The sequence below is a fragment of the Pleurodeles waltl genome, chromosome 2_2 (assembly GCF_031143425.1).
Source record: "Pleurodeles waltl isolate 20211129_DDA chromosome 2_2, aPleWal1.hap1.20221129, whole genome shotgun sequence".
Taxonomy (NCBI): Eukaryota; Metazoa; Chordata; class Amphibia; order Caudata; family Salamandridae; genus Pleurodeles; species Pleurodeles waltl.
The window spans coordinates 977,117,950-977,694,665 of record NC_090439.1 but is presented as its reverse complement, the minus strand read 5'-3'; the positions used below and the strand labels follow the sequence as shown (position 1 = coordinate 977,694,665).

Sequence of the window (576,716 nt, the reverse complement as noted above, 5' to 3'; positions counted from 1 at the left end):
CCACCCCATGCATGCATTGCCAGGAGACAATGCACTTGTTACCGTTGCTAGGTCCTCCTGTTGATGTTTGCGTATGTGTGCTACATTGCATTGCACTGATGGACCTGGCAGAGTTCTGTTTCCTCTTGTGACTGTGCGGGTGTGTTCGCCTTTCTACACACATAAGTCCTCCCCCTCAATGCAGTTGTCTTTGCACTATGATACCTGAGATGTGGCATGGTGGCATTGCAGCTAATGTGACACAGGCACAGGGTTAAACCCAGGGATGGCCAGCATGGGTATGAGATTACTGCTATGTACACTATTATGTATGTGACAGTGCCTGATAGTTATTGAGTCTATAGACATGACCAGTTGACAGGAGTTGCACTTGGATAGTGATTGATGGGGATTGATCACGTAGTCATACTGAACCCTTATTTAGAGTGTGTTTGTTCTATCAGCACCTAATTGCCATTTTCTAATTGACCAGTGCCAACAGCACAGGTAGTAGTGGCAACTGTTGTCAATGGGGAATGCCCCTTGGGCCAATGGCCTGACATTGGGCATTTTCCTATAGTTTACATTCTGACAATACCAGCTGTCCTGTGACACCAGACCAGTTTAACGTTCTACCCTACCCTCCTGGTCTGCTTCAGCATTGTCATCAGACTTGGCATGGCGGTGTACCCCCATGCAAAGGTTTTTGGTGTTGTGCTGTGCCCCCGGATGCCCCTGCACAGCACATACACCTGGCATGGGCAGTGCAAAGGGTCCCATGCCCCGCCTCTTTGCCCTTTCCACTACCTGATTTGCAGGGTTAACATGCATTGTGTAGTATTTTGTCTGTCCCTCACTGTATATGTTGTCTTGTCATGTAACTATGACCCCAAGCGGGGCTGCTGCATTATTCATAGCTTGAATCTAATCTTACTATACAACTACAGTCTGGGGAACCCTATGTCGTCTGACCATTATATTATATTGTATATCTCACGAGCTGTCCCCCACCGGTAATATGTTTGTATGAGTCAAAACAATTAGGACTTTTTACTTTGTCTTAATGACCTTCTGCTTTTACTAACTTTCCCTGACCTAAACCCTTGATCTCCCACAGAGTGTGACTACAAGGGGCAACTCCCCACCCTGTGTTCCCAGATTTAAAGCAAATAGCCTCTATTCCACCAGGTAAGAGACCCTCATTGAATATACATATTGAGGGCTTTATCATAAGCCTAGTATAATGATTTAGAATAGCCGTGCACGATCGTTTGTGTGACCCACGTCATGGTTTTTACACCTTAGTGTGCAGTGATGTGGAGTGAGTTCTCACATGCACCATATACACCACAGTTAGATTTTTCATTCACTTTGTTCTCCCTCCTAGGCCTCCCTCAGACACTTTAAACTGGTAGGCCCGCGTGTACTTTAATGTATTTGCTCACGATCTAGCATACCTAGCTATCCCCACATACATTAGGGATCCTAGACCCTGACAAATGCCTCAGATCGTTTTTTGACTATAGGAGAGGGCAGAAACATGTTGGGCATAGATTTCTGTAAGACACCTTGAATCATTATGTTGAAGTCCATCACATACTGCTTTTAATCTTACCAACAAACACTATCATTAAAGTATTATACCATACAGGGGATCTGTGAGGTAATTTTAGTATCTTTTTTCCCTTCAACTGGATCCCCGTTTTATCCAGAAAGATAAAATGTCAGCACTACCTCAGAGTTCATTTAACGAGGTTAGGTCCACCCAGGTGGTATCATCTTACCTGGGTGGGACTACGTGGACAAATGATGAAGCATGACACTATAATGTGTGTGAGACCACCTAGTCCATAAAGGGAACTCCCCCACTCGTCCCTCAACACTCAAACCTCACTACCTTTTTCCATGTCTACGAAGTAGCCTGCCTAACCAGCGACATACTCACTTCGGGAACAGGCCAGAGAGACCTGTTCTTAATATCCCCCACACACGTTGTGTTATAGTAGTATGGAGGTAGAAACAACCATCAGCATATACTTGGAACAAGTAGATGATGTAGAATTGGCAACGGACAAGTTCCTAAGCATGTAAGTACTATACAGTATGATGCACTCTGGTATCACTTTGTTTGATATGACTGACATCATATCAGTATCCTCAAGCTAGGCATCGAAACCTCAAAATCTGATCCTAAGTCAACAATGGAGGATGTAGAACAATGTTGTAGCATGTACTTGACCTACTAAATTCTATAAAGCCCTGTTAAAAGATGCCTTCACAAAGTACCTCACTCAATGCATCAACCAGGCTACTCGCTCAGCCAAAGAACTTTTCTAAATTGTAAGAGATTTCCACTAGAGTTTGTAACGAAAATGTTAACACTTGAAATTTTGCCTGGACCACTCCACGTTTTTCTCAGAGAAGATTGATAAAATCCTCGTTTCTGTATCTGAGGTATCTTCATCCGCCAGCCTTCCAATGTCCTTAAACAATCATCTTCTATTTTCATAGCCCTGTTTCTGGTTTCCACTTCCTCTGTTACAGCAGTAGCCAAAACAATTAAGGATCCACTTTGGAACTTTCTCCTGCATAAGTCTTCAATAAAATGATTAAAATTTAAGTGCCTTTCATTATAAAACGTTATGTCTTTTACTATGGAATTTGTTCACAACTACTGCTAAAAGCTTCAGTCACTATTCTCCTAAAAGATGCTTGATGCAGATCCTTCTGTTCTCATTTACTTACGCTCCATCTCACTTCTCCCTTTCAAGTCAGACACCCAATCAACTCTCACATTTTACCGAAAGACTATAGCCTTGATCCTAAGCAGTCAGGTTTTCATCTTCTATACAGCACTGAAACCGATCTAGTTGCCATTATTGATGATCTTCATCTCTCATGGGATAAAGGGAAAAAAACACTTTTGATCCTCTTTGATCTTAGTGCTGCATGTTCCAAATAGTCATTGGTGATACAGCCTTGGCCTGATTCTCAGCTTTTATTACTAATTGTACATAAGCTGTTCATCATTTTTGGATTTGCTCAATATTTCGGGAAACGGCATTCACATATATCCATGCAGGAGGCACTCTCTTTAAACTATATGTGCTCCCTCTTGTCTTATTATTTCAGGTTCTGTTCATGGCCAATGAACCCATCTCGCAGTCACTATTAAGGACAACTTTCTGGAGAACCCAACCTAATATAGAAACTACATCGGTGCATCTACGATGAATGCTAGGTCACTGAAGCTGAAGGGGAAAAACTAAGGTACTTATGTAAACAACAATCTCAACATTTGGAGCACTGTCTACCAGTCTTCAGCCCTACAAACACTCCAACCTCCTCAGCCCACTATTTAGGTGTTCATTTTGACTCTTCCCTTTCTTTCAAGAATCTGGTCAGTAAAGTTACTTTATCATTAATGATTTTTCATTATTAGAGCGTTCATGAAAGTTCTACATTTTCTTCCTACCAGTCCTCCATCAAGTTGCAGTTTCTCATACTCTCCCACTTAGATTAATTCCCTTATTTTCTGTACTCCACGTTTTATTTTGAAATGTCTTCAAGTGATTCAAATTTATGTGGCTCATTTACGTTTATCCTCCATTTCTACTCACTTTGATATTTTAGTTGTGTCCTTTTTTCTCCGCGTATTCTCGATAAGACTGGTTGTGTATATTATCATGCTCGCCACAAAATAGGCACCTATAATGAGGGCAGAATAAAAAGGTATGTTCCCAACAGAATGCTACACTCCAGCAAATTATTTCTTTTCCAACGTTTCTGTATTTCCTGAGCTTGCACGAGGAGGGGGGTCATTCTCCTATTTGGCCATTAAATATTATAATATCCACTCTTCTTCTCTGTGTTGGGTTTATGATCACCTCTAGTTCCATACCCAACTGAAAACTTTCCTGTTTCAAGCAACCATTCATCCAATCACGTATAGTTCACTTTAACCAATTATTCTGCACCTGGACACCCCTTGGGGTAATAAAATGCTATGGAAATGTATTTTTAAAAAACACAAGGCTGCCAGTAGAACAAGACGGGCAAACAGAACAATGCAAGGGTAGGAAACTTGGAATTGCTCCACAAACACTATTTGACTGGCATGTTCAAGTTCTGCTTTGAATCTGAATCCTGGACTGTCACTAATTGCAGGGGTACAATGATCACTGCCCAGAGGAGAGGGGAAATGATGACCAGAAATAAGTCTTTCTTCAACATATAGAGACAGCCAGGTGAGGATCAGGACTCTGAATCAGCCAATGTACGAGTTCCAAGAAACGTGAGTGGGACATTTACCCACCATTGGACATTAGTACCCATAGATCTGTTGCTGGACTAGAGACCCACACGAAGGCCTCTGGGACCAGAGCATTCAGAGGCACAATCCATAGCCCCACTTCCCTGGCCCTCTCAGGACAAGGAGGGGTCGCTACAAACTCCTCTCAAACCTGCAGCCTTGCCAAAGGCTGCAGGACTTATGCCTGGTGACCACAACTACGGGACCGCAGACTGATATAGGGTGGCCACCAGGTAGCTTTTTACCAGCACTACCAGTATTTTTAGGTTCGTGCCCGTACACAAATTAGAAAAATCATTTAAATACGGTATTTTTCCCCTTATCGCTACATACTTTAAACGCACAAGAGAGACTCTGCTGGAGTGGGACTACATCCCCAAGCAGGACTAGCATCAGTCCAGTTGGAGGAGGGGCTGCCCAGGTGACATTGCACTCATAAGCGCTGCTGAGATCTGCAGCATGGGACGCTCCAGAAAGACTGCTGGGGTGGGACTACATCCCGCAGCAGAACTAGCATCAGCCCCCTAGGAGTAGGGGGTTGCCCAGGTGACATCGCGCTCATAAGAGCTGCTGAGATCCGCGGCACAGGATGCGCCCAGGCAAATCACAAAAACAGGCAAAGACAGGGCCAGGACCAGGCCCATCTTTGCCCATGATCAACTGGAGGACACTGGACTGGGACCGCCCTTTCATTTACACCAGGTTAAGCTCTTGGTGGTGAGTCCTTCTCCTGCTAATTCAGTGTATATATATCTCAATCCTCTAATTCTGTTGGCTTTTCTTCTTAGACCCTAGGACCTATATAGGGACAGAATGGGAAAACGTAAACTACAGGGAAATAAGGAAATTCCTAATAAGTCATCAGAGGGCACCACGCTTGACTCTTTTCTAACTGGAGCAATGGGGGTGATCGCCAAAGAAATTGATCTTGCAGAGCCAGAATTGTCTTTGGATGCAGGGGAAGGCCCAAGCTATGTTCAGCCAGTACAACAAGACCTACAAGACTTACAAACTATACTGTCCCCCCGCAACCCTGCATATTTATCTACCTTGCTCCCCCCTACCAAGTATGGTGCAAGTTGAATGTGAACCTTCTATAGGTTCTTTGGCCCAGGACACCCTAAATAATAGTGATGATGCACCTGTGGCTAACAGGAAGTGCCAAACAAAGCGAAGCGCCCAGCAAACCGTGGTCCCCCGGGCAGCATGGCAGGCGAAAGGGGCTCCTCGGTCATTCAGGAAATGGCTCTGCTGCATTGGGACTTTATCTTAGATAAATTTAATTCTGTTGTTGAGCAATGTGTGGTTCCTTTAGTAGAGAGATTACACAGCCTGGAATTGACCATTCTTGCTTTGTCCAGATCAGCTACTAATGTTAACACCTCTCTTTCTGCTAGTACAGCCATCTGGACACTTTAGCCTCAGTAGAGGCTCCTAGCAGACCTCACACTGTGGGGGTTGGGTCTATGGTTTCAAGTAATGTACCCACTGCCCCTGGCAGTATGTCCTCTCTGCCCACTCCCATTGGTAATATTATGTCCTCTCAGAGCAGTACAGGGTGGGGTCAAAAGGCATAAGACTAACCAGACAGAGTTCAGGGGAGGAAGCTCAGAATCAGCCGGCTAAAGATTTACTGGGCCTGAACCTGACACCCGATTGTTGCTCATACATCGCAGTTATAACAGGGGTGCCTCATCTTAGGTCATCTAGGGCGGAGCCTACTACTGACCTTCAGAATAAAGTATGTCATTGGCTGAGTCACATTGCTAATATTGGTATTAAGGAGCACAGAGACATATTATTTGTAAGAAGTGGGGATTCGGTGGGTCAGATGGAAAAGAGGATAGACGATGATTGCGTGGTGATCAACTGCAGATCATCTAGCCTGGCTAGGTGATTAATTTACATGTCTTGGCAAATGAATCCCCAAGACATGGGTATTAAAATCTTACTGCTGGGTTCTTGTTATAAGCATTTACAGTCCTGACTTAATGTGGGGCCAATCTCTTTTTCCATGGACACAGGAGCTTCTTCCATCCCTACTACGAATAGGTTTCTCCCTTTGACCAACCTGTATAGTAATGGTTGAGTGCTTAGTACCACTGTAATCGGAGTTAACACGAGGAGTGCCAAGTCAGATGATCCCCTATTATAAAAGCTACCATACCAGAGGATGTGGAACTTGGATTTCTCTCCTGGAATTATGGGGCCTTACGGATAAAATTTCAGATCCTGAAGGGTACCTCCCAGTTTGAAGTGATCCTACTTCAAGAACCATGGGCGCAGGAGCTGTTTACTGTAGATGGCTGTGAGTTTTATGTAATCCCAGCTAACCCTTCCCCTGGACATAAAGCTTTGGGGGGGCTATCCACCCTGCTCTGTATTTGTATACACTTAAGGGTCAAACAGGTCCCTTTTAAGAAATGGATCCAGGTACTGTGGATTGTTTTACCCAAGATTTTCGTTTTTTCCTAGTAAATCTGTATAACTCTGATTGTGACTTGGGCTGTCAGATCGAGACCTTATTCCAAGAATTGTCCATTCTGGAGGCTAGGTCCGGTTCAAAGTTGAGTTGTTTTAATGTTCTCCTAAAGGGAGAATTTAACGCTAAATTGGGCATGACCCCCACTATTTTAGATCTCTTTGCATCAGGAGAAGTCCTGTGTCTCAAGGCTCCCGATTCCAGAGGAATGCAGCTGATCAATGCTCTTGGGCAGGCTGGCCTCTGTAATCTAATGGAACTCGTGGAAAATCCTTCTCTTAGTATGCCCACATTTGTAGGGTAGGGCAAGGGGACAACTATTGATTATATATTTATCTCGAAAGTTTTTGGGCGCCTCTTTAACAGTGGGCAGGTACATGACTCACCCTATAGTGATCATAATGCTTTTGAAGTGAGGCTGGTAATGCCAGCTGTCAATTCCTCAATTGGCATCCCCAGGGTGGTAGGATTGATCCCAAAAGACCAGGACCGGAGGCTTAGATGGTGTAATATCCTGATTCCTACTTTCCAGGAAATGTTTGTTACGTCAAGCCTAAATATGTTTTTCATTACACTATTAATGTGTGAGGCTCCTTCTGTTGTTGTTCTTGCTGCCTTTCAGAGCTTAAACCATACAATCAGATCTATTATGTCTGATTTATTTAGGCGTCCCAGAGTTCCTTTTGCTGGCTGGTTCGACAAAAATTGCAGAGTGGCAAGCAAGTGCCTGCATAACGCCCTCAAGGTTAAGCCCACAGATCAGCAACTTTTCAAGCTAGCCAGGGCCGCCTTTCTTAAGGATGAAATGTGGGAGAAGTTACTGAGTACTTGCAAACTGGGTGATGCAAGTGGTTTATGGCACATAGTTAATGGTAAACCAGTCTATCAATCCTCCCCAATAATACAGGAACAAACGTCGCCGCCCTTAAATAGATGGCTTATTTTATAAAGATATATTCATTGGGTGTAGATGCTCATCTGACTGAGGTCAAAGACTCACCACCATTCCCAGTGGGTATACATTTTGGAGTGGAGGAAGTTCAATTGCCCATCATGAGCAGTCCTTCAAATAAAGCACCAGGACCTGACGGGGGCACTATGGATCTCTACAAGGGGAATATCTGACTCTGTACCATTATTGACGAGTGTTTTCAATGGCACTGCTCAAACCGAAATACCTAATTCTTGGACATCTGTAATTAGCATCCTGGTATTTAAAAAGAGATGTAGGCAGAACCCAGGTTGCTACCACCCAATCTCTCTACTTGATTCCGCTGGTAAGATTTTGGGGCATATCATTTTGCACCGCACAGAAGAATGGATTCAAGTGAACAATGTTTTTTGCCCAGCCCAGTATGGTTTTAGAGAGGGTAGGGGGAAGATGGAACAGTGCCTGAACGTAAACCTGTTAGTAGGCAAATATGTGGTGGCAAAGAAGGGAGCAATTTACCTTTCCTTTATGGATTTGAGTTGTGTGTTTGAGAGGGTAAATCCCTCAAAGCTGTGAAGCATTTTAGAGAGTCTTGGGCTGCCACAACCACTCATTAACTTCCTCTGTGCCCTACACAGAGGTGTTAATGCTTCAGTTAGATTCAGCACTGAGGAGGAGTGTTCTGACTCGTTCAATGTGTCTAGGGGAGTCAGTCAAGTGTGTGTTCTGGCACGGATTTTATTCTTGTTCTTGATATATATATATATATATATATATTTATATACATATATATATATATATATACACTGAATCCCTTTTTAGTTACCAATGGTAAAGATACACCTAGGGTTAAGTCCTCTTTGGTGCCTTGTCCCCTGTACGCAGATGATGCGGTGTTACTTTCTCGCATACTTAATGGTTTGAAAGGTCTGGTCGACTTGTTTGTTAACTTCATGGGGGAGCTGGAGTTGGATGTCAACATTTCAAAGACTCATTTTATGGTCTGTGGGAGGCTGCTTTCTAAGCTCAGACCAATCACTATCAAGGGGCAGGTTGTTACAAGGGTGGCCTAATTTCCTTGCTTGGATGTCACATTTGATCAGCAGAATAACTGGCGCCTTGCTAATCGATGTTCACATTTTGATCATGCATGTGGGTCCCTTTATAGGTTTGCACTAAGGGTGGGTAGTAAACTCATTTTACCACTCCTTCAGATTCATAAGATGAAGTCTCCCCGTATTATTGTATGAAGCAGCTATTTGGGGATATCGCAACCTCCAGGCCCTTCAATGGGAAGAAAATAGATTCTGTACAAGGTTGTTGGACTTGGGGCCTTCTAGCTCTAGCCTTTTTTATACATGATGAGTTGCATCTTGACCGTGTTGAAGACCTGGGTAAATTGCCCCGCTGCTTTTATGGATTACCATCGAGTGGTGAACACATTGCATTCAATAGGGAGATAATTGAGGATTGTCTTGGTTGTGAGCAAGGACACAAAATCTCGTGGTTAGATTATATTAAAAGTACTACATTATCCCTAGGGCTTCCCGAGGTATTTTTCAGTCTGCAGCTGATGACTAAGGCTGACAGAAAGCTAGTTAAGGAGCATTTTCTTCATCAGGCCAGAGAACTCAGAGAGAACTTGGCCTTGGGAAATCCATCTATAAGAGCCTTATTGCTTTTGAAAACTAACTCCGGCCCTGAAGCATATCTCTCTTTTGTCACAATATGAGCTGTCTTCCATTAAAATGTGTCCTTGTGACGGGTCCTTGTCCCAAGCCCTAGAGCACTTGGTTTTGTTTTGTGGGTATTATGATCCTCCTGGAAAGAGGTATTTGTTGCTGGTCCTTAAAGCATAGGTTTTTATCAATTTCAACCCGTCTTTCTTTATCTCCAATTGTTAAATGATTATGCTGTGGCCATGGAGGTTTGTCCCTTCCAGAAGAGAGCCCTTTATTGAAACAAAGTGATGAATTATGGGTTTTTATAATAACGATTTGGTGCCTCACTCATTAAGCGTAGCTATGAATGTCATATTTTCTTTATTATTTATAAATGGACGTTTTAGGATGTTTTTATATTTTTATGGTGAGATCTTTGATTGTGTAATGAGGATGCTGTTTATATGGCTGTTTTCTTTTACGATTATATTTATAATACAAGTAAAGATATTCATTCATTCAACATAAAAAAACACTTTGAAATGTGTCTTGCATGTGCCTTAATGCTCTCTCACTGATAACTAAAGTCAACAAAGAAAGAGAAACCATCTTAAAAATTAATGCAACCTAATTTGGATTACATTTTATTTACATTTGAGCTAAGGCCTTTGCAGAATTGTAAAAGGACAGCAAATGGGCGATTTTTTTTCTCTTCGAAAGGTGGCAACCCTAGTCTATGCACCGGTGATGAGAAAATTCCATGTCGGGATGGAATGCAGTGTGCGGCTGAGGCACCCGTATTTACACGCACAGGCGCGTGCACGCGGACTGGCTCTGGGCTCGGTGCAGGGTATGCACATAGCACGTGACGTCTAAGAGGCGCTAACCTGACCAGATTCTCTGCGTCTCTCTGCCGTGCTGAGCGGCGATTCCACTCCTCGCGAAATGTGATATGTAGTGGCAGGTATGTAGTGCCAGTCAAGAAGCGTAATTCGGCATTTATTCTTCTCACCGACTACATACACTCCTGCATCACTGACTTCAAAGATTTCGCAGCTACATAATTCTGTTTCCAACTGGCACCACTAGATGGCAGGATTGGCTACTTTTCTTACTTCTGTCAGCCTACAAAGAGTCTGCGCTCTCAACCATTAAGGACGTGAAAAAAAGACTACACAGTAAGCGATAACAAAGCGCACTTTGCTTGTATTTCATTCTGGGCACTATGCAAATGAACCAATAGAGATGTACTCTCGCTTTATTCTCCGAGGCGTAGAATACGTTTCCAATGACACGATTCCGAGAAGAACGCTGTAATAAGTAAATATCGCCCATCTGTAAACAGCACTCAGAAGTAACGTGAAGGTGACATGCTAACGCTTGCACAGCTCCTATAATTAATAATAAAAAATGGCATTCATGGAAATGGTTGGGGCTGAATACCCGTCACATAACTCGAGTGAGCATACACGATTGGCCAGTCATCATCGAATGTTGTTGATTTTAAGTGTAAATCTACAACAAATAGAAGCATTTGCAAAAATCTCGCATATTTTGAACACGTTAATTGTCATCTTTTGACAACAGCGCCCACGAGCGAAAAGAAAAAAAAACATTAGTGGGAACAGAGAAAAGAATTAACAAAATAAAATAAAGTTAGCTTTAAAAAATAAAACTTTGCAATTTTGTTTGTCCTGCTGGGCACTTTTTTGCCAGTCACAAGCCTTCTGTTTGTGGGGCACTGGAAGTTAGAACAAAATAGTACATCAAGCACATCGGGGGCAGCAGACCGGCACTTATTACGTTGAAATCAATTAGTGCTTGATTCCTGCTCCACACAGAGGAACGGAAATGATGCCAGACATGCCTTGACGAATTACGAGGCTGCGAAGAAGAGTTCCACACAAATCAGCAAATGGTGAGCGACAGGCGGCCTCCAAGCCCTTTACTGAACACATCAGTATCTTGCGTGCGAAACACATGCGCTAGGGCATGCAATAAAGAAATGAAATAGTGAAGGAAGAAACTGTTTGCTGGCAGTGAAATATGATAGTCATAATAATAATATACAAACGTGCCTAGTGGGACCAATTAAACTACACGTGTGCAAAAATAGTGTCATCTGTTCTTTACACCATTTAAAACTAGCAAACTCTGTGGAGTGAGACTTTGTGGTAAGACAGCTCTCAGCATCAGATGCACATTGTATGTTCCCAGTAATCATCCTTGCCTCCATTGTCTTAACTTTGTCGAAAAACACAATACTCCTTACACTTTTGGGAGTTATTTTAAGCGATTGTTGAGCTGCATGTCAGCACTTTAAAAATGAACAGCCTTGGATTCCCAGCCTCTTGACTCCTGAGGTTCCCCACTGATTCATTACTGAAAGCCGGAGACCACCAACACATTTGTATGATTTAAATTTCAAACACTGAAACAGTAATTTACAAAAAATACACAAACAAGTACACACCAAACAAATACTTTAATTACTAGAGATATAATTATTGTATATTGTAAAAATATGCAAATATTGAAAAATGTAATGGGAAGGTTGGTGCTGCATCTCAGCAACTACATTTTCAATGTTTGGTTTTATTTAAGAAAGTTGAATCCTCAGATCAATTCTACATTTCGAAAAGCAATTTCTGTTCTTACGTTTTAGGTACATAGGATTTGAGAAAGCTTTTTCACATAAATATGTGGTGGGGAAAGGAAGTAAACCCATAAGGGCCTCCCATCTCTCCATAGCCTCTCTGTCACATGTAATTCATTCGTTTTATGGCACCTCTCATAACAGTGTAGGGTGTTGGAGCACTTTACATGGGACTACAAGGTGCAGGATTCACATATCATCCATACTGGTAGGCATTTTGTAAGAGTGCTTGGTCTGGAGAAGCACAAACTCAGGATTCAGAACAAAACACAGTGGTCAGCATTGACTTTAATCATAAGAATGTATTTCTACGCAAGCAAACCTTATTTAGCAGCATAAGGAAAATTAAAGACTGGGGAAAAAAACATAACTTTATCATTTGTACAATGCAGTTTGCATGCAGCTCTTTAATGGCAGTTCATAGCTCACTGTGCTAGATTACGATTGTAACTTATGAACTGCACAGTAACAAAAGAATCTCTGTGACAAAAGCAGTAACCCTCTTTGCTATGCACATAAAATACTGTTCTTTGCACGATACATGTTCATTGCAGCAGGCATATTACCCATCTGCACTACCTTTGAATGAAAACTGAAACTAGACAAAACTCCCATCTCTCTCCAGCAGGTAAATTAATCACCAGAGTTATCTTGATGCTTTTATTTTTGCCCGAAAGCTGCTGGAGGTTCAAAGAACTTTGCAGTGCTTTTAAAATGGCTGCACAAAGGAAGTAATAAATATAAAAACATGCATGTGTTTGTCAGAGGCCCCAGCAGGTGAAGTGCCTTCTTCCCGACCCACCCCTATGGACCTGCAGGGAATGTTCACGGACCACTGGGGGGCCACAGACTACAGGTTGGGAACCGCCTGACTAATATATTTAACATATCTTTTCAAATGTAAACAGGGTAATCTTTTTGTAATCATGAATTGAAACTGTAATAATGTTTTCTACTTTTAAGTATGAAATTTCACTTTAAATTGTTTTTAAATTATAGTGCAAAGGAAGGACTTTTACTTCTACTTGATGGGAATGTTATACTTAAAATCTTTCAGTGCTTGAGCTACTCGGAGTAGGAAATAAAATTGACTTTACTTATTACATGGATGTGTCGCAGCTGGAGGAAAATACAGAGATCAAAAAACAATCACTGTTAATGAATAACATCTAGAATAGTATCTACTGAATGCATACAATCTGTGACTCTTTAAACATTGGGGGAGATTTAAGAAAAGTGGCACTGCACCTAGTGCATCGCCACGTTCCTTGCACTCCTTAGGGCCCCCTACCGCCACCATGTGTGCGCCGTATTTAAAATACAGTGTACCATGCCGCAGGGTAGGGGGGAATAGCATAATTTGTTTGACGCTATTGATGTACTCCGCAGGAGTAGCGCCAGAATTTTGGCACTACTCTTGCAGAATACATAGGGCCCCATTATAAATAATGGAAGCCCCCTTTTAGCGCCTGCTATGAGCAGGCATTAAAAGTGCAGAAAAAAATGGCACAAGGAAATCCCTTAGATTTCCTTGCGCCATTTGTTTGCCCCTCCCCCCCAATGGGGGAACAACCCCCTTGCAATCATTATGCCTGGCGCAGGCATAATGTGGCGCAAGGGATTTCAAAGTAAAGCAATGCATGCATTGCATCACTTTGTAAATATGGCGTGGGGAAAATGCCACTTTAGCGCCGCCTTAGCGTAAAAAATTATGCTATGGCGGCACTAAGGTGGTGCTTGGGGCTCTTAAATCTGCCCCGTTGTATTTTAAAAAAACACTAAGGATTCATTTTGCATTAATACCCAGGTGTGTTCCCTGGGACGCCATGAACCCTGCATTATAGCAGCTTGGGTGGAGTGAGTGACAAAAAAATATATACATTGTTGTTTATGGCTCCTTTAAATTTTGAATGGAGACACCAGTCTACAAACAGGAATTCATGTATACCAATAAAAGAAGATAGTACAATGGAGCAGAGCACTGAATGTACAAGCAGAACGAGTGAGCAAGATAAGGAGAAAGATGCATGGATGAAAGATAGGTGGATGGAGAGAAGGATGGATCTATGGATGGATAGAGAGAAGAATGGACAGAAATATGGAGTTGATGGAGAAAAAGTTGGACCTCACAAAGGAGAGTGAATGGAGGGAAGAGTGATGAGAGAAGGACTGATGAAAGGATGTATAGAGCGGTGGAACGATGGAGAAATGGAACGATGGAGTGACGGAACAACATATCCTCTGTCATTCTTTATTCTTTGATTAATTAAAATCATTACAACAATGTCATCAGAATAAAAACATATTATATTGGTAAAAACTTGTTGAAAGCCAATAGAAAAAATAAATCTATCATATTTTATAGACAGATTAATTAAGGTTATAACAGTGACTATCATGAGGGAGAAATGTGGGCTGAAGAGAGCTTTCTATTATTCACTGGAAATGAAAATTATATAGCATGTTCTGCAATTTGTTTAGCTTAGGTACAGATATTTTGTATCAGATTATGTTACTTAATGTTTCTTTTGGACTATCTCACAATTTCTTAGAGAATTTATTAACTTCCCGTTGCCGGGCTAATAGCTGTTTGGCCAAGCCGAATTTAAGGCAGATTCATGTCTATATCGTATGTTTGCGAAGCAAGAGTATGTTTCTGTATAGGCTGGCTTGTATAATATCCAGTGTTCTAAAAACTTTCCCACCACAAATTTCTTTTCTAAATGTTTTTACAGGTAATAATTCTGAATTTACCGGGCCAGATGTATTATGAATTTTTGCGGTCGCAAATGGCCCGATCCAGCCATTTGCGACTGCAAAAATGCATTTTTGGTATGTATAAATTCCAATTTGCGATTCGGTAACTTGTTACCGAATCACAAATTGGAATTGCAACTACATACCAATTCGGTATTAGGAAGGGGCATGTCAAGGACGTCTCTTCTTAATACCGAATCGAATGTGGTTGCAAAACATTCGCATTTTACCACCTACTTCAAGTTGGTGGTAACCCCTTCGCAAACGGGAAGGTGTCCCTAAGGAGCCCCTTCCTCTTTGTGAATGCATGCGAAAACATTTTTTAAGAGCAGACAGTTGTCCTCTGGACCACTGTCTGCTCTTAAAAAATGAAAAGAAAACTTTTCATTTTTCTTTTTTAAACACATTCCATTTTCCTTTAATGAAAGTGGGCTGCATTTAAAAAAACAAAAACAAAATTGCTGTATTTAAAAGCAATCACAGACATGTTGGTCTGCTGAGCCCAGCAGGCCACCATCCCTTTGACTTTAGCGTTTCCTAATGGGTCACAAATTGCGACCTACCTCATGAATATTAATGAGGTTGGTCTATTTGTGACCGATTAGGAATCGCAAAATTAAACTCATTGAGTTTAATACATTTGAATAGCAATTCCCTAATTGCGATTCGCAGGGAATTGCAGTTAGGGAATCACAATTTACTGGCCCCTTAAGTAGGGGGTTTGAATGATAAGCTATGGAGTTTGCTGGGTATGGTTTTCAAATAGAATGTCAGTGCTTGTGCCTTTGTCCACGTAGATAATAAATGGTCCTTAAAATTGCCTTTTTTTAATCAAATATCATCACATGATAAGTATACATCTGTACTGGAACTGTTTTTTCTTTGCGAAACCAGCTGCCTCCTTTTTTCAAGTGCAATCCATATGCCATCACTTTTGCTTCTATCAGCCTGTAGTTCATCGAATCGCCCGTTTTTGTAAATTGGTGGGAGGACAGAGCCTTTCCAAGAATCGGGGATCACATTCTTTCTCAAAGTATAGCTGTATAAAGGAGATAGTATCGTAGACTGTGTAATCTATGTCTGACTTAAATAGTGTTAAGGCAATGCCATGTGGCCTGGTGCATCTCCAGATTTCGAGTTTCTTATGATTCACTGGATTTATTTACTGTTACAGGTCAGAGTGTTAAAAAAAGCCAAGTGATCGCTTTGCTCAGGTAAAGCTGGGTATTTGGACATTGTGCTATAGTCTTTCTGTAGGATTTCTCCAAGTCAGCTCACTAATGTTCGCATTGTTTGCTCCATTATAACCATAAGATAAAGTATTGATATAGTTCCAAACACCATTTTGATCTTTATCCTTGCAGGCTAAGAATAAAAATGTCCACATGGACTAAATGTTTATGTACTTGTTGTAATATGGAATTAGAACCTCGGGAGGTTCGGGGAGATGGAGCGCGAGGTAGAACGCGTGAGTGGAGAAGGACGGTTGGATTGAGAGAGGAGTCTGGGTTTTTACTTTACGGAGACTTCGTGTATTGGCAATAAACTCTACAGAAAATTACTTCACTCGTTTGTGGAACATTATTACCTTCTTGTAACACTGGCGACGAGGGTGATCGACACTCCGTGTGCATCCTGTGGACATCCCAACTCCTTCACGTTTTTCGGGGCTTTGATCCTCGGGTACACCGTCGTTTCCTGAACATTGTTAGTGGAGGAAGAAGACCGGAATCTGCTGATCGTAAGGAAGACCAGGAAGACCAATTTTCAGGAACAAGTTGTTCTTTTTGTACTTGCGTGGGGTCGAAACACTTAACGGAGTTAACGCGTGCGGTTGCTTAGCAACACGCCTGCAACGTCAACTCAGCGATGTTGCTTCCTTAGCAACCAACAAGACACCATTTTACCTCACACGACGCCGTATCACCTGGCAACTGTTTTTTTTCACGTCGGATCGGCAATTTTGTTCAAAACGCTTCTGTTTTCTCCTTTTCTTTCTCTCTTCTTCATTTCAGGAAATGTTTATTTAGTTTTTGGACAGTTCTGAACAATTTTAAACTGGTTGGTTGTAATATTGTTTTTATGATTATTTCTAGAAATGGTTTTACATAGATACAAATATTTTAAAGTTGATACATCTCTTCTTCAGTTATAGAACAGTCAGTACCAAGTCATTCTATCAAAATGCAGAATGTTTCTTCTCCGCCTTTCTTTCTTTCCACTCCTGGTGAACCTCCAATCAAGTGGGCTAAGTGGAAGAAAGTATTTGAGAGGTACTCCACAGTGTGTGGTACCTCCTTGAGCAATGAGAGGAGAACTGCATTACTCCTTCATTGTTTGGGAACAGAAGGGCAGGAAGTTTTTGATCATCTTCCTGATCTTCCAGACAATGAAGCAATCAATTTGAATGAATACGAGATATGTATTAGAAAACTGGATTTACATTATCTTCCTAAAGTTAGCACAATCTTGGAGAGGTATTACTTCGGGAAGCGTTTTCAAACTGAAGGAGAATCTGTTGAAGATTATGTTACAGAGTTAAGGCATTTAGCTTCATCATGTAAATTTGGGTCCACAGTAGAAGAGAGAATTCGTGACCAATTCATGTTAGGGTGCAATGTTGAAAAGGTACGAAGTGAATTATGGCTCTTGGATGATCCTCAAATTGACCAAGTTATTTCTCTAGCCAAGAGGATTGAGCACTCTCTCAGGTGTGTTGATGTTGTGAAACGTTGTGATTTCAAAGATGTAAATGTTGTTAGTGGTACTAAGTCCCAAATAACCAAACCTTCTGATAAAGAATTATTCTTCAACATTTCTGGCAAGAAATGCTTTAGATGTGGAAGAGGAGGACATCTTGCCAATAGTAAATTTTGTCCAGCTGTTAATAATTTTTGTTTGTATTGCAAAAAGAAGGGTCATTTTTCGGTTGTGTGTAACCTCAAGAAAGGGAAACAGTCTGTGAGTGTAGTTGATAATGATTTTGACGTTAACAAGGTTGAGTCTGATTTTGCTTGTGGTCAAATTGTACTTCAGGTTTCAAGTGATAAATTATTTGGCCCCCTGGATTATATTACTGTAGAGGGCAAAAAGACCAAGGTGCTTTTTGACTCTGGGGCTAAGATTTCTATTGTGTCTAATAGTTTCTATCAAAGTGAGTTAAAGGGCAAAGTTAATCTGATAAAACCTGATATTAAACCTTGTGGTTATGGTGGTGAACCTATTGACTTACATGGTTATTTTGTTGGATTGATTGAGTATGATCAACGTTTCACTTCTGGGAAAGTCTATGTGTCGAAAAAAGGGGATAGCATCATTAGTTGGTGGCATCAGAAAGATCTTGGGGTGATGCTTGATCCCAACAGTTCACCTCCCATTATAGTGAAGCACTTGGAAGACATAAATGAAGTAAGTGTATTTTCAACTGATCTCACAGAGAAACTGCGTATAGAATTTCCCAATGTCTTCAGTGGCAGAATAGGATGCATGAAGGGATATTCGCACAAAATTAAATTACTTCCTGATGCTGTACCGTTTAGTAGTAAAGTGCGGAATGTTCCTTTTGCAGTGAGGGATGAGTTACAATCTGAACTCAAAAAATTAGAGGACCAAGGGATAATAGAGGAAGTTGAGGGGACTGATTGGTTGTCTCCCATAGTCATAGCTAAAAAGATTAATGGTAATATCAGACTTTGCGTTGATCTTCGTAAACTTAATAGATGTGTAATGGTGGACAGATATCCTCTTCCTAACATTTCTGAATTACTAACTATGGTGTCGGGTGCTAAGGTTTTCTCTACCATAGATTTAACCTCAGCTTATCATAAGATAATCTTAGATGAATCTTCAAGGGATTTAACAGCTTTTGTTACACCTTTTGGTACGTTTAGGTTCATTCGGTTACCTTTTGGCCTAGTCTCGGCGGCATCTGTGTTCCAAAGAGCAATGGAACTAATTTTAAGAGGGGTTAATGGTGTGTGTGTCTATCAAAATGACATTCTGATTTATGGGGAGAACATTGGTGCTCATGATGATATCCTCAGAAAGGTGTTATCGAAAATTTCTGAGCATGGGTTAACCATTAAAGCGGAGAAATGCAAGTTCGCAGTTGAGAATATTGACTACCTCGGACACACTATTACTGGAGGTGGTTTAGTTCCCAAGAAGGATCTTGTTGACACGATTAAAGGTTTAGCTTCTCCAACCTCCAAAGAGGAATTGATGAGATTTTTAGGGATGGCTGAATATTATAGTAAATTTGTTAAAGATTTTGCCAGTTCTTGTTACAATATGAGAATTTTATTGAAGAAAGGCAAAGAGTTCTTTTGGGATGAAGTGTGTGAAAAAGAATTTATCATGTTGAAAAATTGCTTATGTAATGCTCCTAAACTAAAGAATTTTAATCCCAATTTACAATCGATCCTGACAACTGATGCCAGTTGTAAAGGGTTAGGTGCAGTCCTACAACAAGGTTTATGTAGTGCTGAGAACACTATTGCATTTATTTCCAGAAGTCTGAAAGAGACTGAGACAAAATACTCTGTTATAGAGAGAGAAGCCCTTGCAGTTTATTGGGCAATAAAGAAATTAAAAAAGTTTTTGTGGGGAAGATCTTTTGTTGTTAAAACTGATCACAAACCTTTGTGTGAGGTTTTTAAGTCTAAAGGTATTGATGCTATCTCAAGCAGAATTACTAAATGGATCATATCTTTACAAGAATATTATTTTGTAGTAGAGTATGTCTCTGGAACTGACAATTACTCTGCAGATGTGTTATCGAGATTAGTATCACCTGAAATATCAGATTTGGATGATGTTGAAGATTTTGAGCAATTTGATAGAGTGTGTGAAGTAGATTTTTAAATGATTCCAGAAGAAAAGTGGCGAGAGGATACCAAGTCTGACAGAGTGTTACAGGAGTTGGTGAACTTGATATGTTCAGGTTGGAAGAGTAAAAACCAATGCAGTGCGGAGTGCAGGGAGTTCTGGAGTATGAGAGATTAATTAACTGTTGATCGGGATTTAGTACTTAGAGGAATGAGGTTAATTCCACCATCTAGTGTGAGAGGACTGCTTATTGATCAAGCACATAACAGTCAAATGGGAATATCCAAAACCTAGGAGAGGTTAAGATCATCATATTGGTGGCCTGGCATGGATACTCATGTAGAGAGGGCTGTTCGTGAATGTATGCAGTGTGCTCTTAGTGAGAAAATTATGAAGTCTAGAATTCAACCGATGGTAGTTAGAAACAAACCAAAAGGACCTTTGGAAGATATTTCACTTGATATTCTGGGTCCCATATATAGTGGAGGTTCGGCTGAATATGTTATTGTGATCATGGACATGTATTCAAGATGGCCTGAGGTTTTTTTTCACCAAAGGGACAGAAACGCGAAAGGTAATAGATTTTCTTAAAAGCCTAATTATTAGGGAGGGCATTCCTTCCACCATACTTACTGACAATGGAGTGCAACTGACTTCGAGAGAGATGGAGGAATTTCTTAAGGGGTGTGGTATAAGACATAAGTTATGCGCATTATATCATCCTGAATGTAATGGGTTAATTGAGAGGTTCAATCGAGTCTTAAAAGAAACTATCTCCTTAGCCAAAGATAATCATCTCAACTGGAAACAAGAAGTAATAAAAAAAATAGCAATATATAGACATACTCCACATTCAACAACAGGTCAAACCCCTTTTGTCTTGTTTCGTGGGAGACGAGGGAATACTATTCTTGAGCCACATTGAGTCAATGAATTTTTGGAAAAAAAAGGAAGAAAGGTTATTAATGAGGATTGGAAATTCAGAGAACAAGAGAGATCTTTAATTAGCAAAAGCTATTTTGATAAAAGAAATGCGGTGAAGAAGACCATTGTGAATGTTGGTGATTGGGTTATTGTTAAGAATCCTGTGTTGAGGACTTGTGGGAAAAGACTCTCTTCCCCCATAAAAGTGGTGAAACTCTTCACTAATGCTGTGAAACTGAGTGATGGTCGAATTTGGAACTTAAACAGAATAGTTAAGGTTAATGTTAACGCTGCGAGAAATATTAAGGCTCCTTCACATTTTAAAGACTGCATATTTAAAAGACGGATGAAATGTGACTCAAAAGCCGTGGACGAAAGGCCAAAGGTTGCGGATGGAAGACCAAAAAGAAACATCAAGACTCCTTCTCATCTCGAGGACTTTGTAATGAGATGATGGACAACTTTGTTTCTTTTGCTTTATGATATTTGGAATGTTACATGTAATATAAATAGGCTTTCATGTTCTTAGTTTTGTAGGTCTTAATAGGCTTTGTAATTCTCTTTAAGTTTTGTTAGTCATATACTATGTACTCATAAATGAAATGGGGGAGATGTGTTGTAATATGGAATTAGAACCTCTGGAGGTTCGGGGAGATGGAGCGCGAGGTAGAACGCGTGAGTGGAGAAGGACGTTTGGATTGAGAGAGGAGGCTGGGTTTTTACTTTACGGAGACTTCGTGTATTGGCAATAAACTCTACAGAAAATTACTTCACTCGTTTGTGGAACATTATTACCTTCTTGTAACAGTACTCCAGTCTGCTTTTTCATTAGTTTTCCTTAAAAGGTGGACTTTTTTTAAAATTCAAAGTCAAATGTATTGTTTCAGTTGTTAGCCATACAATAATTAAAAAATATTTGAAAAGGGTACAACAAATACAGTACAATTGTTAAAAGGAAGAAAAGGGAGCATACTAAACATGATTACAAACATGATGAATCATAGGTATATGAAAGATCAAATGCAAAATGTAAATACTTGGATGGCATAAGCCAGTGCACCATTAAGAGCAGTGTAACATACCCACCAAGTGGACAGCAAAAATGGGACACTTACGGTCTACGAATTGCCGCACTGAGGGAGGGCAGACTTCTCTCTGGAGGGCCATGAAAGGTATAAAATTCAGTTGTGGTACAGAGTATTCGGGCCTCTTAAGTTAACACAATGAGCTAATCCCTAGCATGGATAGATCTCTCAGGTAGGGTCACATCACCCATAGGAATGATGCTACAGCTTCAAACCACCTGTAGAGCATCCGACCTTGTGCACAGTGCCACTGCCGACTTAACATCTCTAACCAAATGGGATTTAAAAACAGGATTCAGCCAGCGCCGTCAAGGGGAATCTCATTTATTACAAAACAGGAGGAGGTGGGTTACATTATCTATCCCACAAAAGCCACAGCAGTCTGCTCCTGCGGCAAGCCTAGGGGTGCCCGTTAGATGGTCACTAGTCGGCAGGATGCCCAACCTAAACTTTACATACACAGCTCTTCTGAACTCAAGATACAACATGTCCAGATACTCAGTGCACACGGGACCATGGGTGTTACTAAAGTAAATGAACGCAATAGACCCTGGCCTCAATTCCAGGCACTTCTTTATCATCATATGCATCTGGTACCACTCTTCAATTAGGTCTATGGTGTTTTGCCTGACATTGCTGGGAGCAGCCCATAGGGATCCCATCTGTAAGTGATTTAAAACATTCTGTACATGAGCTGACCAAGTTCTCCCCCTGCACTCCTTTTTGTGGGTAGTATCTTCTAGTGTTTCCAGATAGACAGCAGCCTTTGGGTTTCTTATGAGCCTAATCCAATAGAGGATTGGTCTTAACACTGTGATTTCGGAAATTGGCGTGACATTTAACTCCCTATAGAGTGTCACCAGAGGAATGCCCGGCCTCAAACTCAGCAGGGCTGTAGGAAAGTTATTCTCAGCCACCTGAAGTAGTTGCAAATTCACAAACCCCCAGAGTTCTGCCCCACAGAGAGCAGCCCCCACTGCCCTCTGCTTAAATATTTGCAAAATGATCCTGATGCTTCTGGCGCTGGCTCTGCACCTAAATTTCAGTACCACAACCCCCATTTGTCATAGGACTTGAGCCGCCTTCTGCACCTCGTAACTCTATTATAAGTTCTCTGAAAAACGGGTACCTAAAAAAATCAAATTGCTCAATGATTTCTATATGGGTGCCCCCACCACTGGGACCCGCTTAAAGCTGGGAGATTGCCTGTGTACCATGCTCTTTGTTTTGCTAACATTGATAGTCAGGGATTTCCTGGTACAGTATTCCCCAAATTGCTGCAAAAGCCTTTGTCATTCACGCCATTAATACTAAATCATCCGCATACAGCAGCAATGGCACCCTTTTTCCAGCTATAATGGGGATATCTGAGGGGTCCTCCATCAGATAGTCTACTGCGTCATTCAGGACTAAACTGAAGAGCAGGGGTGCCAACACACACCCTTGACGGACACCCTTCTCTACCAGGAAAGCCTCAGTACATTCCCTCCCCCCCCCCCCCCCACCCAGGAGGCCGTACCTAACTCTTGCTGAGTTATTAGTGTGGAGGGCCATTATAGCCAATTCTAGTACTGGGTCTACCCCTAAATCCAGGAAGGACTCCCATAGCTTCTCTCTGTCCACTACGTCAAAAGCTGCTTTCAGACCTACAAAGGTAAGGTACAGAAATGACTTCCTAACTATTGTAAATTTGGAGATGATCATATAGAGCCTAAGTGCCTGAGCAATGGTCCCTATTCATGACCGAAAGCCAGCTTGCACTTCAGTCAAGATGTTATGAGCAGCCACTCATCCCTGTAGGTGAGTTAGCAGAGCCTTCCCTGGCACTTTACCTGTCCAGTCAAGAAGGGAGATTGGGCGGTAATTGGATGGGCTTTCCTGGTCTCCCTTCTTGAAGATAGGCACAATAATGGCAGAGGGCCGGGAGAAGGGCACAGCATTGCCAGTTAATGCAGCATTAAACACCTTAGTGAGGATACCGGCCCACCAATGGGTTCCTTGCAATATATATCAATAGGGACTAAATGAGGGCCAGGTGCCTTCTGTCTTTTCATTTCTTTCAGTGCTCTCTCAACCTCAGATACCAAAATAACTGTTGTTGAATGAGGTTAGTGCAAGCCCTCTCCTGAGGTGGGTGCAGGCCTGGCGTGGCTGTAGGGTTAATGCAACATAGAGAACTAATGTGCCTGGTCCACACTACTGGGTCATTATGGATCTCTACCCTGTTTGCTAGTCCCTTCTTGACCTGTGTAACCAGCTCCCAGAATCTTCTGGTGTCTTTCCCATGAGGGGCCCCCCTCAATTCCTCCCAGAGTGTCACATGATGCAACAATTTCTTGGTTTTCAAAAGGAGCTTGTGCGTGTCCCAAAGCTCCTGAAACAGCAATTCACACTAGTTGCACACTCTATGTAGAATACAAAATCTTCCCTTAACCCTTGGACAGTTGGAGACCATCCCGTGGGAATGTAAACATTCAATACATCAACCATTCTGTCTCCAGACCCCGACAGCCAAATTTTCAAATGCTGGGCATTGGATGTCAGTATTGCTACTATCAATTGTTCTATTCTACCTTTCATTTACAGGGCATCCACACGGAAAGAACCCCCGAGGACCACCCTTCTTGCTTCAAGTAGACTGGGTATAGTTTTCAACTACATCACTGACTCGCTCAAGGGCTCAAGTTTCCTGGAAGCAACAAATGGAACACCTCTAAAACTTTAACCAGTCATCATCCTCAATTTTAGCAGCTAAGCCAGAAATGTTCCTAAACAGCACAAGAGGGTAGTCATCACCTTCCCAGCCCATCGTGTCCGCTTTGGGAGAGCCTACTTGGGTTAGAGCAGCTGTCACAGGAGGCGAAGTTGATCCTACTCAGTCCAAACTCCCTCTGCAATACTCTCCAGGGGAGAGGGCCAGCACTGCTGTTAACCATGACCAGTCTCTGCAAACAGGCTTTATTTCTTTGCTCTCTGGGTTTAGGACCTCAATTGTCCTCAAGTTTTTTCGTGAGGTAATGTGCAAGTCCTTATGTACAGCTCCATTTGTAATTTCACTTCGTCGCCCCCTGCCTCTGGGCATTTATAGGTCGAAAGACACTCTTGGACGGTGACTGCTCTTTTCATTTGATGAGGACCTGATGTAATAATCGAGACCCTGAGCAGGGCAAAACATTGACCCCCCCCCATGATATGAAAATCGTCAACATGGCTGAGCACCAATCTGGTAATACAGGGTAAAGTAAATTCAACCTTTGTGGTGTAAACATTGTTCCCCCTTGGTGCTTGCGCAGGATCCTTGGTGAACAGTTTCACCGCCCTCAGGTCCCCCAACGAGACCACTCTTAACTCAGGGATTGCACAGAAATGGATTTTCGGAGTGGATATTTGTGTACTGTTAATATTCACTTGGACCTATGGTGCTTTTTAGAACCAGTACGCATGAAGGGAGTAAAGATGTTTGTGAATTGTGATAAGGATTTTCCAACAAGGTTAAAAGTCGTTGATGACGCAGCACGAATTCTGGTTATGGTGTTTTTAAATTTCCTGTTCTGGTGATGTACTGTATTTCAAATAAGTCTTTTATTATGAAAACTTGATTAGCTATTTTTAAGGCAGACAAAGTCATAAGGGCTGCTTTGTTTTGTTGTGGGAAGAAAGGTGGTCAAAATTCTACGGTAGTTAAACGTGTAGGTCAGATGCAAAAACTCTTCCACTGAGGCAAGACGTTTGAGGATGCTGCCTCTATATAATGGATTATTCAATTTATTAAAGCTCCCATTCGATTTATAATCTGGCGAAAATATCTGTTTGTTGAATTGGTTTTCGCTAAATTAGAAAATTGCAACTGATGCTGGTTTTGGGCGTGACGTGATTTGAAATCTTCTGTAGGCCAGCAGCCTTCAATCTGTAGCGGCGCCACTCATCGTTTGACAAAGATTCTTCGCATCAGCTTTTTTGACTGGCATTTTTTGAACGGTCATATAAAAAATAACATTTCATTTTTTGCTTGTTTATAGCATCATTGTACCCTACTTGTTTTTAACTGTTTGTGGTTGCCGATGCTTTTAAATGCATTTGCTTTTTTCGTTGGGGGCTCTCGTTGCAACTCCAACATATGCTGTACCGGCCAAAAATGTTTGGAATATTGAATTCATCACGAATAATTGATATGGGGGCTTTGGGGCCTTTTTTCTCGGGTGCGGCAAAAATTGTAATTTGGTCTCTTGCTTTTCTTATTTTTCTTTGGAGGGAATCTTTATTTTCTAAAACTCTGGATGTTGGATATAAATTGCCCTTTTCCTTAGTGTTTGGTTTAGACTTCGCCTTATTCTCTCTTCTGTTGTGGGGCTTTCTGGAGTTGTTAATTTATTGTTTACTGGCGAGCTTGCACCGGTTTGGCGTGGTGGGGATGGTCTATTCCTTTTTTGGTTGAGCATAGCAGCGCGCAAGCGCTGCTTTTCCGACGTGTTGCCATGTATCTGGGCTTTTAACCACGCCCATCACTTACACTCGTTCCTTGGTTTGCCTTTCAAAAATCCTATATTTTCGTTGGTTTGACCCTCCTTGGGCGGTTTAGTTACCACCTTGGACATCACCCCTGTTACATGGTTAATTGCACTTTTACCGATACGTTTGACGATGAGCGAACTTCTTTTTGCGTGCTGCTTCACGCTGATGTCGTGGCGCTTTGAATCGGCTCACTTATATGAAACTGTATTACTTTTCATTTTCAATTTATGTGGCAAGAAAAGTCCAGTTAGGAGTTTACAACACCAATAGCTCTAACTCTAGCAAATGTGAGGCCCATTGCATTGCAAATGCTTGTTTTTACTGGGCGTATTTGTTCAATTGTTCTAGCTGTTTTATCAAATCCTGCAACCTACCTGGTGTCTTAACAAATCACCTTGCACCTCCAGTTTGTTAGACTTGACACTGAGCACTTTTATTGTGACATATCCATCGAAGAAGGGAAGGCAGGATGGATGAAGAGTAGGAAGTATGGATGATGGATAGAAGGAAGGAACAATGAATGAATTAATGGCTGAGGAGAAGGGAAGATGCAGAGAAGAGAGGATAGATTCACAGATGGAAATATAATGGATGGAAAGAAAGAAGAGGAGCAATAGACAGGCAGAAGACCAGGAAGATGGAGAAGGGATGATAGCCAGAGGAATGAAACAAGAAAGACAGGATGGATGGGTAGATTCAAAAGGATGGTGAAGAAAGGCTGAAAAAAGACAGAAGGGTGTGCAGAAAGAAGGCACTAAATGCACAAAGAAGGGCGCAGAGAAGGAAAAATCAAATGAAAAGGGCACAACGAATGATGGAAACAAGCTAGTAGATAGAATTAAAGAAACATGAAATAAAGGTGGAGCGACAAAATAAGGAAAGAAAGAGAGGAAACAAAAGAGATGGAAAAAAGAGAGGAAGGGGGATTGAAAAAAAACTAGGAAGGAAGGAAACAAGGAAGGAAATGGGAAGTTTGAGTAAGTGAAGCTGCCTTTCTTAGGGCAGAAGTGTAGGACGCGGAAGGAATGAAAGCCATCACAGAATGGATGAAGAGCAACCGCCTCAAACTCAATTCCTACAAGACGGAAGTCTTCATCTTCGGCTCCACCCCCTCCACATGGGATGACTCCTGGTGGCCTGCCACTCTTGGAACCGCTCCGACTCCCATCGCTCTGACTCCCACCAACTGGTCAGTGCATTGCTCTGCCTCCCATGGCTCCACCCTGTAAGTAGAGCCCTTTCCCTGGCTACTCTGAACTCCTGACCCCTGTCAGGAGTTCGAGCCCTTGTCCACCCGCAGGCTTCTGCCTGCGCCTCATCCCTGATGTCTAGTGGGAGAGCTCTGCTTTCCCACTAGGCTACCTTCTGTCTCTCTCCTCCCTTTGCTTTGCTCTCTGCACTGCTTCACTACTGTCCCTTAGTGCTCCTTTTCCTCGTTTCTCTCTCACTCCGCTCTCTCTCTCTCTCTTTCACTCTCCCCCTCTTTCTTTCTCCCTGCCACTGCTGCCCCCGCTGCCTGTCCCCTTTTTCCAGCTCCACCCCCTTTTTTGCACCATTTTTCATCCCCCTCCTGCCTCCCAGCTGTCCTCTCCACCCCACCTCCCTACTTAATGGCGGCCGCGTGCCGCTGGCGCGCCAAAAGCAAGCCCGTCTGCGCCCAGCGGGGGAAACCCTGGCTCCCGTCCCCCCACCACCGCCACACACGTCTTCACTACGACGACGCCACCCTCCGTGCACTAAACACCTGCCGCTTTCCCGCCTGCCTTCAAGCCTCCCCGCAGACCACCCACGGTCCCTTCTCCTGCCGGAACTGCACCTGCACCAGCCTCCACGCCAACGACCCACCCGCCAAGGCAGGACGCAACCATCTCAGATGTATCATCCTCAACACCCGCTCTGTTCACAAGCATGCAGTAGAGCTATGGAATCTACTCGACTCAGTCTCCCCAGGCGTCGCCTTCCTGACCAAGATCTGGATGAACCCCTCCTCAGTGCCTGACATTGCCATAGCCATACTGTACGGCTACAAGACAACCCGCAGGGACCGCTCCAACAAACCAGGAGGAGGCATCGCCATCATCCACAAGAACACCCTCAGGATCATGACCAACACTGAAGACACCCTCAGCACCGCCGAACACCTGCAGTTCCAAATCCACACTGACCCAAACACCACCCTCCGAGGGACCCACATCCACAGCCCCCCCACCCAGCCCAGGTCAGCAGTTCAGTGACTCCATTACCAACATCATCAGCACGCACGCTCTCGCATCCACTGACTACATACTCCTCGGAGACTTAAACTTCCACCTCAAGAACAACAACACCGCCACCCTGCTCAACAACCTCTCCAACCTCGGGCTCAAACAGCTCGTCACAACACCAACCCACTCTGCCGGGGACACACTCGACCCCATTTTCTCCACCAGCAATCACGTTTCTTTCAGCCACACCACCGAACTCCACTGGACAGACCACCGCTGCATCCACTTCTCCTTCAAAAAACCCACAACAAACCACCACCCAAAACGGATCCCCCACGGCAGTTGGAACAAGGTCACCGAAGACCAACTTATTGTGACCCTCTCCCAGAACCCACCCATCAACACCACCGACACTGATGCAGCTACCTGCGACTTCAGGCAATGGGTCAACACCTATGCCAATACTCTCACCCCAATCAAGAATCCCTCCAACAGATGCACTGACAGAAAGGCCTTTTGGTTTACCTCCACGAATCTAAGCAAAGCTGCAGAAGACTCGAAAGAAAGTGGCGCCAAGATCAGACTCTGTACAACCTCACAGCCTTCAAAATGCCATCCGCAGACACCACCAACTCATCTGCCAAGAGAACCGACTTCAAAGACCGAATCAACAACAATGCACACAGCCATAAAGAGCTCTTCAACGTCGTGAAGGAACTCTCCAACCCCAGCTCCACTGCCAACGACATCCCACCATCCCAAGACCTCTCCAACTCCCTAGCCTCCTATTTCCACCGCAAGATTGCAGACATACATGACAGCATCAGCACCCGACCAACCTCCTGCTCTTATGGACCCCCGTCAATGACAGCATTGAAATCATGAACACCATCCACTCCGGCTCTACATCTGACCCCTGCCCTCACCACATCCTCAACAAAGCAAGCTCCTTCATCGCACCCCAACTACGGAAGATCATCAACAGCTCCTTCGAGTCCGCCACCTTCCCAGAGAGCTGGAAACATGCTGAGATCAACGCCCTCCTCAAAAAACCTAAGGTGGAACCAAAGGACCTCAAGAACTTCTGGCCTATCGCCCTGCTCCCCTTCCCGGAAAAAGTAATCAAGCAGGCTGTCAACAGACAACTAACCCACCTCCTCGAGGAGAACTGCACCCTGGACCCTTCCCAATCAGGATTCCGCAGCAACCACAGCACCAAAACCGCCCTCATCACCGCCACCGACGACATCAGAACCATACTGGACAATCTCAAAACCGCGGCCCTCATCCTCCTGGACCGCTCACCCGCGTTCGACACAGTACGCCACCACACCCTACGCTCACGCCTCAGCAATGCTGGAATCTGCGACAGAGCCCTGGACTGGGTCACCTCCTTTCTCACCGGCAGAACCCAGAGAGTCCACATCCCCCATTCTGCTTGCAGGATACCAAAATCATCTTGAGCGTACCCCAGGGTTCGTATCTCACCCGACCCTCTTCAACGTCTGCATGGCCCCACTCGCTAATATCGCCTGATTCCACAACCTCATCATCATCATCTCATACACCGACTACACCCAGCTGATCCCCTCCCTCACCAAGGACTCTGCCAAGACCTACCTCCACGAAGGAATGAAGGCCATCGCCGAATGGATGAAGAGCAGCTGCCTCAAACTCAATTCCAACAAGATGGAAGTCCTCATCTTCAGCTCCACCCCCTCCGCATGGGATGACTCCTGGTGGCCTGCCACTCTCGCAACCACTCCAACTCCAACTCCCACCGACCATGCACGCAACCTAGGATTCATCTTGGACCCCTCACTATCCATGACCCAGCAAGTCAACGCCATCTCCTCCTCCTGCTTCAGCACCCGCCGCATGCTCCGAAAGATCCACAAATGGATACCCACTGAAACCAGAAAAGTCACCTAAGCCCTCGTAAGCAGCAAGCTGGACTAAGGCAATGCCCTCTACGCAGGGACCACGGCCAGACTCCAGAAGAGGCTGCAACACATCCAGAACGCCTCCGCATGCCTCATCCTGGACATCTCCTGCAACTGCCACATCACAGACCACCTGAAAAATCTGCACTGGCTCCCAGTCAACAAGAGAATCACCTTCAAACTCCTCAACTATGCTCACAAAGCACTGCACAACACCGGACCAGAATACCTCAACAGACAACTCTCCTTCTTCACCCTGACCCGGCATTGCCGCTCGGCTGACCTTGCCCTCGCAACCGTCCCACGCGTCTACAGAACTACAACCGGTGGTAGATCATTCTTGCACCTCGCCGCCTTCAGGAAACTTCTCAAGACCAGGCTGTTCGAGCAGTAGCAGCACCTCTCCCTCCTTCTCCCCCCTCCTCAGCGCCTTGAGACCCTCACAGGTGAGTAGTGCGCTTTACAAATTCCTGATTGATTGATTGATTGAAGGTGGAAGGTGACGCACTACACAGAGTATAAACCCCTATCTCGCCCCGGCAGAGCTTGGGGCTAGTAAGGTGCTGACACCAGATATACAAAGAACGGGTCCAGGTGCTGAGGAACGGTTCCCACCTGGACGTGAATCCTCCCCAGTGCTGCAAAGCAAGGAGAATGAATCTGGCTGTCTAGGCTCCAGGTCAGGGGCAAGAGAGAGGGGGCCTGGAAGGTGGAAAAGCAGTATAGCGCTTGTGGCCAGCGGAGATAAAAGACGCTACGGAGGCCTGGTAAATAAGGTTTATGTTAATTACTAAAAAGACATGGCCCAAGTGAGCGCCAGTGCAACATGTGGACAATAGTTCTAACATGACTGTCAAGGTTATAATCAGGGCTACTGGAATTATGCAGCAGAGGAGGCCCAAATTATGCAGCAAGGTTGAGTAAATTATGCGGCAAGAAAAGGCAAATTATGAGGCGCATTTTGTGGTAATATTACTTAATTTCTTTTGGTTTTTAAACTTGTTAACAGTGTCTGGGCATTAGCTGTACTTCAGTAGTACCAGTTTAAAACCCAAATATAGCAATAAGCTACAGAAAAAGGACCAGTCAAACTTTGCATAAGGCCTTCCACTGTGGAGCAACACGTCGTTGCATTTTTAGTGACTTTTGAACCGTTTGAACTAGAAACTTTTTTGGATAAACTTCTGCAGATGATGGAGTATGTGGCAAATGCAGCAAATCTACAATTATGTGAAAATCGCTGTAGCCTCGCAATCACATAATTCCAGTGGACTGGGTTGCAATAATGAAGGAGAGGATGGCCACCCTCCCCCACGCTAGTAGCATTAAGTGAAGTGTAGGCACATGCATAACATAAGAGAAGCTTGGGAGGACCACCAAGTTAGTCTAAGAGGTGGTCCAACACATGTGTACAGGGCACTGACAGTGTAGGGAGCGCTGCAGTTAAGAAATCGGGTCACTGAAGCCCACTTTGGTGAGAAAGGACAAACCCCTCTCCTGCTTATTTGGTACTGTCAGTAGCACACAAATGTAGAGCGGAAATAGTTCATGCTTTGCTGTGGGACTGGTCGCAATTAGTGAATTACAAAAGCTGAATCCCACAAAAGCGTCATGGAAAACCGAGATGACGTTTGTGACTTAAGGAAGTATGAGATAGAAATCCAATTAAATGCCTGAGAAAAACCCACGGGACATCAAGCAGAGTAAGGAAACTGTCTATGGATAAGCCAGGAGGCATATGAAACCACTTGTAGCTGTGCAGCAGTGGAATGTAACAATCTTCTGAGAATGTCCTTGACAAGGTGCAGGGCAGGGCTTGTAGGGTGCCACGGAGCTCAGGCATCTGATACAACCTTATCTTGGGGTGTGGGACTTTATGGGGTCACCTCACCTGCATCCTGGAGCTGTATTATCATTGTGCCCCCAGCACTGGGCAGGCATGAGAGGCTGGGGCTGCTGGATTTCCCAACTCAAGGTAGACCTGGGAGGGAACTGTGGTCCCTGTGGGGCTCCAGAGAAAGAGACCCACTTAATTACATGTGTGGACTTGTCCACAAATGCCCCCTTCACTGCAGTTCTTTTCTAACTGAATCGCTGGCTTCATGGATGTCTCGTGGACTGGTAGGCCATGGACACGACGGCGCATGGCTACAGAATGTAGGACTGGATACTTTTCCCACAGTGGCTTATTCAGTGACGTGACCCAATGAGTTCATCACTGAGCACCGGGGTATTTGTGGGATAGCGGAATTCGAGTAATCTTTGGTGCCCAGTCCCTTACAGATGTAGGATCTGTTTGAAATTGGCTGGAAGCCTACCAGTAAGTAGGAGGAGCAGAGAAAAGAAGAGGGCCCAAAATTGTTCACTCTCTTTGTTCCTGCCAGAGAGTACCACATCTGAGCTGCTGCTGCAGAGCCTGTGAGGCTTAGGAAGGTCGACATGCAAGCAGCCCATTTATCAAATATGTCAGTGCACTTCTCAAAAGAGACAGTTGTAATGAAGGCCCAATTTTCAACATTGAGGCGAGATACGTTCATTAAATTTCACAGTGCCAAGCATCTCCATGCATCGACAGGGAGACACGATCTATCTGGACTTTCCCTCTCTCACTCAACCACGACACAGAGAACTGTTGCTCCCCAACATTCCATATCCAGAAGCTGACGCAAGAATCTGACAGAAAAAAAGGCAGAAAAGATAAAAGAAAGGGAGGAAATGGGGACAGAGATATGGGGCCCATCTCATTTACATTCTCAAACGAGATTACGCAATTTGTGCACAAGCTGATTTGTGCCTACGAATGCAATTTACAATGAGACGTACTAATAGGTCGCATGGCAAATTGTCTACTTGTAGGGGGTCACAAAACAACCTGCACAACGAATATACATTAGGTAGGTTGCAATTTGAGAACCCTGCGAATGGCTACGAGTGCATGGATGGCGGTCCCAAGGACAGTCTACCTCCGTCCATGCTTTCTGAAACTTGAAACATTTGTTTATAGCAGCCTGTGTTCATTGAAGGTAAATATGTGCCTTTTTAAAAAAGTTCCTACTTGGAAAGGCAGCAAGGGGACCAGGCGGTGGTCCTATGGTCCCCAACGCTACTGAAATGATTCAATAAGGTGGAAATGTCCTAAGGATATACATTCCCCTTTGAGAATCAGTTACCGCCACAAGTCATCAATGGTTGCTGTTACAGACATAGACCCTCGAAGTAGAGGTGTGGGAAGTGCAGCAGCACCCCTAAAATATAAATGCTGGAATTCCAAAGGTGAATGAGCAATAAAGAAGACTTTAAATTTAGTTGTTTTCTGGTCACATTTGCTGTGTGTTCAAAGTCAGTTAAATAGCAGACTAGTTCTTCTGGCAAAATGCTGCTTATTGTTTTAACATGAACATGTGTGTTCACTTTTCTTTCTCTGACTACATAGTGAGAGAATTCTGCTCCCACGCAGCGTCACATAGCTGCCCCACCTGAAATAATCATGAGTCTCCCACTCTCATCTTACCCTGTACTAATCCTGGTGGGCTATCGCCTCCTAAACTTGGTCAGCAGGAGTCCTGGGAAAAACTTAAGAAAAGGTTTGCCCACTGGCTGCATGTACATAGACGTTTTAGCGCTTGGGGACCCAATGAGATAATTATGGTGAGGTGGGTAGGCTGGCTTCGCCATTCTGTTAAAAATATCAGGGGGGACTGCATAGTTGTAAATCTTCGAAGGCCTGCTTGTGTCCGAAAGATATTAAGTAACAAAGAATCTAGCAGTTCAATCGAGACTGAGGTTACCCTCCCACTAAAGATACTTTTATAGACCACCATCTGCCACATCATGTCCCCATTTAATGGAGTACAAGCACAATGGGTGGTATTCCTTGCTCCAACACGTTTTCTGCACTAGGTGATTTGGAAGAGGTAGACTGACTCAGTAGGTGCCTACCAGGGCACCCCAGGGAACAGGAGCCTTTGGTTGTCGCTGACAATTGTGTCCCCCCTCACTGAGGTGGAGGTTGAGTATATATTGGAGCATTGTTCTCCCTAGTCACCCAATACGGCTCCAATTTCCACAACAGATAGTGTTACCCTTGGGGACTCAGATCGAATCAGAAGTAATTTTACGAATAGAGATACTGATTTGCTTAGAATTTTAAGCTGGAATGTGGCTGGTCTTAGATCAAAGGTTGCTTCGACCGATGGATACCCTTTGTAAAGGGGTATGACATAATTCTGTTTTAAGAAACGTGTGACACAACGTCTGATGGCTTTCAATGTTTTAGAATCCCTGCAACTCCATCGCGGAGTGGGCGTGCCTTGGGGTGGGGAAGGGGGGGGGGGGCAATTTGGGTCAGCACTGCATTAGGCGGTACAGTCTCTATTATTGAGTATAGTGACAGCAGCTTCCATGCCATAGTAATTAATTTGGTTTTAACTCTGTACATTAGGAATTTTAATAATAATGATTTTAATGGTATTCCAAATCCCAGATTTCCCTCCTGTTTAAATTTATTGCTGCTTTGGCAGAAGATGTGGCTTCTTCTGGGCACACGCTGCACCTCTGCCTTGCTGGTGCTTTGAATGTGCGCTTGCCGACCGAGTTTGAGGATTTTCTGTTGGAATTTTACTGTAGTACGGATTCCTGTATTGCTGAATTGGTTTCTTTTCTTGCCCCCTTGATATGGTTAATGTGATGGCTTTCTCTGGTTTATCTGGCAGTAAAGCTCCTACTTTTAAGCAGAATGGCAGACCGTTAACCATAGACTATGTATTCCTCATCCGTAATTTGGAGGATTTAACTAGGAAAGGCAGGGTTATTTCCTCAATTTATAGTGAACATAATCCGATTGAGGCTATATTATCTGTGCGCTTTAAGGGGAAGCACAAGCAGGATGTTGGATCACACTACTTGAAATCTAGTACTGATAATTTAGGGTTGGTCTGGAGATTGGTGGACCATGCGCATACCTTGAATGAAGTAATTAAAGGTAATCTAGAGTTGTGTAATCTGTGTTGGGCAGAAGATTCCCCAGGACAACTGGTGGTGGAAGCTTTTTCTAATTTGTGTTTTGGGATTAGGAAGGTTCTCTTGAAACCAGTTAAGCCTATGGCTGATATCTCAAGATGTTTTAATGCAGGTTGTTCTGCCACAAATCAGGCTGTCCGGTCTGGAGTTGGTACTAGTCTGAGGGACTCTGTGTTAGTCGCTTACCGGCGCAAACAATATAAAGTAATTGCATGTAAGCGCTGGTAAGAGTTTCTGTCTGCACAGTGGGAAGTACTAGCCCTGGACTCTAATCGAGGCAAAAGCAGGTTGTTTTGGGCCTCTGTGTCTGATGTTAAGCATTCTAATAGTCTGCTAACACGACTGCATGCCATATTGTTGCTAGTGTTTGGGAGGAACATTTTAGTACCAACTATGCAGCTCCATAAACCCCTGATTTCTTTTCTATAGATTATGATGTGGTAGCTTATTTTCAGACTATTCTTGGAGAAGTTGAGAATGCTATAAATCAAAATGTGGGTTGAAAGGGTCCAGGCCCTGACAGTGTTCGCATTGATCTCATTAAATGCAATACTGCCCCTGGGCCCCCTACTTAACAATGTTTTTAATAATTTACCCCACTGTCCCCTACCTATTACTTGGAGTACCTCTACAACAGTTCCCATTTTTAACAAAGGAGATTGTTCATCTCTGGCGTCTTATCAGCCCATATCATTAATTGATACAACTGCTAAGATTCTTGGCCGAATTCTATAATAGGATCATGGCTTGAGTCTTGGAGAAGTCTGTCTTGCATCGACGTCAGTACTGGTTCAGGTGCAAAATTTGAACCATTGAGCAATGTCTCAGTCTTAATCTGGTTCCTGTCAAGTACATGGTGGCGAAACAGTCCCCGTTCTATTTAGCATTCATGGACCTCTTGTCAGCATTTGATTGTGTGAATCGTGCCAAATTATGGCACGCACCTGCTGCTCTAGGTCTGGACATTGTCCTAGTTAATTTTCTTGCTTACTTACATAAAGATATGAGGGCTTGGGTCCATAATATGGTCAGGGGACACTGAAATTCATCGAGGAGTGAGGCAGGGGTGTGTTTTGGCTCCTCTTCTGTTTATTCTTTATATTAATGATTTGCAGTCACACTAAATACAGGCCACTCCTGATGTTCCAATTATACAGGATAAAACACTTCCCACATTACTGTACGCGGATGACGCAGTGCTCTTGGCTCGCACCCCCAGGGCTTTACAACAGATAGTCCATGCGTTTGTCAATTTTATGCCCTCCTTGGATCTCTAAACTAATTTTAGTAAATCTCATATCATGGCCTGTGACCCTATGTGTTCATCTCTCCCGAACATGTCATTTGGTAATCACTAACTGAGTAGTATTCATAATTTTTCTTATTTGGGCATTATTTTTTTTGCTCAAAGTTCCTGGACATCCAATATTGTTCAGTGTGCAACCAAACCTATGTTAGCTAATGCGTATCTATGTAGCATTCCTCAGCCTAAGAATGGGAGTTTTATGTCTCTGCTGCTAAAAATATATAGCTCTCAGTGTGTCCCAATTGCTATGTATGGACAGGGCTGAGCTGTGGGGAATTGCTAACTGTATGGCCATTCAGCAGGAAGAGAAGAGATTCTGTAAAAGCTTATTATCAATTCCTATTTCTGCCTTTCATTTTATTTGTGATAATTAATTAGGATTTCCCTATATTGGAGATTTTTTAGGGGTGCAGCGATTATGTTGTGGCTTGCCGTCTGGCAAAATTCCGAGGCTGTTTTGACAAGAGAGATAATATGGGATTGTCTGCCCATGATAATGGGCTGTCTATCCCATGGTTTGCGCTTGCGAATAGGGAACTCACCAAAATTGGGATGCAAACCCTATTCACAGACCTGTTCTCATATATAGGTGTAAATTAAAAAACTGTAGCTAAAGCACTTTGACCATGAGGAATCAAGGGGTCTTAGGGACACGGGGGGAAGCCTATTGTGAATAAATATCTCTATCTGAGGGAACTGAACTGCTGAGCTGATTATATTAGGCTTGTTTGCATATGTTAGGAGTGCTCTTTGCTCTTTCATCTCAGTTCTGGCACTATACAATGTTAGCTTTCTTTCCCTTTGGGATTTCCACACAATCTTGACCCCAAGCCTTGCCCCTGTGATGACTCATCTGGCCAATCTATGTTGCATTTTATGTTTTTTTGTACATTTTATGACAGATATAGGAAATGTTTCTTAATTCTCCTTTTAAAGAAATACTGCAATGATGTTGCTCAATTTAGACCTGCTCTTAGATGTTTATTGTTACTTATTAATGTGGAAGTTGTTTTCTATGTTGGGTCCTTTTTAAAGTCTATTGTACGAGCTTGTAGGTCGATGCCATTTTAATTATTGTATTGTTTTAAGTTTTCAATGTTAGCTTTTTCTGCTATTTATGTTTATTTGCATGTTTTCTGCATACTTTTATGGGTGTTAAAAAGCATCCGGATAAAGTTTATTGAATTGAAAATAAGCAGTGAGGAAAGCACAAATTAAGCATTTTTCTTTAATTATGAAATGTGATAGAAACAAAGATTTTAATAGGATCCAAACAAATCAAGGAAATTCACTTTGTGATGAGCAAATAACAAATATTTGCTGAAACCTGATTTCCACACAGTATTGATTGGGCCCTATATAGCTTTATCTGTTAAGCTGTACATGCAAATTTAGTGGTAATTTCAATGGAAAATGTGCTGTCTGTAAATGACACTGTGCTACCACGCAATGCTTTAGTAATATATTTGTGACAGTATGCTCCAAAATGCTCCAGCTACATACTAGATCCTTACCACTCTCTTGCTGAATGGGCAAAGATCATTTGCAACATGTGTCTTTTGTGTCATGCTTGGATTTTAGAATCCCAATAAGTTCATTGAAGTAACATTGATGACAGCACCCCCACACTGAAAATTGTTCTAACACTACCGGTTTCAGTCAAACCACTGATCTCTCCCACCCACCCCGTTCCCATCCACCTCCCCCCTTCACCTCCACCAGCCCGATCAGTGCCCTTTACAAGGCTGAAAACAGTTACTTACTCATAAAAGTGCTTCTGTACATTAAGAAAATTTATTTGCAGTCACAAACGTGGGATTTTTACAAATTGCAGGGTTTTTGACTGCAAAGGGATGTGTACATGAGGCCCATAGTGAGAAAAATATATAAACACACAGTATAATAGTGGTGTGTTTTAGAATGTCCCACTAAACTCATCATCATGATCATCACAGACTGTCAGACTACCCTCCGACTGGTGCACCCTGCACAAGCATACCCTCCAAATCTGCTAGGAGGTCCACTATCTCTGTGACAGAATGACAGGTGAGATTGTTCAGATAAACTTTCTCTGCTATAGAAGGACCAGAAGCTGATTGATCAGAAACACTGTATATTCCATCTCTTCGATTCTTGATGTTATGTCTACAGCTCATGTGCTTGCCTCAGTATCAGATTTGGTTTTCGCCTTCTCCTACACACCCTGCCAAATCACTTACACGTTAGCTATAGAACCACCTAGACCCATTCCTTAGGAAGCGCTCCTGAACTTATTAAATAATGCACATGGTATGTGCATCAATGAACCCCGGATAATCAAAGTGCAGGAAATGTATGCAGTTCAGAGGGCCAAAAGTTGCTAAATGCATATAGTTTCATTTCCTATTGAAACATTATTTTTCCTGCATATTTTTCCAAGATGTAAAACCTGGAAAATTTTAGTTTTTCCCCCACACAAATTCCACAAGGTTTTACCTGGAGTAATCTATATGGAGAAGTGTGGTATTACCACACCAATTGTAGAGTAATCTTCCAGTTTCTTGTTGATCTTCTGGGTAATCCATTTTTAGGATGATCTGAGTAGCATCCGTGTTGTAGTAGCATGAGGGACTGAAGGACAGATAAAGGAGTGAGGTATATGTTACATAACAGAAGCAAGATTAAGGATCCTTGGGGAACTCCAGTGTTGGGCATGGAGAACTGTGAAAGGAGGTAGGAATATAAGTGTTTCATGTCCTTAAGAGAGGAGGCAATTAATTTTAGTACAGTGTTTCTGTATTCAGATATAGTGTAGCAATTGTAGAAGAGTCTGATGGCAAATGGGTCTTATTCTGCTGGTAGATTAAAGAGTAATGGAGTACCAACCCCATTTTTGTCAACTGTTTTAGATCATCCCATGTAGTTAGCAGAGAAGATTCTGTCCCCTGCTGGGACTGAAACAAGTTTGCTGATCCAACATCAAGTTATTAGTGTTCGTAAAATTAGAGAGGTGTGAAAAGACTGTTCTTTTGAATAGTTTACCAGTGGACAAACCACTGAATAGCTTGGTGGGTTGGACAAGGCAAGAATCTTTTTTCGGAGGAGTGGGTTCACGTATGAGGTCTTACCACTGGGGGGCGTGTCCAAACTGCAGTGATATGTTGATAATATTCGTAGGTACTTGTCCTGCACAAGTTGTTCAAAGGATATCCTCATAGACCTTTAGAAGGATATTGCTGAAGAAAATCCAGACAGTCTAATTGTGTTGATTTTGTGTAAAATTATTTTTCAGAGAGAGTGTAACAGGTGGCCAGGATGACAGATTGCAATCCATTCACACATAGCTTGGTAAGGTGTGGCTGATGTGCTGACTCCAACTTTCTTAAAATAATTGTGCAGATTCTCTATTTTTTTTAAATAAATCAATGGTTATTTCGCTGAAGAAGGCTGATGATCAAAAGATTTGGGAGTTTTGGCACTCTGGATTGCAAACGTCTTTTAGTATCTTGTGGAGTTTCTTTGACTAGCAATCTCTCCATGATGTGAGTGGTATACTGGTGTCTTCTGGTAGTAAATATGGCTGTTTTGTATGCTGAACTGAAAAAGCACAGAATAATCCTATAATTTGTATCCCTTGATTTCCTCATTTTACATGATAGAGGGCTGTGTTGTGTGTTAATTTATTTAATTGTGTCACTAGTCCATGTGTATTTTTCTTACCTTGGTGTTAGTCCGAAAGGAGTTTTTTAGGTAGATCTAGTAGGCCAGTCCAGATGAAATCCATTTGTAAATGGTGGCTACGGGTTCTGGATTGGAACTTTCTCAACTTGGCAGTGAAGTACAGGTAGGCCCAGATACTTCCACAGTCTATATGAGGTGGTGCTGTTGTGCGTTGCTGTCACCTTCAAGCTATTCTTGTGAATTGACACATACATTTTGAAAGAGATGATGTGGAAGTCACTTCTGATAACAAAGGAGTTATTGGTCATATATACCTGTCCCAGAGGGGCGACTTTAATGGCCAGAGTGTGACTATAAGCCTGTATGGGGCCAGATATGATTTACTAACAATTTAGGATTTCTAGACTGAAAGCAATAGCCATGGTTGCTGCTAATTTTTGTTGAACCAATTATTGAGGTCTCTTGGGAGGTATAAGTTGGGGAGACTTCTTAAGGACTTGGGGCCTGCTTTACAATTTGTTCGACAGGGACTCCATCACAAATGTGACGGATAACTTGTCCGCCTTATTACAAGTGTATAACATCCTAATGCACTTGTAGTAAGAAACAACAATAAGCTAAGGCTCAGGAATCCTATGGAAACAAGGTTCATCAAAAGCTTAGGGACTCAAGAAAAAGGAAGACAGTCAAACAGGGACACTCTTACAAGAATAATGGGGCTTAAAAAGTCTCACTGTGATCACATTCCTCGGTATGAACAGGCTAGCCGGAGGTGTTCTGAATTGTTCAACCTATCCTTGTCCAGTAGGGGTGGAGATAAATCAGTGAGCAGGGAATTCAAATATATTGGTGTTTTTAGGAAGAAACACAGACTGGATCTGGAAAGAATTGGAATTTCAGACTAGTGCCTAAGAAGCTGGAAGTTGGTATATGGATATGTGAAAAGGTCTTGAAGCCACTGGAAATTTCCCCAGGTAGGCCCTCTCGTGGCAGGTATGAAAGTGCAGGGAGCAAAACAATACTGTGACCAAGGAACCCAGTGATTATACGCTCCTTCCTTCTCTTTGTATTTAGTCTCTCTTTAGCAAGTGACATTGTAGAATTCCTAATATAGGGCTGTGTTCTTAAGGCAATATCGCCTTAGGTCATCAGTGTGACTGTAATTTCCATTGCGAGTAGTGTTTGGTGGCTTGTGTGTTCATATAGATGTCTCAATCGCCTGCTTGGTGGTGTTTATCAGTCTTGTTATCTTTAGGGTGGGAGCAGGTTTCTCCGAGGCCAGTTGGTTCTGAGTTTTGATGTTATTTAACAGTGGAGGTTGCCCTCACTGTGTATTTATTCAACATTGGAGGTTGTCATTTCTCTTTAGTGTGGTCTTCCCTACCTTCTAGTGTAAGTTACATAATGAAATGGCTGCCCCTAACCTCCTAGTGTGTCTGTGGAATATACCAAAGAATGATTACCCCCAGCGTCTTGATATTATATATACCCACAAGCTTCCTAGAGAAATGATGGGCTGTGCCCAAGTGTGTCAATCTCCATCTCCCAAGGATCTTATGGGCAACACTCTCATGAGAGCAATTTTTGACACAGTTGGAATATGTGATTTGTCTAGAATCTCATGATTTTAAGTCAAGTGCTGGTTCAGGGTTTTAAACCGTTTCTCTCCAGATTCCAAGCTCAATGGTTTAGCCACTAGACCACACCTTCTCATCACTCATGGAAATCCTGTTTATGCTTTCTCTCGGAAGCAACATGTTCCTACAAGGCATCAAATAGACAATGTCTCTTGAAAAAGCAAACTTGATATGATATTTCACCGATGATATACATTGATGCAGAACAGCAACAGCAACCACTTCTGCTTCCTTCTACAACTGATCAGCATTTTGTGAGAGCCTATTCTCTCGTTACAGTACCGTACAACATTTCAGAGATCACGCCACTCCTGAAATCTTCAATAATACTAGGAGCCATAATTATGCCTCTGGAATTGCAACCACACTGCCACCCATCTGCCCCCACAGGCCCTTCAAATGGTGTAAATATCACTTACAACCATACCAAGTGCCGCTTATGGTTACACCATTCTGTTTTCCCATCCACATATCTGATGCATTTACCAGATTTTGAAGTGCCTGATGCTCACACAAATGTGAATATGTTGCCCTGGGAGGAGCAGAGGCAGTGTAATCATCTGCGAATGAACAGGAAAGTACATGAGACATGTATTGTAAGCCAACATTTCCAAAATGCATCAGTGTGAAATACAACAATTGCAATGAAGTTTTTTTCTAATACTATAGAAAATCAGAAATATATATATTTTAAATCTATTATTTACTTTATACATTCATTTTAAACAAACTAGCCTTAGCAAATTAGCGCACATTAATTTGTCCACACTTTAGCATTTGAGAATAATGATTTTAAGCATACACCACTATCACTAGAGTCTATAAAGGATACCATGAGGCTTATTGTTGGAAATGTGTCTTTTCTCCAACGTCACCCTGAATTTGTTGTTTTTTAGTGGAACCCTATTTTGCTGGCTATAGAACTCTGTGTACTTTAGCTCTGCTCACCAGTTGCAAAGTGCCTGCACATGATCAGATGGACAAACTCCCGACTGGCATAGGTATCTAATGAATAAGTACCAAGTATATGCTGCCAAAAGGCCTGTAGGTTAAGTGTCACCAGTAGGCTGCAGTACTCATCGAATCACCCTCTAAAGTGACAGGGTAATCATAAATGCAGTGGGTCATAGGCTTGAAATGAGTAACACAGTTCTGCAGGTTTTAACTACAAATTCAACCTGTCAAAAAACCTTTTGACAGGCTGTTGTTTTAAACATTATGAAGTCACCCTTAAGTAGGCCTTATTGCCCACAAGGATGGGTGCATGGTATTTAAAAGCAAGACATTTCAATGTTTAATGTTAAACATGTCCTTAGCGTGACAAAACCTGAAAGGCTATTTTCACTGATGCAGGGCGAGCTCTTTTACAGGAAAGCTTTGGGATACAAAATTAATTGTAATACTGCTATCTACACTTAGGAAACACCTACGAATATCATTCTTGAACTTTAAAAAAAATATTTATTACAAACCAACTAATTTGTAAAGTTGGATTTCAAATAAATATTTTAGAACAGGCACTTTTAGAAACATTACCTGTAACTTGCCCAAAGCCTCTAACGGTCCATTTGCATGAGCTTCCAACTTTCACCCAGGACCTAAATAGCCCCATGAGGAGGCATGGACATGTTCTAGATTTGGGTGTGGGCAGGTGTTCAATCTCTCTGGCAGGAACGTAATTATCTTCAAATGGGTCTGTCCTGACACAGTCAGATGTAGCGAACACCTGAATCTGTCCCCTTCCTTTGCCACCCTAGCCAGTCAGACACTAAGCCAAGTGGGAGAGGAGCTGCCCCCAGAACTGGTTTTGAGTGCCCTAAGGGTAAGGGTTGCTTATTTCCTTGGCCATACCTCTAGGGTGGTCGCAGGTGCAGTGCACAGGGGAAGAAAGTTTCTGTCATGTTAATTTTTGGCAGACAGGGGCACTGTGGGTTTCTTTACATAAACCACAAAAGAAATGCTGCACATGTGCGTATGGTCACCCTTGGGAACTTTTACCCTATTGGTTTGGGAGTGGCCAGGAGCCCCACCACCCCCTCCACAGACTGGCACTATGAAAAATTTGACATACCCAGTACCGCCTTCAGATCACTTCTAGTCCAGTAGAGAACCTGAGAAGATTCCTGAAGACTGGACCTGCTCTCCCTCCTATACAGAGGATGAAAAAGGGCATAGGGAAACTCCTCTGACCTCCTGATCAGCATCTGTCCCCCTCCTCTGTGCAGCTCCACCTGATTGCTGCTGTCTGTGCCCCTAGTGAACTGAGAGCCTGTCTGACTCTCAGTTCGAGGCCCACCTCCACCCAGAGGCTCCCACCTGCGCCTCATCCCTGGTGGCCCAGGGGCCATCTACATGTAAGTATCTTGTGTCTCTCTTTGCTCCTGCTTTTACTTCTATTTTTTACTTCTGTTTACTTTTCTATCTTTTTACTCCATTTTGCTTTTCTTTCCTTCTTGTCTCTTTCTCTCTCCCTTCATCCTCCTCGTGTATTCCTGCACCGCTGCTGCCCCTGCAGCCCTGCTTCCCTCCCTCCCTGCGAAGCACATTTGCCACCCTCCCGCCTCCCAGCTGACTAAACCCCTGCCGCCCTCCCCTTCTTTATAGCGGCCGCTGTGTGGCCACTAGCAGCAGGTGCACCTCTGGCACACCAAAGGTGTGCCAAAGGCAAGCCCTTCTGCACCCATTCACACCTGGACCGCGCCTAGCCCCATGGACTTTGGTCCTCGCTCCATCCGCCAGTTCAACTCCAACACACTGTGCGCCTTCAGCCTGCCACCTAGCCGACCCAAGGAACAATCATGGACCTTTTTCGTGAGCGCATGCTCCCGCACCCTCCAAAGACCATCCCGTACCAAGCATGGACGACCATCTCAAGTGCCTACTTCTCAACACACACTCCCTCGTCAAGCATGCAGTAGAAGTCTGGAACCTTCTTGACTGCCTCAGACATTGCCTTCCTCACAGAGACATGGATCACTCCCATCTCGGCCCTAGACATTGCCACGGCCATCTCAGAAAACTACTAAATCATCCACAAGAACAGAGCCAACTGGCCTGGAGGTAGTCTACAAGAACACCCTCCGCCTGACAACCACCAAAGTGTCACAGTCTCAGCCAACCTATGAACATCTTCACTTCCAGATTCCTTCCTCTGTGGCACACTCATCTACGGGCCGCCCGGACCCGACCTCAATTCTGCGAAGACATAGCTGACTTTGTCGCCCCCCCCAAGTGCTCACCTCCTCCGACTACATCCTACTCCGTGACCTCAACTTCCACCTGATGCCCACGATAACCCCAACACCACAAACCTCTTGGACAACCTTGCCACAATAGTCCTCAAACAACTTCTCAACGTCCCCACCCACAGAGCCCATCTTCTCAGCAGAGAACAACATCACCCGCTCTCACACCTCCGAACACTATTCGACCGACCACAAGTGCGTCCACTTTACATTCATGAAGAACACTGCACCTGGCAGACACTGGAGCAAAATTACAGAAGCACAACTCACAGTCTTAGCCACTCCCCCCCACCGGATGCTGCGGATGTTAATGAAGCTGCACGCAATCTACACTGCTGGTTATCAGAATGCACCAACAACATAGCCCCCCTCAGGAAACCATCAGGAAACTGACTTACCAAAACACCTAAATGGTTTACGGCATACCTAGAAGAGTCCAAACACTCCTGCAGATGACTGGAAGGAAAATGGAGGAACAGCAAATCAACAGAAGACTGCATACCCTACAAGAACGCAGTCACCATGCGCTATCAGAACATCAGAGCCGCCAAAAAACCTGCCATTCAAAAATGCCTCAGCACCAGCGCTAACAACAGCAAAGAGCTCTTCGCCATCGCCAAAGACTTCACAAACCCCAAGACAGACACCTCATCCATCCCTCCCTCCCAAGATCTCTGCGACCACCTCGCCACCTTTTTTCACCACAAATCCAAGACATTTACGAAGGCTTGAAGAATCAAAACCTGCCTGCACCGCCCATATATACCACCACGGACCCAGCACTACACCAGATCCCGAACTCCTGGACCCCCATCACCAAAGAGGACACCTAAAAACTCTTGAACTTCATCCAGACAGGAGCACCCTCAGATCCATGCCCTCATCACATCTTCAACCTGGCCACCACCACCGTAGTGCCTGAGCTCCGCCGAACTATCAACCAATCCTTCAAAACCGCCGCCTTCCCATCAGACTGGAAGCATGCAGAGACCAACCCGCTACTCAAGAAGCCCACCGCCAACCCAAGGGAGCTGAAAAACTACAGACCCATCTATCTGCTCCCTTTACCAGCCAAAGTAATGGAAAAGGCCGTCAACCAGCAACTCACCAAACTCCTTGAGACACACCAAATCCTAGATCCTTCCCAATCCAGATTCAGGAGCAACCACAGCACTCAAACAGCACTCCTAGTAGCCACCAGCAACATATGTGCTATACTAGCTCAAGGAGGCACGGCCGCACTCATCGTCTTTGACCTCTCCACCGCATTCAACACCGTCTCCCACTGCACCAGACTCCACGACCACGGCATCCGAGATAAGGCAATGGAATGGTTCAGGTCCTTCCTCACCGGAAGAACACAGAGTGTCAGACTACTGCCGTTCACGTCAGAACCCATGCTGCAGAGTGCCCCAAGGATCATCACTCAGCCCAACGCATTTGAACATCTACATGGCCCCACTAGCCAAGATCATCAAACAACACGGGCTAAACATAGTCTCCTACATCGACGATACCCAACTGATCCTCTCCCTGTCCGACAATCCAGTAAAGGCCAAGATACATTTCCACAATAGAAAGAGAGCAGTCGCCACCTGGATGGCAGCCAGCTGCCTCAAACTAAACTCGAACAAGATGGAGATCCTTGTAATCGGCTCCACCCCTTCCACCTGGAATGACTCCTGGTGGCCCACCACACTGGGAAACGCCCTCACTTCCAAAGACCAGCATGCACTCTTGGCATCATCCTGGACTCCTCTCTATCCATGACCCGCCAAGTCAAAGCTGTCTCAACGTCATGCTTCCACACCCTGACTCCTTCGAAAGATCTTCAGGTGGATCCCCTCCAACATAAGGAAGACAGTCACCCATGCACTTGTCACTAGCAAACTGGACTACGGCAACGTACTCTTTGCGGCATCACGAAGAAACTACAATCAAGACTACAAAGAATCCAGAATGCAGCAGCCAGACTCCTGGACATCCCCTGACACAGCCACATCTCCTCCAACCTCAGAGACCTACACTGGCTTGCAGCCAACAAGCGCATCACATACAAACTCCTGATCCACACCTACAAGGCACTGCACAACACAGGACCAACATACCTCAACCACCACCTCACCTTCTAATAACCCAACAGACAACTACATTCTTCCCAGCTCGACCTCGCAGCCATTCCCAAGATCCAGAACAGCACATCAGAAAAGGATCCTTCTCCTACCTCGCAGCCCAGACATGGAACATGCTACCTCTGTAACTCAGGCAGACCCCCTCACTGACACAGTTCAGGAAGGACCTCAAGACCTGGCTCTTCGACTGAGCAGCACGCCTGCAAGCAGCGCCTTGAGACCCTACAGGTGATTAGCCACGCTTTAGAAATCACTGATTGATTGATAGGGCTAACCTCCTGTTTGAACTACCTGGACACAACAAGCTTGAAGAAGCATTTTCATGCATTCCCAGTTGAACAGTTACAACTGGACCTGCGTTGGACCCTGCTGCTGACCTCTGCTGGAGCGAGTTTTGACCCTTAAGTGCTGTCTCCAAGGTGCTGGATCAATGGCTTGTGTCAAAATGTACTTCTCTTAAGGTATCCTGACATCTGGGACTTAAAAACATCCTGCCAACTTTTTGCTCTGAGAACTGATGTGGAACTTGCACTAACCTGCCCCTCCGCTGAGGGTGCATCACCACTGGGATTACATTTGTCACTAGGATTGATTTGGACACGGCTCCCACTACGTTCTTCTCCACAGTAAATCCAATTCAGAAGGGCCGCTGTCAATCAGCATCCAGTGAAATCTAGCTCACTTTGACCACAGCCTGCAGGTTTGTCCTGCTGAGGAAAAGTTTCTATGTCTGAATATAGAATGCTTCACCAGACCAAACCGCTCCCTGTATACAATCAAAGTTGAGGGCCGTTTAGGTGCACGATCTGAACTTTTTTTGCTCTGAGCTTTCCTGCTTTCACTGATGAGTTCACTGAGACCTCAGACTTCGGCTCGCAGTTGTCATAAAGCCTAGCTTTGGCCACAGCCTACTGCCTTGCCCCACTGAATACTTTTTGCTCCATAAAAGTTTCTAAGTGCGAAGGTAACTTTTTGATCGGGATGAACTTGTTCTTCTATCCGACCCACGCTGCATCATGGCTCGCCTTTGTCTCGGGCAGGTACAACCAGGCGACCACAGTGGGTGCATAATGCATCTTGGAGCTATTTTTAAATTCAAACTTTAAACTCTGATTCTACTCTATTTTCTAAATTTTTGGGGATTTTCTTAGTCTTTTGATTTTATTACAGTTTGAGTACTGGAGAAAGTCTTTATACGTGCCTCTAAATTACACCTGTTTGCTCTGTGCCATAGCTATTATGCAATCAGCAAGACTACATTTTGAGGATGTAGTTAACTTAGTAGAAGAGGTTAACTTACTGACTTTGAGGGTTCACTCTCACAAGGATTATGCTTAATATTTGAGGTGTGTACTCACCCCCTCAACTAACACCCCGATTTGTACAATTACTGTTCCAAGTACCTCTGCATTCTAGTATACCGAAATATTTTCCATCATTAGTTAGTGAAATTTGAAGCCTCTTTCAATGTCCATATCATTTAACTGTTTCCATTTTCATTGATACAGAATGAAAGGCCATGAGTTAGGGTGATATTACTGCAAGATAAGGTAAGGACACATGTATGTGTAAGGTATAGAGGGCAGCTAATGAGATTGCTTAGGGATGATGCCACCGCCTCAAAAAAGTTGCATTGTTGATTAAAAGAAGAATTATAAAATACCTATTAATTGACTGATTTCTTGATTATGAGATGGCTAATAAAGTGTTCTTTATCATTTCATTGTTTTATTGTCACATAGATCTTTAGAAACTAGGAGGGCAGTCGTTTGGGGATTCACCTAGAACACACATTATCCATCCTGGAGAACAGGGCCAAGCTACCAGCTCTACAAGAATCAACATGAAACGTCCTTGTTCAATCTAGTCTTCACCGCTGCCCTGTAACATGGAAGTTATAGTACGCTTTTGTCCCACACACTTCCAAACTACTGTGAGCTCAACTCTATCCCATTGATAAATTCTGCCTCACCCAACTGTGACCCATATGATAATCCGGATCTAGCTCTGTTACTGGGTGGGATATTATTCTGCCCAATTATATCTGACTTGATGTTTCCGTACTTGGATGTCCCAGGTGCTGGAACAACAGACCCAATTTTACCAGCAAGAAAATCAAATCAAGCTGGTAATCTCATCTGAGACTCCGCTTGCAAGCACAGCCATGCCTTGGACTATGGCTCCTGCATGATCCCACTCAGTGCCATGTGGGGCGCAATGATCCCTACTGGCATTCCACTGCCACTACTGGGCACTGTTGCCCTCCCCACCACCCGGCCCTCTTTCCATTTACCACTTGTTGGTAGGTATAGTTGATGGTAAATGTAAGAGTAGTTGTATGCAGAATGGGGACACCCATTCTGCGAATTTGGAACCAGTAATCAAGGCCTGCATGTTCCCCACTCTTTGGACAAAGATTCATAATAGCTAGGTTTATATTTGGGGATGCTGTCCAGAAACTTGGTTTCTGGCCACATGGTCTCCCCAGGCATAAATTCGGCCACAAAGTGACCAGGCCTTGTGTCTCTTAATTGAAATGTTATGTGGGCCATATGAAGGCAAAATTGACACAAAAAACAAATATTACTAATTAAATAATACATGTTTCTAAACCCCAATCAACACCCAGGTATCCACGTACAGTTTATTTTCTGATATTATTGGGGAGCTTTTCCTTACTCAGCGCCAACCGTAATAACATATACTTAAAGTACACAAAAAGCACATAATCATGGTTTGAAAACTTTCAGACATGAGAAAAACAGGATTACCAGGAGCATAAAAAAGCGCCTGGCTGGCGGTGACATGCTAATCAGCGGTTTTCCAGCGAAATTAACTAGAGGTGCAGGAACACGCTAAACAGAGTGATGGCAACCTCATTTGTGTAGTATTTCACAATCATTGTATTTTAAGTTCCAAGAAGGCTAGGATAATTATTCACTTAGAAGACATCATCAAGTGTAAACACTTTCGGTGAATAGCACTTTCGTTCTCATTTTGCTCCATTTGAAGCAAAGGTTACTCGTGGCATCTTTATTTTAGAAGTTGACACGATATGTAAAATATGAATGGGCAAAACGTTTGAGATATGGTAGCCAGTTGTGTTAAACCCATTTCTCAATTGTCACGGACTATCGACTGCACTTTTGTTCATCAAATGAAAAGTTGCAAAAGAGCATTTTCTGTATGTACGTACTGGTGCGGCCTGTATGTAACATGGCTTGCACCCGTATGGGGTGCGACTCATGCAGACTCATTCTGAACACAATAACACGTATAATACCAGGGGGCAAAGTGTGTCGGTGCCCGGTTTTACAATCAACGGTTTTGTTTAAATTGCGCTCTGTCCCCGCATTTGTGCATCTGCACCTTCCTCGCATATTATCTGGAAGGGATTGCATTGGAAAAACAGTGCAGTATGTGGAATATTGGGTGAAAAAGATGCATTGGCAAAGCCAAGAGTTCTAGCCTTGGCAAGGTAGTATGATTGTTATTTCTCTTTATTGCAAGCCTATACTTGGAATAAAAAAAAGAGAAATTGAAAAACAATAGTCACGTACTTTGAACAGTTTTGTCACCGAAAAGAAAGGAACTATTTTTAGGAGGATTTGAACAATGTGCAGGCGCTCTGTGGAGTCACTCGAAGTGAAGGTAGCCATTGGGTAAAGTGGGCTGACTATCTGTACCATGGTGGTGTCTGCTATGGTAGCAGGAAACAAGTTGTGACTCACAATTTAGTGCACCAATGGATCAGCCTCGCTGTATGTATTTTATTTACGAGGTTTTTAATAGTCTGGAGGCAAATCTACAGCACTGTCAAAGGCCAGACCTAAAAACTGTCACACAGACAGCTTTGCATGTTATTGAAAAACCCACTGCAGAAAAGTTGGATTCTGTATGATAAAATGACGAATACCATGCTTATTTATTTGCACAAGACTCTAGTGAGGGCACTCAAATTCATGCAGTAGAAATTAAATTAATAGGTTTGTGTTCACTAATGCTCTTTTCCCTGTTTTATTTAGGGAAGCAACACACAATACTAAGCTGCAGACGTCGTCAAACGGACCACAAGTTGCAAAAACTGCAGAACACACAATTCCTTCAACTACACGATCAATGTATTTATATTAATGACTAGTGTTGCTGACAACCTTCACTCTGGAGCACGCGCAGGAAATGAATGAGTCACGAGGGAAATAGGAAACAAAAACACATGGGAACTTTAAAGCTCCAGGGGGTGAAATAGAAGTCCGAGATCTTGCAAGATTGTGCTGTCAATCAAAGATTGATTAATCAGAGGTGCTCTTCCACGTCAGTCTTCACCAGTTACAACATTTTGCGGGTAGAGCGAAAGGAAGAATACGAGGCAGGGACATTAACTCCATGTCTCTGATCATATGTGCCTTCCCTATTACATTGGTATGTTACTTCCGAAGAACCTTGTCTCCTCCCACGCTGTTCATATGCTATCCTAGTCTGGAACGCCCAGCTCCGTCAGACACTTCCGGTCTAGCTCTCACAATATGGCACTCAGGTTTGGGTATTGTGAATTCCACAGTTTGCTGTGCAGGGTATCCAAGGCTAACCCACAAGGGCCAAAGCTATGCCAGGTATGCAGACTGTGTACACAAAAATGCCTACAGCAGACGGCCCCGCTAATGATGACACCATGGATCTCAAATTATGTTTTGTTCCTTGCAGTGATGGGAGGGAGGGCCATTTGTGTGAGATGCTTGAGAATAGAACAACTGACTGAATTCTGTTGCAATTAAATGCCATGAGTCATGCGATCAGCAAGTTTGCAATTAAAATATTTACAAAGTGGCGCAATTCATGCATTGCGCCACTTTGTAACCCTTTGCACTACAGTATTCCTGCGCCAGGCAAAATGTGTGCAAAGGGGGCGCTCCCCCGTTAGGGAGGCCGAATAAATGGCACAAGGAAATCTAACAGTTTTTCTTGCATCATTTTTTACGGCACTTTTAATGCCTGCCCAGAGCAGGCATTAAAAGGGGGCTTCCATTATTTATAATGGGCCCCTGTGTACTCTGCAGGATATTTTGGTGCTACTCCTGCAGAGTACATCAATAGCGTCAGTTAAAATGACGCTATTGCCCCCCCTACCCTGCGCCATGGTGCATCGTATCTTAGATACGGCGCACACATGGTGGTAGGTGGACGCTAAGGGGAGCAAAGAAAGTGGTGCTGCACTAGATGCAGCGCCACTTTACTTAAATATGCCCCTCAGGCTGACAGTCCTACCTTGGTTAGTAGGGCCTGGCCAATATGATCCACATTATTGTGCGAATTTATCCACACCGACTTCTACCATTCTCGTTTTATGCTAACCACCGAATTCCCACAACTGTTTACAGTCTACATCGTGTCTGCTGTAAACATTTCTGACCAAAACGTTACTGCCTGTAAATAAATAAATACAAAAATAACAAAGCTGAATTGTAACACATAAGCCAATGCCTATTTCTGTAGAATTAAAATCAACCTTTCATATTGTGATTGGCCTCCTAGGGTCACATGACCTAAAGGACTCCTGTATGTTACGCCTGTGGAAGAAATATCAGGCAGTGTGCACAATGTATGGCTTATGGGCACACAGCTTTATCCACATCACAAAATAAAAGATTGGTCGTACAACACAGTGTTGCCTTGTTAGGACTGTCCAGGTACAACCATTTTGAGTGCAGGAATCTATTACTTTTCATTCGCTGCTTCTAACTTAAAGATGCAGTAAGTATTGACAGTATTTTTAGCAAACTCACTTTTTGAGAGAGGCCATGCTGCATGCTGACCACTCACAAACATTGCACAGGTTCTCAAATTCACCACTTTTGTGGCACTCATTACTAACCCCCTACAAATCCTTCCGATTTTATGCACATACCTTTCACCAGAAACTCCTTCTCGCTCTTTTCTTCTACAACTCCTTGGCATAGTTTGAAGGGTCAACAGAAATACAGATTTCTCTATTTATTTGTAAATGTGCAAGCTAGAAATGCCTTACCCTTATTGCTCAAAAATATTACGTAATGGCCTTCTAGATTTCGGTCACCTATAGACACTCAAGTGGAGCAGGGGCTCTGAAAATACTAATGCATGCTTCCAAAAGACTCCCTCAATCTTTCATCAAAACACATTTTTGAGCTGCTCTCTGATAAATATGGACCCACTCATTGCATCTCACTTGCGCATGTAGAACACACATTCAATCCGATTGGACCACTAACACCAGCTGTAGTACCATGAAATAAGACTTAAGGACAGTATTCTGATAGTGGAAGTGGGGCCTGAAACTACTAGTCTATAGTATAGTATAGTCAGGGGTTGCTGGTGAGCCATCACCCATGCAGCCCTTTGTGACCTGGAATGGGTAATGCGGGTCGCAGACTGCATCACCACACTACCGGCCACACCCAGGCCTACGCGTGGCCCCGCATGACCTGACGTGGAGCCACCTGATTGGCAGTTGCTAAGGTCACCCGAGACAGGAGTCTCGGCAGCTATTTCGGGGCCAGAAACGGAGCTGCACTCACTTGATAAAAGGATTTGGCTCCCATACGTGCAGCATCTCAATTATTTTTCACCCATCTTTTCTCCAGTTTGCTCCATGTCCCGCTTTCGAACAAGGCCACTTCTAGGCCCTAAGCCTGACTCAGCTATTCCTTGGACAGTGAGCTAAGTAGCTTACATAGAACATGTGTGGTAGCGCATTGAGAGGCTTGCAGCTTGCATTCTACATGGGCTCTAATTTCACAGTGCTTTCATCGAGAGTTTCCGCTTATTATTGTATTGCGCTGGAGTAGCCCATTGTTTACACTTCAGATTTGCATGTAGTTATAATCTTGAGCCTTATTATCAAGAGCTTCATTTGATGTTTAACAGCCCTTCAGAATTCCTAGCCGTTCGATACCAAACTGGTTATGGGTATGCCTACTGGCCTATAGTCCTAGTTTCTTTGGTTGGTGTGTGTGTAGTTGTATGCATGGAAAGGGCTATGGTGTGAGTTAGTGAACGATTATTTCCCCTCACATTTCACTGTTACTTGGATCTGACATTATTATTTCAAGCTCGCCTGCTTCATCCTGAGCCATGCTACCAATCATCCCCCCCGAATTTGTTTGCTTCTGTCAAAAATACCACAGCAGGATATCACAGACCTGCACACAATATTACAATCCTGAACATTCACATAAGTCACACAAGTTCCAGGTATTACCTTACACTTTATAGGTCAGTATATAGTACAGGATCTAAAGTATAGTTTATGTTCATACGTGTCTCTCTTTTCCAGAATTACGTGGGTTCCAGGGATAACGATTCTTCCATGTGGTATGTGATGTCACGATCTGCACCCAGTACTACAGAAGGGGGCAAAATGCAGACTCAGGGTGGGCAAGCTTGTTTTCTTCCCCTGTTTCCCCTTGGTGCTTCCTCCTATTGGAGTGTTTTTTACTCATCAGGGCTAGTACAGGGGGAAGCAGAGGACTATTATCAAACAACCATTATACTTACAAGATTATATTGTCATAAAGTTATGTATTTTATCAAACCACCATTATCTTACAAGATTATATTGTGAATTAAGTTGTCCTAAGGTTATGTATCTTTATAGCTTGCATTTGTGATTTTTTTTCATTATATAAGGGGGACGATGTGTTATGTATTACATGAAATGTTGATTAGTGTTTAGATGGGAAGAATGTAGTGATGTAGGAGAGAATGTGTGAAATAAGAGAGAATGTTATGACTGGATGGAATGTGGGGGCAGTTAGATGAGAGCTGGAGTTAAAAGGAAACAGAGGTGTTGGCTTTTATGAAGAAGACTTCAAATAAAGGAATTGGAAAACAGACCCAAGCGTTTTGGATTATTCAACACCCCCATCTTTAAAAAGACTCTTGCAGTCTTGGAAGGTGACTGAGGCATGTAGACTCTTGCAGTCTTGGAAGGTGACTGAGGCATTTAGAGGACAGAACATGTCTGCTCTGCTGTTACCCCCAAATGTAACTTCCCATCAGCTCTGGCCTTCTACACTCTTGCGACCTGCTGTTCCTCTTCTTGGCATCCTCAACAATACCCCCTCCCCTACACACTGCAGGGCTGCGCTTGAGTGGATGGGCGGGCAGGAGGATTTACAGCTACTGCAGCCCGGGGTCTGTGTGTGCATGCAGGGAGGATGGGGAGTGCTGTAGGGCTGTGGGCATAGGGTGAGAGGCGAGCCTGTGTGACTGAAGAGTAGGTTGCATGACTGCAGAGCCAGTGGTTCCAATGTAGGAGTGCAGGGCGAGTGATGAGAGTTCACTGGGTGAGTGGTAACAATGTATGAGTGCAGGGTGAAGGGTGTGACTATGTGAGTGCAGGGTGAGTGATGAGCCTGTGGGACTGCTGGGTGACATTCATGACTGTATGAGTACAGGGTTAGCAAATGTATGAGTGCAGGGTGAGTGGTGAGTGCCCACTCGGTAAGCGGTAAGACTATATGAGTGAAGGGTGTGCCTGTGTGACTTCAGAATGAGTTGTGTGACTGTATTAGTGTAGGGAGAGTGTAGGGAGAATGAGCTCAGGGTGAGTAATGAGAGTCCACTGGGTTAGTGGTAAGACTTTCAGTGCAGGGTCAGTGTTGAGCATGTGTGTGTGCAGACTGAGTTGTGTGACTGTATGAGTGCAGGGTCGGCGGTGTCCATGTATGAGTGCAGGATGAGAGTCATTGAGTGGTGAGGCTGCATGGGTGAAGGTGTGCCTGTGTGAGTGGTGTGAATGGGGTGCCTGTGTGAGCATCGATTGATATGTGTGATTGTATGAGTACACTGGATAAGTGGCATGCCTCACCAGTGCGGAGTGAGTTGACTGAATGCTCTGGATGAGTGCTGTCAGAGAAGGGTGAGTGGTGTGCTTGTGTAAGTGTAAAGTGAATTAAGTTGTGTGCGTCTGTGACTACAGGATAAGCGGGGCAGTGTGTCTGTGTAAGTGCAGGGTGAGTGATGCATCTGTGTCTGCAGGTAGAGTGGAGAGTCTTTGTGAGTAAATTTTCACTTTTCTTTAAAAACAATAATAGCCAGCTTTCTTTTCACATATGATCTTGCAGGGGAGAAAACATCTTTGCTGCCCATTTTCCCCCCATTGTTTGATTCTAGTTCACTTGAACTTTATTTTTAACTTTCTGCCCCACCACATTTCAAAAGCACTAGCCACCACTGGTGTACAAGTCCATAAATGTTTAGCCACTTCCTTAGTAGTAGCAACGTTATGCATACTCAGACATTTGCGCCAAGTGGCTGTTCCCACACAATGAACTTCATAGGGTTTGACATTGTAGGAGGGTTGCTTATAGAACAAACGATACATTAAAGATATTGGACTCAATATGGGGTGCTTTTCATGCAATAAGAAATAGGGTGTAATAAGGGTGGGTCACACGAAGAATACAAGCCCCTGGCTGTGGGGCAGAATCACAACCTAGACCAGAATATGATACACAGTTCGTACTCTCTATGGATCAACATTATCAGTGATGAAGTCTGTCTGTCATCATTGGCATATACTCTAGATCCCTCAAGCACATAGATACAAGACGTTTAATACCTCCCTAACCTTTGTAGTTACCCACTTGCACATACCTATTCCCAGCAGTGGGTGAAACAGATATTTGCTAGCCCAGCAAATTGTTACCTGTTTATGTCTACACTGATGCCCCTTTCTGGGTGTAAGATCATGCTTTTATAATACAGTGGCCTTACACAGTGGAGAAAATAAATATTCCTCATATCTGCATATTGAATATCACCCATATGTCTTATCCCCTGATGTTATAGTAGAGTTTTCTGGCACTGAGTTACATATTGATGGGATATGGTGTACATATGGTGCCAGGTGTTTCAGACACACTCCATACAAGATTTACCTATTTTAAGCTCTGTTACTTGCTTTAGCTTTTCCTCCTCTACAAGTCTCCACAGTGCTTGGATCATTAATGGCACTACCTGTTCCAGGGGGCAGCCGGACGGACCCCTCTCTTAAGACACATTACTATTTGGAGGAAAACCCGTCTTTCTTTCTTCTGGCTCCTTTTCCACGCGCCCATAATTTTGTGACTCCTTCGTTAGGTGTTCTCCCTTCTTTTCACATTTGTATTTCTTTCTTAATATATCCGAACATGGAGTAATGCCAGTCCCCTCTGACTGATATCCAATTGAAGTACAGAGAGTTTTTCCCTAGAGGCCTTCTTGTGCCTGACAAAATACCTAAAAGGTGCTTCTAACTACGTAAAATAACTCTTTTTAACTTTAATAGGGACGGTAGTGAAAAGAAATAACAACAAAGGCAGAATCAACATTTTATTAAGCACTACACAACCCACTAATGTTAGGGGAAGTAGTGTCCATCTATCCAGCAGTCTCTTGATCGTCTTGAACATTGCCACATAGTTCAAATGAAAAAGTCCAGAATAGTTATTTGTTACGAAGAACCCCAGATATGGACTTGGTTTTAGTAAGCTAGCCTGTTGCTGCTGCAAAAAAAAAAAAGAGGGAGCTCACTAGCTAAAGAATTAAAAAGAATCAATTCTGTTTTGCTGTGATTAATATTATACCCCCCAATTCCTTCAAACTGTTCACCTCTTGAATGATCTGCTTCTCTGGCCAGACATATGAGATGATATGATCCGCAACAAATTTTAATTGAAGCATTCCGATTTACCGGGGCCATAATACCCTCAAAGGCCTGAATCCTAACTGCCAAGGGCTCTATAAAGAAAATGAATACAATTAGGGACTGAGGGCACCCCTGTCTCGAACCCATATTTATATTTACCACCCCTGCGAAATTAGCATTCACATACATTTTCACTCAGGCCCCTTGATACAGATTCCACAGCATTAAAATGAATATGAGGGTAAGCCAAACCTCACCAAACCAAAAAAAATCACGTCCCAGTTCAGCAAGTCAAATGCTTTTTCTGCATCTACCATTATTACTGCTGCACAATTCTGATTAACAGTGAAGTAGGCTAGTGCATGTACTAGGAAACCCGTATTGGCCGACATTACTTGACTCGCCACAAACCCTGTCTGATCACGATGCATTAAATGAAAGCCTGGGCTGCCGGGGTAATACTTCTGGCCCGTATCTTCTTTAGAAGCTTATAGTCGGTATTTAATAAGCTAATTGGTCCGTAGAAACAAACATCCTTTTGTTCTGTATCCTTCTTTATAAAACCGAAGGCTCCTTAAAGGACGCAGGGACGCAGGTACTCCCTGCCTCCCCCACCATCTTTCACAAAATTAAACAGCTCTGTCAAAAAGGGAACAATTTCACTCGGAAATACTTTAGAAAATTCAACCAGGAATCCATCATTGCCACATGCCTTCCTGCTATGCACTGATGTGAGAGCTTCTTGGACTTCTATCCCCAGTATATTCAAGACCAAACTTTCACCCTGGGCACTCAGCAACTGCAGAAGCCTGATGGACAGAAAATATTCAGATATATTGGCCTGTAAGATCACAAATGTACTTTCGTAAAGGACCTCATAATGCTGCAGGAAAGTTTGGTACATACAAAAGGACAACATTTAGGTCTGTGTATAAATGTGAAAAACTAAGCAGGTGCAAAGTTTTGTAAAAAAAAAAAAAAAGTCACTGATCAAGTTTATATGAAGTCTGCGATGTTAGGACATAACATCAAATCAATAAATGACATATCTCAAACCAACAATTACTCAAATAAATTGAGAATGCAGGTGTATAAACACATAAATTAGTGTATTCAATGCATGAATCCAGAATTACATTCATTGGGGTACCATGAAAAAAATGTCCATCAATATATAAAGACAATGCAGACAGTCTTATACCGTATTTATAGTAGTACCATCCAAATGTCCATGTAATAATAACCCACTCAGATGTTAATACCATCCAAATGTCCATGTAATAATAACCTACTCGGATGTTATTAAGTCCACAGTTTTCAAAGCAGGAATATTCTACTGTTCCTCAAGAGAGACTTCTCAGATGGGTTAGTGTCAATGTTTCGGTCCAATCTGCAAATGTCGGAAGGACCATCCTCTGGACTGGTGAATTATGTGAAGATATATGGTCCTCCTTACTGAAAGCCAGAAGACTCAAAGAGGTATCAAGGCACTCAATAAATTAGTATGGGAATATTCATTTTCCTTGTTTTTATTGATCTTATTGGTCTCATTATTATGGTTCCGAATCTCCCCCCTCCCAGAAACAGTGCATTACATCTTCTACAGCATCAGCTCTCAGCTCAAAAAGGGTCACTGCCAGACCCCGGCTTGCTTTCCTTAAAGGCGGTTGTCATATCTATACTTCTGAACTCAATGGCCCTAGTGCCATTCCAGCCCCTTGGCTAAACTGAGGACTGCGATTTGCTCTTACAGCAGTAAATTTGGATTGCACTGTATGTTTTTTTGCTTTAAGGGCCAGCGCTGAAGGAGGGTCAGTTTCCGACAATACTGGGTGCTTTAAGATGTTTTCCCATAATTATGACTCCCTGCAGTCTCTGCCTTCAGTCATATAGGCATACTGCTCGCACCAAGTTTCTACTAAGGAAGGAACCCCAGCAGACCCATGAGAGATGATGGAAAATGCTTGAAGATTTTTTAGGACTGATATTAGGGGGACCCTGCCCAGCAACCTACATCCAGGTGAAATGCAACAACAAAGGTACTTACCCCCTGGTGTGAAACCTGGCAATTTCCCCCTCCACAGAAGACATCTCAAGGCATCCATGCATTTGCCGATACTTCAAAAGGGCTATTGCTTATCACCTTAAAAGGAGCTGGCTTGAAGGTCGCTGTTGGGAAGTAGGCACTTCTTGCCCTTGGCACTCACTTAGATAAGGGCTCGTTTAATTTTATGTCAAGACCGGAGGCTCGTATTATGCTTTTCAATCTTGCTTTAATTTAACAGCAGCAGTCAAGAAACTACGACTCCCATGAGGCTTGAAAACAGAAAAAGCCAATGGGAAAACAAAACGTAATAACTAATGCACCTATGAACATGTCAGAACATACGTAATCACTAAGCTTGACTGCGACCAGCCCTCTTTCTTGCTGCTCGCAGTCAAGATAAGTGACGTACTATTTTTTCCTCTCATATTTATTCTTAATTCATGGGCTATTGTTTGATTAATTGTGGTTTCCTTTCGACCGCTAGACTGTTTGTGTACATTGCTGCATGTTTTTCTCTTTATTTCAATGAAAAGGGCTCGTGCGCGTTCCTTTATTCCCCCGGGGGGGGTTTTCTCTGATCACGTTCGCAGGCAAACGCTCACGCGCCACCTGAGGCAGTTCTAACTGCCTTTGTTCAACATTCTTTCAGCGCGCTGTTACCAGTCTTTCTCGCGTTTCCTCGGCTCCGGTTCCCTCAGCTGTTCCTCCCAGCCCACGCTGCTCTTCTGGTTCAGTTCTCCGCCCCAAGACTCTTCCAAATTGGACAGTCACGCCTTGGGGGCGTGTACTCAGTTGTTTTTTCCTTCATTTCCTGATTTATTTAACCCCTTCAGTCCGGGGTTTTTTCTACTCATTGACTTTGCCTGGCTGCTTGTTCCCTACTGAAAATGGAAAGCCAGGATTCTTTTGCCTTATCTGATTCCAATGACATTGGAGCCTTTATTAATGAGACTGTGACTAAGGCTGTTTCAGCCACCATGACAAAAATTTCAAAAAATATTGAGACCACTGTCCATAACATGGTCTACAAATCCTTTCTGGCCCATTCTGCGGGGGATAGCAGAAAAAGAAAATTGAAGGATTTGTCTACGCAAAAACCATCCGATGGCGCATTTTTGACTGGTGAAGTTTCTTCACCCTTGACTGAGGACGAGTTTCCTCCCGGGCCTCCATCTCAGGAGGGGAATTCAAAAGGTGTTTATGGGAAGTGTAAAACTAAGACAAAGCATACTGGCTCTGCGCCTAAACAGATTGTGATTTCTCACATCTCAGATACCGACGATGATATCGGTGATGCGGATGAGGCGGATGACGTCTCGGATATTTGGGGTTCGCAATCTGAGGCTTCCCCTTAAAAAAAAACTAAATTGGAGCTTCTGACCCCTTTTTGGCCAGAACTGTTCTGGATTCGGATGGTAACCCTATGTTCGATCCCTCCCTCCTTCACCACCCCAATTCCACAGAATGGACCCCTTCATCCCATGTTGGCAAATACATTGCTTCCAGGTTAAGGCTCCCCCTGGATAAGCAAACAAGAGCCAAATTAAGATCAGAGTGTCCCAGACCGTCCCTCTTTTCTAGTATCACTTCAACTCCAACCATTGCTCAACCCCTCCTTACCTTTTTCTCCAAATTTGGAAAAGACCCTCGCAAAGGGGTAGACAAGGGCTGGTCAAATTGCCGAGACAAACTTCTGGATTTGGTCGGGCCCTTGGCCCGTATTTTGGATCTGGCAGAATCTGCGAAAATGGACAATGCAGAAATTGATCCGGCGGAACTTTCCTTATGGACCCAAAGAGCCTTTTGTCTCTTAGGGAATGCAAATGCCTCTATTATTCACGAAAGAAGAAAAGGGTTACTCCTTAAGTTAGACCCCAAATTGTCTAATCTGGCTAACATGGATCCCGGAATTAAGGCTGAGGGACGCCTTTTCGGCGATTCTTTTATCAAGGATTTAGTAAAGTTTGTTTCCACCTTTGCCTCCATCGACAAGGCACGACAGAACCTCAAAAAGGTCTTCAACCAACGGGTTTTGCCAGGGCCGGTACAGGCAGGAGCCGCTCTACCGGCCAATCCTTCCATGGAAACAGAGGCTCCTCATACTCTTCATCATACTCTTCCTATGGGACTCAATCCTACAAACCCCAGTTTTACCCCCAAAGAGTAAGAGGCTACAGGGGTCGTGGGCAACGTGGTTTCCGCTCCAACAACAATCAAGGTAAGCCCTGAGATTCTGAAAACTCTCCGTAGATCTCAGATTTCTCTCAGGGCTCTGGCCAGGATAGTAGGCCTTCTGTCTGCCTCGATTCAGGCCTTTTTTCCCGGTCAACTGCATTACCAGGTGCTTCAGAGGCTCAAAATCCGTCATCTCAGAAGAGGACTTTCCTATTCGGAGATGATTTTTCTCGATCAGGAATCTTATCTAGAACTTCAGTGGTGGATAGACCATTTAGACGCCTGGAACGGCAAGGCTATTTTTCCATCAGCCCCCAATCTTGTGTTAGAGTCCGATGCAAGCCTGACGGGTTGGGGCGCCCGCTGTGGTCCAATCTCGACTGGAGGTACATGGTCGTTAGAGGAGTCAAAATTGCACATCAATTATTTAGAGATGCTTACGGGCTCCTTTGCAATCAAAAGCTTGGCAAAGGAGAGGGTGCAGTGTACCATCCTCCTCCGCATGGACAATGATTCGGCTGTCCGTTACATAAACCATCTAGGAGGTACCAGATCAAAACCGTTAGCAGACCTGGCAAAAAGCCTATGTGAGTTTTGCCTTCTCAACGAGATATCTCTTTCGGCAGAATATCTTCCAGGGTCTCTCAACCAAACAGCGGATTGGCACTTGCGTTTCCTCAGAGACTACAGCGATTGAAAGCTCCATCCCTTGGTTTTCCATTCTATTCTTCACAAATGGGGTCCTTTTGCATAGACCTCTTCGCTTCCTGCCTCAATTCTCAGCTACCTCTCTTTTTCAGCTGGCGCCCGGATCCTTCAGCGTTAGCCTCCAATGCTTTCCTTCAGGACTGGTCCAAAGCGATCAATTATGCCTTTCCTCCTTTCATAATGATCACCAGGGTCTTGGCCCAGGTCAGACGCCAGAAGGCAACCATAGTGCTGGTGGTGCCCTTTTGGCAATCTCAGATTTGGTTTCCCCCTCTCTTGGAATTGTCAATCGACTTCCCCATTCTTCTTCCTCTTTTCCCTTCCCTTCTGCAGGACCTTCTTGGGAACCTGCACCCCCTAGTCATCAACAATTCACTCACTCTTTCGGCTTGGAAAGTGTCGGGACTTCCCGACCTTCCATCCCAATTTCGGAAGAAGCTGCGGACCTCATCAGCAAGGCCTGGGCTCCAGGTACCAGAAAGGCATACAATTCCGCCTGGTCTCTTTGGTCAAGCTGGTGTGTGGGAAGGGAACTTGATCCAGTTTCAACAGACATAAATTATGTAATTAATTTCTTGGCCGCGCAAGCTAGCGCAGGTAAGTCATACAGGACAATCAATTTGTATAGATCCGCTATTTCTATGCATCATGCTCATGTCAATGGGAAGCCGGTGGGAGAACACCCCCTACTTTGCCGTCTGTTGAAGGGAGTAAAATTTTCCATTCCTCCGCTGCCTAAATACCCTAAGCTTTGGGATGTCAATGTCGTATTGAATTTGTTCTTATCGTGGCAAAATAATCCTGAGATTTCTTTGAAAATTCTTTCTGCCAAGCTCACTATGTTGCTTTGTCTAGTTCCATTAAACGGTTATCTGACGTTAAAGCTTTAGATGTTACCTCTCGACAATTTGCGCCTACAGGGGTTATATTTTCCATTAATAAACGTACCAAAACTAATTTGCATAGAGTTTTTTATCCTTATTTTCCCAATCGACCTAAATTATGCGTTGGACAATGTCTTAAATGTTATGAAGAACGCACGGCCGATCTCAGAACGCCTTCTCTTTCCCAGTTGCTTATTTCCTTTCGTAAACCCCATAAGCCCGTGTATTCAGCAGCTCTTGCCAGATGGGTTCGCTGGGTAATGTCATTAGCGGGTATAGATACTTCTGTTTTTGGGGCTCACTCTTCTAGGGGAGCTATGGCTTCCAAGGCTTTCTGGGTTGGCTCCAGATTGGAAGATATTCTGAGATCGGTCGATTGGTCTAACGATAATGTTTTCAGAACATTTTATTGTAAGCCTGTACATACTGCAACTTCAGTGGTGATTAACATGCTTTAAAAAAGCATAATACGAGCCTCCGGTCTTGAGATAAAAATGTAGATTTTCCTAGTAAGTTATGACGGAAAGTCTTAATTTTATTAAAGACACAGAGGCGAGTATTATCCCGCCTCAGGAAGGACAATCTCCTGATTTTGTCTTTTTCCTTCCCTCCCTCACAGCAACTTCCACGACATCTCAACCTTCTACCTGATCGGACCATGGTTTTACCAGTGTCAGACGTTTCTTCGGGACAACCAGTTTCGTTCCAGGAGAATCTGCCTACTGCTTTCCAGATTTCTCCTTCATTCCACCGTTACCTGAACTTTATACAAGAACTTTGTTCTCTAATTTTAGTAGTTGCAATTGTTCTGACTATTTTTCCGTTGTTTTCTCATATTGAGTAACCTTCTCGCATCAAGAAAGAGGGCTGGTCGCAGTCAAGCTTAGTGATTACGTATGTTCTGACATGTTCATTGGTGCATTAGTTATTACGTTTTGTTTTCCCATTGGCTTTTTCTGTTTTCAAGCCTCATGGGAGTTGTAGTTTCTTGACTGCTGCTGTTAAATTAAAGCAAGATTGAAAAGCATAATACTCACCTCCGTGTCTTTAATAAAATTAAGACTTTCTGTCATAACTTACTAGGAAAATCTACATTACCACCCGTTGTGCTGTGCCAATGCCTATTCATTCCTACCACTATGTGGCCATATTGAATACCACTATTGCTGCAGCTGACCTTACCTTCCTACCATGATGTCTACTTTTGGTGTGCTGGACCCAGGAACAGAAGCGGCATGGAGCAAAGGGGAGGAGCCGATCGTACCTCAGCAGCGGATTACGTGGGATCTGATGACGCAGAAAAAGAAGGTCCGACATATATTCATACATATTGTGTAATCAATACGTATAATGTAGTGTGATTTTAGTAAAGAAAATAATGTACGAGGAAAATTGTGCCCTCGGGGTAGTTCGCCATCATTATAAACGAGCTTTATTAATCACGAAGTATTGAAAATGTAGTAATCCGTCATAATCGCAAATGTATGCCATGATTTCTTGTTTGGAAACTGTTTTGCTTAGCTTAAATTTAGTACAGGCTTTGGCCTAGTTGCTTGGTTTCAAATTCTAACTGCGTGATTTTTCCTTGAACTAATGAAACATATATTCTTGCTTGAAATTGTATTTTTCCAGTAGAAACTGTCTGGTACACTTATCTCCAAGGTTTCGTGCTAGGCCGGTTACATCCCCTTTGATACAAGGTCAGTCTCTGCAGGTGCGGACAATGAAGGTACAGATAGTAAAATAATTGGCAAACCATGATACAATTTGTGTTCCAAGGCTCCAAGGACAGTGTATGCATAAATGAGCGCTAGTAAAAGACACTTTTGATTGGACAATTTGAAGCCAACCTATGAACCCTCCAATGGAAGACCCTGCAGAATTTGGAATGTTTCTTACTTAAACCCACCGGACAAAGAGAAGTCAGCCATTTTCCTCGATGCCAGTTTGAAGCCTGATGCCAGACTCCATTTTGGACGACACCCTGATGCCCTCTTCTCTATCTGAGAGACAGAGACTTTAAGAATTCTCACCCTAGAGACTTTAACTTTGATTTGCCCCCGTCTTGCCCATGCAGTAACCTTGCCCCATTCTCCTTGCCGCTGCAAGGAAACTTGCCCTTAACTTTGCCCCTTTGAAACTTGCCCCATGCTGATCAACCGGTACCTGAAGGACGAAGACTTTTCTTGAATGCTGATTGTATTTGGTAAATATGAAAGGATAAATGTATTATGCATTGTGTTTTTCCTTTTAGGTACCAACTGCTATTTTGATAGGGTCCTAGCTAGAAGTTTTCCAAATTTGTGTTGACTAAATTCGTTTTGCATGAAGTCCCACATGCCAATGCTAATTAGAGGTTAGTCGAGGTATTCATTCAATGTATCATGAAGAATTGAAATCTTGTTATGCTGACTGAATGTATGCAATTAGTCAAATACATTTAGTCACATTGGTGATTTGCATTGCTATAACAGAGTGTATCATTATCCAGATTTTACGTAGATTGCGTTTCTTCCGCCGTTATGGACAGCTAGTAATGTTCATATACATATATCAATTGGTTTTGAGACATCTATACATCGTGCTAGCTTTGTTAATATAGGGAAATAAATTCACTAACTTTTAATAAACTGGTGTGGTTATTCATGACTGAAAGGTCATGGTGCGCCGAAATACCAACTGTTATTGATTTCTGATGTGCTATATTGATCTATTAATTGAGTATTGATTACCGATTACAGTAGTTATGGATTATTGATCTGAGTGACTCGACTATTTTAGGATGAGGAGAGCCCGACTCGGTTAAAAGATTCACCGACCTCCAACGTGTCCAGGTACAGGTAATTTATAAGGGCTGGACGCGTTATCAGTAGATGGTAGCAGAGATTGATGGTTTAGCCCTTTGGGACCCCATCCGAACAATAGACAGAGTCAGGTTAGAATTTTCTTTGATAAAACAAGTTGGAGAGATGATGATGCCCTAAGTCCCCAATGACTTTCCCGGGATCTCGGAGCTTGCGAATGAGGAACATGGAGGTATGAGAATGGTCTCAGCATTTCTAGTGACGGTATGAGTGAAGTTAGGGTTAGGCGCTTGCACAGCTTATCGCCGCAGATTAATTGAGAAGTTTGTGAGGATTTAAGGGGTTAAAAGATATTAGAGGAGTGTTCCTCCAAAGGTGTGAGAGTAGGGAAGTCGTCGAACTTCACGTGTGTGTAGCGCTTTGAGCAGAAAAACTGTCCACGTGATTGTTGATGTTGAGACGGGCCCTGCGAGGTCAAGAGACTCCGGAGTATGTTGAAAAGTGTATGTGACACTTGTTTGATGTTGTGATCTGGTCGGTTTAATAGGTTGATCGGGCGTGGTCAACAAGTCGGTATGAATGTTGCAGAGTGAAAGAAAACTTCGACTTTGAGATTTGACGAATTCTAAAGTGCACTAGAATAGTTCATTGATCTGTTGAGAGTAAAGTTTGCAGGTCAAATTTTGCTTGCGAAAGTGGGAAACCGAGAAAGATGGAATAACTGCCGAGGCTAGTGAAAAATCCCTAAGGTTTCTGAAGCGATTGTATTACCTTTCCTGTAGTAAACCGACAGATCTGTTTTATTCTTTTGGTTAGGTGCTCGCGTTATAGTGCAGAAATTAGTTTATGAGTGAAGCCGAATGAAAAGAGGACAAGCCGCGGGACTTTGTCAGCCGCAGTGTGTGAGTGTGACGTCACTAGGAGCCGCGCTGGGATAGGTCGGTTGGTGAGAAGGGTCGCGCACGGATTGGACGCAGTCCGTGAAGCGCAATTGGAAGGGGAAAGGCAAGCGAAGAGTTTACCGGGAATTAAAGTCGCTTATTGATTACATATTTTAGAAAAACAAAAAACGGAAAGATGACATTTTTCAAAGCATTTAAGAGTGCCATGAGGGGAGATGTTTATATTAAAGCAAATGTAGGAGAAGAAACACCACCTGAGGGTACACCAGCTTACATCGTCATTGAAGAAAAGGGTGTAGCGCCATGTCTATGGTTAAAACAATGGTGCAAATTAACAGAAAAACATGGAAGTGTAGCGTTCCCTATCCATGGGTCGTTTAACCTAAGGGTTTTAGAAAATCTGAGATTTGCGCTATACGACATGAAAGTACCTCCAAGGCCAGCACAGTTTGAGGCATTAGCAATTTGGGAGCTAATAGCTAGAAACCAACAACAAAAGAAATTTGAGACAAGAATAAGAAAAGTAGAAAAGACACTAGCGGATGCTAGATGGGACAGCACACAAAAGGTTTGGAGATCAGACGTATTACAGGGAATTAAATTGTTTCCAGCGATTACTGATGAAGCAGAGACGGAAGGAAGGAAAGCCACCTGTAAGACAAACAGGAGTCAGTCCAGAGAGGGAGAGAGCAATAGAAACTCGAAAAGGGGAGACGAGTCAGATGATGAGGAGTTCATTATACAATTGCTGAATGATCGCCCACCACCATACGTGGAAAGCGAAAAAGGCTCAACCATTAGTACTGCCCCTCCAGAACCAATACAGGGTAATGTAACACCAAATTTGAGAATATCTCAGAGGCCGAGCAGCTCTGACATGCCTTTCTCACCACGAATACCACGGATTTGTACCCAGACGTGCCAACATTGAAACCTGCTGATAACTATCAGCCACAGGTTCAAAGGCACTGTTGCGATGAGCATAATGTGGGAATGACTTCCGATTCAATGGCGCAGGGAGGACAAAACTATCAGAGACCGACATTGATTCAAGCTGAATCAACACAGTTCTCGATGCCCCAAAAGCAAACGCAAGAAGTGCGAGTAGTAGAAAGCCAGTTAGGTATGCCAGCAATGATGAACCACAATGTGGGGATTAACATGCCACAGAATTCGGGGAACAGACAGAATCCAGATGCAATATCTCTACCTATCACTGTCGGTCCACCAGTACCACTGTACATACAGGCAAATTCAAGCACCAGCGACCAAGGGTTAATGATACAAAATGGGACAGGGAGAAGATGCATAGAAACCACTCCAGAGACAACTCCGATAGCGGCACTGCCAAATGGATCTGGGTCCTTGTCGGAATTTAGTCCAATTCCAATTTGCGCTCCGTCAACCGTGGTAAGGTCACATCCACCACTATTAGTACCGTTAACCTCACAGACTGAAACATTACAGAAACCGTCAATGGCAGTTGATGTAACTGCTACATTGATGGGACTGAACGCGCAACAGTTAACACAATGGTTCAACAGCCTGAACTCCCCACAGAGTACATCAAGCGGGAAGGGTGAAGAATACCTGAATAAAATAAGGTTGGGTATGGAGGCAGATGAACTGGTAGAGGGAACAATGGGTTTGAACAGATTAGAATCATACACAGAGGAAGAACTAAGATACATGTGCCCTAGGATTACAAGAGAAGTGAGCAACATACATAAGAAGTTACAAGAAATTGCAGACAGAAACGAGATCGATATAGGTAAGACTAAACACCTGAGCAGAAGTTACAGGTTAGACTTTGAGACAAAAGATTTTGAACATATGAGATCCGCAGGGATGAAAACACACCTTAAAGAGATACTGCAGAGTGCACAGGTCTGGAGATGTTTAGACAAGTGGGAAAGCAGGTGGGTTAAGAAAAAGGACAAAAAGAAAGAAAATACTTCAGAACGAAGTGAGAAAAGACAACAGAATGACGATCTGATAACCATGTTACCAATGAGAGAGACAGCAGGGGGAAAACTTGTGCATGTACCATGGCACAGGTGCGATATTCAATCCTTTACGGATAACTTTCCCAAATTAAGAGAGAAGCCGATTGAGTGGTACCAACAAACGGATAGATTTGTGAAACTCGCGAAGTGTCTCTGGGAAGACCTGAATACCTTATTTGAAATTTTGGTTCCGGCTGATTTGTGGGAAGATTGTAAAAGGGCTGTAGGTTGGCCAACGAATGAACCAGAGAGAGATAGGGACACAGGTGCGCCATCACCTACGGTAATGAGTTTGTACCACAAGGTGATCGAGCACTTGAAAACCAAGGTTGCGTCAAAAAATGTGGATTGGCAGAGGATTGACAGAACAGCCCAAGAGGTTAAAGAGTCTATACATGCGTACTACGAGAGATTGTTGAAGGCGTTTAAAAATTACAGTGGCACGGAAACGATTGAGCCAAAGGACATGCTCCATTTTGTGTTCAGGTTTGTGGAAGGGCTGAGACCCGAAATTAGCCAGATGATTAAATCGCATTTGATTTGTTGGCAGTCAAAGTCGATCGATGAAGTGTTGAATTATGCAAAATACTGCAGTGATGAGATTGAGACAAAGCAGAAAAGATTGAAGGAAAAGGTGATGGTGATGCAGCTCAGAGCAGCTCAGACAGGTTTACAAGGTTTGCAAGGTTTTCAACAACAGATGCCGCAGCAGCAGCAGCAGGGAAATGCTATGTTTCAGCCGCAGATGAGAGGCAGAGGCCGAGGAGGTTTTGTGAATAATGGTCCTGATTTGAATACCGTTATGATTCCAAATGGTATACAGGCAATGAAGAAGGTGATGCCATGTCACACGTGCGGAATTGTCGGGCATTGGAAACGGGAGTGCCCAATGATGGTGCAGGAAGGTGTAGGTCAGCAAAACAATGATGTCAATGCATTCCAGACAATGAGAGGACAAAAATTGAGGCCCGAACCCAAATTTTCAAAACAATATAAACCAGATGCAGGGTCTACAACCCATGCAACCGCAACAGGTGCAAATGCCTCGTGTGCAAATGACACAATTGCAGCCAATGCAACAGCAGTTTCCTATGGTACCTAATCAGCAAATGCAAATACCCTTAGCACCAATGAATCAGCAGCAAGCAATGCTTCCTCAACAGGTCACGGGTCAGGGAATGAGTCAAAATGACACAGTACACCAATTCCCACTACACAGCGAGAATGGAATAAACGGTGCATGGGAGAGTGAAAGTTCAGATGAGGAGGGAAATTGTGTGCTTGCAGCATCTTTGGAAGTTGATCAAAAGGGTCCGTATGTGGAGGGAAGAGTCATGGGTCATCGCGTTTCATTCTTGGTTGACACAGGAGCTACACGTTCCACTGTTAGGAGCATTGAAGTGCCAAATTTGCCACTTTCAGGGAGAACGGTTCAAGTAGTGGGAGTAGCAAATAGGTACCAGACGAACCCAATCACAGATCCAGTACAAGTCAGGATTGGTAACTATCAAGAGACACATAATTTTGTGGTATGTGACTCAAGCCCGATATCACTGTTAGGGAGAGACCTATTATGCAAATTGGGATGTTCGATTATGTGTTCAAATGATGGAATCAAAATTCAGACGAGCAGTGATGGGGAAGAAGAAGATAGTGTAGAAGGGGACGAAGTAGAAACTGTCGATGAAGAATATCCCCTGATTACCCTTTACCCAATGATTACTGAAGCAGATATTCCTGCTGAGTTACAAGAAACAGTCGGAAAAGAAGTGTGGGATATGACAGGAAAAGAGGTGGGATTGGTGAAAGGAGTGGAACCAGTGAAAGTGACTGTAAAACCCAATGTAACCTTTCCCCAGACCCCACAGTACCATATGGCCCAAGACAGCCTCATGAAAGTCGCCCAACTCATTGATGAGTTTGTAAAGCATGGAGTACTGAAAGAAGTGTTAAGCAGTCCATGTAATTCACCAATTATGGGACTAATAAAGCCAAGTGGAAAGGTCCGAATTGTGCAGGACTTGAGGAAAATAAATGACATAATAATTAAATGCTTGCCTGTAGTACCAAATCCAGCTGTGATAATGTTTCAAGTCCCTTGCGATGCCGAGTGGTTCTCAGTCATCGACTTGTCACAAGCATTCTTTTCAGTGCCTCTTCATGAGGACAGCCAATTTCTCTTTTGTTTCAAATTCTTAGACAGAGTTTACAGTTGGTGTCGAATTCCTCAAGGGTTTTCGGAGTCACCGTCAATTTTCAATCAGATTCTAAAGAAAGATTTGGAAGCGTTGGAATTGCCATTCGAGTCAACCCTAGTACAGTACATTGACGACTTACTGATTGCATCCAAGACAGAAAGTGACTGCACAGCCGACACCATTGCCCTATTGAACCATTTGGGAAGGAATGGACACAAGGTGTCTCCTTCAAAATTACAGTTCTGTCAGAAGAAAGTGAAATATTTGGGTTACCAAATAGAGAAAGGGTCACGGAGAATAATGAAGGAAAGAATAACAAGTGTACTTCAAATGAGTCCTCCAAAGACGAGGAGGGAGGTGAGGAAGTTTTTGGGAATGGTGAGTTACTGTCGCCAATGGATTCCCAACTTCTCAACCCTAGCAAAACCTTTACTGAAACTGACCCAGAAGGATGCATTGGATGAAATTGAACTGAAAGGAGAAGAGATGGATGCTTTTATTGAATTGAAAGAATGCATGTGCAGGGCTCCAGCTTTAGGTATGCCTGACTACACAAAGCCTTTCACATTGTTTTGTCATGAACGTGATGCATGTTCCTTGTCTGTCTTGACCCAAGCCCATGGTGGCGTAAACAGACCAGTAGCATATTTTTCAGCTACTTTGGATCCGGTCGCAGCAGCACTGCCAGGGTGCTTGCGTGCCATAGCCGCAGTTGGTATCAGCCTCACTCAGAGTGAAGGAATAGTGATGGGACACCCTTTAACACTCATGGTCCCTCACTCAGTCGAGATACTTTTGACACGTTCCCGAACACAACACATGACTGGTGCTAGACTCACAAGGTACGAAACAATAATTCAGGGATCACCTAATGTGCAGCTCAAAAGGTGCACTACGTTGAATCCAGCAACCTTGTTTCCCAGTGAAAATGCTGAAATTGAGAACACTGAAGACATCGAGCACGACTGTCTTCAGGTGACTGAATTTTGCACCAAACCAAGACCTGACATCAAAGATACCCGATTGGAAGAAAATGATCAAATTATTTTTGTCGATGGTTCATGTTTAAGAGATGCACTGGGTGTATTGAAAGCAGGGTACGCTGTATGCACGGTAACAGGTGTTTTGGAAGCATCTTGGCTTCAAGGAGTTTACTCTGCACAGGTAGCAGAATTGGTAGCCCTTACTAGAGCTTGCCAACTCTCTGCATTGATGAAAGTTACTATTTACACTGACAGCCAGTACGGGTTTTGAATAGTGCATGATTTCGGACAATTGTGGTCACAGAGAGGCTTCATGACCTCTTCAGGATCGCCAGTGAAAAATGGCGAAAGAATAAAAGAATTGTTACATGCCATCCAACTACCAGGAGAAGTAGCAGTGGTAAAATGCAGTGCACACTCGAAGGGACAAGATTATGTTTCTCTGGGAAATGGATATGCGGATCAAGTCGCAAGGTTTTGCGCATTGAACTGTATATTGCTTAGGGATGAATGGAATTTGATAAGTGAACCAGAACTCGAACCAAGCGAAATATTTGCTCTAAAGGTGATAGATACCATGGACGAATTGAAATCCTTACAGAATTATGTCAGTGAGGATGAGAAACTCTCGTGGACCAAATCACAATGTGTAAAGAGACTAGATGAATTATGGGTTTCAAGTGAAGGGAAATTCGTTCTTCCAAATAGCCTTTTGACACAGATAGCCAGATTTTACCATGGACAAGCTCATCTTGGGAGGGATGCCATGATTAGGTTATTTAAAACTGATTGGTTTAACTCCAAATTCCGTCAAGTTGCTGAAGCAGTTTGCCACCGTTGCGTCATTTGCCAACAGATGAACGCAGGGAAGGGAACCGTAGTAAATTTGAGCCACATTGGAAGAGCAGGGGGTCCATTCAGCAGGATGCAAATGGACTTCATTGAGATGCCTGTGCATGGAGGCTTGAAGTATGTGTTGGTGGTTGTGTGCATTTTTACTCACTGGATTGAAGCATACCCTACACGCAGAAATGATAGTCTCACGGTTGCAAAACTACTCTTGAGAGAGTTAATACCACGTTTCGGATTCCCGATCTCTTTAGAATCAGATAGGGGAAGTCACTTCAATAATGAAGTAATAAAATTGCTTTGTGCAGCACTGAACATTGAGCAAAAGCTGCATTGTAGCTACCGCCCTGAAGCATCAGGTCTAGTGGAGCAAATGAATGGCACATTGAAATCGAGAATGGTGAAAATATGTGCATCAACAAACTTGAAATGGCCTGACGCATTGCATTTGGTACTAATGTCAATGAGAAACACCCCTGACAGAAAGACTGGACTGTCCCCACACGAGATTCTCATGGGCAGAGCTATGAGACTTCCAGCAGTTCCTGCAAATGCGCTTTTGAATATTACAGATGATATGGTGTTAGACTACTGCAAAGGTCTAGCTGATGTGGTTCGATCTTTCTCTCACCAGGTGGAGGCAACCACCTTGCCACCGATCCAAGGTCCAGGACACGCCCTGAAAGCAGGTGACTGGGTCGTGATAAAGAAGCACGTGAGGAAGTCGTGCTTGGAACCCCGTTGGAAAGGACCTTTTCAAGTGCTTTTGACAACTACCACCGCTGTGAAGTGTGCGGGAGTTCCCAACTGGATTCACGCCAGTCACACAAAGAGGGTGTTGTGTCCCACAGATGAGGAAGTTGAAGCGCTGAAGTTACCAGTACCTGATAACAAAGTACCAAGCGCTGAGGCAGAGCGAAACAGAACTAGAAGCGAACAGGCAGAAATAGAGGAGGGAGAAATATTCTCTGAGGACGAAGCAACTGATTCACTTGGGGAAGACCAAGGAGGAGCCTCAGACAGCGACGAAGCAGCTGAAGGTAACAAAGAGCCTGAAGCAGCTGAAAGTGACAAAGAGCCTGAAGAAAATAACGGAGACAAAGGGCTCGAAACAGGTGAAGAAGCAGGAGAGCCTGATCAGAGGAGGGCTTTCCCAGAAGCAGACGATAGAGACAAAGAAAAGGAAAACCTGATTGACTCCCCAGAAGGAGGGGACAAGGCAGAACAGAACGAAACTGCTCAAACTTCTTCAGAAGAGATTGCAGGTCCATCAAGTGGACATAGTGTAAAAAGAAGATCAAGCATATCGCCAGTAAAATTAAGAACTAGAGAAACGTTGAACGACAGTGAAGGGCCAAGAGTGAAAGAGAAAAGAAAGGAAGTGTCTGTTGTAGTACCAACACCAAGTGAAGAAAAGGACTTGGGCAAAGAGGAAAGTACCAGTGAGAAAGAATCAAAGAGAGATGCAAAATTGAAAAGAAAAAGGATACCGAGCCGGAGTGGGCATACGTAGCCAATAACGATTGGTCAGACGAATTTGTATCCCTCAGTCTTGAGAACGAAGAGGCAGAACTTCATTTTGGAAATAAAACTTTATGGACTCTGTTGACTGAAACCATTGATCACCTGATTGACTTTTCAACCGGCTAAGACATTGCTAACTTGATTGACTTTGAAACCGATTTTGAGACAACGCTGCTAACCGATAAGAGACTAAGCCGCTAAAGAAAACTGTGTGAACATTGAACTCGTTCAGCTTTGTTAATACCTGCAAATACGCTTTGATAAAGTGTCTTCGACTTTCTGATTCTATACAGATCATGACTAGCTTCACTACACAGGGGCGTAAAATGAAGTGTTGTAAATACATGTGTATAGGCTTAATAACCGCATGCGTACTAATAATTGTAGCAATAGTTCTTGGAATGCATGGTAAAAGTGAGAGTGAGACGAATGATGCTTCTACTTCTAAACCTATTATCGTTACTGAACTAACAGCTCTGAAGAGACTTGAGCAAGACGAGAGACACTTGCATGATAAGAAGGAACTTTCATCTAACGTTTTCTATCGCTTACTGAGTGAGTATGTTGAGACCATGGATGCGAAAGATTGTTATGTGTGTACACAAATACCTACCTCAGTAGTGGAAGGGGTAACGTATCACAGCATGCCTCTTACGTATGGAATTACATGTAGTATAGTAGCTTCCAGATTTTATGCTCAAAAAGACATTCATTATTTTATACTAATTACGATGTTACTTTTGCATATGTCCCCATAATAGGGCACCTAAGTAAGATAGCTCGAGATTATTATGCCAAATTAATGAGGGAATTCTTCGAACCGATGTCACCTTTTCACACAGCTCACGCACATAGAGAGAACCTTACATGCTTGCTTTCACCAGTAGAAATATAATTTTTAGACCGCACTGATGATAGGAAGAATGAAATGAAGGAGAAATTAGAGAGGGAATTACACAAAAGGACATCTGTAGATAATTATGCTTTTGCTGCAATAAAGACACAAGGAAAAATAGCTTTAGATACATTGCATGTAGGAAGATTTTGTATACATAGATTTCCATCATATTATGACACAGTTTTTGTGGGAACGAGTGAATGTAAACATACGTATGCATTTCAATCTAAGTGGACGTTCATGCTGAATGGACAAGACCCAGTTATTCCTGGAGTATATTATATTTGTGGACTCAACGCCTATTATCGTCTTCCTAAAGGATGGTATGGGAGGTGTTATTTGGGAATAGTGTTCCCAAAGGTTTACCAACTAGACGACTTAAAGAAATTTCCAAGGCTGTCTGAATCACATCATGTTCAGAAAAGGGAGACAGCTTCTGGTGTGGTAGGAGATATATTTGGAGCATTGATTCCTTCAGTAGGAGTCATATTGAATTCAATCAAAATACGAAAGTTGTCCACTATTGTGGATAACATGCTGACAAAGTTTTCAGGAGCTATAATCCTGATGGATGCTGAACTCGCTGCAGAAAGAGCTATGACTCTTCAAAATCGGCTTGCCTTAGACATTCTTTTAGCAAAGGATGGCGGCGTTTGCAAAATGCTTGGCACACGTCACTGTTGTACATATATACCAGACAACAGTGGAAAAATTAGAACGATGCTTACAAATTTAACTAAAGAAAGTGTAGATTTAAAGGAATTGAAAGAACCCGGAGTTTGGGAGAAAGTTGGAAAAGGATTTGCTTCTGTGGGAAATTGGCTCAGCAACGTTTGGAACGGATTGTTACTAAAAATAGTAAAGGGAATATTGATAATATTAATTTGTTTATTAGGCTCTTGGGGAATATGGAAAGCTTTCAAAATGTTAAAAGCAAGGAACAAAAGAAAAAGAGAAGAGAAAATAGAGAACAAAATGGTGGAAATATATAGAGAAAAGTCAAAAGGGACTAAAAGAAAAAGGGAATTGACTGAAGTGCCAAATTACTATACAGAATTTTAATGGAATAAAATTTGTGGGTAGATTTGATGTGATGACATAATTAGTCATCAGAGGAGGGATTGATGACGCAGAACAAGAAGGTCCGACATATATTCATACATATTGTGTAATCAATACGTATAATGTAGTGTGATTTTAGTAAAGAAAATAATGTACGAGGGAAATTGTGCCCTCGGGGTAGTTCGCCATCATTATAAACGAGCTTTATTAATCACGAAGTATTGAAAATGTAGTAATCCGTCATAATCGCAAATGTATGCCATGATTTCTTGTTTGAAAACTGTTTTGCTTAGCTTAAATTTAGTACAGGCTTTGGCCTAGTTGCTTGGTTTCAAATTCTAACTGCGTGATTTTTCCTTGAACTAATGAAACATATATTCTTGCTTGAAGTTGTATTTTTCCAGTAGAAACTGGCTGGTACACTTATCTCCAAGGTTTCGTGCTAGGCCGGTTACATCCCCTTTGATACAAGGTCAGTCTCTGCAGGTGCGGACAATGAAGGTACAGATAGTAAAATAATTGGCAAACCATGATACAATTTGTGTTCCAAGGCTCCAAGGACAGTGTATGCATAAATGAGCGCTAGTAAAAGACAATTTTGATTGGACAATTTGAAGCCAACCTATGAACCCTCCAATGGAAGACCCTGCAGAATTTGGAATGTTTCTTACTTAAACCCACCGGACAAAGAGAAGTCAGCCATTTTCCTCGATGCCAGTTTGAAGCCTGATGCCAGACTCCATTTTGGATGACACCCTGATGCCCTCTTCTCTATCTGAGAGACAGAGACTTTAAGAATTCTCACCCTAGAGACTTTAACTTTGATTTGCCCCCATCTTGCCCATGCAGTAACCTTGCCCCATTCTCCTTGCCGCTGCAAGGAAACTTGCCCTTAACTTTGCCCTTTGAAACTTGCCCCATGCTGATCAACCGGTACCTGAAGGACGAAGACTTTTCTTGAATGCTGATTGTATTTGGTAAATATGAAAGGATAAATGTATTATGCATTGTGTTTTTCCTTTTAGGTACCAACTGCTATTTTGATAGGGTCCTAGCTAGAAGTTTTCCAAATTTGTGTTGACTAAATTCGTTTTGCATGAAGTCCCACATGCCAATGCTAATTAGAGGTTAGTCGAGGTATTCATTCAATGTATCATGAAGAATTGAAATCTTGTTATGCTGACCGAATGTATGCAATTAGTCAAATACAGTTAGTCACATTGGTGATTTGCATTGCTATAACAGAGTGTATCATTATCCAGATTTTACGTAGATTGCGTTTCTTCCGCCGTTATGGACAGCTAGTAATGTTCATATACATATATCAATTGGTTTTGAGACATATATACATCGTGCTAGCTTTGTTAATATAGGGAAATAAATTCACTAACTTTTAATAAACTGGTGTGGTTATTCATGACTGAAAGGTCATGGTGCGCCGAAATACCAACTGTTATTGATTTCTGATGTGCTATATTGATCTATTAATTGAGTATTGATTACCGATTACAGTAGTTATGGATTATTGATCTGAGTGACTCGACTATTTTAGGATGAGGAGAGCCCGACTCGGTTAAAAGATTCACCGACCTCCAACGTGTCCAGGTACAGGTAATTTATAAGGGCTGGACGCGTTATCAGATCCGTCTCTGTGCCCCAGATCATCCAAATGGACTGCATAATCAAGAAAGCAGCTTTTTTAGATGTGCTAGCAAAATCAATAGATGGGAAGAGGACATTCAATCTTTTTTTTTATAGGTAATATGATCCCAGTTGCCAGTGTTTATTACGACAGCCAAGATCCCAAAGAAAACTAGATACAAGGTGTTACCAGAAAGGAGTGCTAGACTTCAATCATTATATTTATCCAAAAGCATTTCAGGAGGCGTCGAGTATCTTACATTACAGGAGTTTAATTATGTAGGCTTGTCAATACCACAGAGTCAGGTAAGATTCAGGAATGCTAACAGCTTTAACAAAATGAGTCATTTTTTGTTCAAGGGGCAGTGTATCACTTAGCAGGAAGTGCAGGCTCGGTATGGAGATCGATGCAAGTTGTTCTTTTTTTAAATTTCAACAGATCATTCTTTTTTTTTTTTATATTACTGCCTGGAATCTAGTTTAAATCCCCACCCGATATTGCGATCACTTTTGAGCTCAAAACTCAAAGGAATTGGCAACCGGTATAGACTACTCCGTGATCACGGGGTAGGAATCAGGTAGAACTTTTTTTTAGATAAAATCAGTCTGTCCATACAATGCATTATTTTGGAGGTGGATTGCGACTCTATTTCGTTATTAGGCCATCAGGATTTAAGGGCTGCAGATTTTGAGTGGGCGTCATTCTAATCTCCCTGGGTGGCTTATTACACCTCTGCAGCCCTCCATAGAATGTATTCGGTGGTAGAGGATCGGTGCTTTTGCTGTCAGCAGCAGGGTGTGGGATAGGAGTTTGGTTACATGTTTTTTTTTCGCCTTCCAGATGTTGGAACAGTTTTGGCAAAAGGGTTTTGCAGCTCTTAGCCTTGGCCTACAGATTAATTTAGACCTGAAAGCAGAGGTGGCACTCTTCAGGTTTGTTAGTAGGAATCAGAGGTCGGGCATTGGCAGGTGGGGGCAGGAGCTTATATCAATAGCTCAATCGTAGCTCGTTCTTTGATCTTATAGAACTGGAAATCAGCCAGGTTTTCATTATTCCAAGAGTGGTGCAATAAAATGCTGAAGATAAAAACATTTGTGGAGGCATATTCGAGACGTGTGGCAGTTTAATGATTCACTGAAAGAATTGGGCCCTAACCTGCCAACAGTCTCACTGGTCTCTAAAGAGTAAGGATGCTTTAAAAAAAAAAATTTGCGTTTGCGGAATTAAGATTGTATTGTATTGTATTGTAATAGTATTTATATGGCGCTTACTACCCCTGACGATGCTTAGAGCGATTAGTTTTTGCGCCCCTTATCATCAGTATGACCAGAATAAGTACTTCCCAGAAATTATTGAAGCAAGGAAGTAGTTTTAAAGTTGGCGGGGGTTTTATGTAGCACAAGGCACTTTTCTTTATTGATAGCTGCTAATACAACTGTATGGTACACACTTGTACACTATTATCTGCACAAAGTGACTTGGGAAGAGGAGATTTACAGTGGCACGCTGCCACTTTATTGATTGTTTTATGGTATTCAGCATTACTGTTTTTAACAGATCGATTATCCTAAACTATGTGAGGGCTCGTCTATTTATATAAGTGGTTGCCAATATCAGTGCTATTTTGTATAAAATGTGTGTGGTATGTTTCTGATTTGTAATTGTATTTCTTTCAAATCTCGTCTTTTACTTTTCCTTCTGTTTCATTACGATAATTGTTTAACATTTAATCTTGGTTCATCACAATTACATTAAGGGCGATACACATGTATATGGAACACAGTTACAGTTCTGTAACAGATAATAGATGTTATGACCTGTACCAAGAATGGTTCGTAGAAATGCATCAAACATAGGCCCTCATTCTGACCTTGGCGGGCGGCGGAGGCCGCCCGCCAAAGTCCCGCCGTCAGGTTACCGTTCCGCGGTCGAAAGACCGCGGCGGTAATTCTGACTTTCCCGCTGGGCTGGCGGGCGGTCTCCTTCAGACCGCCAGCCAGCCCAGCGGGAAAGAGGCTTCCACGATGAAGCCGGCTCGGAATCGAGCCGGCGGAGTGGAAGCTGTGCGACGGGTGCAGTTGCACCCGTCGCGTATTTCACTGTCTGCGCAGCAGACAGTGAAATACATGTAGGGGCCCTCTTATGGGGGCCCCTGCAATGCCCATGCCAGTGGCATGGGCACTGCAGGGGCCCCCAGGGGCCCCGCGACCCCCCCCTACCGCCATCCGGATCTCGGCGGTCCGACCGCCGGGATCTGGATGGCGGTAGGGGGGGTCAGAATCCCCGCGGCGGTGCAGCAAGCTGCGCCGCCGCGGAGGATTCAATGGGGCCGCGGTACACTGGCGGGACCTCGCCAGTGGTGCCGGTCCGACCGCGGCTTTACCGCCGCGGTCGGAATCCCCATTGGAGCACCGCCGGCTTGTCGGCGGTGCTCCCGCGGTCCTCCGCCCTGGCGGTCAAAGACCGCCAGGGTCAGAATGAGGGCCATAGTGTGAAGAGGATCATTATTCTGTGAAGTCTGTACTTCAAAGCTAAAGTATTAAATGAATAAATACATGTTACAAAAAAAAGAAAAGGCACAAGCAGTATTTCAAATTGCTGCTCCCCAACCTGCCCCTGGAGAAGGATATGAGTTCCCAACGGGATCACGTGGACCTAAACGTCCCCACTCAAGTGCATGTTTGGGACACACTTACTGTGCATCACCTCCTCTGTGTCGCACAGTTAAGGCATCCCCAGGGCCCTTTTCCCTGTCTACCGAAGAATGTAAAATGGTAGGCCCGCAAGCAAAGGCTCTCTCAATTTTATGTCACCCCACCATTGTGAATGAGGGAACTCTCACTCCACATCGCACATGAAGAACATATCATTGACGGGCTTTGTGGACATGTCAGAAACTGGGTTAATTTGGGAGGTGGTGATCCCCGCTAATATACACAATCTGGATGGGTTAAAACACAATTCTCAAAGACCCCCTGCTCAACTCCTGGCAGCTATGACATAAGGAGCCAATAAAACAGAAAAAGTATGATAAGTCAAAGAATAACCAACTTTAAAGAAGTACCAACTTTAAAGTAGAAAACACAATGACATTTTCAAACCAAATGAGAAAAACAGAGAAAATGTAAAGCGCAACGGAAAAACAAAAGTTTGTTTTAGGCATAATTTCAGGGCAATGGTGATTAAGTGTGGGTCAAATTCACCAAGTGGGTCATCCCTGTCAACATTTTTACTTTCAGACTTAGGGGGTCATTCTGACCCTGGCGGTCAAGGACCGCCGGGGCCGGGGTCGGCGGGAGCACCGCCAACAGGCTGGCAGTGCCCCACAGGGCATTCTGACCGCGGCGGTTTCGCCGCGGTCAGAACAGGAAAACCGGCGGTGTCCCGCCGGTTTTCGGCTGCCCTGGGAATCCCCCATGGCGGCGCAGCTTGCTGCGCCGCCATGGGGGATTCCGACCCCCTCATCGCCATCCTGTTCCTGCCGGTTCCGACCGCCAGGAACAGGATGGCGGTGAGGGGTGTCGTGGGGCCCCTGGGGGCTCCTGCAGTGCCCATGCCAATGGCATGGGCACTGCAGGGGCCCCAGTAAGAGGGCCCCACTTTGAATTTCAGTACCTGCTTTGCCACTGCACCCGTCGCACACCTTCCACTCCGCCGGCTCCATTCGGAGCCGGCTTCCTCGTGGAAGGGTGTTTCCCACTGGGCTGGCGGGTGGCCTTTTGGCGGTCGCCCGCCAGCCCAGTGGGAAACCCAGAATGACCCCCTTAGTTTCAGAAAAGAAAAGAAAAATGCTACAGTGGGGATTAGGCCAAAGCTGAAGGTCCCTTTAAGCTGGATATGTTATTATTGAGCTTCCACTATAGCTACTGGTTTTGGCACCAAAAGCTCTGAAAGGGACAAACCTGTTTTTGTGGCCGTTGAGGTCACTTTGTGTGTCAGATGGATTCCCAAAACCATCCCTCCTCTGCTCCCTCCCCCCCCCTCCCCCAACATTATGGGCCAAACTTGTATTTTCTGACTTAGTCACTTTTTTGGTACTCAAAATCCACCAGTGTGGCAAGGACAGGAGCTGTATACAGAAAGGGCTCCCCTAGGCCAAATACCTTTACAGCAAGGTTTGCCGTACCAATTTTCAGTACAGCACAAAGCTCCAAACTGGAAGAATTTGGTTTTCTGGCTCAACTTTGGTATGACCTCCCTGGGCAAGTCTCAGCACCTTATCTCGGTTCTCCAGAGGAGGAAAAATTAATTTATCACATGTTGCTCCAACTGGAAAGTTCCTTAGAGTCTGTCATTTGGGAACACGCTGCTCAGGTCAGGCTTTTAGGTGCCAGGTCTCTCTTTAGCCAGGTCTCCTACATGGTCCATTTCTGGATAGCCTGATGATCCTGTGCCCAACTGTGTGTTAAAAAAGCCTCATAATCGGCCCTGTTAACTAATCTGTGGTGCTGGAGAACACGGGCAGAGATGCAACCACGGATGAGGCATTGTGAGTCACAGCGGTCTGCGCCTCAGCGAAGTGGAATGCGGGGATTGAAAGCATTCCTGCTGGGCCCGGTAAAGGGAGGGTACACTGGCTGGGACCTCGGCAATCGACTAAGGTGAATAGGAGACCAAAAAAGTGCAGTATCAGGACGCCGATAGCAGAAGGAATAGATGTGGTGACGGACATAGGATGGCAGCGCCCTGAAACACTGCTGACTGCAGTCAGAGAAGACCCAGCATTAAGACTAGTGGCACCTGTGAGTGCGGAGTCACAGAAACAGTGAGAATACAGGTGGAGAGAGTTGCACCTGTCTGATGAGGCCGAACTCACCCGCAATATAGCACAAGAGGCCGTACTGTAACACAGCCTGATGCTGGAACCACGAGGGCCAAAGTACGACCGAGGGTCATTCTTTGACTGATAAGACGCTGCGAGTCCTGAAAGTGAAGCCTGAGCTGGGAGATATCCCATATGATGTGGAGGACCTAAAGTGAGTAAGAAGACCCCATAGATAGTGCTCTGAGATAATAGAAAGAAACCAGCTGGTTGTGGTAGAACCAGGTGATTGCCGACTCCACTTGATTACATGAATGGGCAGTGATACCCGGAGAAGAACTGCAATGGGGTCAGACGATAAGCATAAAATGAACCAGGATGCCAACACTGGATGAGCACAATATCATCAGAGGCGATAGATCAGGAGACAGCGTGGGACCACAAGAGAGACGGAAATTGGACTGTCCCCAGCTGCAAGAGGTAAAGGTTGGAGATGCATGCTTACTAGTGTTGGGCCGTAAGTGTGGATAATTGGAGGAGATGCATTGCGCCCTTTCCCTCATGGGGGCCGTCTCAACCCCTACCATAGGTTGCCTCCAGATTATATGATCCAACGGTCAGGTGACCTAGGTGATAGGTGAGGATGTTTGAGGAGCATGCTAGCAGACTGGCCGAGGGGGAGTTGACAGGAGAAAAACTCCATTAGATTGAAAGAGGCCGCATAACCACTTCAGTAAATGCTACCAACAAGTCTATAACTGTGCTCGGACCTGGTGGAGACTCAACAAGAGTGAGCTAGTAGCTTGCAACACATAGCCGCCCACAAGTCCACCAAACATGGTGAAGTTCAAAAGGATCAAAGAAAGTGCAAGCTAACACGATTGTACAATACAGTCCCACAGGGAAAGGGATCAGAGATAAGTACGGCACAAGAGAAAGCTGATCATTTGCAGGATACAGCTGAAATCTTAGAGGTGATCCAGAGCTCCAGACAGGTGCTGAACATAAAATGGGTGCAATGTCAATGGACATTAATTATCTTCACCTTGACTTGCACATGGTGGTGATAATGGCGGTCCTCAAACTGGAAATTAAAGAACTCAGAGCTACAGTTTCGGGCCTCAAATGTAGCGCAACACATATGGAAGAACGAGTGGAGGATGTAGAAGAGGCATAATAATCTGTGCTTTATTAGATTCCCAGAAAGGGCAGAGGGTCCCTCTGGAGAGCTATTTCTCGAGGACTGGATCATTAACACACTCAAACCTAAGTGCCTTTCGAAATTCTCTGATTACACAAAGAAGGTGAAGGATCTTCAGAATACCTTTTTGTCGGTCAAAAAACAACTGCGAGTTCATAATATAAAATACAGCCTCATGTAGCTAGCCAGATTGCGTATCCAACATGAAGGGAAGATACACATCAGTGTTACACCAACAGCAGCTGTTTAGTGGCTAGAATCCTTAGGCCTGGGAAGAGACAAGAGACTGCCTGAGGGATGGCGGCATGCACTGATCACAGTGCAATCAACAACAGCCTACGAAGCATCATGGTTCCTCAGGATTGAAGGAAAGAGAATGTATCCTGGTCGAGCCAGATGGCACATTAAAGGCTACTCTGGTCTTCTTAGAAATGCCAAATCCCTTCTCACAACTGAGTCATGTTCCAGAGACACCGAGCAATGTAACTGAAGTGGAGTGAACAGTAAGAAGTTGATTGTGAAATGATAGAGAGCATTGGGGAGAGAGGGAGTTAAAGTACTTAACTTTGTGTTATGTTGTATTACAGTCGCAAAAAGGGTTAGAAATGTTAAGGTTGAATAAATGCACAAGCTCCGCTATTTCTTTAGTGCTATTTCTGAGGTTTGTATGACCTTTTGGCAGGACGAAACTAGGGGTGGGGCAGCCGTGGATTACTGAGATCTAATTGGGGCTTTTGGAGGTCTTCGCCACCTGGGAAGCAACTACACCCAGGCCCTCATTACAACCCTGGTGGTCGGTGTTAAAGCAGCGGTAATACCGCCAACAGGCCGGCAGAAAACAAAATGGAATCACGACCATGGCGGAAACCGCCAACAGTCAGCCATTTTAACACTCCGACCGCCACGGCAGTACAAACAAACAGCTTGGCGGTCACAGCCAACAGACAGGCGGAAGACAATGTACCGCCCACACTATTATGAGAGGCCAATCCGCCACCTTTTCCAGGGCCGAACCAATGTGAACAAAAACACGGCGGAAACAGGACTTGGAAGGGAAAACACTCACCTCTCCACACCCCACGAGGAACCAGGACGCCATGGAGCCAGAACTCCAAATAGTCCCTGCGATGGTATTCCTGCTCCTCTATCAGGAGCAACAAAGATGGCGGCGACGACCACGGTGAGTACAGCACCTACAACACAGGGGAGGGGGAGGGAAAAGAGTGACACACACACGCAACACCCCCACCCCCACCCTCACCAACTACAACATACACACAAATACATGCTGCAACATTACATTTACACCCCCCCACCTGACCTTCAAGAATGCAAGGACAAAAGGAAATGAGTTGAACAATTGTAATCATGAAAAAAACAGTAGTCATAACTCGAAATACAGTATATACAATTATGTACACCAACTACACAAGTCCATATAGTGCACCACTTATTGTCCGTGGACCACTGGGCCCAAAATGCATGGGGGCGAGGCCCACATTCGATGCCAGACTTCAAACTGCAGGGGCATCAAATCCAAAAGAAACATGCACCTCAGGGGGAAGGGAAGGGGGGGGGACACCTCAGCCAGATGAGTGCACGACGCCACTGCTCCACGAGGGGGCTCCATGCCCATTGATGTATCCTGGGGAGTGCAACCCCACAGTCTCTCCAGTGGGTGGTTTGCCCACTGCTTTATCATGGGGAGTGCGAAGCCACAGTCTCTCAAGTCTCTCCAGTGGGTGGTTTGCCCACTGCTTTATCCTGGGGAGTGCAAAGCCACAGTCTCTCAAATCTCTCCAGTGGGTGGTTTGCCCACTGCTTTATCCTGGGGAGTGCAAAGCCACAGTCTCTCAAGTCTCTCCAGTGGGTGGTTTGCCCACTGCTTTATCCTGGGGAGTGCAAAGCCACAGTCTCTCACGTCACTCTAGTGGGTGGTTTGCCCACAGCTTTATCCTGGGGAGTGCAAAGCCACAGTCTCGAAAGTCTCTCAAGTGGGTGGTTTGCCCACTGCTTTATCCTGGGGAGTGCAAAGCCACAGTCTCTCAGGTGGATAACAGTCTCCACTGGTTCTGGAGGGGGCTTTGTGGCCAGAGTGCTTCATCCTGCCAAGGACAGAGGTACTGGATGTGATACTCCACTGGTTCTGGAGGGGGCTTTGTTCCCTGAGTGCTTCATCCAGCCAAGGACAGAGGTAGTGGATGCCTTTCTCCACTGAAGGTGGTGCATCACGGAAGCTGGCTAGGCTCCTGGAACTGACCACCAGGCTCGGTCGACTGACCACTGGGGATGGCAGCCATGTATGCGGTGGTGCCACTGGCTCAGGATGTCGCGGGGCCGCTGCCGGTGCTTGCGGCGGCCTCTGTGGCAGCGGTGCTTGCGGCGGACTCTGTGGCAGCGCTGTGCTGGCGGCGGACTCTGTGGCAGCGCGGTGCTGGCGGCGGACTCTGTGGCAGCGCGGTGCTGGCGGCGGACTCTGTGGCAGCGCGGTGCTGGCGGCGGACTCTGTGGCAGCGCGGTGCTGGCGGCGGACTGTGGCAGCGGTGCTGGTGGCGGTGCTGGTGGCGGGCTCAGTGACTGCGGTGCTGGTGGCGGTCTTCTCCGCCGTACCGGTTGGCGTCGACGTGGACAGAAGGTGTGACACTGGTCCCATAGTCGGTGCCATCATGCCCTCTCCTGACCTGCCCTTGATTTTCTGGCCCTTCCCCACCTTGGATGGTGGCGCAGCTGTCTTGCCACCATCCCCTTTTGTTTTCCCTGAGCCCTTGGTGGCAGGTGTTTTTGCCTTCTCCCTCTGGGATGTGGGCAACTTTTTTACTTTCGCAGGTGGTGGAATGTCCTTGCCCTCGCTACGTGGCACACTGGCTGCCCTGATGCTTGGCACACTCCAAAAGCCCGCTGTTGCTGGGACCACTGTGCCCGGTGATGTGGTGGCTGAGGTGCTGGGTTGGGACCTGGAAAGCCTGGCCCTAGGGGATGGACGGGGGGGGAAGGTTTAGGGAAAAGGTCAATGTTAGACAGGAAAAGTTTTTTAGACACACTGGGATGGGTAGATGGAGTGGGTTTGGGAGTGGAGGAAGAGGTAGTGGTTGTAGGAGGTGTACGAATGCTGAATTTGGGTGAAGGTGCATGGGCTGGAGGCTGCTGTGAGGTGGATGGCTGTTGGGTGTGTGTGTGCCTGCGTTTGTGTACTTTGGGAGGTGGGCTCACAGACACACTGGGAGAGGACACAGAGGATGTGTAAATGGTAGTGGGGGTGGTGAGTGCACGTGAGCGGTGTGTGGTGATGGGCGTGCTGGTGATGGAGGTAGTGGCTGAGGATGTAGTGCATGCAGGTGTGAGTGGAGACGAGACAGGGAAGGAGGAGGACGATGTGGAGGAGGGGGACACAGTGGAGGCAGTGGATGTTGGTATGTCTGCATGGGAATGATGCTTGTGTGAGTGCCTGAGGGATGTGTGGTACTTATGTTTGCCTGAGCCACCCTTGTGTGATGAGGTGAGTGCATGCTGGTCTGATGGTGTGCTTGGGATAGGCTGAGGTACAGGGGATTGGGTCTGGGTGGAGGAAGTTGGAGGGGGGAGGCTGGACACAGGGACAATGGCTGCCATCAGTGCTGAGGCCAGAGCCTGAAATGCTCTCTGTTGGGCTGCCTGCCCAGAATAAATGCCCTCCAGGTATGAATTTGTTTGTTGTAAATGCCTCTCTGCACCCTGGATGGCATTCACAATGGTAGATTGCCCACAGTAAGGGATCTCAGGAGGTCAGTAGCCTCCTCACTGAGGGCAGCAGGGCTGACTGGGGCAGGGCCTGAGGTGCCTGAGGCGAAGGAGATGCCCACCCTCCTGGGTGAGCGGCCACGGGAAACACGCTGAGGGGCTGCTGGGAGGGTGGTGCTGGTAGGGGGGGTGGCGGCTGTACCTATTGATGCGGGGGGGCACAGAGGGGCCCACCAACGCAAAGGAGCTCCCATCAGAGGAGGAGTCGCTGTCGCTGATGTCACCTCCTGTCCCCGCCATGGAGCACCCCTCGCCCTCCGTCCCACTGGTGGCTTCAGACTCTGTTGTCTCGTCCTCCAGGGCCAAGTGGGATGCAGCTCCCTCCTGCTCCGGTGCCACTGCTCCTCCGCCTGATGATGCTATTGCACACAAGAACAGGGAGACCACAAAAAGGGTGGGGGAAAGACAGTAGAAAGACATGTTCAGTGCATGCAATACCACTACCGTTGGCGGACACTACAAACACAGCAGCCCCCTGCACTACGCCATGCACTTAGAGTCACAGGGACATGGGGTACAAGGCCTATGCCCGATTGCTGTACACATGGAAGTCACAGGAGCCTCACTAGGTGTAGATGGCTCTTACCACTGGTGGGGTTGGGGTGCCACATAGCCTGCCTCACAAAGGGTCCTTGCCTACAAAGCTCGCCTTGGCCTAGGGTAACCCACTGCCCACCTCCCCCACCCAGACACCTCGTAATGCGCGCAGAGTCAGATGGATGTGACGGTACTCACCCCCTTGTGGCTGCTGTGATGCCCTCAAGCACCCATCCAACTCCGGATACGCCACCGCCAGGATCCAGAACATCAGGGGGGTCACGTTGGGAGGCCATCCCCAGCTGGGCCTCCGCCGTCTTCTTGCTCCAGCGGTGAATGTCCTCCCATATTTTACGGCAGTGGGTGCTCCATCTGTGATGGACCCCCAGGGTCTGGACGTCCTTGGCGATGGCACGCCAAATATCCTTCTTCTGGTGGGCGCTGACCTAGAGGAATAGTACAGGGGAAAAGGAAAAACGTTAACCGTCCAGACCGTCACAGTCATTGGCCCATGTTCCAACCCTTGCCCTGACGCACATACACTCACCGTCCGCACATGCAGGTCTCAGTCCCCCCCATGTATCTTCCATCACTCCAAAAGGGCATTGCCCATGCAGCATGCTCACAGTGTACTCACCTGTTTGTCCGGATGACCGTAGTGTAGCGTGTATTGGGAGAGGACCCCATCCACTAAATTCTGCAACTCCTCCGAAGTGAAGGCAGGGGCCGTTTTCCCAGACACATGAGCCATTGTTGCTTCCAGACTGAGGTCACAGCAGCATTTGCAGTGTAGGTCCTCTCCTGTTGAAGATCAGGTATCAAGTGAGTGAACAGACAGAAAATGGCGGTCACGTCCGCTGTGGTGCGTACCGTCACCACCGGCGTACATCGTCATTGGCTCCTGGGACCCCTGGGGTCCAATGTTAACCAATGCAGGATTGCGCTGCGGTCTTGAACCGCCTACCGCGACGGTGTACAACGCCAGCACAGTTACCTCATATCCCCTTGTCCCACCTTACAGGTCAGGCAGCCGCCATTTCAGGGGGCCACATGGCATTAATAATAACTGCGTCACACCTATCTAGGCCTTGCATACACACAGTAACAAGCACATTGCGGATTTACAAATGTTTGCTAATGACATTTAGTTATACCTCAGTGTTGGCTGACTCTCTGCTCGCTGTTCTCCTCCATAGGGAACGTCCGCTGCGGCAGGTGGTGAGATGGTGGCTTCCTCCGGTGTACAGACCGCTGGTAGACCTGGCGACAATGGAAGAGAGACACGTAATAGTCACCTACAGACTTGATCGTGCAACAATCCATGAACTGTGTACCCAGTTGGAGCCAGACCTGATGTCAGCAATCCGCCATCCCACAGGAATCCCCCCTCTAGTGCAGGTCCTGTGAGTACTCCATTTCTTGGCAAGTGGGTCTTTTCAAACACCAGTGGCCATTGCATCAGGGATGTCCCAGCCTATGTTCTCAAATGTGTTGTCCAGAGTGTTGTCTTCCCTGCTGAAACACATGCGCAGCTACATCGTTTTCCCTCATGTGGCGGATTTGCCAACAGTGAAAGGTGACTTTTATGCCCTGGGACATATCCCCAACATCATAGGTGCCATTGATGGGACACATGTGGCCTGGTCCCCTCCGCAGGAGTGAACAGGTGTACAGAAACCGGAAGAGCTATCATTCAATGAATCTGCAGATGGTGTGTTTGGCCGACCAGTACATCTCCCATGTGACTGCCAAGTTTCCTGTCTCAGTGCATGACGCTTACATTCTGAGGAATAGCTGCATCCCTTATATAATGGGGCAACTCCAGAGGCACCATGTGTGGCTAATAGGTGAGGACAAGGACCCTATACCCTGTCAATAGTTGTCTGGGTCTGGGGTTGTCCCTAAGGGTTAGTGTGTGTCTAACAGTTGTCCCTCTACATTTGCAGGTGACTCTGGTTACCCCAACCTGTCATGGCTACTGACCCCAGTGAGAAATCCCAGGACAAGGGCAGAGGAACACTACAATGAGGCACATGGGCGAACTAGGAGTGTGATCGAAAGGACCTTCGGCCTCCTGAAGGCCAAGTTCCGGTGCCTCCATATGACAGGTGGTTCTCTCTACTACTCACCAAAGAAGGTGTGCCAGATCATCGTGGCCTGCTGTATTCTGCACAACCTGGCATTGATATGACAGGTGCCATTTATGCAGAAGGATGGTCCAGAAGGAGGTCTTGTGGCAGCTGTGGAGGCTGTGGACAGTGAAGAAGAGGAGGCATAAGAAGAGGATCTCGACAACAGAAGCAACGTTATCCAGCAATACTTCCAATGAGACACAGGTAAGAAGATGTCACTGCCTCACACCTCTCATACAATTGTTAGACCTATCATATGTCTGTCACTTTCACCCACTGTATGGACCTTGACTTCTCACTTTGCCTTCCCATTTCACAGATGTGGGTCCCACTGTGTGACCTCTGCTATATTACCTCATGGACTAGAGCTGTGTTACATCGGTATGTTGACAATACAATCAACATTGCTATATACCATAGTTATTGCAAATGCACATTTGTGAAAGCACAGACTGGCTCCAGCTTGTTTTGTGATTCAAGGGTGTTTATTTCAGTGCAAAATAGTGGAGGGGGTTGGAAAATGGGCAGGGGTGATGGTGGAGGATTGTCCATGGCAGAGTCCAGTCTATTTGTTTCACAGGTGCATTGTCCAAAGGGGCCTAGGAAGTGGAGCTAGGGCAGTTGATGGATGGACAGGGTGACGAAGTGGGACAGAGGGATGACATCCAGGGGGGTCTCATTTCCTAGCGGGATCTTGGCATTGTTCTCTGTCTTTGTCCTGGATCTCATGGACCCTTTGCGGGTGGTTCTCCTTCTGCAAGGGGTGGGGTGCTGGTGTTGTAGTCCTGTGGGGGTGCCTCCTGTCCACTAGCGCCGGCGGAGGTGGTGGGCTGTTCATCCTCCAGGCTAGTGTCAGGGGCCCCTTGTTGTGCCACAGTGTCCCTCCTGGTGCTCACAAGGTCCTTCAGGACCCCTACATTGGTGACCAGGGTGGTGTTGATGGACTTAAGTTCCTCCATGATCCCCCAAATACTGTTCCTCCTGCAGCCGCTGGGTCTCCTGAAACTTGGCCAGTACCGTTGCCATCGTCTCCTGGGAATGATGGTATGCTCCCATGATGTTGGAGAGGGCCTCGTGGAGAGTGGGTTCCCTGGGCCAGTCCTCCCCCATCGCACAGCAGTCCTCCCAGTTCCCCTGTTATCCTGTGCCTCTGTCCCCTGAACCGTGTGCCCACTGCCACTGCCCCCAGGTCCCTGATTTTCTTGGGTTGGTGGGTTTGCCTGGGTTCCCTGTAGTGGTGGACACACCGCTGCTTGATGTTTCCTGGGGACAGAGGGATGGGCCCGCTGGGTGGGTGCTGTGCTGGTGTTTCCTGAGGGGGGAGGCTCTGTGGTCGCTTGTGCCAGTGTCAGGGGAACCAACGGCCCCGAGGTCCCAGATGGGCCGGGCTGGTCTTCTTGATCCAGTTGGACAGAGCTGCTGTCATCACTGCGGGCCTCTTCTTTGGGGGGAGTGGACATGTCTGGAACCTCCTGTCCGGTGACGTTGGGTAGGGGTCCTGCAGGGGTGTAAAGGCATGATTATTGCATCTGTGTGTGCCATCGTGTGCAATGTGTGGGTGACCCTGTACTCCAGTGCTTGCATTCTTGTGTAGGACCTTGTGTGATAATTGGTTTGGGGATCTGTGTGGGTATCTGTAGTGGACATGCTTTGGTGATTGGTGTCCATGCTTTGGTGTTACATGCAGGGATTAGTGTTGGGATGTGTGGGTTGTGATAGTGGGACATTTGTGAGGTGTTGGAGTGATGGGGTGAGGGTGAGGGTGGGGTATGTGATAGCATGCAGGTAGGGTGGGGGATGTAATAGTTAAGAATGGACTTACCAGAGTCCATTCCTCCTGCTACTCCTGCGAGGCCCTCAGGATGCAGTATAGCCAAGACATGCTCCTCCCATCTTGTTAGTTGTGGGGGAGGAGGTGGGGGTCCGCCGCCAGTCCTATGAACTGCAATCTGGTGTCTTGAGACCATGGAACACTCCTTCCCCCGTAGGTCGTTCCACCTCTTCCTGATGTCATCCCTGTTGACCCTGTCTACGATTCTGCGCCATAGCTCCATCTTCCTAGCTATGGAGGTGTGCTGCACCTGTGATCCGAATAGCTGTGTCTCTACCCGGACAATTTCCCCCACCATGACCCTGAGCTCCTCCTCAGAGAACCTGGGGTGTCTTTGCAGTGCCATGGTGTGGTGTGGGTGATGTGTGAGGTGCTATGTGTTGTGATGTGTGAGGGGATGTGTTTGTGTGTGTTGTTTGAGGTGCGTGGATGTTGTGTGAGTGATAGTGTTGTATGCCTGTGGATGCTAGTATTGTTGATTGTGGTGTCTCTCTCTGGGCTTCTTTCTCAATATTTGTCGAAGGGGTTTGTGGGTGATGTGGGTGTGTGTTTTATATTGTATTGAGTTTGTGGGATTGGTGTGTGTATGTGTATCATGTGTGTGTATTTGGAATTGTCCAATGTGGTTGTGTTTTGTAAATGTGTGTGTATTTTGAGCGCAGCGGTGTGTACCGCCAATAGAGTACCGCGGTTGAAAGACTGCCACGCAGATTCGTGGGTCATGATAGTGTGGGCGAACTCCTGTTGGCGTGACGGTGTCGGTTTTGTTATCGCCAGTTTATCACTGACCTTTGGTGTGGCGGACTCGTGTGGGTGTCTGGATTTTGGCAGATTCCATGCTGTGGGTCGTAGTGGAATTCTGCCGCCGCAGCGGTGTGTTGGTGGTCTTCTGCACAGCGGTAAGCAGGATTTACCGCCAATGTTGTAATGAGGGCCCAAGTGTCTTTAGGCACATAGATTGAGGAAGGGAAAGTGATGGCAACTGGGGCAGGATTTGGGGTCTTGTATGGCCACTTGTTGAGTCAACCGGGGGCCACAGACATTGCCTGAGGGAGGGATAGGGGTTGGAAATTCATTGGGGGAGTTGAAACTGCTTTGTGTTTAACCCTTTGGCTGCCAGGCCTTTTCCCCTCCTGTGCCGAGCCTTTTTTTGGCTATTTGGGGCAGTTCGCGCTTAAGCCCTCATAACTTTTTGTCCACATAAGCTATCCACTCCAAGTTTGCGTAATTTTTTCCAACATCCTAGGGATTCTAGAGGTACCCAGAGTTTGTGGGTTCCCCTGGAGAAGACCAAGAAATTAGCCAAAAATACAGCGAAAATTTTGCAGTGCTAAAATCACCTTCTTCCCAGCTTACAGGAACAGGCAGGCTTGAATCAGAAAACCACATTTTTTCAACACAATTTTGCCATTTTACTGGGACATACCCCATTTTTACTATTTTTGTGCTTTCAGCCGCCTTCCAGTTAGTGACAGAAATGGGTGTGAAACCAATGCTGTATCCCAGAAAGCTAAACATTTCTGAAAAGTAGACGAAATTCTGAATTCAGCAAGGGGTAATTTGTGTAGATCGTACAAGAGTTTCCTACAGAAAACTTTTCTCCACGTTTTACTCTGTAACTTTTTCCTGCGATGTCATATTTTCAAAAGCAATATACCGTTACGTCTGCTAGACTCTTCTGGTTGCCGGGATATATAGAGCTTGTAGGTTCATCAAGAACTCTAAGTACCCAAAACCAATAAAGGAGATGCACCTTGCAACAGGTTTACATTGTATGCTGGGCATACAGCAATTAATTTGGTGAAATATAAAAAGTGTGAAATAGGTATCAAGAAAACCTTTGTATTTCCAAAATGGGCACAAGATAAGGTGTTGAGAAGCAGTGGTTATTTGCACATCTCCGAATTCCAGGGTGCCCATACCAGCATGTGAATTACAGGGCATTTCTCAAATAGAAGTCTTTTTACACACTGTCTTACATTTGGAAGGAAAAAATATGTAGAGGAAGACAAGGGGCAAGAACACTTGTTTTGCTATTCTGTCTTCCCCTAAGTCTCCCGATAACAAATGTACCTCACTTGCGTGGGTAGGCCTAATGCTTGCGACAGGAAACACAATATGGACACATCACATTTTTACAATGAAATCTGACATGTTTTTTGCAAAGTGACTAGCTGCAGATTTTGGCCTCTATCTCAGCCAGCACCTAAGGAAACCTACCAAACCTGAGTATTTTTTTAAAACAAGACACCTACGGGAATCCAAGATGGGGTGACTTGTGGGACTCTGACCAGGTTCTGTTACCCAGAATCCTTTGCAAACCTCAAAATTCGGTTAAAAAAAACACTTTTTCCTCTCATTTCTGTGACAGAAAGTTCTGAAATCTGAGAGGAGCCATAATTTTCTTCCACCCAGCGTTCCCCCCAAGTCTTCCGATAAACGTGGTACCTCACTTGTGTGGGTAGGCCTAACGCCCGTGACAGGAAATGCCCCAAAACACAACGTGGACACATCACATTTTCCCAAAGAAAACAGAGCTGTTTGTTGCAAAGTGCCTAGCTGTGGATTTTGGCCTCTAGCTCAGCTGGCACCTAGGGAAACGTAGCAAACCTGCGCATTTTTTAAAACTAGACACCTAGGGGAATCCAAGATCGGGTGACTTGTGGGGCTCTGACCAGGTTCTGTTACCCAGAATCCTTTGCAAACCTCAAAATTTGGCTAAAAAAAAACCTTTTCCTCTCATTCCGGTGACAGAAAATTCTGGAATCTGAGAGGAGCCACAAATTTCCTTCCGCCCAGCATTCCCCCAAGTCTCCCGAAATAAAATGGTATCTCACTTTTGTGGGTAGGCCTACTGCCCGCGAAAGGAAATGCCCCAAAACGCTATCTGGACACATCAAAATTATCAAATACAAAACTACCTGTTTTTGTGGGAGGGGCACCTGCGTTTTTGGTCCTGGGGTCAGCAGCCATCTAGGGAAACCTACCAAACCCAGACATTTCTGAAAACTAGATACCAGAGGGAGTCAAATTTTCCCCACATTTCTGTGTGGAATCACCACACAGGGATGAATTTCATACCACCCAATGTTCCCCTCAGTTTCCTGGTAAAAATGATACCTCACTTGTGTGGGTGGGCCAAGTGCTTGTGACAGAGAAGAGCCAAAAACATGTCGAAATTGAGGAGAAAGCAAAGTGGGTCCAAAAGGGCAGTTCGAAAAAAAACATTTTTAGGCTGACAAATGCAGCAGAATTTTTATCGGTATAGATGAGACAATGCTGGGTGGTAGGAATTTTGTGGATTCCTGCAGATTCCGGAAGGTTCCATCACTAAAATGTGGGAAAAATTTGTGATTTCCAACAAAGTTGGAGGTTTGCAGGTCATTGTGGGTAAGAAAATGATGTGGGGTGCATGTGAAACACACCACCCTGGAATCACCCAGGGGTTTAGTTTTCAGATGTGTCTAGGTCTTATGGATTTTTTTACATGGCAGCGTCCCAAAGTCCATAAAGTGCAGCCCTCACCATTCCAAGTGGGGCAATTTTGAGAGTTACCAAGCTCTCAAGGCCCAAATGTAAAACCAAAACCCAAGATAATCAAATTACCTCTTGCTTGCCGTGGGATAAGATGTTTTAGTGTGCGGGGGAGAGCTGAAAGACTGTTACCCCCTTCAGTTGGGGCGGGGGCATAACCAGGCCCATACTGTTTGGTAGCCACCACCCCACAGTTTTTTTTTTTATTTCCTGGCATCTAATAGATTTTCTGCCCCCCTAGGGTGTGGATCAGAGGTAATTACCCCATCTGCACACTGGTGGGCAGAACAACTTTGGCCCCATTTATTTGGGGTGGGAGTATGGCCATACCCCCACCCTCTTATTTTGGAGAAAAAAAATCTTCCCTAGTCTCTGGTGGGCTTTCTGCCCCACCTCTTGGGGGTAGATAGGTCTTCCAAAAATAGGCCAATCGGCCCTCAAGGGGGGCCGATATGGCCAACATTAATGTGCCCCCATGGGGAGCAACCCTTACCCAAGGGACTGCCCCCCCTAAAGAAAATACACACATACACACACACCAATCCCTGGTGCATAAGTGGTTTCTGCCCCCCTAGGGGCAGATCGGCCTAATAGAAATACGCTGATCTGCCCCCAAGGGGAGCAGAAATGGGCTACAATAAATTTGCCACCCCAGAGGAGCGACCCTCGGCTAAGGGGTCGCTCTCCTTGCGTAAAAAAGGCGCAAAAAAAAATCCCCGGTGCCTAGTGATCGGCCTAATAAAGATAGGCCGATCTGCTCCAAAGGGGGGCAGAAATGGCGTAAAATAAATTTGCCCCGCCCAGGGGAATGACCCTTGCCTAAGGGGTCGCTCCCAATGGGGGCAGAAATGGTCTAAATACAATTTGCCCCCCCAGGGGAGCGACCCATGCCTAAGGGGTCGCTCCCCACCTCTAAAAAACAAACAAAAAACAAAAAATGATACCTGGCGCCTTGAGGTTTCTGCCTCCCGGGGGCAGATCGGCCTAATAAGAATAGTCCGATCTGCCCCCGGGGGGTCAGAAATGGCCTAAAATAAATTTCCCCCCCTCCCCTTGCGTGAATTCGCCTTTGAAAAAACCTCCCTGGTGTCTAGTGGTTTCTGCCCCCCTTGGGGGCAGTTTGGCCTCATAAAAATAGGCCGATCTGCCCTCAAGGGGGGCAGAAATGGCCTTAATATAATTTGCCCCCTAGGGGAGAGACCCTTGCCTAAGGGGTAGCTCCCCACCTCTAAAAAAACTTTTTAAAACTTTTTTTAAAAATTATCCTTGGCGCCTAGAGGTTTCTACCCCCCTCCCCCTCCTGAGGGCAGAAAAGGCCTTGAAAAATTTGCTCCCTGGGGAGCGACCCTTGCCCAAGGGGTCTCTCCCCTTATGCCAATTTCTGTTGATAAATAAATCCCTTGTGTCTAGTAGGGTATTTCAGCAGCCGGATCGCTTCACGATCCGGCTTCTGAAATGCTCTGAGAGACTTCAAAGGGAAGGAAATTCCTTCCCTTCGAAGCCTCTCAAGCTCCCATCACATGAGGGGAGGTGGCCTCTGAAGAGGTCAGCGCACGACAGACGTCACAATGGTGGGTCAAGTGGGGGGCGGGGTGGAAGGGGAAGGGCTTCCCCTTCCATCCCTGCCTTGGGGGGGTGGGAGGGAAGCCCACGGAGGGAGCGCTAGCGCTCCCTCCTACTTCATGTCCAAGGACGTAATGGTTACGTCCTTGGCACAGGAGCACTGTGCCGGTGGATGTAACCATTACGACACCGGTAGAGAAGGGGTTAGTAGGGGAATTCCTTCTAACACCAGCCAGTTCTTAGATTCACACTCTGACCCATATGGGATGGGGGAATCACTTAAGTATGACTGTACTGAAAAATCTATTGTACAGATGGGATCTAAATACAAAATGTTGACCTGGAACATAAGGGGTCTCAATAGCCTGGTGAAATGGAACAGAGTTTATCACTACCTTAGGAGAAATGGATTAGCAATAGTATTTCTACAGGCGACCTAACTGTGTCTGAAGACGATATGGAGAGGTCAGGTGTATGTCACATCCTACTCTGGGTTGCGAGGGAAGCCTTGATATGGATTGCCCCAGGATTACTGTTTAAACACACATGCACACAAATAGATAGAAAAGGCTGGTATATAATGCTAGAGGGAACATTGGACACACACGACTTTTGTTTTTTGTAAATATGTATGTACCTAATATAGGCGATGGCGCGTATTTTGGAGAGGTAATTGCGATTGCAGAGGATTCCTTAGAGGCAGAGGTAGTAATGGCAGGGGACCTCAACTCCTTTCAATAGATAGACCCTCCCACCGGCTATGGCACAAAACCAGCAGCATTGGTGCAGGCGCAGGCCAGTCTGGGACTTATTGATATTTGGCAAACTCACCACCCACATGCCCTACAGAATTCATGTTACACCCCAGTGACGAAGACGTATAGCAGACTAGGCTACTTTTTGATCCAACTAGGGGCTGTACATGAACTAATGGATGCATATTATTTAGTTTGATACATATCTGATCACTTCCCACTTCTGAATACTTATGCATTGGAGCGACACACACCAAGAATACCATGGAGACTTAATACTGAAACCCTGCCAGAGCAGACTTTTTGAGGGACCGTATCAGAGACCATAGAGCAATCTTTTGAGTTTAACTGAAATAGCACAGGCAATAGGGAGACAGAATGGGATGCTGTGAAAGTGGTGCTGAGAGGGGTGTGCCTGGCAACCCCGGTGGGAATATGCCGTACACTAGCAAGGGACATAACACGTTACGAGACTAACTTGGAAGGATTGAAGAGGAAACTCTCTGAGGATCTGACCATACTTAGGGACTGGGATAGACAGCACAAAAAGGAATGTGACTTGTGGGACCAACCAGAGAAATACACCTGTCATACTGGACATAGACGCTGGTATTTGGAAAGGGACAAAGCAGGCAGCCAACTGATTTGATCAGAGGTGCCTATACACCTGGTGTTGGAGATCACAGACACAAGGGGCAGTGAGAAATATACTCACAGGGCAATCAATAATGTTTTTGCGGCTCATCTAAGTGAAGTTTAAACTAGGACACCTTTCAAGGAGGGTTTTAGTAATTTACTGGTGTATTTAGAAGACCTGAAACTGCCATGGCCTATAAAGTGATGATCAGGAAGTGCTTGGTGCACCACTGACAAGGCAGAAATTGCTCTACGCTCTAAAAGTGTTATAAAACGCTAAAGCGACAGGATACTGGCGGAATTCTTTAGTGTTTGCTGGAACACTGGTGGACCGTCTACTAGTGGTGTACAATGAGGCATTGGAGAGAGGGGTACTTGTGGATTCTATGAAAGAAGCACCCATTGTCCTAATACTGGAACCAGGGACAAAAGAAACCTAGGGGCAAGCTCATATCGACCTCCATTCATGCTAAATGTAGAACTCAAGATACTTAGTCATGCACTGGCATCCAAGCTGCTCTTGCATCTTCCTGAGTTGGTCCATGAGGACCAATTGGGACTTATACCACACCGAAATACATTGCGCAACCTTCACTGCCTTATATATATAATGCATGCTCCGGAACTAGAAAGTGATCAGTATGCTCTGGTCTGGTCTTTCTGAACATTGGCGAGCATTTGATTTGGTGAGGTGGGAATATATATGGCAGGCCTTGAAAAAGGTGAGACTAGGGCAGATGTATGTTGTAAGGAAATGCCTCCTTGGCATGGTTGCCCCCTGACTTTTTGCCTTTGCTGATGCTATGTTTACAATTGAAAGTGTGCTGAGGCCTGCTAACCAGGCCCCAGCACCAGTGTTCTTTCCCTAACCTGTACTTTTGTATCCACAATTGGCAGACCCTGGCATCCAGATAAGTCCCTTGTAACTGGTACTTCTAGTACCAAGGGCCCTGATGCCAAGGAAGGTCTCTAAGGGCTGCAGCATGTCTTATGCCACCCTGGAGACCTCTCACTCAGCACAGACACCCTGCTTGCCAGCTTGTGTGTGCTAGTGAGAACAAAACGAGTAAGTCGACATGGCACTCCCCTCAGGGTGCCATGCCAGCCTCTCACTGCCTATGCAAGTATAGGTCAGTCACCCCTCTAGCAGGTCTTACAGCCCTAAGGCAGGGTGCACTATACCATAGGTGAGGGTACCAGTGCATGAGCATGGTACCCCTACAGTGTCTAAACAAAACCTTAGACATTGTAAGTGCAGGGTAGCCATAAGAGTATATGGTCTGGGAGTTTGTCAAACACGAACTCCACAGCACCATAATGGCTACACTGAAAACTGGGAAGTTTGGTATCAAACTTCTCAGCACAATAAATGCACACTGATGCCAGTGTACATTTTATTGCAAAATACACCCCAGAGGGCACCTTAGAGGTGCCCCCTGAAACTTAACCGACTGTCTGTGTAGGCTGACTAGTTCCAGCAGCCTGCCACACTAGAGACATGTTGCTGGCCCCATGGGGAGAGTGCCTTTGTCACTCTGAGGCCAGTAACAAAGCCTGCACTGGGTGGAGATGCTAACACCTCCCCCAGGCAGGAGCTGTAACACCTGGCGGTGAGCCTCAAAGGCTCACCCCTTTGTCACAGCCCAGCAGGGCACTCCAGCTTAGTGGAGTTGCCCGCCCCCTCCGGCCACGGCCCCCACTTTTGGCGGCAAGGTTGGAGGGAACAAAGAAAGCAACAAGGAGGAGTCACTGGCCAGTCAGGACAGCCCCTAAGGTGTCCTGAGCTGAGGTGACTCTAACTTTTAGAAATCCTCCATCTTGCAGATGGAGGATTCCCCCAATAGGGTTAGGATTGTGACCCCCTCCCCTTGGGAGGAGGCACAAAGAGGGCGTACCCACCCTCAGGGCTAGTAGCCATTGGCTACTAACCCCCCAGACCTAAACACGCCCTTAAATTTAGTATTTAAGGGCTACCCTGAACCCTAGAAAATTAGATTCCTGCAACAACAAGAAGAAGGACTGCCTAGCTGAAAACCCCTGCAGAGGAAGACCAGAAGACAACAACTGCCTTGGCTCCAGAAACTCACCGGCCTGTCTCCTGCCTTCCAAAGAACTCTGCTCCAGCGACGCCTTCCAAAGGGACCAGCGACCTCTGAATCCTCTGAGGACTGCCCTGCTTCGACGACGACAAGAAACTCCCGAGGACAGCGGACCTGCTCCAAAAAGACTGCAACTTTATCCAAAGGAGCAGCTTTAAAGAACCCTGCAATCTCCCCGCAAGAAGCGTGAGACTTGCAACACTGCACCCGGCGACCCCGACTCGGCTGGTGGAGAACCAACACCTCAGGGAGGACCCCCGGACTACTCTACGACTGTGAGTACCAAAACCTGTCCCCCCTGAGCCCCCACAGTGCCGCCTGCAGAGGGAATCCCGAGGCTTCCCCTGACCGCGACTCTCTGAAACCTAAGTCCGGACGCCTGAAAAAGACCCTGCACCCGCAGCCCCCAGGACCTGAAGGACCGGACTTTCACTGCAGAAGTGACCCCCAGGAGTCCCTCTCCCTTGCCCAAGTGGAGGTTTCCCCGAGGAAGCCCCCCCTTGCCTGCCTGCAGCGCTGAAGAGATCCCTTGATCTCTCATTGACTTCCATTGCGAACCCGACGCTTGTTCTAACACTGCACCCGGCCGCCCCCGCGCCGCTGAGGGTGAAATTTCTGTGTGGACTTGTGTCCCCCCCGGTGCCCTACAAAACCCCCCTGGTCTGCCCTCCGAAGACGCGGGTACTTACCTGCTGGCAGACTGGAACCGGGGCACCCCCTTCTCTCCATTGAAGCCTATGCGTTTTGGGCACCACTTTGAACTCTGCACCTGACCGGCCCTGAGCTGCTGGTGTGGTAACTTTGGGGTTGCTCTGAACCCCCAACGGTGGGCTACCTTGGACCAAGAACTGAACCCTGTAAGTGTCTTACTTACCTGGTAAAACTAACAAAAACTTACCTCCCCCAGGAACTGTGAAAATTGCACTGTGTCCACTTTTAAAATAGCTATTTGTGAATAACTTTAAAAGTATACATGCAATTGAAATGATTCAAAGTTCCTAATGTACTTACCTGCAATACCTTTCAAACAAGATATTACATGTTAAATTTGAACCTGTGGTTCTTAAAATAAACTAAGAAAAGATATTTTTCTATACAAAACCTATTGGCTGGATTTGTCTCTGAGTGTGTGTACCTCATTTATTGTCTATGTGTATGTACAACAAATGCTTAACACTACTCCTTGGATAAGCCTACTGCTCGACCACACTACCACAACATAGAGCATTAGTATTATCTATTTTTACCACTATTTTACCTCTAAGGGGAACCCTTGGACTCTGTGCATGCTATTCCTTGCTTTGAAATAGCACATACAGAGCCAACTTCCTACATTGGTGGATCAGCGGTGGGGTACAAGACTTTGCATTTGCTGGACTACTCAGCCAATACCTGATCACACGACAAATTCCAAAATTGTCATTAGAAATTGATTTTTGCAATTTGAAAAGTTTTCTAAATTCTTTAAAGTCCTGCTAGGGCCTTGTGTTAGTCCCTGTTAGCATTTCTTTTAGAGTTTAAAAGTTTGGTAAAAGTTTGAATTAGATTCTAGAACCAGTTTTAGATTCTTAAAAAGTATTCCAACTTTTAGAAGCAAAATGTCTAGCACAGATGTGCATGTGGTGGAACTCGACACCACACCTTACCTCCATCTACAGATGAGAGAGCTAAGGTCACTCTGTAAACTAAAGAAAATAGCAATAGGCCCCAAACCTACCAAAGTACAGCTCCAGGAGCTTTTGGCAGAGTTTGAAAAGGCCAACCCCTCTGAGGATGGCAACACAGAGGATGAAGATAGTGACTTGGAGGGAAATTCCCCCCCTCCAGTCCTACTTAGGGAGAGCAGGGCTTCTCAAGCCCTGACTCCACAAATAATAGTCAGAGATGCTGGTTCCCTCACAGGAGGGACCAACAACTCTGAAATCACTGAGGATAACTCCAGTGAAGAGGACATCCAGTTAGCCAGGATGGCCAAAAGATTGGCTTTGGAAAGACAGATCCTAGCCATAGAGAGGGAAAGACAAGAGATGGGTCTAGGACCCATCAATGGTGGCAGCAACATAAATAGGGTCAGAGATTCTCCTGACATGTTGAAAATCCCTAAAGGGATTGTAACTAAATATGAAGATGGTGATGACATCACCAAATGGTTCACAGCTTTTGAGAGGGCTTGTGTAACCAGAAAAGTGAACAGATCTCACTGGGGTGCTCTCCTTTGGGAAATGTTCACAGGAAAGTGTAGGGATAGACTCCTCACACTCTCTGGAAAAGATGCAGAATCTTATGACCTCATGAAGGGTACCCTGATTGAGGGCTTTGGATTCTCCACTGAGGAGTATAGGATTAGATTCAGGGGGGCTCAAAAATCCTCGAGCCAGACCTGGGTTGACTTTGTAGACTACTCAGTAAAAACACTAGATGGTTGGATTCAAGGCAGTGGTGTAAGTAATTATGATGGGCTGTACAATTTATTTGTGAAAGAACACCTGTTAAGTAATTGTTTCAATGACAAACTGCATCAGCATCTGGTAGACCTAGGACCAATTTCTCCCCAAGAATTGGGAAAGAAGGCGGACCATTGGGTCAAGACAAGGGTGTCCAAAACTTCCACAGGGGGTGACCAAAAGAAAGGGGTCACAAAACCTCCCCAGGGGAAAGGTGGTGAGACAGCCAAAAATAAAAATAGTAAAGAGTCTTCTACAGGCCCCCAAAAACCTGCACAGGAGGGTGGGCCCAGAGCCTCTTCACAAAACAATCCTGGGTACAAGGGTAAAAACTTTGATCCCAAAAAGGCCTGGTGTCGAAACTGTAGTCAGTCTGGACACCAAACTGGAGACAAGGCCTGTCCCAAGAAAAGTTCCACTCCAAACTCCAATCCAGGTAACACTGGAATGGCTAGTCTCCATGTGGGATCAACAGTGTGCCCAGAGCAAATCAGGGTCCACACTGAAGCTACTCTAGTCTCTGAGGGTGGGGTGGATTTAGCCACACTAGCTGCCTGGCCGCCTAACATGCAAAAATACAGGCAGCAGCTCTTTATTAATGGGACAAGTGTAGAGGGCCTGAGGGATACAGGTGCCAGTGTCACCATGGTGACAGAGAAACTGGTTTCCCCTGGCCAATACCTGACTGGAAAAACCTATACAGACACCAACGCTGACAATCAGACTAAAGCACATCCCATGGCAATGGTAACTTTAGAATGGGGAGGGGTCAATGGCCTGAAACAGGTGGTGGTCTCCTCAAACATCCCAGTAGACTGTCTGCTTGGAAATGACCTGGAGTCCTCAGCATGGGCTGAGGTAGAACTAAAAACCCATGCAGCCATGCTGGGTATCCCTGAACTGGTGTGTGTAAAAACAAGAGCACAATGCAAGGCACAGGGTGAAAAAGTAGAGCTGGAGTCTGGAAAAATGGCCCAGCCTACCAAGAGAAAAAGAAAGTCAGTTGGGAAACCAACTGCAACACAGTCAGAAAAAGAGAACCTCTCTTCCCAGGAAGAAGTTCTGCCCTCTGAGGGAACTGAGCCTTTGGAGCTTGAACCTTATCAGGTTGAGCTCTTAGGCCCAGGGGGACCCTCAAGGGAGGAGCTGTGTAAGGGACAAGAAACCTGTCCCTCTCTTGAAGGCCTTAGGCAGCAAGCTGCTGAAGAGTCCAAGGGCAAGAAAAATGGAACACATAGGGTCTATTGGGAAGATGGACTCCTGTACACTGAGGCCAGAGACCCCAAACCTGGTGCCACTAGGAGAGTGGTAGTGCCTCAGTCGTTCAGAGAGTTTATTCTGACCTTAGCCCATGATATTCCCCTTGCTGGGCATTTGGGACAAACCAAGACGTCGGAGAGGTTAGTCAACCACTTCTACTGGCCCAATATGTCCCACAAGGTTAAGGAGTTTTGCCTCTCCTGCCCCACCTGTCAATCCAGTGGTAAGACAGGTGGGCACCCAAAGGCCCCCCTCATTCCACTTCCAGTGGTGGGGGTCCCCTTTGAAAGAGTGGGTGTGGACATAGTTGGTCCACTAGAACCTCCCACAGCCTCAGGAAATATGTACATCCTAGTAGTAGTGGATCATGCTACTAGGTATCCTGAAGCTATTCCCCTTAGGTCGACTACTGCCCCTGCAGTAGCCAAGGCCCTCATTGGTATCTTTACCAGAGTGGGTTTCCCTAAGGAGGTGGTGTCTGACAGAGGTACCAACTTCATGTCAGCATACCTAAAACACATGTGGAATGAGTGTGGGGTGACTTACAAATTCACTACACCATACCATCCACAAACTAATGGCTTAGTTGAGAGATTCAACAAGACATTAAAAGGCATGATCATGGGGCTCCCAGAAAAACTCAAAAGGAGATGGGATGTCCTCTTGCCATGTCTGCTTTTCGCTTACAGAGAGGTGCCCCAGAAGGGAGAAGGATTCTCACCCATTGAACTTCTGTTTGGTCACCCTGTAAGGGGACCACTTGCTCTTGTTAAAGAAGGCTGGGAGAGACCTCTTCATGAGCCTAAACAAGACATAGTGGACTATGTACTTGGCCTTCGCTCTAGAATGGCAGAGTACATGGAAAAGGCAAGCAAAAACCTTGAGGCCAGCCAACAGCTCCAGAAGTTTTGGTATGACCAAAAGGCTGCAATGGTTGAGTTCCAACCAGGGCAGAAAGTCTGGGTTCTGGAGCCTGTGGCTCCCAGGGCACTTCAGGACAAATGGAGTGGCCCTTACCCAGTGCTAGAAAGGAAGAGTCAGGTCACCTACCTGGTGGACCTGGGCACAAGCAGGAGCCCCAAGAGGGTGATCCATGTGAACCGCCTTAAGCTCTTCCATGACAGGGCTGATGTAAATCTGTTGATGGTAACAGACGAGGATCAGGAGGCAGAGAGTGAACCTCTCCCTGATCTTCTGTCATCAGACCCAAAAGATGGCTCAGTAGATGGAGTGATCTACTCAGACACCCTCTCTGGCCAACAGCAAGCTGATTGTAGGAGAGTCCTACAACAGTTTCCTGAACTCTTCTCCCTAACCCCTGGTCAGACACACCTGTGTACCCATGATGTGGACACAGGAGACAGCATGCCTGTCAAAAACAAAATCTTTAGACAGTCTGACCATGTTAAGGAAAGCATCAAGGTGGAAGTCCACAAGATGCTGGAATTGGGAGTAATTAAGCGCTCTGACAGCCCCTGGGCTAGCCCAGTGGTCTTTGTCCCCAAACCTCACACCAAAGATGGAAAGAAAGAGATGAGGTTTTGTGTGGACTACAGGGGGCTCAACTCTGTCACCAAGACAGACGCCCATCCAATTCCTAGAGCTGATGAGCTCATAGACAAATTAGGTGCTGCCAAATTCTTAAGTACCTTTGACTTGACAGCAGGGTACTGGCAAATAAAAATGGCACCTGGAGCAAAAGAGAAAACAGCATTCTCCACACCTGATGGGCATTATCAGTTTACTGTTATGCCCTTTGGTTTAAAGAATGCCCCTGCCACCTTCCAAAGGTTGGTGAATCAAGTCCTTGCTGGTTTGGAGTCCTTTAGCACAGCTTATCTTGATGATATTGCTGTCTTTAGCTCCACCTGGCAGGATCACCTGGTCCACCTGAAGAAGGTTTTGAAGGCTCTGCAATCTGCAGGCCTCTCTATCAAGGCATCCAAATGCCAGATAGGGCAGGGAACTGTGGTTTACTTGGGCCACCTTGTAGGTGGAGGCCAAGTTCAGCCACTTCAACCCAAGATCCAGACTATTCTGGACTGGGTAGCTCCAAAAACCCAGACTCAAGTCAGGGCATTCCTTGGCTTGACTGGGTATTACAGGAGGTTTGTGAAGGGATATGGATCCATATCCTGCAACTCCTGCAAACGCATCTTCCACCACGCAACTACCACGACCACAAGCCCACGCGCCATCAACCACCTCAAGTGCATCCTGATCAACGCTCGTTCCATCCACAAGCACGCCGTTGAACTTTGGGACCTCCTGGACTCCACAGCCCCGGACGTCGCCTTCATCACGGAGACATGGATGAACGCCTCCTCTGCTCCAGACATCGCTACCGCCATCCCCGAAGGCTACAAGATCTCCAGAAAAGACCGCACCAACCAAGTAGGAGGAGGTGTCGCCATCATCTTCAAAGACTCCATCAGCGTCACCACCTCCACCGAAGACCCCCCCCTCGCCGCTGAACACCTGCATTTTCAGATTCACACCGACCCAAGGACCACCCTCAGAGGATCCCTCGTCTACCGTCCTCCCGGACCTCGCGCCTCTTTCAGCGACGCCATCGCCGACTTCATCTCCCCGCACGCCCTCGCCTCACCGGACTACATCCTCCTAGGCGACCTCAACTTCCATCTGGAACAAAACAACGACCCCAACACCACCACCCTGCTCGACAACCTCGCCAACCTCGGCCTCAAACAACTGGTGAACACCGCCACCCACATCGCCGGACACACGCTCGACCCTATCTTCTCCGCCAGCAAACACATCTTCTTCAGCCACACCTCTGCCCTACACTGGACCGACCACAGCTGCGTCCACTTCACATTCCGACGCGAGACCTCCCACCTCCGCACTCAACCCACCCCTCGTCGACAGTGGAACAAGATCCCTGAAGAGCAACTCTTCTCCGCTCTCGCCGCCAACCAACCCACCCTCACCACCGACCCCAACGACGCAGCTCTCAACCTCACAAACTGGATCTCCAACTGCGCTGACAACCTTGCTCCCCTCAAACGCACGCATCGACAGACCAACACCAAAAAACCTCTCTGGTTCTCTGACACCCTCAAAGAATCAAAGAAAACTTGTTGTGCCCTTGAGAAGGCCTGGCGCAAGGACCACACCGCGGACAACATGACCGCCCTCAAGAACGCTACACGCGAACACCACCACCTGATCCGCACTGCCAAAAGGAACTTTTTCACCGACAGACTAGACAAAAACAGCCACAACAGCAGAGAACTCTTCAGCATCGTCAAAGAGTTCTCCAACCCCAGCGCCAGCGCCAACGCCGTCACGCCCTCACAGGATTTGTGCGAATCCCTCGCCACTTTCTTCCATCGCAAGATCAGCGACCTCCACGACAGCTTCGGACACCAGACCCAACCATACACCACTGAACCCGCTTCCCCGGACATCACCCTCAACAACTGGACCCACATCAACACGGAAGAAACCAAATCCATCATGAACTCTATCCACTCCGGCGCCCCTTCGGACCCCTGCCCGCACTTCATCTTTAACAAAGCCGACGACATCATCGCCCCGCACCTCCAGACCGTCATCAACTCTTCTTTTTCTTCTGCTACCTTCCCCGAATGCTGGAAGCACGCTGAAGTCAACGCCCTACTAAAGAAACCTACGGCTGACCCAAGCGACCTGAAAAACTTCCGCCCCATCTCTCTTCTACCTTTCCCAGCCAAGGTAATAGAAAAGACCGTCAACAAACAGCTGACCACCTTCCTGGAAGACAACAACCTGCTCGACCCTTCACAAACCGGATTCCGAACCAACCGCAGCACGGAAACCGCCCTCATCTCAGTCACAGACGACATCAGAACCCTGATGGACAACGGTGAAACAGTCGCCCTCATTCTCCTCGACCTCTCGGCTGCCTTTGACACCGTCTGTCACCGCACCCTAATCACCCGCCTACGCTCCACCGGGATCCAAGGCCAGGCCCTGGACTGGATCGCCTCCTTCCTCGCTAACCGCTCCCAAAGAGTTTACCTCCCTCCGTTTCGCTCAGAACCCACCAAGATCATCTGCGGCGTACCTCAAGGCTCATCGCTCAGCCCGACACTCTTCAATGTCTACATGAGCCCCCTCGCCGACATCGTACGCAAGCACGACATCATCATCACCTCCTACGCCGACGACACCCAACTTGTACTCTCCCTCACCAAGGACCCCGCCAGCGCCAAGACCAACCTACAAGAGGGTATGAAGGACGTCGCAGATTGGATGAGGCTCAGCCGCCTAAAGCTGAACTCTGAAAAAACGGAAGTCCTCATCCTCGGCAACACCCCGTCCGCCTGGGACGACTCCTGGTGGCCCACGGCCCTCGGCACCGCACCGACCCCCGCAGACCACGCCCGCAACCTCGGCTTCATCTTGGACCCTCTTCTCACCATGACCAAGCAAGTCAACGCCGTGTCCTCCGCCTGCTTCCTCACTCTCCGCATGCTCCGCAAGATCTTCCGCTGGATCCCCGCCGACACCAGAAAAACCGTGACCCACGCCCTTGTCACGAGTCGCCTGGACTACGGCAACACCCTCTACGCCGGGACCACCGCCAAACTCCAAAACCGCCTGCAACGCATCCAAAACGCCTCGGCCCGCCTCATCCTCGACGTACCCCGCAACAGCCACATCTCCGCACACCTGAGACACCTGCATTGGCTCCCAGTCAGCAAAAGGATCACCTTCCGTCTTCTCACCCACGCACACAAAGCCCTCCACAACAAGGGACCGGAATACCTCAACAGACGCCTCAGCTTCTACGTCCCCACCCGCCCCCTCCGCTCCGCTGGCCTCGCACTTGCTGCCGTCCCTCGCACCCGCCGCTCCACGGCGGGTGGGAGATCTTTCTCCTTCCTGGCGGCCAAGACCTGGAACTCCCTCCCCACCAGCCTCAGGACCACCCAGGACCACTCCGCTTTCCGGAGACTCCTAAAGACTTGGCTGTTCGAGCAGCGATAACCCCCCCTTTCCCCCCTAGCGCCTTGAGACCCGCACGGGTGAGTAGCGCGCTTTATAAATGTTAATGATTTGATTTGATTTGATTTGATTTGATTGTGACAGCCCTCACTGAACTCACCTCCAAGAAAATGCCCAAGAAAGTGAACTGGACTGTGGAATGCCAACAGGCCTTTGACACCCTGAAACAAGCAATGTGCTCAGCACCAGTTCTAAAAGCTCCAGATTATTCTAAGCAGTTCATTGTGCAGACAGATGCCTCTGAACATGGGATAGGGGCAGTTTTGTCCCAAACAAACGATGATGGCCTTGACCAGCCTGTTGCTTTCATTAGCAGGAGGTTACTCCCCAGGGAGCAGCGTTGGAGTGCCATTGAGAGGGAGGCCTTTGCTGTGGTTTGGTCCCTGAAGAAGCTGAGACCATACCTCTTTGGGACTCACTTCCTAGTTCAAACTGACCACAGACCTCTCAAATGGCTGATGCAAATGAAAGGTGAAAATCCTAAACTGTTGAGGTGGTCCATCTCCCTACAGGGAATGGACTTTATAGTGGAACACAGACCTGGGACTGCCCATGCCAATGCAGATGGCCTTTCCAGGTTCTTCCACTTAGAAAATGAAGACTCTCTTGGGAAAGGTTAGTCTCATCCTCTTTCGTTTGGGGGGGGGGTTGTGTAAGGAAATGCCTCCTTGGCATGGTTGCCCCCTGACTTTTTGCCTTTGCTGATGCTATGTTTACAATTGAAAGTGTGCTGAGGCCTGCTAACCAGGCCCCAGCACCAGTGTTCTTTCCCTAACCTGTACTTTTGTATCCACAATTGGCAGACCCTGGCATCCAGATAAGTCCCTTGTAACTGGTACTTCTAGTACCAAGGGCCCTGATGCCAAGGAAGGTCTCTAAGGGCTGCAGCATGTCTTATGCCACCCTGGAGACCTCTCACTCAGCACAGACACCCTGCTTGCCAGCTTGTGTGTGCTAGTGAGAACAAAACGAGTAAGTCGACATGGCACTCCCCTCAGGGTGCCATGCCAGCCTCTCACTGCCTATGCAAGTATAGGTCAGTCACCCCTCTAGCAGGTCTTACAGCCCTAAGGCAGGGTGCACTATACCATAGGTGAGGGTACCAGTGCATGAGCATGGTACCCCTACAGTGTCTAAACAAAACCTTAGACATTGTAAGTGCAGGGTAGCCATAAGAGTATATGGTCTGGGAGTTTGTCAAACACGAACTCCACAGCACCATAATGGCTACACTGAAAACTGGGAAGTTTGGTATCAAACTTCTCAGCACAATAAATGCACACTGATGCCAGTGTACTTTTTATTGCAAAATACACCCCAGAGGGCACCTTAGAGGTGCCCCCTGAAACTTAACCGACTGTCTGTGTAGGCTGACTAGTTCCAGCAGCCTGCCACACTAGAGACATGTTGCTGGCCCCATGGGGAGAGTGCCTTTGTCACTCTGAGGCCAGTAACAAAGCCTGCACTGGGTGGAGATGCTAACACCTCCCCCAGGCAGGAGCTGTAACACCTGGCGGTGAGCCTCAAAGGCTCACCCCTTTGTCACAGCCCAGCAGGGCACTCCAGCTTAGTGGTGTTGCCCGCCCCCTCCGGCCACGGCCCCCACTTTTGGCGGCAAGGTTGGAGGGAACAAAGAAAGCAACAAGGAGGAGTCACTGGCCAGTCAGGACAGCCCCTAAGGTGTCCTGAGCTGAGGTGACTCTAACTTTTAGAAATCCTCCATCTTGCAGATGGAGGATTCCCCCAATAGGGTTAGGATTGTGACCCCCTCCCCTTGGGAGGAGGCACAAAGAGGGTGTACCCACCCTCAGGGCTAGTAGCCATTGGCTACTAACCCCCCAGACCTAAACACGCCCTTAAATTTAGTATTTAAGGGCTACCCTGAACCCTAGAAAATTAGATTCCTGCAACAACAAGAAGAAGGACTGCCTAGCTGAAAACCCCTGCAGAGGAAGACAGAAGACAACAACTGCCTTGGCTCCAGAAACTCACCGGCCTGTCTCCTGCCTTCCAAAGAACTCTGCTCCAGCGACGCCTTCCAAAGGGACCAGCGACCTCTGAATCCTCTGAGGACTGCCCTGCTTCGACGACGACAAGAAACTCCCGAGGACAGCGGACCTGCTCCAAAAAGACTGCAACTTTATCCAAAGGAGCAGCTTTAAAGAACCCTGCAATCTCCCCGCAAGAAGCGTGAGACTTGCAACACTGCACCCGGCGACCCCGACTCGGCTGGTGGAGAACCAACACCTCAGGGAGGACCCCCGGACTACTCTACGACTGTGAGTACCAAAACCTGTCCCCCCTGAGCCCCCACAGCGCCGCCTGCAGAGGGAATCCCAAGGCTTCCCCTGACCGCGACTCTCTGAAACCTAAGTCCCGACGCCTGGAAAAGACCCTGCACCCGCAGCCCCCAGGACCTGAAGGACCGGACTTTCACTGCAGAAGTGACCCCCAGGAGTCCCTCTCCCTTGCCCAAGTGGAGGTTTCCCCGAGGAAGCCCCCCCTTGCCTGCCTGCAGCGCTGAAGAGATCCCTTGATCTCTCATTGACTTCCATTGCGAACCCGACGCTTGTTCTAACACTGCACCCGGCCGCCCCCGCGCCGCTGAGGGTGAAATTTCTGTGTGGACTTGTGTCCCCCCCGGTGCCCTACAAAACCCCCCTGGTCTGCCCTCCGAAGACGCGGGTACTTACCTGCTGGCAGACTGGAACCGGGGCACCCCCTTCTCTCCATTGAAGCTTATGCGTTTTGGGCACCACTTTGAACTCTGCACCTGACCGGCCCTGAGCTGCTGGTGTGGTAACTTTGGGGTTGCTCTGAACCCCCAACGGTGGGCTACCTTGGACCAAGAACTGAACCCTGTAAGTGTCTTACTTACCTGGTAAAACTAACAAAAACTTACCTCCCCCAGGAACTGTGAAAATTGCACTGTGTCCACTTTTAAAATAGCTATTTGTGAATAACTTTAAAAGTATACATGCAATTGAAATGATTCAAAGTTCCTAATGTACTTACCTGCAATACCTTTCAAACAAGATATTACATGTTAAATTTGAACCTGTGGTTCTTAAAATAAACTAAGAAAATATATTTTTCTATACAAAACCTATTGGCTGGATTTGTCTATGAGTGTGTGTACCTCATTTATTGTCTATGTGTATGTACAACAAATGCTTAACACTACTCCTTGGATAAGCCTACTGCTCGACCACACTACCACAACATAGAGCATTAGTATTATCTATTTTTACCACTATTTTACCTCTAAGGGGAACCCTTGGACTCTGTGCATGCTATTCCTTGCTTTGAAATAGCACATACAGAGCCAACTTCCTACATATGTCTTCTGGATAAAGCTCCTTTATGGCTGCCAAATGGTGAGGCTACAGACAGGCAGATATGTTTCTGCTGAAATCCTGCTACAAAGGGGCATCAGACAGGGATTACCCCCACCCCCACCGGTCCCCATTGATATTCGCCCTTGCCATGGAACCATTGGCTTGTTGACTCAGCCAGACTCTCAACCTGTGGGGTTTATGCATCAGGACCTAGAATCATGTAGTGTTGTTATATGCAGGTGACGCAATTATATATTTACGCCAACCTGATATATCTTTACTCATACTATTAAATGTAATGTGTGAATTCTGGGAATTCTTGTGACTATGAGTCAACAAAACAAAGTCAGACCACTTTCCCTTGGGACAGCTGTGGGACGTGGCACAGCCTCAGCTACCAAAAGTGGGGATACCGTGGAAATTGGACAATGTTAAATACCTAGGTATACACCTTACTCACTGGAAATAAGGAATGTATGACCTGAAATTGGGGAGGGTGATTTGGAATTTGTGCCCTTCTATAGCATTTTGGAACACACTAAAACTGTCCCTGATGGGGAAAATTTCACTCATAAAGATGGTAGTTCTGCCCCGTTGCCTATATGTATTGCAGGGGTCTATGTACGAAATACCAAGAAAGGTGTTCCGAGAACTTGATAGACTATTGGTGGAACTTCTCTGGGCCAAATGTAGTAGGGTAAGCCTAAAAACCCTCCAGAGAGAATGGGACAAAGGTGGAATGAAGGTCCCAGACCTAGAAATGTACTACTTAGCAGCTCACCTGCAACATGCAATATACTGGCTAGATGGAGAATTTAACTGGGAAAGGGCATTATTTGAGGGCACTCATAAGGGCCGCCAACTTGGGTTGCTATTGATGCATGGAGCAATAATGCCAGATGTATTCCCACACTTGAACCGGCAGATGGGCAGGTTGTGGGAGAGAGCAGTATGATGGGTACTAAGTAGAGCACCATATGCCCAAGAACTAGACGTGTGCATAGGGTGTCCCTTTGAACAAATGCACCGAGTGATGGCTGTGGACCGATGGCAGGAAGGCAGATGTATTATGTTGTTGTCTCTATACGGGGGGGGCGCTTTATAACCCTGGCAAATGCAATAGAACCATTTGGTCAAGGGAAGGGACACTTTTGCCAATATGCTAAAACAGGGGCCACTGCAAGACAGCTCTAGCCGACGTTCCCAGGGGACTCTGATCCCACACAAACACTGGTGACACTACTCTCAATGGCGGGCGGTTGCAAATTCATAACCCATGTCTGCTGTGCACTACGTGCGGCTAGGAAACTTGCACCACTCCGCGTTGCGGAACAATGAGAAAGCGGGGAACCCTTTATACCCAGGGACTAGTCCCAGATACACACGGATGTTCACAAGGTCTTCATTAGTGCAAGACTTATACTGATTCAATTTGATATAGTATATACGGTGTACCTTTCCCCAAAGAGGCTACAGGCTGTATACTCCAAAGGTCACCGAAATGTCATAGATGTGGGGTGGATGTGGCTTTTTTTGCACATGATGTGGCAGGGCCCGGTTATGATGATATACTGGACAGGAACATTGCAACACATACGGAGGTGACAGGTTGGGAGGTGTTATGAACAATTAAACAATGTGTGTTGGGCCTACTCCCAGATAACCCAAAGAAGACACTAAGTCACTGCTTCACAATACTGGGACTCATAGTCACAAAGAGGTGAATAGTAATTAGTTGGATCAGCCCTGGACCTCCCAGACACGAGGACTGGTGTAGTGATGTATTGGAATGGGCAGGAGCAGAGGAGGCACATATGCGGACAACCAGCAGGAATGATAAAGTCCTTGTTGATTTACTATCCTGGTGAGCAATGAAACGGGCAATATTGGAGCCTCCAGATAGAATCTCAATGCAGGAGGTGGACCGTGCTGGGAAAGAAACGGGTGGAATGGGCGGGCAATGCTATTTACGGATATGCCGAGAAACATCCGGGAAGCACGGAGATGGTTGACAACCACAGCAGCGAACAAAGTGTGCCCTGTTCAGTAATTGAAGCAAGGTGGGTGGGAACTAAAGGGAGGGGAAATGTTGGGCATGATAAGGATTGTTCTGTTCAACGTTTAGTGTTATATTGCATTGTACAAGATGATGCTACATTGCAGTATATCTTTTAGACCCTCTCATCCATGGTACCAGACATCGGAGGTAACCAGTTTGTCTATTTCGAGAATATATAATATTACTAAAAGCTGTATGAAGGCTTTACAACATTAGGGGGTAGAGATGCTGGTATATTAATCATAAACAGACGCACTATGTCAATGTAAAAGTTTAAAATGTACAGTGACATGGATGTGTCTCATTCTTTGTTGATAAATATGGATAGTATGCCGTTTATAATTAAAAAATGCAAATAAAGAAATATTTTAAAGAATATGAATGTACTTTTGAAATACCAAGCGCTCTGTCTGAAAATTTAACTGCATAAAAATATGCCATGAGATAAATTCTTATTATTTTGGTAAGTGAAAAAGTTGGGGGTTTCCATGCATCATAAATGATCTCTGTACTTCTTTTGTGGATTAACCAAGAATGGTAATCTCAATGCTTTAAATGGAAATAAAAAAGTGTAGGCACTCATCATTTGAGGCGGGCAAGCCACTGAACGCTTGAGCCAGGCTCGAGCCTGAAACCTGGCTCTGGCTCAGCTCCAAGTCTCGTAGTAAGTTGAGCCCATAATGAGCTTTCATGGGGCTTCTGCCTGGTTCCCTTCCTCTGCCCGGGATGTGGTGTTACAGTCTGAGCTGTCCACTGCGGAACTGGAAAGCTAGGTTTGAGTCTCAGCATTGGCTCAACATGCTTTGACTCTGTGCAAATCACTTAATCTCGCAGTGCCTATAAACAATGCATGTGCCCTTGTGTAAAGTGCCCATGTAAAGTGCTCCAATACCTTCAGGTCAAGTTTGTGCTATATGGTATAAACTGCAGAAAAATGCACTAAGTTGTAAAAAAAAGACTTATTAACATAAGGAAAGACAATGAGATACCCCTTTGCCGACGGATTTGTACGAAGTAAAACCAAAAAACCTATATAAATTGCGGCTTCGCTGCTTGAACCCTGTTAGGTTGGGAAATATTTTATTTCATCAAAACTCTTTGTTTCATTATCGCATATGAAAGCAGTTTCAAATCTGTAAATTCAGACTACCAGTTGTGCAAAACTATCACTTTTAATAAGTACTTCTCAGTGCCGTTCTATATGTGCCTTTTTAATGCCAAAGCTTCCACATGTTAAATAAATACACTTCTTTTCCATTATAAAGAGAATTACATTTTATGTGGTTTGTTGAACGACTAACATAGCAAATATTTTCAGGGCTCGGCTAGCGTACGAGCTCTAAGATCCGAGCCAGACCACTGACTCGGCTCTGCTCAGCTCTTCCTGTTAATTTGTTTGCTCGCACACCTCTACTCACAAACCCAGAGTTCCTGACCGCTACTGAGAAGTGGGGTACTCTCCATTTAAATGTATTGCTCTCCTGCTGAGAAGTGCAGGTACTTTTCCGTTCAAATTAAATAAGTGCAGGTACTCAGCACCTGTCAATGAAAAGATTGGGTAATGTGTAAGAAAAACTCGAGTCAGTTGCACTTTAAAAGCGTGCATGCCACAAAAATTGAAAGAGGTCGAACGTTTGGGGTTTCATACCTGACAAATACCTCGTGCCAGTCTTGACAAATTCCGACGGTCCTGACATGTTGACAACATCACTTTGCACTATGGCATTCGTACATTCTCAAACTCCAATAAATGCCACACGTCCCAGAGTGGTAAATTATCCTGCCTGAAAGACAAGATGACTGAACATGTGACCGCTTGTTAACTGTGTGAAGAATGTCACCTGGTTGGTCACTTGTCAACCAAGAATGGAATGTGGAAACAGCCGAGTGCAATAAAAATAACACATTTTACCAATAGGTGGCGCCAGTTGCCTTGGTTTGGAGTTAAGTTCTGCTGTATCCCAAGTGTGAGGTCTGTCCGGGATGGGAGTTCAGACTCGGGTTTGGGCACCAACAGTGCACAGTACACACTGAGGCCACAACTCGGGCACACACGCATCGTGTGACCCGCGGCGCCCGCCCCAGGTGAGCTGTCAGTGCCTGCTACGCGGGTCGGGGGGATCCCGGCGGGTTGTTTGACCGGCTCTGTTTGTTCGGCGCTTCTCAGGTTTCCCGGCTTCGCTCCACCCCGCAGCCATCAGCCGAGAGAAAGCGATTACTTGGCTCGAAAAGTATTCCCTCTCCCCGCGCCGCCGGAGTAAAGTCCTGTGCCCCGGCATGGCATGCTGAGCATGCAGCAGAGATGGCGGCAGCGGCGGGCACGGGCCGGGTGCAGAGGAGCGGCCTGCTGGAGGTCCAGATCCGGGACCGGTGGCACAAAGTTTTGGCCAACTTAAGCGACGAGGCGCTGACCCTGAGCTGCGAGGAGCGGGGAGAGAGCGTCAGCTTCAATGGCATCACCAACGGCTCGTACCGGAACCCCCAGGACGGCGACTGCGGCCACAGCCCCAAGGGGGTCCGGACGGCGCACACTGACCTCCCCGAGCAAGTGCCCGAGGCCATCGCCAACAAGAAGCGCGCCATCAAGGTGCTGAAGCAGGAGCTGGGCGGGCTGGGCATCAGCATCAAGGGGGGCAAGGAGAACAAGATGCCCATCCTCATCAGCAAGATCTTCAAGGGGCTGGCTGCGGACCAGACCCAGGCGCTCTACGTGGGGGACGCCATCCTGTCCGTCAACGGGGTCGACCTGCGTGACGCCACGCACGACGAGGCGGTGCAGGCGCTGAAGAAGGCGGGCAAGGAGGTGATGCTGGAAGGTAGGGATGCCTTGCCCTTGAGGGTCGGGTACACGAGAGAACACCTTGGAAACTAAATGTGAAGATATTGCAAAGTCGCTGCATTTATGTAGCGCCTCGTGTCCAGTTGTGCGTTGCTGCGTAGGGTACACATGAGAACACCTTGGGAACCACATGTGAAGATATTGCGAGCCTCTTCATTTATGTAGCGCCTCGTGCCCAGTTGTGCCTTGCCCTTAATGGTCGGGTACAAGTGAGAACACATAGGAAACTAAATGTGAAGATATTGCAATGCCGCTGCATTTGTTTAGCGCCTCGTACCCCGTTGAGCCACCCCTTAAGGGTCGGGTACACGTGAGAACACCTACGAAACTAAAAGTTAAGATATTGCAATGTCGCTGCATTTATGTAGTGCCTCGTTGCCCTCATGGGTAGGGCACACATGAGAACATATTGGAAACTACATGTGAATCTATTGCAATGTAACTGTATTAGTGTAGCGCCTCGTACCCCGTTGCGAGGCGCCGGAGCCCATGGCGTCCTTACGGCTCAGCGCTGCACGATAGAACATTGCAGGTAGGCGCGTTTTTGGTGGGGAGCTTAGCTTAGCTCTTATGGACTTGACCTTTCGCTTGAGTAGCTGTCAAGTGGCCGCGTGCCACGTGAGACATCGCGCAGCCTGGCATGGAATGTTACCCAACAGCGTTTGGCATGCTGGGATTTGGAGTCCCACTCGAATTAATTGAAACTGAGGAAAATAGAATCAGCCTTGGTGTGTAATCTAACGTTGAATTTAAGGCTGGGTTGCACATGACTATGATCTAGATTTTGCAGAAGCGGTATAGAAATTCATTTTTTATGAGGAAATTAGTAAGGCCCTAACGGTCTGTGGATGAGATGACTTGTGTAATTCAAGTGCATTTGTTTCTTCTGTTACCATAGTTATGCCAAATCGTGTATGCCACATATAAATGCCCTCCCGGTCTCCCTTTCTCGTTCTCTCGCCCGTTGTCACTTTTTCTTTCCATGATTCCCAGTATTGTTAGATACGTGGAAGGGAACTGACATGAAGTGTGTTAAAGATATTTGTCCAGGATCACACAGTTTTCCTTCAGTGGAGAAGCCAGGATTGGGAGTCAGGTGTTGGTACCAGTATCTGCACCGCAGCCATTAGCCCACGTTTCCCTTTAGTTGTGTCCACACACACAGCTGTCGACGGACCCCTTTTATTCTGGATGGCCCCCAGTCAATCCCATTTTCTCAGCTGAAGTTTCACGTTTCCATTGTAAACACGGGCCTCCCCCGTCCCAGAACTCGCTGTGCTGTTAGCTGAACCCAGAAGTGGCTGAGCGCCCTCGTGGCTTGTGGCCAGTTGACAGTTACCATGGGTTGCACACGACATTCTGACACACAGAGCCAGGAAAGGAGATAAGGCTTGATTGGCAGACCAGTTCTGACTGAGCTAGGGCTGACTTTCCACATACCATGTGACATATTGTGAAATAGCACACAGCGCGCCAGGACGGAAAGCCACCTCGTTATAGACAAACTACACCTACAAGGCTCAGTGCCCAGGGACAGCATGGAAGCCTGACTGAGTGTTTGCTGCTTGTTACTGCTGATCAACAAGTTACGCTGTTAAATGCACAGATCTGCCTCTCACGAGCACCTGCGGGTGTGCAGCCAGTAATTAAACAAGCATTGGCACAGTCGCACAAAATAGAGGGTGTGAAATCAGAGCTAGAGGAAGACACTGTCATGGTCATTTAGATGCAGCAGAGGGGGGTTTACTAGACACAAACAGTAACTATTGCTATAGCGCTACCACTCAAGAGCTGCACCCGCGTCCCTTTGTGTCCAGGCATTTACCGTTAGGTTTTAGGAAGTAGTAACTTCCCAAGGAAAGTGCTTACAAAAATTGACAAAGCCAATAGGCCTAGCATTAATATCGTAATATATGCAAACACAGGCATGTACACATCCGCACAGCCTTTTTATGCAGTGATTCTGTGTACCCTGCCTTTCTCTGAGCCTTCTAAGTGTGAGCCATATCATTTAATATCAAAATTACACGGAAACTGCGCGATAAACATGCAGAATAAAAAACATATTTTGGTATAAAACAAATTTAAGTGTAAAAACAAATATGGGTGCTATGTCACCTCTGGGGTTAACATCAAGTGAAGCAGACACATTTAGTGCAAAAACATGTTTCTCAGTAAAGTTACATCTAGGCTGTTTGTGTCCTTTAATCCACCACCAATGCTCCTCTCACATCATTTATCTGCTCCTTCGCCTGACATGACCGTCGGATCTATATTTCCTTTTAATTTGTTCAGTCTAACATTCACAGTCCTGTTCCCAGCCCTGTGACAGTTGCCATGTGCGGGTGATCTCCCATTCTCTTCACAGCAATGTTTCTGTAGCCAGAATCCTCTTGTTCTCCGCGTCCTAACCTCTCCCTTCTCTCACTGTTCCTTGGTGCGCACACCCCAGGTCACATCCTCAGCCACTCACTCTGTTCCTGTAATCCTGTCTCCTTGGTCCTTTGCAGCTGTTATGACCAATTGTGCAGTAGCCAGACGATGTGACTCTTTTTTTCTCAGTTCACGCGTATCTTCTCCCTTGTCTTCTTTTCCCTCGTGGTCCAGTGTGCTTCTCTCCTCACTGGTCTTCCAGCTTATTCTGGTTCCACTCTTCGATCTGCATGGAATCCCCTTCTGGCAGGAATTCCCAAGTTGTTTCTAGCCCCCTCTTAAAGTGCTACTGTGTGGAGCTGCAAAGCTGTGACTGGCTGAAGAAAATGTGATGAAACCTCTCAGTCCTTACCTCACTGGCATGGCTTCCCACTGAGAGAAGGAGCATCCATACAGGCGCATGCACAGCCGACAAGACACTCCACTCTAGAACCCCAAACCTCCTTGACCAGAAAGAGGCCATCTCTGGTGCCAGCACTAACTTCAGAGATCTGACCGCCGTCTTCTTGCAATTCTTTCATTAAGGAAACAACACCACGAAAGCAGTTCTTCACTCAGAGTGCCTCGAGGGTCCGGAAGTGTGCTGATCTAGTGCCTGGGAAGATCCCTTCTAACAGGGCCTTATAAAGTTAAATGAAATACCTACCCAGTGTCCAAACACCACTTCCTCCTATCCAGGCTCCAGGGTCATGCCACCGGATATCTACTTCAACAACTCATCCCTGTTGCCACTGATATTAGCCCCAAACATTCTATATTAGTAATTTTCTCCTCTGTGTTCAAATTATATGACGTGCTGTCAACCTACCGACTATACAGTATATTTGTACCCACCGCATCTTTCCCTGCTACATAAGTCTGCTAGTAATTGAATAAATGTGCCCTTGTCTTCATACGCCCCCCTACCAATGACCTGTTCATCTCTTTTCCCTCACTGCACTCATGTTGTGCTTTTTCTGTTTTGTTTTGTGTGTACTTGTGTTCTTACCCCTCCTTAGCTCTCCTTTCTTTCCTACATCTCAGTGTAGTGATCCTTCACGCCTGCTGGTCACAGTCCCAATTGCGATCGTGGTCTCTAGTCGCTACTAAACATTACAACTCTTTCCAGGCATTCATCTCTCAGGTGCCATTCATTTAGTTGTCTTCTTAAGGACCACCCCCTCCTTCTGTTTCTCACTTCTTATTTGTTGTGAAGATGCTGTTGCTTTTGATGGGCTTTTGATTTTTCTGCTGTTACTTGCATTTAGCAGTGCTTTGTTGAGAGAGCTCTACAAATGTAGTTATTTGACGTACATGAGATAAATTAGCTGATAATAAACACATTAGCAGCTACTGCTTCTCAACTCTGTGGCCACCTTGACAGTAACTGGTTTGGTGCAAGGCGCATCGCTAAAGCAGCCCCCCCTAAGATCTGGGGTGACACTCACCACTCAGACGAGGAAGGTGGATCCCGCCTGTAGTGTGTGCGCCAACACTGCAGGCTGTCAGATTCTGTTGTGCCAACTCTCAGAGGTGGCAGGCGCTTTCTCACTCATTGGTACCTTCCTTCCCATGTAGGTTCAACTTCTGAAACACGCAACCTTTGTTATCCACCACCAGCAGGTCTCGTGGGGAACCCCAGCAGGATCACCCCTTTTGTTCACGCCCTATAAGCTCCTGACTGAGCATTGTAAGCGTCCATAACCTCTCCTACCACACTTACACCGATGACATGTACCACTGTCTATGAATTGTCAACTAAGAAGTAATGCCAGGCCCAAGGGACGTTCCTGCCTGCATGCCACTGAAACAGAATGGCAATGCATTTCATGAATGTTAATTGATGAAAAATGAAACCACAAGTTATGAATGCCTAACACACCATAAAACAACCCTCCATCCAAACTCTGAGGCTCGAGCTAGATATGCAAAAGGCTTAGTCCATTGACCCACAATTGTCAGTGGCAGGATCCGATTGGAAGTAAGCATCCTGCCAATGCATCAGCCTAGTGATGACATCAGCTGTTGGCCTGACCGGGCGCGTGAACCCCACCTCTACTCGACCTCTGCGTGTGAGCCGGAATGTCACAGAGCTCTGAATGAAGCCCTGGCAGCCTCTCTGCCCAATCCGGGAATTACTATACTCGCTTCCAGTCCACACCTGAGCTACCCACTGACCACAGCAACAAACTGCAGCCCCAATCCTGTGCTCATGTCTGTGTTCATCAAACAAGAGGCTACTTCAGTGTCCTTGAACTCACTCCAGTTCTAAAGAAGGCCGGCAGATTGTAGCCCACAGACCGCAGATGTAACTCTTTGGACCCAAAACGCATTGCCCCAGAACACTTTTTATTGGTCCTTCGTGCTTTCGCTCTTTCTAACCAGGCAATGAAGCTCCTAGAAATGTGCTACATAAGATATTCGTTCATTTCATTAGGAAAGTTATAGAAGCCTGAGGCTGGTGGGTCACCATAGTTTTTTTCAACATAGGGTGATTAATGACTGTAGGATCTGTTTTAAGTGCCAGAGTTACGAAAAACAGGGCACTGAAATAGTTTATTCTTTGTGCAGGGTGGCACCAAAGCATGCTGTGCCCCCTGCTGCCACACAAGTCTACCCAGTGTCAGTGAAGTGTTGCATTGTGGAGAGCGGGCCCTGCTGGGAGAAGCATCGGGACTGGATAGATTGCCTGTAGTCAGAGTACCTGTCAGACGAGCCACGTCTCCCCGAGGAGCAGGACAGCAGGGCGAAGCTGTCAATAGAGAGTGCAGCAGGTGCAGTGGCACCAGGGCCCAAGCGTGTGTAGGGGCCAATTCACCCCAGCGGTGGCTGTTTAAACTACTGAAGCAGGAGTACGGGGGTATCTGCCTTGCTTGAATTATAACTCGTAGAAGCCTTGCTATGTTGTCCGTGCCTCAAAAAAGTCTCTTCCAGCTGCACTTAAAGCGAAGATGGGCCGCGTGCGTCTTTGTCACGATTTGATTAAGAGCCTGGAATTGCATGGCACAGTACTGGTGCAAGGGCAGAACCCCGCTAATTCAGAGACCGCGTTCACTGTCCAGTGCTGCTTAGAAAGACAGCGGGGGGACCGGTTGGGGAGGAGGGGGCGTTTAGTGGCCCGCATAGGTCGAGAGCATGTATTGTCTCTCTTCGGGTGAAGTGGGCCTCCCCTCACACCCTGCCGCCCGCCACTACGGCGGGGCGTGGAGACGTGTGGGTCTTCGGAGCCCCTCCGCATTTGGTATATTCGACATCGAACCCCTTCACCAGGTAAGTGGTGCAGGTGTCAGGCCCCGCCCCCTCCCGTCCACTGGCTGCAGGACGTCGGTGCCGTGAGGCCTGCGAGCCAAGAGTCTCTCCACTGTTGTGAAATCAAACCACATGGAAAGGAATGTCGTAGCAAACACTCCAGCCACACGCCTAAGTCACAATAGCCCACAGGGGCGTTTTTAGAATTCAAAACATGAAATTATCAAACGTTTTGTGAGGGCGGTGGCTGTAATAACTGGCAGGGAGGGAGGCCGACATTGTGAGAACGGTTCACGTCAACTATGACAAAATAACGAGGCCGGAGACTGGGCTTCATTATGCTGCAGTTTGCTATTTGTTGCCACATAGTTTAGGTAACCAAGCCACAATGTTTAGTCCTCCATTGCCGCATAATTCCAGTGGCCCTTTGTATGATTAAGTAGCTGTGTGATCAGAATGAATATTGTATGCAGTGCGCATCTGTGACTGTTCCCCTCTCCTTTTAGACACCAGCCGTGCAGTATTGTGCAATGAAGCATTCACTGCAGTGTTATTTAAAGATGCAGTTCGAGCAGACCCCCTTGTCACATTCTCTTGCCTACATGGCATGAGAATGTCAGAGAAAATGTGACCCTTCTAATACCCTTACACACCTGCTAACATTGAGCAAACTGTGTTATATTTTAACATTAACCCCAACATAGCGGGCATTATCAGTGGTATAAGGACTGAAAGGTGCGGGAGGCTCCAAACCTATTTAACCCTTCCTTATGTATTGCAATGTAGAATGTGTAATGAGAGGTAGGATTTCTAGCTGGTGAGATAGTGCAGTGGACTCGTGCACCTGCAGCAGAGACCTCATCTGGCTGCTGGTACCAGTTAAAACCGCATTATCATTGGGATAATGGCAGTAGGTGATATTTATTACACCGCAGAGTTGGAAAGGCGCGAAAGCGCTGTATTAGTACTACATTAAAGATATTGTTAAAGGTACAATCCATCTGGTCAGAGGCTGGTCTACACGCGACAAGGCTCTGGAAGCTACTGGGGTGTCCTTACAGATGCAGCTTTTGAAATGTTTGTTGAAGTGATGGCAAGACTGGCAGTCATGGGCTCAGGTGAAAGCATTTCAAGATTAGGCCTCCCTGGGCTGATAGTGTGAGCCTTCTTTGGCAGTGTTTCTAAATATTAACACTAGAAAAAGGTGACACCTGAATCTCTGCGGGTGAGAACTCATCATGGCGAAGACAGTTGGACAGAATGTCTTTTAACTAAAACATGAAGCTATAACCTGAATTTTCTATCCAGCAGGGAGACTTCTGAAAGTCTTCAACAAGAGCAGCAAATGTTGCAGAGCATCCCTTCGCCAAAAGTTTGAAGAAGTTGCAAATGTAGGTTTCTGTGGAAGGGCACTGTTAGGGCACCAGCAGTAGTGAGACTTTGCGGGCTAGTAGGTCAGTTTACACCCTAACTAGGAAGCCGGGGAGAGAACATATTGGTTTTTTACTTACCTCTTTTGTTGATTTGTGCTGGAAAAGAGGGCCTGGTTAGAGAAGTTGCCAATACAGTAAGCTTTCAAGGCTAGGTTCCAGAATGGTGTGTAATTCCGTCTATCGGGTATTATTAGGAGATTCATCAGGATTTCTAATCCCTATGTCCTGTAGGGCTTCCTCGTCCACATCCAAGATGCTAAATTTAGTTGGAAGAGTGGAGGGGATGTTTCTAAGTACCATTAGATGACTGGTGTTGAGAACTACATGTTTGTGGATATTCAGATACATACATTTGACACCACCTGGATCATTTTAGAAAGACTCAGAAAACTAGGCCTAAACCATTGTTTTTCCAAGGTAGGAACGGAAAGGGAAAACCATCATGTTGCGTGGAGATCTGGAAGAAGGGATCCTGTTTTGCCTGTACCACAGATTGTGCAGACCCACATTCCTGCCACCTCGAGTCAGGTAACCAGTGTTCAGTCTGTGCAGGTGGAGGACACCGGCACTCAATAATTGGGGCTGAAATGTATTTTATGTATTCATTGACCCAGAGCAAGAGAGAGAAAATGTAAGATGAAACCAGGAACACAGTGAGGAAGCAGATATGAAAAAAGAAGGAAGACAGAGGGACAGGAAATGTAGGATGTGGAAGAAAGAGACTTGATTTGGGATCCAGACTAGTCAGCCTCGGTGTTCAGCAACCTAGCGTTCAGGGCAGACTCCTGGGAAGCACTGTGGGCTCCTGCTCATTCTGCATTTACCCTGTCATCTTAATATATGTGTGGATATGAAGATGGGAGAGCAGCCCTTGGCAGTTTTGAGGAGCTTTCAGGCCCTTACCAAAGGAAAAAGAAAAAGGAAAACAAATTGGAACAGAAATCACACATGACCAGTAGTTTAAGGCAGTGATTCCCAACCTGTTGACTTCCGTGGACCCCAACATTATCGATACTGGAACCCGGGGACCCTCACTGAATCATTATTGGAATCCGGGGACCCCCCACTGACTCATTACTGATAGCTGGGGACCTTATCTGTTAAAATTGTTAAATTTTCTAAGCAGTCGCGGACCCACTAAGGTGGCTTCGCAGACCCCCAGAGGTCCCTGGACCACAGTTTGGGAACCACTGGTTTAAGGCACTACTTTTTTGTGTGGATGTGTGCGCGGTGCAGGCACAGAATGCCATCACTCTCGGTCACGCACGACAATGGCTGCAGTGATCTGACCTTATGTCCCACACTGGGCAGTGGATGATACATAGGGCCAGCAGAGAACCTCTCTTCTGCATCTATGTAGATCGATATTGTTTCATCACCATCATAAGGTCTTTGCTAATGACACTCCGAAACACGATTTCGCAACACAAATCTGTTCATGCAGTGTTGTTGAGAAAGCTCTGTTGAGAAAACATCTGAATTCCTGGGAAATTGAGGAGACTAATCATAGCTAACAAAACAGGACCGAGAGGACAGTCACACTAGCACAGAGGGTGAACTGAGTGAAAGAACAAGCAGCCAGAGGGACTCAAGCCAAGAGAAGACAGGAGAAGGGTGTAGAAGATGCACAGCCAGGACAACTGGTAAAGTGTGAAAGAGTCTAACTAACCATAGAAAGTAAATGTAATTAATAAAGACAAGGTAGGGTTACGTGGATGTTGAGAACTAAAGGGAGACGCCCACTGACGTCTAATTTGACGTGGAGCTACAGCATTCAGTTTGATGAATAATCAGTGCTTATTCTACTGATAGTGGAGCAATTCAAAAGGACAGGCACTGATTCTACTAGGTAACCGATGGCTTTGAAGTTAAACAGTTGTTGAAGCGATAATCCATCAAGTTATTTAATATGAAGCTTTTACTTCCAGTTTAGCCATCACCAGACCAGAGATGCAGCTTTTCATGCACATCTTACATGGCAGTGGCACAGGCTGAGGAGAGAGGTTAGTGACAAACCCACGTCTTTCTAACCAGGCAGGGCACAGCATCATTTACTTTCCAATCTTCCCTCGCAGTGTCATTCATTAATTGAGTCAAACTGGTACTGAACACCTAGCTGTGCCCCCTAAGCTGTGGGCTTCGGGGTCATATTACCATATGTTGCTTTTCTGTTTCTAAATAAATATTTTTCATTGAACAGGCATGGCCTATTTTATAATAATTGCTTTTAAATAGTGCTTCATAGCATAAGGCACATGAGAGATCAGTGATAAAGGATTAAATGTCATTCTTGTTATTTGATGGCAAAAAGCTAAAAGATAAGCACGTGCTTTAGGGCGCTTGAAGATTACAGGGGTCTCCAACCTTTTCTGTAGCGAGAGCTACTTCTGATTAGTGAAAATCAGCGTGAGCTACCGAAGGCTAAACAACTTGTTCATAATTACCGGACACCCCCACGCCCATCTTCCTTGACTCTAAGCCTATTGGCCATAGAACCAGATAATATGGTTTGAACAAAATACTTTGACTAGGGGCAGTATGACAGGGTTGCCATGTGTGTCAGTGACAGCGTGGTCCTGGGGATGTATGACCATGAGTGGGATCTATGTGTTTGGGTAACTGAGAGCCTGTGTCGTATCTACTTGCGTCACAGAACATACCTTTTGCCATATGTGGCACCATTACATGTATAACACAAACAGACAGTCAAAGATATTCAAATGTGGAACATTTTTCTGCACTTTAAATTTATCCAGTTATAAATGTGGCACAGTGTTCTACTGGCAACTGGGAGCAAGAGGCTGCTATTTGTAAATGCAACACTTTGAAAAACAAAATGGAGAAAGTTTAAATGAAAAGTTAACTTAATTATAAGGTAATTTTTCATTTTAATATTCTCCGATTTAAAAGCATTGAGAAACAATTTTGTTCTCACCTCCCATACTGAGTTGACAAGGACTTTTATTTAAGAGTTAAATGCTTAAGTGCTTCACCTCTGTGCCCTGGGTCATAAATCTAACTGCAGCACTGCTCCTTATCAGGCTCCATCTGCAGCCAGATGATAATAACTTAAAATAAACACAACTTTCTCTTTACTTTAAAAGGAAAAATGTGACCCTGTGCTTATTTAAAATGATCTCAGGACCATGAGTTACTCTGAAGGGGTCTCGGAGCTACTGGTAGCTCACAATAGACTGGTTGGAGATACCTGCCACCATGTGGATGCAATTGAAATGCAGTGATTCCTTGCAGCAGGAGTTTCCAGGGTGCTTGTTGCATGACCTATAGCTTGCTATCCTTGAATCCGGACTGTCGACTATAGGTTATTTGTCAGCGCTTAATTTGTAAAAGAATGAATGCTGGTACCTAAAGCTCTGCTCCGGCGGTGCTATTAAAAATCGTCTCACCGAATACCAAGGCTGTAGAGTGTTGAACTTGCCTTATGCCTCTTCAATCCATTACCAGACACTGTCTGCCCTTTATCTTACTCTTGTTGGTGCCTGCTTTCTTCATTTGTGTCCACTTTCCCATTGTTATCTTCCGTCTTCTTTTCTGTTTGTGTGTTTTTCTGTCTCATGCCTGCGGTCAATATCTAATGAGGAAAAATAAGTGGCGGTCCCCAAAAATGTGTAGTGGTGGGCCCCACTGGCAACTACGAGCTGAAATTAAGCACAGTTGTAAGTAGGTTTCAGAGATGGTTTTGTTCAGGAGGTTGGGAGGATGGTTCAGGTTACGGGAGCTTATAACAATTAGTGTGAAGTGTTCTTCATTTGCAGGATCCTCTAGGGTTTTTGTGATAGTTCATCAGTATTTACAATAGCAGAGCCTATTTTGACACACATGCACTTGCCCCACTATTTGTAGATGAAAAATAAAATAAACTCAGACAATAATGATTCTATGTAGCAGTGTGGGATAAAATATTTATGTGGTAAGACGAGCAGGGAATAGCCGCCTTTGATCACTAGTCTTAACCTCATGTAAAGATAATGTCCACCTTTTAGAAACATCTAAGAAATGGTATCCTGAGGGACATTTCAGTTGTTCTTGCCTTCATGCATTCTGGGTAATCATCTGTCCTTCCTCAGATTCCTTTAGTGAATGACTGTTAATGCACACAAGCTCTTCCAATCCTTTGAGACATCACAGCAGTAAACTGTTACTGCATGCTGGCCTTCTGAGAGGGGAGACCCTTTTCAGTGTAGCTCAGCAGAGCAAAGAGGCACAAGATTCTCACTGTGATTGCAGTGGCTGCCACCTGAAGAATCCCCAGGATAGACTCTTCTGCTACTCGGCCAGAACTGTCGCAATAAGCCATAGTGCAAGTACACACTCAGTGTGGGGGACTTTCCACCAATGTTGATCTTCAGCTTGCAATACCTCCTGTCTTCAGAGCTTGATCTTGCCCTGAGAAACATAAGGATATGCTTAGTTGAACTTCCTAGATGCCGCTATCTTTGTGTTTCTTATAACTCCCCAGAAAGACCAATCTTCTTTTAGTCTGGGATGTGCACTGACCTCTCTAGTCGTACTACGTTTGCCACCATTTTAGAGTCGGCCTAGATTATATAACTTCCACAGCCTGAATGATTAAAGTGGTAGCACACCCCTCTCTCGCTTTCTTCACTGTATCTGTCCATGTCCCAAGGACAGGGTACAGAACAATTTTGCCTGTTGCCTTAATAAGACCTACCTAGAAGTTGTGCACTTACTTTTAACTATCTATTCCCACATCCAGAGCTTTATGTACCTAAAAGTCTCACATGATTTGCTGACTAACAGTGTATGGGAAGTTCTCACCTGTTAGACCTATGCTTCTCAACACAGTAACACTCCATAGGTCAGGCTCTCATCTTCCGTTTCACCCAGTGGAACCACGGGTTACAATCTGCAGGCTTCGCTGTAAGAAGATGTAAAATACACTTAGTCTACTGAGCCACTTGCTGCACAGAAGGATGAAAATTGTTCACCCGACTTATTTTGCTGACCTTCCCCCACCAAAACATACAGCTCCTTTATCTTCCCTTTCGTGTTCCCCTGAGCAGCGTGACCCAAGCCTTCATATCCTGTGAAAATACCAATACAAAGATACCTGCCTTCACCTCATCAGTTCAGCCCCTAGTGTTCTTATTTTAGGAGCAATAAAATAAGATTGTCAGAATATCTTGAGTGTAATGAGTGACTGGGGGAGAAACCACCTACTTTTATATCGTTGGACCACTTCTGGAAAAGAGACTGGAGGATTCCTCCATTAATGAGGACAAGTGAAATCTTTGTTTGAATGACTTCCAGGCAGGAGGTCCTCTACCGATGTTAGCCGGTAACATTTTAAGGTATAGTGGGTGTTGAATGCATATTTATGGATAACGTCTTCATGGCTAAGTGGTGCATCTACATATGGAGTGAACATCATGAGCGCTAGTGTAAGACCCCGACAGACCGTGCACAGGACCACAAGCAGTGGCGGTCTGAGAATTCTATCTGTTGGAGAAGCAGTGAATCACTTTAGGAAGGCACCAGTGATTCCCATGCATGAGGAGAGTTGCAAGAAGGGGCTGGTGGTTTACAGTGTGGAAGGCGACTGACTGTTCAGTCATTACCAGGAGTCCTTGGTCACATTCTCAGTGGTTGTTACAGCGTGAAATACTACTTGTATGGTTGCAGTGACTGTGGTAGTGCATAGCCAAACACAGATTGATATGGTTAGAGAGACTGTGACCATCAAGATGATCTTGGAGCCAGTTAGCTTTTGCCTTCAGAGAATTTTCCTTAGGAACATTTTCCATAGGAGATTCCTTTGAAGGGTGTTATTAGTATTTCTGGACAGTGTAACCTGTCGTCCTCCAGAAGCCCCTTGTATAGCGTTTTGTTTATGCACAGTGTCTTGTAATCTAAACATTGTTAGGTATGGCATTAGTGAATACCTTTTGATTTTACAAAACAATATAACATAGTTATAGGGTTTTTCAGCCAGCCCAATTCATCCTTTTGTCTATTTGTATTTCAGTCACATATTTCTTTCACACATTACAGCATGCAGTATGGGGAAACGGTTCAGCCCCTTCAGTCATTGGCTAACATATTTGTGAGCGATGGCATTCTACTTTTCCACAAGGAAAGCATCCTGCCATGCCAGGGACTACTCTAACAATGTGTGGTATTTGAGACCAACAACATACTTCTAGCCATTTTTTATATTACTGAGGGCCCAGCAGCTCCACCCAACAATAACGTTCTACAAAAAACTGTGACAAAACAAGGATTGAAAAAAGCTGAAAAGCTCACAGTCAACTCCTGGCCCATTGGATTTGCCAATGCTTGATTTTTTCTAGTAATTTTGGGACTGTTTGAAGAATATGCTTGAAATGCTCCCCAAAAAACTCAAATCCACTTTTGGTCACCATATGTTTCTTGCAGACTCCGCATTTGGGGGATTGGAGGACTCCCAAACTCTAATTTATCTCTCTTATTTCCCATTGGTGAGTTGGAGCCTAGACTAAAGACAATGACACTAGGCAGGCAAAGAAATACCAAAGGTACCATGAAACCATTGCCTCTATGTTATTTTTCTGATTTGGTAGCATCTATTCACAGTTTTTAAGAAATGTCCACAAGACATTTTCTTTTTACATATTTTGATTACAAATTGTAAAAATGCAGATGGAGACAAAGCCATGTGCCCAGAATCACACGTGATTAGAACTCAGATCTATATGTAAGCCACTGGGCCACATCAGTGTCCTTACATTGCACATACTGTGGAGTAAATCCTGAGAAGTCATTAATAACAGCTGTTGTTACTATCCAATAAGAAGCTGTTTGACCCGAAAAGATTTGATCCTAAGACCTCCAGGTTGTTGACTAATCATTAGAGCGGCTGCATTCGTCCTCTGATCAGCTATATTAGTTAATATATTTTAGGGCAAAATAGTTGCTTCTTATGCAGCAGGTATGAAACCTTAAATCTAATTTAGCTCCTGCCAAGGAATACATGTTGGAAAGTTATCTATACTACTTTACTTACCTTGAAGATCCGAGCACCTCTATATGTAAGAGTATGAATTTGACAGGTAAACCCAGGCAGAACAAGCATTGGCAAAGTCAACAGATCTGAAGTTCATGTGCCTTTGCATGCAGTGTTAGCAGATTAGAGCGAGGAACATGGGAGGGAGCCAGCAGTAGAGGATATACAGTTCTAAAGTAGTTGTGGAATAGTCCCCTGTGCAGTTCAAGCCAAGCACTCAAGTGGCAGTGGAAGGTTACACTCAAACAGCTAATATGTGTGAGATTTATGCTTCACTGGGAAGTACCAAGACGTGACTGGCAAAGTCTCAAGCCAATGGATGAAAAAGGCTGGCAAAAAGTGACAATGGCTAAAAGAGGCGGACCCAAAACCCACTATATATTTATTGTCTGCATTAAATCTGTCTGACAGATGTACTGTCAAACGCTAGACCTAAAAATAAAGATGAGGCTAAAGCAGGGAACACCTATTACCTGCAGTGATTTCTCTGGACCTTTGTCGCTCACACGTGTACATTTATCTGTGATTTGCATTCTATATCTTCCTAGGAAAATGTGAACTATTAGGGATTTACTTTCTTACACTTTTCCTAAAATACAGCGAAAAATATATGTAGTATTTTTAGTAGCTTTTATTTTTACAAAAAATTAAGCTGGTGAAATGCTGAATATTTTCAGAAAATTAAGTGGACTATCCATAAGAGACTTTTTTACTTATTTGCTGAAAAGAAAGTTGCGGATCTCCTTTTCTTGAGAGAGACATATCCTTCGAAAACGTGAATAGAACTTCCCCGAATGTGCAGTTGGGCTGAAACATTTATAACTTTTCAGTTTCATGAAGTGCAAAAAGTTAAGTACCTCCCAGTTCTGCTGGTGCAGGTAAATATTGCCAAAAGTCCTGTTTCAACAGATTTGTAGGCACTGGGGAGTCTTCAAAGGGAAGCCGAGTTTGAGGAACAGTTTATAATTACAAAGGGTTGCTTTCTGCATTCAGTGCCAATTACTGCATTCGATGAATGCCTGTTACTGTGTCATTTTATTACCAGCTCATAACTTGTATATGATGCCAATATATATATAACGATAAGATGGCTCGGTAACCTGGCCTCCTCCAGGGCCCTGCGTGGGCGACATGTTCAAGTACCTACATGACTGACTCAGCGTTTCATCTTCCAGTGTTCGTCAGATTACGTGCCAGTAACGTCTGTAAAGAAAGCACCTGCTGCTTTATAGGTCGTTGATCACTTTTCTGTTTAAGCATCGTGGAAAAACAGTCACTGGTATTTTGTACACATTCGCGTTTTACCATTTTTTTCTTCATGTATTCTGTTAACCTTTAATGGTGTACTACGGCTTTTGTGATTGACAATCGCTCCTTTTCTAGAAAGTGCTTTAACAATCTAATAACTAATATTTACATAACTAATAGTCAATATAATACTCAATATTGCCGTAGATTCAAGGAAATAAATTCATGAGTAGTTGCCAACCTAAACAGAGAGGTGAAGAAAGGAAAAGTGAAATCCATACAAGTCTAAAATGTGGCTGAAAAGAACAATGCAGCAATAAGGAAAGAGTCGACTCTGAAAGTCACCGCAGCAGTTCTGAATGAAAAATGGAGTCATCTGGAATATCCATGTAAAACGAGGACAATCCTGGAAATGCACCAAAGTCAAGTCAGACTTTCACTGTAAGCCCAGTGGGAGAAGAGGCAACTAACCACAGGCGCAATATAGAGAAGACAACAAGTTAGGAAGAGTAGCGCTGAGTGGCCAGACCAACTAGGTAAGTAATGGGGGGAACCGCCTAGGGTGGCAACTTCAGGGGGCACCACTACAGCCAGCACATTCTTTCTTGAATATCTGGGTCTGTGGTTACATATGGGATTACAAATAAAGAGAAAATAAATATGCCAAAAAAGTGAAGCCCAAAAAATGAACCCATCCTCTTCTCTTTATTTATTTTGTTGTTGTTTTTTTTACAAGGCATTCCTCCCAGTGGTCTCATTTTGTTCACCCTCATTCCTGGTTATCTTTACACCTTGTCTCCCTTGTGGACCGCTCTCATTTGTAGGCCTCACCTGGAGACCAATTTAGCAGTTTGCCAGCCCCATGTTAATAAAAAAATGAAAATGAAAAATTCATACATACATAAAGGGAGTTTTGTTTAGCCCCTCCTTCATTGTTTTTCATATGAGCTCTTCTTCTTCTTAATATCTCTTGTACCTTTTATTATCTATATTTAGGGAGCCATTTGTCTTGAGTTACAAGATAAGCCTAGGAAAGCGCCTATGACACAGTGTTAACTTTCCAGCACCCACATGCTCCTATGCCATGCTGCAATAGTTACAGTACCAACATGATAGTGATGTCTGAACTATAAGTCTGATTTTAACTATTTAGCTCGAGTTTTAGGATTCATGCACATCTCAGTATCGACTCTAATTTATATCCGAAGAAGCTAAAGGGTGTATTGATGCTTTATAAATTCTCTTTGTCTATTTAGTCTAGCGCCAGGACACCCTCGTGGTTAATACAGCGCTTGAGAAATGTTCCAGTTAATCAATCATAGCATGAAGATGGTTTTCCAAATAAAGTGTGTTTTGATTTGAATTGCCTTTTCTCTAACTTCGTCCATCTCTTTCATTCTTTCTCCTTTGGGGGGTCTCACCGCATCAGCATGGGTGTCATCGACCATTGCTCCAGTGCACCACCACTGTCTCTGAAGCACAATCATTCACTTTAACAAAAAAAATCTGTTCTTGGAGAAAACAGTTCAATTTGTGGAAAATATTAATCTAACGTTGTGATTCTCATATTAAAATTCAGTGAACGTTTTCCCCAGTTTCAGTTGTGAAAAATATGCATAGCTGTGGAGCTGTAAAGTCAATTTCACCATTAATTCCGGCCAAAAAATACTTTCTTACTTTCTAACACCCACGCTACTCTGTCACTATAAATAGCCCAAAGATACAGCACTAAAACACCATTTGTACTTTCTAAGGGCTTCCACGGAAGCTGCGTCACTTAAAAAGAGTGTAAACACAGGGGTCTGCTGAAAACACCAGGGGCAGGACTCAGCTCGCACTGTATTTGCTTCCAGGTCGCCAGGCTTTGAGGCTGCAGATTCTGCAACTAGGGAGAGCAGGCAAAGATGTTCACGCTCAGTTTACATGTATTTTGGAGTCTCATTCCTTGCTAATTTCATTTTTAAATAATGGAATGCCGTAAAGCTTTATCTAGGCTGTGGTCATGTCAGAGGCTACAATTGCACATAAGGCCACGAGCTAATTTTGTAGAAGGTTATGTGCACATTAGAGCCGATGCACACACCTGGGCACTCGGGAGAGGTGCAGTGAGTGCCAGAGGCTCGTTATGCTCTGGGCAGGACCATAGGCTGCCCATAGGTTGCACCTGTACTGAAGTATTCCCCCCTTTCCACTTCTCACGTGCCACCCACTGAAGGTGAAATACCCTCCAGGTGACTCAGTGCTTTGGCAGTACAGTGCCAAAGCAAGACATACATGAATAGATTATGCTGAGTGACCTTCTGTGAATGGGCATGGTGCCCAGGAGGTAGCGTACTGAAGAATCACTGCTTAAGTGGCACTGCATTAGGAGGTACGCCAATGCAATATTTATGTTCTGAAGGTTCATAATTCTTAAGGAGTCCTGTACTGAGGGTTACCCTGTTGGCGTGTTCCTATGTTTAAGGAATCTCTGCTGTGGGTAGAGAATGTACGGAGGTCATGTAATGATTGGGTACTTTATTGAAGTGCCGCAATATTGACTATGCGCCTGATTTAGAGTTTGGCGAGGGGTTACTCTGTCACAAACATGACGGATACCCCGTCGGCCATTTTGCGATTTCCATCGGGTATTATGGAATCGTAATACGGTGGACGGGGTATCGGTCCTGTTTGTGATGGAGTAACCCCCCCACACCAAACTCTAAATCAGGACCTAAGTCACTTTCTAACAAGGTACAGCACTGAAGTTGTACTTTGAGAAGAATGATTTGTACAAACACTGATTGAAGCACTGAAGGTGCAGTGTACTGATCAATCAGTACAGTACGGTGAAACAGCACTGTTCTCAACAGGCATGGACTGGGGGTAATATTGACTAAGGTAGCGTTGCATGGTGACTTATTGAGGTAGCAATACATGGCGGTGAATGCAGTACTCCAGAAGTCACATACTGGGGGCGCCTGATGTAAGAGAAGATAACGCAATGGGGCACAATACTAACAGGCACACTACTGAGAGGGGCATGGGATAACATGATACAGTACTGAGAGGGAAACTGTACTGAGAAGGGACAGCACTGGATGGAACATATATTGAGGAGATCTGAGGTGCTGTTCACCGGTGGCCTACTGCACTAAAGAGGCAGCGGACCGAAGGGGGACTGTTGCAAAATATGCTGCTTACAGCGGGGTGTGCGTAAGAAGGGCAAAGTATTCCAAGGGGCCGCTGTCGTCAGAGATCCGTGTACCGATTGAGACTGTAAGGAAGGGAAAACCTGTTGTTATTATGCAATGGGATGAGTATTCCTAACTTTATTAATGATCCCCTCACAGTGATCTGGGTTTATCTTTGTTTTTTGAGTCGGTGTCCACCACATTTCTTTGTTGAGCCAAATGCAATCTATCAAGCTACCCTTCCCTTAACCAAGCAATTTGAGTTGCTCACTTGTGCGTAGTGAAATGTATACTTTTCAACAGACGTATCACACAGGAAGCAGGACCTTTAGAAGATCACTGCTTCTTGTTCTCTCATAAGCCATTGTCTCTAAACTATGAAAGTAGTGCAGGTGGAAATATATTCAGGCTCCCCAAGCCCATTCACTATGCATGTGTTATTGTGAACACATTGAAATCAGTGAACAACAATGGGATCTAGTACTAGTAAGGGGGGGGTTGACCCCTTGCACCCAGAGCATGCGTATTGAGATCCTAAATGGTCAGTAAACACCACTTCCCACACCACACCGTACCCTTTTCCCTGTAGCAACATTGTAATACATGTTTTACTCATCAAGATGCGCAAAGGCCCCAACATTCACTGTTTAAATCAGCTGTCCATTGAATTAGTATATTTCTTAGTATCCAGAATACAGACCTCTCTGAGCCCAGCTGATAAGACTTTAAATTATGGGCCAGATGTACGAAATGAACTTGCATTTCTTAACGCACCGAATCACAATTTCCGTCTGTTAAGAAATGCAGTATAGCCTTTCCACATGTACAAAGGCCTAAACACGAATGCAAAATGGGATTTCTACCCACTAGAAATTGCATTTTGCAATTCCCTAAATAGGAAATCGCAAATAGGGATTTCTTATTTGCGATTTCCTAAACACATGTACAAAGCATTTCCTAAATGCGAAATGGGCATTTAGGAAATTATATTACCATTGAATCCAATCCAATGATAACCATGTAGAGTTTTAAAAAAACACTCAAAAATGCTTTTTTTTAAGTGCCACAGATTTCACACTTGCCCTTAGAGCATTTGTGCACTTTACATGTGCACCACGGTGGGCCTTATGCTCATAGGCACTCTTGGTTTTGCATTTCCAAACTTGCGATTTCTTATTAGGAAATTGCGAATTTAGAAATGCAGAACCATTTGGTACTATGGGCCTCTAGCGATTCCTGCTCCATAGGGATCGCTATTAGTAAATCACAAATTTTGTACATTCCAATTTGCATTTCCTAAATAACGATTTATTAGGAATTGCTATTAGAGAAAGCAAAAACAGAATTTCCTATGTTCCTGGGCAGGTAGCGTGCAATGGGATTCCCTCTGGTCTAATGTTACGAAAATCCCCATTTCCTAATGAAATCTGATAACTATGTTTGATTTACAACAAAAAGAGGTACTGTTCCTAAACAGAATAACTAAGCCAGGTAGGAAAGGTAAGCTGAGTACTAAAGCAAGGGAGGCCTATAAATAGTCTTATGGTGCCTTCACACATCCCATGCGGATGTCATGCTTCATCATCAGGCTGTTCCTCGTAAGACCGGTGCTGCAATGTCCTGCGGGCCCCTTGATTGGTCACTTTAGCATAGATCTTTTATTTTTTGCCATTTGATGAAGATGGAGGATGGGAGGGTGCCCTAACATTGCGGGGTCAAGTGTACCTCTTTTAGTAGTACATAGAGATTTTAGGAACCTAGGTACTTGACCTTTATGGGTTCCCAGTCCCGCTCTCTTTAGTGATTTGTGCAACTATGTTTGATTGGCAAGAATGAACTTATGCAAGGAGAAAGCTGGTGCAGCTGTCCCTACCTAACTTCTTATTTCTTTTCTGTGTAAGATGTATTAACTGCAGTTGTTTATAAGTAAATCATTTTGATAATGTTCTGCTTTAAGAATCTTTAACTCTGGAATTTCTTCGAGGACCTAGTCATTCTATATCACATCTTTGGTCATTCTGCCAGCCTCAGAACAGATGGATATTTCTCAGTCCCCTTAATTTTCACTAGTCCCTCTGAAAGCACTCTGAAATCAGAACTCTATCAGCCCCCTAGCCCGATCATGCGTCTGTGCTAAGTGGCAGATCCCATCAATGTGCTCTGCCTTGAGCTGTCACCTCAGGTCTCCCTCACCTCCTAAGTCCTGTGTCACCCTCAAGAGTGCCTCGCTCCTCTTCATTCCTGCCACAAGGATTATTCCTTACTCTGTTCCCAGCTGCACCCCTGTTCCACACCACCTACGAGGAACGGTCTGTGATGCGTATGCGTCGCACAGACCTCAGGCTGTTAGCTCCTTTAATTCTGATAATGCTCTTTGAAGATGTGAAGGCCCCACTACCTCTGGACCTCTCTCCCATCCTAGGCAAGCTCGTTATCAGACAGGAAGCAAGCCAGGTGTGCCCCCCACTCACTCTGTTACCTGAACCTGGTCACTGTGCCAAAGGATATCTCAATACATCTTGCTACATAAGACTTATGTGAATAAAAGAATTGTAGAAAAATGGCCCATGCAGAATCATGCCCATTTAAAAGACCTTGTTCAGAAAGAAAGCAGTTGAATCCTTAATTAGAATACCAGCTCGGCTCCATTTGATCAGTAGACCTTGAGAATATAGGAAATATTCAGTTTCTGTGAATTATAGATAACTGTTAAATTCAGATTCTCATCTCTGAAAATGTCTCCTTGACCTCGGCGCCTCACATGCATATGTATGAAAGCTTAATCCATGTGGATCCCAATAGGCTTCTTTATTAATATCACATTAAGATATACATCCTGCTTAGCACCACAGAGTATCCTGCAATACTGATGCGGACTCACAGCATTTGGCTTTATTTTGAAGTGTTATTTTTCTACAGAAATATGATGCGAAAACCCTTTCACATTAATACCTGTAACTTTTTATTGTACTCTGGAAAGCTGGTCTTACTTTGTATACCTAAAAAAGTATTTAGGTCTTCAACCTCTGTGACAGACAATAATAGCGCCCACACAAAGGTGGCAGGGTCAGCTCAAGAACTTAAATCTTTTCTGAGGCGTTTTGATCGAATACCCGATAACCACAAATGCAATTGCTGGTTATTCGATAGGATATCTTTATTGCTTTATCGGCGTGGTATTAATAAAGATCGTGCGTGAAGCTTCCTCAGTTAAAGCTTGTGTCATTTCACAATTATATCACACATCACTATCTTCAGATACCAACATCCGAGATCTCTCTACGGACGATTAGAGGATGAAACAAGTCAACATTCACTCCTCTGCAGGTAGAAGGTGGGTTGTAAAACAGGCTCTTCCGGTTAAGGTTTTCGCTCTGGGCTCCGCGGTGACTTGTGGGTCATTGCTCAGCGCGCGGCCTGGAATGGCAGGGTGGGGGCTGAAGAGCGAGGCTGGAATGCAGCGCCAAGGGTGTGTTCCTTCGTGTGGTGACATCAGGTGATTGCAACTGCCTGAGGATACTAAAAGATGTCTGATCATGGTAAGGAGCAGAGCACCTACGCGATGAAATATGGACGTCAAAGCAGCCATGAAGGCTCCTTCTCGGCTCAGGTGATCATGCTTCTGTGCAGAGATATGCGAACACCCTCAAGTGAGACAGCACAGAGTCTGTGAACTAAATAACACTAGAGTGTGACACTTAGTAGTACAGGGGGACTCTTTTCCATACTCTTACATGCCTTTGTGATTGGCTACAAAAATGTAATCTCACTCTTAGTAATAAAGCAAAGACATGGCACTCCTTTCTCCCTGTACTAATTGTATATAACTATTCCTTGAATACTCTGTTTGTAGTCCCATTTTAGATGTATTGGGTCCAATTCAGCACGGCATGTAAGAGTACGTACAGGCGTACTGCAGGTGAGCTATTGCATTAGTGGATAGACCCCATTGGTTTTAAAATGGTTGTATTGGAATGCAACGTTCGCAGAATAACGAATGGTTAAATTCTGTAGTTTCTCACAGTGGAGCAGATGCTCCTGCGAACTGCTCCCTTCTCGCTGTTACTTCAGTTATTCTTACTTTTCCTCTTTATAAATTGTATACATTCGTGAAACTAACTTAGAGCCACTGATTGGTTTGGTTAATTTCATTTAATTTTACAATCATGTGATCCTTTCTAGTTTCTGCATATAAAAGGTTGCATCCCATCAGTCGCTGGCACTAGGTTATACGAGTTCGGAAACTAAACTTTGAAGCTGAAACTGGCACCGTGGACATATATCAGTATAGCGTGCATGTCTGTGGTGCTTGGTGTAGTGCAATGATGGAGACGCCACACAGTTTAGGTCTCCAGTGGGGAACTGCGTCAGCGCAGCCCCGTCTTTATTTTATAACCTCTGCTCTGCGCTCCGCCCGGACGCGCAGAACAGGATACGATGTAGGGGAGAGCCCGGATGGCTCTCTACATCTGGTCCTGTGGGCCATGCTAGCGCTCTTCGCATGCTCATTGTATGCCATTGTACAGAGGTAGTCGGCGGGGGCATGTGTACGTCGACCATGTTTACTTGGCTCTGTGTATATTTGCAGGGCGCCCTGTATACATTTTCTGTTTGTTTCCTAGTTTGTCAGCTGCGTCTCCGTCTCGGTTCAGGTAACCTCACCTGGGTACCTTCTGTGACGTTGCAGCTGGGCTCATTTATCTGCCATTGAAGCGGCCTAGCGTTGTACAGCCTTGTTTGCCAGCCTGCCGCGTAACATTATATTAAATCCAAAATGTAAATAAAAAGCTGTAGTTGGCGGACCTTTCTTGCAATAAAAGTATAGAATAGTAAAGTCTAATCAACGTTTTCACTTAAAACCAACAAACATAGTTTGTTGCGAAAGTTGCAAAAAGACAAGCTTTTTGGTGCTTAACTGTGCCGGGCAAGAGTGAAGGAGAAACAGACTTACATGTGCAAAAAAAGAATAAGAATTTACCAATGCCCAGACTTCTCTTGAGTGCCCACGTTTTAGAAAATAAGTATTTGTAATGGCATTTGGAAAAGAGTTGGCTGAAGAGGAGAGGGATCACTTTCACTGCTTCCTCTCTTCTTCAGCCTGCTTGACTTGGGCCAGCAGGATGCTAGAAGGTCACCATCATTCATGATGTCCACAGTAAGAAATGAATTACCATCATAATGCAGGAGCTGCATTATAGCATACGGGATGCTACAGACGCTCACATTATGTCAAGAGTTACCACTATGGTGCAATTGCTGTTCACAATATGGCAAGAATTGCTATCATATTTGCAGAACCATCACTGCTCACAACTGCTCAGGAAGTACCGCCATCGTGCTTTGCTGAGCTTTGCACTAGGACTAGAACCTCTTGTGCAGTGGATGCTTACAATACACCATTAATGACCCCCATTCTGTAAGGTCTAGCATCATGCAAGTGATAGGTAGCATCATAGGATGATTGGTGTGCCTGGGATTGCCACCATTATGCATTTATCAGGCGTGGACTACATGTCATGATTGCCTACCAGTTGCCAAGAATTGCCACCATTGCACCAGGGTCAGCATTTTAATAGGGGTTGACACCGTGCCACGGATGACCACAGTTTTCAAGAAATACTACCACTATGTGAGGATCGTTATTTTACCACAGGTGGACAGTGGGGCCTCATCGTATGGGTGCCCTCCAGATGCCAGAATTATCAGTACTGTGCAGCCGACAGAAGTTTATGAGAGTTGGTAAGAGCCATTATCCCTTTGGTGTCCATAAGTTGCCAATAATTATCTCTACCGTGTGAGGGTCAGTAGTTTACCTGGGGTGAATAAATGGTCAGTACTACATTTCACCTGGACGAGCAACATTTATAAACACACACAGACACACTAATGTATGCACAGACACTCCACACATGCTCACGGGCGTGCATGTGCACACAAACATACATTTACACAAGCACACAAACACACAGCAGCTACATTTTTATCTTTTTTCAAGCTTTGCTTCCAAGCTGCTTTCCCACTTCTGCTGCAGTTCCTCTCCCTCACAGAGCCAGGCTGCTGCTCCCACGAGGCACTTCTAGTGGGAGGGATTAGCGGATGGTAGCAGCTTGGATGGCCAATGGGATGTGTGCAAGCTGGCGAACTGGCAGTCGGGGTAAGGGAACAAGTCGGAGTGTCTGCGTGAGATGGTTTTGGAAAAAATGTTGAAAAAAAGTAATGAAATCACAGCTCACCAAATTCTATAATGAATGTTGTGCCAATATCTACATTGAACCCCTGGGCTTTTATTTCTCACTTTGAATGAAGTTCTTATTCAGCAAGTGTCAACAAGAACAAAATATGAAGATTCTGATGAGTATAAAACATTCACATGACATTAAAAATAGAGACTTCAGATGATTTTCTTATTTTCATGAGCACATTTTATTTGAGGATTTCTGGCCTTATACACTTGGGTCCATGTAATCTTCAAAATGTTTTTGACGCTAGGCTCTTTGTTTTTCTTCTAATAACTCCGTGGCCACTGCTCTTCTCTTTCACAAGTTATAAACGATGCAATAAAATATCCTGAATTAAGATGAATGATCGCTCTCCCCCACCTCCTTGTTTCTTGCAAACAAAGCTTGCGCTCAGGCTTCTAGACAGACAGAAGAGAGGAGCAATCATGCCACCCTCAGACACCTTTGGAAAACCCAGGCCTCTGAGCCTCATAGCTGCCGCTATTCCTAAGGGGAGACCTGGAGTTACCTAAAGATGTACTCTCAGGGGAGAGAGATGATCTTGGCACCTTTCTGGATCAATGAAATTTGGGTTGGCGGAATAATTCAAAATGGGATGATAATTGGGACGGGATGGTAATCAGATTGTATTTAATAATTTATAATTCGCATAGAAACAAGGTGAGCATTTTAAAGTTTCAGTAAAGTCAGTTGTGTTTGGCTTTGAGTATCCAAAAAAGACAAAAATTTACAAAATTTGGAACTAGAATGCAAAGTGTTTGATAGATTGCACTGTATTTGAACGGTCGCTTCTATCTGGGGAGCTTTGAAAGAACTCTCATACCTGCTGATGCCAGTCCTTTCCTTAGAACACCCCCAAAGGCTCTCCCCCCGCCTCCCTGGGCTCGTACTGGGACCCACAGATCTTCTGGGAACTCTTCTTTGGCTGAGCAGAGAAAAGACAAATTAGCACATCTTGAATGCTCGTTTTTGTGATGGAAATCTACTGTTCACATTTTACGCGCACATATTTAGGCTTCCAAAGAACAGACGAGTTTTACATTTCCAAGCACAGAATATTATGCCTAACTCTTCTGGAGTCCTCTGGAAAGGAAGCTGAAGTTGTGCAGACTAGAAACCAAGGGCCATATATACGAACACATTTTCCCATAGACACAGAATGGGTAAAACCCTTTGCTACATCTGGCCCCAACTTCCTGAACATTCCCATGGGGGTGGGGCCCAGGGAAGGGCAGGGGGGGGGGGAGCACTCCAAGCGTTTGACCCATCCGGCTGCTAGCTAAAACTACAAGACACTGTTCCATTGTGAAAATGGTGCTATAGGCCGGGGGTCTGACGTATCCCAAACAGCGACCAAGCACAGTACATGTCCACTGAATGCAGTTGCCCATTGAGCAGTGGCACACCAGTGTGTTCTCTTTTCCAGGTGTGAGCTGGGCTCAGAACTGCGAGGTCAGAACTGAGTGCATGATGGGAAATAGCCAGTCGGAGTACCAAACCTAAATGTCCCAAGTCATGAATGGAGTTACTAATGCAGTTGTAGTACTATATCAAATATCAATTACGTTTCGAAGACATCCGTGCAGGGCATTGTTTCAGAGTTCAAAAGTTAAAATAAAAAGCAAAAAGCAATGTAATAAGGAAAGACAGAAAAAGACGACAGCACAAGGTGGTGCGACCTCTTGTGCAGTGAACAGCAGGATTAAAAACAGTGACGTCACTAGAAGTGAATTTTAAATGTGGGGGGGCACCCACTGGAGCACACATACATTTGCTGGGGCCAACTAAAAAGATACATTGGAAAGAGAGCTTGCATATATATATATATATATATATATATATATGGGACACAGCCCCGTCTGGCCCCCTCTAGGGAGAGGCTAGGGAATTAAAACTCTCGAGCTAGGGAGGATTCTGAGAGTATGAGGGTAGGACGAGCTGCTGGCTACTCTCTTCTCAATCACAAGGGTGCAATGAGTTAAACTTTCACAAACATTTCATGTAACTGCAACACTCCTCTGCAAGGACACTTCGGTGTTGTCATAACTCAATAAACCATGCTTTGCAATTACAGGGAAACGAACCAGAACAGTGAATGCAATCTCTGATTAGGAATGATTAACACATTCCTACTCACTGCAGGGTTTATGGACAGTGAGCATTTTTCACCTGAGTCACATGAACCATTTGGAAAATCTATTATTTTGCATGGTTTTGTTATTTGTATGAAAGTGTCACATGTTGGCTGACAGGAGCTAGATCATAAAAAGTGGTCTCCCAGTTAGAGCATGTGGGTTTCACACATTAAACACCTCAGAATACCATTCAGGCCCCAGAGTCCCCTTGCGCAGGACCGGTGTCTGTCTGCAGAGCCTCAGATTGTTATTGGGCTTAGAAAATAGGAATATTGCTCAGCAGGGTTTAGCGTTGGTTCTTTTTTGAGATGCCAAGTAGGACAAGAAAATCCTGCTGCTGCCTATCTAATTTTGACTTACAGACCACTGAAACATATTTCTCTTACTAAGACACCTTGACCGATTACACAATGTTCAGCCGGGTTCAAAAGAATGCCTACGTGCAAGAAAAAATAATGTGATATGTACCAAATTACAATATTTAGAGCTGTGTCTCTAAATGTCTTTTTGAAGCTACAAACTTAAGTGGGCCTCTGAAGGCAGTTAATGAATGGTAGCCTTTGACCGCTCTGAAATGCCGAATCCTGCCCTCTCAGAGTCGTACAAATGTTCTCTATTATTTGTTCTTCTTATTCATGAGCTGGTGTCCAATAGCATGACAGTACGTGCAGTAAGGAATCACATGTCCCCAGAGCAAAACAATCACTGTTCCGCTCGCTCAGAGTAGCACGTCACACATAAATCTCGAAACACAAGTAGATATTAAATGCCTTTATATCCTGTGGCCTGTTTTGTGAATTTCAGTTACTTTATGTATTTGAGGTTTTTGAGTTTTTACTTTTTTTCAGTTTTTTATGATGTACTTAATTTCCCACCCCTGAAACACACTTTGTGGCCATGAGTGGTGGTGGTGGTGGTTGGGTGCGTAGCCTGACCCCGTTGTAGACTGCCTTTAGTGAAACACACAGCAAGGTTGGGTACAGAGCCTGGCGAGGCATTGCCCCCAGTCTGCCTGGCTTTCCCTGTGCCAACATGACTTGGGTACCCAGCCCCTTCAGAGCATGGACTTTGTAGATTTTGTGAGGTCAGGCCCGTGCCCAACACACCATATGCACTGGCTTTGAGCAGCATGGTTTGGGTGCCTGGCTTGGTCCGCTGCCAGGTCCTGGCCCAGTCCCGCACAGCTGCCACTGCAGATGGCCTTTGGACCAATGCGCAGTGGAGTTTAGCACAGGCTTGCCCCAACCCTGCCCAGATGCTGTGGCACTGCAGTGGTTGGGCCAAGGGTCTCTGAAATGATGTAGGGAGGCGATGAGATGTGGTAATAACTTCCGGTTTATTTAAGTTCAGTTAAGTACACCCCAGCCGTCACAAATGCTTCTTCTTTGTATCTGATCTCCCTCTTCAACTGCTGCCTGGTTTCCTTGGAAACCCAGACTTGCATCATGAGCATTATGATGTTACACATTCTATGCTCAGAATACCACAGTCTGGCCAAAAGCCAGGACCTGCACCCTGCCTCCTTCCATCTAAAAGCCAGACACTCACTATAGTGTTTGGCTGTTTTTTACACTGCCTGAAAACTCATGGCTCAGGCACAAAATTGTGGGTGGTTAAATCCAGCACCGAAGACGGCCACTCGCGATTTGGCTCTGACCTTTTGTACTTTGTCTGTGGAGCGCTTTGCAGTTTTCACACATCTGGGGTCCCAAGATCACTACCCTGGGGTTGGTCACCTATGTGGTTGGTCCCCCGTGGCTGTGTAAAATGTTTTTCCACATTGTGAAACTTGGGAGTCAGAGTCAACTTGCAAGTTTCAAGATGGGGTAAAAAATAAATCAGTCCTTTTTTACTTAATCATACTTTGTAAAACAAACAAAATGTGATTGACTTTATTCATGAGTCATGGCTTGCCAGTTATACAAAACTGTGAATCCTTTCAAGTCACTTGGAAATGTTCTTAAACATTTATATATCAAAAACAGTTGAATGGATTTTATGCCAAGCCAAAGTCCTGCTTTCAGTCGTTTGATGTAAATCTATTTAGCTTTTTGGGCTGTAGATGTGACCAAATTGTCCTATGGAAGCTAAAAGTGGAAATCGCTTGGCTTTTTTTTTCTTCACCTTTACTTTTTTTTCTGTGAGCAGATCTTTACAAAATTTGGCAGGGCAAAATTTAGCTGACCGAGGAAATAGATTGCCATGCAAAGTCGTCCATTGGCCCAAAAGTTATAGGCACATTTTTAAAAATGCCTTTTCAATGGAAACACCGTCTGAACTATATCTACTAGCACATGGTGGAGACACTTCACATTAAATTACTAATTAATAATTTACAAGATTGGCAAATTTCTCTTTCATTGCCGCTCCTATCATAATAACCAATAAACGTATCTCCGGGAGGTTCGCCAGCCCACCCCCCCATTAGGAAAACTGCTTTCCAACACTTCTCTCTAAATAGATTAAGCACTCATAACATTAGTACTCAAGAAATTGTTTATAGACTAGGGAACAAGTCACAATAGATGGTCTTTGTGTATTTGAAATAATTCTTCATTACTTCTGTAATTTTAAAATGCAATGTCCTTTATTGCTCGAAGATTTTCCATAACATGATTCCTGTGATCACTTTTATTCACACATGTATTTGTAGCCTGCAGCCAATGTGTTTGGTTCTATGAGAAGTTCATCAGGGCTCAGTTTCTCAAAAGGCTTTCACACAGTCCATTGTTCCAAATATCTGACAGTAGTTTGGTCACCAATATGTCTATGATCCAACAGTATTTCCGAATCGGGCCTTGATGAAGTTTGCAAAAAATGAAACGCATTGTCTGCAGGCTGCAAATGCATGTGTGAATAAGAGTGATCGCGGGAATCACATTTAGTTCATATTTTATGTTAAGAAGAATCAAAAATGACAGATGAAATGCTGACATACGTGTCAGTATTCTTGGGCACATTCCAGGCCATCCTTCATTTGCTCACTGTGACACTACTTCAGCCCCTCTTCAGTGGAATGAAGTGCTCTGTCAATACCATTAATATACAACACAACACAGCACGATAGAGAAGGATTAACCATATGCAAGTCAATATCGATTGTACCCCAAATGGACAGTGCAACCCATACTTACAAATCACATCTTCTCTGTGAAGGAGCTGAGGCCAAATCAACCTATTTCAGGCCCCATTTAGACTTTCGAGTAAAGTGCATCTGAATTCCTGCTTCACAAGACCAACATCCTGGCATACATTGAATTGTATTGTAATAGTATTTATATAGCTCTTACTACCCCTGACGAGGCGTCGAAGCGCTTTTTGGCGAGTAGCACGTTACTCCGGAGGCCAAAAGGAATTAGTGGTGGATTAGTATAGGGAAATATGAGTACAGTTTTAGTATTATTATGAGTTAATTTGAGCCGCAGATATGTGAGTTTGTTTGTTTGATTGATGGGAGTAATGGATGGGTGGAGGGGGAAGAATCCAGAAGTGTGAATTGGGAGTTTATGGTAATAGGATTTAGGCTTGGGATGAGTAAAGGGGGAATGAAGGAGGGAAGAGTCTGTGGAAAGGGTTAGGGAGACCATAGTAGCAGGTTGAGATAAATGAGGGAGAATTTAGTAGGGTTGTTTGGGAGATCATGGTAGTAAAGTGAGATTTGGGTGAGGTAGATGTGGAAGAGGAGGGAAGAGCTTAGGCAGGGTTATTTAGGAGATGGAAGTAGTAGAATGGATTTGGGATGAGTCAGAGTGAGAATGGAGATAGATAGAGACATGACATATGGTGATGGGTAGACAAAGTATGATATAAAATGAGAGCAGGGATTCATAAGTATCTAATATAACAACTTATCTAAGAGCTATGCAATGACCTATGAACATGTTAAGTATAGAATAACAAACATATATATATATATATATATATATATATATATATATATATATATGTATATATATATATATATATACACACACACACATGAATACACACACACATATGCACACATGTACATACATGTACATTTTTAAACCATGAGTAAATATACATTAGTTAAACAGGTTTAAGGAGTATGTGTGTAGTTTATTGTTATGACGTAGTAGCGATACATATTTTCTAAAGAACTATATATAACTAGAATATATTATATATATTATGTGAATATACAAATAATCAGATATATAATATTTATCAGCATAGGCATAGCTGTTTGAATATGCCCTATTTACGTTAGTCACTGAGAAAAATAATTAATGATAGAATAAATGCTTGAATTAATCTAAGCCACTGGTATTCTGTGTCACATTCTTCTCCATTTGTTTTTTCATTAGTGTGCCATTTCAGAGAGGGATGAATCATATGCAAATTAGTGACTTCCCTGAAGAAGTGGGATAGACTATGGGGCCCCATTACATAAAATATGCCTATGTAAAAAATAAGGGCCTCTGGAAGAAATTAGGGCAAATAGATTCCACTCCTGCTTTTTGCATGGCCAACGTACATTGATATCATTTGTATGTCTCTTTTAAGTCACCCTTGAGCACCAAATAAACCATTGGTCTGTACTTTGTGGTGATGAGTTATTGAAGAGAGAGTTCTAAAAGTGCATTCTTCTATTGCTGCCCCTGTTTATAAGCCGACATAAAGTTCCATTTGTAGGACCTTCCAAAAAATGGATTTAATTTGATTCCGCCCTTGGGCTGGATCCTAGGGTTATAGACACCAACGATCCTCCCTCCAGTCTCAAGCCAGTACTTGGGAGATTAGTTGTGGCAATGCTGAATCAGGGTTCCTGTTGGGCACGTAGTGGAGCACTAAGTTTAGCTAATATCCATAACACTGCCCAAGCAGATCTGAGATACATTGTATTGAACTTTAACTTTCATCCACTCATCTACGAGGAGTAAATGGAGTACTTACGTTGCTGGTTTTACATGGTCACGCATCCTCAGTTTCAAAAAAAGAATTCTTGCTACCAGGTTGTGAAGTTTTTACCTCCTGCGAGGGAACCTGGTGTAAGTTTCAATGCTCTTCCTTCTCCAGGCCCCTCTTCAGCTCCAAGCAATGTTTGGTTCAGAGGAGACAGAGGGCCTGATTTAGGGTTTTGTGGATGGGTTACTCCGTCACAAAAGTCACGGATATCGCTTCTGCAGTATTACGATTTCCATACGATATAATGCTTCCATTTTCTTACGATAATGGCATTACTCCTAGTCCTACTCCCTCGCCTTCCTTTTAACCAATGAGGCCTCCCGCCTCCCCTCTAGACCCTCCCTTCCCCTTTCAAAACCCCCCCCCACCCTTATCCCCTCCTGTACAAAAACCAAGCCCAAGCTGCAACTCGGACAGTCCGTACCGGGAGGGTGGGAGGGAACGGAAAAGGAAGGCGAGGGAGTAGGACTAGGAGTAATGCCATTATCGTAAGAAAATGGAAGCATTACCTCCCGTCCCTCCCTCGCCTTCCTTTTAACCAATGAGACATAGCAAGAAAACACACAGGAGACGGACATCGAGTTGCAAGACCTTTATTTAATATCCTGCACCAAGAACATCCCAAACATTATCTCATAGAGGATAAGACCCGGTGACCTAACACCGACTCCAAACTACCCAGGTCCGACAGCCTATAATGACGCACAAACGTCGAAGGAGAAGCCCAAGTGGCGGCCCTGCAAATTTCCACCACGGAAGTCCCCTGAAGCTCCGCCACCGTAGCCGCCATGCCTCTGGTAGATCTCCCCTGAATCCCTTGAGGAGGAACCACCTCTTTCAAGGAATAGGCCAACAGAATTAAAGATCGAACCCACCGACTCAAGGAAGCCGTGGAAGGCTTTTCACCTTTGCGAGCCGGACCAAAATTAACAAACAGTGAATCCCCTTTACGAAAAGGAGCCACCACCCGCAGATACTCCAACAAAACCCTGCGTACATCCAACGAATGCAAACAGACCTCCTCCCTTGAGGAGGGATTCGGACAAAATGAAGGAAGGATGACCTCCTGCCGGGAATGGAACGAAGAATTGACTTTTGGAATAAAGGAAGGTACCGGAACCAGAACCACCCGATCGTGAAAAATCTTACAAAAAGGAAAGGAACAAGCCAATGCCCCCAATTCCCCCAACCGACGAGCCGAAGTAATGGCTACCAAAAAGAATGTCTTCAAAGATAGATGGCGCAAATCACAGTCCCCCAAAGGTTCAAAAGGGGGCTCCGTCAACACATCCAAAACCAAGGACAGATCCCATGAAGGAAAAGAACGTACCGGGCGAGGAAATAAATTAACAAGCCCTTGAAAAAATCTCGGCATCAAGCGCCCTTCATCCTGAAGATTACGCCATGGTCCTCTGAATGCCTGAATAGCCGCCCACTGCACCCGAAGAGATGCCACTGACAACCCTAAATGAGCACCGTCCTGCAGGAACTGCATCACCTCAAAGATAGAAGCGCAGGTAGGATCTAACTCACGACTTAAGCACCATGACGAAAACACCTTCCACTGTCTACCATAAGAAAGCAAAGTGGAACGTCTCCTCGAAGCCAGCAATGTAGAACTCAAAGCTACCGGCACCCCCAGACCTGTCAATCCCCGTCGTTCAACTTCCAGGCCGTCAAGTGTAACCTTCTCAATGACCCCAATGGGAGGCAGGGAAACTCCAGGGGAGACGGACAAAGAGGCAGAGGCCACATCCTCCCGTCCGCCATCAGCCTCAACAAGGGGAACCAATTCGCCCTCGGCCAAAGTGGCACAATTAGGACAACCCTGGACCCCAGATCCCTCACACGTAACAGAAACGCCCTGAGTAGTTGAAAAGGAGGGAACGCATACAAAAGGCCCTGCGGCCAAGGACATGACATCCCGTCCACCTCCCATGCTTGGGGACATCGAAACCGGGAGCAGAAGCGATCCACTTTCGCATTCCCTACTGACGCAAACACATCCAGCACTGGAAGACCCCAAAGCCGAACCAGATGCTGAAACAGAGACTTCCGGAGAGAGAAAAGTTGAGAGGAAGGAATCACTCTGCTCAGCAGATCCGCCCGAACATTCACCACCCCCCGAATGTACGTAGCCCTGAGAGAAGGAACCCACTCCTGAGCCCACACAAAAATCTCCCTGACTAGATTGAACAGAGCCCTTGACCTGGTCCCTCCTTGCCGATTGACATAAGCCTTGGCCACTAAGTTTGTCTGTGCGAACCAGAACCGCCGAACCCCTCAGGGAATCCTGAAAATGGACCAGAGCCAGGAATACTGCCCGCAATTCGCGCCAATTCGACGACCGACTCGCCTCCCGAGGGGACCAAAACCCCTGAATCTGAGCCGACCCCATCCATGCCCCCCAACCGGAGAGGCTGGCATCCGTCGTCACCACCACGGGTCTCAGAGGCAATAAAGAAACCCCTATCCTCAGGTGGTCTGCATCCAACCACCATTGCAACTCTCTGTGAATCAATCCGGACCCTGGAACCCTGTCCTTCAGAGAACCGGACCCTGGTGTCCACCTTCTCAAGAACCATGTCATCAAGCACAGGAGATGGAAACGTGCCCAAGGAACCAGAAATATCACCGACGCCAAATGACCCTGCAGACGCAACCATAGAAGAGCTCGGGGAGCAGACCGCAACAATACCTTCTTTACCAAAGCCTGTAGGACACCCAACCGTTTTTCTGACACAGTCACCAACCCAAGAAGAGTCTGAAACCGAGCTCCCAGAAAAACCAGATCCTGGGACGGCACTAAGTCTGACTTCTCCCAATTGATTAAAAACCCGTGGTTTTGCAGGACCCCCAGAACATGGACCACCTGCTTCTGCAAAAGGTCTCGTGATTGGGCATGAATCAAAATGTCGTCTAGATAAGGATGCAGAAATACCCCTTCTGAATGAAGCAAAGCCACTAGAGGAGCCAGCACCTTTGTGAAAATTTGAGGAGAAGATTTTAGACCGAAAGGCAGAACGCAAAACTGATAATGGTCCTGACCCACAGCAAACCTCAGGAACTTTTGAGAGGATCTTGCCACCGGTACGTGTAGGTAAGCGTCCTGCAGATCCAGTGACACCAGAAAGTCCCCGTGTCTGACAAATGGAAAAATAGTCTGAATGGACAGCATGCGGAAATGCACTGTCCTGATCCAGGTATTCACCTCCTTTAGATTGAGCACCGGCCGAAATCCCCCTGAAACTTTCTGCACAAGAAACAAGACCGAATAAGTGCCCTGACCCCGTTCGTCTAGCGGAACGTGGGAAATGGCCCCCTTGACCAGTAAGTCCCGCACTCCGTCCAATAATGCTCTTCTCCGTGACCCCTCTGAAGGCAGAGGTGTGGGACGTACCCCTGAATCTGGAGGAACCACCACAAAATCTATGACATAACCATTGGCCACAATGTCTAGTACCCAATGATCGTTTACACTGTCCTTCCAAGCCGAAAGAAAGTGACTCAGTCTTCCCCCAACCGGCCCTCTGCCAGGCTCACAGTGATTGTCAGGACCCCTTCTTGAAACCACCCCGGGTCGCAGGAGCAGACTTCTTAGGTGAAAAACGCGGCTGAAAACGCCGTTTCCTAAATGAAAAGGATTTAGCATCCCTAGTAGGAGAAGATCTGGAATGTTTCTTCCACCCTTTACCCGAAGAAGAACCCCCTTTATAAGGTAAGGCATGCTTCCGTTCCTTAAAAGCCTTGGAAAGCATGGATGGCAATTGTTCTCCAAACAAGGTACGACCTTCAAACGGCAGTCTCAACAAGGCCGCCTTTTCCCCTGGATCAGCCTTCCAGGAACGCAACCAGAGGGACCTACGAGCCCCAATCAAAGACCCAGATGCCAGAGCCGAAGTACGGACCACATCCGAAGACACATCAGCCAACAATCTGGCCTGCTGCTCCATACCAGCCAGGAGCTCCGAACATTCCGCCCCTTCCTGTACAGCCACCGCCAGATTATCAAAGTCTTGAACCAATGACTGTGACGCATAAGCAGAATAAATCCCTGCCCTCAGCGCCAGATTCTCCGCAGCAAAAGCCCTCTTAAGACCCGAATCCACTTTACGGTCAGTGGCATCCGTAGGCACACAATCCTCCGGATTGACTGCCGTTTTGCCAATCAGAGTAGCCAAAATAGAGTCCAGGCGTACTGAAGGAGGCAAAACCTCCTCACCCTCAAGTAAGTAAAGTTTCTGAAGGAATCGTGGAACCTGAGCCTTATCCACATCCTTCCACTCACGAAACACCATATCCCTCACAGGTCCCTGAAAAGGCATGGCAAACTTTGAAGGTGTCTTATATTGAGGAAATAAATGAGAATCCGAGTTTGCAGGTTGAAACACTGGGAAACCCAAATTGTCCCGAACATGTGCCATCACTTCCCACATATCTTCTCTGGAAACATATTTCCCCCCAGATGACGTCGATGGGGCCTCATCCTCACTCTCCGATGAGGATTTCCTAGCTGCTACCGATGAGTGCGCACATTTAGACTGACCAGTCCTGGCCACGCCTGCTTGTAGTGCCCTGGTCACCGCCACCTCAATCATATCCTGTACCTCCTCTCTGGACATGAGGGGAGTACCCCTGCCAGGTACCTGTGAGTTCTCAGGAGTAGTAATGCTAGCCTCACCCCCCTCCTCCTCCGAGGAAGAAGAGACAATCCTACGTCTCTTTGCTGGAACTTTAGGCATGGTAAACAAATAATCACTGACTTGAACCCCAAAAAACTACCCTTTATATAGGCACCTGGTCCTCCCCCCAATCAGGGCTCCACCAATCCCTAAAGAGGTCACTCAAATACATAAAAACCACGGGCCGAACGCCCGTCCTACCTGAGAGCATCTCAGAATTGAAGTCCCTCGGTTCCCCGCGGCTCCGCGGCGCTGAAACCCGGAAATCAACGTCCCAGCCACAGAGGGCCGGCTGACCCCGTCAGCCGGCCTCCAGGACACGCCTCTCGAGCAACCATGCTGCTCGTTCAAGACGCGCCCCAGCCGTAGCACTCCTCGCGGAGCTCCGCGTCCCGAGGAGTGCCTCCATCGACGACCTCCAGGCCCCGCCGTGCAGGTAAGAAAGGGAAAGAAAACCGTCTAGCGTGGGCTAGACAAAAGAACAGGAGGGGATAAGGGTGGGGGGGGGTTTTGAAAGGGGAAGGGAGGGTCTAGAGGGGAGGCGGGAGGCCTCATTGGTTAAAAGGAAGGCGAGGGAGGGACGGGAGGTAATACGGCGGATGGGATAGCTGTCACTTTTGTGATGGAGTAACCCCATCCGCAAAACTCTAAATCAGGCCCAGGGTATTTTACAATGAAGAGAGAGGTGTAACTTGACACCGTCAGCCATCACATTTGCTCGGAAAATGAATGAGAGCCCACAGTTTAATTGGACTAGGAGATTCCTGAATGCCATAATGGTAGATGCTTGTTGAAAGGTACTGAAATGGATTCTACTTCTCCTACCACCAAGAAGACCCCATTCAACTAAAGGAAGCTGCCTCTGCCAGTGGAACGCATGTTCAAAAAGTGGCGATGCTGGCGCAGTTTGCTGATCTGTTTTCCAAACAGAAGCTGATATCCTCAGCACACATTTCAAAGTTCACCTGATACAGCTGCAGGAGCTGTACCAGGAGCATGGATAAGAATTTAATAGCAATCCGGGTTGGCACATGGAATTCTCCCCATGAGACTTTCATGAAGATGATACAATTGACCTGTTCCACTCTTGTTGGCTGCGGTTGAAAAAGAAGAGTTGGATTCATTGGAGGGCATAGTCACACCCTCAAAGTTTGAAGAGATGGATTTACCAGTGAAAATGCACACAGAACAAAAGAAGGGTCCATGCAGTAAAACCAAATTTTGCACCTGTGAAGGTTCTCCTCTGCTTCCTTCGTAGCAGAGAAATTCCCACGTTTTCCTGGAATGATGCCTAAGCAAATGAGTACAATTCTGCCTTTGTTAGTATGTCCTTTATATAATAGGGCACGATCCAGGACAACTTCTCCTTGTAGTCGACAGACTGTCCACCACATAGGCTAAGGGCTGATTGGATCTGTCCCTCAAAACATAGCACCCTCCAAAATTCCCTAGATCCTCGAGGATTCCATCGATCCTTGTCTACTTAGGTGCCCAGTCCTTCTTTTACTGTGCACCCCTGGAGAGGTTCCTTCATTCTGCCAAATTGGTACTACACAGATCCGTATAGCGGTGGCTAGACTGCACCATACGGATTTCCACTGCTTCACCTAGGCCTTTAGATTTTGTTGGAGTCTTTAGGACTCTTGTACCTTTGGGGCACTAACCCCTCTAATAGTGAAGGGGCAGACCTCTGGACATTGACGAGGGTACTACATAGGTAGCTGCTCCGTCAATATAAAGTGGATTATCAGTAGTTTAGGTGCAACCATTTTGTAAAATTTGGATCTCCCAATCCCATGTCTAGATTTAAAGTCAGCCTTAGCCTTTTAAGAATTTTCCCCCTCTAACAAGCCCAAAAACCGAGATGCAAGTACCACAGAGACCTCCTCAGAAAGAAATGATTAAATATTGAACAGCTGTTATCAGGCAGTTTAACATCCAATCACGGAAGCAGAATTTTCTGAGTTAAAGAGTGTTTGGCCTTATGACCCTCAGTCTCTGAATTTAGTACATCTGCACCATCACTAAGAACTAATTATTATGAAAAGATGAGTTTATTAATCACGTTCTGTAGTCTCCTTCGATGATGATTTACCTACTTCCCTGTGTGTTTTTTTCAGGGATTATTGAAAAGTCTGGCTTTTTCCACTGCAAAAACCAATCCTATTTTTAGCCGTGCGTTTGGCTAAATGTGCCCTTGGCACAACAAAAACGGGACAAAAGTTTATAGTTTAGGAAGGCGATGTCCCAGCCTGCATAGGCAGGCATTGAGACGCAGAATTTATGATCACACAGTAATGCGCGGCTGCAAGGCGAACGAGCGTGACCACAGGGCCTCTAATGTCCCGTTGCCAGCTGCCAACTATGTACGAGTCACTAGGAACCGTGAAGGTACAAACCGCGCGTGTGTGTGTGTGCGTTCCTGCGTGCGCGTGTGTGCGTGCGTTCCTGCGTGCGTGTGTGCGTGTGTGTTGTAACTCGACACTATGCTCAGCCGCAGCTTGCATCACAGACAAATCGTCGAGGAATTCATGTACTTGTTTTTTTTGTCAACTATTGAAATAAATGTACCTTTCTTTATGGTCCAGCAGACATCGAGCCTCAGAGTAGAGTGTAGTAGCAACAGGTACAATTGTCAAGGTAGTAAAGTGGTCGACATAATGTGTGTGGGAGGTGTGATATATTGATGAGAAGAACACTGGGCACGTGAATGCAAAAGTGTGCCCTAAGTCTAGACCTGATTCTCCACAAGGAGATGTTAATGTTCAAAAACATTGAGGTTGTTGTGGTGAAATACACTAGATGCACATGCACAATGCATATGTCAGTATTTCACATAATGTCGTTTATGCAGGATGGCAATATCTGAACAATCAGGACCGAATTACGAGTCCCCGAGGGAAGGTGCCGGCCATCTCACTGCATACAATCCATTGACTGCCCGGGGTTTAGAATGTATCTGGTGTGATCAGTTGTACCTATTCCGAGTCTTTGTGCTTACTGCCCCACATTCTTCATGTGACTGTATAAACACCGTACTCTTTCCCCTCTTACGTTGATATGCTTAAAAGTTAACAAAGAGTGCAGGGAAGCGGTCATTTTCAAGTGCAGTAAACCCCACACAACTCAGAATTCTGACCCCTGAGCAAACACAGCTTTGTGAAGGGGTCAGAAAACGCCCCCTGTAGTAGCCCGTATTCTCTTGGTTGTAATGCCTGCCCATTGCTCAGAAAATCAAAGGCTGGTTTATCAAAGAAGTTAATGGCCCCGTTTACCAAGTGCAGACAAGGGACTCTGTTTAAAAGACTAGTACTTACCTTTAGAGCTTTATGTTTTGTAGACCCTCGTTATCTTGCAACTAGAATTCATTTCTCCTCTCCTTCTAGGGAGTTACGTTCCTCTAATTTGGCCTTGGCAGTGGTACCGCAGATCTACCGCTCCAGGACAGGAGGCCGCTCTTTCTCTTTCTTGAGACCTTCCACCAGGAATAAACTTCCCCTTGCAAGGCCTGAACAGATGTTTAAGAAGAAGTTGAACGCTTGGCTTTTTCCTCAGACTTAACCTCCTGCCCGAGAGGACTAGCGCCGGGACTCTCCTCAGAGCATCTGCGTGCCTTATGAGTCTGCGCTCAACATCATCATCATTAAAATAGGCTAAAAGGCTCAGTGACTGACTCATGTATTATTAGCATGTGTGAGCAGGTGTGCGGATTACACATGCGTGGAATGCACTCCACTTGTCCATAATTGTGTACAACTTTCCCCTCGGCCATTAAGGGTGGGTAAACTCCTGCTTCCATGCACCCTCATGATGCAGATAATAGCTCTCCTCATAAACCAAGTTGCAGGGTGCCCGGTGCAGATGTTAACGTTACAGGGAATGCTCATTCCATAAGTATCTACTGTTGTGCCTCATTATATCTGTCATCTGATTCAAACGCTCAACTACTGTGACATGGTATAAAAATCTGACATCGGTTTAACATATAGAATGACATGTAGCTGATCTCAAAACATCTGGCCAGGTAATCTCTCCTACCTACTTCAACCCGTATTGGGGACTGTAGACACACCAATTTCTCTCTTGTAAAGTAAAGTAGTTGCATCTTCAGAGTTCATGATTGGGAATGAAGATGTTTTCACTCACAGTCCTAGGTATCCCACTTGTTCACAGTAGTCATCCCCACTTACTTTATAATATTAAACAATTTCCTTCTAATTTTTTTGTACTGGCTTGACGCCAGACCTTATGTGATCAAACAAAAATTAGCTTTAACAAGCTCTCAATAGTAGGGGCTTTGGATCCATCCACATGTTGGTCTTTGACCCAACTGGCTTTAATTAGGCAGAAGTTGTTGTGCTTCGCTAAAAACAGAGGACTCATATGGTATAGAATGTACTTAGTACAGTAGACCTGAGTTGGTTATTATTGTAAGCCAATGATCAGAGCTGCAGTGCTGTTTGGTTGATTTGGAAAAGTTTTGTCATATACTGTAGGTCTGCTCTGTTTATTATGAAAAGTAATGCCAAAGACAGCAGGCCTAGATCATTTATGTGTAAAGCTTATGTGAACGCCAAAAGACCTTTATGGGTGGATTGTTATTAAAGTTTTAAATCCTTTGACAAGTATATTGTAACATGGATTGCCAAAGATCATCTCACTAGGGGCTTGGTTACCCCCTTTGCTAATCTTTGTCTTTTGGAATTTCATTGGAAAAAGAGCTGCAAGAAGTAGTACTGATTGGGGGCAGAGGTTCTGCTCACATGTTGATCTTTTTTTACTGAAAAATAGCTGTTGGTCTCTGCCTGAAAAGTCATTCTGTTACTTATAGGGGCATTGTTAACGTAGGCCCCCTTGCACATTGTCAACCCTCTGACAAATGCAATAGAAAGGGGTTATATGTTGTAAACTCCATTATAAACACTATAGAAAAAAGCTTTACATTTCGAACTATATGACAAATATAATAGGAATGGTCTTTACATTAGCAACCTTTTAACAAATGCAGTTGGGTGGGATTTTGAACCTTTTTATGTAGTACATTTGTAGTACATTTAGTTCATATATCCCTTTTGAGGTCCAACTACAGTAAATGGCGTCTCCAGAAGAAGAGACAACTTTAATTATCAATGGATACTTTAGGTCTGCCTAAAATGTTTGATGGGTCTCCATAGGCAGAGATTATGTGGTCATGTTTATGTGCATGTTAAAGTCAATAGGCTTACTGTACTAATTTTTAAATGTAGTGACAATGGCAGTAAGCCTCTCCTTTTTAAATTATGATTACTACACAAGGCTTGCCGGCCTAACTGCACATTGTGAAAAGACTTGTGTTGCAATAGGCCCATGTAGGGGCATGGCTGGATTTTAGGGTTATATCCTGTTGGTGCATGGATTGTCACATGGTACCACACAGATAAGAATAGTCTAAATGTACTGGGTTAGTTGCCCCTGTGATATTTATTAGTTGTACATGATTTACACCCTGCAACTCTTCAAGTCCTTCTTGGACGGGTTTCCATGTTAAAATAAAACCCTGAAAGTTTCTACATATGTGTAATTTTGTTCATAGTATTTAGTTGTGTGCTCATTGCTTTTCAAAGAAAAGGCTGGGCATTGATGGATTGTTACTTTGCTCATTTTTGATCTTCCAACCCACATTACCTTCCTGAGTCACCCTCAGTTTGCTTTGCCCCAATGCCCTGAGATTTAAATGCTAAAGTAGGTACTTGGTTCCCAGGCTGAGGGACCAAGGCATCAAGGCTCCAGGGCACCAATGGAGAAAGACCCCCATTGCCAAGATGGGGCCCAGTAATTACCAACCATTCAGGGACATCCCAACCAGATTTATCAAGTAGAATAGGAAGGGGTTTTGCATTGTGAACTCTCTGACAAACACAATAGGAAGGGATTTTATATTGTGAACTCCTTGCCAAACACTACTGGGAATGACTTCTTATGCTGTACACTGTCTGACAAATAGAATAAGAATGGGATTAACATTGTGCACTCTCTGTAAATGGATAAAGAGGGGGTTGTAAACTCTGACAAATACAATAGAAAGGGGTTTTGCAGTGTGTAACCAATGACAACTTCACTAGGAATGTGTTTTACATTGCAAACTCTGACAAATACCCAATAAGGACTTTTACATTGTGAACTCTATGACAAACACTATTCAAAGGGGTTTAGTATTGTGAGCTCTGACATACCAATAGGTAGAGGTATTGCATTATGAACTCAGACAAATGCAAGAGAAAGTGGTTTTAAATGTGAACATTCTGGCAAATACAAGAGAAAGGGTTTTGCATTGTTAACTTCAGAACAAACAGTATAGCAAGTGGCTTTACATTTGTAACTATGTTACAAATACAATAGAAAGGGAATTTACACTATGAACTCTGTGACAAATGCAATAAGAAAGGATTTAATACATTTGCTCTCTATTTTGGTCTGGCACCAGAAAATGTTTGATATCTCCAGAGAAAAGTATACTTCAATGTATCCTTGAATATTCCTAAAACGTTTTATGGTGATTTTTATTTATTGTCATGTTAAAGCCAACAAGCTTGCTTTATTGTTCATTAAATATGGTGGAAAAGGCTGTAGCCCTCTCAATTTACATTGTGAACAACATGATAATGCATGTAGTCTTAACAGTTTTGATAGTGAAACGCCTCATTTTTTCTAGTGGGAACATTGCTCCTTAGTGCACAAATTGCCAGTTGGTGCATTACAGATAGCGGAAGCAGACGATATTTAGAGGGCCAGTTGCCCTGTGTGCTATTGATTAGTGTATATCAGTGGTTCCCAACTTTTTGACTTCTGTGGACCCCCAGTTTCTCATTACTGGAAACACTGAATCATTATTGGAATCTGGGGACCCCCCACTAACTCATTACTGGAAGTCGAGGACCCAGGCCTAAACATTGTCAATGATTTGAACCGCAAACCAATACACATAAAAATACAGAAACAAGCATTCCATCTAACACATACACAAATGATAACGCACTTTATTTAATTTCCAAACAAATAATATACCAAAATTAAAATGTTAATTTTATAGGAAGTTTCAATTGGACATTGATGTACTGTGTGATTTTGTTGTGTTGTTCAATTCTTACTTTCTATCCCTCAGCACCTCACTGAGTCAGTCCTTGACTGCTGTACCTCAGTACCCTGAGAGTCAGGTTTTATATTATGAACTCTTTGCAAACACACAAAGAAGGAAATGTACATTGAGAAACCGTTGTCAACCCCTTGACGAGCACAATAGGGAGGGGCTACACTAAGACACCACCTGACAAAGATCTCTAGTTCAGGTGGTACTTGAAAGGTCTCAGTTTCATTGTGCACATGTATAATTTTATGTTTAGTTGTGTGTGGATTAAAGTACTTTTACTTTTTAAAAGGAAGACACTTGACATTAATTTATTATGAATTAGTATGCACTTTGTGGAGTTATTTAATACTTTTTTAACCCCTTTAATTGATTTAATATTTTGACCTTTTTTAACTATGCCATTGAAACTCAGTTTCTGGTGCACAACAATGTTGTTAACTCTAACTTTGCGAATGCTTTGTTTCATCACATGTGTGATTACCAATTACCTTTTGAAGTTGAGTGCAGCTAAAATTGAGGTGTTGGTTCTAGGGAGCCACCTTTAGGCACAGCCCTCTATTTGGCAATCATTGGCTCCTGCCCACGTCCTTCCCCTGGTACTATAAGCAAAACTGTTGGTGTTACTATCAATACTGATTTTACCTTCTGCCTGCATGTCAGTAAGATTGCTGATAGATGTTACTCTCTTTTGAAGATCTCAACAAAAATTCATCTTTGTGTCTCAGTCAAAGGGAGAATGTTGATAATCAAAGTAACTGTTTTATCATGTTTGGATTATAGGAATGCAGCCTTCCTTGTGTTACTTAAATATATGTTGCCTTCAGCTGCCACATCTGCTACTTAATTTACACCAGGGTGCTTCTGCTAAATCCTAGTTAGTCTTCCTCTACAGGTTATCAGTGAATAAACAGATCTTATTTAAGACAGGTTGAATGGTGCATATGCTGCTTGCTGGCACTTGCCCCAAGTATTTTAGCTCTCGACTTCAACTCTATGCTCCTCTCACATTTCATTCCTCTTCTCATGCACTCCTGGTTGTGCCAGTGCTCTACTTCACCAGAGCAAGCAGATTGTCTTTCTCGGTTCTCGCTCCTATTTCCACTACACTGGGGCTAAAAGACATTGGCTCACCATGTGAGGGCAAGGTGAGCTGTGTGCCTGTGAGATTGCTGTGTACAGCACATTAAAGCCACAATTAAAGGCACTGTCAGTGTCTGTTCCTCTCTAGGGATGTGCTATACAATCTCCACTGCAGGTTAGAAGATTACTGGGGAAAGGTCTCTTCTTAATTTGTAGAACTCTTCATGGAATAATTCTAGCAAAAGATTATTCTTATTAACTGTACATTTAATTCTCACAAGAGTTAAGTCTTTTCAGCGCCTTTGCACAGATTCTAATAATCCATACCCAACTTAAAGTCAGTTCAATGTTTCTTAGCTCTCATAACATCATGAATCCTCACTGGCAAACCCCAGATCAAAATCATTGTCACTGCTTCTTTGACTGTTGTATTAAACACTGAAAAATCCTCTAGTTGACAATAATTCATCTTGGGTTTCTTAGAAGAGAATGATTTCAGATCTCTTCATGTGGCTGTAGCTCTTTTCATGTTGTAAATGTCTTTCCAATGCAGTGACATTTCATGAATGTAACAAGAGTCTTCCCCGATAATTGCTGACTTTGCTCTACCAGGAAGGGTTGCAAAAGACCTAGTAGTCAATCACAACTGTTTCTCTCCCTTCCACTCCTCACATTACATTTATTTTCTGTTTCTCTTCTGCAAACTTAAGTGATCATCTAAATCTAAATGTGAACTTTACCACTTCGTTACCCTTTTCGTTTTTGTTTTCAGGGGCAGGTTCTTGATTTCTTTTGATAGAGCTACTAGATATTTGGTTCTTCCTGACTACAGATTGACTCTTCATTAGAAGATCTAATAAAATAGATAGTACATTGAAGCCATAAGCCATAATAGCTTTGTCCTATGACCAGTCCCTTCTTCTTGCAAGTTAAATTACACCTACTTTCACATTCATTCTTAGAAACACAAAGGACATCAATTCTAAGTCTTTACTACCAATCACTCTGTCAGGCTCCGGATTCGATGAATGAAGAGCAAGTCCAAATTCTCCTGACAATGTCTGAACTCCCACCTCGGTGGTGGCACAAGAAATATACCCAACGAGGGTAAAAGAAGAGAAAGAGAAAGGGGAACCACTCATCCAGCCTCTTTTGGCAAGATGCAAGAGCACGGCCTCACTGCTCACTGTTTGCTTTGAAGCATGCACCGAAAAATAACAAACACTATTCAGAAATCACAAAATAATGTTTTGTAAGCTACTGTCTCATGCAAATGGGCAATGCAATACTTATCACTTATTCCCCATCTGATTATTTGAGGAGCATTCAATATGACCAGGACACAACCCAAATTCCCCTGGTGGAAGACTGGAGTTTAGGTGGTATGCTCTATTGAATATGACACTGGCTGGTGCCCAAAAGGTGCATCAGACCCAAGATGCACTACCAACTGGCATAAGCCAATAACATCAACAAAATGAGTCCAGTTTTATCAATATTTATAAAATAGAATTATTTTTTCCTCAGTGCTCACTATTACAGTTACCCCTGATAACGGGACAGAGGTTGTCCCAAAATGCATTGGGTTGATGCCATCATGGTTATTTATAATGAATTGTGAACTGCTATATGCTGCAGCAATAAACCTGGAGTGGCATCTTACATGAACTCGAATATTGAAATCACTATGGCTCTGAAAAATAGTTTTAAAGAAAGCACCGAAGAAAAAAATGATTTCATTGAATAAATATTGACAAAACTGGACTCTTTTTGTTGATTTCACCCTACCAATCATACACCATCACATACAAATGCATACACAATTCCTATAAACATGGGGAAAAAAACTTAGTGAGGTCACTACTTTAAGAGAGGAGACCATAAACATTGCTTCCTCTGAATAGGTCCCTATATATACACATTTCAGTAGTCTTCTTAATCATACAAATATACAATAAACTATTAGATCATATTCGCTCTTGCTTGTACCTTCAAATAATGTCCTAATACTGGGACTATCCTTGTTAATAAACATTGAAAAAGTCTCCAATATATGTATACTCCAGATGGAAACTGTTCCTCCTAATGTCCCATAAGGCGCTGACGCATGTTTCGGTGGAACTGCAAAGCAGGAGCCACCTTCTTCAGGGCTTAGAAATACAGCATAAAAGCCTAGAGGAGAGCGCTGCAACAACAGAAGTGATCTTTACATTGCATTCTGATATATAAAGGCTTTCAAGATTCCATAGTTCACAGTCAGAGGTCCCCAGGTTGACTATACCTTATAAGTGGCACAAAGAAAGAGGAAAATAGTGCCTACATATACCAGTGGCTCTGCCTGGACTACGATGATCACAAAACTGGGTCAGACTAAGCATGTGCTTCTAGCCAGTTCAAAATTCTGAGTTAAATTCCAGCATGAACGCGGCCACCGGAATGAATCAAGCTCAGGGGTCTCTACCCCATATATTGTTGTTGCAGCTCCAGTATTTATATTATCAAAAACTAGACAGGGATTTCTCCTGATTTTTGTATCTTTGCTAGGCAGCTTCAGTGCTTGGTTTTTACCTGTGTTATTTACCCTGGTTGGCGGCCCTCAAATTTATGTATCAGGGGCCCTCTGTTTCTTATTTCTCTTCATATGGCTTAAGACATATTTACTTGAACACTATTTCACTGTCAGCAAAGAAGCCAGTTAATGGATGAGCTTTCAAACAAACTGACCCTCACACCTCAGGAGGAAAATTGATACATGATGAGCAATGAGTAGAGGTTTAAGAAACTGCATAAGACAAACTTAGTTCCTCATTAAGAGTGCAGCGGTCCGACCGCCACCACAAGTGTGGTGGTCCTCGGTCCGGCCGCCACATTACAACCCTGGCTGGTGGACCCGCCTAAGGACCGCTGTCCCCACCAGGAATGTGGTTCCTGACGTTATGCCGGCGGCTTGAGTTGTACTCAGCCAGTGCAGCGCTGATCTCAGGGCCTGGCTGATTACAACTCAGCTTTCTGCCAGCCTTTCCATGCTGGGGGCCACAGGCCAGTGCCCCGGCCCAGCACCGTCAGAATGTGCACTGTCTGCTTTGGGAGCCAAGGCCAATGTCATAGCATTGTTCCTACGGGAAGCCCAGCGGGAACCGTGTATTACAGTGTTCCCAACAGTCAGCCTGGCGATATCATTGTAATATGCTCGTGGGGGGTGTCACCACCTCCCCGCGGTGGGACCCTCAAACTCATAATGAGGCCCTTAAAGTCTTAGCATGTTTTATCTGCACTCCATAGGCACAACGCACTTCATGCAAGCGCCTTGAATTGGATGTGTTCGCTCTGGTAGTGCTTACACCATTCACCGTGTAACTTAAATATGCTTCAGTTCACAGCAAGTAGGCATTTTTATATTATGTAACCAGCTAAATGGAATGCCACCCAATGGCATGGTCAAAGTATGGTCTCCGAGCAGACTCCGCATATGCATCTACCTGAGAGAGGTGGGCGAATATTCCGGACACAAACTCTAGTCTGCACCCAGCAGAGAAAGGCTTGTTTTTAAACACATCAGGTCTATAGCTTTGGTCTTGCTCATCTTTTCCTAAGAGTTACAGAAAGCATAGGTGTAAAGAAATGGCTCCCTGTTGCAGTTACCCCCCACTTTTTGCCTGATACTGATGCTGACTTGACTGAGAAGTGTGCTGGGACCCTGCTAACCAGGCCCCAGCACCTGTGTTCTTTCACCTAAAATGTACCATTGTTTCCACAATTGGCACAACCCTGGCACCTAGGTAAGTCCCTTGTAACTGGTACCCCTGGTACCAAGGGCCCTGATGCCAGGGAAGGTCTCTAAGGGCTGCAGCATGTCTTATGACCACCCTAGGGGCCCCTCACTCAGCACAGACACACTGCTTACCAGCTTGTGTGTGCTGGTGGGAGAAAATGACTAAGTCGACATGGCACTCCCCTCAGGGTGCCATGCCAACCTCACACTGCCTATGGTATAGGTAAGTCACCCCTCTAACAGGCCTTACAGCCCTAAGGCAGGGTGCACTATACCACAGGTGAGGGCATAGGTGCATGAGCACTATGCCCATACAGTGTCTAAGCAAAACCTTAGACATTGTAAGTGCAGGGTAGCCATAAGAGTATATGGTCTGGGAGTCTGTCAAAAACAAACTCCACAGCTCCATAATGGCTACACTGAATACTGGGAAGTTTAGTATCAAACTTCTCAGAATAATAAACCCACACTGATGCCAGTGTTGGATTTATTAAAAAATGCACACAGAGTGCATCTTAGAGATGCCCCCTGTATTTTACCCAATTGTTCAGTGCAGGACTGACTGGTCTGTGCCAGCCTGCTGCTGAGAGACGAGTTTCTGACCCCATGCGGTGAGAGCCTTTGTGCTCCCTGAGGACAGAAACAAAGCCTGCTCTGGGTGGAGGTGCTTCACACCTCCCCCCTGCAGGAACTGTAACACCTAGCAGTGAGCTTCAAAGGCTCAAGCTTCGTGTTACAATGCCCCAGGGCACTCCAGCTAGTGGAGATGCCCGCCCCCTGGACACAGCCCCCACTTTTGGCGGCAAGTCCAGGAGGAGATAATGAGAAAAACAAGTAGGAGTCACTGGCCAGTCAGGACAGCCCCTAAGGTGTCCTGAGCTGAGGTGACTCTGACTTTTAGAAATCCTCCATCTTGCAGATGGAGGATTCCCCCAATAGGGATAGGAATGTGCCCCCCTCCTCTTGGGAGGAGGCACAAAGAGGGTGTACCCAATCTCAGGGCTAGTAGCCATTGGCTACTAACCCCCCCCCAGACCTAAACACGCCCTTACATTTAGTATTTAAGGGCTCCCCAGAACCTAGGAAACTAGATTCCTGCAACCTAAGAAGAAGAGGACTGCTGAGCTGAAAAACCCTGCAGAGAAGACAGAGACGCCAACTGCCTTGACCCCAGCTCTACCTGCCTGTCTCCCCCCTTCGGAAGAAAACTGCTCCAGCGACGCTTTCCCCAGGACCAGCGACCTCTGAATCCTCAGAGGTACTGCCCTGCTCTAAAAGGACCAAGAAACTCCAGAGAACAGCGGCCCTGTTCACCCAAGACTGCAACTTTGTTTCCAAAGGAGCAGCTTAAAGACAGCAGCGTTTCCCGCCAGAAGCGTGAGACTTGCAACCCTGCACCCGGCGACCCCGACTCGACTGGTGGAGAAACAACACTTCAGGGAGGACTCCCCGGCGACTCCGAGACTGTGAGTAACCAAAGTTGTCCCCCCTGATCCCACACAGCGACGCCTGCAGTGGGAATCCCGAGGCTCCCCCTGACCGCGGCTGCCTGACTCTCAGATCCTGATGCCTGGAAAAGACCCTGCACCCGCAGCCCCCAGGACCTGAAGGATCGGAACTCCAGTGCAGGAGTGACCCCCAGGAGGCCCTCTCCCTTGCCCAGGTGGTGGCTACCCCGAGGAGCCCCCCCCTTGCCTGCCTGCATTGCTGAAGAGACCCCTTGGTCTCCCATTGATTCCTATTACAAACCTGACGCTTGTTTGCACACTGCACCCGGCCGCCCCCGCGCTGCTGAGGGTGTACTTTCTGTGTGGACTTGTGTCCCCCCCCCGGTGCCCTACAAACCCTGGTACTTACCTGCTGGCAGACTGGAACCGGGCACCCCCTTCTCCATTGAAGCCTATGCGTTTTGGGCACCACTTTGAACTCTGCACCTGACCGGCCCTGAGCTGCTGGTGTGGTAACTTTGGGGTTGCTCTGAACCCCCAACGGTGGGCTACCTTGGACCCAAACTTGAACCCCGTAGGTGGTTTACTTACCTGCAAGAGCTAACAATTACTTACCTCCCCTAGGAACTGTGAAAATTGCACTGTGTCTAGTTTTAAAATAGCTATATGTGTTTTATTCGAAAATTATATATGCTATTGTGATTATTCAAAGTTCCTAAAGTACTTACCTGCAATACCTTTCATTTGAGATATTACATGTAAAATTTGAACCTGTGGTTCTTAAAATAAACTAAGAAAATATATTTTTCTATACAAAAACCTATTGGCCTGGAATTGTCTCTGAGTGTGTGTTCCTCATTTATTGCCTGTGTGTGTACAACAAATGCTTAACACTACTCCTTTGATAAGCCTACTGCTCGACCACACTACCACAAAATAGAGCATTAGTATTATCTCTTTTTGCCACTATCTTACCTCTAAGGGGAACCCTTGGATTCTGTGCATACTATTCCTTACTTTGAAATAGTGCATACAGAGCCAACTTCCTACAATAGGTAATGCTGCTATGTACTATGCATACCATAAAAAGCCTCAGCTGAGCCATGTAGTAGCCTTCTGAAAAACATGTACTGCAAAGAGCATAAACCATAACGGGTTACTCAGTGATTATTTTGATTTAAAAAAAACAGTGTGAGAAACACTGAGTAATTTCAGGCCCTTAAATGCTTCATTGATGTCCCGGTCCATTAATTTAATCTATCCACAGAGCAACAGCTCTTGAAATGTGCTGCCTGATTAGCATTCAGATGCCTGAGTGCCCTCTTGAACAGAGTCAAAATGTAATATGTCAACAGAGAGGCAAAATGTACTGAAGTGTGACAAAAAAAAAGTCTATTTTGCGAAAGTTAAAATTAAAATATGCAGTGGTATGTCACTGAAAAGTCCAATTTGAGAAAGGAGTAAACATGCAGGAGTAAGACACTGAGAGGTCTGATTTGAGAATATTAAAATGTGCAGGAGTGGTCAATATGCAGTGGTATAACACTAAAAAGTCAGATTGCAGAAAGCTATGCGTAAGACACTGTAAAGTCAAATTTGAGACAGGTATTATATGTATTAGTATATCACAGAAAATTTAGATTTGAGAAAAGTGTATGTAGTAGTATAACACTGAAAAGTCAAGATTTGAGAAAGGTGTAATATGGAGTAGGATAACACTGAAAACTCTTGATTGGAGAAGGTATAACGTAGTAGTATGGCCCTCAAAATTCAGATTTGAAAAAAAGTAAAATATGCAGTAGAATGACACTGAAAAGTCAGGCCTGCGAAAAGTAAAGTTAGCAGTAGTAGTACGCTCAAATGCCTTGTTTGGGAAGATTAAAAAGTGCAGTAGTATAACACTGAAAGGTCTGGCTGGATAAAGGTAAAATATGCAGTGGTATGAAACCAAAAAAGTCTGATCTGAGGAAAGTGAAATGTAGAGTAGGAGAATACTGAACAAAGCTGCGTGGCTGCTAGTAAGCACAAGTCTCAACCAATGGCTCCTTTCACTTTACCCATTGGCCTTCTCCGCTTTCCTCCCCAAGGCTCCGTCACCCTCTTTCCCCATGCCTTCAGTTTCAGCAGGCAGCCACGAGGCTGCCACTTACGTTCATACTCTTTCTACAAATCTAGACCAACTACCCATACAAAAGCCTCTCTCTAGAATTAACACTTCCATATTCACACACTCCTCTCATCTCTTTGCCCCTTCACACTACAGCTCCACAAATCTTCACCCTTAGTGGCGTCATCTGCCCTTCAACTCCTACACTCTTCCTCGCCACGCTGCCTTTGCCTCAACATGTGTCCTGGAAGAGGCTGTGTCCCTTTGCCTCTCTAGCCTTCTCTAACCTCTTTACTGACCAGATTCCTGCCTTCCCTTCTGCATGATTCACTTACTTCCTGTACAAACTATTCAGCACTTCACAAATCTTCACCTCACAGATGAGTGTCCTGCTGAAAAAGCAGCGCCTTCTGCTAGCCTGACCTTAGCACACCCGCACCTCTGAAATGCTCAGTGCTGACACCTGCCATGCATTGAAGGTCAGTCTTTAGAATACTGGCAAGACAGACGTAGACTTTCATCTTTCTCCGGTCGATTAAGTTAATACCATTAAACTGGATAGTTTTAACATCTATTAACTACAATGCTTAGAAACAGCATAAGTGTGCATAAGATGCTAAATAAAATCCATTTATTATTATTATTATTATTATTGTGGATAGTTTTCTCTTCCACCTATTCAAGATCAGCTCCTTCCAACTAGCTCCCTCTTTGACCTAACTATCACGAGTCCATTGTCTGCACCCTCCCTTCATCACTTAATCCCAATATCCATACTGCACCTTCTGTTAAACTTTCACCCTATAAATGAATTGCTTCTCACCAACTTATCCATAAATTCAACAAATCACTGCTTAGCAAAACCTACCATTCCAGTTTTGCAACCTCTTTGTCAACTTCTTATTTCCGAGGTCCTCAGCTGAATTGCCTACTCCGAAACTACCTCACAATATGCCTTTCCAATTCCCATAAGTCCCAAGAAGACATGTCTTTAGCACTCACACCCAGAACTTCCCCACTAATAGTTGGAAAATGTACAGATTACTGAAAAAATAATATTTTATGGAGGATGTCTCAAAGTCGTCTTTTTTTAAAAAGCAGGTTTCAAAATGCAAGGCTTTTTTGAGCAGCAGAAGCGGTCACAGGAAAGGACTGTACTTATTGCAAATGTAATTTTGAAAATAACAAGGAGTTCAAGAAATCTTTAAAAATAGGAGTAATGTAATAGAATCGGTAACCGGACAAGAAGTAAATGCTACTGCATAGCTTACAATATTCAGACATTCAGAAGACGGTTTGGAAGACCTATCAGAATAGCTACGCTAAGTAATGCCACTGTTGCATTACCTCCTTGGGATCCTGTATGCTGCTTCTGGATGACATGAGTGTGGAAATAAGCAGATTTAACAATATTGACCCCCACTGAGTCATTACTGTAAGCTTGGGACCTAATTTGTCAATATTTATTAATATTTTTTTATTTTCTTAGCAGTCGCGGACCCCCTGAGAAGGCTTTGCGGACTCCCAGGGGTCCCCGGACCACAGGTTGGGAACCACTGCACTATGTAATTGTATGTGACATAGGATGGAATCTGATCTCTGCAGAAACCTAAGTTATTTAGCTTCTCTTTAATTCAATATTTTGATCTCTGCAAGGATGCAGACCGTGTTATTGTACACCTTGCTCATTTCCTTCTCCCTTATGTGCTTAGTACAAATGGAAACTTCACAGGCAATACTTTCTCCCTTTGCCTTTTTTTTTATATATGCTGTTGTGTGTTGTTTTTATCATCCTGACTCCCAGGTGCCTGTAATACCCTAGAGCAAAATTCTACCCCAAATCCATTTGAACATAGCGCTATGTATATTGCAGTTTCTCCTGCCGTTCCTCTCCTACACAGCGGAGACTGAAAAGATCCCATAAATGTTCACAAGAGCACTCAGCCCTCACTGCTGAACATTGGTCAGACCAGCCAGGAGTATCATCTGCAGCCTTGTAAACACTGGTGAATATGTTTCACACGTCTCTAAGGGTCATGGCAAGGTGGTAACAGGGCAAGATGGAGCGATGAATCAACAGCTGAAGGTTGTTTCTGGACGCTAGTTGAGTGTGTATTTTGTTGGAAATTATAGTTCTCCCCCATACTCTTCCTTGCACAGATGCAGGTGGGTTTTTTGTCTGAGCAGTTCTAATTTCTGAACCATATTTGTCATGGTCTTCCCAGAGTTATTTTATATGGTATTCTCTTTATAATATTAATGGCCTGTGTTAATGGTGCCGGTGTGCATCTCCATGCAAATTTCTTCACTACTTAGAATTTGATCTGAGCTATGTAAAAATTGACAAACTAAAAACATAACTTCAGGGAGATTCAATTTGCTTACTTTAAAGTCTAGTATTCTGGACAGCCTGTGTTATGTTCTTCTATGTGTAATTCGAAGCTATAGATCATTTCAATTAACACTTTTTGCTAACACCATTGCTGACTTGAAAGCTTCCAGGTGTCCAAGAGTCTCTATACGAGATTCTTTCCAAATTATTACAACTTTCTGATGGATCACAAGGAGCAGCTTGATTAATTCACTTTTATAATTGGAGTTGTGTATGTCCTACTGCTGGAGGGAGGCAAGTGCCCTGAAGCCCTGAAAAGCAGTCTTTGGTCCCTAGGGTTCCAAGCACCTCTTGTCCTGTATGAATGAAGATCCCCAGTAAGAGCTTTTAGATGGAGACAGGCAGGAGAACGCCAAGAAATCCTGAGAAATTGTGTCTTGACGTTGAGCAAGCGACATCGAGTTGGTTATATGGCATTTCCAGTAGAAACCCATGTCATCCATCTAGATTGTAAATGGAAACCAAAGTTTTAAAATTTGTAAAGATCTTTGAGTGTTAACAAAGGTCACTCATTAGTCCCAGTTGAGCGTTAAATGCATGCTGCAGTTTTGTCTCTGAGGCACTTATTTTCCAACATTATAACCAACCAGAAGGCAAACCTTGACAAAACAATAAACTTGCTTTCTACTTCCAAGGCTTTCTTTTATCACTAAGGTTCTTTAGTGCCAATAGCAGTGAACTGATTTCAGGTGATAGAATTATCCTTTGACACCACCTGCAGCTGACCCCTGCTTCAAAGAACATTGCTCCAGGAAGCCTTCTATGAGACTTTCTGAAGTGAGTACTGGAGGTGTTATTCGAGAGACTTTTCCTGCTGTGGTTGAGAGAATCTTCTCCTCTCTGGAGCTCTTCCCATCACCAGAAACCTCTTGAATGAACTAGGCTCCAGTATTTCTTCTACGTTCAAAGGAAAGGTGACATTTCAATTTTAGGTCAAATATTTACTGCACTCCAATCTGTTCCACTTTAGGTCCTGGCTGACCTTTGATCCAAATGCCCCTCAAAAAGTCCACATAGACAAATAGAAACTTTATGAACAATTCTTAACCTCCATTTATGTTAATTGCCCAGTATAAATATTATAGGATCCTTATCCTAAAACCTCTTGACTTAATTATTAGGCAGGCTGCTTCTATTTTCATTCCCAAAGTTTTGTGGTATTTAATTAATACATCTCCCATTTGGTTGGACTTTACACAGCGTTACCTTGAAGATTTTATGGGACCTACATAAGTCAATTTTTGCTCCCTACCTCCCTCCGTTCGTAGCTCCTTTCAATTTAATTTCCCATTTACTCCTAATCCAAGCACCCGTGATGCCTATCAATAATGAATCATAGGTTACATTTTCAGAAAAATGATCACACAAAAAAGCTGAAATGGGTCTTGACAGGGGCCCCAAAATCTTTAAAATTATACTGTGTGGCGAGAGAGACAGAGACAGAGTCTGAGGAAGAGGTAGGCTGAGAGAGGGAAATAGGGTTGAGATAGAGAAATAGAGATGACAGAGAGAGAGAAAAATCACTTTCCCTTGGGGCCCCTTTGAAGATGGGAACCATGGGCAATTGCCCACTTTGCCCATGCCTTAAAATATATTTGATCTAAAGTTTTCTATTTCTTAAATTGATCACATCATGTTTTTTGTTTCTTATGAACACTACCATCTCTAGCGGGATTACCTCTTGAGTTCGGACGAGTTACTAAATCAGACCATCTCACTCAGTCAATATATGGTTCACCTTTCTTCATTTACATACCTATTGTTCCAGTTACTTCCTAACAATAACTGTTAGGTGCAAAGTGTGAGAAGGCATAGGTACTTTATATTGCTATATAGAGTCCTTCTTAATCATGTGTACAGTAAATATACATTTTTGTTGGTATGTTTACTTTAGGAATATGGCTGTAAACCCTTAGCTTCATGGCTGATCTTAAATTGGAGGTTTATCCTACACTTCTTGCACTCTAAGATGACACTTATTAAGGTGCGTGGACTGGTGAATGCTGACACCCACCCGATCCACAATCACGCACAACGCTATAGGTAAAGACTGCAAAGCAGACAGTTAATTTGTGGTGATAGTTGCAGGTAGTGGACACTGGCACTCATTTAGGATTTACTTTTTATCATCAGACAACATTCATTAAAAAAAAACCGGTAAAACTGAAATAAAGAGACAAAGTGTAGAGGGGTGGGGAAAAAAGCATGAGATGGAATCAAAACTAGCCAACCCCACCATTTGGCAGAGCCAGGAGCGGGCTTCTAAGAAAAGCCCTGAGGTCCCTGCACCTATGTTATTTTTAATTTATAGATTAAGGCCCAAAACACAGGAAACAGAATCTAATACTAGAGTTTCCAGTGGGTAGAGAGATGCTGGTATGGACTTAGAGGTTCCTGTTTAAATAAAGACTGGAAATGCATGGTGAGGCGCAACAACTCTGGACCTGTAATCGCTCCTTCATATGCTTATGTCGGCACTTTTCAGCATCAAAGGGACCAATTGATGCTTCGGGTCATGTGTGAATCTATTCCAGACGAGATCTCCACATTAAACAGACAATTCTACCCAGAAACATAAAGAAATCCACTCAGTAGAATACGCATGAGACAGGGTTCTAAAGTACAAACCATAAAGGTTTATTAAAAATTAAAAAGTAAATAGGGAATATAAAAGGCATTGGTTAGTCATAAAAATAAAATTGCTCTCAATGCAAGTAAATGTGAAATATCATTGGCAGCAAAAACTAAGCCCTAATTCAGTCAATAGGCAGCACCAAATACGGTCAACCACAAGTAAAATGTGAATAAAAGAGCTTTTGTCATAAGGACTGCTCAATTATGCAGCAGAGAAGGAACAAATAAAAATATTCTAACTTCATCATAATGAAAGACTTGACATGAAACCTACCTTCAAGGTATTTGGGAAAGAGCACTGGTACTTTTCTAAGTAATAAAGTAAATAATAGGCCAGGGAGAACTTTTAATTACGCCAGAATAATCAGAATAATTTCTGTAATTTCATGTTAATCTAATTATGCGAAATTACCCAAAATTACGCAATTGCACCCACTTGCATAATTTAGAGTAATTTGGGACAAAAATGCCTAGCCGGAAGATCACCGGAACATAGCGTGAGCAGCTGCTGCTGCGCGTATTCTGTTGCCTTTGGCACAGTCTTCTTAGTGCAAAATGCATCCTCAGTCCAATTTGGGCATGAGGGTGAATTTTCTGCTAAGAAAATAGCGCTAAATACTTGATTAAGGTCCTTTACGTAATCTTCCGTAATTTTGCTGTAATTTCACATAATTACACTACAGCAAATTATGCAAGTTACATCCAGCCTTAGTAAATAAGGCTTTGACTTGACGTCTACCTCTAGAAGAGTCCGAAAAGAAATCTGTGTCCCCAAAATGGTAAGCCTTTAACATTTGTAGACAGGTCAGTCACTGTGGTGTGATAGAAGAATTTGTATATCACAACGAATAGTTAAATAGAATGCACATTACATAGTAATACTCTCATTTTACATAAATCTAATGATTACGTTGTACTATGCCTCACACAGAAAACAATACCACATTGGAAATATAAACAGCGCCTTCCTTCGGCAAAAGGCCTTCAATTGTATACAACTGTAAATCCATCCGCTCAAGAAACATCAGGAACAGAAAACACTACATTTCATAAAGTTACAGAGCAAGGAAAACCATAGAACAAATTCGATTTTGTGCTATTAAAAAAACAATAAAAGTCGCATCTCAGCTCCACAGTACATGAAGGTGAGTTTATGGCAAACACTGAAAGCCACATGCTTTAGAAATGTGCAATTCTGACAACACCAGAGGGCCAAGGCCCACTAATGTCAAGCTACAAAATTATCAGTATTTGGAACAGAGTAACTAGATTGCATTTGTGACTCTCTAGCATTAGTTGAGTCATAAAACTATTTACTGTGGAATCTGCGCCCACACTTGACTCAGACATCAAAGTGTTGGTGTCAGCTACCTCTGAAATATATTATAGAAGCAGGAGGCAGCACACAGAGGGAACTGTAAACCAACTCTCCGATTGCTATCTATGACATTTCAACATGTTTGAAATCTGGATTTATAATGGCCTGGCAGAAAAAATCAGTATGTTTGTGCAACTGAACATAATAGTAACAATAATAGTAAAATAATAATTAGTATTGCTACTGAGCACTTTATCTCTTTCAAAGTTATATTGGTGTTACAATCACCCAATAGATTGAAACTAAGGGCATTGTATAGAGTTTAGCTGAAGCGATACATCTCCCAAAAATACTCTGATGCCCCATCCATCGTAGTAAGTGCATTGATGTCAATAGCCCTGTAAATATGCTGCACAGGAGATCTGATACTTTTTGCTTGATTTTCTGGCCCTCTAGGCTGTAATTCAGGACCTTTGTTTCTAACTGCATCATTACATGGTTTTGTCAAGGATCCTTATATAAATGACAGTATATTGTTGAAGGTTGAGCGGGACAGCTGATGTTGTCGCCCACCTGCATGTATTGTGGTTACCAGGAATGTGGCATTTCTTCACTTGGCATCTCAAAATGTCGGAAGTATCTGGCAGAACCTTAGTTCTTGGACTGGTTAAGACCTGCTGGGATAGGTCAGGTGCCTTATGTCTGATCGCTGGTTATTGGACATTCCTCATTGCTGCATCAGTGCTTTGTGTGAGCTCTGATCGTGGGGTTGAACAGATGAGTTTTCAATTTGGCTCCTAAATTCATGACCTGAATAGTGATCCTCTGTGATGGAGGGGTTGTCATTCCATGAGTGAGGGCCCAAATCTCAGTATATGTCTTTCTTGCTTTGCGTTTAGGTCTGTGAATAACTAATCTGTTGGCTTTGGATACGGGTAAGCAGGCGTGTGGCCCTGTATTGTTGGATCTTGCTTTGCAGGAAGGGAGAAGCTGTGCATTTAACGCTTTTGTACATGATTAATATTTTGATATTGATTCTGGCTTTAGTGGAAGCCAGTGCACCAGTAAGTAAAATCCTTATTGTACGGATAAAAAACCATTGAAACTAAAAACCATCTAAAATCGCAAATATTAATGACATCAGACAAAACCAGTTTGCTCTCTGTAAAAAAAAAAAGAACCCAAAAACAAATTCATCACAGCAAGCCAAGAATTATTAATCAGAAAAGTTGCAGGTAAATCAGTGGTTACGCATCAGGTAATTTACAATTTTCACAGAAAAAAAAAAATTCATCCAATTTCTTAAAACAACATTTTAAAAATGTGACTCTCCTGAAGCACAATTGAAAATAAGAGCAGAGAAGCAGCATACTTTTCACCATGCAAGTGTTACGGTTTAGGTTCCTCTAAAGGTTGTTCTAAGCAATAGGTCAAGTTTAGCCTTAAAACTGGGTTAGTTACCAAGTAAGTGGGAGGTATCTTCAGTCCTAGGCACACCCAGACCCTACAAATTGTACAGTAGTTCGGTTAAACTACCAAGTCCTCTTATTGCCTCAATTGGAAGCATAGGCAGTTGAAATCAGAGAAAACTGTCTTATAAATTGCACTTGAGAAAGAATAACAAGAACTTATGTGTTTTGGGTTAAAGGTATGTTTGTGTTTTCCTGCAAAATATATATATATTTTTTTAATTAAAAAAAGATATGTGTAAACTACTTGTATGGAGAGGTTGCATATAAAGGCATCCAGATCTTCTAGAAATAAAAGACATTCAGGTCCATCTTTGAATGCAGGGTTGTAGTTTGGTCAGTAGGATTGAGGGGGAGGGGGTTGCGAGCTTCAGAATTCCCTACAATCTTGCTGGCATATTTTATTAAAATACATGATGTGAGAATCAAGACAAGAGGGGGGCTTAAGAGGCAGTGAAAAGGGAAAGAGTGTGGGTTGTTAGGGGTACTTAAAAAACAATATTTTACAAATTCATCAATATTTTTTAAAGCCTTCAAAACAGAGATGAGAGAGTGTGTGTGGGTATGTAGGAATTCCTGATGAAATCCGACATATACCTCAAAATACCCAACTGAAAGCACTTGTACCCAGCTATTTACCTCAGAATAATTTTTTTAGGGAGGTGTAACACCCCAAACGCCCCCACCCCCGAAGCTACACCCTTGTTTGAATGTAATTTGAAAAGGATATAGGAACTGTCAGGAAACTAAATAGCAGTCGCCTCGGATCTATCTCCCTTCAATTTAGAAAATGAAAAGGACATGTTGGGGCAGACCACCTACTGAACACGTATTTCGGGGTGGGGGTCTTTAACTCTACCACTATCGAATCCACCCCAAATTTCCAGTGGGCTTTTGCTTGGTAGATCAGATTTGATAGGGTGCACAACATAGTAGCAGTCAAGTTGCCAATTAGTGCCCCACATGTAAGTGATTTAGAAAAGCTGAAATATGACGAGTAGAATGTTTAAATTAATTTCAGTCACTGGTATTTACCTGAGATGCATTCCAGTCCATCCTTTTTTGTACAGTCTGCCACTTTAGAGAGAGAAAACAATGATGCAAGACGTTGTTGGTTCTGCTCTGTTAGGAACAGTCCTGCCCAGACTGACAGGCAAGTTCACCCCAAAAGCCAACACAAACAAACCAGATCAATTTTGCCCTTTTTGGTCTTGTCAGTAAGGTGCAGCTATAGCCCAGAGACCCATGTCTGTGATATTTGTCTACACAAAAAGTGATGGATGATATGCTTTAATTAATCGCAGTGACAGGTAATTATTCAGCACACATTCCTGCCCAACATTGTTTGCCCACAGTTACGTAGTAGGCAGAGACCAGCCACATGCAAATGTGTTGTTGTCCTGTTCTGATTGGAACAGTCCAGTCGGAACTGCTTGGGCCAGTGGCATTTACAAGGTATTTCGGTCTGTACACTCCCTTTTGGAGGAGGACCAAGTTTAATATGCATATAGATTGTCAGTGCCTAGAGTGATGTCGTGGGCAAAGTAATCTATTGGGTAAGAAAATGGGCTGGAATTACTTTTGATCTTAAATTGTTTTGATGACATTTTAACGACTGAAATTCTCTCAATACTGATGACCGAAGAAGAAATAAATAAGTATGAGTTCTACTCACTCTGTGCGCAGTGACCAAAAAAGATCCCGATGTATGACAACATCTTACTTTTCTTTGTATTGATCTGCAATCTGTATCCTTATTACAAACCATCAGAGCAATTAAAGAATGTTATAGAGCAATCAGTTTGTATTCAAGAAGAATAATGTCAGCAGTGTACAACATAATCTGAGTAGACCCCCTCCTGGTTTCGGTAGGAAGGATCTCACTTGCTTGGTGGCTGACCAATGACCAAGGTACTTGGCAAAACGTATTGGAACCAGAACGCCGCCCTGATTCAATGCTCTGCTGGTTTATATTTTCATAAACACCACTGTTGTTGTGAAGAAAGTGAGTGTTGCTTCAGAAGCCCGATGCTGAGCATATGGTTTCATGTTGTGCTTTCTCTACTCTTGTAATTCGGCATGCTGGAATACCTGTTTCCATTGTGAAAGCATGAGCTGCCCAGGGTGCCCACTACTGTGGGTGTTGTTCAGTCACAATGAAGGGCAGGGCTTTTTTAGGGGTTTTAGTTAATGGAACATGGATTTGGCTTCTGCTCCTCTTTGTAAATTTAGACTCAAGTCCGCATCCAAATTAGGCTAAGCTTCTTGACATTTGGTTTGATGGGCTAAGAGCTGCCGATGCCAATTTGTCTGTGTTGCACCCATAGAGATGACATGTTCAGAATTTCACTTCAACCTCTTTAAAAAAGGTATCAGTGAAATAAGTAGCATTTCCCTGCTTTGGGCACCTAGGGAGGGTTCAGGGAAATGTGCTGTCCACATGTGGACGCAGGTGATAGCCCTGCTGTAGATAACATGCCTTGGGTACACTCCATCTCCAGCATGGCTAGGAGGTATCGGTTCAGACCTACACTCCTAAAGCTTCCGATTTGCTGTTATAAAGTAAGTTCCTGCTGTCTAGTTTGTTCATTGGCAGACACAGAGCCTAATTTAGAATTTGGTGGATGGATACTACATTACAAATGTGACAGCTATCCCTCCCGCCTTATTACAAGTGCATTATATCCTAATGGCAAGTGAGTTAAACAACTGCAGTCCACAAGTTTGAATCCCAGCAAGGCCAACCGAGCTTTCCATTATTCTGGTATCAGTACATTAATAGCCATTATATTGACTAATTGTAGCCTGGTATGTACAGTGCTTAGAGACTGCTGAACTGTGGTATGAAATTATTGTTATTATAAGGGGCCGGTGTATTGATGGGGGCCTTGTGATGCACAGCCTTTGTATTGCAAACAAGTGAGTGGGACTTCACACTATTTTACTCTTTTTCTGTTGTCATTACTTGACCTGCGACTTTGCAACATGGAAAAGGAAGTATACGGGTGAAAATGATTGGTAAAGCATTGTTGTTTTTCCTTTGCTTTGAGGTGTTTTTATCACTTGTTTTATGTTACCTGCACTCGAAATGACAGTCACAGGAAGCAAGTTTTTTTATGTCACATTGCCAATCTCCTCCCACCTCTTGAGCCACTTCTTGTGGTGTGTGTTGTTATCTGTCAGTGCTGGCATGAACACAATGCAGGTCATTGTCATTCCAATGCGGGTTGAGTGCACTCATTTTGAAGGCTGAAAGAAATACTCCATTTGAGTAGAGGAAAGTAAACTGACACTTCAAATCCCGCTATTGTGGTGTAAAATAACACCGGTACTTGATTTAAACTACTTGAGGATTACGGGAGCACCGGCACTGCCCAGCATTTAGAGCAGCAATGTGTTCCTTCATTCGGGCCATGGTTGACTACAGGAGACACAAAGTTGAGATAATTAGAATTATAGATTGATAACTGTGCATAATGAAGCAAAGCTGGAGTTGTCAATAAAATTGAAAAACATCCCCTAAATTCACAGTTCCCCATCTACAACTTAATGTTGTGTAAGTGGGTTCCAAACCTCTCTACTGTTGTGAACATGGTTTGTGAATTGGGATATTTAAAGCTTAGAAACAAATGTAGGCTGTAGGAAGCAGGCATCAGCTCCAGGACTGAGCATTGTTATGTCACAGCAGTGAATAGTTGTATTGTCAAAACCCTGTTCACTATGGTGGACAGTGGTGAAACGCAAAATGATGATTCCACTCCCGCCCCCCTTCAGAATGTGAAGTGGGCCCCTCAGCCTCCCATATCTCACAGGTGTTCATTGGCCTTGAGCTGAATGGGGGCTCATTGAAGGTTTCAGGTGCCTGGAACATTACGGGGCCCTCCTGCACTGTAGGGGCCTGTGTTATGCCCTGAATGGTGGACGGATATTGAACCCACATTTAACAGGAATATATACCACAAGTTATTAGTGGCTACATAGTCTATTCTAGTCTTTTACCTACATATGCTGGTAGAGATATATACATTCTATTTTGTTTATATTAATATATATGTTCCTCTCCAATGAAAAACATTGCTAAAGGAATGTTAAACTTAGCTACAAAGATCATTTTGTAGCTGATACTGCCTTTCTTCCCATTGGACAATGTGGGTGTGACAGTTCTCAGCAGTTTCATTTTGTAAAGCCACATACCTGTGAGCCAGGCTCTAGAGAGCCTAGATTGAGCCACTGCCAGGCTGACGTTGTACTGGAGAAATAAATGCTAGTTTTTATGGTCCGGCAGCTCTGCCTGCAGGCCTTCCTGGAGATAGCTTGTCTGAGACCTGGACTCCCTTGACCAGTTCATAGTATTCTTCTGGTCTTTGGATGAAGTTTTGCAGCACCATCTTGGTATCAGGCCTAGACTACCAAAAAGAACCCTAGTGATGTGCTCTACTGTGAAAAATTGGATTGTACTGTCTTAGAGAGAAGAGAAGCTGCTGACCTTGAGAGCTGAGTTAGGTCTAGCAAGCCCAATCTGCAAAAAAGATCACTTATGTATCTAAACGTACCCTGAAATGGAGAGAGTCAAGACCCAACTGCAATCAACACAAAATATTTGCTTCATTTGAGAGTCAATAATATGTTGCAGAGTATCCATCAGTGTGGGTCTTCATTGCCCTTTGACTTCTCTGGACCTTGTGGAAGCCCTCGTCACATTCTTCAAGCATACTTTCTATATTTGTAGAATTGTACTTTAGGCATCTTTTTAGTACTATTGTAATTCTGGGCATAGGCAAAGACTCATAATCTAAAGAGAAAACAAATTTCCATTGCATTATAAAATGGCTTTGGATCATGTTTAGGCCCACAAGGTTCATCTTTTGTTGATCATCATTTTCAAAGTGCTACTTTACCTACTTGTAAATATAGATCAGACTGGATTTTGAGTTTAATTTGTGTGATTTTTCTATCTTGCTGTATTTGAGCTCTAAAGCTACTAACACCCTGTGGAGTAGGTTTTGACTGCACAACCTATCTTTGGGAAGTCAAATGTACAGAGGAAGCAACATGAGGGACTGTCAGTGCTATACTGTACAGTAACTACTGACTGTCCTATGGCAGTGACTAACTTTATGAGCAGACATACTATTCTATTTCAAATATCTCTAGTTGAACAGGATGTTATGGTTAAAGTCCAAAACCTAAAAAACGAAGTTTCCCAGATGTGGTTGGCTACAAATCTACATAGGATGTTGCAAGTAGAAGCATATATGGGTAATGTTGATCTTGAAAAATGTTGTGCTGATTGATCAATGAATAGAAAGTTGGTGGAAGGGTCACACAACTTGTGTTTTGGACTCAAACCGACAGGGGGTGGATTTACTGAATGAGTAAAGACTTCTGGCTGTAACAACACTAAATATGGCATGAAAACAAATGCCACTGTCTCCTGTTTGCTTTTTGTAATGTGGTGTAAATTTATCATCTTTTTCTTACTACCAAATGGACAGTTTCTAGATATGACAAATTGGTTTGGGAGTCCAATTGAAATCTATCATTCTGTTTGATCTAGAAGATAAAAACACCAGATAGTATCACTTACAACTCATGAACACAAGGCAGCAGGGGGCTTCAGCATGCCCTTTGGAGGTCTAGAATGTATCTTTAAATATACAGTGAGCTGAGAGAAAAACTTCAGTGGTGACAAGAGAAAGAGACCAAATGCCATGGGGCCTTAAGCTCTCTCACCTCCAACCACTTGTCAGCTTCACCCTCATGCCGTAGGCTTAGTGTAACCAATCCACTGTGGCAAGGAAACCAGAAAACCTCTAGCCAGCAAACACAAAGTATGTAGTTTTCTTGTTCTCATTACATGAGTGGTTGACCAATGGAGTCATAATGGCATCATCTCGGCAGAGTTAGCCATTCATTTGGACCCAGTGGCTGGAGAGTGTACTGTTGCCACTATTCTACCTTGTATAGTTCCCTAATACAAGCCAGAGGCAAAGGAGGCTGAGGTACTTGGCTATGGCTGCAGAGTCACAACAGTATGGCTGCCATCATGCTCACACCACAACAACACACATAGACGTTGAGATTTCACTGGTGCCTGTCGGTGGCCATACTCCAGAATTGTCGAATTTGATGAGAGGTTTGAAAATACTAGTTCCATGTGAAGTGTCGGGAAAGTAAATTATCTGAAAGGATTTAGCTAGAAATACAAAATCAATCACCAAAGAGGTTAAAAAAGTATGCACCTCTAAAAGTACACACATAGATGCACCTGTAGATTTTAAACAAAATTATCAGAAACTAAGGGCCAGATGTAGGAAGCCTTTTGCGCCTCGCAAACGGCGAAAAACGCAGTTTGCGAGGTGCAAAAGGCCTTACGCGATGCAGAGTCACATTTTGCGAGTCGGTACCGACTCGCAAAATGTGATTCCGACTCGCAAATAGGAAGGGGTGTCCCGTTCCTATTTGCGACCGCATCGCGATGTTGAGTTGCTTTGTGACCGCGAAAGCGGTCGCAAACCAACTCGCAGTTACCATCCACTTGAAGTGGATGGTAACTCATTCGCAGAAGGGAAGGGGTTCCCATGGGACCCCTTCCCCTTTGTGAATGCCACAAAAAAGTATGGACCACTGCCTGCTCTGAAAAAAACGAAACTAAATGGTTTCGGTATTTTTTCTTTTTGCAGCTCGTTTTCCTTTAAGGAAAATGGGCTGCAAAAAGAAGAAAAAAAAACTGCTTTATTTAAAAGCAGTCACAGACATGGTGGTCTGCTGTCTCCAGCAGGCCACCATCCCTGTGAGTGCCTAGACTCGCTATGGGGTCGCAAACTGCGACCCACCTCATTAATATTCATGAGGTGGGTCTTTGCGACCCCATAGCGAGTCGCAGAAGGTGTCTGAGACACCTTTCTGCATTTCATTGTGCGAGTTGCAAATTGCGAGTTGCTAGTACTCGCAATTTGCAACTCGCAAAATGAAACCTACCTACATCTGGCCCTAAGCTCTTGCCATTTTTTCAGATGAAATGGTTGAGTTGTAGTATATTTGTACCAATTAATATGGATAAAATAGATTCAACAAAACCATTGAATACTACCACCAGCTATAGACCAGAAGGTGTGAGGTAATTATTTATGAATACAGAGGTGTAATAAGTGCAGACACATCACCTATGTGACTTCACAGCTATAAGATAGCAGAACACAGTATTAAGTCCCTCATTATAAATGGGTCGACAGTTTCGTCCCCTGTGTAAATACATTTGCACAGGGTTCAGAAAAATAATGTATCCCAAGTGTATTGAACCTGGTACTTACTGGGTTTGATAAAGACTGCAATACATTTCAGCAGGCTAAACCTACCAGAAGTTAACAGGGGAACAATATCTGGCTATTAGAAAAATTTACCTCTTGTTCACCATTATTGGTTAAAATCTCATAATAGGTACTACTTACCGCAAGAAGACGTTTAATGGGTCAAGAGAGAGAAATCCAACTTCAGGTTCCTGGAAGGTTCATATAGGTGAACCAAATTCTGGCTACAACCAGTTATTTTGCCTCAGTCTGCTTTGTGGCAGGGCTGTACTGCTGGTCCACGCTGATCCACGTGATAGATATCTCGTCCACCGAATTACAAGTGCCTTTGGATATAATGACGGGATATCCATTATATTTGTGAGAGAGTTACCCGTCCGGCAAACTGTAAATCAGGCCTTCGGTTCTGTGATTAGTTTGCAGGAACTGGGGGATCTTCCAGAGGGCAGACAGTTGAAAGTTTGTTTCCTTGAAAACTCCCTTGATTTGAACAAGGGCTGGTAAGGCGTTCCAGGTTGGAGTCATGAGGTGGCTGCAAATTGATCCCATGAGGACTTCTGTCATCAGATCAAAAATTGGAAAAATGTAAACCTGGGAGATTAAAGGATTTCTATAACACATTCAACATGACATCAGGTCAAATCTAATGTTAGAAATTAAAACTATATTTTTTGCTTTGAACTTTTTTGCTCAAAAACCTGCAGAAGTTCTGCGGAGAGTGGTTTTATTTGAGGCTGCCTTTATGAAAATGTGTGGGGTTCCTGAGGGCAGAGCAGTGTACCATTGTACCTTAATAATGGTTTAGAGTAATTTAGCGCAGGGTTATGACTCCATTCACTTGATATTCTTGCCTGAAGTCTCTTACTAATAAAAGATATAGTTAAGCCTGAAACAAAGTGGCATTGCTGACCTTATGTGCATTGATCTGGGAGACTTAAAGCATTAACTGGCTAAGGCACTGTGTTGGCTTGGAAACACCAGCCTGCTAAACGTTTTTCCTTTCATTATTACAAGCCTCCCATCACATATCAAAATGTAATAACATAAGATGATTTTACAAGCATTGTAAAACTTTAGGCTAGGATGTAAAAAGTTGCATGAAATTATAGCAGCAATGGGTTACTCGTTTATTCTACAAAAGTTTTTGTTTTTTATCCAACTTTTCTGCATTCAAATCCTGAACTTGGTAGATTTTCTGTCCTAACTATTTTAGCATCAGATGAAAGTTTCAAAGGTCCCCCCCCCCCTCCCCCCCCACTGCCCTCCCCTTTCTCTTCTGTGCACGCTGTCGAGCCAGGGGCGGTACTCACCTGGGTAAGTGGATTTCTTATTGCTAAACAAAGTGCCTACCTGACTTTTTTAGAGACACTCCCTCTCCCATAGGCTAAGCCTTCCAGTACTTTACACTGTCAGTCCCACTCTGCAGGGGCACAATAAATGCAATTCCTGCATGTATATGTGTGGAACAAATGTCCAGTTCTTAAGCAAGCACTGGGACAGTCAAAGTGAACGGTGTATTGACTTCAAATTCAACAATCCAGTAAACACCAAATGCTATGATGCGCAACTTTAGGAAATGCTAAACAAGAATGTGCATTTGAAATGAATAACAAGGACGAAACGCAGGCCCCTGCAGCCCCTGCAGGGCCCCCACCCTCACAAGGGCCCCATTCAGCCCAACGCCAATGAATGTTTGTGAGACTCACGGGCTCCTCATCATAATCTGCACTAGAGGCCTACTTTTTTGCGTTATGCCACTGATGAATGCTTAACAATTTGCTGTAGACAATTTAAGGCTGAAAGATCAAAAATAGAAAGGGCTACCACGTTTCCAAAGCCACGAGACCACTATCGTATTATTTAGTGTTAATAACTAGAGGAGATTTTAAAAAGTACAATGGACCTACTAACGAACCGAAGTAAACTAGTCACATTTTTTAATTCGAGAATAAGTAGATTGAATTTGTATTTTGGGGCCCATAACCTCAGATAGGTCACTTCATGGAGCACAACAGGAAAAGAGCGGTCGTTACCACACTGTACCAGTATCAGGTTTGATTTTCAGGGATGTTCCACTCTATAGCTAGTTCGTGCTGGTTCAAATGTGTAAGCCCATCAAATGGGTGGAAACATTTTGTGCCTGGACCAATGAGCACAGTTCAGTATCCCGAAAACGTGTCATTTTTGTAGATCCGGTGGGTGGAGTGAAGGCACGTGTAATGTGCTCCCCACCTCCTCCACATAAGATAACTTGCAGCCTGCTCTCAGTCCTGATCTATCATGACAACAAATAGTCGCCAGTCTTCGTATTTTTAACCTTGGAACTCTCCTGTTAAAGTCTGTCAGTTGGGGCATTTACAGACATTTGGTCTCAGCTGTGCTGCTTTTATTTTTGCAGGGTAGATAGTTAACATTCCTATGGGAATTTTCATGGAATTTTTCTACGTCTCCAGAATCCCACCCTGCACAGCCCACACATATTTCTTTCCTCAAGGTAACAGCTGCCTCTTAGTTACCTTAACTGAAGAAGGATCTCAAATGTAACATCAGTTTGAAGAATCCATATATCATTAGCGCTGAGCTAGTTAAAAATAACACTTCTTCAACATTTTCCACCAAAAAGTAATCTAAGCAGCTAGTTGTACCCCTTTTCCTCATTGTTCTCATGTGTTATATGGAGGCATCATCGATTGATCAATGTAGGGAGCATTAGTATAAAAAATATTTGCATTTTTATTCTTGTCACGATACAAAGGAGATTTGTACCCTTCAGAGGACATTTAAATCAGAATAAAATATAAAGAAATAAAATTAATGATTGTGTTAACTTCCAGAAAATGATATGGCTCTTGTCACTCCATATATGACTTGGTCCTTAATTAGTGTTTCTAGTTACAGCTCAGTAGTAATCTCAGTCTAGGAGGAAGTCAGAGAACATAGACCGAAAGAGTGTTTAGTGCCTGACACTCGTGAGGACAGATTCTGTTTCGTCTTTGAATTAGATGCAGAAAAAGAGATGAGGCTATTTCATTTCCAACGTAGGAGAATTCGTGGTTTCGAGGCAGTGTAGATTGGGACACAGTCAAGCCCCGTGGCATCGTGGAACCGGTTGAAATGGACAGTTCAAAACGATGCATGTTGCAAGAACCAAATGGGGCAGAGCTATCTGTATGGCTCAGGTGGAAAGGTTCAAGGAACTTCTTGAGGATTAGCCACGTGCACTTAAACAATACATTAAGGGCCAGATGTACGAACCAGTTTTCAAGTCGCAAACGGCGAATCGGTCAGTTTGCGACTTGAAACATGCTATTTGGGATGTACAAAGCCCAAACTGCGATTCAGTAACTTGTTACCGAATCGCAGTTTCGGTTTTACGATTCGGTATTGGGAAGGGGCGTGACAAGGGCATCCCTTCCTAATACCGAATCCAGATGGTATGTATGATTGGTTTGTGACCGTGAATGCTGTTGCAAAACAATCGCAGTTAGCACCAGTTTCAAACTGGTGCTAACCCATTCGCAAACGGGAAGCGGTCCAACGGGAAGGGGTCCCTATGGGACCCCTTCCCCTTTAGGAATGGTAGCGAAATTATTTTTGCAGAGCACGCAGTGGTCCCGCGGACCACTGCCTGCTCTTAAAAAATGAAAAGAAAACTTTTCATTTTTGATTTTGAAATGCATCTCGTTTTCCTTTAAGGAAAACGGGCTGCATTTTTTTAAAAAACTGCTTTATTTAAAAGCAGTCACAGACATTGTGGTCTGTTGTCTCCAGCAGGCCACCATCCCTGTGAGGGCGGCCATTCCCAATGGGGTCGCAAATTGCGACCTACCCCATGAATATTCATGAGGTAGGTCATTTACGACCACATTTGGAATCGCAAACAGTGTCATTGACACTGTTGTACATCAGGTTTTGCGACTCGCAAATTGCGAGTCTCTCTGACTCGCAATTTGCGAGTCGCAAAACCTGATTTTTGTACATGTGGCCCTTAATGTTATGTATTGACTATAATGCATAGAAGCAATGATGCTATGTTTGGCTGTGATAGTGTCAGTATTAATACAGTCAGATAGTACAAAGATGCTATGATACTATCCATGGCAATGATTAAGCATGTTGTGATCAATGTAATTAATTGCACCGCCATATTTTTAAAAAGTGGTAAAGATCTTAGGTTGTCTTTGATCTCTGCCTTGGTGGCTACTGGGGCAGTCTGGCCCTCACCAATAGACATATTGAAGCCAGTGTTCCCAGTGCCACAGGTCCATGTACACACATTTGACCTTAAAAGGAAGGAATCTGCTAAAGGTGCTGGCAGAACTATACATCAAGAAATTGGAAAACAAAAATATTATGGGTCAAATCTAGTTCTGAGAACCAGAGCCTTTGCAGAATTAATTTTTTTGTTCCAATCCTTTATTGGGAGTTATCAGTGATGTGAGCAGGAATGCTCGATGCTGTGTGCAGGGAAAGTGTAGGGAGCTAGACAAGAAAATGGAACCTAAGTACACTGCAGCGATCAATGGATACGACTGGATTTGGAGTAAACTGTCACCATCCATGCTCACTGCCCTTTCTCCCCTAACATTATTGCTCTCTTATTCCCCAACACCATTGACTTCTGTTGGAAATGGCCTTTTTTGTAGGGTCATCCCTAGTCTTTTTGCCTTCTTCCTCCTATTTATTCTGACCTGTTTTTGCTGGCTTTAGGACTCTGGGCACTCTACCACTGCTAACCAGTGCTAAAGTGCTTATGCTCTCTGTGTAAAGTGTACTGTTGATTGGTTTATCCATGATTGGAATATTTGATTTACTGGTAAGTCCCTAGTAGAGTGCACTAGAGGTGCCCAGGGCCTGTAAATCAAATGCTACTAGTGGATCTGCAGCACTGGTTGTGCCACCCACATTAGTAGCCCTGTAAACATGGCTCAGACCTGCCACTGCAGTGTCTGTGTGTGCAGTTTTAAACTGCCAATTCGACTTGGCAAGTGTACCTACTTGCCAGGCCTAAACCTTCTCTTTTGGTACATTTAAAGCACCCCTAAGGTAGGCCCTAGGTAGCCCCAGGGGCAGGGTGCAGTGTATGTTTAAGGTAGGACATATACTAGTTGTATATGTATGTTTTATATGTCCTAACAGTGAAATACTGCCAAATTCGGTTTTCACTGTGTAAGGCCTATCTCTCTCATAGGTTAACATGGGGGCTGCCTTTAAATATCCTTAAAGCGCAGATTCCCTTTGAGAACAGATAAAAATGTGGAGTTTAGGTTCTCTGAACTCACAATTAAAAAATACATCTTTAATGAAGTTGTTTTTTAAATTGTCTGTTTGAAAATGCCACTTTTAGAAAGTAGGCATTTTCTTGCTTATACCATTTTGTGACTCTGCCTGTTTGTGGATTGTCTGTCTGGGTCAGTTTGACAGTTGGGCTGTTTTGCACCTCTCTAGACAGTGACACAAAAATGGGTTGTAGTGTAGCTTGCATATCCTGATGAGCCATCTGAGCTAGAGAGGAGGGTGGAGTGGTCGTTCACACCTGAAACTACTGTGCCTGCCCTCACACATTGCAGTCTCCAACCCCCTGGTGTGCGTCTGGGGCCTGGCCTGGACAAGGAAGGATCTTGCAGACACTTGAGACTTTGCTTTGAAGTTTGCCAACTTCAAAGGCAGAACTGGGTATAAGAAGAAGACCCAAAACCCCAGACTTTTAGAATCTTTCTGGAATCAAGAGGAACCTCTGCAAGGAGAAGAGCTAAAGAGCTGAAGGAGCAGTACTGTCCCTTTGAGGTGTTGCTTTGCTGGACTGGCCTGCAGTTGCTGCTTCTGCCTGAAAAGAGTGCAAAGGGTGAACTTTGATGTGTGTCTTGCTTGAGAAAATTCTCCAAGGGCTTGTAGTAGAGCTTGCCTCCTGTTGGAAGTCTCAGGGACCCCAAAGACTTCAGTTTTCTTGACCTGCAGCACTGGGAACTGTGTGTTTTGTGCTGTTCACTAGGAGAAACCACTGCGACGCCACCAACGACGCCGCTGGCCTGCACCGTGACCTGCCGACGCCACACAGAGTTGCATTGCCCGCTTCGCACCGCGACTCTGGTCTCCCCCACGCTGTCATTGGACGACTTCACCGAGCCGCTGCTCTCTGGCATCGCCTGCTCACACCGCAGCCTGGGCATCCCCGACGATGCCGCTCCTGCTGACACTGGCGCCACTGCCTGCACCATGGCCTGTGGACTCCACTCGTGAGGTACACAAAGCATCGTCCCGTCCCGCACCGCAGCCCTGGTCCACCGACGCCAGCACCATCGACTCCTGTGTCGTCACCAGGCATCCTGCCTGCATGGTGGCCTGTGGACACCGCTCGTGAGGGTCCCGAAGCACCGTCCTGCACCGTTGGCTTGGGCCGACTGACGACAGCGCTTCAGCAATGACGCTGCCACTGCCTGCACCGTGACCTGTGGACACCGCAAGTCACACCGCCCTACTTCACACTGCAGCCCTGGTCTACCCGGCACCGCTAGACGCCGTCACTGAGCCACTGCCTGCACTGTGACCTGTGGGCACCGCACATCACATCTTCCCTCTTTGCGCCGCAGCCCCGATGCCATCCACGCCGGCGCACCTGACTTCATCAGCCCAGGGTTCGATCCACAACGCGTGTGACCTCAAGGGTCCGACGACTCCTGCACCGACTCCGGAACCAACACCGCGACATCAGCAACGCCGCTCTCTGGAGCTCACCGCGAGCATCACAGAGCCCTGCAAATCCAAGGTACTGTTTGCGGGTCTTCCCGACACAGTAGCTTTCCCGCAACGCTGCGGCCGGCCTGAAATGTTCGCTTTGTTGATCACGATGCCGTGATAGCCCCAGGTGGAGCTATTAACTTCAAGGAACTGTATTTTTTAGTATATCTTGCAGAATTCCTATTTTTATTACTGTATGTTGGATTTTTATCGTATTTGGTCTTGTTTTATATAGATAAATATTGACTATTTTTCTAAAACTGGTGTGGTGCCCGTTTGTAGTGTTTTCACTTATTACTGTGTGTTATGTGCAAATGGTTTACACATTGCTTCTGAGGTAAGCCTGACTGCTCGTGTCAAGCGAGCAGGGGTTATCTGAGCGGGTATCTCCCTTATTCTGACTAGAGTGAGGGTCCCTACTTGGACAGGGTGCAAACCGACTGCCAACTAGAGATCCCATTTCTAACAACTTCCATTTAAAAAGTGGATAATTAAAAATACAGGGTTAAATAGAGCCTAGAGGAGAGGCAATGATTCTGCAAAACCTAAGGAAAAAAATAAGCAAATACTAGAAATGTTCCTAAATGGGCCCATATTATACATCGTGCCACAGAGGCTCAATGCACATGTGTGCCTGCTTTGAGCACCCCCGGGGCACAATGGCGTTACAGAAGAGGCCGCAGATGCCTGTGAGCCCCCTTCTATACTATAAAACTTGCATGTTGCACCAGCGTTATCCGGAGAAGGCGTTTCCTCATTTGCATGGGAGTATCACTTTCCCACTGCACCCGCAACATATTACAGACGTGGGCACAGAGGCCAACAAGGGTCTAAGAGGTGACCTGAAAGTGTGCCACAAAAAGGTGGCACTTTTTTCAGTGCACCCCCTAAAGGCAGCCCTCGGGAGGAAGAAAAGGGGTTCCATGTAGTCACTCACTGCATCCGCCTGCAAGGGGTCTCTTATCACCCTTGAAAGTGCCGGCAGGTTGCCGCATGCACAGTGAAACACGGAGCAGCTTGTAAACTGGTGCTTCCTATTTAGCTGGCTTGAGCCAAGGGCAGTACAAGTTTGCGGCTGCCTTGGGGACGGCGCATTCATTCTAATTCTGTGCACTTTCCTTATTTGCACAAGGCACACCTTTTGAAAGGTGCATCGTGGCACAAACAAGGAAAGTGTGTCATATTCATAATAAGCCTCTGGTTACCTGGGCCATAGAAATTAGTCTGTTTATGATACATGATATTAAAAAACATGTTTTTCTAATATCTTCAGTTATATAACCACGCTGAACTGTGTAACCTATAATAGGCACTCAGGGTTTCAAAATATGCACAGCAAACATAGAGTGGAGTTTATTATTTTAAAGTCCCAGTATATCATTTTAGACATGTAGCTATTACTTGGATGTCTTTTGTATTCACATAAAAGGGCTTGATCACAGTAAATACTTATGCATATGCTTTTTCTTTGTACTCACACTCTGTCCACCTAGAGTGCCTAGGCGCCCTGGATTTGTTGGCATAATCACGTTTTTTTTCTATTTTTGTAGAAAAAAATTCTGTAAAATTGGCACATGTTCCAGGTGTCAGAGACGGTTCGCTGAACACTGAGGGATGCGTGTTTTCATGTGTTTGAGGGGGATTTATACCAGACTCGAACAGAACACAGTTTAGTTACACAAATGATACTGTGTATAAATATTGCACTTACATCTCTGTACGCATCATTTTCTGTGTTTTTCATGTTGGCGAACGCTGTCATTTACGTTATTCTGAGCCCCTCTCTCAGTGCAAAATTGTAGCCCTACTTCCGTGTTTGTAAATCTACCAGATTTAGTTTAAAAAACTCCGGTCACCCTATCTCTGACCCTTCAAACAACTAATCCACTAACCACACTTATCAATCCTGGGGGTGAGGCTTAGTCATATGGCCGATTTCCTTGGCTCCCAAGCCCTCATCTAAAATCCTACACAATCCCTTGTCAGAATTGTGCATCATGAAGCCACAATCCTTCTTAATCTAACCACAAGTGTCTCCATATACGTGACAATCATTTTTGTGTTCAAATCCTACACTAGACCACTGTTGTGATGGCGCAGGGCCTAGCAGCGTACGATGCCATGTCGCACAGCAGAAGAGAGAGTGGAGAGTGAACAGTTGAAAAATGACTGTACCTTTAAGGGGGTCTCCTTTTTTCAGCTACTTCTGACTGCGATGCAATGAGCATGTAGCAGTAGGACAAACTAGGGGGCCCTCGGCAGAATGAAAGGCCTATCACACGGCGTTCCGGATGCCCGGCTAAACAGAGGACAGACCCCGATGGAGGGATCCGCTGAGCCCGAGCCGCTGAGCCCGAGGACAGGAAAGGTATGTAGCTGCAGGATGAGGGACACCGGACCAGTTAATAACAGGAGGTACAGCGGGTCCATTTGGCTGAATTGTGCGTGTCCATATGCCCTACAGGGGCTCCTGCAGAGGGACCAGGGCTTATTAACCAAGGCCTGTGGTGTCAACTGTGGTGGGCTGGAATACCCAACCCAACACGATCTCCCAATAGCGAGGTACCAACTGCCAAGTGGCCCGACAGACTAACGGTGTGTCTGGAGACCCGACTTGTCGTGGAGTGAACCACAATTAAAAGGAGAAGTCCATATGAGGCCTGTGAGCCAAAGGACAGATGGGATGCTGCATGATAGCCCCCGTGATTGCCTGATGCCATGGATACAACCAGATTCAGTGACTGGTGGAGCAGACTGGTGGTCCACTGGTCGAAGTTCCATGATCTAAATGCTGGGAACAGGTCTCCCTAAGCCAGGAAGGTGAGGTGGTATGTTGGGGAACCCAGGAACAGTTTGCTGATCGCCCAGCCTAATGAGCCTACATTTATATACCACACTGCCCTTAATAACTACGACCAAGTCTGAACTTAGTTTATTAAAACCATCACAAATATAAGGTGTCCTTCCTTGGATTCATCGCAAGACCTATGCAGTGATGTGTAAATAATCTTCGATGAACAAAATAAAACCCTAATACTAGCTTGATTAAGGGATAAAACCAGCTTGGGAGTCTCTAATATTGTGGGGGCGCCCCATTTGGGAACTATACTTTGTGAACTCACTCCCGCTGACTGGAGTAATGATTGTGCATTTAGGATGATAGCAGCAAACATCTATTGGAGCAGGTGTTGTGTGTCCCTCCAGTGAGTAAGGAATGGCAGGGCAAAATATTGGCAAGATATACTATGACTACTGCATCTGGGGAACATCAAAAGGCTGTCAAGGTGTGCTCCTGCACGACTGTAGAGCAACCGTTAAAGACTCTCTGAGGGAAGCCAGTACAACAGCCATGCTGGTATACAACATGGCTAAAACATATTGGCAAAGCCAATAGCTCTAAGTAGGCTTTGGTAATGCTTGTTTGTATACTTTATGTGTCACCGTAAATGGGACAGGTATGCCCAGACGTGGGTCCTGTGCATGTTGTGATGCGCCCTAACTAGGGTGAAACCAGTCCTGGGTTTCTTGTGTTCCAGTTCAGGGAGGACCTGACCTGGCAGTTCGGGCTGGACAGTTCCCATTGAAGCAGGGTAAAGAGTGATTTGCATGTGGCTGGGTCCAAACTAAGGTGGCATGGTGTGCAAAATAACGATGGACTGGGATGCAGGCCCCAGTAATTACCAGTGACTGAGATTAACTCAAGCATTCCATCCATCAATTTTTTATCAGGACAAAATCCTCCTGCAGGGAGTGCCCAATGGCAGTGCTAGTCCCAGGGTAGAATCTGAACTCTGACACAAATTGGCTTCCTGAATTGAACTTAGGATGCTATGCCTGAATGGAACTGCAGCGTGCAAACAGTGCATTTTAATGTCAGACTGCTATAAAGTGACTGAACACTTTGATTAAATTACCTTCAAAGTAAAAGGTTAAGTTCTGTAACCAACACGTTTCTTAAGAGTATTTTTAGCACCAGGGGCTTTGCGAATGTTCAACATCATTGTTTTAATCAGAAACTATGATAAGATCTTACACACAAGATCACAAGGTGAACATTTTATATATAATATACAAATAAAGCAGTTCTCTGGTGGTGTGCTCAGCAGCTGACCATTCCCCTGTGCATAATTTCCATCGAAAATGAAGTCACAGCACTCCAAGAGACTTGTTTTTCTTTTAATAAACACCATGAATCTCCACACCGACACTTTTCGACTAACAATTCTTGATCACTGTAGTGCGTGTGTTTTCTTTGTTCACTATATATACTCGCCCACACAATGCCATTATGCAGCATTCTGGGACATGAAGTTCTATTTGCAAAACTAAAACAGAAATTATTTTTCTATTTACACACATTAGTGAACTGATATCAAGTGAACCCCTACTCTTGCTTCAAAAGCTTTACATTTCACCATATATTATCGTTTTAATTTTTACAGGCTGTCTAAATCTTTCAGATATAACAGTAAAATAATGTCATATCTCCTTGGAAGTGACTTGGGCCGGCCAAACTGACAGGCGCACTTACATTTCTCCAACCCGGCTGTGTTACACAGCCGCATAGGCTCCCTGACATCCCCACCCCCCTCCCCGCCCCACCACCTGAGACTGGCAGCAGCTGCCACTGGATCATATGCCTAGAAAAAGAACTGATTCTTTGTCTGGGATTTTCAAAAGTTGTGAAATGTGTGCATCTGTGGTCACTAAAGCCAGAGATGTATGTTTGTGGCATGTCGAACGACTCACCCCACAGTGCTACACACAGCCCAGTCTTTCAGCTGAAAGGTGTAGCAGAACCCATTACGTTATCCCGTGAAAAGTCACATTGAAATCACAGACTTTGCGTGCCTCACCGCCCCTCCATTAAAGTGTCTTTTCAAAATGATGAAGCATCTCACATTTCCACAGTTTCACTTGTCTTTGTGTCTACTGGCACCAGAAAAACTATTTTGATTTCGCTCCAAGCCTAGAATTACGTTTCCCACAGGACAGTAGCTTTAAGAAAGAGCACGCTGAATTGCACTGCTGCTGCTATTAAGTCATTTTTATGGTTAATTATGGGTGCCCTTCTGTTCAAAAATTGTAGTTTTACTCAAGAAACATGGCGTTTCGCGCACACTAGAATCGTGCTCCGTCCTAGTTTGCACATTGTTAATTACAGTTGAATTAGCATTTGTAAAGCGCCCAATCTGTCATTAGTTTGGCATCGCAGCGCTTTCCATAGAGGTCTGACTCTCAATAGTCAGACTCGGTTGTGTGAATGTCTGCAGTCAGGAGGGTGCGTGGGAATGTGTCCCAGATACGTCATCAGTCAATTGGTGGGTCTTGTTTTGTGGATAAGGGTCCGGGCAAGTACTTTTACTCTGTTCATGCCCTCTTTAGGGCTGAGGAGAATATATGAGATGCTGGACAACTGCTTCCTCTGCCTCCAGACAGTGGCGTAATGTTAGCCCCGACAGCCCCTGCATTGCATTGAGGCCCCACAGGGTAGTAGCTATGGTTGGTGCATCAGGTGCACTGGAACCGGGGGTGTAGTGCCCCCCAGTGGCGTAGCGTGGGGGGTGCAGGGGGGGCCGGCCGCACCGGGCGCAACATCTTGGAAGAGACTAAATCCACGGGTTAGGGGGCGCAAATTACTTGCCTTGCCCCGGGTTAGGGGGCGCAAATTACTTGCCTTGCCCCGGGTGCTGACAACCCACGCTACGCCACTGGTGCCCCCCAACGGTCTTACAGCTTTATTGTACTGTTCAACCAGTAGACAGAGTCGCTCATTTCCCTTGCTTGTACCTGGGACCAAACTGCAACCCGGCTATGTCTGTTTCTTTTTGCACTATCCAACCGTGAGGCGGGATGGGGGCAGTTTTCCGTGCTTGTATTCGGGTGCCTGATGCCTCTGGTATGTTACTGAAGCTCTGTGTGATTCTGGACATCCCACTCTTCCCAGGAGCATTTTACGTCCTACCACTGACTTGACTAAGTGCCTTTTTAGAGTTTGGTGGACAGCATACTCCATCACAAGCATGGCATTCTTGGCATCCGCCGTCCACCTTACGACAAGCACCGTAGGTTAAAGTGCTCTTATAATGCAGAAGACACAATATATGTCAGGTTAAGACAGAGTGTCCCATCCGCCAAGCTCTAAGTAAGACCCTGAGTGCTACCAGTTGGGCAGCCGCAGCACGGGTTAGGGACATCTGATGGGTGCCGTACCACGTTTACTCCTCGTTCTCCATTTGTCTGAGGCAGAGGCCTGAGTGGCTTAGACAGCTAATGCAGTCTTCCTGGCTGCACGTATTCTGTCGATCGGATAAAAGCTATCAATATATATCTTATACGCGTACCCTTCTTCAACTGACACAATAACATGCTAATTATTTGGAATTGATCTGTCAGAAAATGGAAGGATTGTGATTGTTCGGTTTAGTTGTATTTGATATTTTTTGTGGCAGACTTTAATTTCGCATTCCCTGGCTTTGTAGAACATTTTCCATAGGCGTTCGCAGTATAAGGGAGTAAGTTACCTTTATGCAGTGCTGCATACCACATGTCAGCAGTTTATGAGTGATGTAGTACCAGATGTCCATGTTACCTAATTTATTGTACTCACTTTACCGACCTCGGATAGATGCCTTACCAGGATCATAACTCCTAACAAAAAAAACGATGCATTTTGCACTTTGTCAGGGGCCAACAGCATATTATCAGAATCAACTTCTGTGTAACACAAATCTATCAATAGTTCTCTATTGATAGATTTGGGTAATGCGCAGAAGTTGATTTTGTCACCCATAGTAGTCTTGAGATAACATTGTTGGCTGGCGGTGCAGTATTCCAATACTTGAAACTTCCATACCATTATTTGACGACATTACAGTGATGTAAAGGGGACCGTCCTTAGATATGGCTAATACGTGCTTTTATGTTGGCGCTGAGTTGCCTTATTGCTTGCTGTTATTTGAATTGCTTATGATGTACTGAAAGAAACCCTGAGGACGTCCGAACACGTTCTGGTTCTGCATGTAGACCAGACATTACATGGGAACGAATCTATTTCTACTCTGTGTATTTTGCAACTCTTGTCTGAACCACTTTAGTCTTGTGAAACTCTTCCATGTTTTCTCTTTGTATCAGACTTACAACAAGATAGCTGATCTCTGTATTTTAAACTGAGCCGTGTGTGTACAACCAACAATGAATTCATGTTATTGCACTATGATAAAGTTATAATACATTTTGTAACAAAACTCTTTTGCGTGACTTGACTATTTGGAATGCTTGAGATCAATATAAAAAAGTCTATTTGGTTATTACTGACGTAATTCACCATGTTCACATTTTCTGCGCAGCAGGAGTGTTTTCTGTTGTAGCACCTACCTTTTTTGCTGTGCTGGGTGGTACGATCTGAATATGCCCACATTCTGTGAGTGGGATTGTGTGGGTGGGCATTCCACTGCTGCAAATTGTAATAGTTGATGGCACAGACTTGTGTGGACCCTGCTTTGGTGCTTCCAGAACATGGATCTGAGTGATTCTGTTTCCTTAGCACAAGGAGCAAGTTTGAAGGCCCTTGTTCATCTCTGCTGGTCAGCCCCGATATTGCTACTGACACACCTGCGCGGATGTCTAGAGAGCTGCACACACTGCCAAAAATACATCTTTTCCCCTCACCAGACGGGAGGGCTACACCAAAATTCAACATCTATAAGTGCAGGTGAGATGAAAATTGACTTTGACTTGAAAGCACACTCACTCCTTTTACCACTCCTTATTGTTTTCTAAACTCTCTGACTTTGACATTTCATGTAGAGTTCCCACTGATGGTTACCTTTTTTTATAATAGTCTGATTGAAAAGATCCTGAGATGGATCTGAGTTGTCTCTTTGCATGCTCTTTGTGAGCCAACACACTCGTTTGTTTCCTGAGTCAGAAAGCAGTCAATAACATTGATCCCCCTTGAGTGTAGACCTGCTGGCCCAGACGCCTTAGGGTTCTGGGTTATGAAATATTTACATTTTAAGATGCCTAATCCCCAGACGTACACTTGGGAGAAAAGGGAACTTCCTAGTTGCTTTGTTTTCCACCCAAAATATCATAGACACTTTTTTACATTCTACTGAATTACTGTGTCCTAATTTAACAACATGCCACTGTGTTTTCTTTTTTCCCCAGTTTTGTTTGCTTGCTATACCTGAGATCACGAATGGTAAAGGTTTGCAAACCTGTTATAAGGTAACCAGATTTTGGCAGGAGGATTAAAACATGCCATTGAATAGCACGGTGTTCGCCGTCAGGTAGTGAACAGAATATTTTTCGTCAACCATTGTACGGTTATGTTGCGCCATCACTGACTGTACAAGAACTACATTGTATTGTATTTGTATTTATTTCAGAACTCAGCCAAATTAAGTTTCAGCAATGAAGTGACTCCTTTCATGACAAAGGGAGCCTCTTTGTTGTAGAAACTACTGATGGGGATATTAAATCTGCCAAAGTGGCAAATAGAAAATCTACCAGAAATACTTTGTATATATGTACATGGTATTTCTATAGCACAGAGCTAGCCAGGAGGCAGCAGAGTCCTGTACATGGTCAAAGACAAGACTTTGATGCCATCCATTGAATTTCCACTCTGCAGAGCTCCACGGGGTCACTGCGGAAGGAGATGTGATTTTACTATCAGCACCAACAGGTGGGTATCCGTGTGAATGTTTCTACCTCAGTCCTATCTCATAAAACCCAGAAACTTTTCTTGCGATTATGAAATGGCTGCCGGCTACTGAGCAAAGCTAAGCTTGAGCCAGTATCAACAGACTTGTCCTGGCTAGAGTCCCACAGCCACCCACAGTAGCGAGTAGAGTAGAGATGCCCTGCTTCTTGTGGTAAAGGGCACTTGCAAAGGCGATCTGATGGGGATCCGTCCTCAATGCAATTTTGCGTGAACCTTGAATTGTGTGCTCTGTTCACTGGCTTTCCCCATTCTCCTTAATTTTGTGTGGCTTATTTCTGTGATTTTCTGCATAACATTAACCAGCCACACATAACGTAGATCAGAGATACTACGGGCCCTGGTTTAGGATAAGCCTTACCTCTCATTGAAGCTATAAATTGACTCTGGAGTGTGAATGTAATACCCTTGTTTACATTCTGTTCAGTTACAGTTCACACGCATAGTAGCTTCTCCCAAGTGGTTCAAATATCTTAGTCTGGTTACTGTGCCTGTTTATTGCTGCTCATTGGAAGACATCTGAATGGCTGCAGCAGTTCTTCTTTTATTGATCTTAAATACCACCATTTTTAGGTCGAGCCTAGGCAGCATGCATGCACTTATGCAAGACATGCTGAATTCAATCTATGGGCTTTAAACCACGCCCACTATTACCATTCGTTCTTTGTTGTGCTTGTCTTAAATGCTTCTTCTTCAATTGGTGCATTTTTCTAAATGTCCCTCCCTTTGTGTGCTTAGATCCCTCCCAGGCGATTTCACTAAGTGAACATTTTTGTTGGCCATCACACTACGTTCACGCTTCCTCCTGTTCCAGCATGTGATGGCCCCTTTTCCCTCCCGTCTGGGCATTGCAGCCTTAGTCTACTTTTGGTGGCAATAAGCGGTGCTCATAAACTCCGGGATCGTCTCCGGTCACCCACTCGCCATAGCAGTGACATTCCAACTGTCACACAGGCGACACCACCCCTATAGCAGGACAGGCCTCGATGTGTAAACAGGACTGTGCCGAAACCAGACTCAACAGCAGCCACCCCCGTCCGCAGGCCCAGAAAAGGCCGTGTAGACAGTTTGGAGCGTTACTCATGCTGCAGAGATTCGGGCACTGCAGGGCTCAGATGATGCCATTTTGTTTAGGGCGAGGAATGTTCTGAATGAATGCACCTGAGAAATGGAGTATAGAAAAGACATCGTGCAGCAGCGAGCACTGCAACTACACTTCATTGTCGAAGAGCACTTATGAGCATAGGACGGGCAGTAACAAACTTCACAGTGCCCTGTTGATTGGTTGCTATGAGTGTGGTATTGCACTGGCCTCTGGTGCATAAACCAATTAAGCCACTGGTCACAAAGTGCTTGATTCCGTCGCCAGAACAGTGCAATGAAAGTATTTTTATATTTAAAAAGCGGAATGTCTTGCTACATTTTAGCCATTACGTTTTAATGTTTTAAACTCCCCAAAAGAGTTTATGTAGCTCTATGCTCAACATTAAAAGAGTTGGATTAGAAGCAAGATCCAGGATGCAACTGGAATTTCCACCAGGGGTAGCGGGCTCCTATTACACGCACCTTTTAAAAACACTGCAATTCTGAAACTTCACACACCAATGAGAACACCAGGCACCCCACCCCGCAGGACCATGTGTCCTGGTCTGAAGCAAAAAGGATGAGAGAGAAACAAAGGGGCGCCCCTTCTGTTGGTTCCTGCTGATAATTGCAGCCTTTCATTGGCACACCAGGCTAACATGTGACAGCTCCCCCGCACGGGAATAGCTTTTACTGCCTTAGTATCAGGGAATATTTTAAAACACACTTTTACACCCATATGTCTCAAATTATTAAAGTGGAATTAGGAACAAGCAAAACGTGGTGCGACTGTTATAATTACATCGTGGGTGTATGGAGTCTACTCCCATAGTTAAGCAGTTGTGAGGCATAGCAAGCAACACTCTACTCATGTGGCTGTCTGTACGTGGGTGCAGACCCAACACGGTTCGAACCCAAGACCCTCAGGCTTCAGTCGCGATCGCTTAACCCACTCAGCTACCCTACCAGCGTGAGTGTGCATGCAGCTGAGGGGTCGTGAGGTCAACAGCACGCCATTCCCTGCGTCAAAACATAACGACCCATCCTCCACGCGTGCTGTCCAGCTACAGTGCTTAGTTCCGGGCACCTATTGGCTGAGGGCCAGGCCGCCTCATGTTACAATCGCAGCCTTGTCTACCTTCCCTCCTGTGTGCACTGCTTCACCCGCGGAGTTGTGTGTATCAGCTCACAACCTCCATTCATCTGAAACAGGAAAACCGTATGCCAGCATTGAAAAACAAGCAGTACCTCATTTTTTTAGGTCTTGCCTTCACAATAATGTCTTATTGGTTATATATATGGCAACAAAAATGCTTATAACCCTTTTTATTATAACTTTTCAACATGCTGCACAAAACCCACAATGCTCTACAGCATATCTTAAAGACATTGGCAAAGCTAAAAGCTCTGGCTAAACACTTGCAAGGTCCCAAAAGCAAGACCTATTGGCTATGCCAATGTCTGTTTAACTTCTTTTCAGGCAAACAGGTGTTTTCGGTGGCTGTTTTTCAAGGCTGGTCACTGACAATAAATATGGCCACAAAATAGGAATTTCTGTGAATACTGACATACAAAAAAGAAATTGCAGTCACCTAAGTTAGAAAAAGGGTGGTAACATAAAGGGCCCGATTCACAAAACACCAGGTTTGAAAGTTAGAAATATATGCACACGGGCTTGCACCCTGAAAATGATGGAAATTTACAACTTTTGTGGAAATCAGTGAGTCACTCAAACTGCAAGATTCAGAGATTCCCAAGGAGTACCAGCATTCTTAACTGTTTCAGCATGAAGAAATTATACCTTAAACTACTTTTGCACCAAGCAATTTATTTGTTTTTCCCCATGCAAAACACGTTCTCTAAGGAGAAAAACCTTATGCACCTCCATATATTTTTGGAGTGCTCTCTCCTCATTCCTCCCCTGAAAAAATAATTGTCCCTGTTCTTGGCAGGAATAGATCCCCAAACCTTTTTAGGGTGAATGGTTACCTATAAAGGATTTGTGAATACAGATGCCCCTGAAACACCCACAAGCCTGATCCGTTGAGCAGATTTACTCACATGGAAATTCTTCCATACTTGTAGAATTTCAATGTGAGAAAATCACATTTCATTTACCAGCGCAAAATCTTGTCACCCTTGAATTTACGATGTTTGAATTTATGAATTTATGTTGCTGTTGTTGCTTACCTGAATTTTACTTGGGTGCCCACATAGCTTCAGTGATTGAAGCCAAAATGACCTTAAGTCACAGACATCAGTCCACAGAATACATATGAATATATTTAGTTTTGAATATCTACCTGTGGGGTGAAACCTTGCTTTGCTATATTTGCTTTTTTCTAACTTTGCTGAGGTGTTGAAGTCACACCTTTCAATTATGAACAATTGAGCCAGGGCGCAGACGAGCACTACCACTTCAGTGCCCCCGTTATCCCTGGATGTATGTGTAAGATGGCATTGCAGAAGGTGCCACAATGACCCTTTCTTAGGGAGCTGTGTCCAGTGCACTCTTTGCATATCAACATTGTCTCAATTGCACTTGGAAATCGACAGTCACAAGCTCTGGGCCACACATATAACCAGTGGTTATTTTGAGCCGGTGGTTCCCAGTGGGGGCCACTTGCACTCATTTTTGGGGGCTGGCACTTGTTTCTCCTCTTCAGACATTTCCTGAGAGCAAGGGAGAAAAATACTTACAAAGGGGAAAGAAAATAAGGTAGAAGAGAAAGATGGAAAAACTGCCACAAAGGGAGAAAGCAGGAACCAGCAAGAGTGAGACAAGGGGGAGGGAGTTCCTGGCAGTGAACTTAAGAAGCCCACAGTGAATTCAACACTACTCACTTGACTGAGGGCTTCTGAGCAGAGCCCTTTGGGCACTCTTTTTTTTTTTTTTTTTTACAAATTAATGACTGCCTGTAATACTTACTTGTGTGCTAGTACAAATCTTGTGTTGGCCTGCCCATCTCGATTTGTTGTGCAGCTTCGTGATGACTATCTGCTTGCTCCAGTGGGATATTGATTTCTTGAACCCATTTCTCGTGTAAAAAGCTATACTTTTGCTGAAAGTTTTGACAGAGTATGTAAAAGTGGCGTTAATTGGTAGTCATTGTGGCAACTGCTGACATTCCAGGCGACCATTTCCAGGCAGCACGTACTGAATGATTGAATAGATCGTATGATATGTATGCTCTTGTTTTAATGTCAGATTTTCTTTAGTGTTAGATGTGCTTAATTTGTGCCAGGGTTGTAGGTTGCAGGCCCTGACACTCGGTTTTGGTTCCTTTTTTCTTCATCAGACAATGAGACTGAGTAAGGGAGAGAAAGGCAGAACAAGAGAGCAAAGAAAAATAGGAAAACAGTGTCAAAGGAAGAAAGCATGAATTAGAAACAGCACACAATTGTGAAATAAAAAGAGACATGCTGTGGATTTAGGGCTAGGCAGCCTTTGTATTGAGTATCCCTTACATTCAAGAGGGTAGTGGCAGGTCCCTAAGAAAACGTTGGCCCCTTTCTTATTGATTCATTTTGTTTTACACCTTAAAAACTGATTTTAAGCATTACCCTACTCCAGTGCTTGAAATGGAAAAAACAAAGTGCAGGTACTCTCTGCCAGAGTACCTGCTTGTTTCTGAGAAGTGCCGGTACTCTCCAATTAAAAGTATTACGTTTTTCTTTAAATGTGCCGGTATTCTCCCTCTTAAAACAAAAAAGTGCCGGTACAGTACCGGCCCATTTAAAGCACTGCCCTACTCCCCATTTTGTATTTTATAATGCAAGCCTGCAACAACTTTATGAAAACCTGTACCTAATTTGCTGCAACCGTATTTACGGCCAGCTACCGACGGCTATAGCAGTCGTCAAAAATCCTGAACCTTAGTTATGTGTTCAAGTTGCATGCGAGGGCCTATACTGAGGCAGAGTAGCTTAAGCTATGGGTACAACCCAAGGCAGGAGGGCTAAAAGGCTATTGGAACATTCCACTTACTAAGGGTGGAATGCTCTAACTTAAAAAAGAGGAAAACAGACAAGAACTGAATGGAGCCTGTTCCAGCCATTATTGGCCCTCAGCCACTTCATTGGCTTCAACTTAGTTCTGTCGATTCCAGTGTTCTAATATAGCCTTATGGCTGCTGCCAAGGGCTGTACCAGTTGTTAAAGGTCTAGACCTAAGTTATAAGTCTGAGCCACAAGCGAGGTCCCATAACGAGGGTGAGGGCCTTTTACCAATGGTATAGCCCGAAGCATAAGCGCTATAAAGTTCCATCCAATGTCGGTAGAATGTTCTAAATTAAAGACGGAAAAAATAATGTCACTTGTTTCCTACAGTTCATTTGCGACTTCATAATGTCTGCTGCAGAGCCAGTGTGTGAAAAGCTGCTGATGGGCTGTTTGCCAAGTGTCACTTATCTAATTAAGTGCTAACGTTTTTCAGAACTTCTCCCTCTGGTCATTCACTGTTGCTAAGTGATAAGGGGACATTGATTGACCAATGTTTAAGTACTGTACATCTTAAGTTAATTACAGTAAAAGTAACAATTTATTCGCATGTTGCCGCACATTCTAACTTTCACTAAAATGACTTTTAATTGCGTGAAATATGTGCTTACAATAGGTTGCAAGCTACATATTGACATATTTTCCCAACACAAATTCCATATTTATTTAACATTTGTTTAAAATGGAGCAAGATAACAGGTACGTAAAAGACAACTGGGAAAAGTGACGATGCAAGCAAGAGTTATCTAGAAATAATCCCTGCTTTATGCCAAGGGATATTACAAGGCTGGAATTTGTTAAATAATTTGGCCTTGTCTCCTTCCTCTAGACAGTGAAGGAACCTCACATTGACTTTTCATATCCTTACAATTTATGTAATCAGCCACGTGAGTTATGGATTTTGGTCCATCTTTAGGACAGTGCTTTATGTTCGATGAACCTGGTTTGAAAGCATACAGAACAATGCCCTCTATATCATCTGGCTATATCAGTTCTTCTTTAGTTAACCGTTGTGTTTATATTTTACCACTGTCATCTCGCCATATCTATTTTCAGGGATAGTTTTGTGTTCGGAATGTGGCCTCCCAGTATCCCGTTTGCTTCTCCTGATCTCCAGTAATCACACCAGGCATCTTTGTCATGTCTTACATTTCTCCTCACAAGAAATTCAAGTAAATGTTTTGGATGTTGATTAAATTCGTCAAAACATGAGGTGCTTACTTAGAGGACTTTCTGTCATTTGGTACCTAATCAATCAGCCCCATTCCGCTATTTAGTGCTGAACAATCTAATATTGGAAAAGGTGTTCAAAAAGCTTTCCAGATCTCCTCAGAGGGTTGGGCGTTTTTTACCGAAATCATATGACATGGTGTACTCCCTCCTTTCTGCCGGAGAACAAAAAATGAGAGGGATAATTTGTTGGATTTGAAGATAAAGTATTGTGCCTAGCACTCCAAATTAATCTGCTCTGTGTACAGTCTATTACCATTATTACAGGGAACTGTTGTATTTTCACAAAGAAGCTCTGTTTATTTACACCCTTGCTCTTAATCTATCTATCTATCTATCCATCTACCTATCACTTTCACTCTGTCTCTATCCTGAGCTCAAGCTCTTCTTTTCATATATCATCATCCGCAAAAGAAAATTCAATGTACATTTTTGCGCATGACACTGATCCTGGCAAAGAGACTATAGGCTGGTTAGGGAGTAGAAGCTCTTCTGCGTCTTTATGGCTCAGAGACACAAATGAGTGGGCACTGGCAGAGGAGTCTCATTTCAGAATGTGTGCAGAGCACTATCAGAGGGAGGTAGTGCTGTAGACTATTCTGTCAGTCAATGTTTCCCGACCTGAATGCAGATCCTGTCCTCCCGTGCAAAACGTTCTGCAGCAGAGTGCTCATCAAAGAAAAGTAATGTACGAAAGAAGTTGAAGACTAACAAGATATGAGGATTGGTAGCCGCATTCTAAGAATGAAATTGGACAGTTACTGCATCATGATGTCGGGCCTGATTTAGACCTTGACAGGACTTCTGTTGTCCCTCCGTTGCGGCGGTTTCAAGTACTGCGTCAAGCTGACGGATTCCTCCCTGCCATGTTTAGATGTATGGCGGCTGAACCTCCGTTCTCCTTGACAGAGTATTTTCTGTTGTAAGAGGCTCACCGTTGACGGCGCGGCAGACTCCTATGCTGGCTAACATTACTTCGACGCTGTCTGGCTGGCAGGATTGTGGTGAGCATATTTAGATTTCACAGTTGTGTTGGCGTTGTTCTAGTGGCGATTCCTGATGGAAGAAGTCCACAGTGGAGGCGTTCAACATTGTGCTATGCCTGTGGCTATGGAGTGGATGCTATCAGCACACACAGAAGACACACAAAGTAACACAATCAAACACACAACATACACTCACTATTGACACAACACCCACATACAACACAATCACTCCAACCAGAACCAAACAACCACACTCACCTGAATATTACAGAACTTCATAGAAACACACAACCAAACATACTCAACAAACACCAGACCCACATACAACTGCCAAACATACAGACACAACCCCATCACCCACTAATCTCCCTTTACCTCAGCCAGCTAATCCACTCCCTACCCTCCTACCTGTATTCCTCCTTCCCAATTCTTAATTTGCCTTGCCTTGACCCCTACCACACGTAAACTCATCCCCCTCAAGTAAAATCCTTCAGGTGCCTGATATGTGCCCAAGAGATGCCTCTTCCTGTGGAGGTTGCCCCTGGACTATATCCAGGAGACAAGTTAGGGGCAACAAAGTCAGGAGAAATTGTATGTTCCAAACATTGTTCAGTGTCACATATGCATTACATTGCCAAAATATTGTACATGAGAGCAGTATTACATGAATGATTACTTGAGTTTCACTTTCACAAAGTTTGTCCCACATTGATTATTCCCGTACAATTCATTGTGTTAAAGAAATATAATTGATGTAACAGCGATATTCATATTCTGACTCACAATCACAACTGTAAATACATCCTTTCTCTGACATGTCACATTGCAAGTCCAAACATTGTCATTGATTTCAATTGTGATGGAGTTTTGGTGCAAGCATTCATTTTGAAAATTAATATTTACACCAAGAAATACATTTGTTTTTATTTCTAATTATGTGTTGATACAGGTGTGTTTCATCTAATTTCTAACAAGTAGATTAAACATGTGCATTTCACAGATAATTTACATTTTTTATAGGACATTTATGTAAACGCACAGATCCAGAGCAAATGATAGGTGACAATTCAGTGTAAACAAATAATATGAAATGCTCACGTTCAATTCTGGTGAAGACGGGGTAAATTTGCTTAGTGGTCAAGAGGCAGCAGCAAAGGCAGGACGTGTACAATCGGGTTCATGACAGAAACAGAAGTAGAAAAAGGTAGGTTTCTAGCTTTATATCCCTTCCAATCCATCAACTCAGGCGTGGAGGATTTCCCATCACAGTTGGCTTGGTGGGAAAGTACATCGTGATTCGCCTGACAGAAAAACTGTCTGTGGTCCAGCTGATAGCCGCTTTTGCCTATGGTGCTGTTGACGCAGGTGTAAAATTCTGTCAGAGACAATGAAAATTGGGCATTATATCGTCTATGGGCCCACCAGCATGTAAGTAGAGTTGGCAGGCCTCTTACTCGGCGGATGGATTGTCCAAGAGAAAAGCAACAGCAGGACCAATTCCGCCAAGATCTATATCTGTCCCACAGTCTTCTTTAAAGAGTGTCTCTTCATCTGTTTCCTAAAATGGAGCAGGCTTGGGTAAGTACTGATGGATATAGCATTCCAGATCCTGAGTACGTAGATGTTACTTTGTTTTTGTTGTTTTTTTGGTTTTTGCACTTCTTTGTCTCTAGTCTGATGGTGTCCTGGCTGCAGGTGTACCAACAGCCACCGATTAATGGTGAGCTTGTCCGTCAGACAGGCTGGGTTGTCAGTCATGATGGCTCTGTGGATAATGCAGTTGGTTTTGAAAATAGTGCGCCTTGGCAAGGGCCGCCAATGGAGTTCCATCGTAGTGGGGGTGATGTGGTCATGTTTCTTTAAGTCTTTGATGAGGTGCACTGACCTCTGAAGTGGGGGCCACTCTGAAGCCTGAGAAGCCATGGAGAAGGGCAGTCATCTATATGCCAAGGGAATGAGACCTTGAACAATTGTTCCAAACTCACTTTCTAGGAGGAATGGTTTCACGTTCTTTAGTGGCTGATACCAGACCACCTTAGTTTTCTTCGCGATGTGTTTCTTGAAGATGAGATCATTGTCTAGGGTGAATCTGAAAGGCTAGACATTGGGTGGAAGATGAGTTTTTAAATATGTCCAGGTTTATATTGTTGAGTCAGATGTGGACGAGTTGTTGCTTTTTATATTGGTGAACAGCAGGAATTCTGTTTTGGTCAGGTTAGGTTTTGGGTAGGTGATGAACATCCAGGTTAGTAGAGGTACACACATAGGGGCATATTTACAAGAAAGTGGCCCATCACTCCTGATCTTCCACTTTTTCTTGCATTGCCAGGTGCCACTCTAAAGACACCATGTGTGCGCCATATTTAGAATATGGCGCACCATGGTGCACATTAGAACAATAGCATAAAAATTGTGACGCTATTGTGGTGCTTTGCAGTATTAGTGCCAAAAATGATGGTGCTAATCCTGCAAAGTAAAGGGAGGCCCATAGACTAATTTGGGTGCCTCATTTTAACGCCTGCCTCCGGCAGGCGTTAAAAATAATGCAATAGATGGTGCAGTGAAATCATGTAGATTTCAGTGCGCCATTGTTTAGTGCCTCCCAGCGCCGGAATGCCCCCCTTCCATACATTATGTCTGGCATGTAATGCAAGGGTTTACAAAGTGGCGCAATGCAGGCATTGTGCCAATTTGTGAATAAGGTGCATCATAAATACCTCCCTAACGCCACATAAGCATAAAATGCTAATGTGGTGCAAAGAGCGCAAGGGGCTTGTAAATATGGCCTGTAATTTGAGGCACTGTATGTCTGGAAAGGTTGAGACCTCCAAGAGCATGTGTGTGTAGCAGGCATGTTTGGTGACGTTTGATGTCGGTACCTTTGAGTAGAGTCATAAGTGGCTCCATGTAGAGGTTCAAGATGATAGGCAAGTGATCCACAATGAATTGGTGTCAGTTGGATAGGTAGGAGGAGAACCAGTGAAGGACATTTCCCGGAAATCCCATTTGAGACTTCACTCTGTGGATGGAGGTGGGGATATCAACAGTGTTAGAGGCAGCTGAAATTTTCTGTACTATTAGGGAACAAGGTTCATCTTTATCTGTCATCAAAAGGGAATCATCTCTAATTTGTAAGGTAGCTGTCTCCGAGCTGCCACATTGATATTCATGCATGATATGGTTGGTATTGATGTAATCTTCAAATTGCACCTAGGCTGCTTTTTTGATGCTGTTGTCGATGAAAGGTAGATGGATGATGGGCGGGTAGTAGGCAAGGATGTCAGGGTCAAGTATGGGTTTCTTCAGGAATGGGAACATTTATCATCCTCCACTGTCCTTGTATCATGGGAAGGTTAGGCCCAGAGATTTATTGTGGTCAGTGGGGCTGCATTGGCAGATGGCCACAGTGTGCCTGCTTATTTCTTACACTAAGCATTCTTCCTGTTTGCAGATGGTCTGTCAGACATGGCATTCAATTTAAGGTGGAAAGTAGTACAAAAAATGTGTTTTCAAAACATTGCACATTTAGGCCACATGATTTCCCAATGAACAGGCATGTAGTAGAGAATGTACAGTACATTGTGGACCAGCGTTAGGAAATAACTGAGTTTTCATAGACTTCTATTCTCCACATGTATACACAGGTTTGATATGTCCCCCTGATTCTACGTACTCCTAGTGCAAATCCCCTCATCGCAACATCACTGGGACTAGTCCACTGAGCTGTGGTGGTGCAGTAGAACAGAGCCTGTGAGACTAACACTGAAGACTACGCTGGCCCTCCTGGTAAGTAGAGGCAAGGAGTAAGGAGGGAATCTATGTATATGGTTGGGGCAAAAACCATTTCCAGCCTTTATGATTTTAGACAGACAGTAAGAAACTAGGCAAGAAACGATTTCTGACATGTAATGGGAACCCAGTGTAATCTGAAACAGCAGAGAGGTACTTAAATGGAGATACGAGACCATTTATGGGCAGAGATGGGGACGGCTGAGTATCTGTAGCTTTTCCTGGCATATGATGGTGATGCAATGGCTTTACTTGTGCAAGCAAGACTATACATTTGTTTACGAGTCTGTGCAAGGGATTTGAGGCAAATCCTGGGAATATGGCACTTTTCCGGTGTATGATGAATTAACCTTAATATATAAACAGTGCATGGGCTGTGAGGGTAAACCTCAACTTTTAACTCTTAGAAACTATATTTCACATCCCTGTAAGCACATTTTAAATTTGGATATCCCCACTATATCCTGTAACATGTGCCACTGGACTCCACAGCTTCATTCCCTACCTCAGCTAAGGAATACTTTAGAACATGTGGGCAAACTTCTGTTAGTCAACTGTCGATCTTTACCTGCTCATAAATTTCATGTTCACTCATTATTAACTGACTTTGCCCCTGAGGCTATTTCTTTAACAGAAACCTGGCTGTCTGAGGAGTCTTCTCCCGATATAGCCAGGGCTTCACCCCAGGCCTAACTAATCCTCTGACTAGATAGACCCCACTCCATGGGAGGGGGAATTGCAATTATTTATAAAAATGCTATCAAATGTCTTACTCAAACTCTGGCTATTCCTGATTGTGAAAGCCTATTCTTCTCTTTAGCAATTAATGCTACCTTTACTTTTTCTGGAATACTGATTTATCGCCCTCTAGGTCCTGATAAGAAGTTCCTTCAGGTTTTACCAGAAGTGATAGCATATTTTGCTTGTAGGAATTCTAATTTCACCATTTTGGGGGGATTTCATCATTCACATAGATTATAAACACAATAATTCTGTGAAAACATTGCTTATGGATTTAGCAGCCTTAGACTTGGCACTGCTGATTCTTGGCCCCACTCACATCAAGGGTCACACTATTCACCTGGTGTTCAGCAACCTCCTAAATTTATCACCCCGGCCCCAGCTTCCCTTGATATGGTCTGATGATTTTTTAATTTTGCTCGCCCTTCCCACAGTCTCTGCACCTTTACAACCTCTATCTAGCAACTCAACCCGACGCTACTGGTCCAAATTAAGTCTTAAAGACTGGACAGACACCCTAGAACTTTATCGTCCTTTCCTCTCTATTAATGAGCCTCGGTCAGCAGAGATATTTAATAAATGGATATCTAACTGCCTTGACATCATATTACCGGCTAAGACTGTCCATAAAATCGTCTGCACTAAGAAGCCTTCCTGGTTCTCCCCCAAGCTGCAGCAGTTAAAAAAGGAATGTAAGCAGCTAGAAAGGAAATGGAGAAACCCCTATGACGATGTCTCTAAACGCGAATATAGAGGAGCGATCAGATCTTATCATGCAGAAATCAAAGCCGCACAGGGAACATTCTACACTGCTAGAATAGAACAATTTTCCAACTCCCCTAAAGAGATCTTTTCAATCTGTGAAGAACTGACTCAGTACCCCACTCCTAGCATTTCAGATCAAGCCTCTATAGAGCATAGCAACTACTTAGCAGGCTACTTTCAAGAGAACATTTTTGATATTCAACTAACTTTTCCCCAAGAGGCCAAATTGATTCCACTAGTCGCATTCGAGACCCTGACAGAGGATCTAGTATTGAACAATCTGTGTACTATAAAATCAGGCTCTCCTCTTGACCCTGCTCCACCGTCTATACTGGCTTTAGGCTCGGATGTTATAGTGCCGGTCCTAACCACGGCTCTTAACAACTCTCTTACATCTGATCAGCTTCCACAGTGTTGGAAATATGCGGTCATTAAACCCCTGTTCAGGAAGCCTAGGCTTGGTCCGAACTTATTGAGTAATTATAGACCAATTGCTCTCCTTCCAATAGAAACAAAAAGCATTGAAAAACATGTCAATAAACAAATGACAGGTATTCTTGAGGACTATAATCTTCTGGACCACACCCAGATGGGCTTTACACCTTTACACAGCACTGAAAGTGCACTTTTGGCCATCACAGAAGATACCCGCCAACGCCTAGATTCAGGCAGTTATGCAGCAATCATTCTATTAGATCTGAGTGCCGCATTTGACACTGTAGATCACAAGATACTGCTACATAGAGTATCTCAGATGGGATTTGTAGGGACTTCCTTTGAGTGGCTTTCCTTCTTCCTGAAGGATAGGAACTTTCAATTCTTGGATCGATCTTTCTTTTTCAGTTCCTTGCACCTTAGCTGTGGGGTGCCACAGGGCTCCTCCTTAAGCCCCACTCTTTTGAACATCTATATGTCCCCTTTGGCAAAAATCGTTGAGCCCTGTGGACTATCCTTGGTATCCTACGCTGATGACACTCAGCTGGTCTTCTACTTTTCTACCAAGGCTAATTTAAAACAAGCCACTCTTTCCTCTTGTCTTCTAGATGTTGCCAGATGGATGGCAGATAGTAAACTTAAGATCAACGATGGAAAGAGAGGTTATGATGGTTGCGAATCCCTCTTTACTCAAGTCTTCTCCCACAGTTACGGATTAGTTTAAAGAACTTCCCCTGCCAAAAGAAACTATAAAGAGCTTGAGCTTTTGGTTAGACTCACATCTCACAATGGAATGTCATTCCAAAAAACTTGCAGCCACCTGCTTTAGTCTGCTAAGAACTTTTAGAAAGATTTTCAAGCCTCTTCCTTTTTCCACCAATAGACTTCTTATCCAGGCCCTCATATTGTCACATCTTGACTATGGGAATGTTTTGTTCCTGAGTTCCCCCTCGGATGTCCTAAAGAGATTGCAAGTGGTGCGGAATGCTGCTGCTCGCCTTCTTACGGACACCGCTAGACATCTGTCTGCTAAACCGGCCTTGACTTCCTTCACTGGCTCCCTATTGAACAGCGCACCATCTTTAAAGCCATGTGTTTTGTGCACCGAGCCCTTCTAAACAAGGGTCCGGTTTTTCTCAGACGAATTGTTATACCCTACATCCCTCGGAGAACACTTAGATCTTCATCAGCTTTTTTAATCAATTCTTTTTGTGCCAAGAAATCCAGGTGTAGAGGTAGGTCCTTTGACTGGAGAACAGCTAACCTTTGGAACTCCCTCCTCTGAGAGCTTCGCCAAGATACATCCGAACTTTCCTTTAGTAGGAAATTGAAAACTGCCCTGTTCTCAGTATAGTCTTGATTCCTCCATCTAGCAATGCCTCATCAGCGCTGGGAGGCCTTCTGGTAGCCATGCGCCTTATAAATCCCATAAACTAACTAACTAAATCTAACTAACCTGAGGTTCTGAAGGTCTTTCTTGGCATATGCTGATTTTATTGGGGCATTTTGAGACTTTGTGTGTGGAGAGGGCAGAAATGAGACTGTGTATAGGTAGTCAGAAACTAGACATGTGAATCTGTTCCTAGCATATGATGATTATACATGGGCATATGAGTATGCAAAAAGGTGCGCAGGCATGTGATAGTGTACGTTGATACTGAAGACAGTACATCAAAACTGGCAGAAACTGAGCACCAGAAGCGTTTTCGATGTGTTATAAGCACTGATGTGGGATTCACTGTGACACTGGTATGGCCGGAAGTGCTTGGGAATCTTCCAAACTTTTCATGGAGAATACCAGTACAAATAACGGTATGATTCTGGTCAAGATGTGCCATCAGTGCTGTGTGTTAAATTAATATGTTCCTCTGTTAGGTGTGAGTGTTTTACTATTGATGTGTGATGGGTGAGATATGAGACTGGTCATAGGCATATGTATCTCAGAGCTTAGCAGTGAAATTGAACCTGGGCACGTGAGCTGTCCTAGCACATGAAGACCGTGCCTAGGCACCTGAAACTGTGCAGGGGCATGTAAGTTATTCTATAGGTTGTAACGTTGAATCTGGGCATCTGAGGCTGTTCCTGGTATATGAAGGTGAAACATGGGCATATGATCTGGAATATTACTCAGGGCTGTAATGAGTCCCCTTCAGTGGCCTTTGCATAAACACGTAGTCACGTGTTTCAGTATCCATGGATCCACTTATATTCTGACCTGAAACATCAGGGGTTTCCCTACAGAAACGAATATGGGCAGTGAATATGAAGCTCTGCATCTGATGCTGTTCAATGACTGTAAATTAGTATATGTGACTGTTAGTGGACTGTGAATCGAAACCCTGTGACATAATCAGCTTATTTAGCATAAATGAAAACCTAGCTTTTTTGCAATAAGTATATTTCCTGAAAGTGCAGATGATATTTGCGGACAGAAGTGGAATTTCGGAAATGCACAGTTGATTTAGAATAGGGTAAGTATACACTGTAAGCCGCTGTTGTTGGGAAGAATATTTGCTCTCTCATAGGATGATGTGCTAATATTTGGAGACAAATTGGTTTATTTACTAAAAAGCTGCCATTTTTGGACAAAACATTTGATTTGTCAGAAAATTGTGAGTTTTGCTTTGAAAAATGTGTTATTCTATCAGTACTGATTGAGCTAGCTTGGGATGGGTGGACATATTTTAGGAAATGCCAAGCTGGTGGTTAGCGACTAAGCTAGTGTATATATTAAACATTTAACGCTGGTATTATGGTACTAAAATACTGTTTTATCAGGATAATATAATCTGATGTTTGAGGACAACAGTATGGATAGTAAAACTGGTATTTTCTTACAAAACAAGGCTACATTAGTGGACTGTTTCAAGTTCTAAAAAATATTCTCTGCCTTCGGAGAGGTCTGGGCCTACCTACTCAGTGCAAATCAGCTCAGTTGTTATGACACAGCTGTTTGAAATTCCAGCAGCCATATTGGAGGGTTGATGGCCTTTGCTTCCAATTACAAAAACACCCACCTTTTAAGGCACAGTATTGACTAGAGCGAGATGGATACAATGAGAGAGAGTGCAAGATGACGAGAGAAAAAGACAAAGAAGCGAGAGAGAAATCAGTCGTAAAGCTTCAGGTGATTGCACTATCCAAGAAACAGACTTTGTGTATAACGGAACCTATTACAAGGATTAGAAACTGTCAAATTGGACGCTGAATACGAAAATGTATGTTTGCCTCACAGTGAAGGGTAGAAAATGGACAGGCAGTGAATGGCTAGACATCATGTGACCAGTTCTCAGCTCTTTTTTGGTGCTCTGCATAATGCAAAGACACTGACGATTGATCCGTGGTATTCTCGGTCTGTCATGTAATAAGAGCAATGTATCCTTAGGGACAAGTCTGCTGTCTGGCGCCTCTCACAATCAGATCTGTTTAACCCTAAAGGTAGTGCTTCTTTGTGAGGCCTGGGCTTGTGAGATAGATGTGCTCTCCGAGGCCAGAATTTGTAATTTATAAATAAAAAAAACACTGTGTGAGGAGGGCCGGGGCATTGGAGGGGATGGGGCCACGTGTCGAGAAGTACCTGGAAAGCACTTTTGCTCCAGCTCCAGCACAACCCCCTCCTTCAAAGTTAAAAAAAAGGAGCTTGCTGGGCTCCTGCCAATGTCTTGGGGTGTTTTCACATGCCTTGATGGTCGTCGGAAGTTAAAAGCCTCTGAAAATGATCTGTAAGTCCACTATTTACAGTGGTTTTCAGCTCGTTTTCCATGGCATTGTGTGATGTCGTCTCCTCACTGGGTGACCGTGTGAAGTGAGCAGATATCGTGTGTCACACGGTGGCATCGTGTGAGTCGACAGGTTCAATTGAGGGCAGCTTTCCCATGTGAGACTTGAGCTCCTATGTTCCATTGAGACAGAGATCTCGCTGGTGTCTGTGGCCAGTAGCTCTTCCATATACCCCCAATACCTGTATGTTGCATGATGATTGAAGGTTAGGTCTGCAGTACCAGAGCTGAGTTAGTGAAATCTGAGACACAGTTCTGTTATAAGCAATGTCTTTCAGATAGATCTGTTTAAAACCAACACCAGTGTGTTCTCTGCTGCTTGCTTAATAGCTCTGCTGTGCAAGGCCCTGAGCCACCCAAACGCTTTCTCCAGTGGGATGTCTGTAATGTAAGCCAGGGCCTCTGGAACTGTGTGCCCTATGAGATGGTTATGCTGCATGATGCCCGAGCCTGCAAGTTCTGTGTCACCCTCAATCCAATATGCTTTTAGAGAGGTGCTGATTTACCTCTGTCTTTAGTATCAGAAACTATTTTTAGAAATTCTGTATTTGCACCTGTTGTTAACTTTGAAGAGGTTTCACTCTGCTGCCCGTGCCTCTGGAAGGTTACCAAAGAATACAAGTTATTTTTTCACACATTTTTAAAGGACAAAGGGGCCTGATTTAGATGTCAGTGGAGGGAAAACTTCATCACAAACATAATGGATATCCTGCCCTCCGTATTATGATCCCGATATGATGTAATTGGATCGTAATACGGCGGCGGTGTATCGGTCTCGTTCGTGACAGTGTTCCCCTCCACCGACATCTAAATCAGGCATTAAGCTATTTAACATAACTACAAACCCAGTTTTGATGTTGTAGTTGAGATGTTCGGTGATGTCGTACCTGTCACCTGGCCTGGGAGGTGAAACTAGAGTGTGATAAACGGTTACCCTCACTTTTCAATGACCAAGAGGGAATTCAATGTTCTACAGACAGAAAAATGTTGTTGCCACAAATGCTGGAGTATTGCTAAAGCTTATGATTCTGTGCATTTTCTGACATTAAAAAGGTAAGACTAAACAAGGAAACAACCGCATTTTAGGCAAATATGATCTACAGGGCCTTATTCACAAAATGTCTGTCATTTGTTTGATTTATGATCAGAATTGCCAAAACGCGATTCGGAGTTTGTAGGATTTTTTATCTGTAAATCCTGCAAAAGACTGTGACAAGTGTGTTTGTCTGGAATCTATTCTGCAGTTATAGCTGTAGGGTAAGGCAGGGAAACGTGTGTTGGCAGGGCATCGCATGGGCTTGTGGCATTGGAAATGCAGTGAACATCCTCAAAGTCATAATTCTGTTTGTGATCACAAAAACTCCCGTGTACTTTTCTCACCTTATTTACAGAGCTAAATTTAGCACTGAAAGGAGCTGGATAAGTCTGTAAATAGGATGAGGAAACATTGCTAACACATCATTGTTCAATTCTATTTAATCAAGTGTATTGCCTTGGGTAATTAAAACCCTAGCGATTTTAAAAACCTAATGCCACACATTGTGTGCATACATTAAAAGCTTATACAAGATAAAAATATTCAGTGAAACGTACAATAATTTTCTAATATTCATTGTACATTAGTCTCAACAACACAATTTCTAAATCAAAGTGTGCTTGGTCTCACAATAATGCCCCTGGTAGGTCTGCAGTGCCACCCACGTGCCATTGTTTTCAGAAGTTGTAGGAGACGGTTTTTCCGAGATGGAAAATATTTCCACCTGGTGAAATGGCAGGCAAGAACAGTAAAATGTGCACATGCTTGTGCCATGATCATTCCTACAGGTTGTTTGCGGTGTGGATAATCTGCAAGAGTACGCCTAGGGGGGTCTTGGAACACCTGGAAGTCCTGTAACCTGCAGAGATTTCTCAAGTGTGCTCCTTGAGATTGAGTGGATCCTGAAAATGCAGAAATCTATTCAATTCCAATGTGGTAAACTACGAAGCGCAGATTTCCACTTTTTTTTATTGCAAGACATATTTATTCTAATTGCATCAACAACTAGTGTGTATGTGCATGCCCTGGACCCATGTGCTCTCTCTTAGCTTCCTCTAATATCTGACGACTTCAGGCTCAACCTCGGGAGTCCCACTGCGACTTCCTGTATTCTGCTTTTGTCCCCTCCTTTTTTGATTGACAGCGTGAATTCCATGTTGCTGTTTTTAACCATGGCCCGGGGCCCTCTCTGTTTGAGATTAACTGGGATCTTGTTTCTATTGTAACTAGGAGACTGTCTCAGGGGAAGGGTGGTTCGGTGACACACTAGATTTTCTACATGGTTAAACCAACACTTTGGCCTTTGTCCTCGCAGCATGCGGACAAGCCTGGCATGCCAAGAGGTTGCCTTCCTCTTTTAACACTGCTGGTATGTACAACAGTTATCAAGGCTGTTACACGGAAGTACTTGCACGAGGAGAGGAAACCCCGCGAGACCCTAATCAGTCAAAAGTGAACTCTTAATGCCTTGGTAAATAACAACAACCTCGGCTGACCTTTCCGACTGTAAAGGGGCTTTTCAAAGTTGGCGCTCAGCCACGACAGCGGGCTCACCTTTGACCTTGCAGAGCTATAAGCGTCTGCTTGTTCTTCTCAGGCCATCAATCCTCTGGTCTGTGGTGACTCTGTGACGCACACCACTTTTTGTTTGCAATTAGCATTCCATGGCATCCTTAGCTAAACAAATACAAAACCGAACTTCTGTTGAGGGCTGAAGGTGATCGTGTAGGTGAGTACAAGCACAGAAAAGCACTGGCAAAGCCAGTAGGTCTGGCTGTGATTTGCTAATACACGTGGCATTATCATATTAGAGTGAAACTCACTGGAAGGGGGCCACAGAAATGAACAGACAGGTCTATAATTGTGTGAATTAGTGACACGTTTATGGGCCATTCCTGTGAGGCACGGTCAACAAATAGCTTCATGTAAGCAGTGACCGCAACAGTGTCAGTGAGTGCGTTGTGTTATACCTGCCTGCTCTCTGAAATACACTGTGGCAAGCTTTTTTAATAAAATAATTCTTCGCAAATGCACCTGTAGTGGTTTTTTTTGGCACTACAGTCTGGAGCCGAGACTTTAGCTCAAGTAATACCATATGATCTCACTCAGAGGCAGCGCAGGGTATAAACACACGCAGGAGCATCCGGCAGTGACTGCCACATCACACGGATCCGGGAGCGGCACCTTGCCTGTTGTTGTATCCTGGCTAGAGGCCTCACCACTCTGTGAGTAGTGAGTCTGGTTGGGCCCTGAGGTTGCAGGCGGCAGATTTGGTTTTTCTTGCTGCACACTCTGCTGCAGCCAGAGTGGCAACTCATCTGGTCCAGGAAGAGTTTGTCCTCTCGCCCTCAGGCTAGTTGTGCTCTAGCCCTCAATTCCTGTTACCCCCTGCCTGTCTCCCAGCCTAAGCAGCCCTGACCCTCCAGGCAGACTTGCAACAACTCAAGGCAGTCAGAAGAGAGTGAGTAAACAACACAACTGCTGCCCTCCAGCTGTTTTGAACGGTGGTGAGGGACACTGACAGACTTGTGTCTGCAGAGTCAGACTGGGCCAGAAAATAGGTGCAGGCCTAAAATAAAAGTGGCTCCCATTAGTAAATCAAATTGCTAAAATAGTTGCCCGTGTTTGCAAATCGGGGTAGTTTTTAACTTGTAACAACACTCTCTAGAGGTGTTTTGCAAGGTAGTGGAGACTGCATGTGCTTGATGCAAACAATGTTTGTGGCAATATTAGGGAAATCAACAATAAATGCCTGCCCTCCAGACCATAAACAGGTCCACAATCTGCCAAAAAATGGTCCTCACACTGACCTGTCAGACTAGCCCATCAGGCACTGCCTGGTTTGCCTTACAGACCAGTCTGATACTATGTGCCTGATCCAGGCGAGCGCTGCACCGACCCAGCTTTAGACAACACGGCTCAGCTGACCAACCTGTGACTGTTGGCAGCGTTGAGGCAGTTAGAAGACAGCAGCTGCACTCTGGCTGAGGGCAAAGACATCAAGTATGTGTTGTTTTAAGTTGAGCCTGGGCCCCCCGTCCGCGGATGTGTGCATGTGTGCATTTAGTAGGTGGATAATGCCCAGGAGAGACATTGAATGAGGGCACCATGGCTGTCAGGTCTTAGTCCAGAAACTGTAATTTTGGCATCAATCTGGAAGATGCTTTGTTGGAGCAACTATCACCCAACATGTAAATTACAGGTTTGTATTTGTATATAGATCAACTCTAGTAACCCAAATGTACATTTTGAATTTCTCTGCTGCCCATGAACAAGCAAGGGCTTCTTGTTATATGGTGCCATATTTTTTTCAGCTGTATTCAAAATTCTTGATGCAAAAGTGATCTTATTTTCTCGCACATCCGCTAACTGACTTAATACAGCGCCAAGGCCTAAAGAGCTGGCACCCACTGTAATAACATTTTCACTCCATGTGTGAATGGCTTAATAGCAGGAGCGCTTACCATCAAATCTTTTACTTTGTAAAAAGCTAGTTGTTATTTATCCACCCATGTAAATTTGGCATTTTTCTTCAAGAGAGCATAGCATACCCTTGAACAAACCTAGAATAATACGCACTCAGACCAAGTAACGCTCTGAGTGCCCCTTCGTCTTTTGGTACAGGCACTTCCATATAGCTCAGGTTTTATACCTTAACCTGAAATGTTATGTCCGAGATAATCAACTTGATTTGTTGAGAATGTACACTTCTCTTTGTTGACCATAACGCCATGTTTCTCCAGTTTTCTTAACACTATTTCTAATAGTTCACTGTGTCATTTTAAGCTTTCAGTGTGAATTAAGATATCTTGGAAAGCATAAATGCCTTGTTCTTCACCAAACAATTCATCCATAAATCTTTGAAAAAGGCCCGCTGAGGATGCCAAATCAAGTGGTATATGCAAGTACGTATATCCCATACGGTGTTATGAAAGATGATATGGGTTGTGATTCTTTAGCCAACGGAATTTGATGAAATGCTGACCTCAGATCTAAGGTCGTAAATATCTGCTTCCCCCTAAATTTGCCAACATATCATGATTCCATGGTATTGGATGACAATCCTCTACTATATTACGATTAGGTGCTCGAAGATCGGCACACAGGCGTCTAATTGATCCCAGTAATATGGCTACAGATAGTTTTGATCCTAGCAGCTTTCTCAGGTGTTAATCTGTTCCTTGCATTAGGCGATTGTGACATTTGACATAAACTCTTCCTAAGTAGTAAAGATATCATCTTGCCTGTGAAAATAGAGCTGTCATCAAGGAAAGTTGCGATTGTAGTTTTTAAACCCCTGGTGTTTTGTTTAATTTAATATTAATTAACAAACTCTACAGCCTTCCTAGAAAAATTCGGAAATCTTCACCTCACTCAGCATGTTACTGAGCCCATCCACACCACCAGGCACCTATTGGACCCAATTTTCTCTTCAATCAGCAATATCACAGTCAAACAGTCAGCATCAATGACCTGGACAGACCACATGCTTGACAGCTGCAGCATACCCATCATGCATAACATTTGAGAAATGGCACAAATACATTTAAAATGGGAATATAATTGGAATGTTCAACCACTAATGGCTTCCCCCCATCTAGGCTCATTACCTCCCATGTTTCTGGGTAAGCTAGACCCATAAGTGTTCGAACTTCTAGCACAACTCCTAAACACCTCTCTCAGGGAAGGGTATGTTCACAAGGCATGGAAGCATGCAATGGTCAGGCCGTTGCTTAACACAAAGCTAGACATCTCAAACTGGGCAAACTACAGACCCATCTCCCTTCTCCCAATGCAGGCCAAGATCTTAGAAAAACACATAAACAAGCAGCTTACAATGTTTGTTGATTCCAATTATCTTCTTCATCTGTCCCTATCAGGTTTTAAAGCCAGACAAAGTACAGAGGCAGTCCTGCTGGGAGTTACGGAAAATCTTAAAGCTCAGTTGGGCAGAGGTGGCACTGCTGCGCTGATGTTATTGGACGTAAGTGCCACCTTTCACACAGTTAGTCATAACCTTCTGTTGCAGAGACTAGAAGACATAGGTGTGCGTGGCACTGGCTTGCGACGGTTCAAGTCATTTCTGCAAGGCCACTGTTTTCAAGTTCAGACAAAACAGAAGTGTTCACAGAGCTACCCACTATCCCGTGGGGTACCACAGGGCTCAACCCTCAGCCCAACTATGTTTAATATCTATGTACAGCCTTTAGCTGACTTCGTAGAGAGCTATGGTTTGACTCTCTTTTCATATGCTGACAACACACAGATCGTCGTCTCCTTGGCAGACCAGGTAAACCAGAATGCGGGTGCCTTTAATACCTGCTTGTCAAAAATGTTGGCCTGGATGAATGCTAACTACCTCAAATTGAATGGTGACAAAACCGAAATCTTGGTGGTAGGCAACCACCCCTGTGTTGTGAGGCCCTCATCTGTGGCTAAGGTCTGTTAGGACTTCTCCCACCCGATGTGCCAGCTATTTAGAATTTAGGCATCTGGCTAGATAGCAAGCTTTCAGTGAACACCCAGATCACTAGGGTAGGGGTTTCATGCTTTGGAATGCTTAGATGGCTGGGAAAGATTCTTGGCTGCCTTCCATCCCGAGCACAAAGAACAGTGATACAACCGTCTATCCTCTCCCAGTTGGATTACGGCAACATTCTGTATCTGGGTGTTACTAAGGGTGCGCTCAAGCGAATGCACCTATTCTGTAATGCTGCCTAGGCTGTTTCAAAAACCAACAAATTTCACATCTACAGCTAAGCTTTTGCGCAAGCTCCACTGGCTGCCCGGGGAAAAAATAATTCATTTCAAAGCGTTATGCTACATGCACAACCTAGTATCAAGCACAGGCTCTCAGTAGCGCAGACACCTGGTTTCACCCTACAAACCACATTGCTCCCTACGATCTAGAAACTCTATTTTTTTCTCAGTTCCTAGAGAAAGAAGAACACGCCAAGGAGGCTGTGCGTTCTCCTACCCAGTTCCCAAACTATGGAACACAACGCCACAGTCACTGAGATCCTGTCAGTTTCTTTCCATTTTTCGAAAACAACTGAAAACCTGTCTGTTCTAATAAATTATCCCGTCCCTCTCTAAGTAAAGGCTTAGTGCCAGGAAACCTATTTATTGCAGGTAGCTGCGTGCTTTACAAAACACCAATAATGCCATACAATTAATGCTCTTTGCACTTTTACTAATAGGGATTTGCATGTTTCAGGGCCAAGCCCTGCAACAGAGTGTGAAAGAGTACTTCTGCAGTACTACTTCCCATACTCATAAATGCTTGTGTGAATCCTGTCCCTGATGTTGTTGCAGAGTCAAAAACATGACTGAGGGAGAATATGAATTTTGATATTTATACAATCCTTCCAGCAAACTATGGAATGCGCTTAGTGAATCGAGAAACTGGCAGGGACAGAGGAGGTGCAATAGTAATAAACACGAAGGGTTTTGTTTTTCAGGTAAAAGCCCCCAAAATAATGACTTTTGATGCAGTAATTTATAAAATAAAGACAAAAACTCAAACAGGTAGAACCTCAGTAACCGTGTATAGGTTCTCTGACGTGTTGGAAAATTTGGGGGAAAACTTTACTGAGTTATGTAGATTCCTAGTAGGCCTAGTATTAGAATATGTTATCATGGGAGATTTTAACATTCAGGCCGATGATAAGAAAAATCTGTATACCTTCACGAATGGCTCATAATAACGCACTATCCACATGGAAATGGGCTATGTAATACACCCATGAAAAAGACCACGCGCTAATTTGCTGCTGGGATGAAACAACATAAGGAAGTAGGGATTGTAGTCACAGCCCTGGTCAGCTCAAAGCCTGATCTTTTACCATATGGTTACCGGGCAAATAAAATTAAAAACAAGCATTTGCAAATGAAACAGGCCTGCCATTTGGCAAGCTGATGGCATGGTTACATTTGTTTTACCTTTTATTACAAACAGAGGGCAGAAAAGTAAAAAACGAAGAAGAAGAAGAAAAAAAGACCACATGCCACTGCCTAAACATGGTGGCCACGTGCTTGTGATAATAATGCTTTCAATTCATGTAACCTGAAAACATAGCTTAAACGTGCAACGAGAACTGGCAAAAAGTCCAGGCAAGTATTGTTCTTTTAAGATGAGCATATGTGAACAGGCACAATAGCGTCACTTACAGTGCAAAAGAGCAAGTGTCTGAAGCTGGATGACACATTGCCCCTTGCTGATTATTGCTTTGAGCATAAGCGTATATGAATGACAGTTTAACAGAGGAGTGGACGAGGAGCACTGACCAAATGACCAGCTATGGTTTTATAGATTTTTTTTGTTTATGATTTATTTTTGATTACATGATGCTAAGGAGACAAATTAGGGAAACATCCTTTATGCCGACTTTTTTAAAACGAAGTCCTGGTTAACGAAAGCGGAACAACGCTTTCTTTAACCACGACTTCGTTATTTTGTGCCTTAACCACGCATGTCCTGAACAACGAGCATGCATGGTTAAGGTACAAACAAGGGAGTCGGCTGAGGAGGACGACGCAGATGACGAGGCGACGACTCAGGTAAGTGGGGGGTTTTAGGTTTTGGGGAGGGGAGGGGGTGGGGGGTCGGGGGTTTTAGGTTTTGGGGTGGGGTTTGGGCGTTTTTGGTTTTGGGGAGGGGGTGGGGGGTCGGGGGTTTTAGGTTTTGGGGGGGTGGGGCGTTTTTGGTTTTGGGGAGGGGCTGGGGGGTCGGGGTTTTAAGTTTTGGGGTGGGGCGTTTTAGGTTGTGGGGAGGGGTGGGGGGTCGGGGGTTTAGGTTTTGGGGAGGGGGTTGGGGGTCGGGGTTTTAGGTTTTGGGGTGGGGTTGGGGGGTGGGGCGTCTTTGGTTTTGGGGAGGGGGTGGGGGGTCGGGGTTTTAGGTTTTGGGGTGGGGTTGGGGGGGTGGGGCGTTTTTGGTTTTGGGGAGGGGGGTGGGGGGTCGGGGGTTTTAGGTTTTGGGGTGGGGTTGGGGGGGTGGGGCATTTTTGGTTTTGGGGAGGGGTTGGGGGGTCGGGGGGTTTAAGTTTTGGGGTGGGGTTGGGGGGGTGGGGTGGGGTGAGGCATGCAGGAGCAATGGGTGCCTGTTACTAATGACTTTACCAGGAATGCCTTTACAACAAAATATCATTGTTAAGGCGTTCGTGATAAAGGCATTAGTAGTAACAACGAGGTCGGTGTTCCGACCTCGTTGTTTAGGCACCCGTTGTTTTGTCAGTCGGCATTCCGTCGTACAACCGACAAATTACACTGTCTCATTGCCAGTCCCAAAAACAATTCAAGAAAATGGAAATGAGAAAGGAAAAGGATACTAGATGACTGAAGGAGATGTCACTGAACCCGAACATGTAGAGCTACACAGTGCTCCTCTGCGTCAGTCAGTATAGGAAATTGCAGAATTTTTCATACCTTCCATTAGAGGAATATGGCATTATTTAGCATTGTAAAAAGAAACTGTGCACAAAAACAGACTTGGGGCCTGATTACGATCTTGGTGGATGACGTTACTCCGTCACAAATGTGACGGATATCCTGTCCGCCATATAACGATTCCATTATATCCTATGGAAATCACGAAACGGCGGACGGAATATCCATCTGCCAAGATTATAATCAGATCCTCATTCCATAACAAAAATAGTTAAACTTCATTTATGGGAGTTGAAACTAAAAGCCTAAGTTGCCTTGCTGAAATGGTGAAAGTATAAACTTGATGCAGATAAGGTAAGGTTAAAAGATGTTAGGAAAGATTGTCGAAGTGCATTGAAGTGCTTTAAAAAGTTCAAGACTGAGAGTTAATGTAGAGAATAGAACAAAAGCATCATTTAACATCCTTAAAGAGGTGGCCCAAGGCAGGCAGATGGAGAGAGATAAAGATACTACCCCTAATGTAGCAGAACATTTTCCTAAATACTTCTACTGTAAGATAGAAAAGATTACAAAAAGCGTGAAAAATCATACTTCCTGATCAAGTGCTTGAGGCAGGAGCCAAATCCCAATCAGAATTCCCCTAATGTAAATGGGGATTTAAAGGAACAACTAATTAGATGAGAATTTGTCCCTACTCCTGTTTCCCAGCAGGAAATTGAGAAAATTATAGACGATCCTAATCTCATGCAATGGCCGTGTGATCCATGGCCAGCTACGGTGGTGAAAGAAGTTACAACCCTGCCAAACGTTTTATCATTGTTAATGCATCTGTGGCAGAAAGCCATGTTGCCTTATGTATGAAAAAATCCTGAATAAAACCATTGTTAAAAAAAATGCATTATAGACTCTGCGAGCTATCAGCCAATAGCTAACACCATTTTTCTACCAGAATCTTATAGTAAGAGATTGCCGGACAGTTGACATCCTCTGGAATCACAAGGTCTCTTAGGAAATTTGCAGTTGTATTTCTCTCTTGGAAAAGGGACAGGGACAGCCCTGTTGGGTGTAAGGGAAAGGCTGCTTATAACAACAACATCAAAGCAAATTTTGTTCTAACTAGTATTTCCAAACCTGTAGAATACAATAAAACTCATAGGTTGGAGACATATATGGTACACTTTTTCCTCTGTGAAACCCATGGGTAGTGTTCGAGATGATTATCTGTCAATGGAGAAACATGTAAATCATGTAAACAAGGCAGGCAGCTTTTTAGCCAAACTATGACCAACATATGGCCAGAGTGCGGAATGGGATAATGAAGGTGATAATTACTAAGAAAATGTGGAGAGGCTGCAACACATACAACAGGATGCCAGGGTAGTAGCAAATATCAGGTACCAACAGCACATTTCTCCCACAAGCCTAAAATGAAATTGGCTTTGAGTGAAAATCATGGTTCTTATCTCGTTAAAACAGTGAAGAAAGTGGGTCCAGATAATTTGAAAGTCAGAATTACAGAATAAGTTCCGAACTCTAAGGTTAAGTGAGAGACGCCTTCTGATAGTTACTGAATTAGTTACATCTACAGGTAGTACCTGGCAGTTTTAAGAAACGATGTTCCTGAAGCCATCAGAAAAAAGAACAACCTGTTAAATTAATACACCAGTGCCTTGTATTGGATTATGATTCTATGCAAGCGCGATTGAACTGGAGTATTAAATACGTTTATTTTCTAATTTTCTAAAAAAGTACTGAATAGATTTTTTTAAAATACTTTTCAGACCAGGGTTATCTACATAACATTGGAAAAGGACCAAGCAGAAACAGATCTAAGAATGAATCAAAGCTGTGAAACAATTCACACTCCCTTCCCCATATGTGATCATAAACATCTCCAAAGGAAAATGTGTTCTCTCCACCATTTTTGTAGAGACAATGAAAGAAAATGAAACTCTTCCTTACTCCACCCAGTTTCTCTGAAATGATTTCCACTTGATTCAAAGATATCAGTTTGTCAGATACATCCTATTGGATGAGTCTAATAAACATCTCTGTTGCAAGGGACAGTCCCACAGTGCCTAAAAAATATTGTTTGTCTTTGCACTATTGAAATCAGATGACCTGAATGGTTGTGGCCCCAATTCAACATATTGCATCTAAGGTAGATAGCCTTTCGCTGGTTTGTTGCTAGAGATCAGAAATGTGCTGCTAACTCCATTGTTATATACTAAACGCATTTAACACACAATATATGGGGAGAGAAAGATAGAGTGGTGCAAAGAGAAAAGGTGGAAATGCTGCAGGATGAGGAATGGTCCTGGTGGACATATCAATTTGTGTACTAGATATGTGACGTTCTGCACAATAAACAAAATGAACAATATAGTTTATTGGCACTCTTGTCAGTCATAATTTGAGGCCCAGGTATTTACACACTTCTGCATTCAGATATTCCAATCTGATCCACAGTAACTCATTTAAGAAATCATGAAAAATCTCAAACTCTTATCGCCTCTCCCTTATGTAGTGTTGTCCTTTGCAGTTTATCAAACCCTACAGCGGATACCTCCTGATCACCAATAAGGACTTCTCAACAACAATAAAAATCTTTTGCTACTGAAGGTTAGTGTTGAGTGTCACTTTTGGTCTTTACCTTGACCCAGTAACATTGCTAATAACGTGCTAGGATTTGCAAATCTGTTTACAGGAATGATTAAGCAGTTTCTTCTGGAAGGCATGGTGTGGGCATGAACTGCTAAATGTAGAGTTTCATTTATTACAGACTTAGGGGTAATTATGACTTTGGCGCATGGTTTACACCATCCTCCGAAGTCCCGAGGTCCCGAAGTGCGGCCGCCTCCCCGTAGGTCCCATTACGAGTTTCCCACTGGGTCCGGTGGCCCAGTGGGAAACGGCGTACAGCATTGTCTCCGGCTCTTAATCGAGCCATCAGCAATGCTGTAGTGCATAGGGTTCACCAGCACCTGTAACAAAGATCACTTTACGATGGGGCTTCCCGGGGGGTGGCCTGCTCTGCCCATGCCAAGTGCATGGGCAGTGCAGGGGCCCCCTTGAGGCACCCTGCACCCCATCTTCGCCAGCCTTTACATGGCGGTTCCACCGCCATGTAAATGCTGGCGGATAGGAGAGTCGTAATCCCCAGGGTGGCACTGCTTGCAGCACTGCCCTGGCAGATTAGGACCACCAGATCCTCCTGTAGAGGAAAACTGGCGGTGCTGGGGGCCGACCCTATCACGACAGCTGCAGTCATAATGTGGCGGTCAGACCGCCACCAAAGTGGTTGTATCACCGCTTTGGCGGTGGTCAGACCGCCACCGCGACCACGACCCTGGTGGTCGGTTGACCACCAGGGTCGTAATCGGGCCCAAAGTGCTGAGGCATTTTGCTCAGAAGCCTGCAGCCGGGCTACTGAATGTATGGAATTCCGAATCCCAAGGCAATGTGTCTCTATTCAACATCATGCCTTTTTCATGTACCGGTTTACACTCCCTGCCCACTTATGCCACTCTTGTGGGTTCTTTTTCATTCCTGCTTTTTCCGTTTATTCCTTTTCTGTCTTTCTCTGCCTTCTTCTTTCTTTCTTTTGTATGTTTCCCTCTCTTGTTCTGGCTCACATTATAATGATGTAAAAATAAGTCTGTCCCAGTCCCCACGAATGAGATATTATTTTGTGTACTGTAACCCTAGAGTAAGGAGCCATTTTTGCACCATGTCCAGCTGTCTGCATCCTGCCGGGGGCGACTCTTCTTCTCTTGTGGGCAAGGAGCCACAACCATCCCTTGGCGGTGCAGCCGCCTTGTACACGTGCAATAACCATGTAACCGTGAACTCTCCATCCCCACACCTGCCCATTCCACATGTTTTCCTGCTGCAACCAAAGACTTGGGCCAGGGGTTAGAGGTGGGGCTAAACCAGGAAGCCTCAGCACAAGTAATGCTGTGGTGCTGATCGCTGGAAGTACATCTCTATGGCTTTCTCCATGGAGAGACGGATAGAGAGGACCCTGGGGAGAGACCATCCTCATAGAACGTGTCCTGGGGTGTATATCTTGTGGTTACGAATGGCCTCCGATCCTTCCGCTAGCACAACCCCTGACATGCAAATTACCCGGACTCCATGTACAAATAGGTCTTCTCGCGTCAGCAGTACAAAAGTTCAAATCGTAATTTTCACAAAATATTGCATTTTTTTATATTCCGCCTCGCAAGCCCAATATTTATTATTAAAACAATACTTCACCATACGTCTTAAAACAGTGCCCTGCTGCTGTTGGACGCCACAACGTGTGCGCACCGCTCTCATGGGATGGAAACATGGTTTCTGTAAATACACCAGGCCTCTTCCAAAGGCTTGGTGCATTGCAACGTTAATCTGTTGCAGACGGTGCCCCCGACAGAACACTGCGAACTAAGTATGGCCGAGACCAATCAGTGCAGTGATATTTTAAGGTCGCGTTTTGTGCTGTGGTGATATCTCCCTGGTTACGGTGGAAAATGCAAACTCTAATTATATATGTAATGTTTTATTGCTTGACTTGTGTTGTTCCTGCTTTCGAAAATTAATAGTGTCGAATATGGTTTTGAGGGAGATAGCGGGGGAGGCGGAGGAGGTGAGGGCATTTCGTTTGGATGGTCGCAGGAATTCGGTTCACTTAATATTTATTTATGTGATAAGCGTTCAGCAGAGCGCATCTTATTCCTCCTCACTATGTTCCAAAAACATTCCCATGAAAGATTCAAAAAGAAGCGGGAAAAGGGCGGAATGTGTGAGGGGCCAAAAGAGGAGACGGGTAGAAGAGAACCAATCCAGAGAAGGAACCAAGCAAACAAAACAATGTGACGCGAGAGGGTGGCGAAAACAGTGGTGGGTAACAAGGTCCCTGCAGCCCTCGTGGTGCCGGGTTGGGGGGCGGGGGCGAGCTCCAGGGGGGCCCTCAGCACAGCTCCTGGCACGAGTGAGCTTGCGGGTGTGTTTTGGGTGGGAGAGGGCTTTTTCGTTACGCCACTGGGCGGGAAATGGAGCGCGAGAGAAGGTGACCGCTCAGCAACTGCGAGGCTGGCACTGTCGGCGAGTGCAGTCTCATCAGCAGTCCTCGGGGTATAGAGCATCTCCGCTTCACAATGCAGGCACTCCCTGCGCGGCTCAGAGAATTAAGCCTCTGAAATGTGAAACCGCTGAAGGCAATTTATAGTTCACAGGCGTACGTCTATTTTTACATTGATACGTGCATTGTAGTTTTTGCGTCGCTGCTCTCTGGTCTTGTATGAGTGTGACCCTGTGTCTGTGTGTTGGCGTGATTACAGCGTATGTGTATATTTACTAATTGCAATAAAAGTAACGGGTCCCGTTTTATATGGATTCAAGCTAGCGCACGCTGCTCACTTTAAGGAGGCAACCAGATTTTCCACACAGTGTGAGAATGCAAGACTCATTTCCGGTGAATGCATGAAAATACAAGAAAGAACTGCACCCTAGTGACCACTGTGAATTACCACCTCGTCAAGGCACCTCTGTAAGGCAGGCTGTGTCTATAGTGTTTTACGGAGTCACATCTTATATCCACAAAGAGATGCATTGCCATCTCCCATCGCCACAACCTGGGTGTTCCTGGAACACCGCCCCTTGTGAACGTTCAGCGTTCCGGCAGCTTACAGCTTGTGATCACCCAGAGGGGTGTTACACTGTTCGCCTGCAGCGGCCAGGTCTTGGAATCCAGCGTGGAATAGAAGATGTCGAATTTAGGCTTCTTCTATAAACTCCAGATGAACTGGATGATCATCTGAAAAGGCCTATAACCAGCCCTTCCCAAGATGGCAGATTGAGCATAAACATTATTGGAGATTCCCAATCTCAGATGGAGTGGAGTCTTTTTTGGAGTCATGATTGGAAGGTGTGTTGTAAACATTCTTCCACCTATTTCTCATAATACTGTTCACCCCTGGCCACCAGGGGCGTACCTTGGTCAGTAAGACTGGGGATGGGGGCATGAGCTTCAGATTTTGATGGTGTGCTGATTTTTTCAAGTCTATCTTCAATGAAGTACCGTTAGATTGCCATTTTATAGTGTTTTCCCTTCACTGGGACCCTTTTCTCAGACATACTGGTCCATGCAGGGTGCCACCCTGACTAGTGGAAGGAGTCGCCTGGTCCTCAGGCAGTCAAACAGGGAACTCAACAGAACCTCTCAGCATCCACTGCTTGGCATAATCTCTCAGCTCTCCTCTGTATTTATTAGTAATATAACTGTGCAATGCAGCATTGCACTCCATTAACATGCATACGTTTTCTTTGTGAACTGACAGTTAAAATATGTTTGAGTAAGTGCAAGTATAAACAGTGCATACACATATTTGCACATATTTGCTTCGCTCTTGCCTGTTTGATGTCCCTCAGAATCTCTGTGAATAACATCCCGTATCCACTGTTAACCCAACTATAATTTTATATAGTCATAGAAGAGAACAACGTTTGAAATGAGGTTATGCTTAACATTGTTTATTGCAGGTTAGCTTGGTCACCACATGTTTAAAAAAACCTGAGAAATTCACAGAACGAACACAACGAAAGTAGGGGCAAAAGGCTGCATGTACGATGCAAATACATCATTTGCTGTAGGGCTGCAGTCTGAGAGTCCTGCAGGATTCTGAAGTGTGCCCCAATTTTTGAGAAACCTGGAAATCTGAGGGTTACAACACTTCCGTAAGATTGTTGCTGGATTGGATGCAGAAGGATGCTTGACGCTAGGACATCTCTAAACATCGGACAGCTTTACCTCTTTTCAAGTGTCACAACACCAATTTTATGTTGGACCAGGACGATTTCTACAGTCTGCCAAACTGTCTAGGACAGCTAGTGAGCTATGGCCAGAGTTCCCAACAGGCACAAAGTTCCTGCAGTCACGACCGTGATTATGGAACTAGGCGATACCACCCACACTATACAGCACTTTTATGGGGTGTTGAAGTCTGATCATGTGATCTGGACCTAAGGTCTGACAAGTGTGGGATGCAGATCTAGATTCGCCCATGATGGACTCTGACTGGTCCTTAACCAGGGGACACATGAAAATTATTTCCAGCAATGCCAGGTTTCTGCTGACCCATTCAACTTTCTTCACCTCGCGTATATGACCCTGTAACAATACATAGATTTTACCCAGATAGATCATCCACATATCCCAAATGCGGGCTGGAGGGGGCTGACTTTCTCCACATGATGTGGAGCTGTAGAGAGCTCCAGCTGGTTTGGCAGGCAGTGTTGTGAAAATTGGTGGCACTTGTGACTATCCCTGTTGTACTCTAGCTCCATCACTGCCTCCTCAATCTCACACCAAGCCAAGAAGCGGCAAATTACTGATGAATTTGCTTTACCGGGGTTGGTACTGGTGAAGCGATGTATCACTCTACACTGGATGAGAACGCAAGGCCCCTCCTTGGCAACCTCGGCAAGGGACTTACAGGAGTGGGCTATGGGGAGGATAAGAATGAAAATGGTCTGAATTGATCCAAAGCTGCAGGATGATTTAGGACTGTGGTCTGATATGCTTACTCTGTTAATATTGGAAGAGGATGGGAACCGGAGTGGAGGGTTGGAGATGGGGCTGACTAACGGTGCAGGATTGCTCCGGGAATTGCTTTTCTGGTGCCGTGCTACTGTATACTAATTATGCTGATTGTACTGTGCTTTATGCTTTAAAATATAAATATAAAATAAAAAAATAAAAAAAATCTTGCAAGTTATAAATAGAAGCAAAAGCCATCACTTGCACAACAACCATGTAGACCATAACTCACACCACACATGCAAAGACCATAGCTTCACCTTTATTGAAACAGATACAGTTGGACCTGTAATGGGCCTGTGGGCCACTCAAAGAGATCTTTCTGAATAGTCTGTTGTGCATTCACCGTTAACTACCTTGTTCTGCATTTTATTCTATATAGTTCTGTAATGCTTACTTTCACCTTATTTACATTTCTTCCTTTTTTATATCTCTGCATCCTTCTGAAGTCCTTTTATTTTTGTTTTCTATTATATGGTTGTTAACCATCCAGGCTTGATGGTGATTATTTTTACGGTTATGTTGTAAAACCTAATATAGAGTATTTAAATGAAGGGCATTTTCAATGAATGAAAATGAAAAAAATAGTTACAGATGCAACTACAAATGTTGTAAATCATCTTACAGATGAAATTACATATCACATTATCCTTATCACTTTGACAAAAATGACAACGAACGTGGTTTTATTATTATTTTGATTGTGTTATTGTTTAATTATATTTTACTTTTAGGTGTTGTTTATTTGCATACATATTGCGATGTTATAAGCATTGTTTTGGTGTGCAAGTTACCATACAGTATTTATCCCAATAAGTAACAAGGTCTAAAACCACAACTTTATTAAATAACAGTGCATAATCAAAGCAGGAAATAATACCACGTTCAAAGTTGTCTCCTCATAGTGTTAAGGGTAATATGATATGTAATCTAGATTGTTTACAAAATTAGTAATTACATCTCTCACAACACACGTGTGATCAACAATATTGCATTTGGTGTGCGAGTTATGGTTTGCATATCTGTTGTGTGAATTACAGATAATGGTCTTAATCATAATTTACTAGTCTCTATTTTTTTCATTTTTAATTCACAACTCCACTTTAACTGTGTTTTTTCCTGAGCAAATATATAACGGGTATCTGTTTACTACCTACCATTATTGCAATCACGGGGATCTGATGACATTTATAAACCACAAGTTGTTTTTAATTTGTTTAATTAACATAAATATCCTGCAAAACTATTCAGCAATGTCAATTATGGGAAACAATTCACCTGTGTTCTGTGAAATTCAAGCTTTGAAATCACTAGCAAACATTCAATTAGAAGACTTAACCATGTAATATAAACACAGTTGCCACTAGGTAGTTATAGTTAGGTCTGATTTTCCACAGAAAGATAATTTTTTGGTTTGCTAATAAGTGTGCCCCCGTTTGACAGAACTTCATAAAACTTTCCAAAAGAAAAGGTCATCCACCTCAGCTCTTTCCTGGAAAGTTTTGGGGTGATCTGTCAAGCAGGGGCAGAGAAAAAAGGGATTTCCCAAAACACAAAATCTCCATGCATTTTCCATAGACTTTTTTAAGACTGGTGACAGCAAAAACTACTGAATGGAATTACACCAAATTCGACAGGAAGCTAGATCTTGGCCCACAGATCATGCTGTTTGTGATTGTCTGTAAATCAATTCAGTAGTTTTTGAGAAATAAAGGGTAAAAAATATAGATATTTGGACAGTTGGGCCAGTGAGTCTCTAAAGACTCTTGAAGGAACGTCAATTTAAAAACAGATTTTTCTGATTGAGCCAGGCAGCTTTATTTTCATTGGGCCATCTTGCTCCTGTGATTGTCACACTCCTGCAATAGCAAACGCTCTAATTGGCTGCCAGCAACATGAGAAAAATGTTGCTGGCAGCCATCACAGTCCCCTGTCCTGAAAGTAGAAACAAAATATTTTAAGGGGGTAGAGTAGGGATGTGCTGCCCTCCTACCTGAGCCATTAGAGGCCCCGGGGAGGCCACCAACCCCGGGCTGAACAAATAATGAATGGGGTGGGGGATGCTCAGCACCCGTTCCTGAGTCCCGGGGAGCCCACCAGCGGGGCTGAACATATTTTGGATATGGATGAAGACATGCAGTCCCCTTCCCCAAGCCATCGAAGGCCCTGTGGAGTACACACCCGGGGCCGGAGATACTTTGTATGGGAAGGGGACCCTGCACCTCTGAGCCTCAAAAGGACCGGGCAGCCCACCCCTGGGGCTGAAATTTAAGAAATTGGGGGGAAGGGGCTACCCAGCCTCTCTCTCTCTCAAGCCTCAAAAGGCACTGGAGAGCCCACAACGTGGGGTGAAAATTTACCTAAAAGGGGAGGAAACAGTGCAGCCCCCCTCCCAAGCCTCAAAAGGCCCTGGGGAGCTCACCCCCAGGGCTGATTACTTTAAGGAAGAGGGACTTCCTGTGCCATTATTGTCCCCGGGGACCCCATCCCCAGGCCTGGCTTAGGCACTATGGGCCTGATTACTCGTGGCCCAAGGTAACTATAACTCGCGCCCTCGCCATGCACTGCTAATTACACCATAAATTACAGAACTCATGATATCTTTGATAACATCATTATTAATATCAATGTAATATTTTCAGTAAAATTTTGCGAAAAAAAACTGTGCATGGCGTGGGCGCGAGTTATAGTTACCTTAGGACATGAGTTATAGTTACTTTAGATAACTCTAACTATAATAGGTGAATTTCTATGATTTTGTGTGAGTAAATTCAGAACCTAACTATAACATCCCGGTAACCTTTGTTTTTTTCAGTGAACGTCTAAGGTTTTTACAATTCTATTTCCTAACTATAACGTCCCTGTAATCTTTGGTTTTTCAGGGAATTCCCATAGTTTTTAAAATTCTATTTCCTAACTATTACGTCCCTGTAACCTTTGTTTTTTTCAGTGAATTTCTCATTTTTTTTTTTTTTTTACATATTGTAATTTTCATTACTATATGTTACTCCAACCACTGCTGTGCATTGGCCTGCGGCCAGGCCCTGAGACCAACCCCTATGAGCACCCAACCTTTTACCGTGCACGGCCTCCACCCGTGCATAGCAGGGGTTGCCCACAACACCAGACCTGCAGCCAGTCCCTGCGGCCAACCCCCCTAACCACCCAACCCTACTCTGCACATGACCCTTTGGCCGTGAGTGGCGGGAGTTGGCCGCAGTCTATCCCTCTGGGTGTGAGAGGGTGTATCTGGGGGTGAGAGTGGCTGTGAGAGTCTCTGGGTGTGGAAGTGCATGCATCAGTGTCTTAGTGGGTGCGTCAGTGTCAACACAGGTCTGTGAGTTGGTGCATGAGGGTGTCAGTGGCTCTGTGAGTGGGTGTGTGAGAGTCTGAGTGGGTCTGCGAGTGGGTGCATGAGTGTCTGGGTTTGTGAGGGTCTGAGTGGGCTCACGAGGGTCTGAGTGGGTCTGTGAGTGTCTGAGTGTGTCTGTGAGTGGGTGCACAAGGGTCTGAGTGGGTGTGTGAGTGGGAGAAATAGATTAAAAGAGAGAGAGAAAGAGAGTGAGAGGAAGATAGAGAGTTTTTTAGGCTTTAATGGATGATATACTTAGAATGAGATATGTCTGCAGATATTGAAAAGAAAAATGTGTTTGTCAATTAAAAACAGTAAGACCACCTTTCAGAGTAAGCCTTAAACTTTTGCACTTGGAAAAAAAAGAAGGGAAATGACTAGGGATACACCTGGTCTCAAACACTTAATGCTCAGTGTGAAGGACTGTGACATTCACACTTGATCTTCTTTTTTTGGTATATTTTTTTATGGGCTATCTGAGACCACAGGGGGAGCCTCAGTGCCACCCCGCGGTCCCTCACCTTTAAAAAAAAATTATTTTATGACCTGCTCTATACAGGCTATCTGGGACCACAGGGGCAGAGATGAAAACGCCACTTTTTGATAGCATGCCATAACAAACATCTATGTCTCGGGGATGGGCACTCCGGTACATAGCAGGAGTCGGCCCTGGGGGTTGGCGATTCCCAGGGCCATCAGTGGCTCCATGAGGGGGGCCGCACTACCCCCTCCAATGTTGAAGAAGCTCTGGGGAAGTGGTGATCCCCAGGGCTGCAGGGTGGGACATGGGGGCCAGAGGTCAGGCCTCCCCCACATAACAAAAGCATTTTGCCCCAAGAGAGGTGGTGGTCCTCAGGGCGTGGGGGGTCAGGAGTTGCCCCTATTAAAAAACACTGCCCCCAGGACCTGGCCTACCTAGGGGTTATTAAGATAACAAGCACGGGAGCCTGCACTAGTTTTTACCGCAAATTCGCAAGATCAAATTCACTGTAAAAAAAAATTGAATGCCTTTTAGCTCTGGGGTGGGTCACTCTGGGAACCCAGCCCCAGAGGTAGGGGTCAAGGTGTCTCTACCCTGGCCCTTTTTTATTTTTTTAGTGTTTTTTCCTGGGACTCAGCTCAAGCCGAGTCCCAAAATGGCTACTAACATTTCCTGGTTTGAAGAGTTGGCAGTCAATCAGAACTGTGCATTTGCCTGCACAAGCTCTTCTTTTTTTGTGAAGACTTCGTGATCACAGATATACAAATTTGTATGTCCTTTAATTTCTCAAAAACTACTGAACAGATTACACAAAATAAGTGAAAGCGTAATTTGCATAGCAAAAGCTAGCTTTCTTTCAAATTTAGTTTAATTCCGTGGTTGGGGCTGTAGTCATGTCTAAAGGTCCTATAGGAATTAACATGGAAATGCAACTTTTTTGGACGCCCCCCACCTTTTCTCAGTCCCCCCTTGATGGATCACCCTGAAACTTATGGTGTGCAACAAGAATCCCCGGGGCACTTTAACAAAAAAAAGTATATGAATTTTCGTGATACGCTGCCAAAGATATAGGCAAGTCAAAAAATGTTTTTTCTCTGGAAACTAGGTCCTAACTAAACCTACCTACTGGCAACTGGCAGTAGGCTATATATATATATATATATATATATATACAAAAGTTCATTCACCTCAGCTCCTTACTGGAAAGTGTTGGGTTGATCTGTCAAGCTGGGACTGGCAAAAAAGGGGAGGGGGGGGTCTCAAATCACACTTTCCCTGTGCAATTTCCATAGGAAATTTTAGGCTATGATACAGACAAAACACCTGAAACAAATTACATAATATTCAGCAGAAAACTAGGTCTTTATCTTGGAAAAGTGTTTTTGTGATTTGTTGTAAATCTATTCAGTCTTTTTTGAGAAATTAGAGTGCAAAAACATATATATATCTGGGTGGTTTGGTCCCGCGGAAGTTCAACAGAAATACAAATGTAAAAAAAAATAGATCGATCAGATTGGTTGCGAGGGCATTTTTCCCCCATTGGCTCTCTCCGTACTGTAGGACACAGCATTCCACAGTTTTGGAAAATTTGATTGCCTGGCTGCAACATTAAGAAAAATGTGGTCCCCATTACAGGACACAGGGATTTGGTCATCATGCCTTGAAAAATTAAACAATAACAGTATAACAGGGCACTCTAGGCATTCCCTGACTGCTCTGCCCAAAGGTATATTTTTTGAGTAATGAGAGACACAGTGAGTCCCTACATGTGGTCCCCAGGGATTCTGTAAGGAGCCAACTCAGACCCCTGTTCTGCAGTGAGAGTCCTGCGGGACCCAAAAAAAAAACAATTTGAAATTAAAAGGATAAATGTGGGGTGGTGGTCTGTGGTAGGTTGGCTGCTTGTGGGGGTTTGGCACCAGGCCATAGGCCAGGCACTGTAACCCCCCAAAATGCATGGCCAGAGGCCGCAAAGGGTCTTACTTTATATTTAAAAAAATACTAATTCACTAAAAACAATCAAAGGCTAAAGTGGAGTTATATCTAACTAAGGTACATTGTTCTTCTAATAATAGAAAAAACAAACATTTAGAAAACAAAAATCACTGAAATTCACAAGTTATATGCAACTGATATAAGAATAACTTGCACCACTATGATGCACAGCTTATGACCTCACATATTACATCACATATCTGTAATTTAATGCGGTGCAAGCTATACTCGGTTATGTATAACTGGTGAATTTCAGTGCTGTTGTATGTATATATGTCTTTTTAATAAAAAAATTAAAAATAGTGAAGTTAGAAGTTAGGTGTTGAAATGAGATATGAATTTACGTCTTTAAAACAAAAAAACACTGAAATTCCCTAGTTATAGTTTAGTGAACCAACTATAACTTACGCCCCCATCATGCACTTCTTATGACCTCACATATTACAGTACACATGACATGTTAAATGACATCATTGATGATATCACTGATGGCATCTCATAAAATATCAGGCCACTGGTCCGACCCTATGCCCAATCCTATGCTAGCAGGTAACCCCTCTGCTGCGCACAGCCTTCAGCCATGCGCAGTGGAGGGTTGGCTGCCTCCAGCCAGGCCCTGTGTCCACCACTCATCAGCCAGGTGAAGGAGTGGCTGGTGGTCCTGGTCTCTGGCTAGTGCCTCATCCACCCCTCTGCAGCCAGGCTACATCTGTGCTGTATAAGGTCTTCAGCCATAAGCAGCACAGAGTTGGCCACAAGCTTGCACATATGGGAGGGCTTGCTGTGTGCAGTAGAGGGCTGGTGGATCTTCACTTTTTGTTTTTATTAGTTTTTGTATGATCCCGTTGATGGTTGACAGAAGAAAACAACTGAGCCATAGATGCAAAGCTTAGTCATTGTGATTGTGTCACACTACACCCGTTTAACTCATTGTGGTCCGAATATGGTTAGATAAGTTTGTTTATAACCGCTGCAAATTAACATAAGTGCATGGCATAAATCCTATGTGCAGATGTGAAGAGTGCAATATGTATTTCTTACAGTTGTTGAGGTAAGGGTAGGGGTATTATTATTCACAAGGTACACTCAGCAGTGGTAATAAGTGACATATTACATTCTGCACAACTCCATTTGTACTGTTTATTACACTTTAAGTGCTTTTGTTGAACATAACTCAGTGATGTACATACACTCATATTTCACTGGAGCCCATTAAATATTTGCCACATTTTCCTGGAATGGGTTCATGACAGTCTGTGCAGAGCTTCATAATTGCCCATTGTTTAATTAGTATATTACCATTAGAACAAAACAGGAATATTCAAATTGTTATTGTGGTTCCGTGTTAGTAACATGGTAGGAGAAGCTTCAAACATCTCTGAGCGTAGCCATTGCTCATTGTCCATTTGTGAAAGATAATCTCTGATTTCTGTAGCAAGAATGTGTTTAACAGTAGCCTGATGTATGAAATTTCCATTAGCAAATAATTTCCACAAATACCACACAAACTTTTTGCAAATGGAAAAGAATTTTGCAGACCAAACTATATACTAATAGGTCGGTTCACAAAATTCTGATTCATAGTGAGTCACAGTATGACTTACATCATCAGTATTCATGAGGTAGCTCGCAGATTGCGGCTCACTGTGATTGTTTGTCCTCAAACAAATGGTGTGCAGACCACCACATCTGTGATCACATTGAAATAAAGTAAACCTATTCCTTAAATGAAATGGTGCTGCATTTTAAAAGTTCTCTTTTAAATTTGTTAGGAGTTGGCAGTGGGCTCCCCACCCCCTTTTTTGTCAGCCCCAGCTTAACAGATCACCCTGAAAGATTTCACTAAGGAACTGAGGTGAATGAACTTTTTTGTCTCCCAAACAGACTTTTTTTCATTCTTTTGCAAAACATTCATACATGCCTTAACAATTTGCTATCTGAAAGAGGACATGCTAAACATGCCCCTTCCAAATAGCAATTTGGTATGTTTCTTAACCCATTTTGCGATTCTGGAACATGTTACAGAAACACAAAATTCTGTTTATTACATTTTAAAGAATACACTTTACAGTTACAAACCTTGTAATTTCCTTAATCACAGTTTGTGTGGCTACAGTATGGCTTTGCACATTATTCCGGCCTCTTTGATAGGAAGTTTTGGTCTTAACTATATCATAAAATACTTTCACTTTTTACTTTACATAATCAAATAGCATAGTCCACTTTTGTGCTTACTTTTTTCAGAAAACGTTTCCTTGGGTGAAATAAAGCATAGTTTAATTTTCATACTAATTGCATCAAAATATGTGATATAAAACAATACATAATGAGTTCATTTTTATAATATATTTCTATAGTGCTATTTTAGGATTTTGGTGACATTTACAAACCACATGACTTCTGGCCTCTTAGCTTTATGATGTCACCAAAATCTCATGATGGCAGCGTATGGGTATATCACACAGCCTCTCTCTATCTCTCGTTTTCTTGCAGTGCTTACAAATGCAAAGTGTGCTTTTGTTATACTGGATATAGGTCACATATAAGACTATTAAAATCATTAAATGAGTTCAGCATGAATAAATAGCACAGTATATTATATTTTTTACTTATAATTCAGTAAAGGACAATATTTTCCTTCTGGTGGTGATGGTGTACAGCTAGCCTTACACACTAACTCTGATTTTTAGGTCTGATATTTGTCATGACTGTTTGTTTTAATGAAGGTATATGTATAATATACTTATTTATACTGACTTTAATCTATTGGTCTGATATTATGTTGTTCCCAGTTTTCCTCTCCCTATTACAGCAAAAAGCATGGGGAGCGGACCAGCCCACTCAGTCATTGGCTATGTTCACTGTGAGTGACACCATTCTGCCCTTTCACTTGGACCAGACCTCGCACAAAGTAGTTCCTTTAAGTGATGCAGACTACTATGGTAATCTGTTCTCTTTGAAACCAAAAAATATATTTTCACTTTTATCAATGATTTGTTTGATTGGTGGCCCAACTGCTACCACCGCAATAAGGTTCTGCAAAGACCATGACAAAGCAAGCATTGGCAGCCAAAAAAGTTAACCTCGGATCTATTAGCTTTACCAATGCTCATTTTAAATTACGACTGGAGTGCATGATCCACTGCATAAATAGGAATCGGTATTCTCGTAGATTTAGTTTTATATGGGAATGTCATAAAAAGACTTATGGAAGCTTTCAGTAAATCCTGTTATTTGGGTAGTACTTAGCCCAACTTGTCTCAGTGCCAAAGCTGCCTTGGCAAACACAGAATGGGCTGGCTGACAGAAGATGCCTTTTGTGCAGAAATAGATTTAAAGTCACCATAATCGGAGATTTTTCACTTTACAAATTGCTCATTGGATCATAAAGCTGTCTCATTGAAGTTACATGTTTAGTACTTAATATTCATGTTATAGTAATTTCTCCACTTTATTAGCTACTTCAGTCTGCATAGCAACGTGACTGCCAAAAATAATACACAGTTTGAAAACTCTAAAATGCCTTTAGGAGGTTACAACACAGAGTTAACTCTAGATCAGTGGTTTTTAACCTGTGGTCTGAGAACTCATGGAGATCTTAGCGGCCTATTCATTGAAAATGTAAATTCCTTTTCTGTATTTGTGAATAAGGGTAAATATTTGAGCATGTGTTTGGTGCATACTTGTTTTTGGATTTTTGAATATTGTTTTGAGGTTCAAATTATAGATATTGCTTAAGCCGGGGGTCCACGGCTTCCAATGATGACTCAACAGGGGTCCATGGATTCCAGTAATGAGCCATTGGGGGTTCACAGAAGTTAAAAGATTAATAGGCACTGCTCTATATGAATGGTGACCGTGTAATCTTCCATTTAAAAAGCTCGGCTCCTTACCCATAACAAGTAATGCAAATCTCGCAGTGGCAGAAAATAAGAAATAAACTAGCAAAGGAGAAAGGAGGCCTCTGGATGTGCATGCCTTAGTTTCAAGGATAAAAGGCCTCACTTCAGAGAAAAGGGACAAAAGCTCGTGCATCATTATGACATCAACACCAAGAAGCACTGGCAAAGCCAATAGGGCTGGTTCTGTTGATAAGTGGAAGTGCTTCCGGATTGGCAAGTTTGTGTGTGTCTGGTATTTTGTTTGGCATTTGTTCATCATTCTTCTAGCCCTGGCAAGATCCAAAGCTCCTTCGAGGTGTACAAAGAAGTACCTACTCTGTTAGTTACCCACGGTTGGAAGATGGTGAAAGACAGAATGAGCCAATTGTATGAAGAATTCACAAATTGGTGCATGGGACGACATATGTGAGCTTTACAGAAGAGAGTGATAGATTAGTAAATGGATGAATGGTTTAGTGTGCGCATGGATTAATGGCAAAAGATGAGCGTGTGAGTGTACATAAATGATTTAATGTGCTCCCAGGGCTAATTTCCCATCAAAAGAGGAAGATACAAGGTGTCTGTTCCTCAGTTCACCTACTACTGATTAGCTCAGCATTGTGCAGCTTTGCTTTACTTGTGTGTGCAGATGCATGGCTAAAAAAATACCAACAACTGGCCTGAAGACATCTGGCCCGTTCTCACAAAAGCATTGGTTTGATGCCAATGAATATTAGAATCAGCAAGAAATTGTTTACCAAGGATACTTTGTAGGAAAAATGGCAAATAAGTCCCTGAAAAGACTTAGGTGTACGAGAATATATGCAAAAGAAATGTTGCTTAAAAAATTAACCATGCGTTGCATTAGGACTCTGCTGTCAAGCTGCATGTAGAATGTCTGAAGCATAGTTGATCTGCAAGCTCTCCCTACCATCACCTTCTGCAGTGACCTTGAACTGTGGTTAATGTCCTTGATAAAGGCTTGTTGGGATTGTTGTGCAATTTGTTAATCATTATGGGGAATAAAGGTGCTGTCGTGCCCACGAATTCAGACATCAGTGAGAGCCGAGGCAGCCCCTGTCTAGACGATTCGAGGGCTCAAAGCCAGTTCAAAGTACGTGAACAGTGATAGAGGGATCAGTGCGCACCATGAGGGTCCCAAGCTAGCGTCTGTCCGGCAATGTCTTCTTGGCTCTGCCACAGTTGTCCTTTTCGGTACAGATCTAAAGCCTGTGGATCTGGGTGAAATGTAATTGATATATATGTGTGATCACATAAAGTTGGCTCGGCGTCTAGGGAAAACACTGAGCTGCTGCAGGCCCAGGACAGACCTCACGCCACACAATCCTCTGCCCCACCTCTCACTCACCACTGATGACCCTGTGAAGCTGTCACTGAAGGTTCGGCTGGGCTGTGGTGGAATCATTAACGCATCTAACCTTGAGGAAGGCTCTGCCTAACCTGTAACTGACCCTTCTCCAAACTCAGTTCCTTTCCTTCAGTGTCTTGATGCGCCTTTCTGCATGATGGGTCTACAGGTCAGTCAGCCTCTGGGGCGGCAGCAGCGGGTGGTGAAGCGAGACCAGGAAGGGAAAGCAGGAGGGCGTAGAGAGGACGGGAGGAGCGAGCAGTGTTGACAGTATTCTGGCAAGAAGACCTGAGGAAGGTCAAGATGGAGGAAGCTGATGACTGGAAGAAGAGAAACAGAAATGAGAAGATGGGGAAAGTGCTGTAAGGAGGAGAAGCAGGTGAGATTGGGTGAGGGGTAGGAAATAATGAAAAAACTTAAGAAGCAAAGAGCGTAACATGAGAAAGCCGGGCAGTGGAGATAAGGAAAAGGAGACAAAAAAAGACACAAAAGAGCAGAAATTAGAAGGCAAACGTGTTAAAGGAGCATGCAGAGAGCCAAAGAGAAAGAAGACGGTGGAGAGGAGAGCAGAACGCATGCAAAGGAAAGGGGGGCAGGGAGATAAAACGGGGGAGGGGAGCAAGAAGGGGCGGAAAAGCAAAGACCTGCAAGTGAAAGGGGAAGAAGGAAGAGCTATCCATTATAAAAGGATGAGGCGAGGATAGAGAAAGACAATTCGGGTGAGAGCAGGTAAGGCAGACTTGTCTGCTCCTTCAGTTGTTTGGTCCAGGTCATTAAAAATGTCCAATGTGTCTTTGGGAGAGTCAGTCAGACACCAGGAGCGCCTAACACAAGCCTGCTGGTGGTAGGGTGGCCGCGGGAGTGGAAGCCTTCCTAATGGTAAACTGACCAGCATCATTAGGATAATATCAACATCGATTCTTTACAGAATTTAGTGGTATGTAGTGTGATATCAAATATTTTATGAAGCTATTATAAGCCTTCCCGCCCCAACTGACCGTTAGGAACTGACCGTGCAAGTAACTCAGCGATCTTTTACTCTTATAAGAAAAAAGGGCCAGTGGGTAATTTTTCTACCTAGTGAAATGAGTGATTTGCACAGCTATTAGTAGAGGTTAGTATATAGATAATCATTTTAATTAGGCTGTTTACTTATGTACATTGTAATCCCTTTCACTGAAGCCCTACGAGGTTACTTCTTGTAATGCGAGGATGAAAGGTCAAGTGATGTCACTTCTGACAATGTTAGACCAAATGCAAATTAGAGGGGCCTCGCATTTTCCAGATCTGCCTAGCGCCCCGGAAATCCTAGGACTAGACCTGGGAGTGCTTCATATCAATAAGTGTTCTTGCTCTGAAAACACCAGGAACTTGTTGTGAATTACTCAGCTCCAGACCTCCAACTGGCAGGTCTCTGATGAGGAGGGACGGATAAGGAGGAGCTATTTGACACCCGGGATTCAGCATTAGCAGGACCACGTCACTTACTGAGTGTACTCAGTCTTCTCCTAGAAGACATTTGGGAGTTTGTTTCCTGCTTATCACTGGAAAAGAACACTGATTTTCAGGAAAGATTTGACGTTTCACAGGTTTTCATGATATGTCTTTAGAATCGTAAGCGCCCTGTCAGATGCGCTGTAGGAGATGTAGATATGTAGATTGCGAGCCATGTATCTGAACCTCAGACGCGGTAAGGTGGTGCAAATATTTCAGATTGTCAATACAGATCACAACTTGGACCCCAAAGTGAGCTGCAGACGGGGCGCAATCTCCTCTGAGAATCAGAAGACATCCAGGAAATTGTTCTTTTCCTCGGCTACTAGAACAAGCATTGGCAAAGCCAATAGATCGCCGTATGCGAGGTCTGTTGGTTTTGTCAGTGTGAGTTTTTTAGCCTTATTGTACAGCAATGGGGCTGCTCTGAAGTATTGCTGAAAGTAAAACAAAAGCGCTATGACGCGGTGAATGGTACATGCTGACCAAAGAGAAACAAGGTCAATGAAGCCAACCAATGGTAAGCAATGGTCGGGCTTTAAGCCTCCTGTAAGCTAACAAAATGTCTTGCAAGCAACAGTGCGCGCGCTGTCTCAGGCAAGACCTAAAAAGGGCAGAGATTTGTAACGTCGAAAGTGTAACAGTGCTTCCTATTTTGAATATTTGAATAGTTTGTGCTCACCAAGATGTACTTTGAGAAAAGAATACATAAACACTATGGGGGTCATTCTGACCCTGGCGGTAATTACCGCCATGGCGGAGGTCGGCGGTAGCACCGCCAACAGGCTGGCGGTGCACCGCTGGGCATTCTGACCGCGGCGGTTCAGCCGCGGCCAGAAACGGAAAGTCGGCGGTGTACCGCCGACTTCCCGCTGCCCTTGAGAATCCTCCATGGCGGCGGAGCGCGCTCCGCCGCCATGGGGATTCTGACACCCCCTACCGCCATCCGGTTCCTGGCGGTTCTCCCGCCAGGAACAGGATGGCGGTAGGGGGTGCCACGGGGCCCCTGGGGGCCCCTGCAGTGCCCATGCCAATGGCATGGGCACTGCAGGGGCCCCCGGAAGAGGGCCCCACGAAGAATTTCAGTGTCTGCTTTGCAGGCACTGAAATTCGCGACGGGTGCAACTGCACCCGTCGCACCTTCCCACTCCGCCGGCTCCATTCTGAGCCGGCGTCCTCGTGGGAAGGGTGTTTCCCGCTGGGCTGGCGGGCGGACTTTCGGCGGTCGCCCGCCGGCCCAGTGGGAAAGCCAGAATGACCGCCGCGGTCTTTCGGCGGGAACCGCTTGGCGGGCGGCGACCGCCGTCCGCCGCGGTCAGAATGACCCCCTATATCTGGAGATACCACTATAAATTTAAAGGAAATTCACGTGAATAATAATTTGACTACAAGGGTCAGGGCACAGAACCCACTGCTATGTTGTCAAAACAGTGAATCTTACAAGCAAAGGTCATCCTGAAGGTTAAAACTGGTGCCAAATTAAACAAGAAGTAATATTTAAACAACTGAATTCATAACCAAAGTGCCAGGGTCCGAGTGATATTATCTGAATGATAAACTCAGTTGTTATAAATGTACCCGTGTAATGAAATTCACAGTGAGCCAGTGATTGCTCCCAGCTGTAACTGTGGTGAGCCAAGTTGTCAGGAGCAGGGATGTACTCGTTCACAAGAGAATCACCTGAATTGTTGTTCTATGTACTTTGGAAGCGTGCTTTATATTACGAATCAGTAACTGAAAGGGGCATGTTAAAATTGTCGCAAATAGGTACATAAGTGAAAAGCGTCATTTCATTTTTGCACTCCTGTTTAGATGTCAATTAACCATTGGTGTCGCTCAGTTTTCAGATATTAGTCCGTGCACCATAAGTAATGCGCAACTTGTAATGGCAAATAAAATATCATTTTCAGTTATGTATCGCTATCCAACCCTTCGCAGGTCCAAAGCGCCTGCACTACTTATTATAACTGGTTACCGATCGCACATAGAATTTTAACTTATAAGGAATGATGCTGCATAGAAAACAGCATCCAGCACAGCTGCAAAACAAGCAGTGGTAAAGCCAATCGGTCTTTCTTTGCTAATGCCCTTCGGACGCCATTGCTTGTCAATGTGTAAGATCAATTGTGTAATGTTCCAACTCATCGAATTTAAATAGATGTTAAAGGAGAAATGGCATAGTAGTCGGACAAAAACAAGAATAGGGGGCAGCAGACTGAGACAAATGAGAACGCCATCCAATCGGGAGTGGGGCTGAACTAAACAGCACTTTATATAATGTTGTTTGTAATGCTGGACGCAAACAGACCCTTACGGCTGTCTCTGGCGCGACCACGAGTGGCTGTGCAGGTGTTTTCTAGAAATCAAAGCAGTTGATTCACGATCAGAAACCTGGTGAGAAAATATGGGTGGATGTCACAACAAAATGTAGCAATGTTCAAACAGAGTTCAAACAAAGCAGCACAGAGCAGAAGTTGCTTGCTTCAATAGGGCTGCCTTCAGTGAGGCCTCATAGTATTACGGTAAATGAAGTCCTTACACTTTCCAGTTCATTTTAATCTGCATTTAACAGTAAAATTCTGACCAAGTTTCAGTGAGGCAAACCCCTTTCATTTAAACAGTTCAGTGTTCACTACGGTACCTCCCGGGCGTGATGATGTTTTGCGTCCATTAAAGCTCTTCGGAGGAACTCAGCATTGGTAGGTGGTGCTGACTCCGAGTGCTGCAGATGCATCCAAGTGGTAAAATACCCAGATACCTCTTCCACCAGAGAGTAACCCATCAGCCAGGCCCCGGCTCAAGAAGCTACACGTTTCAAAACGGCAAACACAGATTGCGGTAGCACTGAAACAAAGCAGCACAGAATGTTCCATAGATGTTTACCTTCAATAAGGCTGCCTATAGCAAGGCCCCATAGCATTCTGGTAGGTGTAGTCCTTGAATGTTCAGTAGATTCAGTGGATTCAATCTTACTGACCAGTTTTCAGTGAGTTTGATCTCTTTTCACTTAAACAGTTCAGTTTCATTAAGATACTTTCCTGATGTCAACATTCCACATCGTAATAGTGGCATTATTGTGTCCTTTCTGAGGAAAATTTCAAATCAATGCTGCCTGTCTTCCCTGAACACAATTCGAAAGGCAATGGACTTCTGGCATGGATAATACTATGATTACTTCATAGCCAGGTCGAGAGCGACAAGATGCCACATTGTGAGTGGCAGGGTCCACACTGCAATGTTTACCAACCATAAATACACACTAAACACTGTGGGCCAGATTTATAGTTGTTGGTGGAAAACTGCAAAAGCACAGTTTTGTGTCAAAAACTTTACCACAAGCTTGCGTCATTCTCAGACGCATGCCTGGCGTCATATTTATAGAATGGTGCAAGCGGCGGTAAGGCCCGGCTAGCGTTCTGAAAAACGACGCTAGCAGGGTGGAGGTAGGGAAGGAGGAGCTTGTGCCTCAAAAATGATGCTAGCCTGGTTAGAGGCGAAAAAATGCCTCTAACCAGACCAGCGCCATTTCCTGGCTCACAACCACCAAAAACAGGACTCCTGTCTTAGGAAAGACAGGAGTTATGACCACCACCCCAATGGCCAGCTCAGGGGACAAGTGACCCCTGGGCATGGCCGTTGCACCCTGCACCATGCAGGAGGCCCCAAGTTGGGGCCCTGATGGCACTTTAAAAAATAATGAAAGCATACATACCTAGCTTACCTAGACTTACCCTACTTACCTGAGAATGCCTACCTTGCATCTCATTGACGCAAGGTAGGTTCACGCATCCAAAAATGGTGCAAACTGCTATATTTTGGCGTTAGACATGTCCAATGTCAAGATATAAATATCGAGTTAAGTTTGCGCCAAATTTGCTTAAAAAAAGACGCAAATTTGGTGCAAACAGAGTATAAATATGCCCCTGTGTGTCTTGCCAACCTCGAATGACCATCACAAAGCAGTTTGTACATGAGGTCTCTCAGGTGCAGTTGGGGTTGAAGGGATCATCCCATTTCTTTGACCAGGGAGAGTATCTGAGTGGCAAAGAAACTCTGTGCTGCTGCACTGTACACACACTCCTGCTGTCCTAACAAAGCCTAACTGGGACATAAAATTGACCCGGGCATTAAAATAAAAGTATCCCCCAGTAGTGAACCAAAGTAGCTAAAAAAGTGGCATATATTTACGAAAGCCTCTCTGTGCCCGTCTGCGCCTGGATCATGCCCAGTGCCAGGACCCCTGGTCCTCCGACCATCCGCTGCCACTCCACAGTTGAGTTCCTGGTCCTCAACACCGGATGCCAGGACTACCGCTGCTGCACTGCCTCTCTGTGCTCCACCGAAGGACCCTTTGCCTGCTGCCACTGGCGCTTCTCCTGCCTCACAGTACCACCTACCCATACAGTACCCAACACCACTACCTCCCAGAAGATCACCACCCAACCCGGAGCCGTTACACCGCATCCTGCTGAACACCCACTCCCTCAGCAAATGCCACAGAAATCTGGGACACCATCACCATTCTTACCCCATAGGTCACTTTCATCACCTAAACATTTCTCAACCACGCCTCCAACCCCGATTTTGCCACTGCCACCCCAATGGATACAAGGTGGTACACTGCGACAGCCCCAACAAGCATGGCAGAGGAATCACCATAATCTTGAAGGAAACCATCCAATGCTCCACGAACGACGACCCAGCATCTGTCATGGAGCACCTTAATTTCCTACTACACATCAACTCCAAGACAACCATAAGGGACACCCCGCATACAGATCACCAGGACCCCTACCAGCTTTCTGCGACGCCATCAGCAACATCATCACCCCCCTCGCCATCAACACCCTCCACTACATGCTGCTTAGTGACTTAAACTTCCACATCGAGGACCCCAAGGATGTCAACTCCACATCCCTACTGAAGAACCTCAACAACATCAGACTCACCCAGCTAGTCTCCAGGCTCACCTACAGAGCCAGACACCCTCAACACCATCTTCTCCTCTGGCAAAAGAATCAAATTCACACACAATACAAAACTCTCCTGGACCAGCCACACAATCGTCCACTTCACCGTCACCAAGACCCAGCACACCATCATCACGCACCAAAGCGCTACCCACTGCAGCTGGGTGAAAGTAAGTGAGAGCCAATTGACACAGGCTCTTAGCACCACACTACCCAGTACATCAAACAACCTTGACCAGGCCGTCCACAACATTTCTGCCTGGATCAAGTAATGCGCCTACAAAGGTGCCCCGCTGAAACTGGCAAAAGCCAACAGAAAGTCTTAACAAGCCTGCTGGTATATCCCGGAGCTCAGAACCACCAAGCATAACTGTCTTCTACTCAAGAAGCGATGGCGCATCTACAAGGACCTCTCTGACAGAGCTGTTCACAAAACAGCTATAAAGGACTACCAACGACGTATCAAGTAGGCCAAAAGAACAGCCGTCACTGACCGCATCACTGTTGCAACCGACCACACCAAGGAACTGTTCAAGATCATTGTAAAGAAATGGCTCCCTGTTGCAGTTACCCCCCACTTTTTGCCTGATACTGATGCTGACTTGACTGAGAAGTGTGCTGGGACCCTGCTAACCAGGCCCCAGCACCAGTGTTCTTTCACCTAAAATGTACCATTGTTTCCACAATTGGCACAACCCTGGCACCTAGGTAAGTCCCTTGTAACTGGTACCCCTGGTACCAAGGGCCCTGATGCCAGGGACGGTCTCTAAGGGCTGCAGCATGTCTTATGCCACCCTAGGGACCCCTCACTCAGCACAGACACACTGCTTGCCAGCTTGTGTGTGCTGATGGGGAGAAAATGACTAAGTCGACATGGCACTCCCCTCAGGGTGCCATGCCAACCTCCCACTGCCTGTGGCATAGGTAAGTCACCCCTCTAGTAGGCCTTACAGCCCTAAGGCAGGGTGCACTATACCACAGGTGAGGGCATATGTGCATGAGCACTATGCCCCTACAGTGTCTAAGCAAAACCTTAGACATTGTAAGTGCAGGGTAGCCATAAGAGTATATGGGCTGGGAGTCTGTCAAAAACGAACTCCACAGCTCCATAAGGGCTACACTGAATACTGGGAAGTTTAGTATCAAACTTCTCAGAATAATAAACCCACACTGATGCCAGTGTTGGATTTATTAAAAAATGCACACAGAGGGCATCTTAGAGATACCCCCTGTATTTTACCCAATTGTTCAGTGCAGGACTGACTGGTCTGTGCCAGCCTGCTGCTGAGAGATGAGTGTCTGACCTCATGCGGTGAGAGCCTTTGTGCTCTCTGAGGACAGAAACAAAGCCTGCTCTGGGTGGAGGTGCTTCACACCTCCCCCCTGCAGGAACTGTAACACCTAGCAGTGAGCTTCAAAGGCTCAAGCTTCGTGTTACAATGCCCCAGGGCACTCCAGCTAGTGGAGATGCCCGCCCCCTGGACACAGCCCCCACTTTTGGCGGCAAGTCCAGGAGAGATAATGAGAAATACAAGGAGGAGTCACTGGCCAGTCAGGACAGCCCCTAAGGTGTCCTGAGCTGAGGTGACTCTGACTTTTAGAAATCCTCCATCTTGTAGAAGGAGGATTCCCCCAATAGGGATAGGAATGTGACCCACTCCCCTTGGGAGGAGGCACAAAGAGGGTGTACCCACCCTCAGGGCTAGTAGCCATTGGCTACTAACCCCCCAGACCTAAACACACCCTTAAATTTAGTATTTAAGGGCTCCCCTGAACCTAAGAATTTAGATTCCTGCAACTTACCGAAGAAGAAGACTGCTGAGCTGAAAACCCCTGCAGAAGAAGAAAGAAGACACCAACTGCTTTGGCCCCAGTCCTACCGGCCTGTCTCCTGCCTTCTAAAGAACCCTGCTCCAGCGACGCTTTCTCCAGGACCAGCGACCTCTGAATCCTCAGAGGACTGCCCTGCTTCCAAGAGACCAAGAAACTCCCGAGGACAGCGGCACTGCTCCAAAAGAACTGCAACTTTGTTTCAAGGAGCAGACTTAAAGACCCCTGCAACTCCCCGCAAGAAGCGTGAGACTTGCAACACTGCACCCGGCGACCCCGACTCGACTGGTGGAGAACCAACACCTCAGGGAGGACCCTCCGGCGACTCCGAGTCCGTGAGTAACCAAAGTTGTCCCCCCTGAGCCCCCACAGCGACGCCTGCAGAGGGAATCCCGAGGCTCCCCCTGACCGCGACTGCCTGGACTCCATTTCCCGACGGCTGGAAAAGAGCCTGCACCCGCAGCCCCCAGCACCTAAAGGAACGGAACTCCTGTGCAGGAGTGACCCCCAGGAGGCCCTCTTCCTTGTCCAGGTGGTGGCTACCCCGAGGAGCCCCCCCCTTGCCTGCCTGCAACGCTGAAGAGATCCCTTGATCTCTCATTGATTTACATTGAAAACCCGACGCTTGTTTCTACACTGCACCCGGCCGCCCCAGTGCCGCTGAGGGTGTACTTTTTGTGTGAACTTGTGTCCCCCCCGGTGCCCTACAAAACCCCCCTGGTCTGCCCTCCGAAGACGCGGGTACTTACCTGCTGGCAGACCGGAACCGGGGCACCCCCTTCTCTCCATTGAAGCCTATGTGTTTTGGGCACCTCTTTGACCTCTGCACCTGACCGGCCCTGAGCTGCTGGTGTGGTAACTTTGGGGTTGCTCTGAACCCCCAACGGTGGGCTACCTTGGACCCAAACCTGAGACTTGTAAGTGATTTACTTACCTGACAAAACTAACAAAAACTTACCTCCCCCAGGAACTGTGAAAATTGCACTGTGTCCACTTTTAAAACAGCTTATTGTGTTTTATGTAAAAAGTATACATGCTAATGTAATGATTCAAAGTTCCGAAAGTACTTACCTGCAATACCTTTCAAATGAGATATTACATGTAGAATTTGAACCTGTGGTTCTTAAAATAAACTAAGAAAAGATATTTTTCTATAACAAAACCTATTGGCTGGATTTGTCTCTGAGTGTGTGTTCCTCATTTATTGCCTGTGTGTATGTACAACAAATGCTTAACACTACTCCTTGGATAAGCCTACTGCTCGACCACACTACCACAAAATAGAGCATTAGTATTATCTCTTTTTGCCACTATCTTACCTCTAAGGGGAACCCTTGGACTCTGTGCATGCTATTTCTTACTTTCAAATAACACATACAGAGCCAACTTCCTACAATCATCAAGGAATTCTCCAACCCCAGCTGCCACAGAAAACACAGTACACCCCTCCCAACAACTCTGCGACTCACCATCCGACTACTTCCACAGCAAGATTGCCCATATCTACAACAACTTTAACCCTCAATCCACTTCGATCAGACCCGACAGCCTCATTGAACCAACAAACACCAGCCCAGCCATAACCACCTAGTCCTCAATCGGCATCCAGACCACCACTACTATCATGTCTTCCCTCCGTTCCAGGACACCCACCCACCCCTGCCCTCACCATCTCTTCAACCTTGGAATCAACTCAATCAGCTCCGAACTAACCAACCTCCTCAACATTCCATCTCCACAGCATCCTTCCCAGATGGATGGAATAATGCAGACATCAGACCCCTCCTAAAGAAGCCCTCAGACAACCCAGCTACCTCAAGAACTACCAGCCGATCTCCCTCCTCACATACCCAGCCAAAGTACTCAAGAAGGCCATCAACAGACAGCTCACCGACTACCTAGAACAGAACCGCCTACTCGATGCATCACAGTCAAGTTTTCGGGCCAACCATAGCACTGAGACCGCGCTCATTGCCATAACAGAAGACATCAGAACCCTCCTCAACCAAAGAGAAACAGTGGCTCTGATTCTCCTTGACCTGTCTGCAGCATTCAACACCATCACCCACCACATCCTCATCGATAGACTCCACAACATCGGAATTAAACAACCCCCCTCAAGTGGATTACCTCTTTCCTCTCAGGACGCACAGAGAGCATCCACCTACCTCCATTGTCATCCGCTGCAGCATGACCCAAGGATCATCGCTCAGCCCCATGCTGTTCAACATCCACATGACCCCCCCTTGCGGACATTATCAGATCTCACAGACTCAGCATGATCTCTTACACCGACGACACCCAGCTCATCCTCTCACTCACCATCTAACATTAAAGGCAACTTCTGAAATGCCATGACCGATGTAGCCAATTGGATGAGAGACAGCTGTCTCAAATTGAACTCCAAAAAAACAAGGTACTGATCTTTGGCAAGAACACCTCCGTGTGGGACCAAAGCTGGTGGCAGGAAGAACTCCCACTTCCACACCCACACTAACTGACCCTGCTCTCAACCTCGCCATAATATTGGACAGCCAACTGACCATGAAATAACAAGTCAGTGTAGTCGCTTCCTCCTGTTTCCACAGCATCCGCATGCCCTGCAAGATATTCAGATGGATCCCAGTAAACACCAGAAAGAGCATCTCACCTTGTCACCAGCCTCCTTGACTACAACAACACGCTGTACACTGGCATCCCCTCCCAGAAAATACAGAACGTGCCAGCCAGACTCATCCTGGACCTCCCCAAGCGTACCCACATCACTCCTCATCTCAGAAAACTCCACTGGCTCCCTGTTCAGAAAAGATGCCAGTTCAAGACTCTCACACACGCCTACAAAGCCCTCCACAAACTGGGACGTCCTACATCGACCACCAGCTGAGTTTCCATCTTCCCGTGAAACACCTGTGCTGTTCTTCACTCACCCTCGCACAAGTTCCTTACATCCATGGCACCCACAGCAGGGGGCCGTGCATTCTTCTTACTCACCGCCAAAGCCTGGAATAACCTCCCTCTCCACCTCCGAATGGCACCCTTCCTGGCAGACTTCAGAAAGCAACTCAAGACCTGGCTTTTTGAAGCAGACGCAGCGACCTCAGTGCCCAGATACCCCTAGGGGAGATAGTGTTGCGCTTTACAAAAATAATGATTGAAAATGATGATTGAATCTGTCTAGTTTTGAACTTGTAAAGACAACCTGTATGCTTTTTTTCAAGGTAGACTGCATGCTTTTGTGTTTACTGCAGACAATATTTGTGGCAAAATCAGGGAAATCAAGTGTTAATCGGCCCACCTGACCATTAAAAAGACCCACAAACTGCTAAAAAAAAAACAGCCCACACACAGATCTGTCAGAGCAGCCCACTGGCAACTGCCTGATTACCCTATAGGTGAGTCCGACTCTGGTTCCTAATCATCAGCAGCACTCCAGAGAAGGACTCTTTTGATGGGCCATCACCTGTCCACTCCAAAATGTATACCTACCTGCTCAAAGTGGCTGACCAAATGCGGCAGGCATTGCAATCAAGCAAAGCCTTCGGGAAAAGATCTAAAGCAGCCAGTGGTTGAAGAGGATTTACCCAGAACCCCTTTTCTGTAATTTGAGGACGTGAGAGGTAGAAGTCAGTTTAGCTGCCTGCAGCCAGACCTAAAGAGGGCACATTCACAAAAATGTCTTTTAACATCTGAAATAAAACAACAAGCATATAATTCTAAAGCACAGCACTGCAAGAAGTTAAAAACAAAACCACCACAGGAAGTTGATGCATTGCTTGGTAGCTGAAAACTCCAGGAATTTGTGGATCTACACAAAAATGCAAGAGTGCAAAAGGTTCAGAAATGGGATTTGCAGCAAAAAGTATTTTTAAACTGATAACGACAGAACATAAAGTTCGCTTGCCTCCTCCTCAGTTTAACCTCACGTGTGGGATGATGTCCAAGACTGCGACTCTTTCACACAAAAGCTCATTTGCTGGATAGTTAAGAGAAGGATTTCGATTTTTCATTTGATTTTTTTTAATTGGAGATACACACGTTGAACATCTTATTTATTTGTCTGTTTTCAAATAAACAGCTAAGAAAAGCAGTTCTGCTTAGTTACCAGCACAGGACACTAGTGGGTCGTGTTTACTGGAATCATGATTGACTCATTTTGGCACTGTGGCTAGTTGTCCCAACGAACCACCAATATTGGCGCAGAAGCAGGGGCGTATCACAGGCACTGCAGCCCCTGCGGTGCAAGGTGGTCCACAACCACTCAGGGGCCCCTCAACACTTTAAGAAGCCCCCATTCAACTCAAGATCATTGAGTGTATGTGAGATATGGGAGACTTAGGGGGCCCTCTTCATGTTCTGCAGGGGGGGCATCATTTTGTTTTATGCCACTGTGCAATAGATATCTGAGGAGGGCATGACCATTGACACCATAGTTGTATTATGGTGGCATAACTGCTGGCAAAATCAACGGACTGATGGTATATTGAGTACTGGCACATTAACTGGTTAGCAAGGCGTAATTACAGATATTATCTCCAAAGAGCACATTTGTGCGTTAGGGACGAGACTGTCACATCTCTCCTTAGCCATCCAGCTTTCGTTAGTAGAAATACATTTTCAGAGATTTGTGTTCATTGTTGTAATGGCAGAAAAGAACTTTATTGTCATTGTCCAAATTTATTTAACAAATATATGAAATGGTTACAGATGGCGAACTAAGTTTGGGGAAAACCGGAAGAACTTTTAGCAAAAACCTCCATGGATTGTGTGTCCTGTCTATAGCGAAAGTGACCCAATAAAACGAGTGACGTGACGGCCAGTTTGTTAATTACCTTCATTTTTTCAATACTGACTTAGAAAATCAGTGTTTCTATCGGAAGTAGAAACACAGAAGTGTAGTACTACGCGTGAGGACATCAACAGTTTGGTCGGATATATGCAGTGGTGGTAATGCATAGTAATGGGAGGTAATTGCGACAAAAATCAATAGCATTAAATGCAGTGTTTGTATTGTAGAATACAGGAAGATACATATAGGGGTTCTACTAACGAGGCATTTCCTGGGCTTAGGAGAGCACAGAATCTACTGCATCAGTGCAGACAGAGAGATTAGCAGGTAGCTTGGAAGGGGTCAGTGAAAAGTTAACCATCTGACATGCAATGATGTTTTGGGTGGTTGGAGGACGGGGAAAATTGATGGTTGGCTGAGGTGAAAGTGGCCAGGAGGTGTAGTAGAATGGACATTCTGCAACTTGTAGTTTCTAACTTCCCATGATGCCGTTGCTTTGAGTCTAAGTGTGCTTACTTAGTGCTGTTTACCGAAAAACCAGGCCAGTAGGCCAGTTGACACCAGCCTTGCCTGTCTCGAAATATTTTTTCACTGTGTGAGAGAGAATATGGGCCTGGAAGAGGTGGGGCTTAATGTTATTCTCTGGCCGAAAAGCCATGAAGATTCAATTGAGGGGCGGAGCTTAGAGCCAACCCTGGCTCAAACAGCCGCTCTGCCATAAGATGCATAAATAAATGTTCTTGAAGCCACATCTGTCCTGGGGTGGATGCAGAACCCGTTTTGGATTTTAAAGCGGTCCAAAGCCTCTACGAATGAGCTGGAAACCTCTCTGCGTGGGGCTTGAGCTCACCATGTAGCAATAATCAACACCTGATTGGGTGAGGAGAGCCGATATTGTGTGACACGTGTCACTGTGTCAGTTGTCAGGCATGTGACACCTATAAAAAATAGATAGAGCTTTTACACACTGATCAGTGTATTGCAATCCCTTTTCTAATGGTCTTTGCTCTAATGGGTCTTTGAACCTGAGTGTGATTCGGTGGGTGAACCTGGGTGTGATCTCTCATGAAAAATACATTTCAATCAGGTAAGTCATTGGTGACAACATTTTTTTTACGCTGTGCGAATTTCACCAAGGTTCTTTAGTATTTTTCAGAGGTAGTACATTTTCCTTCTAAGGTTAGTATCGAAAGAGAATAAAAAGGTAAAGTCAAGTTTATCATTTACCAGCTTTAATCTTATGTCCCTCGGATAAAAATAGCAGCACAATGCAAACTTTGTAGTTCAATGATGGAAATACCAGTCTCTTGGCATGGTCTGCTTCAAAAAGGAACAAATATTGTCATGCATCGCCTATTTTGAAAATAACATGCCGAATAAACACACCTAGTGCCTGAGGATTGTGCTGGGCCAGCTGTAAAGGAGTTGAAACAGGAAAAGCAGGTTTAGGCCACATTGAGTGACGCTGTAAAACGAGTGCCTTGTGTTAGGGGCCTATTTGTTCCCTCAAATTGTTTTACGAAGAACGGCGGACAAAAGAGGAGCCTCGAGAGGAAAGTGTGCTGTTAAGTGCAGGACATGCCACAGATTGTATTTTTATGTGGGTGGAGAATGGAGGTCTCGAAGGCTGTGGGAATCCTACAGCTGTACACAAGTCGAGTATTGTTGGGTCTGCTGGGCGCTGGCAGAGTTGGGTCAGAGCGAGACCTAAGTTCAGACCCTTTGAAAATTCTGCACTGGCTGGAACGGGTACTGCTGGAAACTGTAATCCATAAATTACTGGTTTGTCTGGAAGTACAAATGCGAACAACGTACAAATCTGATCTGTCTGCTATACCTGTAGTTGGTGAATAGTTCAGAAAATAAGGACGAAACAGCCCTAAAATTGTTCATTCAAAACCATACGTGGGAGCCCTACCCCGAAAACCATAACCTGTCTTTTATATGGGCGGCTCGTGACCTCACAATGTGTATAATAATAAACAACAGGACAGCATCATTAAATAGCAGCATATATCCAAACAAAGACTTTATACTGTGTTCCTACTCTTCTCATCAATTATCGGAGTCCCTCAATAGTATTTGTGATGGCATATGTCACATCATGTGTGAGATAACGAGCAGGGCTTTTCGGTGGCGAACTATGGTTTTCACAGCAGGAGTGCGAGTTATGGCTTGTGTAGTTAACATACTACACCTCCCTTCTGTACAACCAACCCCCAATATGCACTGTGGTTGGCAGTGCAAAGTGGGGGAAGGTTGCAGAGCCTTGTGTTTGTCCTGCCAAGCACACAACCTCCTGCTTGCCGAAACCCACTGCGCTTGGACTCTTGCCCTGTGCTGCGAAGGTTGGCTACACGTCCTGGCCTGTGGCAAGGCCCTGCAGACACCCCTGCATGTCTTAATCTCACTGCACATGGCCTTTGGATGTTTGCAGCGTGAGTTAGCTTTGGGGTCTGGCCTGCGATATTGCCTTGTGCCCAACCCCCACTGCCTTTGTCCTTGCTTAGTGGGATCTGACTGCGTCTCCTGGCCAGCCCCCTGCTCTCCGAACCAGCTGCACATGGACATTGGCAGCCACAATTCCTCTGTGCATGCAATACAAGACTATGGAATACACTTCTTCTGGAAATATGCCACACCGTGGTACTCTCCATAGTCACTTCCCCTGTACAGCCTCACTGTATTCACAATAAGGCTGATGTTATGCCTTTAAGGCATACTCGGAATATATGATGCTCTGTATTCAATTGTTGTTTGATGAGTTTGGGATTCCATGTACAGGCAGTAGATTCCCACTGGCCATGGTGGACCATCGGGTTTGTGTTTGGAAATAAAATCCCTGTTTGGTACTAGATCATGACCTGGTGTCCTTCAGAACATTTTCTGGTGACGAGTTGGTCAGCCAAAGGACTGCACAACCGTAAGGTGGTCCAGAAAATGAAACTGTTTATATGAGCAATACACATCGTCTGTACAGGTAGAGTACAGTTTCTTCTAGCCATTGTTTCTCTCCGCTTTGCCTTCCTGTGCTTTCATTAATTGTCTTTCTTGATTGCCTGAAGATGCCCAAAAAAGGATTGCTGGTGTGCGCCTATTAAACTTTCAAAGTCCATGGGTCTGTAAAGCAGTGCGTGTCTATTTAGTACACACCAAACCTTGTTATACCTCAGGCCTCCCTAGAAGTCCAGAATGCTGCTGTTGTGTTATCCATGCCATAGAGCACCCAGCACATCATCCCAGCCAGCAGGCAGCATGCCCCCTGTTGGAAGGAAAGCATAGGGGTGTCGCTCCATTGTACTGTACAGGCTCCAACATGGTGAATTGGACTCCAGGTCTAATTGAGTTGATTGTCTACAGAATGATGCACATCCTTCTTGTGACGCTCAATAGGAAACTACTTCTAATGAAGGGGACACGTGAAGCCATTCAAGAAAAGCACCCTGGCGAGCACATTTCTGCAATTACTGATAAGCTGATGTAAACAAATTTATCTCCCTCTCTGCTTGATATCCTTGGATATTTTCGAACATGGCAGTTCTTTACATAAACTGAATTTGTGCTCTGGTGTACCTCAAACTTTTACTTGGTGCAAGCCAAGCAGCTCTATTGATCATAATTTACTGGTGCTTCAGTTTTTTGTATCCTCATCATTTCTGTCACAGTAAAATCAAGTGCTGTTATTTCACTTATTCTTTAAGTCACCCAAACAGGGGCCACACTAATCGAGTCGAAGGAGTGGGGGGACATTTTTGAAAATTACCTAGTGGTATTGGATGGACAGAACTCTCACCCCACTAGGCAGAGAGCCTCATTGCTTAATTCATTAGGTGAAGAGGACCAGCACATGTTCATTTTTACTTGAAGCTCTCGAAACCAATGGCTTGCCTGTTGTAAAAGCGTTTAAAGAGGCCAAACTGAGACTTGAGCCTAGGTTTGCCAAGGATGTGAATTTGGCATTACCCAGAATTAAATTCTATAGTCAGCCTAAAAGGAATGGTGACTCTGTTGACAAGTTTGTAGCACAATTGCATGACCTTTCGGTCAAGTGTCAACTTGGTGCTATGACTGACGAACTTAGAGGAGATCAACTCATTGTTCAATGTAGGAGTAGGAAGCTGCAATATACGTCATGGGCAGTGAGGTATTCCTCTCTCAAAGACAAGATTAACATTGTCAAAGTTGTGGAGGAGTCGAAGTATTTTGTGTAGAAAATGGAGAACGTAGATGTTAACACGGGGAGCAAAGTTTTAGCTATAAGGAGAAGAGAAAGCATGGATGTGGAAGCTGGAGCAATATCCACACTTGTGAGCAGAATTGTGAACAGTAGAGGTTTCACAATGGAGAACAGTTGTTGTTGTCATAGATGTAGGAGTGCCACGGCCCAGAGCTCAATCTTTTTTGCCATCTATAGGATGTGCAGGGGTAAATGACATTTTGTCCTTAGATGCAAGGAGTGTAGCCAGAGTAGAGGGACTCTAGCAGAAGACATAACCCTGTGATGGTTTACCGACTCGGCGTTGAGTGTGTGAGGGAATGAAGGAATCAAAGGAAGCGTAGACCCAAGACTGTTTTATATGATCGAGGAAGGGTTGCACTCATGGTTTATTTGGCTTCTGTGTACTGAATTGTTACAAAACATTTTCATTTGGAGTAGCCCCGTGTAAAAAGTTTGACCAAGGATATTTGCCCGGGAGGATATTCGGGTGAAGAAATTGATAAATTGGTCTTTGTGTCTACCGAAATAATTTTTAGAGAGGGAGAAATCAAAGGCGAGGTATTTTTTAAATATCTTTATTGGTATTAAATTTAACTGTTGTATTGTTACATTTAATAATGTTGGTGCAGTAGTACAGCAAAGATCAAATTGCAAATTATGTATAGCAGTATGCAAAAAAAATAAACAATTTCAGCAGCTGTTAGACCAAGTAATACCCCGTTTAACTATCACACCTTCATAACTTACCAAGAAACCACTACAAATAATCAGACACTGCTTAACTGGCAGTTGGCTGCCTAAGACTTACTAGTAGTTTCAGTAGTTCTATTGAAAGAGTTGGCATGTCAACTTATGTAAGGGATAGGCTACAGAATACAAGATGTTTCACAGTGCAAACACCCTCAAACATTGTATCCTGTTCTCCACTACGCCAACATCTCGTAATTTAGTTTTTTAGCCCAGCAACATTACATCCCACACATTCACATCAAACAGCTCTCATCAATATTTGCATAGCAGTCAAAGATTCACCTTCTGCCTCCGCCCATCTTAGGAAGCCAGTTTCTCAGTCATGGTTGGCATGAGGATTTCCAAGACATTCTAATTTGGGGCAATGCCAAAAGCAATCCCTGATCTATTAATCTATACTCTATTTTGGCTTTCCTGTGTCTTACTGCTGAGACCAAGGACACAGCTGTCCAGATTTACCAATCTGGTTTTTACAGTGAGCTCCAACAACAGATCTGAGATCCTCTGCCAGTCTATATTTAATGCAGTATGGCCTCAAAACGTGCACTCTGCATTGGTGCCTGCACAGCTCTGGCAAATATCCCATGCTTTGGATATAGTTTGTGCAACCTGAGTGTTGTTAAATATGCCCTGTGCCCAACTTTATATTGAACTAACTTAAACCTCACATTCCTGGAAATCTTTGCCCATTCACAGCGAATTGTTTGTTCATGTCAATTACCCACCTCTTGCGCAACACTTTAGAGCTTATTTTCGTTTATTTAGATATACCACAACAGAGCATGGTTATGGCCTCCTGGCCCTTACCATGTGTTAGTAATAATTGCAACATGATAAATGATGTGAGTTCATCAGTCCGACATTTCCATATGGTTTTTGTAGTATGAGAAATTATATCGCAGGTAAACAAAATTGCTCCGCTGGCAGCGCATACTCCCTAGGCAAATTCCGTGAACAGGTTGCCCAATGTGTCGATAGTTGCCTCTTCCCAGGACATCACATTTGTTTTAGTTGCAATTCGTTTAAATTCCAGATGGAATGGAAGTGGCAGTGAATAAACCACTTTTGTCTTTATGTGGACTAAGCATTTTCTTCAACAGTACATAAATAGCCTAGAATAAGATTGCACTGGTATATTGTAGCACAACACTAATGGATCAAGAAACTAGCTCTTACATGGCCACCAATATATGCAGTATTTCCTCATCAGTGTCCACAAACCAACGAACCACCCACTGCAACTGAGAAACAATATAATAATATTCAAAATCAGGTACACTGTGTCCACCAAACAGAGAATAAATCGTAGCCCTCATCCTATTCTGCATCTCTTCAGCCTTTGGCACACACTCCCATCTCATTCTGATCAAAGGACTTTACAACATGGACATCCAAGTGCCTGCTGTCCTATGGATCTGCACCTTTCTCCCCAGAAGAACCCAAACAGTTAACATGCCACAATACTCTTCAGAAGCCAGGGAACCATTTCGTAGTCCTGCAGGGTTCCTCGCTCAGCTTGGCCCTCTTCAACATCTACATGACCGCACTGGTAGATGTTATCCATGCACACAACATCGACATACTTACCAGTTCTGACAACATGCAGCTGATACTGTCTCTCTCAGGCAAAACACCCAGCACCAGGAACAACTTTAATTTGTGCCAACGTCAACGTGTGGATGACCACAGTGGCATCCTGGATGAAGTCCAACTCCATCAAACTGACAAAACCGAAGTGATGGTTTTTGTAAAAGATGACTCGGTTAGGATTCTGCCTGGGTGCCCACAGACATTGGATCCACTACCAGCACACAAGCAAGGAACCTCAGAATCATTATTGACAGCAAGCTGGACATGTGCTCCCAGGTCACCACAGTCACGACGTCCTGCTTCCACACCACGAGGATGCCGAAAATGATATTCAAGTGGCTACCCAGCAGCACCATGAAAACCATCACCCAAGCCTTCATCAAAAGCATACTGGACTATGGGAACACCCTCCGCACAGGAATCACAAACCAACTCACAAAAACACTCCAGACCATCCAGAACACAGCAGCCTGACAGGTCTTTAACTTCACATGCTGAGCTCACCCCACATCACACCTGAGGGAACTCCACTGGCTCTCAATACATACGCGTGCACAGTTCAAACGTCTCACCCACACATACAGAGCATTACACAACACATGCTCTGTCTATCTGAACAACCATGTGCAGTTCCACCAATGCTCCAGGTACTTCCACCCAGCAAGACTCTCACTAGCACACACCCTACGTATATGCAAAACCTGATCAGGAGGTCGCTCTTTCTCATCCATTGCTCCCAAAACGTGGAACCATCTTCCACACCACCTTAGTTCCTTCTCATCCTTGCTTGAATTCTCGCATTAAACCAAAGACCTAGCTCTTCAATGAAGTTCCTTCTAGGATAGCCTCACTCGCTTGCAATGATACCCTCTCGGGTGATAGTGCGCTATAAAAATACCTATAACACAACTTGTATTTGCAAGACACATAGAATAACGTTGTACCTCCTGTTATGGAGAACCATGTTGTTTTGTCCTCTGACCACTAGATGGCCCAGACCTTATAAATACACCAATAGTTTTTCCCTTTTTCCATTGTTCAAAGGAGTATGGCCTCAAGAAGTAAGAGTGTTGACTGCAAAGTCCACACAGTCTTGTGTTTGTTAACAGTGTTTTTATGAGGCATGTGAGATCGATGGATCCTCCTACTCAAGGCAACTGAGCCATTTCTGTGAAGTCTGGAGCCAATACAAGACTTTTTTTTACATATTTACAGCCTCATCCAACAATTGGAGTTTCTCTGTGTCTTAAAGCAAATTGGGCGCATATGAGCAGCATGACCCTTTTGACCACGGTACAAACAGAGACCCTGTTCCCTACTTCTGTTTCATTCTTCCTCAGACAGAGGTCTTTTAATGGAACCTAACTGATAGGCTGTTTGGTATTTTTGAAGGTTACTTTGTGTTCCTAGTAACTAAAGGTGACAAAAAAGTAGGGTGTGAACCTTGCTCACACCTCTTCCCATCTTCTCTCAATTTGATCCAATACTCTGCCTATAAGCAAATTTCCATTCATTTTTGCAGAGTCTCTAGTCGAGCTTCTCTGGCTAATGCATCCTTAAGTTCATCATGTAACCCTTTATGAAACAAAGGATACTATATCTTTTCTTGCCAGCCTACTTCTAATGGACATTGAATAGCTTGGCTGCCCAATAACAGCTTAGGAAGTGAAGCCAAAAGCTAACTTACTGAGAGCCATCAAACGTGAACCTTCACAGGACCAGGATCAACTGAGGTAATTTATGGACTTAATTGAACACTATTGTATATTTTTTAAAGATTTTGCAGACAAGACTGAAAATCTGAGACTATTAATAAGGATGGGAATTAGTTTCAAGTGGAAGGATTGTCAGCAAAGATGTTTTGAGAAATTAAAGGGGGAGATCTGCAATGGCATCATTTTCATTTCTTTTGACACTCACCTGAGATCAACAACAACTGCTACAGAGATACAAGCTTTTCTTTCACAAATGCATGACAGACCAGAGAAGCTTGGGGTGTTTGCCTTGCACTCATTGACAAACTCTGAATTGATTTATTCCATTGTAAAGGGGGAGGCATTGAAATGGGCTAAAGTCAAACCTAGTCGGTTGGAAGTGGACTGATGAAGTTTTGAGGTCCGTTGAAAGTCAGTGAGGTGAATGAGTGCCATGTTGTTCTGAAGAATGGTGAACAATGAAATCGTGGGATGGTGGCTTTATACCAGAGAGGTAGAAGTTGTAAGGTCTGAGGTGGAAGGTGGTAGCACTGGATACATGGTTGATGGATGATCATGAATTAAGTCACCATGTAGGTGCTTAGATGGACAACTTGAGGACACATGTGGCAGATGGGGAAGGAGATTGGTTGAGGGTGAATACGTCACTCACGTAGAATGCTTTGCAGGGTGTATAAGTGGAGAATATAAAACAATGTCAAAGAAACAGTAGGCCACCTACATGTTTACAGGACTATGTAAATTTCTAACACACAGTATTTCGTTTCATAGACATCCTTTTTGTTGGTTTGTAATTATCTTGCTTTGTTTGCCTTTTTCTTGTATTTTGTTTGTATTCTCTTCAGCTTTCTTAGTATTGCTTGTTTTTCCATTTCTGTATTGAGGTTCTAGGTATTGAAGGGGAGATTAAAACATAAATAGAATGTTGTTATGCTCTGTGTTGTGTGGTTGTTTGTTGAGTATAGAATTCCAAGCCCATGCAGTTGATTCATGGATGGCCATGCAACACAACACTTGGGTTTCTGCTTCGAAATTGAACCTGTTTGCTACTAGATTTCATCCTCGTGTTCTTCACATCATTTACCCCTTCTCCAGTCAAACATGGCCTTTCTTTTGAGATCTGTCTCACATTTATGGCCTGATTACAAACCTACCCTCACTCTTTACCTCTGCCTTCCCTTAACCCTCCCTCGGCTTGTAGGCTAATATCTATGGCACAAGGCGAAACATTGTTATTGTTCACATCTCAGCCAATCAAATAGTGGAAGAATTTTCTCTTATAGTTAGGTTTCACTTGTTGACCAAACCCAGCCCAGGAGCATGCCTCATATGTGTAAGACTGTATTGCTCATATCTCCATTTGGTATCCCCAGATTCACATTTTTATTTACCCCTTGCATTTTTTATCAAACATTCCTTTTTAGTCTGTTTCTGTTTTACCCCAAAATTGTATTTACTTTTCCAGATAGCCTTTTGATCCGATTAACAAACATTTTGCTGTGATTTACACTTTTAGTACTCCCAATTTACGCCTGTATTGGAGGAGAATATATGTCTTATTGTTGTAATTCAGGAATGGGGTAAGGGTATTTGATGAATAAATGACACCTAATCAAACCAAGAAGCTTGTTGAAGTGGGTCTTATAATTTTAGTGATTTGGCAGGAGTACCACTGTCTCTCCTAAAACCTATGAATGCACATTCTGTACATTGCATAACATCTACATACACAGGGTTGTGACATTAAAGTGATTTCATAAATAGCTTTTGTATTTCTTTTTTCTTCACAGTGAAACATGTTTTGTTGTTTGATGACTTCCCCCTAACCTCACACACCATTGCAAATGCTGTGTTTTGTGCACTTTGGCACACTTAATTCTAAATTTGTTTGTTTTAAATGCACTTTTCGAACTACTATTAAATGTGGGAAAGGTATTACAAATATTTGTGAACACCCACAAAGTTACGACACAGGGTGTTCAACTCATTTACATAATCCACCCCTGATGTTCCCCAGGGAACACAAATGGCTCCTTCCCAAGGTGACAAGTATGCTATAGAAAAAGAATCTGTGCACGTGCGCAAACAGCATTTGTTAAGTGAAGTGTTAGAGCACCTTCCTTAATCAGGGTAAATTTTTTTTGCCGCCAATAATACCAACTTTTTAAATGCAGTTGGCGCTTGCAAACTTTTGGGTCTCGAGCCAACTGTTCTAGCCAACTGTTCTAATCCTGGCTTCAGCATTTAACTGAAATGTGATATTCTGTGCAAAGCACTTAATTTCCTAGTTTTTAGAAAAAGTTATATATAAAAAACTACAAAATTGTGAGTTCCAATGATAAGCTGCCTCCTCAAACACAATGTGCGAACCATAATTGTATTTTCGCCCGAAAAAAAGTTAAACTAAAAAAGGATTTGGGGGATGGAACATAAACACTCAGCCCTGCTAAATAAATTGCCCAAAGAGTATAGAACCAGTACTTAGTCCTTCATATTTTGTTATGAACTTAGCTCTCAACAAGCGTTGGTTTCCTTTTAAAAATCGATTGATTCAATTTGTGAAAGGCATGCATACATCATGCCTTTTCCGGTGTTTAGCCCACCTCAGGCGCATCGGTAAACTATTGAAACTGTACGAGACTGTCTTTTCGGCTGGTTTCTGGACTACTTCATCTTTTCATTTCCTGCCCAGCGCGATCTTGCTGGGCAGAAGTCGATCGCTTTGCATGACATCGACCCTGTTACATGAATAATTACACTTTTGCTGGTTACATGGATAATTGCACTTTTCCCAATAAATTTCACCGCGAGCCAACTTCTGTTTCTTTTTCTGTGTCTTTTGCACGTTCAGGGCGACCATCGGCTCGCATATGTGAAACTGTTTTACTTTTCATTATTAGTTTATGTGGCAAGAAAAGCCCGGTTAGGAGTCTACAACGCTAATAGCTCTAACGCGAGCATACGCGAGACCCGTTGCATTGCAAATGCTTGTTATTTTATGTTTTCGCAAACATACGAAATAAGCAAAACAATTGATAAAAATATATATTAAAAAAATACATTGGTGTCACAGCAGCCCTGGAGCACCAGCCCTGGCAGTGAAGGGCACTCTTTTTTTAGGCAACGGTGCACATGTGAAGCCAAGTGCCATCATTCACAGTGCAAGAGTACCAATGAAAAAGCAGGCAGACTAAAGACAGGCACGCATACTGGAAGCCACCATATGTGTATATTTATGTATTTTTATCCAAATTTTGTTGTAGAACATGAAGCTGCGAAGCTGCTAAATGTTTCTCTAGGTCAGAACTAAAAGGCAGTGTACATTTTGCTTTCTGACTTTAAACCTAACGATTCCAACTGGGATCCATTCGCACCTGGCTTCTAAGGCAACATCATGGATTATTCACCCATTGTACTACAGCAATAATAAGTCTGTTTGTCAGGGAGAGTGTCTGGGGGTTCTGTAAAGAATAAGTTTTATTCTGCTTATTCAGAAGCCTGGTCTGAAACACAATATCCCTGCAGCCCACCATAAAGTTACCACATATAGTTAAAATCATTGAGAAAAATTGTGATGAACAGCTTCCTTGGATCTTCCTGAATTTCTCTCTCCAGTCTTATATCCAGTCTACACGTTGAACTGAAAATGCACTTCTGGGTTTCTGGGACAATGCCCCAGGCGGAGAAGAATGTCTTACTAAAACTCTGCCAAGTTGTGCAGGGATCGAATAACTGCCCAGCCACTGCACTCTGGATGCAGAAGTTGTTACAGAGACTCCATGAGCACCTAGAAGTCTTAATTCCAAGGGTAGCTCCCAGAGAGCCAGAATTAAGGAATACCAAAATATGATGAGTCTTTAACTGGAACAGAGGCAGCAAGGTTCTCCTGCTGCAAAACACATTTATATATTTCATCCTTGAGTAAAGGTTCTTAAGATATGCACGTTTTTAGTTTTTATAACACTTAGGGCCTGATTTAGATTAGGAGATAATGGGATTTAGATTTCAGTGGATGTACTGGACTGTCCGTCACCATTGTGATGGAGTAACCCGTTTGCCCAAATCTAAATCAGGCCCTTAATCCTATTGGTTGTTAACCTATTGCACAGGTAGCTCACGAGGATTTAAGTGATCAGTTACCGGTGACACCTCACACTATGAGACATTTTCCATAGTTTATGGGTGACAGGTCTCAAGGAGGTAAGCCTGGGGTAATGATCACAGAAACATTTTTGATTTCTAGTGTGCATCAGGGACACTTGCAGAGCTCTCATCTTTAGAATCCATTTATAATCTGGATTTACGCCAAGTATATCCAATGGAGAAAAAAAATAGAAGACATCCTATTTTACTTTCAAGAGTAGGCAAACACTGGAAAAAGATGGCTGTTGAAGGCAACGCCAAGAGACTGCTTTTCGCCTAAAGACAGCTGCTCTTTATCCAGGGAGCCCAGTGCTCTTCAAAAGGAGTCAAAATGCTAGAGACTATCTCCAACTGGTTACTGAAGATTTGAAGATGTGCAATTTACCTGGCAGATTACGTGTTGGAAAAGTGGAAGCCAGCAAGGTGGGTGTAGGTGTGTAGTGCTGTTGCAGGGTGATGAAGAATGCTGATGCTGCAGTAGGAGGGAAGGTCAGTGCAGATCGTTGTCCAGAAACAGGTGGAGTCAAGAGTCAGATGGTGTAGTTGCCACAAGTATCGAAGGCTATCAGAGGAGATGGACAGCAGAAGTGAGCGGCGATCTGCCTTTTCGAACTCTGGCCTTGGATGAATACAATTGGACAGAAAGTACTGTAAGGACGCAGACTCATTTTGGCGCTTGGAAGAAGGGATCTTTCAGGTGCATTTTGCAGCTCCCAGGCCGGCACTCACAAGAGGAGGATAGCAAAGGAACTCAATAGAGAAGCGCGAAATCTGGCTTCTGCGAATCAAAGCAAGCACAGAAACATTGTTGTTTGTTAACAGCAAGCACAGAAACGTTGTTTGTTAACAGCAAGCACAGAAACATTGTTGGTTCACAGTTGCTAACCTTGATGGAATTCACTTTGCTTTCAACAAAATGAAACTATATCCAGTTCGCTTCTGTGCTCGCCACGTTAAGGAGCACACACTGGAAGTACAACTACATAATATTGGGAAGAAGCCTTAATCGTTTAACAAGATCTTAAATACACGTAAAATGAGATATTGTAACATTTTTTATGAGACATGTAAGCAGAGCAACTGGCTAAAGAAAATAAGAGGTGAACTGTGTAGCCCAACTAAAGACAACTGTGCATGTCTACAATAATTGTATGCAGGTTTCATATTGTTTAATGGTGGAGTTAAAAAAAGGAGTGAGTAGAAGCAAAAAAAGCTCAGTTTGTGGGGGACTGAGGTCCCATCCCTACATTCAGTAATATTCCTAGAAGGTTTCACAGGCGGAAGGGGTTAAACTTCCAGTGAAAAAGATTTTACGTCCCCAAATGTTGGAGCCACTTTTGAGAACTCAGCTAGACACTAAGGCCCAGATTTAAGAGGCCCTAGCGCCATCCTAATGACACATTAGTGTCATTTTTAAAAATGCTAATGTGGCGTTAGATCGCCAAAAATGCTGCACCAAATTTACAAAGTGCTGCAATGCTTGCATTGCGCCACTTTGTAACCCCTTGCGCCACATTATGCCTGCGCCAGGCGTAATGTATGCAAGGGGGAGAGTTCCTCCGTTATTGGGGCCGAAAAATGGCGCAAAGAAATTTGCATAATGTTTATTGGCATTTTTAATGCCTGCTCAGAGCAGGCGTTAAAAGGAGACTCACGTTCTTTTCAGTGGGCCTCTGGGTGCTTTGCAGGATTAGCGTCACAATTTTTGACGCAAATCCTGCAAAGGGCCGAACTAGCATCAGAAATGATGACGCTAGTTTCCTAACTACTGCCAAGGTTGCTATTCAAGAGACTGTAAAGCAAATATACTTTTGCTCTAAGAATCTTGTGTAAAGTATGAAAAATATTCTTTCCATATGTGGAAGAAAATATCCCTATAGACCTAAGCAATTTATCACTTTTGTACCACAGCTGCTCAAAAGGGTACAGCTCAGAAAGAAACAAACTGGCAAGAAGGTGGTTGATTATACATCCTAAAGTAAAAATAAAAAAAAACTGAAATTAATTTCATATTATGAGCCAACATCCAGTAACCAAGAAGACTATTCATAGCTAAAAAACAGCCTTGCAGTTTGAGGTTCAATGGTTATTGAACCTTTGTTGTAACTGAAGCAATTGTTACAGGAGAGGAGTTCAATGTGACAGTAGCTAGAAATGATTGTTCTAATAAGTGTCAGTGGGAAAATAGGGGTGGAACTCATTTGGGGCACACATAAAGGAATGAATTGAAATATATAATTTAAAAGATATTTCGAGAGAATTTATTCCAGATGCCTGGAAGTATACTTCTGCTACTCCATTATAAAACCACTGCTAGAACTGATATTTTTTCACCACTTAAGATTTAGAATGTTTTGGGCCTGCAATCAAACCAGCTAATTTCCCAGATCACAGTAGTATAGACTTGACAATTAACCCCTAGGGTGTCCGGTACGAGCTGGTCTCGTCCTCGCACACGGTTCCTGTGTGCCGGGGACAAGACTTGCTCGTCCTGCACCCGGCCCACGGGGGCAGAGCTAGCCTCCCTCCCACACCCTCCAGTCGGAGAAGGAAGGGGAATCGCTTCCCCTTCCATCCCAACTCCCTGACTCCCCCCCCCCCCCCCAGTGATGTCTGAGGTCAGACGTCACCTCTCATCGCGCTGGAAGAATGCTCAGCATTTCTCTTCCGCTCAGGAGGAGAAGACAGGCAGAGGCATGAAAGGAAAGGCCTTTCCTTTCATGTCTCTGCAAGCATTTCTGATGCCCAGCAGAAATGCCCACTAGACACCAGGGATTTTTTAAATTTTCATACTTAAGTATAAGGGGAGCGGCCCCTTGGGCAAGGACCGCTCCCCAGGGGGGCAAAATATTTTTAGGCCTTTTCTCTTCCCTCCCCCCGGGGGCAGATCGGCCTATTATAATTTGGTCGATCTGCCCCCAGGGGGGTCAGAAACCCCTAGACACCAGGGATAATTTTGTTTTTGTTTACTTGATATTTATATGTATGGGGGGTGACCCCTTAGGCAAGGGTTGCCCCCCTCGGGGCAAATTGTATTTAGGCCATTTCTGCCCCCGTTTGGGGGCAGATTGGCCTGTTTTTATCAGACCAATCTGCCCCGAAGGGGGACAGAAACCACTAGACACCAGGGACATTTTTTTATATATACTTACGCATAAGGGGAGTGGCCCCTTGGGCAAAGGCAGCTCCCCAGGGTGGCAAAATATTTTTAGGCCTTTTATGCCCCCCTGGAGCTAGATTGGCCTATTATAATTAGGCCAATCTGCCTCCAAGGGGGGCAAAACCACTAGACACCAGGGATGTTTAAAAAAAAATATTATTGAATGAGGGGAGCGGCCCCTTGGGCAAGGGCTGCTCCCTAGGTGGGCAAAATATTTTTAGGCCTTTTATGCCCCCCCTCGGGACCAGATTGGCCTATTATAATAAGGCCAATCTGCCCCCGCGGGGGTAGAAACCCCTAGACACCAGGGATATATATTTTTTTGTTTACTTTATTTTCTTATATATGGGGAGCGATCCCTTAGGTAAGGGTCGCTCCCACAGGGGGAAAGTTGTAGTTAGGCCATTTCTGCCCCCCTTTGGGGTAGATCGGCCTATTTTTATTAGGCCAATTGGGGGCAGAAACCACTAGACACCAGGGATTTTTATTTTTTTGCACCAATTTCACGCAAGGGGAATGACCCCTTAGTCAAGGGTCGCTCCCCCGGGGGGGCAAATTTATTTTAAGCTATTTCTTCTTCCCTTGGGGGCAAATCAGCCTATTTCCTTAAGGCTGATTCACCCCAGGGGGTGGGGGCAGAAACCTCTTAGGCACCAGGGATTGGTGTGTGTGTTTTGTTTGGGGGGCAGCCCCTTGGGCAAGGGTCGCTCCCCATGGGGGCACATTACTGTTGGCCATATCTGTCCCCCTTGGGGGCAGATTGGCCTATTTTTGGAAGGCCCATCTGCCCCCAAGCAGGGCAGAAAACCCACCAGAGACCAGGGAAGATTTTTGTTTTTAAAATAAGAGGATGGGAGTATGGCAATACCCCCAACCCAAATAAATGGGGCCAAAGTTCTTCTGCCCACCAGTGGGCAGATGGGGCAATTACGCCTGATCCACAGCCCGGTGAGGGGGAAGAAAGTCTACTAGATGCCAGGGAATTAAAAAAAGATATATAGTGTGGTGGTGGCTACTAACCAGTATGGGCCTGGTTATGTCCCCCACCCCAACTGAAGGGGTTAACAGTCTTTCAGCTCTCCCCCTGCACACTAAAACATCTTATCCCACGGCAAGCAAGAGGACGTTTGATTATTTTGGGTTTTGGTTTTACATTTGGGCCATGAGAGCTTTGCTAACTCTCAAAATCGTCCCACTTGGAATGGTGAGGGTTGCACCTTTTGGACTTTGGGATGCTGCCATGTAGAAAAATCCACACGCCCTAGCTAGACACATCTGAAAACTAAACATCTGGGTGATTCCAGGGTGGTGTGCTTCACATGCGCCCGGCACCATTTTCTTACCCACAATGCCATGCAAACTTCCAACTTTGCTGGAAATCAAACATTTTCCCCACATTTTTGTGATGGAACCTTCCGGAATCTGCAGGGATCCACAAAATTCCTACCACCCAGCATTGTCTCATCTATACCAATAAAAATTCTGCTACACTTGTCAGCCTGAACATGTTTTTTTTTTCAAACTGCCCTTTGTGACCCGCTTTGGTTCCCCCTCAATTTCGACATGTTTTTGGCTCTTCCCTGTCACAGGAACTTGGCCCACCTACACAAGTGATGTATCATTTTTACCGTGATTTTGAGGGGAACGTTGGGTGGTAGGAAATTTGTCCCGGTACGGTGATGCCAAACAGAAATGTGGGGAGAAATATGATTTTTTTTAGCTAAATTTGAGGTTTGCTGAGGATTCTGGGTAAGAAAACATTGGGGGATCCACGCAAGCCAAACCTCCCTGGATTCCCTCGGGTGTCTAGTTCTCAGAAATGTTTGGGTTTGGTAGGTTTCCATATACGGCTACTGAGCTCAGGACCAAAAACGCAGGACCCTCCCCCGCAAAAACAGGTAGTTTAGTATTTGATCATTTTGATGTGTCCACATTGTGTTTTGGGGCATTTCCTGTCACAGGTGCTAGGCCTATCCACACAAATGAGGTACCATTTTTATCGGGAGACTTGGAGGAACGATGGGCAGAAGGAAATTTGTGGCTCCTTTCAGATTCCAGAACTTTCAGTCACCAAAATGTGAGGAAAAAGTGTTTTTTAGCCACATTTTGAGGTTTGCAAAGGATTCTTGGTAACAGAACCTGACGAGAGCCCCACAAGTCACCCCATCCTGGATTCCCCTAGGTGTCTAGTTTTAAAAAATGCACAGGTTTGGTAGGTTTCCCTAGGTGCCGGCTGAGCTAGAGGCCAAAATCCACAGCTTGTCACTTTGCAAAAAACACCTCTGTTTTCTTTGGGAAAATGTGATATGTCCATGTTGTGTTTTCGGGCATTTCTTTTCACAGGCGCTAAGCCTACCCACACAAGTGAGGTACCATTTTTGTCAAGAGACTTGCCGGAACGCTGGGTGGAAGGAAATTTGTCTCTCCTCTCATATTCTAGAACTTTCTGTCACCAAAATGAGAGGAAAAAGTGTTTTTTTAGCCACATTTTGAGGTTTGCAAAGGATTCTGGGTAACAGAACCTAGTAAGAGCCCCACAAGTCACCCCACCCTGGATCCCCCTAGGTGTCTAGTTTAAAAAAATGCACAGGTGTGGTAGGTTTTCCTAGGTGCCGGCTGAGCTAGAGGCCAAAATCTACAGCTAGGCACTGTGCAAAAAATGTCAATGTAAAAATGTGATGCGTCCATGTTGTGTCTCCTGTCGCGAGCATTAGGCCTACCCACCCAAGTGAGGTAGCATTGTTATCAGAAGATTTGGGGGAACACAGAATAGCAAAACAAGTGTTATAGTCCCTTGTCTTTCTCTACATTTTTTCCTTCCAAATGTAAGACACTGTGTAAAAAAGAAATCTATTTGAGAAATGCCCTGTAATTCACATGCTAGTATGGGCACCCCGGTATTCAGAGATGTACAAATAATCACTCCTTCTCAACACCTTATCTTGTGCCCATTTTGGAAATACAAAGGTGTTCTTGATACCTATTTTTCACTCCTTATATTTGAGCAAAAGAATTGCTGTACACCTGGTATAGAATGAAAACCCATTGCAAGGTGTAGCTCACTTATTGGCTCAGGGTATCTAGGGTTCTTGATGAACCTACAAGCCCTATATATTCCCGCAACCAGAAGAGTCCAGCAGATGTAATGGTATACTGCTTTCAAAAATCTGACATTGCAGGAAAAAGCTACAGAGTAAAACGTGGAGAAAAATGGCTGTTTTCTTCACCTCAAGTTCAATATTATTTTTATTTCAGCTGCTATTTTCTGCAGGAAAACCTTATAGGATCTACACAAATTACCCCTTGCTGAATTAATAATTTTGTCTACTTTTCAGAAATGTTTAGCTTTCTGGCATTCAGCATTGGTTTCACACCCATTTCTGTCCCTAACTGGAATGAGGCTGAAAGCACAAAAACAGTAAAAATGGGGCATGCCCCAGTAAAATGTCAAAAGTGTGTTGAAAAATTGGGTTTTCTGACTCAAGTCTGCCTGTTCTTGAAAGCTGGGAAGATGGCGATTTTAGCACCACAAATCCTTTGTTTATGCCAGGGAAAAAACCACAAGCCTTCTTCTGCAGCTCCTTTTTCCCATTTTTGTAAAAAAAAAAAGAAACGAAATTTGCGCAGTATTTTGGCTAATTTCTTGGTTTCCTTCAGGGGAACCTACAAACTATGGATACCTCTAGAATCCCTAGGATGTTTAAAAAAAAGGACACAAATTTGGCATGGGTAGCTTAGGTGGACAAAAAGTTAAGCTTAAGCGCGCCCTGCCCCAAATAGCCAAAAAAAGGCCTGGCAGCGAAGGGGTTAAAGTAATAAAAGAGACTTGGAGGAATACACACATATTTTGAGAGCTCATGGGTAAAATATTAGAAAGGTAAATCATATTGGAATGTTTGGAGGAAAAAAGAAAGTAACATTTCTAACTGAATTCCAGGTCGGTGCCATTGATCGTGGTTTGGGATGCATTCAAAGCATACTTTCCTGGCTGGTACATATTGTAGAGTTTAAAGGCAGGAAGGAACATCAAAAATGAATAGAGAATTACTTAATAAATTGAAAAGAACCAACTCCCCACAAAAAAACTTAATGAGTCTAGAAAGTTGAATTATGAGCAAGAACAGAGTACACATGAATAAGTACAGGCACTGGATTTCTGAAGAAGGCAGTTAAGTTGGCAAGCTATTAGCTTGGCAAGCTAAAAAAGAAAGGGTAAGCAGAAAAGTGAATTTAATAGAAGATGCAGAAACACATAAGTTGATTCACGATCCACAAAAGATTATGACTCTCTTTCACAAATGTTATCAACAATTATTTAGGGAGTATTTAAATCCAGATGTGACTGATTTTAACGCCTATGTGTAGAGTTCATAAATATCCACCTCACATGGCATAATCTTGAATAACCTTGTCTGATCAATTGAAAGCCAAGAGAATAAGCTGTGATTGATGAGTTTCAAGTATGTAAATTTCTGAGGCCGGGTGACAAGGAGGGGCAATTTACAAAACTTTCATGACAAAACTGTTTTTGTTTGGTGTGCTAAAAATAAAACACAGCATGGCAATAGTTTGATACTTCTTATGGTGGGACCAGAATAGGAAAACAGAAATCTTTCTAAGTTCGACTGCCCAAAGAATTTAAACAAAAAATCTAAAAGAACACTAAAATGCTATGCTCAGCTTTTCTGGAGAATGATCTAAGAATTGAAAATTCCTTAGATACATGACTGGCCCCCCATTTGGGATTGGTCCAGAGATACGAGAAGGGGGACAATCAGGTCTCGGGTGGCATTGGGAGATTTGTTTGAGGACTGGGGACAATTTAAATCTTACCCTGAAATTTCGGAAACATATACTGTCCAAGAGTAGGAATATTTTACAAATACCTGCAATTAAAGGACTAGTGGAATAAAAATAAACACAACTTTGGGGTGGTTAGTAAACCCAAAAGTATTATTGAGCTTTGTAAGAAACAACAAACCTTTTCTGTTTATGGAGTGCTGATCAAGGAAGCATAACCTTTTAGAGATGCCAGGGAAAAGTGGATGGTGGCAAAGTATTAAGGTACAGGAAGAAAAATATCCCAAACATGAGAAAGCATTACGTTTTCAACACGATTAGTCAATTATCAAGAAATAGTGTATTTTTCCCTATTTAGGTTATATTACATCCTTAAAAACGTTGATTCTTGATTTCCTAGTGTAAAGGCAAACAGTCCTTGGTGTAGAGGTACTGAAACATGGGAACATATGTTCACTGAGCTTGAAAATATACAATTCTGGCTCGATAGACATCAGTTTCTATCTTTGCTAGGTAGCAAGTACATGGTGGTCGATTAAAAAAAATACTACAGTGATGGGTATTTCGGAGCTTTACAAGGAGAGGTGGGGCCCCATAGATAATATAAAATATTTTGCTTTCCATGTAGTCTGGGAACTAATTTCTCTAAAATGGAAAAGTTTGAGCCCTGCAATCGTGGGAAAATGGAAAACAACTATGGGGGAGCACGTCATGTGGGGGCAGGCTCATTATAAAAGAGCAGTACTGCTCCATAGAAAGGTTGAAGATTGGAGACCTTAGTTGACGGCGATTGAAGCTTGCTAAAAGGGATATTTTGGATTCATTATTGGGAAGTATCTAGCTCATCCTTCATGTAAGAATAGGTTGAAAGCTTTGATAAAATATTATAGTAAGAATTATGCTAGAAACTGTAATTGGATTATTGAATCTTTATGTTTTATAAAAGGGCCATTTTACTTCTAATGTATTTTTCCTCTTCTTTTATGGAATGTATGTGTAATATATTATGTCCCTGCTGCATAAAGAAAAAAGTAGGAAAATTCTGTAGTTTGTTCTCTCCCACTTTTTCAATGACCTCACGCATCCATTGGTCAGAGAATCGAAGAATGTTAGCTTCTATTGGACACTACCATGTTCATCTTTAAAATTTGAAGACTGATATGCCTGTTCTTGGTGACACATAGGTGCTCCATAGTTGGACAACAATTACTTTACTGCTAGACTACACAGGGCACCTACATTCGTGATTTACCAATATTTAATCACAGATTGCCCTAAGACTGATGGTGGGGTTTTCCTCTGCGTAATGCATACAAATTATGTTACAGTTGCTAGAAAATCTAAGTGCTGCTTCCCAGTGAGGCATAAGTTCAATCTCAATATCGCTTATACAGCCTTTGAAAGTCTTGATGGCAAAGCACCATCTTATGTTTTATCATAAATGGTTCATCACCCAGTGCAGATGAAGACCTCCTAGTGACATCCTCCTTCTAGCATTTATCAAAAGGGAAGCAATGCTCTTGAGCACAAGCTGTGGCATTCTGGAATGGTATTTCCCTGGTTGTTAGGGCTGATCAGACTGTTATGGTCATTCCAAAGGATGTCTAGTCAAGACTCACCTGTTCTCAGGCATAACTTTTGTCTTTCTTCAGCAAGAGACCCCATCAGAGTAGTGGGTGTTATATAAATGTTACCAGGCATTGATTCAGTCCAGTTCCCATGTTTCTGTAAACCAATCTAGGTGGGATCCCACACATCATGCTGCCCTGTATTCAGTACCTCATGGTTCAGATGTCGTAGTAAATAAGAGGTACTGTTCTAAGTAGGGTGCCCACTGCACCTTGAACCTTGGTCTGTGCCACGTCAGCTACTTAAAAGCATCAGATATAATTTGAATCACTTTGCAGCACATTTGAAGCTCTGTTCTTTCCCACATGCCTTTACTGTAGGTGGTAGAACACAATGAGAAATGTGACTTATGTCATTTACACGGATATGCAAACATGCACAGTCAAGTATTACCCACAAGAGGCTAAACAGAACTTCCATTGTCCCGCTGTGCAGTAGGATGTGGTTAAGAGATTGTTTGTAAAGTGAGTGTTAGCAACGCTCCAGCGATCTTCTGGCAGAGGCCCTCTTAATCCATTTGTGAAGGATCCTGGGCTCTCCCTTTGCTAGTAATGGATCGCATCACTTGCACAATGCACTCTGCTCTTAAAGGTCTAGTATTCAGCATCAAAGAATCCTACCTGACTGCCTGGCACAAGCCATGGCTCGTTCTAACCAGGTGAATTGACAAAATGGTCTTCCTCTTCATTAGGAAATGAAGGGAACAGGCATCTGTGTAATAGCATTATACTTACGGAAAACCTACTTCTAGTGCTGAGTAACATGAATACTTCTTCAGCAGTAAAAGTGTAATAATAAAACTAGACAAGGAGCTGGACACTAAGTAAAAGTAGGGCAAATGCTTCATTAATAGAAGGTAACACAGAAGCATTAATGCACGACAGGTGATGGAGTCAAATTGCCATAAGAAGCATAATTAATTTGTGAGTATTGAGCACTCTGTGAGCTATATTTATTGCTTAGTTAATAAAAACCATTGCAAAAAACACTCTAAAACACAATAAGTAATACATTCTTAGACTAAAATAATCAAAAGTGGCCTTTTGGAACAAGTTAAATAAAACAATAGTCCCTTTCTGGCTATGGAGGCCTAAGAATTTGGGTTTAGTTCTATTTTGGCTGGTGCTCTGAAAATTCTTACACCATTAATGAGAAACAAACAGCTTTAGACAATGTAAAATACACATATCAAATGCTATTCCATGATGCTGGATATCCTTTTAGTTTTACATAAAACAAACCTAAAGTAAGAATCTTTCACATAGATTCACATATTCAGTGGCTGTCCATGAGCTCAAACTACAAGGCAACACTGTAGTAAAGCCTACATTGTTGCAGTAGTATGTAGTAGTTTGTACCCCAAATGTCTCGGTAGCAAGAAGACTGATCTCAAGTTCACATAAACTTTCCTCTAGAAGATCCTTGATAGATATCCTGGGGCATGGCCATGTAGACACATTGTTTTGAAGTGGGATGTTTCCTTGACTGAGCCATTAAATAAAACTTTTATCCAGCTCTAGACATCTATGAATTAAGTTGTTACTTTGTAAGGCACCCTATAGCCTTCTTATTGTTTGATATACATTTTGGTCCTGTCAGAGCACATATTGTAGACAATTTGATTTGTCTCGACTTTTCAAGATAATTGACCAATGAAGATGTTGAAAACAATCTGTCAGAAAGCTCATCCCTGTGTCATGCCATAGGTGATGGAACTGATTTTGGAGAGATCAGAGCAGCACTTCAGTAATGATTCGGGAATTCCGGAATGATATAAACCAGGAAAAAGGGATACCAATGAAAAGCAAATGAGTAATCCCATTGCAGAGTAATATCATAAGGGTGATATCATAAAACGCTGCTGAGAGGCAAGTGCAGGCTATGACCTGGTCTTTGGTAACCAGTAGACCCCCAGTGATGTTTAGAAGTTTTGTTTCTATAACCTACTAAGGTCCTAGTAAACAGATAAACACAACATATACTGTACTTTGAGATCTGAGTCAGTGCTTTTAGATGCAAGTTAGTGGCTTCCCATGTATTTGGCACATGCATTATTCTCTTGTCTTCTCCAGGTAGCTCTCTGAGGTCTGAATATGTGGTGACATGGTATTGTCACTTTACTATTCTTCACAATGTGGTTTTGTGCAATTAGAGTTTGCCGTATGGACCTTTGAAACTTCTGACTCAATGTTGGTAGGTAAGTTCATTTTTGGCAGAACCTTTAACTTGTACGTGTATGGTTTTAATTTGTGTCCACTGGTTGATCGTAAGTTCCTAGGTCTCTATTTGAAGTATTTTCTTAAAAGCTTACATGAGTTGTGAAGAAAAGACTGTTGGCTACCTACTCATGACAAATCTTTTCTTTTTCGACCCCAAACTTGTAGCACCTCAAACTAGATTTGTCAGTTGTGTGAATATCGGGCATTTGGTTTGAGGATCCACATTTTGGAACCATATCAGATTTACTTCACAAACTTCTTAAAACATGATTTTTATAGAATGCCTCATACTCTAGGCTATGCATGGTTGTACTTTAAGATTGATATGCTTTATAGCACATTGTTCTGAAATAGGTAGTAGCGATATAATAATGCATGTTTTCTCCAGTTAAGAGCTATGAGACTAAGAATATTGCATATTCCCCTCAACAAATTGCGCCAGTTATTACCTGGTAAAATTTGTGGATAAAAGAACCATGAAATGCGCATACTACTTGTAAAAACGATTCAGCCAGAGATTGTTGTTTGCATCTGAACTGAAATTACCAGTCCTCATGGTGAGGAGACCTTAGTCAAACCATCTTGGTCACTGATGTGAAGTGCACGAAACTCGCAAAAAGAATGCAGAACTTTGACATTTGTAAATGCCTGCAAGATGTGTAGAGGTGGCCGTTGCCATTGGCATGACACATGAATAGTTATGGAAATGTAATGAAAATAAGATGCACAAGCACACATCTTTAGCTCGAAGGCTTGTTTTCTATATGAACCGGTGTAGGTGGTGCAAAAGGAATGGAAGGTGCACCAGTACTTCTCATACTCTCATAGGGATGCAGGAAGGAAACACTTCATTGAAAAATACTTCCTGTGAAGAGAAAAAAAGAAGTTCAGTGAAACTGTATGGATTCCATTAACTTTCAAAATCTATTCTTGTAAAATGTACACAATGCAGAGACACTTGACTTGTTCCTTAGAAGTGTTACGAATCCAGCTTAATGCGCTTAGATTTGATCCTGTTATTGGCCCATTTTATCTGTGAGCTTTCCAAATTGCTTTCACTGTAGCAAAGAACATGTCTGAGTGTCTCTGTAACGTATGAATCATTTGCCTGCCAAAGTGGCTTAATTGACCGACACATTTTCAAACAATCAGTGTAAATTGTGGAAATTTGGAAACCACGCTAACCAATAGGATTCACTGCCTAACAATTTAATGAGACCTTGCAAGTCGTATGAAGGCTTACTCTGAACATTTGCTCCTTTCCAAGTCAATCGTTGCTCAAACTATGTGCTGACATGATGGTCAGGAGGACGTGAAAGAGTGGGGCTAGATTTGTTATTGATGTCCCTGAGTAGAGAACTGAGCAGAAACAACTCTTCTGAAGAATTAATCACATGACTATTTAATGTGCATGTTTTATGTTGTGATTTTAATGATACTATTGAAATTATGTTTTATGTTATGATTTTAATGATACTATTGAAATTATGTTTTATGTTATGATTTTTAATGATACTAATGAAATGATTTCATAATGACGAGCAGTGATCCAGGTTTATCACTGCACTAGTCACAGAAGCTGCATTTTCTGTCACCATTGTGGAACTTACATACACTGATAGGTTGGATCTCAAAATTCCAAACTGGATTGAGTCACAATGTGGCTTGCCTAATTAATATTTGTTAAATAGGTTGTACAGTGCAGCTTAATCCGATTGGACATAATCACAGGAATAGTGATCTTCAAGGGTCAGCTGACCACTATGTAAGTGACTGTATTTAAATAAAAAAAATTAAGCATAGATTTTTCCTAACAGAAACTGGGCTGGTTTTTAAAACGTTTTTCTGAGCGTTGACAGGGGGCGTCAAGGACCACTGCCTACTACCCCAGTAAGTTTTTTCATAATTTCTAAAAGCGTGGGGTCCAAAATGAACCCCTTCTCTGTTAGGAATCCGTTTCCACCCCAATTCTGGAGTCTTAGCTGTTCAACTTCGCAGCTGGATTGATACTTGCAAGTTGGAAGGGACACCTACAACACAACCCTTCCAAATTGAGAATGTGGATCCATCCAGTGAAAGTTAACCATCTCCTAACATGAGGTTTATACAAAAGGAAAACCTATTTCGTGGTCGCAAGTCCTTTGAATCAAAGAGTTTGTGACTGCAAAATAGGTTAGTACATTTGGCCCGACAGACCTTATTTTAAATAAGGCACCTCCGTAATAGTTTGTTTCAGACCGTACGCCTGACAGGCTCGACAGTGATTTAATTTCAGCTAGCTCATGAACCAGAGCAGCATAACACATATCTGAACGGCAAAGGAATATTTTTAGAAAGTGGTTCCCAGAAACAATTCAAGACTGTAGCATAACATATGTCTGTACGTTTAATTGCTTTTTTCGGGTGGGTTCTTGTTGTGTTTAAAAGAAAAGTGGACGACATATAGCTGTAGAGTTTATTAGAAACAGCGCAGAGCTGCCAGCCAAGAGGCTCCTTTAGCAACAACTGAGTCTTCCCACATTCCAAAGTTCTCCACATTCCATGTTCCAACAACATCTCCTAGGCAACCCCACAATTCTAAAGTTATGTTTTAGAGGGGGCCTTGAACCAAGGGTAGGGGGTTAGGGTATACATACTCTGCCCCCTTTTATTTTTTTTACATTATATATATATATACATATATGACACACACACGCACACATACATGTAGGGTTACAAATAATTATATAATCAAAGCTGCGGTGTAAAGGTACCATGGTGTAAAACATTGTGAGGTAAAAGTTCTCATGATTTGATTACCTCAATAATGTAATCTACTTTGGTGTAATTACATACATTGTAGCCGCTGACATTCCCATGGCAGGCAATCCCCTTTTCCAGCACAAGTTAATTCTGTGTGACTTTGTAATGTTCACTCATTTTGGTACTAATTCTGACAAACTGCTGACTAAGCCTGACATGACTCTCAGAGAGGGAAACGCTAGTTTATTTTCTGAAGAGGTAAGCTATAGTGATTTAAGCAGCACAATACAGTATGCAGTCTTCATGATGGTGGCTAAACTTCCAAAATAAATAATATAAAGCACAGGTCTCCAGTGAGAAGTCGAGAGTAGGTCAGAAGCTACTAGTAGCTCACCAACACCCTAGAAGTAGTTCTACATAGTGAAAGTCGCCCTAGTACATTATATTGAGGACTCATGCAGATTACAAAAGATAGCACTGCTCATCTCAAGACCCACACAGTGGCAGCCAGCCAAATCAATGGAAGAGCCTCATGCCAAAGCACAAACACACACTGTGTTTGGCTGCAACACAACCGATACATATCCACTCCCAATCTAGTATGGTCAATCACACTGTGAATGGTAGGAAAGTGCCCCTTTCAGCATGGTTACCACCCCACTTTTTTGCCTCATATTGATGCTGACTTGACTGAGAGTGTGCTGGGATCCTGCTAACCAGGCCCCAGCACCAGTGTTCTTTGCTAAGAATTTACCATTGTTTCAACAATTGGCACACCCCTGGCACCCTTGTAAAATGTACCCCTGGTACCAAGTGCCCTGTGACCAGGGAAGGTCCCCGTGGGCTGCAGCATGTATTATGCCACCCTGGGGGACCCCTCACGAAGCACATATACACTGCCATTGCAGCTTGTGTGTGCTGGTGGGGAGAAAAAGACAAACTCCACATGGCACCCCTCTCAGGGTGCCATGCAAACAAAAAACTGCCTGTAGCATAGGTAAATCACCCCTCTATCAGGACTTCCAGCCCTAGGCCAGGTTGCCTTATTCCACAGGTGAGGGCATAGTTGCATGAGCAGTATGCCTCTACAGTGTCTAAGTCCATTCTTAGACATTGTAAGTGCAGTGTGGCCATTCTGAGTAGATAGTCTGGGAGTTTGTCAATATGAACTCCAAAGCTCCATAATGGTCTCACTGAAGTCTGGAAAGTTTGGTATCAAACTTCTCAGCACAATAAACCCACACTGACGACAGTATTGGGTTTATTGAAAAATGCACCCAGAGGGCATTTTAGAGATGCCCCTTGCATTTTAGCCAAAATTCTTGTACAGGACTGACCAGTGTGTGCCAGCCTGCCACTTCAAGACGAGTTTCTGACCACATGGGGTGAGAACCTTTGTGCTCCCTGTGGCCAGAAACAAAGCCTGCAGGAACTGTAACACCTGGTGGTGAGCCTCAAAGGCTGAGGCCTCTTGTTACAGTGCCCCAAGACACTCCAGCTAGTGGAGATGCTCGCCTCCTAAACCCATCAAAATGTATGATGCTATTGTTGTACTTTTCAGTATTAGCGCCAAAAATGTTGGCGCTAATCCTGAAACGTACATAGAGGCCCATTATAAAAATGGTGGGCCTCCTTTTAATGCCTGCTCTGGGTAGGTGTTAAAAATGCAGCTAAAAATGAGGCAGTGGAATCTCGTAGATTCCACTGCACCATTTTGTGCCACCCCTAATGGAGGAACGCCCCCCCCCCTTGCATACATTATGCCTGGCGAAGGCATAATGTGGCGCAAGGGATTACAAAGTGGTGCAATGCATGCATTGCGGCACTTTATAAATATGGCGCGGGGCAAAGGACACCTTAGCTTTAAAAATAATGATGCTAAGGCAGTGCTAAAGTGGAAAAGGAGCTCTTAAATCTGCCACCTGAACTTTTGAGTCAGGTTCTGTCCAGGTGAAGTATTTGTACATGTGACTATTTGATGGAAATGACATGCTGCAGTCTGGAAATCACATAGTTATCGAAATAAAAACTGCTATTTTTGAAGGTAAAAATTATATTTTTAACCCAAAAAATGGAAATTTACTTTATTTGCTCAAAATGGGAAAAAAGTAGCTGTATTTCACCGCCTGGTGGAGACCAAGTGCAAGTTACCACTCCCTAACTGAGCGGTATTTCAGCCCGCTCAGTCCAGTCCCAAGACTTCTCTCATGCTGGGTAACAGCATGAGAGAAGCATCTGGATTGGGTGGGGAGGGGTGCAACAAAAGAAGAACTAAGGCGGTGAGGAACACCGAGGCGGCATCCAGCAGCTGCTAGTAAGTGTTTTTTTTCATTATTATTATTATTTCTTCCCCTCCCGCTGGGCGTGCTGCCCCACCGACTGTTCTTGGCACCAGCCGCCCCTGCTGGTTACCGTGCCTGACATGTTGGGTGGTCACTAATGTACTGTTAACAGATGCAATCACTACTGTACAGTGATAACATCTGCTAATAGTGCAGAATGATTTTCCTTGAGCAGACGTAGCGTAACCAAAAAACTCTCCACAAGCAAGCAAATCTGTGCCCTTCTGTGGTCACCTGTGGAATGTCCACAAAGCTCGATTTCACACTGGTTGGCTGTGTATTGCCATGGGCATCCTTTAGAAGTACTGGCACCTTTGCTTTGCCCTCTGCTACTTCTGCTACCACTGGCACCAGTGGTTATGAAGGAAGCAGAAAAATCAGTTTGTAAATGGGGCTCTAAACTGTGTTTACTTTCTGAAGTCCCACCCTGACATTTCCCTGGCACTGAAGTAGAGAGTATGAGGATGTTAAAGGAGTATGGGTGTGGGATAAAGGGTTAACTTTGTGACGACATCTGGGCTCAGTGGGTGTGTGACGTCACTCCTGCTATTCATAGCAGTCTAGTAAATTGACGTTATGCACACTGCATGTTGGACCTTAAAGCAGATGGCTTGTGTAACATCCAGTGCTAGGAATTTACAAGGAATGTAAACTACTTGTACAGTGTGCACAATTATTCAAACGAGTGCTCTTGAAAATGTTAGCTGTTTGTATTCAGTGTGCAGAGTAAACTGAGCAACCTTGCTTAATGCCATATAGTATCGACATGCCCATAACACATTTCAAGAAAAGTCACAAGACAAACCCATGCTATAGTTACAAATACTTGTGCCTACACATCTCCTTCCTACAGTGTCGCAGTAGATATCTGAATGCGCAGCGTTGTTTAACCCCAGTGCAAATGCCGTATTGCGTGGCAGCAGAAAGCACACATTTAGGAGACGCACAAACGCTTACGGCTGCTTGTCCAAAGGTCTTCACGTGCATTACGTAACAGGAGAAGCGGCGCTCCTCTCATGCCAGCACTAATTTAGCACAAAGGCCCTGTCACCGGTGGAAATTGTCAGACCTTATTGTTCACACCATAGATGCACTAATAAAAACTGAGTTCTCTTCCTTTTTGCAAGCATGGTCAATGAGTCTCATCACAGGCAGCTGCAATACAAATGTGGGGCACCTCAACATTGCCACTGACTAATGCATAGTTTGTGGTTTTGAAGGCAGGAATGAGGGCAGGGAGCACTGTCCAAACTGACAGTTCTGCCAGAACGTAGGGCAAGGACATTTCTTTCTCCAAGCATTAGTAAGAGCTCCGCCCCACCCACAGGTCCCTCTGTTATTCCTTCATAGGCTCCATGTGATCGAAGCTCAGTTAATGAGGAAAGGAAGTTATAGCTTTGGTGGAACAGTGCAGAGAATGTGGGCTCCAATCCTGCCAGCTCCTGTCGGTACCCGTATGCCCCTACCCCCCCCCCAACTTCTTCCTGCCCCCTGTGGGGATCCGACTTCTTACACTGCATAGCCATCATCTCAGGGTTACTCTGATGTGCGAAAATTGTTCTATTTTCATAACATGTAAAGAGGTTTAAAACGTATTGGCATGAATAAGGGTTCTGAGAGTCTGGGCTGTTGGGAGAAGGAAGAGGTGGCTTTGAGGAGAAGTCAAAGGGGCAGCTGTCCGGGACTGAATAAATAAGTAACTTACCTTTGTGCAGGAGCGGCTCGTGGTACTTTGTAGGGGCGAGGCGGCATGCGGGGACGGGAAGTGGGGGATTAAAAAAAAAAAACACTTGCCTGCATCGTCTGCGCTGCCGCCACCACCGCACCGCTCCTCTGCTGCAGGCACAGGCTCCCAGCCTGGCTAGAGAGAGTCCAGTGCGCATGTGTGTTTGGCCAGCGTGAGACTCCGGCCAAACAAACATGTGCACTGAGGAGAGCGCTCTGTGCACTCCCCTCCATGGCTGTCATCGCCAATGCCCGCCCCTTTTACTACAAAATGATAATAAACGCAGTTTATTATCATAGTTTATTATAATTTTGTAGTAAAAGGTTACAGCTACTGCAGCTGGCGTTGGGGGGTGGCGAAAGCTCCTCCTCCCTAGTGGAGGAGCCGCTCCTGCCTTTGTGTCTTGAAATTCATTCAACATAACATAAATGGTGACAAGATTCAGTCCTGGATGTCAAGCGAACCCACATGAAGAATTTTGAAAGTTTTGCAATTGTGCTGTCCGCTGAGGGTTGTGATGCACATCAGATTTCAACACTTGATGGCTTCTTGTAAGATTACATACACAGTGAAATTCAACCATTGCAGAACTCAGCCTTTTCGAGTCTGGTGGCACCTGGTAAGCAACTGGGCAGCTTTGAGCAGGGAGAGAGAGGCCCATATTTATACTTTTTGACGCTAAACTGCGCTAACGCAGTTTAGCGTCAAAAAGTTTTGCGCCGGCTAACGCCATTCTGAAGCGCCATGCGGGCGCCGTATTTATTGAATGGCGTTAGCCGGCGCAAGCAGACCGGCGCTGCCTGGTGTGCGCGAGAAAAACCACGTACACCAGGCAGCGCCGGCGTAGGGGGAAAATGGCGCATGGGCGTCTTAAAATGGGGCAAGTCAGGTTACGTCGAAAAAATCGTCGTAACCCGACTTGCGCCATTTATTTTCGACGCCCATCCCCCATCAACATGACTCCTATCATTGTAAAGATAGGAGTCATGCCCCCTTGCCCAATGGCCATGCCCAGGGGACTTCTGTCCCCTGGGCATGGTCATTGGGCATAGTGGCATGTAGGGGGGCACAAATCAGGCCCCCCTATGCCAAAAAAAATTATTAAAAAAAAAAAAAAAATACTTACCTGAACTTACCTGAATGTCCCTGGGGTGGGTCCCTCCAGCCTTGGGTGTCCTCCTGGGGTGGCCAAGGGTGGCAGGGGGGGTCCCTGGGGGCAGGGGAGGGCACTCTGGGCTCATTTTGAGCCCACTTGTCCCTTAACGCCATGCCTGACCCAGGCGTTAAAAAGCGGCGCAAATGCGCCGTTTTTAGCCACGCCCACTCCCGGGCGTCTCTTTTGCCCGGGAGTATAAATACCACGTAAAGGCCTGGGAGTCATTTTTTAGACGGGAACGCCTCCCTTGCATATCATTAACGCAAGGAAGGGGTTCACGCTAAAAAATGACGCACATTCCGGGAACTTTGGCGCTAGACGCCTCTAACGCCATAGTATAAATATGGCGTTAGTTGGCGTTAGTTTAGCGTCGAATTTGCGTCGAAAAAAACGACGCAAATTCGGCGCAACCAGAGTATAAATACGGCCCAGTGTTTTTTAGGGCAGCTGGGAGGAGGTCGGGGTAGTTATGTTTTTAGGGTGGGGGTGCGGTTATGTGTTTAGGGCGGGTGGGGGCATCGTGGTAATTTTGTTTTTAGGACTGGTGGTGGGGGGTCTGGGTAGTTGTGTTTTTGGGCAGGTAGGGGTTTTGGGGTAGTAGTGTTTCTATAGCGGGTGGTGGGTTGGGTAGTTATGTTTTTAGGGTAGGTGGTGCCATTTTTTTTTAAGGGGCGGGTTGGAGAGTCGGGTAGTTATGTTTTTAGGGCAGGTGTTGGGGGTTCGGGATAGTTATGTTTTTAGGGAGGGTGGTGGGGTTGGGGTAGTTATGTTATTTAGGGCGGGTAGGGTGGGTCAGAGTAGTTGGGTTTTTAGGGTGGGTGTGGGGGTCAGGGTAGTTGTGTTTTGAGGGTGGGTATGGGGGTCAGGGTAATTGTGTTTTTAGGGTGGGTATGGGATCGGGGTAGTTATGTTTTTTAGGGCAGGTGAGGGGTCGGGGTAATTATGTTTTTAGGGCGTGTGGGGGTCGGGGTAGTTATGTTTTTAGAGCAGGTAGTTCAATTTTTTTTAATGGAGCGGGGTGGAGAGGTCGAGGTAGTTATGTTTTTAAGGTGGGGGGTCGGGGTAGTTATGTTTTTTAGGACAGGTGGGGGGGTCGGGGTATTTGTGTTTTTCAAAACGTTTAATTTTCCATTACTTAGAAGTATTTTGGTCTGAACTGTAGAATATTATATTAAACAGCATCATGTGTGCTTTACAAACTTTTTCTCTTATGCCAGCACAGCCATTTTTGGCTACATCAAGAGGTACTCCACTTAAGTAGCAAGAGTGGAAAGAATAGTTCTTGAATTATAAGACGAGGAGTTAACGCTAGAAACAAAGTAAAAAATAAGTCTTCACTTCTTACATACCCAAGGTCTCAAAGTATAACGTGACTGAATAGAAACTTAGGGCCCCTTTATAAGTCTGCCAGTCACTAGACCGCCAGACTCGCGGATGGCAGAGGGACTGTGGCCAATGCGCCGGTCCGACCGCCACATTACAACCCTGGCTGTTGGGCCACAAGGGAACCGCCAATTTCGCCAGGATCTCAGATCCTAGCAGTGGCGGCAGTCCTAATACACCAGGGCAGCGCTTGAGTTTACGACCTCCTTCTCCAACAGCGGTTTTATGGTGATAAAACCACCATGAAAATGCTGGCAGAAAACGGGTGCAGGGGGTCCCCTGCACTGCCCATGCACCTGGCATGGGCAGTGCAGGGGCCTCCATGGCCAGCAGTATCAAATTGTTCACTGTCTGCTTTGCAGACAGTGAACTTTGCGATGGTGCTGGTGCACCCTGCACTCTACAGCATTGCCGCCGGCTCAATTACGAGCCGGAGACAATGCTGCAGGCTGTTTCCCACTAGGCCAGCAGGTGGAAACCCAGGTTTCCATCCGCTGACCTAGCAGGACACTCTTAATAGGGTGGTGGGGAGGTAGCCACTATGGTGGCAACCTCCACGTTGGAAGTTCGGCCCCCTAGACTGCTGACTGAAGGGAGTATTTTTCTGAATGCGTTAGATGACTTGGAAGGCTATTCTACTATTCATCATCCTTTTGCATCCTTATAGACTGATTTCATTTCTTCCACATGAAGCAGGTGAAATGGAACTGACAGATGAATATGCGTTGTTGTTAAAAAAAAAAAAAAAGAAAATTGGCACTTAATTGCAGATTTGCTCTGTTACATGATAATTTTATAAACGAGCAACCTCTTACGCATGCTAGCAGTGAATATGCGAAGGAGAGGTTAAGAACATGTGGTGATTCACCGCTAGCGGATGTAATTGCAGTAGTGAGGAAAGCTGAGGTGTCAAATAAATGCGCTAAAGCAGCATTAGAAGTTCTGTAGAGAATTCAAAGAAGTAATTGCCAAAGATAAGCAAAAATAGAACATACAAAGGCACACTGTGCATAATAAGGACAACAAAAAGAAATCAGGGGGTGAGTCAATTAAAAGCTAACAGGGTGTGCAAGATATTGGAGAAGGTGGTGCTAAGAAATGCTATAGGTGTGGCAGTGGAGCATATGGCCTTTTGTAAGTATTGTTTATGTTTAGCTTGTGGAATAAAGAGACACTTTTTAAGGAGTTGTGGAAGGAACAGTCGGGGAAATAAGGTGAACATAGTCACAGAGAACCCTATTTCCAATAATGAATCAACTACTTTTGATGAGGCAGATTGCGTCCTTAGTATAGATTCTTGTAGCACCAGTTTGTCTGGGATAGGGGGTAGTCTTGTCAAAGGATGCAGAAAGAAACCTGTGTTCGAAATTAAATTAGGTAAGAATACAATTTTAATAGAAGCCAATTCCGGCTCACCGTGCATAATTGTTGAAAAAAATGCATGGTAGGAAAAAGTTGCAGACAGAAGCATTTAGTAACCATCGTTTACAGTCAGATATAGCTCCCAAAATCTTTAGGGATGATTTAATACCTGAGGTTGAAATACGATGGATTTTCTAAGTTTAAAGAAGATGGTCCATCAGTTCTAGGATAGATTTACCAAAGAACACTTGATATCATTTTAGACTGAATAGTCCAGAACAGGTTTTGGTTGTAAACACCAGTGAGGCAATAAAATGTTCAAGAGAATTTACTCCAGTATTCTGAGGAAAAATTGGCACATTAAAGGGTTTTCACACAGGATTGTGTTAAAAGAGGATGCAAAACCCAAAGTACATACAATTTGGAATATTCCTTGGATAGTAAGAGAAGTCAACATAGAAAGTGAAAAGTTGTTAAAGACTAAGATAATGGAGGTGGCGAGGCATCTGAATGGACTGCTTCCTTGATCGTAGTTGGAAAACCCAAAGGAAAACTTAATTTGTCGACATAAGATAAGTCAATGACAATATAGTGATTGAAAGATGTCCCATACTAAATATTAATGACATATTGGCTGTCAAAAGGGGATATGATGTTCTTTTTCATCGGCTATCATCAGGGCTGGTTACACCCTGACAGTAAGGTCGTACCCTTTCATCACTCCCACAGGATGTTTCAGGTATGTACGGATGCTGTTTGGGTTGGCCTCGTGGTTCTCCAAAAAGTAATGTTCACGTTGTTTAAGTAATTTAAGGGCACAGTATACTTCCAGTTTGATGTTTTTATTATGGAGAACTACAAGGAACATGATCGCCACTTAGAGAACATCTTAAGTAGTTTGCAGAAAAATGGCTTGTTTGCAGAACTTACTTTCTAAATGCAAGTTTGTGGTTCCATGTTGAAATTATCTGGGTCACGAAGTAAGCAAAGAATGAATACAGGTCATATGTAATGCACCAGTACCCTCTACTAAAGATGACTTGATATCATTCTTTGGTCTGCTACAATGTTATGTAAAATTTGTACCTAATTTTTCACAGAAAACGTACGATATGAGACAACTACCAAGAAGACTAAGGGACTCATTATGAGTTAGCGGTCCCAACGGGGCACAGCCAAACTCACAGGGAGGACTCCACCCCCGTGACCGTGGTGTCCCCCTACCCTATTACAAGGTTTCTGTCGGCCTGACCTGGCTGACTGGCGGAAACCATGAAATAGAGCGCCCCCGCTGGTCAGACTGGCGGGAACAGTGCTATCTCATAGCACAGAAGGGGCCGACCAGCACCTGCATTCCGATGGTGCTGGACTGAGGGGCCCCTGCAATGCCCATGCCGTGGGCATGGGCAGTGAAAGGGCCCCCATTTGGCCCCCTGCACTTGTTCTTCCCCAGCCTTTTCATGGTAGGGAAACCTCCATGAAAAGGCTGGGGGAAAACAAGGTTGTAATCAGCAGAGCGACGCTGAGCTCAGCACCACCCTGGCTAATAACAACCAAGACCGCAGTCACCACATTGGGATCATGGAACTTGGCAGAGATGGTGGTCGGTTGGCGGTCCAACTGCCAAACTTGTAACATAGCGGTTGGACCGCCACATCTGCAACGGCTCGACTGCACCACAAGGCTGTCAGTCTTCTGACGGCCACCCTCATAAAAAGGCCCTAAGGTTTTATGGAGTGTGAAATTGCAGACAGATTTTGAAAGTATCAAGGACGATACTAGCTAAGTTAAAGCCTAACATGATTTTGACCCTGTAAACAAATGCATCATAAACTTGGTTGCAAGTAACAAAGGCATTGGTGAAGTGTTGTCTTAAATAGGTTGTTGAAAATGGCCTTTCTGCAGGGTGACCCCCAAACTTTTTGCCTTTCTCTACTTCCTTTTCTGACCTCATTTTTGCTGGCTTTAGGACTCTGGAAACTTTACCACTGCTGACCAGTGCTAAAGTGCATGTGCTCTCTCCCTAAACACATGGAAACCTTGGCTCATACCCGAATGGCATATTTAACTTAATTATAAGTCCCTAGTAAAGTGCACTATGTGTGCCCAGGGCCTATAAATTAAATGCTACTAGTGAGCCTGCAGCACTGATCGTGCCACCCACATAAGTAGCCCCTTAGCCATGTCCCAGGCCTGCCATTGCAAGGCCTGTGTGTGCAGTTTCGCTGCCACTTCGACTTGGCATTTAGAAGTACTTGCCAAGCCTTAAACTGCCCCTTTTCAACATATGTCACCCCTAAGGTAGGCCCTAGGTAACCCATAGGGCAGGGTGCTATGTAGGTAAAAAGGCAGGACATGTACATGTGTGGTTTATATGTCCTGTTAGTGGAAACCTCCTAAATTTGTTTTCCACTACTGTGAAGCTTGCTCCTTTTACAGGATATCATTAGGGCTACCCTCATATACTGTTTGAGTGGTAGATTCTGATCAGAAAGGGATAACCAGGTCATATTTAGTATGGCCAGAATGGCATTAAAAAATCCTGCTTATTGGTGAAGTTGGATTTTATGTCACTATTTTAGAAATTACACTTTTAGAAAGTGAGCATTTATCTGCACCGAAAATCCATCTGTGCCTTACAGCCTGTCTCCAATCAATGTCTGGGCTGGTTGACAGCTCTCTTGTGCATTTCACCCAGACAACCACAAACACAGGACACTCAGTCACACCTGCACTCATTTGCATACTGAATGGGTCTTCCTGGGCTGGGAGGGTGGAGGGCCTGACACTTACATTTCAGAGGCTAGTGGCCTACCCTCATACAATGGACTGCCAAACCTCCTACTGGGACCGTGGCAAACAGACCTGTACTGAAAGGGGAACTTGAGCACTTCAAAACCACTCTTTGAAGTCTCCCCCACTTCAAAGGCATCTTTGGGTTTATAAACTAGGTCCCTGACCCCACCAACTCAGTCACTTCTGGACCTGAGCCTGCAACCTGTCAAGAGGAACTGCTTGGCTTCCCAAATGACTCATCTGAACTGCTTTACTGAGAAGGACTGCTGCCCTGCTGTTGCCCTGCTGTCCTCTGACTTTGCTGAGAAGTGCTTTCCAAGGACTTGGATTGAGCCTCCTATTTTCTGAAGTCTCAGGGCCAAAAAGACTTAGGCCCTCATTCTGACCCTGGCGGTTTGAAACCGCCAGGGCAGAGGGCCGCGGAAGCACCGCCAACAGGCTGGCGGTGCTTCATGGGTAATTCTGACCGCGGCGGTAAAGTCGCGGTCAGAAAAGGGCAACCGGCGGTTTCCCGCCGGTTTACCCCTGGCCCAGGGAATCCTCCATGGCGGCGCTGCTTGCAGCAGCGCCATGGGGATTCCGACCCCCTTCCCGCCAGCCTGTTTCTGGCGGTTTTCACCGCCAGAACCAGGCTGGCGGGAACAGGTGTCGTGGGGCCCCCGGGGGCCCCTGCACTGCCCATGCCACTGCCATGGCATGGGCAGTGCAGGGGCCCCCTAACAGGGCCCCACAAAGATTTTCAGTGTCTGCTTTGCAGACACTGAAAATCGCGACGGGTGCCACTGCACCCGTCGCACCCCTGCAAATCTGCCGGCTCCATTCGGAGCCGGCTTCCTCTTTGCAGGGGCTTTCCCGCTAGGCCGGCGGGCGATCTTTTGAAGATCGCCCGCCGGCCCAACGGGAAAGTTGTGATGACCCCCGCGGTCATTTGACCGCGGTGCGGTCTTTTGGAGGTTTCCACCCGGCGGGCAGCGCCCGCCGCCCGCCAGGGTCGGAATGACCCCCTTAATCTCTTCAGGAAACTCCTTGTGCACTGAAAATCAACACACGCCTGCCGGAAACGCCGCACAGCCATTTGTGACTGAGAAATCGCAGCACAGCCAAACCAGAACGATGCACCCTGACTTCTCGAGTGAAGCCATTTGCAACCGAGAAATTGCCACACAGCTGAACCAGAACGATGCAGCCTGACTTCTCGAGTGAAGATTTGACGCAGCGTCTGTCTTGTGACAGAAAATTCACTACACAGCCCTACCAGATCGACACACAGATGGCCCAGAACGACAGCCGATTCCCCAAGTGAAAACTGATGCAGCGCCTGCCGTGCAAGAGAAAAGTAACCACATCACCCTACCAGATTGACGCAATGCCTGTGACATTTTCCAGGGTGCCCAGGATTTCTCTCCATCGTCCCTGGGCATAAAAAAGATCCCTGCATCGCAGTGAGGAACCAAGCCTGTGCGCCAAGAAATGAAGCAAAGTCCTTGCAGCGTGGAAAGAAACGACGCAAAGTCTGTGCCGTGCTGGAAAATCCAAAGCACAACTTATTTTTACGCATCTTCTCCTCTGCAATCTCCGTGCATGTTTTTTTTTAGGCAAACCAGGTACTTTGTGTAACCAAGAGACAACTGTCGATTTCTAACATTTGAGACTTTTTTTAATCTTGTAAAAGTGATATCTCAATTTATGCTTTTTGAATCTTTATCATTGTGACCTCATTTAACCAGATAAATATCTTATATTTTTCTAAACCTGTGTGCTGTATTTTTGTGGTGTTTTCACTGTGTTACTCTATGGTTTATTGCACAAATACTTTAGACATTCCCTTCTAAGTTAAGCCTGACTGCTTAGTGCCAAGCTGCCAGAGGGTGGGCACGGGATATTTTGGATTGTGTGTGACTTACCCTGACTAGGATTGTGGTCCCTATTTGGACAAAGGTTTATATCATCTGCCAACTAGTGACCCCATTTCTCACAGGGATAAAAATTATAAAGTGTTAATGGTGACATTTGCATCTAGATCATTGTCACCTGCAGAGGAACGTTATTCTGAGGTAGAGAAAGACATATTAGCCATTGTATGGGGTCTTGAACATTTTAGGAACTTTCTTTGAGGTTTTGATATTCCCATAAGATGTGATTACAAACCTTTGATGATATTGTTGTCCACTGAAGGGTACATTTCTGCAACCCTGAGAATTGCTAGATTATCCATTAGATTGATGAATTATTATAATTCCTGGGTGCAATATGTCCCTGGTATGAAAAACAGAATGGCTGATTGAGTTGATTGTCATTACCATTGAATGAAGTACCAGAGGATAAATGGTAAGGGCCAAGGGTAGCTTGGAGAAGAAGAGAAGAAGGAATTGGCACCATAACAGAGAATGGATGGAATGAAGCTCTTGCAAGTGATTGTTATTATTTGTGTACATTTTTTTGCAACAGTAGTTTCGATGGAAAAACGTTCTTTAGTGATGAGTATCGCAAATTTTGTGAAGCATGTGAGTAGTTTTATATTTGTGGTCTAAACCTATTGAGAGGTGATAGAATTGTTGAGTTGTACCACAGAAAGATCTGCAGGAGAGGGTTGTGCAATTGTGCCATGAAGGACCTTTTTGGAATTGTGAAGAGTAAAAGGAGAGTCAAGGAGAGTTATTGATGGCCAGGTGACGAGGTTGAAATTGAACGTAGTGTTGTCCAGCTAAAAGTCCTAGCATGGCTTGGGAAACACTAGGATTGAACATAATAGGACCTGTGGATGATGAGAATGGTGACTGTATCAGTGTTCTTGTGGCCATAGATTATTTTTCAAATTGGCTAGAATTAGTCTTTGTGGAATGTGCTAATGCCGTGATTGTAGTTAAATTCCTGGATGAAATTTTCCAGAGGGAGGAGCCTCCAAAAAAACAAATGGATAATGGTACACTATTTATGGATGAGAAATTTGACTAACTTTTGAGGCTAAGGATGTTGAGAACAAAGGTATCTCTGTATATCATCACAAGGGCAACTGGGACGTGGAAATATTCTATAGAGTAATTAAAGGTGTTTTAAAGATGGCAGTAAATAAGAGGAAATGGTGGATGGTTGAACTTAAGAAAACTATTTGGATGTATCACACCACCCCTACCGTTACAGGCTACAGTCCATTCAACATCCTGCAGGATAGGAACTTTGTAATACAGTGTAACATTGTTTTTTACTTATTTTATGTATATACATTCGTATACAATGTCTGTTAGGTTATTTATGTTAGTGATTTGGATTGTGGTGTTCTATATTGTCCATTATTATGTCATGCAAAGTGTTATGTAGAGTGTTGGGATGTATTGGTATGAATTAGGGCTCGGAAAAATGGGAAAAGGATTGATGAGGAAGTTTGGAGGAGATGTTGCCAAGACTGAATAGATAAGGGCCACAAGTATCATAATTAGAAATAGCGATTACCTAATTGTGATTCTCTGTGAATCTCAATTAGGTAATCGCTATTCCTAATGTATGAAACTCATGAGTTTCATTTAGTGTTTTCCAATGGGTTGCAAAGTGACCTACCTCATTAATATTTATGAGGTAGGTCGCAATTTGAGACCCATTAGGGAAAGCACAAATCACAGGGATGATAGCCTGCTGGGCTCAGCAGACTACCATGTCTGTTTTTACTTTCAAAGAAAGCAATCTTCTTTTTTTTTTTTTAATGCAGCCCGTTTTCCTTAAAGGAAAAGGGAATGTGTTTAAAAAAAGACAAATGAAAAGTTTTCTTTTCATTTTTTAAGAGCAGGCAGTGGTCCGTGGGTCTCCTATAAAACATTTTCTCTACAACTCACAAAGGGGAAGTGGTCCTTTAGGGACCCTTTCCCGTTTGCAAATGTTGGTCACAAAATATTCTTGCATACCGACGTGATTCAGTATTAGGAAGCCCCTTCCTAATACTGAATCGGTATGTATTCCCAATTCCAAATTGGGATTCGATAACATGATGCCAGATCTCAGATTGGAATATATAAATACCAAAACTCATTTTACTGGTTGTAAACGGCCTGATTCCAAGAATCAGGCCGTTCGGGCTGGACTGTTCCCATGAGGAACAGGGTCAAGACTGATTTGCATATGGCTGGGTCCAAACTGGGGTGGCATGGTGAGCAAAAGAACGATGGAGTAAACCCAGATGTGTGACTGGGGGTGAGTGTTTGCATTGTCAACACTCCGTCCATCATCTTTTTGTGTTGCTGAAGTTGCCCTAAGTGGGAAGGGTATGCCCAGACGTGGCTCCCTTGCTCACTGTGCCACTGGAATCAAGCTAGCCTGGCTGAAGAAGGGTGATACCCTGAAACTGGTCCCAGGATGCTTGTTTACGGTCCAGGGAGGGCCTGGCCTGGCAGTTCGGGCTGGACTGTTCCCATGAGGAACAGGGTCAAGACTGATTTGCATATGGATGGGTCCAAACTGGTGTGGCATGGTGAGCAAAAGAACGATGGATTAAACCCATATCTGTGGCTGGGGGTGAGTGTTTGCATTGTCAGCACCGTCCATCATCTTTTTGTGTTGTCATCTTTTTGTGTTGTTATAACAGTCTCAAAAGACAGACTGCTGGAACTTGACGTTCAATGCCTCTCTCGACCAAGGCCCTGATGAAGTAGTGCTCACTGCCCCAAGATGCAGTCGTGGCTCGCGGGAGAGTGGGGCAGCGCGTGGCGGAGAGAACAACAAAAAACTATATATTTTTTTTAACTTACCTTTCTCACCACGCCTCTCCACTCCTCTGGCTCCAGTACTTGCAGGCACAGGCTCCCAGCCTGCCCTGCAGCCAATCCTAAGGTTTGGACGGAGCACCCTGGGTAGGCGATACGAGGCAGAGTGTGAGTCTCTGCCTGCTCTCTCCAACTGGGTTGGAGATAGCCCTGTCCACATGTGTGTTTGGCCAACCAAAACATACATGCACACTGAGGGGGAGTACTGTGCACTCCCCCTCCGTCCCTGTCATCGACCTTAGCCCCTTCCTCTTTTACAATAAAACCATAATATGGTTTATTTATTATGGATTTATTGTAAAAGGTTTGCAGCTACTACTGCTGGTGTGGGGGGAGGGGTGAAGCCCCTGCCAAGATGCCGCCAGGATAATGGCGTCGCACACCCTCTATGCAGGTCTCTCCTTTCTGCGTAACCAAGAGTTAAGTGAATAAGGTTTGTGAGGAGAGCACGTGGACAATAAAATTATAATTACATCAGAATCGTAACCGGAGATGCTGGTTTTCTCCTCCACAAAAAGAAATAGTTGACTGTTCGGTGGATACCTCTGTTTTTTCTCCATAATTATAGATTCTTAGATGTTAACGCTGGCTGCTCTGTGCACATTGTGTGCTTGTAATATACTGTATATTTGCATAGCGGCATAGTAAATGTGCCATGGGTCCTAGATCAAAGAAGGAAGATGGGCCCCTTGGCAGCTGGTCATGAAGTAAAAAACAGCAACAATCAGGATTCTCTGAGCCCAGTAGGACTTTTGACCCCGGTGCCACTGCACCTACTGCACCATCCATAGGTACGCCCTTGCATTTGCTCTTTGCACAAGCCACATGTATTCAGTCGGTGGTCTGTGAATGCTGCTCTTGCCTGCCCCAGACTGCCCCCGGCTTGTTTAAAGTTCAGAGCTCTGGTTTTACGGTGCTGTGTGGTTAGTGTTTTGTCAAGCCGGCACTTTTGATTAACTTCATTTAAACCCTTGTTTGCGAATTTATATGTTTTCCTTTCATGAATCAATAACATCTGCCTCTCCCCACCCTGTACGGAGCTGAGGATTAGATACATGAAAGAAAGACATGTCAGCTGCTCCTTGAAAATAGGAGAACGGCATAACCACAAGTTATTTTCGGAGTGTCACTCCCGCTCTGAACTTTTGATTTATCTAGAACTAGTGCAAAGGTGGGATGTAATTGTTTGCAGTTTATTGAGCACATCGTTTTTTTTTCATAAAACCGAAAACAGTTTTAAATACTCAAACATCTAGCCTAACGTCCTGGTGGTGTTCGTTAGCTACTCCAAGGTTAGCCAAAGATAACAACAGCAAAGTGTGTGGTTCTGATTGGTCACCTGGGCTGTCAATCCGCGTGATGCTTGGCCTTCACTGCATGCTAGATCCGCCCGCAGAGCAGCTGTCTGCCTCTTCTCGTGAGTAGGGTCATCTCTGGGCACTCCTGGGTACTCCTGAGGGTGGAATGTCCAGGGCTGGCCAGACTATGCGGGATATACAGTGATGATTTATGTCTGTACGTGTGTCATTATCAACTGTGAAATCTCTTCCAGGACCAGGTCTTTAGAAAGAACTAGGTGTGTGAAACCTGCACTGCCTAGCCCCTGTCAGCAATGGAAACTCGCTTTTGGCAATGCACATATGAATTCCTTCAGTGGAACAGCCTGCTCCGGTCATTAGCATAATCTCTCCGTCATCACTAACGAGTTCTCATCGGGTGTCACATACCTTCTTTGGGCACCCGGCCTTGTCAGTGGCAGAGTTCTTTAAAGAGCAATGCTAGGATACAGCCAGCCTTAGCCATCCTTGTATGTCAATGCCTGGACCTTGGCACTGCCAGACCTATGTAAGTGACACACTCCCTCCATGGCAATCCCTTGCCTTGCCACTAGCAAACTTCTTCTATATCAATACATGGCCCCTTGTCTGCGACACAATTCTTTTGATGGCAATGCCTGCCTCTTTTAATAGTAGAATAACTTCTACAGCACTGCCTGTACAAGTGCATGTTCCAAAAATGACTTGCTTGCGTTTTGTGGTGGAGTGGATTAGTGTATTTATGAATAACTGATATTTGAGAACGTAATGGGTGTATTTTAGAAAATTACAAGAGAATGTTTGGGGACTAAATGAGCCACTGGAAAAATATATTTAGAGATATATATTTCCAATCTTTATGTTTTTGCATCACTTTATTGATATTCAAACAATTGCTCCCACACCAAAATCTGCTAGTGCAATAATCCCTTGGTAAAAGCCAATTCAAAGTGAGTCCATACAGAAACCTGAGCCATGTTCTTGTATTTCAGACTTCCAATCAGTAAAGAAGTTCCGGGCAACATGTGTTTCATCTGTGGGTAATTATACCAACAGCAGCACCAGCGCTAGAAAATACCTCTTCATAGTATTTTGACCTATATCATCACATATACCCCATGTGTGACACACATAAGATGGCCACTACCAGGACAAGAGCCATATTACTCCATATATTGCATGGCACTGTCCCAGATTAACTCTGTTGCCACACCGCACCGAGTACAAGTGGTAAAACGTGCAGCATGTCTACATAGGGAAGCCGTTCTGGATCCATCATTTGCTAGGAAAATGTATTTTTACATTAATAATTACAGTAGTATGTTTTGTAACAACATTAAATGAAGTTGCTGCGATTACCATTTCACATATATAAATATAGGATTCCCACAATGTAACATGTCATAGATGGTAAACTTAATGTACCAAGATGCCTAAGTAGTGTCTAACAGCGGTGTGCAAAGCTACATGTATTATGTTAATGTTAGACACAAAACAAATAGCCATTAGTGTAATTACCCTATGGTATCAACAAGGGTGAATAAAGAGAACCGCTATACTCCCTAAAAGTGTGAAAGAAAAAGGAATCCAGAATCAGCAACAATTAACTCACATACGAACATGTAACTATATACACTGTTGCAATAGGCCAGAAAGTATAAATATAAGGAAGGAAGTAAAACATTAAAGTTATCAAAGTAAGTTACAATATGCACATATTGTACAACCTTACTAGATACATTTGTGAAAACAGGAAACATGTGTGATTTGTTGTTTTACCATTAAATTCCAGTGTAATGTGTGACCACATCCTGACAGTAGATATAATTAAGAAAGAATGTGAAACGTGATAAATAGAACTTATAAATTAAACAGACATTGAATATGACAAATAGACATCCAATGTTAAAAAGGGGAATTAAAGGGCTTGCCTATCAGGGAGTGGGATCCTCAGTTGGTCCACAGAGTGTTTTGTGTTTCATGGATTGTGGTGATAGGCATTAGTGCCATTGTATTCCCATATATGAATACCTACAGTGAAGACAATTGAGAGGAATTGATAGTGATGACAAGAAAAGTGGTGCCACTTGGTAATGTAACTGCGTAAATGGAACAATATGTGAAAGATCTAACTGTAAAGATGAAAATTATCCATGTTTAAAATCGCAAGCACATGGAAACTGATGTTTTGTAGAGGATTAATAAGGAGCTTGCATCTTTCGCGTGTAACAGATCCATATAGGTGTCAAGCTAATCTCCTGACTGAAGACAGGGATAGACCTAGTCAAAAACAGTGAAGGTTTCACTCCGTACCCAGACCAGGGAATCCCATCAAATGACAATGACTTGTTCTTCTTTAAATATGGCTTCTCTTAAACACGTGATACAGCCAATATGTTTCGTTCTAAAGAGAACTTCATGGCAAGGTTGTTCTAATGATCCCAATTTATGAGGTTCACAGTTGTCAATACTTGTACATCTCCAAGCAAAGTCCATATCAAGGTTTTCATGTATCAATAGGTCGAAGTGTGGCTACCAAAATCCTTGGGCAACACAATGTGGTCCAAATGGTTTCTTTTTCAATATCCTATTAAAGAACTGAACACTACATTGAAAAGTTATACAATAGAGGAGATGGCATTTTAAAGATGAATGTGTACAGGCAAGTAAAAGACGAATGAAAATATACCATAAGAATATAAATTCCTAAATTTTATAATCGGACAGATATAAAGATTTCTTTCTCAGACATTAGATGTTAACTTGCTAAATGTTACTTTTTTGTAATATGTAGAAAGAATCAGACTTCACCATTCAATTGGATGTCCAGGAACTATTGAAAAATAGGTATTTGATTTTTTTCCCTACCTCTCCCATTCATGAGATACAGTGTTAGTTATTAATGTTTCATTCCAGTGCTTTCCTATAGAACAGCCAAACATGCTACAGTAAAAACAGCTTCGAGGTGCTAGTCACTGTAAGGACACATTTGACATTACATGTTTGCATCTCCTACCTTTAAAATAACATGCACTGGGTTGTAGGCAATAAGGCCTACTTAGCAGTGACGTATAAATATTTAATAGGAAGGTTTAGGCCTTTCATAAGAGCTTATTTTGACAGGTTGAATTTCCAGTTAAAACCTGCACAGACAGGCTACAGTGATCTCCCTGCAGTCATGTCTAAATTGTCACTGTAGTGGGTCGCACAATGGGTACTGCAGTCCACTTATGACATTAATTAAAAGACCCTGGGTGCACCTTGCTACCCTATATTAAGGACTTATAATTAAGTAAAACCAATCAGGTGCATAACAATTTCGCCAAGTAGAAAGGAGGAGCACAAGCACTTTACCTCTGATTAGCACAGGTAGATTCTATAGCCAGCAAAAATAGACTTTAGCAAAAAAGGGAAAAAATCTCCAGTGACCCTGCAGATAGGACAAATTTCCAACACTCAGCAACATCTGCCTTCCCGCTTCAAAAGCTCCACAATATGTTCTGACATTTCCTCTCAAGGACCACTGGGAAGGTCTCTCTATACCATAGGTGGAACATAGGTTTTCAAGGCTTTTTCACTGACTAGACACTCCTCACAATTTTTTATTAATCTCTCAGCTTCCAGGTCAGAACCTGGCTACCAGAAGTCTGCACATATATGCTCTTTTGCCTTTCTAATACTGAAATGCAATGTCTTAAATTCTGTGTCTCAGCATGAAGAGTACCACTAATCTAGTTCCCTGAAACTACATTTGCTCCTACAGCGTACTAATCACTTACTTCAATGAAAGGGATGTAATTAGTCTTCCAGCTATTTCTGTTCAGGCCACCATTCTGTAAATACATTCTACATCCTTTCAAGATGTGATCATCCTTCCAGTCACATCAGCCTCAGCTGCACTGGATGCAGCTACTAAACTACCCAGCTAAGGTTTGCCCAGAAAGACAGACAAGCTGTTGTAACAATTCCCTATGGAAGAATGCACATTAAGGAAACTGATCCATCCAGAATCCCTGTGATAAAAGGAAAACCTGCTAAAGTATTTCAGGTCTGTGATACTTATGCTTTGGAGTAACTAGTGACACTTTAGCCTTAGCCCCTAGTGAAATGTTGAGATGTAGAGACCGCGTCATTAAATCTGCAATCAGACACGTGCCCCTGGGGCTCTGAAGAGAGAATGCTGACTGCGAACAGCCTCTTCCTATGATTAACTTTGGCCGAAGGGGTCAATGTTACCACATCAGTAGTAAACGAGAAAGTACTAGAATACCATTTAGGGTTCTATCTCCATCAGTGTAGTTGCTAGCACCTTTGGATCTAAATGCAAATAAACAACTATACTTCTACAGAAACTTAGACCTACTTAGCATTTGATTTTAAATGTATGTTTTGTTTATTTTGGTACTGCATACTAACTAATAACCATCTTCTAGTTTCCACAGAGCCGCCTCACTACAGTAAGTGTCAACACTCACATAGGAGCCCTAGGCACTTTCAGTCAGTGCTGTAGCTCCCAATGCCCTGGGACAAGTGGTAAATGTCAGTTAAGCACTTGGCAACTTACAAGTAACCACTGGCTTCCAAAGGGCTGGAAGAAAAAGTCCAGCAAATCTCCTATTAATTTGACACTTGTTTGTATAAAGATTTGGCCACCCTGGCTCATACGCCTATGCAGGACTTTAAATGGAATTGAAATTGTCATAGGCGCTGGGAGTAGGGATGCAGGGGTGCTGCAGCGCCCCCAAAAGATCCATCCTGGAGGTCCAAAGGTGAATGACCAATAAATATGCTTTTAAATGTGATTTTTATCTTGTCATATTTGCTGTGCAATCAGACAGGGGCCAAATGTCAGGCTGTGTTTTATGACAATTTGGTGTCTATTCTTTTAGCATGAAGACTGATGTTTTCTTTCTCCAACTGCGAACTGAGAGGATTTTGTACATGAACTATGTGACAATCTTGCTGACGTGAAAGGAAAGCCTGTCATTTTTTTTCAAACAGTAAAATTTAAATACCAATAAATTAAATTTACAAACATTTTAAAATATATCAGTAGTTACGAAAGCACAAAGTAAGTGTTTTTTTATAATTCCAAAGTGTGATGAAAACAAGGATCAAAACAAATCAAGACACTTTACTTGTTGATGCACAAATGACAAATATTCGCTGAAATCCAATTTCTACATATTTTTGTTTGTGCACTATATAGTTGTATCAGTAAAATATGGCTGTACATTTAAGTGTCCATTTCAATGAAGACTGTGCCGTCTGTAAGTGGCAGTGCACTTCCACACCATGCTTTAATAATCATTTGTGACAGTGTGATCCAAAATACACCACCAGCTGCATACCAGGGGCCCTCTGTTATGGCAGAGGGGCGTTGCCCAACTGCTGTAAGGCAGCAAAAAAAGGATAATAACATGATTTTATTAGCATTTATTTTTCACTTACTCAGCCAGTCCGCTGAGTCTAGGGCCAGGCGGGGCCATCCTCTAGGTTAGCAGCAGCCAGGGAAGAATGAATGGTAGTTGCACTGTAAGTGCGCATGTTGGTTTGGCTGGCCATCGCAGGCTCCCAGGCCCTAACTGAGCGGCATTTCAGCCAGCTCAGACCAATCCTGGCGCTTCTCTCATGCTGGGTAACAGCATGAGAGCAATGTCTTAATTGGGTGGGGAGGAGAGTGAAGAAGCACCGAGGCGGAGGGAGCAGAGGAGCATCAATGCGGCATGTGTTTTTTAAAATTATCCTCACACACTTGGTGCTGCCCCGCCAAGTGTTATTTGCAGCAGCCGCCATTGCTGCATACTACATCCTTACCGCGCTCTTACTGAATAGGCATAGGCATGGCTCATTTTCTCTCTATTTATCAATGTGTGACACTTAGATTTTTCACAGTCCTCATAAATTGTAAACCCTTACACGTGCTGCATTTGCTTTTATAGATCGGACAGTGATCAGCCACAGGGGACAGACCAGTTTACTGGGAGTAAGTTGACATTCCATGTCATGACATTGCCCAACATTTCTTACGTATTTGTGGCGTAAGAATAGAATATTATCTAAGGGAATAAGAAAGCAGAAAAACTATTTCTATGAAGCTGTCACACACACTGAGAGCAGCATCGCTGGGTCTACTGACTATGTCTGGCAAACTTATTAAATTAAGATCTGGCAATTTGCCTGTAACCTCCTTTGTGTGTGTGTGTTTACAGACACACGTTATTCCAAACCTGTGCTTGCTGCAAATGAACCGGGGACACTATCCAGCATTTTTGTTACTTTGTTCCATGCCCACTCGTCTTTGTTGTAAGTATGAAGGTAAAACTTAATTGTCTGTTGAGTAGGAATGGTGGTAGAGGCATATCACTTTTCTGTATCATGCAGCACCAACCCATCATCTTATACAATCTCTACTCATTTAATTGGAATCTGGACACAAACCCAAAATGGCCTCTGTAGACTCAGATTTCTATTTATATCTAACTACATTAATGGCCTTTTTCTATGTGATTTGTTATCAACCTTTATTCCAGCCTTCACATTTTTGAGGTCCCTATTACTGTCTCCACACCTCTTTACTGATCACTCTTTTCTTCCTTTTATATCTGACAGTCCCAAAACTTCTGAATTCTTTGCTTCAGACTACTTACCTTTGTGTCCTCGGAAAATCTTTAAAGTTACGTTCTTCAAAATGTTCTCATTTTTCTAAAAAACACCCAGAAACCAAGGTTTATGTGCCTTGTAAAATATCTTAGAGATATAGTAAAAGAAGACAAATACCTACATAGTTTCTGTTTCGTTCTTTAATATACAACGTGGTGTAAGTAAAACCAAATGCCTAACTAGGGCAGCAACCTAATTTTATGAGAATGCCTCATAAGATTTTCAAACAACTCATGTCAAACACCGTGTCTTAAGAATAAGAAATTATTTAAAACTTGAGACTGCTTATGTACTATGTCAAGGGATAGCACATTTTTTAAAAACATATGTTCTTGTTCTACTTTAATCTATAACTAAAGGGCGATGATGCTAGGGGGAATGGCTATAGCTCTTCACTTTCCCACTGGACACTTTGTTCGAACGGCATTCTCATTAACCTGTTTAATAGTATATATGGCAAGGGACATATGAGTTATGCTGTATTAATACATCTTTTGAAAGCATTTTGATAATCTTATATTGTTCTCGTAAATGTATTTGGAAATTAGAAATATTTTCAATACATTGGGTTACAGGCACAGACAGCAGGTTGTCAATAATGCCACATTTTTATGTAGGTGTATGTAAGTAGAGCTTTGAAGAAGCTGCGTTTCATGAGCTTTGAAAAAGCTGCGTTTCATGCATCACATGGCTGAGCTACAGCTGTGTGCTCACAAAGGTTTGTGTAAATCAGGTGTGAGATGGACTTAAATTCACAGTATGGGTAAAGAGAAGCGTATCTTCAGTCACTTATCTTCAATCAATCAACATTTATAAAGCGCAGCTTATCACCCAGGGGATCTCAAGGCGCTAGCTGGGGGATGCAGGTCAGTCAAAGAGCCAGGTCTTGAGGTCCTTCCTGAACTGAGCCAGCGATGGGGACTGCCTGAAAGAATAACATTGCTGGGTGTTCTTCTGGGATAACAGTGACATGGTTGTGAGCAGTAACTGTCTTTCAGTAATGATAGATGCTTTTAGGAGGTCCAGCTACCGGTTTCCCCAAGCTCTCAGTATTGAGCACATATGTAGAGTTACATTTGCCCTCAAGTGTCCCACAGACTCCATGATCTGCGGGCATCTACCTGCACCAGACATGGATGATCACTGGGCCCTCCTAATCGGCAACTTTTACTCTCTATAGTCTGCGCCTCAGGTTCCCATACCCTTCATGAGGCATGGAACCCCCTCCTTCCCCATGGTATTAGCATTTCTAACAAGAAGATTAATGGAAAATCCACCCATGGATGGAGCTCCGCAAACAGAGTGATTGGAGTTCTGTGAATCAAGGTCTGAAACTGAATGAGGGCTTAGCTGCCCACACAGTTACCTTCCTGAGATTCAGTAAAAACTCACCTAGTGTTGGCTCTTTATGCCCCTGACTGGGTTGCATCAATACTTAGAGGCCTCTGTGATGCTGGATGACGTAACATCAGCACCTTTTTTCCTACTCTTTCCTAATCAGACATTTTACAGTCATTCTTCTTCTTCAAAGACCCTGGATCTGAAGTCATGATTTCCCTCCCAGCCGAGGTTGATAGTATTAATGAAAACCACTTGCGGGCTGAGACCCGGCATTCATTTCTTAAGAGTCGCTCTTAGCCAGTGCATTTCTAAATGGAACCCAGGTATCCTCCAGCTATGACTGAGAAGGAGTCACTTCTTGACTCAGTCCCAGCATTCTTTTCTCAAGGGCCACTCTTAACCAACGCTTCTCTTCTTGGATCCCGGGTACCCACCAGCTATGATAGTTCGCAAGGAACCACTTTTTGACTAAGTCCCAGCATTCTTTTCTCAAGGGTCGCTCTTTGCCTACACATCTATTCACGGAACCGAGGTATCCTTTAGCTATGATAGTACTCAAGGAACCACTTCTTGACTCAGCACCAGCATTCTTTTCTCAAGGGCCGCTCTTAGCCTACACGTGTCTTCATGGAACCCAGGTATCCTCCAGCTATGGCAGAGAAGGAGCACTTTTTGACTCAGCCCCAGCATTCTTTTCTTAAGAGTCGCTCTTAGCCAATGCGTCTCTTCATGGATCCCGGGTACACGTCAACTGTGATAGTTCTCAAGGAACCACTTCTTAACTCGGTCCCAGCATTCTTTTCTCAAGGGTCGCTCTTAGCCTGCCCATCTCTTCACGGAACCGAGGTATGGTCTAGCTGTGATAGTACTCAAGGAACCACTTCTTAACTCGGTCCCAGCATTCTTTTCTCAAGGGTCGCTCTTAGCCTGCCCATCTCTTCACGGAACCGAGGTATGGTCTAGCTGTGATAGTACTCAAGGAACCACTTCTTGACCCAGCCCCAGCATTTTTTTTCTCAAGGGTCGCTCTCAGCCAACGCGTCTCTTCATGGATCCCGGGTACCCTCCAGCTGTAATAGTACTCAAGGAACCACTTCTTGACTCATCCCCAGCATTCTTTTCTCAAGGGTCGCTCTTAGCCTACGCCTCTCTTCACCTGGGAACCCAAATATCCTTCAACAAAACAACAGATGGGTTTGTCCCCCTTCCCAAACAGGGCACTTCCCTGAATCCCTGTGTGCGCAGACCCACTCGCAGCTGTGTAACCTCGCGGTATAGTGGCAACGACCTAGTACCTGGATATTACTTGTGCTTGTACGTCCCACTTGGAAGTGGTTTATCAAGGAAGCCACAGTCAGCTTTTCCTGTGTTGTGTCCTCCAAACAATGTTAGAGTCACAAATTCTCCAACAACCCGTTTCTTTATTTTAAAAAAAGCACAAGAGATCACTCTGTTTTCCTCTAATAAAAGTTTAGTTCAACTCAGATTCATTATCATTCGAATCAGTCCGAAACAATCTTGCATTTCATCTTATATTTCATACGTTTAAATCCCCAGCACGCAGCTCCCGGCGCTCGGATCCTGGTACAGTAAACGCAAGAAGGGCGACGAGGCCATTTTTGCTTCAAGTATTTCCTCATTAGCGCCGTGGCTTTTGTTCAAATGCCAGCCTGGCATTGTCACAAAGGACTGATTGTGGAAACTTGGAACTTGAAAGCGCTGCCATGCCAGGCTGTGCTCTTTCAAAAGGCAATTGCACATCTAGAAATCTAGAAATAACCACTTAAAAAGTGAGCCTTGTGCCCGTGGATTTATTGAGAAGGACTGTCACTCTGATCTTTCTTTTTCAGACTGGAGGGTTGAAATATAATTAGCTAACTATTCTTAGTAGGTGTAGAGTGCATTGTGGCCCTTGGTTATTAATTAGTGTCTATTATCTGGGGCTTTGGCAGGGGTTTAAAGTGAATTTACAGAAGAATAAGTGACAGATCGATTGTTAGACCTCAGTGTGTAGGTGAAGGATGGATAAAATAATCATTGTTTCACAATTCTAAGGTACCTAGAGGAACAGAGATCAGGCTTGGCCAGTCCTTCTACATTAACAGTTTTTAAGTACTTTAGGACAACCGTGTTTGCAAACCGTGGCCCTTTAATTGCTGTGGCCTGCTGGGGGACTTTCGTTTCTGAATTAGTCTTGTTTCAATTGAAGTAGTAAGTGCTTGTGTGGAGCTCTACGCCTTAATGGTGTCATCTTGTAGCATCCCACGCTGCCTCCTACAGCTTTTACCACTCTCTTGGTCAGGCAGAGAAAAGTAAGGTGACGTGTATGGAGGGGGGTATCAAGCTTCAGGTGGTACCATCAGCTTCCTTTTGTTAACCCGGGGACCAGGGGGTTCGTGTAGGTAGAGAGGCAGATGACGCATTATCTTAGCACACTGGCATTTTTCAACCTCACAAGTCGTGTATTGTTTAAAACTTGTACAAATGAGATACCTAGTTAGCAAACTCCATATTCATTCAAAGTGTAAATTTGAACCTTTCCTCCCGCCCCCACCTTTTTCTTAACTCTCTAATCAAAAATATGAAAGGTGAAATGTTCGACTATGCTTGAGAGTGGGAATGGTGACTCATAAATAGGGAGTTAGAGAGCACAGCAGGAAAGGGCAGGGGTCTAGGGTGGTCCCCTAATGTAGCACTGGTGTGCTATGGTTATACATTAGAAGGCATGCTGGTTGGGCCTATGAGCTAATGCCTCCTCTTGCTGATTTCATGGCACAGCAAATCCTACAGTGAGAAAAGAGAAATAACCCAACTCCGCAGGACTCGGTTGCTGGCTCACCCTCGCTAAGAGTCGAACAAACAAGAGATAATGAAAAGATCCTGACTGTCACCTACAGACGCCAGCCCTGATCCCGGCCCTTTGTCCACATGGTGATTCTTCCTGCCCTGCTCTCATCGAATGGAGCACCTTTTGTGCTGTTCCTTGACCCACATGTTTATGGTGTTTGGACCCATTTTGTTCTAAAGGCGTCCCACGTCCATTTCCCACTAGTGTGCTCCTTAGCACTTTAGGCCAAAGTGATGACATACCTAATCTGGTTGCATGAAAATTTGTCTGTGGGTAAATAGTGGCCTGCACTGGCCAAATGATTTTCCATGGTCAAACCAACATGTGCCTGGGAGGTGCATCTGTAGAGGATAGAGTCTGCACAGGAGAGATTGAACAGGTCTGAACGAGGAAGACCTGACCCCTTCCTGAAAAATGGACACAAATAAATGTGACTCTGGAACCTTATCTTCATACCTGCCCACCTCCAGGTCTGCAAAAGCCAAGATCAGGTGTCTATAAATGTTTTTTCACATAACCATTGCTTTCCATTATCTGTACAGCTTTATGCTTATGTTGGATAATTGATGTTTTGAACACGCATTTCCATTAGGACAGAATGGTACTTTAAAGGGTGTACGATGTTGTCTTGTATTGTAACTTAAAATGTATATAGCTCTTCATACCCCTGGCAAAACCATATTAAATGAATTCTGTTTCAACAATATTGCCCCTTCAATGCCAGCTTGAATAAAACACGTCTTAAGACAGTTATATAGTTATTTAGTTACATTTTAATTGTACCTATAAGGCTACAGGACAACACTATTTTTCAGAATAACCCGATGTGGGCACTCTGTCCATCTAAACTCTTGACTAGTCACTGTCTGGCTTGTTATTATAGCAAAATTAAATGCTAGTTCAACCTTACCGGAAGCATCAAAAATCTGCAAAAAATAAGAAGACTTTTTGCTTTAAATAAAAAAAAATCCAGAAAATGCTCGCCCTGCTAGAGCCCTTGGCAATGACCTCTCACAAAGTTCAACTCATAGCATGACTGGTTTACATGTAATGGACCTGCATCCGAGGCTTCAGCACAGGACAGTTTGTGCCACCGCGTTAACACAGCATTGCCTGGAAAAGTACAGGCCAGGCTGTGAGGAGATCTTATTGAGAGATAAGACGCACTAAGGTCTCTTTGTATTGTTGGCTCATCATTCCTATTTCCCTCAGTGACATATTTGTGACTACTTTTTATGAGTAGCAACAGAATTTAAGCTGCCTCATGTCTTGGCTGACACCATCTGCAAGTCCTTGAAAGTCATGAGTGACTGCATCTACCAGCTCTTGTATGTCATGAGTGACACCATCTAGAGGCCCTTGTATATCATGAGTGACACCATCTGACAGTGCTTGCATTTCATAAGTGACACCATCTACCTGACCTTGCATGTCATTAGTGATACCACCTGCAAGTCATTGTGTGTAATGAGTGACGCCATCTACTGGTCCTTGCGTGTCTCGAGTGACACCATCTGCCACTCCTTGTGTGTAATGAGTGACAGCATACACTGATCCTTGTATGTCATGAGTGACTTCAATTGCCAGTGCTTGTATTTCCTGAGGGACACCATCTACCGGTTCTTGTATGTCATGAATAACACCATTCGCTAGTCTTTGGATGTCATGTACGACACCAACTTCTGTTCCTTGAGTTTCATGTGTAACACCATCTGCTAGTTCTTGACTTTTTCAGCAGCACAGTTCATTTTAAGCGTGCAGTTTTGCCCTTCCCTGTATAGATATGGTGTTGAAATCCTCAGCATGGCCGAAGGGGTCGCACATGACAAGAGGCTACTTGTGAGCTATGAAAATACATACTTAAGTTTGCTTATTTCTCATGTGTGCTCAGAAGATCCACTGTAGTGCTGAAGCGTTTGAATATAGAATAGTTTTACATTTGATTCATTGTATTATGTTGCAGACTTTCTATCCTTTGTGTCATTGTTTGGCCCCCTAAGCATGTTCATGTTGTCATTATCGTGACCTTTAAAGATACTTGAGTGACAAGCCAACCAAGCCTTACTTGTCATGCTTCATTTAATAGACGTCTGTGTTTCTGGTCAAAGTTTACTAGTGTGGTTTGGCATTTCAAGTGCCTCTTATTTAAACAACATAAAAGCTAGCATTCCATAGACTCTGCTGCCTTTCCCCAATGAGTCAATCAATCAATCAATTAAGTTTGTACTTGTATAGCTCGGCTTATCACCCTCGAGGGTATCCAGGCACTCTGCTGCAGGTGTCATTCAAAGAGCCAGGTCTTGAGTCCCTTCTTGAAGAGGGTCAGTGAGGGTGTGGTGCAGAGGTAAAGGGGGAGGACATTCCAGGCTTTGGTGGTGAGGAAGGTGAAGGATCGCCTTCCTGTGCAGCAGATACATGGTATCTGGGTGAGGGCGATGTGTGTGGAGCAGAAATTCCTGATCATTCGGTGGAAATGCTAGGTGTGGTTCATGTATGCTGGTCCTTAGTTATGGAGGGCTTTGTAGGCATGGGTCAGAAGCTTGAACTGGCATCTCGTGGACAGGGAACTAGTGGAGGTTCTTCATGTGCTGGGTGATGTGTGTCCTCTTGGACAAGTTGAGGATCAGTCTGGCAACTGCATTCTGGATCATCTGGAGTCTTTGCATGACTTTGGTGGTCGTGCCCACATAGAGTGCGTTGCCGTAGTCTAGTCTGCTGGTGATGCAGGCCTGCATCACCGTTTTCCTGGTGCTGATGGGGAGCCATCTGAAGAATTTGCTGAGCATGTGGAGCATGTGGAAACAGGATGAAGAAACGGCGTTGGCCTGACGTTTCATGGAGAGTTAACTGTCCAGGATGATGCCAAGGTTGTGGGTGTGGTTTTTCAGTGTAGAGCAGGGTCTGTCATTCCAGAGATTGGTGTGACTGCCGAAAATCAGAACTTCAGTTTTATCCATGTTGAGCTTCAAGCAGTTGTTCTTCATCCAAGTGGCAACATTTTTTATACAGCTTTGGAAGTTGGTCTTTATCGAGGTGGGGTCCGCTGAGAGCGAGAGGACGAGCTAGGTATCGTCAGCGTAGGAGATGATGTTGATGATGTGCGATTTCACAGTGTCTGCATGTAGATGTTGAAGAGGGTTGGACTGAGGAATGATCCTTGAGGTACGCCACAGATGGTGTGCTTGGGCTGCGGGGTGAAGAGGAGGAGGCTGACTTTCTGGGTGCGTCCGGTGAGAAAGGATGCCATCCATCTGAGAACATCATCTGTGATTCCTATCTGGGGTAGTCAATCGATGAGTTTTTGGTGAAAAATGGTGCTGAAGGCTGCGGAGAGGTCCAGGAGGTCAAGGGCGACTTATTCTCCTCTGTCGAGTAGGGTGCGGATATCGTCTGTTGTGGTGATCAAGGCTGTCTCAGTGCTGTGGTTGGTTCTGAAGCCTGATTGGGAAGGGTCCAATAGGTTGTTTCTCTCCAGGTGTTCAGTGAGTTGGAGGTTGATGGCCTTATCCAGGACTGTGGCGGTGAACTGGAGCAGGGAGATGGGATAATAGCTCTGGAGCTTTCTGGGGTCTGCCAAAGGTTTCTTGTGAAGAGGTCTGGCCTCCGCCTGTTTCCAACCATTGGGAAAGGTGGCTCTGGTTATGGAGGCATTAAGGATGGTATGAGCTGGTGGCTGATCTGGTCTCTTCCTAGGTTGAAAAGTTGGTGGAGGCTCGGTTCGGTGGGTGCTCCTGAGCGGATGGAGTTCATAAGAGTGGTTGTGTTTGGTGTGCTGAGTTGTTCCCAGGTAGTAAACAGGTAGCCGACGGTGGTGGTGGAAGGCTTGCTGAAGAGGGTTGGGGATCGAAGTTTCTGTAGATGGTTGCTATCTTGTTGTGGAAGTGGTCAGCGAGTGCGTCGCAGAGTTCTTGTGAGGAGGGAATCGGGTGTTCAGTGGCTGATGGGCAGGTAAACTCTCTGACGATGGTGAAGAGTTTCTTGGTTTAGTTGGTGATGATCTCGATCCAGTGGGTCAGGGTCTCTTATTTTGCAGCTTTGAGCTGGCAGTGGTAGTTGTTGAGGGCTGAGGGTGTGGAGATGGTGTCTCAAACTTTGATGGCATGTTTGCAGAGAGATCTGGTGTTGATCAGGAGCCAGCTGAGATGTCCCGGGGTGGGACGGCGGGGTCTGGGGCTGGCATGTTGCAGGTTGCGGTGGTGTTGGTTGGAGCTGGGGTGGCAGTCAACCGGCAGCACATGAAGATGAACGGTCCAACTGTGGAGCACAGTGATGCGAGGCAGCAGTTGTTGTTGCATCGGGGGTTCGAGCACAAAGGTCTGTGGTGGCTATCTGTGGGGGTCAGAAGGGCGAAGGTTCCATTCGCTGAGTGCAGTCCGGGCATGGATGGGCACAGACGGGCCTGCCTTTGGCGTGCCAGCAGCATGCCAGTGGCTCTGCTACGCAGCTGCCTCCACAAGTAGTCCTGGGAGGTGGGAGGGGCTGACAGAGAGGCAGGAGGGCATAGAATGGGAGGCCTGTGGGAGCAGGAACATGGATGAAAAATGGCACAAGCGGGCGGGACCTGGTTGAACATGGCAGGCGGGGTTACTGCCGATCAGGAAGAAACGGACAATCTACCCAAACAATAGCAAACAGACAAAGAAAATCAAAAGCTACCCAACAGTCTACCCAAATATAGCAAACAGCCAAAATAAACCCAAAGGTAAGATGTTCGAAGGCCCAGGGGGCTAAAACTAAGATTACCCAAAAATGCCTGGCAAGCTAGGTGAGGTCACCCGGCAGCAGGATCAAATCGGCGGCTACAAGGACTGTGAACAGCTGCACTGACCGGCAGAGGAAGGTGGCTGAGGCAGCAGCAGAGTGGGGAGTGGCTTACACAACTAGGAGGTTAGGGGCTACGAGTGTAGTTCCCATCTGTAGTAATCCTGGCTAAATCGAGATTCCATTACCCTAGGCGAGGGAGGCTTTAGTTTCAACCTCAACCCCTCAACATTCATGAACACCAATAGATGCAGAAAGAAAGCTCACTCAAGCAACTAGTACTTGTGAATGGTGACACACATCTTTTAAGACTCACCATAGTGTGTAATGTAATGTACACAATGAATCACTTTGTCACTTATTGTAAATGACCTGCACATCGTTAGTGCATCATAGCTTACAGCACAAGTTATAAGAGCATGCCCTGTCCTTCAAATATCGTGACATAGTTTTCGTCCAAGAGGACAATTTGGCACAAACATAAAAGCAGTGGGCGGAAGTGTTTGAGTCATGGCATGACTGAGTCTCCCTGGCCCGATTCATGAAGATTCTTGTAGGGTAGGTCTGATTTGCTACTAAGTTACTCCTGTATTTCTGGACGTAAAACACAAGTATTCAGGCCTCCAGCGTGGTAGAGGAATTTTAAGTCATAGGTTCCAAGCTCGCTGAGCATAAGAACTCAAACTGGGACTCAGTGATGAAGGCTTCCACTCAGGGGCATAACAGAGGCCCCCGCAGTGCAGGGCGACCCCAGGCTTACCCACACTGGAGGAGGCCCCCTCCACCCCTAGTGACGTGAGTGTGGGGGGCCCCCTCAGCATATCTTGCAGGAGGACCCAAACATTTTGTTATGCACTGCTTTCTCTCCCTTGCAAAGGTTAATAGACACCATTTTGAACCACACACTAGTCTGCTGGGCGTCCGGCCGCCGATCCAAACAAAGAAGGTCACTGCTTTTTTCTGGAAGGAAGTGAATGACTCTCCTCTTTGAGAGTCTCCCAAACTAAGAGGGAGTTGACCAGGCTCACCCGCCTAGCAGTTCCTTTGGGTCTAGCTATATTTGATTGGTACCTTCCTGTAAATGCACAGACAAACTGTTAACCAGTGGCACAGTAGGATTCCCAAAGGCTTTGTCTCAAGTACCGTTGTCTCCCCCATTTTTTGGAGCTGGCTTGATGTATTGTTACCAATTCTTTAAAGTATACATAGAGTAGGCTTTGGCTGCACCAAAAGGAGCATTACCCTCTCTTTCCTAATGCTATCAGCATTGGAAGCGCTTGCTCTGTAGCGCACGAGGAACTAATTTCAGGGACTATTTTACACCATAAAAGCACACTGAACCTTCACACATTAAAATCTTTGTGGCATAGATCCTTTCTATACAGAAAGCAATATTTTTTTACAAGGTCTACAAACTTTTAAAATGTTTTAATCAGGGCTCAACATGCATGCCGGACCTGTTGGCTTTCCCAATGCTTGTCTTTGCTAGAGTCCACTTCTTCCTTATCAGACAGAATAATACAGATAATGAGCCCCTCTCAGGTGCTGCTGGTTCTGCAGTCAGTGCATTATTCGAGGCGTGTAAAAGTGCTACGAGGTTTTATGTGCATGTCAAATTGATGAAAGCTTCCCTTGGGCAAAACCCTTGCACTGAACAGTGAACACATTGAAACGATTTCTACCTTCTCTGCGGGTTAAAACAGCCTTCAACATTGATTTACTTCAACTTTGCAACTCTTTTTAGCCCTAATAAGATCCAGCATACTTTACAGCTTCCTCGTTAGCTGGTTCCTTGAAAATGAGCTAAAACACAATGTGTATTTGATTGCCCTTTAAAGGTAGTCGAGGAAAGTGCTGGAGTAATATAAAGTGGTACATGGGAGCAGAGATTTGCTATACCGTCTTTACCTGGCTTGCACTAAGTGCCGCATTGTGATAATGTCTGTTTATATGTGCTTAATTTGTAAAAAATAAAAAGGTTCCAGGACCCTCTTCATGAGGCCACTGCAACCGGCACCACCCATTTCCCCTGCCAGCGCTGCCAGTGTCATAGCAACAAAACTACAGACCATCACAATCCTACCAGCGTGACAATTCCGACTATTCCTTTCCCCCAAAGCAATGAGAATGGCTTAGGCAGCAGGTCTCAGTCATTTTCAATGCATATTTATTTAATAAACAACTATTATTGTGCTCATAAGTTCAACAGACAACACCACCGCGTGGCAGACTGTCATAAGTCCTGGTGTTGACAAGTAAGTGCCAGTGCTGAGCACTTGAAAGCACCAGGTTAAATTAAGCACTGCCTATCTACGGCTCTCCTCAAGTGCTATATTGGAATGGCGTGTGTATGTAGCTCTGAATAAATATCTAGATTCCCCTTCCCACACCCCAGAGACTAAGCAATGCAAAAGTGGTCTCAGAACCTTCTGATTTCCCTAATTTCCTCAAGTTTTTGTTAGCAGTACATGCTGTACATGCAATTCCTTAAGATGTGCCATTGTGACTATGACGCGTCCGCGAGGTGACAGATCTGTGCTTAGCAAAACACCTAAATAAACAGAAAAAACATTGTTAACAATAAATCTCATTATAATCTCTCAAAACCACACTGCATTATAGACTATTGTTACGGAAGATCAGCCTGGAAGGGGTTCGAGGTTCCATTCCCGAGGTTTATAATGGAACAAGTAAATGTGGACATCGAACTACAAATCCACTACAGATGGTGTTGTGGAGTAGCCTTTCTAGATACATTTAGGCCCTCATTACGATTCCGGTGGGCGGCGGAGGCCGCCCGCCAGAATTCCGCCCTCCATAATACCGCTCCGCGGTCAGAATACCGCAGAGGGTATTATGAGTTTTTCCCTGGGCTGGCGGGCGGTCTCCAAAAGACCGCCCGCCAGCCCAGGGAAAAACTCCCTTCCCACGAGGATGCCGGCTCGTAATAGAGCCGGCGGAGTGAGAAGGTGCGACGGGTGCTGTTGCACCCGTCGCGTATTTCACTGTCTGCAAGGTAGACAGTGAAATACATTTTGGAGCCCTCTTACGGGGGCCCCTGCAGTGCCCATGCCGTTGGCATGGGCACTGCAGGGGCCCCCAGGGGCCCCGCGACTCCCCCTCCAGCCATCCGGTTCCCGGCGGGAGAACCGCCAGGAACTGGATGGCGGGAGGGGGAGTCGGAATCCCCAAGCCGGCGCAGCAAGCTGCGCCGGCTTGGAGGATTCCTTGGGGGGAGCGGGAAACCGGCGGGAGACCGCCGGTTTCCCTTCTCTGACCGCGGCTAAGCCGCCGCGGTCAGAATGCCCCGCGGGGCACCGCCGGCCTGTCGGCGGTGCCACCGTGTCCCGCGGCCCTGGCGGACGTAATCCGCCAGGGTCGTAATGACCACCTTAGTTCCTTGTTTACTCTGTTCGCTCACCATTTCGTCTTCCCTTGTAATGCAGTTGCCTTCTGGGTGAATACCGGAACCAGGGGAATTTGCTTGTTAATAAGCTGTCCAATGAAATAATAGTGGTGACAACATGAGTAGTCAGTTTTAGGAAGGGTGGTGATTTGACACTGATATCACCCCACAGCGTGACTCCACCATAAACACTTTCAACAACCCATCTCACCAATTCATGTCAACTGCTGCTCACTGCAACATGCACCTATATAAAGGAACATTACCACAGTAAATGAAACCTTCTCCTGCCAAATGCACCTTATATTTAATTACTCCTGACAATTCATAAATAATATCCATCCTTCAAATCATCTCAGAGCCCTCTCCCTCCACCTCTACCAATCGTTGAAACCATGGGACAGAATATGCCTTTTGCTGTTTTGCTTTTTAGGACTCCTATTCTCCCAAGACATGACACTCATTGCATTCATCTCACAGTTCATAAATTATTCCTGCAAATGATGAGTAGTCCCTGTCACCCTAAAATTTTATTGAGCCACCCATGCACAAAAAGGTTGCAGAGGTCAGTAGAAGGGATCTTCGGAGTGTCTCAGTCACTCTAGTTCTCAACTTAATTTACCCCTTCATTCTGTCTCTATGTTAGACACTAATTCTCCTTTTCTCCCCACATCTTTCTGAAATCCTCCATCTGCATATCTCATTCACTATGTCCCAGATAAAGTGCCCTACACCATGCTCCCATGTCTCACACATATACACACTTTGGGCCATATGTACAAACACTTTTTCCCAAAGACACAGAATGGGGAAAAACCTTTGCTACATCTGGCCCCTAGTCTCTCTCCTCACCGTAAGCACAACATTTTCTTTTCCTACAGCTGTGAATACTTCATTTAGACACTTACAATTTGCCATCGCTCTGCCCACTTTTCAGAGACATCAAAGATAGGATGAGCATGTAGTCTGAAGATGAACAACATCGGCTGTGCCAAACTCCTCACCAACCCCACAAACAACACTGGACACCCCTGGACCCCATCTTCATGGCAAGCAACAGAGTCAAGTTCAATCATGTTGCCTAGCTCACATGGACAGACCAGGCCGTCATCCACGTCACCATCTCAGGAGCCCCCAGCACTGCCACCAAGTCACCCAACACCCCACACCACAGCTGGAACACAGTTTCAGAGGGCCAGGGAATAATGTACTCAATACCTCTGACCCTGACATTGCAACCAACCTAGATTAGGCTGTCACAAACTTCTAAGCCGGAATCACAAACTGTGCAGAAAGAGTCACCCCCATCAAGCCCTCCAAACCTAGGCGATCAACCAAACAAGCCAGCTGGTACACTATGGAGCTGAAAAAGTCTAAACACAACTGCAAGAGAATAGAAAGGACATGGCGTACCAGTAAGTAACCCACAGACTGAGCCATTTTCAAGACAGCCCTCAACCAATACCACCAACTCTTGAAAGGCACAAAAGGAGCGCACTAGTTGACCGCATCGAAGCCAGCTCCAACCACAGCAAACAGCTCCTCAACATTGTCAGAGAATTCTCCAGCCCTTCAACCGCTGAAAATACCATCACCCTTTCCCAGGAACTCTACGACACCCTGGCTGACCTCTTCCATGACAAGATTTCCACCATCTACAAAAACTTTGGACACCAAACCACTGACCTCCACACCCTTCTCGTTCCCACTGAGACAAACCCTGACCACCTACTCACCACCTGGGACTAGCTCTCTACAGGGAACACCATGGCCTTCATGAACCCAGTCCACTAAGGAGCACCCACTGACCCCTGTCCCCACCACTTTTGCAACCCCTGGAGCAAGAAGATTAGCAGCAAGCTTACCTACATTCTCAACTCATGTATCACCACAGCCACCTTCCCCAAAGAATGGAAACACGCAGAGGTGAAACACCTTCTCAAAAACCATCCACCAACCCCAACAAACTCAAGAACTACTGCCACCTCTTTCTGCTCCCTTTTGTCACCAGAGTCCCTGAGAAAGCAATAAACTAACAACTCACAGAATACCTGGAGAACAACAAACTGCTGGATACCTCTCAATCTGGATTCTGCACCAACACAGTACAAATACTGCTTTGACCGCTGCCACAGACAACATCAGAACTGTCCTTGACTGGGAAGAAACAGTAGCCCTGATCCTCCTTGACCTTTCAGTGGAGTTCGACACAGTATCCCACACACTCTTATAGACAGGCTTCATCACATTGGAATACAAGGTGATGCCCTCAAATGGATCACCTCCTTCCTCACTGGAAGAACCCAGAGGAGCCGCCTACCACCAATTAGCTCGGAAACCAAGAGCATCATCTGCAGCATCCCTCAAGACTCACCCCTCAGCCCCACACCATTCAACACCTACATGACGCCACTGGCTCAGATCGGCAGAGCCCCTAGACTGAGCATCATATCCTCTGCAAATGACACCCAGTCCATCCTCTCATTATCAGAAGACCCCTCCACCACTAGGGCCAACTTCCACAAATCCAAGATGAGTATCGCTGACTGGATGAAAAGCAATTGCCTGAAACTTAACACTGACAAAACAAAGGTACTGATTATCAGGTACAACACCTCCGCATGGAATGACTCCTTGTGCTGCCCCCAAACTCTGACCCTCACCCACACCGACAGACCCCAACCACAACCTTGAAATCATCTTGCTCAGCAAGCTCACCATGAAAAGCCACATCAATGCAGTCTCATCTTCAGATGACTTCCCATCAAAGCCAGACAAACCATCACCCAAGCCTTAGTCACCAGCCAGCTGGACTAAGGCAACACACTCTACGTAGGAAGCACCAATCACCTCCTGAAGAGACTTCAAACCATACGGAAAGCAGCGTCCAGACTCAGCCTCATTCTCCCCAAACACACCCACATCACCCCCACCTGAAGTAGCCACTGGCCACCCATCCAGGATAGATGCCAATTCATGATGCTGATCCATGCCTACAAAGCACTCCATGATCAAAGACCAACATACATCAACTGCCGCATAAACTTCCACCAACCCTTCAGACACCTGCGCTATGCCTCCCTCGCTCACAACCCCTGTGTCAGCCGATGCAGCAGTGGAGGATGCTTCTTCTCCTACCTCTCTGCCAGGTCCTGAAACTGCCTTCCTCTTCACCTCTGGATCTCACCCTTTCTCATAGTGTTCAGGAACGGACTAAAGACCTGGCTGTTCAACTGATCCACCCAAAGCAGCAGCCCTTAGCTCCTGGATGTCCTCACGGGTGGCGAGCCCCACCACATAAATACTGACTGAAGATGATGATGATAAAGCCAACTGACAGGAGCTCATGCTGCCTCCAGGGTCACCCCAGACCACTCAGTCATGCCTTCTAATGAATACCAGTTCACATGGTGAAATCACCCAGACACCTAGAGGCAGTCCTTAATTTAAGCAGTGGTTGGAGGCGGAGCACATTGTCACTCATTTTTGGGGAATTCCTCATCAGATTTTGACCCAGAGCAAGAGAGAAAATAAAAAAGAAGCTAAAGACGGAAAAACATGAAAAAGGCAGAAAGCAGAAAATTGCAAGAGTGAGATAGCGAAGCAGGTCGTGTCTGAAAGGAGATTAAAGAGGCATGAGGTGGAATGAAGAACACACAGCCTTAGTATTTGGCACAGCAACATTCAGTAGTGTCAGAGATGGGCTTTTGAGCAAATCTTTGGGCCCTGGCAGTTATTCCTTTACAAATTAAGCAATGCCTAGAGGTAAATCAGTTCACACTATACAAGAATTATATGATGCATGAAAAAAGCAAAACTACAGAAAAAATACATCTGGAAAAATGAAATATCTTTAGGGGATACATGAGGAAGTAAGGGCCAGATGTAGCAAAGGGTTTTTCCCATTCTGTGTCAATGGGAAAATGTGTTCGTGCATATGGCCCTTAATGTGGAATATAAACAGGGATTGGTGACTTACATGGATTAATATAAGATTTTTTACAATCATTACTGAAAAAATTATCAGTCTTTTTGCCTGTAAAGGTAAGGACATGAATGCTGGGCCCTATAAGGACCTGTTTCAAAGTCAATATTTAATGTTTGCCTGGTCTGAGCACTGGCAGGACCTGGCACACTTAAACTCCTAAAATCCAAGCCAGGCTAAGTGTGTAAGGAACACCATAATTCCCACTATGAACTGAATCCAACCATTGCAAGCCACCAGGTTTAATGCTGAGAAAATTAATGCAGCCTGCGCCATTGCAGTTGGGGCTCTGAGGTAACCGCAAAGTACCATGCTGGTGCACAGTAAAAAAACATAATGTACAAATATAAAAACAACAACATGTGATTAGCTGTGAGTATGTTGGTATTTTTCATAAGGACTGGTGCTCCACCAGCAGGGGACAGTAAGAAATGCAAGATTGCAGGGGAAAGATACCATGAGATGTCAAGAACCCTCGAACTATTCCTGCTTCTATTTGTAACCAGAAAACTAGCATTATTAGTTTAAATTCAAGATATAATACATTCAACATTGAATGTTGCTTCGTAGCTAGTCTTGCACAATATAAATTCACATACTTACATTCCCTCAGTATATGATTTAAAAATGTTGATGTATACATTTGTACTATGGTTGTGTGTCACGATATTGAGGTTGTTGCTATCACTCAAAACATTTTGTATGCAATATAGGATCTATCATCACAGTAAGTTTACATGGTATAGATTCACTATTCATATAGATGTTCTATTCTTCACTCCATTTCTGCTTACCTTTACGATAAAGTCGTAGTCAGTATTATGAGATAATTTTGTTGTTCGACGTTTCCATTGTGATATAGTGACCCCTCCACCTCTCCTACATCTAAATCTTGTCTGACATTATAAGTGGTTGGGAATTCGTTATTCAGGAAATAGTTTGTAGTTGTGCGTAAAGCAGAGTGATTTGCCGTAATGAACTTCAGATATCAAATCTGAGTTTTACTTCCTGTGGACGTATTCAGCCCGTGCTTTTTCTTGTGAAATTGAATTGTGAAGATAAATAGAAATATATTCTAAGACAAGAGCAGTTAAATGTTAGAACCATATTATTATAAGGTTGAAGTGAAAAAGTACCACATGCAGCCCAAGAGGATTTCATGGCAGATTGTTGGAAAGAATATTAAAGCGTTTGTTACGATTTGAACAGATTGTAAAATATCAGAGGGGCATGTGCTGCAAAAACATGTGATGGGCCATAAGTCATATCCTATGGACTACAAATAATACCTTCCATGTGCTAGTTTCCCTGTTCATAACACTAATCAATCCTCTGAACAGAATCAGTTGAGGAAGCAACAATCGGATCCCTTGAATGGCATGCCACGCCCCTTTCCCCTCGGTGACTTACACATGTAAAATGTTCCAATCTCATGTGTGTGTCATGATTAGAAACTTGTTTAATAGCTTTAAAAGTTATACACATGAAACTTGGAATGTTCTCAAGTTATGGTACTTTGCCACAATAACAAGATTGTTTTTCAGCACTGTATATTGGATCTAAATGCACAATGTCATCAATAACACTTTGTGTTCTATTTACAGTGAAGTATATGAGAGAAGCAACCCCTTATGTGAAGAAAGGTTCCCCGGTGTCAGAGATTGGGTGGGAAACCCCTCCGCCTGAATCGCCTCGACTAGGAAGTGCCTCCTCTGATCCACCTTCACCAGTATCAGTTTCCATCCAAGGAGACCGGAAATACATCCCACTCAGAATGTGCTTTGTGACCAAGAACCTCACTGTGCCTGATCCTGAAAACAGGTAAGATACCTGTATTGTTCCATCCACCTCCTCTCACCATATGTATGGTCAAGTTTGTCTTCTATTAAAGTTTGGTGTCTTGTCTTATGAAGTGCAAAAACTAGGTTTGGATAGTCTGTTTTCTGATATTTATTTATAATAGTCCATTGTTCAGAAAACTGAATTTTAGTAGGTTTAAGTTGAATGTAGAATGTACCTTGTTTGAATTCGCCAGATGAGCCATTGCTTTTATATCATCGCCATCTATATTGAATGGTTAAATATATGCAGACATGAATGGCTCCTCAAATTAAAATAATTATGTGTAAATCACTGAGTAAATGACTTAGTCATATATCATGATGATGAAATGAAGATGTGCCCAAAAGAGTAGAAACCTAACAACAATTTTCATGTTAGTGTTTTATCTAATGTGATTTATCCATACATTTATTTCTTTAATGGCCCATTGCTTATCAGTCAATTAAACTTCCTTATTTCCTGTTACCCATCTTTCCTATTTCCCATTTTAATTGCTTGGGTATATCACTGTTGCATCTACAGTGACGTTCCTCCAGAATTATTCATTCAATCAATCAGGGAATTTGTAAAGCGCACTACTCCCCCATGAGGGTCTCCAAGTGCTGGGGGGGGGAGGGTTGCTACTGCTCGAACAGCCAAGTCTTGAGATGTCTCCTGAAGGTAAGGAGGTCCTTGGTCTGACGTAGGTGGGTGGGAAGAGTGTTCCACATCTTGGCAGCAAGGTGCAAGAGTGATCTGCTGCCGGTGGTTGTTCTGCGGATGCGTGGATTGGTGGTGAGGGCAAGGTCGGCGGAGCGAAGCTGTCGGTTCGGGATGTACAAGGAGAACCATCTGTTGAGGTATTCTGGTCTGAGGTTGTGCAGTGCCTTGTGAGCGTGGGTGAGGAGTTTGAAGGTGATTCTCTTGTTGACGGGGAGCCAATGCAGGTCTCTCAGGTGGGCTGTGATGTGGCAGTGGCGGGGGATGACCAGGATGAGGCGTGCTGAGGTGTTCTGGATGCGTTGCAGTCTTTTCTGGGGTCGGCTGTGGTTTCTGCGTAGAGGGCATTGCCGTAGTCCAGTGTGCTGCTTACGAGGGCTTGGGTGACTGTTCTTCTGGTTTCAGTGGGGGTCCATTTGTAGATCTTCCGATGCATGCTGAGGGTGTTGAAGCAGGAGGAGGAGATGGCGTTGACTTGCTGGGTCATGGATAGTGAAGAGTCCAGGATGAATCCCAGGTTGCGTGCGTGGTCGGCGGGTGTCGGTGAGGTTCCCATTGTGGAAGGCCACCAGGAGTTGTCCCATGCGGAGGGGGTGGAGCCGAAGATGAGGACGTCAGTCTTGTCAGAATTCAGTTTATGGCAGCTGTATAAGTACATATAACCATAAATACCAGTATTTAAACATCAAAATTTGGACTTGCATTTACTATTTAGTTGAACTATTAATGGAAGAATGAGTGGTTTGAGATACAGCCATGCTGGTGCTAAGGAAATTATAAACTGTGTATAATTTAATACTCCTGTGAGCACTTGAGTTCTCAAATATTTTAAAGCTCCTAAGAATGTAAAACATAAAACGAATCATACATTTACTTTTAGCACAATGATGTGTTTATATACAAAGTGTTTTTTTCTTGTGGCTAATTTGTGCACACAGCACATTGTTTACATCTTCCATTTTTAGAACTTATTTATATAGTGAAGGGATATCTGATCCGCCTCATTACAACAGGTTTGCAAAAACTGTCATAAATGTGTTAGGAACCAGGCTCAACAGTACCATCTTGTAGTGCAGTTAATTTGATTTTTGGACCTCTAGATTACATAGGTTTGCTCTCAGATGTGCTCACCATATTCTTTTTCAGCTGCCTGTTATATATTGGCAGAACCAAAACACATGAACCCTTTCCATAATCGTGCACTGAGCTTTGCATCTTCAATATCTAGCTTTGTTTCTCAAGTATGTGTTATGCAATCTTTACAGAGTTCAAGGGATGCTATTTCCAAAGACTTTTGGATCAAGTCTCCAAGTCCATCATCTCTTGAGCAAATCTGTAATTCAGAGATTTGGTTGTTATTTTAACGTTTGTTCTGACGTGGATTATTATTAGTGTCACCTAACTTTTGTAGACTGCAATGCTGTAGTTGTGTAGCCTTGTAGCACTCTACCTTTTTCTGCCTTTGTTGCAGGCTTTTGCATGGATGCATTGTTGCAATAGGATGTGCGCACATGCATGTATGCTTGTGGGTGCAGTTCAGCCTAACATACCCTAAATTCTAAGTTGGGCTCATATTCATGCACCTTGGGCAGTTAGCTATACGTACGGTCCAATGAGTGTCAGAGTATCTCCGATGTACTTACCATCATCTGGAGCATTAGTGCAGATCTCCACATGGTCTAATTAACGAGTTTCAACCTGAATCCTGGTCTTTGGATAAGTACTTCCCTAAAAATATATTGTTGAGGAAAGCAGATCTGGGTTGAGTGCTCAGGTGAAATTCATAAATGTTTAAGTTAGTAAAGCTCAAAGTCAAGTACAATGGCGGGTACTGAAGATTACCAGGAGTAATAGGTATGAAATGTGAGACAGGTCAACAAAGATTACAATTCAGGAGAATCATGACTTGTTGGTGGTGCAGTACTTAGCTACCAATGCTGTGGCACTCGTCCAGCCTTAAACATGGAATGGTGTCATGCAGTGCTTAATTTGTAAATAAAATGGTGGCGGTGCTCAAAGCATTCTCAAACACGCAGTTGCTGCAATTAAATGTGTGAACACAGAATACTCAGGAAACGTACTCCCGAAGCCATCTCGGGCCTCTGCAATCCATAAAAAGCCACTCCCTGCCCCTTCAGCTCACTCTTGCAGCTTTCTACTTTCTCCCTTTGTGACACTTTTACGTTTTTCTCTTCATCCGTCTTTCCCATATGTGTCTTTTGCTCGCTGCAAATGCTTGAAGCAGAAGAATAAGCACCGGCCCTAAAAAATAAGTCCTCTTACTCAGCACCAGAAACAACTAGCACAAATTAAGCACTGGTGTCATGACATTTCAGAGTTTGTGGTTGATTATGACTACCGCACATGGCATTGTGTAAAGATTAAATTCACACCCCTGACAACCTTCATCGAATCAGATGTGAAATGAACATTCCAAAAACAAAAGCCTTCGGGGATGGTCAGCGGATATTACGTTTAGAGTGGGTTTATTGTGAGAGAAGAATGTCCAGTGCTATAGAAACAGTAGGACTAAGAAGCAGTAACACACAGTCCTCTTGTTCTCTTAAAGTCTCATAGTTCCGTCAATTTAAGAAACTTTCTCGTCTTTCCTAAAAAGCACTGGATGAGATCCAAGAGGGTGTATGTTTTGTCTCTCTTGTTCACTTCAGGCATAATTTACAAAAATATGGGCTAGAGTTATGAAAGCATTCTGCGGTCACAAACCCTGTGATTTGCAAAAAATCACAGGGTTCTTGACCACAAAAAGATATTTCTTACTGTACCACACACCTCTCGTGATTAGAAGAAGCCTCTTCGAATTGCAAAAGGGATTTTGTGTCTCATCCCAACCCCAAATTAGGAGGGGGCACGAAAGAGGCATGCCCTCCTATTTGCAGTTAGCAGTGAGCTGTATTAACATTTTGTGACAGCAACTGCAGTTGCAAACCACTCAGACGTTCCCGACGTTTAAAAAAGGAGGTGCTAAATGATTCAAAAGGGCGACCCTTTTAGGTGATTTTCAGGAGACTAGTGGCTGCTCCCCCAATGAGTCAGATGTCTCAGCAACCGGTCCATGATCATTACATCAGTGGGTGAGCTCCCAACACTTTAGTGTAAGTAGGCTCCAATGAGCGTTGTGAGTGGAGGGATGGGGATGTATTAACAGACTGATGTCACCTTTAAAGCCTGTACCTGTCCTTACACCAGTCTCAGATCAAACCATATTTCTATGTGAATCCAGAATGTTAGGAGATCTGCACCTACCCTACACCCGGCCCGAACACAAAAACTCATATTCAAAATGCTCCTTATTCTGCATGTGCCCTAGCACGAGTAGTACAATATGTGTGAATCTCTCTAAACGTTCTTTCTCTTTCAGCAGTTTCTACTCCACTTGCTGTCTCCTAATGATGATGATGATGATGATTATTATTATTATTATTATTATTATTATTAATAGAAGTACTAGGAGTATTATACTTTCTTTGGATTGCTGACTTGAGTTCAGCAATCAGAATTTCAGAGTTTAGACATTGCATACTGTTTTCCTGCATTCTAAGTTCTGCAAAAGTCTGAAGCAGGGACGTGAAGCACACAGGGCTTATTGTTCTACTTGCAGAAGAAGGGTGGCTTGATGGGTCAAGTCAAGTCAAAAAGCATTTACAAGGCTCTAAAACCATGTTTTTAGGGGTTATTTTTTAGACCACTAGCCATTCCATTGCCTAAGATAGTAGTAATGTGATTCAAATATAGGATTACAATCTGGTTTTCCGTTTGCCAAATCATCCAGGGGAATCATCCTGAAGGTCATAATAAGGGCACAAACTCTGACCCTAAGTGGAGGTAAGAGCCAGTGGAGTCTCCAGAATGTTTGGGTTATAACAATTGAGCCCAGACACCATTTGAGCTGAATAATTCTAAATCTTTTGCAAGCAATCCTATATGTTATTAAGCACAACTTCAATGTTAGTCCTACAGTGATCTAGCCTAGAACCTTTTATACCCCTGGCTAGTTGAGCTCTATTTTCTTCCGTTAGAAATGGCTTTAATTTTCCAGAAAGGCGGAAATAATAGCAAAAGGATTTAGTCAATTGATTGACCTGTCCCTTCACTGCGAGCAATCTGTCAATAATACAACCACTACAGGTCAAAGTTTGTGAAAGATACAGGTATCGTGGTCACCCAAGGTCCAATGATTATGTACTTCATTCTGCTATATTACGATTGCTTTGGAGCCCATCCCTGGTTCGATGTCACTGGTGTTTACCCAGCTTTCATGCATTCACTCACTAATCTACTCCACTCTGACAGAACTTTAGCATCAATGCAGTGATCACCATTCTGAGGGAAAATCACATGAATGCTATCAATATACTTATGGAAAGTTACCACACGCTTTCAGCAGGACATGAGATGGCTTCATATAGATTATAAAACACATTGGAGGATCATGTGCCACACTACAAATTAACAAGTTTTTGTACACCCATCTTTGGCCAAATGTGTCATTCTGTTAGAACTAGAGCAAGACCTTTCGGTCGCAACCAGTTGTTCTGTTTTTTGTTTCAAATTAAATTAAGAATTACTCGTACCTTGATGGAGTGCACTGCAAATTTTTGGATGTAATAGTTGTTTATGGGTTCGGTTCACCCAGAGCGGTTGCACCGGTACTTTTGAGCGCAGCGCCATTCAGAACCGCTTTGCTCTTCAATATATATATATATATATATATATATATATTACTCCTAAGATTATGCAGCATCTCATACCTTTCTTCTGTTTTTACGAGAGCATCCACTCTGGTCTTCCAGAAGAGTACAGATTCTACACCTCACCTACAGCCTCAACCAAGCAGCCTTCCTTGCACATAGATCAGTGGTTCCCAACCTTTTGACTTCTGTGGACTTACTGAAACCCAGGGACCCCCACTGAATCATTATTGGAATCCAGGGACCCCCCACTGAGGCATTACTGAAAGCCGAGGTCCCTGGATTAAACACTGCCGATGATTTGAACCCAAAACAATACACAAAAAATACAGACGCAATTATTCATCAAACACATACGCAAATGATAACACATTTTATTTAATGTGGAAACAAATGTCAATAAAAAAATTAAAATAAAAACTTTAATGAAAGGTTGGAGCTTTTCTAAATGTAGTCAAAGCCACACATTGTCGATACTATATTCTGTTTGATGCACCTGCACTGCTCCCACGAATCAATCTGACGATACAACTTACATTTGTAGCCCCTTATTTCCTATTCCTTGACATGTATAGTATGTTTTAAAATGTTCAACTGTACATTTAGCAACTTTATTTATATACACTTTATTAATCTGTTAATATTATTTAATTGTCTAAGCAGTCGCGGACACCCCGAGGAGGCTTTCCGGACCCCCAGTGGTCCCCGGACCCCAGGCTGGGAACCCCTGGCGTAGATGACCCTTCCTCCTCCTGTATTTCCTCCTCTCACTGGACTATACTGCTTAAGCCCTCAAGCTTCTGCTCACTCAATCCCAGTAACAGTTTTCCCAGTTGCTTCAGTTGGACCATGTAGATCCATTCTCGGTTCACACATTGACTGCAGAAGTGCACTTTCGCCAGTGACATCTCCACCACCGCCGACATAGAATGCATTTCTGTTTTTTTATGTCACATGGCAAAAAATCATCCACTCTTTTTCGTCCCACCATCTTAGCCACCACAGGTATCAGACAGGCCTATACTTTGAAAAAACATCTTCAGGGACACTTTTCCAGCCATGTGGTGGCCAGTGTCCACAGACTAACTCCCATATTCTCTATCAGGGCTGCAAGGCAAGTGGAGTAAGTCACTTAGCAAAGATTATGTTTACAGGACCACTCCCCGATGTCAAAAGAGATTGCCTCCCCCTCACCACATGGAGAAGTTTAACTCCTCACTTGATCCATCACTCCCAGCCTCTCTATAGGCTCCTGGTTACACTGCAGGACAACAGATAGCTGGGGCACTGCAGCTTTCAGGGTTTCTGAGGATGCTCTTGCCTTCAACCTCTAACAAGTGGCACTGGATCACCACCACAGGCCCCAGAAGACTGCCACTTCAGCACATCACCACTGGAAGGCCAGCGGACACTCAGACAGTTCCCCTGAGACCGCGGCATTCAGGGAATCCGCAGATCTGGGGCACACACCAGAACTCTCAGAGAATGCGGCCATCTTGGACCCATCTTGATAAAAATAATTTATAGTTTCCATAACAATGGGGACAACACTGTTCCTGGGTTTTTTCATGACTCAAGAGGGACCAGGGACTACTGAGCATTGAGTGGCAATCATGTTACCAATAATATCCTCATTATCCCATAAGTGCTGAACATCTGCTTCGTTCTTTCTTCACCTCAAGAGAATGAATAACGTTTAAGTCCCACAGGCTTACTTGACGCCACATCTAGAAGACGATAAACATGTATTTCACAGGACAGTCTAAGGTAAAATAAAAGAACATATCAGAACATAACAGCTTATCATCTGTGGCTGTAAGAATTGAATTTGATAGCAATATAAAAAATGACCAAATTGATTTGCACTTTTTGCTGCATTAATAATAAGGAATAGAATAAACTGTTTTTGCAAACAGGACATATTATGTAAATATATTGCAAAGAAGTGAGTGTATTCATTTTGCATCATTTAAAAAAAAAAAAAAACATTTCATTTCGTGATCTTTTCAATTGTACTAATATATTCGTAAAACAGGCAAAATGTACATAAGCATGCACTGGTAGAGTATCAGATCATGAGTTGATCTACGTGTCACACCATCCAACAAATTACATTTCATTCACATCCGTGTAGCATGTACCCTGGACAGGCAGACTGAAGAATGATAGATTTCGCTATCCCATTACTTATATGTGAGCTAGATACTAAGGCATGTAAACACATGCATTTTAAAATGTTGTATGCAGGCTTTGCCTGCACTTTAAAGCAAGACCTTTTGGCTTCGCCAAAGCTTGGGGAAAAAGTAATAAAAAAGGATTGCTGCATAAAACATACACAGAGTGCCCCCCTGCCTTTTGGCTATGTTAACACTATATGAATAAATATCACATTATACATATTAGAGATAAATAGTTGAATGTGACAATCAGTGTGGTGATTGAGTTTACATTTCAGATATATCAAATAAGTCTATATACATTCCAAATGAAGTGCTCCATGGGAGGCCGATTGGCACCCCAGACATCCAGTAGCGTGAGGTAAGTCCCTTGGGTTGAGATAAAGGTCACACTACTTTTATTAGTAATAACAGGTATTGCAGACAGCTGCACTGTCAAGCCAGACCTAAAAAAACAGACTCGGATGTTTTTGGCCCTTGAGGTTACATTTGAAACTGATTTATAATAGAAGGCTGATTTTTTTTTTTAATTGGCAGCAAGTCCATTGGTTCTTGTTCATTGTATGTGTGAAGGAGCTGTGCTACGCCAGAATACACAATGTCTAGCTATTAAAAGCAGCAGAAGAAAGGCACTTAACAGCATAACTGAGGGGGCTTGAACAGGGTGGAGTTGTTCTCTGAAATCTGTAGTGCCTCTGTTTCCAATACGCAATGTTCGAGAGAATAGCTCGAACATCCAGCACAGCTCTCTCGTCCTTGTTGCACTGATATCAACATTCTGAAATGTTAGTGTTAATTGTCTCTTTGCCATGATGAAACGCCAATGGATTGGAGAGTTATATATTTAAGACTGAAGCGGCTCCCCCCTAGATGACACCTCTCCTGGTTAGAGTGATGAACCCACCACAGCGCAGAATTTGTGCTGTCTAGTGAGCCTGTGAAAAAGCACCACACATTGTTCTAGATCTTGAAAAAATAAGTTTGCTATTTGTAATAAGGTGATACGAACAGTAAAAGGCAAATCTTGTATAGATGTTAGGAGTTGTTTATTAAGAACACCTTAGCGATCCGCAGCAACCAGTAACTGGCACCCCAGTCACACTCCAACATTCCTAGGACATAACTAACTGTGTACAAAACTGAAACGAAACAAGTACATACAACGAAAATAACACCGTACAATTATGGAATTAACCAAATGAACACAGAATAAAGCTGTAAAGAATTTACACCTACATATATTGAGGTTGCTTACTGACATGATCATCGAGATAACCTGACCATCTGGAATGTTTGCTGTCTGCAGCATTGCTATTAGCATCACAGCTTAGACTAACATTGTTTACATGCTTGTCTCTTTCCTCGTTTGCAGCTGTTGGCATTCGAGAGGTATTTAAATCAAGAACCACAATGCGGCTTTTGTTCCAGATCCTATCATCATCAGTTTTAACTGCATTTTTAATTGTCAACTGCCTTCAGAACCCTTTTTAATTTGAACCAATGCACACATTCCACTAGTGCCCTACTCTTGACCCTCTCGCCTACCTTGAGGTATTTACCTTTGACACTTTTCCTGTTGTCAAAATCTTTTAGGCTGCAACTCCAACTCTTTGTTTCTCCATTCACCCTCTCCATTGAATTTCACACCTTTTCCCAAACATATATTCCCTGGACACTGGATGGTAGCTGGTGATCTTCCTTTGAAAAGCTCAAAAGGAGTTTTCCCTTTGGAAGAATGTGTGGTCATGAGAAATGCTGTGATTCTTTGCTGTAAAATCTTCCTCTAAGTCAATTTAATAACTCAAGCTAATCGTATACTCTCCTTCGAACTTGTATTCAATCTTTGCACATCTCCATTGGTTTGCAGATTATGTTTGCAACTCTTTCTCTGTTGCATGTTGCAGAGTTTAAAATATTTTTCAAACACACCAGAAACCATAACAAAATTGTGGTCCATTGTCTGACAAGATGCTTCTATTCACCCGGAGTACGGATCAACTAAAACTATTAGATAAGGTGTTTCAAAGGTCTAGCTTTATCAATAGCAACTTCATCCCAATGATAGCTGCCTCGTTTTCTGCATACCAAGGGAACGTGACTAGTGAACTAGATGTTGGCACAGTTGATATATTCCAAACATCCCAGGACAGTCTGGTCAACTTCCATATCGACTCCAGGCCACCAAAAACTCATCTGCAAACGTTTTTGATCTTAACTATGCCCATGTGACCTCCCTGAGCTTGAGCTACTAGCTTACTCCTTAGGCCAGAGGAGGTACTAACTTCGTACCTCTTAACAACATGCCTTTGCCAACTGACAATTCACTTTTACTATGGACAGATATTTGTTTAACAAATTAACTTTGTTATATTGAACATCATCCACTGTCTTTGACAAAACTGCATCTTTTTCCATTTCTGCTATCCAATGTGCCTTAATTACAGCACCCTTGGTGACCTAACACACATTTACAACGTAATCCACAAATTTATCATGTATATCATCTTTATTAGAACTTGGTACTAGGCGTGACAATCAAATATACAAAAAAGTCTCTACTCTCGGGATGTGTTCTATGAAAAATTGCACTCTTGGAGATCAATTACCCACCTCCTTATTTTTGAAGAAATAGTCTAACGCCTTCCTAATGAGCACTTCTTTCATTGTTTTGTGATCAGTACAAACTTTGAATGTGGTTTCCCACACCAAATTCATAAACTTAAAAATAGCCAGGAACTGAAAGAAAGAGAGATATCACACTGTTCATTTACCAAGCATCCTATATTAAGGAGTTATGCAGACCATAAAGCATATTAAAAACCAAGCTGCAGCAGGAAATGGGATTATTGTAGCAGTGATTGATGTTTTGAATGAGTGACATAATCCGATCAGTGGTAAGGCGTAGTGAAATAAAGCACTGATTACTTACTGGTGACCTCTTTTGTCTGACTCTTCTATGCCTTTGTCCTTTATTTTAATCAAGGACTGGACAAGAACCACCACAGACCCCTGGGTTAGCCCAATACGATTATGTTGTTACCATAACAGTTCCTGGGTTGAATACCAGAGCCGTTGTCTGCAACTCTAGAACATATTTAGAGAAAGGTTAGTTAGGACTGGAATTAACAAGAAAGAATCTAACCAATGAAACGGGAAACTGGTTAATTAGGCGTTACTTCCTTATCACTGTCCATATTCAAATTTTTACGTAGTCTAATGTTATAACCAAATGGCATCTACAGTTGGAGGTGCCTAGCTCCAAATCACAACTTTTGTTCAGTAACTGGAGAACCAGAAGATCTCAGTCCGAGGTGAATTCCCTGACAACGCCATAATGCTTGTAAAAACCTCTAGACTGCTCATAAGTCCTCAGTTATGCTAATTACATTACAGACCACACTATATATATATATATATATATATATATATATATATATATATATATATATATGCATATATATATATATATATATATATATATATATATATATATATATATATATATATTGGGAGAACAGGGCTGATTGCAGAGGCCCCCTAACTTTTTGCCCCCATTTTCCACTTTTTGCTGGTGTTTTCCTGACTCTGATGGTGCCCTGGGTACTGCTAACCAGTCCCAGGGCCTGTGCTCTGTGTAAAACCAGTATGCAAATTAGGCTAATTATAATTGGCTAAGTCAACCTACCTATAAGTCCCTAGTATATGGTAGGGTGTGTAGGTTTAGGGACCCCAGCACAGGTAGTGCACCCATAGGTGCACTGCTGAGGTGCCCAGTGTCATTTTAAAGGAAGGCCTGCCTTGCTGGCTGCTTTTAAATTAAAGTTATATGCAAATTCGACTTTAGAATTAAAAGTAGTTCCAAAGTCTTAAACTACCTTATTTTTCCATATAAGTCACCCCTAAGGTGTACCCTATGTGCCCCTAGGGCTGGGTGCCATGTAACTATAAACAGGGGCCTTATAAAAATAGTTTTATAAGCCCTGGTGAGGTAAACACAGCCAAATTCGTTTTTCCCTCATCGTAGTGAATGGCCCCCATAGGTTAGTATGGGGAGACTTTATTTTAATTGAAAAAGACCCCTTAAGCAACAGATACCAGAAGTTTGGTATCAAATTAATTGTTATAATAAATCCCACAACTTCCAGTTGTTGGAGTTAATATAACTTGTTCAGGTAAAGAGTTTTAAACTTTCCCTGAAAAGTTGCCAACTTCAGCCATGCAGTGTTTTTGCTGCTGTGCTGTGATTGGCCAGCCTCTGCAGCCTGGCCAGGCTGCCTTGATGAGTTGTGAAGTGGCCTGGCTTCACACAAAGAGATGTGCCTGTGGGAGGAGATTTCCCCTCAGAAGATGGTGAGGCAGGAAGGAGGAGGTCTGCCAAACTGGTCTTCAAAGGCAGAGATGGACATTTGGAGAAACCCAGCAACACCCTCACATCCTGCAAACCCAGACAATTAGGTGCCCCCTTGATTAGATTAGGAGAGGGCATGAGAGGGGTGTGTTTAGGATTTGTAGCCACACCAGTGGGTGGGCTCAGCCAGATGTATCCTCCAAAAATCACTTTCAGCCATGATGGATTTTTGAGGAATGCTGCTCCCTGGGATTGATTTTTGCCACACTTCCCAGGAAGTGGTCATCACAGGGGGAAGGACCCTGCACCTGATTGGAGAACCAGGACCCCCCAGTTTTTCAACAGCAAGCAACCGCTTTCATACTGATGGCATTATTAATTCCTTCACACAATACACCTCTAATCATGTATAATGAGCAACACTGACAGCGTCAGCAATATCAACTGAAACTGATATATCAGCTAGTAGGGACATCAACAAAATGATGGTTTCACACCTGACATCCTACTTTTTCACAGGAAAATGAGGTGGAGTAAGCTATGATCTTTCAAAAAATAGCCTTTTGTTATGATGGTATGAAGAAATATCAGGTATTTATCACCATCCATCGCGGAGCTGTTAAATTTTTATTGTTGGAGCTACTTGGGGCCTGTGTGAGGTCACAGTGTTCTAATGACTATTAGATAAGGGCGATTGAAGCAGTTAGGAAAGATCCATGTTGTGTGTTGGTCATCCTGTGATTAAAGATGAGTTTCTTACCTCAATTTGCTAGAGCAGTCACTTTAATTTGGCTTTGAGTGGCTATGAGTGCCTGCTTCGAGGAAAACTATAGAAACTGCTGTGGCACTGAACTTCAGAAGTTTACAAGTCACTGCAACCCTCAAACACCCATCTAATTATGAGAACCTGCACACTAGAATACAATTATTATGGAAGTGCAATTGATTATGCCGCAAAAAATTTTTGACGTTAAAGATTTTATATCATCAAGAAAGAGAGCTCTGTTGGCTTACATGTTGGGAAAAGAAGGTCAACATATAATTTGATCAGTTGGTTGGTCTACACCTCTGCCTCTTGAAGTCTTCCACAACTGCCTGTGCAATATCTCCACGTGGATGAACTGTAACTCCCTAAAATTTAATAATGAGAAAACTGAGATCCTCACCTGCTCCATAGGCAGTCCACTAGCCCCATGACCATCAGATTTCTGGCCATTATCCAGTAGTCCTACTCCTGTTGCTACTTTCACTGTTTGGAACCTTGGTATACATCCGGATGCAGTTCTCTCACTGTCTACTCATGTAAAAAAAACTGTCTACTTCCTGTTTTGATTTATTGTGACTTTGTTGCAAAATCGTGCCACTCCTTCCATGCGAATTTCAACCTTCTGGTAGTCCAAACCTCCATCTTGAGATGTTTGTGTTAAAGTAACCATATGGTATTCAAACTGCTGCTGCCAATTTAGCTTTGCCCACCCTCTACACCCCTCCCCCGACACCCAAGACACTCTGCATTGGCTTTTGGTACCAAAAAGAGTTACATTTAAGTCCTTTTGTATAGTCCACAAATCTGTACACTAGGGAGGGCCTTGCTTCCTTCAGATAAGATTTTCTCGATGTACACCTAATTGTTTGCTATGATATACCAAGGCTAACATTCTTACAGTTCCTACATTGAGGAAGGCAGAGGTAGGCGGAAGTACCTCCTCAGTTCAAGCAGCACCGTTGTGGAACTCTCTTCCTTTTACGCTGAGTTCCATCGAGAATTTACTTTCGGGAAAGCACTTAAAACCTGGCTTTACACCTTTTGAGACATGACTACAGAATTATTGGTTACTGTTAGATGGCCATACTGGTTCATTCAGGTTGTCGAGCACCAGGACCCCTTTTACAGTAACAAAGTGTGCTCTGTAAATGCAAATAATATTAATGATAATAATTATAAAATGATAATAATAATGTGATTTTTTGGGTTGTGAAAGATCCTGGGAATTCTGAAATAACTGATGTGTATGACGAGGCAAATAAAAGATTGGAAACCCAGTTGGAAAAGTCGGTCAATATATTCATGCAAAGATATACAGTCTGCACACAACCATGTCTAACACTACCATACCATGCAAAATAACACATTAATACAAAATTCCCAACATACGTATTGTCATAGCCTAAATATGGGATGATTTGGCTATGCCATCACCAAGCAGTACTCAACACGATCAATAGTCTTACAGACAAGTACTTTTACAGAGAAGTGGGCTTGTGTACCATCCTTTACGATGCATAAGCAATTTAGTACAGCCTTCTAGTTTCACCCTTCAAATACAAGGAAAATTCACCCACAGCTCTTTGAAGATAACACATTCCCCTAAAATAGGAAAATACCAATTAACATTTCTCATATAGCAACTTCACAAGCCGAATCGGGTATGTGATACAAATCTCAGACCCATTTGGAAAGTCAACCCTTGCCTACTCGCCAGTGGCAGAGTGTGCACTTTATGAACACCAGTAGCATAATACAGAATCAGAACATTGCATGGCATAACACAGCATACTAAAACAGTCCTGATTTACAGCTGGAATTTCTATAATGGATTATTGACATGTGGTATCCTCAAAAATCCACTCAGCTATACTAACAGAATCGTACTTAAAACTAACTTAAAATTGCTTCATGTGTCCATCCATAAGATCCCTTAAAATGTTTTCAGGTTACATTTTGCAGGTTATATTTGGCTCACATCAGCAATAGATGACTACGTCTTAAGTACTATCATAACTTTTCTAAATTGTAAATCCATGACCATCATTTATTGGTAGCCTGGGGTACCCACTGCTGCTCCAAGTTTGTTATTAGATACCAATGGCAGTGCTCTTGCAACCCTTGGTCCCAAAGGTCAGTAGCAGACATGGAGCTCTATGAGCCGTGTTCACTCTCAAAAGTTTCTAGTCATTGCCCTCCCACTTGGCTCCCAGAAGTCATAGGGCTGAGGTTGAGCGGCTAAAGGAGGCAGGGATAGACAAGGAGTCTATAATGTCATCAGGGGTCAAAAGGTGTGAGAAGCGATTTGTGAGCCCGAGCATTTAAATGAGTTGATATTGGTGACAATATAGGTGGTTTGTTTTATTTTTTTCAACTTAGATGTATTCTCAGATGTGTTACACAGATGTACATTTTGTAGAGCATAGCAATCTCATCATTTTTCATGGTCCCTTTAGATCAAGGGTCTACAACCTTTTCTGTAGTGTGAGCTACTTCTGATCAGTGAAAATACTCGTGAGTTACTGAAGTCTAAACACCTTGCGCACTGTTACCGGGCACCCCTGTACCCATCTTTAATGACTTTAAGCCTAATGTCCAAGGAGTCAGATACTATGGTTTGAACAAAATACTTTGAGTAGGGGCACATTGACAGGGCTACCATGTGTGTGAGTGAGGGTGTGGTCTTTGGGGATGAATGAATATGTGTCCATATGAATGCGATATATGTGTATGGGTGACTGAGAGCCTGTGTTGTATGTATTCGTGGTACAGGACATACCTTTCACCACATGTGGACCATTACATGTATCACACAAACATACAACCATTTTCTTAGGCATGAGACATTTCAAGTGCAAAATGTATTTAAAATGGAAACTTTTTCTACATTTAAAATGTTTCCTATTTAAAAAGGGGGTGTATTTTTCAGTTACAAATATGGCACAGCATTCTACTGACCAGTGAGTGCAAGAGACCTGATGTTTGTATATGCAACACTTTGAAAAAGAGTTTGATCCACTTGAAAATGTAACTTTATGATTAAGGTAACTTTCCATTTTAATGGTCTCTGATTTAAAAGCATTGAGGAACATAATTTTGTTTTCACCTCCAATATTCAGTTGACCGGGACTTTTATTTAAGAGTTACATACCTCCCTGCTTCAGGTCCTCACTTCTGGGACCTGCATCATAAATCTGACTCCAGCACTGCTCATTATCAGGCGCTGATACCTGCAGCCTGACGATAATCATGTAACATAAACACAGATATTCGCTTAACCTTAAAAGGAAAAATGTGACCCTGTGCCAATTTATAAATGACCTAAAGACTGTGAGCTACACTGAAGGTGCCTTGGAGCTACTGGTAGCTCACGATCTACTGGTTGGAGACACCTGCTTTAGACGTTTGTCCTTTGTATGGGTTGATTTTGATGACATTAGGATTCTGTGGATCTTACATTTAGTCTTACAGTGCATATGTTCTGCCCTATGAAATGAGGTCAAATTGGCTACCACAGATTGAAACATATTTTAACTCTCCAGTAGGCCCGTAGTAAGGTGACTCCGGGAACGCACCAGTTGAGAAAGTTAAATGTCACACGCAGGCTGCAGTGTACAGTTCCACCACCTACATGTAACATTGGAAACGTATAGCAGCAGGTTCACCTTGTAGCCTGCTGGGTTTCATCTTCAACCACTGCAGTATTGGATGTCAAAGAAAAATGCTCTGCCAAGTAGAAAAAAACTACTTTTATAGATAGTCACCCTTAATTGCGCCCTCAGGATTGGTTGCATTTTGTAAAAAAGTGTGACATGCTAGAAATTAGGAAACACATGTCCCTAAAGTGACCAGCTGAAAAATGTTTTTACTCTAGAGGTAAACATAGCTTTCCCTATCAAGAAATTGCTTTACGATCCTATGTATATTTCTAAAACTTCGGTTAGGGCACATCTAAAAAAATCATTTAAACGTCTTTTTCAATGAGTATCCAAAATCTAGTTCAGTGGTAAAGATAGGTTTTTAATAACTACATTAGAAAAGTAACTTTTAGAAATCATACTTTGTGCTGCCTTAAGGCCTGGCAGTAATAAACAAGTTCTGTTGGAGTCCCCATTCTTCTAGAGGTAGTACATAGTGCCCTGATGCAGCTTGAAAACATGCTTTGCCATAAAATAATAGGCCTTCTTCTAATAGCAGGAAGATTGGACGGGACAATTGATGTTCATTTATCTAGGATTTGCCATTTTGAAGTGTAAAATAACAGATAGTATCACATGTGACAAGAGCTAGATATTATGATACCTGAAGGGGGGCTACTGTGAAAGATGGTTGTCATCAGGGAAGCCTTATCAGACATTCGTCTCCGCTACAATACAGGAGAAAGCTGTTCCAAAATCAGAAAGAAGGGGGGAATGTCTTTTTCATAGGGCTGGACCTGGGAGAGGACTAGAAATGCTGCAATGGGACACCTGCATCTTGCAATCTTGTTCAATCTTGTTTAAAAGCTTCTTGGAAACTTTGCCATCTATTGAGACAGGAAGTGCTGCAAAACCGGCTTGGCTAGATTTGTGAAAACTGCACATACTGGACCTAGGAAAGTCACTATTTGACCTGGAAGAATCATTAGGAAAAGGAAGAAGCCTGCATGAACATCCTATGAAAACTATACTCCACTTCAAAACTGGAGAAGTAAGTGATTTTCAAAAGTCAGTTGGCTGGCTCCCACAGGCACATATAAGGCGGGAGAAGAGCTCCATCCTGTGTGGGAGTACTAGCTGCTCATTTGGGAGAGAAATGCACTGGACCTTCTAGGAGCCATGACTGCAGAGACCTGGACCCCAATAAGCCTTGCAAGAAAACCTATGATCTACAGGAAAGACCATCAGCTACTTTTCAAACAATGTAAAAAAAAGTGGAACTTTGGCAATTTTCTGACCATTGAAGGACCAGAACAAAGTGCCAAGGCTACCTCAGGAAAGGCATGACCTCACCGGCAAGATTTAGAGCTTTGTCTGGCATGTAGCTTGTTGCAGCAAAAACAAGGTTTCAATGGGACCATGTGGTGAAGAAATCTGGCTTCATGAAGCATTATTAAGCAACAAAATTCAGTGCTGATCCAGTGGAGGAGCATGCAAACAAAAAAACGAACTATAGCTGATGGTTGAACTTGGGACCATTAGCACGATGGCAAAGACACACCAGCAATGAAGCAACCTCATTGGCTATTGATTTCTGCTTTGTATCATTCAGACCTTGTGGAACGAAAACTGAAGAGTTGAGCAGGGGCTTAGACTCATTATGTCTGACTTATACGGACCTTAACTTTAACCCCTTTGCTGCCAGGCCTTTTCCCCCTTGGGTGCCAAGCCTTTTTTGGCTGTTTGGGGCAGTTCCTGCTTGGGCCCTCATAACTATTTGTCCACATAAGCTACTGCTGCCAAATTTGTGTTCTTTTTTTACAATATCCTAGGGAGTCTAGAGGTACCCAGACTTTGTGTGTTCCCCCGAAGGAGCCCAAGAAATTAGCCAAAATACAGCGAACATTTCAGTAAACACATGGGAAAAAGGGCTGCAGAAGGCAGCTTGTGGTTCTTTTCCCTGAAAATAGCATCAACAAAGGGTTTGCAGTGCTAAAATCACCATCTTCCCAGCTTCCTGGAACAGGCAGACTTGAATCAGAAAACCCAATTTTTCAACACAATTTTAGCATTTTACTGGGACATACCCAATTTGTACTATTTTTTGTGCTTTCAGCCTCCTTCCAGTTATAAACAGAAATAGGTGTGAAACCAGTGCTGGATCCCAGAAAGCTAAACATTTCTGAAAAGAAGACAAAATTCTGAATTCAGCAAGGGTTTCCTACAGAAAATAACAGCTGAAATAAAAATAAAATTGAAATTGAGGTGTAAAAAACAGCCATTTTTCTCCACGTTTTACTATGTAACTTTTTCCTGCAATGTCAGATTCTTTAAAGCAATATACCATTACGTCTGCAGGACTCTTCTGGTTGCGGGGATATATAGGGCTTGTAGGTTCATCAAGAACCCTAGGTACCCAGAGCCAATAAATAAGGTGCACCTTGCAATGGGTTTTCATTCTATACCGGGTGTACAGTAATTCATTTGCTGAAATATAAAAAGTGAAAAATAGGTATCAAGAAAACCTTTGTATTTCCAAAATGGGCACAAGATAAGGTGTTGAGAAGCAGTAGTTATTTGCACATCTCTGAATTCCGGGGTGCCCATACTAGCATGTGAATTACAGGGCATTTCTCAAATAGACGTCTTTTTTACATACTCTCTTATATTTGGAAGGAAAAAATGTGCAGAAAGACAAGGGGCAATAACACTTGTTTTGCTATTCTATATTCCCCCAAGTCTCCCGATACAAATGGTACCTCACTTGCATGGGTAGGCCTAATGCTCACGACAGGAGCAGCAACATGGACACATCACATTTTTACATTGAAATCTAACGTGTTTTTTGCAAAGTCCCTAGCTGTAGATTTTGACCTCTAGCTCAGCTGGCACCTTGGAAACCTACCAAACCTGTGCATTTTTGAAAACTAGACATATAGAGAAATCCAGGATAGGGTGACTTGTGGGGCTCTCACCAGGTTCTCTTACCCAGAATCCTTTGCAAACCTCAATATTTGGCCAAAAAAAACTTTTTCCTCACATTTTGGTGACAGAAAGTTCTGGAATCTGAGAGGAGCCACAAATTTCCTTCCACCAAGCGTTTCCCCAAATCTCCCGATAAAAATGGAACCTCAATTGTGTGAGTTGGCCTATCACCCGCGACGAGAAATGCCCCAAAACACAACGTGGACACATCACATTTTCGCAAAGAAAACAGAGCTGTTTTTTGCAAAGTGCCAAGCAGTGGATTTTGGCCTCTAACTCGCCAGCACCTAAAGAAACCTACCAAACCTATACATTTTTGAAAACTAGACACCTAGGGGAATCCAGGATGGGGTGACTTGTGGGGCTCCCACCAGGTTCTGTTACCCAGAATCCTTCGCAAACCTCAATATTTGGCCAAAAAAACACTTTTTCCTCACATTTTGGACAGAAAGTTCTGGAATCTGAAAGGAGCCACAAATTTCCTTCCACCCAGCGTTCCCCCAAGTCTCCCAATAAAAATGGTACTTCACTTGTGTGGGTAGGCCTAGCGCCCGCAACAGGAAATACCCCAAAACACAACGTGACACATCACATTTTCCCAAAGAAAACAGAGCTGTTTTTTTGCAAAATGCCAAAATTATCAAATACAAAACTACCTGTTTTTGCGGGGGTGGCACCTGCATTTTTGGTCCTGTGCTCATCAGCCATACAGGGAAACCTACCAAACCCAGACATTTCTGAAAACTAGACACCCGAGTGAGTCCATGGAGGTGTGACTTACGTGGATCCCCCCGTGTTTTCTTACCCAGAATCCTTAGCAAAGCTCAAATTTAGCTTAAAAAAATCACATTTTCCCACATTTCTGTGTGGGATAACTGCACCAGAACCGATTTCCTACCACCCAATGTTCCCCTCAGTCTCCCGGTAAAAATGATACCTCACTTGTGTAGGTGGGCCAAGTGCCTGTGACAGGGAAGGGTCAAAAACATGTCGAAACTGAGGGGGAACAAAAGCGGGTCCAAAAGGGCAGTTGGAAAAAAAAAATTTTTAGTGGGGCAGAATTTTTATCAGTATAGATGAGACAATGCTGGGTGGTAGAAATTTTGTGGATTCCTGCAGATTACCGAAGGTTCCATAGCAAAAAGGGGGAAACATGTGTGATTTCCAGCAAAGTTGGAGGTTTGCAGGGCATTGGGGGTAAGAAATGGTGCGGGGGCATGTGAAGCGACTCACCCAGATGTTTAGTTTTCAGATGTGTCTAGGTCTTGTGGAGTTTTCTACATGGCAGTGTCCCAAATTCCAAAAGTGCAGCCCTCACCGTTCCAAGTGGGACGATTTTGAGAGTTAGCTAAGCTCTCATGGCACAGATGTAAAACCAAAACCCAAAATAATCAAATGTCCTCTTGCTTGTTGTGGGATAAGATGTGTTAGTGTGTGGGGATATAGCTGAAAGACTGTTACCCCCTTCACTTGGGATGGGGGCATAACCAGGCCCATACTGGTTAGTAGCAACCACCCCACTATATTTCTTTTAATTCCCTGGCATGTAATAGACTTTCAGCCCCCCCCCTCCCTGGGTGTGGATCGGGGATAATTGCCCTATCTGCCCACTTGTGGGCAGAACAACTTTGGCCCCATTTATTTGGGGTGGGGGTATGGCCATACCCCCATTCTATTATTTTAGAGAAAAAAATTCTTCCCTGGTCTCTGGTGGGAAGTCTGCCTTTCTTGGGGACAGATGGGCCTTCCAAAAATAGGCTGATCTGCCCCCAAAGGGGGCAGATATGGCCAACAGTAATGTGCTCCCATGGGGAGCGACCCTTGCCCAAGGGCCCCCCCCAAACAAAACACCCACATACACACACCAATCCCTGGTGTCTAAGTGGTTTCCTTGCCCCCTGGGGGCAGATCGGCCTAATAGAAATAGGCCGATCTGCCCCCAAGGGGGAGCAGAAATGGCCTAAAATAAATCCCCCCCCCCCAGGGGAGCGCCCCTTGCCTAAGGGGTCGCTCCCCTTGCGTGAAATTGGCGCAAAACAAAATCCCTGGTGCCTAATGGTTTCTGCCCCCCTTGGGACAGATCGGCCTAATAAAAATAGGCCGATCTGCCCCCAAGTGGGGCAAAAAAGACCTAAAATAAATTTGCCCCCAGGGGAACGACCCTTGCCTAAGGGGCTGCTCCCCTTGTGTGAAATTGACACAAAAAATATTAAAATCCCTGGTGTCTAGTGGTTTCTGCCCCCCTTGGGGGCAGATTGGCCTAATGAAAATAGGTTGATCTGCCCCTAAGGGGGGCAGAAATGGCCTAAATACAATTTGCCTCTCAGGGGAGCGACCCTTGCCTAAGGGGTCGCTCCCCATATAAAAAAAAAAAATAAGGTAAACAAAAATATATATATATCCCTGGTGTCTAGGAGTTTCTGCCCCCCCCCCCGATGTGCCCCCCGGGGGCATATCGGCCTAATTATAATAGGCGGATCTGACCCCAGGGGCAGAAAAGGCCTAAAAATATTTTGCCCCCTTCATTCATTCAATAATATTTTTTTTTTAAATCCCTGGTGTGTAGTGGTTTCTGCCCCCCTTGGGGGCACATTGGCCTAATAAAAATAGGCCAATGGGCCCAAGGGCCAAAGGGAGCAGAAAGGGGTCGCTCCCGACATATAAAAATTTAAAAAAAACAAAAAAAAATTATCCCTGGTGTCTAGGAGGTTTCTGCCCCCGGTGGCAAATTGGTCTAATTATATTAGGCCGAACTGACCCCGGGGGGGGGGGCAGAAATGGCCTAAAAATAATTTGCAGCCCTTGCCCAAGGTGCCGCTCCCCTCATGTCAATAATACAAAAAAAAACTCCCTGGTGTCTAGTGGCAATTTCTGCTGCCCCATCTCATCGCGGTCGGGCAGCATAAATGCTGAGAAAGACATCAAAGGAAAGGCCTTTCCTTTGATGCCTTTCTCGACCCCTCCACGTGATCTCCGATCTGCGCTGGAAGCTGAGCTTCCATCAAGGAGGGGCAGGCCTCTGATGAGGTCAGCGTGCGATCACGGGGTGGCCAGAGGGGGCGGGGGTGGAAGGGGAAGCGATGCCCTTTCCATCCCTGCAGTGGGGGCACCGAGGCGAGGCTCATGGGGGGAGCGCTAGCTCTCCCTCCATGAGCCGGTCCCAGGACGGCCGCTGCCAAGGATGTAACCATTACTCCCTTGGCTGCGAATGGGTTAAGGGGTGCAGCATCATGTGTTCCACTGCTAGAGAAGCAAGAAGCTCAATAAGAATGGTGAGCAGCCCACTAGGGAATGGAGATTAAGGCCTCAACTATCCTGCAGTATTTAATAGTGCCACCAAGCAAGCTGGATTTTTTTTTTCAGTTGAACCACTGCTGCAACGGTTCCATTCAAGGGAATGATCCTTTGGCAATCGGGTGCCATGTTTCAGTGCTCCTGCTTAGGAGAATGTTTGTTTTTATTGAAAGTAAACTCCTGTTTTCAGGAATTAGAAACAATGGCCTTGAAGCTCTTGGATTTTTTTTCTGAGCCTTGCTCCATTTTGTGTCTTCACTACCCACGACCGCCATGCCTTTAACTGCCGTCTCAGGTAGGGAAAATGAGTGATGGTCACCCTGCCATGGGCTGCAAGGTTAAGGGTTTTGTGCAAGTAGAGTCAGCTGGGGCTTCGTCACTGTGAACTTTTGTACTTTTTTGTTAGAAATGGGGTCTTTGGTTGGCAGTCAGGTTACCCCCTGTCCAAGCAAGGACCCTCACTCTAGTCAGGGTAAAAGAGAATCACCCTCGGCTAACCCCTGCTTACCCCCTTGGTAGCTTGGGACGAGCAGTAGGCTTAACTTCAGAGTGCTAGGTGTAAAGTATTTGTACCAACAAACACAGTAACTTAATGAAAACACTACAAAATGACACAACACAGTTTTAGAAAAATAGAAAATATTTATCAAAACAAAACAAGACCAAAATGACAAAAATCCACAATACACAAGTCAAGTTATCACTTAAAATGCAAAAAGAGTCTTCATGTAATTTTAAACACACACTAACACTGATAGCATGAAAATGTACCTTGGGTGCATCAAAAATAACCCCGCACGGGCGAGTATGCGTCAAAAAGGGCTGGCAATGCGTCGATATCACTCACGAGCGAGACCTTGCATTGTTTCATTTCATTGGGTCGGCGTGCGTCGTTCCTTCTCTCTGCAGGAGAGTGATGCGCCGATCCAGTCAGTACTCTCGGGTCCGGGCAGGCCTTGCGTTGTTTTTACACACCCAGCGGTGTTTGCCTCGGAAATCCAGCTGCACGATGATCCGAAAACCATGCAGCGCGGGTTGCGATCCCACCAGCCTCCCATCAGCGATGCTGTGCGTCGTTTCTCCAGCCCCAGGTGTCGATCTTCGGGTCGCGTTGCAGGCGAGCGTCGAATTTCAGCCGTGAAGCCGGCGGCACATAATTTTTTCAGCCGCAGATCAGAGTTGCGTCGATCTTTTCCCCACACAGCGTTCTGTGCATGGATTTCTCACTCTTGGGCTGCCAGCTTCTCCTTTCAGGGTTCCAGGAACTGGATGGGCACCACTTGGCAGAGTAGGAGTCTCTCTAGAGACTCCAGGTGCTGGCAGAGAGAAGTCTTTGCTGTCCCTGAGACTTCAAACAACAGGAGGCAAGCTCTAAATCAAGCCGTTGGAGATCTTCACAAGATGGAAGGCACACAAAGTCCAGTCTTTGCCCTCTTTCTCTGGCAGAAGCAGCGACTGCAGGATAGCTCCACAAAGCACAATCACAGGCAGGGCAGCTCTTCTTCGTCAGCTCTTCAGCTCTTCTCCAGGCAGAGGTTCCTCTTGGTTCCCAGAAGTGTTCCAATGTCTGTGGTTTTAGGTGCCCTTCTTATACCCATTTTCTCCTTTGAAGTAGGCCTACTTCAAAGCAAAGTCTCTTTTGATTGTGAAATCCTGCCTTGCCCAGGCCAGGCCCCAGACACTCACCAGGGGGTTAGAGACTGCATTGTGTGAGGGCAGGCACAGCCCTTTCAGGTGTGAGTGACCACTTCTCCCCTCCCTCTTAGCACAGATGGCTCATCAGGAAATGCAGACTACACCCCAGCTCCCTTTGTGTCACTGTCTAGTGAGAGGTGCAACCAGCCCAACTGTTAAACTGACCCAGACAGGGAATCCACAAACAAGCAGAGTCACAGAAATGGTTTAAGCAAGAAAATGCCCACTTTCTAAAAGTGGCATTTGCAAACACACTTTCTTGAAATCAACTTTACTGAAAGATGTATTTTCAAATCGTGAGCTCAGAGACCCCAAACTCCACATGTCTATCCGCTCTCAAAGGGAATCTACACTTTAATCATATTTGAAGGTAGCTCCCATGTTAACCTATGAGGGGGACAGGCCTTGCAAACAGTGAAAAACGAATTTAGCAGTATTTCAGTGTCAGGACATATAAAACACAATACTATATGTCCTACCTTAACCATACACTGCACCCTGCCCTTGGGGCTACCTAGGGCCTACCTTTGGGGTGCCTTACATGTAAGAAAAGGGGAGGTTTAGGCCTGGCAAGTGGGTACACTTGCCAAGTCGAATTTACAGTTTAAAACTGTCTGAGACTTGATTACAGAGCTACTTGTGTGGGTGGCACAACCAGTGCTGCAGGCCCACTAGTAGCATTTGATTTACAGGCACTGGGCACCTCTAGTGCATTTTTCTAGGGATTTACTAGTAAATCAAATATGCCAATCATGGATAAATCAATCAACCATATAATTTATACAGAGAGCATATGCACTTTAGCACTGGTTAGCAGTGGTAAAGTGCCCAGAGTTCAAAAGCCAACAGCAACAGGTCAGAAAAAATAGGAGGCAGGAGGCAAAAAGATTGGGGATGACCCTGCATAAGGATAGAAGTCCAACAGTATTTATTTGTGTGAGTAGATTACATATATATATATATATATATATATATTTATATATATATATATATATCTCACAGTCCTACTTGGAAGTAATGAAGTGCTGTTGACAACAATGTGTCATACAATACAGTTAGGGCCATATTTATGCTTTTGGCCACAAAACTGAGCTAGTACAGTTTTGAGGCAAAATGTTTAGCGCCGGCTTGTGGAACTTAACAATGCCAGCCAGGCACCATATTTATTGAACGGCGCAATCCCGCGCTAAACTTGTGCTAGCGTCTTAGAAGAAGACGTTAGCTGGGTGGGGGTGGTGGTAGGAAAGTAGGGGGTTGTGCATCAGAAAATGACGATAGCTTGGTTAGAGGGAAAAAAATGCCTCTAACCAGACTAGTGCCATTTCCTGGCGCACAACCACCAAAAACATGATTCCTGTCTTAAGAAAGACAGGAGTCATGCCCACCACCCCAATGTCCAGCATAAGGGACACGTGTCCCCTGGGCATAGCCATTGCACTGTGTGCCTTGCAGGGGGGGCCCAAGTTAGGGCCCCTGAAAAGCAAAAAAAAAAAAATACTTACCTGGGATGGGGTCCCCCATCCTCCAGTGTCCCTCTGGTGGTGGTGTTCCTGGGTCTTGGGGAGGGCGCCTGTGGACACATTTCCATGGTGTTTAACCAAGGAAATGGGTCCACGGGTCCCCTAATGCCTGGTCTGGCCCAGGTGTTAAACAATGGCGCAAAGCAAGCTTTGCACCATTATTTAGACCCTCCTCCCACCCGTGTGTAATTTTAGCACGGGGGATAAATATGGGGCTACGGGGATACCACCATTTTTTAGATGGGAACGCCTACCTTGCATATCATTGACGCAAGGTAGGTGCACGCATCCAAAAATGGTGCAAACTGCTATATTTTGATGTTAGACGTGTCTAACGTCAAAATATAAATATGGAGTTAGGTTTGCACCGAATTTGCTTTAAAAAAAAGGTGCAAATTCAGTGCAACTGAAGTATAAATATGGGCTGCAGTGTTTTTAGGCAAAGGTTTGCCCAAAATCACATGATGTTGAGCTAAGTGCTATCAAGTGGAGATTATACAAGTATATTTCACGCATTACATTTAGCGTTTTTTGGCCAAGGGAGAATAAGTGGTTTGTCCAGAATCACATGATGTTGAGTCCCCGTGTTATAAAGTCAACAGCTCAGACCACTAGGCCTCACCTCCTGGGAAACTGCCAATACTTATCAGGGCAGCCTGTGACTTGATGAAAGAAAGATAATTTGTTCACTCTTTATGTAAAATACATGCTTAATAGATCACACTGATGGCGCTTGATGAAATATTAATGTTAAAACTCCACAATCGGCCATGATGGACACGGCGTCCTATGAGAGAGTGATATATAAAATTAACAATCAGATGGAAGTTTTTGATGACATTTGGGGCATCTTTCTGACCTTACTTTTTCGATTAACTTCACCTCCTAGCTATGGGATTTAATAAACCTCTCACCAGGTCCCTGCCCGTGCAGGCTCTGTATCACAATTTGAGTATCTAGTCTAAACCCCGGATGCCACCGCTTACCACGCCCAGTGTGGGGAGTTTTGATGCTTGGGTTCTCTTCTCCTCATGACTATCCATGTGTCATCCAATTGCTTGGATCCAGCTGTTTTCCGTTTGTTAGACACAGACCGGACTTTGTTGATCTTTTCAGTAGTTGCAGATAGCCAAGACATACAACGCCTTGGCAAGATCTGTTCTGACCCTCCAGTGGAATTTCTTCATTGTGTAGCACCACTTTTTTGAATGCTCTTACTTACGCGCTACTGTGTGGTTAAAATGTATGCATTTTACTGTAGTGCTGTAACTACTATTTATTACAAAATCTTATAAAAATATATATATATTTTTTTAACTCCACAGTAACCATCACACATTCAGTTCAAGGCGTGCAAATGTCTTTTACTGGTTATGCTTGCTAAAGGCATGCCTGTTGAGCATTTTGTGCAGGTGGGAAGTGAGATTGTGAGGTAGTTTCAAGAGTACAGAGTTCAGTGGAGGCCCTCGGAAGTAGAAATACTTCAACAGAGGTGATGAACTAGGGAGGGTAGCTGCTGATAAATATTGACTGGTTAAATGGTTGGTTGCGTTGAGAAAGTGGCTTATTCATTTATACGGTGAAAGGATCAGTTGAAGTCCGGACAGCTTTCCTCCAACTTTAAATACATCCATGACCCATGAGCTTGGTGGGCAGGTTCACCATCAATTTACACCAGTGCCGTAGACGGAAAAACCCTAAATGAAACCCTAAGACGCAATACAAAACTTTTGGAAGGCCTCCACATCACGGTTGGCCTGAAGTCATTCATAGGTCCTGCGATGTTTGGTTTCAATTACCACTTTGTGTTTTCCTGGCACTTTTTACCCTAAATATTTAAAAATGCATATCTGTGGTTCCCTTAATCTGATTAAAACCTTTTTTGTAACATTTTTTTTTGCTTTTCTAAATTGGTCTGGACATTTTAATTTGCTATTTTCTTGTTTTAATGTTGTTAAATACTACCTTACCCTTTAACTCATTTTCCTGTGGAAATTCTTACAGCTCATGCCATAGCTGATAGGAGTTTTCTTTAAGAGTTGTATACTGCCCTACAGAACAATGTATTATTAAATCGGTGAGGTCACCCCGTCCTAAAGTAGTAATTCGCCTCCTGAGAATATCTGAAAAAATTGTGCGAGATCTTTAAATTCAGTGCGACCTGTTGTGACCTCACAAGTGAAGAACGATGAGAACTCTTCTGGGCGCTATTTCACATGCGCTCTGTAGCAATACCGTAAAGGTTGAGCTCCATCAAAGTCAGTTTATGCAACACCAGGAAACAACATGTCTGCCCCGGAATCCCCCGCGCTGTGCATCTTCCATCTTTAGTAATGTTTACTCTTCAGTCAAATAGCACTTTGTAAAATAGGCACGCGGCTTCTCCACATAATCCGCCGTGCCAGCAGCAGCCGGCGTGACTTAGATTGTTCTTGCAAAGGCCACCATTTGGAACTCATTATAGCATACCACAAATAAAGCGCACTCATCCTTCCCCAAATGTTTTGACAGTGCGAACAAGAAGTGTATATTAGGCTGCATCGGAGTCAAGCGGTTTGTGTAATCACTGCCAGACTTCTACCCACTTCGGAGCACATTGTGGCACTGAAAGGGTAAATTTACTTTCAGTCAACGCGCTGTAAAGATCAACATAACAATGGATTGCAGCTATTATTTCGCATCTACTGAGTGGATAACATATTATTTTTCTGAGACAAAATCTATTCCACGTACAATAATGTGGATTATTATTTACACTCAAATAAATATATGAGACTATTATTTTCTTGAGTACAAATGGATTGCCTCTTCATTCACATGAGGGAATTTACTTAGAACATTGCTGCCGATGCATAAAGGGGTGGTGGAAAAAAGTAAGGACGTTCGCAAAAGATAGAGAAAAATAAATAATACACTCAAAGGGTTAATTGTGCCCATATACATGTGTGTATATTGTAAGATTTTGAAAACTGAAATATAATTCCTTGCAAATTGTGAGTAATATAGCTCTTCAGTAAGATAGCAAACTTTGTCGATGCTATGCTATTTAAAAGACGTGGGTCATATATGCATGCATACGTTTCTACTTACACAAGTTACAAAAGTCTTCTATTCTTTTCTCTTCAGAAATCATTATTTCTTGACAGTTATTACATTGGTTTGGTCGGAGCACGATCCTCCGCTTAATGCACAACCTACCACAGGTCCGGGTTCTGATGTAGTTTGGTACTCAGAAGAAGGACGTTTACTTTACATTGTCGGGACCTCCCTGTGGGATTTTGTGTATATCAGAAAGCCAGCACAAGCATGTGACCTTTGTTTATTTGAAAGCTGTATGTGAACTGTGCTTCTTCCAGGGCATTGCAAGAGTTGCCGGAGGTAAGGCCTTATGGTCTATGCAGCAAACACTGTTCTAGGGCACTTTCTGTCTCATGAAAAGAACAAGTGGAGCTCTATAAGATTCTATTAAGAACATCACTATATTAGGGCTGTGGTACGGGGGCTCACTGAAAAGACCAAGCTCCTCGATGATGCATTGGAGGACATGTAGGGGTAGGCCCAGCGCTGCAGTTTACTTTTCATCGGTTTCCTCGAGGGGAGGGAAGGGAACAGAACTCTCAGGAGACATTTCTGGAGAAATGGATCAGATTGGTGGTTGAACCATCCCAGTTGTGTCTATTCTTTGTAAAAGAGAGAGTGCATGCATGTCGGCACCTGCCCCCTGCTGGGGGCTCCGCCAGGACTATCATAGCAAAAGTGCTCAATTACAGGGACTGAAACAACATCTTGCAATGGGCCCGGACATATGGGGACCCTGCCTTTGAGAATACACAGATCCGGATCTTCCCCGACTATACGTGCACAGTGCAGGCCATGGAGTGCTCGTTCCTGGCCGTCAAGCAGCAATTACCCTACCTGAGTGTCAAGTATATGCTACTCTTCCCTGCTAGGCTCCGAGTGGTGCAGGAAGGTCAGTCCTTATTTTTTGCTAGCCTGGAGGATGTGTGGGCTTGGCCTGAGTCGGCGGGCCCATAAGACTGGGTCGGGACACCTGAGTGACTTGCTGGCCCATGAAGGGACAGGAGTGGCAAGCCTAGGAGATCAGCCAAACTGAGTTGTCCAGGCCTGAAAGCTGCCGCAGATCCCCTACAAGTGGAAAAGCAGAGGGATGAACCTTTGGCTGTAGCAGAGGGACACTCTCATACAGATGTTTCGTTTTAGACTGGAGAGTCGAAGAGGATGCCCAGTCACAGACGGCCGATCCCTATTGACTGGGGAAAATGGATGGAGAGGGGACCCTTGTACACAGAGCCATATTTGGTTAATATGCTTGTGATTTATTAATTATGCCCCTGATTTCTTCCCCAGGTGTATTGAGCTGGTGATTGCAAACTGATTTCTGTTTGCTGCAGAGGGCTCCAGCTTTTTATTTGTGCTTACTTACATGGACACAATGGGACACTCTGCTGGGCCATGTCTTCTCACCAGCTGTTTCTGTTCCTAACATTGTGTTTATCTTGTTTCTTTCTTTTGTTACAGGTCACAGTTAGCCACCTTTTATTGGTGTTGGCTTAGGGTTGTCAGGGGACCTAGGACCAAAGGTGGATGCCTGCCTAGGCTGGTGGGTGATCTGTGCCCTCCATTGGGTCTCTGGTGTTATTCTGTTTTGTTTAGTACTATTGAAGTGTTGATCGACACTGTACTCTAGATGCTACACTGCGACAGTAAGGGAGGAGTACTCAGTTGCTTCTAGAATGAAGAAGCATCATTGGGGAGAACATATTGATGTTTACCCAGCAGGAGAGGGTGGCAATTGAACTGGTTTTGGGGTTGTATTTAGTTAGTTTTGATTTATGGACATAGTGAGTTCATAGACGCAACCCCGCCCCCCCACACTGAGGCCTTGAATGTAGATGGAGCGCGAAAGATCGAGTCACAGACACTGGTTGCGGAAGGGTGTGGTGGGAGCCCTCGGAAGCAGGTAAAAGGGGTGGCACAAACACCTATGGCTGGTGAAGTACATATTCTTGCTTGTAGTGTTCGGGGCCTGAGAGACTACACAAAGCAATATAGGGTCCATACTTACCTTAAGTGACCTCATGTAGGTATTGCACTCTTCCAGGAGGCCCACCTAGTGGAGTCTGAAACAGCTATGTTGAGGAATAAATGGAGAGGTCAACTGTATGCCTTAAGCTAATCATCTTACTCATAGTGGTGGCCATATCGGTAGCTCCAGGGGGGCACTTCAGAATGTAAGAGATGTGTGCGGATGTACTTGGTCCTCTCAGGGACGCTGAATGAACGAGATATATGTTTCCTCAATGTGTACGCACCGAACTCCAATGACTGAGGATTTTTTGGGAAGGTGCTCAATGTACTCCTGCTGAGCCTTAATGCGCCTCTGGTGGAGAAGTGTGGTACAATGGTTAGAGTGGCAGACCTTGATGCAAAAATCTGGCTTGGGGCCAGGGTTCAATACCTGCCTCGGCGGGTCTTGGGCTCAATTCCCTTGGACCAGATAATTCTCACCTCGGTGTCTAATCTAATTAATGGGTCCCACTCTGTAACTCTGGGCAATAGCTTGCTTAATCTCCACAACGGCCCTGACAGCGCTTGGATGCCTGGCTTCACCCTGGGGTTGCCCAGGAGTGGGCACCTCACAGGGAAAAGCCAGGAGGGGTTGTACAGCGCGTTGAGACCCTAACGGGTGAGTAGTGCGCTATACAAGTGTGAAGTTTACATTTTTTATGTTTATGTTTTACCTCTCTTCTGGAGTGGCTATTTTCATTTTCTTGTGGCCTCTTGCTATCTTATGCATTCTCCCCACTACCTTAATGTTCCCTGCTGCTCAGCCAGTGAGTGAGGTCATTGTATGGTTGGAATGTTGACAGTGTTTGTGCTTGGAAGAGTGGACAGTTGGAGTGAGAAGGACTGAGCCGCAGGATGCTGCTCTTGGTGGGGCTCTATCTGTAACCTACAACCAAGCTAATTAACCTACTTCTTTTATAACCTACGAGTATCCATCATAGAGTGCAACAAATTCCATCTTAGACAAGGATTTGGAAAGGTTCCCCCCTAAACGAAACACGAAACCGAATAATGCAGAGTCACTGAGAGAGGCGATGTGGAGGGTGGATTGTGTGGATAAATGGAGAGAGATGCACCAGAGAGGTAGGTAGTATACTTACCGCGTAGAAATGCATGACATGAGTTGTAGACTGGACAGCGTACTTATATTGCTTGGAGAGGCTGATGTGGTGACTGCGGTTGACCACCTGGGATGATTCCTATCAGATAATGTGCCTCTGTTTTTGACATTTTCATTGGAAAGGGTGGTCCCACCTATCTCCATGTGGAGGTTGCATCTGGAGGCACTGACGTATGATGTATTTTGAGAGGAGATCCAAGATAAAGCCTTGGAGAGATACCTAGCGGGTGACTGAGGGCCACAGGAACAAGGGCTAATGAGTGGGATGCCCTTAAGATGGCATTGCGAGGTGAATGTCTTTCACAAGTGAAAGGCATAAAGCAACAGATGGAGCTTAAGGACTAGGAGGATGTCGTAGTTGGACTCTTGCTCTAGGCAAGACTGCTGGTTTAGGGATGACAGCACCCTTGTTTGTAGGCAACTAGGTCACTGTCAACCCAACACTTACGGCTCACAAGCAGTACCTCACCAAAAACCCAAACAGTAAAAGGTAATTTCTGGCAGCCTTTATTCATGGGCTCAAGAGTTGAACATCTCAGGGGAGTCTTGGGTAAACGAAGAGTACCCTTTTCTCACGTGAGCAACAACACACAGGCAATGAAGGGGATGCAGTAAAGTTTTCAATAGGTTTTATTAACAAGACTGCAATCTATTGTAAAATGCATGAGCTGCAATGATTAGGATATTGAACAATGCAAGAATCAGAATTGTACAAATGAGTCGTGAATACAAAGACCCCCACCATCTTGCAATAACATGAAATGTACAATAGGCCCTAATACCCTAGCATGGAGAACCTAATCTCAAACCTAAATAGGACTAGGTGTGATAAACCTAATCTGCCAGTACCATGTCCATAATAAATGCCCCCCAACCCTTGTTACCTTGGAATGAGGTCTCTAGATCAGACTACGTGGGGACACGAAGGCTGGGTCTGTATCAAGGTGACATCATAGATAGCGTTGATGGCATCTGGTAGGAATTCCTCTAATAACCTTGCCTGTGTGAGATGTATTTATACAGATCTTGTAGGACCCCTGACGCAGGTACGTTCCCAAACAATAGATAAGAAGGCATGCTTGGGGCAGCAATTATGTAAACAATTCCCTCCAAAAATACATCATGTTCCTGTCACATGTAGGTGGGAAAAGGTATATCACTTGTCTTTGACTCTGATAGTGACGCTTTCACAGAGTGGCACCGATAACATGAAATCAAAACATCTTCCTAACTTTAAACATAGCTAGCCATCTTGAAAGAAATAGTTCAATAAATGTGCTAAACAGAGCAGGCTAAGTAGGTTAAAAGTCACTAGGTGATGGGGGCCCCAGTCTGCAAGCCAGAAGGCTAAGCGAACTCCTGATTCCCAATAAAAACTAATGGGATCCACTATAAGGATGAACTGCCCAGTGCCCAGAGTGGTGATCAGGGGGACCCGTTGGCGCAGGGCAGATTGTTTGAGGCCCAGCGGGTGGTGGGAAACCTGAAACAGACTTGATAAATTTAGAATTACGTTGAGAGAATATCGTCAGTTGTTGCACAGGGAGGGTGACCGGCCTGGCCGCCTCCTGGCCTGGTTACTTTGTAGGGAGAGACCGAGCTCTCTGATTTTATCACTGTAGCTGGAGTATGGCAGACTTGCCATGTCTCAAACCGTGATTAACAGTATCTACAACAATATCTCGGCCAAGTGTATGGACAGTGGGATGATCCGGATGGGTCTACATCTGCAGTGCAGGAGTTCCTTAGGGGGCTAGAAGTGCATGTATTAGAATCAGCACAATGGGGACTGTTAGACCAAGGTCTGACCAGAAATGAGATCCAGGAGGTGATTAAGGCTCTACTGAGGTGTAAAGCCCCAGGCCCTGATGGGCTCCCTCTGGAGTTCAGTGCAACTTTTTATGATGTACTAGCAGAGCTCCTGTTTGAGGACTATTTAATGAGCTAGTAGACTGTAAGGAGTAAAAGAAAATAAGCAACAAAAATACATCACTCTAATTAGTACTGGTAATTTCATCAAGCGCTAGGTTTTCTTTCAACACCATAGGTTCAGAGATTCATTTTAACATTGTGGCAACAGTAATGAAAATTGAACTTGCTGATCCTGGGTACGTATCACGGACAGGTTCCAATTCAGATCAAAGGCTCATAATGGGCCAATGCACCTATTTTTACTCAAATTGTGCAGTCTGCTTCACATAAATGGGACAGCAGGGCAGTGGCAGTCTCTTGATGTTTCGTAGCTGCACTGTCTGCAATTTATACACTAACTCATAGATTTTCTGAAAGTATGTATTTGTGGATTTTCTGAATGTATGTTCTGTAGGTAGCTCAGTTTCAGCAAAACTAGCACATGGACTTCTTCTGAGCTTGTTCTTTGTTGTTGAAAATGTTCATTAAATGGTCCTTGCCCTTCTGTGTGAGGAGATGCAGAATCTAGAGGAAGATTTCTCAGGCCATTACCATGTTAATCTCAGAACAGTGAACGGTGTTAGGTAGAACATCTTAGCTGAAGACATTTATTCTACAGGCATCCTATTAACAGTGAGCTTTATTGCCACAATCTTGATAGCTAACCTTAAGAAAGCAAAGCTCTGCTCCACTCTTAGTGAAGTAGTATCACATCATGGTGGCGTCTCTTCACCTGGACCCTGGCCCTGCTTGGAGTCAGCTGTCAATCCGCTTGGCACTACACAGCAGTGTGCAATGAACAGTGAGATTAATCCATATGATATGAGCCATGCTGTGATAGAGGCAGTGGCAGTAATTCCAAAGGAGTTCTGGGACCTTGTGGAATTCAAAAATGGCGTGTTGATTGGCATATCATTGCCCAAAAGGGTCCTCACAGGAGCATCCGTCACAGAATAGTGCTTGGAGGTAGAGACTGCAATTCTTCTTCATTGTTACCTAGGCACCACACATGAAAGTGCTTGGAGGTACAGACTGCATTTCTTCTTCTTTGTTACCTGGGCACCAAAGCAGAAAAGTGCAGCAAAAATCCATTGTTTTCCAGTTTCTAGTTAAAAACAAATATTCCCTTCTGTGGTGCTTTATTGGTTGGAATTGGTTTCATCTGAAAACCACATACTCTAACCTTAATCAATAAGTGAAACCGAAGAATGATAACTTGTATTTAGTGTCTAATGCCACTGGGCCAGCTCTGCGAGACATCCCTAAATTCAAGAAGAAGAAATTTCAATATGTCGACCACCTTCTCTTCAGTGACTCTGTTATGGCGGTAATCCATAAGGTGCAGCACTGCAGATTCTTTTGACATACTCAGCTATATCAGTCTAAATTTCCAAGTGCATCTATATAACATGTTTTTTTTAATCTTCTAAGAGTGCTGCCGTTTTTTACCCCAGGCGATGTCATAGATTTACATGCAGAAGTATTTTTTCGTGGCGACTAGAATTCTCTTTGCCTTTTATGATCCTCTAGTGAGACAAAGGCCTGATCATTAATATATTGGCTAGCATTTCCCATGCCTCACCCGACCAGCACCCCGTTAGCCCTCTCCCCCATTTGCAAAGGTAGATTTAAGAGTCAGATCGTATCCCTGGGTATGAAGGCAGGTTCCAGGCGTAGCCTGTTGTTACATCAGTCACGCCAAACATTATTCTTTATTTAGAAGCCAATGAGTGAGCCAGAATGGGTTCAGCTGATAGCAATGTAAATGAATGTTTAATCAGTTTCCTGGTTGTAAAGCATTTAAAAAGGAATTCGTTTTAGTCCATTGAGTCCAGTTGATTGTAGTCCTTGGTCTTTTATCTAGCGGGCTGGGTGGTTCTGGCTTCCCAAAGGTAGAGTTGCTGGTCCGGAGAGCCAATGCATCCCTTTCTGTATAAGGCTTTTAAGGCAATTTGTGGTTTTATGCTGTCAGAGAAACACAGTTGAGCTGGTGAATTCACAATCAGTTTCACCACATGCTACTATTCGATCTCTCCTTATCTACTTTATGCTTTCTAGGGCAGTGATGTCACTATGGGTTGTTTATCAAGGTTAAACCTTCAATCCTGTTCCAGGTTATTTTGTTGCGTGACAGGTTTCCAAACCCCTTTGGTGATTTGCTGCATGTTTGGAATACGTAGTCCAGCATTCAAGGTGAAATATGTATGTCATGTGGAGCGCAAGTTTCCTAAAGAGACATGTCCATTGAGATCTTGAGGTTGTGTGATAGTGTCGAAATAGACGCAAGAGCTGTTACAACAGCATGGCAACAAAATCTGAGGGTTCGAAATATGTGGTTCCTCAAGAGGTCAATGTCCAAGTATGTTGTGTATTTGCATAGTGCGAAACCGGATACAATGCATCAGAGCACTGATCAAGGGCAGAGGTCTTGAAATATGAATGGAATCATTTACGTGAGATATAATATGTGTGGATGTGTTCTATCATAACTGGGTGTTGCATCTGCCCGTATGTGAATGCACACACTGGCTTAGATTGCTGTTCTATAGTAGGTTTTTTGGAGGAAAGGTTTAACTTTCTTCAGAAGGGAGAGCTGAAGAAAGACTATGCTGTTTTGGTTTTCTTGGTAATGTATTCTTTGGGTATTATCTGGGGAGAGATGTAGTTGTTTGTTTCCACAAGAGAACAGGAGGAATTCTTCCCTGGTAGGATTGAACTTAAGGTAGGTGCTGGACAACCAGTTCTGAGAAGGAGACTGGTTTTGAGTCACTGACTCTTGTGACCACTGGAGCATTTCAAGCACAGCTGAGTGTTATCAACGTAAAGGTGGAGCGTGATGCTGCTGCCAGTGAGCATGGTTCCATGGGGATTGCATTTAAAGGTTGAAGATGATGGGGGACTGGATGGAGCTCTGGAGAGCTTCATACAATGAACACAATTAACTTTACATTTTGTATGGCTAGAGGTCATTGTGTTATGTTCCTCCAAAATCTGTGATTAGCTTCCTGGAAAGGGGATCACAGCTCACCCCGTATAATGGCAGAATATCTTTGCGGCTCCCATACCAGCAGATTTCCGTATGTTTTTTTTCAAGTATCTGGAAGTGAATAAGCCCTTTTACTCACAGGACATTTTCCCAGTACCATGTTATGTTATACTTGAACATGCATTTTACCAGGAGAGGAGAAAGATTTGAGGGTGTCTTGCTTATGTCACCCTCCACTGAAGGTGACCTTGTTGTCTCATCTTGTTCTTAAACAGGAATATACCAGAGGTGCATGAGAGGCTTTATACCAAATATTTTACCAGCATGTCACAGTATTAAAAGCATTCAGTTCAAGGGGTAATGTCCACATCCTGCCTCCTGTTCCACTCCAGTTGCACAATAAACCCCTCTTACACTTCTCTTCGAGCTCCCTCATCTTTCCATCCAGTTCCTTCATGCTTTCCTTCCCTTTGAACTTGCAAATTTAGAATTATGGTAAGCTCTGGGTGTTGGAGTCCAGATAAACTGGCGAATTCTGAAAATATTTGATTGCAAACCCTGATCGGTGCTGAGTTCAGCTAAAGACAATGATGAATAGTACAGTTTCAAATATTTCTGAACACCCTGCACTTGGTTTAAGATCTGAGGCTCAGATTAAAGGCATTCCAGAGCCTACGTCCTTGAATGCCCAATGATCTTCCTAGATTTTTCATCTTCTGTATTAATCATTGGTTGATCTAATGAGTAGACTGTGCCTTTGATTCAGATCTACTAAAGAGCCAGTTCCAGAGAGAATACAGGGACGTTGCACCCATGTGCCTGGTGGACTGTGCACAAGATCTTGAACCGGATCTTGATGTCAACAGGGGGCAAGTGCACTTGAGGAAGTGTTTGTGGGGGTCCTACTTCCCAGGTTTAGGCCAAAGTGTGGCTGCCTGGTTCTGAAAATGTTGAGATTTTTGGGGAGGACAGAGTAGATAATATTGCCTTAGTCAAGTCTGGCCTGGACTAGGGTTTGTGTCAGTTCAGCTCCATGGTTTGTGTGGAGTAGATGGGAGAAGTCTTCCCTCTGGCTCAATATAGGAAGCAGCCTAGGTGGCGTGGGTCAAGGGGGGCTCCCTTTTTAGTTCTGGCATACAGACAGCTTTATCGGTTATGCAACCTTCTTCTACTGTATATAATACGTAGAGTGGCTCTTCAGTCATTGTTCTGTTCAACTATCATTCTCATTTTCATTCCCAACACCACAGCATGCAGCGCGGACCAATAGGTCAGAACATTTCAGCCATTGTCTTTCTTGCACTTTGAGTGATGGCATTTTGCCTGCCCACTTATGCATACCCACCTAAAAAGAAGTGTACTTGAGCGCCCGGTTAGCGAGTCAATACTTTGTCAATGTTTTTTTCTTTCCATTCTTTTGTCCGATGTAATTTTTTTTGGTCAATTTTGAGTGTTTGTTTCCACTTGCTTTAATTCAAAGCCAACATAACTTTTTCTTTGCAACACCAAAAAGCATATGTTCCTGCGTAGTGCATTAAAACACAAAAACCTATTCCTATAGCTGTTCGAAGTGTACCCATCTACGAAGAAGCACCCATACTATTATATTAAATTATATGTGATGGATATATTTTTTTATTTGAATTAATTATATCAAACATATGGACGCTGCGTTTAGACAACAATTTTTTTTTTCATTTTATTTGTGTAGGATATGGTTGCAATAAAATGTAGAACAAATTAAGGCTGCCCAGCATGCTTTGCAGTCGTTTGTTTCAAAATAGGGACCAATACCAAAACTTGTCAGCCAATTTTTAGTTCAGTACCCCCAAACTAACAGTTGCATTAAAGATTGATTTAAGCGCTGCATGCCACCAATTTGGCTGACTCCGTAAGACAATACACCCTAATTCATCTGGCACTTAGCTCTAGATAACTGTAATCATTTTATTATATGCTGAACATCACTATTTAAAAATAAAACTTGATCTGTTCTGAGTCAGCTTTGCAAAAATTAACACAACTTCCCACCCAAAAAATTTTTGCAAATTTTTGCCCCTCATATCAGAACTAATATTAACTGCCAATTTCGAAAACATTTTTAATCAATGTCCTTCTTATTTCAGCATTTTTAATCACTGTATTTGTAACGGACTACAACGTTTCAATCAAAGTTGATTAAAAAGACTATATTTGATACGGAAAATGTCACAATACTAAAGACAATTGGATGTAGGGATCTAAGATTATGATGCAAACAAAAACTGCCCTATTGAGAAGTATTGGAAAAAGGCATTAGCCTTTGAAACAAAAAGAATGACAAATGTAAAAAAAAATGTCTAAGGTTCTTCCATTTAGTTGAGCAGGATTTACACACATGCTGTGGGTAATTGAAGACATAATCAGATACCAGTAGGTGGTTGCTTCTATTGAAAGCTTTTACCTCCAGACTTAGAAACCTATCTTCGTCATGCACATCCTGAACAAAGCAAACCTTAAACTGTAGCTGGCAGACGCACCACCAAGCCAGATACATGATTGGGCCATCAGGCAGTGCCTTCAAACGTCTTTCTAAAAAGTTCAGAGAAGAGCAGAGAAAAATGGCACAGTTCGATCTGCCAAGTGTGCACCTTTTATGGGGAGAGCTGTCAGGGTGCCGAGAATACTGTCCAAAAAATTCCAAATGTTACCACCATTTCTGGTAACAATGCTACATTGACTTAAGTCCAAAATCATCAAGACTGGCTCCTCACACTTAAGTCCATTTGCAGGGACTCCACCCCAACTTCACTTTCAGGTCCACCAGAAATTTCCAGCACCAACTAGCACCTGGAAATCTCCCCAGCAGGCAACTGCGTCCTCTGTCACAGGTTCCAATTCCTCGGGAGCAGAACCCTCAAGTGCTACCTTCTAGTCTCTCGGACTCTGCCTACAACTTAACAGACATTCAAAGTGATCAGATGAGAGCAGGGGATATAGGGGAGAGTTCTACAAGGAAGGAGATCTGGAGTAAGATCAATACAGACTGTCAATCAACTTGGAAGTCAACCATCACTGGCCCAAAACATCATTGACTGAGTTGCCACATACCTGGACAGGTATAACACTTGTATCTGCCAAATGATCTAAAAGTCATGTCCATTCACCATGCCTCAAAGAATTTCTGATGGCAAATGTCTTAATTACTTCCATACAACCATGTGTTCGCTCAATTTTACAACCAATTAATGTTGGTGCTAAACATAGTCTTCCTTAGGAAACATGCATTTCCTTTTTGATAAAAAAAGGGGTGGTCCGCAGAATAAGCAACTGAACCAAGATTTAGTTTTCACCTTACTGCTTATCTTCATCTTCACCATGATCTCTGCAGCTACCACTAACTGAAAGTCTGCAGATGCCAGAAACTACTACTTCAAAACAGATACTTCACAGGAACTGAAACACTGCTTGGGGTGTGGCAGCTATTTATAGTTTTCGGTTTCAAAATGGCAGCCAAGACTTGAATTTCAGGAAATCTAGCAATGTCTGTCTATTTTGCAATAAAACACACATTCATTTATCATGCTGTTCCTGACACTTGATTTCCGAATCTACCATGATCCAATACGCCTGATAAAAGTATTACAGGCTGGACCACACTTCCATTGTTTTTGATGGGACGCTCTGCTAGCTTTAAGATGGTCGCACTACCAAGACTAATATTAATTGCAAAGTCACCCTCTCCCGATCACCATGACCTTCTTCATAAAGGTAAATGCACAATTATGGACATTGTTTGGCGGGGGTGTGCATTTCCTTAGAGAAGTGCTGTAGGCTGGCAGTCGAAGGGGGTGTGGCTACACCGGACATTCGCTTGTATTATTAAGCAGCCCATCTCCTTATGATTTGTGATTTGGGGGCTTCACAGACCCAGCTTACACCCTTGAGGGAAGAGCTATGTTTCTGCATGGCCTTCCATATTATATGGGGTGTCATGTCCGGGTCCCTCCCCCCTGCACTCAATTGGTGCTGGAGGTGTGGGCAGCAGCGAAGAAAGCCACCGGCTGGACAGATAGGCTGATCCTGGAGACACGGCTTTGGCAGGGTGCATATCTTCAGCGGATCTTGGCTCTGAGGGCTTTGCTCCATGGGGCTCTATTGTAATCTCGACTCTGGGGGATGTTCTACACTATGGGATTCTCAAATCCTTCCAAGAATTGCAGGAGGAGTACACTTTACATCGTACACAATTTCTGTTGATACTTGCAACTCCGTCATGCGTTAACACCTGTGCTCCAGGCAGGTGCAGAGATATCGGATTTCTCATAATTGGAAGCCAAGCTTCTCCTCACGAGCATCAAAGGACGCAAGCTTTCACAGACGTATAAGATGCTGCTAAGGCATGTACAAGATCCCATGGTGGCAGTATGTAGGGCTAGGGAAAAGGAGGTAGGTGAACTTGACGATGATGACTGGAGGGAAGCACAGGATGCTCCCGGGAGGCAGTAATAGTTGCACAATTTCGACACATACAACTAAAACTGCTTCATCATGTACATTATACGAGAGCCTGACTTCATCTTACGGGACTTATATCAGATGGAGGGTACTTGCAATGTGGGAGCCCCCCTGGGAACTTATCCCATATGTTTTGGCAATGTTGTGTTGTTTTTCAGTTTTGGGAAGGAGTTCTGAGGGGATTGGAGAGGGTGTTGGGCTGGGGAATCGCGATGGATCCTAAGCTAGTGCTGCTTCATGTCACAAATGAGCTGGGTGGCACACAATATCAGAAGGCACTCCTATGGTAAGGCCTCATAGTTCCCTAGAGAGATATTGCAGAGACTTTGAAGGATGTGGCTGCTCCATTTTTTGAGGTTTGGGCATAAAGGCATGGATATTTGTTTGGGCATGGAACGCCCCATTTATAAAGCAATAGGTTGCCCTAACACACACTACAAGACGTGAAGGGGATAGGCAAAGGCCAGAGGTATATACCTGGAGCCTTACCCAGACACACCATGATCTTACAGGGGCTTAGAGAGGTCTTACGTGGGCACAGAAAGTCGAGAAGGAAGGAGGCGCTTATGTGGGAGTGTGGAGGGGAAATGCAGGCATAGATTCGATATTTACTCTAGCTCCACCTAATGGATGAATATTGCTAAAATATTGATGTGCATTGCTGTTATGCTTAATGCTACATGCTGTGCTTGTAGTGTGAGATACTGATACACTGGTTGAAAAATCAATTAAAAAAAATGTGTATTGATTTTAGAAACTGGCTATGTGCATAACAATGAGCACCCACATAAAAGCACAGTTATAGATTTATGACCTATTGAGATGGGTGTGACTTGGGCAGAAGGACCAATCCTCATTCATGACCCCCAGTTCCAGGAAGAAAATTTCAAAAGTGTTTACTATCAAGACCATCACTTCCTCTATGCCATGGTGGTCAGCAAGAATAAGTTGTTGCCAGCCCTGTAGCAAAATCCTGGAAGCAGATGTTCAGCCACTGCAGGAGATGCTGCTCTGCAATGATCTTTAGGCAAGCAACAAGGAGTTCTTCAGTACAACAGGCAGGGAGGTTTCCTCTTCGCATCTAGACATACTCTCTCCTTCAAGAGGTCAAGCAGGGTGTTAAAAGGTAATTCAGTAAGTCATTGGTTGCTAGATCGAGTCTATGTTTAAAATGTTCTACCACTCGCAATGAGATGGCTAATGAACATTGTTAATCCTGGAAATTCTGACTGAAAATCAAGAGTCAGTGTAAGATCACATAAGAGATAGGGGGAGTAGGTCAAAATGGCTAGAGTTTTTAAGAGGTGGAGCAACCCCTAGAAGTTACAAACATTGATCTTAGTTTTTTACATAATTGTAATAATTGCATTGTGATATTCTTGGGAAGTATACACAACGTGGTTTAAGTTCTGTCCTGATGATGGAGCGTTTCCACGGACTCCAACGCCCCGGGCACAGCAGCCATGTGCCTTCCTGATCCTCACTTTCTCATTCTGACCAACCCAGTGTATTTCCCTGTGCAGGAGACTCGTTACGAGCCCCCAGGCAGGTGCTACATTGTTTTGGATGTTGTTTACCAACACAGTCCTAGTCTCTGTCGGAGGATGGGGTACACCCAAAATGATATTTCTTTTATCATGTGTGGCTACTGTCATCAGACCGTCATATGACTAATGATTTGTGCCAGCTGAATAAAAGCCATTGAGTGCAGGCTGTTTTAAGCAGCAGCGCAGTCAGGAGACGTCCTGTTGTCTCTGTCTGTATATCAGTTTAGTCTGTCGCACCCTAGCCTTTAATTTCTCATGAGTGTAAGTGTTGCGTGGTATTAGTACTTGAGTACGTGGGAGAGTATGCATTGGTTTGGGTCCCCTCTATATGTATGCAGCCACTATCTCATTTAGTGGCAGTAAGAGCGGCTATCTGCCCCTTCTATGCCTATCCCCCATGTGTTTCTTTCTCTCCCTCTTTAGAAAGCGTTGTACAGCCCAGTGTATGTGCAATTGCATACATTTGAATGGAACAGGAAACATCTTCACCTTACCTTGGCCTGTTCAAGCAGGGAAGCCTGCAGTCTAGCAGGTGTGTCACCTGACCCCAGAACTGTGGCCAATAGAATGGTCAAAGCTTCACACCTCGCAAAGAGATGGCCTACCATTTGCATTGTGTGTCCAGCTCGTTCCAAATGGCCAGGATCCAGCAACAGCCTCTAGTTGGACAGAGGTCATTTGCTTACAATCTGTGAAACCAGAGTAACATTTCCCCTTTGGAAAATGGTGGCCATGGAACTGCATGATGTCTGTCAGAAATGTATTTTGGCAAAGCTAAGCGCACTGCTGAGATCCCTGGGGGGACTGCTGTTGACCGGTTTTTAGGGGAGGTTTGGCAACTCCAGACATGCTTCTTTACTTTTGGGCAGCCCACCTATTAGTCCTCAATGACTGGTGGTTGGTGGTTTGGGGGCTTCAACAACCTGGCTTATGCTGTAGAGGGTTGGGTCAAGGCTAAGGGGAGTTTGGCTCACTTTCTGTACAGTGCGGCGACCCCGGAGCGAGTGCCCTCTGCCACCCAGACCATGTTGAGAGCGTGGATGAAAGCGATTAAAACAATGGGGTGGGCACCTATACCTCCATTGGAAACCCCTCTATACAAGGCCTCTGCAAGTGGCTTGTCTCGGTGTCTTTTCAAGCCAAAATTTGACCTCCACCACTTCCATTTCATTAGATACCTCCAACTACGGCATGCACTGCAATTATGCTTGCCACAAGGGGAAGCCATCCCTGAGTATTCTCCCCTGGAGGCTAAGTTGATTTTAACTAAGATCAAAGAGTGCAAACTATCAGACATATACACTGCTTGCTTGTCAGGAACATGCCAGACACTACGAAGGGAGTGAGGGAGACTTGGGAATCTTATTTGGGAACCCTGGACGATGAAGATGTGGAACGATGCCCTAAGTGCCCCTCGGGAAACAACAATTGCCTCACAGTTTCACTTAATACAATTTATTTTGTTGCATAGACCTTGTCTCACAAGAACACTGCTCCACGAGATGGGGTTTATCAGGTCAAGTTGTTGCTTACATTGAGACCACCTGTAGGGAGATAAACAGCACACCTTCTGGCAACGTCTCGCCCTTGAGCAATATTAGTAACATATCCTAGACATTATGGGGGAGGTAGAGGGCTTGCCCATCCCTAGAGACCCCAGACTGATACTACATACATATTATGAAGAGTATAGAAGGGAGGAGGTACCAAAGAGCACTACTGTGGTTGGGTCTTGTAACAGCAAAAAGAGATATTGCACAAGTCTGCCCCACACACACCTCTAAATGGGCCAAATGCATGGACCATGTCATGGCCCTAGAGAGAGCAATATACCTGGCGCACGAGGTCTGGCAGGGATGGGCTGACTAGAGAGGAATTACCCTTGAACCATGCTCCGCCCCACCATGGACAATACACAATTGCCTGGGACACGGGGGAGGGGACGGAGGGAAGGAAGGACAGAGATGCCTGACTCATGGAATGTGGGGAGACATGGGGAGCACAGCCTCACATCCATACTATTTTAGTGTAGTATATGATGTACTTTTAATGCTTACTACCTTGAAATTGTATTGTATCGACTTTATGAAAATGTGGAATTGTCATGTTGGTATGAAAATCAATAAAAAGTTTTACAAAAAAAAAAAATGCATTTTGGAATGATTGGCTCCCACAGGGGACTACTTTAAGCGGTAGTTGTCATTAGGCTGGAACCAAACTTTCTTTTAATATAATGTAGCCACTTTGGCTCATTCAGATTTTGCATTTTTATCGAGAAATGCTTTGTTCATCTGTTTAGAGAAAGACGGAGACCAAAGGTAGGAATCTTTGCCTGTCTTTTTAAAGGAGTAGCACTTCTACTTTAGGGCTGAGGAAAATACTTCTCTGATGTGGCAACCTGAAGGAGAAAGGATGGAGACTTGATAATGTATAGAATTCCTGCATGCATCAGAAAGCATAGTTAAGATACAGCTCATCATGATGTCTCTGTGAAGGTCTTCAATTCCAAAAAGACTGCAAAGAATGAAGAGCCCAGAAGCATGGGAATAGTGGCTCCTCTCCAGCTGACCAAGAAAACTGCAGCCCTGACACCGGGTGTGCCTACACAGTCAGTACACTGTCACAACCACCCACTCTTGGTTGTTCTCCCTTTCCGCTGTGGCCGTATACTCTCAGGAACCGGAATAAGAGATACTTGGCAATTCTGTGAGCTAGCAGTCATATTTGTCTTCTGTGATTGTAGGGGAAACAGCAATACTTGTCAGAGGGTTTGGCTTGTTAACCTTGAGTTCTGCAGGCCCTGGGTAATTGGCCTCGGAGCTTCTCAAGAAGATCAGAAACTGTCTCAACTACGCTTCGCGATTGATCATAGATTAGCCAAACCACATTTCTGATGACCCATTGCTGGGCATTGTAATTAGTATATCAGAGCATAGGAACATGTACCTGGAGAGTTAAAATTGAGAGAGTGGCAGTGGGGTAACAAGGCCCTCACAGCCCACGTGGTGCAGGCGGGCCCCAATCTCTAGGGGGCCCCTCAGACAAGCACCCTGGCCAGAGAGCGCCTGAGGGGTCCGGAGGGGTCCCTTCCATGCACGGTACGGTAGGGGCACCCTCACATTTCATTGCGCCATTGGAGAAAGGATGAGCCCGTGGTTCTGGATTATGTGATTACATGAAAGAGAATCCAGATCAATGACTAGAATGCAGAACATGACTTCAGAAGGAGATCCACACACACTTCAATATGGAGTATTCCTGGAGATCTGTCGCATCAGTACTGAGTAAATCTAGCAAGTCGCACAATGCTGCTGGCTTCAGCCTTATACACTAGACTGTGATAATGAATACTGTGCCAGTGCGGTCGTTCATTCCTAGTACCCATGCTATATGTCTCTTTCATTTGTTTATCCCCATCTCCCGTCTCCCTGTTCCCATTTCCTTATCTGATACCCGTATCCAAACTTGGTCATTACATGGCTCCAATCTAATTGACCTTACTTGGTTGCCTGTTAATCTTTCCTCACAGGGTCCAAGGTCTCTTGTTTGTATAACTTTTGCATAATACATGTGTTTCTATTGTTGCTGTGTTCAAGGGCTAATGCAGCCAAAGTGTGATGAAATGAAATTGAATTTCAGTGTCTCCAGAGTAGGTTTTTATCTTCAACGCTATATTTTGAGAAAACATATTTCACAGATACTCTCCACTTCAGTTTCTCAGACCATCCTTTGCAGCTCTGTTGGATGTCCATCTTGTAATATCCTGTATCATTAAATTGTTTTAAAGGTCATGTTCTGACCATCTGAATTGTTTTATCATCACTTTTTCCTATGTTCCCTCCTCCTTTTTCCCCGTTAGGACCTGCATGCAAGTGTGTGTAAACTTCATTGTGCCTGTTGAGCGAACTTTAGAATGTTGGTTTGCATAAGGGTAATAAGAGGCCATTAAGGGCATTTAGTGTTGGGTACTTTTGTGGTCTGAAACAAAGTTTGAGCTGCCCTTCCTCATTATTTGTGTCCTTCACAACACCTACTCTTCACCAAACAAGACAATGTAGCAAGGCTTTCAGAATACTGGATGCCTTGCGGTGGCACTCAGTATGGATCACCAGGCATTTTTAATCCAACTTTATAAATTCTGGAACATTGTAAACACTTTGCTTTCCTACTTCTAGACCAGGTTACCATGTATTGTTAAGATCCTGTTTTTACAGTTTCATGAGTCGTTTTAAATGTTATGTTATACTATGCTATGCTATGTTATGTTTTGTTATGTTCTAGCGTTGGGCTGGGTGGTGAACGCTGAGGGATCAGATCCAGGGATTCAGATGTGTAGGGTGGCTGTTTGACTTGTTGTGTTCTTGCTGTGAGGAAGGAAGTTATCCAGTTGAGAGCTGGACCTCGGATGCCTGTCATTTAGGGCCAGATTTACAAGGCCCTTGCACCTCCTTGTGCCACATTAGTGTAATTGATTTACACTAATGTGCTGTTAGGTAGGCATTTCTGAGGTGCCATATATATCAGGACTGATGCACCACTTTCTTGTAGATCTGGCCCTTAGTCTTCTGACAAAGGTGTTGTGGTAGACTGTACTGAAAGCTGCGGAGAGGTCAAGAAGCATGAGAGCTGTGGTTTCTCCAGTCTCCAGTATTCTGCGTATGTTGTCTGTGGCTGTGGCAAGTGCTGTTTCTGCCTTGTGGTTGCTCTGAAATCCTGATTGGGTGTGGTTCAGTAGATCGTGGGGTTCAAGGTGGCTGATGACTTGTTTTTTGATGGCCTTCTCCATTAACTTGGCACAATACGATACAGGAACAGAGAAATGAGTCAGAAGTTGCTCAGCTGGCTGAGGCCAGCCAATGAATTTTTGAGGAGGGCGTGGACTGCAGCATGTATCCAGGCTTCTGGGCAGGTGGCAGATTTGATGGAAGTGTTGATGTGTGAGCAGACTACAAAAGCCATAGCATACATTTCTGAATGATCATTTTTTACGTCGCTTTGCTCGAAAGTTCTTATTAAAGGACACACAGCACCTTACAACCCACTTATAAATACATTTATCATCTGCTGGCAAGAGCCCTGGTGAGCTTTGTTCCTTTGGAATTTAGAATTTGCCGATTTTGGATTAACCAGTGTGCTACAAATAGTAGGCAGGAATCGTGGGTTTCCGTCTTCCATGGGTGAGCTGAGGTCTCAAATAGACCGAAAGTTTAAAAGCCGCTTTGAAGGCCCACTGGCTCTCTGTGGCCTCACTGGCGTGCCACGCTAAGCCGGGTACTTTGCGCGGCTACGCTGTGCGCTCGCCAGCCAGGACTCAAGTGATCCCTGCTGGTTGGCTGTGGTTGTGTCTGAAATAGCTCCTTGTGCAGTATTTATATAACTGTGGAGGAGTGTGGGAATAAACACAGCTGGGCAACCGCTCCAAGTGTTTCACTTTAATGAGATTTTCAAAGAAAACCTTATCACAGAAGTGCAGTTAAACATAGTTCTGAAGTATATGGGTCAACCAGGTCTCGCTTTGAACCTAAGATGAATTTTTGCCCTGAAATCTGCAGCTCTTTCTCTTCTGAAGTGTCTTGTTTTCTTTCTTAGCACTTCGCAGGTCATTGTAAATGTTTGCAGGATATTGTAGCAAGCCCTCACCAGCCAGAGCAAAGCCAGCGATGATGGCAGGTGTTGTTTAAAGGTCAGCGAGAGGGCTTGGCTGCATTCTCCTTCACTGAACAACACATCCTGGGCATCTACCCTTTCATGCTTCGGGTCCTACCACAGGAGGCGACCTAGCCTTCAGTGCACTAGATAATCGGCGCTATATTTAATGTTTGACGGTGTTCCTTGAGGGTAGACCAGAAAGTCACTAAGCTGCCCTTCCTTGGAATATTGTGTTACTTGAAATGACATGCCAGTGTTTTCCAAGAAATGTTTACCAGTGATAAATAATTCATGGTACAGCAGTAGATGTTAAAATGCTGCTGTGCAAATGCGCACTATTAACAGCACCAGGAGAAACTAGTATTGGTAAAGCCAATAGGTCTGACTTGCATTGTGAATCCTGCGTAAAATGTTAAAAATGCAGTTAAAAAAAATCACAATAAATATTTTTTGCTTTTTGTAATACAATGTATCTATGAGATAAATAACTGAATGTGGGATGGTTTAGAGTATTTTTAAGATGTAGAATAATCCATCGTGCATCTCAGTACAAGCACTCTTTAGGAGACGTGAAGATATACCAAACAGTCAATAGCACCAGGTGAGAGAGAAAAATTGTCTTTTGGGCGGAGCCAAAACCCTCTTCATATATATAGTTAAAAGTTGATGCACTGTCTGGACAGACCTTAAAAAAGAATGACAAAAAACTCAAATATGACATGTTATTGGTTAAAGATTTGAGATTGTGAGAGCGATTTATTTTACATATGAACAACTTTGATGGAATATGCCTGATGCATGCCCCACATTGAGGACTCAGCTGTATGTAGGGTGGGAGGCCAATGTACTTTAAGGATAATTTTCAGTGAGGACACGGATCCCAGGTAAATGTCAAATAATGTTGGTAAAAGAATGCACCTAGAGACGTAGCAGGAGTCACAGGCCCTAGCTTCTCCTGTTGTCACTTGTCATAGAAATGGGATTTGAAGTTATTAAGGCCATTCTGGGTGCTGTCAGTGCTCGAGATATACCAGTATTAGTTCTAGGATCGAATCAGCACATATTTTCCTTAATCAGATTTTGATCGAGTGCAAGAGAGAGAAAGGCAGAAAAGGGGGACAGAAGGAGGAAGTGAAAGATAGAAAAAAACAAAAGAGAAAGAGCGAAAGCAAGGATGAAAGGGAGCCTGCAAAGGTATCATAAAGAGACAGGAGTTGTAGAGTGCTGGAAGACTTGGCAGTCATGATATTCAGCAGTGCCAGAGAGTCTTGTAATATAATGCTTGGCGCGCGCCACTCATCTTTTCTAATAAAGCATGGTCTATTCTTACTTTCTCAGACATTTGAGCCGACAGATTGTTATAGTGTATAGTTCTGGATACAAGGAAACTATCTCATGTGCATGCCTAGGGAATTTAATGATTCTGTCTTTAGCAGAAATTAGGGTCCTGGTTGATCTCTCACCTGTACAACTACAACCTTTTCATATACTTAACAACAAATGGAATATTTGGTGTAGATGATCATAACTTCTTTATTGTTTGGAAGTACCTTTTTACATTTTAGAGCCTTGGGGATTCCTCCCTTTTTAGGTCTAGCACACCAGACATCTAGCTGCTCTTTGTGGTTGCAAAAAAACTATAGCTGGCTTATTGAGGGCTTAGCTGGGCTTATATCCCACCCATTGTTTGCCATTGGTTGGCTTTATTGGCACTCTCATTTGCTTACTTCTTATTTACTAGCATTCCGTGCTGCAGCAATCACGTTTATTCCTCCCCTGGAGCATAGGCTGGATTTTATACCTTCCACTGATGACATAAAGGGAAGATTTTTTTTCTTTTAGTTAATGCTCTCCGTGTGAGTGCATGTGTTTTCCAGCTATCCCCATTATGTGGATTTCTGCCCCTGCCATATTGCTATCTTTCGCCCATATACATATGTTCTACAGCTGGGCTCCATGTTACTCTCTCTTATCCATGTGCTTCTATTCTCCCCCCCAACTGAGCTCGTGTTCCTCTTTCTCAACAAATCGCTCATCTTCCTAGGCAGAGTTTACATCTCTGCAAGGCGCTCTTGAGCACTAAATGGAAAAATGTAGTCAGAACAACCCCCAAATGGAAATTAATTGACTTCTTTCTAAACACTAGACGAAAGACTATTTATGACACAGGGGACACTGCTGAAAGAGTTCGAGCTCCTCCTTGAAATTATAGGATCAGTTCTGAAGGAGAACAGAGGGAATTATATTGTAACAGCGCACATTTCATATTTTAATTGGTATGCCGTGGAATGTTTTAAATTCAACACAAATTTGGTAATTGCTCTAAAAAATAGGCATGCCAGCAAGAGAGGTGAAACTGACTTGCAAGAAGCTATGAAGACCTACAAACAAGACCCATCAACCCATGCGAGTACCTGCGCTGCCTGCAGTGGGGCTGGTGAGCTATTCTGGTTTTATGCCAAAGACGCCAACCAAGGTGCCACCAGATGATTTACACCACAATGCCAGTATACTGACCAAAAACAGCAACTGTTGTTCTCACGCTAAGGGTAAAACCTTCCACTAACTGCAAGAGAATGAAGGACAGCCAGGGCTTGGAATCTAGGGTTGGAAGTTGAGGGGCTCTAAGACCCTTCTGGTGTCTTGTGATGACTGTGAGCTTGGCCATATCCCTGGGGGAGCCGCAGGTCTTTCTTTTTTTTTGTACAACATTATGGGGCATATTTACAAGAAAGTGGTGCATCGGTCCCGCTGTGCCACTTTTTTTGTGACGCCTCTACCTCACTTAACACTGTGGTTGTGCCGTATTTACAGTACAGCGCACCATGACGATTGTTAGAAAATAGAGTAAAAATATTTGACGCTATTGTGGTGCTTTGCTGCTCTAGCATCAAAAATGTTTACGCCAGTGCAGCAAAGCAGAGGGAGGCCCATTGATTAAAATGGATGTGTTATTTTAACGCCTTCTCTGAGCAGCTGTTAAAAAAGATGGAAAAAATGGTGCAATTAAATGTTGTAAATGTAACTGCACCATTTTTTGGGGCCTCCATGCTAGGGAACGCTCCCTTGCATACATTATGCCAGGCACAGGCATAATGTGGCACAAGGGGTTGCAAAGTGGGGCTATGCAAGCATTGCACCACTTTGTAAATAAGGTAAGGGACAACGTCCTCCTTAGCGTAAACATTAATTGACACTAGGGCGGCACAAGGTGGTGCTAGGGCCTTGTAAATATGCCCCTTTGGGGCAAATTTAAGAAAAGTAGCACTTCACCAAGTGCAGCGCCACTTTTTTTCTTGCTCCTTTTAGCGACCCCCCTACCGACACCATGTGTGCGCCATATTTAAAATACAGCACCATGACGCAGGGTAGGAGACAATACCGTCAACATTTTTGAAGCTATTGATGTACTGTTCAGGGTTAGCGGCAACATTTTGGCGCTAACCCTGAACAGAACATAGGGGCCCATTGTAACCAATGGTGTGCCCCTTTTTAATGCCTGCTCTGAGCAGGCGTTAAAAGTAGCTGCAAAAAATGATACAGTGGAAATTCTTAAACTCCACTGCACCATTTTTTAGGTCTCCTAATGGGGGACACCCCCTTTGCATACATTCTGCATGGCGCATGCATAATGTGGCGCAAAAGGTTTTAAACTGGCGCAATACATGCATACATGACACTAATGTGGCGCTAGTGCTTCTTAAATCTGGACCTTAGTGTCTCACACAATAAATCTCTTGCTAATTTTGTTGCACGCCACTCCAGTGCACGCGCTCCTCTCCTTATGCAAACGTCCCGCCATAGCATAGAATGTTTGCGCTGGAGCAATAATATAGCGAATCATTTGGCAGCATCTGTGTGCATTTACAGTATGGAATGGGCCAGTGTATATTTGCATAACGGGAAAATATGGAGCAAACTGATTTCATATATATTTTGTGAAAGTATGCTTTGGACAAAGCCATGTTGTTTCGTTTCCTGTCAGCTGTCTGAGAAAAGTAGTGCTGTCTGTTTGCTTTCCTTTTTCAGTGGAGTTAATCAAGGATGGCCACGTGTTGTTTATGGTTTCACGATAATTTTACTCCATTTTTGTTTTGGTGCAAACATTCTTCTGTGATACGGGATGAACCAAGTCCTGCTTGTTTCATTATGTCTTCCACTAAAAGCAAAACGAGGCAAGTGGATTTGCCACGATTTTCACCACTGAAAAATTCTGTGCTGTGGCTCCCAGTTTGAAGTATTTGTTTTCAGTCAGGCTCGGGTTGCACTAACCTTTTTAGGGGCTAGGCAGTGGCACGAGGCCAGTTCACGGTCTTGTCTTTAGCAGGGTTCAGCCCACGGGCAACTGGACTGACGTCACGGAGTCATGTCTGGAGCGTCATCACACAGGTTACAGATGTTAATCGTTTTCAGTTATTGCCAGTGCCGACGAAAACAACTGAGCTGCCTGAAACTCAAGGTCTTTGTGGGTTTTTTTCTGTCCCAGTTCCACTTCTATTTTATTTTGCGCGTTAACGAGTGGCTGGACATGTAGTCACCCACCAGACAGCGAGAGAGGACTGACTGCGTTAACAATACACTCTTTCTTTTCTCCACCCTGAAGTTTATTTGCTGAGCAGACTAGCTGACCTCAAGACCTTCTTTACTCGCACTGGGGGAATCCCACTTTGGTCGGGAGCAAGAGTTATCAACCACATCAAGACTACAAATTGCGTAGGAATAGCGTTTTCCCTTTTTATCCCCCCCCCCCCACACACATTTTCAGGGAAAACCTGGAGATGTATGCAAGGGGAATATGGTCTGTGAACATGTAAAAGCACGGGGTAATGGAGGCGCAAACACTGCTTGCCTGTGGTTATTCCCCATTTCAGTGAAAAACGTTTCCACTCGTCACTACGCCTGCAAGCAGCTGTCTGGCCATCCATGCTGGCCTCCCTGTGTGCAGAAGATGACATCTACTTGCGAAGTGCACCTTCACCCCTGAACGTTTATTGTTAGCTACCTCAATCATATTTATTTAGTTAGCCTTAGAAGGATGAAAGATTAAGGGGGACTCTACCAAGAGTCGAACCTGTGACAGCCATGTCAAACACAGATCCCCGCAGGGGGTGCATTAGCCCACTGAGCCAACAAACCAGTGTGGTGTCATGCGTGCCTGCATGTTGGTGTTGATCTGCAAACATGAGTACTTGTATGGTAAGCTTTTTTCCTGGGTCACTGCGTCCCTGAAGGTAGGCCTGTATGAAACCCCATAGGTCAGGTGGCACCCAGGTAAGCATTGATTTCACGTGTGCTATCAGAATTACTTGAATGGCAACACAACAAGACTACAAAACACAGAATGCATTCCGCTATCGTATGAAAGTCCAGGACTGGAAACAATGCCCCCTAATATTCTGGGGGTGGGTAGTCATCACCTGCATGTTGGTCTCTGTTTGTGTTGCTCTCTGTTTGCCTGGATGTCTCTTAATGTGTTCTGTCCCCACATACAGCTACATCGCTTAGATCACTATAAAACTAGAAACTAAATTAGCAAATGTTATAGGTTGTACTAACCAGATAAATAATACCATCAGTGAATAGGCTGGGATCATCTTATGTAGGGACAGAGACGAATTTTGTGATAGCACCAACTACAACATAATTTACAACCAAGTGTGCCATTAGAGCAACTAAGCAGAGCATGTACCCCAGACTTTTCGATTGTTTCCAAGACCAGGGGCCAGATTTACCAACGTTTTGTATTGCCCTTGTATCACGCGAGGCAATGCAAGCAGCTAAACTAGGATATACAAAGACATGCAAAGACCCCTTGCATGGCTCTTCATGGTTTAATAAATCCAAGGTGACGCAAGACATAGCATTTCACTGCCTTGCATTATCTTGCGGCAGGGAGGAACGTGAGCGTTCATAAGCATCTACACAGTGGCTAATTCCCAGTTCTAAAAACAGTTGTATATCCTGGACTGCCTCAAAATTGTAGGCCTCCCAGGGGCAGCAAGGAGAAATAGTTCTATTTCTCATTGTTACTTCTTTTTTGCTCGAACGTAAGCACACGACCTCTTGTATACTTCTGTGGACTCAAAGCCATTTCATTTGTTTGTTTCAGTGTCATTTAAAAATCCTTTCTTGCTAGTGGTCAGTCATGCCTCTTTGTCCCTTGGGAGCAGGGAGTAAGATCACACCCGTCATAAATTTCAGCAGGCCAAACCTGCTGGAATTGAACAAGGGAAGGGGCATAGTAATTACAGGGACATGCAAGTTTTTAGTAAGGTGAATACCAAAATCCACAGGCTTTTTCCAGAAAACATGAAATATGGAATAATTATCTCATCCAGTAAATTCCAAGCACCTCAGTGTTGAATTTTTATTGATTGTGATAATTATTGAATTCAACAGGGCAAGCTTATAAATCGGCCGTTTGTGTAATGCACATATGTTTGCAAAAGTGCTTTAGCATTGTAAGTAGTATTTGAAGTGTATAGAAAATACATAGGAACTGTGATCCCAAGTTCCAGAGAAGATACTGGTGACTGGGTCAGCGGATGTGTGAACCTGTTCGACAACATTTCTAAAAAGAGTGAAAAGTACTTAATTTTTTTGTGGGGTTTCCACTTACAGTACACTGCTTACAAAATATTTGGTCTCTGTTCCCATGAAAAGGCTACCTTACCTTGATTAGAACCAGGGAACCTGAGGTTATGCAAGAAACTCTGCAGTAGGTGTGATATCCCACCGGTCTGTCTCATAATTGGAACCTGTAACCAGCATCTCACCCAAATTTCTGCAGTAGATACATTAACCCACCAAATATTCTCATTGGGATTTGCATATGTCACCTGCAGGATACACACAGATCTCAATCGTAATTAATTTTCAGTTAGATTTGAATATGTGCTGTACAGGCTACATGTCCTAACATTTTCGTTCACCGTGCTCCTTCCCTCTCTGCCTCTGTTGCTTCTTCCCACCCAAATTATCTCGCAAAACCAGCATCAACCGTTCAGGAATAGTGCCAGAAGTGTTTCTGTAAAACATGAAAAATGATTGAGAACTTTCTTTCCAACAGTTCCCCCCCACTATGTTGTTTGATTGCAAGTGAAGCAAACCATGTGAGCAAGCTGAAACTATAGCAGACCTGCCAACACGCCCTGTGTGTCGCGCAGTATTGGTTCCCTTCACATACTCACCTGGTGAGAAGCTGATATCCACAACATAGCTTCTGTCTCAGGTTCATTCACCACTTCCTAACAAAAGTACCTATCCCTCTCGATATTCCTTTCTATCTGTTCTGTGCAGCTCTCACCCCTACATATTTACCATGCCACAGAGGTCCACTACACACCACACTATTCCACCCCACACAACTCCACAACTAACAATTAGAATTCAAACTACAAATTTCAGATTTCGAAAACACATCACATATATGTCCTACACTTCAAACCAAAACACATAGACAAAATGCATTGTCATTTAGAGCGCCATTTGCTCTAACTCTCACTCTCACAAATGCAAGACCTATTGCATGGCAAATTCTTGTTCCTATGTGTGATGTATCCTGCAGCACACATAGAAAACCTTTAAGGATAATTATTTTGTAGGAAGGTGTCCCTTCCTTTACATAAACAATCCTGCTTGTAAGTCAGTCACCCTTAAACAACATTCCAAGAGTTCCTGTATTGTCACTAGGCAGCACTCAGTGCACCAGCTCAAGGAGGAGGCAGAAATAAGTCATATGTTTGTAAATATGGTGCCTTTCTGATGTCTCCCTTTCTCTCAATGCAGCGTAACATGTTTCCTTGCTGCGCTGTTGTTACTGCCTACTAGATCTTTTAGTGGGATAGCCTAGGATAAGAATAGCATAAAAAATAGTTTTTTTGTTAAATCATTGGATGTGTTGAGTATATGAACATACATGGTAAGGATAATTTCCCCCACAATAATCCAATAATAATAATTTGGACGATAGCTTGCTGTGACGCAAGGCTCCATGAAATTGTCAATAGTCCTTTACAAAAAGATTAGTAGTGTTTTGTGCAATGACACAGAAGCAAAACCTGGAAACGGTATGCAAAGGATAGTTTAGTTGAGAGTAATCTTGGATGACAAATCAGAGACTAGGCCATTGCCTTGGAAGATGACAGTGTAGATAGATGAGGTTTTGGATGGCTCTGGATTGTTTTTGGGGTTTGCTGCATGTTGAGTTGAGAAGGAATGACCAAGAAGGAATGTAGTGGAGAATGGGATAGAGTGATTTACCATTGGAATGATCTGGTCTCAGAAACCAGGATGTGCAGTAGTCCGGGAGCTTCACCAGTCTGGTTGAATCATGGATCAGAAGACCTCTGGTGTCTGTAAGAACCCAGGGCAGAAGTTGAACAGGGGTGAGGAGGGAGCCAAGGTGTTCATGGGACTCAGGCAGTAAGGAGTTCTGGCTCATTCTCCAGGCTAAGTAGGCCAGATGGCTTAAAAGCAATGTTCTGCTGTGGCATATGTATACCATATAACATCAATATGTGCCTCAGCGTTAGGACTTTTAGGCCTCCGAGTCACATGCAGGAAGAAACACCCAGAGAGAACAGTGTACTACAAGATCCTCATATCCCTCACCTAATGTAGTAAGACACAAAGTTGGACCAAGGTTGTTTATTGCATGAGTCCTCAGATAAAAGAACAAAGAAAAAAACATGAAAAAATGAAACATGATGAATAGAGCAACATAAGCCACAGGAAGAATATATATACAGAATATCTGTTGACATGTAATTGGTCATTAATAACTGTCTTTTTTTATCTTTGGATCACAAAACCTAATGACCAGTCTATTTTGCAATGTGGCACCATGCATGCCGTGGTCCATAGTGTTAGAGAAATCAATCCTTTGGTATATTCCTACATGTTCTTAACAGAAGAACGCTTCGGTTAGCTAGCACAAGCAGTCTGATTCCATAAGACCTATTGTGGGTTCCCCAAGAACTTGCACGTGTTACAGCCAGCCAATTCCTACAATCGGGTGGCCTTACTGTTACTATCATTTGTTTGCTTTTTAACCAGTGGCCTTCCTTGTCCCAGTCTGTCAATCTTGTGTTTATCCCTTTCCTAGAGAATAGCCTCTTTACCAGCTTCCTTGTTTCTACCATTCCACTGCTCACTTTTAGAAAATGTACTTTTTACTTTTTGTACTTTTTACACTGACAGTACATGTGTTTTCCAGTTTCCCCTTTGTGTGCTTGTCTTACCACTAATACTTGTCCGTGCATTCAGTGTTTGTCCCTGTTTGTGCAAGTACTCCCTCTTGTGCTACTCCCACCTAACTCCCTTCTAATGACACATTAGTGTACCTACAAAATGGCATGGCTACTGTAGCAATTTCTTTGCCTCTTTTTGTATTTTTCCTTTTTTTCCTTGGAGCCATGAGGCACAGCACCTTGCTGATGGTGTACAGCATTCCCAAAAGGCACTGGAAAAGCCAATAGGGACCAAAGGCGAAACATATTGGCTTTGCCAGTGCTTGTTTTTTAACTTAATGGCATTGTATTAATGTTTAGAGCATACAGCTACAATGGTTATTCCCGATTTCTCCTTCTAAAAACCTTCCTTTTCTTTATTTTCCAGACACCTGGAACTTCACTCGCCGGATGCCAAACATACGGTGGTCCTAAGGAGTAAAGATCCTGCCACAGCCCATTCCTGGTTTAATTCTATTCACTCAAATGTGAACGACCTCATGACTAGGGTGATAACTGAAGTCAAAGACCAGTTGGGCAAATCCGGGTTTGCGGGGAGCCGCGAGATCAGGCATCTTGGTTGGCTTGCAGAAAAGGTAAACCTTCATTTAAATGTGCAACTATCTTCTTTTCAGAAACTGTGCATTTACCATGCATTTCACTATGGGCAGATGTACAAAGCCCTTTTGTGTTCGCAAATTTTGTGATTTGCAAAACCAGAGAGTCTGCAACCACAAAAGGGCTTTTACATAATGTACAAAGATTTTGTAACTCATAAGAGGACTTTGTAACCATTTCCGAACTGCATATAGGAGGGGGCGTGAAATGGGTGCCCCCCCTTATTATTTGCAGTTGGGAAAGGGATGCATCAAATTGCAGTCATAAACCATTCATTGGTTACCAATCCTTGAGTTCGGATGGTGATCAATTTGCAAGAGGAAGCTGACCCAGTGGTACATCTTTCCCTTTTGCAATCTTGTTGGTAGCCAGAAGACTGCCCCCCATGGTGTCTTCCCAAACGAGTATATTTAAACTGTGCCTTTTATGTACATGGGCTGTTTGTAGATTAAAATACAAATCTGCATTCTTACTCCAAACTCAGAAACAAATGCAGATTTTCTAACAATAGCACTACTGTTGGACTCTTTCAAGGGTGAGGATGGGGAAATATAACTGCTAAAGGGTAAATGTAAAATGTTTTATGGTTTGGGATCCGAACAAATAAATACTGTGAGGGAAGCAGCCTGTCTGCAACATGGGATATCCACACATTTGCTAGAAAATAATTGTAGAAACTGAAACTTCAAGCATCTTTCATTTAGAGGTGTGCAAAATTCACCTAATTTTCTTTCGCACAATTATCCAAAAGTTTGGGAAAATTACGCAAACCGCAACCCAGAAGTTAGCACTAGTTTTTTAATGTGAAGTGCTTCCTCACATCCAAAATGGTTGAGAAGACACATTTAGCACAAAAAAGTAGCGCTAAATTGCACTTGATGCAGACAGCAGCCACTCACATTCTGGGGCATATTTAAGAAAAGTGGCGCTGCATCCAATGCAGGGCCACTTTTCTAGTGCCTCTTAGCGCTTCCCTACTGCCACCATGTGTGTGCTGTATTTAATATACGGCTCACCATGGCGCAGGGTAGGGGCAATGGCGTCAACATTTTTTTACGCTATTGATGTACTTTGCAGGACTAGCGCCAAGTACATAGAGGCCCATTTTAATAAATGGTGTGCCTCCTTTTAACGCCTGTTCTGAGCAGGCGTTAAAAAATGCATTTAAAAATGGCACAAAGAAATCTTTACAGCAGGAGATCCGTTCCTATGATATTCACTGCTTTGGGGCTGGGAGCGCCCGATAATGCCTTGCAAAGGCATGTTTTCATCATTCACCATATGATCATGAGTTTACCAAATGCTTTAAATACCATATGTCTCTGCTCCATGGAGGCTATTTACTGCATTCGATATTTACCACAAAGTAACCCATGTGGTAAATTAAACCCAATTAAAAATTCACCTCTAGTCAAAAGCACCGATAAACGTTCCTGAAAGTATAGGGAATAAAAGAAAAGCTGGAAACAGTATAAAACATGAAGAACGCAATGCAGAAAAACCCAGTATATGCCCTATTTGAGCTGAAAAACCAAACTCATGCATAGACCTGCATACCGGGCCAGACCTACATAAAGAGCCATGTATCGGTGAACCATACGCAGCTTGATTGCAGCAGCTCACATTTTCACTTCGCAGTACACCACCTTGGGAGCAGCACTGTTAGGTCACTGTGTCACGCTATGCCAGATCCGCGTTCTGCTACAATAATCAATGGAGCATGAGGAGGTAAACCAGTTCCCAAAACCACAACCCCAACCTGGATCTCATTCTGTCTACCATATCTCTAATGTTTAATTTTGGCCCATCTTTTCATTTTTAAACTTTTCTTATTAGTTTTTATATATATATACTGTATATGAGAATCCAGGTAAAACACAGTATTTTAATTGTGACTTGACTGGGGCCTGTACAGTGATGAGATGCCTTGCCTAGCCTTCCTTTTGGTATACATGTTAGCACTGCAAAATGCTTACCCTTCTTTACTTTGCTATATTATATCTTTGTAATTGTGTATACTGCTTTCTGGACCAAAAAAATGATTTCTTGTCTTCTGTCCTGCCAAGTACCATACTATTTCCTCGATTATGAATTAGGCATAATGGTAATTACCACATGCCAGTATAAATAGCGTATGAGTTTACTTACCCTTTTTATCATGAATTAAAAAACTGCATGCAACATTTACCACACTTAGGGGTTATGGCTGGAGCCCCTCAAAATGAGTCAATCTGAGATCCTAAGAACATACATGCCTGATATGGGCACCATCCAAAGGATAATTGCATATTAGAGATACCCAGGAGCTGTGGTCCAGGGACGCTATTTATCAGATGTGCTATTTACCCTGTGTGATATTTACCACATATGAAAACCATACTGTAAATAAAACCCAATTACAAGTATGAGAGGTAATTGGGAACCAATGGAAAATACCACCTTACAGATAATTGCATTATTAGAGGGCAGAGCATGGAGATGAACTGCCATTCCCCTTTCCTGAATATTCTTTGCAACAGACCCCACATAAGGACAGCGGAATACCATCTTAAAATACCTTTAGGCAAAAGCAAGTGGTAAATGGTCCTGAAAGTACAGAGAATGAAAGAACAGCTGTTAAAATGAAAGATGGGCCAAAATTAAAAATTAGAGATATAGTAAACAGATTTCTGAGAAATACTAATGTTGTTCTTCACAACTCTCTGCAGCAATAAGTGTACCTTTCCATGAATATCAACGCTTCAGTCAGTGAATCATGACACAAGAAAAGAAGTATCTGCTTGCAAAAAAGCAGTCATCTTACCACTTTGAAAGGAGCATCCCAATTTGAAAGGCTATGCCAACTAAAGACCCTTTTCTATCCAATTGTAATCAAGCAAACTCATTAAAACAGTTACTAGGAAACTGGGAGGTCATGGAACAACAGAATCTACTGCAAGACCTCCAATTAGGATTCAAACCCAGGAGAGGAACAAAAAGAGCATCAGCAGTACTCAGAGAGAACTTCCTCATCACTTTGACAGCAAAAACAAGCATTGGCAAAGCAAATAGGCCTCACCTATGCAATTGTGTTTTAGCCATGTTGTATACCAGTGAGCCTGCTGTTCAGCATGGCTAAAAGTTAGTGGCGTAGAGTGGGTTGGGATGGCGTAGGATAGATTGGAGTGGGGTAGAGTTGCGTAGATTGGAATAGGGACGATCGGGGTTAGAGTGGAGTGGGTAGTTTGACATAGATTATGGTGGGGTAGAATGGGATAGAATGGAGTGGGGTGGATTGGGGAGATTGTAGTGGGTGTGTTGGAATGAGGGAGTTGGGTAGATTAGTGTGGTAGAAGAATTGGGGTAGATTGGCGTGGAGTGGGGTAGATTGGGGTGGAGTGGGATAGATTGGAGTGGAGTAGGTTTGAGTGGAGATGGAGTGAGGTAAATTGAGATGGGCTGGTATAGATTGAAGAGGGGAAGACTGAATATGGGAGGGGTGTATTGGAGTAGAGTAGTTTGGGTAGATTGAAATGGGGTGGTTTGGATGAGGTAGATTTAAGTTGGTTAGTTTAGGGTGGAGTAGGGTAAGGTAGATTAGAGTGGGGTGGATTTGGGTGAAGTGAGTTAGATTGGCAGAGAGTGGGTTATATTTGAGTGGCATGTGGTAGTATCTAATAAAGTGAAGTAGGGTAGATTAGAGTGGTAGATTAGGTAGAGTACAAAAGAGTGTGGTATATTGGGGTAGAGTGGAGCGAGATAGATTGAGTGGATCGGAGTAGAGTAGATTGGGGTAGGGTGTAGTGAGGTAGGTTGGGGTGGAGTGGAGATGGATTAATTGATTGTAGTGGAGTGAGATAGATTGGCAAAGAGTGGAGTGAGGTAGATTGGAGTGGAGTATGGTATATTGGGTGGATTAGAGTAGGGTAGATTATAATGGAGTGGGGTACTTTGGGGTGGGGCAAATTGAAGAGTGATGTTTTGAGTGGGGTAGATTGGAGTGGAACAGGGTAGATTGGAGTGGAGTAAATTGAAGGGAGTAGGGTGGGGTGGAGGCAAGTGAAGTGGGTAGATGGGAGTGGGGTAGATTGGGGTAAAGTGGATTGGGTGCTTTGGGGTGGAGTGGTTTAGATTTGAGTGGAGTGTGGTAGATTGAAGTGAGGTAGATTGGAGTGAAGTGGAGTAGGGTAGATTTGGGTAGGGTCAAGTGTGGTGGAGTGGGATAGGTTGGGGTAGTGGGTTAGATTGGAGTGGGGTGGGGTGTGGTATATTGTGAGAGGGGAAGCATGGAGTGGGGTAGATTGGCGCTGAATGGAGTAGATTGGAGTTGGGTACACTAGGGTGAGGGAGTGGGGTAGATTGAATCGGGTAGATGGGGTGGAGTGGAGTAAAAAGGGGTAGAGTGCTGTAGATTGGAGTGGGGTATATCAGGATAGAGTGGAGTGAGATATATTGGGGTAGATTGGAGTGGAGTGGGGTAGATTGCGGAACAGTGGAATGTGGTGGATTGTGGTAGATTGGAGTGCAGTTTGATAGATTGGAATGGGGTAGATTGGAGTAGAGTGGTAGGAGTAGAATGGAGTGGAGTGGGGTGGATTGGAGTGGAGAGGGGTAGGTTGGAATGAAGTGGGGTAGATTAGGGTGGAGTGGGGTAGATTAGAGTGGGATAGATTGGGTAGATTATAGTGGGGTAGACTGGAGTGAAGTGTGGTAGATTAGATAGCAGTGGGGTTATTTGGAGTTGGGTAGATTGGGTGGAGTACAGTGGGGTAGATTGGAGAGGGTGGATTGGATGGGGTAGATTGGAGTTGGGTAGTTTGGGGTGGAGTGAGGTAGGTTAGATTGTAGTGCAGTGGATTGGGGTGGAGTAGGTTAGATTGGACTGGAGTGGGGTAGATTTGAGTGGCATGTAGTAGATTAGAGTGAAGTGGAGTTGGGTTGATTGGATAGAATGGAATGGAGTGTGGTAGATTGGGTAGAGTGAAGTGGGGTAGATTGGAGTGGGGGTACATTGGGTAAAGTGGAATGGAGTGTAGTAGATTGGGGTTGAGTGGAATGGGGTAGATAGGGTAGATTGGAGTGGGGTGGGTGTAGTGGATTAGGATAGATTGGAGTAGCATGGATGGAGATAGATTGGAGTGGAGTGGAGCAGGGTAGACTGGAATGGAGTGTAGTGGGTAGATTAGGGTGGGGTAGAGTGGGGTAGATTGGGTGGATTCGAGTAGGGTAAATTGGAACAGGGTGAGGAAGATTGGAGTGGAGTGGGGTAGATTGGCATGGGGTAGACTACAGTGGGGTGGGGTGGATGGGGTGAAGTGGGGTAGATTGGAGTGAAGTAGATTGGACTGGAGTAGATAGGGGTAGATGGGATGGGGTAGATTGGTTAGGGGTAGAGTGGGGTGTGGTAGATTGGAGTGACGTGGAATGGGGTGTATTTGGGTTGAGTGGAGTGTGATGGATGGAGTTGAGTGTAGTAGAGTTGAGTGGGGCAGATTGTGGTAGAATGGAGAGGAGTTGGATAGATTGCAGAAGAGTTTGGAGTGGAGTTGGGTAAATTGGACTGGGGCAGATAGGAGTGGAGTAGATTGGGGTCCATGGTGTTGTCCCCATGAGTTGAAGAAATTTGTTGCACTGAGAATTTCTCTATTTCTTGTGGAACCTCAGCCAACTCTTATCAAAAAATTTGAGGGATCTGCAAAGTGTGTAGGTTTTAATTCTCACGTTCACTGAACCTGTATATATGTGTGTGTATATATATATGTATATACATATAGATATATACATATATATATACATACAGGGGTGCTCCTGCGATTGGGTATAGGAGCGTAACCCCCCAGCCCCCACCTGCCAGCAGCAGCAGGAGCTGCAAGCCTTTAAAAATAAAAGGATAATAAACATTGTTTATTATTCTTTTACCTCTAACGGGGCAGGGTAATGGGGTGATGAGCAGTGAGGTGAGTGCACAGAGCACTCCCCTCAGTGCGGCCAAACACACAAGCGCACAAGGGCTCTCTCCAACCCAGCACTTTCTTGCCGAGTTGGAGAGAGCCTGTACAGGCTCCCTGTCTGCGTTGGAACGCCCAGCCAGGGGGCTCCAGCCAATCATAACGCTGCTCCAAGCAGCGTTATGATTGGTGCAGGGCAGGCTGGGAGCCTTTGCCTGCAGTGCAGCGGAGAGCGGCGGCGAAGTTCAGGTAAGTTTATTTATTTTTTTGTATTATTTAGTTTTGTTTTAGTCCCCCCGCCCTGCTACTTTTTCAAGTCGCCAGCGGCAACTGTATATATAGATAGATAGATATGTATAACACAGTGGCGGTCACCATTGTTTGGTTACATATATGAGTCACAGTTAACATAGGAACAGCATTTTTTGTTTTGCTAATAACTTTGGCATCATTTGGGGAATCTTCACAAAGGTTTCCAAAAAAGTTTATCGACCTCAGCCACTTCCTGGAAAGTTTCAGTGTGGTCAGTCAGGCAGGGGCAGAGAAAAAGGGAGGTCCCAAAACAGTTTTTTACCCACATATTTTCCATAGGAAAAATAGAACAATGATACAGGTAAAATGGCTGAAAAGAATTATACCAAACTTTCAGAAAGCTAGATCTTTACCCAGAAATTGTGTATTTTGTGTTTTGGTGTAAATCTGTTCAGTAGTTTTTTAAATATTATTTTTATTGATTTTTCAGAATTACTACAAACAAACACCCTTCCAGTGGTACAATACATATGCAGTTCCCCATCGGTTAGTGTCGTGTGTAGCTCCTTAGAGCTTCCGGTGGAGCTTGTGTGTGTTCAAGGAATGCTATCAACCCCTACATGACTCTTCCTTACCATATCTGTGGCTTCCTTATAAATAACTTACATGTTGTGCGCTGCTTCCCATCCACCCCATATTTTTATATATTCCTTTCATTGCCTCTACCACGATATACCTCTTTTTCCAGTATTCGGCAATTGTCCATGCCCTCCCACCATTCTCGTCTTCCCAGAGGTGTCCTGGAATCACATTTCCTAGCGATATTACTCTTGGCCACCATCTACCCCAGGTTGATCAATAATTTATGATATCTTGTGTGGTCAGTGTTTCCCCATATTCCCAAAAGTGCCATTTCTGGACACAGGTCCAGGGGAATCCCTGTGGCCTCTTCCAATGTCTGTCCCACCAAAAAGGTTCGATCTTGGGGCAAGTCCATAAAGTATAGAAGAATGTGTCTTCCCTTCCGCACCCTCGCAAGCACTCCCCACTAATAGGCCTTCCCAGCTTACTGAGTAGAGTGCGGGTATAGTAGACCCAGTGGAATATTTTAAGCTGTATTAATCTGAACGATGCAGGTATGGCAACCTCAGATGGGAACGTAAGTGCTCCCCCAGTCTTCTTCAATGTCTTCACAATCCCTCTTCCATTTCTAATACAAGGCATCTAGAGGGCGTTGTGTGTTTCTCATTAAAGTGGCTTGTGTAAGGGAGATTAGTTTCTCTGGGACTGCCTCATCTAGTAGGCTTAGTAAATCTGTTCAGTAATTTAGTTTAAGTGTTTGAGTTATTAAGGTTCAAAATGTACAGATGCATTGACAGTTCCGTGGAGTGCTCTTATTGGTCCTAAGTGCTTTTTTCCCATCTGCCCGCTCGTTCCTATAGGGCTCACACTCCCAAAGGAACAAGTAATCTGATTGGCTGGCAGCAATATGAAAGAAAATGCTGTAGCCGCCATTACAAGTACTGGACTCAGTCCCCACATTCTGAAAATATTTAAAACAAAATAGATATTAATGGGCAGGGTAGAGTGCTCTGATCCCATGGCCCTTATCACCATCTGGCCAAAATCACGCGGGACTCCCACAGGAGCAAGTGTGCTCGCATAGTCGGGGTTCTGTTGCTGGATGGCTGAAGGCTGTTGCCTAACCTCCTGCTCCATGTTGTGCACTGCAGAAGACCTGGTGCACTGATGGCTTGGGCGCAGGACCTGACATGAGAATAACTTGCACCTCTGTGATGCTCTGCTCATGACTTCACATCTTACAATACTGATGAGAACTGAAATCTACGGCGGTGCAAGCTATGCTTATGTCAGTAATGTATAACTGATGAATTTCCTGTTTTTTTGTTTTTAAATAGTAGTGCCTTTTCAGTTAATTTCTAAGGCTTCATAACATAATTTAAAATCATACTACCGTCCTCACATATAACTCCGCCTTAACCTTTGTTTTTTTGTATACATATGTATATTTATATATATAATTACCTACTGGTGGTCGCCAGAAGGTACTTATAGTTAGGTCCTAGTCTCAATAGGAAGAGCCTTTATTTTTTTGCCAATAACTTTGGCGTCGCTTGACAAATCTTCATGAAATTTTCAGAACGTATACTTTGGTCAGTTCAGCTTCTCTTGAAAGTTTCAGGGTCATCTGTCAAGCGGGGGCCGAGAAAAAGGGAGGTCCCAAAACACATTTTCCCATGCATTGTTCCATAGGGTCTACAGCCTGAACCGCTGAACTGAATTGCACCAAAGTTGGTGGAAAGCTAGATCCTGTTCCACAGTTCCTCCTTTTTGTGATTTGGTATAAATCTATTCAGTAGTTTTGGAGATACTTAAGGTTAAAAAATATAGATATCTAGGGGCGCTCATCCTCCGTGGATCCAACTGTCCCTGTGCTGATACCTGATTGGCTGCCAACACTTTAACCAGGCAGTGTTGGCAGCCATCTTGGGACTCAGCTTCAGCTGTGTCTCAGAAAAAAAAGTTTAAAAAAAGAAAAGGGGCCAGGGTAGGGACACCCTGACCGCTTAGCTCTGGTATGAGGTCCCAGAGGGGCAGAAGAATCAGTGGGTCCGGATACGCAGATTTTTTCTGACGTTCTTATGAAAAAAAGGGTGCTTCCCCCCCTTTTCTTTTAATTAGCCCCCAGGAGGGCCAGGTCCTGGGGGCACGGGCACCTTTATGAAGGTGGAGGGTACACGGGGGCTTGTATTAGCCCTGGGGACCGCCACCTCCCTGGGGTGATCAGAAAGACTTCAATGTTCCATCACTAGGAATGTTTAACAGTGGAAACACTAGAAAACAAACAGACACACTGCCAAGCGATACTAGAACCTTCAGCCTACTGAGTTATAGCCCAAGACCTTGACGATTAGGCCAGAAGTGACTCTCTTCTGCTCTGCATCCAAACGTAACTATAACATTCATACCAAACATCTTGCTAGTCTTACTCTGTGAAGTCATTGTATGGAGTGACCATTACAATGACAATCTCTCTCTTTCTCTCTTCTATCCCATTGTGGGATGGAAGAGAGAGATTGTTAGGACCGCAGGGGTAGCCTCATGCCCCAGCGGTCCTAGCCAGCTCCCCATGTCCTGAGGTAGCCCGCATTGCTCCCACAAGCAGGGAGCTGCTTTAAATAGCAGCTTCCTGCTTGTGGGAGCAATGTTTTCATCTGTTTCCCTGCCCACATATTAGCGTGCAGGGAAACAGATGAAATCTTCACTTTCAGCAAGTGAGAGGTGTTTGACAACTCTCACTTGCAGAAAGTGAAGTGTTTGCTCTGACTTGGCAGGTGCTGTCAAAGCTCCCGCCAAGTCAGAGCAAACAGCTATGTCCTGGGGTGGTCCCCAGGGCCATCTATGGCTCCTCAAAGGGGGCTGCGCGCCCCCCCTCCAACGTAAAGTAGCACTGATGAGGTGGTGGTCCCCTGGGCTGGTGGTCCACAACAGACCCCCTTCATTCTTTTAGTTCATTCTTTTAGTCCTTTTAGTTGGTCCCTTGGGCTGCAGGGGGGACCATGCACCCCCAGCATGACATTTTATTGGAGCACCAGGGAAGTGGTGGTCCCTGTGGACAGTGGGGAAGCCGGGCAGCCCCCTTGCATTACATTTGATTTGAGCCTCAGGCAGGTGGTGGTTTCTGGGGCAGTGGAGGGGCTGGGTGCCCCCGAATTACATTTTATTGGATCCCCGGGGAGGTGTTGGTCCTCAGGGCAGCAGGGGGACCTTTAGTCTCCCCACATTCATTATAAATAAGTCCCGGGGAGGTGGCATTTCCCGGGGCCCCGTGTGCCCCCCTCCTTTATTTCAAAATGCACCGGGACTTGGCCCACCAGGGAGCTTATTAAGAACAAGCACTGGAGCCACGCTTGTTTTTTGTTTTTTTTAAAATGTACTGCAAATTTTGGATCCACTGTGAAGTTGTGGCAAAAGTTTTTTTTTAATTTCTTTTTTGCCCTTGGATGGGCCCTCTGGGATACCAACACCAGAGCTAAGGGGTCAGGGTGTCCCTAGCCTGCCTCTTTTCTTTTTTTTAAATATTTTTTTGTGGGGCTTGGCTGAAGCCAAGTCCCAAAATGGCTGCCAATATTTCCTCGTTGAAGTGTGGGCAGCCAATCAGATCTCTGCATTTCCCTGCAAGAGATTTTTATTATTCATAAACCCTTTGCACCTCTAGAAAATTATATTTAGTTTTCTTTCAATATTTCAAAAAGTACTGAACGGATTTACAACAAGAGCTACCTTTCTGCCAAATTTTGTGTAATTCTGTCCAGTGGTTCAGGCTGTAGTCGTGTCTAAAATCCCTTGGGGAATTATAATGGAAAACACATGTTTTTTAAACCCCCCTTTTTCTCGTCCCCCACTTCACGGATCATCCCAAACCTTCCCACGCACAACAGGATTCACTGTAACACTTTTTTGGGAACATTTCGAGAAGATTCATCTAACAGCACCAGAGATATAGGCAAACAGTCAAAAAACACTTTTTCAACCGCCAGTAGGTTTTATATATATATATATATGTTCGATGGAATGTGTAGCTGCAGATACACATGCTGTGCACAGTCCGCCGTCTGGTGTTGGGCTCGGAGTGTTACAAGTTGTTTTTCTTCGAAGAAGTCTTTTCGAGTCACGAGACCGAGGGACTCCTCCCACTTCGATTCCATTGCGCATGGGCGTCGACTCCATCTTAGATTGGTTTTTTTCCGCCATCGGGTTCGGACGTGTTCCTTTTCGCTCCGTGTTTCGGGTCGGAAAGTTAGCTAGAATCTCGGAAGAAAACGTCTGTATTGTTTGCGTTCGGTATCGGGTTAGTTAGAACAAATCGACACCGAATTTTGAAGAGCTCCGGTGGCCCTTCGGGGTTTTTTCGATCCCCCGTCGGGGCCTGGTCGGCCCAGCCACGTGCGACTTCAAGGCTCATGGAACAGACCCCATTCCGTTTCTGCCCAAAATGCCATCACAAGTATCCGTATACGGATCACCATCTGGTCTGTAACTTGTGCTTGTCCCCCGAGCACAAGGAGGATACTTGTGAAGCCTGTCGAGCGTTTCGGTCGAGGAAGACGCTGAGAGACCGAAGAGCCAGGAGACTACAAATGGCGTCCACGCCGACAGGTCAAGATCGTTTCGAGGAGGAAGAAGAAGCTTTCTCCGTCCGCGAGTCGGATTCGGAAGAACTCGACGCCGAAGAAACAACCAAAACCGTGAGTAAGACGTCGAAAATCAAGACTCACGAGAAGTCTACAAAAGCCCAGGGGACGCCACCGCCAACAGGCCATGGCTTAACCCGAAAAATAGGTGACCCATCCAAGGCACCGAAAAAGGGCATGCTGGTGTCAAAGTCATCCGACTCCGGTCGAGATACCGCCACACAGCAACCTCGGAGCCGAGACAGCGGCTCCGAGAAACTTCGGCACAGAGACAGCGGCACCGAAGAATTTCGGCACCGAGACACCACGCCAAAAACAAAGAAGGTTTCTTCGGAGCCTCAAAAGACTTCCGAAAAGGTTTCAGTTCCGAAACAGCCAGCCTCGGAGCCGAAAACTAGTTCCTATACAGAGGAACAAGGATTAACCTCCCAATTACATAGATTTGGAGAGGAGCTTCAAGCTGTAGAGCCTGACTACATGCAAAGAAGGCTTCATATTCATGAGGACACAGGGAAGATAACCACTCTTCCCCCAATAAAAATAAAAAGGAAACTTGCCTTTCAACAAAAGGACAAGCAACCACAGGCAAAGGTGGCAAGGAAAACAACCCCACCACCGTCTCCACCACCATCAATACATGCATCACCAGCAACAACTCCACCACTGATGCACTCACCAGCTCATACCACAATGAGTCAGGATGATCCCGATGCATGGGACCTCTACGATGCTCCAGTGTCTGACAATAGCCCAGACTCTTATCCTACAAAACCGTCACCACCTGAGGACAGTACATCATATACACAGGTGGTCGCAAGGGCAGCCGAGTTTCACAATGTCTCCTTACATTCGGAACCAATTGAGGATGACTTTCTCTTTAACATCCTATCCTCCACCCATAGCCAGTATCAATGCCTTCCCATGCTCCCAGGAATGCTAAGACATTCAAAACAAATTTTTCAGGATCCAGTTAAAGGCAGAGCCATAACTCCAAGGGTGGAGAAAAAATATAAGCCACCGCCCACAGATCCAATATATATTACAACACAACTAACACCAGACTCAGGAGTTGTGGGGGCAGCTCGTAAGAGAGCCAACTCTCATACCTCAGGCGACGCACCACCTCCAGACAAGGAGAGCCGCAAATTTGATGCTGCGGGAAAAAGGGTTGCAGCACAAGCAGCAAATCAGTGGCGTATTGCCAATTCACAAGCACTTTTGGCAAGATACGACAAGGCTCATTGGGATGAAATGCAACAGTTCATCGAACACTTACCCAAGGAGTTCCAAAAAAGAGCGCAACAGGTGGTGGAAGAGGGACAAAGTATCTCAAATAATCAGATACGGTCTTCCATGGATGCAGCAGATACAGCTGCAAGGACAATAAACACTGCAGTCACAATACGAAGGCACGCATGGCTGCGCACTTCTGGGTTCAAACCGGAAATCCAGCAGGCTGTGCTCAATATGCCGTTTAATGAACAGCAATTGTTTGGGCCGGAGGTTGACACTGCCATCGAAAAACTCAAAAAGGACACCGATACAGCCAAAGCCATGGGCGCACTCTACTCCCCGCAGAGCAGAGGCACATTTCGGAAAACACCGTTTAGGGGAGGGTTTCGAGGTCAACCCACAGAAACCACAACCTCACAAACAAGGCCTACCTACCAGGGTCAATATCAGAGGGGAGGTTTTCGGGGGCAATTTAGAGGGGGCCAATTCCCAAAAAATAGAGGAAAATTCCAAGGCCCCAAAACCCCTCAAAATAAGCAGTGACTCACAAGTCACACACCCCCATCACATAACACCTGTGGGGGGAAGACTAAGCCAATTTTACAAACTTTGGGAGGAAATAACAACAGACGCTTGGGTCTTAGCAATTATCCAGAATGGGTATTGCATAGAATTTCGCCAATTCCCTCTAAACGTCCCACCGAAAACACACAATATGTCAAAACAACATATAGATCTTCTAGGACTAGAAGTTCAAGCATTGCTACAAAAGGACACAATATAATTAATACCAATTCAACAAAAAAACACAGGAGTTTACTCACTGTACTTTCTAATACCCAAAAAGGACAAAACTCTGAGACCAATACTAGATCTCAGAACACTTAGGGCCTGATTCTAACTTTGGAGGACGGTGTTAAACCGTCCCAAAAGTGGCGGATATACCACCTACCGTATTACGAGTCCATTATATCCTATGGAACTCGTAATACGGTAGGTGGTATATCCGCCACTTTTGGGACGGTTTAACACCGTCCTCCAAAGTTAGAATCAGGCCCTAAATACCTACATAAAATCAGACCACTTTCACATGGTCACATTACAAGACGTAATCCCACTGCTCAAACAGCAAGACTACATGACAACATTAGATCTAAAAGATGCGTATTTCCATATACCAATACATCCTTCACACAGGAAATACCTAAGGTTCGTATTCCAAGGAATACATTACCAATTCAAAGTGTTGCCATTCGGAATAACAACTGCGCCAAGAGTTTTTACAAAATGCCTGGCAGTAGTAGCTGCACATATCAGAAGGCAGCAAATACATGTGTTCCCGTACTTAGACGACTGGTTAATCAAAACCAACACGCTAAAACAGTGTTCACAGCACACAAAATATGTCATACAAACCCTTCACAGGCTAGGTTTCTCCGTCAACTACGCGAAGTCACACCGTTTGCCGTGTCAAACGCAGCAATACTTAGGAGCGACAATCAACACAGCAAAAGGGATTGCCACTCCAAGTCCACAACGGGTTCAAACATTTCACAAAGTAATACAGGCCATGTATCCAACACAAAAGATACAAGTCAGAATGGTAATGAAACTACTAGGCATGATGTCTTCATGCATAGCCATTGTCCCAAACGCAAGATTGCACATGCGGCCCTTACAACAGTGCCTAGCATCACAATGGTCACAAGCACAGGGTCAACTTCTAGATCTGGTGTTGATAGACTGCCAAACATACATCTTGCTTCTATGGTGGAACAGTACAAATTTAAACCGAGGGCGGCCTTTCCAAGACCCAGTGCCACAATACGTCTTAACAACAGATGCTTCCATGACAGGGTGGGGAGCACACCTCAATCAACACAGCATCCAAGGACAATGGGACATACATCAGAGACAGTTTCACATAAATCACTTGGAAATGTTAGCAGTATTTCTAGCGCTGAAAGCATTTCAACATAGATAACCCAAAAATACATTCTTGTCAAAACAGACAACATGACAACAATGTATTATCTAAACAAACAAGGAGGGACACACTCGACACAGTTGTGCCTCCTAACACAGAAAATATGGCATTGGGCGATTCACAACCACATTCGCCTAATAGCACAATTTATTCCAGGGATTCAGAACCAGTTGGCAGACAATCTCTCTCGAGATCACCAACAAACCCACAAATGGGAAATTCACCCCCAAATACTAAACAATTACTTTCAAATTTGGGGAACGCCTCAAATAGATCTATTTGCAACAAAGGAAAACTCAAAATGCCAAAACTTCGCATCCAGGTACCCACAAGATCAATCCCAAGGCAATGCTCTATGCATGAACTGGTCAGGGATCTTTGCATACGCTTTTCCCCCTCTCCCTCTCATTCCATATGTAGTAAACAGGTTGAGTCAAAACAAACTCAAACTCATACTAATAGCACCAACATGGGCGAGGCAACCTTGGTACACAACACTACTAGACCTGTCAGTAGTACCTCATATCAAACTACCCAACAAACCAGATCTGTTAACACAACACAAACAACAGATCAGACATCCAAATCCAGCATCTTTGAATCTAGCAATTTGGCTCCTGAAATCCTAGAATTCGGACACTTGCACCTCACACAAGAATGTATGGAGGTCATAAAACAAGCTAGGAAACCTACCACTAGACACTGCTACGCAAACAAGTGGAAAAGATTAGTGTATTACTGCCACAATAATCAAATTCAGCCATTACACGCATCTCCAAAGGATATAGTAGGATATTTACTACATTTGCAAAAATCAAATCTAGCTTTCTCTTCCATAAAAATACATCTCACCGCAATATCAGCTTACCTACAAATTACTCATTCAACTTCACTATTTAGAATACCAGTCATTAAAGCGTTTATGGAAGGCTTAAAGAGAATCATACCACCAAGAACACCACCTGTTCCTTCATGGAACCTCAACATTGTCTTAACAAGACTCATGGGTCCACCTTTCGAGCCCATGCATTCTTGTGAAATGCAATACTTAACGTGGAAAGTTGCATTTTTGATTGCCATCACATCTCTAAGAAGAGTGAGCGAGATTCAAGCATTTACCATACAAGAACCATTTATTCAGATACATAAAAATAAAGTCGTTCTAAGAACAAATCCTAAATTTTTACCAAAGGTTATCTCACCGTTCCACTTAAATCAAACAGTGGAATTACCAGTGTTCTTCCCACAACCAGATTCTGTAGCTGAAAGAGCACTACATACATTAGACATCAAAATACATTAGTATTCGATTTACGAGTTGCGCACCATTTTGCCACTTTTTTCTCTGGGTATGTTTATACTCCTCACCACATTGTCTACTACATTGACAGAACGAAACTAATTAGAAAAACAAAACAACTATTTATTGCCTTTCAAAAACCTCATACAGGAAATCCAATTTCAAAACAAGGCATTGCTAGGTGGATAGTTAAGTGTATTCAAACCTGCTATCTTAAAGCAAAGAGAGAGCTGCCTATTACACCAAAGGCACACTCAACCAGAAAGAAAGGGGCTACCATGGCCTTTCTAGGAAATATTCCAATTAATGAAATATGTAAGGCAGCAACATGGTCTACGCCTCATACATTTACCAAGCACTACTGTGTAGATGTGTTAACTGCACAACAAGCCACAGTAGGTCAGGCTGTACTAAGAACATTATTTCAAACTACTTCAACTCCTACAGGCTGAACCACCGCTTTTGGGGAAATAACTGCTTACTAGTCGGTGCACAGCATGTGTATCTGCAGCTACACATGCCATCGAACGGAAAATGTCACTTACCCAGTGTACATCTGTTCGTGGCATGAGTCGCTGCAGATTCACATGCGCCCACCCGCCTCCCCGGGAGCCTGTAGCCGTTTAGAAGTAGATCTTCAACATTTGTACATTTGTAAATATATTACTTTAACCTTTATTATGTACATACGTATTCATTCCATTGCATGGGCACTATTACTACACAACTCCTACCTCACCCTCTGCGGGGAAAACAATCTAAGATGGAGTCGACGCCCATGCGCAATGGAATCGAAGTGGGAGGAGTCCCTCGGTCTCGTGACTCGAAAAGACTTCTTCGAAGAAAAACAACTTGTAACACTCCGAGCCCAACACCAGACGGCGGACTGTGCACAGCATGTGAATCTGCAGCGACTCATGCCACGAACAGATGTACACTGGGTAAGTGACATTTTCCATATATATGTGTCCACAGAAAAAAACAGAGGTTAAAGTAACATTATAGTTAGGTGAATATGTTGCAAGTACATGCTAACTACAACTGGTGAATTTCTGTGTTTTTTTTGTTCAAAACATTACTGTTATCACAGACATATTCACTTGACTACAATGTTACTTTAAGCTTTGTTTTTTCAGTGAATTTCCAAGGTTTTTTTCATCTTTTTATTGCACCTAGCAATAATGTTAATTTAACCTTTGATTTTTTCCAAGAATTTCTATTTTTTTTTTACGTAAAGTAATAGTTACGTACCATATGTAAATGCAACCCCCTATACAGCGAACCCCACGCATTGGAGGGTTGGCCATTGGGCTTGGCCCTGGTGACCCATTCCTCAGAATCATTTGTTTTTTAATTAAAGTGGAAAGGACTTCCCCCTCCCACAAGCATTGTTAGGCCCTGAGGACCCCACCCCCAAGGGCCATTTCTAAAAATAAATTATATTATAGTTAGGTGAATATGTGGCAAGTATATGCTATCTACAACTGGTGAATTTCTGTTTTTTTGTTTTGTTCAAAACGTTAATGTTATCACTGACATAGTTACCTGACTATAATTCCCTTGGGCCCTTCATGATTTTGAGGGGGAGGGGAACATGCCCCCCCTTTATGGGCTGATATTGGCTTTGGGACCCACATGCCTCAGTGCCTGATGTTATTTTTAGGGGAGGAGGAAACGCACTCCCCCTCCACAGGCTGATTTCAGCCCCAGGGACTCTTTACACCAGAGCCCTGTACTATGAAAGTTGGGTGCCCAGTACCCACTCCAGTCACCCACCATACTCTCAGTGGAGACTGAGGGAGGATCCCCAGGACCACTATCCCTAGCCCCGGACAGCTCCGCGCATACAGCAGGAGCCAGCATTGCTCCCATCTGCAGGGATCCTGTGAGCAAGGTCCAGGGGGCTTGAAACGTATTGGGCATTTACTTTGCCACCCTGCTAGCATGAAATAAAAGGATACCGTTTGGAGATTCCTAGTGTGTGTGTGCGACTCATTTTCGTTGCTAATTGGAACAAATGTTTGCTGGATACTAGCGGTGTAGTCCCACCGTATGAGAAGCAGCACCACTGCAAGAAATGCACAGAAGAGCTCGACACAGGGCCACCTGGTATATATATATTTAAATATGTGTGTGTATATAAATGTATGTAGATAGATGGATAGATGGATAGATAGATAGATAGATAGATAGATAGATAGATAGATAGATAGATAGATAGATAGATAGATATTATACAGTGGTGGTTGGCATTGTGTAGTTATGGTTCAGACCGTGTTTCCATTTAAAATACAATTTTTAATTTTCTTATATCATTTGACCCTGTGGATTTGCAGGAAACCTTGCTGGATTAGGGCAGAATTTTTTTTTCTGCCATCTTAAAACACACAAGTCGCTTCGACTTGAAAGTTTCATGCTGCAAAAAAACATGTCAACAGTCATGCAGAGCCAAAGTAACCAAACACGGGGCAGTGGTGAGGAGTATAAACGTACCCAGAGAAAAAAGTGGCAAAATGGTGCGCAACTCGTAAATCGAATCAAACCTGTGATATAGTGAGGTGCCATTTAGGGACCTGGAAAGACTTGACATTTTTATGCCTGACTTGCAAGTTTCAGGTAGTGTAAAAAAAAAAGCACAAGAAAACTCAAATGCTAGAGGTAATGTCTGTCATTGTTTGAATGGCTGGTGGTAGGGTGCAGTCCGAATCCTATGCCCAAAGGCCATGCACAGAAGGGGTTAGGTGCCCATGGCAGGTTGGGCGCAGGGCCAGGTGCCCAACCTTCAGCGTGTGCAGTCAAAGGCCGTGTGCGTTGGGGGATGGAAAGCTCTAAAATTAACTGAAAAACAATTTAAAATTGAGGGCCGGTTTCAGTGATTGGTGGACAGGTACTCCTAATGCATCCTTATATCCTAATATGCCAGTAATACAGGGGACAGGATATCCATTACGTTTGTGATGAATATCCCACAATAGCATTCATTGTCTCCCATAACACACAGCGCATATGCATGAAACACGTTCTGGCAATGGCACAGATATGCAAACTGTTAACAGGAGAACAACATGATGGAATAAGGTATTCCAGTGGAAATGCCGACTTTAATCCAAGATCAGAATTCCACTTGGGTCACTTGGAATGTACCCCCTCTCAATATTACTTGTAAGTTGTGAAATAAGCCCTAATATTTCCCTTACCTGCTTAGAAATTCTAATGCTGGTGACAAGGATTCACCACAGAAGGATGTAGAAGAGAAACCCCCAGGTGGAATTTAATTTTCAAGTGGAGTACATTCCTGATGCTAGGAATGCATTGGCTGATTACCTATGTAGATTGCTGATTAACGAATCGGGTCATAAGGAGTTAAAGATCAAGAGGAGGAGTGGATAGTTTCTATATGGTAGGTATCCAAGGGTCACATTTCTGAACGTGAATGTAGGAAGTTAGTGTCAAGTGATGACACTATGGTTAAAATTATGGACTTTATGGGATCCTAACCTGTCAGGAAGCAAGAGGAATGATCAAACTTCAAAGTGGAAATGGAGTTGTCTATTTAGAAGGGTTTGGTGTTTTGGAAGGTTAGCAGCTAACTGCACATCCAGGTGTGACTGAGCGTATCCTACAAATGGCCCATAAGGGACATCCTGGCATGAGTAGCATGAAGAGAAGGGTCAGTTCTGACTTTTGTGAGGAATAGATGTGTGGAAGGGAAAGTCAGACCTTGCATTGCATGTTGTTAGTGACAAATCTACCTAGGAGAAAATATCTAGGCCAGCAGATCTGGTTTTAGTGTACCAACAAATGTGAACATGGGCTGTTTGTTCCTCACATTAAAGCTTGTCCTTCTGGTTTTGCCAATGCTGAGAAAATGTAGCAAAAGTATTGCTTTCTGTGAAATTGCATGTAGAAGAAAAAGACTGAGTGTTACAAAAAGTCTTATTTGAGTTTAATTTTCAGTATTTGAATCTCTCATGCATTCTAGTAGAAGCACTTCCTGGAAGGAGGAATGATACATCACCAGCTGATAGTGGGAGGTGAAAGTAATACTCATTTGGCTGGAGCCAAGCCAAAGCTCACTCCATGCATAATTTAAAGAATTTCTATAAATATGTCATCCAGACAGCTGTGCTGACAAGCCAGACCCGAAAAGGGAAACCTACCTTACCCGGATAAGCCATTATCATGAAATGTTTATGATAGTTACAAACATTTGCTTTATTTGTCATTCGCAGACATACTGCTTTGGGGTCTTTTAGAATATGTGGGAAGCTGTAAAAACCTGATGAAATGTTGACAAGTGATTTTCATTCACTACATTTAACATTATTTGTGCATTACGGGAAAAGTATTGCATTCTATGCCTGTTGGTTTCAAGGCTCAAAAAAGGTTGCTGCTAATGTTACACCACTAATTGTAGAAAAAGCGACAGGAACAACGCTTGCACAATTATCTCTAAAATTGCCGTAATGTCATGATAATTGGTTCTGGTAACGCTATTACCGAATTGTGGTGTAACAGCAAAATATCTGACTTTCAGCAACTTACTCCATTAGTGCGGCGGTGGTCATTTTCCCCAGATGGCAATGCAGCACAGCTCCACTGGACATAAACAGCAGAATATGGTCTTGAAAGAACTTCCTCTAATGTTCTAAACACGCTGTTCAAACTCTTTAGCATCTGAACTGCGTTGGCCTTCCTACCCTCAGTGCTGAGACATTCTTTGATATTTGGGGTACTTTGCGCTTACATCTGTATAACATTTTTCACCATAAGGTATTTGTGCCAAATTTGTCTCCTTATTTTTCAAAATCCTGGGCATTCTAGAGGTAGCCAGGGTTTGTGGACCTCCTTGGAGTACACTATGAAAATAACCAGAATATAGCTACATTTTCATTGTTTTGGCCAAAATGAGGAAAATGTACTGTACACGAAAGCATGTGTTGTTTTTTTTCTTCTTAAAAATAGCATTAACAAAAGGTTTAATGTGCTGGGGTCGCTATTTTCTCAGTTTTCAGGAACAAGCAGAGCTGTATCAAAACAACATTTTTTTTACCACAGTTATTACATTTTTGTACCTACTTGTAGTTTGTGGTGGAAACATGCGTCAAACCCCCTGGATGATCCTGGAAATATACACATTTCTGAACAATTGATGAAATTCTGAATTCAGCAAGGGGTCATTTGTTTAGACCCCACAAAGTTGTCCCAAACAAACACATTGTTGATATTAAAAAATATAATCAAAGTAAGTATAAAAAAAGCAGCAGTGACAACGTTTTTATCTGACGTTTCTGTCACAATATGCTGTTACATCTGTTGGATCCTTCTGGTCACAGGCATATATATGGTTTTTAGGTTTTCCAGAAATATGCACTATTCAGAAACAACAGCTAAGCCGCAGCTTCGAATTATTTTTCATTGTGTACCATTAATGCAGCAATGCATATATTAAAATCTCATAAATGAAAAATGGGTATGAAGAAAACAAATGTATTTCTGAACTGTGTACAGGATTCTGAGTTTAGGAACAGTGGTTATTTGTACACTACCGAATTTGGGGTTAGTCATACTATCATGTGATTCAGACTGCATTTTGCAAAATGTGTTCTTTCTTGAACACTGGCTTGGATTTGGAAGCCAAAAATGCAGAGAAAGCCGATTGATGAATACACATGTTCTACTATTCTATGTTCCGGCCCTCTTCTCATAAAAACGGTAACCCACTTGTGTAGCTGGCCCTAGCACCAGCGTCACAAAACACTCCAAAACGAAACATGGAAACATCCAATTTCATCTATCGAAACTGACCTGCTTTAGCATCGAGCCTGCAAAAGCATGGGCTAGCGCATGCATCTCATTTGCAAGACACTATTGTTTATAAAAAGGGCTTGAAGCCCACCCATTGCTTACCATTTGTCAGCTTCTGTGTAAGGCTTCTCTGCAGTCATCCTAATTTGCCATTGGAGCCAAAATGTCACTTTTGTTGCTTGCTGTGGAGCAGGGACCATTCACAGATTGTTTCAGTTTAATTAGTGCCCATCCACTGCTCCCGACATGATTCAGGTACTATTTTTTTTGGCTCACTGCACGTTTATGCATAGAAGTGCTTCCCCCATTATCAGTTGCTCCTCGTTGTTTTCTCAGCTGGCTCCCCTCTCCATGTTCATCCTGTCCTCTCTTGTCCACGTACCTACATCCTCATGTGTCCTTTTTTTTGCCTTTTCCCCTGTCCATTGCTTGCCTTCACCCACCATCCCTAAAGGAGCTTGCACCTTCCCTGTGCTGCTTGCTGTTTCCCGCACACAGTCCCTGTTGCTTCTTCCCCTCCCACCCTCAGTACTGCCTATCCCTTTATTTATTCTTCCTCAGCTTGCCCAAGCACTTTTAAGTACCACTGCTTCTTTCGTGCACATGCTTTCTAGCACTGGCAATTTGTTATGCACCGCCTTCTCCATGCCCTGTACCGCCTCTGTTGTTTTTGTCCATATCGTTTTCTGTAGGTGATAATAAAGGCACAGTCTGATTTCCACCCAAACATTTTTTAACTTGCCATTAGGTTGCTGGTAAAGGGCACGCTCAAAAGGTGATTTACATGACAAAAAGCACTCCTCCTCTCTCCCACTGTGCTTCCACCAATGTCACCTCTAATTATCCTAAACAGAAAATGATTCAGAGAAACGTCTGTTTCTATGCTTCTTTAAAATTTACTTAACAATGAACATTAGAGAAAATGCTTAACACAGCATCCCTGAAGTCTGTCCACCCACCTACATGAATTAACAGGGAGAGTCGAGCCAGAGCCAAGCCAAGTGTTAGCTCGGGCCATGAGAACCTGTTGTGAGCCTTAAAAATATAACAGAAGGCAGCTATATATTGCTCCAAGGTATGCATTTAGTAGCTACATTTAATCTAGGAAAAATACCTGTTACATGCAAGCAGGGCCGGCTTTAGGGCGGTGTGAACGGTGCACCCGTACCGGATGCTCACCTCGAATGGGGGGCGCTAACCTCAGGGGGAGCTGTGTTTAGCAATGACTTAAGAAACCTGCATTTTAAAAGCACCTGCTGAAAAGTTCCTTGAACGTCCAGTCTTCAGGAAATAATTAAAATGTTGAGATATCTCTTTTGATTAATGTGAGTTTTGCCTAGCGGCAGCTTTGACTTTCTATAAAGTAGTATAGGGGGTTAATATGCCTGCTGCAAAGAACAGAACTATATTTTATGTGGATAGCTGAGTGGATTAGTAAATCCAGCCTTTACAAGCGCTTTAATACAAATGAATGCATGTGAAGGGGGGCTATGAAGACAAGAGGGGCACATTTGCCTGGTGGTAGTGAGTGAATCAGAGGTGTTGGTCATCGGGTGGGTGGGTGCCTAAAAAGACCGTCACACAGAATGCCGTCAGCGCTAAAGCTGGCCCTGCATGCAAGCACAAAAACATACTGTAATGTCTTCTCCCGCCTGGGTACCTGCCAAACACTACCCACACACAGAGCTGCAAATCATATGTCTTTATTCCTTTGCATGTCACTGTGAACTCCCCAACATTCTAAACCAATTCTTCCTTACATTCTATTCTAGTGTTTACGCCACACTGAAATAAAGTCTGTTGAGAGTCAGAAAGGTTCTGTTCTAAATCATGCAAGACACTACACATACCTCTTGTCACAAGTTGTTAAAAAATAACAATGCAGAGAGCGGCAAGTGTGAACACACTCTGCAGTATAGCGCCATAAAAGAGTTGCAGAGTGACATTGTACGGATCATTGCTGCCTGGCCTTCCAGCAGAGAAGAAGCACAGTTTTCATTTACGTTATACATTAGCACAAGAAACAAAGTTAAAAAGGGGAAAGCCCATGAGGTGTGCAGAGTGGGACCGTCGCCTCTCAGCGCCTGCAGATATTAATTGTGAGCAGGGTGTCATCAGCTCACGCGGTGTTTCAGTGTGTTAGGCCTCAGCAGAAAATGTTATTGCATTGCTTTGAATGTGCTATGATGATAACACAATAAATGTGTGAAAGCGCGTTTGTGTTTTTGTACTTGTTAAAAAAACGTAGTCACATATCATTGCAGTTCACCCCTTTGCCATGAGATGACCTTGGCTGTACACTTTCATAGGTTGGTTAAAAGCTCTTATAGTACTCCTCTCGTGGACGCTCCGGTCATGTCCTGTTTCTTTCTACAGGGTAAAGTGAAATGCAGGTCCCACAGATATGTGATGGGGGTGAGGGACACAGTGTCTTTAGTGTAGGTCAGGTGCAGCTCGCGGGAGGGAAAAGGGGCCGGACAGCGTGTGGCGGGAAGGGTGGGTGGGAACCAAAAAATAATAATAATAAAAAGTAAACTTACCTTTTTCCAGCGCCGCTCCGCTCCTCCCTCGCTGCAGGCACAGGCTCCAAGTCTGCCCTGTAGCCAATCCCGATGCTGCTCATGGAAGCGTCAGGATTAGCTGGGAGCGCCCAGCCAGGGCGCTCCCAGGCAGACTGAGAGCCTGTGCATGCTCTCTCCAGCCCGGCCGTCCAAACATACATGTGAACTGAGGGGGAGTGCCTCCATGCCTGTCATGCCTGTGGCCCTGCCTACTTTTATAAGTAAAAACATAATAAACAAAGTTTATTATGTTTTTACTTATAAACTTTTTGCCGTTCCTGCTGCAGGCGGGGTGGCGACGCTCCTCCGCCCTAGTGGAGGAGCCACCCCTGGCGTAGGTTTCTGAAATGCAAAATTCATAACGTAAAACAAAACGCTTAGTCTGTGTGTTTTACTTGGTTTCCAGTGGCATCTAAACCAAGTGCCACTATCGGCAGCCGTAACCGATAAAAAAAAGACGGGCTAAAGAGCCTTTACTTGTCAATTAAGCCAATGGACAAGCTATTTTATATTGCACAAGATGGCACCCATTGCCATGACCAAGGTAGGTTACATGTCAGTGCGGCCCTCTTGTTCACAGGGTATCTTTGCTTGCAAAGGGTTATGACCATGGTGTTGCAGTCTTTTTTATGACAATGTCTGGGATATGTCGGGGGCACCCCTCCAGCAAAGAAGCACTTCTCTTGCCAGTCGAGGCTCCATGATTCACGACTATGCAGAACTTCATAGCAGTGCTGTTGTTAACAACATCCTACATACACTAAAAGCACATGTAATGAAGGGTGGTGCTTCTACCATTTGTACTTTCCATCCCGCAGAAACCTTCCCATTGTTCTTGGTGGCCAATGTGAGTGAGTAAAGCGGTCACCCAAGGACCCATTGCCTTTGGACACGACAGATCACACAACAGAGCAGAATTAACCAATGAGGAAGGTGATGCAGTCTAGTGGTTGCTTTAATAGGACCTATTATTTTAAAGCGTGAACAGAAATCGTCAAACGTGTTTTGTGCAAAAGACATGATAACATCAATTTAAAAACACTAATTTTGAGACTGTGAAACCCCCTTTTTGAACATAGCAAATCAAAACAACTGTTTCTTGGCTAATCAGCTTGCACAAATTGTGTGATTCTCGGCAAGCAAATTCACTTTCCGGCATATTGGTTCATTTCATACCAAATGGTAGTTTATGTAAAATGGCTACACAAAATCATTATGCAAGTATTACTAAATTGTCACGTATAAATATTAGTCAACTTTACAATAATAATTATTTCTACATTGTACACTACAGAATAAATTCCTTATGCATGCTTAAAGAGTAATAGGTGCTATAATTCTCTAATTCAGTGGTATTTATTGTATCGGCCTTGGAGGAATGAAAGGATAAACTGCCCCTCTCAGAATTTGAATATGTGATTTGCAGCGATATACCCCAACTTGTCCCCCCCTGTTTAATAATCAGCTCTCTAGGAACGGATATGGGTTTGAAGTAACTAGGACATGTTTCCTTGGACACACATATGCACAACAGCACTACTAGGGGTGTGCAAAATTAATGTAATTTGCTTTCATGTATCTATGCATAATTTCAGCCAAGATTATGCAACATTGTACAAAATGACATGCAAGTTAGCCAGGCTTCACAATCATGGGATGCTGTATAGCATGGCTAAAAACCATTGGCAGAGCAAAAAAGTATTAAAGGCAAGACTTATTTTGCTTTGCCAATGCTTGTTTGCTACTGAAATAGCGCGGAATTTAGGCCCTAGCTCATGTAGATTTTCAAGGACTTTTTTTATCAGCTCCTGCTGAAGGCGCTAGACCCAGATACCCATTTTTATAGGGAGACAGGGAACACTAGGTAGTAGGAATTTTGTGCATCCTTGCAGCTTCTGGAAATTTCTTTCACAGCAATATAGGGAACATGGGTATCTGTAGCCAAAGTTTGAGGTTCCCATTGCCTTCTGGGGAAAAATGTTGTGGGAGCCATACAAGTCACACCACCCTGAACTCTCTTGTGTGTCTGCTTTTCATAAATGTTTGGATTTGGTAGGTTTCCTTATTACCCCTAATCTGAATAGTGCATCTATTCACCATGGCAAATAAGTGTGGAATTTACCCCCACTCTGCTGGCCCAAATATGAAAACTACATGTAGAAGAATATGAAGAATAAAAATCAAATCGTGTTTTCCATGAGGATGGCAATGCATTATCTCCAGGGTAGCAGAAAGAGTGCTACAGCTTGAAGGGTGGTGGTGGCGCCCTATGTCAGGATGAGCTGGCCTCTGCCTCATTATTTTTTCTTTTAAAATATCCTGGCATCCAGTGAGCTTTCTGCTCTCATGGGAGCAGATTAAAGGGAAACTCCCCCTCCCTCCTTGGAGGGGCAAAAAAGACTGTGTTGCCTCTTTTGGGATTGAGGTAAAACCCAGTGCGTGAGGGCATGCCCAACTCCTTTTTTGCACCACTGTAAAAACCAGGGTGTCTTTCTGCCCTTTTCCCTCATGCCATTCCATCAGCAGAGTATTTGCAAACCCCCAGTCGTGGCAAATGTTGTGGTTGTCCAATGCCAGGGTGGACTGCCACCATATTTTTTGCTCCATTGTGATATCCCCAGAGTTTATTGGGATTTTTTTAAGCAAACCCCCATCAGAAAGACTGTTTTACCCCTTTTGGATGGCATTACAACCCAATGCCTGGGTCCCCCACCCCTGTTTCTTTATATTTTCGTGGTGTCTAGAGAGCTTCCTACCAACCCAGAAGGGACAGATTTGAGGCAAACCCCCAACCTACCTCTCTGGGGGAGCAAAAAGAAAGAATGTGTTGCCACTATTGGAGGTGTGGTGGCTCACTCAGCTTGATAAGCAAATGATTACAGTTGTAGGAGGGTAAGCACTTTTTCTAGTGTAGCACACAACTTATGCCCAGAGGTCAAAAGGACTGGTGACAGCTATAGTGTCAAGTCAAGCCCTAGAAAGACTTACAACATGAAGTTTGATCTACATATTTGTGCTATGAAATTGACATATGCTTCCCTACAGGTTATTATGCCAAGGGCAGAACCTAGATTTTATTACAGAATCGATCCAGTAATACGAACGAGGGTGTTGTAAGTGTAAGCACTTTGTGGGATATCAAGTGTCCCCCTTTGTTGTATTGCTACTTCTTTTGTTTTTGCAATATTTCTCTATTTGCACTTTTAAGAGTACAACAATGGCAAATGAGCATCGGTTCACGTCAAAAGAACAGTCACTGCAAAAGTAATAGGCTCACTGAGAGGACAGTTGGGCCATCCCCCTGGGCCCAGTCTTGGACCCTCTGTCCATTGCAAGATAATGCACAGAACAAACAGAGATCCCTTATGTTTGCCATACCCATAACAGGGGAAGGGTACTTGGAAAATGCTAGGACCCAAGGGAGGGGGAAGGATTGTGGTGGGAAAACTACATGACCGGAGTGACCACAGTCAACAGCGGCATTCTCATCAAAAATAGAGTAATATGATAGTATTATAATGCAGCTCTACACTCTTAGCCCTGCAAGGTATAATCTAGGACGATGAATCAAACAGAGGACCCCTCATGACTCAGGCCTTGACTGATTATGTAGAATCCCTTGAGGAGGGGTTGTTGGCCAAACAGCACACTACCATGTGTGCCATGCTGTCCCGGAGGAGGACCGCCAGACTCAGGAGAGGGGGTACCAGTGGGGGGATTGTAACTGTTGTCAAAGACTATCGCCGTTTCCTTCTTCCTTGGAGACCAGTAACATTTCCATGAAGTACACAACATAGCACAGCACGCGCTGTAAACAAAAAAACCTCATGTGTTTTATTTCATGGGTGATTATCCTGTCATTCTACTTCCACCACACTCGTGGGCTTCAAACCGCTTCAGAATGAAAATGAGAAACACAAGTTTTAATTTTTGAACAATTACTACCGGTCTTGTTTACAGCACTATCAAATGTGTCTCTTAATGCTTAAATTATTGGTGCCATTATTATTTATCCGAATGGTACTAATGCTCTAGTTTTCAGAAAGATGAATGAATGAGTCAAAACTACCGAGACTGTAGCCTGTGACATTTTTTGTTATATGGGCTGATTTCTAAAATGTGTAAGCGGCTGATCTAGGCTGCGCTGGTTGGAAGCTGGCACTGAGAAACACACTCACACACACTGATTCACTGTTGTGGGAGTGGCTACGAGTGGTCCACATCCCGTTTATTTAACCGCTTCGCAGAGTCTGGCCTAGGAGCAGTGGTGGCTGGTGACATTTGAAAGTGGCAAGTGAAGTGAGGAACCTTAATGGGCAAACGTATGGTCCAAGGTGAGTCTTCCTCCCAAGAAAAAATTGAAAAAAGATTGACAACTGGTGCATTTGAAAGCAAATTAATTTAGCGAGAAAGCAAGATTTATAAAGCAGTGGGACTGTATAGTCTTGAAATAGTAAACACATTAAAAACTGCCCCATATCTTACTGCATTAATAAATTCAACAGATACTTTAACATGAATATTGTACAGCGCAACAACTTCAGGCCCTTTAAACTGTGTGCTTACCCATTGTCTTGCACTACGTGCAGATTCAACTTTACAAGAAAATGCTCTAAGCAGGCATCAGGAACCACTCACAGCTTCTTGCTGCAATCAATCATACAGAAATATGTGCAGACAGATCTTTAAGTGGGATGAAAAAGTGGTGGCTCTCTAAAAAGGAATATTTAAAATAAATTTCTGTGATTCCCATAGTGTGCCACCCGGCGTGTATTTTGGTTTCTCTCTGAGATGTTATTGCATCCAGAAATATAACACAACAACTGACATACACCTGAAACCCATCAGTACTATTGGCTTTGTCAATTGTTGGGAGCTGTTTAAGATAAATGAGTAATACCAATGATTAGTTTTAAATATTTAACATTGGAAATATCTCAATTTTGAAATTGTGGGACTGTGAATTAAATATTCTTGAGGCCTATGGAAGGTGTATGGCCTTCAGTTATGTGTGCTTTACGTTAATACATATGCCCTTTTTCTCTTCACATCTCGTCCATCTGCACATTTTCAGCCTCCTCTCTTTCCTCTTTAGCACCCTGTTTTCCCTCTCCCCTGAATGCACTCCCTCGCATGTCCCTCATTTTACCACCCCAAACATACACTGCACTCATTCACATTTAAGCACTTTGGGCCCCATTACGAGTGTGGTGGACACGCGGTGGTGGTCTGACTGCCACATAACGACCCCGGTGGTCTGACTGCCAGGGAACTGCCAGCTCCTCCAGGATCTTAGATCCCGGTGGTGTGGCAGTGGCAGAGATCTTAATCCACTGCGGATTACGACTTCGTTCTCCATCAGCCTTTTCATGGTGGTAATACCTCCATGAAAAGGCTGGCGGGGAACAGGTGCAGGGGGCCACTGAGGGGCTGCTGCACTGCCCATGCACTTGGCATGGGCAGTGCAGGGCTCACACCAGCCCAGCACCCTCCCTGTGCAGACAGTGAACATTGCGAGGGTGCTGGTGCATCCTGCTGGCTACAGCATTGCCGCTGGCTCGATTACGAGCCAGAGTCAATGCTATAGCCTGTTTCCCGCTAGGCTGGCCCGCCAGCCTAGCAGGAAACTCTTATTGGATCTTAAGGGGTCCGGCGGGGAGGTAGCCAGTATGGCGACAACCTCCATGTCGGAAGTTCGGCGGGCGTTGAAAACCGTCCGCCGTACTCCTAATCAGGCCCTTTATTTCATTTTGCTTTTGTCTTCTAAATATTTTGACCTCTACGCACCCGTTCACACACATTTACACTGAATTTAATTTGCAACTGGAATACATGACCATTGTTCTGTGTGCTCTGCAGAGAGACCAACCTACTGTCAGGCACTTTGCTTTGCCTTCAGCCTCAGCACCATTACTCTCAATCAAAGCCCCTTATAAACACCTGCCATGAGTCAAAGTATGCACTATGCAAGAGTAACACAATGCACAGAAACACAGCACGATGAAACAGCTAACTCTCTTGGGGAATGCAACATTAAGTAGAAATAAGAGGAACTAAAAGGCTGACACACTTTACACACATTTTACTATTCATTGTTCGCATATCAATCCATGTTTGTGGCATTAATGTTAAGAGCATGAAGATAGGACCAGTTTTAACGCCATACCGCAGATTACTGCTTTTGCTGTATCCATGTATTTCCCCCCCGGCTCTTGATTTGGAAATTTGAATCAGTTTTGCAAGGGGTCAAGAACCCTGCTTATCTTTTGGAACAGTTTCACGAGGAGCAAATACAGCAGCTCAACTTCTAAAGGAGCCAGCAATCTGTAGCCAGGGCCTGGGGTGTCACATGGGGGGAGGATAGCGTGACAAGGGGTCTCAGTACAATAAAAATAACACAAGATTGGCATTATAACACTTATGTTACCAAAGACAAGGCACTAAATCACACATGCTGGCAGCCACTCCTACTGCGTGACGAATGGGGAAAGGATGGGATCTATGCATGTTAATGACAGATGGCTGCCCTCATGCACGGATGAAGACTCCAACACCCAAAATCATGACGCTAAAAGCGTCACTGGCCTACAGTGGAAACTGCCATAGGCCACAATGGAAATGAAGGGCTTTAGAGCAGTCAGCCTGCATCATGCATCAAAGTGTAGAAAGTTGATTTACTGCCTGGCTTCCGTCTCATGCTTCAAAGCGAAGCTGGGCAAGCAGCCTGAGACAGACAGCTCAGATTTAAATGCAACGATTTGTTTAGAGATACGATCGTATCGCTAAACAAATCGATCTATTTAACATTTTTTTATATGAACGTGTAGGAATTTCAGAGGGGCACAGCGTCTCAGCCCTAAAAGAGAAACGGCCCCTGGTGTGCTGCGCAGCACAGAGGCAGAGTGGCACTCCAGACAATGGATATACTTGGGGCCATTGGAATTATGCAGCAGCGGAGGGCCAACCAATGCAGCAGGGCTGAGTAAATTATGCAGCAAGAAAAGGCAAATTATGTGGCGTAATGCGGTGCATATTGTGATAGTATTACTTTGTTAATTGGTCATTTTTAAACTTACTCACACAGGGCATGAGTTGCACCTCATTAGAATCAGCTTAACACTCAAATATAGCAATAAGCAACAGAAAGGTGAACAGTCAACCTTTGCAAAGGGCCTTCCACTCTGCAACAACACATGGGACTGCGTTTTTAGTAACATTTGAACCATTTGAGCTAGTAACAATTTTTTTTTTGCAGATTATGCGACAGATAATGGATTATGTGGCAAATGTGCCAAATCTATAACTATGTGAAAATCGCTGCACAATCGCTGTGTAACACCCCAAACCCCTCTGACCCCCCCAAAAAAAGCTATGCCCCTGGGGAAAGAATGTGATTTTTAAGGAAAACCACAAAGATCTTGTGTTTGCAAGCTCCTTTGCTGAACAGAGAACTGCAGTGGGTGTACTGTATCAGGCAGGAAGTGACACCATTCAAACAACATAGAACCGATTACAATAGTGTCACCCTAACAGCTTAGTTCTTCATTTGAAAATATGTATTAGTGCTTTACGTGTGTGCCAAATTAGCAGGCACATGATACAAAAAACAGTGAGAAGTGGGGCCTCATTTTCATCTAGTGTACTAGTCAGAAACTTTGGTCCTTCAGATTGTAAGAGATTTGATGAATTTATATTTTTGGGCAGAATTAACAATGTGTAGAATGCATTTTATTTCACATGAATACACTGATGTATTATTACTTTCTGAACGAATTTTCTATGATGGGTAGAAAATGTGTGTTTTTATGATGTATGTTAGTAAGGCCAAAAACCATCTGTCCAATATGGAAGTCATCTCTCTCACTCATCGTGGTTTCCCTCCCTGCCCACCTTCTCTCCTCGCAAAGTCTCCAACAGGCAGTCAAGCTGAGGTGTAATGTTTTATTTCCATTGTTACTGATAGCCTGCTCTTGATGAACTTTTCTCTGTTCCACCAGGATTTACTTACCTTACATGGTCTTTTCCTTAGTTCGCTGTGCTTCATTCATTCACATAACGCATCATTGTTCATGTATTTAGTTATGCTCCAGCATCTCCAGATGACATTAGCATAGAGGGTGCTGAAAAAATATTAATGTCGTGCGTTAGTGCTTAGGTATTAAGCCAATATGAAGTTTATTTTTTTTGTGTTCTTATTTGCTGATGGAATGATACATTAGTGTACACCACAATGAGAGTCTGGTCTCTGTCATATGCGAAAACTATGTACAAAAACTCCATGATAGTGGGGGTGAGAGAGAGCTTTCTTGCTGCTAGGAATGCTGTCTTATTTTCTCCTGATTTTGCTACCTATTTGGAATTTAGAATAATTTCTGATTTTTGCACCTGTATTTGAGAGCCTTTTGCGGCATTGGCTCTGTACCGCTTTATTTTTAATTCTGTAAAAAAAGTTTCACTTTTTGTTGATTTAGAATTCAGTTACTGATTGACCCAAATCACTTACTTAACTGATTGTATTTCTAATTTTGATGCCTGAAGAGGTGGCAACGCAGGGACACATTGCCCCTGTGAAACTAAGGTTTTACACTGTCTGCAATCCATTGAAATGTGGGAACTGTGGCTGAGGTAAATTTTGAGATGTCTCAAATTTAGGGTACCATTTTGCTCCCACAAGAGAAGCGCTCCTCTACTTTTTTAGCACAACCTTTTGTGTTGTACAGATATTACGCCCATGAGTTTTATATGCACAGTTTTTGTTGACTTTTTTCTTAGTTTATAAACATTCTGTGGAAAAAAATACTTGGAAAGTGTTTTTCATTTCACAGCAGTTGCCGGTCATTTTTAGGGTCGAGCACAAAGCGCTCTGTCCCTGGTGTAATCTCTCTATGGGCTTGTAACCACGCCCATGTCAAGCCCATCAGTTTGGTTGGTTCTTGGGCTTGCCTTTTAAAATTTGTTTCATTTAATTAGTGAAAGGAATGCACACGTCATGCCTTTTCCGGTGGTTAGTCCGCCTCAAGCGCACCGGCCATCTACTGAAAACATACGAGGCTCCATGTTTTCCATATGGTTTCTGCACTATTTTGTCTCTTTATTCTGTAGGCAGCGCTATCTCGCTGAGCAGTAGTAGAGCACTTTGAATCACATCGACCCTTTTACATGGATATTTGCACTTTTGTCAGTTACATGGGTAATTGCACTTTTGCCAATATGTTTCACTGCGAGGGAACTTCTGTTTCCTTTTGTGTTTGCTTTGCTCTTATGGTGGCTGTCGGCTCGCTTATGTGTGTGTTTACAAATCTAATAGCTTTAACTCAAGTAAACGCAAGACCCATTGCATTGCAAATGCTTTTTTACTTTACTAATAATTTCCTTATTACTGTAATTTGCCAATGTAACTCCAGAGAACAATGGGTTGGTCAGTCAATCAAGGAAACCCGTTTGAGATCTGAGGGACCTGGCAGCCTGCCTGGAAATACACAACTGACCTGTTCAGAACTTCCAAGACGAAAGTACATACATGGTGGCAGTGGCTACTTTAACTACTGGACAGCACAATGGAATCAAACAAGCATTGCAAAGCCCATAAGACTGGCTTCAGTATAGCAACACATGCAATCACAGGCACGTGCAAATGCAGTTTCCAAGGGTTTACCACTTTAAAGCCACACCTATCGGCTTTGCCAATGCTTGTTAAATATGCCAAGACATTAGTCATGGGTGTAACCAAAGTTTTTCGAAACGCTGAATGGCAGATAAATTCAATGACACATCATATAATTACAGAATTTTTCAGAATTATCCCTATTAAAAGTCATACCATGATAGTGCTAAGCAAGGCGTTTAATAAGAGACAGAATGTACCTCATTTTTTCCAGTAGAGAGCGTGGGAGTATTCTGCTAATTATACTGCTGTCCCCCGCTACCATTTTTAATGCTAATAATTACAATGAGAGGAGCTTGCCACTGAAAGACACACCGTTGCGCTGTATGTTTGATCGCAAGGCCTCGCTGGCAGCAGGGGCACCCAGTGCTTTGTGCTCCTTGCTTTCTTTAAATACACCAAATGGAAATTTGCAAAAATCTAGGCCCGTCTCCATACATTTCCAATACTGCGGAGGGATTCATATGGTTTTATCCAGTGCTTTGAATGGAAATACAGAAGTGCAGGGACTCACTGTTTAGAGTACCAGTTTGCTCCTGAGGAGTGCGGGCACTGACTCGCCCATTAAATGTTCTGCAGCAGTGCTGAGAAGTGCAGGTACTCTCCCTTTCAAGTGCTGGCACTTAGTACCGGCAGCACCTGCCCATTTGAAGCACTGGTTCTTATGAGAAATTGCTTCGCTAAGCAAAGTTACAAGGTATGGTATTCCCAAGGCAAAATACGTCACCGTTCTTTGTTTTCCACCAGTAATGGGCGCCTGTCAAATCTCACGCTGAACTAGATTTTCTTGGTTCCTGGCCACGCTCCACCCAGGCCATATCTCTGTAAACCTGATTTGAAAACTAGTTTAAGCCCATCTCTAAGAGAATGGATTTTTCAAGAGTTTTAATGATGCTACATATTAGTTTGCCTGATCATTGCCCCTAAATGAAAGGTTTCCAAGTAAAGCTTTCTGTGAGTTCCATAAAGTGTGTGCTCCACTCTGCTGACCGCGGGTTTTGTGAGGAGCTCATCTGAGACCTGGCCTACTGTCCGGATATTGTTGGATCACTCCTGATGTATTTTGCCTTTAATGTGCAGCTAATGAGGTGTTTGTTGTGCACATTACCCGTAAGTCTACTGGGAAGATATTCAAGAACGAAATTATTTAGTTGTTTGAAATGTAAACTGCAAAGGGTCCCACTGGACACCACAGAGTGCCAGGCTGAGAAAAGTGAAATAATGGAAAAAGTTTTAAGTAAAAAAAAGAGTTGCTGGTACTCAGAAAATAAGGACCGTTTTGTGATGTTATTCCCTAGTTGCTCCCATCGTGTTGGCAGTAGGATTATCACCTGGCTGCTTGTTACCGGCATGACCAGTATTTTAATGTCCCATCCGGTGCAAAAACTGTAAAACCATCGGAAGCCGGTATTTTTCTCCTTACCAGGACATGCATAAAACAGTAACTATACGAAGAAAGCTCTTTAAAATGTAACTTAGATGTGCCTCAATGATCCCTGAATGATAATTTAAGTAAATGAAGACAGGAAGTTTATGTTAAAAAATAATACTCAGGATTTTATATAAACATTGATTTAGGTATCATGGGGTAGCCGGATAATAATATGAATAATGACTGAAGCGTCTCCTGGTAACATAGATAGATTGGCCAGAAGTCTGTATAGCATCAGTGCTCCGTGTTCAATAACACCTTGGTGCTCATTGGTTATCTGAAAGCTCTTGTTGCCTGTTGTAATATTATGATTACATCATATTTATATGGTGATATTATATCATGACTAATATGGTTGCAATGATATTTGTGTTGCTGGGCAGGTAATGGGGCAATAGCAGAGTTGGAGCTTTCAAATAATTTCTTATCTGTTATCTGTCTGCTCAGAAGAGAGTGAGGATGGTTGAATGAGTGGAGCTCCAAAGTTACACATTTGCTGCCAATCGGTGGCCTTTCCGTTTACATTCTCACAGAGCCTGCTTTCTTTACAATAGATCTGTAAGCATCTATGTGGCAAATACGTATGTCTATGTAGTTATTTATGATGTTTTTATTAGGGGTGGGCGGAACTCACAAAGTTTCACTCTGCAGAATTCCATGGAATTACATGAAAACTCTGTGAGATTCTACAGAGTTCCGCAAACAGCCAGATATAGGCATGTCATGTTGCTTGTGCTGATTTTTAGCGCTGGGAGCTTGTTCCTCCCTGAAAAATCAGCATGAACGGCACCACCCAGCATGCCAGACGGCGTTGCTTCTCAAGCTGATTTTGCTGCCACTCAAGTGGATTTTCTACTCAAGCGCCAGCATTCTTACAGCGATCAGTCGCAACTGCCGAGTTGCAGAACTCTCACCAGGTGCCCTCCTAGAGACCGAAAGTCACACTTAGGGAACACTAAGGGGGTCATTCTGACCTTGGCGGACGGCGGAGGCCGTCCGCCAAGGTACCGCCGTCAGAACACCGCACCGCGGTCGAAAGACCGCGGCGGTAATTCTGACATTTGCCCTGGGCTGGCGGGCGGCCGCCAAAAGACCGCCCGCCAGCCCAGGGCAAATCAACCTTCCCACTAGGATGCCGGCTCAGAATTGAGCCGGCGGAGTGGGAAGGTGCGACGGGTGCAGTTGTACCCGTCGCGTATTTCAGTGTCTGCTGGGCAGACACTGAAATACTTTTTGGGGCCCTCTTACGGGGGCCCCTGCCGTGCCCATGCCATTGGCATGGGCACGGCAGGGGCCCCCAGGGGCCCCGCGGCACCCCCTACCGCCATCCTGTTCATGGCGGGAGAGCCGCCATGAACAGGATGGCGGTAGGGGGTGTCAGAATCCCCATGGCGGCGGAGCGCGCTCCGCCGCCATGGAGGATTCAGACGGGCAGCGGAAAGTCGGCGGTACACCGCCGACTTTCCGTTTCTGGCCGCGGCTGAACCGCCGCGGTCAGAATGCCCAGCGGTGCACCGCCAGCCTGTTGGCGGTGCTACCGCCGACCTCCGCCATGGCGGTAATTACCGCCATGGTCAGAATGACCCCCTAAATCTGATCTGTGCTCACCAAGTTACCGTTGGCGAGCCTCTTGTGAGAAAAAACTCCACCACACAGCAGTTGGTGGAATTGCATAGTGCCCAAAATTGTGCAAACTCTGCCGGCATAGCAGACTTTATCGCCCACCCCTAGTTTTTATAGCACAAAGCACACGGGCTGAGTCACAAGTTGCCCATAAAATATCTAAAATGTGACTATTCAGGGAATATCAGTGTACATTCAGTACAAATAGAAATGACTGTGCATGCTTTTGCACTTTTAGGAGTCAGCCATTTGGGGCCAGTTCACAAAGGCGCATAACAGTACGTGAAAGTGTAATTTTAAAGTACTCTTTTATGATTCATAAATGCCTTTATAATTCAAACCCCATGATCTTGCAGACACTTTTTGTGTCTCTGCTAAGCATCAGTTATTAATATCCGGTATTAGTGGCAGTTGCAATAGGTGAGGTTGACTATGTTTCATTGTGAAATGTCAAAAGGGATAAAAGTCCATCGAGTGTAGGAAAAGGAAAAAACTGTTTTCTTTACCCAGTCCTGCATCTCTAACCATCATCAGAAATGAACACTTTAGAATGCTTCTTTGTTTTCTGATGTCAGCTGGGGTTTTGAGTTGTATTGTGACATCATTCACTTGATGGCACCTTTTTGTTCGGATCTTAGAAAGGTGAAGTTCAAATCAAATCAGATAAGCTTTATTCGACAGCGGTTGTCATAAAAGCATGCATGCATAAAACAAAAGCATTACATTAACCACAAACCAAACATTTTAAAAAAAAAAAAACATTAAGACTCAGGTACAATACATGGTGTTAGGGCCAAATAAAACTGTAAGATACAGGGTTTTTGTAGTTAAAAGCTAATAAAAAAATATTTAAAAAGATATATTCTGTTCAGGATAAAAACTTAAAAGCACAACAATAGAACAGTAATAAAATGGTTAAAATCACCCAACAGGTCACGTATGGCTATAGATATAGAATTTACTTCTCAGTCACTAGTAAAATGCATTAATTTCCTGTGTCTAAGAATGGCCCATACAAATTTAGACATGATGTTACAAATGTATATGGTTGGGAAAGACTGTAAGTACACATAAGCTGGTCGACATTGTGTCAAGTCCATGGATCTCAATAATGGCAGCAGAAATATCTTTGTTGGGGAATTATACAATGAACAAAATAGAATTGTATGGGAAATACTTGCTCAGTAGCCATGTCGCACGGGCATTTGGCCATGGGTCTCAACCAGTCATTTATGGTTGGAAAACTCACCAAGTGATAAATCTAGCCTAAACCTGGTTAAAACAAATCTATGCTGTTCATCGCTCACCTCCTTTAGGTATAGTTGCATGCCAGGTGAGGTTAAAATCAACTGGTTTTTAAGAACACTTGGCTTAATCAGTTCAACAGATAGATTTAGTTCTTCTAAATATGTCAAGCAGTCTTTTTTCAGTTTTTTTCTTGTGACAGCTCGTAGTGTTTCTGGTTTATAGTAGTAATCTGGGTGTCCTAGGTCACTCATAAAGTTTTTTACGTATTGCAACCATTGAACTTTTCCTACGTGAGAGGACCTAAGTCCCCTATAATCTCTTGGTTCAGCTTGGTGTACTCAGAAGTCCATATCCTGTGCCATAGCAAAAATCGGTTGATTTTGACTAGGTTTGAGATGAGTTGAGTGGGACCCCTAACGAGTGGCATACATGTGATGGACTACTCTGTGGGAGAGAAAGGAGGTGCTTCAGAAAGGCATTCTCTGTCAGCTGCAGGGAGTCATGGTTTACATGCCCCCAGAGGCTTGCCCCATATATGGCTGTTGACATACATTTGGTCTTATACACTGTTAGTATCTCCCTAGGTGATTTCTTACCAATCTTGCAAGCAAAGTTGTGCAAGGCTGCAACAGTTTTCTGGAAGTGTAGCCCTCTCGTTCTAATTGCCATCTGCCATGTCCCTTTTACGACAAACATGATCCCCAGGTAGGAAAAGTACATAACGTAATCAATTCTAGTATCTTTTATCGTGAGTCTGGGGTTTTTCGGTAACACTTTCCCACACCTCATAGCGAATGTCTTGCTTTTATTAACTAGTAGCCCCAGTTCCTCCATATAGGACACAAAGCATGTTAGTAACTGTTGCAGTGCATGGGGGGCGCACACCATAAGAACAGCATCATCAGCATATAAAAGGGCAGGAACGGGCCGGGACCCTATTTGGGGCAGGTTGTTATAATTAGCAGATAATACATTACCCAGTCTATTAATGTATAAGGAAAATAGAAAGGGTGCCAGGACACAACCCTGCCTTACACCCCTCTCTATACTAAAAGGCTGGGTACATTCACCCTATTGACCATATCACACTCTGGCGCTACATCCATGATATGTTTGCCTAAGAAATTGTATGATTGGTAGGTCCACTCCCATGTTCCCCATAATTGCCCATACTTTACAATGGATTACACAGTCAAAGGCAGCAGTTAAGTCAACAAAAACCAGGTACAAGCTCCCTTGTTTGATAGTCGTGTATTTCTCAGTCAGCATGCTTAGGTTCAGACTCTGTTCCACGGTTCCTACTCCCTCCTGGAACCTGTACTGTAAGTCCGATAAGACATTCTTGTCCTGGGCCCATTCCTGTAGTCTGTTCAGGATAACGTGACCTGCCACTTTCAGCATCGAATCTAGAAGAGAGATAGGATGGTAAAACGTGGGGCTGATAATGATTGATTCCCTCCATGACTTCAGTAGGCCAACTTGGCAACATTGTTCAGGACGTGAGTAAGCAGTGGTCCCCTAAAGGTTGTGTTGGCTTTAAACAGATCTACACGGATGAAGTCTGGACCTGGTGCTTTGCCAGCTTTACTTGCGTTTAGGGCAAAAATAATCTCATCCAAGGTAAATGCAAGCTTGATAGGGAAAATAACGGGGCAAAAGAGTTGCGCTGTCTACTGTCAGCCTTGACCTGTTAATAGGATTAGAATAAATAGTACAGAAGTGAGTAATTCAGTCTCCATTACTAATAGCCAATTCAAGACGTGGTCCAGTGTCAGGCTGGAGATAGGGCAAGTTAGTTACCCGCCAAAAAGCTGCAGTGTCCTTACTAGTGCTTGCTTCATGCAATTTATCCCATAGTTCTTTTTTTAGTACTACTTTCTACTGCTTTAAAATGTACTTATAGTTTTTCCTTTCAGCATTCTATGAGCCTTGGTGCAAAGTTCATCGAACCACCCCCTCATCCTGTTGTTGCTTCTGTCTTTGCCTGTAATCACTAGCCCCTCCTTAACGTCCCCAGCAATCTTTTGAAAACTCTCAATGATATGCTCAGGATCAGAACCCAGAACTAGACAACTTTCAAAAGCCTGTGTATAACCACAAATCAGGCTTTTTAGAAACACTTGGGGATCAATCTTGGATCAGTGCTGGGTAGACCCATTAAGCCTGGTAATGTCCATGGATCCCACTGTGCAGTAGTTGGGGAGTGGCGCTTGGGCTAAAAAAAAAACCTGATGCCATATCCAAGTCTGTGCTCAGGGGGTAGTGGTCGCTGCATGCAATTGTGTGGGTAATAAAATTTCCAGCCCTTGTGGCGTATCTGTTTGTGACCAAAATGTAGTCTATCACTGAGTTTTTGCCTTAGCCATTGAATGTAGTTGCAAATGGGACTGGAGGGCAGCAAATCTCATTACAGAATGCAAGGTCAGTGCTAAATATGAGATCATTCAGTTGTTCCCTACAGATGGAGTGTGTAAAATGTGAGTGCCCAGCATTCCCTCTTTCACTTAATCCACTGATCTTTTCTGAAGCCCTAGTGCAAACTTCAGTATTGAAATCTCACCCCCCCATAGAACTACCAAATCCTGGAATTTTCTATTCTTGAGAGCTTTAATATCCCTTTGTAGTAGAGGCAGGGTGGTTTTTATCTCAGCTTTCTGGATTTTGTTATAGAAGTTGATTAATGCAAGCTCCCATGTAGCTGATGTTTCAACAATGATCTGATGGTAGGGTTGCGGAGCCAGCATAGTTATACTAGCTGCCCTCTGGGTGCTTAAAACGTAGGTACAGACCCCCCCCTTTGCTCTACCTGAGTTAGATGGTTCCACCGGGGTATGATAGGTTCTAAAACCATTTAGGTGGATTGGGTTTACTGCCCATGTTTCTTGTACACAGACTACAGTAAAGCCATTAACAAAATCACACCAGTCTGCTATTCCCACCTTAGATAGTAAACCTGCCATGTTCCAGAATGCTATCCTTGTCTTCCCCTCGGGAACAGTATTTTCACAATTGACCAAGTGGTCCTGAGTTGGTAGATGGGATCTGTCCAGAAGGGGGAGGGGAGTGTTTTTAAAGTCAGCAGTAGGAGAAGCAGTCAAACCAGGGGTAGTTATGTCTTTTGGAAGGGATGGTAAATCAGCAGGGATATCAGGTGGTACGCTGAGTCAGTCATTTACATCTAGAGTAGGAAGAATGCCTGCTCAATGGTTGATAAACCCGGCCCTGTCATGCGGGGGGAGTCTGGGATACTTAAACTGAATGTGTGAGTACCCTGGTGCGCTTGTCCTTGCATCTAGGGCCACCAGATTATCAACCTATCCCTAAGTGTCAACTCAGTTGTGTCAAGGCAGGTGTCCGGATCTGGCCTTCTAACTGCATTGTTTATGTCCTCACGTATTATAGAGTAACAGCCCCTTATGGCGGATCCAATGGATTGCCTTGTTTCTAACAGACTCTCCCCCTTCCCTATGGGCTGGTAGGTGGAACTTGGGGACGTTAACCATTAGGACAGTGTTGTTAGAATTAGACTGGTCAGCAACGGGCTGTCCAACACGATTTGGGACATTGACTTTCATTGGTATAGGCAATCGATGGTGAAGTCTTGGTTTGTCACCCATATTTAGATTATTGTATGTGGGAGCCTGGCAAGAGTTCTTGATCCCACCACCTGCTGTGGGATGACCAGCACGGGGCATCAGACTGGCAGCAGCGGGGGGAGGGGCGCAATTGCAGAATTTGTTACCGATGTTCGAGGGCAATTTGGTCAAAAACGTTGAGAGACCTGGGGGATTAAGCGTGGAGCTACCGATGTGATCCCTGGTGGGCGTCGCGTCTACAGATGTTAACTGTTTGACCATTGTAATTAAAGAATTAACTATGGATTTAAGCTCAGATACCTCATCCTTTAGATCTTTTATGCATGAGATGTACTGAGCATTAGGCAGGTCTGGGCTTGTATCTGTTGCTCCTGCGTCTGCTATTCCACCCATCAATACACCTAGGTCAGAATAGTCATGTAATGTATCATTTAGGGGACTGAAACGATTGGTGCAATGAAGGGCCTCACTTCCAGTAGGTGGAGACACATTCGCTCGTGACAGTGGCAAATGAATAATAGCATTTCTCACTTCGCCCAGCCCTGTAGGAGTTAAAGCCTGTACCCCACATTTTTTTTAACATCTCTGGGATTTTCCTGTGGCCCTCCCTTGACTTTACTGGGGAACACTCACTCTGAATACCTTTAGAGGCTCTATCCGGAGAGGAGATCAACTCAACCAGGAGATTATCTATCCTATCCATTACGCAGTTGCTTGCTGCATGCTTCTGCCGTTTGTGTTTTTTCCTGTGTGCCACCTCATTCCCGACCTCATTCGCTTTCCTTTTACCCATAGCAATTGCTTTCACCAGAGGGTGAACCCTTACGGATAAAATAAGACAATATAACTGTCACCAGAGTCTATAAAAATACAGAAACTCTTACAAAGCCTACTTAAAAGTAGATGTTGGGGGGGGCCCAGCTCGGTCTCCTTCATGCTCCGACCGGTGTGGACGGACCTGAACTTGGTTCTATACCGCTCGTTGGTCTGGTCAAGTGGGTGGAGGTGCTGAGGAAAATGGCCACCTCCTGGGGCCACAAAGCAGTCTGAGATATGTAGTTCCTTTTAGAAGTTGCTAGCGCGTCCTGCGCTGCAAAGTGCCCCCACACACTTTATAGCACTCGTTGGTCTGGTGAAGTGGGTCCAGGTGCTGAGGAAAATGGCCGCCTCCTGGGACCACAAAGCAGTCTGTGATATGTAGTCCCTCTTAGAAGTTGCTAGCGCATCCCGCGCTGCAAAGTGCCCCCAAGTGCTTCATAGCGCTCGTTGGTCTGGTCAAGTGGGTGCAGGTGCTGAGGAAAATGTCCGCGTCCTGGGGCCACAAAGCAGTCTGGAATATGTAGTCCCTCTTAGAAGTTGCTAGCGTGCCCCCAAAAGACAAAGTTGATTATGGGGAAGATGAATTGTGTGGCAAAGGAAGACAAACTTTCTCTGTGTGTTGCCTGTTGTCACAGTCTAACAATGAAAGCTGCACTCGTTCAACACATCCCCTTTCAATAAAACACTTTTTTGTAAAGTTCACCTTACACAGTCAGATTAAGGGCCATCCAGGGCCCTACCAGTTAAACGTCTGTTGGTGTATGTTTATCAGAGCTCAGCGATGGACTGGCCTCAGCAAGTATTCTGGGTTTTTGGACCAGATTGCCGTAAGCATGATCTCCGGTATGTGCATATAAGAGCTTGCAGACGTTGCATTGCTGGTTGAGCACCAGACAGACCCCATGTTTTTAAGACGGGAAGAAACCTAAGACTGCATCTACTCCAGAAAGCAAGGAGTAAGTAAGAGCAAATGAGGTAGCGGGTTCTTAAATGAAGGGTGCAGATATGCTGTTTGAATGATCAGTAGCTATGTGTACCTGTGTGAAGCCTGTGTGTGTGTATATGTGGTACTTTTCAGTAGGAGTTAGTACTCAGCTGGAGTTGGTCAACAAATGGAGTAGCTCAACGCTTGCATTGGTGTCAGGAACCTGACATCACCCCTGAAGAGAGGGGTTCCTGCCTGACAGAAAGGGCTAAACTGAATATGACCCAATGGCAGTACAAGGATTGCCCGACTGATGTTTCTGTTCTACCAGATGGCCCAGCAGAAGATGATCGGAAGCTTCACATGGTCGCATACATCCCTTGGACCTGGTAAACCCGCAGATTCCCCTAGTATCCAGGGGGCAAAGTCATCATCTGGATTACCTTTCCTGTGATACGCAACTCCAGCTTTCCTCACCATCTGGCCATAGATGAAATGGTTAGTAAGATCTCCTGACCTATTCAAGCGTATTGGAAGTTTGCCTGGCTGCTGGCAGATGTGGGGATACCACCTTCTGACTGACAGCATCTAAGCCTCATCTCCCACCTTGTGAATGGCAGCTGGGAGGTATGTGGTTGTACCTTCATATAGGAAGCCTACTTCTACATTCCCACAAAGTCCGAATAGACTCCTGTGTGTTTTTGCAAGTTGGCTGCGCTTTGTAATGCCATACCTGAAAGCCTATCATTGTACTGGCTGCTTACCTATGTGTAGTCACATAGTTCCAAGGGCTGGCCGTGTGTTCATATTATTCCAACATTAGTGTTTCTAGCATGCCTTTTAACCTTGCAGTTTTTAGATGTAAACATCTGGTTCACCCACCTAGCACTTACACGTCTGCAACTCAGTGAGATAAGTAGGTAAGGCATGCTGATGTTGTAAGGCATGCTGATGTGCTCACTTGGTGAATCAAAGCCTTTGCGACTGCAAAAGGATCTTTTGGTATGTACAAGACCCAAATTGTGATTCCGTAATACGTTACTGAATCACTATTTTGGTTTGCGGGTACACGTTGAACTGCTATTTAGAAGTGGGGTGACGCCCCTTCCAAATAGCGATTCACAATGGGATGTATTAATGTTTTGTCACTGAAATGTAGTCCCAACACATTAATATTTTACAGCCTACATCAAGGTATTGGAAATGCAGCCCTCAAAGGGCCTCTTTCCGTTTGTGAATGTTGACAAAAACAATTTGTACGCATTAATCATATGGACCACTACCTAAATCTTATAAAAAGTTTGAAAAACTTTTCATTTTTTTTAAAGCATCCTGTTTTTCTTAAACAGGCTGCAACTTCTTTATTTAAAAACAATCACCAATATGGTGGACTGCCGACCCCGGTGATCACTGCGTTAGTATCCCTGTGATGGAGCGAATTGTAGTCAACCTCAGATTGCGATCTACATCATTTATGTGCATGAGGTAGGTCAAAGTGTAACCCAGCACCATTTGGTATTTTGCGACCCGTCCTATTAGTACTGAAAGTCTGTTTGCAAAATTCCACTGGATTCTCTAAAAGTCTGGAAGTAAATTGTGATCTCTTTACCAATGTTTGTACTGGTAGCTCTCACTTCCCTATTACAAGTTTGTAACAAGAGACAGAGGCCTATGAAGCTCATGTGCAGTGCTCTGGGAACTTAACGAACCAAGGGCCAGATGTAGCAAACGTTTGCGACTCGCAAACGGGCAGAATCGCAATTTGCGACAGTGCAAAATCGGAAATGGGATGCAAAAAGCCCATTTCCGACTCGCAAAAAGCGATGGGACCCGTTTGCGAGTCGCATCCGGTGCGACCCCATTTTGCGACCCGCAAATAGCAAGTCGCAATTTGCGAGTCGCAAACCTTATGCAATTGCAACTCGCAAATTGCGACTAGTCGCAAAAAGCCCAGTTTGCATGTCCCATTTACCACTAACTCAGAGCAGGTGGTAACCATTACCAAAGTATAAAAGGGGACCCAGAAGCCATCTGGGTTACTCAAGATGGCGGAGATATACCTGATAGCAGTGAGGAGGAGAGTCTACGCAGCCCAGCAGAGGAGGAGGAGGGGCCACAGACAGGAGAAGATATATAGAACCAGGCAGACTCTTTTTCAGCAAACTGAAGAGGAGATCTATGATAAATACCGCCTTAGCAGCGCAGCCATCCTAGAATTAATTGATTTACTGAAACCACAGCTAGAACACCAGACTCTGCGTGGCTGCGCCATTCCTACGCATGTGCAAGTACTATGCTCACTGCACCTCTTGGTCTCAGGGAGCTATCAGGGGGTCATTGCTGTGGCAGGTGGGGTATCCCAAAGTGCAGTGTCAAGGTTCCTCAGGGCCTTCCTAGATGCCTTAGTCACGCACATGTCTCACTTCATATACTTACCAAGGAATGAGGCAGAAATCAACAGCACCAAGCTGGACTTTTACCGCATTGCCCACTTTCCCCATGTCATAGGGTGTGTAGATGGGACACACATTCAAATATGCCCCCCTGCTAATCTGGAACACATTTTCCGCAACAGAAAGTGTACCCACTCACTCAACATACAGGTCGTTTGTGATGCCCATTATGTCATCACGGACATCGTAGCTAAGTTTCCAGGCAGTACCCATGACTCATACATTTTTAGGCATAGTGGGATACATCAACGCCTGGAGTTGGGGAATTCGGAGACGGTTACCTCCTAGGTAGAGCCACAGACACTTGCAGACATACACACAGGTCACTGTGCACGACAATCTGGACTTCCTAACAGTGTACTTTTTGTGCCCAACAGGTGACAGTGCATATGCTCTTAGGCCTTGGATCATGACTCCGTTTTTGACACCCAGAACTGAATCTGAGGGGCAATACAACAGTGCGCATAAGAGGACCAGGAACCTGATAGAGCGCACCTTCGGACTCCTGAAGGCAAGATTCAGATGCCTCCACCGCAGTGAAGGTGCACTCCAATACACCCCCATTACCGCATTCAAAATTGTGGTCGCATGCGCCATCCTCCACAACATAGCCACCCGACGTGGGCTACCTCTCACCCCTGCAGACCCAGATCCTGATGATGAAGAGCAAGAACAACCACATCGCCATCATGGGGCTAGGAGTCTAGCTAATCAAGGCAGACTGAGACGGGAACACATTGCAACACAATATTTTGGACGGTACGTGTCAACTCCCACCATACTCACCTATTAACCAAAAACTCCATTTGTTAAGTGGAACAAAAATAACTGTTTTATTACTAATTGTAATTGAGAAACTATATACAAGTTGAAATTGTCCATGGGCAGGGAAATGCCAACCAGTCATGTGGCACATTAACACCATGTGCCACATTTATTGGTCCTGGGTGTCATCTATGTTCTCCTGCCCCTCCTGCCAGCCTGGCTGGTCCCTGCTGCGTCCGTGGTGCTGTGCCGACCACTCCTCAGCACCCTGCTGTCAGTGGCAGATACACTGCTCACTGTTGAGCCCTCCTCACTGTCTTGGGGTGTTTCCCCGGTGGCCCTTGACATTTCCCGTGTCTCCATAAGTTCAATTATGTGGGTGAGACGTCCCAGGCCCCTGGCAACATCCCCAGCAAAATGGCCCATCTCTATTTGCAGGCCAACTGTCCTCCTCGACAGGCCTGTTGTATTAATGGCTAGCCTGCCGATCGATGTGGCCATCCTGTCCAGTCGTTGCATTGTCTGGCGATCTCTGCACCGCCCAGCCTCTGCCTGGCCCAGCAGTCCGCCCGCCAGTTCCCTAATGGCAAGGGCAATGTCCCCAGTGTTCTGGCACATCATGTCCATGCGTCTGTTGAGGTGCTGCATGCTTGCATGGTTGTGTCTAACAAAGCGGTGCAGCACACCACTAATCCTGCCCAATATTCTGTTCTGCAGGCGCTGACCCCGCAGCAGATGTGCCTCACTGCTGGTTGGAGGAAGTATCCCGGATCCAGATGGTCTTGCCCTGCGACGCCTGCGCAGCGGTGGCTGCCCTGTGCTCCTGTTGCCTGTTGCTGGGGCAGCTTCTGGCGTGATTGTTGCAGCAGGCGTTACTAATGCAGGAATGCTGCTGACTGTGCAGGTGGGGGTGCTGGCGGGTCCTAGGGTGTCCTCCTGGGCCTGGGTGGTTGGGGTGTTGGGGGTGTCTTGCTGGAGACCTGTGGGACATGGGGAACACACTGTCAGTGTCTAGTATCTATTGCACAATTCCTAATAAACATTTGCCTATGAACTGCCTATTTGACTACATTTCCCATAATGCATCATTCAGGCTTTTTCTACCCTGTAATGGAGCTATCTTGGTTGTGCATGCACCTGTGTACATGGTGGGTGGGGTATGACATTGATAGGGGTACAGGCTTATCACATGGTACTCACCGGTTGATGTACTGGGCTCTGAGGTGTCCAGGTCCCCAAATCCACACACTGCCTCCTGCTCCAATGTTTCCTCCACCCTTTCTTCCAGGGGTGTGGGTGGTGGCACAGATGATGGTCCCCCTCCAGTGCCTCTCATCTCCCGGAGCCTTTCTGCCACCCTCTCCTTGGTCCGGGAGCGGAGGTCATACCACCTCTTCTTTATGTCCTCAATTGTCCTGTGGCTCACACCCAGGGAATTAATTTTTTCTTGAATGTCCTGCCAGAGTTTCTTTTTGGTGGCCTCCGGAACAGTGAGGGCTGCTCTCCCAAAAAGCTCATCATGGTGCTGACAGCATTCCTCTGTCAGCACCTCCAGCTCCCTCTCAGAAAATTTGAGTTTTCTTCTTCGTGGGGTTCCCTCCATGGCTGCTGCTGCTTGTTCAGTGTGAAGACTGGCAGTTATAAAAGGGTGTGGTCCAGCCTCCTCCCAGGTGTATTTGTTAACTTCCTGGCTGTGATGTCATCATCATGTGCCAGGAAGTGTTTAAAGAGTGTTCTGGTGTGCTTTCTGGAGTGTTCTGCTGCACCTGTAAGCAATTTTGAAGGTAGTCGCAATTTGCGACACATACTCGCTAATTGCGAGTTCGTTTTTTGCACACTCGCAAACAGCGACCTCGCAATCTGCGGACTCGCACACAGCGTTGCGAGTCCGGCTGCGAGTCGCAAAATCGGATTGTTTTTTTTTCTGGCATTCCAAATTGCGACTCGCATTTTGCGACTCGCATCAACTCGTAAAATGCGAGTCGCAATTTTTATTTTTGCTACATCTGGCCCCAATTCTGTATCTAGCAACATGTTATGTTTTTTCTTCCACCAGCCACTATTCTCCCCTGTTTTTACATGAAATTGCTATGGGGACTCATTGCTCTATAAAGACCATGTGAATTTATCAGTCAGTCCATCCATTCCGCTTTTGCAGCGCATTAAACAAACGCCTAATGTAGCTACCATTCGATATTGTTAGCGTCTATACTCAGATGTACAAGGAGATTAAGCAATTTGCGCTGAGTGCAGCTGCGCCCGGAGGGACACACCTCTGTAGGAGGCATCGAGCGGAAGCGAACAGGTCACTCGACATCGAAAAAGGACTTTGCTGGTAGTGCGCTCAGAACGTGCAACCTGTTGTAAGCCCACCCCCGCCTCAAACCCCCAAACCTGGGAACAACTCCAAGGAGAGAGACAACTGCAATTATGGTGGTTCAACCACGTAGCCTTTATTCACGTGGTAACAGGGCTGCAGGCTGTTGCGTCAGAACAAGAAATGAAAAGGGGATCAATACAAATATGTAGCCGTTATGTTATGGCAGGAAACAGGAAATCATGTTGCAAAGCCTTCGGCATGAAATAACAATTCTTCACACAGGCCGCATTTTCCTCATTACTAGGTATGGGATGGAACGTTACGAATCACAGACCTGGCACCTGTATCAATTGCAGGAGCACGGTGACCTTACAAAGAGTGACGTCACGTGGCAACTGTGAGGTATTTTGTGCTTTTGAACCAGGAAGGCATTGGGCAGGAATGGGACATTTCCATTTTACATTGTTAAAATATATACATTATTATTTTTAGTACTAAGTTGATCTTTAGGCGTCTAGTGCCGAGTTGTATGTTTCTGGGAGAACTGTCCAGTGCTTTCCAGAATCTTCCCTGTGCAGCCAGCCAGTGTCCACAGCACCAGTGTTTGCCACTGAAAAGAATAACCATTCCATCAGATAAAGACGTGGTTTTATTTCATATGCATGCCTGGATAACGCTCTTCATTGAACCTTTCTGGTGAGTGAATGAATGAATGACTGGACACATCACTGTCTGAGGGTCTGTTGTGCGGCTCTCCTACCTAATTCGTGTGAAAGCACTTTTTGGCTTGGAGCAGGGGTGTTTGTATTAAAGGACTCGACAAATGAAGCACAGGCCCCGTTCCGAAGTTCATGTTGTTTTACAGATCACAAGGTAGCAAATTGTCGTTATGTCGTGAAGTTACTGATTTCAACAAAATAATAACGTCCTTCACTTGGCGAGAGCAACCGGGACGAGTAGTACACTGTAATGAAGGGCGAGAGGCAGCGTTGTGGTATTGCGGGTAAGCTTTATTTACCGAGCTCTCCTCTAACGCGGTGTCTTCTTCCCCTGTCAGCAAGCAACTGCCAGGAGGAAGAATCATCGCTAACATTCTAGGCTCGCGGCAACGATCGCACATCTAGCCGCGAGCCACATCATAACACATCCCCCGCCGTTGACACCCACAAAAAGAACCACAAATAAATAACAGGAAAGAACTATAACAAAATAAGAGATAGCAAGTTAAAAACAAAGAAAAATCTATACACAGAGCCATTACCCTAGCAATAGGCTTTAAGTTACATAGTCATTCAAGAACCCTGGAGGTCTCCTACTGCTAGTAGTCCTGGAAAACCCCACAGTTCTAGGTGACACCATACTTGGAACACAAGTAGAGGCTCCAATGGAATCTGAACAGGTAATAGGAGCATCAATAATCACCTCACTCCTGCCAACCGCAGCATCACCACTTCCACCACCAAACTGTTTCCTCTCGCCACCACTAGGACCGTTCAGAACTTCATCTTTCATCAACATATAACCACTACAATCATCACCCCTCCTTGCACATCCAACATCCAATGCAGAGGAAAATTTTGCGACACGCCTGAAATTCCAACGTTGGCCATTATCAAGCAAGACATGCCACCTGTGAACTTGATGAACTCTAAACGGACCTAAGAACTTGCTAAACCCCTGTCTCACTCTACCAGATTTGATTTTTACCCTATCACCTGGTTTAATTCTCTCATTGTCATCCCCTGTCTCATTGGCTGAGTCTCCATTGAATGCGCCGCCACCTCCCAACAATCTCTCCATCCATGCAGGTCTGAGTTTACTGACAGGTTTCCTACCTCTCATATCAACAAACGGTACTCTGCACGACGTTGTATTTTCTGTAGTTCGATATCCCCACACCAATTCTGAGATCACCGAACCAGCATCCAAACCATTGACCACAGCCAATTGCAGACCACCCTTAATCATGCGATTAGCTCGTTCCACAATACCATTAGCACGAGGATTGTATAACGCTGTACGAGCGTGCCTTATGCCACACAAGTCTAAAAACCCTTTCATCTCCACAGACGTTAATTGTGTACCATTTTCTGTAATCAACACCGACGGAAAACCCTCCTCAATTAAAATTTCTCTCAGTACACTTATGGTAGCAGATGTTGTAACCTCTCCCATAAACTTGACAATAAGCCATTTGGAGTACACATCCACCATAACCAAGGCAAAATTCCTTCCCCAGCCAATGCCAGACAAAGGTCCAATAAAGTCCAAGCAAACACTATGCCAAGGTTTGCCAGGGTCAGTTATATTACCACTAACCGACTGCTCTCCCACTCTCAACCGTTTCTCACTCTGAATGCACTCAGAACATCTTTCTACCCATCTCACCACATCATCATCCATACCGGGCCACCAAAATTCCATTTTCAACCTTCCCTTGGTAATCGTTTGACCAAGATGACCCTCATGTGCAATATCAAACAAGCGTTTGCTCACCCCCATAGGCGGAACAACCCTTTCACCCCGCAGGATCATTTTTCCATCAACTTCAGAAAGCTCATCCACAACCTTATTGAAAGGCCGTACAGATGCCGGGAGAGTACTGTCTCTCCTCCCACCTTTCCTTATTAAATCTACGACCCGCAACAAGACTTCATCTGCTTTCATAGCCAAATCCCAGTCAGTTTCTTTCACTGCTCCTTTACACCAATGCACAACCTCACCCACAGACGCAACGACTCCCTCTTGTTCATGCTCCAATACATTGTCTCCATCTACTGTCTGCCACTCAAGAGCCAGACGAGAAAGACAGTCCGCTTGTACATTCTTCCAACCAGGAATGTACTCAATCTTGTAATTAAATTCTTGCAAACGGGAAGCCAACCTAGCCAGTCTCGCTGACCCTTTACCAGTCCCACCTGGTGACAAAATCTTTAGCAATGGTTTATGATCAGAACGCAATGTGATGGTACTACCCCATATATATGTGCGAAAATACTCCACTCCCCACGCCGCAGCCAGAGTTTCACGCTCAATAACAGCATAATGTCTCTCAGCAGAAGACAAAGTCCGAGAAGCAAAGGCAACCGTCTTCTCCACAGACCCATGCATTTGAGATAAGACGGCCCCAATGCCCACAGCGCTCGCATCCACTGTGATTATTGTTCTTCTCTTTGTGTCAAAAGGCACTAGAATGCCAGCGTTGCATACATCATCCTTAATCAACTGAAAACATTGGCATTGCTCTCCTCCCCAGACAAAACTAGCCCCTTTGCGCAAAAGTACTTTTAGGCATTCTGTCTTGCTAGCAAAGTTCTTGACAAATTTGGAATAGTACTCAATCAATCCCAAAAAAGATCGCAATTGGTCCTTGTCTTTGGGAGCTGGAGCCGACCTAATTGCCTCCAACAGATCTTTCTTCGGTTTTACACCTTCTTGCGACAGTGAGTGACCAAGATACTCCACCTCTGCGCCGTGAAAAATGTCAATTCTTGATGACAAAGTCAAACCAGATTGCAACAATCTGTCCAGTAGCATCTTCAGAGTTATATTATGGTTCTCAATAGTTTCACCAAACACTAGAATGTCATCTTGGAAAAACAGGATATTGTCCAACCCCTTGAAAATTTGGTTCTTCATCCTCTGGAAAACACTGGCGGCAGACGCCAGACCGAACGGCATCCGTGTGAACTGAAATGTGCCCTCCATGGTGATGAAAGCAGTGAGGCCCTTGGAACCAGGATGAAGTCTAATCTGATGGTATGCGTGCTTCAAGTCCAGTTTTGAAAAGTATTTAGCATCCTTCATTAGTAGAACCAATTCATTAATGTTTGGCAAGGGAAAATTGTCTGTAACAATATTCTGGTTTAACCCTCTCAAGTCCACACAGAACCTCAACTTCCCATCTCTCTTCTTAGAAATCACTACAGGTGACAATCATGCTGAGGCCTCCACTGGTTCAATCACCCCACTGTCTAACATATCATTCAAGAGCTACTTTACACCCTCTCTCACCGAGATTGGAACCTTTCTAACCTTGTGCTGCACAGGAACAGCACCGGGCTTCAACCTAATCTTGTGAACATAACCTCTCAACTCTCCCATCTCCTCTCTGAATACCCCTTTAGCCCCATTCAATATACCGGCAAGAGAAACATCTTCGATTGCAGCTACCTGACTAGGGACACGCGGATTGATGACTATGCGAAGATCGTACTGGTGTTGCCAACCCAAAATAGGCGGACCAGATTCTGCCACATACACTTTGCCTAAGATCTTTCTCCCCTTGAACCCTATTTCAGTGAGCATATAACCTATGATGTCTATCTGTTCACCCTGATACCCGCCAGGATTGATGTCCTTTGGCAATAGTCTTGTTGAAGGCCACAATTGGAGAAATAAATCCTTAGGAACTATTGTATATAAGGAGCCAGAATCCACCATTAGTTCTACAGACACATTCTTAACTATAAATTCTGCCTTAGGTCTCTGCATCCTTTCTGCTCTCACCCCTGCCACATCCAACCCAGAAACACACAACACCCTTCCGAATTTATCACCAACGGACGCATCGCCTGAGGCATCACCAACCATGGCCACCTTCCCCTTTGAATACTCTTTTTCCCTACGCACTCTCGCAAAATGCCCTTTGCGCCCGCACCTTCGGCACTCTTTCCCTAGGGCAAAGCAATTCTTGGACTCAGAAGTATGATACCTGCTCCCACACTTGTTGCACCTCCCATTTTTAGATCCACTAAGCCTTTCCCAGGATGATTAACTCGTCACAGCCACATCACCCTGAACAGAAGATACCTCTTCAGAAGCCTTAACTTCTCTCCTCTCCATTTGTTTCATACAAAACTCTGACTCCTCAACCACCTTCGCAATTTCTATAGCATCCTTCAGCTTGGGGTCCTTCGCTGCCCACAATCTTTCCTGCATTTTCTTGCTCCTACACTGTACTATGAGCTGGTCCCGAATCAACTCCTCCGTCATCGCCCCAAATCTGCATTTGACAGAAAGCTCTCTTAAACGAGTGACAAACTCGTCCACGGATTTACCATCCCTTTGAGGTTGTGTGTAAAACTTAAATCTTTGCATGACTACATTCTCAGTCTTGGCAAACCTTACTTCTAGTCTCCGCCTTGCTTCCAAAAATACATCATCTATGGGTTGACCAGACTGATCAACAGCTTTAGGCAAGTACTTGAAGACATGCTGACCTTCATTCCCTAGGGAACTAAGTAAGATAGCTTTTTTCTACTGGACGAGAATCCTAACCCATCTAAGGCTTCAAGATAATTATCGAATATGTCTATCCACTCCTCCCAAAGTATTGGCGGATTCCCAGGTTGCACCAAGAATAGAGGTGGAGAGTGCACAGCAGCGGTTGACATATCCATTGTGTGAATCTGTGCTCAGTCTCTGCAAAACACAAATTTGGTATGACGGTATGCTCCGAAGAAACCCAAAAAACACCAAAAATTAATGTTCTTCCAGGTATTTGTCAGGATAAAAACAATGTAGCAAACAGCAGGTTACAGGTATGCCTATCACCGTAGAAGACACTTGTACATGCAATAGTGAGCAGTTCGTCGTGGCCAGAATATATTTTAAGTGGAGTTTTCCCAACACTCTAAGATGGCCGCCACCACAAAAAGTAGTTCGACGTGTGCAAAATGCAATTGAAAGAGAGTATTCCCAACTCTCTAAGATGGCCGCCACCAGTTTACTAGGACATCTGTGATATCATTGCGACGTTGTCATGACAGCAAATCAGCAACACTCACATGACCGAGGCCGATGCAGTCGTGTCTCCAAATCCAAGCCGGACTGCAAACTATAAATATTTTGGTTGGTGATGGATTCCAGGAATGGAACTACCGCTGGAAAGGCATAAAACGCCAGTATCAGGTGATAACACCACTCGTTATGCCGGGTCTGCGATCCCACAGCAAAAAGATGTTCGCAACGTTCGCGGCATCCGCGTCAAGAGGAAAGCGACCTGCTTGCTGACATCTCGTCACCAAAAATGTAATGACGGGCGAGAGGCAGCGTTGTGGTATTGCGGGTAAGCTTTATTTACCGAGCTCTCCTCTAACGCGTTGTCTTCTTTCCCTGTCAGCAAGCAACTGCCTAGAGGAAGAATCATCTCTAACATTCTAGGCTCGCGGCAACGATCGCACATCTAGCCGCGAGCCACATCATAACATACATCTATGTGTGTGTGTATATATAATGTTATGCAAGAATACTTTGGTACCAAAAGTCACGGTAGCTCAAATAATGAATCTAAAACATAATTCTGCAAGGAATAGGCTGACATTGACCAGCGTGGACCAGGTGTCTCCAGCACACTCTGCAGTTAGGCAGCTCAGGAAACCAATAATTTTCGTGAAGAAACACAGAAAGTCATGTTATGATATGAAGGGCCAGATTTACAAGGCCCAAGCGCCGTGCACACTTTTATTCCTCCACGTTTTTGCTTTTTCCATGTGTGCTGCATTCTGTAGCACACATAGAACGAGCAAAAGACCATGAATGAATGTTTTTGTGCAGGAAGGTTCCCCTTCCTGCACATAAACAGACATTCAAAAATGACAATTTGCTACTTCTATGTGTGCTACATTCTGCAACACACATAGAAGTGCCAAATCGTCATTGTAGATTGTTTATAGAAGTGCCAAATCGCCATTGTAGATTGTTTATAGAAGTGCCAAATCACCATTGTAGATTGTTTATAGAAGTGCCAAATCGCCATTGAAGGTTGTTTATGTGCAGGAAGGGACACCTTCTTGCACATAAACAATCAGTCCCCTCAACGCAGACACCCTTGGTGCTTGCGTTGGCAGCTAAATTTACCACCTGCGCAGGGGGAAACTCAGGGGTGCACTGTATTTTACTAAATACTCTGCATCCCAGCGTTTCTAAAGTGATACAGCGTGGTGCTACAAATTTTGGTGCAGCACCGCGCTGTGCCACTTTGTAGTAAATCTGGCCAAAAATACCTGCAAAATCTGAAGATGGAGTGGTGGGGGCAAGCCAGAGAAAAACAATGGGCAAGAGAATAAGAGTAAAAAAGAAAAACCTAATTACAAGCAATGATAAAAAAAAAATGAGGAAATCCTGAAAAAAGTGGTAACTACTGACAAATGAAAAGCAGGAAGGATCCGCAACTCTCCCCTTGCACTATTTTCTCCAAGTTATTTACACAAGTTTTGTAAACTTTTGCCCGTGACAGTTATGTTATGGTACTTGTTACAGACACTCTGTGAAATGATCAGACTCAATGTGACGCCGCCTCTTTGCACACGAGGATGAGGAAGTGTAGAAAAATCACTTTTCCACAGTTTCCCACAGATTTTTCAACTTTATTGACCAAGACGGTGGGCATTTCCGGGTCTCTGGGCAGTTAGAGCCTCTCAATCTGTGTGTTCGACCCCTAAAACATAAAAACTGAGTGCCAAGCACCAATTGGAATATTTAGCTTTTAGTTAAGTCTACAATAAAACTGTGTAAAACTGCTGAAGGGACGTAATTGTCAAATACTCATTGTGGGACACAGTGTGCGTTGTGCCACCCACATTTAGGGTTAAAGAATAGCAAAATGGCTACACGCAGCCCCATCATAATGCGGAGAGAGCTGCCTTGTCAACTTTTCCCACTAACTCATTCTGACACGTTTAAGTCTACACCTCACATTAAATAAATTGCGCCTTGAAGTCCACAACGCCAGTTTCATAATAGTCAAAAGTGAAACATGGAAGTTATGCTACACAGCATGTTTAAGTACTGCTAATGGAAATCACTGCCACTGCCTAGACTGAAGCAGGTAGTAATCAGAAAAACCTAACAGTGCTTTTAAAGCTTATTTTTGGATTATAGAAAGACATAATTATTGTGACATTTTACTATGTTGAAAAACATCTAATTGAATGGTGAACTTTTAGTACAAGTGTCACACACTAAAAACAGTTTTGCCCAGGCAGTAATCCCCATTGGTGACTGCAATTAGATTCCCCATCAGCTCAGAGCACTGGCAGAAATATGTGAAGTGTTCCATATTCAATGCTCTGCCTGGAGACAAGAGGGCTTTTGGCTTAATGACTGTATGTGAGAGGCCACTGTCAACTCGAGAAAGAAACTCAATTACAGGAGCTGATACTGCGAGGAACCACCAAACACTGTATATGTCAAAGAAGCATGAAAAGAAAACAGGAGAGGTTGTCTTTTGGGTCATGCAAATACAGGCTTGACCTTCTGTTATTTCACTCTAGTGTGAAAGGAACTACACAGCAGCGAAGTACCGTTGAAGCAGGACTTCCAGTGGACACCCTGTCATCTCATATCTATGGAAACAACAAGACAACCAGTTTTACTGAGTTTTGCTTTGATAGGAGGAGGTTAGGACCCGATTAGAGAGACAGGCCGATGGGATGGACTTGTTATGTTATGGTATGTTACACAATTTATAGAGCACATGGCTACCCTCGGGTTTCCCAGCGCTACTAAACTCTAACCACAGAGGGGATGAGAGTGATACGCAACAAGAAAGGAATAAAAACAACTGGACCTAGAATAACCAAGTTTTCAAGGCCTTTCGAAATTCCAGTTCTTGCTCCATCAGCCGAAGATTAAGAGGCAGCGAGTTCCACAATTTGGCTCCTAAAAACATCAGAGAGGACCCACCCCATCTTGCTTTCTTCATTTTTGGTACGGTTACTAAAACAAGAGTAGTGGATCTCAAATCTCTATTCAGCCTATAAAAAGTGGCCAAGTTCCTAAGGAGCATAGGTCCTCTATCATGCAAAGACCTGTGGATATGACATAGAGCCTTAAATTTGATCCGCTGTACAACTGGCAACCAGTGCAAGGAGGCCAATCCAGCTTTCACAGAAGACCTTCTTGGGATGTTCAGTAATAAACGAGCCGCAGCATTTTGAACTCTTTGTAATTTCTTTTTAACATATACTGGGGAACCTAGGAAAAGGCCATTCCCGTAGTCTAGCCTTGAAAGAATAACAGCTTGCACAATGAGTCTTCTAGCCAGTGCTGGAAGAATAACAAAAATTATTGAGGAGTTCACAAAGCTACGGTAAACTAGGATTCGCTTTCACCATGTTGAAAGACCCAAGAATGATGCTTTCTGGGAAAGCTTCTGTAAATAATCGCAGGACGTGTTGCGGGAAGGAGTCAGTTTCATACTTTATGCATTGTCTTGGGTAAGATCACCAGTCTGGAAATCATAATGGTGCTGGAACCTGAAAAGGCAAGAGACTGATGATGACATCTTCCTGTCACCTGAGAAAGGACTGACAAATAAAGCCTATTTTCTTTTGAATCCAAAGGTCTGAAGGCTATTCTCAGGTTCAAGAAAGTTGGCCTCTCAATGGTCCCACAAGGAGAAGAGGGTCCCAGGACTGATACAGGAGGACCACTGCCGCAGTGACGTAATGAAAAATAATGGGGGCCCCCTGCAGAATGTAAAGCGGGGCTGCTGAGCCTCCCATATCTCACCACTATTCATTGGCCTTGGGTTGGATGGGGGCCCTCCTTAAGGTCTAAGGGGCCTCTGAAGATTTGGGGGCCGCCCTGCACCACACAGGCTGCATGGGCTTGTGTTACACCTCTGCAGTGCCGTTTATCTGGTGCCCTGAATGCTGTATGGTAAATAGGGTCCGGGAACACAATGGGGCATATTTACAAGAAAGTGGTGCATCATAGTTGATGCACCACTTTTCTTGGGCCCCCTTCCCCCACCACCACCTAACGACACTGTGGCTGCACTGTATTTACAATACGGTGCACCACGACTGTTGTTAGCACAGTAGGGCCAACATTTTTATGCTATTGTGGTGCTTTGCTACACTAGGGTCAAAAATGTTGACGTTATTGGAGCAAAGCACAGGAAGGCCCATTGAATATAATGGGTGCGTAATTGTAATGCCTGCTCTGAGCAGGCGTTAAAAACGACAGAAAAAATGTTGCAGTGAAATCTTGTAAATTTCTCTGCACCAATTTTTCTGGCCTCCCTGCGCCGGAACGCCCCCTTGCATACTTTATACCTAGCGCAGGCATAATGTGGCGCAAGGGTTTACAAAGTGGCACTATGCAAACATTGCACCACTTTGTAAATATGTGGTGGCAGAAAAGCCACCTTAGCATAAAACAAATTACGCTATGGCGGCTCTAAGATGGTGCAAGGGCCTTGTAAATATGCCCACATGTGTCATGTTCACTCTGAGGAAAAACACAGGTCCAGTATGAAATGGACATTCGGTCCATATCTGTTGCCTCATATTGTTCCTTCATATACGTACTTGCCTGTCGTTTATACATTTGTATGTGTTGACTTGAAAAATCAATAAAGAAATGTGTCAAAAAAGGAAACTGAGGCCCATATTTATATACTTTTTTTGCACCGCATTTGCGTCATTTTTTGACGCAAAAGCAGCGCAAACTTCCAAAATACAAATGTATTTTGGAAGTTTGCGCCGATTTTGCGTCAAAAAACGGCGCAAATGTGGCGCTAAAAAAGAGGCCTGAATGTGGGCCAGAAGAGAATGTCTGACAAGACTGACTCCTGCTGAAGTCTATTGCCTATACCCCAGAAAGATTTCTTGACAGGTGTAGATATTTTAAGTATCAGAACAGGAGTCCCGCACCATTTTGGTACGAGTTCTGAAGAACATGAAATTTGCTTTCCACAACCTACGAAAACATAGTTATTAGCTGCTGTGAATAAATAAGACTGAGGGTCTTATTTAAAGTTTGGTGGATGGAGAGTACTCCATTTCAATGGCGGAGGGCATTGCCCTCGCAATTCCAAGGGACATCCACCTCCCACAATATCTGGAGCTGTCCACCTACCTGGCCACATTGACAGGAACCATCGTCACAGTGTTTCTGTCAACAATGGAAAAGTTTGATGGATCGCTCCGTCAAACAGTATGGCCACCCATCCAACTTTTACACCATTTTTCATTTATCAAAAACAAACTCCGAAAGTAGGATATTGTGTCTGAAAAATGAATGAACCCCCCACAGCATAGAAGCTTATTCCCGTGGTGTTTATTAATTTATGTTTTTTATTTTTTACTGTCCATATGGGACACACAGCTAAAAAAGCCATTTGATTGCCCACTCTAAATTGGGTGGGCGATCAGGTGGCTAACCTCCAACGGCCTGTACTCTGATGGGCCATCAGGGAAGTGGGGTGGATCCATCACTGGCATAATTACAGTCCACCTCTCTATAAATTGGGTGAATGCACCATGAGTATGGTGGAGGGGTACTCCATTGCTGTTCTGAGTATCCTCTCTGCCAAACCCTAAATCAGCCCCAATATTTTTAGACAGACATCAGTTTGCTAAAAAAAAAAAAAACAATCTGCACCATTTTAATACCTTTTACCAGTCGAGCCTGGGGGAAGCAGTGTTTACTTTATTATCAAAAGCGAATGCACTGCTATTGCTATAGGACGGTTTTAAGAAGCACATCCAGTGCTATGGTGTTTGTTCTTTCCTCTTTTGCCAAACCTTCCTCATATGCATGAAACTTCCACGCTTGTTTTTGCATCTTTCTTTCACCGCTGGATAATGTTTGCATCTTTCGGATTTGCTTCCTATTGTGCCATTTTAATTATCAAAGGTTTTAACTAAATTGTTCTATGGAAATCTGTTGTTTCGATATCTTATCTTACTGTTCATTGGTACAGCTGTCACTATAGCCATTTTCTCTGAAAGAAACCCATCACTGTGTGCCAAATTGCCAAGCATACACCTAGGATTATTAACAGATGCCTGCTTTAGCTCTTAGGCACTAGATTGGCTTTGGGTGCGTAAACATTGTTGCCCCTGTAGTTTCACAGCCAAGAAGAGTGCCGTTTGACTATGGGCCCTATTTATCTCTCATTCTCCTGCTGGAAAGGTTCCCGAAGAGACAGGGAAGTGGCGTGGGTGTTGTGTAGGAACAGTGAATAAATACAGGCAGCAAATGCTGCCACAGTACCCTCTAGAGTGAAGGAAAATCCGCGCACCCTCCCTGAACCTGGCATTTGATTTGTCCCACTTCTCACAGTGGTGTGCATGTCTCTTCTGTGCTCGCAGCCCTACAGCAAGGGCCCAGAGTGTTGACGCCCCTGTGCTGAATTGTGGGTGTGGTGATAAAAACAAATATTTTCAGAGCAAATACAGAATTATTGAAAGAGAGGATTCCACGGCAGGTTTGTGTGTTCTTTTCATTAAAAGATAATACTTGGATGCATTCTTTGTGTCTGCTCTTTAAAAGCTGACATTTAAGCTATGTGCAATGCTCTTCTTTTTGTAAATGCCTGCAAATTTCAGTCTCACATGTGGAAATCCATCTTTCAAAAAGGAAGCACCTGCTGTTTTCCCAGGGGCAGAAAGTTGTGATTAGGCAATGCACGTTGTTCCTAAAGCAGCAGATTAGGTGCGGCATGTTGGTACAAAATGTTTTACTTGTACAGTGCTTGCATTGTGCACATTCTGAACAATATTGTATCAACACTTTTATCAGTGTGGTTGGGTGACGTATGCCCCTTGCTCCCCTGCCTATCTTGTCCCAGCAGAGTGGCTGCATTTAAGTATCCAGTAAGGAATGCTGAAAGCATCACATTGTGTGGAGCATCGAGGCTGCTGATCAACCCGCACCACAGTGCTTCTGACCTGCTCTGTCTAAAGTTAATGCATTTACTCGGAAACATTCCCAGGTATGTGCACGAGCTTGATGCCTCCAATGCAAAAAGCAGGATTGTGATGCTGGGCTGAGCCAGTGCACTTGACTACGATTCTGACCCTGGAATTACCATGGAGTACGGTAATCCCAGCTGCAGCCCTACTGACCATTGTGACTTTTCAGACTCAGAATGAGGAATAACAGCTGGAAATGGTTTTCCACGCAGATTTCCAGATGCTCCCTCTTCATTTTAGAGATTTTTCGGTTTATAAATTCTATCTGCTTTTGACAAGTGGACTTAGTCTGGATTAAAATCTGAATTTGCAGCTTCTACCGCAAGATTTAGAACCTCAATTCGGGTAGCGGCTTACATTTCTACCCACACCTGGTATACCACTCAACTCCCAACGAGAGGGCATACCCACGGGGCACACTTTTCAGGAAACGACTGCAGAGCACGTGTTACAGAACGGGGCTATGTGAAAATATTGGACTTCAAGAACAGGCGTTTTCAATACAGTATGGCCCTGATTTAAGAAAAGTGGTGTTGTACCCAGTGCAGCGCCAATTTTCTTGCGCACCTTAGCGCCCCCAAATGCCTCCATGTGTGCGCCGTATCCAAGATACGGTGCACCATGGTGGTAGTTAGGGGAACTAGTGTCAAAATCTTTGACACTAGTTCAGAGTGTTGCAGGATTAGCGGGAATATTTTTGACGGCAGTCCTGCAGATTGAGGTCCATTGAAAACAATGGCATGCCTCCTTTTAACGCTGCTCTGAGTAGGTGTTAAAAGTGCAGGAATAAATGACCCAAAGAAATCTTTTAGATTTGTTTGCGCCATTTTTTTGGCCCAACTAACGGGCGAATGTCCCCTTTGCATACATTATGCCTGGCACAGGCAAGATGTAGCGCGAACGGATACAATGTGACGCAATTCATCCGTTGTGCCACTTTGTAAATCTGGCATGGCGATTTCGGCCTCATTGGGCCACATTAGTGTAAAAAAATGACCCTAATGTGGTGCAATCAGCCCCTCTGTTTTTTAAGTGATATCGTTTTTGTTTTTTACCCCACACAGTTCTCTTTTTTGTGAATGAGGCGACCAGAGCCCCTTGTTTGTTCCCTGATCCCTTGATCTTACATTTTTCCCTATCACTCACGTGGTCGTATGAAACCGGAGCTCTGTGTTCCATAGACCCACATGTACCTATTTGTGATATAGTATGCAGCCTGATTTCTGGACAGTCTTCCACATGTATGGTAAGTATTTGATGGGCCAGTAATTTATGAAGTCATCAGTGCTGTGATTTGATTTCTTCAGTATCGAGGTAAATCTGCCAAGCTTTGAAAGTGTTGCACAAGACGTCATGTGCGAGGAAGGCTTTGACTGTTTTACCGCAAACTTTTAAATAGTTACAAATGAGAATGAAAATTTATTTATTTAATACAAGTTGTTTAACTGGTCACCAGATCTTTGGTGCCTGATAAGTGTCTTTGATGACAACTGTATTCTTCCTTCGCAGTGGTTGTCTTCTACTCATGTGTCTTCATCTCTTGTGCCTTCTGCTCCTGTACCTTCATTTCCTGTGTCTTCCACTTGTGTGTCTTTGTTTCCTGTGTCTTCCGCTCGTGTCTTCGTTTACTGTGTCTTCATGTCCTATGTCTTCTGCATCTGTGTATTCATCGCCTGTGTCTTCCGTCCTTGTGACTTCTACTCCTGTGTCTTCACCTCCTGTGTCTTCTGCACCTTCTTGCCCTATAACCTCTTCTCCTGTGTCTTCATCTCGCATGTGTGTGCTGCTCCTCTCTCTTCATCATCTATGTCTTCTGCTCCTGTGTCTCCATTTTCTGTGTCCTCTGCTCCCATGTCATCTCCTGTGTCTTCCTCTTCTTGAATCACTAAGCAAGTCTCATTGACTTCCAAAACGGCTTGCTGGTTTAACTGGTCTTATGGCAGGCAGTCCGATTCTGTGCCACATGTGGCGCGAGACCCAGGGTGCATTAAGGGGCCTGTGAAAGGTGCTGCATTAAGCACGGATGACTCCGATATGGAGTAGTGACCTGGACTTCTCCATACGCACTGTAACATGCGTAAAGCCTAATCTTTGCAAACCATGTCTAGGACACTCCTTGTGTGATTAGTCCATGGGCACCTTTTAAATACTTCCAAGGTTAAGGTTCTGCTGTTAGTGAAGTGGATGCTTGGCGATTGGGCCTTTGATGAGACCAACAACTCACTCGTGGGCCACAGTGTAAAACACGAAATGGAATGTATTTAAATCAGGAACACCTAGGTTCACACTCAAAATGATGACCTGGATGTGTAAAGCTCACTATCCCGGTGCCAAGTATTTGCCATTGTAGAACACAAGCTTCTTGGGTCAGCAGCTGCACTGTGAACCCTATACAGTGCCTTTTCTATGCCTATTCAGATCCTTCCTGAATGGGAGTCTGAGCGGCTGAACTTCACAAGTCAGCTGCGATCTTGCGTCCATATTGGAAACATGGCGACTGTAAGAGGGATTAGAAGCCTCACTTGGAATTGGGTGCAAAAGAAAAATCCCCTGATTGCTGGAAGAAGCGCTGTCTCTGGAAGATAATCCATTAGTGAAATTACATCCATAATAGCGATTTTATGCTAGGAAAAATTCCACCTGCAGATTCTCATCCACATTTAGAACTTCCTTCAGGAATTGAAGGATTTTCTTTTATAACCCAACTGTAAGGTAACTGTGTAAGAACAAAAAGGCTGATTCTGCAACACGGATCCATTTGAAAGAGACCAATACACAGATCACCAAGTATGTAGACTACCAGACACACAGGAACCCACACACCAACACACATTAAGAGCATACACATTGACATAAACTGCCCTACACTGCAAACATTCATACTGCTAATACAAAAACAGGTGAACATAGAAAGATAGATGGACAATGAAAGGGAAGGATAGACAGACCAATAACATGATTATAGACATTCCATGCACGCACCTAAAGGCACGCATGCACACACACCAACATCTAGACATCCCAGAACATAAAGCAACAGACACACAGGCAACTTGCACACAGACAGAAAAAGGGACAAATACAAAGAGCAAAAGGCAAAGGCATATAAAGTCACCCATGCATACAAACAGGCATACAGATACCCATGCACATGGTCCAACATGTATTCATGCAGCTCTGCGCACTGGCCAGCAGGCATAGAGGCATTCATTTAAATAGAGCAAAGGTAATCCGGTACCAACGGACACAGGACCAACATGTTTACTTGGACAGAGTCAACACATCCAAAGGCACAGATGCATATGTGGAGACATACACATCACAGATACCTGTACACACTGATGCTCTTATATAAACAAGCAAAATGATTTCTACTGGCCTTCAGAAGACTTCAGTCTTCATGCTCATCCATTCATTGTCCTCTATAGAATGAATACCTGTAGGTAACAATGCACTGCGTTCTGCCTCCGGTTTCACCCTGTAGAACAGTAATACGTCTCTAGTATATCTCTAGTACTAACATAGTGTTGAGAAAATACCACACTGATGGTGAATAACATATTTATCCAGTCCACTGATTTGTTAAATAAAAGCCAGCGACAAGAAATGTGGTTTTTACTATTGGGAGATCTAACATCCCTAAACAATACTATACTATACTAGTATGCTATACTAGTACCGTGTTTTTCCAGATCCTCATTCGTGTTCTCTACAAGTACTGGGTAGCACACTTGCTAGAAGACAATGGCTTTCTTTGAGTGAGAGAGGTGTGCAGGAGTCATGCTTCAGATGGAAAGACAACCATTTTATGAATTGCCATGTATTTATATGTGATTGGAGATGAGGAGTGTCCTATGAAATAAATTATTGGAATGGGCCTTTAGTATCAGAACCACAGTGAAATAAATACCGTGGGCTAGACAGCACAGTTATGCTGCTGCTCGAACAGAAACACACACAGTATTACAGCAACTGTCTGCCTAGCATGTTTTTTGTGAACACTAGTATGCTTCTACCAGTGCTTCTGATGAAGCATTGGATGACTGTGAGAAAGTGCCTCTTGTGACATGGTTAGTCCCCCACTTTTTGCCTGGTATTTGATGTAGTTTTAAAGTTGTGCCTAGGTTCCCTGGGCCAGATCTCTTTCCCAAAACAGTTATGATGCATTGGCACAATTGGCAACACCTTTAGCTACCACTATAAGTCCCTAGTAAATGGTACTTAGGCACCCAGAGCAGGGGGTACTAAGGGTAGGCCCCTGAGGGCAGCAGCACAGATTGTTCCACCCTCAGGGACCACGCATCCAAGTGCACTCAGCACTGCCATTGCAGGCTGAGTGTTTTGGTGCAATCCTAAAATGCAAAACTGACATGGCACACAGCCTCTGTGACCTGTCCACTATAGACTGCATGCAGTATAGGTAAGCTACCCCTCCAGCAGGCCTTCCAGTTCTAAGGCAGGGTGCACCATAATTGCATGTGTGGGCATAAGTACATGAGCAAAATGCCCCTACTGTGTCCTTGCTAAACCTGGGACATAGTAAGTGAACAGAGCAACCATTTTAAATGCATGTGCTGGACTCTGGTCAGTAGGAGTTTCACAGCTGCACGATGGCCACTCTGAGCCCTGAGTTGTTTGATATCAAACAACTTAGAACAATAAATCCAAACCGGTACCATTATTGGATTTATTGCAAAATGTACCCAGGGGCCATCTTAGAGGTGCCCCCTGCAAAAGCTAATTAACTCTGGCATGGTTGCTAGCTTGTCACAACCAGCCTGCCACCACCAGACAAGATTCTGGAACCCTGCGGTGAGAGCCCTTCCTCGACAGAGGTGATACACCTCCTCCCCCAGGAATGTGCACTGCCCTGCCAGCGAGCTTCAAAGGGCTTGTCGCCTTTGAAACTCAACCCCTAGCCCTGCTGTTAGCAGCAGATGGCTGCCCCTGTTGCAAACCCCCACTTTTGGTGGGAGCAACAGCGGGAAGATGCACAAAGGACAGGAGGAGTGGCCACCCCAGCTTGCACCTCCCTTAAGGTGTTGCATGCAAGGTGACCTCTCCATTTAATTTTCCCCCATCTTGCATGGTAGGAAAATACCCTATCAGGGATAGGGAAGTGACCTCTGCCCACAGGAAGTGGTCACATAGTGGGTGTAGCCACCCTAAGGTAGATGATCCATTGGTCACTACTAGGTACTCCCCTAAATGCCCACTAAATGCAGTATTTAGTGAGGACCCCTAGACCTGCAGATCAGATTCCAAGGACACAAGATGGCCTGCAACAAAGAAGACCAAAGGCTTGACAACTGCACTGCGGCTGCACAAAGAAAACGGTGCCAAACCCTCCCTTCTGCACCCAGGACTAGACAATCACCGCTGAGGGGTTCCATGGACATCAGATGATCCCTACAAAAACACAGAGGACCTCCACCATTCTGGAAATCACCAACAATCTCCCTCCAGAGTGAAGGCATCACTACCAGCAACAAAGAAGCAAAAGACCAGTGAAGTCCAGTTCACTGACCGGCCGCTGAACAAGGAACTGGACACAGCAGCCAGACCAAATTTTACCCAACTGACCCGGAGGACAAATTCTGCAAGTATACCAAGTTTAGTGGCACTGCCACCTCCAGCGGCTGAACCATGCAATAGCCCGGGTACTGGACCCCCAACATCAGGCACCAAGAAGAAAAGTCCACTCTGGACTCTAAAAGGACCAGGAGCAAGCCACGGATGAGGGACTTCAGGACACATAAGGAACCCAGTGTGGCCCTGCTGACCTACAGTCCACCCTCAAAGTGACCTGCCTCCTGATTCCAAGGGCATCTTTGCACACAGCGCCTGGCTCACCTATGTGGTCTGCACCCGTCCTCCCTAGACCCTGCACTGGAGAACCAGCTGTGCTCTAAGGGTCCCCCATCCCTTGCGACATCTGCACTCCAAGGTGACCCACTGGACTCACCTTGAAGTCTGCCTGTGCATTACTTTTCCAAGTGGTTCCCCGCAGTGGTCTTGTACCAATGGCCTCGACCTATAAACAAAAGGAGACATTGGTAAACGCATTGCCTGATTTTATATGCATTTTTTAAAGTTTTCTCCAATTGATTCCTCGGGTGCATAATTACGCACAAAAATACTATTTTTGCTCAACTTTGAAAAATCATAACTTAAAAAGTACTTACCCAATTTTGATGATCTTGATCTTAAAATTTTTATAAACATCTGACATATTTTTGTAAATTGGTTTTGAGTTATTCTTTTGCGTGTGTGTCCACATTTATTCATACTGTGAGTACGACAAATGCTTAGCACTTAGCCTAACTGCTCAAACAAGCTACCCTAAAAATTAGAGCATTAGGTGGTGTAGTTTTTACCTCTGTAAACCAAGTGGGGTTGCTTTGAGAGCCAGCCTCCTACAATGACACATTACTTTGGTGTAAAAGGTGAGCTGCATTCTTCAAGTTTGGTTCTTGTGTTCCACCATTGCAAAGCTGGCAGATCTAATTGCTGCATCTTATTCTGACATCTCCAGAAATGAAAGAGCAAGAAAAGAAAATATAGCACACACGAACTGGGAAACTAATATTTAGAGCTTGTTCCTGTACAACATGTGTAGACTTAACATGAAATTAGCCTTAATAAAGGGTAAATGGCAGTGTTCAGCAAAGTGCCCAGGGAGTCAAGCTAAGACAGCTTCTCACAGCCTGTTTTGTTTTGCGAGGGTGTTATTTCCTTTGAAAGCAGCCATTCATGACAGCCTGAACACACAATGCGTTCCTTTTCCGTGTGGGAGGTGTGAAAACATCCTGCGTGTGGTTACCTGACATGCACACAGGAAGTGGCTGTGTGTCAGGAGCCTGGGTCTGGACCAGCGCCGCTTTCGGTTCTGTGTTGTGACACGTTTGTCCCCAGCTGCTTAAATCACCACACTGCTGCTTAAGTGCCAAAGCTGAACGCATGTGGGCGCTTTGCTCCCGACTTTCAGAAGCTGTATTTTGTTTCTGCAACATCGATGCACCACTTGTAGCTGTTTCAAAGGAACGACGATGCTTCTATTTCCATAGGTGGAATCCGGGGCTGGACTGGCTGTTTGTTTCACTCAGACCTTCATCAGAAGTGACTTCTTAGTTCCAATGGGACCGGAAATATTAGAGTCGGTGTTCCCCGGGATCTGTTCATATTCACACAGAGATTTCGGCTGCCACACACAGCCAAACCTTTGGTGTGAAAACCTGGGGGTGAAATGAGGAAACACGGGACTCGGGCCAGAATTACCCCGTCTCATGAAGGGGACCCTCAGGGCCCAACGTGTAATGCCCCTGATTTTCATCATCCCTGCAGTATACCTCTGGGGGCGAAGGGCATGTGCGCCCGCTTTGCGCACTCCAGGGGCACTTTGGCATTACAGAAAGTGCAGCAGACACTTATGGGGCCCTTTCTGTAATAAATATAGCGCTGGCGCACATATAGCGCCAGTGTTGTCACCAGAGGGTGATCTCTCACTTGCATGGGGGCGTGGCCCATTTAAATGAGTGAATCCCTCTGCCTCTGTGCCCGTGCCATATCATAGACGTGGATGCTGAGGCAAAGAAGCTGTCAGGAGGTGCACTGTCATAGTGTGCCACATAAAAGGGGGCGCACTGTCAGTGCACCCCCTTATGGCAGCCCTGTAGAGGGGGCAAAGAGGTTCCGATGGACCCCCTCGAGACATCCCCTTGCATGCTGGTGCAGTCACTCACTGCACCCGCCTACAAGGGGATCTGTAATCCCCCTTAAAAGTGCAGCGGGTTGCTGCCTGCACTGTAAAATACGGAGCAGCTGCTTTAAATCCACTCAATTTTTCACTAAAATATGCTGACCCCCCCAGGTAAAATGTAATAGGGCGCACTTCCCTGTGACGCAACCTGAGAAAGTGCGCTCTATTTATAATAGGGCCTCTTGTGTCTCTGGAAGGGGCAAGGGGGTACAGAGGTAGTGGAACCTGGGCCATTTTCTGGACCCCACGTAATGGGAGCAATTGGCATGTTCCCGGTAGGCTACAGGCTTAGGTGGCTGCTTTCAAAGCAGGATGGGCTTTTCGTGTCCAACTTTGCCCCAAATGCCTTCATTCTGCTCTTGGCCTCCTGCAGTGCAGGGCTGGTTTGAACGCTTTTGCAGGCTTCCAATCAAGCCTGATGTAAACCTGTTATTTTGTTTCATTCAGTTCAAGATCTGCAAAAGAAAATATTATTATATGTCTTGAACAGTTTGATAGTCACTTTCCCAAACTTGTGATATTTGAGGGCTTATTTTGAATTCGTTTGTAAAGACACTCTGCATAACTCTTGCTTCTAGGTGCTCTTGAGTGAGGGGTGACCTTAATGGGAGCTGGTTACAAATACCTGTGTTTAGATGTTCATATAGAATCACATTTTTCATTATGTGTTTTTTTAAGGATAATGAGCGTTTACGTTGTCTCGATCAGGAGGGGAGGATTGAAAAAAAAATGGCCAAAAATAGTAACATTTAAATAACCATATAAAAACGCCAGACAACCACAACCGTAGTGCTCTCCTCACCAGTAAATATTTCAAACAAAACAAAACAAAAGCTAAGCTAATCTCAACAGTAATCAAAGCTATCCGCTTTATGGCGCACAATTTCCGAACTCACCCAATTAGCTGCAACAGACTCTTTTGACAGAGTTATCCCAGGTACCAGCTTGGAAGCTCCATCCTTCTCCGGATCCAGGGCAGGATCCATCTGCAGCCCAGGGTTAAAACCTATACCACACCCACTTCCACCCGTGCCCCTGTGTAACAGCCATTTGTTTACATTCTTAATGATGGGAGAAGGTGCCTCAGCACAACTCTATTCTGACCCAATAATCAACTACTGGTGTATTACTTCTGCTCAAGGGGTATGTGCCTGGTGCCTCTAGAGGGAAGATGACAGATTGCATTCAGTTGGGCAGCTTTCATTACCAGGGACAAGACCTGGTGGCTGTACTGCAGCTTGCTGACCGGGCATTTGCCCTATTAGGTCGATAACTGCTCTGTCCCTGCTCTGACACTCTCTGAAAACTGGGTCACTGATTTCACCAATACCTCCTTTGTCTTCAACACCCCAGGAGATTCAGGGCCATATTTGTACTCTTTTTGTGTCACTTTTTGACGCAAAAGTGGTGCAAACGTACAAAATTCAATTATATTTTGTAAGTTTGCGCCTCTTTTGCGTCAAAACATGACTCAAATGCAGTGCTAAAAAAGTATAAATATGGGCCTCAGTGTCTTCTGGCCCTTCTCCAACATGTCATCTCATCTCGAAATCTTGGTAGTCCCACCACAATACACAACCTTCAGAACCTAATCAGAAACGGCCAGTCTTCACCATCCACCAAGCCCTGCATGACCAGTTTGCATAAACAGGCACATGAGATCATTTATACAGAAAGGACTGTTTAAACTCATGCCAACCTTGGAGCCCACAACAAGTTGGTACCGTTCTTTGCATAGCACACCTCATAGGTCTACAAATACAGTGACTCCTCACCAGCAGGATATATCCTTTAATACGTCTTAGTGACAAGAGCAAGCTTCCTGGCTTCAGTCAATATTTGTATGTAAACACTGACTGGCCTTTTGGTGCTTAGAGACCTGGCTAATCCAATGTGGAAGATAGCAAGCTGTACATGCAGGTGTTCAACGCACTTCGCAGACATGCTCACTAACTTGCTCCATTGAAGAATTGAATGATATCCAATTTTTTAAGCTTAGACCACCCCTAAATCTAAATCCAGCTTGTGTCAGGAAGTAACAACTGTAGATTCTCTGTGGTGTCTACTTGCCACTCATCCGCAGCGCACAATTACTCAGATCCCCTAGTTTACACAATGAAAGTCTAAGATATTAGGAAGTCCTCCCAAGCTTTCACATTGGAGTCTCCTGTGTGCCAGGTACTTTTTCTTATCCAAAATACATTAGGATGTTAGATTATGATTAGGATACTGCAGTCCTCTCTTACGAAACTAGTGTTTCCCTTCCCAGAGTGCATAATTACACTGGAAGAGGAATCACACCAATTAACAAAAAATATAATCTGCCAAGTCATATTTTGGGAGGAATCTTCCCCATCCATCATACTATATAACTAGGGCTCCTTGTTTTATGATATTTATTTTTTTATATTTCTGTCTATATTTATCCATATACATTTTTTGCTAATTAAATCTCTATTTATCATGTTTATTTTGTGCTTAGTGAAAAAAATTAAGCTGTAATGAGTATATTTCTATATATATTTAAACAACAGATCTTTACTCGTGTTTGAATTTTCAATGGATTTGAGACATTTACAGTACAATTCATTAATTTGAAAGCATTTGCATTTTTGAACAGCTATACTGCAGCAGCTATTTATGCTTCATTAGGAAATCCTTCTTTTCTTTTCTTTTCTTTTCTTTTCTTTTCTTTTCTTTTCTTTTCTTTAAGCTCCGCTACCTGTCAATCTGCATAGTGATTGTTGGCCTAGCACTCATTATTGATAGTTGTGGTAATCGTCCAAAAGAAACTCTATTTTGCTTATTTTTCCAAATTTAAAATAAATACAGACAGGAAAAAAGAGGGTTTCTGACTATTTATCTGTAAAAATTAAAATTGGAGCCATTATTGTGAGAAATCGGGTTGTGGGTGAGGGGGGTGTTAATCCTGCTCAAGCAACAGCCACAATCCCCATTGTGGTGATCCACAAAAAGTCACCAAATTAACCTGTGCCTAACCCTCTGGTAGCTTGGCACAAAAGCAGTCAGCCCTAGTTTAGAGGCAGTGTGCAACGTATTTGTGCAACTCTACAAACAGTAATAAAATGAATACACACCGGAAAAGGAATCCAAACAGAGTAATCTTTAATAAATACAAAAAGACCACAAAGACAAATATCCTATTAATAGAACCAGAGATATAACATTCTAAAAATAACATAACATAAAACAAATAGTGCTTTAAAGTTCAAACTGCCAATTGTGGTGATCTGGTCTTGATGGACTAAGGTAAAGTCACAAGTTCAGGTCATCTACAATGGAGCATGGGCCTGATACAAGGACCAAGTTAGGCTCACTGGTGATTCTAACTTAATTCTAGAATACGGAGCTTTGCACCATGCAGTGGCAGTTCTGAGGATCAATGCAAAGTCTGTGTTGAGGATGTGTCTTGCAGCTACAGTTTCGATGAGTTTTGAGGGCTGTGATGTGGGTTTGAGTTGAGGTTGCGTCATGCTGCATCAGTTCTGATGAGGAGCTGCAAGGCTGTGTCAGATTTGAGTCAAGCTGCGTCACTTCTGGTGAAGTGCACAGCTGGGCTTGCAGAGCACCCTTAGTCGCACTTCAGAGGATCCAGTATGAAACTGGGACCACTTGAGTGGTTAGATAGTGCTTAATTTGTAAAATAATATGTGCTGGTGCCCAGCGCACTCCTCAGAAGCCCGTTGCTGGGGCTGATAAATATCAGCGTACCAAAAACTAAGGCTGCATAGTCTGGAATCCACTTCAGGCCTCTTTAATCCACTGCCAGAAACTCCCTGCCACTGTAACTCACTCTTGCATGTTCCTGCTTTCTCTCTTGGCGATGTTTTTAACGCCTAACTCTCCTGCCTTTTTCCCTGTTTGTGTGTTTTCCTCCTCTTCCTCTATGGAAATGTCAGATGAGGAAAAGTAACAGTGGGTCCCTAAAAATAAGTGCCGGCAACCACCGGCTCAAATTAAGCACTGGGGTTAGGACTCACAGCAGACAGAGTCCAGGTACAGAGTGCCAGATGGTTTAGGCCTTTTCACTGGCCTGAGGCTCTGATCAGAGGTTCAGTTAACTGGACCTTGGAGTCACTCTGGTGGTCCTGAGTTCAAGGTGCAGGTCCAGTTCTTCTCACTCAGGCAGCAGGGCAAACAAGCAGCAGAATAGAATAGCAGCAGGGTTGCGGAACAGTCCTTCTTGCAGTAGAGCAGCAGAGCATTCCTTCTTCTGAGTCTTCTACAGGTTCAGAAGTGATTTGAAGAGTGGGTCTGAGGGTCCCTTTTTAGGGTCGAGCCTGCGTTGCATGCGCTCGCGCATGCGTATCGCAGCGAGACGCTTTTGTATTTAGAAAAGGGCTCGGAGCCCTGTCAACTTCACGTCAGTGTTTTTTATTGGTTCGTGGGCTTGCCTAATAAAATCTGCTTGCTTTCATTAGTCGAAGGCACGCATAGGTCATGCCTTTTCCGGTGGCTAGCCCTCCTCGAGTTCAGCGACCAAGTACAGAAAACATGCGAGGCTCGCTGTTTTCCATCGGGCTCGTGGACTTCTTTTTCTCTAATTTACGAGCGCGATCTCGCTTGGCAGAAGTCGAGCGCTATACATAGTTAATTTCACTTTTCCGGGTTATGTACATAAATGCACTTTTGCCCGATAGGTGAAAAGTCGGGTTAGGAGTTTACAACGCGATCAGCTCTAACATGAGCAAACGCGAGACCCGTTGCATTGTAAATGCTTGTTTATACCTGTGCCCAATTTGAAGAAAAATAAGCTTGTGGAGTTTCCCCCTATAGAGGTGTCTGGAATTTCATGCCTTCCTGCCCTAATCCTACTCTGTCTGATGGCACAACAGGCTAATGTGAAGTCCTTTGTGTGTGAGCCGAGACGGTGCCTTTGAAGTGCAAGTGTTGTAGGTGACGCCTCCATGCTCCCAATAAGTCACAGATGTCCAATCTTGTGTACACCCAGGCCACCCTTGTGAAGCTGTTTAGGAGGAATGTTTAGGAGGAATAAGCAAAGGCCAACTATCAAGTACACCTAGTACTGACCAAGGAACAGGCTGCAAGCACCAAATGGTTCGGACAAGAAAATGCCAACTTTCTCAAAGTGGCATTTTCAGAATTGTGACTGAAAATCCAACTTTATATTAAAGAGGATTTAAAATTATGATTCCTCAGACACCTTCAGGACTTTCCTACCTAATCCCTATCAAAATGTAGCACTGTTTTAATGTAATAAAGTAACCCAATGTTATCCTACAGGAGAGGTGGGCCTTGCAGTAGTGAAAACTTAATTTGAGAGTTTTTCTCTACCAGGACATGGAAAACTTAAAAGTACATGTCTAGCCTTTTGAATGCACAGCAATCTGACTTATGTGCTGTTTAGGACCTACCCTAGGGGTGGCTTATATGTATCAAAAAGGAAGGTTTAGGTCTGGCAAAAGGTTTATTTTGCCTGGTCGACATAGCAGTTTAAACTGCTGGCAGGCTGCAATGGCAGACCTGACACATCTCTTAAAGGGTTCCTTAAGTGGGTAGCACAATAGGTGGTGATGCCCAATAGTAGGATTTAATGTACAGACCCAGAGTATATTGTATACCACTTTACTTGGAACTTATGAGTATACTAAAATTACCAGTCAGGTACAAGACAAATTTACCATGCTTTCGGGAGAGAGCACAAGCACTTTAGCACTGGTTAACAGTGGTAAAAGGGCACAGAGTCCTAAGGCCAAGAAAAACGAAGTCAATCAAATTAGGTCAGGCAAAGAAAAAAGATTTGGTGGGTGACCCTGTAGAGAAGGATACGTCCAATAATTATGTATAACCATGCACTGCTGAAACTAGTGGATGATTATTTCGTCAAGTAGACCTAACGCTTGTAACACATTTCTCACTTGAGCTTAAAGAAAAACACAACATTCTGGACTTCTGGTAACAACTCTACATGATACACCTGGGATCACACACTTCAGAGGGCATGTAGCTCAAGTGTGGTTTCATCTTTATACCTGTTGTTAGAAATTGGGTCTCTAGTTGGCAGTGGTTTTCACCTTGTCCAAGTAGGGACCCTCACTTTAGTCAGGGTAAGGGAGCCACACAGCTATGATAAACCCTGCTAACCCCTTTTGTAGCTTGGTTCAAGTAGTCAGGCTTATCGCAGAGGCAATGTGTAAAATATTTGTACCCACACACAGTAACATAGTGAAAAAACACAAGTACTGCACACCAGTTTAGAAAAATATACAATATTTATTTGAGCACAAGACCAAAACAACAAAAATACAACATACACAAGTAAAAATATGAATTGTTAAAGATTAAATCTTAGTCTAGCACTTAGAATTACAATAGCTCCTACAGGGGCTATCACAGCATTTTCACAGAGTCGCTTCCAACACTCTGTTGCCACTCGCAAGGGAATGCGGGCCAGTCACGGAGTTGCACGGACCCCGGGTACAGTTCCTTAGAAACCGATGAGGAAACAAAAGACGTTGCATGGAGTTGGGGAGATGAGGAGACGCTGGATCTGGTGCAGCATTGGTTCCTTACTACTACTGGGGAGGTGAGGTGTCAGTTCCTTACTGCTGGGAGGGGAGGTGAGGCGTTGGTTACTTACGTTGCAGGGGAAGTGATGCTTTGTGGTGTCGCAATCACGCCACGGGCCACAGGTGCTGCGGCGGAGTCGGGTGTCACAGGCGTCAGTGGCACCGCACTCGGGACTCATGCTGTGGTGGGACTTCAGAGGCACTGTCGTGGCATCGGGCCTGTGTTGCAAGTCGCGGTCGTTGCACTTAGCAGGGACCACAGCTCCGGTGAAGGCAGCAGTGCAGAGTCTAAGAGTGGCGCAAGTTGCAAAGTCGCTCGGGAGTTGATGTGCTTAGTTTCTTCTTGGTTGCACTAGAGCTCACTTCCAAGGACCCAGGAACTGGATTTAGCACCACTTGGCAAGTCAGAACTCTCAGCAAGAGAGTCCTGTCGCTGGCAGGTGAAGTTTTTGTTTTGATGGCCCTGAGACTTCTTAACAGGAGGCAAACTCAGTTCAAGCCTTTGGAGCACCTTGGAAAGAAGAATGTAGAAAGCCAAGTCCACTCCTTTCAGTCCCAGGACAGAAGCAGCAATCAGCAGGCCAGCTCAGAAAAACAACAGGCAGAGTTGCAGTCCCTCCTACAGCATCCAGCTCTACTTACTGGCAGAATGTCCCCAGTCCAGAAGGGTCCACAAATGTGGTGTCAGAGGTCTAGTACTTATACTCAGTTCTGTCTCAGAAGTAGCAAACTTCAAAGAGAAGTCTTCATAGTGTACAAGAACCTGCCTTCGCCTGCCCCGGCCCCAGACACACTCCAGGGGGTTGGAGACTGCTTTGTGTGAGAGAAGGCACAGCCCTATTTAAGTGCAAGTGTCAGCTCCTCCCACCACTCTAGCTCAGAAAGACCGATCAGCAAGATATGCATGGCACACCTCTGCTCCCTTTGTGTGGCTGTCTAGAGTGAATTCACAACCAGCCCAACTGTCATCCTGACCAAGACATGTATTCAGCAAACAGGCAGAGGCACAGAATGGTTAAGCAAGGAAATGCCCACTTTCTAAAAGTGGCATTTTCAAACTTACAATTTGAAAACCAACTTCACCAAAAGAGGTATTTTTAAATTGTGAGTTCAGTAACCGCAAACTTCATATCTCTATCTGCCCCAATGGGAAATTACACCTAAAAGATTTTTCAAGGCAATCCTCATGTTACCCTAGGGGAGAGCTAGGCCCTGCAATAATGAAAACACGAATTTAGCAGTATTTCACTTACAAAACATGTAAAACACCCCAGTACATCTTGCCTTTTAAATACACAGCACCCTGCTCATGGGGCTGCCTTGGGACTACCTTTGCGGTGGCTTTCAGGTAACAAAAGGGAAGGTTTGGGCATGGCAAGTAGGTGTCGCCATGGCAGTCTAACCCTGCACACACAGGCACTGCAGTGGCAGGCCAGAGACGTGTTTGCAGGGCTACTCGTGTGGGTGGCACAATCAGTGCTGCAGGTCCACTAGTAGCATTTGATTTTCAGGCCCTGGGCACATCGGATGCACTATACAAGGGACTTACTAGTATATCAAATACTGCAATCACGGAAAAACAATCACCGATAAATTTAGACAGAGAGCATACTGACTTTAGCACTGGTTAGCAGTGGTAAAGTGCCCAGAGCCCTAAAGCCAACAAAAACAGGTCAGAAAAAAATAGGAGGAGAAGGGCTAAAAGTTTGAGGATAACCCTGCAAAAAGGGCCAGGTCCAACACCTGTAAAACGAAAAAAGTTCTCAGAGAGCAAGTGTGATGGATGCATTACATAAGTACGCACCCACTAAAGAGTGGTAATTTCAGTATGTGTGAACAAGGACTAATACTTCTGAAGCCTCACTGCGAATGCCTTGGTAATGTGCCTGGTAATTCTGATGACACTGGGGAAATCAGTAATTCTGGACAAGATTTCCATGTTGTTCCTCATTGCCTTTGTATTTTATGTGGAGACTTCACCATCTACTCCTGTGTTCAACAAGTTGCGTATCCAGTGAAAGGCACTGGAAATACATCGTTCCCACTGAACCTGTACGTACGCTAGGACAGGTACCTGTGGTACAGGCCTCTTTGGAATTGCAAGGCGTCTACTATTGTGTATTTTATATCTTAAGAGTGTAGCGCAAGTCCGACGTATTTTCTATTGAAAAAAGTTCAAGAAGACTCCTTTGAGTCGTTGTTTTAAAATTTCGAAGCTCTGAACATATTAGTATAATATATAATTCCATAGCTAACTTCAATATACATATGTATATACACACCGCATAGTGAGCATACTTTAAAGAACCAACAGATTGTTTTTAGATCCAAATCCCTCCAATTGGGCGCTGTTCCACCTTGTGTTTCATCGAGTTACCACACAAATCTAAACTCAATGGTGTAGCGGGGCGGTAATTGAGCATCTGGTAAAACGCGTTTTACGAGGTGTGCAACGACCGCGCTTCACTTGCTGGTTTTTACATAATTTTGCATGAGTACGCGACTGATGTTTGTAACCCTTCCAGTCTCGTTTTATAGATTATTTTAAAAATAACTTTTTATCTAGAAACATAATTTCAAAACTTCAACTCCGTTAACAACGTCAGACCCCCAATGAACAATAGCACGAACAGCCACCAGTGTACGTTTTCTCACAAACATCAGGTATTTCTCACAAAAACTACATCGATGTAGGAAGGTTTAGAAGCGTCAATCAATTTGAGCTTTCCTGTGAAAATCAGGAGTTCCGCAAGTATTTTGCATGCAAGTGTAATTTGTGTTCCGTGACTTGCGAGGGAAAGTTAAGCAAGGTACGCACTCAAGTGTAAAGTACTAGCCAGTTACCAGTGCCACATGGTTGCGCAGTAAGTGCACTCGAGAAAAAGCTGAGCAAAGTCTCCCCTCGCATACAAAATACTTCTGAGTCACCGGCGCCATCTAAAACCCACAGGAGAAAAGTGAGCGCGCTTAGCGATGGAAAACGTGAAAAACTCGGTGAATCTCGGAGGGAAACCACCATGAGGCTATACTCACATAATAAAATCTTCACACACCCCTAATATTGGTCGAGGTGTGGAACCCACCGTTGGTGGACTGGAGACAGTCCGCCACAAGACTACAGGGACAGTAGATCTGGTCTTGTGAAGACTGGATCCCAGAAGTGAAATTCACAAGTTTAATTGGCACTTTATGTCCACTCCTGGGCTTAAAAAACGGATATATGGTCCTGTAGGATGCACTTAGGTGCCAGGAGGGATTAGTTGTTATCGTAGTACTTATCCATCAAAATCGTCATGTTCTCCCCCACTGTTAGGAACCTACCAATTACTTCCATCCTCGAGGAAAAGGTTAAGGGATTGAGCTGAAAGGTATGGAGGATATTGTGTAGGAAATGATGTATGAACGAAAGCGAAGGAATCAGTAATTAGGAGTGTCACCAGTGTTTCCTGAATGGCCTTTCCTTGGCACCTGGAGACATCCATCTTTCTACAGTATTCTCTTCTCTGGCTGTCAGATTCCGTCTGACAGCTGAGTTTTGGATACCGAGACAGGAACCACATTACTCCATGTACATTTTGGACTTGTTAAATCGCTTTTTTGTTTGCTTATTGATCTGTGACTCTTTGTCACAGTTGAACTTGGTCCACATGGGCAGTGCTGTGATGGCGCCCTCGGTCACCTTTATATACCTGGCAACACAATGTAACAATCAGTCCTTCTATTGGTTGAACTCATTTACAGGGTAAATAACAGTATCTCTTAAGCAAATAGGTTCTGCAGGAAACAGGACACGTAGAGGGTACAGAAAGGTCACATATACTGAGTATGTGAAAGTTACACTGTTTGAGGGTGACCTGGGGTTTCTATGTTTAAGACACAAACACATCTGGTACAAGCATTGACAATATCAATAGGTCTGGCTTAATGTGCTCGCTGCACTCACCAAAGCACGCCACTCACTCTGCATTCACGTGCTTACACCTCTCACCCTGAAACGTGTTCATCCTGCAATCACACAAACACACCACTCACCTCTTAACCAGCACACACAACTGTGTACCTTGCCCTTACTCCCCTCTTACCCACAACTCACCCTGTGCTTACCATGTAGTGACACACAATGCCCCTTGCACTCTTACACCTCACAGTCGGTCCTCACCCAATGCTCAACCTGGGTGCTCCAGAGCATCTATTTTAGGACATAGGTGAAGTTTGTGGTGGAATATACTGCCCTGCTCCCATCAGTTTGTAGAAGCTTGGACTCCACCAAACTTGAACAGTTGAACCCTAGTGCACTCCATCCGGTGGAAACCTTTTACTTGGATGAGCTTGAAACCTGCTCCTAATGCAAAATCTCTATGGCAATGGTTCCCAACCTTTTGACTTCTGTGGCCTTTATCATTAGTGAAACAAGGGGACCCCCTGAATCGTGATAGGAATCAGGGGACCCCCCACTAAGTCATTACTGATAACTGGGGACCTAATCTTTCAATATTATTTAATTTTCTTAGCAGTCGCGGACCCCCTCAGGAGGCTTCGCAGACCACCCGGGGTCCCCGGACCACAGGTTGGGAACCACTGCTCTATGATACATTCTTAGGTGGGCTCTGTAACCAGCTGCCATGTCAACTTCAGTCAGCTTCGGGTATCAGAAGAGCTGTTCACAAAGGCCCAACATATTAATGAGCCCACTTTCTTTACCAAAGATTGACAAAGGATCCAGTTTTATAAAGGCGGGCACTTGTGCAACTCATCGCCCTTAGTCGCATATGTTTTAATTATAGAGCTCTACATTTAGAAGATATTTGTCGAGACATAGGCTTTGCTACAGGGGATGTTCTTGACACTAAATTCTAATGGTGGCAAATAAACTGTTATTGTAATGTGGAAATCTGCAAAATAACTGAAAATTTACACATTTGTTAACTGGAACAGCTAAACGTACTTGAATAGAAAATGTATCTTTTAATAAAATAAGTCAAATGAAACTGTTCAAACTCATTGTGGAAGATATCGTGGACCTTCATGACCAGAAATTAGTGAAATGTTATCATTATTTGTATTGCCAATATTCAACTTATGTGTTATTATATTCTGTCCAGCTCCAACATTATATCTGAATACTTCCAGATGTTCAGTTTATGTCTCTATGTAGTTTTTATATTGCCAATTGCCTACTTTTATAAAGTTCAAATAATAGTTTAAATCTGTTGTACTTATCATGTATATAAACAATGTATTAATATGTTTCTCTAACACTACACCGATTTAAATAAATGTTTTAATTAATAAACAAAAAATCAGGAAGAACCCAGTTTTCTATGGATGAGCACAAAGGCAACTCCTTGTCTGTAATCGCATACTTTTTGAGAGGAAGCCTACACTTTTAAAAGGTAAGTGGGGAGGCCAGGGTTTTGTTACTTGGAATACCCTTGACCTTTGAGTGTTTTTATGCTGTGCAACCAGAATGTAATCTTACATAGCATCTAACACTGATGACCTGAGATGTGCATGTCACAATTATTGAGGAGTGAAGTTGTGGGACAGAGAGTGGCCAACAGGACACTATGGGCCTGATTACAACTCTGGCGGAGGGTGTTAATCCGTCCCAAATGTGACGGATATACTACCCGCCATATTACAAGTCCATTATATCCTATGGAACTCGTAATATGGTGGGCAGGATATCCGTCACATTTGGGACGGATTAACACCCTCCGCCAAAGTTGTAATCAGGCCCTATGTCATTCTTGTGGTCTTTGATACAGAAATAGGCTGTATTAGGAAAATCATATATCAGTGGCCAAAGGATGAAAACTAAATTATCAAATATAAAAAACAAGTACAATATTAGCTTTATCAGAAGAGCTGTTGTTTCTCTGTAAAACATTATTTACTCCTTTTGCAATCTTACTCTCATGCTAAATTGTTCTGTTGCAGGTACCGGGAGAGAATGACAAGCGATGGAAGCCTGTCCTTGTCATACTGACCGAGAAGGATCTCTTACTGTATGACAGCATGCCGCGGATGAAGGATGCGTGGTCCAGCCCAATCCACTGCTACCCCCTGCTGGCCACCAGGTCTGGAGAGACTTTTTATTTTAGATAATAGGCTGATGGAAGTAGGTTGGGTTCTGCCCGCAGACCAGGCAGACCAATGAAGCGGGCAGCGAGCCAGCTGGTCAACACAAAGACCAATGGGTGCATAGATAGAAGTGAAGAGCATTGGAAGGCCAGACCAACAGAGGATATCTGGATGGCTTAGATAAATGGAGATCGTAAATAACAGAATGGGGCAGATGAATGGGATAGGCACAGAAAGAGTGAATGAATGGATGATAGCTGTAGAACAGGCGAACGGTAAAAAGGGGCCAATTAAGTTGTGGATCAAAGTGGTGGGTGAACACAAAAGCAAATAAATAGAGAGGTGATATGAGAGTAAGCGCTGAAAGCATCATTACCACCTGCATCGATGGCAGTCGACTGATGACATGGACCCTCTTTCTACTTTTGCATTATGACATGTGACCTTTGTTCATTAAAGAGGGTGCATTTCTTTCATGGTATTAGTCCATCTGTGGTAATTATTAAGGTTTCATGGAGGATACGTACCATGCTGATCGTTTTTCATCAGCTTTGTCTTCTATCGGAACCTCATTGGTTCTTGATTGAATGCACATCACCTCCAAAGATCTCTGCTTTTGATATTAAGCCTTCTGTGGTGCAGGCCCTCCTTATGATCAACACACGCCCATTACCTACATACCACCAAGCTCCCTGCGTTCCTCTACTGAGAGTCTTTTATGATGTATATTGAAACAACAAAGCAAACATTCCTCCCCCAGTTTTTGTGTTTGATGTACCAATCTATGTGCCAAAGGTATAACTAGGCATGGGTCTTGTTCTCACTGTGCCACGGGAGACAAGCTGTTCCTGGCTGATGAAATCAACTGATTGCCAGTGGTTAGACTTATTGCAAGCACTCTTTTTGATGCGCATTATTTGATGCCCAACATCAGCAACTGCAGGGTCGGAGGCCTTCATTTCTCCTGTCTCTGTAATAGTTTACAATCTAATCTTTGTAACGAAAACTGCTTCCTGGTATTCCATAATATATTAAAAACCCACCTGTTCCCACAATGCTCACCTCTATCCTTTGTTTTCTCATTCTATGTCGCTTAGCACCAGGACACCATTTGAGGTAATGTCACAAACCCCCTAAATCAATCAGTGGCACCTTTCCTGAAGAAACTGTTTCAGCGGCATTTTTCATTGAATATAATACGTGGAGTGCCCCGCTAAATCAACTCTGGGAGGACTCCTGAGGAGGACAATGCACCACTAAAGTCCCTTCAATTCACGCATGTTCATCTGAACGTTCCTCTGCTTCCTCTACCTGGAGGTAGCCACCAATCACCACTTCCATAAACCTCCAGGATGTTCCATTGGAGAGCGTGGGTGCTCATTGCTTCTGGTGACGCTGAGTGCAGTGCGCATGCCTGGGCACGGTGCGCTCTGAGCCAAGTGACGACCTCGACATTTCAGTGTCTCAGGGCGAGAGAAGGCTGATGGGGAAGAAAGCGTCTTGTGTTGGGATGAGGTGTGGAACTTTGCAAACATAAACGTCACAAACCAGGGTTGAACTGGTGGAAAGTGAGTAGCAGTGTGGAGACCCAGGGGAAGCGTCACACGGCAGGCGTTACCAGGCCTTGCGACCTATTGCACTCTGCTGAGGATATGCATGGGACTCAAAGAATCCCCAGTGAACTGATTGACAGTGACTTGCTTTCAGGTCTGGATTTTCTTAGACGATCTGAAATCAGCCTTTATGGAACGACCCACATATTTCCTTATAGCCACATGTATGATTTCTTGCTTAGTAGAGAAAATGTCTCTGGGTACTGTGCTTGGCTGGGAGAATTACAGTATTTCACTAGTTACTCTTGGGATCGACCTGGGCATAATAAACCCCTTATAGTGTAAAACCAGTGGTTTGCTCATCAGTTAATAAACATGTTAGGGACGAAGCCTGCACAGGGCTGGGCTTGCATGTTGTGCTCGCTCGTGCACTTTGAGGCCGGCGTGAAGCCACTCCCAGGGCTGCTTTTAGATCCCACTTCAGAGGTGACCAGGCCTGGTGCTGCTGTGGAGGGGGCATCCCCTAAGATGGCACCAAGGGGTTGTGACAGCAGGGAAGTGCCACCCAAAACCTCATTTGTGGACTTCAGAGAAAATTATCAGGTAATTCGAGTTCATAGCAGAGTCAGGGTCACGATAAATAACACTGACAAATGAAATAAACGTCATCAGCATTAAATGTTAGTTTATCTCACACTGCACAATGCCTGCCTCGGTAGAGTAACCAGTCCCATGTGAACGTGCTTGTTCCCAGTGTCAAAGATTACATTGTGAATACATTCTCGATAACTCAAACAACGGAGGCATGTGAAAACATCTGAAGGACAAAACAAAACCCGGCAACTCCATACTAGTAGAAGCCGTTTGGAATGTCTGCACTTATTTCCTTCAGACATAGATGATTGTTGCCTCTTTCATAATGTCAAGTAATCAAAAGGTTGTAATGTAGTTTCTTTCGCAAATTGTTTAATGTAAGTCATTATTCTTGCTGGTTTGTAATATAAATGCTTTATTTAGGAGTACAAAGTGCATTGAGGTTGAAGCCATAATTCTATCAAGCAGTATGTATATACTTAGATGCACAATGTATTGAGAATTGAGAATTAAGCCCATACATCTATCATATTATTATATATATATATATATATATATATACATATATATATATATTGCTGCACACAATGCATTGAGAATTAAGCCCATAATCATATCACGTAGTGTGTGTGTGTGTGTGTGTGTATATATATATATATATATATATATATATTTATATATTTATACGCATAGTGTATATAAGTAGGAAATGAAATGAAAGTGGTGAGCTTTAATCTAAAACGAGCGTTTTGGATTAAAGCTCGCCACTTTCATTTCATTTCCTGGATGTCCTGAGTGTGCGTATTTACTTATTTATATTTGTTGTTTGGATTTCTTACCGGCTTGCTCTGCCTGTTTGCGCACCACCCCTTGTGGGCCGCCCGAGCTCGGAAGGAGCACTTTGTTTGGTATATATATATATATATACATATATATATAATGCTTGGTAGAATAATGGGAATGATTCTCAATGCATTGTGTGCACCTAAGTAAAACATACGTGCAGAAGAAAACTCTTTCTAAACATAAATACCAGAATTTCATGTTCGGAAAGTGAAGTTACAAATATCCACATTCCACCAGTATGGCTGAATTACTGCATTCACAAGAGTAAGGCTACGGGGGTGGGAGGTTTCTCCGTAGATAGTCCTGCAGATCAGTTTGTTGGTTTTCACATACCGCTGGTCCATAGTTTCACACCCCGTAAACAAATCAAACTGCTATATTCAAGTGCAGAAGTAACTGCGTTTCCAGGATGAGACTAGGGCGTGACACCCCATTACAGAATGTGAGCTCCCATGGAGAGAAAAAAATGTCACTTGTGCTAAAAACATTTTTGTGATAAAATACATTTTGCATGTAGACTTTTCGGTCTAATGTAAAATGTTTATATGTTAATGTTACGCATTGGAGTGCGCCAGGAAATCTTGAATTGTTACCGATTTTCTGCTGTTCTCCTGGGATCCTTTTTGAATCCCCAAAACTTAGTAGTTTCAACTAAACAGCGGAGTTATCATGTGTGAGCAATAGCTTTGGTTTTGTTTTACTGGGGCAGTGCTCTGTAGTCTCTTGTTTTTTTATTTTATTTTAAGAGTTTATAAATAGCAGACATGGCCCGGAGGCATCCGAGTGTTTCTCGATATAAGCCAGAACATATCAATAACAAATAAACATCTACATGTACATTAAAGGTGGAGCCAGGTTAGTCTCTTCCGGGAAGTAAAGCGCTTCACACGTGTTTGTAGCAGGACATAGCAATGAAAAGCAGGTAGTACAGAACCATGTGAGGGTCACCATTCACAGGTTGAGGCTGGTATGTGATTTGAGGGAGCGTGAGGAGGTAGGAGTAGTTTAGGCCAGGTGACATTCAAAGAGAAGAGTTTTTAGGTCTTTTTTGAAGGTGACATGACTCGTGGTCCGGTGGAGACTCGGCGAGAAGGAGTTTCAGATCCATGTATCACTCATGCTTGAAGGTGAAGGCTAGAGGAGGAATTGAGTGTTTTTTTACTCTGTCTGTACCTAAGATTTTCAGTTTCCCTGAGATGTAGAAGAGTATAGAGGAGAGAACATCTTTATGAGTGGTGCTGGCAGTTTAAATTGAGCTCTTGTCTGTAAGGGAAGCCACTGAAGAAAGCGTAGAATGGGAGAGATGTGATCGAATTTCATGTGTCCTGTCTCAAAGAGAGCTGCACATGTAGGAGTGCTCTGAGTGTACCTAGGTGGACCGTGGGAATTCAGAGGAGGAGTGCACTTACGTAGTTGAGCCTGGAGAGCACAGGCACATGGACAACAGATTTATGGTCTTGTGTAAGGATGAGGTTCCTGATTCCGCAAAGCAGCCTTAACTCGAGCTGGGCACTCTTAGCCATGGAGGAGATATGGCTCTGGAGGTTAAGAAATTTGTTGAGGGTGAAACCAAGAGATTTGGTATTCTGAATGATATAGAGGCAGCCTTTAGTGTCTGGGGTCTAAGCTTTTTTTGGAGACATGAGAAGAAATTCTGTTTTCAGTGTGTTTAGTTTGAGCTTGAATTTTGTTCAGGCAATTGGATAAGCGGACAAAGGGGCTTATTACAACTTTGGAGGAGGTGTTAATCTGTCCCAAAAGTGACGGTAAAGTGACGGATATACCACCAGCCGTATTACGAGTCCATTATATCCTATGGAACTCGTAATACGGCTGGTGGTATATCCGTCACTTTTGGGACGGATTAACACCTCCTCCAAAGTTGTAATAACCCCCAAAGTCTTTTGGGTCCGAGACCTTCAGGTAGATGAGGGTGTCACTGGTGGAAGAGAATTTCTGAGTTCCTGAGGATTGTACAGAGGGGATCGAGGAAGAGGTTGAAAAAGGTTGAGGAGAGAATCGAACCTTGGGGACCCCCTTGTTGCAGGCTGACTGGATCTGAGACAGCAGTCCCACTTTTTACAATTAGGGAGCGGTTTGTTAGGTGTATGGTAAACCGCTTAAGGAGGACACCATCAATACTCATTTGATGCTTCAGTGTGTCTAACAAAGCCTGGTGGCTGACTGTGTCAAATGCAGCAGAGAGGTCAAGGAACACAAGTAGACTGGAGTTACCAGTGTCAAGGGTGCAGATGGCGTCATCCACAATCTGCACAATTGTAGTCTCAGTGCTGTGGCCCTGACGGAAACGGGATTGAAGAGAGTCAAGCAGGTTGTCCTGGATGTGGAATGACATTTGGAAGGCTACACGCACAACTTTCAATCACCTTGCCTAGAAGAGGCAAAGTGGATACTAGGGGAAAAAGTTGTTACAGTCCTCAGGGTCTAGTGATTGTTTTTTTCTCCAAAAGATGGGATATTTAACCCCCTTTGTAGACAGTCTGGGAATGAACCCTGATCCAGGGATGATTTAACCATGGTTGTCAGATGGGGAGAAGTAGTTTAGCTAATTTATTTAGATTTGTTTCATGCATTGTTTATCTACATTGTGCTTCATACACACATATGACTGAAGTAATGAAACTCATACACTTTTAGCTATATATTTGTTTAGTTGCTCATTTTTTATTTAGATTTTGAAAGTCATATCGGCTGCGCACGGAAACCTCAAAATATGTAGGTTTCTAAGTGCATGTCTAATAAACTCTACAGTGTACATTCATGGTTAAAGGCATCTTCACGTTTACTTTTTCCGCACTAAGAAAATAATGTTCCCATGTGGAGGAATCTAATTCCACTGTAAAGATGAAAAAGGGTACATTTTTGGTTAACAGGGCAAAAACAACTTGCAAGTTTCCCTGGAGTAGATTGTTCAGAAAAAACATCCTTTAATGAACTTACCATATGAGGCCATTTGTTCACATTCTTTTTGTTTTCATCATCTCCTCGATGCCACCTAGTGGGCATTTAACAGCATAGCTTTAACATTGATTCTAAGAATAAAGGGCTATATGTATGAACACATTTTCCCATTGACACAGAATGGGAAAAACCCTTTGCTACATCTGGCCCAAAGTTACTAAGGGGACGTTTCACCTAGCATGTTTTCACGTCTCACATTACCAAGACTGTTTGATTTTACTCAAATTAAATATGTAGCATACTTATTTATAGTGGCTTTCAGTCAGCTCTCTTCATCCATTGGCCTGTTATGTCATTCATATTTTTCTTCTGCCCATGACAGCATATAGCATGCGCAATCGGTAAACCTACTTAAGCTATTGGCTAACTTCTCTGTGACAATTGCCAAGAACTATGATGGCAACGTGTGCTTTTTTCAGATGAAACCAAGCCAAAGTATTTTTTTTAAATGCTAAGGGTTTGGCAGCTTTCCCAAATATAAAGTTTTGCAAAACCATGACAAAACATAATAAGCATTGACAAAGCCAAAAGGCTGGGGGCCAGCCCCAGACCGATTGGCTTTGTCAATACTCGTTTGAGCATGGATAGTCCAACGTATGCAATGGATAGTCTAACGTATGTCTGCCACGTTTCCCATATTTCTATTTTCTGTTTGAAGTGGAAGAGTGGCACACAACAAACCAACGTCCCTCTAAGTGCTTTCTGATCTGAGGTGGTAAACAAATATACATGCTAATAGTGCTTTGGGAAAATTAAAAGTACCATAACTGTGGACAAAAGAATGACTACTAAAATCAGAATCATTGGCTGCGTACTTGTTGGTCACTGATTCATGTGTTGCAGACTGTTCCTAAGCACGCTGGATTGAACGATAAAAATAAACAATAAACATGGGTTCCATCCTGTAAATGCACTGCCATACAATTACAGGACTATACTTCTACCACACTCCCAAACTGCTAGGCCCCTTGTTTCAACATCCTACATTGAAGACTAATCACCTTCCATGCACAAAGCATTAGTTTGCAGAATATTCAAAGGAAATGTTGTATTGCATTGGACAAGTATGTACGTGATGAAAAACATAAAATGAAAGATGTTTGGTGACATCACGTGAGCAATAACACCTGATCTTTTAGATCAAACAATGAGGTCATGGATTATGAGGCATTGCTATTATGCAGATTTGGATAGGTTGGCAAAAAAAATAAGTGATAATGTTTAGAGAGCAAGAGCGGGTGGTGAGGGGCCACAGAGTGCTGGCCAACAGCAGATATCAGAGTAAACAATGAAATGGATTCACTTACATTTGTAACAGTAGAAGTTACAACTCTACGCAAACCTGAAGTAAAACAGCTTCAGTGCCTTTGGGCTTAAACATTCAGAATCCACACGGTAAGGCATTACTGTATTTCTTGTGTTTTCTTGTATTCTGTTGGACTGCAGGATTTTTTTGCTTTTTTGGTTCCTAATCTGCCACAGGGCCTGAAAACAGATCCTTAAAACAAGCTTCAGTGTTTAACACATTAAGGCTCATTCAATGATTATCGTTCTGTGAAGAACATTGTAATCATCATGGCTGCCTTGGAAGGAACAGTCATCAGGCAAAATGGACTTGCACATCCCAGTGCACAATCTCATTGGCTCTTTTCATTTCAGGTTGGTCCATTCCAGTCCTTCAAAAGGATCTCCACAGCCTGGAGTAGAGCTGTCCTTTGCCACTCGCACAGGTACACGGCAAGGGATTGAAACACACCTGTTCAGAGCCGAGACACATAAAGACCTATCACTGTGGACGAGACAAATAGTGCAAGGCTGCCACAACTCAGCCGAGCTTATTAAAGAAATCACGACCCGTAAGTACCGCCCAAAGGGCCATCCTTTGTCTATTTAAATGCATTCTAGAAATTGCATATTCATTTACTTACATTTACATAGGCTTATTTAGTTCTTATGTGCCAAACCTACTGTCTCCGATGCTGTTTTCTTTCAATTGCAATATTTTGAGTTTCACCAACCACTTCTTGAAGACTTTCTTTTCGATGGGACAGCGCTGATTCTTAGGAGTGTGAGAGAGATATGTCATGAACCAGGCACCTTTCTGGTTTATCCTTCCATCTCTATCAACCAATTAGCTTCTCTAGATTTTGTAAATAGCTTTTGGGAGGTGTGTGATGGAGTGGTTGCCTTTCAGTACCTGAAAGAGGGTCACTTGTCCAAAGTTTCAACTCTTACACCCAAATGATATTTAGCTGACAGTGACTTAAAATAAACACAGTTAGAAGTGGCATTCTTTTCTAATTGCAATGCAGAGCTGGTTCATCCACAGAATTCTCCATTTCAGAATTTACCTCTGCTTCCCTAGAAAGATCATAATCAACATATGTCATGTCACAGCAGGTCACAAACGGCTACGTCAGTGTCTGCATGTCTATCCTCTCTGTGAGAGGATGGGCATGCCGCAGAGCACCATTATGAATGGCTCCACAAAAGCCAACCAGAATGGTTGAGATCAGCCTTTGCTGAAGACCGGAAGTCACTCATGGTTGGACAGCCGCACTTCCCAGCCATGAACTATCCTCTCTTCCCTGAACCGTTTCGTAGTCCGCGGAAGTGTGGCTGTCCAACCATGAGTGATTGCCCATCTTCTAGCATAGACTTCCACTGTCATTTTACTCATACCACAGACGAGATTTTTTTTTATCTGATTCCACTCTGTAGACAAGCTTTAAAAAAAGAGGTTGATTCCGTCCTTCTTGGTGAAAATTGGTAACAACTCCCAATTACAAAGCCTGTCCAACATGGGGCACAAACCAGTTCTCTTGTCTGGGATCATGCTGATTGGACGGCACTATAGACAGTTATCAGGAAAATATGGGTAATACTAGATGGTATAAAAAGTAGATTCCTAAAAGTGCGGTCTCACGTTTTCTAAAATCAGTTCATTTGCAAACCCACACTACCGCATTGGGGCCATTTGTTTAGATTTCTGTACTGCCCAATGCTGGGCAATTATTTTTTTCCCCCATATGTCATGTAAGGTGACTGTGGAAGTGGAAAATGTTACTCAGATAAAGACTTATTGCACAAAGGACCACTCTCCGCCTGGGTTAGAAACATCAAAGAAGTACAAACATTTAAACAAATTGGGCCAGAGATTTTGCGGGGCTGCCAAATGGGTGTTAAAAGAAAGCAGGGATTGAGACTGTCCCTTCAGGAACTGTAGACTACGATGTTCTACCAGCAGAATGATCTCAATAAGGGAAGTGTACAGTTTGCTTAATTCAATGAAGAGACTTGACTGTCAGGATAAACATTGTCCTAAGCATCACCAAGTTTGGCAATATCACTGCTTCAGCGATTTGTCGGACCTGCAAGCACACATAGTTAGTAATGTATAAAAAGCTTTTTATTACCAAGATAAGCAAAGATATTAAAAAAACAAAAATGAATTCGTTTCACGAGTTTGAGCCCAAAAAATTTGAATTATATGGTATTTTACACTTACCTATTAGGGATCTAACTTAAGTCATTTTAGTATTGAGGCAAAGGCCATAATCTAAAATATCACGGTGTGGGTGCATAAGAAGTGTTGCAGATAGTCCATCCTTTATTCTGAACAGCTAATAAGTAATGGGACAGATTTACAAGGCCCTTGCGCCTCCTTGCACCACACAAGCGTCATTTATTTTTATGCTAATGTGGCATTAAGGAGGCCATTTCCCTGTGCCATATCTACAAAGTAGTGCAATGCTAGCATTGCTCCACTTTGTAACCCCTTGCACAACATCATATTTTTGTCAGGTATAATGTATGCAAGGGAGGCGTTCCCACGCAGGGAGGCTGCAACAAATGGCGCACTGTCACATTTTACATAATTGTTAACGTCTGCTCGGGGCAGGCGTTAAAGTGACGGGCCCATAGTAACCTATAGGCCTCCCTAGTGGTTTGCTGCACTAGCTCCATAATTTATGGCACTAATCCAGCAAAGCTCCACAATAGCATCATAAATGATGATGCTATTGTGGAAACAAGCACCATGGTGTGCCACATTGTAAATACTTCTTTTGAAAAAATGGGGCAACCCAGCACCCTGGGGCCTGGATAAGTGAATAATATAATAAACAAATGTTTTGGTCCCTCAGAGGGAAGGTTATGAATTAACCTCCACAACAGTGGTTGTACCATAAAAATCTTTCTGTACCCATGAGGTTTGTGAGTAATATATCACATTTATCAGAATCTTAAATTCAACAATTTAAAGTAAAGTAATCGAGGTGCTCCTGTATAATGGTGCAATGTGAGTGAATTATGTGTTAGTATAGGTGTTGCAGTGCTATTTACATGAAAACTAAAACCAAACTGTGGTTAAAAGCATGAGGTGTCAAATAAGCACCTATAACCATAGGTACTGTGAGCCTGCTGAATTTTTCAAAAGTAAATCCACAATTTCTCATACAATGTCAATGTTTCGAACCCAATAAAATAAATTAATTCAGACAGGTCATCATCAGGTCAGAATATTGAAATAGGAAGCACCTAGAATACAATACAGAAAGCATGTATCAGTACTTTGCCCTCCATCTGGCCAGCATCTATTAATTCAACAGTACAACATATTGTATGGTTATATTATCAAATCCATGTTTAACATGAGGTGACAACTTCTTTATGTGGTAGTTAGTTGACCTCTTAAGAGATCGAAACAAAATGTACCTAATTAATTTTGAAAATAAACCAATTTGAAGATGTACTCACCCCTATTTGATTGTACTCAGACACATCCTAGTCGTGTTAACAATAAAACTATACCAATTCACCTTCCTTCTCATGTAGTCCTGATGTGTTGTTAATAATACCACTTTTTTACTTTGCCATCTAGAGAAAAAATAATATATATATATAATTAATTGTATTATTGTTGTTTCCGAGGTCGAGGCTACTGTATAAAGTTTGAAAGTAAACCTGAAAATTGCTTTATAGTTACCTAATGGCTTTAGGAAGGTCTTAAATCGTTCCATGAAAATTAGCCAATTGTTTAAAGTCCTTTTTAAAACTTGTTGGCGTAGTCCTATGTTAAATTTAAGGATCTACAGCCCTGATTTAATCAGATTAAATGCTCTAGTTTTTGTTATAATATATTGTGAATAAGGCACAACCATGGTGTCATTAGGTGGGGCAGTGGAGGCGCAAGAAAAGTGGCACATGGGGACTGTTGCACCACTTTCTTGTAGATCTGACCCAATATTTCTTTCCCTGAGATCAAATCTCTTTGTCCAAGATTCTTTTTGATAATGAAGGCAGAGCAGTTATATACCTAATTGAAAATTAGCACAACAAGCAATATGAGATTGGTGCATTTTGATTGGCCATTTGCTGGTCCTTTTTTGCCAGAGAGTAAAAATAGTGGCCTCTGATTGGAGTTGCCGGTCAATATCTGCCAGGGAGTTGCCCGATTGTGGAGTGACACGGTCCTGTCTTATATCTGGTCAGCCTAAGCGAAGGAGGCTTTTCTTCCTGCCTGCCCTTGGACATTGACTCATTTAGGGCTGTGCTTCTTCCTGCAGGTGCCCAGGAAAGCACCTGCCCCAGTGGAACTGACCACTTAGCTTCTGACTACTGGTGAAGCTACCTGTGATATGTGAATAGAGCAAGCAGATAAGGGTGTGTATGCCATGTGGCTTTTTAATGAGGAATATGTCCTCACTTGGCCACCACCATCACCATTGAAGACTCCTTTCCAATGCTCCCAGGAGGGCATTGCACCGAGTTGGAGGTCAAATCCATAACTTTACCTTTTTCACAATATTACTTCTAGCACTGTTAGCTGGCTAACAGGGAAATACGGAAGCACCTTGTACCCTCCTTTTCTACCCAAAACTCTAGAAGAGGCCTTCAGAACCAGACACAACACACAAGAGAATTACCCCTAACCTATACTCAACTCTGCAAATGTAGTCGCCAACTCATGCTCCTTATCAGCGCAATTCGCTAGAAATGGCCTACAATTGAACACAGTAGTCTTCTATTGAAACTGATGAACGTCTTAAACACCTAGAAACTTTGTCGAGAGGCAGGGACTTGAAGAGGGTCTCTAATGTCATGCAGATGTGCAATGAGTGATCCCTTCATCTCTGTTGCCTCACCTGGTCAAACAGATGTCTGGCACCTTGAATGGGTGAGTGGGTCCTCCACCTAGATTGGAGTTATCAATGGGAAGGTCGTGGTAAGTAGCTGGGGTCGATTTACTTTGCTTAGGATTCAGTCCTGATGCTCTGCAGTTTTGTAGTTAAATATGACTCAGGAAATTAAACAGATGTGTGATCTATGTGTGTATGCGTAGATTATGTACGCATAATATAAACAACACAAATCCATTATGCGCATGTGATGCTGATGTACTGAGAAGGCTGAAGGCCCCTGAAGAATGTCAGTGAAATATCAGTGGGCACACAATTTAGTATCAGCAATATTCACATAAATCTCCTTTACTGTTATTATTTTTGGATTTTCTTGCATTTGCAAGGGTAGATTACAGTCTGATAAGAATTTGTTTAAATAGTGCGTACCTAGAGGAGCAAAGAATCAATGTCAAGTTAGATTTATAGGGTGCAGACCCATAGGGTATAGACAAGAACAATTATATGGTAAGTGGTTACAGTTTACAGCATGTTAATCGAGGAAGCGTTGTGCAGAAGGTGACAGATGCTAGGGATGGGCAGTGACCACCAAATAGCTCAGAATTCAGAAGGTGGTGCCCATTGTTGCATGCAAATGTAAGCAAATAGCCAAAAACGTGTGAAGTGTATTCATGTGTACGCTATGCATCATTTACACATTCATTTGCATGCGTTTGATAAATCGGTTGAGGGCATTTTAGAATCAGACATGATATTGACAAATAAATGCTCTGAGAGTATAACAAGATGCATTTTGATTTACTTAGGTTTTTTTAACGTCCACTTAGAAAGTATTTGACTTATTATTTATTTAGAACAACTTGTATTTTCTATAAAAATCATAGCATATGTGTTCTCTCTGCCTCCCCTGTTCAGCTTGCACATACAAGAACCAAGGTTGCCGTTTGGCTATTCATTATGAGAATGGTTTCTCCATCACAACAGAATCTCAAGATGGCACCTTTCAAAAGCCCATTGTGCAGTATCCTTACGAAAGACTAAGAATGTCTTCAGATGACGGTGTTAGGATGCTATACTTAGACTTTGGTGGAAAGGATGGTGAAATAGTAAGTATTGAAATGTTAAACTGGTGCTAATACTTATGTTTTCAAGAAAACACAACCTGCATTGTATTTGTAAGATACTTATGTTTTCAAGAAAACACAGCCTGCATTGTATTTGTAAGGTAGGCAGTGGCCAAAGAATCATTGTGATGAGTAAAAGAGGAGTTCCTTAAGTTGTTGACTTTAACTCAAGTATTGGGGGTCCTACTACTAGTGACTATTAGAAATTACACACAAAGTCAGGCTGACCGCGATGGAGCATGGACCGATACAGAACCCAGTTAGGACCACTCAACAAATGTACCTTAAATCCTGGTTTGCGGATGGTTGTGAGATCCATCATTAAGGATGTGTCGCAAAGCAGCGGGTCCCAGGATTTGCGATCTGGAGTCCTGAATCATTGTTGAGGATGCTGACGACAAGAAGCTTGCGATGTGAAGGCCTGTGTCGAGGATGCATTGCACAGTGGCAGTTCAGAGGAGACTGGGGGCTGCGTTGGGGGGGCATCTTCAGGGATGCGTCACGCTGCGGCAGTTCTGATGCGGCTGATAGGAGATACGTTGGTTCTCCTTCACAGGACACAGCTGGGCTGGTAGGACCAAGTGTCCAGGAATGGGGTGGCACCACTGGGGAGGTAGGGGCAGTAGTTGGAGACTTTTTTATCCCTGAGGCTCTGATCAGGAGGTTAGCCAACTAGCCCTTGAATTTACACTAGTGGCCCTGGGTTCAATATGCAGGTCTCGCCCTTCACTCAGGCAGCACGCAGTAGAGCAGCAGGGCAACCGAGTAGCAGTCCTTCCTGCAGAGCTGCACAGCCGTCCTTCTGAGTCTTCCACAGGTCCACAGGTGTACAGAAGAGTGTGTCCTGAGAGTCCAATATTTATACCTAGTGCCCACTTTGAAGTAGGAGAATGTTCTGGAGGATTCCAACCCCAGAGGTGCTTGGATTTCCTCCTTCTCTGTCCTAGCCCCAGATTGTCTGTGGTCACAAACGACTATTGTCAAACCCTTTGTGAGTGTGCTCAGGCAGAGCTTTTGTGATATTCAAGTATGGTAGATGACAGCTCTTCCCCCTCATCGCCAGATATGACCCATCCTTCCAACACCTATACTCCTTTGTCTGACTGCTGGGAACAATCTACAGCAACCAACTGTCAGGTACACCTAGTCGTGTGACCCAGGAAACCGGCTGCTGGCAACAAATGGTTAGGACACGAAAATGCCAACTTTCTGAAAGTGGCACTTTCAAAACTCTGATTTAAAATCCAGATTTAACATTAAAGAGGGTTTTAAATTACAATTCTTTAGACACCAAACTCGACATTACTACTTGCCCCCAATTGAAAGTTGTCGATTATTAAATGTAATAAGATAATCCAGTGTAATCCTATGGGAGAGACAGGCCTTGAAGTAGTGAAAAACTAATTTAAGAGTGTTTCACTACCAGGACATTTGAAAGAAAAAACTTGCATGTCCAACTTTTTAAATGCTCTGTACCCTGCCCTCTGGGCTGTTTAGGGCCTATTGTAGGGCTGATTTACATGTAATAAAAAGGAAGATTGATTCCTGGCAAAATATTTATTTTGTAAGGTCCAAATGGCAGTTTAAAATGGCACACACAGGCTGCAATGGCAGGCCTGAGACATGTTTTAAGGCTACTTAGATGGGTAGCGCAGTTAGTGCTTCAGGCCCATTAGTCTAGTAGCATTTAATTTACAGGCCCTGGGCACATGTATTACCACTTTACTAGGGACTTACAAATAGACTAAATATGCCAATTGGGTCTAAGCCAATTGCATCATGTTTAAAGGAGAATGTGCAAGCACTTTAGCACTGGTTAGGTTTGATAAAGTGTGCAGAATCCTAAAAGCCAACAAAAACAGGAGGGTGAAGGCAAAAAGTTAGGGGCAGACCCTGCACGAAGGGCTAGTCCAACAGTGACATTAAACAGAAGATATATTTCATGTATGGGGACCTTGTTTTTTACCAGTTGTCTATATACAAAATAAAATTAGACTACAAGCCAAACACTGAAGAATTCAAATCAAAACCACTTGGTTGTCACCATTATCAATGTACAGTTATTACAATGAGCACTGGATAGGTAGTAATAAACTGATGAAAAAAATGTGTTTTTTGTACGGGCTGCAGTCAGAAACATTCTTGTGATGGAATGTGATTGCAGGCAAAACAGAATTTTTCGCTGCTGCAGTATCGCAGCCCTCGGAATGCTACCCCTTGTTTTTACCAGAAAGTGGTGACCTATCTCCTCTGGGTCTCTGCAGACCAGAGGAAACTGCTAAAATGGTGATTGGATATTGATTACACACCTTTTCTTCCCTCTGCCTCCTCAGGTTTCCTGCACAACCAAAAGAAATGATGGAATAGTTTGCCGTTCAGTGGTGTTGCCGCCCACTGGCTTTCTGCCTGTCTTAGATCTGTAATGACCTGGGAGAAATAGTTCCTGCTCTGTCACAGAGAATAGCAACAGATCATTCAGAGCAGGGGACGATGTCAGGTGCCTGGTAATATCTGTTTTTATTGGAAGACGCTAGGGAGGTTGGTGTGTGTACCATGACACAAGGTAATTTAAAAAATGCATTTGAAGGCAAAGAGACAACAAAGCCATGACAATGTTGGGGATAGTGGCAGGACAACAGATATATTTTTTGGTGTGTCAACTGGGGAGAGCACTAGAAAGCGGATAGTAGGAGTACTCCATGGCTCCTGTCACCCCATGGCCAAGTTTCAACACATAGATGCCTTCCAGCTTGTGTTCAATTGAGACCAGATAGAACTTGAGGTTGTCTCTCATTGTCTGTGAGTCTGAAGCCTTTTGTTGATTCCTACCCATGTTTAGGTCTGTGACATCATATAAAAATGGTGGGCCTTATTCACAAAGTAACTTATGTTGTGAGTAATTTACACATAGTAGTCAAAGTTTACTTATTGGCTGCACAAAAATACACATGTAGATTTACTCCAAAAGTGTAAGCTGCATATCTCCACGTAATTGAAGGGCATGGGGCTACACATTTTTGAGTAATTTACACTTTTGAGTAAGTTTCCACTTTTTGGCTATTCACAAACTCTGAATGTAAGTTACACATTTGGGGAAAACTAACACTCAGATTTTTTGAAAACTGAAAACATAATTTATATTTATGGTAAGTTCTTTGCAAATATGTCTTTAGTTGGCATTGTGTTGCTGGGCCCACAATGTAGAGTATTTAGGTATGATCTTTTCAGTGAATGTGATTGGACTAGTGTTGGTGTGAGGACTAGGATTGTGATGTTGATAGTGGAGTTAAAAGAATCTCTGTAGAGGTGGCTGCAGGATGGAGGCAACAGAGGGTGGCTTCACAGTGTCCAGTGGAACATTGTTGAATGTGATGATTAAATTATGGTTGGTCTGGTGTATTCTCACATAGTGATTGGGTCAATGGCGTAAGATTGCATCCAGTAGATCAAGAAAGGGAGCAGAGATGACGAGAATAAGATTGCTGCCTTTGTATCAAACAGGGAGAGATTAACCATTTCAAGATAGTTTCTTAAATGCCTACTTGTGAAGAGGTAGTAATGTTCAATGACCACGGGTGTGAAAAGTAGCTAGAAGCTCAAGGAGCACCATTATCCATAAGCATAATTGCATGATCTGCCGCCTGGCCCATTGCCAGGCGGCAGATTCCGCACTATGGGTTTATTAAGTAAAATCGTCCACCTATTTTACAGTGTTGTGTATGGGTTGTGGTGTTGCATTTACCACATGCTTCTATGTAGCTTCCCTTCTCACTAGTCCGGGGTCTGTGTACCCCCATAATGAGCATTCTGTAAGATTGCCTTACTTTCAGGTTCTTCATGGATTAATTTTGTCTGATGTCCAGGTGGTTTGGATAGTCATGCCGAAGAAACACTGCTACAAGTAGTTGTGTACACCCATTTCAATTTGCATCCTTTATTTATGTAATATTGACTGAGCTTTCATGGTAAAGTACGTTTTGTTCCTCCAATGCATAAAGGTGAGAAGAAGCCTTTTGCTTTATCCCATTTACCTAAACGAACTACTGCATTTCCTTGATACATATAGCTTTACAGACAGGCTTTGGCATCAGTGGGGGAACCAGTAAATGTTATCTCATTTAGGCCTATTCTTGCTGTCTATGGGAAACAGGATCACCATCTCTCTTCTCATCCGCCATGCTGGTGTTTTCTCTTTTTCCTAATGCTAATGGGCAGTTATCAATGAACTTCGTCCATTTTTTTTCTTCCTAGCCTCTATACAGTTATCAAATATTTTCTCCATACTGCTGTGGGGAGATTCAAAGCCTGGCCTGATTGGCTCCACTTATTTAGGGATTTTTCAATTACACCCTCCAATTAATTCACTTTTCTTATCTGGGTCCTTTCTTTTGAAATTTTGCTTTATTTGCAGCGCAGTCATTTGTAAAAAGCTGTAACCAGTTTGCCATCCTTCTTAAAGGTTAAGGTTCAGATTTACTAATATGTGACACAAGGCAGTTCAGCAGCCAAAGTTATGTGCTGCCTTGCACCACAGGAAGGGAGGCAAAAATGGGCCATAAATATTGAGATACAGTACATGTTTTATCTCCCTCAGTGCTGGCACGCTGTTGGCTGGCATGCTCCAGTGCACACACCCTTGCATCGTATTACAAGGTTGTGTGTGTTTTCTAAAACATAGATTGTGTACTGTGTTAACCTTGATGGGATTAGTGGGTCTAGCGGGTTCCTAGAGGTAACCTCTGTGTCTGTCCTGCTGACCATAAGCAATCGGTGCACTGAATGATGCTGCTTGTTGCTTGGAGAGATAAGCACCAACCAACCTGGTCTCTCTAGCCTGTGTGCTGCCTCTCTTCTGTCTAGGCATGTCATGCGAAGTCTGTGAGGCCAGCTATCTGCCCCCCCAAAATGGCTTGTGAGAGCATGCCTCAACGGCAAGCCAACTCAGACCCATCTTCATGCACCCGCTGTCCCTTTGCTTAGGGAAGCCTGTTGGACGTTAACAGGGCCTGGGTGTTTACTGCATCTTTTCCAGAAAACCCACCAGGACAAGTGGCAGTGTAGACCTGCAGCACTTGCGCCATCCAGGACTCCCTCTTCTGGATAGTGTGTTTACAGCATTGGTGGATGGAAGCGTCCCACCAGAACTCTGATAGAAGTGAAATGTGGAGAATGTTCAGTCAGTAAGTGAAACCTGGATCACGTCTACATAAATTAGTTGAACCAAACGGTTTACACTCTTGTATCCACCATTGCCTCAAAGTGGACAGGAATACATGACCTGTTTAACAAATGTTTTTCTGAGTTATTACTGACTTCGCCTTTCTCTAGATCCAGATTTGGCAATGCATCAATAACAATCCAAAAGATATTCTTTGATAGGCTTTATTCATCTCATAAATCTTTCTTCACGATCCTGGTATGCATGCCTTCATATGAATTATGTTACCCATCTTACTATCTCTAGTTCTATAAAGCCGAAGAGGTGTCAACAATGTTTGGTTTTGAAAATTTGACTATTTTATTCTTTCAAAATGTAGCACACCCACTTAAGCAAAATGTATTTGTTAAGTACTAAGTGGAGAGCTTTGTTTTGCTAACGGTGCTTACACTTGGAGTACTCCTTCAGATCTTTGACTGTAGCACAGTTTCCTTGGCTGGAGAAGACTGCCAGAAGTGACCATGCTCTTGTCTGATTTGGAAGCAATCTCGCCAGTTTGTCATGCCGCAGAGGGCCGCGGCGTCTCCCGCTCGGGCCACGGTGGAGGCCGCAGTCCGTTTTCCGGATCGCGGGGCCTGCAGTGGCCCTTTTTTTCTGTATGCGCTCTGTTTTTTTTACCGCGAGGGGACCGAGGCCCAGGACTGGGCATTGGTGCTCACCGCATATAATGCACGGCGCGGGTATTGTCGCGGGGTGCCCGCACCTCCCCCCCCTCGGTCCTCTCACTTACCTTCTGCGCCATTTTAGGGCCTTCTCCTTTTTCCTTTTTCTTCCTGGAGGAGCCATGATTTCTCTTTCCCAGCATACCATTCTCCTTCACCTTCCCTGCATGCATCTGTTCCCCTTACCATAATGGCGTCTTTCCTATCTTGTTTTATTGCCCCTTTCCCAATCCAAGATAGCAATTCTACTTTTTCCTGCATGTCACTTCCTGTCAAGGGGTATTTAAGGGGATAGATTCTTCTTCTCTTTGCGTTGCAACACTTCTCCTGTGGTGGTCACGCTCCGGCTGGTCTTCTTTTGGACTCCAGTTTTTGCTCCTGTTTTTCCTCGGTCTTTCCAGTGATTTTCCAGGCATCGCAGTTCTGATTCTCTTGTGCCCTCCTTTCTGTTCTAGGAAGTTCCTGTCTAAGAGGTTTTTTCCCTTTGGGGTTTTATCTCAGGGACTCCGTCTGGAGAGCACGGACTGTGATGGCGTACTACTGTCAACAGCACCGTGGCTACCGGGAGGGGTCGCCCCTACCTCGGCCAGAGTAGGACTTGCAAGAACCAAGGCTGCACGTCATCCCCATCTGATCTGGGCAGTAAGCCAACGGTAAAACGTGACACAGATATTGGTAGTCATCGCCCCCAACCGATCCATCAGTTCTTCCTCAATTCTTTGTTCTGAATTTTGTCTGAAGAGTATTTTTGTGAATGTGTTCTCTTTTCTCCAGCCAACTGCATGCGCGCTGGGATGAAATAAGAACTCCAGATCACGAAGGTCATTTTATGTAGTGGTTTTTGTATTTTGTGTACCCAAAGGGAAACGCCTTTTTTGGCAACTCCAGTTCAATTCCTGAACAGCACTTTTGCTCAATTTCTTCATGCACTCTGCAGACACATAAACTGGTTACGTCATGTGGGTCAGCGACTTTGAGAGAATGAATTTCATCGTGCTCAGCACACCTAGTGTGGCAGTCTGGAAATTTCTGCTTCTTTCTAAGAGAGGTACCAGAGGCGCAACATTAGCCCCACAGCCGCCGCTTTGCAGGTGGGTGGAGGGGGTGCCTAAGCTCCAGGGTGCCCTGGTCTGACAGCTCCGTACCGGGTTCAGGGGAGAAGGGGCTACTGCATGTACTTTACAGGGTAGCCCTCTCAAGGTTCGTTGTGCAACTGAGAGGTACACCTTCTGTATGTGAGTGCTATTCCAGGGGGTCTAGAGATCCAGCAGGTGACTGTGAAAAGCTTATTTGGCCTGCCCAGGAAAGGTCTTCTTCATTCCCGCAGCACTCTGGCACAGATGCATATAACTCTTCCAAAGCCATTGGCAGGGCTGTTCTGCTCTTGGAAAGGAAAACTCCCACTAAACACAGTTTGACTCCCTAAAACCCATCATCATTGTCGGTAAATTAAAATAGATGATAGGTGCATACTGTAAGCATCCATCTGTAAGCACTAGTCAGGTATTAACGACTGAGCTTGGGAAAGGAACCAGAGAGGAAAAAGAGGGACGGATATCTGGAGGGTCTCATTATGGTTTCATCCTCTCTAATTACCTGATTAACTCAGAACAAGGAGAACTTACTAGGTGGAAAGGAGGAGGCCGTACTTTGGGTCTTCAGGGCTTATTTGTGAAAAATGGCGCTGCACACAGTGCAGTGCCACTTTTCTTGCGCCCCTTAGCACCCCCTACCGCCACCATGTGTGCGCCGTATTTAAAATGCGGCGCACCATGGTGTAGGGTACTGAGCAATAGCGTCAGAATCCCTGACACTATTGATGTACACTGCAGGAGTAGTGTCAACATTTTGACGTTACTCCTGCAGAATACATAGGGGCCCATTATATTTAATGGCATCCCCCTTTTAACGCCTGCCCTGAGCAGGCGTTAAAAGTGCCAAAAAATGGGGCAAGGAAATCTCTTTGATTTCCTTGCGCCATTTTTTCGGGCCCCCCAATGGGGGAATGCCCCCTTGCATACATTATGCCTATCCCAGGCATAATGCGGCGCATGGGTTTACAAAGTGGCGCAATGCTTGCATTGCTCCAATTTGTAAATATGGCGATGTAAAAAGCCACTTTAGCGCCGCCTTAGCGTCAAAAAAATGACACTAAGGTGGCGCTAAGGCCTCTTTAATCAGGCCCTTAGTGTTCCCAGCAAGGGCACCCTGACAGGTTTCTTACCGTCACCCAGGTTTGGATAGGTGGACGATTGCGAAGGTGAGTATAAGTGGAAATCGCTGATATCTGTCTAAAGTGTCCTGCTGTCACACACAGGCACAAACTCAACTGGCTACACTCACTTATAAGTAATCATTTCACTGCGCTCCAGGGCCCCTGCATCACCTGAGAGTGTGATGCCCCTATTCAGGCCAAGATTGGTATTGAGAAAATAGGGAACTCTGGAAGAATAACAGCGGTGGGCGGACTTCTCACACCTAGGTAAAGTACAGGTGTGGCAAACACAAGCTGCTGTGGTATCAAACAAATGAAACTGTGGTTAACTAAAAGATAAAAATTACAGAATAAAATCTATGCAAAAACAGAAAAATTGTATAAAAGAAAAAAATTTAGTAACAAACAAAAATTAAATGCAGAACGTGTTAAGTATTTTTAGTGGAACAAAGAATGCCCAAAAAAGAGGCGAGCTGGCACATATTTAGTAACTTGAAAATTAAGCAGTTTCATACCGTATTATAAAAGTCTTGTTAAAACCGTCTTTGGTCAGGGGAATGCAGCCTTACGAGAATAAGTATATGGCTTTTTTATCCCAGGGACCTGTGGAGTGAGATTTTTGTTTTTCACACAGATAATTGCGAGAATGGCTAATGAAAGGTCAAAATGGCTTTTAACAACCTACCGACTCCAGTCTGACCTGTAGAGCGGTACTTTTGGTGATCAGGACTCGTCAGACCAGTTCTGTTTTTCACCAGCCGAGCCCTTGCCTTCTGCCCGTATCCTGGCCTACTCTAAGCACGCTGACCGCACATGGCTAGTAAAGCAAGGGCGTGGCCAGCTAAACAGACCACCATTTAGCAGCACTACTCTGTCTTTGCAGCACAGTGATCAGGGGCGTAGCTTGCTCAGTTTGATTGGGGGGTGAGAACTTCAGATTTCTCAATAATCAATCTGGCACTAAAATACATTATATGACAAGCAGGGTGCATGAGAGGGGCTTAAAATGCAGTGGAAAGGAAGAGCAATGCAGATTGCTAGAGGTACTGAGGGCCAGATGTACGACGCATTTTACTGGTCACAAACAGCCCAGTGGGCCCATCGGGCCGTTTGCGACCGGTAAAATGAGTTTTGTCATGTACTAAAGGCAAAATGCAAGTCATTAACTTGTAAACAACTTGCATTTTGCTTTTGTGATTCGGTATTAGGAAGGGACGTGAAAAGGGTGCCCCTTCCTAATAGCGAGTCGCACTGGTACATGTGAAAAAGTGACTCTTGTAGCATGTTTTCCCCAGTGTTTCTGACTGATACTGGTGGTAACTGCCCCTGACTGTGCCCTAGGGGGAAACTTCCTGAACAACACATTGTAAACAACACGGGTGTTTCCCACAATAGCGTAACTACGCTTGTCAGAACAACGACTACCTTTTATGTGCCTTAACCACGCATGTGCCAAACTACGCATATGCTTGGTTAAGGCACAGAAAAAGGCAGAGTGAATCGATAGAGGATGCATTGAGGTAAGTGGGGCTGGGGCAGAGGTGGGGGTATCTTTTAGGGTTGGGGGTTGAATTAAGGGCTTGGGGTGGGTGGAGGCTCAGGCTTTTTTTAGGGCCGGGGTCGGGGATTTGGGGATTTTTTTTTTTTTAGGGCTTAGGGCTGGGTGGGTCGGCTATTTGATTTTTTAGGCGCGGGCTTGAGGGGGTTTGGTTATTTTTATTTAGGGCTTAGGGTGGGGGCGGGTAGTTTATTTTCAAAGGGGTGAGGGAAGGTTTAAGGGAGGGTGGTAGGAGGGAGGAGAGAAGAAGAGGAAGGATCACAAGAGGACACGGTGAGGTAAGTGGGCTTGGGGGTAGTTTTTAGGGGTGGGGCGAATTTAGGGCTTAGGGAGGGTGGGGGTAGTTTACTTAGGCAGGAAGGTTTTAGGGCTCAGGACGGGTGGGGGGGTCAGGGTAGTTTACTTAGAGGTGAAGGTTTTAGACCTTAGGGCGGGTGGTGCTTGTCAGTGTTGTTTTGTTTTATGGAGCAGGGGTGGGGGCCTAGGTAGGCTTTTTACTAGGGTTTGGGGCAGGTGGGGCGTCGGGGTAGTTTACTTGGGGGGAATGTTTTAGGGCTCAGGGTGTGGGGGTAGTTTACCGAGGGGGGAAGGTTTTAGGGCTCAGAGCAGGGGGTGGGGTAATTCAGTTTTTGGGGGCGGGGTCAGAATAGTCTTTTTCTTTTTTTTTTAGGACTTAGGATGGGTCAATCAATCAATCAGTCATGGGTGGTGGGGTTGGGGTAGTTTACTTAGTGGAGAAGGTTTTAGGGCTCAGGGCGGCTGGGGGTGTTGGGGTAGTTTTGTTTTATGGGGCAGGGGTGGGTGTTAGGAAAGTATTTTTTTTTTAGGGCTCAGGGTGGGTGGGGGGTTGGGGTACTTTAGGTGTTAGGGGTGTTTTTTTTTTTTTTTGTGCCTTAGGGTTGTATGATAGAGCCACACATGCCTTTACTAGGCATGCTTTTACAACAAAATTTGTTGTAAAGGCATGGGTGGCAAAGGCATGCATGGAAACAACGCGGTCATGGTTCCGACCGCATTGTTGAGGCATGCGTTGTTTGTGCATGCGTGGTTCCATCATACAATCTGCCCTGGGCTCTGCTAACCAGGCCCAAGGCCAGTGCTCTGAATAAAAGGTCAAATGGTATAATGTTATAATTCCAATTGACAATGACAGACCTTGTAAGTCCCTAGTAGATAATAGGGCAAGGGGGATTTAAACTATCTACAAGCAGGATGGCTCCTCCGCAATCGTTGAGGAGCTACGCCCCCCTGGCTAAGAGGCAGCAGTAGAAAAATAAAACAATATTTAATTATCGTTTTATTTTTCTGCTGCTGGCTCAGCTATAATGTAAAGGGAGGGGAGGGGCTGGGCCATGGGAGTAGGGAGGATGAATGGAGTGCACTAAGTGCGCATGTGTGTTTGGCCAGCCATCTTTTTTTTTCAATTTATTATTTGTTAACCCCATTCCCGTTGTCCCCATCCTTCCGCACCCCCTTGACATTTGCGGCTGCTGCCTCTGCCTATAAGTCCCTAGTATATAATAGGGCAGGGATGTTTAGAAGCCCCATAGATTTCCTGCGCTGGAGTGTGATTACTTTGGTGTCTGCTGTCATTTTAAAAGGCAGCCGTGCCTTGCACACTGTCTTTAAAAAGTAAATTTCTGCAAATTAGACTTTGGGATGTAAGGTACTTTTCAACTGATAAACTGGCTTAATTTTACATATGTCACAACCAAGGTCTCCCATAGATACCCCAGGGGTGGGGTGCCATGTAACTATGAGCAGGGACATTATAAAATATGTTTTATAAGCCCTGGTGAGGGAAAAACTGAACCTTTCATCTGTCATCAGTCTAGATATTTGGCTCCATAGGGTAAAATGTGAATATTTTCCCTAAGCATAATTATGGCTAGCAGATAACTAGATTTGGCATGAAAGGACTCAAATGAATGGTAATGATAAATCAAACTACTTGCCCTTGTGGAATTTATCATAACTAGTACAGAAATAAGCTATAAGTCAAATTCCACCCTTCTAGTGGTCTCTCCTGATCTGTCAGCCCTAACAGGATTAGGCAGGCTGCTTTGATGAGGTGATAAGTGGCCTGCCCTGAGCAGAGGCTGTCAGATGAGGGAGGTTGGCAGATGCTGAGGCCAGGCCAGGGAGGGGGCTGGGTAAATCAAGCTGAGACCTCAAAAGGAAGCCAGTCCGAAAGAGATGTAGCCAGTCTTGCCCTCCCACCCTGTCACCCTGTACCCCACAGATAGTGGGCTTAGGAAAGGAGTTTGCAGATGTCCAGTGGGGGTGGGAGGGAGGGGTTAATGGAAATGAATTACACTAGTGGGTTGGTTTAGCTCGGTCTTGATACACTGGAGAAAAAGCATCCATCTTGGGATGTTAACGTGCAGTGCATTATAGGACAAGAAGCTGTCACCCTTTGGAGGAAGTTATCATGCTTCAGTGTCGCACCCTTCAGCTCAATGGACAAGGAATGCCCCCCAAGATGATTGAATACAAGTGCCTGATCTGCATCTGTAAGTGGCAGATCTGCTGCCTGAAACCACAAGGAGAACAAGGACTGCCCTGCTGGAACCCTGGTCTACAACACAAAGGACTGCATACTGAAGTACTGCTTCTGTTGCACACTCGAACAACAGCCACAAGGGCTTTGCCTTGCTTTTAAAAATGACTCAGGAGTGGACTCCCTGAAAGCAACAGGTTAAAAGAGCTTCCTTACACCAGCTTCCATAAAGGTCCCCAGCCTGGAGTGCGTCCAGTGTACTTGCAAGGATTTAGTCAGTTGCATTGTGGGAATTGTAGACCCAATGGCCCAAGGAGCAACTCAGAGATTCTGGAACCTTGGATTGGGGTTGTGGATCACTTTCCTACACCAAGAAACACTTCTTGAAGTAAGTGTAAAAGTGTTTCATTGGGGATGGCTGGAACTCTTAACTGTGTCCCAGTTTAGTGCAAACCTTCCCTTTGAGCGCTATTTGCTTCAAAGCATTAGTTTTACTTTTAATCTTTAAAAAATCATAACTCTGGTTCCCTACATTGGACTTTGGCCGTTTTGGTGTCATTTTAAAGATAGAAATATTTCCTATTTTTATAAGTTGGTGTGGGGTTTTGTTGTGTGTTGTTTCTTACTTATTTACTGTATTTTTGTATTTAAATGCTTTACATACCTGTCTCCTAAGTTACGCCTTCGTAACACACGGAGAGAGGGAGGGAGCGGAAAATGGTTAGGAGGAACTCAACCGTACTTGGCTCCCTATGTATGTATCCAGAAATAACACAAAGAAGTACGGGGTTCACTAATAAATCAAAGAGTGTGAGTAAGGGGCATGCTTATGCTCCCTGCTGCTCGAAGTCCTTACTAGGAAAATGAGGTCAGTGCGATGCTGTGGAGTGTTGAAAAAACAGGGGGAATTTCCTTTATGGACTAGGTGGTCTTACACACTATATAGTGTCATGCTTCATCATTTGACCACCTAGTCCCACCCAGGTAGGGCAGAGCCACCTGGACGGACTCAACCTCATTGTTAAAAGAACAGGAGGGAGTGCGTGAATTAATTCTTGGTCTGGAAAAATTTGGGATCCAGCTAACCTAGGGAAAATAAAAGTTTAGCCTGCCTGCTCATTGCCAAGCTACCAGGGGTTGAGCCAGGGGCTAGTGTTCTGAGACCTTGAATAGGCTTAACACTGTCTGAGGGCATTATTGTTAGTGGTAGGTGCATACTTAACCTCTACAAATAACCAGCCTCCAACAGTATGTATGAATGATTTGTGACCGGGAATGCAGTCGCAAAAATTCATACTTTACCGAATCCTTGAAGGAGGTGGTAACCTATTTGAAAAAGAGAAGGGGTCCCCTAGCAACCCCTTCCACTTTGTGAATGGGGACACCAACAATTTTTCAGAACAGGCAGTAGACCATCATCGACCACTGCCTACTCTTCAAAAATGAAAAGAAAACCTTTCATTTTTAATTTTGAAATGCATCCTGTTTAGTTTTAAGAAAAACCAGCTGCATTTTAAGAAAATGCTTTACATAAAAAGCAGTCACAGATATGGTGGCCTGCTGAACCCAGCAGGCCACCATCCCTATGAGTGCCTGCCATTCCCACTGGGTCGCAAAATGCAACCTGCCTCATGAATATTAATGAGGTAGGTCCTTTGTGGCCCACTTAGAAATCGCAAACAGTGTCTCACACACTGTTATACATCAGTGTTTGCGACCTGAAATTTGCGAGTTCCAAAAAAATGCACACTGAGTCACAAACACTGAGGGCTGTACATCTGGCCCTAAGTGGGAGGAAACATATTATTTGTGAAATAATCAACATTTGTTAAGCCTTTCCAAACAGAGAGAGGTAAAGAATGTGTGTGTGCTTTTTGTCTGGGTGGAAAAATTCCAGGTGAAATCCGACAGTCACTTCACCATACCCGACTGAAAGCACTTGTACCCAACTATTCATCAGGAAACACACGTAAGGAGGTTGTAACACCCGAACAACCCTCCCCCCCGAAGCTACGCCCCTGACCATGATACTTTCAAGCGCTGCCTTTGCCCTGTACTTGATATACCAATCACATTCAGGTAAATATAACTAATGGTGAGTTGTGCTTTGGGTGAGCACCTCGTTGAAGCGAAGGCGGCCTGCAAGGGACATCAGACCTCCGTGCCCCCGCATTCAGTTTCACTACACGCCTGCACTGAGACTCCCGTCACTTTTAAGGACACACCATTGTGTTACATAGAATGCTGCAATGTAGAGTTACAATCCCCACCACACATACCCAGACACTCACCCCACATTTGTAACCCCACTATACAGCAAGGTTATGCAGATAATGTGACTCTATGGTAGATACCAAGCTTCAAAACCTTCACTACATATAAATACACTTTTGCTTACTTCCCCTTTTTCTTTTCAATTCAAAAAGATTTGCAGCTTGTGCAACGAAACAGGGGGGGCTTGTTTGTTTGTGTTTAGTGGAATGCTTTCACATCCAGTGGCGCTCAGAGCACTGTTGGCTTGCAACACGTGCAACACCTATATATCCACCGTAGCCAGTGTGTGAGGTGTATGTCTGTGCACTTACCTCTCCGCTTACTTTCGGATAGCAAATATTCCACCAACCAGGCATGGATCCGCTCAAAGTGACATCTGCTAGGCCATGAAGTAGCAGAATTGATCATACTACCGTCTTGGTCATCAAGACATTTGAATAGGAGCGAAACATCAAGACATTTGAGTAGAATTTATATGCACTATGAAAATCTTACTGCCAAATGGTTCGTAGATGTAGAAACCTAAACTGTGTTGCTCTTTAATAATATAGTTGGAAAACAATTAATCACTTTATTATAAATTTAAAAAAGATTTACCCATGCAGTAAATGACGATTCCAAGTAGCATTCATAGCATTCGGGGTGCACAGGGACATTGAGGTGTCTAAAATGATGCAGCGAGTGCCCTATAGCATTTCTGAGCATAACAAGATCATTACAATGTACTCAGCACTATACCGTCAAAAAAGCTGGAACTCATTCAGTCCCTTCAGATCTGACACTCACCTATACAAGTGAATATGCCCAGTGCTTAATTTGTGCTTGTTGTTTCCGGTGCGGGGCACCAGCACTTATTTGTGAGGGCCGGGGCTTATTCTTATGCCTCAAGCATTTGCTGCGAGCAAAAGACACTTATGGGAAAGACGGAAGAAGGAAAATCTTAAAAGCGTCATAAAGGGAGAAAGTAGAAAGTTGCAGGATGAGTTGAAGGGGCAGGGGTGGCCGTAAATGGATTGAAGAGGCCGGAGATGGCTTCAGGGTTACGCTGCCTCAGTGTTCAGTGCTGGCAGATTTAATTACAGCAGCCTCGTGTTTAAGAGAAGGCCTTTGAACACCGGCACCTCTTTATTTACAAATTAATCACTGGATATGCCCCTCCTGTACAAAGAATACATTTCATGGCTAGAGCCCAGAGCTTGCTGTTTGCCGTGCTTAAAGTGCTGGTGGTTTCGGGCGGGGAGTACAGCAAATAACCGGTCACCAGGAAGTATTTGTCACCATCATATTGTGACACAGAGTAAGAGACAGACAGTCAGAAAAGCAGGGGTGTAGATCGGTCAATAAGATTGGAGGGGCGTGACCTTCAGATTCCCGACAATAATGCTGCATATCTTGTGAAAATGAATACATTATATGAGAAGCGGAACACGAGGAAGGCTTAAGGGACAGTAGTTATTGTTAGGATTACTTGAAATACAATATTTTCCAGAAAAAGCAAAATGTTTTAAGACCTTTAAAACAGACGAGAGAGTGTGTGTGTGTTTTTGTCTCTGTGAAATCCTACAGACACCTCAGCATACACGACTGAAAGCACTTGCATCCAACTATTTATTACAGAATGCATTTTTACAGGGGGTGTAACACCCCAAACACCCCTCTGAAGCTAGGCCCCTGCAGGAAAGAGGTAAAGTAGGAGAAAGAGTCAACTGTGGCAAAGGAACAATGCAAGGATGAAAAATAACTTGTACGCGTGAGATAAAATGACAGGAAGTCTAGTGTGGCGTATGAAAGAGATATGACGTGAAATCAAAACTAGGTAGGCTTGATATTCGGCGGTCCTTGCATTTAGCAGTCCCGGCAGTGGGTCCTGTGGAAACATTTGAGTCCCTACAACTATTCTTTCAAATTAAGCTGTGCATGTTTACCTAAGTGGCTCCTGATGTCTTTCTGGAAATCATCAGATGTTAACAGGTGAGTGTACCCAGTGGAAAGACAAGAGCTTGGCCCGTGAGCTAAGAACCCAAACCCGGGGCCTAAACACTTTAATAATGCACTCTTGATCCTCTCCTCCAATGCATTTTGGGATTAGTGCATCACTTACTCTGCAACTATTTTCTCTTTCAGAAAGTCACAATTGTATTACACTTTCATGTTAAAGACAAGGACACCCATTGACTTTACAGTGGCCACGTAAAGACATTCAGGCTACTCATCCGTGGTGGTGCATGTAATACAAGCCTAAATAGCCATATATCAGTGGAATGTGGCATCAAGGCTGCAGCGTGATACTAGTAATGGAAGCCGGGTTATGCGTACAGACAGGACAAATCTGTGGGAAATATGTGACTATCGTCAGAAATATTTTCATATGTATTTTGGAGAGTTAAGTGCAACCTGGGGAAATAACTGTGGAAACATAATATGGTCATCGGGCGCTATTTATGACCAACTTTATTGACAGAGGAGATTTTAATGCCTTTTGGCAAATAGTGCAAGAGGGATATGCTCTTTTGAAGCCATCCTTTTTATACTGCGTAGTTATGCTTAGAAGACCTTATAACACTTAATTAAATTAAATGCATTATCAAAGCTATACATGTTGATAGTGCCTAGGTTTCGCATAGGGCCTTGAACCAGATGCCTACATTCACTTTAACTGGTTGGGCTGCTACTGTAATACAAGTTTACAAAAAGTGCAACCATCCATGATTCACCTCAGCCTTTCAGTACCTGCTAAACTGGTTCTTCACAGTGCGCAGGACTGGATTGGCAGGTATGGAGTTTATTTCATACGTTCAAGATGAATTTAGGAACAACACTCAAATTTACAAGCAGGCTGATGTTCTTTTCCCCTTGATAGACAAATAGTATAATCTAGGGCTGGGTAACTGGTATGCGGGTTATGTGAGCCGGTCCAGTGCATTTGAAAAGCCCAAGCGGACTAGTATGGGAGAAACATCAATATAATGAGATGCCAGGAAATCTAAGGGCTTCAATTAGACCCTGGCAGGTAACCTAAAGGGTGGCAGAAGCCACGTCTGTATCCTGGCGGGAGAAATGCCTGCAACATTTAGAGATTCCAACCATGTCAATGGGGATCTGTGTACTGAAAGTGGATCTAACAGTGCAGCAGATCAACTTGTGGCACAGGTTTATGCTGAACATGCAGCCTTGTTGGTGGGATCCACAAGGTATTCTTTCTACAAACACTGAAGGTGGGCATTTGTTTCTGAGACTTAAAAAAAAAACAATTGCCCTGACCCATATGGAATTTTATTCTTGTGCATGGGGTCCAGTGCTTATTTACCTTGCCCGAGTACACCATGCATTGATTGCCATGTCCTGACAGTAAAGCATGCATCAGAAGACTGTCCAAAATATGGTGGACCACCTGATGCATCAAAGATTGTGGCTCCTACTTTTGATTGCCACGGACAACGGCTCCACTGACAGTTATCAGTGATTCCACTGTGCTAAACAGAGCAGGGGCACCAGCAGTGTGGTGGAGCTCCATCTCTGCTAAACTCCCAATGAGGGCCTAACCCATGTAAACATTTACTGTCCATTGTTTTCTGGTACAACGGAAAAATACGTGAAAGAAAGCTATATCTGCCTAGAGGTTAGAATATGTGGTGGAACAACTAGGGTCTAAACAACTACTTGCCTAAACCACTACTGCTAAACAACAAAAAAGTCTCTACAACAAAGTACTGAACAACTACTGTCTAAACAATGATTTTGCCTGAACAAGAATTGTCTGAACAACGAATTTTAAGGTAAGTTTTTCTTTTTTTTAATGGTTTATTAGTTGTTTAGAATTGACATATATATATATATATACACACATATATACACATATATATATCTCAATTCTAAAGGTTTATTAGTTGTTCAGAATTTTTATATAGATAGATAGATAGATAGATAGATAGATAGATAGATAGATAGATAGATAGATATCTCAATTCTAAACAACATATATATATATATATTTTTTTTCTTTTTCTAAACAACTAATAAACCATAGGAAAAAGAAAAGAAAAACTTACCTTAAAATTTGTTGTATCGTTATTCCGGCAAAATAGTTGTTTAGACAGTAGTTGTTCAGTACTTCGTTGTAGAGACTTTTTAGTTATTTAGCAGTAGTGGTTTAGGTAAGTAGTTGTTTAGGACTTAGTTGTTCAGGATGTTTCCCCCTTTTTTCAAGATCAAAGATGATGGATTAAAATGATATTTTAGGTGTTTAATTATGTGGCAAATTGTAATTATTTTATGGATAATTGTAAAGATATGAAAGCTATAGAATAAAGAAGAATTCATAATATTGCAATAAATATGGCATCCCTCGGATACATTTTGGCAGGTCAAACCTGCCGATATTTATTGAGGGAAATAAGTCCTGTAAATTCTGCAACATGCAAACTGTGCTCCAGTAAGCATCGAAATCCTTGTGTTATTCCCCATTATGAGTGAAAACTCAATATTGTATGGTAATTATCACACCTAATAAATATCCACCCATTGGAGTCAGATTTTATTGGATGGGAAATATATTGAACGAATTGCAGGTCAACTCAGAATGAATATCAGAGGCTTGCTTTAAAGAGGCGGTTCCACTGAATCCTTGTAAAACTGAGTGTGGTTAGTCCTCCGCTCCAGCCATTCCTCTTTCATTTCTATTGTTTCTAACCACAAGACAAATACCCAAAGTGTGCTGGAAATGGAGAAATATGTACCCAAAGTGTGCTGAAAATTGAGGAATATGTGGAGAATTAAAATATTTGTATTTTCCATAGAATAATTTATATCTCAGATTTTAAACTGTCCTTAGATATTAAAACACATTGGTTAGGGATGGGAATGGAGAAAGGTGTTTTGTAAGCCATCTAGGGTTGGAAAGTAACTGAGAGTCTCAGTAATTAATAAATCACTGTTTTAATAAGGCAGAAAATCATAGTTTGTGTGTAAACAATCTGAAAACCTGGTATAAGAACACATTTGTGGAAATCTAATTTGGAGTGCATCCACCATTCCTAAATCTGTCTTTTCTCATTTCAGCAACTGGACCTTCACTCGTGCCCGAAGCCGATAGTTTTCATCATTCATTCTTTCCTTTCAGCTAAGATAACAAGGCTTGGCTTGGTGGCCTGAACAGACATACCTGTTTTGTGAAACTAAATCAGAGCTTCCATTTCTCTTTTCTCCAGAGGGACAACCACATTATACAGGAATTTAGGTTTGATGATTCTGTCCACACGTGAGTAACATTTAGATGAACCACTACAAACCAAAAGAAGTTCCATGTAACCAGAACCATAAGACATTTTAGTGATGGAACCACCTTAGTTCAATGTTTTGGAAATAAATTGAAAAAAGTCTAGGTTTGTATTTAAAACAAACCTTTTTACCGCATTTTAGTGCGGTAAGATTTTATAATTCATCTCTCTAGAGTTACAGGTTTTGTTTCTTCATGTCATAGCAGTAAAAATTCATACACGTGGATCAAGAAAACAATTACAACTTCACCCTGAACGAAAAAGGAGACACTTGAAAGATGAAAATGATATTCAAAGAATTATATCTAGACATGTGAATATTTAAATGTGCCTTGGAACTGAATCGATAGTGAATTTTTCAACCATATTTCTTGTGAGACTGGACTTGAAGCGATCAACTGTAATTGATTTTTTAGACTTTTCAATGAATTCACCACAGGCATTGATATTTACCTTTAATTTGTGGTCCAGGGTTAAGGTTAATCATTGCCACATGGTTTAATCAGTAATTTGTAAGCACAAGTGATCGTTATTTCTAAATATAGCTTCATTTAACTTTTTAACAATGCTACTTCAGAAATAGGCTTATTATGTCATCATTATGATGCCACTTTAAAATAATGTTATAAAAGGATTAGATTATAAATAATATTGATTAAATTAGATATAATTTGAATTCTGTTTCTTTTAAAAATGTATACTGGTGTGGATGTTTTTCTCACTAATTTAACCTAGAATCATGTAATGAAGACTGAAGAATGATTTAAATATTCCAGGACTGAGACAAATGTGGACTGGCAACTCAATTGTCTCCAAAACTAACTGCATTTAATATATAAATATTCTGCCTGCCAGTCTGTGTTTAAACAGAAAAAGGTCTTTGCATTTTGATAACTGTTTTCCAACTAAGGCCTTCTTTGTCTGTTTAAACAGAGGCTAAATTTTGCCTAAAATATTTAATGTTATTTCAGATTATATAAAATCTACATAAAACTGTCCGAGTGCCAACACCTGTGAATTTTGTATTTCATAAATGTTTTGAGTATTTATGATGGACTCGTGTACGAAACCACTACTTAAGAGAATCATAACACAATTTGCTGAAGAGTATACCAGAAGTCGACAGGATCACAGCCGAGTTGGACACGCATGTTTCATATCTCCAACCTCTTACAGCATTTAGTACAAGAAGGTTGTGCCTGCTATTATGTGTGTAAAACAGAAAAAAACATCTTTATTGCCTGTAAACTGCAATCTTATTCTCTAGCAAGAGTAAACAAAAACAAGGATCCGCAACCAAGACAGTTCTGAATAAATCATTTGAAGAAGTTATTGACCAGCTCATAGCTGCCAAATGTTGTGTTTTGAAATATAAAATGTAACATTTTACATGGAATCCCAAGGACTTCCTTATATCTGATACGCATAATTGTCTTCAGCCTGTAAGGTGAGTTCACCAATAAAATCAGTGTGTCATGGTTATTGTCACAGGGCACAGTTATCCTTTCATACCTTAATAGCCAAGTCTCCCTTTCAATTTTAGTTCATTTTAAGGGCACTTTAGAGCCACAAGGAGTAAACTAGACCATTGATGTGACATGAGAAGCGTAGGGAGCCGAAGGTCTCAGTACCTTCCGGTGTTGTACCTCTGCAAAGCAAGGGAATCCTTTGCAGTGCATTATCCCACTGTGAATTCATTATAAGCATGGCGCAGGGATTATGTTTTTTGCAAATCAGTGATTTACCATGTAGGACAGGTGTTTGTTCCACTTACCTCTATACATCTTTGTTCCATCTTCCAAACCTTTATGGATCTTGTACTATAATTTGCCTCACAGTCAGTGCTAATTTGTGATGGTGGTTTCCAGTGCTGGACACCGGCACTTATTTTTGAGGGCCAGCACTTATTTTTCTGCCTCAAGAATTTACTGCGAGCAAAAGACACACAAGGGAAAGATGGAGGAAGAGAAAAACGTAAAAGCCTCACATTGGGAGAAAGCAAAAAGCTGCAACAGTGTTCTGAAGGGGCAGGGAGTGGCTTTAAATGGATTGAAGAGGCCCGAGATGTCTCCAGGATTACCCTACCTCAGCATTCAGTGTTCGCACATTTAATTGCAGCAGCCGTGTGTTTAAGAGGAGGGCTTTGGGCACTGGCATGTTTTTATTTACAAATTAAGCACTGCTCACATCACTGCAATATGTGTGCTGTCTGGACCGAGAGTGTGGTTGCGCTTCTGCACCCGACTGCAAAAGGGAAACCACTTCCTACGAAAATAGTAATAGCACTAATTACATCTTACACAGATCCCCCAATGGCAGACTGATAATTTAAAGCTCACTTAGCACTTAATAAATAAGAGTATGCATACAGGCAAAGGTGGAGCTTGGTAGGAATGGTCTAAACTGTAGCAAATGTGATTGCCCTGTTTGAAGGTCTACTCTTCCAATTCACTGCAGCATCTGACTATGGGAAAAAGCAGAAAGTCAACTGAATATCATCAGACAAAGATAGATAAAGCTGTTTACTTTTGGATGTGATGTGGAAATTATTTGGGGTGAATATTCTACTTGCTAATATCACAAAAATATCATACCTATATTTTTATCTGTAGGTTCCTATATTTAGAATCTGGTTACAAATACTTTTAGCTGTCAGTTGCTGAATGCTGCATCTAAACAAGGCGCTGGCATGTCACCGATGGTTACATGTCTGCCACAGTGCTTTCAACATAACACTGTGGCTTTACAATGACAAAGTAGTGCCTACAATACTGCACGTTATAAACATATGTTCCGAATAAAAGTTAATTGGGTGCATTTGCTAAAGCTTGCTTAAAGTGCATTTGCCAGTTTTAACAATGCTGACTTGCAGTTCTCAGTTGTGTGTGGGGGTGGAGTGCCGTTCCTTTGCGCTTTCCTATTTCTACTACATGTCGAAGGGACTTTGGGTGACAGTATGCTGTGGCACGGTCGGCTTGGAAAGCGCCCTGCAACATCTAAGCAGCTTTCATCTTTCTGTGGTTCTTGTGACACGTCCATTTCTGATCAGGAAAGGTGGCTCTCTCAGAACTGCTGGATAATGGTTGGTTTCAATTGTAATTCCACACAGAAAATTTGAGGAAACGCAAGAAGCCACTTGCGGTAAGATAGTAAAACACAAAAAAAATCATAGAGGAGATGAAAATGAGTTGTGTTCTACCGCAATATCAGCTTTTAAATATTGTTCTGCCATAGTATCATATCCAGAATACCAAGTACATTAACATCTTGAAGTTAAATATACCTAGGTAAGCATGGATTTACTATTCTCATTGCCACAACCACTTATGTTGAACATTTCTTGATAATATGTTGACACTTGGCATTGTGTCATGCATCTGAATGTGAAGTTAATACGTTAAAATCCCATACTCCTGATTTGAGGTTTAGTGCATAACCATGGATTCCTTTTATTTCTTCTTCCCTTCATTTTTCTTCCCTTACTCTATCGCTTTTTAGCGTTATTCCAAAGCTTTACGCTAGGAAGTTTGTCTAAATTAAAAGTAAATGAATATGGATTCGGACTCAAAGACCTCTTCTTGTCCCCCGAATAAACTGTTAGAAGAAACCTTTGTGTGGCATGAGGTGGTGGGCAGTATGCATGTGTGGACTTCATCATTTCTTAGCTGAAGTCTAGAAATGAATGTATTTGCCCGGCCAGACTTTTCACTAATCATTGCTATGTCAAACCTTCACTGAATAGCAAATTGTTTCTGCTTTTTCTCTGCGGTGGCACACACCTTGTTTATTCCTCTGTTCACCAGGCTGTTACAGGTAACTGTTAATCACTTTGTCTACTTGGTGTTTACCAAATACGCCCCTTCCTCCACTTAGGGGCTAGAGGTGTCCAATCTGCACCGAACCTTTCTTTCATTACTGGTGAGTTGAATAATAAAAGTATTGTTTATTTACAACACTACATACTAGACATCCATAGCAGTAGTTTCCACATAAAATCACAGTACTTTCTCCAGGGCTATGCGACCACGTGGGACATAGCTGATTTAGATATACAGTTTTATTTCATTCATAGGATCTGTTCCTCCACGGGTGGGTTGACAAGGGCAGATTACTACAGTCAGTGCAGCAAGGCTTGATTGCCAGGTATGGACAAACTGAATACATTCTGCTTTGCCATTAGCACCTGGTGCTCCCTAAATAAATTCAAGGATTGCTGAGTGGTCTAAGGTGCCCATCACTAGTCTTGGGTACTAACTCGGAGTTAGGCAGATGGGTACTTTGTCGCAAACGTGATAGCTATCACGTCCACCTTATTACAAGTGGCATGGTACATTGTGATAATGTGGACGGGATCTGAGTCATGTTTGTGACAGAGTAACCAATCTTCCAACCTCTTCATCAGGCCCTTGATTCACTTCCTGAGCTGTGTGTTTGGGTTTTAAAAACAAGGATTAGGTTTTATTCCACATCGAAGTTTAATTTTTCCTCCACTTTAATTCTTCTTCTTAGAGGTGTCCTGAGCTGTAGGGCTGTAGAAACGTAATCTCATTCAGAGCAAGATAAGGACTTTGTAATGAGTAGCCCATCAACCAAACTCTGAATCAGGCCCTTGATTCATTTCCACAGCTGTGTATTTAGTTTTCCATATAAAAGGCGTAGGTTTTATCCCGCGTCGATGCACAATTGTGACTCTACTTTAATTATTCTACGTAGATGTGTCCTGAGGTGAGGGAGTGCAGCAAGGTAATCTCATTCAGTGCATTACAAGGACAGACTTCTTCCTGAAACACCAGTTGAGCAATGCTGGCAGGCGAAAGTTTTGCAAGTGAACAGCATCCCTTGCCAATTTTGTCAATTGGGTATTAAAAGAGAGATTATCTTACATTAATGTTAACTACACACTCTTATTGTGTTTGTTGAAACCTATACTGATAACTGCATGTTTTTGGGTTCCAGCCAGAAAGTGGCTTCATTTATGCTCAGAGGAAATAACCTTTGTCAGTCTGATACATCACGAGATGCCTGCAAGTGTGGAAGGCCTGCCTGTAGGTGAGATAAGTCAGGGGTGCTATCTGAGAAAAAGGAAGTTCTAAATCGCTCAACACCTCTGAATATCTGCTTTGGCTGTGAACCAGATCACGGGGCCGCATGCACAATAGCACACACTGGATAGGGGAGCCTCAACTAGAGCTGAAGGTAATGCAGTGGCAGTTCTCTAACTGCTGTCCCGGGAAGGCACCATTTTACTCAGGCGTCCCTCAGGCTTCTGAGGCTTCAGTATGCAGCATACAGGCCTAGAGGGGAGCAGTTCAGAAAAGCACATCTTTCCTCTACCATGAAACCCATAAACAAAGAACCTCTAGCTACAGGGCTGTACAAGCATGCCTCTCGCCTAGATGACTGTCACAGGGACAGCTTATTCCGAAGTGAGACAAACTTCTTTATCAAGTTATATCAGTGCCCATCTCAGGATGGATTGCTCAGGGATCATTATGATGTCAGGAAACTACTTGATATTAGGTGGCACTGTGGGCCTGCTGTCCTGTCTTCTTTCTCTGTCTATCTCGAAAACTAGGGGTGATCATCTTTCTGTGAATCTTAGGTTCCTAGTTTTGAAGACAATGGTGGTCATTATGACATTGGCGGTGAAAGTTAAAGTGGCGGGAACACCACCAACAGGCTGACGGTAATTACCGCCAAATTATGACCATGGCGGTGAAAACTCTCATAAACAGCCAATGTACCACACCATCCGTCAGGGCATTAACACTACACCACACCACGGCGGTAGCCATCAACAGCCATGTAGAAGACAAGGTAACATCCACCATATTATGACACAGCAAACCGCCAGGATTTCCGGGCCAGTACCAACGCCATCAAAAGCCTGGCGGAAACACAACACAGAAGACCAAAGACTCACTAACAGAGACACAGAGAAGATTAATGCCGCCATGGAACCAGAACTTCAAGTCTTCCCGATGCTCTTCTACGCCATGCTTCACCTGGAACACCAATGCCGACGAAGACGACGACGGTGAGTACAGCCACCTAGCACACAAGGGAGGGAGAGAGGGTAGGGAGACTGACACACACACGCAGAACACACACCATACATACACACACCATACACACAACCAGCTGCAGAGGAAACCCAATGGTACAGGACACAGCATAATACAAGGACTAAAGGTCGGCAGTACTGAGATTGTAATTGTATGGCAACAGCCACCAAATGTCCCAATGTGAAAACAAATATATATGAACAATTGCCCAGAAAGAGCCAATGCCCAGTCCAAGGTACAAAAGGCCCACATGGCCACAGGGCACAGTCCAAGCCCCAACTTGATCCTGACTAACTCTGCACAAAACTGTGCAGGGGCAACATCTTGGAAGTGGACAGGCACCTCAGGGGGAAGGGGGTGGGGAGCACCTCAGCTGAAGCTGGGAACTTGCCACTGGTTCTGGAGAGGGCTCCATGCCTATTTATCTGTGCTGGGGAGTGCAAGGTCAAAGGCTCTGAGGTGGGGAACTTGCCCACTGCTTCTGGAGGGGGCTCCATGCCCATTTCAGATTGCTGGGGAGTGCAAGGTCACAGTCTCTGAGGTGGGGAGCTTGCCCACTGCTTCTGGAGGGGGCTCATAGTACAACAGTACCTGGAGGCTGGCCTACATGCCCTCTGCTGGAGGTGAGGCCTGCTGTGTCTCTGCTGGGGGAGGTGTCTCCTGGGCAGCCTCTGCTGGAGGTGAGGGCTGCTGTGTCTCTGCACACACAGGGATCAGGCTTGAGAACTATGTATTTCACTGGCATTCAATTGGCCAAATGCCACAGCAAGACGAGGGCCAAACACCGCCAACTGCACCCCTCCTGGGACTCACAAAGCCCTGACTGACATGGAATGCAACCAAGCCAGGTTACCTGCATTTGCCATACACCCATTACTCTTGAGCTGGTTCACGCTGTAATGTCTGTCCTGGCATTAAGGGGCACCCACTAACTCACACCCACCACCCGGATCTCATGCCACCTACCAATTATTGTAGTACTGTCCACAGTACTCACCCCCTTGTAGCTGCTGTGATGCCCTCAAGCACCCATCCAGCTCTGGGTAGGCCACCACCAGTATGCGGGCCATTGGGGGGGGTCATGTTCTGATGGCACCCTTCCTCGTTGGGAGGCCATCCCCAACTGGGCCTCTGCGGTCTTCGGTGCCCAGCGTCTCAGGTCCTCCCACCGTTTCCTGCAGTGGGTGCTCCACCTGCTGTAAACCCCTAGGATCCGCACGTCCTTGGCGATGTCACGCCACAATCCCTTCTTTTGATGGGCTCTGACCTGCAGAGGTAATACAGACAGGAGGACAGCATTACACATACAATCAAGCCTATCACACATATGGCCCACAAATCCTGTTTCCATCTCCATTGGCACATACATCGCCCGGCACACACCATGTACACTACCACCACACAGCCCCCCCAAATGACATGATACCTGCACACACATTTCCATGCAACCTTCCCACATGCATCGTGCCCAAGTTGTACTCACCTGTTGGTCTGGAGGCCCATACAGCTGTTCATACTGGGGTAGGACCCCATCCACCAAGCGTTTCAGCTCCTCCGAAGTGAATGCAGGGGCCCTTTCCCCGGTCACACTGGCCATGGTAGGTTCCAGACATAGGTCACAACAGCACACACAGTGTAGGTGTTGTCCTGTGGAAAGTCAGCAATCAAGTGAGGTTATAGACAGAAAATGGTGGTCACGTCTGCAGGGTTTACACCGTCACTGCCGATGCTGATCCCCATTGGCCACTGTACTCCATAGAGACCCATATTAGCCATTGAGGAACTGCACAGCGGTGCAAGACCGCCTCCCGCCATGACGCCCAACCTCGGCAGAGTTACCTCACTTCCACGTGTCCCTAGATACAGGACAGGCGGTCGCCGTTTTATGGTGGTGGACTACATTCAGATCTGTCATAACTGCGTCATTGCCGAAAATTGCACATACATTGCCATTCCCACTGTCCCATCACATTAATACTGTATGCACACTGAGGTGGTGGTTCCATTGTTCAAATTGTGACAGCCTACTCACTCTTGTGTCCCTTAGATACCTACCACTGTGGATGAATAAGAGGAGGAGACAAACCCCCGTGTACAGACCTCTTGTGGATTTGGCTACACTGGAGTACAGGCACATAATACTCACCTATAGACTGGACAGGGCCACAATCACAGAGCAGTGTACCCAATTGGAGCCTGACCTGATATCAGCTATCCGTCATCCCAATGGGATTCCCCCCTCTTGTGCAGGTTCTATCACTGCACCATTTCCTGGCAACTGGTCATTTCCAAGTGACAGTGGGCCTGGCAGCAGGCATGTCACAGCCAATGTTCTCAATCGTGCTGGCAAGGGTATTGTCTGCCTTGGCGAAACACATGTGCAGCAACATTGCATTCCCCCAGGTGGAAGATTTGGCCACTGTGAAAGCAGGATTCTATGCAATGGGACATATTCCCAATATTATTGGGGCGATTGACAGTACCCATATTGCGTTTGTTCCCCCTCCCCACCAGAATTAACAGGCGTTCAGGAATCGGAAGAGTTTCCACTCACTCAATGTGCGAATAGTGTGCCTGGCAGACCAGTACATCTCCTACGTCTCTGCCAAGTATCCTGGGTCGGTGCATGACGCCTTTGTTCTGAGGAATATCAGCATCCCTAATGTGATGGCACAACTACAGAGACATGGCATGGCTAATAGGTGAGCCAGAGGCCTCACCTACTGTATGTCAGTGTATGCCTTCAGGTGTTATCCCCATAGCATTGTGCAAGGCTAATGTTTGTCCCTGAATACTTGCAAGTGACTCTGGCTACCCAAACTTGTCGTTGCTCCTGACCCCTGTGAGGAATGCCAGGACAGGGGCTGAGAACCATTATAATGATGCACGTGGGGGAACCAGGAGAATAATCGAACGGACCTTCGGACTCCTGAAGGCCAGTTTCAGATGCCTGCATCTGACAGGTGGATCCCTGTGCTACTCACCTGAGAAGGTCAACCAGATAGTAGTGGCATGCTGCATGTTGCACAACCTGGCACTCGGACGACGTGCCTTTTCTGCAGAAGGAGGAGACTGGAGATGACCCTGTGGCAGTAGTGGACCCTGAGGACAGTGAGGATGAGGAAGCAGAGGATGAGGATGCGGACAACAGAACATCAGTTATACTTCAATACTTCCAATGACACACAGGTGAGACAGTGAAACGGACCATTACTCTGACTATTGATTTATCTGTGTGCCTGTAGCGTGAAGGCATTCACTTCCATTGGATCTCAACTTACTGTCACCTATGGCTTGTCGTTTTACAGATGTTGGTGATATGACAACAGTACCCTGATGTGTTTACTACAGACAGCTACAGGTCATTATTTGTATGCTATCACACTGTTCAGATCATTTGCACTAGATGTGACTGGTCCCATAAATGCACATTTTCAACACATAAAACAGTGTCACTCAAGTTGTGTTCAAAGGTCTTGATCTCAGCAACTGTTTCTGGCTTCTGTCTGGGTCGCAGGGAACGTTTGCGGGGTGCTTCAACTTCTGCAGGGGGAGGGGTGCTGGTGGCCTGTGGGTCCTGTGGCTGGGCCTCCTGCCCACTAGCTGCAGCGGAAGGGAGGGGCTGGTGAATAGACTGGCTAGTGGTAGGGTCCCGCTGGTGTGCTGTTGATTCCCTCATGATGTTGGCCATGTCTGCCAGCACCCCTGCTATGGTGACCATGGTGGTGTTGAGAGCCTGCTAGTCTCCCTGATCTCCTGATGGTTTTCCTCCTGCAGCTTGTTGTCCTGCATGTTGGTAAGGACCATCGTGTCCTGGGATTGTTGGTAGGCCCCCAGGATCTTGGTGAGTGCCTCCTGGAGAGTCGGTTCCCTGAGCCTGTCATCCCCCTGGCGCACAGCGGTCCTCCCAGTGTCCCTGTTGCCTATGTCCCCTGAATGGTGTGCCCACTGCCACTGGGCCCAGGTCCCTGATTGTCTTGGGGGCGAGGTGTAGACTGGGGTCCCTGTACAGGTGGGCACACTGCTGATTGACGTGTCCTGGGGACAGAGGTGTGGGGTTGCTGGGTGGGTGCTATGGTGTTGGATACTGATGAGGGAGGCTCTGTGGTTGACTGGGAGTGGGCTGAGGTGACCGACTGACCAGTGGTTCCTGATGGGCCAGGTAGTTCATCCAGATCCAGAAGTCCAGAGTTACTGTCATCACTGGGGGCATCTTCTGTTGGGGGACTGGTTTGTCGTGGCACCTCCTCTCCGCTGACATTGGCTGGGGCACCCATGGGGATGTAAGTTATCTATTATGTTTCATGTCTGTGACATATCGTACATCCCTAGCTTCCCCTCTATCATTGCTGTTGAACTGACACCTTTGTTTGTGTATGGTGATGTATTGTGGGATTGTCAGTTCCCCTATGCTGTGTATGCTTTTGTGATGGGTGTCCATGCAAGGTTGGGAGGGCTGTCCTTGCATTGGTATAGCATACAGGGGTTGGCATTGGGGTAAGTCATATGTGTAGGTGCAGTGTGTGGGATGGAGTGAGGGTGAGGGGGTGAGATGGCATGCAGGTATGGGGGGTGATAAGTAGTAAATGTTGACTCACCAGTGTCCAGTCCTCCGCCAACTCCAGTGACTTCATCAGGATGCAGTACTGCCAAGACTTAGGGGCATATTTATACTCTGTTTGCGCCGGAATTGCATCATTTTTTTTTACGCAATTCCGACGCAAAACTAACTCCATATTTATACTTTGGCGTTAGACGCGTCTAGCGCCAAAGTCCATGGAGTTTGCGTCATTTTTTAGCGTGGACACCTACCTTGCGTTAATGATATGCAAGGTAGGCGTTCCCGTCTAAAAAATTGACTCCGAGGCATGTGCGCCGTATTTACACTCCCGGGCAAAATTCACGCCCGGGAGTGGGCGGGTCAAAAAAAATGACGTCCAGCCGCTTTTGCGTCGTTTTTTAGCGCCTGGTCAGGGCAGGTGTTAAGGGACCTGTGGGCTCGGAAGGAGCCAGAGGTGCCCTCCCATGCCCCCAGGGACCCCCCCTGTCACCCTTGCCCACCCCAGGAGGACGCCCAAGGCTGGAGGGACCCATCCCAGGGACATTAAGGTAAGTTCAGGTAAGTATGTTTTTTTTTATTTTTTTGTGGCATAGGGGGGCCTGATTTGTGCCCCCCTACATGCCACTATGCCCAATGACCATGCCCAGGGGACAGAAGTCCCCTGGGCATGGCCATTGGGCAAGGGTGCATGACTCCTGTCTTTGCTAAGACAGGAGTCATTTCAATGGGGGTTGGGAGTCGGAAAAAATGGCGCAAATCGGGTTGAGGTGAAAAATTTGGCTCAGCCTGACTTGCCCCATTTTTTGGCGCCCAAGCTCCATATTCCCCTACGCCGGCACTGCCTGGTGTACGTCATTTTTTTTCACGCACACCAGGCAGCGCCGGCGGCTAACGCCGGCTAACGTCATTGAATAAATACGGCACCCGCATGGCGCTTCAGAATGGCGTTAGCCGGCGCTAATTTTTTTGACGCAATACTGCGTTAGCGCAGTTTTGCGTCAAAAAGTATAAATATGGCCCTTACTTCTTCCATGCTGTGAGCTGTGGGGGAGGAGGTGGGGGTCCACTGCCAGTCCCCTGTGTGGCGAACGTGGTGCCTTGCTGCCACAGAACGTACCTTCCCCAGTAGGTCATTCCACCTCTTCCTGATGTCATCCCTTGTTCTTGGATGCTGTCCCACAGCGTTCACCCTGTCCACGATTCTCCGCCGTAGCTCCATCTTCCTGGCAATGGATATTTGCTGTACCTGTGCTCCAAACAGCTGTGGCTCTACCCTGACTATTTCCTCCACCATGTCCCACAACTCCTCATCTGTGAAACGGGGGTGCCTTTGTGGAGACATGGGTGTTGTGTGGTGTGTGGTGTGTTGGGGACTGTGGTTGGGTGTGTGAAGTGGGGTGCGTGAGGGATGTATGGGTGTATGTGGTGTTTGTGTCTAGTTGTTGCAGTTGTCTTGGTGTCAGTCTCGTGGCAATAACTTGTATTCCTAAAGGGTTGTGGGTAATGCGGGTGTGTGTTTTATAGTGCTGTGGGTGTGGTTATTAGTGTCAGGTGTGTGTTTTTGGTATTGGCCAATGTTGTGTAGTTTAGTATTTGGGTGTCCATTCTGAGCGCGCTGGTGTGTACTGCCAATAGTTAACTGCCATTGAATGTCTGCCGTGGTGATTCGTGGATCATGATGTGGTGGGCGTTGTTTTGTTGGCGTAACAGTATGGGTGTTCGTACCGCCACTTTAGCACTGACCCTCGGGCTGGCGGATTTGTGTATGAGGCAGTATTCTGTCAGATTGGTGTGTGTCATAATTGGGCGAACGAATGTTCGCCTCCGCGGCGGTATGTGGGCGGCCATCACCGCGGCAGTAAGGAGGATTTACCGCCAATGTCATGATGAGGGCCAATGTGTTCTTTTTCAGAAGCCACTTTGCCAGACAGTGAAGTGAACACAAAACTGGAAAAAGTCCCCTTTAAGGAGCCGCCAGTTGGAGAGAAAATGCCTAGGAAAAAAAATTCTCCAGCCAGGAGTTTCTTATAACAAAAGCACGATGTAGTTGCATGGAAACCAATCACCAAATGACCAAAAAACTGCCAATGGGTGAGATGGTAGGTCCTTAGTTATAGCCAACAGACGCAAACAGAAAGTACTTGAGCCGGTAGCAGAATACACAGAGAAACAAGGAGAAAACCCAAAAGATAGTCCTAGAAGCATTTGTGACTTAACAATCATTGTAACTGGTGCCTTTATATAGCTACAAACTGGAAGGGAACTCTGTCACAACCTGGACAAGGATTTGGGACATGTTTGTTTGGAGCAGGGGGAGGAATCTGTAACAAAACTATAACAGGCGTTCAAAATGGATTTAGCAATATAATTACCATGCACCACACTTAGCAAACCATCCCACATTCTGGAATCTTTTATCATGAAAGGACCATCCTAGCACTCCTTTTCCCAATTCCACGAAAAAGAAAATCCCACCAGTACCACTGGTGAAGAGCATCTATCCTGAGTCAGAGCTGTGATTCCTGCACAGTATGCGAATCCAGAAACCGCAAAGAAATTTCCCCCAACCGCATCCAGTCCTACCAGGGCAAAGGGTCTCGTGGTACTCTGTGATAGCTCTGTGATGAGGTATACACTGGGTCTGAGCCTCTACCAGGCCAGGTACACGAGCACAATGAAACAAAAATGAAAACATTTGTACCCCTCCCTCGGGACTGCTGATGGCTTCACAATCACAACATCTATAGCAATAAATCTCAGGGCTTAACAACATAACATCATTAAATAGCAACAAATTTCCAATTATACTGTTTCAATAGTGAAAGAATCAATGTTGTCAAAGGTAAGGTGACATGTAATGTCACCAGTGATGTCATTGATGACATCTTTGATGTCACCTCTGGCATTGTGTGAGCTCATAAGCAGTCCACTTGGAGAGCGATTTATGATTTGTGTTACTGCCGATAACTGGCTAGAGAATTTTCGGTTTTGTATCCTAACCATATCTTCCATTTAACTGTGAACTTTAAAGGGAATTTCTGTTTTTTAAACATATGCTTAATCCCTATGAGCCGAAGAAACCCAAACTTATTCTGAACATAGTTCAAGTGATTTTTAATGTTATACTACAAATACCAACGTTCATGTTATATGTTAAAGGTATTACGTGCTCGTACACCTACAAGAGCCTCTTGGCACAACAGAGCTTAACAGTACCTAGTGACAAACCTAAACAAGCATTTACAATGCAACGGGTCTCGTGTTTGCTCATGTTAGAGCTGATCGCGTTGTAAACTCCTAACCCAACTTTTCACCTATCGGGCAAAAGTGCATTTATTTACACAACCCGAAAAAGTGAAATTAACTATGTAAAGCGCTCGACTTCTGCCAAGCGAGATCGCGCTCGTAAATTAGAGAAAAAGAAGTCCACGAGCCAGATGGAAAACAGCGAGCCTCGCATGTTTTCTGTACTTGGTCGCTGCGCTTGAGGAGGGCTAGCCACCAGAAAAGGCATGACGTATGCTTGCCGTCGACTAATGAAAGCAAGCAGATTTTATTAGGCAAGCCCACGAACCAATAAAAAACACTGACGTGAAGTTGACAGGGCTCCGAGCCCTTTTCTAAATACAAAAGCGTCTCGCTGCGATACGCATGCGCGAGCGCATGCAACCCAGGCTCGACCCTAAAAATGAATTTTCTTTCGGCCTAATTCAGAATAGGGCCATTTTCATATTGGGTGTCAATTGTTATAGTAGTTTTTGAGATATTTGCATTACAGAAATTCTTTGGGTGGGCTTTCAAGGCTTAATCAATAATACATTTGAGAAATAAACAAATCTGATTGAATAAGGGCACATTTTTTCATCAAATTAAGGATCTTCTGAGAATCCAAGGAAATTGACAGTGGTGAGGATGGAGGTATTGTGGGATCTCACAAGAGAATATCCCACTCTCAAAAGTTTTTTTTTTTTTTTTTACTGGGATTCCCTAATCCTGATTTAGGTCTGAGGATCAGCAAATTGTGTAAAGAAATTACATTTGATATAATTTGTTTGCCTACAGGCTTGTGAATCCTGCAAAATCTTTGGTGCATATCACAGCAATAGGCTGGGTTGCCTCCTCTGACCATGAGGTAAAGCTAGGCCCTGAACTCAGGGCCTCCTGCATTCAGGTAAATGCCTCACACAACTGAAGGCCTTGCGCAGTTTGGGTTGGGTGCATGGGAGATGATCATAGACTATATCCTCCTCAGATATCATGCTGTGCATAGCCAAAAGCCATGAGGTATTATAGTTGAGGCTGTGAATTGTGATGTATCTTTATTTGAGGCCTTGTCACCAGGCCTGGCCCAAAGACCAAACTCTGACCCCAACCTTGCTGCTCATGGCCACACAGGTAGATGGTCGGTGCTTGGCTGGAGTTGAGGCCATTTTCAGTAAGTAAGAGTATTTAACAACACAAGATTAATAAATAACACATATGGAAACAAGCAGAAGATTGTTTAGCCAGACCAATGTCGTTGATGATGTAATTAGTGAGGTGATATATGATTTGCCTCACATGATGGCGTGGACCCCCAGATATGTGTGACGCAACTACACTGAACCCCTGCCTAGTTTGCCGACCCCCTGGTAACATAGGAATTAAGTGAACTTGGGTCTCACCGGTGGTGTGTCCATTGTGATATTGCCTACAAAAGAGGCAATTTACTATTGTCTGGTGTAGGTGTTTGCTGGTGTGAAGTATGCCAAAGGGATACTTGTGTTCATGTACTTACTATTAAAAAGTCCTGCAGGAGCTGTGCAAAAATCAGCAGCAGTCCACAAGCACCCATGCAACTCTTAATAAATTAGGGCCCATATTTATACTCTGTTTGCGCCAAATTTGTGTCATTTTTTGACTGCAAATTTGGCACAAACTTAACTCCATCTTTATATTTTGACGCTAGACGTGTTAACCTACCTTACATCAATGAGATGCAAGGTAGGCGTTCCCATCCCAAAAATTGTGCTATCCCCATGTTTAACCTGCCGTGCTAAAATGAAGCACAGGTGGGAGGAGGGGCTAAATAAAAATTATTATTTAACGCCTGGGTCACAGCAGGCGTTAGGGGACCTGTGAACCCATTTCCATGGTTAAACAGCATGGAATGGGTCCACAGGTCTCCTCCCCAAGACCCAGGAACACCCCCACCCCCTCCAGAGGGACACCGGAGGATGGGGGACCCCATCCCAGGTAAGTAGGGTAAGTATTTTTACATTTTGTTTGCCCCGGGGGCCCTAACTTTGGGCCCCCTACATGGCACAGGGTGCAATGGCCGTGCCCAGGGGACACTTGTCCCCTGTGCTGGCCACTGGGGTGTTGGGCATGACTCCTGCCTTCCCTAAGACAGGACTTATGTTTTTTGGTGGTTGTGTGCCAGGAAATGGCGCTAGTCTGGTTAGAGGCATTTTTTTGCCTCTAATCAGGCTAGCGTCACTTTCTGATGCACAACCCCCTCCTTCTCTACCGCCACCCCCACCCGGCTAGCGTCTCCTTCTGAGACGCTAGCCCAAGTTTAGCCCCGGCTTGCGCCATTCTTTTAATATAGCACCTGGCTGGGGCTGAGGAATGTTGCAAGCCGACGCTATACTTTTTGCTGCAATACTGAGTATAAATCTGGGCCTAGGTTTATATGTCTGGACACCCTCATCTGACTATACTGAGCCTGCAGTATCACATGAATTGCCTCAAACAAGGTGTTTACCCATCAACTACAAGCTATTATCTAAATGGAATGCAACAAAACTAATTGCTTTGGTCTTTTAACAGCTGATATGTAAAACGCTGTGACACCCATTTGGTTTAGTTTGCACTTTAGAAAACATCAAACAAATAATCACATATGTAATGTTGCCAATGATGCCTGACCAGCTCAAGTGAAGCATGTATCTTCTGCTACTACATAGATGCGGTAAGGAAGAAAATGAGGTCACTGTCAAGGTATCATAGTGTTGCGTAGGCTCTCATTAATCTAATGAGACTACTGGATTTGAGCGGCAGAATTGCCTTCAGTGTGGGGGACTGAGTCTAACCCACTACAGGTGATACCTATCACCCCAATCTGGGTTTTTTGCTCCGACTAACTAGTAGTGTCTCTTCTCCACCCAAGAGCAGGGATGATTTAGCAGCCGAGCGCATGACACAGTTGACTCCTCAGGGAAATCGTGGTCACTCAGATCTCATCTGCTTCTCTCAGTTACATTAGTCTGACATATACAAGGACAAGCAGAGGCAGTATATGTTTCAATAAGGTTTTAATGAAGCAACTGCATCTTAGACAATAAAGCATGTACTGCAATAACCAGGACAATAAAGCATGACAGGATTAAAATTCTGACCAGGTGAGTGAAGCATAGAAATAATGCTACCATATTGTCACTAGAGTAAATTGACTAATTCGTACCTAAGATACATTAGAGCACAGCATGTTAAGTTCTAGTTCTGCCCTTCAGGTTCCTTTGGAAGACATCATCCCCGATACCTGAGCAAAGGCCTGAAGTCTGCATAAACAGCTGTAGCAAAGCGTTCAGCAATCAGCATACAGTCATGGTCATCTGGCTGCAATCTCCCTCTAATGTGAATGGGAAAGGGAAGTGTTTTTTATAATAAAACAGCTGATGTTCTGAGAAAATGTCCCTATGTAAGGATGTGTATGTTTTTATGAATACCAGAGACAAAACGTTACCACATTTACCGGCAACCTATCTTACTGCAGCTTTGAGAGAAGCACAGAGTGAAAGAAATGTCTTTTTAAGAACACAGTGCTTGCCTAGGCAAAGAACAGCTAGATAGAGAGAAAAAAACAAGACTGCAAATGTGGCTATTATTAAAATAATAAACAAAGCAGAATAAAATATATCTAGATTAAAGTGCACAGCGGCAGGCTGTCAAAGTCACCAGATCCTCGAGGTCTGCGCACATTCCCAACATGTCCACCACAAGACAGCTCCAATACTCTGAATAGAATGTCACAGAATCTAAGAGAGTCCAAGTGGGGAAAAGGGGATTAGGTAGGGAACAGCTGGGAAGGATACCTGTAGGAAGCAAAAGGTTAAAACACACAATATAAAAAATTATATCATATTCATCTTTACTAGACTATGATTCTAAGCATTGTCATATTGTAACCATGGATAACTTAAGCATGGACTAATTAACTAGGCCTCAAGACGTTTGGTTACCTGGGAAGAAATTAAGAATGATTAACACAACTTCTCAATAAAACCTCTTAATGAATTGTTACACATTGACTAGAAACATAAGCACTCTCTAGAATGATGTCTTCAGAATCAAACACAGTCTTTTGCATGAGGACAAGGAAATAATCTGAATGTTTTCTGAAACACCATAGGATTTGTATTAAGGGGCTTATTATGCACATGTAATGTAACATCTAGAATTCTAACACTTAGTTTTTAAATGCAGAAACATGGATGGCGCACATTGTTGATTTCCACAAGAATATGTAAACGCCATGAAATGGTTGCACACAATGAATATCATGAGTTAAGCACAAGAAATGAATTGCGTGTCTTGCCGATTCGATTGCCACCATGTAAATGCCATGAAATGTTAGCGCACAATGAATAACATGAATTAAGCACAAGAAAAGAATCGCGCGTCTTGCTGATTCGAATGCTACCTTGTAAATGCCATGAAATGGTAGCGTACAATGAATATCATGAGTTAAGCACAAGAAATGAATCGCGCGTCTTGCTGATTCGAATGCTACATTGTAAATGCCATGAAATGGTAGCGTACAATGAATATCACGAGATAAGCACAAGAAATGAATTGCGCGTCTTGCCGATTCAAATGCTACCTTGTAAATGCCATGAAATGGTAGCGCACAATGAATAACATGGATTAAGCACAAGAAATTAATCTCGCGTCTTGCTGATTCGAATGCTACCTTGTAAATGCCATGAAATAGTAGCGTACAATGAATATCATGAGTTAAGCACAAGAAATGAATCGCGCGTCTTGCCGATTCGAAAACCACCATGTAAATGCCATGGAATGGTAGTACACACTGAATATCATGAGTTCAACACAAGAAATGAATTGCGCGTCTTGCCGATTCGAATGCCACCATGTGAATGCTAAGAAATGGTAGCGCACAATGAATATCACGAGTTAAGCACAAGAAATGAATCACGCGTGCTGCTGATTCGAATGCCACCATGTGAATGCCAAGAAATGGTAGCGCACAATGAATATCACGAGTTAAGCACAAGAAATGAATTGCGCGTGCTGCCGATTCGAATACCACCATGTGAATGCCAAGAATTGGTAGCGCACAATGAATATCACGAGTTAAGCACAAGAAATAAATTGCGCGTCTTGCCGATTCGAATGCCACCATGTGAATGCCAAGAAATGGTAGCGCGCAATGAATATCACAAGTTAAGCACAAGAAATGAATCGCGCGTCTTGCCGATTCGAATCCTACCTTGTAAATGCCATAAAATGGTAGCGCACAATGAATAACATGGATTTAGCACAAGAAATTAATCGTGCGTCTTGCCGATTCGAATGCTACCTTCTAAATGCCATTAAATGGTAGCGCACAATGAATAACATGGATTTAGCACAAGAAATGAATAGCGTGTCTTGCCGATTCAAATGCTAGCATGCAAATGCCAGAAAAAGCCAAGTACACATTCACACGCACAAGGTAAAATCATTAATCATGAAAATTTGGCCCAATAACTCAAGAACGACCTCCGTCTTACTGCCCTGATCAAGAATCACCAACAAAGTGAAGGGCAAGGCCTGGAGGATCAAAGTAAGCCTCCGGAACAGGAGCTCAGGAAGTTGCTGCTGCTCTGCACCGGGACCTCTGAATAGTGAGCATGTGGAGCTGGGCTGGCTCCCTTATATAGAGTCTTGGCCCAGCCCACAACCACACCCAGTCATGCTGCAGAGGAAGCTTCTAGAAGGCCCTGGAAAGGGACCACACCCTGACACACTCTGAAAGGCTGCAGCAATACATTGCAAATGAAAGTGGAAAGGGAGAGGAATGCGGATTGGTAATGGTACTAAGAGAAGGAAACACAATGGGCCGAGTTTAAGAAAACTGGTGCTACATTCAATGCAGTGCCACTTTTCTTGCCCCCCCAATGCCACCATTTGTGCACCGTATTCAAGATACAGTGCACCATAGCGGTAGTTAGAACTAGTTAGTTAGAACTATAGCATCAACATTTTTGATACTTTTGTGGCGCTTTGCTACACTAGCATGAAAAATGTTGACACTAGTGTAGCAAAGTGCAAGGAGGCCCATTGATTTAAATGGGTGCGTCATTTTAATGCCTGCTCTGAGTGGGCATTAATAATGACAGAAAAAGTGGCGCAGTGAAATATTTTACATCTCACTGCTCCATTTTATCGGGCCTCCTAACGGGGGAACACCCTCCTTGCATACATTATGCCTGGCGCAGGCATAATGTAGTGTAAGAGGTAACAAAGTGGCGCAATGCATGCAGTGTGGCACTTTGTAAATATGGGGCTGTGAAAAGGCCACCTTAACACTGCCTTAGCATAAAAAAAATTACGCAAGGGGCTCCTAAATCTGCCCCATTATTTCAGTAAAATGAGCAATGTTTTTGATGACTTTAAAAACTAAGGGGCATATTTATACTCTGTTTGCGCCGGAATTGCGTCGTTTTTTTTAACGCAATTCCGACGCAAAACTAACTCCATATTTATACTTTGGCGTTAGACGCGTCTAGCGCCAAAGTCCATGGAGTTTGCGTCATTTTTTAGCGTGGACACCTACTTTGCGTTAATGATATGCAAGGTAGGCGTTCCCGTCTAAAAAAATTGACTCCGAGGCATGTGCGCCGTATTTACACTCCCGGGCAAAATTCACGCCCGGGAGTGGGCGGGTCAAAAAAAATGACGTACGGCCGCTTTTGCGCCGTTTTTTAGCGCCTGGACAAGGCAGGCGTTAAGGGACCTGTGGGCTCGGAAGGAGCCCAGAGGTGCCCTCCCATGCCCCCAGGGACACCCCCTGTCACCCTTGCCCACCCCAGGAGGACACCCAAGGCTGGAGGGACCCATCCCAGGGAACATAAGGTAAGTTCCGGTAAGTATTTTTTTTAATTTTTTTTGTGGCATAGGGGGGCCTGATTTGTGCCCCCCTACATGCCACTATGCCCATTTGGCACCCAAGCTCCATATCCCCCTACGCCGGCGCTGCCTGGTGTACGTCGTTTTTTTCCACGCACACCAGGCAGAGCCGCCGGCTAACGCCGGCTAACGTCATTGATTAAATACGGCGCCCGCATGGTACTTCAGAATGGCGTTAGCCGGCGCTAATTTTTTTGACGCAAAACTGCGTTAGCGCAGTTTTGCGTCAAAAAGTATAAATATGGCCCTAAGAGCGAGAGAGTGTGGGTGCGTTTTGGTCTGAACGAATGTAAGAATTCCTGGTGAAATCCAGCAGACATCTCCCCATACTTGACTAAAAGCATCTGTAACTTACTATTTATCAGACAATGCATTTATTAAGGGGGTGTACCACCCCACACCGCCTTCCTGAAGCTGCACCCCTGCAGCACTGCACAGATACTATATTTTCATGACGCTTCTTTATTATATTTTTATATTAGTCATATTACAGTGACTGCTGATACTACTGGTGTAAAAAAGTAGGTTTTAGAACAAACACTGTGGATAGATGTTTTACTGGTAGCTGGTTTTCGAAATTTGTCCAAAGCTAAAAAGTGAAAGGCTGCCCTTAGCTATGAGTGGCGGGGCAGCCGCGCACATCCCATTCTCCACTCCCAGAGTCCTGTCCGTGAGCATCCCACAGTGGAGTACAAACGGGAAGTGAAATGGGAGTCAGAAGCAGCCGACGGTAAGTGGCTCTCAAGCAGTGCCAGCTCGCTCTTGCTCTGATCGGCTGTGCCCTTCTTGGCTCATCTTTACCATTGCATTAGGCCCAATTTTCCAAAACTGCACTGCATGGAAAGCATCTGTACTGCAGTCGTGGCTCGCTGGGATTCCTGGGGGCAGGTGGGGTGGCGCACAGAGGGGGAGTGAGGAGAGGAGGGAGGAGGGGGGGCATGGGGTGAATTCATAATAAAAAATTTTTAAAATGTACCTCTGCTCCTGCGCCGTGCTAAGCCGCTCCTCTCCTCGCCTTTGTCCGGATGCTGCAGGCACAGGCTCCCATCCTGCCCTGCGGCCAATCCTGATGCTGCTCAAATCAGCATCAGGACTGGCTGGGAGCTCCCAGCCAGGGTGCTCCCAGGCAGACTGGGAGCCTGTGCAGGCTCTCTCAAGCCTGCCCTGGAACTGCTCCTACGCCCCTCCGAGCTGCTCCTTTCCTTGCCTTCGTCCAAATGCTGCAGGCACAGGCTCCCAGCCTGCCCTGCAGCCAATCCTGATGCTGCTCAAAGTAGCCTCAGGGTTGGCTTTGAGCCTGTGCAGGCTCTCTCAAGCCCGGCAACTGTGTTGCCGGGCTTAAGAGACCCTACTGCACATGTGTGTTTGGTCGGCCCAAGAAGGCTGGCCAAACATACATAAGCAGTGAGGGGAAGTGCACATCACCCCCATGGCCCGCCCCTTTCGAAGAAAAGGATAATACACATAGTTAATTATCCTTCTCTTTGAAATGTTTTGCAGCTGCCGGTGCTGGTGGGAGGGCAACACTCCTCTGCCCTTATGGTGGAGCCACCCCTGCTGTACTGCATTGAGCAAAGTGACATTTTTAGTAACCCACCAAATTTACTTTGCTTCATGATGTAATGATAACACCGACCTGAACACACTAAGAAAACTGCACTGCATGAAGTTTGTTTCAGGCAAACATTTACCACAGCAAAATGGGGCAATGTGCAAAAAAATGCTGGAAACGTGTTGATGATTGATGGATCCTACTAAGACAAACCAAAAAGATTGACTCCTGGAGCCAGTGGCAGCAGGAGAGCGCTGCAACTCAGGACACCCACACCAGCGATGAGATGAAGAGGTAAGTGTATTTTACAGATTATTAGGTTACACATCTGGATCCGTGACATAAAAAAAAAACCACCAGGCCAGATACCTACTGCAAAAAACTGTAAAATGAAGAAGTGCTGGCATGATATGAAGCAGTGCACCAAAGAAAAGCTTGTTCAGACCATAAGGCAGAACTGGTAATAGGTGGTGCACAAATTGGTGTAAAAAATACACGCTGCCCCTATCCATTAGGGACACCAAAAAAGTGATAACAAAGCTATACACTATGCATCTGTCGGAGGCCTGCCCGAGTCTGGAACCTACACGATCTCGCTGGGATGCAGTACTCCCTACTCCCTTGTCGCAGACAGCTTGGAAAGCAGCGCTTTACTCCGTTAAATGCATCTAATGGAACCCTAGGCTCCGCTACACCCAATTTAATTACTTACACCACTCCTACTTGTTCCCCTCCTGCATAAAACGCATGTTCCCCACATCGGACCTCGCATGCCCTCGATGCACGAAACCAATAGCGGACTTTTATCATATGGTCTGGGATTGTCCACCGTTGATGACGGCATGGGGACACATTACCGAAATAATTGCAGAAATTTCCAACCATGCCCTGATGCCGAGCCCAGAGTCCTGCTTGCTGGGACTGCGTTGTCGCACCAAGGGAGACAAACAACTCCATAGATTTATTGATTTGGCCTTCATAACTTTTAAACGCTTAATAGCAACTCATTGGGAGGCCCCACACGCCCCCAACTATGCCAAGTGGCTACAAGACCTGCTTCAGTGGTCCCACGCGGAGGCCCATACACTACGGCTTTTACAACTCAGGGGCTTGTCAGACGGAGGCTATGAAATTTGGGATGCTTGTATACATTGAGGCTAAAAATGATACACGCCCACCCTGAATACTCTGAGGCCACCGCCATCTCCTCTAGAATAGGCACGAAGCCCCTCTTCACTCGGAATCACCACACGCTGCTGAGGAAAATACACCTACTACCCCGGGGAGTGCACCAGCGCAGCTCCCGCGCCCACATACATGTTTTTACTGGGACTCCCTCGCTAGCCCTGGTCACATTGCTGCTTACTGCATCACTCCACCAGTACTGACCCCTCTAGGGGATAAGGAAATACATGCTAATTTACTATAGCACAATCGATCCTATCACCTAGGATGGCGCCCCACCTTTGTAATTTATACTGGAATACTAACTCTCGATATGTGGCACAGTTACATGTTGTATTCTCAATTGTTCTATTTTTGATAGGAATATTCGTTATCTCTGTACCTTTGTCTCACACCTATTGCTGTATATGGTTATCTCATCATGCTTGACTGTATCAAAACCAACAAAGAGATATATGAAAAAAAAAGTGGAGTGAACACCTAACTGCACACAGAAGAGGAGGTGGCAGTTGTAATTGTCCAGAAATTGGTGTGTGGACAGGACCAGGGCATATCAAACTCTGAAAAGAGTGAGTTCATGTTCAGCAATGCAGCACACATAAATGTATAACCAAGGGCCATCAGAAAAAAAGCATATTTTTGATTGTAAACAGCCCGATTTGCAGAAGCTGGCAGATTCCCGACCACGAAAATGCTTTTTTATATATACAAAGCACAAATTGCAATTTGGTAACATGTTACCAGATTGCAACTTTTGTTTGGCAATTTAGTATTTGGAAGGGGCATGTTTAGGGCGTCCCTTCCAAATACCGAATTTCAGTGCTGTATATAAATATTTAATTACCAAATTACAGTCCCTAAACATTAAGGGGCAGATTTAAGAGCCCCTAGCGCCTCCTTGGGCCACATTAGCATCATTTGTTTTTACGCTAATGTGGCCCAACGAGGCCAAAAGCATTGAACCACTTTGTAACCATTTGCACAACATTATGCCTGCGGCAGGCATTATGGGCCATATTTATACTTTTTGACGCAAAACTGCGCTAACGCAGTTTTGCGCCAAAAAAATTTGCGCCGGCTAACGCCATTCTGAAGCGCCATGCGGGCGCCGTATTTATTGAATGGCGTTAGCCGGCGTTAGCCGACCGGCGCTGCCAGGTGTGCGTGAAAAAAAACGACGTACACCAGGCAGCGCCGGCGTAGGGAAAAATGGGGTTTGGGCGTCCCAAATTGGGGCAAGTCAGGCTGAGGCAAAAAAAACATCTTAACCCGATTTGCGCCATTTTTTTGGGGCGCCCAGATGCCATTAACATGACTCCTGTCTTAGCAAAGACAGGAGTCATGCCCCCTTGCCCAATGGCCATGCCCAGGTGACTTATGTCCCCTGGGCATGGTCATTGGGCATAGTGGCATGTAGGGGTGCACAAATCGGGCCCCCCTATGCCACAAAAAATAATTAAAAAAAATACTTACCACAACTTACCTTTTCTTCCCTGGGATGGGTCCCTCCATCCTTGGGTGTCCTCCTGGGGTGGGCAAGGGTGGCAGGGGGTGTCCCTGGGGGCAGGGGAGGGCACCTCTGGACTCATTCTGAGCCCACAGGTCCCTTAACGCCTGCCCTGACCCAGGCGTTAAAAAGAGGCGCAAATGCTGGGTTTTTTGCCCCGCCCACTCCCGGGCGTCATTTTTGCCCAGGAGTATAAATACCACGCACATGCCTGGGAGTCATTTTTTAAGACGGGAACGCCTACCTTGCATCTCATTAACGCAAGGAAAGTGTTCACGCCAAAAAATGACGCTAATTCCATGAACTTTGGCGCTAGACGCGTCTAACGCCAAAGTATAAATATGGAGTTAGTTTTGCGTCGAATTTGCGTCGAAAAAAACGACGCAAATTCGGCGCAAACGGAGTATAAATATGCCCCTATGTATGCATGTATGTTCCTCCGTTACGGGGGCTAAAAAAATGGTGCAAAGAAATCTAAGAAACTTGTTTGCGTCATTTTTTTGGCACTTTTAACACCTTTTCTGAGCAAAAGGAGGCACACCATTGTTTACAATGGGTCTCAATGGGCTTTGCAGGATTATCATCAACCTTTTTAACGCTAATCCTACAAAGCTCCGAACTAGAGTCAAAAATTTTGACACTAGTTACCTAACTAGCGCCATGGTGCATCGTATCTTAGATTCAGTGGACACATGGTGGCTGTTAGAAATGGGGTCTCTAGTTGGCAGTCGGTTTGAACCCTGTACAAGAAGGGACCCTCACTTGTCAGGATAAGGGAGATACCCACTCAGATAACCCCTGCTTAACCCCTTGGTAGCTTGGCACAAGCAGTCAGGCTTATCTCAGAAGCAATGTGTAAAGCACATAAAATACACAGTAATACAGTGAAAACACTACAGGACACCACACCAGTTTAGAAAAATAGCCAGTATTTATCTGTGTAAAAAAAGACTGAAATGATAAAAATCCAACAAACAGTGCTGAAGATATGAGTTTTGTAAGATTTAACTTAAAAATACAGTTCCTTGAAGTCAATAGCTCCACCTTGGGCTATCATGGCGTTGTGATCAACAAAACCAACAACTCAGGCTGACCACGGCGTCACGGACCAGCTTCGGTGTCGGGAAGACCCCGCAAACAGCACCTTGGATTTTCAAGGCATAGTGATCCTTGTGGTGAGCTCCGGAGAGCGGCGTCGCTGGCGTTGCAGTGTGGGTTCCAGAGTAGGTGTGGGAGTTGTCAGGCCCTTAAAATCACGCGCATTGCGGATCAAACTCCAGGCTGATGAAGTCAGGAGTGCTGGTGTGGATGGCGTTGGGGCTGCGGTGCAAAGAGGGACGGTGTGACGTGCAGTGCCTACAGGTCACGGTGCTGGCAGCGGCTCGGTGACGGTCATCCAGCGGCATCGGTTAGACCAGGGCTGTGATGTGAAGTGGGGAGGTGCAGCATGCGGTGTCACCAGGTTACAGTGCAGGCAGCATCATTGTTGCTGGAGCACTGCCGTCGGTAGGCTCAAGCCAGCGGTGCGGGATGGGACGGTGCTCTGTGACACTCACAAGCGGCTGGGTACACTTGCCAGGCCGAACTGGCAGTTTAAAACTGCATACACAGACACTGCAGTGGCAGGTCTGAGACATGTTTACAGGGCTACTAATGTGGGTGGCACAACCAGTGCTGCAGGCCCACTAGTAGGATTTGATTTACAGGCACCAGGCACCTCTAGTGCACTTTACTAGGGACTACCTATTAAATCAGATATGGCAATCAGGAATAAACAATCAACAATACAATTTACACAGAGAGCATATGCACTTTAGCACTGATCAGCAGTGGTAAAGTGCCCAGATTCCTAAAGCCAACATAACCTGGTCAGAAAAATTAGGAGGAAGCAGGCAAACAGATTGGGGGATTACCCTACAAAAAGGGCCAGGTGCAACACAACCACCCACCAGTTTAAAGCCAGGGGATACCAATCAGTACCTTAATGGACTTCCCTGATTGGGGCGATAGAACTGGGACCTTGGCCCACAACAGCAGGGGCATGTTCCAGTTCAACACCTTCCTGACTCCAGTTGGATCCCTTTCTCCATACTCTCAGGGGCCACCAGGCTAAGCCATGGGGAACCCTCCTCCTAACCTGTGGATACCATCTTTGCAGCACCCAACTTTACTTTGCTCACAGATGTATCCCAGGGGGCAAACAGTACCACCAGGGCCAACACAGGGATGTGGCCCACTCCAGCCCCAGGGTGTGACTCCTGTCCCCGCCACAGGGGCAACTCTGTCCACTAGGACAGCAAGTCACAGCGGCCACTGACAGCTGTCAGGGATAAGAGCCAGGCCCCAGGCCGTTCAAGGCTCTCCAACCACTGTGACTGTGGAGAGCGGGGGCAGTAGCCCCAGGTGGCTAGCACCCTTTTACCACTCTCCCTTTCACCAGGTTAGGGATGACAGGCTGACACTGGTTCTCCCCTCATGGCTCTGTACCATCCCTAGAAGCGGCACCCCGAGTCCAGAACTGCCAGTGGAAGCAGTCCTGCACAATCCTCCCACCAGTGCAGGGACGTTAACCTCCAACTGGTCTTCCAACCCAGGGTCTGTGCCTTCAGGTTGGATTAGGGCCAGGGGCGAGACTTCCCTCAAACCTTCCCTCTGGGGTCTGACATTCCCTCCACTAGAAGTGACACCCCCCGAATCCATAATTGTCAGGGTGCTCAAAGAAGCAGTCCTGCACAATTCTCCCACCAATGGAGGGATGTTAACCTGCAACTGGTCTTCCAACCTGGGGTCTGTACCCTCACTTTGGACCAGGGTCAGAGATGACACTTCTCTCCCCCTGCCATTCTGGGTTCCTGCAGCCCCCACTAGGAGTGACCCCACCATAATCTAACATGGTAGGGGCACAGTTAGCAGTAGCCGCTCCCTCCAGGTCAGGGGGACACCCTGAACCTGGCCTTTCAATCCAAGGTCTCTACCCTTGAATTAAATTGGGGCCAGGGGTGAGTCTCTCCATCCCCTGCCCCAGGGTTCTGCACCCCCACCATGTAGAATACCCGTAGGAGTCACACCAGGGGGGATGATTGGACAAACCACCCCCCCCATCAGGTCAGGTTTTACCCCCCTGCACCTGAACCTTCAGCCTAGGGTCTGTACCCCCAGCCTGGACCATTGCCTGGCAAGCCAGGACTTCCTGGGGAGCACACCTACACCCCATCAGGTCAGAGCCTACTCTCTGAACCTGACCATCCAAACCAGAGTCACCTCCCTCGGTCTAGACCACTGCCTGACAAGCCAGGACTTCCTCGGGAGCACACCTACCCCCCACAAGATATACAACTTCCCTAAGGGCCACATGAGAGTCTGGCTGGTGATGGTTCCCTGACTTTTGCCCACCTGGCTGAGCCTGGGTCCACCCCAACTCAGAAATGGTATCACTGGGTCATTCCTTGGGGGGCTCTGACTTCAGAGCTGACCCCTGACCCTCCAGGTTCTCCACTGGGGCCCGCAACCCCTCTCAAACCTCTGTCTGGACTTCTGCACCACCTCACTGGGAGTAGTACTGCCAGACACCATAACTGGTGGGACGCTGGGTACAGCCGCCACCCCCCCTCCAAGTTCTCCTGACACTATGGGTGTCTTCCTCAGCAGATGGCCCTATGGTACAGGCTAGGCTCCCTTCCTGGCGTTCACTCATGGAACCCTCCAGGACCTGGAGTTCGGGTACTCTGGGACTCAGCCCACCCCATTCCCTTTCCTCTGAGACTGGACATGGGATTCCTCACTCACCCCACTACACAGGGACCTACCTGGGATACTGCAATCCTTTCCCACCTCACCCGGTTGGGAAATACCTAGACCACTCCCTTCAGGAGCACCCCCCAAATGCCTCTTCAGACCCTCTGGTATTCACTCAGAGGTCTGCCTCCAGTGCAAGTTCCCTGGGGTCAGATAACTCACACTTCACCTGTTATTGGCATAGTTCTGGAAAACCAGGGCTGGGCATATGCTCTCCAGCAATCACATCACAATTCCCCTCACACGTGTTAACCAAACTACCCTTAACCCAACCATCCAGTAATTCAGCCTTGAACAAGTACCCCACATCACCCTCCTGAGACTGGTGAGACAGCACCTGACTGTCCCTGTCACTCAACCCACATGCTTCTGGGGTGTCTCCACACTCCACAACCAGGACCTCTACTTGGAGAAAAACCCTCTTCCTGTCACTCTCACCTACAGCCAGTAGAGTGTCCCTCCCATCTGTAGGAATATGACTCCCCATGCCAGTTCCCCAATCCACCTCAGGGACCATGTGCACTACTGGAGCTACTTCATACCCCTGAACCTCCTGGTGTGTGTTAGCCCCTTTCTTCAGGTCAGGCACCAAGTCTCTGAGCATGTGCACTTCTTCAGCACTGGACATAAGATTTTTGCTGTCACCATCTGAACCGGACTCAGCCCTCATGGCTTCCAGCTTGAGCTCTTCACACCTCAGTTCCTGAGCTGCACACAATCTTTTTCCTTGGCTAAGGATCTCTTAGCCTCAGCTCTCTTGAACTGTTCATCCAGCTCTCTCATCCACTGCACCTGAGCTAGGAGCCATCCTTCTCTCTCTGGTTCACTTTCAGGGCCCCTGCCTTCCTCATCAGGGTAGCCCCCCTCCTCAGAACGATCTGGTATAGTTGCTTCCCAGCATTTCATCTCATACTGAAACAGGGCTGTCTCAAAGACCCCCCTCGGGTCCTTCTCATCACAGCCAGCCCCCTTTCCTTGTAAAAAACCTTTAACTCCCTCAACGTGTAGTACTCCAGGTGCCAGAAGTTGACTTCCATTCTGCAAAAGGTCTCACAACCAAAAAAACAGAGTCCACAAATATCTCAATATCTCTAGGAGGACCCCAGAGAACAAAAAGGAAAACACAGTATGTGGTATCTAGTGGTCTGCGATATGGTAGTAGTGTACACCAATCAATGTAACGCAAGTGCAGGTCGGATCCTCACCGCTGACAACCAATTTTAGAAACAAGGGGCCATATTTATACTTTTTGACACAAAACTGCGCTAACGCAGTTTTGCGTCAAAAAAATTTGCACCGGCTAACGCCATTCTGAAGCGCCATGCGGGCGCCGTATTTATTCAATGACGTTAGCCGGCGTTAGCCGCCGGCGCTGCCTGGTGTGCGTGAAAAAAAATGACGTACACCAGGCAGCGCCGGCGTAGGGGAATATGGAGCTTGGGCGCCAAAAAATGGGGCAAGTCAGGCTGAGGCAAATTTTTCGCCTAAACCCGATTTGCGCCATTTTTTTCGACTCCCAACCCCCATTGAAATGACTCCTGTCTTAGCAAAGACAGGAGTCATGCCCCCTTGCCCAATGGCCATGCCCAGGGGACTTCGGTCCCCTGGGCATGGTCATTGGGCATAGTGGCATGTAGGGGGGCACAAATCAGGCCCCCCTATGCCACAAAAAAATAAAATAAAAATACTTACCTGAACTTACCTTAATGTCCCTGGGATGGGTCCCTCCATCCTTGGGTGTCCTCCTGGGGTGGGCAAGGGTGACAGGGGGTGTCCCTGGGCGCATGGGAGGGCACCTCTGGGCTCCTTCCGAGCCCACAGGTCCCTTAACGCCTGCCCTGACCAGGCGCTAAAAAACGACGCAAAAGCGGCTGGACGTCATTTTTTTTGACCCGCCTACTCCCGGGCGTGAATTCTGCCCGGGAGTGTAAATACGGCGCACATGCCTCGGAGTCAATTTTTTAGGCGGGAACGCCTACCTTGCACACCATTAACACACGGTAGGTGTCCACGCTAAAAAATGACGCAAACTCCATGGACTTTGGCGCTAGACGCGTCTACCGCCAAAGTATAAATATGGAGTTAGTTTTGCGTCAGAATTGCATTAAAAAAAACGACGCAATTCCGGCGCAAACAGAGTATAAATATGCCCCAAGGTCTCTAGTTGGCAGTTGATTTGAGCCCTGTACAAGTAGGGACCCTCACTGTAGTCAGAATAAGGGAGGTACCACTCAGATAACCCCTGCTCACCCCCTGGGTAGCTTGGCACAAGCAGTCAGGCTTATCTCAGAAGCAATGTGTAAAGCATTTGCACATAGCACACAGTAAAACATTGAAAACACCACAGAAGGACACCACACCAGTTTTAGAAAAATAGCCAATGTTTATCTGTGTAAGACAAGACCAAACGATAAAAATCCAACCTACAGTGCTAAAGATTTGAATTTTGTAAGATTTAACTTAAAAATACAGGGGCATATTTATACTCTAGTTGCGCCGGAATTGCGTCGTTTTTTTTTACGCAAATCCGACGCAAAACTAACTCCATATTTATACTTTGGCGTTAGACCCGTCTAGCGCCAAAGATCTTGGAGTTTGCGTCATTTTTTAGCGTGGACACCTTCCTTGCGTTAATGATATGCAAGGTAGGCGTTCCCGTATAAAAAATGACTCCGAGGCATGTGCGCCGTATTTATACTCCCGGGCAAAAATGACGCCTGGGAGTGGGCGGGTCAAAAAAAATGACGTCCAGCCGCTTTAGCGTAATTTTTTAGCGCCTGGTCAGGGCAGGCGTTAAGGGACCTGTGGGCTCGGAAGGAGCCCAGAGGTGCCCTCCCATGCCCCCAGGGACACCCTCTGCCACCCTTGCCCACACCAGGAGGACGCCCAAGGATGGAGGGACCCATCCTAGGGAACTTAAGGTAAGTTCAGGTAAGTGTTTTTTTTTGTGGCATAGGGGGGCCTGATTTGTGCCCCCCTACATGCCACTATGCCCAATGACCATGCCTAGGGGACAGAAGTCCCCTGGGCATGGCCATTGGGCAAGGGGGCATGACTCCTGTCTTTGCTAAGACAGGAGTCATGTCAATGGAGGGTGGGAGTAAAAAAAAAATGGCGCAAATCGGGTTGAGGCAGATTTTTTGCCTCAGACCGACTTGCCCCATTCTTTGACGCCCAAGCTCCATTTTCCGCTACGCCGGCGCTGCCTGGTGTGGGTCATTTTTTTTTACGCACACCAGTCAGCTCCGCCGGCTAACGTCATTCCATAAATAAGGCGCCCGCATGGCGCTTTGGAATGGCATTAGCCGGCGTTAAATTTTTGGACGCACAACTGCGTTGGCGCAGTTGTGTGACAAAAAGTATAAATACGGCCCACAGTTCTTTGAAGTTGATAGCTCTACCTGGGCCTATCACGGCATCATGATCAACAAAACCAACAGTTCAGGTCGGCCGCGGCGTCATGGGCCAGCTACGGTGTCAGGAAGACCCACAAACAGCACCTTGGATATGCAGGGCGTTGCGATCCTCACAGTGAGCTCCAGAGAGCTGCATCACTGGTGTTGCATTGTTGGTTCCGGAGTATGTGCGGGAGTCGTAGGGCCCTTAAAAAAACACCCATTGCGTTTCGAAGTCTGGGCTGATTAAGTCAGGAGCGCTGGCGTGGGTGGCATCGGGGCTGCGGTGCAAAGCGGAACGGTGCGACGTGCGGTGCTCACAGGTCACCGTACAGGCAACGGCTCGGTGGCGGTCGTCCAGCGGCATCGGTGAGACCACAGATGTGGTTTGAAGTGGGGCGGTGTGGCATGATGACACTGGGGTCGATGATGCTGGCGTCAGTGAACCGGGGCTGCAGTGTGGGACGGGACAGTGCTTTGTGTACCTCATGAGCTGTGTCCACAGGCCACAGTGCAGGCAATGGCACCGGTGTCAGCAGGAGCTGCACTGTCCGGGATGCCCACGCTGTGGTGTGAGCAGGCAATGTCGGAGTGTGGGCCCCAGAGGTCACAGTGCGAGCAGCGGCTCAGTGAAGTCGTCCGAGGACGGCATCAGTGAGACTAGGGTCCAGGTGCAAAGCGGGGCAATGCGACTCCGTGCGGCGTCTGCAGATCATGGTGCAGGCCAGTAGCTTAGTTAGCAGCATCACTGTGGTTTCTCCTCTTGAACAGCACAAAACACACCAGTGCTGCAGGTCAAGGAAACTGAAGTCTTTGGCAGCCCTGAGACTACCAACAGGAGGCAAGCTCTACTCCAGGCCCTTGGAGAACTTTCTCAAGCAGGACACACAGCAAAGTTCACCCTTTACACTCTTTTCAGGCAGAAGCATCAACTGCAGACCAGTCCTGCAAAGCAACACAGCAAAGGGGCAGTACTCCACCTCCTTGGCAGAGGCTCATCTTGATTCCAGAAAGATTCGAAAAGTCTGGGGTTTTGGGTCTTCCTTGTATACCCCTTTCTGCATTTCAAATTCGCAAATTTCAAAGCAAAGTCTCAAGTGTTTGCAAGATCCTTCATTGTCCAGGCCAGGCCCCAGACACACACACCAGGGGGTTGGAGACTGCATTGTGTGAGGGCAGGCACAGTTCTTACAGGTGCAAGTGACCACTCCTCCCTCTACTCTAGCACAGATGGCTCATCAAGATATGCAGGCTACACCCCAGCTCCTTTGTGTCACTGTCTAGAGGAGAGGTGTGAACAGCCCAAATGTCAAACTGACCCAGACGGGGAATCCACAAACAGGTAGAGTCACAAAATGGGTTAAGCAAGAAAATGCCTACTTTCTAAAAGTGGCATTTTCAAACTCACAATCCAAAAAGCAAATTCACTAAAAGATGTATTTTTAAATTGTGAGTTCAGAGACCCCAAACTTCATATTCCTATCTGCCCTCAGAGGGAATCTGCACTTTAAAGTTATTTTCAGGCACCCCCCATGTTAACCTATGAGGGAGATGGGCCTTGCAACAGTGAAAAACGAATTTGGCAGTATTTCACTATTAGGACATGTAAAACACACCAGTACATGTCAACTTTTAAATACACTGCACTCACCCATGAGGCTACCTAGGACCTACCTTAGGGGTGCCTTTTATGTACCAAAAGAGAAGGTTTGGGCCTGCAAGTGGGTACACTTGCCAGGTCGAATTGGCAGTTTAAAACTGCACACTCAGACACTGCAGTGGCAGGTCTGAGCCATGTTTGCAGGGCTACTAATGTGGGTGGCACAACCAGTGCTGCAGGCCCACTAGTAGCATTTGATTTACAGGCCCTAGACACCTCTAGTACACTTTACTAGGGACTTACTAGTAAAGCAAATATGCCAATCAGGAATAAACCAATCAACAATACAATTTACACAGAGAGCATATGCACTTTAGCACTGATTAGCAGTGGTAAAGTGCTCAGAGTCTTAAAGCCATCAGTAATATTAGGAGGAAGGAGGCAAAAAGATTGGGGATGACCACGCAAAAAGGGCCCAACAGTGGCGTTAGAGGAGCGCTAAGGGGCGCAAGAAAAGTAGCGCTGCACTTCCTAATGCGTCACAAAGTGCAACCTACCTCATTAATATTCCATTAACGGCCAACTACAAATCGCTATTTCAAACTTATAAGGTTTTGTACATCAGGAAATCGCAATTGCTATATTTTGTACATATGGTCTAAAGTGCTGTAAAGGTGATATGTGTAAATGGGGATCTTGCGTCCATGTGCTATTGCATATGCTAACATATGCAGGGCAGGCTACATTTCCTCCGAACGTAATATCTCATCCTTGTATTGAACATGTATACCTCAGTGAAAGTGGGATTCAGGAGAAATGTTATTTACCCTAAACATAGAGGCCATAACCTTGTTAAATGTTACATTCTATGACAGTTATAAGTCACGCAAGTGAAATTAATGTGTCCATGTCACTGCAAGGTATACAAAGCAACAATGCTGTCTGTGCAGTCATATAATGTATCAGAGTATGAACAGCCTGTTCACGAATCAATGAGTCAGTCATGAAAAAAGTACATTCTTTCTGTAACATTTCACATAGATACCATCTATGCAGCCAGGTGGTGACACATGACTCCGGTTGTAGTTTTGCACATTCAGGACATGATTGCAGAAACTTATGTACTGCACCGCCTGGCATTTGACATCTGTACCTTACATTTGCAACATCAAATTGAGTTCTGTGGAGAGGAACTGGAAGAAGGTAATGGTACACCAGACAATAAAACAACACAGGTGACAGTTGAATAATTTAGAGCAGTGGTTCTTACCCTGTGGTTCGTGGACCCCTGAGATCAATAATGAATGGGGCTCGTGACCGTTTAGAAAGTTAAACAATATTAAGAATAATAAAGTTTATATAAAAAAAGAATCAGAATTAGAAATTTTAAACTTTCTCTAAGTGTGAAGGAATTTGAAATTGGAGGCTACAATCCAGGGGGCAGATTGACTATTTTTTCACACAACACAAGGCAGCAAGTGAAGTTGTTGCGTTGTGTGAACAGGATACAGGAGAAATGTGCCTTATAACTATGATATGGTGAATTTCTGGTGCCTCACAGCTCTGCTGCACTCTGTGCTGTCCAGTGCCAATGCAGGCACCCAGGCACCAGAGTGCAAGGGCACCTGCTTTACAGGCAGAATTGTTGTTGTGCGGGAAGTTATGCCTTCCTGCCCCAAAACAATTTTTAACTGCATTTCCCTCTTTCTATGTGTGCTGCAGAAAGTAGGTTTACAAGATTTTTTCCAGTATTTGTTTGTAAATCTGAAAATGCGCCAAAATGATAGTTTGATTTATAGGAATACACATAATCCACCCATGGAACATCTTCCCAACACAAGCCCTATGCACTGTGTTGCGTTACTTTGTGTTTACTAAACAATGCAAAACCACACAAAGGCGTAATAAATAATAATCATGATTTTGCAGCAGTGGTGCAACCCCAACAGAACATCTAAGTAAATCTTCCCCCTAGTTAATATCTTTAGCTTGATTCATTGGAGCAGTCCAAGTGCAACAAACCGAATATTGTATAGATGATAGGAGGCCTCAATTGATGTGGCAAGAAAAAGTAAGCATGCTTTAGAAGCAAAAAAGACAAAGCGTTATGCTGGAACTTGGCCTATCTCTTCATAGTTAATATTTGAAAACAAAATTTAAAAAAGCACAAAACATTATATTAAAATTTAAGTTTTGATTTTTCTCTATTTGATTGTGAATTAAATAAAATATTTCAATAATTGCTTGATGTATACTTGTTTCTGTATTTTTGTGTATTGGTTTGATGTTCAAATTGTACAAATTGCTTAGCCCAGTGGCCCCTGGATTCTAGTAATGATTCAATGGGAGTCCACAAGAGTCAATTGGTTAAGAACTGGTGCTTTAGCGACTTAACTACGAAAGGCACAATGGCAGAAGAGAAGGCACATAAGTGAGGAATCTATGAGAAGATAAGTTATCCACTAGAAATATCATTCCAAAATGTAAATAACTTTTTCTTCTGATGGCTATTTCTTACCACAGATGGGACTAGGTAGTGCTGACTAACCAAGGAAATCATGTAACACAGCCCTAATGATTAGCCATTATTCTGAGGTTTGGCTATCATGTGGTAATGCTTGGTAAAGAGAAGTAAATTGGATCAAACTGTAATCCAGCAAATATCAACCACCAGGACACCTATTGTCGGAGAAGAAGAAGCTTCCATGCCGTTGTTCCATGCACATGAATGCCTCCCAGAGGCTTTTATTCCACAGCACAAAAGATTTTGTTGTAAAGGGGAACACCACATCAAATCGTGTACTTGGTTACCACTTGACTTTCTTAGCCCAAGCAAAGCCCATGAAAAGCTGCTCTCTCACCCTCTTTACTGTCATCCAAGCAGCATAGCAGGTGACAGCTCACCTAGGGTCCACTCTCAATCAATCCTTTTCCTTGGAAGGATGAGTAGAGGGAAAGGAAGATGGAAGAGTGATTGTCTGGCCCATCTAGAAGGTACACACCATCTCTCCCAGAAAAGAAGGACAAGTACATATGGTCAGAACATCTGTGTAGTAGACAGTATGTAATTGTCATACTGAAAGGACTTCCATCTCTCCTGCCCTAAGGACTAAAGTTATCACAATGAGGTAGTCTTAAAGGTCAAGAAAAGAGTAGGACAGCTCTGCATCCTCAAACAGTGATACCAGGAGGAAAATTAAAATTAAAGGACAGATTTACTGACACTTTGCACTGGGTTTACGTCACTAAAATTGAGGAAAACTGGTGCAAAGTGTTGAATCAGAATTTACTTTCCAGCGCAAAAAACTTGTTTTGTGCTGGAAAGTAGTACCAAAATAAAATAAAGTAAAGAAGCATATACAATGGGTGGTGTGGTACATGGGCCTTCCCATGCAACCACCCACAGATTTTGACAAAATCCCTAGCTACTAACTTTGGTAGAAAGGGATTTGCTTTTAAAAATAAACCTTCTCAAGGCAGGTGTAATGTTCGAGAAATATTTTTTCTCTAAATCTTTCCAAATCTACAAGTGTGCTGCTGTACTATACATCACAAATAGAACTGGAAAGGTAACCTTCTAATAGAAAACCTATGCTTGGCATCACACACAGCATTGCGCTATTCTGTAGGGGTTTGTGTGATTCCTCAAGGTAGCCTAAAGTGTACCAACACTAGGGAAGAGAAAAATAGCACCATGCCTTAGTAATATGGTGCTGTTCAGCCACTCCCTTTCACACAATGTAGTACTGCAACTTTGGGGGTCACCCTGCATTGCTTGAAACCTTAGTAAGTATCTCCCTATGTTTAACTTCCACTACGGTACACCAGAAGGTGTGGGTAGAAACATATACCTAACATAAAGAGTAAACCATTCAAATAATCCATGCTAGGTTGAGCTCAAAAGAGAAACTTGTTCAGGAAGCCATAAAATGACAGGGTGTGCTGCAAAGTATCCTTTCATGGTGTGAAACACTTTACAGTGCTGATCAAAAGAAATGTAAAGTGCAAAAGTCATTCGGGCAGCATCAAAAAGGTTTAAGCAGGCGGTGTGGCACCAAAATAGAAGCTTGTTCCAGCAAACCACAGAGAAAAATATGGTGGCCAGTTTTTGGACAGTAAGATGACATCCACTAACAATAGTGGCCTTTCACTGCAACCACTAAACTTCATGCATGCAGACAAAGCGTCTAAGGACTGGGGTGGAAGACCTGGCCAGCCTACTGAAAAATCAGATCTCGTCTGTCCAGGATAACAAGGGGAGGCTGAATTCTGAGTTCCCACAGACTGGCATACCAAATCCTCTTCACCCAATCAGCGGTCATGAGAATCAGTACTACGCCACCCTCTCACACTTACTGAAGGATTGAAATCAGTTAAATTGGAGTGAGTGCATAAAGCAGGACTGGTGACCAGCTGAGTCAGAATGCATCCACGCAGGAGCCACTTTGTGGGAAGTGTATGGAGCAATATAGGGCACTTCATTTTTAGAGCTGCAAATAAAGATGAAGATGCAGGGAAGCCCAAGGTTGGAGAAGAGCAAACCTGTTATTTCGAGGTGAAGTTATCATTTACAATCCTTAAAGCAGACTCAATTTTGGAATTTTTCAGAGTCCACAACTGCAAGGATTGAAGAGCCCACTCTACCCTTTCAGTTGCAGTAATAACTGGTGCTAGTGATCCCTAAAAGAACTTGCACAACAGGGCCCAATATTCATGATGGAAATGCTTTCAGAGCTAAGGAGAAAAAAAACTCTACTTCAATACATTACTGTACATTCATTATTCTAACAGGGACTAAAGGATTTGCACCACCATATCCCACAAATGAGTGTCCCAGCGCAACAAGAAGGCATCAATAAAAATGGTGACCTATGACTGCACAGTACCAAAAGAACAGCCTATCTTAAGGTTGCAGGGGCATAACCACCAAAGGAAGCAATGCTGTTGTGCGTCTGTGCAAGAGGCACCCATTGCGCAAATCACTGTCTGCACAGCAGACAGTGATTTGCACAACGGGTCTGGACAGGGGGGCCCCCGCACTGGGGCCCCCGGCACCCTGTCTCCTCCAGCATTTACATGACAATGCAACCGCCATGTAAACGCCGGTGGTGAGAGGGGTCATAATCCCCAGAGCAGCGTTGCCCTGGTGGATTGAGACTGCTGGCACCACAAGGCTATCAGCAGGCAGAAACGTGGCAGTGCCGGCGGCCTGACTGGCGCGTTCGCCACAGTGGTAATGTCACAGTCAGACCGCTACTTTGGCGGCAGTCCGACTGCGACTGCGAGGCTGGCGGTCTGAAGCCCGCCAACCTTTAAATGAGGGCCTCTGTTTTAGAGGGCCTTGGCACCCTGGGTAAGCAGAGTGATTAGCGCATCAGGTCGTGCTGTCGGCAGGGGGAAACGTGGCAGTGCCGGTGGTCCGATCATGGTGCATTCGTCACGGCTGTAATGTCGTAGTCAGGTCGCTACTTTGGCATTGGTCTGACCACGATTGTGAGGCTGGTGGTCTGAAAACCGTGGTGCGTTCACCACAGTTGTAATGTTTCAGTCGGACCACCACTTTGGTAGCAGTCCGCCCACGACCGCGACCGCCAGCCTCATAATGAGGGCCTCTGTCTTACAGGCCCTTGGTACCCTCAGAAAGCAGAGAGTGATTTGCGCAACGGACCTCGTGATGAGGGCCTCTGTCTTACAGGTTCTTGGTACCCTGGGTAAGCAGACAGTGATTTGCATGACAGGTCGGTCCAGGAGGGTCCCCCTGCACTAGGGCCCCTGGCACCCTGTCTCTGCCAGCATTTACATGGCGGTGCAACTGACATGTAAACGCCGGTGGTGAGAGGGGTCATAATCCCCAGGGCAGCACTGCCCTGGAGGACTGAGACCGCCAGAACTGCCAGGCTGTCGGCAGGCAGAAATGTGGCAGTGCCAGGGGTCTGACTGTGGCGCATTTGCTGCGGTTCTAATGTCTCAGTCGGACCACCACTTTGTCAGTGGTCTGACCACATCTGCGAGGCTGACAGTTTGAAGACCGTCAGCCTCGTAATGAGGGCCTCGGTCTTACAGGCCCTTGGTACCCTGGGTAACATATGCTATGGCTTTATAAGTAAGTCAGCACTTGCCAATTGGGTATAGCCACCTTAACATATAATTTGTATGGGCTTAGAGCACTAGCACTAAGGTCTCTTCCTTTCAGGAGACTTACCTAAAGATGGAGAGCTGGACTGTTTGGGAAATCTCTTTACAAGCCAGCGCCCAGGACAACATGACTTCCCAGTCCCTGAAAGCCTTCCAGTTCATAAAGGTGCAAAGGTTAAAGTAAAAAATCCTGGCTCTGCCCTGGGAAAAAGATACAGATAGTCTGAATGTGACAGGACATCTTTTTCAGGAAAAGTTGACAGAGTTTGAACTCACAGACTTTAAAAGGTAACTTTTGGCTTAGCCTGTTGATGAAACATTATAATCCTTGAGAAGTTCAGTGAATGCACAAGAAGCGCTCTGGACCCCTGTCGGTATGGTGCAGAAAAACTGGAACTGCCACTGTTGTCACTTCCTGAATGGGCAAAGCCATGATTGGCTGTGTATGGCACTATCTAGTGATGCTGTAAAGCTACTGCTAGAGAAGAAATTTCCCATATGCAGTCTGACACTTAAGGATATTATTATGGTGAAGAATCTGTGGGAAGAAATATCCTTCAGGACAACAGAGATAAAGCCCTTGCAATTGGCATATCCCTCTCCCGTGCAGGTGCAAAGTGAAATAACATCTGTATATATGTCTAATACTGTAGAATGTGCCATGGACACTGGCCATTGCAAAATTGACCATATCCATGCCTGTCCCATAGCGGCCATTCAGATGTGGACATCTCTAAAATTGAATTCACTCAAATATGATCTGTATAGTGCGACATAAATGCTCTTCACATTGTTTCACTGTTTCCTTGGTACAACCTCACCAGCTGATGATGAGATACAATACACTGATGTTGCACAGGCACTGAAAGTACCCGTGCCACACAATCACGATGGGAACATCATGTTGCTCTAAAAGAAGTCACTGAAGCATTAATACCAGTAGCGACTGCTGTGAAACAAAAGTGGTGGGGAAGCTCAAGCGGAAGAGGGGGACACTCCAGGGGAGAAAACACAAATAAATATAAAAGGACTTAACTGCCAGCCACTGACTCGGTGCTCTTCTGCACTTCTTCTCTCGACTTCCGTAGTCCATGCAAGGCTCCCAGTCTCCTATGCCATTCAAGATGCTGCTCTCATGCTGGTAATAATATTTACTAGAATGAGAGCAGTGTTGTGATTCGCCTGAACAGGTTGTTTTGATGCTCATTCAGGGCCTGGGAGCCTCTGCTTGGTCTCCAACCGGCTGTGCACCACTTCTCAGGTGGAGAGATCTAAGTAGCCATGTCGGTTTGGCCATCCTAAGATGGCCGGCAAACCAACATGCACACTTGCGGCAGTAGCCACCACTCCTCCCCTTGCTGCAGCTGCTGTCCAGCAGGATGGCCTGGCCCCGCTAGCCCCTAACTCGACTCAGCAAGGAAAAATACAATTATAATAACCTGTGTTATTATTAGTTTATTTTTCATGTTTTCACTGCTGAGAGAGCAGAGCAGTGACGCTCCTCCATCTTAACAGAGGAGCCACCGCTGATTAACACATGAATACATAGACAGCAACAGAGATGACGAGCTTGTGAGATGGATGGTCAGCTCATTACCACACCTGTCACGTTCAAAGATACAGCTACCAAAACCCTTGTTGAAATGGTGTTCTCTGACAAAAAATATGATATCCTGCATTTTGACAGCATGATAGTTGATTGCTAGAACCATAGAACTATGTGGGCGGAAGCTGGGCTATTAGTTTTTTTTATGAAGATCTACAGGACATGCAAATATACCTTGTGACCTTGACTGCCATGGTAGGCACTTTACATATATAGGATTTTTCCTTACTGGGCTAAGCAACACACTGATAGACATCAATGAGGTCCATCAGAGCAATACGTCTCTCAAGCTCATACAGGATCCACTTCAAGTCTACTAGCCATACAGACATCTTGCGAAAAAGGATGCAATTGAGGACCAGTCAAATGATGCTAAGAAGTCCCAAAGGGCTTTAGGTGTGAACATTAGCACACTCACTGCGGCAATAGATATGCCTGACAGATCAAAGCTAACACTGCCCAAATGGCTGAATCCCAAGGGAATATTACATCAGCTCAGTGGTGAGCTGATGCATGGGAGAGCATTGACCCATCCAATTACCCAATGGGTCTCAGGCGAGGAGAGGGACAGCATCATCAACCGTAGAAAAGCAGGCTGCAGCAGAGGGGCAGTCAGCTCCACAGTGTGAGCCACAAATGATCTAGCTGCATATGCCAACGTTCACTGTTTCTGTTACACAATTGTAGAAGAATAACAGCCTTTGACTTAACAGCCAAACTAAGCTCTGCTGTTAGAGGCCGGCCATTACAACGAATGCGACTTTAGCACACGTTCCTTTACCATGCATGTTATTACAGTGACATGCCTTGGGGAAAGCAGCATTCAAAGTCCAACACTTTCCCTACTGTAGAGCATACTGCAGTTGGAATAGTAAATTATACCGCTCCAAAGTCCAGCACTTTCCCCAAGGCATGTTGTTGAAAATATATGCGTGGTTAAGACACATTTGTTGTAAAAAAAATGCAGAGTAGTGGCATGTATTGCAAAATCATGTGTTGTTCCGACATACAGCCATTGTAGAAATTATGAATTATTTCATGCCTGCTTATCTGCCCATCTTGTGAGTTAGTGCCAGTCTTGTCGTCTGTACTGATGTCGTTCTCGTGAGATTGCATGGTGCTGTCTGGTTATTCCACAAGCGGCATTGCACAGATAGGTTGTGTGCTGTTCAACATACATTCATGTCACAGATATATTTGTCTGTGACATGATGATCTTCAGTCATGACTTCACATTAGAACCTTGATTTGACCATGCCAAAACAATGTTCATTGATGCAATGTGTTCCACTGGGTCCCGTTTTGTAAAATTCTTCTGTTGGATTGCCAAAGTTGTCATCAACTGTGATCTCAAGGTGTAACCATGGTCACCTATGGTAGGAGGATCAGTAAAGATTATATCTTGTTTTTGTCCTTTTGGCCACTCGTGGGTTTTCAAGGCAATGTGTGTCTTACATACCTACTAGTAGACTTTATCTGTACACCCCACTTTTAAAGCGTTGCTTGATAGTACTGTGCCTAATTATGTATGAGTCATGTGTCCTGTCTAAATAGTTGGTGACAACATTAGTGATGGCCTGAAAGAATGCCTGTACATGTATTGTATTGTATGTTTGCTGTTTCTGTATATGTCTGTCTGTGTCAAGTGGAACCAATGTGCTACGCTTGCTGTTAAGGGCACAAAGGTTGTATGGATAGTTGGCAATAGCATAGAAGTCTGTCTTGATTTCTGCGGTATTTGGTGTGATGGAAAGGATTGACTTCACTGGCGGCAAGAAGACAGATGATGCACTTTGGCCCTTATTACACATACGGTGCATTGTTCCTGTTTGCGCCTGGCGCACCTTTAAATAGGTGCACAGTGCACAAACAGGGAAAGTGTGCCATATTACAGTGATTGCAATGTCCTCAGGGCAGCCATAAGCTCATGCTGTCCTGGGGGTAACGCATTCAAGTGAAATAAGGAACAACTGCTTCACAGCCGCTCTGTGTTTCAAAGTGCAGGTGGCAACCCACCTGCTCTCTGAGGAGGGATTAGAGATCCCTTTAAAGAAGAGTGCAGTGAGTGACTACACCTCCTGCAAGGGACCCTCTTTCTTCCTCCAGAGCACTGCCCTCAGGGGGCACACTGACAGTGTGCAACCTTTATGTGGTGCACTTCCTGACCAGCTTCTTTGCCTTTGTCCATAATATGCTGCAGGCGCAGAGGCAAACAGATTCCCTCATTTTCATCGGGTCACACCATCATACAAATTTGGGAATGCCCTCTTGAGATAGTGCTTGCAAACATGTGTGCCCACACTCTCGGTATTATAGTAGGGGCCGCACAAGCGTCTGCAAACCCTTCTGTAATACCAAAGTGTCCTTTGGACACACAAAGCAGGCGCACATGCTTGTTGCACCCCCAGGGCACTTTCTGTAATACAACCCTTTGTGTCTCCCCTGCTTCAGTGCATGTGCTTTGGAAGGAGCAGATGTAGTCCTGCAAGTAATTTAATATGAGATGGCACTGCATGCAACCTCTCAAGGGATATTTTAGAATAAATAACTATGAATAACCAACCAACATCAGTGAATACAAAACAAATAAGCAAACAAACAATTGTGTATCAATAGTAATGTCATCAATGATATCAATGGTAAGGTCATTTGTGATGTCACCAGTGGTGTCAACGTTATTGTCATTTGTGATGTCATTAATGGCAGAAAGGGTGAGGTTATGAGCAATAGCCATGAATGGCAAACAGGAAATGTTTGATTGTAAATCATAACAGTGACATCACTTTAACTGTTTTTCTCTGCAAATGTCTTTGTTTTGCAAAACAAATATTAATATCTAGTAAGCAACATTAATCATACTTTACTTTTAAATCATTTATTTCACTGAATTTTTGAAGCTTTTTTGATATATTGCATTAAGCCTCCATGTTGGTAGAGTGTACTGTGCATACTGATGTGTCATTCGCAATGGGATCTAGGTATATCACCTTACCCACAACCAGGCCTTGCGCCATCCTCTGTGCCACAGAAGCCACAGAACATGGCTTACAGCCAGGTCGTTAGTCCTGTGCAGGAAGCTCTATGCACAGATCTTTCCATGAAGCCAGGCTCTGCAGTAACCCCCTTGCCACTGAAGCCACAGTGCATGGGGTTTGACCATGCACATATAGGTTTTAGCATGAGGTCCTTTGCTATCCTCGTGGCCTTAAGGATGTGTGCAGTGGGCTATGAGAGAGCACCTTGCCTGGAACAAAGGAGCTGCACCAGCCCCTGCCCTTCTGAGCTCTCTCTACAGATGGTCTTCAGCTTTGGGGAGCAGGCTCTAGGCATCGTGAGAGGGCTGCGGCCAGGCCCTGCACTTGCCCTTCTGTGCACAGTGCTTACTGCAGATGCTCTTTGATTACACATAGTCTCACAGTTCTTTTTTTTCTTTTTTTCACGATTATCAAAAATCCCATTTTAAAAAATGTAATTCAAAAAATGTTTGGAACTGGATCCAGATTCCTGTACTTGGATTGGGATCATTCATGACCAAAATGAGCACTTTTTGTTAGCTCTTAGTGCAGTATCTGCCCCTTTAGAACCTACCCAATCCTCTTTACGGTCAGTGAATGCTCCCCAGAATTCTCTTATATTCCCCCAGACACCTTTTTCTGGGATGTAGAGATTGGTGCTTATCAACGAGTAATGGTCACCTCAACAAAAATCAGCCAATCAGATCATCCTCAATATTTAGATCCTTAGGGCCATATTTATACTTTTTGACTCACAACTGCGCCAACGCAGTTGTGCGTCAAAGTTTTTACCGCCGGCTAACACCATTCCAACGTGCCATGCGGGCGCCTTATTTATGGAATGACGTTAGCGGGCGCTGCGGACTGGCTGCGTAAAAAAAATGACTCACACCAGGCAGCGCCGCCGTATGGGAAAATGGGGGTTGTGCGTCAAAAAATGGTGCACGTCAGGTCTGAGGCAAAAATCAGGCCTCAAACTGGAATTGCGCCATTTTTTTTTACGCCCAACCTCCATTGACATGACTCCTGTCTTAGCAAAGACAGGAGTCATGCCCCCTTGCCCAATGGCCATGCCCACGGGACTTATGTCCCGTGGGCATGGTCATTGGGCATAGTGGCATGTAGGGGGGCCCAAATCTGGCCCCCCAATGCCACTTAAAAAAAACGAAAAAAAATACTTACCCCAACTTACCTCAACTTCCCTGGGATGGGTCCCTCCATCCTTGGGTGTCCTCCTGGGGTGGGCGAGGGTGGCAGGGGGTGTCCCTGGGGGCAGGGGAGGGCACCTCTGGGCTCCTTCCGAGCCCACAGGTCCCTTAACGCCTGCCCTGACCAGGTGTTAAAAAACGGCGCCCATCAGGCTGTGCACTGTTTTTTAAGGCCCACCCCCTCCTGTGCGTCAAAATGATGCCAGAGTATAAGTAAGGCGCACAGGTCTTAAAGTCATTTTTTAGAAGGGAACGCCTACCTTGCATATCATTAACGCAAGGCAGGATCCCCCTTCCAAAAAATGACGCACATGGTGGGATTTTGACATCCGCGGGGTCGGGCGTCAAAGTATAAATATGGGGCAGGGTTTGCGCCGAATGTGCGTCAAAATTTTTGACGCACATTCGGCGCAAGCAGAGTATAAATATGCCCCTTAATGTGTGATGATCGTGTTGTACTGTACCTAGACAAGCTCGATGTGAATGCTCATTCACATCTATCCGAAGCGTGAAGGGGGCTTAGAGAGACAAACTTTCCACTGCAGTCCTATTACCACAAGCACTAATTGTTAGGAACTCACAGCATCCCTTCTTTTGGAATCCTTAGAGATACCTGCCTATTCTAACCATTTCTTCCGTGTAAAGAGGTGGTGTACTGATATACACCTATCATTAGTAAAGTGATGCTATGTGATGGGTGTCTGTTTCAGTGCTGGTCCTCTCTGTAGAGTGGAGGATGCGTGGCGAGTATGTGCATGCACTGTCCTAATGAACTTTGTGGTTGGATACATCCCTATGAATAACATTTATTTTGCTAAAAAGCGTTGTACTGTTCTTGCAACGAGCAGGTCTTTGAGATGCTGAATATATGCCCTTTGGCGAGTGCCGCTTCTGGGTGTGATGTTGGTATATGTATGGCGCAGTCCCTGCACTGGTCATCTCCTCCAGACATGGACCTTTTGCATGCTGGCTATTTCCCTGCACTGCGCACAGTCCTGAATGTGCGCTGCACCTACACATCATAGACCCTGATCTTCATGCAACTGCAATAAAGATGTGGAAATCAGCGTTATGCTATCACCTAATTTCTATGTTCACAGTGCGCCTGCATCTCATTCTTTGCTTACTTTCTCGTGTTTTCCATAGCGGCATCCAGTAAGGTTAAGAGCACTTTGCATTAGCTGATATGTGTCCATGGTTTGATTGGTTGCATCAGAACAGCTTCAGACAAGCAAGAAGGATTCAATTTTAAAATATGATTTAAAAAAAACTGACCCAGACTTTCTTTTCTGTTCATTAGGTATCCTGAGAGAGCAGTTAAGAAAACGTGTAATTCTTCCAGTGCCTTTTTAGAGGAATCAAAGGAGTGCTTAGTCTTCCAAAACTGCAAACAAGACTTTTTCTGTTACTTGCAGGCGGCTCCTAGAGAGACCATTAAAATGCTATTAACAAATTGGAATATTTTATTGGGTTTTCTTAATTAAAATACAATTATCCACTGCTCTCCTCAGTATAGTGCACAAGCACAGACGTGGGGCGGATGCTCGACTGCATGAAGAACTCTCTGAGTCTGTGCCACGATGGGCTTTTAAACACATGTTTACAGGGACACTAAAATAAGTGCCCCTTTAATTTGTCGTGGTGATTACAAAACGTGAACTGGAGCCTATTGATAGTTTTTATTGATCATTGACACCACGACTAAAATATATTGGAGCCTACTTACAATCTACATTTTATAGTGTAGGAGGCTGGACTGGCTTGTAGTGAGTACCAAGGGGTACTTGCACCTTGCACCAGGCCCAGTTATCCCTTATTAGTGTATAGGGTGTCTAGCAGCTTAGGCTGATAGATAATGGTAGCTTAGCAGAGCAGCTTAGGCTGAACTAGGAGACGTGTGAAGCTACTACAGTACCACTTAGTGTCATATGCACAATATCATAAGAAAACACAATACACAGTTATACTAAAAATAAAGGTACTTTATTTTTATGACAATATGCCAAAGTATCTTAGAGTGTACCCTCAGTGAGAGGATAGGAAATATACACAAGATATATATACACAATAGCAAAAATATGCAGTATAGTCTTAGAAAACAGTGCAAACAATGTATAGTTACAATAGGATGCAATGGGGAAACATAGGGATAGGGGCAACACAAACCATATACTCCAAAAGTGGAATGCGAACCACGAATGGACCCCAAACCTATGTGACCTTGTAGAGGGTCGCTGGGACTATTAGAAAATAGTGAGAGTTAGAAAAATAACCCTCCCCAAGACCCTGAAAAGTGAGTGCAAAGTACACTAAAGTTCCCCTAAGGACAAAATAGTCGTGTTAGAGGGAAAATGCAAGGAAGACACAAATCAGCAATGCAACAACGATGGATTCCTGACTGAGGGTACCTGTGGAACAAGGGGACCAAGTCCAAAAGTCACAAGCAACTCGGAGATGGGCAGATGCCCAAGAAATGCCAGCGGTTGGTGCAAAGAAGCTCTTACTAGGGTGAAGAACTGTGAATACTGCAGGAACGACAAGGGCTAGAGACTTCCCCTTTGGAGGATGGATCCCCCACGCCTTGGAGAGTTGTGCAGAAGTGTTTTCCCGCCGGATGGACGCCAACAAGCCTTGCTACACGCAAATCGTGCGTTTGGCGTTTTTGGACGCTGCTGGGGCCCAGGAGGGACCAGGAGGTCGCAAATTGGACCTGCAGAGAGAGGGGACGTCGAGCAAGACAAAGAGCCCTCACTGAAGCAGGTAGCACCTGGAGAAGTGCCAGAAACAGGCACTACGAGGATGCGTGAAACGGTGCTCGCCGAAGTTGCACAAAGGAGTCCCACGTCGCCGGAGACCAACTTAGAAAGTCGTGCGATGCAGGTTAGAGTGCCGTGGACCCAGGCTTGGCTGTGCACGAAGGATTTCCGCCGGAAGTGCACAGGGGCCGGAGTAGCTTGCAAAGTTGCGGTTCCCAGCAATGCAGCCCAGCGAGGTGAGGCAAGGACTTACCTCCACCAAACTTGGGCTGAAGAGTCACTGGACTGTGGGGGTCACTTGGACGGTGTCGCTGGATTCGAGGGACCTCGCTCGTCGTGCTGAGAGGAGACCCAAGGGACCGGTAATGCAGCTTTTTGGTGCCTGCGGTTGCAGGGGGAAGATTCCGTCGACCCACGGGAGATTTCTTCGGAGCTTCTGGTGCAGAGAGGAGGCAGACTACCCCCACAGCATGCACAAGCAGGAAAACAGTCGAGAAGGCGGCAGGATCAGCGTTACAGAGTTGCAGTAGTCGTCTTTGCTACTATGTTGCAGGTTTGCAGGCTTCCAGCGCGGTCAGCGGTCGATTCCTTATCAGAAGGTGAAGAGGGAGATGCAGAGGAACTCGGCTGAGCTCATGCATTCGTTATCTAAAGTTTCCCCAGAGACAGAGACCCTAAATAGCCAGAAAAGAGGGTTTGGCTACCTAGGAGAGAGGAAAGGCTACTAACACCTGAAGGAGCCTATCACAAGGAGTCTCTGACGTCACCTGGTGGCACTGGCCACTCAGAGCAGTCCAGTGTGCCAGCAGCACCTCTGTTTCCAAGATGGCAGAGGTCTGGAGCACACTGGAGGAGCTCTGGACACCTCCCAGGGGAGGTGCAGGTCAGGGGAGTGGTCACTCCCCTTTCCTTTGTCCAGTTTCGCGCCAGAGCAGGGGCTAAGGGGTCCCTGAACCGGTGTAGACTGGCTTATGCAGAATTGGGCACATCTGTGCCCAACAAAGCATTTCCAGAGGCTGGGGGAGGCTACTCCTCCCCTGCCTTCACACCATTTTCCAAAGGGAGAGGGTGTCACACCCTCTCTCAGAGGAAGTTCTTTGTTCTGCCATCCTGGGCCAGGCCTGGCTGGACCCCAGGAGGGCAGCTGCCTGTCTGAGGGGTTGGCAGCAGCAGCAGCTGCAGTGAAACCCCAGGAAGGGCAGTCTGGCAGTACCAGGGTCTGTGCTACAGACCACTGGGATCATGGAATTGTACCAACAATGCCAGGATGGCATAGAGGGGGCAATTCCATGATCATAGACATGTTACATGGCCATATTCGGAGTTACCATGGTGAAGCTACATATAGGTAGTGACCTATATGTAGTGCACGCGTGTAATGGTGTCCCCGCACTCACAAAGTTCAGTGAATTGGCTCTGAACAATGTGGGGGCACCTTGGCTAGTGCCAGGGTGCCCTCACACTAAGTAACTTTGCACCTAACCTTTACCAGGTAAAGGTTAGACATATAGGTGACTTATAAGTTACTTAAGTGCAGTGTAAAATGGCTGTGAAATAACGTGGACGTTATTTCACTCAGGCTGCAGTGGCAGGCCTATGTAAGAATTGTCAGAGCTCCCTATGGGTGGCAAAAGAAATGCTGCAGCCCATAGGGATCTCCTGGAACCCCAATACCCTGGGTACCTCAGTACCATATACTAGGGAATTATAAGGGTGTTCCAGTAAGCCAATGTAAATTGGTAAAATTGGTCACTAGCCTGTTAGTGACAATTTAGAAAGAAATGAGAGAGCATAACCACTGAGGTTCTGATTAGCAGAGCCTCAGTGAGACAGTTAGTCACTACACAGGTAACACATTCAGGCACACTTATGAGCACTGGGGCCCTGGGTTACCAGGGTCCCAGTGACACATACAACTAAAACAACATATATACAGTGAAAAATGGGGGTAACATGCCAGGCAAGATGGTACTTTCCTACACAACCCCCCCCCAAACGAAGGACAATAAGACTAGCCATTACCTGATGAGTCTTCATTGTCTAAGTGGAAATATCTGGAGAGTCCATCTGCATTGGAGTGGCTACTCCCAGGTCTATGTTCCACTGTATAGTCCATTCCCTGTAGGGATATGGACCACCTCAACAATTTAGGATTTTCACCTTTCATTTGTTTTAGCCAAAGTAGAGGTTTGTGGTCTGTCTGAACAATGAAGTGAGTGCCAAACAGGTATGGCCTCAACTTCTTCAGAGCCCAGACCACAGCAAAGGCCTCCCTCTCTATGGCAGACCAACGCTTTTCTCTAGGGGTCAACCTTCTACTAATAAAAGCAACAGGTTGATCCTGGCCCTCAGAATTAAGTTGTGATAGGACTGCCCCTACTCCTAATTCAGATGCATCAGTTTGGACATAGAATTCTTTAGAGTAACAAGGGCTTTTCAGGACAGGTGCAGAGCACATGGCCTGCTTCAGCTCCTCAAAAGCTTTCTGACAGTTTGCTGTCCATAATACCTTTTTAGGCATTTTCTTGGATGTGAGGTCATTAAGAGGGGCTGCAATGGAGCCATAGTTCTTAATGAACCTCCTGTAATACCCAGTGAGGCCTAGGAAGGCTCTCACCTGAGTCTGAGTGGTAGGGGGAACCCAATCAATAATAGTTTGGATTTTCCCCTGAAGTGGTGCAATCTGTTCCCCACCAACAAGGTGTCCCAGATAAACCACCTTACCCTGCCCTATCTGGCACTTTGAAGCCTTGATAGTGAGGCCTGCCTTTTGCAGGGCCTCCAAAACTTTCCAAAGGTGGACCAGGTGATCATCCCAGCTGGAGCTAAAGACAGCTATATCATCCAAATATGCTGCACTGAAAGCTTCCAGCCCTTGCAGGACTGTGTTCACCATCCTCTGAAAAGTGGCAGGTGCATTTTTCAAACCAAAAGGCATTACAGTAAACTGGTAATGTCCTCCAATGGTAGAAAATGCAGTCTTAGGTTTAGCATCTTCTGACAATTTGATCTGCCAATACCCTGCAGTCAAGTCAAAAGTGCTTAGATACTTGGCAGATGCCAGTGTATCTATGAGCTCATCTGCCCTGGGTATAGGGTGAGCATCAGTTTTGGTTACCAAGTTGAGACCTCTATAGTCTACACAAAACCTCATTTCCTTCTTTCCATCTTTAGAATTGGGTTTTGGTACCAGTACCACAGGAGAAGCCCATGGACTGTCAGAGTGCTCAACCACTCCTAGTTCCAACATTTTCTGAACTTCTTGCTTTATGCAGTCCCTGACATGGTCAGGCTGCCTATAGATCTTACTTTTGACAGGTAAACTGTCTCCAGTATCTATAGTGTGCTCACACCAAGAAGTGGTGCCTGGCACAATGGAGAAGAGTTCTGAAAATTGTCCTAGGAGATTTATGCAATTATCTTTCTGCTCAGCAGTAAGACAATCAGCCAAAACTACACCTTCCACAAGAGCATCTTGTTCTGTGGAAGAGAAGAGATCAGGTAGAGGATCACTGTCTTCTTCCTGTCCCTCATCTGTTGCCATGAGCAGGGTGAGATCAGCCCTGTCATAGTAGGGTTTCAGGCGGTTGACATGGAGCACCCTAAGGGGACTCCTGGCAGTGCCTAAGTCAACCAAGTAGGTGACTTCACCCTTCTTTTCAACAATTGTGTGGGGTCCACTCCATTTATCTTGGAGTGCTCTTGGGGCCACAGGCTCCAAGACCCACACTTTCTGCCCTGGTTGGTACTGAACCAAAACAGCCTTCTGATCATGCCATTGCTTCTGGAGCTCTTGGCTGGCCTGAAGGTTTTTACTGGCCTTTTTCATGTACTCAGCCATCCTTGATCTGAGGCCAAGTACATAATCCACAATATCCTGTTTAGGAGCTTTTAAAGGTTGTTCCCAACCCTCCTTTACAAGTGTGAGTGGACCCCTAACAGGGTGTCCAAAAAGAAGTTCAAAGGGGCTGAAGCCCACTCCTTTTTGTGGTACCTCCCTGTAGGCAAAAAGGAGGCATGGTAGAAGGATATCCCATCTCCTGCGGAGTTTTTCAGGGAGTCCCATAATCATGCCTTTGAGAGTTTTATTAAATCTCTCTACCAGTCCATTTGTTTGTGGATGATAGGGTGTTGTGAACTTGTAAGTTACACCACACTCCTTCCACATGGCCTTTAAGTATGCAGACATGAAATTGCTTCCTCTGTCTGATACTACTTCCTTTGGGAAGCCCACCCTGGAAAATATTCCCAGGAGGGCCTTTGCCACTGCAGGAGCTGTAGTGGTCCTTAAAGGAATAGCTTCAGGATATCTTGTGGCATGGTCCACTACCACTAAGATAAACCTATTGCCTGAAGCAGTAGGAGGGTCAAGGGGGCCAACTATGTCAACCCCTACCCTTTCAAAGGGAACCCCAACCACAGGCAGTGGGATAAGGGGTGCCTTTGGAGTGCCACCTGTCTTGCCACTGGCTTGACAGGTTTCACAGGACTTACAAAATTCCTTTGTGTCCTCAGACATCCTAGGCCAATGAAACAATGGTACCAATCTGTCCCAAGTTTTCATTTGACCCAGGTGCCCAGCTAAGGGAATGTCATGTGCCAGTGTTAGGAGGAACTTTCTGTACTCCTGAGGAATCACTAATCTCCTGGCAGCTCCAGGTTTAGGATCCCTATGCTCAGTGTACAAGAGGTTGTCCTCCCAGTAAACTCTGTGAGAGTCACTGACATCCCCATTAGCCTGTTTGACAGCTTGCTGTCTGAGACCCTCTAATATGGGACAGGTTTGCTGTGCCACACTCAGCTCCTCTCTGGCAGGCCCCCCTTCACCCAAAAGCTCAGCAGTGTCTGCTTCCAGCTCCTCTGGTGTAGGTTCTGCACAGGGAGGGAATTCTTCTTCCTCAGAAGTTGAATCCACTGTAGAGGGAGGGATAGTAGGAAGTGGTTTGCTTCTACTAACCCTAGCTTTAGGGAGCACTTGGTCCATTGTTCCAGGATCCAAGCTTCCCTGTCCTTTTTGCTTTTTGGCCTGAGCCCTTGTCAAAGCAAAAATATGCCCTGGGATGCCCAGCATTGCTGCATGGGCCTCCAACTCCACATCTGACCAAGCTGATGTCTCCAAATCATTCCCTAATAGACAGTCTACAGGTAAATCTGAAGCTACCACAACTTTCTTTGGACCAGATACCCCCCCCCAGTTGAGATTTACAACAGCCATGGGGTGGCTTTGTGTTATGTTGTGAGCATCGGTTACTTGGTACTGGTGTCCAAGTATGTGTTGTTCAGGGTGCACCAGTTTCTCAATCACCATTGTGACACTGGCACCTGTGTCCCTGTAGGCCTGGACCTCAACACCATTTATTAGGGTTAGTTGCTTGTACTTCTCCAAGTTATGGGGGCAAGCAACCAAAGTGGCTAAGTCAATAGCCCCTTCAGAGACTAAAGTAGCCTCTGTGGTCTCCCTAATTAGACCAACCCCAACTAAATTACCAAAAGTGAGCCCAGCTACTCCCTTGGATTGGCTATTAGTAGGTTTGCTCCCACCACCACTGCTATTAGTAGGGACACTAGGTGTAGCAGTAGGGGTTGTAGTGGTAGGAGCTGTGGTGCCTTTCTTTGGACAACTGGGATCTGTTGTCCAATGGCCTTTTATCTTACATAAATAGCACCATGGTTTCTTTTCCTTGTTCTGATTAAAGGAGGATTTGGACCCACCACCCCCACCAGAGTGTTTTTGTGGGCCTGATGAAGACTCATTTTTAGATTTGTCCCCACCCTTGTCAGAAGACTTACCATCCTTCTTTTTGTTGCCATCTTTGTCACCCCCTGTATGAACTTTTCTGTTCACTCTTGTTCTGACCCATTTGTCTGCCTTCTTTCCCAATTCTTGGGGAGAGGTCAGATCAGAGTCCACCAAGTACTGGTGCAACAAATCAGACACACAATTATTAAGAATATGCTCTCTCAGGATCAAGTTATACAGGCTGTCATAATCAGTAACTTTACTGCCATGTAACCACCCCTCCAAGGCCTTCACTGCCTGGTCAATGAAATCAACCCAGTCTTGTGAAGACTCCTTTTTGGTCTCTCTGAACTTTATCCTGTACTGTTCAGTGGTTAAGCCATAACCATCCAGGAGTGCATTCTTAAGAACTTGGAAATTATTAGCATCATTTTCTTTTACAGTAAGGAGCCTATCCCTACCTTTTCCAGTAAATGATAGCCATAGGATAGCAGCCCACTGCTTTTGAGGGACATCCTGTACCGCACAGGCCCTCTCAAGTGCAGCAAACCACTTGTTAATGTCATCCCCCTCCTTATAAGGGGGAACTATCTTGTGCAGATTCCTGGAATCATGCTCTTTTGCAGGATGACTATGGGGAATACTGCTGCTGCCACCATGGGTTTCTAAACCCAACTTCTGTCTTTCCCTCTCTACTTCTAAAGACTGTCTATCCAAATCCAGCTGTTGCTTCTTGAGCTTCAGTCTGGTTTGTTCCACTCTCAATCTATTGAGCTCCCTTTCTAACAATCTGTCATCAGGGTGGGTGGGAGGGACATTTCTAGATACAGAGGTATGATGGGAATGAACAGAAGGAGACCTGTCCCTTACAGAGGGCACCCTAACAGCTTGGCTACCAGTATAATGTGAGAGCACACCATTAGTATGGTGTGATTCAACCTCTGTACCAACTATGCTAGACTGTCTAGTAATGGGCAGGCTGAGAAGTTTCTTTCCTGAACCTTTTCCTGGGGGAGTCCCTGGATCAGATTGAGAACCATTAGCTACTTTTTCTACAGATTGGGCACTTATGGCCTTATCCTGTACTCTAAGCATATTAATTAACAGTTCTAAAGAAGGATTCTTCCCTACACTCAAACCTCTCTCTATGCAGAGACTCCTTGCTCCTTTCCAGCTAAGGTGATCATATGCAAGTTTGGACAGTTCAACATTTTGGCCTGTGCCAGACATTTTTTGAGAGAGTTAAAGTGATAGACAAAGAGAAAAAAGTTTTCAGAACTTTTTGGAAAGACAGAAAAAAACTTTTTAAACTTTTAAGAACTTTTTGAAAGTTTAGAAGTACTTTTCAGCACTTAGAAAAGAGTGAAAAGAGGAAATGCAAAACTTTTTGGCTATGTGTATATACACTGACCTTGTTTTGTATATTTTTCTCTCATGAAAAGTACAATGACAAGAGTGGTAAGTAGTCTCAAGCACTTATCCCACCACTGCACAACCAATGTAGGAGGCTGGACTGGCTTGTAGTGAGTACCAAGGGGTACTTGCACCTTGCACCAGGCCCAGTTATCCCTTATTAGTGTATAGGGTGTCTAGCAGCTTAGGCTGATAGATAATGGTAGCTTAGCAGAGCAGCTTAGGCTGAACTAGGAGACGTGTGAAGCTACTACAGTACCACTTAGTGTCATATGCACAATATCATAAGAAAACACAATACACAGTTATACTAAAAATAAAGGTACTTTATTTTTATGACAATATGCCAAAGTATCTTAGAGTGTACCCTCAGTGAGAGGATAGGAAATATACACAAGATATATATACACAATAGCAAAAATATGCAGTATAGTCTTAGAAAACAGTGCAAACAATGTATAGTTACAATAGGATGCAATGGGGAAACATAGGGATAGGGGCAACACAAACCATATACTCCAAAAGTGGAATGCGAACCACGAATGGACCCCAAACCTATGTGACCTTGTAGAGGGTCGCTGGGACTATTAGAAAATAGTGAGAGTTAGAAAAATAACCCTCCCCAAGACCCTGAAAAGTGAGTGCAAAGTACACTAAAGTTCCCCTAAGGACAAAATAGTCGTGTTAGAGGGAAAATGCAAGGAAGACACAAATCAGCAATGCAACAACGATGGATTCCTGACTGAGGGTACCTGTGGAACAAGGGGACCAAGTCCAAAAGTCACAAGCAACTCGGAGATGGGCAGATGCCCAAGAAATGCCAGCGGTTGGTGCAAAGAAGCTCTTACTAGGGTGAAGAAGTGTGAATACTGCAGGAACGACAAGGGCTAGAGACTTCCCCTTTGGAGGATGGATCTCCCACGCCTTGGAGAGTCGTGCAGAAGTGTTTTCCCGCCGGATGGACGCCAACAAGCCTTGCTACACGCAAATCGTGCGTTTGGCGTTTTTGGACGCTGCTGGGGCCCAGGAGGGACCAGAAGGTCGCAAATTGGACCTGCAGAGAGAGGGGACGTCGAGCAAGACAAAGAGCCCTCACTGAAGCAGGTAGCACCTGGAGAAGTGCCAGAAACAGGCACTACGAGGATGCGTGAAACGGTGCTCGCCGAAGTTGCACAAAGGAGTCCCACGTCGCCGGAGACCAACTTAGAAAGTCGTGCGATGCAGGTTAGAGTGCCGTGGACCCAGGCTTGGCTGTGCACGAAGGATTTCCGCCGGAAGTGCACAGGGGCCGGAGTAGCTTGCAAAGTCGCGGTTCCCAGCAATGCAGCCCAGCGAGGTGAGGCAAGGACTTAACTCCACCAAACTTGGGCTGAAGAGTCACTGGACTGTGGGGGTCACTTGGACGGTGTCGCTGGATTCGAGGGACCTCGCTCGTCGTGCTGAGAGGAGACCCAAGGGACCGGTAATGCAGCTTTTTGGTGCCTGCGGTTGCAGGGGGAAGATTCCGTCGACCCACGGGAGATTTCTTCGGAGCTTCTGGTGCAGAGAGGAGGCAGACTACCCCCACAGCATGCACAAGCAGGAAAACAGTCGAGAAGGCGGCAGGATCAGCGTTACAGAGTTGCAGTAGTCGTCTTTGCTACTATGTTGCAGGTTTGCAGGCTTCCAGCGCGGTCAGCGGTCGATTCCTTATCAGAAGGTAAAGAGGGAGATGCAGAGGAACTCGGCTGAGCTCATGCATTCGTTATCTAAAGTTTCCCCAGAGACAGAGACCCTAAATAGCCAGAAAAGAGGGTTTGGCTACCTAGGAGAGAGGAAAGGCTACTAACACCTGAAGGAGCCTATCACAAGGAGTCTCTGACGTCACCTGGTGGCACTGGCCACTCAGAGCAGTCCAGTGTGCCAGCAGCACCTCTGTTTCCAAGATGGCAGAGGTCTGGAGCACACTGGAGGAGCTCTGGACACCTCCCAGGGGAGGTGCAGGTCAGGGGAGTGGTCACTCCCCTTTCCTTTGTCCAGTTTCGCGCCAGAGCAGGGGCTAAGGGGTCCCTGAACCGGTGTAGACTGGCTTATGCAGAATTGGGCACATCTGTGCCCAACAAAGCATTTCCAGAGGCTGGGGGAGGCTACTCCTCCCCTGCCTTCACACCATTTTCCAAAGGGAGAGGGTGTCACACCCTCTCTCAGAGGAAGTTCTTTGTTCTGCCATCCTGGGCCAGGCCTGGCTGGACCCCAGGAGGGCAGCTGCCTGTCTGAGGGGTTGGCAGCAGCAGCAGCTGCAGTGAAACCCCAGGAAGGGCAGTCTGGCAGTACCAGGGTCTGTGCTACAGACCACTGGGATCATGGAATTGTACCAACAATGCCAGGATGGCATAGAGGGGGCAATTCCATGATCATAGACATGTTACATGGCCATATTCGGAGTTACCATGGTGAAGCTACATATAGGTAGTGACCTATATGTAGTGCACGCGTGTAATGGTGTCCCCGCACTCACAAAGTTCAGTGAATTGGCTCTGAACAATGTGGGGGCACCTTGGCTAGTGCCAGGGTGCCCTCACACTAAGTAACTTTGCACCTAACCTTTACCAGGTAAAGGTTAGACATATAGGTGACTTATAAGTTACTTAAGTGCAGTGTAAAATGGCTGTGAAATAACGTGGACGTTATTTCACTCAGGCTGCAGTGGCAGGCCTGTGTAAGAATTGTCAGAGCTCCCTATGGGTGGCAAAAGAAATGCTGCAGCCCATAGGGATCTCCTGGAACCCCAATACCCTGGGTACCTCAGTACCATATACTAGGGAATTATAAGGGTGTTCCAGTAAGCCAATGTAAATTGGTAAAATTGGTCACTAGCCTGTTAGTGACAATTTAGAAAGAAATGAGAGAGCATAACCACTGAGGTTCTGATTAGCAGAGCCTCAGTGAGACAGTTAGTCACTACACAGGTAACACATTCAGGCACACTTATGAGCACTGGGCCCTGGGTTACCAGGGTCCCAGTGACACATACAACTAAAACAACATATATACAGTGAAAAATGGGGGTAACATGCCAGGCAAGATGGTACTTTCCTACATATAGTACTTAAAATAGTACTACCGTAGTATAACTCACATACTACAAATTGCTAACCTAGGGTGGAGAGTTTTCCACGCTTTTCTGTCCAGAGATCTCTGCCAATGTGTCAGAGGCCTCCTCACATGTAAGCCTGTGATTTAGGTGTAAATGTGAGAGAGACAAGGGGAATGGCTGGAAGATGTGCAATATGTATTACTAAATGAATGGGGGTTAGGGAGCAGTCAGCAGGAGATTAGGAAGGGATAATGAGGGGTTTAATGAGGTACATACTAATACAAACACCCCCCATGAATCCTCACGATGTCATATTTCAGCATGAAACACATTGGCCGGAATGAATGACCTCATCACATTCCAAGTCCACCACAACAGGTTGCCCGCCCCTTGTGTTGCAGGGGCCTGTGTTACACCCATGTATATTGCCCGTGTGTATGTGTGTGGGGGGTGGGGTCGTACAATTGAAGTTGGGAAACAGAAGGGTGAGTCTGCTTTCCACGGTTGGTGCCTAGAGTGGGAATAAAGATCCTACGCCACTCAGGGCCAGATTTATGTGGGCCTAGTGCCATTCCAACGCCACATTAGTGTCATTTTTTTACACTAATGTAGCGTTGGAAGGCCAAAAACATTGTGCCATACTTATAAAGTGGCGCAATGTGTGCACAGTTTTCTGCCACAAGGACCTAGCATCTGAATTGACTTGCCAGACCTGGAACTCCCCTTTTACTACATATAAGTCACCCCTAAGGTAGGCCCTAGCTAGCCCTATGGGCAGGGTGCTGTATATGTAAAAGGTAGAACATATATTTTTATGTACTACATGTCCTAGTAGTGACAAAATGCCTATTTGGTTTCTCACTACTGTGAGTACTGCCTCTCTCATAGGACTGCATTGAAAATGCTATAACATAGGTCTAAGGGCTATTGTCTGAACTATGAGGGGTGGCATAGTCATGTTTGGTATGGTTGAAATGATAGTGAGAAATGCTGCTTACTGGTGAAGTTGGATTTTTTATTACCATTATAGAAATGACACTTTTAGATAGTGGACATTTCTCTGTGGTTATGACCCTGGTGTTTTGCAATTTGACTCCAATCCACATCTGGGGCAGAGTGACAGCTGGGCTTTGTGCATACTTTTCAGACAGCCTGTACACAGGGAGGATGGAGCTGTCACAAGAGTATATCCGCATTCTGAATGGTCTTCCTGGGCTGGGAGATGTAGAGGCGGAGTACACATGCATCTGCAAGGGCTGTGCCCTGGCCTCACACAAAGGGCTTGTTTACCCTCTACTGTTGTCTGGAACCAGTGCTGGAGGAGAAAGGGGACATTCCTGGAACTGGTTAGTGCTGGTTGGGGCTCTCTCTCCCCGTTGTGGAAGCTGTGCAAAATGAGTATAAGTACAGGGGGTTGTCCCCCACATTGAGAGAGCATATTTGGAACAGGGACTGAATATCTGTCAGAAGGAACAATGGACTGCCCAAAGGACCCATCTGGGCTGCTCTTCTGTGGTTGCCCTGCTACCTGCTGCTGCTAGGTGGCATAAATAACTCCCTGGATTGCTTTTCTGCATGTTGCCCTGCTGCCTGACTGTCCCCTGACTGTGACTTTATTGGCACTACAAGGACTGCCAGGAGGAACTGCACTTTGAACTCCTTGTTGTGTGCCTGCCTGCCCCTGTTGGGCCCCCTTCTTGTGCCTTGCAAGGAGCCTAGTCAGGGGAAACGCTGATTCCTGCTCCATGGTTTGTTTTAACTTAGCGCATGAAGAGTGCTTTCCTTGTTGTTTCTTGACGTCTTGTGTTTTGCCTTATTTGGAGTGCAGGAGGAGCGCACTGGTGCTCCCCAGCGTGTATGGAGCATGTAATTCACTTTTGGCACGAGGGTAGCGCTTTAATGGGCCGATGTACCTTTCCCCCAGTGTGTGTTTGGCGCTCCGTATCCCTCAGGGCTGACGCACCCCAAACTCAGAGGGAAGTCCTGGACTTGTGGCCCCGCCAAATCACTGACAACAGGAGCTGCGACACAGCCAGCTAGAGTGTGCCGAGGGCTGCACACTCCACTGTGCCTCAGTGCCTAGTGAGAGCTGTCCTTTCCCCCAACGCGCTTCTATCCCATCTAGGGCTGGGGAGAAGTCAGCGCAGTGCAGCTTCAGGGAACTGAGATTTCTGTTGATGTCCAACCTGGCAGTCTGTAGGAAACCCCCCCAGTGGAACCCTCCCCCCTCAGCAAAGGGAGATTCGACCACCAGAGGTGACGCCTCACCTATGGTAGGAGATTGTGGGTGAGCCAGCCTTCCCCTGGCAGCCGCCCAGCAAGGACCCACTCAGAGCACCCTTCCTCAGGCAGCGATATGGCTACAGAACCAACGTAGCCGAAGCCAGCACCGAGCTGATCTTGTCAACGCAAGGAATTAGAGCACGACGTGGGACTCCTCGAGGTGTTTTCGCCAGTACAGGTGGGCCCTGATTTGGGACTGCCTAACCTCATCCGTGACTAGGGACAGCCACACCTTGTATTGTTAGGAATAGGAGCTGTAAAGCTCCTGTGCACCTGGAGAGTGTTGTTGGCAATTACCGTGCACCCTCTAAAAGAGGTGCATGTGCGCAGAAACACTAGTGAAGAAGGTGTTCGCGGGAAATCATTGCCTCCTGTATATTTCGCCCTGAGATAAGTGGGTTTATTTATTTCCTTAGGTTGGCCAGGATAAGAATTCAATCTCAGGGGCAAGATTATACGCACAGTAGTACTCCCCTCATGATGTTTTAGTAAACTTTGTGTATTCAGCATCTAGCTACTACATGCTGAGCCCTGATGTGATGATATCTACAGAGGGAGGGTAGAGTGTTATTATATACGTGATATGTGAATGTTTCGATGCTATGTGTCTTCATGGCGGTGCCTTAGCATCTCTGATGTGATGTTTATTCTGACGTGCATTTTTGGTGATAATAACAACCTGACTAGTGCTTGTGTTGCTTGCAGAATACCAGTGACCTATATGTTTACCTGACTACTGCTTGCTTTCGCAGAGTATTAGTAAAACTGTGTGATGTTCTGCCAACTGCTTGTGTAGCAGGGTATTACTGATAAATGTGTTTGGTCCAATGATGTTTTATACAATACAGTTTATTTTTATAACTCTTGTTGTTGTGTCTTCTTTGTGGTGTATTTATTGTGTCACGTATGTTATGCAAACACTTTACACATTGCATCTGGTATAAGCCTGACTGCTTATGCCAAGCTACCAAGGGGGTGATCCGGGGTTATCATGGGTGTGTGGCACGCTGGCCCAGACTTTAGTGGTGGGTTCTGCCTGGCTTAGGTGCTCACCCCAGCCAACCAGAAACCCCATTTCTAACAGCTTTCCAAGCAAACAGCAATGACATCACTGCCTCTTCCCACCATTCAACTCCGCTCTGGTGTTTAATGTAAACAAATCCAGAGGAACCCGCTGAAGTCAAGCATGACTGCTGGCTGTACGGTTTAGCCAGGTAGCTTTGCTGCCACACCAGTCAGAGTAAATTAATGGCCAGGTTTGCTCAGTATTCAAGCAACGCAGTGCAGCATCTAAATTTGATGAGCTGTTTTGCACGAGGGGGGGGGGGGGCACAGCTCTGAGCAGTGAAGGCTGGGGACTTTTCAAAGTTGTGGGGCCTAAGCGTTTGAGAAGACTTCAAATTAGCTAGCGAAACAAGTGAGCCTGACTGACATAAAGAGGGTTCAGGGGTGTTGTCCTCTGAGAAAATTGAGAGAAACAGATGAACAAATTATGCATGCAGCATTGTAAAGTTAATTCTAGTGAGAAAGCAATAAGGGCATTCCTCAAAGTCATTAAGCAGCAACAAACACATTTTGCTCTGTTTGGGGTATGATGAAGTCGACATGCTTGGCAAGAAGGGCAGTGGGGAATTTGGTGAATACCATGTACCAATATGAGTACACAAACAAAAGAAATCACCCACTCCCACTGGTACAAGCAAACTTTGTTTTACCTAGTGGAGCATGGAATGCCTAATGAGTTATTTAAGGAGAGACAGTCAGCCAAAATGGCTCTGCTAAAATGCGCCTCCTGCTTCTGCCAGACTCTAAGCCATAGCAGAAGGGGCAGGAGTTTACTATAATCTTCTATGAAGCCAAGTCCCACTTCTGCATGGCAAAAAGTAGTGGGTGTTGATTGTGGAATGGCCAAGAGCCTTCTAATGACATTTTCTACTTTCTGTAAACAATCACTTTTGGTATAGCCCCACAAGCCAACACCTAAGGTGATGATAGAAGGACATTTGCTCTCAAAAATATGTACTAATTCACCCACCGGTTTGTGACCAAGTCTTTTGACAAAACGAAGGACTGCCTCAATAGACGTTTGAAACTATGAGGCTCTAATGTTCAATAAAAACTTCCAAATAAAAACAGGATCTAATATGATACCCAGATAGGTAAAATGTGGGACTTTGACAATTTGTGCCCCCCCAAGCATACATTTCCTAGATTTTGATAACCTGGGTCCACGTTTCATTATGAAAGACATTGTTAAACTTGTCCTCAGCCCTAGGTCAGACATGAACATGTAAAAAGCATCTAAAAGTGTCTGTAATCCTCCATTCGCTGTTCTGGCTACTAGCACTGTATCATCTGCATACAATTGTACTGGTACTGAGAGAGAGACAATCTTCCATGCCTTTGCCTCTAGACCACAAAGGCCATTAACATATAATAAGAAAAGAAACGGGGCCAATACACAGCCTTGTGTGACCCCCCACAACAGAACTAATTTCATTTGAAAGGTCACCTTCGCTACTGTATTGAACCTTGGCTGTACTATGTGAGTTAAGCCTACAAAGTAAATCAATAATTGGTTTATCTATTCCCATTTATTCCATGATCACCCAGAGTTTGGTACACTGGATGGTATCAAATGTGCATGTTAAATCCATAACGGCCAAATGCACACCAACAATTTTGTCCTTTATGTATTTTGTGCGATAAGATACCGATTTAAACTCTGCTCCATGATTCCTAATCCTGGGCGGAACCAAACAATGCATCCAATAAGTCTGTATTCTCAGTGGCCCATGTTTCTAGCTTAGCCAAATGATCCTGTGACTGTGCTGTCGAGGAGCAAAATTTGTCTATAGCAGTGGGGCTGATTTGTATCCCCCTTTCTAAATATTGGTGCAACAATTGCTTCCTGCGAAGTCTGGACCAGACGGCCTATGATAGCCAATCTCATAAGATTGGTAACTAATGGGCCCCAGAATTGTGGAAGTGCTTTAAACAGGTCTGAGGGGATTTTGTCTGGACCTGGTGCTCTATCTATGGGGCAGGTTTCAATAGCTAATATAATATCCAATACCTCAATTAGGTTACTCAAAGCTATGGCCTCCTCCAGATCACTATAGGCTTCTTCCCCTATCGCTATGAGTTGAGTTGGGTCACTGGGCTCAAAGATGTTAGTGAAATGCGCTACCCATGCTTGCACAGAAATTACTACATCTACCTTCGGGCCCTCATAACCTGTGAGAAGGGGGCAATTCACAACCTTCCAGAAGGCACTAGAGTCCTTCTGACTGCTAGCAGTCTTGAGATCTGCCCATGCTACATTCTGTATTTCTGCTTTTCTGGCGGCAATGGCTTCTTTCTAGGCTCTCCTAGCTTGGGCTACTCCTAGCTTGTCCTGTGTTTGCTTTTAAAGAGCCAATTTAAATATTTTATGGGCTTTGGTGGAAGCATGGTTAAACCAGCTAGGGCTTGTTCTGCCTAAAGGGATGTTTTTTAGTTAATTTAGCTTCAATACATGAGCTCAAGGTTGTGAATGCCTGGATGATGTAGTTAGGGGGACCTTCATGTTGTAAAACAGTGGCAATCTGGGACTGATTATTCATAACAAAATCCCTCATGAATAAACCTTTATCAATCTTATTTAATTTCATGTTCAGGCCATTAATCTTTGTGTATTAAAGCTTGCTTTAACATTGGAGCCTTTTGTACCAAGATACATTTTTAGTTTCAGGGTAAGTGGGTTGTGATCACTTAAGCAACCTATGATTACCCCATGCTTCTGAAGAACTGGAACTAAATCCTTTGAAGACAACATATGATCAATTATAGAACATGAACCTGACCCAACAAACGTTGGTACAGAGCTAAAGTTGGGAGCAATTAAAATCTTGGGCAAATACCAAGGGGGGCATTTAAGAAAAGTGGTGCCACTTTTCTTGCGCCCCCTACCGCCACCACGTGTGCGCTATATTTAAAATACAGCACCGTGGTGAAGGGTAGGGGACAACAGCGTCAAAATGTTTGATGCTATTGATGTACTGTTCAGAGTTAGCACCAAAATGTTGATAATGTAAATAATGGTATGCCCCCTATTAATGTCTGCTCTGAGCAAGCGTTAAAAATACCACAAAAAAATGGCACATAAGAAATCTTTTAGATTTCTTTGCCCCATTTTTTCAGCCTCCACAAACATGGGAACGCCCCCTTTGCATATATTTTGCCTGGTGCAGGCATAATGTGGCACAAGGGATTACAAAGTGGTGCAATGCATGCATTGCACCACATTGTAAATTTGGCACGGCGATTTTGGTCTCATTCGGGTCATAATAGCATAAAAAAATGACTCTATTGTGCGGCAAGGAGGCGCTAGGCCCTCTTAAATCTGGGCCTAAGTTTCTAGAGACAACTACTCTGTTCAGCATGTCTCCATGGGGAGTATATCTGAAGTGTGCTACACGCAAGTCGGCTTCATCCTGGAGACTGCAGGTCATCATAATTTTAGGATCACATGTGCTAATGTTAAAATCACTTACCCAAATTGTCAAACATTCCTTGTTATGGTCACTATCATCCTTACACAAACGAGCCTCCAAATTATCTACATTTCTGGTTATAGTTGTATCAAAAACATTGTGATAAAAATTAATCAAGAACAAATCAAATGATTTCTTCAATTTCTGCAATAATATTTGATAATACAGTGTACTATGCATTTCACAAACAGATATGCAAGCAAGAGTTACAGAGATAAAGGTTGCCAAGCCGCTCTAGGTCCTTCCCGAACATGATGGGGTAGCTGGGACACTAAATGTTGAGTAGCCATTAATAACAATTGATCTTGTGCCCATGTCTCTTGGCAACAAATTACTTCATGCTGTCCCACTACCTGTAACCAGTCAGGGTTATTTAATTTGGCCTGTAGGCCCGCAACATTCCAGGAGATCAAGTCCAGAGTCCTTCGCAGTGCTGCATTAGAGTTAATGTTAGTCATTGGAGGGAGATTAGATTCATGATCATTGACAGGGTCACCAGAGATGGTGATGGTCAGCCGAGCAGTTCTAAAGATGATAGGATCTCAAATCTGTTGGAGACTGGCACACTGCCTTGGGGAGACGGGCTAGCAGCACTGCCTCCTGAAGGGTCCATGTGCTGTGCCACAGCAAAGGTAGGTTTTAAATAGTTTGTCCTTGGACCTTAAAGAAGCCCAAGGGTTGTGCTTTAATACCCCATTCTGAGAGAGTGACGGATATAGGCAGTGCAACTTGGCTCAGACTAAATCAGCCCTTCTGAAATGAATTATGACACAGTCCAAGAGGAGGTTTTGTTGGTGGGTCCCACCCCTGAGACCCTCCTTGCAGTGATGATTTTTTTTGACAGATCACAGATCCATCCTGAGTGTTTCCTCAATCAATGAGTCACTTTATTTATTAGGGACGTGTGTGTGTCTGTGCACGAAGAGTCTATTTTGGGTACGTTATCTAGGATGATAACATATGGGGAGCATTCTTTGGGAGATGTGAGGGTGAACGACGACTCTCTCACTTAAGCTTTTGTGGTACTTGTTTAGGGCATTCTGATTGCTTTGGACTTTCTCTTCACACCTCCCACACTGCTCGGGACCCATAACCTTCCTTAGGGTGGGTAATCTCAATTGCATCAGATTAGATTGTCATGTGGCAGCTCATGGTCCCTCTGTACTTGAAACTGTGTTCTTCCAAGATGGATTGAAATTTTGGTTGCACATTTTGAACTAGGGCACTTGGCTAATCAATGGCTCTCAGATTCTGTTCATGCCCCATACCTTTAGCCACTATTCCTTGGGCTGAAAGGAAGTAAACTAGCTTTCCATCTAGATTGTTCAGTTTCATCAATACCAAGGAGCACAAATTGCTCATCTCTCTTATTTGGCTAACTAGTCATTCTAGTCTCTCAAGGCATTTACCACTAAAATCTTTAAAATCAATTTACTCAACAATGGAATCCTGGGTCGGCCATCTCCCCACTTTACTGACTGTCCTCTTTGCTCAGACGCTTTGCTTCGGAGGTTTAGTGAGACTACTCTGTGGCTATATATTTCTGACCTTGTCCACATTGGCTGACTCCTTCCGGATTTTCTTCGGCAGCGGGCTTTCTGATAATATTTCGGGCTCTGTCACTGTTGGTGAATCGTGATTGAAACATGAGTTTTGCTGCAAAGTCTCAGGAGATGCCACCATGTGGGTTAGGGAACGTTCTGTCATTGTCAAGCCTACTGGCAGAACAAAAGGAGGAGAGCTATCTGGATTTGATGGGGTAGTTGCCATAGCCTCTTGAGGGCTAACCATAGGTGTTCCAGAGTTTCTTAGGGTAGCGTTCATACTGGCCCCAACCCGACCAATTTCAGTATCAACAGCGGCCACAAGACGAAAGATAGTTGTTGATAGACTTAGAGACCACCTTCCCTCTCTTACTTTACTGCCCTGGCGGTTGCCCATTTTGTAGCACCAAGTCAAATGTAAAGGAGGGGAAAAGAGCAAAGCACTTTAGCTATGCCTGGATAATGGAGCCAAGAGAGGGGGCCCAGCCCTGACTCTTCCGGGTTCTGGCGTGCCTGCTCTTGGCCAGGTCTTTGCCCTGGCAAGTACCTGGGTGCGTCCCATGCTACAGGAAATGTCCAGAGCTTAAAAGTGTGAGGTAAAGCAGTGGGGCCCCTGCTTAGCCGAGGGAGAGCTGGGGGACACAGTCCCACCCCAGTCATGGGCCACAAACAAGATGTAGGCAATGCAGGACGGGAAAGCAGCAACAAACATGACCCGCGCTGCTGAAATGTCCAGCACTTAAGAGTGTGAGGAGAAGCAGTGCACCCCTGCCTTAGCCAAGGGAGAGATGTGGGATGTAGTCCCACCCCAGCCACAGAGCATAAACAAGATGCAAGCAATGCGTGCCGGGAAACTGCTGACAAATGTTTTTCACCTTATTTAACTAGTTGTTTGATTGTATCCTCCTGCTTCCACGTGAGTGCTTGTGTTCAACTGCAGGAGGGACTACTTTACAAATGTAGGCCTGTCTGCTAGTTTCTGCAAGCTCTTTGCTCTGTGTCTCAATCTAATGTGCCAACACTGCGACAGGTACAACAAGTAATTGTTATACCTGTTGCATAAGTTGCAACAGTTAAATTGCTCACCCTATGTCTTACTTATGATGACTTCATTAAAAGTAGACTAGATGTGTCTGTAGAAGACTACTAGTTGCCCATCCCTAACCTCATGACAACACATAGGTATACAACAATGCCCAAAAAACCAAAGCAAGGCACCAACATCAAAGACCCCATTTATACTCAATCTTATGCGATGTTACTTCTGCGTAAGAGCATTGCTCCTTCATGCCCCTCTCTACCACACTTCCAGATCAGTTTCTTTGGAGGCCATACAATGAGTCACCCTGCATGGAAATTGTGCTGCATGGTCATAGAGGCTGGATGTTACCTAGGGAAGCTCCAAAATGGCCCAAGTGAAAAGTGATAAGAAGTCCTGATGTTTCGGGGCAGTAATGTCCCCTATATGGTAAATAGTTATGAACCCCTTACCTATGTGCCCAATAACTAGTACAATTGGTATCCTGAGTTTTATTTTGGCAATGGTGTCATGCTAATTGAGCATGTGCACAGAGGCGCAGACCTGTCACCGACTACCAAAGGTCCAGTACCTATTCTGTGACCTGAAGGGGCACACCAAGCATGCCCTCAGAGCAGGTAGTGGACTACTATCTCTGCCTTTGGCGTGTCACATAAAGCGGCAGTGTACCACTATTTGACTCTATAGTATGACCGAACATTTTCCTGTGTCAGTAAGAGTGTAGAGTACTGACCCCTCTCCTGTAAAGTTCTGCTGTGATGTGAAACCCAGAACCTTGCACTGACATCCTGTGTGCATGTTGAATGTGTGTATGCATAGTTGGAGTGTATCACATGTATGGCAGCAGGATTCTGTCTGTTGTGTGAGTCTGAATACAAGGGCCCATGTGATCCATTTTTGATGTTCCTGGTTTAGCATTAAAAAAGATGTAGGATAAGGGCAGCTTCCCCCATACAGTAAAAGTGCATTGCCTGCATTTCTCTGGCTGGAGGGAGGAGACCCATACACAGCGGTAAAGAGGATGGAGACAGGTCTACCTTTAGAAACTTCTTGAGGTGTTTGATAGCAAAGAACTGCTGATTAGTTCTTCCTGGCTACTGCCATTTGGTAGAAGGTGGGGGTGAAGGGCAGGATTGCAGTTTCTGTTGTTCAAGATGAGGAAGCTTCTAGGCAGGGTTTGCCCTTTTTTCTGGCTCTGTTCACTGCTTCACAAAGACATTCAGACTTCCTGGTGCCCACGTTTTAGTACTCCTATTTGGAGTCAGCACCATTGCACCTGCTTTGAGAGCCATTGCTTTGCACAAAGGCTAGGCCTGCAGAATAGGCGGGCAATGACATTTGAAAGAGAACCAACCCAAACCGTTTCAGAAGCTTCAGACAGATGCTCAACATCCCCTCCCTGTAAAATATACATACAATCGGGATCCAAACCACACCACTTTGCTTCAGTTCCAATTTCCTCTTTCCCAAGGAAGGGAGTGCTTCAAAGAGTATTCTAAGAACTGCTGTGAGGACTGCTGCTGCCTGATAGGAATTTTCCAAGAGGTGAGGAGACATCATCTGAAGTCATCACTTTCTACTGTAGGAGTAGAGGGTTTGCCTGAAGAGTGTAGAAGCCTGTTTGCCTGCCTGCTGAGGGATGGAAGGAGTATGCCTGGCCCTGCAGACTGAAAGACTGTCCTATTTCCACATGGAATGTTCCTTCCCCTGATTTCAGAGACATTGAACTTGCTGTAGGCTCTTCAGAACGCTAAGGTTGAGGAAGAGGATACAGATGGAAGTTAAATAAGGAGAAATTGAGATTAGCCCACCAGGAACAAGAAAATAGGAGGAAGGAAGGACAGTAGAAATGGGTCTGAGAGAGCGTAGTTTAAACATTATATTTATAGATGTGAAATGCTTACATTTGACAATGCAAATTAATAAATTGAAATGTATTAATAAACGTGAAGATTTATTCGCTTGTGAACACCAATGCTGAATAATAGAAAATAATCTTTAATCATATGTATTACCACGATTAAACTGTATTCGTATAGCTCGTATATCTTAAGTTAGCATGAGTCGTGAACTAGCTGTGTAACTCTCATTTAAAAGCGTCGTTTTCTGCTTCTCCAGTGTGCGGACTTGCAAACGACCATGACCCAGCTATTGTTCTTTTCTGCATTTGTTAGACACATCGTGGAATTTTCTCATCCGCATGTTAGTAGCTTCTAATATAAAACTATGAGATTTGAAACAAACATTGATACTTCCAAGGACATTAAAGCGAGGAGAAGAGAACTCTTGACCCGAGACGTGTGCCAAGATGGTGAAGTAACCCCGGATATGCCACCTACGAAAACGCCGATTATGAAGACCAATTAGAAGACGAATTAATATCACGAAATGACAAATGCATTACTTAATGTATAATTTGATTGGTTACCAATAATGGGGTATAGTTACTAACCAATAGAATTTTGGGGGAATGTATCACGGAAAAGGGGATAAAAACCTATGACACGAGAGACGAGACACATTAGGTAGGGGATGATATTGATTGCATCCAGAAACTCTGTCACTCTATTTGGTGACTTGAGACTTAGAAAACCATCCTTGTCCATAGACTGCCCCGTTAACTTTCCCCCTTAAGGGGAGAGTTTTCCTTGCCTTTAATTAGATAGACTGACAGTGATTCGACTGATGTCCTGAAGACGAAGACTGATCCTGAATGCTGATCTATCTCGAGGAGGGTAATTATATTGCTAACAGAATCTTTTGCCTTTCTTTCTAGGTACCAACTGCTGTATGTTTGATTAGGTAATAGCTAGATGTTTTCCAAATTGATATTCTAAATTGTTTTGCATGAAGCCCAACATGCTAATGCTAATTCGAAGTTAGATGAGGTGTTCAATTAGACTGACGGAACTGACGTGACTGACATGTAGCTATGCTGAACTGATATCTTATGAACTATTATGCACCATGATCTATTCTTTGCTAACGTATCTATCTTATGTTCCTGATCATCGCATTATTGAAAGCTTTCTGTAGTTTCCATTGTGTGATTATGCTCTTATGCTTCTTGGGTTTGAAACTAATACGTTTATTATTAGATTGTAATCAATAGGGAATAAATTCACAAAATCTTCCTTCAAGGTGTGGTTATTTGAGTCTGAGAATTAATGAATGCGCCGAAGGTTCATTAATGGTTTTTGTGAAATAAATTCTGATGCTAACGTTATAATACTATTGATTAATGATTGGTAATCTCGTTTTATGGAGACTCACCACTGGGTCCAAAGGTTCATCGACCTAAAACGAGTCCTCATGTGTATAAATTAACATAGACGGACGCGTTAACAGTTCTGGTAGCAGAGGACGGTTTGGCCCTTGGGGGCCCTAGGACGGAGTTTTTATTGTTAATTCTGTTTTCTGTAATAATGAAATTTGGCACAACGATGAGTGGCTAGGTTCACCATGGGCTTTCCCGGGATCTCGGAGCCTGTCTAGATGAGTTGGGAATGTTCTCGGCGCCATAGTATGTGTGGTTAGGGTCTTTGCGCTTGCTTAAAAGCTTATGCATCTTGCAGAAGATTGTGAAGATTTGTGTGTATTTAGGCCAAATTAAGTGTTGTTTAGTAGGAGTGGGCGTACTCCACGGTATGAGAGTAGGGAAGTCGGCGTACTTCAAGTGAATGCAGCACTTATTGTTCAAAATTATCCACGTGGTTGGTTAGTATATACGGACCAGTTGAGGTCTAAGACTCCGGAGTAGAATGAGAAACATGGTTTATGTTGTAATCTGTGTGGTTTAATAGGTCAATCGGGCGTGGTTGACAAGTCAGGTTTGAATCATAACGTATGTATGAAATCTTCGATGGAGATTTGACGAGTTCTAAAGTGCACTAGAAGGAGTCATTGACAAGTCGAGAGTAGAATTTGCAGGTCGAATTCTGCTTGCGCATGTGGGAACTGAGAAGGAGAGAGTAGCGGCCGAGGCTTCAAGTGAAATCTCTGTAAAGTTCTGAAGCGAATGTGTTACCCTTCCTGTAGAAAACCGGCAGATTTGTATTGTCATTTAAGTATCTGCAATAAATCGCATTAGTTTGTATGAATTTTATGAGTTAATAAGGTGTGGACAAGCCGCAAGACTTTGTCAGCTGCAGAGTGAGTGAGTGTGACGTCAGTGGTGCCGCGCTGAGATAGGTCAGATGTTAAGAGGAGTCGCGCACGGATTGGCTGCCGTCCGTGAGAGGCAATAGGCTGAGACAAGGATAGGTGAAGAGTGTCCTGGGAATTAAGCCGTTTTTCTGAATAAAAGAATTGTAAAATGAATTTTGTTAAGGCATTCAAGAGCGCTTTGAGGGGAGATGTGTACATTGTCGCAACCGATGGGGAACCTACACCACCCGAGGGTACTCCAGCTTATATGGTTATGGAAGAAAAGGGTGTTGCACCTTGTTTATGGATAAAACAATGGCGCAAGTTGACGGAAAAAGAAGGGTGTTTAGCGTTTCCGGAACATGGGACATTCAATCAAAGGGTATTAGAAAACTTGAGGTGGATGTTAAGTACGCAAAAACCACCTCCGAGACCAGCACAATATGAGGCTTTGGCGATTTGGGACCTGATGGCTCTTAAACATAGGCAAGAAAGGTTTCACAGGAGATTGACTAGGGCAGAAAAATCCTATGCAGAAGCTAGATGGGACAATGAGAATAAAATGTGGAGACGAGGAATAGTAGATGGGTTAAAGCTGTTTCCAGCGATAACACAGGGAGAAAAAACACAGGGAAAGAAAGCTTCTGGTAAAACTAACAAAGATTCAGACAAAGTTAAAGAACAAAAAAGGTCCTGGGAAGAAGAGGATGATTCAGAGGATGAGGAGTTTATGGATAGATTGTTACATGATCGACCACCACCTAATGCGGTGAGCGATGGTGTTCCGAGTACTAGCTTGAATCCTGGGAACCAGACGCAGGATAAGGGAGATACTGATACGGCACAGACTAGTGATACAGCCTTGATACAGAATGGTGACAGTGTACCCACTGCACCAGACGTGCCGACACAGTTGCAGCCTCCACCGCAGATAAAAAGAATCTATCCCGATGTTCCAGTGCTTGAGACTACTACAAATTTGGTGGTGCCGCCAGACCCGATATACACAAAGCCAAGGCTGATTCAAATTGAGTCAACTCCAAAGCTAGTGTCGCAACCGCCACAGCTGATACCAGGATATAACCCTGTAGCAGGACCTCCGTTAGTACCTGTACCAGGCATATCAGAACAGACCTATGGTGTTGCGGCTCCTAGAAGCCTGGGATCAGGTCAGACACCTGCCGCTATATCACTACCTATTACTGTCGGTCCCCCGGTACTGTTATATGCCCAAGAGAAAACAAGAACCTGTGAACAGGGAGTTATGACTCACGAAGCGATAAGAGGAGGGACTATTAGAACTCCACAGATAATGGCCCAGGAAGGACAGGTATGTGAGCAACAGAGACCCTTAATGGACCTCAGTCCAATAGGGGTACCTCTAGAAGTAATGCGACAAGCAGGGTTGGGAGTTTTAACTCCCCAAACCATGAGTACGAATGCCTCACATACTCCAATGATACATGCAGGAAACATCTCACTGCAAGGTTTTACAGTACAGCAATTAAACGAGTGGTTAGAGAAAACTTCTGCTTCTCGAAAAACTACAGTAACCGAAATTGATCCTGAAAATGATAAACAAGATGAATATCTGAATCTTGTAAGGCTAGGAGCAGAAGCTGCTGAGTTAGTGGAAGGAACAATGGGAGTAAATAGGTTGGAATCCTACACTGAGGCAGAACTGAGATACCTATGTCCTAAGATTACCAAAGAAGTAGGGAAGATACACCAGAGATTAGCAAACCTGGCAGACAAATACAATATTGATATTGGTAACACGAAGCATTTGAAAAGGAGCTACAGACTAGATTTTGACACCAAAGATTTTGATCACATGAGATCTGCAGGCATGAAGACACACCTGAAAGAACTACTGCAGAGTGCACAGATTTGGGGTGCATTAGAAAAGTGGGAAGGCCGATGGGCAAAGAAAAGAGACAAAGGGAAAAAGGATAGCCCAGGGTCTACTGAAACCACAACCACCCCCAATTTGGATTCAGTAAAGATCCTGCCCATGAGAGAAACGGCTGGTGGTGTTTTAGTCCATGTGCCATGGTCCAGGGGAGATATTTTGTCCTTTACGAATGATTACCCGAGGTTAAGAGAAAAACCGATCGAGTGGTATCAACAGACAGACAGATTTGTGAAGCTTGCAAAATGTCTTTAGGAAGACTTAAATACCTTGTTTGAGATTATTGTTCCACTGGATTTGTGGCTCGAGTGCAAAAGAGGGGTAGATTGGCCCACGAAGGAACCAGCTAGGGATAAGGTGACCGGAGCACCTTCTGAAGAGATGATGAAATATTATCATAAGGTTATTGAGTTTTTGAAACAAAAGGTGTCGCCGAAGGTGACCGATTGGCAGAAAATCGACCGGACTTCGCAAGAAGTTAAAGAATCAATACATGCCTATTATGAGAGGTTGTTAAAGGCAGTTAAACATTACAGTGGTACTGAGACGATCGAACCGAAAGACATGAATCATCTTGTGTTCAGATTTGTTGAAGGGCTGAGACCAGAGATTGGTCAGATGATTAAGAATCATTTGATTTGTTGGCAAGCTAAACCGATTGATGAGGTGTTACAGTATGCGAAATACCGTAGTGACGAAATTGAGTTGAAGCAGAAAAAGCTGAAAGAGAAGGTGATGGTGATGCAGATAAGAGCTGCACAAGCTGGAATTCAGGGAAATGGTGTTCAGCAAATGATGCACCAGTCACCGCAAATGAATGGTGGGTTTCAGGTACAGCCGAGAGGTAGAGGTTGAGGTTTTGTGAATCGTAATTTGGACATGAATAATGGTGTCGTTCAAAATGACGGACAGGTAGTGAAGAGGATGTCACCATGCCATGCGTGCGGGGGCATGGGACATTGGAAACGGGATTGTCCAAATATGGTGCATGATGGTACAGTTCAGCAGGGCATTAATGTTGGTACACAACAGAATCCACGAGGTCCAAGAATGAGACATCAGAACCCGAACTTACAGAATAACTTGATGCAAATGCCAGGGGTACAACCTATGCAACAAATGTTGATGCCGCGTTTTCAAAACGTGCCAGTACAATCAA

At 44.4% G+C, this 576,716-nt stretch overlaps 1 protein-coding gene across 1 annotated transcript; it reads left to right on the top strand.

Annotated features, from left to right (window-relative positions):
- The first annotated feature begins 117,535 nt into the window (after positions 1-117,535).
- Positions 117,536-502,650, top strand: SNTB1 (syntrophin beta 1). The gene is made up of 7 exons (XM_069220684.1): positions 117,536-118,380; positions 327,425-327,641; positions 385,910-386,117; positions 468,229-468,368; positions 476,007-476,203; positions 481,403-481,593; positions 501,097-502,650. Exons 1-7 carry the CDS (start codon positions 117,867-117,869, stop codon positions 501,187-501,189), a joined length of 1,560 nt encoding a protein of 519 aa, XP_069076785.1. The 5' UTR covers positions 117,536-117,866; the 3' UTR covers positions 501,190-502,650.
- The last annotated feature ends 74,066 nt before the right edge of the window (positions 502,651-576,716 follow it).

What these genes read in the sequence shown, in the direction of transcription:
- SNTB1 (XM_069220684.1), top strand. Translation starts at nt 117,867, where the DNA reads ATGGCGGCAGCGGCGGGCACGGGCCGGGTGCAGAGGAGCGGCCTGCTG. An exon ending in TATTAAAGAAATCACGACCC is followed by an intron (nt 476,204 to 481,402) that starts GTAAGTACCGCC and finishes TCCCCTGTTCAG; the next exon opens with CTTGCACATACAAGAACCAA. An exon ending in GTGGAAAGGATGGTGAAATA is followed by an intron (nt 481,594 to 501,096) that starts GTAAGTATTGAA and finishes TTCTCATTTCAG; the next exon opens with CAACTGGACCTTCACTCGTG.